The sequence below is a fragment of the Manis pentadactyla genome, chromosome 14, assembly GCF_030020395.1.
Source record: "Manis pentadactyla isolate mManPen7 chromosome 14, mManPen7.hap1, whole genome shotgun sequence".
Lineage (NCBI taxonomy): Eukaryota > Metazoa > Chordata > Mammalia > Pholidota > Manidae > Manis > Manis pentadactyla.
In genome coordinates, this window is record NC_080032.1 from 60,980,703 (window position 1) to 61,397,775 (window position 417,073).

The 417,073-nt window shown below is 49.6% G+C and overlaps 2 protein-coding genes across 12 annotated transcripts; one reads left to right on the forward strand and one right to left on the reverse strand.

Moving 5' to 3' along the window:
- Nucleotides 1–26,629: 26,629 nt before the first annotated feature.
- On the forward strand, nucleotides 26,630–222,616 carry TSPAN9 (tetraspanin 9). 6 transcript variants are annotated; one of them, XM_057492416.1, is made up of 9 exons: nucleotides 26,630–26,724; nucleotides 31,308–31,382; nucleotides 139,910–139,981; nucleotides 214,587–214,778; nucleotides 215,157–215,231; nucleotides 216,425–216,526; nucleotides 217,218–217,349; nucleotides 217,725–217,808; nucleotides 219,363–222,616. In XM_057492416.1, the coding sequence occupies exons 3-9, from the start codon at nucleotides 139,919–139,921 to the stop codon at nucleotides 219,432–219,434; spliced, it is 720 nt and encodes a 239-aa protein (XP_057348399.1). In that variant the 5' UTR covers nucleotides 26,630–26,724; nucleotides 31,308–31,382; nucleotides 139,910–139,918; the 3' UTR covers nucleotides 219,435–222,616. The 6 variants fall into 6 exon arrangements, with proteins under 6 accessions (XP_057348399.1, XP_036764222.1, XP_036764241.1 ...); XM_036908327.2 differs by having other exon boundaries at nucleotides 26,636–26,724; nucleotides 31,308–31,371; nucleotides 139,902–139,981; XM_036908346.2 differs by lacking the exon at nucleotides 31,308–31,382 and having other exon boundaries at nucleotides 26,684–26,724; nucleotides 139,902–139,981.
- A 4,484-nt stretch (nucleotides 222,617–227,100) lies between these two features.
- On the reverse strand, nucleotides 227,101–294,488 carry TSPAN11 (tetraspanin 11). 6 transcript variants are annotated; one of them, XM_036908274.2, is made up of 9 exons: nucleotides 294,347–294,488; nucleotides 267,444–267,538; nucleotides 255,054–255,245; nucleotides 243,338–243,412; nucleotides 242,338–242,442; nucleotides 239,561–239,719; nucleotides 239,110–239,196; nucleotides 238,844–238,958; nucleotides 227,307–229,447 (listed from the first exon to the last, which is right to left on the reverse strand). In XM_036908274.2, exons 2-9 carry the CDS (start codon nucleotides 267,525–267,527, stop codon nucleotides 229,227–229,229), a joined length of 1,038 nt encoding a protein of 345 aa, XP_036764169.2. In that variant the 5' UTR covers nucleotides 267,528–267,538; nucleotides 294,347–294,488; the 3' UTR covers nucleotides 227,307–229,226. The 6 variants fall into 6 exon arrangements, 5 of the variants coding, with proteins under 5 accessions (XP_057347246.1, XP_036764169.2, XP_036764185.1 ...); XM_036908279.2 differs by lacking the exon at nucleotides 227,307–229,447 and adding an exon at nucleotides 232,032–232,431; XR_005029411.2 differs by lacking the exon at nucleotides 227,307–229,447 and adding an exon at nucleotides 232,377–232,431 and having other exon boundaries at nucleotides 238,844–238,923.
- Between the last annotated feature and the right edge of the window lie 122,585 nt (nucleotides 294,489–417,073).

Consider the following 417,073-nt stretch of genomic DNA (forward strand, 5'->3'; position numbering starts at 1 on the left):
TGTTGATAGCTGCTTGCCTGCTGCGGCGTGGTGCTGAGTGGTGGCTGGGCTCTGACCACGGGCCGGTGTGAAGGGCCTGGCTGCTCTGCCCACCTGTGGGGCTCCTGTTAGGAAGTAGATTTCTTTAAGGTGTTTCTTCCTAGCCAGGTCAGGTTCCGTGGGAAGGGCTCCTCCAGTTCCTTGTGAGGGAGAACTGGCCCCAGCATCCTGCCAACCACATGGGAGAAAAGTGCCGGGGGTGTCTCAGCATTCAGAATGGACGCCTTCATCACCCCCCATTCTCTGCACAGTACTCTGTTTCCAGCTGGGCCTCATGCCCCTAGCCCAGTGACACCCCCTGTTGCCCTCTCCCAGGGGAAGAACCCCCAGCTTCTGCCTGAATGGAGGAAGCATCCCCAGCTGCATGGGGTTGAGAAGAGGACTTGGGGGATCATGTGGAACAGAATTTGGGCAATCTGGCACCTCCATTTCCAGAAACACGTGGTGCCATCAATTCTTGGCTTCTGGGAGTTTTGTGGCATCACTGATTGTGTTCTGTTTTGGCTTTCTCTGGGTTAGGATTCCACTTTCTTGGGCTGACTGAATCAATTGGCACCCACCTTCCTGTTTTCCAGCTTCCGAATTTCTGTCACTGTTATTTCCTCTACAGTGCTGTCTGTCTGTTAGGGTTCATACCGTTAATGGAATCCCTTCATGGTCATCTGGGAAGGGTTTGCATCCCACCGCTTTTGTCCTGATTGACTTCTTCAAAATACCACTCTGACTTGTGTGAAGATGGGCAGTAGGAAGCAGGAGTGAAAGCAGGGACCTCCCTTCCCCCCACAACCCGACCCAATTAAGTTACTGCGAAGGTCCAGGCAAGAGATGATGGTAGTGGGGGAATGAAGGAAAGTGAGTGACCTAGAGATAGGTTTCAGAGATAGTCAGCATGACTTCCTGATGGCTTGGGTGTAGGGAGTGTGCGGAAGTGAGGAGTCAAGATTAACTCTTAATTTCCCTGGTTTAAGTCACTGGTGCCATTTACTATGATGGGAAAACTCGGGGAGGAGCAAGATTGTGGGTGGGGGTCAAGGATTAAGGTTGAGATGCCTGTTAGACTTTCCAGTGGTGGTGTCAAGTGGCAGCTGCTTACATGCTTCTGGAATTAAGGGGAGAGGTCAGGGCTGGCCTTAGCATTCACTGGCACCCAGATTGGCATTCAGATCCTTGAGACTAGATGAGATTACTTAGGAGGAGAGTATGGACAGAGAAGAAAGAGGTGTCCCCAGGACTGTCCTGAGTCATTCCAACATTGAAGGAAGAGAGGAGGAGAAAGCTGGGAGGATGCGGTTTTCTTCTCAGTAGTAAAGAGAAGAATTTCCTTGGCAAGTGGGGAAATGCTCCTCAGGTAGATGAAGATGAGGATAGAGAAATGATCCTTTGTAGCAGAGACAACCTAGCAGCCCTTTCTCCCTAGGTAATAGGACCCCTCCATTTTTAGCTAGGCACACAACTGCTCAGAATGAAACTCTTATTTTCTAGTCACCCTTGCGCCTAGATGTGACCGTGACTCAGGTTGGCCAGTGGAGGTAAGCAGAACTGCAGTGTCCGAAAGTGTCCTAAGAGGGAGAATGCATGCTTTTCTGCAGTCTTTTCAGTTGACTGGATTGTGATGTAATGGCTTGATTACTACAGCCATTTTGGACCATGAGATGACCTTAGGAATGGAGGTTACCCACTATAAACAGTAAGATTAAAGATCCTGGGTCTTTTATACTCTGGGGCACCGTAACAGCTCAGAAAGATGTGAGAGAGAAATAACTTATCTTCTCTAAGTCACTTTTAATATTTTTTTGTAGTTAGCAGCCAAACTTAATTCTAACTGATATATCACTGGATCTGGCAACAAACATAGGCATGGGGGTTGAACCATGAACAGCTATGACAACAGTAATAACAGTTCCACTCCTGATTCCATAAATCACTTTCAGTTTACAGAACACTTTCAAATCCACTGCCTTTCTTTTTTTTTTTATTTAATTTTTTATTAAGGTATGATTGATATACACTCTTATGAAGGTTTCACATGAAAAAACAATGTGGTTACTACATCTACCCATATTATCAAGTCCCCACCCGTACCCCAATGCAGTCACTGTCCATCAGTGCAGCAAGATGCCAGAGATCCTCTACATCCCTTCTCTGTGCTACACTGTTCTCCCCATGATCCCCCACACCATGTGTACTAAACATAATACCCCTCAATCCCCTTCTCCCTCCCGCCCCACCCACCCTCCCACACCCCTCCCCTTTGGTAACCACTAGTCCCTTCTTGGAGTCTGTGAGTCTGCTGCTATTTTGTTCCTTCAGTTTTGCTTCATTGTTACACTCCACAAATGAGGGAAATCATTTGGTATTTGTCTTTCTCTGCCTGGCTTATATCATTGAGCATAATGTCCTCCAGCTCCATCCATGTTGTTGCAAATGATCAGATTTGTTTCTTCTTATGGCTGACTAGTATTCCATTGTGTATTCTTTATCCATTCATCTACTGATGGACTCTTAGGTTGCTTCAATATCTTGGCTATTATAAAAAGTGCTGTGATAAACATAGGGGTGCATATGTCTTTTGAATCTGAGAACTTGTATTCTTTGGGTAAATTCCAAGGAGTGGGATTCCGGGGTCAAATGGTATTTCTATTTTTAGTTTCTTGAGGAACCTCCATATTGCTTTCCACAATGGTTGAACTAGCTTACATTCCCACCAGCAGTGTAGGGGGGTTCCCCTTTCTCGGCATCCTTGCCAGCATTTGTTGTTCTTAGTCTTTTCGATGCTGGCCATCCTTACTGGTGTGAGGTGATATCTCATTGTGGTTTTAATTTGTATTTCCCTGATGATTAGTGATGTGGAGGATCTTTTCAATGTGTCTGTTGGCCATCTGAATTTCTTCTTTGGAGAACTGTCTCTTCATATGCTCTGCGCATTTCTTAATTGGGTTACTTGCTTTTTGGGTGTTGAAGTGTGTAAGTTCTTTATATATTTTGGATGTTAACCCCTTGTCGGATATGTCATTTACAAATATATTGTCCCATACTGTAGGATGCCTTTTTGTTCTGTTGATGGTGTCCTTTGCCGTACAGAAACTTTTTAGTTTGATGTAGTCCCATGAGTTCATTTTTGCTTTTGTTTCCCTTGCTTGAGGAGATGCATTCAGGAAGAAGTTGCTCATGCTTATATTCAGGAGATGTTTGCCTATGTTGTCTTCTAAGAGTTTTATGGTTTCATGGCTTACATTCAAGTCTTTAATCCATTTTGAGTTTACTTTTGTGTATGGGGTTAAACAATAATCCAGTTTCATTCTCTTGCATGTAGCTGTCCAGTTTTGCCAACACCAGCTGTTGAAGAGGCTGTCATTTCCCCATTGTATATCCATGGCTCCTTTATCGTATATTAATTGACCATGTATACTTGAGTTTATATCTGGGCTCTCTAGTCTTTTCCATTGTTCTATGGGTCTGTTCTTGTGCCAGTACCAATTTCTCTTGATATCTGTGGATTTGTAGTAGAGCTTGAAGTTGGGGGGCATACTCCCTCCTGCTTTATTCTTCCTTCTCAGGATTGCTTTGGCTATTTGAGGTCTTTTGTAGTTCCATATGAATTTTAGAATTATTTTCTCCAGTTCATTGAAGAATGCTGTTGCTATTTTGATAGCAATTGTATTGAATATGTAGATTGCTTTAGGCAGGATGGCCATTTTGACAATATTAATTCTTCCTATCCATGAGCACAGGATGTGTTTCCATTTATTGGTATCTTCTTTTAATTTCTCTCATGAGTGTCTTGTAGTTTTCAGGGTATAGGTCTTTTACTTCCTTGGTTAGGTTTATTCCTAGGTATTTTATTCTTTTTGATGCAATTGGGAATGGAATTGTTTTCCTGATTTCTCTCTCTGCTAGTTCATTGTTAGTGTATAGGAATGCCACAGATTTCTGTGTATTAATTTTGTATCCTGCAACTTTACTGAAGTCAGATCTTAGATCTAGTAGTTTTGGAGTGGATTCTTTAGGTTTTTTTAATGTACAATATCATGTCATCTGCAAATAGGGACAATTTAACTTCTTCCTTGCCAATCTGGATGCCTTTTATTTCTTTGTGTTGTCTGATTGCCATGGCTAGGATCTCCAGTACTATGTTGAATAGAAGTGGAGAAAGTGGGGATCCTTGTCTTGTTTCCAATCTTAAAGGAAAAGCTTTCAGCTTCTTGCTGTTAAGTATAATGTTGGCTGTGGGTTTGTCATATATGGTCTTTGTTATGTTGAAGTACTTGCCCTCTATACCCATTTTGTTGAGAGTTTTTATCATGAATGGATGTTGAATTTTGTCAAATGCTTTTTCAGCATCTATGGAGATGATCATGTGGTTTTTGTCCTTCTTTTTGTTGATGTGGTGGATGATGTGGATGGATTTTCAAATATTATACCATCCTTGCATCCCTGAAATGAATCCCACTTGATCATGATGGATGATCTTTCTGATGTATATGTGAATTTGGTTTGCTAATTTGCATCTATGTTCATCAGGGATATTGGTCTGTAATTTTTTTTGTGGTGTCTTTGCCTGGTTTTGGTATTAGAGTGATGCTGGCCTAATAGAATGAGTTGGGAAGTATTCCCTCCTCTTCTATTTTTTGGAAAACTTTAAGGAGAATGGGTATTAGGTCTTCACTAAATGTTTGATAAAATTCAACTTATTGCCACTGCAGACTTTAGATTCGTGGTTACCAAAGGTTCAAGGTTAACTTCCTTCCTTACTCGGCAGTGAAGCCATCTGGTCCAGAGATTTTGTTCTTAGGTAGTTTTTTTATTACCAGCTCAATTTTGTTGCTGGTAATTGGTCTGTTCAGATTTTCTGTTTCTTCCTGGGTCAGCCTTGGAAGGTTGTGTTTTTCTAGAAAGTTGTCCATTTCTTCTAGGTTATCTAGTTTGTTAGCATATAATTTGTCATAGTATTCTCTAATAATTATTTGTATTTCTGTGGTGTCCATAGTGATTTTTCCTTTCTCATTTCTGATTCTATTTATGTGTATAGACTCTCTTTTCTTCTTGATAAGTTTGGCTAGGGGTTTATCTATTTTGTTTATTTTCTCAAAGAACCAGCTCTTGCTTTCATTGATTCTTTCTATTGTTTTATTCTTCTTGATTTTATTTATTTATGCTCTAATCTTTATTATGTCCCTCTTTCTACTGACTTTGGGCCTCATTCATTGTTCTTTTTCTAGTTTCATTAATTGTGAGTTTAGACTGCTTATATGGGATTGTTTTTCTTTCTTGAGGTAGGCCTGTATTGCAATATACTTTCCTCTTAGCATGGCCTTTGCTGCGTCCCACAGATTTTGCGGTGTTGAATTATTGTTGTCATTTGTCTCCATATATTGCTTGATCTCTGTTTTTATTTGGTCATTGATCCATTGGTTATTTAGGAGCATGTTGTGAAGCTTCCATGTTTTTTTGGGATTTTTCATTTTCTTTGCATAATTTATTTCTAGTTTCATACCTTTGTGGTCTGAGAAACTGGTTGGTACAATTTCAATCTTTTTGAATTTACTGAGGCTCTTTTTGTGGCCTAGTATATGATCTATTCTTGAAAATGTCCCATGTGCACTTGAGAAGAATGTGTATTCTGCTGCTTTTGGGTGTAGAGTTCTGTAGATATCTCTTAGGTCCATCTATTCTAATGTGTTGTTCAGTGCCTCTGTGTCGTTACTTATTTTCTGTCTGGTTGATCTGTCCTTCAGAGTGAGTGGAGAGTTGAAATCTCCTAGAATGAATGCATTGCATGAATCCCCTTTTAATTCAGTTAGTATTTGTTTCACATATGCTGGTGCTCCTGTGTTGGGTGCATATATATTTATAATAGTTATATCCTCTTGTTGGATTGACCCTTTTATCATTATGTAATGTCCTTCTTTGTCTCTTGTGACTTTCTTTGTTTTGAAGTCTATTTTGTCTGATACAGGTACTGCAACTTCTTTTTTTTTCTCTCCATTAGTTGCATGAAATATCTTTTTCCATCCCTTAACTTTTAATCTGTGTATGTCTTTGGATTTAAAGTGAGTCTCTTGTAGGCAGCATACAGGTGGGTCTTGTTTTTTTATCCATTCAGTGACTCTATGTCTTTTGATTGGTTCATTCAGTCCATTTACATTTAGGGTGATTATCGATAGGTATGTACTTATTGCCATTGCAGGCTTTAGATTCGTGGTTACCAAAGGTTCAAGGTTAACTTCCTTACTATCTAAGAGTCTAACTTTACTCACTTAATATGCTATTATAAGCACAATCTAAAGGTTCTTTTCTTTTTCTCCTCCTTTTTCTTCCTCCTCCATTCTTTACATATTATGTATCATATTCTGTACTATTTGTCTATCCCTTGATTGACTTTGGGGTAGTTAATTTAATTTTGCATTTGCTTAGTAATTAGCTGTTTTACTTTCTTTACTGTGGTTTTATTACCTCTGGTGACAGCTATTAAACCTTAGAAACACTTCCATCTATAGCAGTCCCTCCAAAATAGCCTGTAGAGATGGTTTGTGGGAGGTAAATTCTCTCAGCTTTTGCTTATCTGGAAATTGTTTAATCCCTCCTTCAAATTTAAATGATAATTTTTCTGGATAAAGTAATCTTGGTTCCAGGCCCTTCTGCTTCATGGCATTAAATACATCATGCCACTCCCTTCTGGCCTGTAAGGTTTCTGCTGAGAAGTCTGATGTTAGCCTGATGGGCTTTCCTTTGTATGTGATCTTATTTCTCTCTCTGGCTACTTTTAATAGTCTGTCCTTATCCTTGATCTTTGCCAATTTTATTACTATATGTCTTGGTGTTGTCTTCCTTGGGTCCCTTGTGTTGGGAGATCTGTGGATCTCCATGGCCTGAGAGACTATCTCCTTCCCCAGATTGGGGAAGTTTTCAGCAGTTACCTCCTCAAAGACACTTTCTATCCCTTTCTCTCTCTCTTCTTCTGGTACCCCTATAATGCGAATATTGTTCTGTTTGGATTGGTCACACAGTTCTCTCAATATTCTTTCATTCTTAGAGATTCTTTTTTCTCTCTGTGCCTCAGCTTCTTTGTATTCCTCTTCTCTAGTTTCTATTTCATTTATCGTCTCCTCCACCATATCCAACCTGCTTTTAATACCCTCCATTGTTCTCTTCAACAATTGGATCTCCAACTGGAATCCATTCCTGAGTTCTTGAATATCTTTCTGTACCTCCATGAGCATGTTAATGATTTTTATTTTGAACTCCCTTTCAGGAAGAGTTATGAGGTCCATGTCATCTTTCTCAGGAGTTGTATTAATAATTTTACTTTGACCCAGGTTCCCTTGGTGTTTCATATTTGTATGTGGCGCCCTCTAGTGTCCAGAAGCTCTACTCTCTGTAGCTGCTCAGCCCCTGAAGCAATGTCGGGTGTCGCAGGGGAGTGGTATTGGTGCCTGGGGGGAGGAAAGAGCTGTTTCCTGCTTCCCAGCTGCTATGCTTGTCTCCACTGCCTGAACCAGTGGGCTGAGCACATGGGTATAAGCTTTTGTCCCAGAGCTTTCCACAAGCAGCTGGAATCTCAGTCTCTCCAGGAGTTCTGCCTGTCTTAGCTTTCCAACCCCGTAATCACGAGAGCATCATGAAAGTACCATGAAATGTAGGTTTGTGTTTCCAGAGCAGATCTCTGGAGTTAGGTATTGAGCAGTTCCAGGCCTCCACTCCCTCCCTGTTCCGCTTCTCTTCCTCCCGCTGGTGAGCTGGGGTGGGGGAGGGGCTTGGGTCCTGTGGGGCCACAGCTTTGGTATGTTACCCCGTTCGGTGAGGTCTGCTCTCTTCTCCAGGTGTGTGCAGTCTGGCACAGCCCTCTTTCCTGTTGCTTTCTCAGGATTAGTTGTATTAATTATATTTTCATATTATATGCAGTTTTAGGAGGAAGCCTCTGTCTCACCTCTCACGCTGCTGCCTTTAATCCTCCTCCACTGCCTTTCTTGATGTTTGCAGCTACACTGTGATAGATGAAGAAACTGAGCCTCAGAGAAATCACTAACTCATGTCACCTGGTTGCTAAGCCACAGATCTTATCCTTTAACCTGATCTTCCGGCTCCTTACCTAGTGCTTATGGATGTAGGTGGCGAAAGGTTATGAATATACAGGAAGTCTTCCCCTAGCATTTGCCCGATGCTGGGGGAAGTATTTGGAAGCTGGCCCCAAGGTCCCCAGAGGTCTTCCAGGTCCTGGAGAGAACTGGCATTAAGGAGAAAGCACTTTTTCATGCAGCAACAAAGCTGTCTCACCTTTTCAGTAAAATGCTTATATTTCCAGAGGGGCGATGTGGCATACAAGAGATTACAGAGAATAAAGAGTAAAAGTTAGACGATAACCAACATTGGAGGGAAAATGTGTTTGCCAACTGGCATGCTAGCAATCCTATTTTGGAAGTGATCAGGGAGCAATGAGATGTTCAGACCAAGAGTCTGCTGAGCGTCCTGTGACCATACAGATGTTTTCTTGGTATCAGAAGGATCTGCTTCTCTTTGCAGTCTCCCTTCTGCAGAGGCCTAACTGAGAGCTTCTGAAGTTTGGCATGATTCCCTCCTTGTGCTTTTCTTCCTCGGTAACTACTTTGCTGACTTCTGTCCAACTTCTCTCTCTAAATCCCCACCAATCTCAATGTAGACACTTTGTGGTGGGTGTATGCCAAATAGCATTTTGAGATGTTTGTGGAGATACAGATTTTAAGCTGATTAAGGGTTTGTGCCTTCCTAACAGCAAGCGAAGGTGAGATCACTTTTAAGTGACCTGCCCGAGGTTGCACGGTCAGGCATTGGAAGCTGGGGTTTGAATCCATCCTCCAAGTTCACATGCTGTCTCCCCAGCTTTAGCCCTAGAATGCTAAGAGTCCCTGGGAAATACCATTCTGCCCAGCCCACCCAGGCCCCCTTTAATCTTGTCTGGCCCAGCCTAGCCCTTCTCCTGGAGGCACATTAAAGCAAGCCTCACATGCCGTCCCCAGGGAAAGGCCTCACCCCTGCCCAGTTCCAATCAGCCCACTTGCTCGTTCTCTTCATCTCTGGACCTTGGATTCCTGGCTGCAGTCCCTGGCTTTGATATTGACTTCTGCTCTCTTGGGCTTGGCAACTCATCACATTCCCCTCACAGCTTGTAGGACCTCAGCTTTCCCTTGTTATCCCTCCACTTCATCTGCCTCTGACTTTGTGTCCTCCCACGGCCTTGGACAAGGAGTGCTCTTCTGGTCTGGGCTCTGCAGAACCCTGCTGCTGGGCCAGAGATGGACATGGCATTGAGATGACTTTAAGGCAAGGGGTAGAAAACTCAGATCCTGCCTTTGGCCACAGTCTCCCAAGGGAGATAGGTGCACCAAAGAGGCTAAGCAGGCACTTCCCCCTGTCTTCATCAAGTGAGACTTGGACCCAAATGTCAAACTGTAGAAGGGTTTGTTTGCATACCTAGAAGCAAAACAGGCCTCATTCATCCCATAAATACTTACGAGCACTCAGGATGTGTCTAGCACTGTTCTAGCTCCTGGGGATGACCCGGTGAATACAAAGTGCTGGCCCTCAAAGAGCTTGCATGCTAGTGGGGGGAAATCACATAAAAAAGAAACAGAATTATGTCAGAATTCCACTGGGCAATACCTGGGTCTTGGGGCTGATCTCTGTGGTGGGGGGCAAGGCCATGCATCAGAGATGAGCAGGGATTAGCATGAGATTCAAGAGCCAAGGAGGGTGGTTGCCTCAATGTCTTCTTAGGGCAGCAGCCTCCAGGCCCTCCTACTGTATGAGAGAGACAGAGACATTGAGAGACTGAGAGAGAGACCGATAAAGAGAGGGAGAGAGCGAGCACCCAGGCTCTGTGGCCAAGGGAGCAAGTCCAGCCCTTGGGGCCTGGAGCCTTTGGGAAGAGCCACACCCACATGCACTCACACAGACCCAGAGTGTGCTTCAGGGCCTCGGATGGGGATCCTGGACCAGTGGCAGGCGGTGTACAATCAGGAGCTCAGGAGAAATGCAAATTCTCACCCCACCCACCCCAGTCAAAATCGTAAGTGATTCCCATGCACATGAAGTTCCAGAAGCCGCAGGCTAGACTTTGACCAGGTGCAGAGTAAAACTCAACCTCTAGACTGTGACCAATCTAGAATAATTCCTTCTTCTTGTAGCCGGAGTAGGAGATGGAGTATGGGGTGGATTATAGAGGCTTCATTCCTGGGAAAGGTAGGTATTTAACATGTTCATCATTGTTTGTAAAAATCTGTTACTATAAGGAAAATAATATCAATAAAAATAGAACAAAAGAAAATTAAATTTAAAAAAGGGTGCTTCCTTTTAATTTAATAATATTTAACATGTACTATTTTCAACTGTCAAAATTTCAACAAATAAATATCACCGTATATTTTGTATTAGTTTATAAACTAAATCACTGTCAATTGAGTTTTTAATGTCTAAGGGAAATTTAGTATATGGAAAAGAATACTGAAGTTATTGGTATATTTAAATTTTTTTCAATTTATTAAAGTTGTAAGTTACAAAGCCTTATTTATTAAGTTCAACTTAAAAAGCTTGCTATTTACAAAGCTAGTATTTTTAGTAAAATGTCTTTTATTTGTTCTTTGATTAATATTCAGTTACCTCACAAATTCTCTAAACATTTAATATCACTTATAAACTTGATTAATTTAATTATCTTAGACCATTTAAACTATAAGCATCTCAGAAATCTAAGGCAGACTTGCAACTCTTCAAAGTCTAACAAAATCTTAGATGCTAAGCACTTAACACTAAGAATTTACTTAGTGTTAAATACCGTTCATGAAATAGTAAGTCTCAACTTTTGGATCTATTTAGATTTATTTAAGCACTTAATCATAAATTTAATACACCTAAGTATTAAATCAACATCACAAGTCTAATGTCACATGCTTTTAAATTTTCCAACACCTTAAAAAGCAGATAAAAATTACACATTAAAATAATTGATTAACTTTATGTTCTGCAAATTTTTTCATGCAATAAAAGTTTTTTTAAATCACAAAAAATACAGATAAAACACAAATTGCCCCAATGATTATAGCAGTTACTACCACATACACACACATACAACATGCCCATAAACCTGTCACAAAAGTACAAATATATGTTCCAATTATCATTATCTTTATATTTATTTTCAAGCCACTATTCAAAGAAACAAAGCAGAATCAGCCTCGCAGATGGACTGAGAATGACTAATGCGAAGATTTAGGACTCGTTTGCACTACAGATTAGGGTTATTAGCTCCCTATGCTGGAGCTGCCATACTGTAACAGACATGGAGAGCTGCCTGGAGGTTGGCTGAGTCTGGGGTGGGTTCTGGTTCCAAAATAATTTCACCCAGCTTGGCAATTATCTGTGGAAGTGGCTTCCTGTGGTAAAATTTTGCCTGCCACAATAAAAAATTTGTTTAAAAAAAATACGACCCAGAGCATCTTTCATCCCTGGTGTCCCTTAAATTGCACTGCCTGATATAAGGGCAAGAAATTCACAGCTTAATTATTATCCAAACCTTGGATACGGTGTGCGTCTTGAATAGCTGACATTTTCAGGACCTCATGTGTTACCTTTCTTTAGTATAACCCATATTCATTATCATTATAGACTCAGGCTTTTCACATGATTTTTGTTACCTTTCTAATACTCAGATTATCACAGTGTTGCCTTTTTTTTACTGCATCTCTTGTCCTTTTAAACACCACCTCACACATCTTTTGAAACTAGCATGCTTCTAGCATCATAGAGCAACTTAGACCTGCTTTGATTTTTCTTGTACCAAGGTAGGGAGTCAGCTACTTTCCAGGGAGCCCTGGTTTCCTTAAGTGGCAAATGTTATTAGGGGCTGACATACGGGCACTCCTGGTGTGGGCCAGATTATCCACATGAGAGCCTAAGTGAGAGGGAGTTTCCACTTCCAGGCCACTTTAGCAAGAGAGCCTGTAAATGAGTTCACATTGATATGTCCTCTTTAATGCCAACCCTACTAAGTCCTTTAGAAATATATATTCTACTATAATGCCTTTCATTTTATTCCTCCACCTTTAACTACCAGTTTTTCAGCTACCAGATGCTTTTTTGAAAACAACTTAAAAATGTCATGCTATATATATATTTTAATATCATATTAATGAACTTTGCTATGTCATAAATGGAAGTATAGTGGCCCTGGGCAGGGCTGCAAACATGTCCCTTGTTACTTTTATGATCCTTGTGTATCTTATCGACCATCATCCTCTGGTCATTTTATCCACAATCTCACAATTTCATTTCATCCAACTCTACTGAATTGCCTGGGCTTGATTCCAGTTTCCAGGTGTCCACTTTAGTTCCCCTTTCTCCTGGAGCAGTCTTTGCCTTCTGGCTCTCCTCTGCCTTTCATACTGGAAATGGGGTTGTCACTCTGTTTCCCCTGCTATCTTCAGACACCTCTCAGACTGTCTGGGTGGATGTGTTTCAGCTATCTGCTCTTTAAAGAGGTCAGGCTTTTGGAGGAAATTGAATCAACATATATATATATATAGCAAAGTTAGCCTATTTGACACAACATATTTCTGAAAGTAGATCTCTTTTCCATAGAACATGTGATAAAGAAAGCAAGAGAATGCAATTTCCATCAGCTTGCACCTGAAATCTAAGCCCCTCTCTCTGCCACCCCATCCATCCTCGGCCAAACTCTCACTCTTAGCTGCTCAGCATTTCCTTGTCCTGACGGCTCTCACCCCCTCGCCTCCACCTCCATCCACCAGGCTGTCCCATTGTGTCTTGCAAGCGCCCCGTGTCCCCTCCCTTTCTGTGGAGGACAGACCCTACGGACAGACATGACCCCTGACTCTGGTGTTCACACAGCCGGCGATGCCCTCCACTTGAGTGAGCATGCAGCTGTGCTTCTAGTGGCCAGGGTGTGGCAGAGGGGACAGATGTCACACTGTGATTAAGTTATGCCATGTGAGACTTGGTCTTGCTGATTGACTCTTTCTAGGAGACTCTCTTTGCTGGCCATGCTGGAAAAACCCAAATGTGTAAGCACTGAGGGCAGCCTCCAGCAGACATCTAGCAAGAAGCCAGGGCCTTCAGCCTTCAGCCATACACTGCAAGGAGACGGATTCTGACAACTGAGTGGGTGCGGATGCGGGTTCTTCCCCAGTTAAGCCTCCAGTGGCAATCTGGCCAACACCCAATGGCAGCCTTGTGAGATACTGAACAGGGGACCCAGCCAAGCCATGCAGGGACTGGTTCACAGAAACTGAGACAGTAAATGGGTGTTTTTTTTTTTTTTTTAATAATTATTTTTTATTGAAGGGTAGTTGACGCACAGTATTACATTACATTAGTTTCAAGTGTACAACACAGTGGTAGAACATTTATATACATAATTCTAGGTTCCAGCTATCACCCTACCAAGCTGTTACAATATCTTGACTATATCCTTATGCTATACATTACATCCCGGTTACTTATTTATTTTACCATTGGAAGTCTGTTCTTTTTTTTTTTTTTTTTTTTTTTTTTTGTGAGGGCATCTCTCATATTTATTGATCAAATGGTTGTTAACGACAATAAAATTCTGTATAGGGGAGTCAATGCTCAATGCACAATCATTAATCCACCCCAAGCCTATTTTTCATCAGTCTCCAATCTTCTGAGGCATAACAAACAAGTTCTTACATGTAGAACAAATTCTTACATAATGAATAAGTTACATAGTGAACAGTACAAGGGCAGTCATCACAGAAATTTTCGGTTTTGCTCATGCATTATGAACTATAAACAGTCAGTTCAAATATGAATACTCATTTGGTTTTTATACTTGATTTATATGTGGATACCACATTTCTCTCTTTATTATTATTATTTTTAATAAAATGCTGAAGTGGTAGGTAGATACAAGATAAAGGTAGAAAACATAGTTTAGCGTTGTAAGAGAGCAAATGTAGATGATCAGGTGTGTGCCTGTAGACTGTGTGTTAATCCAAGCTAGACCAGGGCAATAAAACATCCACGTATGCAGAAGATTTCTCTCAGAACAGGGGGGGTGAGGTTCTAAGCCTCACCTCTGTTGATCCCCAATTTCTCACCTGATGGCCCCCCTGCGACTGTGCCTGTCTTAGGTTGTTCCTCCCTTGAGGAATCTTACCCGTCTCTGGCTAACCAGTCATCTTCCGGGGCCATACAGGGAAATGTGAAGTTGGTAAGTGAGAGGGAAGCCTTATTGTTTGAAAAGGTTAGCTTTTTACTTCTTTGCATATTTATGCCCTGTGGCTTCTATGCCCAGCATTTGTCTTGAGGTATCTTTACCACTTGGAAGAATTATGATACTCGGTAAATTTGATATGAGGCACGAATTCTATTTAAGGGTTGTAATTAGGAAGGAAGAAGAAAAGCTATAGAAGTAGCAGGCAGAAGAAAACATGGGAAGATTGATTATTTCTTTGACATATCTTCTTGTAGAGTAACTTCAGCATATATAGGTTTTAAGCTACTACTTAAATTGTGCACACACATTAACATAATAGGAGTATAGTTACATAACCAAAGCATATCTGTAATTACCAGCCATCTCCAGTGAAACCAAGAAAACCAGTTAGGCACCTTAGGCATTTGTGAAAACTTATCTATGATATGGTGGATATTGTCCAACTGAACTTGAACAGTCTGAGAGAAATCAGACAAATTAAAACAACCCATTCCTGGGGACTGTTCACATGCCATATGTTCTTTTAACAGTAAATAGTCTGTAGTTGTAAGACTTTGGAGCGCTACAATTTGCACTTCTCCAAATTCTTGGTTGACTTCCAACAGTATAGATCCAGTCAAATTTGTTGTTTTACTGTATGCACAGGCCAGCTTAGATATCTCCTTCCTCATTCCCATGGCAAGTCCAGGAACTGGTGGGATGAGTGCATCTACAGCTGTAGCAGTGCGTGGATCTTTGTTGGGGTTTTTTGATGATCATCTTCTGGCATGAGTCTTCCAGAGAGCGCAAATGTTGGAAGTTCTCTTTCATATCGTATCTTAGTTCATTTTCGGGGTAGCCCAATTAGGCTTTGATCCTCTGTATAAACACAAACAGACCCTTTGCCTACACTTTTATATGCGCTTTATACCCTTGTGTAGAACTCGTTGGAGGTTACCACACAGGAACTGCCCTTTTTTTTTTTTTTTTGCTTTGTTTTTGGTATCACTAATCTACACTTACATGACGAATATTATGTTTACTAGGCTCTCCCCTATACCAGGTCTCCCCCTATAAACCCCTTTACAGTCACTGTCCATCAGCATAGCAAAATGTTGTAGAATCACTACTTGCCTTCTCTGTGTTGTACAGCCCTCCCTTTTCTCCTACCCCCCCATGCCTGTTAATCTTAATACCCCCCTACTTCTCCCCCCCTTATCCCTCCCTACCCTCCCATCCTCCCCAGTCCCTTTCCCTTTGGTACCTGTTAGTCCATTCTTGAGTTCTGTGATTCTGCTGCTGTTTTGTTCCTTCAGTTTTTCCTTTGTTCTTATATTCCACAGATAAGTGAAATCATTTGGTATTTCTCTTTCTCCGCTTGGCTTGTTTCACTGAGCATAATACCCTCCAGCTCCATCCATGTTGCTGCAAATGATTGGATTTGCCCTTTTCTTATGGCTGAGTAGTATTCCATTGTGTATATGTACCACATCTTCTTTATCCATTCATCTATTGATGGACATTTAGGTTGCTTCCAATTCTTGGCTATTGTAAATAGTGCTGCAATAAACATAGGGGTGCATCTGTCTTTCTCAAACTTGATTGCTGCGTTCTTAGGGTAAATTCCTAGGAGTGGAATTCCTGGGTCAAATGGTAAGTCTGTTTTGAGCATTTTGATGTACCTCCATACTGCTTTCCACAATGGTTGAACTAACTTACATTCCCACCAGCAGTGTAGGAGGGTTCCCCTTTCTCCACAGCCTCACCAACATTTGTTGTTGTTTGTCTTTTGGATGGCAGCCATCCTTACTGGTGTGAGGTGATACCTCATTGTAGTTTTAATTTGCATTTCTCTGATAATTAGCGATGTGGAGCATCTTTTCATGTGTCTGTTGGCCATCTGTATTTCTTTTTTGGAGAACTGTCTGTTCAGTTCCTCTGCCCATTTTTTAATTGGGTTATTTGTTTTTTGTTTGTTGAGGCGTGTGAGCTCCTTATATATTCTGGACGTCAAGCCTTTATCGGATGTGTCATTTTCAAATATATTCTCCCATACTGTAGGGATCCTTCTTGTTCTATTGATGGTGTCTTTTGCTGTACAGAAGCTTTTCAGCTTAATATAGTCCCACTTGTTCATTTTTGCTGTTGTTTTCCTTGCCCGGGGAGATATGTTCAAGAAGAGGTCACTCATGTTTATGTGTAAGAGGTTTTTGCCTATGTTTTCTTCCAAGAGTTTAATGGTTTCATGACTTACATTCAGGTCTTTGATCTATTTTGAGTTTACTTTTGTATATGGGGTTAGACAATGGTCCAGTTTCATTCTCCTACATGTAGCTGTCCAGTTTTGCCAGCACCACCTGTTGAAGAGACTGTCATTTTGCCATTGTATGTCCATGAGGGTGTTGTTTTAAGCTGCCAAATCTGTGGTAGTCTGTTGTGCAGTAATGAGGAAGTAACAGACCTGCAGAAATTGCTCCTTTAGCCCCTACGACGCAGCACCTGGCTATGTTCTTCCACACTCAGCATAAAAGCTGGGAGACAGGGGCGGTCTTCCTTACTCCTACTCCCTTAGAGCACTCTTCTGAGTCTCAGCTGTCCAGCTATGCCATCCTCTCTCCTCCTGAGAGCCTCTGCCATTTACTGACCCCTGGTCCCTCATTCTTCAAAGATCTCCGCATCTGTCTCATCCTCCCCTCATGCTAGGTAAATTCAGTGTTGGTTTGGGTGAAATTTAAGAGATCACCTGGACCCTCAGTTAGTTGACTCCCTTCTCTCTGAAGACCATCTCTATTCTCTCCAAGCCACCCGCTTCATGGTTGCGACTGGGGCTTTGGCATCACCGGGAACTTCAAAATCAAGCCTGCTGCTCCTCTCTGACTTCCGCATCCTCCCTCTCAGCTGGCTGATCAGCTTCTCCCAGGGCAGCTAGCCCGCAGCAGCCCTGCTCTGTTGATCTAACTATCCCCACGTTGCCAGCCCCCTCACTCCTTTTCTTCTCTCCTTACCAAGCTTAGAGTCCTTGTCTATGTCCCAAACATGATCCTTGTCGTTTGTAGCACCCATCCGGTAAAATCCCAGCTGTGGGTGGTCCCAGCTATTCAGTCACTGTGCTTGCACTCAAGAAGCCTCTGGGGAAGGCACACACCAAGGCAGATTGGTTTTACATGATTCGTGGCTACTACATCCACTTGAGCCCTCAGCACATTGAGGCTGCTGTTCTGTATCTGTGGTGGACTGGCTGTCCCATGGTGAGTATCCCGAGCCTGGGGCCCTTCCCGGTACCCGCACGTGATGCAGATGACCTTCTGTCTTCTGGTGTTTTCTGTCTTTCAGTTGCTCTCTCTTTTCTTAAATTTATTTTTTTGACATTTTAATTAAAAAGTTTTTTATATTGCGGTGCATACAATAAAACGCACAAATCTTAGTGTATAGCTTGATGGATTTTGACATGTGTATATACTCACATCACCATCGCCCAGATAGAGGTATCAAACATTCTCACTAACTGCTACCCTGTCACCTGCTTCACCCCTGTCCACTCCCCTGTAGCAACACCTGTCTGTTCTAGGTGTTTATGAGTCTATTTCAGTTTTGTTTGTCTATTTGTTTTGTTTCTTAGATTACACATGTAAGTGAAATCATCCTGTATTTCTCTTTCTCTGTCTGACTTATTTCTCTCAGTTCCTCTCTTTAAGAGGGAAAGCAGAAGCCATCAGATGAAAACCCCCCTCTGGGACGCCAGGCCCCCTGTGTGCTCCCATCCCGGCCTCTTTCCCCCTGTCACAGTGCATGTGCGGCTGTCTTTTCTGCCTCGGCCAAATCTCTACGTTTACACTTTGGATTCCATCCCTTCCTTCCTTCTATAGAAACTTATAGTATTTGTGATCTCTTTCCTGTATATTCAGTCTCTGCCTCCTGAATGGATCCTCCTATAAGGCTTTAAATATTTATTTTTCTGTCCCACTCTCCTTCTTCTCCTTCTGGGGTGCCAATCACCCCTATGTCAGATGTGTTCCACAGGTCTCTGTGTTACTTTTTTATTTCCAATCTTTCTTCTCTCTTTCTTTCAGACTGGTTACTTTCTATTGATTTATCTTCAAGTTCATTTTCTCTTTCCAATGAGATCTTCATTAAGTCCATCCAGTGATTTTTTTTTAATTCCTGATATTTAGTTCTAAAATTTCCATTTGCTTCTTTTTTCATTTGATTCTATTTTCTAGGTTTCTGCTGTTGTTTCCTATCTGTTCATTTCTTATAAATGTGATTTTTTATCCGTGAACATAGTTACAATAGCTACTTAAAAACCCTTGTCTGATTAATTCCAATATGGAAGTTTTCTTGGGATTGGCCTCTGTTGCTTGTTTTTTCCTTTTAGAATTGGTCACATTTTCCTGGTTCTTTGTGTGTTGAATAATTTTGGATCATATCCTGAATATTTTGAAGATTTTGTTGAGGAGACTCTGGATTCCATTTTTCCCCCCAGAAAAGTGTTGATATTTTTCTTTCAACAGGCCATATTTCTGGTTATACTCAAACTACAAACCCTGTCTTACCTGAAGCAGGCAATGTTCAAGTCTGTCTGATTCCTTTATCTGTAGCAGGGGTTCCCTGCTCATGAGTAGAGACTTGGGCATGGTTTATATAGAGAATTATGGGTTCCTCTTCTGTGATTCTCGCCTTTCTTTTTTCCAGGACTTATCCCTTTCAGCAACTCAGTTGCTCTGAGCTCTATTCCCTTGCTCCTCTGCCAGAAAGACAGGGTTTTCTATTGCAGTGTCAGCCACCCTATGCTGTGCTGTGACTGTGGCCCTTGGAGGTAAAATCTAGAAAAAGTGGGAAGTCATCACACACTAATTGCTTCTTTCATATGTTGAATCCTCTCCAAAATCTACCTACTCGGGTTCACTTTCCAGAGCCCTCAGGTAGTTGGGTTTTTGTTTGTTTGCGTGTATGTTTTCCAGTGTATAGATATTGTCTGTGGGAGGATTGACCAGTTGGGAACTGATTCCTTCATATCAGAAGTAGGACTCTTCCCACTAGGTTTTAAACAGGTTCAATTTTCCCCTTTAAATTCCTCAAAATCTCCCTTGATCCACAATTTCCTGTGAGTATCTGCCCTGTATCTTTCCATCTACAGCCTATTTTCTTTAAAGAATTGTCTTACTATTTCCATTTATCAGCTCTATCCTCTCTCAACCTCTCCAGCACAGCTACTGCCTCACTGTTGCAAAGAAATGGGTCTTGCCACAATCCCCAGTGACCTTTGACTCACTGAATCTGATGGTTACTTATTAGCCTTCACCTTCCTTGAACTCACCATCTTTCCCTTAAATCCTCTTCCCTTGTTGCCTATCTCAGCGAATGGCCCCACCAACCATCCTCTTAGGCTGGTCGGAGACCTGATGAGTCATTCTTGACACCGTTCCTCTTAATCCCTCATATCACTGCCAATCTGTGCATTTCACCCTCTAAATCTTTCTCAAATCTTTTCATATCCTTCTTTCCAGACTACCACCAACCTAGACCAAGCTAACTTCATCTTGTACCCAGACCACTGCTAAGTCTCCCATGTCCATTTTGGCTCCTACCCAGCTCCAATTTGTTCTCTATGCTACAGCCAGAGTGAGTCTCAAAATGTGGATCTGATCCTGTCTCTCTCTTATCTAAAACCCTTTAAGGATGACTACTAATCTTAGAATATATTTACATGTCAAAATTCTTAGCATGGTCCAGCAGTGTGCTGCCTATGAGATTCTTTGCCCTTATCTTGCACTGTGCCCCCACAACTCCCTTGTTCCAGACACATCAACATTTCCTGTGCTGTGGCAATTTGATGTTTGGGTTTAATGCTTTTATTGGTCAGTACTTTTACATAGGGTTTTGGTCTGCAGGGCAGAGTTTAAAGTGTGGTTTAAAACTATAGATTTGCATGTAGGGATAATTTAAGATCACACAGGCACACTTCATTTTCTTGCACTTGGCTTTATTGTGCTTTGCAAATATTGTGGTTTTTATAAACTGGTGGTTTGTGGCAATCCTGTGTTGAGCAAGTCTATTGGTGCCATTTTCCCATCAGCATTTGTTTACTTCATGTGTGTCATTTTTTAGTAATTCTTGCAATATTTCAAGTCTTTTCATTATTATTATATTTGTTATGGTGACTTGTGAACAATGGTCTTTGATGTTACTATTGTAATTGTTCTGGGGTGCCATGAACCCTGCCCATATAATATGGTGGACTTAGTCAATAAATGTTGTGTGTGTTCTGAGTGTTCCACCAACTGGTGGTTCCCTTGTCTCTCTCCCTCTTCTTGGGCTTCCCTATTCCCTGACAATAACAATATTGAAAGTGGGCCAAGTAATACCCCTATGATGGCCTCAAAGTGCTCAGATGAAATGAAGAACCACACATCTCTTACTTTAAATCAAAAGCTAGAAATTATTAAGCTTAGTGAGGAAAGCATGTCAAAAACAAGAAAGGCCAAAAGCTTGGCCTCATGCACCAAACAGTTAGCCAAGTTGTGAATGCAAAGGGAAAATTCTTGGAGGAAATTAAAAGTACTATTCGAGAGGTCACATGAATAATAAGAAAGCCAAACAGCCTTATTGTTGATATGAAACTTCTTGCAGTTTGGGTAGATCAAACCAGTCACAATTTCCCCTTAAACCAGACCCTAATTCAGAGCAAGGCCCTAACTCTCTTCAATTCTCTAAAGACTGAGATTGGTGAGGAGGCTACAGAAGAAAGTTTGAAGCCAGAAGAGGTTGGTTCATGAGGTTTAGGAAAGAAGTCATCTTCATAGCATCAAAGTGCAGGTGAAGCAACAAGTGCTGACATAGAAGCTGTAGCAAATCATCTAGAAGATCAGCTGAGATCATTAATGAAGGTGGTTACCCTAAAGAACAGATTGTCAGTATAGGCAAAACATCCCTTTATTGGACGAAGGTGCCATCTAGGATTTTCATAGCTAGGGAGGAGAAGTCAATGCCTAGTTTCAAAGCTTCAAAGGAGAGGCAGGTTCCCTTGTTGGGGGCTCATGCAGCTGGAGACTTTAAGTTGAAGCCAATGCACATTGACCATTCTGAAAATTCTAGGGTTCTTAAGAATTACACTAAATCTACTCTGCCTGGGCTCTATAAGTGAAGAAACAAAGCCTGGATGACAGTTTATTTGTTTACAACATAGTTTACTGAATATTTGAAGCCTGTTGCTGAAAACTACAGCTCAGAAAAAAAAATTCCTTTCAAAATATTACTGCTCATTGACAAGGCAGCTGGTCACGATGGAGACGCACAACAAGATTAATGTTTTCATGCCTGCTAACACAATATCTATTCTGCAGTCAATTAATCAAGGAGTACTTTTGACTTTCAAGTCTTATTATTTAAGAAATACATTTCATAAGGCTATAGCTGTCAAAGATAGTGATTCCTCTGATGGATCTGGGCAAAATCAGTTGAAAATCTTCTAGAAAGAATTCACCATTCTAGATGCCATGATTCATGGGAAGAGGTCAGGATGCCAACAGTAACGGGTTTAGAAGAAGTTGATTCCAGCCCTCATGGATGACTTTGAGGGGTTCAAGACCTCAGTAGAGGAAGTCAATGCAGATGTGGTGGAAATAGCAAGAGAGCCAGAATTTGAAGTGGAGCCTAGAGATGGGGCTGAGTTGCTGCATCTCGTGATAAAACTTTAATGAATGATGAGTTGCTTCTTATGGATGAACAAAGAAAGTCGTTTTCTGAGACAGAATCTACTCCTGGTGAAGATACTGTGAAGACTGTTGAAGTGACCACAAAGGATTTAGAATATTCCATATACTTAGTTGATAAAGCAGTGGCAGGGTTTGAGAGGACCCACTCCAATTTTGAAAGAAGTTCTTCTGTGAGTAGCATGCTATCAAACAGCTTTGCAAGCTACATTAAAATGGTTCATGGAAGGAAGAGTCAATCAGTGCTGTCTTATTTTAAGAAATTGCCACGACCACACCAGCCTTCAGCAACCCCCACCCTAATCAGTCCACAGCCATTAACATCAAGGCAAGACCTTCCATCAGCAAAAAGATTACAACTTGCTGGAAGCTCAGATGATGGTTAGCATTTTTTAGTAAAGAAAACATTTTAAAATTAATGTATATATATTGTTTTTTAGACATAACATTATTGCATACTTAATCGACTACAGCATAGTGTAAACATAACTTTTATGTGCATTGGGAAATAAAAAATTCATTTGATTTACTGTATTGTGATCCTCGCTTTATTGCGGTGGTCTGGTACTGAATCTGCAATATCTCAGAGGTGTGCAGGTACAAAAGTAGCTGATATGGGTGTTACTGTTACATTTATTGATTCTAACCAACGGTGCAAATTCCTTAGTTGCTACCCACATGTTCAGATGAATGGTGTACACCTGGCTCATGCACATACACACAGACACACACTTAACAGGTGCTTCTGAATACTCTACATCAGGTGGACAAATGCTACCTGATTTCATGGTTTCGTGGGAAGATTTGCTTTACCTTCTCCTGAAAGCCTGCAGAAGCATTTTGATTTTCTTAGCCTCTGTACTTACTGTCTGATTTCACAATGTTGCCTGGGCTTTTCTGTCTTTTCAGAGTACATGCTGACCACCAGGAATCCCAGTCATAAAATCTGCACTTCTTCAGGCAGGGTCTGATTGAGACTTGGTAAAACCTAGGTGCTCCAAAGCAGTCCCTACTCAGAAGTGTATGCTGTCTGCAGACACTGATCCATCTTGGGTCACAAGCATGCACACGTGAACACCCAGTCTCTGTTTTTAATGCTTGAGAACTTGGATCCAGGCCACTCTTATCCTTACAATACTTCTGAAGACAGGAGTCCAAAAGACCCTGTCATGAAAACTGTGACCTGATGCCTGTTTTTGTAAATAAATGTTTTATTGGAACATAGTCATGTTCATTCCTTTATGTATCATCAATGGCTGCTTTAGTGCTACAGTGGCAGAGTCGAGTGGTTGTGATAGAGCCTACAAAGCCTAAAATATTTTGTATCTGGCCCTTTACAGAAAAAGTTTGTAGACGTCTGAATTAGCCCAGGTTTTCCAACTGTTTTAGTAACAACCAGTAACAAAGCAGAGTTGCCAGATTTAGCAATTAAAAATATAGGATGCTCAGATAAACAACAAACATTTTAAGTATAAGTATGCCCCATATCATACAGCAACCCTATAACAGACTTGCACAAGACCCCTATCTTTCCCTCGGTCCTGCTATGCCCTCACTTTGAGCTTTGGAAGAGAAAGAAGTTGAAGGCAGGAGGGGCCCTTGGGATGATCTGCATTCCCTAGAAGAGGGGATGTTTGCAGGAAGAAGGGGACGTCTTTGGTTACTGCAGCCTTGCTTGCCATGAGAACGGTGGGCGGCTGGGTTTGGACCCTTCTGGTGCAGCTGGTAGGCTCCGTGACCATAATAAGCACTCTTCAAATAGCATGAGTATATGTGAAGGGGGTGAGGTTGGGAAGGAACTCTTTCATTCTTCACGTTGGAAAGTGCGCAATAATTCCTTGGGGAGTTATTATGAGGATCACATGAATGAAAGTGCTTCTTTAAACTAGCAGCTCCACTGTGCTTTTAACCGATAGTTGTAAGTATTTTCACCACCTGGGTTAATGGGTCCTTTTTTAAATCCCTGGCAGATGTGGAAACCACCAGTTTTTACTGGCGGACATGCAGGTAGATGATCTCGTACACTCTGCTTCTCACTCTGCCTTCTTACTGTCTCCATGTCAGAGGGTTGGCTCAAGTCACTTTAGATGGAAGACACCTCTGATGTCACTTAGTGCATGTGGCTGATAGAGGGTGGGGAGAGTAGCAGGTAAGTGTCCAGGCCCTGTAGCCAGGCAACCCTGGTATTACCCTGGTTCAGTCATTTAATGGCTAAATGACCAGGGAGAAATTACTTAACCCTTCCGAGCTTCAATTTCTTCATCTGTAAAATGGAGGGATGCTGATAGAACCTACTTCAGGGAGTCATTTTGAGGATCACATGAATGAAAACATGTAAAGTACTTAGAACTGTGCCTGATATGCAAGCACTTGGTAAATGTTAGCTTGTCTCTGCTTTACAAGCTCACTTGAAGAAACCTGTGGTCACCTGTATAGTCCTGCACACTGTCTCTGGCAGTGTCAAGTCTCCCCACTAGGTGTCACAATTCAACAGGCGCTGTTCCTTGGCTTGCCCGGGTGGCTAGCCGGAAACTTTAAATTTTGCTTATTATCATTTTTGATTTGATTTGGTGATTTCAAGGGGGATAAACGGACATACTATCTTTTGGTTCTCTGGGGTTCCAGAAATTCCAGCAGAACTGTGGACACCCGGGGCTGGAAGGAACTGTTTGGTGTGCACTGCCTCTGTTCATAGCTAAAGTAACCTATGATTTGTTGTTCAAACCAAGATATTTTGAGAGTAAAAGGGCGACTTTTATTGGAACATGTTATGGTCCAACAGAAAGAGATGGATTATTAATAACTAAGCCAGGAAAAAAAGAGTAAATGGGATGTGCCCTGAGGGCCTGGATAGAGTCACCCTATCTCTAGGATGTCCATTCCTCAGCAGCTTGGTACATAACTGTGACCTTGTGCTTTTAGGAGCTCCTGCACAAAGAGCACATCGCCTCCTTGTCAGGTCATTTGAGTTTTGTCCTCAGTGGACATGATGGATGTGTGCCACCTCACAGACCACAAGTCACCTTGGCCTCCCTTATGTTGAATAGTTCCTGATTCTCTACTGCTTGTTTCTTCCAGCTCTAAACCCTTTGGAGGCCCTGGGCCCTCTGCATCTGGACGTGTAGGAGGGCGAGCAGTGTGGCCACTTCTGTATGATTGTTGAGGGACTTCTCCCAAGGTTTCTTCCATCTGTAAGGCTCTGTAATTCTCTTAATTCAGATTTGCTTATCTTCCTTTAAAGGCCAGGAGAAAATGAACATTTTTTGAGCATCCAGCACGCAGCAAATATTGTGCTTTTGCCTCCATCATCCTGGTTATCCCATCAATCTTGTGGCATTAGTATTTTTTAAGTCCCATTTCACAGGTAAGGAAACCAAGACCTAGAGAGGTCACAACCCATAAGAGGTAGAAACAAAATTCAATCTCAGATCTGTCTGGCTCCAAAGCCCTGTGAATGCTACCACAGCAGGCTGCTCCCGTTTGTTTTATGGTAATATATTCACTGGCAGACATCACTAGCAACTCCCTTTCCTTCTCTGCATCTTAGTTCCCTCTTCTGGATGCTGGACAGAGTTTGCAGTATGTGCTAAAGGCTAAAGGTCTGGGGAGACTGGGTTGGTGGAGGTTAGTCTAGGAAGACTTGAGGGGAGGGGCATGAACAAGTTTTGAAGGAAGGGAGAGAAGGAACAGATAGAGATGGATTATTGGGTTAAAGTCTAATAGACAAAAACAGGGTTGTGTGGGTACGAGGGAAGGGGGTTTAGATGTCAGCAGAAACTACCAGTCAATAATCAGGAGAGACAAAAGGGACCCTGGTGATCACAGCCAGGTTTAAAAATTTTGTCTCGGATCATACTTAGTGCATGATTGTGCACCTGATGGTTGAGCACGTGGGAGGTGCATACATCTCCCTGACAGTAACGGTGAGGGTGAGCAATGGCTGTTAGTCATCGCTTCGGAGTCCAGGCCTCTGGCGTCAAGGATTCAGGTCTGTGGGGAGCGCTGGGTCAGAGACGTCTAGCTTGAGTTTTTCCTGCTTCAACTCAGTCCTCCTGGCACATGGTGCCTGTCACCAGCGGCTGGAGGCCTTTAAGCTCCTGGGGAGACAGCGGCTCCAGCAACAGTACCTCTGGGTAGTACTCAGTACACCCCTGTGCGGTCGACATCTCGAAGACCAGGGAAGCATCTACTAGGCGGGGGACGGGGGTGGTGCAGCCAGGCAGCCCGGCCCGAGGGGAAAGCTGGGGCCCAGGCCGGCTGCCCTCGGGTCGCGTTAAGGGCATGCTGCCCAGCAGTGCGCGCTCCAGGCCTGACGTCCTCCTTCCCACCTCTGCTCCGGGCGGCGGCCCCGGCCGGAGACAGGGCCGGCGTCGCCTAACGCCAGGAGAAGCGCCTGTCCGCGAAACCAGGAGAGGACAGGGGAGGGAGGAAGTCTTCCGGAAGGCGGGAGGGCGGCCACGCCCGGCCCGGACGCCCTCCTCGGCTTCGTCCAGCTCCGCGGCGGGGGCTGCGCCTCGTGCTGAAGCCCCGCCCCCACCGGCCCCGCCCCGGCCCCGGCCCCGGCCCCGGCCCCGGCCCCGCCCAGCCCGGCGTTGACCCGGAGCGCTCCTGCGGCCCTTTGGCCCCGCCCCGCGCGCTCTGCCGGGCCCCGGCCCCGCCCCGCGGCCTCGCCATTCGCGGACAGGCTCCGCCCCCCGTTTCCGCTGGCGGCCGCGGTGCGGGAGCGGGAGCGGGAGCGCGCCGGGTCCCCACATTCCTCCGAGCGCGGTGAGTGCGGCGGGGCGGCGGGCCGCAGGCCACGGGCCGCGCGTGGAGCGCCGGGGCACGGAGCGTGCGAGGTCGTGGGGCGCGGACCGGCGGTGGGCTGGCTCGGCAAGCCCCCTATCCGGCCCCTTTTTTGGGGGGAGCGCTCGGGACAGCCCGGGGAGGGTGTCGCGAGGCTGCCAGTAGGGCGAGACGAAGGAGGGATGCTGTGGGCGCCCTGAGGGGGCGGGAAGCGGCCCAAGAAGGGGAAGGTGTGTGCCGGCCCTGTAACGGAGCGAGGAGCGGTCCGCCAGGGGTCTGAAGGGGAGAGGCCCGGAGGAAGCTCCTTGGGTGTGGGGCCGCGGGACAGTGGACCGCAGACTCCCAGGCGGAGGCATGGGAGGTCTGTTGGACGAAGCCGAAAGGGAGAGCCCCAGAGCTGTCAAGGGCTTCTGCGGCCCAGTGGATCCGTGTGGGGTAGCCCTTATAGCGCCCCCAGGGAGGACCAGGGTCTTGGCCAGGCTGGGGTACAGCCTGCAGCCCCTCGGACAACCCCTGGACACCGCTGGCTGGTCGGCAATGAGAGTGACAGGGCTTTGGCACACCCCGAGGTCTGAGATGTAGTCCATCTGTGCATCCAAGTGTGGGACTTTAGAAAACTTTCTTGTGGTTAAAAAAAAAAAAGGCCAACACGGAACTACTTGGTAGGAGGGCAGGATTTGTACTTGTGTATCTTGGGCCTGGAGTCTTGGATCTCCTCTCTTTAAAAAAGATACTGGTCTCTTTGCTTCTTCCCCAGATTCCTGTAGTATCCGGGGAAGTTTAAACTGTGTTGACCTTTCTCCCCATCCCAAAGATGGGGATAAGAATGCAGCAGTTCACCTCCCTTTGGTTCAGAGAACCAAACTCATTATGTGAGGGTGCCCTTCTGACTTTAGCTGCCTTCTTCTCTGGGGTGACTTAGGTATTTCCTCCTCCGGGAAGCTTTCCTGGACTAGGGGAGAAAACTGAGGACTCCTGTTCTGATCCCTGTATACGAGCCAGCTTCCCTCTCTCTACTAAAAATAGCATAGAGAATGTTCTGTATGTATATTCTGCTATAAAGATGTGCAGTCAGCTTTCATCGTTAAGTAGTGGGGAGGAGAGGTGAAGTATTATGGATAATTTCAAACAATGGGCTGGACAAATCATTTATATTTAGCTAAGGAATGCAGGCAAGGAGGCAGACATTCACACCGGCTGCCTATCCTCTGCCTGGTCCTGGCATGGCTCATGCCTCTGGGCTGTGGGTTGGGGTGGAAACCTTGAAGTGCAGTTCAGTTCTACACTCGCTCATTGAAGACCTGCTATGTGCAAGGCCCCGAACAGCTGAGAGTGGATCAGAATGGCATGGGATTTTTTTTTTGTCTGACTTAATCAGATTTTAACCTTTAAATCTATAAACAGATATTTAATATTAATAGCAATTGCTAGTGTTTGTAATTGGCCAAGTGCTTTCCCTGCACATAGCTGTGTATCATTTTATTTGATTCACACGTACTCTTGTAGAGTAGATGTTACTTTTAATTGCCTTCTTATAAGTTACAAAAATGAGGTTTGGAGATAATAAATGACGGAGGTCACAGAACTCCTTAAGTGGAAGAAGCAGAACTTGAACCTCCGGCTGCTGACCCATCATGCCATGTGTTTTCTATCATGCTGTGTCTTGCTGTCTCTGCCATTCTTCTCTATTGAGCCTTAGCCCTAACACCGTCTATTTGTGCAGCCCTGGGCACATTACCTCCCCTTTCCAGCTCTCTTTTGGAGCATTAAAATGTTTCTAGAGTCTCTTCCAGCATCAGATCAGTATAAGATGCCGTCAGCAGCCAGGCAGTTAATTAATGTGTGTTTTATTTAAAAAATTTTTTAACTGTGTAAAAGGCACATAAGTGAAATTTACCATCTTAACCATTTTTAAATGCCCAATTCAGCTGCATTAAGAATATTCACATTATTGTGCAGTAGATCTCCAGGACTTTTTCATCATGCAAAGCTGAAACTGTACACCCCATTCAAAAGCTCTTCATTTCTCTCTCCCTCAAGACCCTGGCAATCTCCAATCTACTTTCTGTGCTTTATTAAGGTCCTACTATGTTCTTAATAAATGTTGCTTTTGAAGAATTAATAAGGAGAGTTGTGAGAAGCAGCCCACCTTGAGTGGGAAGCCACTGGGCCTGAGGTAGCTGGAGGTGTGCGGGTCCTCATGCCTGTGGAAGTCCAGCACTGTGGTATTACTAAGGGAATGTGAGAGTGGGTGAGACCTTGGGCAAGTGCCTCTACCTCTTTTACCTTTAGCTTCCTGCTTGCAAAATGAGCATAACAATAGCAAGCTCTCAGGGCTGTTGGAAGGACCAATGAGATAAAAATGTATGTGAAGCATGTAGCTTAGGGCCTTATACACAGCAGGTGTGCAGTAAAGGGAGGCTGTTATTTATAACCTAGCTGAGGAAACTAGACTAATATGCTTGAACAAGAGAGGACAAGACTTCCTTTCTTCTACCATGTAACACCCAGGCCTGCTGTGGTTGTCTTTCCCACTAAGAGGGAATGGATTGAATCCAGGTGTGTTAATCTGGCTCTCAGCATCCTTCCTATCCATCCTCAGCCTGCCTGTCTAAGCCTTATTTCTCACTCTACTCTTCCGGGAACCCTCAGTTCTAGCCAAACTAATTTCTCAAGCATGCTTTGCTCATTCCTTCTTTGTCCCTTAGTCCATACTGTTCCACTTACCTGGAGTGCTCTTCCCTACTATCCTCTCCTCTTTCAAAACCCTGCTCTTGTCTGAACTCCTTCATGGAGCCTTCCCTGGCCAACCATACCAGAAGACCTCATTTTCCTTGGCACTCCAATGGTATCTTCTCTCCTGGCTTTTATATGCTGTCTGGATGATTCTTCAGTGAATTAATTGCATGAACACTCAGCATGTGTGTCATAGTGGGAGAGTTTGTGCTAAATTCTGGTGATGCAAAAATGAAAAAGGTAAAGGTTCTTGTCTTTGAGAACCCTAGTTCAGAAAAGGGTTAAGAAAGGGGTTCAGAAAATGACAATTCAAGGTATAGGGTGAGTGGCCAATGAGAGTAGCATGTTAGGTGTGTTCAAACAGGGAGATAAAACACCCTGATTCTGGTGAAACTCCTCCTGTAGCACATGGTGTTTGACATGAACTTGGAAGGGTAGGGTAGCTTGTGTTCAACACAGTGGGGGAAGGATCACCCTAAGGATGAGCACCAGGAGAATGTTGGGGTGTGTGACCAGCTCAGTTGGGCCAGTGAGTGGATTGTCTAGAGGAAGCTAAGAGAGAAGAGCCTGGACAGGTAGACAATGGCCATAGTGTGTGTGGCTTCAAATATCCAGCCAAGAATTTCATCCATCCATCCATCCATCCACATTCATTCATTCACTCATTCATTCATTCAACAGAAGTTGAGTGCCCTCTGTGTGCAGGCACTGAGCTGGTGCTGGGGAGAGAGCAGCCACTGAGGGGGACCTAGGAACTGCAAGGGTTGAAGCAGCAGGGCCTGAGGAGGGTGAGTCGGGTCTGCGAAGAGGGAAACTCCTGGTGGGGAGAGTGGCTGGACAACTGTGAGGAATGGAGAGGAGGGGCTGGACCTGGGGCATTTTGGAGTGGGATTAAGAGAATTTGTGAATTGATTGTATGGAGGTGGTGAGGAAAGGACGAAGGGGATTGAAGTGGATTCTGAGCTGGGTGCTTGTAAAGGGGTGGTGGGTGTCATTGTGTCTCCAGCTATGTGGTGAGCCCTTCAGGGCATGGATTCTAACTGCCTCTTTGTTCTCCCCAGCCCAGTACTCACTGCTGAGAGTTATAGAGTAGGTGCTTGTGCACCCCTGACAGTATCAAGAAATGAATCTTTAACCTTCCAGCATCCCAAATATGCATCCACAGCAGTATTTGCACACAGGCCTGGCTTTTTCTGGAGTCATGTTTCTGCAGAGTCAAATGTTTCCTGTACATATCTTCACACCCCAAGTTAACTACCCTTTCAACTTCTGTAACGGTTTTCTCTCTCACCTGATGGTCATTTTCTGCCATGTCTTTATTGCTCCACAAGAGAAGCTTTGGATGTGGTAGAGATGAAAGCAACAATGTGGTCTGTTCCTTTACCTCAGCCTCATAGGGACGTGAATCAAACTCATGTCTCAGTAAAGTTACACACTTTTATATACCTTGAAACTTCAGGTTACTTACAAGTGGTCAAAATGACAAATGGTAAAGCCTCGGATGCCAAGAGTCTACCCCCGGGGATGGCAAGTATGTGGCACAGAAAGTGTCCCCTGCAGGCATCACTAATCCATCGCAGCTGTCCTTCCTGCTGGCCAGGGCCTGGGCTCTGCTTGCTCATGGTGCTTTAGGTTCCCACCACCAGCTGCGTGAAATCAGCTCAGCAGGTGGAACTTGCCATTTCTGGCCTTTTCCATCTGCTGGATGAATGGGTTCTAGATGGGAGACTGCTGCCCCAAAGCGTGGCTGTTGCTGGACAGAATTCACCCTAGTTCACCCTAGAGTGGCCACCCGTGAAGTGATTATCCAATTTTTTATTTTCCTGCAGGAATATCCTGGGATCTTCTCTTATCTGTCTGCAGCCAAGGTGTTTGCAGGAATTTCAAAAACAGGTTAGTGTCAGGTCCATTGCGTGGTGGGGCCTTTGAAAGTCTGTGTGTTATAAAGTGTCTACAGTGAGTTTCTCTTGCTCTTTGACTGTGGGTTGGGGAGGGAGAATACAATGGGATGCTGATATTTTCTAGATGTCTCTCTGACTAGCTCTTGACTTTGAATTGGTGTTGGGAAAATGGAAGTTCCTATGGCCAGGATCCTCACCTGAACCTAAACTACTTAATGATGTAACTGGCCTCCTGCTAGGCTATTGTTTCCACACCCATAGGCAATAAGCTATTATTGACTGAGTCACTATATAAAGAGCTCTGCCCAGTGCTCTGGGTGAGGCAGAGAAGGAGGATTAGGGACCTGCAGACTGTTGGATGTAGCAGTACTTGACCTACCCCTGGGAGAATAAAGCCGGGAATAAACCCTTTTACCCCCAAGAATGTTCCATTGTCATTCCTCAGTCTCACTGAATCCATAGTGAATTTGCCTAGGACTCAAACCCATTTGCAAGACAATTAGTAAGGTCCTTAAATTGGGCTTTAGGGGCCAGGAGAGAGTTACCCTCTTCCCACTGTTTCTGGTTGGCTGCTGACAGTATTGTTAATTTCTTTCTGGTCTATCCTGATTGTGTGGAGAAAGCCTAGGGAAGCAGGAGAGGCCAGTGACTTCCTGCTTCCCAGCTCCTCCAACAGACTTGGGAGCCAGGGTGGGAGACCTCCTACTAGCCAGCCAGAAAAGAATCTGCGGGAATCTGGCCATTCCTACCTGTCTGTTCCTCTATAGTGGCTGCTGCAGGAATGCCCCTGGTCCTCCAGGTGGCACCCTCTGCCAGGACCCTCACAAGGATCCTCGTGTCTGCTCCTGTAGACTCCTCGAGTCTTGCTAATAGTTCCTTTGTTCCCAGCACTTGTGCATTGAGGACACTGTGGAGCTGGAGCTAGGCAGGAGCTACTTAGACGTGTGTGGGCAGCCATGTGGATGCTGCTGATTCAGGTTCCCTGGGGTGCTACTTATGGACTTAGGCCTTTTTGTGTTTTGATTTATGTTTTACCCTGTGTCTTCCTCTTGCCAGGAGATTTGTAAATCTCTTACCTTCCAAGAACCCAGCAGTGTGTGTGGGGGTGGGTAGGATGGTGCTGGCTGATAACTCAGCTTGCCCAAAGATTCCCTTCTCTCTGAGTTCTAGCAGAGATTTTTCGGTATCCTAGGAGTGGTCTGAACCTCTTACTGTCCGGCCATGCTTCCCACATTGTGCTTAGGATGCCACTGTTCATATTTGGCATCATCATAGGCCACAGTTTCAGACTTTATGTCCAGAATTAATTTAAATCATATTAATCTTAATTTAAACCTCATTTAATTTTCGCAAGAGTCCTGTGAAGCAGCTGTCATTTCCCCTTATTTTACAGTGGCAGCCGCTAAGGCTGAGAGCAGGTCAGAGTCTGCGGAAGACCTCGCTGGGCTAAGTGGAGCAGAGCTTCAGCCCCTAGTGGCCTGTGCTCTGTAGACGTGTGGCTGTTCTCGCAGGTTCTGGGAACTCTCGTCAGGTCCCCCCCTGGAGCTGCAGCAGGAATATGGGTGCTCCCACTTGAAGTGTTCCTCCCTTCTCCCTGGGCCTGGGAGGGGGTCTGCTTTTATTCTCGCTGCTCTGAGACTTGGGGCACTGCCTATGGGTGGACTGTGTCGGGTGGCCAGGCACACCTGAGCTGAGGGAAACGAGGCTGGTGAAAATCAGGTGGCAGCAGGGGAAGGACTTGAGGTCAAGTGGATGACAGTCCTTGCTGCTCAGCACATCCTGGCTCCTCCAGGCACAGCCTGCCCCATCACAGAGATTCTGTGGGGCCTGTTTCTAGGGGCTCCTGCCAGGGGGAATCTGGTGGGGAGCTTCCCAGCAGACTTGTGTGGCCCTGGGGAGACAGCCCCTGACATTACCAGTCATTTCTAGCCAGATGACCATCCTGCTCCTGCACATCAGTTGTGTGGAAGCCAAAGTGAGGGAGACCTGGGTAGAGGACTTCTGGACAGCAGGTTTATCCTCTGCTACGGCTTTGGCCTCAGAGGGCTTTGTTTTTGCCATTTCTTGTCACGCTGTTGAGCCTCTGGAATGACGGCCAGCCCCGGGTTGGGGGCTCTCACTTGGCTCTTGTGTCTGCCTCTAACTGGTTATGTAACCTTGAGCAAGTTGTCAGACTAGATTCCTCACCTGCAAAGTGGGAGTCTGGGTGGCCAATTGCCAAGGTTCCTTCTAGTTCTGGTAGTGGTGGTTTCTGAGTGAGACGAGGGGGCATGCCTGGGTTTTGGCTTCCAGTCCTCGGGCTTCCCAGCTCCCTCTTCCTGTGCTTCTGGCCTGGAGGCAGATGGAGGAAGAAAGAATGAAGTTAATGATTAAACTGGAGGCCCTGATTTCTGATGGAAGTCGGACTGGGGGTGGAGGTTGTTTACAGAGATGGTCGCCTGTCTGGTTCCTGGGCAGGGTCTTGCTGCCTGATTTCCATCCTGTGCTGACGGCTTGGCTGCTACTTTTATTGCAGCTGCCTCCTTCCCCTGCCTGATGCATTTAGGGGTGCTGGATGCCAGTCTGGTGAGCTAATAATTTCAGCCTCAGCTTCCAAACCATTTCCTCCTCTTGAACCAAAACATAATCAAGAACTCTGCCGGCACTGGGCTGGGTCTTTTGAGAACTGGGAGGAGCCAGAAGGAGCACCTCTGCTGGCCTTGGGTGTCACAGGGTGCATGCTTTGGTCGGCATTCGACAGCCAAATGGAGATTATTTTTGACTATCTATTGTTTAACGCTGTCTGTGCTTTTGAGTTTACCACACCTCTTCCGCCCTGTCTTCCTTCCCACTCCCTGCACAGTGGCTGGAAATTGATTGTAGTTTAAATACTCCCTCATTTTCTGAGAGTCTTATGACCATTTCTACACTGAATGGCCAGCATTTGTTAAAGTATCTGATCTTGTGATGGGAATAGGAAAGAATGGGGTTGGAGAACCGTACAGGGTGTCTGAAGAGGCTGGCACCTTGGTAGATCCCTGGGATCCCCCCTTATTTTGGAGGCTTGGCCATCCCTGCGGGAAGGCTAAGGGACCTGCACCAGAGGTGAGCTCTCAGTGTACACCTGACAGCACCTGTGTGCAAATTTGAAAAATTGCCCTTCCTCAGGTTAAAAAGGAAAATTGAAGTGGATATGTCATTGTAAATCCTGAAAACATCCGTCTGCCTGGGACAGTCTTCTACAGTCTGGTGGGCAGCAGCCCTGGCCATATGTGTACCTGTGCTCACAACTTCCTGCTATCATGGGGCACCTGTTGCTGCAGCACACACATCTCTGCTTCTCCTGCTCCCAGTGAGGGAGTGTGTCGTCCTCTGAGTCGGGGAGAGCACCTCTGAGAACAGCGGACAGGGGAGGGAAGTGATCTCTGGGAGATGCTCAGGTCAAGGGCGTTACAGGGCTGGACCACACACGTTTGTCAATGTGTGTCAGTTACTATGTGAGTTTGCCCTGGCGTGTGTGGCTGGGTGTGCCTGCCTGCATTTGTGGGGAAGGAATTCTCTGGCATTGTTCTGGCCCACCTGAGCCCTTTCAGTAGGTCACTATACACCTGAGATGTGAATACTTGCCTCAGAGGGGAGTGCAAACCTTCAACACAGTGCCTGGCAGCCCTGCCTAACCTCCCTCACCTGGCCACCTGCTGCAGTGTGGAAACTGAGGCTTAGGAGCCCGACACGCTCCAGCAGGCCCTGGGAGTGGTAGTGCCTGGGACAGAGGGAGCAGATCCCGCCTGAGCATGGCCCCGGGCCCTCTTGGGCCCAGCCCTGTAGAGGGAAGGGCTCAGAGAGGCAGGGTGACTGGCTGGGTTTGCATGGGGGTATGATTCTGGGTGTGGGAACATGCAGGGTGACTTGTTTCAGAGAAAGTGAGGTAGAGGTCTGGGCTTGCAGCTTTCCACTTGTCTTAATCCTGGGAGATTCTAAACAGCTTTGTTTAAAAACTGGATGTGCCAGTGGCAGAGACCTGAGTGAGGAAGAGTCACTGGGCCCCCAGGAAGGCAGTTAGGTTTTAAGCTGGTGCTGGGCTCTGTGTGCAGCATGTGGGGCTGGGAGGGTGGGGAGAGGGGTCCTTAGAGTGTCCCTGAAGGCATGAGTCACTCTACATTAGCAGCCGTGGCAAATTGGCTCCCACCTGTGTGTGGAAGATGGGCGGGGCTGGGGGGAGCTCCAGGCTGGAGCAGCCAGTGGGGAAGTGGCTTGGAAGTACCTATCTGGGCCCTGTCCCTCTCCCACTGTTAGAGAAGTTGGAGTTGGCCTGTGTCTGAGAAGGTCCCCTTTGAGGGGCAGTCAGTCCCCACAGTGCAAGGAGAATAATGCAAGACACTGTGCAGCTATGGGCCAGGCTGGGTGGAACTTTCTCTGAGGATCTGAAGAGCAACCCCAGGGAGATGGGGCTAGGCCTTGAGGGAAGGGTGGGATTTAAAGAGGTGAAGGTGTTTGCAGTGGTTGATGGGAAGCTTGGCTGTGGTGTGGAGATGGATGGGTGTGGTCCAGGCAGGTAGACTGGAGCTGAGCATGGGGGAGGAGGAGCATAGCTGTCATCACATGGCCTCCTTCTTCTGAAAGCTGCATAGACTCGCTGGGAGAGTTTGGTACAATTTATTGCTGTATAACAAACCACCCCAAAATTTAGTAGATTAATGCCACAGCCATATTACTTGGTCACAATTGTGTGGGTTTGTGGGCCAGGCTCAGCTGGTCTCATTTCTGAGCTTAGTAACGCAGTGGCAGGCACCCGGTGGCTCTGCAGGGCCTGGAGGTGCAAGGGCACCTCTCATGTGTCTGTTGGTCGGTGCTGGTGTGCAGCGGTGCCTCTCTTCTCCCGTGCAATTCTCATTCCCAGGGAAACTAGCCTGTTAGCTGAAAACGGAATGTCCAAGACCTCTTGAGATCTAAACTCTGACATCTCACAATGTAACACTTACTTGTTGCTTGTTCAAAGCCAGTCACAGGACTAGTTGGAACTGCAGCAAAGTCACATCAAAGGCATGTGTGTTGAGGGAAGGCAGACATGGATGTACGGTCCCTTTGTGGGCCCTGAAGGAGGAGAATTAGACTATTTGGGAATAGATCTTGCAGAGTTTGGAAGACAGCACAGGCTTCTTCCTCATCCAGTCCACTCTGCCCCAGATAGGTCAACAAGGGAAATTGGCAGGGGCAGGACCCTTAATATCCCTGGCGGGCTAGAGGTATTTTTGGAGGGGGATTCTGTGTGTGTACAGCATTGATGCTGGCAGCTGCTTGTGGGTAATCTAGAATCTGGGCTTTGAAGTAGACAGCTTCTCCTGCTAGAGCCCTAGAGCCATGGAAGTAGAGCAGAGCCCTCCTGCCTTCTGGAAGCTTCCAAGAGTCTGGCTGCTCAGTACCCCTGCTAATTTTCATGGCATCTCCCAAGAATGTGAGTCAGTGAGTGACAGGTCTTTAAGAAAGCCAGCTGGTCACTCCAGATCCAGGTCTCTGCTGGGAATTCATTTAGTTATTCGCCCAGCAATACTGCACCTACTGTGGTCCAGGCTTTCTGGCCATTCCCTCATAGCTTTAGGTGTGAAATAAGAAGAGAAATAAGAAGAATCAGGTTTGTATGATTCACAGACTTCACATCTCCTTCTTGAGCAACTCACAGTGGTCTTCATATTTGGACCTCCCACCATGTATTTGTTTTTATAGTTTTCTCTTCTTATCATGTACCTTGGAAGCTCTTCTTACCTGTGAAATGTCACAACTGGGAGGCAGGCAGAAGGAGACGGAGGAGGAAGCAGAAGGAAATGGGCAGAGCCAGCCCTGGGTCACTGATGGCTCCCCAAACCTGGTTTAGAGGTTGCTGCAGTGGGGCTGCTGGTCAAGACGGCCTCCCCAGTGCAAATCATTCATCAGACTCAGCTTTCTCTGGAGCTCTCAGGCTGCACTTGATAAATACCCCTTCCTCACGCAACAGTGTTCTTTTGCCTGTCATCTGCATGGTTTGTGCATTTATCAAATAAGAACAAAGGCTGAATGAGCTTTTGCATTTGAATACCCCTTGGTATTTGGTTTTCTTCCTGCTCCCTCAGCAAAAAAAAAAGAAATATTTTGTGGCAGAAAGGTTCCCTGTGAAACTATGCAGTCAGTACTGCACAGCTCAGCCTCTTGGCCATTTTCCTTCTCAGCTGTGCTGTGGGAGAACTGACTCAGCTCAGCGAGGACTCAGTGATGTCTGTGGGGTGGGAGGGAGCCAGCAGCCACACCACACTTGGGGGCCACCCTGATGCATCCAGTGATGTGGGTGCCAGTGTTGTGCTGTCATTGCTTTCTGATCAGCTTACGGGGCTTGATGTGTGTGAGTGCTTAGTGTTGAGGAAAACATGCAAAGAAGATTTCTTTGAGAAACTTGGCATTGCAAAGAAGAGAAGAAACCTCAGCAACTCCTCATGGCCAAGGAATTGGAAAAACTGGGTGGAGGTCCTCAGCCTGATCCAACTGAGTTTGCTACTTAAGGCAGATAGTAAATTCCCCATAAGCAGGGACCCATGAGGCCCCTCTCTGATTGCTGGCTTCTCTGCCCATACCCCCACCTCCATTTCTGGTTCTCTGTGGCTGTGAGGATGGACTCACACTGCAGCATGCTTAGGAGTCATAATACCAACTCCTCAACAAATACTTATTAACACTTTGATTCTTTAAGAGTCTGACGCATCTTTTGGCCCAGGTGCTCTGTGTGACAAGAGAGCTTCCAGTCAAGATGGAGGTGTAGGAAGATCCTGAATCACCTCCTCCCATGGACACACCAAATCTATAGCTGCATATGGAACAGATCCCTCTGAAAAAGACCTGAAAACTGTAACAAGCTCCTCCACAACTAAGGATAAAAAGGCCACATTGAGATGGGTAGGAGAGGGAGAGACACAGTCTTGCCAGAACCGTACCCCCAGCACCGTGATCGGTAACTGGGAGGGATTGCACAAATATGGGACTCTTCCCTGAGAAGCAAAGGTTTTGTGTCCCGTGTCAGGCACATGTACTGGAGAGATGAGCCCCCAAAATGTCTGGCTTTGAAGACCAACATAGCATATGTCCAGGAAAGCCACAGGGCTATAGGGGACAGAGACTCTACTCTTAAAGTGCTCATGGTGCAGACTCACTTGCCCAGGACTCAGCACAGAAGCAGCAGTTTGAGAAGTGCCTAGGCCATAAGTGAAGGAGATTCATTTGTTATTCTTTTTTTTGAGAGGGCATATCTCATATTTATTGATCAAATGGTTGTTAACAACAATAAAATTATGTATAGGGGAGTCAATGCCCAATGCACAATCATTAATCCACCCCAAGCCTAATTCTAGTCAGTCTCCAATCTTCTGAAGCATAACGAACAAGTTCTTATGTGGTGAACAAATTCTTACATAGTGAATAAGTTCTTACATGGTGAACAGTACAAGGGCAGTCATCACAGAAACTTTCGGTTTTGATCACGCATTATGAGCTATAAACAATCAGGTCAAATATGAATATTCGTTTGATTTTTATACTTGATTTATATGTGGATCCCACATTTCTCCCTTTATTATTATTATTATTATTATTAATAAAATGTGGAAGTGGTAGGTAGATGCAAGATAAAGGTAGAAAACATAGTTTAGTGTTGTAAGAGAGCAAATGTAGATGATTAGGTGTGTGCCTGTAGACTATGTGTTAATCCGAGCTAGACAAGGGCAATAAAACATCCACGGATGCAGAAGATTTCTCTCAAAACAGGGGGGGTGAGGTTCTAAGACTCACCTCTGTTGATCCCCAATTTCTATCCTGATGGCCCCCCTGCGACTGTGCCTGTCTTAGGTTGTTCCTCCCTTGAGGAATCTTACCCGTCTCTGGCTAACCAGTCATCTTCCGGGGCCATACAGGGAAATGTAAAGTTGGTAAGTGAGAGAGAAGCCTTATTGTTTGAAAAGGTTAGCTTTTTACTTCTTTGCAGATTTATGCCCTGTGGCTTCTATGCCCAGAATTTGTCTTGAGGTATCTTTACTACTTAGAGGAATTATGATACTCGGTAAATTCGATATGAGGCACGAATTCTATTTAAGGGTTGTAATTAGGAAGGAAGAAGAAAAGCTATAGAAGTAGCAGACGGAAGAAAACATGGGAAGATTGATTATTTCTTTGACATATCTTCTTGTAGAGTAACTTAAGCATGTATAGGTTTTAAACTACTAATTAAATTGCGCACGCACATTAACATAATAGGAATACAGATACATAACCAAAGCAGATCTGTAATTACCAGCCATCTCCAGTGAAACCAAGAAAACCAGTTAGGCACCCTAGGCATTTGTGAAAATTTATCTATGATATGATGGATATTGTCCAACTGTACTTGAACAGTCTGAGAGAAATCAGACAAATTAAAACAACCCATTCCTGGGAACTGTTCACATCCCATATGTTCTTTTAACAGTAGATAGTCTGTAGTTGTAAGATTTTGGAGCGCTACAACTTGCACTTCTCCTAATTCTTGAGTTCCAACAGTATAGATCCAGTCAAATTTGTTGTTTTACTGTATGCACAGGCCAGCTTAGATATCTCCTTCTTCATTCCCATGGCAAGTCCAGGAATCGGTGGGATGAATGCGGCTACAGCTGTAGCAGCGCCTGGATCTTTGTTGAGGTTTTTTGATGATCATTCATTTCTTATTCTTAAAGCATTTACTGAAGGGTAGGGTCCTGTTGGGACTTTCTCTAGGAATGGAGACTCTTGTGAGCACCATTTTTGGCATCCCCTCTCCACCCTGCTAGTACCAGTGCTGGTGGATGCCATTTTTATCACTCTCCCTCTAACCTGCTAGTGCCAGTGAACATGCCCTTCCCCAGTGTGCTGTTCCAGCCAGCTCCAAAACTGGCTGGTGCACCATAGCCCACAAAGTGGATGTCCCTGAACTCCTGGTTCCAGTGCTAAGGCGGGATTGTGTTTCTGGGCTCCAAAGGTCTAAAACAATTGGAGAGACAGTTCTTGGCAAGCCACCCCTGCCAGGGTACTGCATTCACAGCACACTGAAGTAGCCTCCACCCAATCTGTTTATGAAAAAGGCATATCTAATTGGCCTAGAAGTTCAGCCTGAGGAGCAGGCTTCAGGTTTACCATGCAGCTGGAGGCCATGGAAGTGCCCTCAGGGCATTTAGGCCAGGGGATACCATCTTTGAGCTCTCACTTGGCTTCACTACAGCTAACCAGGTCCTCCAAAAGAAGAGCTCATACTATCATCTGGAGGTCCAAATTTTGCAATTCTTACTAAGGGGACACATCAAGGTGGCTTTGTTTAGAGGCAGCAGGATCTATGATTGTCATTTCTTAGGACTGTATATATTTGTGAACTTTCACAAAGTGCTGCCTGAGGGTCTGGTTTCCAGTCAGCCTGAAATTAGAGGCTAATTGAGATCCTTCCCTCTGGAACACTGACAGGTTTTGTCACACCCTCAATAACTGGAAACTACCAAGAAAAAAATCAAGCTTCTTAGACAATCACAGAGTCTCAAGAGATGAATGAACTAGGGCATGGTGTACAATAAGGTTCAACTCCTACGCAGGACAATCCTGCAAGACTGGGCGAGGTAGCCATTTCACCTAATACATAGAAACAAACACAAAGACCCAGGGAAAATGAAGAGACAGAGGAATATGTTCGAATGAAAGAAAAGTTCTAGGAAAACAATTTGATGAGATAGAGATAAATAACTTACCTGATAAAGAGTTCAAAGTAATGGTCATAGAGATGCACATGAACTCAGGAGAAAGATGTATGAACACTGTGATAACTTCAACATAGAGATAGAAAATATAAGAAATTACCAAATGGAAGTCACAGAACAGATGAATACAATAACCAAATTCAAAGATATACAGGTGGTGTTTTTTGTTTTTTTGAATTTTTTATTAAGGTATTGATATACACTCTTATGAAGGTTTCACATGAAAAAGCAATGTGGTTACTATATTTACCCATGTTATCAAGTGCCCACCCATACCCCACTGCAGTCATTGTCCATCAGTGCAGCAAGATGCCACAGATATGGGCAGTGTTTAATAGCAGACTAGGTAAAGCAGAATGCAGAGTCAGTGAGCTGGAAGAGAGGGCAGTGGAACTCACTCAACAAGGGCAGCAAAAAGGAAAAAGAATTTGAAAAAGTGAAAATATCTTAAGGGACCTATGAAACAGAATAACATCCACATTATAGGGGTCTCAGAAGGAGAGAGAGAGAGAGAGAAAGGGAGAGAAAACTTATGAAGAAATGACTACTGAAAACCTCCCTGACCTGACAAAGAAAACGGACCTCCAGATCCAGGAGTCCTAGAGAGTACCAAACAAGATGAACCAAAAGAGACTCACACCAAAATACATTATAATTAAAATGTCAAATGTTAAGGAAAGAGATAATCTTAAAAGCAGCAAGAGAAAAACAACTTGTTACATACAAGGGAACCCCCATAAGATTATCAGCAGATGTCTCAGCAGAAACTTTGTGGGCCAGAAGGGAGAATCATGATATGTTCAAATTGCTGAAGGGGAAAAAAAAAACAAACCTCCAACCAAGAATACTCTACTCTGGAAGGTTATTATTTATTATTGAAGGGAAGGTAAAGAGCCTTTCAGACAAACAAAAGCTAAAGAAGTTCACCACCACTAAACTGGCCATACAAGAAATGCTGAAAGAACTTCTTTAAGCTGAAAAGAAAAGGCACTAATTAGTAACAAGAAAGAATATGAAAGTAAAAACCTTACCTGTCAAGGCAAATAAATAGTAAAGGTAGTGGATTAATAATTTATAAAGCTGGTATGAAGGTTAAAGTCAAAAGTAGTAAAAATAGCTACAATAATCAGTTAAGGATATAGACACAAAAATAAAAATAAAATGTAGGGAGAAGTAAAAATGTAGAGTTGTAGAACACATTCAGATTTAACCTGCTGTCAACTCATGGTAACCACAAAGCAAAAACCTGTAACTGATAAACAAAAGATAATGATAACACTAAAGAAAGTCCTCAAACCACAAGGGAGGGAACAAAGAGGAACTACAAAAACAGACAGAAAATAATGACCAAAACGACAATAGGTATATATCTATCAGTAATTTAAACAGACTGAAAGTGAAGGATGGAAAAGGATGTTTCATGCAAATGCAAACCAAAAGAAAGCTGGGGTAGCTATACTGATAGACAAAGTAGACTTTAAAAAAAAAGACTATAATAACAGATAAAGATGGGCATTGCATAATAATAAGGGGGTCAATCCAGCAAGAAGTTATAACAGTTATAAATATATATGCACTCAATATAAATGCACAAAGCAAATACTAACAGTCCTAAAGGGAGAAATTGACAATACAATAAAAGTAGTACCATACTTAAATCAGTAGATAGGCCATTCAGGCAGAAAATTAAGTAAACATTGACCTTAAGTGACATTAGACCAGATGGACTAAATATATATATATATATATATAACATCCTATCCAAAAGCAACAGAATACACATTCTCAAGTATAACTGGAAAATTTTCCAGAATAGATCATATGTTAGGCCATAAAATAAGTCTCAATAAATTTAAGAAAATACAAATCATGTTAACCACAATATTATGAAATCACAAAAATATTTAAACAATGTGCTACTAAACAACCAATGGGTCAATAAAAAAACTTTAAAAAGGTAAAAAAGAATATCGTGAGACAAATAAAAATGGAAATACAACATATCAACATCTATGTGATGCAGCAAAATCAATTCTAAAAGGCCAGTTTATAGATACACAGGCCTACCTCAAAAAACAAGAACAATCGCAAACTGTCTTAACTTTACACCTAAAGGAATTTGTAAAAGAAGAACAAAAGAAGCCTAAAGTTGGTAGAAGGAAAATAATAAAGATAAAAATGGAAATAAGTGAAATAGAGACTAAAAAGACTAGAAAAGATCAATGAAACTATGTTGGTTCTTTGAAAAGATTAACAAAATTGGCAACCTTTAGCTAGACTCATCAAGAAAAAAGCTTAAATAAAATCAGAAATGAAAGAGAAGTACAATTGATACCAAAGAAATACAAAGGATCATTAAGAGACTTCTGCAAACAAGTATATGCCAACTGGACAGCCTAGAAGAAATTGATAAATTCCTAGGAATATACAATCTTCCAAGACTGAATCATGAAGAAATAGAAAATCTGAATAGACTGATTCCTTGTAAGGAGAGTGAATCAGTAATCATAAATCTCCCAACAAACAAAATCCAGGACCAGATGGTTTCACTGGTGAATTCTACCAAACAGCAAAGAAGATTTAATACTTATCCTTCTAAAATTCTTCCAAAATATTGAAGAGGAGAGAACCCTTCCAAACTCATTTTACAAGATCAGCATTACCTTTATAGCAAAACCAGACAAAGACACCACAAAAAAAGAAAAAAAAAGAAAAGGAAAGAGAAGTACTGGCCAATATCCCCAATGGACATAAATACAAAAATCCTCAAAGAAATATTAGCAAAATGAATTCGACAGTACATTACTGGCATCATACACCATGATCAGGTGGGTTTTATTCCAGGGATGCAAGGATGGTTCAAAATCTGCAAATTAACATGCTACACAGCATTAACAAAATGAAGGATAAAAATCATATCATCTCAGTAGACACAGAAAAAGCATTTAACAAGATTCAACATCCTTTCATGATAAAACCTGAACAAATTGGGTATAGAAGGAATATACCTCAACATAATAAAAGGCCATATATGACAAGCCCATAGTTAGCGTCATACTCAGTAGTAAAAATTTGGTAGCTTTTCTTTTAAGATCAGGAACAAGACAAGGATGCCCACTCTTATCACTTTTACTCAACATAGTATTTGAGGTCCTACCCAGAGCAGTTAGGCAGGAAAAAGAAATAAAAGGCATCCAAATTGAAATGGAAGAAGTAAAACTATCACTATTTGGAGAAGACATGGTTTTATAGAAAAATCTAAGGACCACCAAAAAAGTGTTAGAACTAGAAAATGAATTCAGTAAAGTTGCAGAGTACAAAATCAATATACAAAGATCTGTTACATTTTTATATGCTAACAATGAACTCATAGGAAGAGAAATTAAGAAAACAATCCCTTTACAGTTGCATCAGAAAAAAAAAGATACCTACAAATCTCATTTAACTGAGGATGTGAAAGACCTGTACACTGGAAACTGTAAGACATGGATGAAATAATTTGAAGACAAAATAAATAGAAGGATATTCTGTGCTCATGGGTTGGAAGAATTAATATTGTTAAAATGACCATATAATCCAAAGCAACCACAGATTCAGTGCAATCTCTATCAACATTTCAATGGCTTTTTCACAGAAATAGAACAAACAATCCTAAAATTAATATGGAACCACAAAAGATCCTGAACTGCCAAAGCAATCCTGAGGAAGAACAATGAAGCGGGAGGCATCATGCTTCCTGATTTCAAACTATACTGCAAAGCTGTAGCAATCAAAATAGTATGGTATTGGTGTAAATATAGACAAATAGGTCAATGGAACTGACTAGAGAGCCCAGAAATAAATCCATGCATATGTAATCAATTAATTTATGACAAAGGAGCCAAAAATATACACTAGGGAGAGGACAGTCTCTCCAGCAAATAATGTTTGCAAAACTGCATAGCCACATGGAAGAGAACAAAACTAGCTCACTGTCTTACACCATACACAAAAATTAACTCAAAATGGATCAAAGTCTTCAATATAAAACCAGAAACCATAAAACTTCGAGATGAAAACATAGGTGGTAAGCACCTTGACACTGGTGTTAGTGGTATCTTTCTGGATTTGACTCTAGAAATAACAGCAACAAAAGCAAAAATAAACAAGTGATACTACATTAAACTAAAAAGCTTCTGCACAGTGAGGGAAACCACCATCAAAATAAAAAGACAACTTACTGTATGGGAGAAGATATGTGCAAATCACATATCTGGTAAGGGGTTAACATCCAAAATATATAAAACTCTCATACAACTCAATAGCAAAACAACAATCTGATTAAAAAATGGGCAGAGGATTTCAGTAGACATTTATTTAAAGAATACATACAGATGGCCAATAGACATGAAAAGATGCTCAACATCACTAATCATCAGGAAATACAAATCAAAAACCACAATGTGATACTACTTCATACCTGTCAGAATGGCTCTTATCAAAAAGACAATAAATAACAAGTGCTGGTGAGGACCTGGAGAAAATGCAACATTTGTGCAGCATTGGCGGGGATGTAAACTGGTACAGCCACTATGGAAAACAGTATGAAGGTTCCCCCCAAAATTAAAAATGGAAATATTATATTATTGACAGTTACATTTCTGGCTATCAAAAAACAAACCAAAAACACTAATTTGAAAAGAAATATGTGCCACTGTGTTCACTGCAGCATTATTTGCAATAACCAAGATATGGAAATGACCTAAATGCCCATCAGTGGGTAGATGGATAGAGAAGATGTGGTATGTATACATGATGGAATATTACTTTGTTATAAAAAAGAATGAAATCTTTATGACAGCATGGATGTACCTAGAGGGGTTCATGTTAAGTGAAACAAATCAGATAAAGACAAATACCATTTGATTTCACCTATATGTGAATCTAAGAAATAAATGAATAAACAAAACTCATAGATATAGAGAACAGATTAGAGGGGAAGGGGGTTGGCGGTTGGTAAAATGGGTGAAGGGAATCAAGAGGTACAAACTTCCATTTATAAAATACAGATGTCATGGGGATGTATTGTATAGCACTGAGACTATAGTCAATAGTGTCGTATTGTAAATTTGAAAGTTAAGAAAGTAAATCTTAAAAGTTCTCATCACAAGAAAAAAATGTAAATTTGTATGGTTAACACATGGTAAACAATGTGATCATTTTGCAATGTATACAAATGTGGAATCATTATGTTGTACACCTGAAAGTAATATAATGTTGTTTCTCAATTATACGTCAATTAAAAAAGAGAAAATTGAATAGGGTGTAAATAGTGTGCAGTGCATTATTTAAAAAAAAAGAAAATGAGAGCTTCAGCTGATGTCAGATTAGGTGAGTCCCCAGTCCTTTCAGTTCTTGGCTACCAACCGTCTTCTCTGTTTTGTCCAGTTTTCCCATTTCCTCCAGGGCTCAGGCCTTCATCATCCCTGGCTCCCAGGACTGGGCTCTGAAGGCCAAGTAGGAAGGGATGAAATTGCATCAATGCAGCCAGAGACCTCTAGCTGAGACCCAGATGAGATGCTTGTCTTGCGCAGCTGAAGTCCCACTGCCATATTTGGAATAAAAATAATGTTCCCTGTTTCATCACCCACCTTCCTTCCTGCTTGTCCCACTGATTTGGTTTTTAACAAGTTTAGGTGTCCCAGTGGGATAAGGACGGGCCTCCCTGGAGGATGCTCAGGGGACCATGCCTCAGGCTGTGGGGACTGTTGTTCAAGACAGCGGCAGCAGCCGCATCTCTGGTATGTGCGTGTCCATGGAGGGGCCACACTCTGCTGGCTGGTGGGGAAGTTAGATGGGTGGCCACGCCTCACCACCACCGTGCCTAGGGCTGGGTGAACGGGTATGTGTTTTGAGTCTGCTCTTGGCCTGGTCGCTGCAGTCTGGACAGGATCAGGCAATGTGGTTCCCTCCCTCTTAGTCTGACGTTTCTCTTGAGTGGAGTCCTGGATTGGGGGACCTGAGTCAGATACATTTTCTCTTCTTGGAGTACTTTTGGGGCTGCTGGTCTTTGGGGTGCTAATACTGAGAATAGGAACCGTGCATGCCAAGAGGGGAAGCCGCAGAAGAGTCCTCAGCTTGTGGGGCAGGCTGGCAGCCCGGTTTCCTGGCCATCACTGCAGCCGGCTCTGGTGGCAGGACTTGGCGGTCTTTGGGGGCTGGGGTGAGGGAGCGCGAGCCCCACCCTGACTGTGGCAAAGGGAGGGTGGAAGGCGCTGCAGACAGCAGGGTACCGCCGCCCGCACTCGCCTGTTACTGCCAGAAGGTCCTCACAGGCCTTCCTGGGAAGGATGGTGCAGCTTTACAGGAACACCCAGGAAGGCAATACCCATTTTGTGGTGGTTACTCTTTTAAGTCAAGTGTCTTTAACACATTCTTTGTCATATCAGGAACTAAAGCATTGGGCGCTGCACATCCCAAACCCAGGGGGGTGGGGGGCTGGCCTCCAGAGACCCTGGTGCTCCTGAGACCTTGCAGGAACCCCACTCTCCCTCACTCTGGGATTCCAAGGGGCCTTGCTGCTGCCAGAGAACTCCCTTAGAGATGCAGGACTTCTGCAGCCTCTGTGGGCGCTGTCTGATGGGCAAGGACCCTGCTAAGGGCTTGCCTCGGTCTCTGTCTTGGTTCTTCGTGGAGTGCACTCAATTTCCCCTCCACTGGTGCTCTGTCTGTTTTCTCATTGTCTAGCACCTGGTGGCACTCAAATATTTTTTGAATGAATGAATACTGCATTTGTGATATAAAAGGAATGTGTCCCTAGTCTAGCCCATTTTTCTGAACACTTAGAGCACTTGTTTGATTTAAAACCATCCATTTTCATAATCACAGGGGTTTGGAATGTCTCTGGGGAGGAGGCCGGATGCTTGTCTTTTTAAAGGGTCTACAGCTCCGGGAGGGAGGCTTTCTCTGCCTTTCTCAGGGAGGTGAAGGAAGGTGAGGGGAAGAGGAGGCCACTGCGGGAGGTTTCCCAGCTGAGGAAACTGAGGCGGGTTTCCCCAGGGTCTGCAGCTCATGAGGCTGGAGCCAGGCTCTCTAGGTCCCAGCCCTGGATTCTGTCTCTCCTGCCTCCTCCCCATGCCTGCTCCCACCTTCCTCAGCTCACCCAGGGGTGCCTCAGAGTTCCTAGTGCCCTGTGTGTGGGGTGACCTTGTAGGACCTGGGGGCAGCTTTGTAGGAAAACATGCATCCCAAATGGCCTTATCCATGAGGACTTGAGAGGGGCATGTGTTGGGTTATTTTGGGTTTGGTGGGCCGGGCTCAGATCTCTCTGGCATTCCCGGCCACTTGCCTCTCAGAATTGACCAGAATGGAAGGATGGTAAAAATCAAGGCTCCAGGAATAGCACAAGAATTTGCTCATTCTTAACCCCTGGAAAGAGGTGTTGCCCAACCCAGAGTGCACAATGACGAGCAGCTGGGGGAGGGTGCTGGTTTGGGGAGGGGAGGGCCCAGAGCTCAAGACAACTTCCTCTTCCTCCCTGGGCAGGAGCGGGGCAAGCATGGTACATGGCTCAGAGCCAATCTGATAAGGGAGCAGGAGCTAGAGGCCAGAGGAATGTCCCTCCCCCCAGCCAGCCTTGCCTCTTGGGGGTCTCCTGTTAACTCCCACTGACTGGTGTTTCTCTGGATCTCTCCGACTCCCACTTTCTGTTTCTGTCTCAGACCTAGGTAGGCTCAGGACAGCTCTGGCCTTGGACCCTAAGGAGGCTTTTATCTTCTTCCCTTCCCCAACATCAGGCCCAGAATCATTTTCCCTCAGTGCACATGAAGGTGACACATACTGTGCACCTACACTATGGGAAATCAGGAGCTCAGTGACATCAACAATCTGTCGTTGCCCAGGAGGAGCTAGAGTGGACATGTAGAGATGAGTGTGTGTGGACGGTCACATACCCACTAATATCCCGAACAGTCCCAAACTCCTGAGGAGCAGATGGGGCCCTAACAGGCAGACTGGGTCGGTGGGCAGAGCAGTCTGCTGGGACTCCGGACACCTAATGGCCCTGGAACGGTCAAGTCACTGCTCTGGGCCTTAGTGTTTTTCATCTGTGAAGTGAGGTCCCTCTTGGCTTAAGGGTTAATCTCATTCCAGGGGTTGAAGGGAGGAATAACCTTCAGATGGGTAAGGTGTTTTTGTTACCTCTGCTCTTTGTTCCAAAGAGGGTCTGAAGGTGGACACCTCAGCTCGATTATCCCATGGTGGGACACGCTGAGGGCTCAGATGTTACAACGCACCTTTTTTGTGTTCTGTAGATCCTCCTGCTCAAGAAACCTGCAAAGTCTGACTTCATGGTAAAAAAAATCAGTTACCCTAGTCCAGGACAAGATGAGGTTCATGCGGCTGAGCGAGGCACACCTGTGCCTCTCAGCTCATAGCTCCTGCTTAGAGCCACCTTGTCCCTTTTGTTTGTGTAATGTCAAGTTATCTGGAACCCCCCTCCCTGTCCACCGAGGAGGTTCTCACTTCTCTTTGTCCTTGGGGTGGTCTACCTTCTTTGAAATAACCCTCCCATCCCACAGTGTTTTTTCTCTTATCTGCATGGATGTAGCAACTTTGAAAGTTTGTTCAGCTAGTATTTCTTCAAGTATTTTTCTGATTCCCCTTCTCTGGCTGCTCTTTCTAGAACTCCAGTCACATGTACATTAGACTGTTTGATATTGTCCTATGGGTTGCTGATGCTCTGTTAAGTTTTCATTTCTTTTTTCTTTCTGTGCTACATTTTAGATAGTTCCTTTTATGTCTACAAGTACAATGACCTTTTCTTCTGCAGTATCTTAATCTGATACTAACTAGTTCCATCTAATGTACTTTTCATTTCAGATATTGTATTTTTCATCTCTAGGAGTTCCATTTGTCTTTTTTAGATCTTTCATTTGTCTTATATGCATGTTTTCCTCTATGTTCTTGAGCATATGAAACATACTTACGATAGCTGTTCTTTCATCCTTGTCTACAACTTTCAGCATCTCTGTCATTTTGGGGGCTGTTTTATTGACTTTTCACCTGGTTATGGGTCATATTTTTCTGCTTCTTTGAATGCCTGCTTATTTTTTATCAGATGCCAGGCATTGTAAATTTAATGTTGCTGGATTTTGTTATATTTCTTAAGAAAAGTATTGGACTTTATTCTGGCCTGCATTTAACTTGCTTGGGATCAGTTTAATATTTTTGAGGCTTGCTTTTAAACTTTGTTAGGCTGGGTCTGGAGCAGCCTTTAGTCTAGGGCTAATTTAGCTTCACTACTAAGGTGCCACCTTCTGAGGACTCTACCCACTGCCCTGTGTATTAGGAGGTCTCTGCTCTTGCAGGTGGAAATGTGACCTCTTTCTGGCCCTGTGTGCATTCCACAAAGGGCCAGAAATTGTTTGGCCCATTGGTTTGTATTCGTCCTTTCCCCACACGTGTGGGTCAGCCTGGGACCCAAGGGGACTCCTCTGCGGATCTCCAGAGCACTCTGTGCAGCCTCCTCCTCTCCAGAGTGCTCTGTCTGTGCAGCCCCCTCCTCTCCAGAGCGCTGTGTCTGTGCAGCCCCCTCCTCTCCAGAGCGCTGTGTCTGTGCAGCCCCCTCCTCTCCAGAGCGCTCTGTCTGTGCAGACCCCTCCTCTCCAGAGTGCTGTGTCTGTGCAGCCCCCTCCTCTCCAGAGCACTCTGTGCAGCCCCTTCCCCTCCAGGACTCTGCCTTAAAAATTCTAGCTCCATGAACTCCGCTTTCTGTCTCCTCAATCTGGCGAGACACTGGCCTCCACCCAGACCCCTTCCCCTGTGCTGCCGTGCGGAAGCCACCTGCAGGTGGTGTGCTGGGCCACCCCGGACTTGTTCTTTTGTCTCCCTTTTCTCAGGGATCGCATCTGCTACCTGCTGCCCTACACCTGAAGTGGTCGTGCCATGTCTTCTGCCCAGCGTTTGAGTTGTTGAAGTTGGGAGGTAAAGCCAGCCCCTGTTCTGTGCCATGGCTGTACATCTGAGTCCAGCATCACTGGGAGGCTCGCGTCCAGCATCAGTTCCTTCCCCCCCAGGGCAGGCGTCTCCAGGCAGCACTCCTGTGAGACCCCATATATGCATACCCTTTTCCCCATAGTTTCATCTGGCTTTGTGTTTCTCTCTCTAAGTAGGCTGTCTCCCTGAGCACAAAGATGATCTGGTATTTTTCTTAGTATCCCTTGTACCTAGCCTGCCGCCTGACACATAGTAGGCAGCTCAGGTTTGTTGACTGAATGACTAAATGAGAAGAAATGCAGGAAACCATGAGCTAACCATGCTCTGTGGTTGCTAAGAAGAGCAGTCCCTCCCTCGCTATGGAGCCAGACTCTGTGCCCTGCCGAGCGTACCCTACATGTGCAGTGCTGGGTGTTAATTCTGGTTGGGACCCTGACAGATCCGAACTCATCCAGAGGCAGGTGTGGAAGCCACACCACATGGGAGCTGGATGAAGGGCTTGGAATGTTCATTTTGTCTGGGAATTATTTTGTGGAGTGTTTGGGAAGCGAGGGCACAATAATGGCTTTCCACCATGTGCAGGCTCAATGTGGAAGATGAGGGCTGAGCTGTACCCTGTGGCTTCAAGTGCCACACCTAGGAACCATGGGTGAGGGGATTCCCGGAGATCAGTCATGGGTCAGCCCGAGCCATCCGGCGGAGGTAAGGGCCACCTGGAGGCAGGGAGCTCCCCACCACTGCTGGGGTTTAGGCAAAACTTATTTTTATTGATGAGGGATTTTGTGTTTGGGATTGTAAGATTAGATATAATGTGTGAGATAATCTCTTAAGATACTTTTCTACTCAGTGATTCTAAAGCTTACCCCTCTCTGAGCAACATGATTCATCCCCTCTTGCAGCTCCCCATGCCGGAACCCCCCACCCCCCCACACACACATACACACACACACACACTCAGAAACTCCCCTGAAATACACCCCTTACTACTGCGTGGTGAAGCTGCTCGCACCCCTCACCTTGCCTGGAGTCGGTTTCTTCTCATGCCATGTAGACTAGCTGCCCAGGCCTGTGATTGTCTCCTTGTTCCCGCTTCAGCCCGACTGGCACCTCTGTTGTGCCATTGTCTCTGTGTCTGGGCACACAGTGCCTTTGTGGTGGGGTGGCTCCAGCCACGCACTGTCCTCCCGCCCGCACACACAAAGCAGCTGGCAGCCTTGCTGCAACTGCTCTCCACACTCGTGAACTCACTCTGAAGGGGCACTGCCCCTCGACCTGTTTGTTGACTTGTTTTTCTGCATCTTGTGTCTTCCCGGAGCTAGAGCTCCTGCGGAGGTGTCACTCCATGTGTCTAGGACAGTATGTTACACACTGTGGAGGCCCATTTAGTAGTGGCCCTGACAATTTCTCAAGAGACACTTCAAGCACCTGCCCTTGCCCATATTTGAGGTGGTCTCCAGGGAGCTCCAAATAAGACCCCTCCCCCCAGAAGTATGGGTGGGTCTGCAGCTCGGTGGCTGAGGAGAGTGGAGGGGCTGACTCCAAAGGGGTCACATGCCAAGGGCCCTGTCCTGCTTCCCTGAGGCTGTTGTCCAACTTCTCTCTGCAGAAGGAGCCTTTGTCAGGTAACCGATACATCCTGATCATGTGCTGGGGAAATCTGTGGGGCCTGCCTGGCCCCTCACTGTTTGTGCAGCAGTCAGCTGAGCCCAGGAGGCAAGTTGCAACTGGGCAGACTCTGGGGCAATGGCTTTGCAGAAAGCAGGACTGAGGTGAGAGATCTTCCCGGCCCCCAAGCGCCCTGGCTTTACCCCAAGTGGCTTAGAGCTTCCGAGAACCTCTCTCCTGCTCCTCCTTCCTCACCAAACCAGGTATGGTTGTAGATGTGAAGATTGCTGTCCAACTGGACACTCGGATTCTCTGGTCCCCTTAGCCTTGTCCACAAGACAAGTTGGACGTGCAGAAGCCTCAGTTTCTCCCTTGGCAAGATGGGAAGGACAGTGGCCCTACTGGAGAACTAGAGCATCAGCTCATTTGTAGGACTTTCTTTGGTGTTCAGGGCTGCTGACTTCCCAGAGCAGCTTTCACTGTCCGGGACAGTGTGGATGTAGCCTCTTCCTCAGCAAGGCTCAGTACCCTCTGCAGATGAGAGTCTCTCCCCCCATAGAGGAGAGGGAATGCTGTTTGGAAGGCAGTGCACCCAGAGAGCTGGGCCTGACTCCACCTGGGCTCACAAAGTCAGCACCCCCTGGAAAGGGAGCACCAGGAGAGGGGGTGCTCAGCTCTGTGTACTCACTCTGTGTGTTGTGTCGAGATAGTGTCGGGCACAATGCAGGCACTCAGTAGACATTTGACGACTGACGGAAGTGTCCCAGAGAAGGGAGTCCCAGCATCCACCTGGCCAGGATGGTGCACCCCTCAGCCTGCCCTCTGCTCTTTTTCAGCTGAGCAAGATGAGTTTCAGAAGGGAAGCAGTGTGCCCAGGCCACTCACTGTTGGATGGGGGACCTAAGTGTTTTGCCTTAGTTTCCTGCTTGTTCTATTAGAGGGGTGCCAAGACAATAATAAAAACAATAATATAATTATAGCTAATATCAATGGAGTGCATCTGTCATGATCCGCATGTCATGGCCTAATACTCGAAATGCACTCATTGAAAAGGTTTCCTGAACTTGTTCTTCATTCCTGTGGCTTTCTTCACCCATCCATTAGCATCTACTTTAGAACACACTTACCCTTGATATGAAAATTCACTATTTTCATGAGTCTTATCCATCGTAGCTATTGTCTGTGTGCTGTTTTAGGTCAACTAATATTTTATTCAGGATTTTTATTTTGGTGATCTTTGTGTGTCTGTTTGGCTATCAATATAGGATTTGATTGCTTATGCTTTTGCAAGACCTTGATTGAGCCCCTGCATTGTGCAAGCATGTCGTAGGCACCAGGGATTCAGTGGAGGACAGTATCAGGCATGCCCACCCATCTGAGGACCTCAAACCTGACTCAGCGGTTCCTCGAGGCAGGAATTGTGTGTGCAGATAGCCCTCTGTGGTATCCTCTTAGCAGGTCCCCACCCTGGGACTGAAAGTTGGCCTGGGGAATGCTGCCAGAGAAATAGCTTGCTTTGGGGTCTCCCCTTTCTGGCACCCTGCTGTGAAAGCACTGAAGCACATTCCCTGACATCATCTTACTGTTGTTCCCTCCTGACAGTGACCTTGAGAAGCAGCTGACTTCTCAAGGAGCCAGAACAGAGCGAGGACTATTTTTTTTTTCAGAGGAAGCCACTGAGCCTCACAGGACTGACAGTGGTGAATGGGGCTGAGGACCACATTGCTGGTCCTGGCTCAGTGTGGTTCACCCAGAGTGTTCTGAGACTCATTCATTCCACAACTGTTTGAGGAGCTTCTCTGGGTCAGGCACTGTCTAGGCTCTGGGAAGGCAGGAAAACTCTCTGTCCCTAAGAGCTTATATTTTGGTGGGGGAGACAGACAATAAACACATAAAAATCTGTAGTGTAATGGGTGGTGAGAAGGTCCATGGGGAAGAGTGGGGGAGAATGGGGCAGCGGTCTGGGATTATGGTAAACAGGGCACTTTGGGAATATCTGAGGAGGTGACATTTCAGCAGATGGAGGAAGTTGATGGAGTGAGCCCTGTAGACACCTGGGGGAGGTGCGTCCCAGGGCAGAGGGAACAGGAGGTGCAAAGGCCCTGAGGTAGGCATGTGGGAGGCTTTTTCAAGCCCAGTTCACCGGGGTGAGGCGAGCAAGGGAGAGGTCATGGGACTTGGATCACACAGGGCCTCTAAGGCCACGTGGAGGGCTTTAGCTTGTACAGTGGGCAAGGTGGGAGCCACTGGAGGAATAAGAGACAGGCCTTCCTCATGTTTAGAAGGGTCTCCCTGGCTGCCACGCAGAGAACAGGCTGAGCAGACAGGACTGCTGTACAGTACAGCAGTGGCCCTGACTGCTGTCTGGCAGCGCTCACCATGTGCCGGGCACAGCGCAGGTTCTCCGTGGCATGCCCGGTGTGATCCACCACACTTCCTCACCTCTTGCCTGTGAGGAGACCCATTTAGTGGGCGGAGCCGGCCGCAGCGAGGGTAGCTTCCTCTCCTAGTCTGCGCCCGTGCCTGTTGTCCCGTTCCCAGGCCAATGGGGTGACAGTGAGCACGTGCCTGGGAGCTGCGCTTAGGCCCACCCTATGCTGACTTTGGGTTTCTCTCAGGGCTCGTCGGGCCGCCCAGGAGAGGGGTGAGGGGCAGGCGCCCTCCTAGGCTGGAGGGGTGCAAATGCTGGAAGGCAGCCCAGGCCACCTCTAGACAGCAGCCTCTCGGCATGCGGCCCGTGTCCTCGGTTTGGCGCATCAGGCAAGCACTGCTGCTGAGAGACCCGCACTGCATGCTGCCGGCTGGCTGGGTGCCGGGGCCACAGGTGGAGCCTCTGCAGATGGCCGTGCCCTCCCTGGAGATGGCCTCTTTCTCTGTCTGAGGGAAGCTGGGGCCCCATATTTCATCTACCCCTTTTCTTCCAAGTAGCCCAGGTCACTTTCAGAATGTCACTTCTGTAATCCTCATATTTATTGCTCCCTGGGGAAGTAAGGAGGATTTTTCCTTGTCTTTAGAAAAAATGCTGTAGGATTGACAAGTGGGGTCAGAGAGTGAGGCTGGGCTGGGCGAGGGAGGAGCCCCGAGGCCCAGGCCTGGGTGCAGCTCGCCTTGAGTGGCACTGGGAGGGAAGAGGTGGGCTGAGGCGGAAGCTGGGGCTTTAGGGTTGGGGTGTCCTTTGCGCTTGACCACGTGCTTCGTGGTCTGTTTGTGGGAGGCTCCCTGCCCTTACCTAGTAGCTGTCTCACAGAGCTAATGTGGCGCTGGTGGCTGGGGCCTGCTTTGTGTCCGCTTCCACACATGCACGCACACCTTTGTGTCCACATACCTGCTCCGTTCTCACACGTGCTCACACATACACACTCACTTGTCTCCACCCCCACAACGTCCACAGCGTGGTGTCTGGGGTGCGCACATCAGAGATGGGCACTGCCAACTGGCAGTTGAGTTGGCAGGAGAGTTTGTGACAACAGCAGAGTCCCCACAGCGCAGCCTTGAGCTTACCCCACCCTGTGCCTCAGTTTACCCCCTTGTGTAATAAAGAAGAGTAAGAACTTGCAGACATTGAGAATGCAAGAGAGCCGTGGGTGGTTCAAGTCCTGAGAGCCTCAGATGGGGAGGTGGCGTACCAGTGAGGTGTAAAATGTATTGTAAAGAAGCAAGGAAGGGAACTGCTGGGGGGAGGCGGGGAGGTTCTTAGAGAGAAGGCTGCGCCTCTGGCTGGCTGCCTCATGCCAGCCTGGGCCTGGTTCTCAGAGCTGGAGCTCAGTACTTCTCTGACCTTGATCATACACCATCTGCAGAGCCAGACCTTGGTGGGGCCTTAGGGAGGAGGGCGCCTTGTTCAGCAGGGTGGGAAAGGACCATTTTGTGAAGGAAGGGCTCCTTCTTGGCTGCTCTGATCCTAGTGGGCTGCCAGCCACAGAAGCAAAGCAAACAGCCTCCTGGCTTTGTTTCTGTTTCACAAACCTCACTGCCTCTGCAGAGCTCGAGATCATCACGGGGCTGCGGGAATCCAGTTAAGCTTGAGCTGCCAGCTGCCTCCTTCCATGGGTGGGAGGCACCGAGGGGCAGCGAGGCTCTAGAAAGTGGCCTTCATGAATCTGAGTCAGAGTGGTGCTGGGGGGAGAGACCTTTCCAGCTCTGGCTGTGTCTTCTGACCTGGAAATCCAACAAGTGAAAATCTGCATGAACTCCTGAGGTTGGGGGCAGGACTGTGAGGTGCGGGAGGTGGCCTGGAGACCTGGATTGTATTCCCAGCTGGTTTGGCCCACAGACCAGGTGACGGGGCCTTCATTCCAGTCTCTGGGCCAGGCATCTTTATGGGCCTTGATGCTCTGGCTTTCACAGGTGGCGGTGAGGAGAGTCCCCCCGTGCCCCAGCCCAGCCCCAGATCCCAGGGGCCCTTTGTCCTAGGACTCTGCGTGATGGTTGGTGGGTCTGGCTTCCCCTCTCTGTTTAGGCCACTGGCTTCATGGTAGCCTTTGCCCCTTGGGGCTGCCAGACTGCTCCAGGGATCCGAGGTCACACCCAGAGCCAGCCTCCTGCCACAGTCACGGTCAGGTTCATTGTATTTTATTGATTGTATGTAACCTTGTTCCAAAAAACATGACTAAAACAAACCCAAATACCTGGTAAAATCAGTGGTTCCCCCTGGGCATGTGTTCCTTTGTTCCTGCCTTGAATTTCACCTGTTGGTGAGGACTCGGCTCTGGTCAGCAAATCGGTGGATTGTGATGGTTCCCTGAGCCTGTTCATGTGTTTCTGCTGCCTGGAACCACACTGTGCTGATTATCCTTTACTGTCCTCGAGGATGGCTCTCAGATGTCACTGTCCTCTGCTGGGACCTTTCTCAGGCAGCCCCACAGCACCTGGTGTGGCAGCTGTGGGGAGCGAGATACAGTCTCTACCCTGGAGTCTGTGGGACAGACAGTGCCTAAGCCAGCACTTACAGCTCTGGGATGAGTGCCACACCTGTGTGTGCCAGGGGCCGTAGCAGGCACTCTCTAAATGCTCGTTGGCTGTACAAATCTGGAAAAGTATTCCTTCTATGTTCGTACTTTATTGATATTTTGGCTTGGTGTAGATTCTAGGTTAGGGATCGTTTTTTGTGTAAAGCATTGCTTACTTTTATTTTAAGTTGCAGGGTTACTGTTGAGAAGTCTATTGCCATTCCGGTTTTAATCCTTTGTAGGTATGATTTTTCTCTCTGGAGTCTTTAGTGTCCTATGAGAAAGTCTCCATTGCCTAGAGATCTGAAATTTCACAAATGCCATGCCTTAGTGTAGATACACTTTCATTCAGTGCACTCTGGGGCCTTTCAGTCTGGAAAGGCACAATACACACAGGCACACCTCCGAGGTACTGCAGGTTTGGGCCCAGACCACCACGATAAAGCACATACTGGAATGAAGTGAATCATAGGAGGCTTTTGTGCGTGTCAAAGTTATGTTTACAGTTTTCCAGTCTTTTAGGTGTGTAACAGCATTATCTCTAAAAAAATGCATATGCCTTAATTAAAAAATACTTTATTGCTAAAAAATGTTACCCAGCACCTTAGCTTTCAGCAAGTTGGCATCACAAATCACCATAACAAATATGATAATAATGACAAAATTTGAAGTATTGTGAGAATTACCTAAGTGTGACACAGAGACAGGAAGTGAGCAAATGCTGTTGGAAAAATGGTGCCTATAGACTTGCTCAAGGCAGAGTTGCCACAGACCTTCAATTTGTATAAAGCACAGTATCTGTGAAGTGCAATAAAGCGAAGTTTAATCAAGTGAGGTAAGCATAGCAAAAAGAAAATTTCTTGAATTACTTCATTGATGATTCGTTCTTGCTACTTTCTCTCTTCTTTTCTCTGGAACTCCTGGAATTTAGGTATTGAATCTCCTGGATTGGTCCTATAGTTTTATTATCTCCCCACTACCCCCTTTCTGAGAGATTTCTTAGTTTTATCTTCTAGTTTTCTGTTGAAGTCCTCATGTTAATTAGCATAATTTTCATTTCTAAGAGTTATGTTTTCTAAATAGCCCTTAAAAAAAATAGCATCCTGTTTGCTTTCATGGAGGCAGTATCACCTATTATTTCTCTGAGGCTATTAATGATAGCTTTATTTTGGGGGAAAGTTCTTCCTCACCATTTCCTGTAAAACATGTGTGCGCATGCACTTTCCCTCTGCCTTTCCTGTGACAGGCTTTGTCCAGAAGTCTAGTGATCTTTGGGAGGCTGCTTATATTTATGTGTGTTTGTGCGTGCATGTGTGTGTGTGTGTGTGTGCAGCTCTTGTGGACTCTGGGCCTCAGAGAGACCTGGTTGGCCTGTGACATTTAGGAACCTAGTAAGTTAGGGATAGGTATTTTCTCTTGAACTGTTAAGTTTCCCTAGAGAAGAAACTTCCAATCTATCTGGAAGGTCTCAAGCTGACCCCTGTACCCAGGAGCCCAGTGAGGAATAGGGCAGGGATCTCAGCCTCCCAGACTTCAGCTTAACTGTTTCCAGCACAGTGCCCCTGAGTTTCCCTGGGCTCAGTCTCCCCGGTCCACCAACCTGCTTCATCCTCTCCAAATAAAGCCCTGGGTTGGGAGGGACATTCACCTGCCTGAGGGAAGGGGAACAGTTGGGGGTGGGGCTCTTTCTAAAGCAGCAGGTGCCCCCTCACTCCCCCACACAGCCCCTTGTACTGCCACCCATCACCAAGCCTTCTGGGGTCCTGGTGTGCTAATGCTTCAGGGTCCAGCTTTTTAGTTTCTTAAGTCAGTTAGGACTTGTTCTACCCTCCAGTCTCTAAAACTATGTTGCTATTATCTTCCTTTCGGCTCTCTTTAAAATTGTGGGTTTATGCCTTAAAAAGTGTTTTTACTCTTGTTTTAGAGAGAGGCTGGGGCAGCAGAGGTCGTAAACAGGTTCCCTCCGAGAGCTTTCACCAGAACACCGTGGGTATGATAGGTTGCCCTCATTTGTTGTTTTTAACAGACCAGTGGGTATGTTCCTTCAGTCTTTGTGGGAAAGGAATGAAAGATCACTTTATTATGTGTGTTTATTGCAGAATCCCCAGGACCTAGACTGTACCCCAGTTACCGTTGTTTGTTGCATATGAGAACCTTGGTGTTTGCAGGCTGATCGATGAATGAACAAATGAATGAATTACACAGAGACTTGGAAATAGACATGGAGACAGCCACAGTTCACCCCCGTTTAAACTCTGTTTTGTTACGCAAACCACTTAAAATAACTCTGAACCTGTTAAATATAAAGCTGTTTAACACAGTTTGTGGCTTTGTGGGGACACAGCTAACTTTTTTCTCACCTTGGCTCACTTTCTCTGGCTGTAGTGAGCATGTGTTACTGTTGTACTTTCTGAAGAGGAATTTCCCCAATAAGAATAAGAAACCTCTAGTTTAGAACAGATGCATCAGCATAGGCACAAGCTACTGCCTTTGCGGCCATTCAGAGGTCACTCCACTGCCTGGGACCTTGGTTTCTTGCTCTGTAAAACAGGCAGCTTGACTGGCTGTGTCTAAGTTCATGTCCCAGTGCCAGTTCTGGGACTCCACTCCCGTCCTCTCTGGTTAGGATGGTGTAGGTCTCTTGTGGAAAAGAACTGTCTGTCCTCTTTTTTTTAGACCTGAATGATGTTTGTCCACTCTTCTGCTCATGTGAATCCTTTTAGTCCTTCAGAACAGAATCTGATTGCCCTTACTCTGCGAACACTCCTCAGCTGCTCCAGGACGCCAGCGCCTTCATCCAGCCTCCTCTGGCAGTTTTATTTGCAGCTCCATAGAGAGGAATGAACATAGACCTTGAAGCCTGAAGGTGCTCATTTGAATTAATTCTGTTGCTTACTCGCTGTTTGGCCTTAGACAGCTTACCTACTATCTCTAAGCTTCAGCTCATTTTTCCAAAGGGGATTTGTAGTAAATGTTATCTCATGGGGTCTGCATGAAAATTAAATGAGATATGTATTTAAAACTCCTCCTTAACATGTAACACAAAATAGACCATAATGCAAGATGTTGAATGATGGATGCTTTTATTTATATTTTACAAATGAGGAGACTGAGCCATAAAGAAATAACCTGCCCAAGGTCACATATCAGGGACATTTACCCTTAAATTTTTTAGAAGTGTTCTGTGTGTTTCCACTTACTCTGCAAGTATTTACTTGCAAGCTGACTCTAGGCCAGGTCGTGGTGCTGGGAATTCTGCAGTGAAACAAAACACAAGTTCCTGTCCTCATAAGGCCTATATTCGAGTGTGAGAGCTGGTCAGTGAACAATCAAATACCTGTATAACAGGCAGAGTCAGTGTGGTGAAGAAAACCAACCATGGTAAGGATGTAGGGGATGCCTGGGACATGGGAGAGAGGCAAGCTTACTTGGTACAAGGTGGGCAGGGAGAGCTTCTCTAACATGGAGATACAGAGACCTCAAGGAATCGCGGAGCAGTCCTCCTGAATGGCTGGGGAAGCACACCCCAGGCACTGGGCACGGCGGGTGCAGCTGTCTGGGGAGCAGAGCTGAAGGTGCAGGCTTGTTCCCTCGACTTCTGGCTTCCTCTTTGAAGTCAGATTGCATCTTTTTCTTATTTTATGTCCTGTATGATATTGAATAAAGAAAGTTATTTCCTACTGATTAATTTGCCCACCTCCTGTCTTCTCATCTGGCAGCGGCTGGTACAGTCAGCACTCTCAGCCCCCTTCCCGCAGTCTCCAAGGAATCGGACCCGGGGGGTGAGGCCCCACCAACAGGCAGGGGAGCACTGCTGTTCGGCAAGCCCTGCCCGCTACTCTGCACGGCAGCCTTGGTGGCCTGCTTTTGGTACTTCAGCAGGACATGTGTCTCCCATCCCCAGGGCCTTTGCAGATGTGTCTCCCTCCTGCTCCTTGAAGTGTTCAGAGTCAAGTTCATCTAAGGGAAGCCTTCCCTGAGCCCTGGCCTAGTTGGGCCCCTCTCCCAAGGCTATCGGTTCCTTCCTTCACAGCTGTACACTGCTGTGTGGTCCTCAGACCCACTGTCTTCCTCACGGGCCTGGAGACCCTGGGGGACAGAGGCCTGTCTGAATGCTCATCCCTTCCCCTGCCCTACCTCCAGCAGTTAGCGTGGGAGTGGCAGATTTTGTCTGTGAAGCACCTGATTGTAAATATTTTAGGCTTTGCAGAGCATCTGGTCTCTGTTGCAGCTACTCTAAACTTTGTCCTTGTAGCACAGAAGTGGCTGTAGAAAATATGTCCATGAATGAGTGTGGCTGTGTTCCAGTAACATTTATTTATGGACACTAAAATATGAATTTTATATAATTTCTGCATGTGAAATATTATTGCTTTTTATTTTTTCCAACCTTATAAAAATGTAAAAACCATTCTTAGTTTGCAGGCTGTACAAAAGCAGGTGGTGAGCTGGATTTAGCCTGTGGGCTATAGTTTATTGCCCTCTGATGTAGTACAATGCATGGCTCATAGTAGGTTCTCAATAAACGTTGAATGAGTAAATTACATCTTTGACATGGGAAAGAGGCAATGAGTTTGTGAGCTTATGCCTTCTCTTAATTAACTCCATAATCTCTATCTCTTATCAGATTCCCTGTAATCTGTTAAAATCAAAGAAGGTAGCAGCCAAATGGTTCTTTTTTAAAAAACAGCTTTCCTGAGATATAACTCATATACCATAAAACTCATTCATTTAAAGCATACAGTTCAGTGGTTTTTAACATACTGTCAGTCATGTGATCATTGTTACTATTAATTTTAGAACATTTCATCATCCTTAAAAAAAATCCCATATCCATTAGCAGTCAGCCCCATCCCCTATTTCTCCCTTTATCTCTGTAATTTACCTGTCATGGCATTTCATATAAATGGAATCATACCATATGTGGTCTTTTCTGATTAGCTGCTTTCACTTAGCATATTTTCAAGGTTCGTCCATGCTGTAGCATGTGTCAGAATTGCCTTCCTTTTAGGGCTGAATAACACTCCATTGCATGGACATGCCACATTTTGTTTGTCCTTATCAGTTCATCAGCTGACAGATGTGTGGGCTGTTTCCACATTTTGACTGTTAGGAATAATGTTGCTGTGAACATTCATGTACAGTTTTTTATACGAACATGTGTTCTCATTTCTCTTGGGCAAACACCTAGGAGTAGAATTGCTGGTCCTCTGGTGACTACGTTGAACTGCTTCAGGAATTGCTGGATGGTTTTCCAAAGCAGCTGCACCATTGTACATGCCCACTAGTAGTGTACGAGGGTTCCCTTTTCTCTCTATCCTCATAGATAACTCTTTATTTTTATTTTTTGAACAACTCTTTTACTGCCTGTCTTTTCAATTGGCTGATTTGTTCTTAAATGGATATAACTTTGGCTGTGAGATGTGGGCTGAACTTGAACATCTTGATAAGTTTTGTCACGTTTTCTTGCAAGAGCAATGCATGCTTATAGAGCATATTTAGAAAGCAGAGCCTGATACCTGTTAACAGTGATCCTGTAGCATTTGGTCACAGCCAGCTAACTCTTTAACTGGTCTCTGAAGGCCAAGGCGGTTGCTGTGGTGAGCAGCAGATGAGGATGTGTCCCTGGGGCTCAGAATGGGGATCACAGACCCACATTGCAGCTGGCCCACGTGCCTGACCGCGGTGAGATGCTTATCCTCTCTAGGCCTCAGTTTCCTCCTTGGTAAAGGGGATTCATTCATTCATTCCTCATTCATTCCTCATTCATCCCACAGATATTTTGGTGCCATCTGCTGTGTAGCAGGCATAGCTCCTATCTTAGAGGGGTATGGGGAAGACTAAGCGAGGTAATGCCTATGAAGTGCTGAGCAAAATGCTGGGCACTTAATAAATGATAAAAATGAACAACCAATAAACAGAACCTGTCCTTCCTGAGGCCACCCTGCTTCTCAGGGCTTGTAATTGTTATGAGGGAAGACACAGACTCTGGGAGGAGGAGGAGCCCCTCCTCGCTCAGGCTGCACCCTGGATTCCAGTCCGGGAGCCAGCCTCTGCTTGGATGTGTCGGCTGGGGAACACTCCCTCTGCACTGCTGGACAGCTCTGGTTTTGAGATCTGCCTTTCTGGACCATCCTTTGGTCATGGCTCTGCTGGCCAAGCCCGTGAGAGTGAGCCCGCTCCCTCGTCCACATGACAACCAGGGCTATTTGACAACAGCCACCCCTCATCTCTTCTCCGGTTCCACCAGCTGTCTCGGATAACTTCATTGCTAGACCCCCGCCACCGGGTGGCTGCCTTTGGACGGTCTCCAGCTTGTGTGCTGTCTCCTGGACTCAGCCTGAGCCTTTGCCGTTGGAGATATACACAGACCCAGTGCCAGAACGAGGCAGCGAATCTTCACCTTTACTGGCAGGACGGTTTTATGGAGAAAAGTGCTCAGGCAGGAAAGATAACCTCATTCTCAACTGTGGACAAAAGAAAATCCCAGCTCAAGTCTGCCCAGTTTCCCCACCCTGCTTTCCAGCCTGCCCTCATCACCTGCCTTCCTGCTGGGCAACCTGCTCTGCAAAAGGGCTTGTGAGGGGGAGTTTGAGTTTTCCCCACTGCCCCCTCCTGTCCTGCTGCGGCAGAGCTGTTGATACATTTCTTGGACTCAGTTTTATAAGCTGCTGAAGGGAGATGGTGACAAGTGGCCCATTAATAAAAGCACTTCAGCAAAAACAGAACTTGGGGCAGGGAGAGGAACCCACCACATCGATTGTCTGATTTTGTGCCCTAGGGCCTCTCCTTTTGGTGGGAGGCTCCCCATTGTGTCCAGCAGCCCCTCTGTTGCTGCCCATGGGGTAAAAACCTGGTAGTTTTGTAATAAGTACTTGTCTAGAAACCCATACAGGCCCAGACCAGCCCTGCCCTGAGGCAGGAACACACATTTTGGGCCTTTCCCACTTCCTAGCTTGAGGTTTGGAAAGCCCATCCCTGATTTCTTTCTAACTGTGTTCCAGGCTGATTTACATAATTTTATTCTTCTATGGTTAGTTACTCATTCAGAAATCCCCCTGTCCGTCTGTTCTTCTGGGATTCTGAGTCAGTGGGAACAGAATCTCACAGTAGAATTCCGGCTGCTGCCTCCTCCTGTATGTCAGCCCTGCCTGGAGGCGGAGGCAGAAGGCCAAGGCACGGAAGTTCATGGAGCCCAGGGAGTAGATCCGAATCCTAGGCTCCTCCAGTTGGAGGAAGCCCCTTGGGAGGCAGTTGCTACAGACACTGGACCTTCGGGGCCTGAGAGTACCTGCCAGCCAGTCCTGTCGTGGCTCAGGAGCTGAAGGGGTGGACCTGGAGGTGAGAGGTAGGTAGGAGATGACTAAGGCCACTTGACCTGGTTCTGGCACCCACCCGTCATGTGACCTTGGGTGAGTTCTTTAAGACCTTGTCTCATCTGTAAGATGGGGATAATAAAGGATCTGTTTTATAAGGTTATCATGAATAGTAAGTGGTTAATATATGTAAAGCATCTAGAGCCCACCTGGCATATGGAAAGCACTTAGTGGTGGTTAGGAAGATGATTTCCTATCTTTCCTATTGGATTACTTGATCCCCACCTCCTTTTTTTTTAATGGAACTTAGTCTATATTTATTGACAAATGTGGGAAAATTCAAATCTGGGGGCTTCCAAAGTCTCTTCCCAGGTGGGTTAGCCTGATTCTGAGCCCCACGAGGCCTGTTGGAGTTTCTAAACCTCTCTCTGACTTCCTGCAGCACTGGGAAGACCCCTCCCTCGGCTGCATGACGCCTGCACCCTCTTTCTGCTGGACGCCTCAGTCGTCTTATCCGTCAGTCTCCTCACTGGCCCTACAAGGGCTGCGTGTCTAGCCTGAAGGCCTCCCCTGTGTTCAGTCCACTGCCTCTCTGCAGGCTACAACTCCACGGCTTCCCTCCTTACCCCTTTCAGTTTCCCTATGTGATCTGGGGAGAAAGTGAGCCATCAGCAGCTGAGAGACCCCTGCGCTAAAAGGCGCAGATGGCCTTGGGCTTTTGTTAGAGGTGCAGATTTTCTGAGAGCCTGTGGGGAGGTGAGATACTGTGACAGTGTCCCTGCAGCTCTGGAGGTGTTCCTAGGTGGAAAGCTGGGATGCTGTGGCTGAGGGATGGGGGACCTGCAGTGCCCTGTCATCAAAGTGACCACGGCCTGGCATCTGGTGGCTCTGGGCTGGTGTCAGCCTGCGTTGATGGGCCTGGGGCACATCGCTGCCTGCGACGTGTGGGGTTTGTACCAGACGGTCCCCCAAGCCCTTAAGCCATCAATGTCCTATGAATCAAGATGCCTCCATTAGGAAATAGGAGCACGAGCTCCTCTCCTTCTCTCCCTGTTGCCTCTTTAAGGCTAAGGATTACTTTCAGCTAGTGTTAATCAGAAAGCTTTAAGGTCTGCTGTAGAGGGAGCCAGGAGAAATTCCGGGGCTGTAACTCCCTGAGACACCAAGAGTGGAAAGTTTTTGGGTAAGGACAAGTTCAAAGAGGAAGCCCCTAGGGTCTGCGGACAGCACTCAGCCTCAGGCCCACTCACCTCAGGCACCACAGCTCTGCACTTTGCAGCCTGGCTGGGTGACCCCGGCAGAACCTGCCCCGTGCTGCTAATTAGTGCCCAGAGCCCCTCAGCCTGGAGACCCATGTCGCACAGCAGCCACAGCCTTCTCTCCTGGCCCCCTGGCCCACCTCCCCTGCCCCCACCCCTGGCTCCTCCACCCAGGGTACACTTCCCTGCCTTCTAACTGTCTTCTGTTGTTCATTCCTCCCTGTCCCCTCCTCATCCTGTCTGTCTGTCGCCCCCACCCTTTCATGCCTGTCTTGCCAATGGGTTTCAGCCCCCGGCAAGTTCTCTATGGATTCAGTGTGACCAAAGAAATGACAGTGGAACGTTTCTTTGGGGTGAAAGGGTTTATTACCCGGCTTGTTCTCCCGGCGGTAGGTCGAGCACTAGCGTCTCTGCCTCCGCCCAGAGCACTGGGCCGACCTCTCTATACAGTTCAATAATAGCTTATTGCCTATGGGTATGGAAGCAGTAGCCTAGCAACAGGCCAGTTACATCATCAGGTGGTTTAAGTTCAGTGAGGATCCTGGCCATAGGAACCCCGACTTCCCCACATGCCCCATCTTCCTTTCCCATCCAGGCCAGGTGGGGGTAGTCCAGGGGGCCGAGTTCAGCACAGGGCCTTCCCATGGAAAGCCGGGACATGGGGCATTGCGGCCAACCAGCCAGCCAGTTCACACCGAGGGAGCCTCCATCACCTGCCTGGCGTGAGGCCGAGTTCTGTGTGTGAAACAGGTGCATACACCACACTGCCCTTGGGGGAGCTGCCCGTCACAGTTGGGGGGGACAGCTGCAGAGTGGTCTGTGGTAAACCAGGTCTCACAGGGAGAGGCTGCCCCTTAGGTGAGGCACCAGGGTCTGGGTCTAGCCTGCCTCTTGTAGACCTAGGGTCAGTCCCAGAACCATCCTGAGGTCCCCTCTTCAGTAGGATGAGAAGGTGGAGGGCTCTTCCCCAGGCCCTCCCAGCTCTGCCTGGGTAGCAGTCGCCATTTGGCAAGTGCTTCCTGTGTGTCCGCAGTGTGACATGCCGATAGGCCCCGCCCCATCGAGTCCTCCCCTCGCTGGCTCTTTCATTCGCCCTCATTTCGCAGAGAGGGACCTGACGCTGAGAGCTGAGGGTGCAGTCTGGTATCCCCGAGGTCAGATCTGGGCCACAGATGTGTTTTGTTTGGGCCCAGCTGATGTGACTGTTTATTATAGCCAACACTTAAACACTGAAGAGATTTTACAAACAGAGATTTCTGGCTTTTTAGAGTTGAAAGGTCTACTTACATTGAACCTGCCCACCCAGCGGCAAGAACTGGCTGGATCTGAGTCTCAGCCACCACCTTCAGGTGGGGCCTGTGCTTCCCTGACCCCTCAGCCTTGACACAGTGTGCGAATGAACCTGTACACCCAGCTGGCCTCACTAAGTTACATTTTCTACCTGCTTCCCCATGGCGCTTAAATTTGCTAACCTTGACTTAAGGATGTGATGTAACTCACACTGTAGGTCAGTGTGGGAGTCAGGCTTGCCTCTCTGACCTTAAACCGTGAACCACCCGGCTGCTTTTCTGAGGGATTCCTGGGTCCTGTGTTGGAGCATAGTAGACCTGGTCTGGACTCTCAATAAGGAAGTTGGTGAGAATTCTCCTTTCTAGAGAGGTTTAGGACTCCAGCCCTGTCTGAATGCTCTGTTGTGATGAGCTAGTCTCTGTGTTTTGGGCCAGAGAAGAGCCATCTCCTTGCCACACGGTGTGTCCTCATCACATGACCCCAGGAAAGTGGTTTTTGTCTGCCCCGTTTGCTTGCATCTTGGTTTCTATTAATTGGCAGGTGGAATGCAGGAGATCCCACTCCCTGCCCCTAGGAGAGTTGCCAGAATGCCACCAAGAGCTTGTATTTTGCCCAGGGAAATGGAGGCAGGAAATTGGGTGTCTGCTCAGACTGTGGATGCCTTGGGATTGGTCCAGGGTCCCCAGGAGACAAGCAGGCAGGATGCTGGGCCTCCCAAACAGGGTGGGGGCCCTGCGGGGAGCCCTGGTGGAGGTGGAGGTTTCCTGCATGTGGTGTTGGTCTGTCCAGCTGCTTCCTCCTGATAGATGGGCCGGACAATGCTGTGGACTGGACTCGGAGCTGATGAACAATAGCAGACTTGTCCAGGGCCAGCTAGGGAGCGGCTGCTGCACAGGTCACCTGCTTCCAGGCTCCTGGTTGGGAGGGGCCAGTGGCACCTAGGATTGTTTTGCTGCCTGCTCTTGGTGCCCCAAAGCCCTGTGCTGGTCAGGCTGATTCAGGCTGTCCTTTTTGGTGTCCCTGTAGCTTGTCCTCACCCCTTCTTTTTGCTCAGTTGATGCAGAGCTTCCGTGGCTCCATGCTGACCAGCTGCTTGCCTGCCTTCCAAGTTGAGCTTTGCCAGACCTCCCACACCCTTGGGTTGAGGTTCCCTGGGTTGGGTGTACTCTCTGAAGGTTCTGAGTCTCCCCGGGCATCAGGACCTGGATGAGCTTCAGATGAGAAAGACAGCTGTGTGGTTCTTTAATCTCCTCCAGTGGGTAGAGGATTAAGCAATTTTTTGGTGGGTTTGTTATTATGTATTTATATATATTTAAAACAAAAGCTGTCATTTATTGAGTGTTTTCTGGGTTCCTGTCGCTATTACTAAGCACTTCCCATGAGTTATCTTACTTAATCCTTCCGGTAGCTCCCTGAGGGGGCTGTCATTACCCTCAGTTTATAATGTGGCATCTGTGGTGCCCAAGATCTCAGATCCTTCTCACTTCAAAGTGCTGTGTGACCTATGCCTTCCTAGGGAGGGGCAAGGGTGTGTGGAGGGATTTGAAAAACAGTTTGAGAACCATTGGTGGAAGGTGAGTGGTTTGAAAGAAGCTGTGCAGGGAGGATGTGAAGGCGATGGCGCTGAGTATGTGCTCCGGAGTTTGGGCAGAGCGGGGGAATGGACGTGCTGTCACCCAGCTGATGCATGACCATGGGTCTGGCGCTAACAGAGGGGCTGCCAGACTGATTTGGAACCACATTTTCATCTGGTATATGAGCAGCTAGCTGAAGACACATTTGAGAACAGAAGTGGGCAATTCCTGGCCCACAGGACTGATACAACTGTCAGCATGGTGGAAAATCGTACATGGCGAAAATACTAAGATACAGCGCCATTATGCCTAGAGTTGCAAAAATGCAATATTGTTTAGGATTGTTTTTAGTAGTTACTTGGAAATTCATATCAGGAACCCAGGGAATATTCATTGTCTCTGACTCAGTGATTTTATTCCTTAGAATTTATACTAAAGATGTAATCATACATATGTATATATATATGCACACATATATACATATATATCTTCATTGTGTTATTATTTATGATAGTTAGAAGTTGAAAGCATACCAAATGTCCAACAATAGAAGATTAGTCATATAAATTTTGATACATTCATCTGATGGCCTACTATACAGACTTAAAAAAAAAATTCCTGTCTTCAAAAATTGTATATAATAACTCAAGATAATGCTGTGGAAAAAGTGTCAGCAATTACTCTAAAATATAAAAGTGTGTATATTATATGCCCTACTTTTTAAAAAATGTGAAGCAAAAGGACTGAAAGAAATATATCAAAAATGCTAATAATGAGAGTGATTATTAGTGATTAGTGATTTTGGTTTTCTTTTTTATGTTCTTCTATAGTTCCTAAAATTTCTTTAATGAATAATAACAACAGTAACAACAAAATGTCCTGGGTGCCTCCCAGGACTGAAGGTGTTTACTGTGTAAACAGAACACCACCTTACCTGGAAAATGAGGTCTAGAGTACTTTTAGAACCTGGGCTACATGTGATCAGGCTACATGTAACCTTCACTGTTACACTCTACTCCCCAGTTTTCTTCCTTAATTGGCTGTAAATGTATAACTGAAGAATAAATTTTAAAAATATACATTGTTTTTATTGGTTGAGAAACAATAAAAGAGAGACATTTTCTATTTCTTACTCTAAACAAAAATCCTAATTTAAGATCCTTTTCACTCATGCGATCCCAATTGATTTTTTTCTCTTGCAGTTCAGATGGTCTTTGCCGGAAGGATTTTCTGCTCCTGCCTTAAATGGCCTCTGAAAGCCCAGTTTAAAGTGATACCCTGTTGCCTGGCCTATTAGTAATACCAGTCCTGGCAGCTTTACTGCAGGGGAATGGGAGGGAGGGGTCTTGCTGTTCTAACAAAGTTTTGTGGTTGACCATGTTTGACATTGACCTCCAGGTGAGCCCAGAGAACGCTTGTGATCCTAACTCAAGAATGGCCTTTCTATTTCTATTTTGTGGATATGAATCAGGACTTAGCACCATCACTTGGCATTTAAGGTGCCTACACACGTTGTTTGGATAAATATTGGCCTTTGTGGCAATATTTAATCCCAACAATGAGACCTCTTTTGAGTTTATTTATTCAAGTGTATGAAGAAAATGGTATCCTAGGCGGTGGAGAAAAGAGGTTTTAGATCAGAGAGGTTTGGATCCTGACTCACTAGCATAGTTGATGTGACCACTTCTTTTAATTTCTGGGAACCTCAGTTTCCTCTTCTGTGAAATGGGTATAATGCCAAAACCTCATAGGGATGGTATAAGGATTAAGTGAGCTGATGCTTTTAAAATTCTTAATGAAGGATCCATAAACAAAGATTAATATTAAAACAGTAATATTGTTATTTTTGGAGGAGAGGTTCCCCCATTGGATTTTAGTTCTCAACTTGTGTGGGGTGGTACACTGGCCAGGAAGGTGGGACCAGAGGTCCATTATCCAATGGGTCCAGAGCCCCAACCACCATCCCCTACCTAGGCCCACCTTCAGGACCCCCTTTTGGACCTGAAAACACCAAAGCTGATCCCACCCGCTTTCTTGGCTGTTTGCACTCAGGATAAACTTTCAAAAGCCAGATGGCCTATTTGCAGATCATCTTCAAGGTGGCCTTAAACACAAGCTGGATTTCCCCATCTCCCCACCAAGGCATACCTTCCTGGCCTTACGGTGAGTCAGCACCCTGCACACCCCGGCAGGCTGCTGGGATGCCATTCTCTGTTCCACACTGGTTGGAGCAAAGACAAATCTGTAAGTTCAGGAGGTCATCACCATTGGCATATTGTTTTCTTTAAAAAAATTATTTTATTGTGGCAAAATATATATGATGTTTACCATTTTAACCATTTTTAAGTGTACAGTCAGGGTTCCCCAGGGAAACAGAACCAATAGGAGATGCACACACACACACACACACACACACACACACAGTGTGTGTGTGTTTGTGTGTATATATATATGATGATTTATCATGAGGAATTGGCTCAGTTTATGGAGGCTGAGAAGTCCCACTGGAGATCCAGGTGGTATAATTGAGTCTGAGTCCAAAGGTCTGAGGACCAGGGGAGCTGATGCTGTAAACCTCTGTCTGAGGACAGGAGGTGAGATGCAGTGTCCCAGCTCAAGCAGTGAGGCAGGAGGAAAGGGGCCGATTCCTCCTTTTCCTACCTTTGGTCTCATTCAGGCCCTAAGCAGATGGCTCAGTGCTCACCTGCATGGGGAGAGTGAGCTACCGAACCCATTGATCCTGACGCTCATCATCTGAATCACTCTCCCTAAGGCACCAGACCTAGTTTGATCTGGGCACCCCCTTGGCCAGTCAAGTTGACACATAAAATCTACCTTCAATAAGAGGCGTTAAGTGTGTCCACATTGTTGTGCAGCCACCATTACCATCCAGCTCCTGAATGTTTTCATCCTCCCAACCAGAGATTTGGCACCCTTCAACACCAACTCCTTATCCTTCCCTCCCCCTGCCCCTGGTAACCACCATTCCACCTGCTGCCTCTGTGACTTGGACTCCTCCAGGGCCTCATGGATGTGGAATCATACAGCATTGGTCCTTCAGTGCTGGGCTTACTTCACTGCGTGTGTGTCTTCAGGGTTTGTCCCCATTGTGGCCTGTGTCTGAACTCCATTCCTTTTTCAGGCTGAATAACACTCCATTGTGTGGATGGATCATAGTTTGTGTACCCATTCACCTGGGATGGATATGTGGGTTGTTTCCACTCTTAGGCTGTTGTGCATCATCATTTTTCTAAGAAAAATTTTTATTAAGGTAGTATTGATATACACTCTTATGAAGGTTTCACATGAAAAAACAATGTGGTTACTACATTTACCCATATTACCAAGTCCCCACCCATATCCCAGTGCAGTCACTGCCCATCAGTGTAGTAAGAGTGCATCATCATATTTTAAATTAAATTTTTACCACCCTCCTTCTGAGTCATCCCAGTGGTTCTCTAACCCACGCACATGTGTGTGTACACACACTCTCACATGACTGTATAGTTCAAATGATAGTCGTGTGCTTTTGTAATAATAGTGTATATTCATAGGTAGTTTTCCTGTGCATTGGGTCTACCTGTCCATTTCCCTCATTAGGCTGTAAATGCTCTGAGGCAGGAACTATACTTAATTCCTTTGACTAGCTCCTGAGAGTCTGTTTTTAGGAAGTGGTTAAGGATCTTGGTTACCAGCGTGGGTTCTGAGGTCAGACCACATGGGTTTGTGTCCTAATTCTACCACATGTGAATTTGTCATTACACAAGTCACTTAACTCTTCAACGCCCGCTCTATCCACTTTTGAAAAGGTGGTGATGGTGACAGCCCCTCACAGGTGCATGAGAATTAGGTGAGGTCACCCCTGTGTGGGTCTAGCATAGTGTCTGATACAGTGTAAGGCCTTACGTGTTAGCTTTAAGAAAGAATGAAGCTCTCAATGTACCTTTCAGACTTTGCCCCTTTAGTCCTCATAGTTTCCTCTCAGGTGGCTGAAGAGTAAGGTGAGTGGCTGCCACTGTGAATTGGAGCCCCAGGATCAGAGGGGAAGCCGTGCAGAACCAGGCAGAGTTAGGGCCTGCTTCTTGCTGGTCCCTAACATTCCCCCCACCCTCCATCCTCCAGGTGGTGGGTGGACCCTGAGCGTGCCCCAAGCCCCTGGCTCCTTGGCGCCTCCCCTGCAGCCTCTTTCCTGTCTGCCACTCATCAGTGGGCACCATACTGACTCGGGCGCCTTCAGGGTGGTGCGTTGGGATGGCCAGCAGGTCACTTCCCAGCTGCCCCGCCTGCCCGGCCGCAGCAGAGCACAGCAGTGTGCCAGCTCAGGAAACTTGAACCCCCCTCACCCTGCAGAGCCAGCACACCAGCAGGGCTGGCAGAGAGCTTGGCAGCCACTTGAAGTGGCCTAAGGTTTCTTCCTAAAGCTGATTGAGCTGGTGAAAACAGAAGTTTCTCCGTTTTTCCCCTCTATTTAATGAGATTTTCCCAAATGTTTACTGGATCCTTTCTCAATTTCGTCTTAGCATCAGTGCCTAGCTTCAGCTTCCTGGCTGTGGAGAGGTGGGGAGAAGGTTCTGGTGCGTGGGGCTAATTTCCTGCTCTGGAGAGGCTTTTGTTTAGAAGCCAAAGGCAGGAGTCCAAAGGCAGGAGTCCAAAGGCAGTCACCCCTCATGTCAGGTGACAGGGCTGCTCGAGGCTGGCACTTAGCATTGGCCTGGGACACAGTGGCCGAGTGGGCACCCCCCACCTTGTGACCTTGAGCTGCTTCACCCTTTCAGCTCCAGCCCCTCATCAGTGAGATGAGGATAATCACAGTTTCTGCTCTGCAGAGGTGTGAGCCCTCAGTGAGGTGACCTGTGGAGAATGCTTAGCAGAGTGTCTGGCACACATGGCGATGCTCTAAAAATGTATGTTACTTGTATTTTTATTGGCAGACTTTATTTTTGCTGTTCCCAGCCATTCTCTACACCTCTTTTTTGGTGGCACCCCTGATTCCTCTCAGATGGTGGTGTTCTTGAATTGCTCCTGCCTCTTCTAGTGAAGCCCCCTCTTGGGAAGAGGCCTGTTGCAGCCTGCGCCGTCTGAGTCTGTCCCATCTGAGTCAGGTCCGTGCTGCAGGCGCCTCTGCTCACCTTGTTGGCAGGGCTCTCTACCTGCTGAGATTGTTTACCGTGCTTTGTAATTTCCTTCAGTTTTGGAGAAAGAAAATGAGCTGAATGTTTATGGAGCCCCTTTATGTGCTGGGAGGTGCGGGGCACCGTCATCACTCATTCCCTCGTCCCCGCAGGCCTTGGAGCTGGTGGATGGTGGTGGTCCAGTTTTTATAGGGGAGGCAAGTGAGGCACTGCAGCAAGGTCGAGTAAATAGCCAAAGGTCACACGTAGAAAGCGAGAGTGGGACCTGGTCAGGCTGGACTTTGTGAAACTACAGGAGTGTTGTCCGCACAGACGGCGGCATACGGTGCTGAGGCCAATAGAGTGATGCTCACCCCTCCGCTCACTGTGATGGGAGCCAGTTACCTACCTTCTCTAAGCCTCAGTTTGCTCACCTGAAAATGAGGATAATAGTAGCATCTGAGGCTACTAAGGCCATTGGCACAGTACCCAGATAGGGGTGAACGTGCAGGACGTGTTGGCAGAGGCACCTCACCCTGGGAACTCACAGGACACGTCCCATCCCGTGGCCACTTCTGGACAGGCCCTCGAGTGTTTGGCATCAGGTATTACAGCCTCCCTAAAGTCCTCTCCTTTTTCTAAAACACTTTCTTGATTGTGGTAAAATGCACATAATAAAAACTTACCATTTTAGCCATTTAGAGTGTTAGTTCAGTGGCATTCAGCACACTGGCTGAGCTGGGAAGCCATCGCCGCTGCTTAGTTCCACAACTTTTTCATCACCCAAAACGGAAACGCCACAAGCCTTAGACATCACTGCCTGGGGCCCCCTTGTTGCAGCCCTGGCAACTGCTAATCTGATTTCTGTCTTTGTGTTTGCTGATTTTTGACATTTTGTGTAAGTGAAACCGGTACTTCATGTGGCCTTCTGTGACTGGTTTCTTTCAGTACTTAGCATGCTTTCAAGGGTTGTCCAGCTGGCAGTCTGTGTCAGCATTTCATTCCTTTTTATAGCTTAAGTAATATTCCATGGTGTGTATGCACCACATTTTGTTTACCCATTCATCTATCAATGGATGCTTGGGTTGTTTCTACCTTTTGGCTATTGGGAATAGATGTGCTGTGATTATGCACAAGTTTTTGTTTGGACACCTGCTTTCAATTCTCTTGGGTATGTACCTAGGACTAGAATTGCTGGATCATATGGTAATTCTGTGTTAAACATTCTGAGGATCTGCCAAACTGTATTCCACAGCGGCTACATCATTTTATATTCCCACCAGCAATGCATGAGGGTTCTGATTTCCCTACATCCTTGTCAACACTTGTTATTTTCCATTAAAAATCCCCAAAGCCTATGGCCACCCTAGTGGGTGTGAGGTGCTGTCGCATGGTGGTTTTCATTTGCTTTTCCCTCATGACGTGTGCATGCTCCTTGCTCCTTCCGTCTAACATTCCCACTTCCTCTTGAGCCAGTTCCCAGGACTTCCACCATTCTCCTCCTGCCTTTCAAAGGTGGCCCCAGGTGTCTGGGTCCTGTTTAAAATGCTAAGATCCCAGGCCTCCTGCTGGCTGGGGGCCAGCTGTAAGGGGAGACTCCTCACCACGAGTTGCAGGTAGACTGCCTCCTCTCTTCCAGCATCCTCTTGATGGTGGCACCCCTTCCTCCAGCCTGTGGAGCTCCACAGATGCTGATTCCTTTATCCCCAGAGGTCACAGTGGTTTCAGCCTGGCCCTTCCCAGTCCTGGTCAGCTGGTTCTTTCCTCCCAGGTCAGGGGAAGATGGATGCCTCCCTGCAGCCTCACCCTCGGACAGTTATCCCAGGTCATTCTGTCCTCCAACCGCAGTGTCCCCATCCTGTCCGCAGGACTATTCTGAGAGCCTTATATGAGCCTTGCTCCCCAAGGCCAGCGACCTCGTTCGCTCTGAGTGTGACTTGAAGGCACCGTTTTGCATCTCTTGGGTGGGTTTACAGTTTCAAGCCTATTTCTGACCAAGGAATCAAAGACAGCCCCTCAGTGAAGGAATTTCAGGCATGAATGAGCAGATGGATGAAGTATTTTGGGGGGCAGAGAGTTTGTCTCAGTGCTCCAGAAACCGCTCCACCATCTGCCTCTGTGCAAGAGACCCCACCCATCCTGGAAAAAGGCGTGGGCTCATTTCCTACCCTGGGGCCCCGTCCTGTGTGACCTGGCCTGGCTCCCCAAACATTTCCCTTACAAATACAGGGCTTAGGCATCTGCCATGGATCTATCTTCATGAAGTGTTAACTTTAGAATAGTGACTCGATTATTACATGAAAATTTGGTTGCTGCAAAAAATAAAATAATTCCCATGCCCCTCCCCTTACCCCACGGCCCTTCCCAAGGGAAATTGCAGGTGAAACTTGGTTTGGATTCTGGAAACTTCCAGGCCTTCCATTCCTGTGATTCACTTTTTTTTTTTTTCGCTCTCCTCTAAGGGCAGCTCCAAAAGAAATAACACTATCAGGCTGAGTATATCAAATAAGATGAGTTCAGAAGTGTCCTAGAGTGGTGCTTCTTAAAAGCTGGACAGGCGGTTGGATTTCTCCCTCAGGTTGGTTCTACTAACTGGTGTGCAGACTTGAATGAACAGTAACCTGGAAGGAAAACCCTCGTGTGAGGAGGTGGAGGGCCCCAAGAATCAGGGAAAATGGACTGATGAAGGTGGGACCACCTGCCGGCATGCAGGAGTCGGAGCTGGACTGCTGCCCTGCTTCTGTTCCTAGCTCGACATTGGCCATATTGCTGAGGGTGCAGGCAGGTTACTGACCCCTCCCAAGTCCCAGTTTCTTTCATTGTAAACAGAGTCAACTCCTAGGGTGGCATGGGGGTTAGTCCCTCCAACAGTGCCTGTAGAATGTGAAGCATACGGGTGTTTCGCCTGTCCTGGCTGTGCAGTGAGCACAGGGCTAGTGCTTTCTGCCCTGCTCTGCCTGCACCAGCCCAGCATCGGCCTGTGGCCTCCCTCATCGGCCTGTCTTCCTGTAGCTAGAGTAGAGCTGAGCAAGTCCACTGCTAAAAATAGCCATGGCACCACCTGCACATGGGTGTTCAGTGTGTTTTTACTGCATGAACGAATGGGCAATGGATTGAGGCTTTCCCCCGCAAGATGACAGTATTGTGGGAATAGTTACACAATTAGCTCTAATTTTTTACTCACACATTAGTATGAATTAAATATTTATATTAGGTCATAGATATTTTGACCTGAAAGGGACCCAAGAAATGATCCTTCATTCTCCAAATGGGGAGAGTTTAAAGCTCTAGGAAGGAAGACACTTGCCATGAGTGTCAGGTAGCCAGTTAGGGGCCAGGCGGGGCTGGAGCTCAGGTCTCCTGATTCTGCATGGTGCTCTGCCAGTCTGACAGAGGAGCCTAGCCTGAAAACTGGGACCTGCTTATCTCTGCTCAGAGTTGCTGCTTCCAGGTGGAAGGTCACCTGTGGCAGGAGGCTCACAGATAGGCCCCTAGACAGATGGGCCCTTTGGGAGGATGAAGGGAGGCCTGGAGACAGTAGACTTGCCATGGCAGGTTTAGTGCCCTGCATCTTCCAAGGTAGGAGGCAAGAGGCATTTGGGGCTTGAGATCCAGTTTCTGCTGTTGGGGCTGGCTGCACAGCTTTGTGGATGTGGTGTCTAGCTGGGATCCAGTGAGGGAGGCGGACATTTGACCTAGAGAGCACAGTCCAGAGAGGGAGGGTGAGGGGAGGGGACAGCGTGTGATGCTAAGGGGCAGTGATGTTTGCACAGCAATGTCCAACGTAGAAGCAAAAGAGAGAACAGCATGGGGAAAGGCATGGCTGAGCCAGGGGCTGGATGGATGGATGTGTGTGACAGTGAAGGTTGCATGGAATGCAGCATATGGGGGAGAGGCTGCACAGGCAGGTTCCCGTGGTCAGGGCTGGCATCTTGCTTACCTGCTTTTTCTCAGCACCTCTGCAGTGCTCTGCTCTGGACCGGAAGCATCATTTTTATTTCTTACATAGTTGAGTGAACCATACTCCTTCCTCAATCCCTGGAGGATACCTAGCAGGCTCTTTTTGTGCACTTTTTATTTTTTCTTGCACCCTCTGCTGTCTGCTAGGTTCTGCCTCACATAGCTTGTCACTCACCGCCAGTTCAGGCGAGCAGGGCTGACTGTGGTCAGAGACCTGCTGGTGTCCTCTGGCTTGTTGATCGCTCTTACTTGTATTGGCCACTAGATGGCAGCAGGAATCCTATCAGTTCCTCTTCCATGTTGACTTTATTCAGGTCAGACCCTTGGCTGTGGGTGGATCAGTTATCACTTCCTGACTGGCACAGGGACTCTCACATTCACGTCTCACTGGTTCCATGACAGGTATGAAGAGAGGCTTGGGATGTCCCGCAGCATCCCTGAGAAGTGGCTGTCCAGTGCACACAGTCCCAGTGTCAGGAGGGGGCTTTTCAGGAGCGCTCAGGCACACACTCTTAGCAGAGCTCCCAGGGTCCCGGGCGAGGTGTTCATGCCTCACGGGAGCAGAGGCTGAGACCCAGTGTCCTCAGGGAGGCCCAGCGCTCTGTGGGCAGTGCCCCGGCAGCCTGCCCGCACATGCCGGCTGCACTAACAGTGACCCACAGTGATGTTAGTGTACACAGAGACTTGCAGGAGCCAGGGAGTGCCCTGCCTCGCTCCTACACGAACTGTGTCACTCCTCACAGAGCTGTAAGTGTGCGGGGTCGAGTCTGGGCAGGCGGGCTCCATGATAAGTCACCACTGAATGTGGGGCTTCTTAAGCAGCTTGCATAACCCTCCCGTTCACAGGGTTCTCCTCACCTCCTTGGTCTCACTTGGCTTCCCAGTGGGCCTGTGTTGAGTTACTGGGGTACCCCCTTTTTACAGATGAAGAGGTTGAGGATGTGAGGACATGCCCGGCACTTCAAAGACAGGGTGCCACCCTGTTGTCATTAGATTCCCTCTGGGGGCATTTGTCTTCTGTCCACATCACCACGTGGCCTCTCCTTGTAGTGGCATATGTCACGGGGTTCCCGTGAGTGAGAAAAGTGCGCCCTGGTGCTCAGGGTCCGGATGGCCGTCACTTTATAGTCACAGCCAACGCATCTGTAAGGGGAAAGGTGTGCAGGTGCCCCGTGGGAAGCCGAGGAGCCCAGCGCGAGGGGACTGGGATGGAAGGAGGAGAGAGCAGCTGAGGCTGGGAGCAGGGCGCTGCCCCCCCCCACCTGCTCCGGGCATCCCACTGTGGGGCACCCAGGGCGGAGGCGGGGCTGGGGCAAGTCAGCCTGGGGCTCAGTCCTGACTCCCACTGTGCACTGTGGGGCTGCCAGGTGGTCCCAGCCGCCAGAACTTTCCTCCGGCCAGTGAGCCAGGAGGCATGGGCCGAGTGCAGGGTGTTCTTGGGTGGGGGACTGAGTCTCCCGCTGTCCTTTCCAGCTGCCAGTGCTGCTCTGGGCTCATCTGAAACAAGGGGGCTTTGGCTGGGATTCCCTTTTCAGTCGGACCCTCCTTCCCTGGGGCGGCTCCGTCCGGACCCAGGGCAGCTGTGGTGATGGCTCTGTGCTCCTTCTTGTCTGTCCCCCTCTCCAGGACGGGTCTTCTTGAGGTTCATGCCCACCCTCTCTGGGCGCCATGCAGGGCCCTCATGGGCTTGTCCACTCTGTCAGAGCTGCAGCATCTGGTGGCAAGTTGATGGGAAGGTGGACGCAGTCCTTCATACCGTTCTTTGGCCCACACCCCCTGCTCACTGGGGGCCCAGGCGTCTGCTCTGGAGCCTGGGCTGATGTCCTGACTCTCTGTTCTCCCAGAGCTCTGCCTCCTGTTCTCACCTCCTCCCTGCCTTTCCAACCAGCAGGTTCTGCAGTAGACGCAGGCCCCTTGATGTCTCTGGGCACCCCATGTCCATAACCCCGAATTTGGGCCCCAAAAGATCATCAGCTCCCTGGGTTGCCAGTTCAGAGGCTTTTGCTTCCTGGCCAGATGCCTGCCGAGGACTTTGTCTCAGGCTCCGACATCCCGCCTGGCGTGTCTTCCCCCACCCTCTCCCTGGCTCCAGCTGCAACCTCCCTGTTGTGCTCCTGGCCGTAGGCTTGCAAGGGATGGGGGGCTCCTTTCCCCTTGGCTTCTCTCTGTATTACGTCAGCTTCCAGCCAAATACCCCTGGGGTCTGGTAAGGGAGAGCTTTATATTAATTTTTTTTCCAGGGGAAATAATTCCATCTCGTGTCACATGGATTTCTGCATTCATCTCTTAAGGGGCCTTGACTTCCTCCCCGTATCCTGTCCCAGCCCTCTTGATGCTCTAGAGGGGTAGCTTGTTTCCTTAACTGGGGCTGCTTTGGGCTCTGGGGCTCAGTGGGAGGCAGTGTGGGGAGTGGGGGGAGCATGGAGCTCAGTCAGGTGTCTGGGGCATGGCTTCTCCTTACTGCTGTGTGACCTTGGGCTAGGCACTTCCCTTCTCTGGGCCTAGGCTCCCCACCATGAGCCTAGGACTACATCTGTTGTCAGCAGTGGCTACGGGCAGTGCTCAGTGGTTCCCACTCTGGAATGGGGGCTCTGATGCAGACTTGATGGTGTGATTTTTCCATCCTGCCCTGGCCCTGGGCTGGCCCCTCTGCCTGTGGTGGGTGTGGCAGGAGGTGGGGAGGCTCATGCACCTGTTAGGGACAGGAAGCCTGCTGGTGCCAGGAAGACCAGATACCTGCCTGGGGGCTGGGAAGTGCAGTGTGGAACCAAGAAGGACGTTAGTGCTGTTTCCTTGCTGGTTCTCACTCAGCACCTCCTGGAGTCACGGGATGTCGGAGGAAGATGCTAGTCCAGGGCCAAATCTGTCAGCAGACAGAGGTTCGCATCCAGCCTGTGCTACACTCCTGCAGACCTCTCTCTGTGCTGGTCCCTGCCTGTTGGTTTCTTCTCTGGCTTCCTCCGTCTGCCTCCTTTCATTTGCTTCTCTTCCCTCCATATGGAGGGAATTCCCCAGTCCCGCAGGCCCCTCAAACCCCCGCCCTGGGACCCCACTCCCAGGTGCACCCAACTCCTAGCCCGGAGCCCAGGCTGCTCACTGGGGTACCCTGGGGCTGGAGCCTCCGGGCCTCTGTGCCCGCCCTCCCCCTGCCCAGTGCACACAGGCCGTTAGGCCCCAGCCCCCACCCGGGGGCCCACATCTGGTCCAAGCGCTCAGTTTTCCTGACTGTAAATTGCCTCCCCCCTTGCCGCTTGGCATCTTCTCAGGTTTCAGCTTCAGGAGCCTTGTCTCTTGTGGGGTTCAGGGATGGATGGCGGTGCCGCTTGCTCCCTCCTCCATCTGTCTGAGGCCACGGGAGGGGTTTTGTCTGTGTCATCGGGGATGCTTCCATCTGGGGCAGGTGGGCTGTGGTTTTCTGCAGTGGCTGAGCTGGAGCCTGTCTCAGTGGGATTCCCCTTTCTGTTCACACTTCTTCCTCCATCCCCCGCCAGGATAGTCTGCTCCGTGTGCCCCCTTACCATGCCGTGGGGGGCTCTCTCCCTAAGGCCTGGCTTATGTCGTGGGACAGTTTGGGGACAGTGGCTTCTCTTCCCCCAGCCTGACCCCCCACCCCAGGCAGCGTTTGTAGCCTCAGGGCCCAGGCACAGCCTTCCTCAGGGCTTCCCTCAAGTCCCTCCAGCCTTGGTGGGTTTTCTCTCCTTCTGCAGGTGGTGAGTCTCCAGCTCCCTGAGGGGCTTGGACACTTGCCCCCACATGGCCCCACCCAGAAGCTTGGGGACATGATTCCAGCCAGTCCCTGGGGCAGGTCCACCCTTCACTGTGTGGAATTTGCTCACAACCACCTTAGCTCTTGGTCATGCACACACCTGGGAAAGCCCTTTTGGGCCTGAAAGGGTGCCTCAGGCAACCTCCACGATAGTCTCAGAGGGAGTAACCTAGGCAAATGCTGCTGCTGATGTGGTCTGTGGCGACGGTGGAGGGATGGGAATGGAAAGTAATCATTAGAAATGTTCCTGGCAGTCACGACTTTGGTATTGTCTAGGGGACGCTCCTGGGAAGCCTTGGAATTTGGTGGTTGGGACCAAGGACATTCTTAGGGTCAGTCAGAATTGAAGGACTTGCCTCATCAGATGGGGTGTAGGCAGGTTTGGACTCTGTAAAAATCTCCAGGAGACCGACCCATTCTGGGAGGTGTGTCCAGGATGGACAGGACATAAAAAGCCTGGCGTTTGCCACTGAGGGGGATTGGGACGCACTGCCTCAGCGTCCCCACATTGCTTGAGTCCCTAAAAGGAAACTTTGAGGATTCTTTCGGAGAAGCTCAAGATTGAGATTTGGTGTGGGAAGTTGGGGGGACTTGGGAGTTTGATGATGAAGGTGCTGGGTAAGTACAGGCTGTCCTAGGGGAGTCGGAACATGGAAGGGCTGTAGTTTGGATGGGAAGTTGAGGCTATGTGGAGTTTGCAGTGAGAAAACGTGGGGTGTTTGGGATTAGGTGTGGGAGGACAGGTGACCCGACTGCTCTGAGGTTCTGTGGGTGAGGACAAAGGACGTGTGGGTTCCTGGAAAGGACAGAGGGAAGGATGGGCTCAGTGGTGTGGACCCAGGGCAGTTTGGAGGTGTGTGGTGGGAGAGCAGCCATGCCCTTGCTGTGGAACACATGGGTGTCTTAACTCAGAGCCCAAAGCCCTGGCCCTCATCCATCTGGCTCCAAACGGCTCTTGCAGCCCAGTCCCCTGGTTCCCCGCCACGGCTGTCATGATGTTCTGCCTGCCTCCAGGGTACACTGTGATGGTCCTGGGGTCGGAGCCAGCTCTTCTGTCCTCTGCCCCGTCTCTGCTCCTTGGAGCCCAGTGGGGCTTTCCAGGTTTAGGGGGAGCTCTGCTTCTTTGAGGAGGCCTTGTGTGGCCCCGTTGCCCAGCCTGCGGCCTGTGGTGGGTTCTCTGAGCCACTCCCTTGCTCTTGGCTTGCATTAGGGGTAGTGACAGCTCTCATGTTTGGCCTGACTTCCCGGCGTGCACTTGTCTTTCCAACTAGACTCTAAGCACCCCAGAAACAGAGCCTGGGTGGCTCTGTGTGGTGTCTTGGTTGTCCCCTAAAGGTTCTCCTCTGAGTTGGGGTGGCCTGACTAACCCTGCTCCCCACAGGGGAGCTCTTGCCTTTGCCCCTTGCAGGGACAGCCCCCTGTCAGAACAGGCCACATCTTCTGAGTGGGCCGCTACCTATGGCTTGGACACAAGGTTCCTATTCCACGCTGCTCAGCAATAGACTCTTCACAATTGGCCACGTGGGAGAACCTGTGGCTTCCCTCCTCAGGACCAGTAGATGTCCCTGCACTTCCTACAGCCCATGCCCAACACCCATGTGCTCTGTCAGGCCCTTATTCTGGCTCTTTCCCACGTGGCCAGCAGGTGACCAGCAAGATGTGATGTCAGTGTTATGGTAGGCACCAAACATGGATGGATGCTTGTAGGACTCCTATGTGATAGGCACACTCCACGATGGGGAACTTGCCCAGCAATTGCACACGTTAGTGGCTGAGAGCGGATGACCATTCCCCCTGCCTGCTTCTGCGCTGACACTATGTGGCCTCTGCCCTGGGGAGCCGCTGCCTGCCACTCGGCCCCTTGCCTGGCCTTTCTTTCATTGTGGAGCACACACCCACCCACCTGTGCCAGTACCCCCTCTCAGCAGCTGAGTTTCCTCTTCTTCTCTGATTTGGGGTCCCAGCCCTCCCCTTCTCAGAAACTGAGTGAGGTTTAGGTCAGTCTCCTGGGTGTTAGCGGGCCCTCCCCTGCCGGCAAAGGGCTGAGACCATTCCCAGGCAGTCCTAGCTGTAGGCAAGGGCTGTGGGGTGAAAGGTGATATATAAATGTAAGGTGGTGATTATTTATTTGACAGGGACAGCTGCCTGTGGTAAAGAATGTAATCTAGTAATCCTTTTGTGAAAATCAGATCCGAGGCTCAGCATGCTGCCTGAAACAGCAAAAGGCCGCCCTCCCCTACCCCACGCTCTCTTACCCATTTCCTGGCATTCCTACAGGCCTGCACTGGGTACCCCGTTGCGGGTATGTGTGTGGCATACACGTGCACATACCCTCACGCTTAGCTTTTTTGGGTTGTTAACAGTTCACACAACCACTACAGGAGCTCAGCAGTGGTGTGATGTCACTGCCTAGCTTCCTTCGGGTCCCCACCCACGTCCTCTGTCTGCCCTAAGAGCCGATGTTGCATTTAGTTGTCGTGTGTCCTCAGGCTCCTCCATCCTGTGACAGTTCCTTGGCTTTTCTTGGACCCTTGTGGCCTTGATGGTGTGGAGGGTCCTTCATCAGCTGCTGAGTGGCGTGTCCCTCACACTGGGTCTGTCCACGCTCTTCTGGCAACGAGGTCAAGGTTACGCATTTTTGGCAAGGTTACCCCAGACATGATCCATGCCCTTCTCAGCGCACTGTCTGAAGGGGCACGTGATGCCAGCCTCTTGTGCTCATGGTTGTTAACCTTGGTCACCTGGAGAAGGTGATATTAGCTGGCTATCTCCTCTGTTTTTCTCTTGATAATCAATAAATGTCTTGTGGGGAGACACTTGGAGACTATACAAATACCCTGTTTTCTCCTCGGACTTTCACCACTGATTTTAGCTTCCGTCCCAATGCGAGCACAGTGCATGGGCAGCAGCCTGTGGCATCCTCGAGGGACAGTGTTGTCCTCTGCTCGGGCATGAGGCCCTCCAGTGGGGACAATGCTTGCCCTATACTCAGCACCCATGGCCTCACATTCGCCCCTAGGTTCCTGAGATCACACCCACCTTCCAGAGTGGCCCGGGGTCCTCTCCTTCGTGTCTGCCCTAACTGCGCTGGCCCATTCCCCTTGCCCTGTGTCCTCCACTAGGTAGTGCTTTCAGTTGGGAAACTACCTTTTCTGTGAACTTGTTTGGACTTGCTAGCTTGGTTGAGAGCAGACCCACACCGGGACCCTTCTCCACCTGGAAGTGCCCAGCTCGGCTTGTTATAGGTGTTCTCCTTTGTACCTGGGGATAGAGGAACCCACATCTCAGCCCATCTTGCTGAGTTTGGGGCTGAAGACTCCCAACTACTTATGGGGAAACTGAGTCCCAGGAAAAGATTAGCATGCCCATCACTGCTGCGTCCCAATAGCACATATACAGTGCGGTCAGGAAGGGTAGGGACCAGGTGTCCTTAGCTTCCCATCCATCCTCTCTGCCAGAATCATCCTGTCCTGCTCTTCCCTCATTTTTCTGTCCAGATGGCTGGGGGAGGGCATGACTGGCATCAGCCAAGGTGATGTATGACCACATGGGGCTCTGAGCAGAGAGGGCTCGGACTATTAGGGGTATCAGGCTGGGAAATCGGAAATTAAAGGCCTGGTACCACAGCCAGCAAACCTCCCCCTGGTGCAGTGTTGTGAAATCACCTGCGGTGGGGTCTATCAACACAGGCACGCGGGGGAAGGAAGGCCTCTTGGCAGGCGGGAGAGACAGATGGGCTGCGGGCACTGGGGCCTGGCGCTGAGCTTCTGTTGTCAGCTCCTGCTGGCACTGTCACCAGAACCTCTCCACTTTGAAGCTGTGCCCTGGGCAAGTCAGCTGCCTCGAAGGCCTCAGTCTCCTCATCTGTAAAATGAGAAGATTGAACTAGACCTCTGTGGCTTCTCTTGGCCTGGACATAGCCTAGATGGCTTATCTGTAATGGCCAGGAGTGTGGTGATGGGGCAGATAGGCCCAGGATGCGGCCCAACAGAGGAGGATGGCTTCCCTGTACGTCCCAGAGCTGCTGCCTTGCTGAGCTGCGTAGGGTCAGGAAGGCTTCTTGGAGACAGTGGTTTCTGGAAAGGCAGGAAAGAGGGCTTTACTTCTTCCATAGTCCATTGGCACTCCGTCACTCCAACCACCCTCCGTCTTTCCTACAGGTACTTACTGTGCACCTGCTGTGTGCCAGGCACTGTGCACAGGCTGGGAACACAGCTGCTAACAAGACTAGGGCCTCTCCTTCATGGAGCCTGAGATCTAACGGAGGAAGACAGGTGTAGGCAAACATCGCACAAACAACTAAGTGTGTTTGGCAGTTTCCAAAGCCTCTGTGCACTCTGCTCCTCTTCCTTGATTTTACTTACTTTGCTGTTCCTCCTTCCCGCCTTGTCCTGTTCCACCTGCTGTTTCATGGCCTTTCTTCACCTCTCCAATGCTAAGACCTTTCTGAGATTTTGGCTAGAAACTCAAAGGCCCTTGGTCTTGGCCTTCATGCTTCTGTGTCTGGAGACCCCCCCGCAGGGCAGGGGAGTGGCATCTAACGCTTTCCTTTCCTCTGTTGGCCGTGGACCTTCGGCCTCCAACAGGGTAATGGATTGTAAGTCTTGGAGTCAGACATTTGTGGGTTTGCATTCAGGCTGTGATCCTTAATAGCTCATCAAACTCACCTTCTCTGAGCCTTAGTTTCCTCACCTGGAAAATGTATTTAACTATACCTACCTGGCTGTGTTTTTGGGGATCAAATGGGAAAATGGACATTGAGGTATGGTGGTGTGGTACCTTGACTGTAATGGGTGCTTGATTAGAACCAGTGTTCACACCTTCCTTGCCCTCCATGTGGGTTTGCAGTTAGAGTTCTGATTCTGGGGTGGGAGCAGAGGAGCCGCTGGCCCCTGTAGGTCATCCTTCAGTGGAAGCTGGGCATTGGAAGGGTGGCAGTGCCGGCTCTGGGACAAGGTGCAGACCTTGAGTGAGGAAAGGCCAGGAGACGCCAGGGACAGGAGAGAATGACAAACATCCCATGCATCACAAAAATGCAGTGTGGTGTGACAGCTGCCTGGCATCCTGCCAGACAGTGGGGCCTGGGAGACCCTCACTGAGGGGTGTACTGGAGTTGGTGGGCTTGCTGGAACCACCACCCTGGAAAATGGCCCTTCCTCTTCCAGGAGTGCCTTCCACCCACTCCCTGTCTCTTCCAGATTCAGCCGAAGCCATGCGGCTCGGGTGTCTTCAGTTCTGCCCCTGAAGGGCATCTTCTAAGCTGGTGCGGGGACAGTGGGGTTTCTCAGTTCTGCACCGCCCAGCACAGAAGCCACTGGTGACACCAGGCTATCAAGCATTTGAAATGTGGCTAGAATGCCTGAGGAACTGGAGTTTTAATTTTATTTAGTTTTAGTTAATTAAAATGTAAACTTAAGTGGCCACGTTGCCGTGGCTGCCGTGTTCTATGCCAGAGGTTTTTGCCTGCAGTGTTGCCACATGCTGGTGGGTCAGCTTTGGTGTCTGGTGTGTTATGGGTGACTTGCTCTTGGTAAGAAATTCCTGAACCATGTGGCTGGTTTACATATGTGGTGGGTACAGCTTGGCAGACCGAGGGCTGGCCCTCTGGAGTCTGAGCTGGGCACGTTGGGACCTTGAGTTGTAGGGTGTGGGCAGGGGAGCAGGAGGGGAGAACCTCAAAGGCCTCATTTATCTGGAAGATACTGCAGAACCAGGAGACATGTTTTGAGCAGTGATCCTCTTCAGAGGAAAGGGTTGAAGGGGACTCATCCCAAGGTTATTGGTCAAAAGACTGAGTTGGTTTCATAGATGCTGGAGGAGATGTGATCACCCATTCTACAGAGGAAGAAACTGAGGCGCATCATACATTGGGCACTTATCACGACCCAGGATATGGTTCCTCTACTTACAAGAACTACCCTGTAGGTATTACCTCCTCATTTTGCAGACAAGGCTTTCAGAAATCAAAGTCATGAAGTTTTTTAGTGAACCAAGATTGATCCCAGGCGTGTCAAGAGTCACAAGGTTAATTTGTGACAGAGCCCACGTCCGCTCGTCCGCTGTGCGTCAGGTCAACACTCCGCACGGCAGGTCATTGCATGGCCTCCAGCCACGCAGGGAGGGGCTCAGAACACCCAGCTTCTTCCTTTGGCTCCCATGGCCTGTGGGACAGCTAGTGGTGGGAGGGCCTTGCGTCCTCCATGGGTGGAGGGGGCACCAAGTTTACATGGCCGATGGAAGTGTGGGGCTGCCTGTGCCAGGGCCTGGAACATGTGGCTGCTGCTGAGTGGCCTTGCTATTTGTGGAATCCAGAGACACCTGCCTGCCTGAATGACCAGGAGGGGCAGGAGCAAGGTCAGGGGGAGCTGAAGGCTTACATTCTGTTCCTGGAAGAGCGGCATGCAGAGGGGACCTGTCTCTCCTTCCTCTCCAGCTCCGGCTGGGACTCTGCCCAGGCGGGGGAAGGGAGGGCCTCTCTCCCCCTCCCTCTGTCCAGCTGTTGTTCCCCCTCCCGCCCACTGCAGCTGTCCCAGCTCCATCAATCTCATCCAAGACTGGGTGGGAAAAGGGGGCTGAGGGAAGAGGGGCCTCCTGGGCATGTCTGGCTCAGGTGACTGGCTTCTGCCTCTCAGAGGTGTCTCCCATTTCCTAGGGAGAGGGCTCAGAGTGGTGTGTGCCCCCTGGCTCCTGGGTAAACTGTGGGGTGTGGGTAATTGGCTTTCAGCCCCTTAGTGTTTGTCCCTCCAGGAGGGCCACTCATTTGTTGAAAAGAATAGGAATAAAATTATTCCTTCATCTCCACTTGGGACTCAGACCCCTGCTAATGCTCCTCCTTGGTTAGCAGTTCTTAGCTCTATGCAGTTTTCATGAATTAATAGGTGAATGGCCCCTCACCCGCCACCAGGATGGGGAGATGGCTGCAGACCTGAGATGTAGGGATGGGCTCTGTTCCTTCTGGCCAGATGGTGTGGCACTGGTAAGATGCTAGGTTTGAGGGTCAGACCTAGGGTGCGGGAGCCGTCCAAGGACACATGTGCTCTGTCCTCCTGGTCTGCGCAGGCTGTGTGGGGACGGTGTGCTGGCATCAGCACTGCTGCAGCCAGACTGCTTGGCCTCGTTCTCTCCCCTGACCTTTTTTTTTTTTAATCTAGCTAGATCCTTGAAAGCTCTAATACCCCTTGTTCTTCTGGAGCTAAAGGGAAAAGTGGAAAGAGGAAATAATACTCTTACTGGCAGACCTCAGTTTGTTGTCCTACAGAATGGGGAGAGGCATTGTCCCATTCACTCCAACAGGCAGCAGCATCACAGCATGAAAAGCTGATTTGAGCTCTTTGGAAAAAAGGCTCTAGGAGAGAGTCACTAATTTTGTTTTCATTTTGTAGCTTCATCCGGTCCCAGCACAGGACTGAATGGGTGTTAGCCAAGTAATATGCAGCAGTGGTTCCAGACCTGGCGTTGAGTTAGAGACATCTGGAGAGCTTTTTAATAATTCAGACTCCTGGGCCCTTAGCCCAGATCTTCTGAGTGATAACTGTGGGTGTGGGGCAGGAATCTGTATTTTGACAAGCTTTCCAGATGATTTCAATGCAAACTTTGGTTTGGGAAGGTCCAACTTCTCTGCATTTGAGGAGAAATCTGGCAAACGGATATTCATACGTGCTTTTCTGCAGCTGCCTTGACATTTGCTCATGCATTCATTCACTGACTCATTCATTCAGCCAGCTGACGCTGAGTGAGTCCGCTGTGCCAGATGCAGCGCTTAGGCAGAGGGACGCAAGCAGAATTAGGCAGCGTGTTCTTCCCTGAGGGACTGCGCAGGCAGTTGGGGACCCAGACAGGCACACCAGCAGTTGTAAGACAGGGTGGGGGGTGTTGGAGATGCTCATGGGGTCACTTTTTGACCAGCGTTCGGAGAACCATGTGAAAGGCCCTTTGGTCTGTCTCAGCTCCTCTGCCAGAGTTATAGTCTCACCTCCCCTTTCTGCATGTATTTGAGGAGGAAGGGACCTTGGCAAGCACCTCAGCCACCCCCTTATTCTTATAGAGGCACAGCTGATGCCCAGAGAAGTTAAGGGATTGACAAGACCCCAGTGAGCTGGGTTTTGTTGTTATTCAGGGAGGGGTCTGGGGTAAGGGAGCTTACTTTTGGAAAGACTGCCCCATGCTACCTTGAGTGGAGTATGGCATATCTGGGCTCTGGGGTGCAAAGAGAGGAGAGGGTGTCAGTCTGGGTTCCAGCCTGGTGGCCCAGGGTGAATCTCCTGACCCCCAGATTGCTTGTTTGCAGTGCTGGAATATCATACCTCCTTTGCCTCAAGGTCTTAGGGTTAGTGATAGCAGACGCTTGGACTGTGCTAGGTGCTCAGTAAATGCTAGTGTTTCTCCTCTGAAGTGAGCACGGCATGATTTTGGCCTCGGTTTTCTGAGGCTTCCTTCTAGCTGGGGGTTGCTGATTCCCACATAAGGGCTGGTTTCAGGGTGCCACTGCAGGAAAATGCTGTTCCCCCTCGCCCTGTGCCTGGCCTGGAGGAGCTCAGCCTCCCTGCACAGCCCCACGCAGATTGCCAGAGTGCTCAGAATGCCTTATTTCTTGGTTAGGCACCTTCATCCAAGCCTTTGTCCTTCCGCTTGACATTCAACTCTTAACATTTTTTCCCGGTGAAGTTCTTCCTCCCCTGCACAGTCCCCAGTCTCCAGTCTGCCTCTCTAGCCAGGGACACAATCAGATTGCAATTGCTAGCACTTCCTGGAGATCAGGTCCCTGGAGAGCTATAAAAGTCCAGGAGTGTTTCTGGCCACCTCTCCCTGCTGTTGCACACTCTCACACACCCGCAGAGCTTGGGGTGCGCATGCGTGCGTGAGCTCAAAGGAGGCCCTCATATTGCAATACCCATGGCACTAGTTTCTGGCTGCCAGTTTGAATTTCTTAAATGGATTTGCTGATTACAGGCTCTGGAGGGCTCCCCCCCACTGGACGTAATTGGGCACGGAGCCGTGGTGGGGTGGATTTGGGTAATGGCTGGGCTGCATGCCTCCCATTCTTTTCTCACAGGAAAAGTGCCTGGAAATAACCCCATGGTGGGGGTTGCTCACAGGAGGAAGGGCCGGCTGCCTGCCACAGGCCTTCGCCTTTGGTCCTTCTGCCCTCTCCAGCCCTCCCCTACCGGCTCCCCTCCAGGCAGGTGCCACCAGCTGGCAGGCACTGGGGTTACAAATGCCCCTCAGTGGGTGTAATGACCTGACCAGCTGGGCTGCTCTCCTCCCATCCTTGCTGGTGGGACTGTGGCCCCCTGGGTACTTCCTCTGTAAACCCAGACCCTGAACAGAATAGGGCAGCAATGGATGGTATTCCTCTCGTTCCTCCTTCCTCCCCCTCTTTCAGAAATGAAGCCTGTCTTTAGCTTTGAAAAGTAAAAACCCAACAATCGAGTATAAGTGAATTTCCCTGCAAGTGGGATGCCTGCTGGATTTGGGGTGTGATTTGGCTGCATGGTTCAGACAATTCTCAGAGGAGGATTTTTCCTTCTCCAGCTCTCAGTCCTGTGGGGAATTCATGGCTGGAAATCTCTCCTTGGGGAGTCTGATCAGACTGGAAAGTGTATGTAAGAGAGTTTCTCTTTCTGTTTTCCAAGGCGCCTTTGCTCTCTGTCATACTTTACAGTAAGACAGCTGTCACCTCTAGCCCTCAGACCCTGGCCACCTGGAGGCCACTGTGGAGTCAGGTCTTCCGGTTTGCATGTGGCCACATACTTAGCTCCCCACCCCTGGACTTTCCCTGCTCTGCCGTGGACTGTGGCCTGGTTCCACGGGGCCCCACTTTTCAGAAGGTGCTTTGGTGGCCCTCCTGGCCTTGTGACACTCCTGCGTCCCTCAGCAAGCAGCCTCTTCCCTAGACCTGGCTTCTGAATCTCCAATGATGGACATGAAATGTGTATTGAAAAGAAAAGAATGAGTGAGAGAGAGGAGAGCTGGTATGGCTGCTTCCAACTGGAGGCCCTCCGAGCCTTCTCCTCTCCTCACCTGGCCCAGAAGACAGGGACCCGGAAACCACTGTGTAAACGTCACAGCAGCAGAGGGTTATGCACGTGTGCCTCATGGGGTCCATCTAGAGGGGAGTGTGGCTTCTTGAATAGTTGTGTGGGGTGGTGGGGTGGGGGACCTTCTTTGAAGCACTCCAGGTCTGCAGACTGATTATGACAAAACCTCTATGTCATGCCTGGCCCCTGTGGGACCCCCAAAGGCCCTGAACAAAGGGGACATTTCCCACCTAACCCTCATCCTCATCTGCTTTTGGATTGCACTAGCTTATTTTAGGGGGAGGAGTGGGCTGAGTGTTAAAAAAAATTGTGTAAATAATGCTGTGCAATAAGAGTACAAATCAAAGGAATGGGGGAAAAATGCCTTACAAACCTGCCACCGTGACAAATCAACTTTCCATTTTCTGTGATGTCTTCGGTCTGTATTTACTTGCAAACATAATTTTCACATGGTTATGGTCATGCTGTAGATGGAATTTTTCATTTTGTCTGCTTTCTGTAATATTCTATCACAAGCTACATAATCATCACAATTATACTTTTACATATATATATATAGTAATCATTGAGTATCACTTTTCCCATTGCTGAGCATGTAGTTTGTTCACATTTTGTAAACTTATGTAATAATAATAGCACAGGAAATTGCATTAATGTATATCAAGATATAGTGTTATTATTATATATGTGTGTGTGTGTCTCCTTTCTCTCTCTCTCTTTCTCCCCATTTTTAATTTTCTTAGGACAGGTCAAGGAGCCAGGCATTCTTTCCTAGAGCAATGGGAGGTCCCATTCTGGGTTGTAAAATATCAGCTGAACTCAGGTGCCTGAGGGCAGCCACAGGATTTAGCTCAGATCTTGGTCTAAGGCTATCCCTGCAAACTATCCTTGGGTAGGGGTCTGGGTAATACAGCCCCCGTTTTCGAGGCTAGCAGTAACACATAGCAGTAATAATTGAAGCTCTGGCTCTGAAGCCTGCTGGTCTGGGTACATAGATTCCGACTTGGTATGTTTAGCTCAGTGATTCTCTGAGTGTACTCCACCATCTGCCCCTGTCCACATCTTGCCCTCACCCTGTGGGGTCTTGTGGTCTGAAATGACCACAGGCCCACCCTTCAGTTATATCCAACCAAATGATGCAAAACTGCGAGCTCAGGGGCATGCACTGGGCCAGGGTCTGCGACAAATGCAAGACGGTGCACTCTGGACCTGCCGATCAGGTCTACCACATGTAAGCCTGGGAGTGCCAGATCTCCCATTTTCCAAGGGAAACTTGAACTCCCCATTTTGGGTTAAAATCTGATTTTTTAGCTATTGGCAACAAATTTCAAAAGTTTAAAATCAGTCTTAATTTGATCTGCACTGTATCTTTGGTTCAGGGTGTCCATTTGTGATCCCCTCTGGGAATGCTGGGCACTGCAGTGGGGGCCACAAGGAACACGAAGCTAAAACATGAATAAAAATAAGGGGAGGGGAGTGACTTGCACACAGAATTACAAAGGAAGCATTCAGGATTGGTGACACAAGTGTGATGGAAGACAAGCCACTCGGGAAATGCACGGGCAGGGACAGTTGAGTGTGTGGTGAGGGTTTAGGAAAATGTCACAAGGAGGTCTCTCTTGTAGTCAGAATGAAGTACTCATTCTCTGTTCACTGTTGCAGTCAGCAATGAGAGTGGATGTCTGTCTGTCTGTCTGTCTGAATCAAGCGGCCAAATCTTCATTTTCTAGCCCTCTGGCAAGGCCTTTGAAAGGAGCTAGACATCCAGTGTGAGCAGGCTTGAAGCACAGAGTTGGAACTGGGAAAACTGGATTGGTGGGTGCTGAGTAAATTGCCTTTCCTCCATTTTCCCATCTGTGCAGTGAGGAGAATTGTCCCCCTTGGGCAGTTAGCAAGTATTTATTGTAGGCACACTGGTGGCAGAGTTGCCAGGGGCCCCTCTCTCCTTCCTCCTCAGAGAGCTGTGGAGAAGATAAAGGGGGTCCGTCTGAGGTGCTTTGAACTCCTCAGGAAGGAGAAGGGACTTGAAGGCGCCGGCATCGCTCCACGGCTCCCCCAGATGACAGCCCTGACATATGGGTCTAGTGATACATAAGAAATATGACTTGCTAGGGGAATAAACACCCTGTATTATTTATTATTTACTAAAAAAACAAAGCTTTCCTCAGCTGGGAGATTTCAGATCACTGACAATGTCAGGTTCAGTTTTCCTCTATTAATAACACGTTGGTATCCTTCCCAGCCCATGTCAGGGCCTCAGGATGTTTGTCCGGGTGTACCTTTGGCCCGTGACGACTACCGAGTGGAAGGGATGTGGGCCTGCAGAGCGGAAAGGCTGTGCTGTGCCTGTGCCCAGATCTCGTCGGGAGCAGCAGTTCAGAAGAGCGGCCTCGGTGCTGGACCCCGGCCCGGGCTTGATCCGCAGCATGCTGTGGAGCCCCTCCAGGTTGGGGGTGGTGCAGGGGGCCCCAGCAGTCAGGGTGAGGGTGCTAATGGAAACACTGTCTCCTGAGAGAAACAGGCTCTTGGAGTTGGGAACCAAGGTGAGACTTGGGCTTTGCGTCTAAGAGTTGAGTAGCATCCAGGGACCAAAACATCACGAGGAGGTGACACTGGGTTATCAGAGCCACAGGGCGGGGGTTGGGCTGGGCTTGCTGGGGGGCATCTGGAGGAGGAGGGCCTGGGCCGATCCCAGTGGGGATGAGTTCTAGCTCACTTGAGGCCACCACATTTCGACCTTGAGCACCTGCAGTGCCGATGAAGACAGTGTCCTTGCAGCAGTGAGGGCACAGAGCCTCAGGGCAGGCAGGTGGCGGAGGGGAGAGCAGGTTTCCCTTTTCCCACTTAATCACATAAGCGTGGTATAGTTCAGGAATGTGCATTTTAAAGCGAGACACATCTGGGTTTAGGCATAGCTTCCTGACCTTGACTAACCAGATTAACTTCTGGCCCCAGTTTCTCCATCTGTAAGATGGGAAGACTAGTACTTACCTCGCAGGGTGTTGTTCTGTAAGGGATAAAAACTGCAAATAGTGCCAGCACACAGTGGACACTGGCTACTGAATCACAGCTGAGACCTAAGAGGGGAAGTGCCTTGCTCACTCACGGCCACACAGCCAGTAAGGGGAGCATCCGGGACTTGAACCTGTCAGGCTGTGCTCTCCCGTTCTCCATTCTCCTTATGGACCTGGGCTTGCGCTCCCACCCCCATCAGATGCACATCCAGCAGACATTGCAGGTGGGCACTGCTGCCGTTCAGGACGCATTGATGCCTGAATCCTCAGTTACAGGCTGTGTCCCTGCGTTAGACGTGATTATAGGGCGCTGACAGAGCAGCACGCCCTGAAAAGACGAGCAGAACTGTACCAGGGCTTTTGTTCACCAAGCAACTCCATTGTATTTTGCTCCCCTTCCCCCGCTCCATTTATCTCCTAAAAAAAAAAAAAAATGGAAAAGATGAAGGGCTGTCAGCACCGGATCACAACAACATGGGCTCCAGGAGTTGGCGGCTTTTCAGTGCCTGCAGAAAGTTCCCTCCTCTTCTTGCTTTCCTCAACTTCTTGCTTTTCTAAGTCTAATCAAGATAAACCTGAGAGAGCATCCTAGAAGCAGGGCGCTTCCCACCTCCCTGCCTACCATTGGCTCTTTCCCTTCACCTCTCTGTTATCACCTCCCCTTCCTCTTAAGGCCTCATACACTGAATATTGAAATGGCTCTGGTCCCTCTGCTGGCTAGGTTAGAGCCACCTTTCCCTAGCGCTCTTCGGGGTGTCCCACGTCTGCCCCAGAACCTTCAGTGGCCCTGGTAGCTCAAGTCCACACTTCTAAGTGTAGCATGCCAGGCTCTCCAGAATGTGAGCTCAGCCTACCTTCCTCTGTGCTTCCCCACACTGCTCCTTGTATAGAGCATATGCTTCCGCTGCACTGGCCAACTTGCTGTTTCCTGAACACAGGTTTGGAAATTACCTGCCTTTGGTCACGTGGTTCCCTTTGCTTGGAAAGCCCTCAACCAGTGGAATCCGGCCCATTCTTCAAGGATTAGCTGAAGAGCCAGCTCTTCTATAAACTGCAACCTGCCCAGGAACATGCTGCTATTTCGCCTGGCACACAACAGTTACGGACTTAATGTGGGCTGCACTCCCGGCCCCTCTGCTTGTCATTGAGCAGGTCTCTTCCAGGGCCTCCTCTGAGCGTTGATGTCTGCCCCCCTTTTCCCACACGCCATGGAGCGTATTTACCCTTAATTGTATATGAGCTAAGTTCTTAGGCATTTTTCTTTTTAGGTTTAAAGTTCTCTTATTTTTCCCATCATTGTTCAGTTTATGTGCCCTAGAGGCTAAGGTGGCTGGAGGAGGGTATAGTAGAAAGAGCACCAGACCTTGAGTTCTCCCAGCTCTGCCTCTGACCAACTCTGACTGGGGGCAAGTAGCACCCCTTCTCTGGGCCTCGGTTCTGCATTTGTAGAACAAGGGCTTGGACTAGCTGATCTCTAGGATTTGTGGATGGGATTTTAAAAAACAGTTGCATTGAGGTATAATTCACATGCCATTAAAGTTCTCCTGCTGTTATGGGCTGAGTTGTGCCTCCCCAGTTCATATGCTGAAGTCCTAATCCTTTGTACCTCAAAATTGGCTGTATTTGGAAATAGGATCTCTAAAAAGGTAATTAAGTTTAAAGAGGTCTTTGGGGGTCCCTAATCCAGTCTGACTACTGTTCTTTAAGAAGAGGAGATTGGGACACAGACACACACAGAGGAAGGGCCATGTGAGGACAAGGGGAAGGTGGCCGTCTTCATGCCAGTGAGAGAGGTTCAGAATGAAACCAGTTCTGCCGACGCCTTGATCTTGGGTTTCTAGCCTCCAGAATCTTAAGAAAGTAAATTTCTGTATAAGCCACCCAAATTTCTGCGGTACTTTGTTGTGGCAGCCCTAGCAGACTAATCTACCCATTTTGTGTAATCAGTGGTTTAGGATGTTCCCAGCATTGTATAACCATCACCACAATCTAGTTCTTGAACATTTTATCACCCCCCAAAGAAACTCCATACCCATCAGTGGTCATTTTTCATTTCCCACCAACCCTCACTCGGCATCCAACCCTGGGCAACAGCGAATCCCCATTCTGTTTCTATGGACTTGCCTATTCTGGATATTTCTTATAAGTGGAGTCCTGAATAAAAGCTTCAAGGTTCATCCATGTTATGGCATATACTAGTACTTCATTTATTTCTATTGCTGAATAATAATTCACTGTATGGCTCTGCCATCTTTTGTTTATCCATTCATTACTTGATGGACATTTGAGTTTCAGGTTTTTTTGGTTATTATTTAGTTATTATGAATAGTGCTGCAGTGAACATTTGTGTACGAGTTTCTGTGTGGACATGTCATCCTTTCTTTTGGTTGTCTACCTAGGAGAGGAATTGCTGGATCAAATGGTAACTCTATGTTTAACTTTCTGAGTAACCACCAAACTGCTTTCCTGAGCGGCTGTACCATTTTACATTCCCATTAGCAATGCCTAGAGGATTCCAATTTCTCCACAATCTTGCCAACATTTGTTATTGTCTGTCTTTTGTAGACAGCCTACTGGGTGTGAAATGGTATCTCATTGTGGTTTTGATTTGCATTTTTCTGATGATGATTAATATCAAGCATCTGTTCATGTACTTATTTGCTATTTGTATCTATCCTCTTGGGAAAAATATCTATTAATATACTTTGCCTATCTTAAAGTTGAGTTATTTGTTTTAATTATTGAGTTATAAAAGTTCTTCATATATTCTGGATATAAACTCCATATTTGATAATATGATTTGCAAATATTTCCTCATATGCTATGGGTTGTCTTTTCATTTTCTTGGTAGTATTATTTGTAGCATAAAAGTTTTGAATTTTGATGAAGTTGAAGTTAACTGATTTTTCTTGTATTACTTTTGCTTTTAGCATTGTATCTCAGAAACTACTACCTAACCCAAGGTCACAGAGATTTTCTCCTATGTTTTCTTATAAGAGTTTTATAGTTTTAGCTCTTACATGTATCATGATCCCTTTTGAGTTAATTTTTGTGTATGGCATGAGGTAGGGATCCAATTTCATTTTTTATATGTGGATGTTCAGCACCATTCATTGAAATGTACACTGGAAGCAGCCCATCACCTGAGGAGGAAGTGTGGGGATGGCCAGCATGGAGCCTGCCTGGGGCAAATGCTCTTGGTTGCCCTTCCCATTCTTCCTACAACAGGACCAACACACAGCCCCCAGCCCCTGCTTGACTGTCTTTTGTGTTGAGATTTTCTGACTCTATGTTTGTTTAGCTTGCTCATCACAACTTTCAGTGTTGTGTGCATCAGAATGCTAAATGATTGGTTCTGGTGATGGTGAAGGTCAGAGCAAGAGGATGTGGGCCTCCATCATCCCAGGGGTGTCCCTGGCTCGTGAGACCTGCTGGAACCAACAGCAGAGAAGTTAGCATCAGGGTCTGACTGGGCTGGGGAGGGGATGGTAGTGACTGACAACTGATGGGTTTTTGGGGAAGGAAGGAAAGAGCCCTGTCCAGCCTTGTGGCTCCTGTACTCCCACTCTGCCTTCAGGCCAGAGGAGGGCCGTGTTCTCTCCCCCTCAGTGCTTTCGCAGTATTGCTAATAGGTCCCCTGGGCCAATTTAAGAGAAGTTAGCGAGACGGGTTGTGGTTATATCAGGCTCTGGGTGGCATGTCCCCCTTCTGTCACCAGGCCTCATGCTCGCTCCCAGCTGTGAGAGCTGAGGCAAAGGTTGAGGCACTGGGTAGCTGCTAGGTAGCCTGGCTGTGAGGACCTTGGGGGCACAGGCCTTCTCCTTCCACCCTCTGTCCATAATACAGAAATGGGAGGGTTGTACTAGACATTGGTGAACCTTTCCTGTGGGGCTCCAACTCTGTTCTGCAGGCTTATTCCCATCCTCTGCCTTGGTACCTGACTCTGGTCAGCACAGACCACCCTATGCTTGCTTGGACTGCTCATTTCTACTTCCCTAGCATATGGAAGCTGCCTGGCAATGTAAGTAGTTGTTGAATGAATGAATGAATGAATGAATGAATGGCTTTCCATCTTGAGCTCAACCTGTTCCTTTTACCTCATTCCTCATTGCCCTTTGGCTGTCTTCCAAGGCCTATCAGCCATTCAAGGTTCAGCTTAAATATCTTGTCCATAAAGCCCTGCCACCCTTCTTGCCCCTGTAAGTGAATGTGGGGATCGCTTCTCTTTTTAATCTTCTCTTCATTATGTTTCTACCTCTGTTTTGCCACTTGCCACACTCCGCCCTATGGTAAAATATTTGTGTGCATGTCTTAACCCCATAATTGAAACACAGGGCTGAGATAGGGACCTTGCTTTCTCCTTTTTGTGTTTTATTATATTTCTGGGTCTGGATGCTGGGTCTCTGCCCCTTGAGGTTAGTGTTCTGCCTACAGCTTGTGCTGCTTGGAGGATTTTCCTGGGTTTCACATCCTGGAGTAGGAAGTATCTGCAGGGACAGATGTCAGCATGTGGTGCACCCTGTCCATTGCGTATAGTTTGCATATCTCCATGTAGGGAGCATCAGTGGGGCCGCATTGCTAAGGTATTATGCTTGTCTCCTGGCAGGAAGAATTGGAGTAGATAATGCATCAGTGTTAATCCCTTGCTCTGCCCTGGAGGATACAGAAAATCTCCGGTGTAAGTTGCTGCCTGTGGATATCAGAGACTCACCTGCTGTTGTTAATGGGGTGCCTGGATTTCCCCCTCTGATTGATTAGGTACCTCTCCTCTGTTTTCACTGCACCTCCCCTGCCTCGCACCCCCAGTTCCTGACCTGGAAGAATGCTGGGCTACAGAGGGCCTCTGGGCATGGGGGATGTGAGTCCCTAATGAGAGAAAAGGGAAGGAGGGGATGGTGGTGACCTTGTGCTTATGTGGGGCTTTCTGTTTCCTGACGCATTTTCATGTAGATGTTCAGGCCCTCACAGCAGTCCTGGGAGAGTTTTCCACTGCTGTCTGAGGACACAGGGTCTGCGGAGCAGCAAGGAAGGTGACTTGTTCCTGAAGTGAGTAGCCTGGACAGGTGGGAAGTGCGCACTCCCTGGGATGTCGTATGGGTTAGGAGGCCACACACGCTTTGCACACAGTGGTCATGTTGTCCAATAAATGAATAGCAGGCCCTCACTAAATAACAGTTAATTGAGACAAGGTCAGAGTTTTTGGATTTTACTCCCAACTCACTCTGGTCTCTTCACTGTCTGTCTCAGTTTCTTCTCTTCCCCATAGGGAGATCCACTCTGCCTGGCCCGTGCACATGTCCCAGCCTCCAGAATGAGCCCCAGAGATTTTGGGGCAAGGAGATGCAGAGAGTTTGTCCTGGGAGTCCATGTGGCTTAGTGATGGGTTGGCAAATACTAAACTACAGATGCTCCCCTGTGGCTTTAGGCTGGTGTTGCTAATTGAACACAGCACTCTTTCTTCGGGGACCCCCTGCACTCAGTCCTTTTCAGTGTAGCAGTTCAGATCATCACAACCCAAGCCAAGGTGGCATTTAAGATGCCAAATAGGATTTATCTCGGGACAGTAGAAAGAGCATTAGGCTGAGGGTCTGGGGACCTGGCTTGGAACGCCTACCTCACCATCCTGCCTTGTGATGTTGGGATAGTCCCTGGATATTTGGAGCCCTGAGCTGAATGGTCTCTCAGGTCCCTTATAGCCCCAAAATGCCAGGCTTCTGTGGTTCCCTTGGGGCGGGAGGGGCCCATCCTCGTGTATATAGCCTGGCCACAGAGGGGTGGAATTAACCCCCGGGGTCAGCGAGCTTGCAGAGCTCAGGAAATGCCTCTCTGTGATCCGTATTTGGTCCAGGGACAGGTGGTGGGGCCTGGAGGAGGGGAAATTGACTCACAGCCTCAGGACTCAGGAAGGGAGGCCTAACTCTGCTGCCTTTTTTCCTGATGGAATACAGGTCTTTAGGTGGAGTCCTCTGTGCATTTAGATCTTAGCAAAGAAGCTGGACCCTGTGAGTTAACTCTCCCAAGTCAAGTACAGGGCACTAATCCCATAACCTGCTCTGTCTGTTGCCAGGGAGTTTGCTGGGAATCAGGGTTCACTCGCCCACTCTTCAGTGGACCATTAGGAGATGCTAGTCCATGGGCAGGCAGGTGCTCTCTGGACTTGTATCACGGCCTATGGGAAATTACTTCTTTGAGCATTATTCCTCCGTGGTTTCTCGCTTGGTGAGGGAGTCCAGAAATATTTAAAGTGTCTGTGAATCAGTTGCTCTGTCAGCACAGTGAAGCAGGTGAGGATCATGGAGTGTTTCTCCCCACTGTACAGAAGGAGATACCGAGGCTCAGAGGGGGTCGCTGGCAAAGCTGTGACCAGAGGGAGCCAGAGGGAGAGGCCTCCAGCCACAAGCTCACAAGGCTGCAAGTGAGCTTAGTCTATCTGTGTGTCTGCTTGTGAGGCGCCCGTGAGATTAGCCACTGAGCAGAGGTTTTATTTATGATGGCGCCTAGAATTCCCATCCTGCTGCTTGCTGGGAGCTGCGGCCGTCACTGGTGCTGCCAAGCTCCCGAGGGCGTCTTAAGTCTCCTAAGTAATCTGCGTGTCGACCCTATTAGAAGGCAGCCTCGCGCAGAGGACCATCCTTAGGGAGTGGGATCAGCACAGGGCTCAGACCCGGCCCAGCGTTTCCCAGGTGTGGGGCAGAAGCTTCCTCTAGCAGGGCTGGGGAGTTAGACGTCTGAGTCTCTGTTACCATCAAAACACTCTAATTTGGTCATTTGTTGAAATAGAGCAGATGTAGTATTTTGGGTTTCATGACTCCTCTTGATTAAAATGGTTGAAATAAGGATCTAACATGGGCAAGACACAGTATTTTAATAATATTCAAGCAGTATTAAGTAGTATAAGCCTAATGTAGGTTGTAATTTTTTTCATTAACTTCAATTTAGTGGACATTTATATTTTAATTTGTAATGTGCTTAGTTCATAAAAGTTGTCACATTGCCTTCATTAAACAAATGTTCCATATTTTTTTATTTTTCACTAGTTCGGGAAGGATTTCTTATTATGGATTAATGAGGTTTTACTAAGAATAGGATCAAAGCATCATACAGTCTTGAGCTGCACGTTTCCCTAGAGATTATCTCATATTCTTCATTTTAGAGATGAAAAAACTGTAGTTCATTACACACACTCACAGATGATCTTTTCCATGAACAGCTCCCTTAATATGCAAAGGGCTATGGGGTACACAAAAGGGACAGAAATGGAACATTATTATAGCTTTTTATTGAGGTATAACATACATACATACAAACACAGCATTCAAGGAACTTTTAAGAAGAGGACACATTGGTGGGAGGGACCAGTACCCAGATTAAGAAAGAGAAGGTTATCAACATCCTGTGAAGTACCCCTTGTGCCCCCTTCCAGCCATTACCCCTGGTCAGGGGTAACCACCATCCTCACTTCCAATCACATGGACGTGTTACTGAGCTTCACATCAGCGGAATCATACAGCATGGCTCTTCAGCCTCTCTCCCGCAATGTTTTTGTCTGGAGATTCATCTGCGATACTGGGAGTGTTGTATGTCACTCACTTTCATTGTCCAGCCGCAGAGTGCTGCCATGATTGATGGGGCCTTTCCACTGTTGATGGATGTGTTGGTAGTTCCCAGATTTTGGCTATTTTCAGTAGTACTTCTATGAATATTCTGGTAGACCTTTTCATCAAAGTCCATTTCTGTTAGTTTATAGCAGAGTGGAATTGCTGAGACATAGAATATGGGTATATTCCTTCTTCATACATATTACCAGTTTTCTAAAGGGCTTGTACTGATCTATCCCTCCCAGTGGCAGTGTACGAGAGTTCTGGAAATTTATCCAAGCATTTGGTATTTTCTGTTGTTTTTGTGTTAGCCGTTCTGGTAGATGTGTAGTTATTTTATTTGATTTCACTAATGACCAGGGAAGTTGAGCACTAGGAATGGGATTTTTGAGCACAGACTTGGATTTTTACTCTTCTATCCAGGAAGTTACTCTAGGCCAGCCAGTGAGGACAAGGAGAGACTAAGGCATATTTCAGGATGATAAGTACCCATATAACCACATTGTAGTATGGTCAGCTTAGAACAGAAAGAGCCATAAGCCCCTGAGGCTGGGGTTATATCCTGTGTGCTTCTGTGCCTGCCTCTCACTTTGGGATGAGGATGGAGAGAGCACTGGGACAGACCCTGGATTCAGCTCTGGAGGGTGACAGAGATGGGCTGGTTGGGTTTGGGCTGCGGAGCCCACTGTGGGCCGAGTTTGGGGCACACACAGGCCCCTGAAATGTGGTTCTGAATCCAGGCAGCTGCTGAGTGCTGTACGCATGGCCTCCCTTGGTCTCTCCTGAAGCTTGGGAGGGCAGGGGATGGGAGCAGTTGGGGGCTGGATGTAGCTGACCTGGAGTGCGGGGGCCAAGGCTGACTGAGTCACCTCCGGGGCCTTGGCTGGCGTCTCCTGGGCAGGGGCTGGGGGTGCCTTACCCCAGACCTGTGGAGCCCCCATCAGGGGCAGTGTGCTTGCTTGCACGGGCTGCTCCCTGGGCCCATCCCACTGCCTCCTTCGGGTGCTCTGGGCCTGATTCTGCAGGGTCAGGTCATGAGCATCTATCCTTGTGGGGCGTGAGGTCAGCAGGGGTGTGGGCCTTTGTGGACGAAGGCATGGCCTGGGGTGATTCCCCCATATGACTCCAGGGAGCCCCAGGGAGCAGGGGAGGAGCAGCCCCAGGAGGCAGCCGTCCTGTCACACATAATGTACCAGAAAGCCCTATGGAAACCCTGGCTTGGGAGAGCCCAAACCCCATCCCGCTTGGCCCCCCACACGGCAGGCATAGCGTCAACTGTCCTTGGCTGAGAACCACTCATCACTCCTTATCACCAGAAAAATCTCATCCTTCTACGCTGCACCAATTCCTTCCAGATGCTTCAAACCTATTTAGTTGATAAGGACTTAATAAAATTTCCCCTCTGGCCCTCTTCTTTATGCCTCCTTCAATTAAAACAAGAGCCAGCGTGTGTGTGCTCCCTGTATGTGCCTTCCAGCTGCCACAGGGGCCCTGGCTTCTACCCGGGGCCTTTCAGCCCAGCACACAGAGCAGAGTGCATGTGCACCAGCCGGGTGCAGGAGGACATGAGGCTGGGGTGGGCAGCCAGAGCAGGGCAAGTTTCTTGAGGCCTGTCTCTCCCACCGCCCCCCCCCAGTCCCCTGCTCTTTCTTACCTTCTTCTGTCTGGGAAATCATTACCTACTTAGGCAGTGCTGTGTCCAGTCTCTTCCCCAGTGGACACCTTAGAAGAGGTTACAGGGGTTGGGGAAGAATTGGGGTCTGGGTGGGGAGCGTTTGGTAAATCTCAACTGTCTTCCCAGGTGAGGCCTTGCCCCTCCAGGAAGTCAAGGCGACTCCCCGCCCCTCCTTCCCTGTGTGTCTCAAGCTGTAAAGCACTTGTTGAGCAAATGAGTGAATCAGGTACTGTCCGTTACCGGGCCCGCCTCCTCTCCTGGCCAGCAAGGCGTGCAGATGGATGAGCTCAGGTTTGGACGTGACTCAGGAGGAAGGTGGTGGAGGAATAGAGGGTGGTGATCTCATGTGGTATTAAACAAAGCTGGGAACAGGAAGTACACACACTTATCTTGTCATTTCTTTCCTCGTGTCAGACCGCCTGGCAGCAGTCTGCCTGGATGGGACTCTGTGGAGTCAAAGGAGAGAAAACGCTCCATTGTCACCTGCTTATGAGTCTTCACTGACTATTCCAGCCACCAGGAGGGGGGACTGGGGAGGGTAATCGCCACGTGGCTGCCTCCCTCCCTGTGAAGTGCTGTGCCTTCCCTTGTGGTGAGCGGAAGGTGCTCACTCTGTTTCAGATGGTCAGGGACTGCTCAGCCTTGGGCCGGGGGAAGGTCTGGATGACGTCGGCACTCTGCGAGGAGATGTGGGCAAAGACCCTGACCTAGGAGGTCAGGCAGAGAAGAGGGCATTCCTGCGATCTAATGGAAAGACCTTTGACCTGCAAGTGAGAAATTCTGGCTTCTGTTTAATTAATTCGTTTGGTGTCCTTGGATAATTCCCTATCCTCCATGTCTCAGTTTCCTCATATGTCAAGTGGCAATAGAGGTGCCTGCTGTCCCCAGCACCCAGAGTACGGGAAGGACCGTGTGAGCTGACACTGGCAGCCGAGGCATAGTGAGAGTGCTGTCCACAGTAATGCATCAGTGTTGATGGTAAGTACCGTAAACACTGAGAGCTGTGGAGGTGAGTGATTTCAGCCGGAAAGGTCTGTACATCCAGGGCCATACATGCAGAGCCTGGTGTTTGGGAGCTACTTCCAAGTCAACTAGCTTATTGAAGGAGTAGAGGCACGGCATCTGGAGGCACTTTTGAACAACATTTGCAGGAGGAAAGAAGACTGTCAGACATCACAGTGGGCAGGTGACTTCCTGTTGACAGGAAGTAATTGTCTGGGAAGGTGGTGGTCCTGGAGGAAGGTGGTGGGGAAGGAGGCAGGAACACTGAGATGTGCCCAGTTCCCTGAGTCAGACTGAGCCTCCCCTTGAGTCTGCTTGCAGGGCCATGGAGGCAGCACGGCGATCTAAGAGCTCTGCTTTAAGAGTCAGAAGGCCGTGGGGAGGAGGGTGCGCTGTCCTGGACCCATCTCTGTCATTTTCTAGCTGCTGTGACCTTGAGCAAAGCCTTTGCTCTCCACATCCACATCCTTCCTCTGGGAACCATGCTGCCCATTTCACAGGGTTGCTGTGAAGATTCAGTTAAGCCAAACAGCCTGGAAATCAGAAGGCACTCAATAAATGCCACTTACATCTGACTCTTTCCATTGTATGATGTTTGCAGGGAATGTTCCAGAGCCATTTGACACACCCATATTGGTCCATGCCAGGCTCAGTATTTTCCTTCCTTTCTGTAGAGACAGACTGTGTCCTCTTTGTATCCCTGTATCATGCAGCATGGATTTTGCATGTAATGTATATTCTTGGGGGAAGAAACCCCTCAAATTCAAAAGCAGCTTTTATGGAGAAACCTCTAGAAGCAGAGATCTTTCCTTCCTTGTCATCAAAATTTCATTCCTGGAAACAAAATGTGATTTGTTTATGGATTTGTGGATCTGTGTGGCATAGAGAAGGGATTATTGCCAGGGAGGAGTGGCCTTGGGCAAGTCACTTGGCCCTACCTATAAAGTACCTCACTTATGACAAAAGACAGACACGTGGATCAGGCCTCCCCATCTGAGCCAAGTGGGAGTGTTAGGATGATGTTCTGGGCCCCAAGTGGAGGGAGGGACCAGCACGGCAGTGGCGCCTGCTGGGAGAGTGGTCAGGTAGGGCTTCCCTGTAGGGCGGCGCACCATCACCCAGTGGGCCAGGACTCCCGGATCGTTCGCTCTAAAGTCTCTTCTGTTTCAGAAGTTCTTTTGACTTGCAAAATCCTGGGATCAGATTGCTGCTTAGATGACTGATAGATCTTAACAGCACTGAACAGTGCACTTGCAGTCACCCCAACCCCATCTCCTTTGTAGAACAACCAGCATCCATCTCCTTCTCACTACTTCTGCTGCTACAGCCTTGGTCCAAGGCACCATCTGTCACTTCTTGCTTGGGCTGTTGCTGTAGCTGCCCAGCTTGTCTCCCTGCCTCCACCCTTACCCAGATGTGCTGCTGAGACCTCCCCTAATGCTGATGCTTGGCTGCCCTCCTCACCCCATGTATCCCTTGGTGTCCCTTGTCCATCTCTATTTCTTTTTTAAGCATAGTACTTTTAAAAAATTTGTTTTGGTATCATTAATATACAATTACATGAGCAACATTATGGTTACTAGATTCCCCCATTATCAAGTCCCTACCACATACTCCATTACAGTCACTGTCCATCAGCGTAGTAAGATGCTATAGAGTCAGTACTTGTCTTCTCTGTGCTATACTGCCTTCCCCGTGCCCCCACACCCCACTACATTATGTGGGCTAATCACATGCCCCTTTTTCCCCTTATCCCTCCCTTCCCACCCATCCTCCCCAGTCCCTTTCCCTTTGGTAACTGTTAGTCCATTCTTGGGTTCTGTGAGTCTACTGCTGTTTTGTTCCTTCAGTTTTTGCTTTGTTCTTATGCTTAACAGATGAGTGGAATCATTTGATACTTGTCTTTCTCCACCTGGCTTATTTCACTGAGCATAATACCATCTAGCTCCATCCATGTTGTTGCAAATGGTAGGATTTGTTTTCTTCTTATGGCTGAATAATACTTCATTGTGTATGTGTACCACATCCTCTTTATCCATTCATCTATTGATGGATACTTCGGTTGCTTCCATTTCTTGGCTATTGTAAATAGAGTAATTGATTACTCTATTATAAATGATTACTGTGGCTTTGTAGTAGAGCTTGAAGTTGGGAAGCGAGTGCTGTGATAAACATAGGGGTGCATATGTCTTTTTGAAACTGTGTTCCTGCATTCTTAGGGTAAATTCCTAGGAGTGGAATTCTTGAGTCAAATGGTATTTCTATTTTGAGTTTTTTGAGGAACCTCCATACTGCTTTCCACAATGGTTGAACTAATTTACATTCCCACCAGCAGTGTAGGAGCATTCCTCTTTCTCCACAACCTCTCCGACATTTGTTGTTGTTTGTCTTTTGGATGGTGGCCATCCTAACTGGTGTGAGGTGATATCTCATTGTGGTTTTAATTTGCATTTCTCTGATGATTAGTGATGTGGAGCATCTTTTCATGTGCCTGTTGGCCATCTGAATTTCTTCTTTGGAGAAGTGTCTGTTCAGATCCTCTGCCCATTTTTTAATTGGGTTATTTGCTTTTTTTTGTTGAGGTGCATGAGCTCTTTGTATATTTTGGATGTCAACCCCTTATTGGATATGTCATTTATGAATATATTCTCCCATACACTACTATGCCTTTTTGTTCTACTGATGGTGTCCTTTGCTGTACAGAAGCTTTTTAGTTTGATATAGTCCCACTTGTTCATTTTTGCTTTTGTTTCCCTTACCCATGGAGATATGTTCATGAAGAAGTTGTTCATGTTTATATTCAAGAGAGTTTTACCTATGTTTTCTTCTAAGAGTTTTATGGTTTCATGACTTACATTCAGGTCTTTGATCCATTTCGAGTTTACTTTTGTGTATGGGGTTAGACAGTAATCCAGTTTCATTCTCTTACATGTAGCTGTCCAGTTTTGCCAACACCATCTGTTGAAGAGACTGTCATTTCCCCATTATATATACATGGCTCCTTTGTCATATATTAATTGACCATATATGCTTGGGTTAATATCTGGACTCTCTATTCTCTTCCCCTGGTCTATGGGTCTGTTCTTGTGCCAGTACCAAATTGTCTTGATTACTGTGGCTTTGTAGTAGAGCTTGAAGTTGGGAAGCAAGATCTCCCCTGCTTTATTCTTCCTTCCCAGGATTGCTTTGGCTATTCAGAGTCTTTCATGGTTCCATATGAATTTTAGAACTATTTGTTCCAGTTCATTGGAAGAATGCTGTCGGTACTTTGATAGGGATTGCATTGAATCTGTAGATTGCTTTAGGCAGGATGGCCATTTTGACAATATTAATTCTTCCTACCCAAGAGCATGGGATGAATTTCTATTTATTAGTATCCTCTTTAATTTCTCTTAGGAGTGTCTTGTAGTTTTCAGGGTATAGATCTTTTACTTCCTTGGTTAGGTTTATTCCTAATTTTTGATGCAATTGTGAATGGAATTGTTTTCTTGATTTCTGTTTCTGCTAGTTCATGTTTGTGTATAGGAATGCAACAGATTTCTGTGCATTAATTTTGTATCCTGCAACTTTGCTGAATTCAGATATTCTAGTAGTTTTGGAGTGGATTCTTTAGGGTTTTTTATGTACAATATCATGTCATCTGCACACATTGACAATTTGACTTCTTCCTTACCAATCTGGATGCCTTTTATTTCTTTGTGTTTTCTGATTGCCGTGGCTAGGACCTCAAGAACTATGTTGAATAAAAGCAGGGAGAGTGGGCATCTGTGTCTTGTTCCCGATCTTAGAGGAAAAGCTTTCAGCTTCTCACTGTTAAGTATGATGTTGGCTGTGGGTTTGTCATATATGGCCTTTATTATGTTGAAGTACTTGCCCTCTATAACCATTTTGTTGAGAGTTCTTATCATGAATGGATGTTGAATTTTGTCGAATGCTTTTTCAGCATCTATGGAAATGATCATGTGGTTTTTGTCCTTCTTTTTGTTGATGTGGTAGATGATGTTGATGGATTTTTGAATGTTGTACCATCCTTGCATCCCTGGAACAAATCTCACTTTATCATGATGTATGATCTTCTTGATGTATTTTTGAATTTGGTTTGCTAATATTTTGTTGAGTATTTTTCATCTATGTTCATCAGGGATATTGGTCTGTAGTTTTCTTTTTTTCTGTCTTTGCATGGTTTTGGTATTAGAGTGATGCTGGCTTCGTAAAATGAGTTTGGAAGTATTCCCTCCTCTTCTATTTTTTGGAAAAGTTTAAGAAGTATGGTATTATGTCTTCTCTAAATGTCTGATAAAATTTAGCAGTGAATCCATCTGGTATGGTGGTTTTGCCTTTGGGTAGTTCTTTGATTACCGATTCAATTTCTTTGCTTGTAATTGGTCTGTTTAGATTTTCTGTTTCTTCCTGGGTCAGTCTTGGAAGGTTGTATTTTTCTAGAAAGTTGTCCATTTCTTCTAGGTTATCCAGTTTGTTTGCATATAGATTTTCATAGTATTCTCCAATAATTATTTGTATTTCTGTGGGGTCCATTGTGATTTTTCCTTTCTCATTTCTGATTCTTTTTATGTGTGTAGATTCTCTTTTTTCTTCATAAGTCTGGCTGGGGTTTATCTATTTTGTTTATTTTCTCAAAGAACCAGCTCTTGGTTTCATTAAGTTTTTCTATTGTTTTATTTTTCTCAATTTTACTTATGTCTTCTCTGATCTTTATTTTGTCCCTCCTTCTGCTGACTTTAGGCCTCTTTTATTCTTCTTTTTCCAGTTTCAGTAATTGTGACTTTAGACTATTCACTTGGGATTGTTCTTCCTTCTTTAAATAGGCCTGGATTGCTATATACTTTCCTCTTAGAACTGCCTTCGCTGCGTCCCATAGAAGTTGGGGTGTTTTGCTGTTCTTATCCTTTGTCTCCATATATTGCTTGATCTCTGTTTTAATTTGGTTATTGAACCATTGATTATTTAGGAGCATGTTGTTAAGCCTCCATGTGTTTGTGAGCCTTTTTGTTTTCTTTGTACAATTTATTTCTAGTTTTATACCTTTGTGATCTGAGAAGTTGATTAGTAGAATTTCAATATTTTTGAATATACTGAGGCTCTTTTTGTGGCCTAGTATGTGGTCTATTCTGGAAAATGTTCCATGTGCACTTGAGAAGAATGTGTATCCTGCTGCTTTTGGGTGTAGAGCTCTGTAGATGTCTGTTAGGTCCATCTGTTTGAATGCATTGCATTCTATTTCCTCCTTGAATTCTTTTAGTATTTGTGTCACATATGTAGGTGATCCTGTGTTTGGTGCATAGATATTTATAATGGTTATATCCTCTTCTTGAACTGACCCCTTTATTATTATGTAATGTCCTTCTTTGTCTCTTGTTATTTTCTTTGTTTGGAATTCTATTTTGTCTGATACAAGTATTGCAACACCTGCTTTTTTCTTCCGATTGTTTGCATGAAATATATTTTTCCATCCCTTCCCTTTTAGTCTGTGTATGTCTTTGGGTTTGAAGTGAGTCTCTTGTAGGCAGCATGTAGATGGGTCTTGCTTTTTTATTCATTCTGTAACTCTGTGTCTTTTCATTGGTGCATTCAGTCCATTTACATTTAGGGTGATTAACGGTAGATATGTACTTACTGCCATTGCAGGCTTTGGATTCGTGCTTACCAAAGGTTGAAGGGCAGCTTCTTTACTATCTAACTTTCTAATTCACTCATATGCTATTATAAACAGTCTGATGATTCTTTATTTCTCTCCCTTCTTTTTTTTCTCCTCCGCTCTTTATATGTTAGGTGTTTTATTCTGTACTCTGTGTTTCCCTTGACTGATTTTGTGGATAGCTGATTTTATTTTGCTTTTAGTTAGTATTTGGTTGGTCTGCTTTCTTTGTGGTGGTTTTATTTTCTCTGATGATAGCTATTTAGCCTAAGGCATACTTCCATCTAGAGAAGTTCCTTTAAAATACATTGTAGAGATGGTTTGTGGGAAGTAAATTCCCTCAACTTTTGCTCATCTGGGAATTGTTTAATCCCTTCTTCAAATTTAAATGATAATCTTGCTGGAAGCAGTATTCTTGGTTTGAGGCCCTTGTGTTTCATTGCATTAAATATATCATGCCTTTCCCTTCTCGCCTTGTAAGGTTTCTGTTGAGAAGTCTGATGATAGCCTGATAGATTTTCCTTTGTAGGTGATATTTTTTCTCTCTCTGGCTGCTTTTAATACTCTGTCCTTGTCTTTGATCTTTGCCATTTTAATTATTATATGTCTTGGTGTTGTCCTCCTTGGGTCCCTTGTGTTGGGAGATCTGTGGACTTCCATGTTCTGAGAAACTATTTCCTTTCCCAGATTGGGGAAGTTTTCAGCAATTATTTCTTCAAAGACACTTTCTATCCCTTTTTCTCTCTCTTCTTCTTCTGGTACCCCTATAATGTGAATATTGTTCAATTTGGATTGGTCACACAGTTCTCTTAATATTCTTTCATTCGTGGAGATCCTTTTAGCTCTCTCTGCCTCAGCTTCTGTGTATTCCTATTCTCTGATTTCTATTCCATTAATGGCCTCTTCCACTTCATCGAGTCTGCTCTTAAATCATTCCATTGTTTGTTTCATTTCTGTTCTCTCTCTCCTGAATTCATCCCTTAGCTCCTGCATATTTTTCTGTAGCTCTATCACCATGCTTATGACTTTTATTTTGAATTCTTTTTCAGGAAGATTGGTGATTTCATTCTCACCAAGCCCTCTCTCTGGTTTTTGAGGGATTTGGGACTGAACAAGGTTCTTCCTTTTCATGGTGGTGGGAGTGGTCGCCAGCGAGTAGTGTATGTGTCAACTAGGAGAACAAAGCCCCTTCCTGCTTCTTGGTCACCTTGCCTTTCTCTGCAGTCTGTGCCAGTTAACCATACACAGGGAGCAGCCTCTGGGTTAATCCCCTGAGCTGCCGTGGGCAGGATGGCCTTCGAGATTGCCTGGGGCAATGGCAGAGGTCGCAGGCCCGCAGCATGTGTTCTGCCATAGAACAAAGCCTCTTTATGTCTCCTGGTCTCCGTGCCCATCTCCACTGTCTGAGCTGGTCAACCACGTGCAGGGAGCTGCCATGGGCTGGGCGGCCCTCGGGATGGCCTAGGGCACTGGCAGGGGTTGCAGGCAAGCAGCGCGTGTTCTGCCACAAGAACAAAGCCCCTTTGTACCTCCCGGACTCTGCGCCAGTCTCCACTGTCTGTGCTGGTCACCTGTGCACAGGGAGCACCCTTTGTGCCTGGGCTGGTTAGCCCCACACAGGGAGAAGCCTCTGTGCTAAGCTGTGTGGTTGCTGTAGGTGGGGCTGCTCCCCAGCTGTTCTGCAGCAGTGGTGGGTCAGCCAGTTTGCTTGCAGTCCCGGCAGGGGGAAATGAATGGTAGGCTGCTTATTGCTGCAAGGGGCTTCAGAGCTGTGTTGCCATGTAGGGGGTTAGGGCACCTGAAGTTCCTTAAAGTTCCCAGCCTGCTGGTCTGCGTGTGCCAGGACAATTTTGTCCACCTGTTAAACCCTTGTCCCTTTAAGACTTTTAAAGTGCCTGCTTTTCTATTGTCCCAGGGCAGCTGGCTGTGGGAACCTGTTCGCAGTCTCAATCTTGGACCTTGCTTTTCCGCTCCCCCAATATCCAGTGCACTATGCAATGTGTATCTGTTCTCCCCGGGCAGACCACCAGAGCTGGTTACTTAGCAGTCCTGTGTTCCCACTCCCTCCCCACTCTGATTCCCTTCCTCCAGCCTGTGAGCTGGGGTCTGGGGGAGTGCTTGTGTCCCGCCGGGTCACAGCTTTGTATTCTACCCTTTTCCGTGAGATGCTGGGCTCTCACAGATGTAGATGTAGCCTGACTCATGTACTGTATCTTCTTGTCACTCTTTTAGGAATAGTTGTATTCCCTGTATTTTCAAAATATATATGGTTTTGGGAGATTTCCGCCATCCTACTCACACCGCCATCTTGAGAATCCATCTCTCTTTTCTACATGACTGATCAGACATGAATTTTTTTTGTTTCTTTTTAAATTATCTTCATTGTTACCCCCTTGTCCTCACATCAAAATGTGAGACATATGAAGGCAGGGTTTTTTAAAATCTTTTTTTTTCCCCCACTGGTTTTATACACTGCCATAAACCACATAACTAATCTGTGATCTTCAGACACTGTTAGCAGTCTGGGAGTTACTGTCCACCCTCTTCTCACATTTTCCTTGATGCCAGCCCTGACCTCGAGGACCCCTTGGCCTGGATGTCCTGGCCACTGCCGCGCCTCCCCTCGCCTGCCGGGCTTCTCCCTTTCCTTATTCCTGGTTATCCAGCCCTGTGTATCTGGTGACTAGATCTGGTAGGTAAGATAGTTGAGAACTTGGTCTTATACTGCTAAGCCCATTTGCCCAGCACAGATACAATATGTAATTCATTAATTTACTGGCAAATGTTTAGTGAATTGCTACTGACAGATGATTACAATTCAAATGATCTTTGGAAGCTGTGCCATACAGGCCTGACCAGACAGTGGTCTGCCACTGGTAGGTAGGCTGTAGCTGGCACAAGCTCCAGGATGCATCTCTGGGAGTGTGGCCACTGAGTGATGGGCTCTCGTTGGGTCTGCTTCAAGAATGGCCACAGTCCCCAGAGGGTGCGGAGTGCACCTATTTCTTTAAATTTCTGTGGAGGGTCGAAGCTGCTCCTTGAGATTTTAAAATACGCTGCACAGTCCCAATGGTGTCAGCTAGGTAGTTTATGGGTCCTGTCCTGGCTGTGATAACTCAGGCTAAGCTGGATAATAAACGAAAGTGGGACAGAGCCGCAGGATAAATATTGCTATGGGGCATCTCAGTCGGCACAAATCACAGGGAAAATATCTCCTTGGCTTTTCATTTCTCCTCTTCCTCCCTGGCCCTCTGGCAGCAGCTGGCAAAGCAGGGTTCATCCATCACAGTGCTCCGCCCCCAGCCCCAGCCTCTCCTCCCAGTGCTCTGCTGTGGAAGAGGGATGTGGACTGGTCCTCGGATGCAGATGCCACTCTGTCTCCCTGCCCAGCTTGCAGGTGGCCTTGGGCCGATGGGAACATGGGGGACCAGCATGAACTGTGTCAAGTCTCCTCTGTGTAGCCATCCTCCATTCAAAGGCATGGACCACTGCTTAGCTTTGCTGGCTTGTTTATCTTTCGAGTGTAAGGGTTTAGTAATTGGTGGTTTGTAGTCTCATGAGCATTTGAGTCACCCAGGGGATGTGAAAGCAGCTTGCTGAGTCCACCCTTGTGCCCAGAATCAGCATGGTGGGGGTCTAGTCTTAAGCGTTTCCACTTGCCGTCCCTGGGCCCCTGCCCCCAGTGTCCCCACTGCCCACTCCTGGTTTAGGGGCCGCTGACTGCACACATGAAGGGGGTGAGAGGGGCCTGCTAGTGAGCCCCAACGGGCATCAGGCCCTGCAGCACTGTCACTTAGGGAGGCTCTCTTCAGCTGTGTAATCTACATCAACCTGCGGGTATTGATTGAGTCCCTGGGGAATACAGGACTGTCTTAAGGCATGTAGGCATGATAAGTAAGTAACTGCACAAAGTAGGTGAGGCCATTAAGCAAAGAGGATGGTCTCGGTGAAAAGATGCCACCACCCAGCCCAGCCCAGCCCTCCCCTTCTAGAGATGTCAGAGTCATTCCCAGCTTTTCCTTCCCACTCCCACGTCCAGGTTCTCTGGTCTCTGCTTCCACTCTGTCTCTTGGTCCCACTTTCCCAGTGCAGATGCTCCAAGTGTCTCACCTGAGCACTGTAACAGCTTCTTAACCACGCCGCCCTGTGCCACACTGCAGAGTGGCCTTGCCTGCTGACCTGCAGACCTGTGCAGGTGTGCTGAGGAGGCACATGGGCATCGTGGATTACCATCAGTGGGTCCCCATTGTCCTGGGGGAAACCCAGACTTGGTGCGGCCCTCCTGGCCCTTCTCCTGGGGCTGGGTCCTGCACCCACAGTCCCCACAGGCCATACCAGCGCACTGCTCCTCTCGCCCTTTTCGGATTCTGCGAGTACTCTGGTCTCTGCGTCTGCTCTCTCTGCAATGGGACAGGACGGGTTCCCCTTTTTCCTCTCCATGCTAGGCAGGCAGACTCTCCCTCACCCAGAAGGCCCCACACAGGTGCCCCCCACAGAAGTAGTCACCTCCCTGTCTGTAGTCTGACTTGTGTTACACCACGTGTCCCATTCTTGTGTTGTTTAAAGAGTTTATTTTGTTTTAAAGTTTCTGTTTAACAACCCTCTCCTTCCCTCTCCCTCTCCCTCCCTCTCCTTCTCTCTCTTTCTTCTTAAATTTTAAGCTTCTTGAAAGCAGGGACCAATGATGTTTTAAATTGACCCCATATGCCAAATATAGTGGCTGGCAGATCTCTGTCTAGTAAATGTTCGTTGAATGAGTAGAGTGTAGTGGAAAAGATGCTAATCACAGAGCCAAGAAACTTCTTTCATATTGGTTGTTACTACCTTGCTAGCTGACCCTGGATAAGTTTATTTTTCCCTCTGGAGGCTCAGTTTTTCTTCAATGTAAAGAGGGTTTACACATTAATGATTTTTTGGTTGCCTTCCAATTCTAACATTCTGTGATTCTGTGTGTTGGAAAACAGACAGGGGTGTGTGTCCATTTCCACAAGCATGTGCATCCTGCTGGCCTGGGACAGGACCTTCCTCAGGGTGTCTAGTTACATGCCCGGTGCACAGCAGTTGTTCAGCTGTGGTGTGAACCAACATGAGCAGGACCTTAGGAGCCTCCTGATTGGTGATGTAAGACAGCTGCCCGGTCTTGAGCCTCCCCTCACCCCACCTTTCATCCTCCCTCCCTCACCTTCAGAGGAGCTGGCCAGGGGCACTCGGAAGGCCCTCACCACAGCTCTGTGCCCTGTGTAATGGGCAGTGTTGGGCCCGAGCCTCTGACTTCTTGTGTGCTCTGTGGATACGGGCCTCGTCAAGCAAAGGGTGTTGTATGCAGTGTGCTGGAGCTGGGGTGAGGCTGGGGAGTAGGGCAGCCCCCCAGAACCCAGACCCAGATGGGGAGGGGAAGCCAAGGAGGGCTACGTGGGAGGCCTTGACCGTGCAGGCATCAGACGTCCAGGCTCCTGCAGGTTCGTGGGGAGGCAGAGGGACAGAGAAGGCACTGGGAGGGGGCGCCCTGCCCTGCGTGCTGAGCTGCATCCGCCCCACGGGCAGAGTGTGACTGCCGTGGAGGAGGTGAGGCAGGGGGCCGCCCGCCGGCAAGGCCAGAGGCCCGCATCAGAGGCCAGGCCCTTGCGCTTCCCTCCCGCAGGCTCATGTCCCCTCGTAGACAGACCCTGGGAGGCCCAGCCTGCCTGGTGGTGGTCATGGGAGCCCTGAGAAAGAGCAGCGCCCGTTAGCTGGTCAGGAAGCCCTCTGGTGAGGGACCCCAGGGTAGGGGGATAATCTCTCTGGTGAAGAAACCTGCCTGGCATTTCTGGCACCTTGTTTCTAGGCCTCAGTTTCTCCTTCAGCCCTACTCACCCCACCTCCATGGCTGGATGTGGGGCCGGCATTGCACCATTGCAGTGAGAGTTGCTTTATAAATAGAAAGATACTTCACACCAACCCTGGAACCAAGCAGGGAGGGTGGCTCCAGGCAGCAGTGTTTTAAAAATGAGCATTGATTTCTGGGAATCTGCATCTGCATGTTAAGCAGACCTGTGCTGGCTCCCAGGGCTCTGCTCAACCCTGTGCCCTGCTCCTTTCCCAACCTGGAACATTCGCTGCCCAGCCGAGCCCTTGGAGGGCCTGGAGAGCCACGGGTCCGGGATTTGTCTCCCTCTGCGGGCATTGTCTGCCTGGCAGGCATCTGCTCGTTGGCTCATCCATTCATTTTTCATTTCTCACCTAATATGAAGCAGGCAACATGCTGGGTTCTGAGATTCAGAGATGAACTAGCATCTCCCCTGCTTCCCCTCCCCTCTCTGTTCTGAGCATCAAGACTCCTAGAGCCCTGTGCAGAGTGAGAGTTTTGATACACGGTCAGGCTGGGGCTCAGAGCATGGAGAAGAGAATGTCCAGTCTGCTGCGGGTGGGAAAGGAAGAGCCTTCACAGAGAAAACTGAGTGGCCAAGAGGGGACTGCAATTCACACAGGAAACAGAGTGTGCACAGGCACAAGAGAGCTTGTCCTTCCTGCCATGTGCAAGCAGTGGGCATGTAACAGGCATCTCACCACTGTTACCTGAGTTACGTGTACACCAGTGGGTTGTCTAAATGTCCACAAAATAGGTCTGCTCCCTCCTCTTAGCCTCCCATGGTATTGGAGGATGTGCCATCAGCATCTGTAGATTGATTAAAATATCTTGTCTCGGTCTAATCACTATGAAAAAGTTAGTTAAGAGAAGACTAAACAGTTGAACATTTCCAGCCCCTTTTCTTTTGGTGCCTTGGACTCCATTCTGGCACCCCACCCTAGTGGGGAGAAGGTGTGAGGCCAGCGTCAGAGAGAATCCCAAGGAAAATGTACATGGGTCTCCCATCTTTACATCGTTCCCTAGTCCCAGCGACCCCACCCCAACCTTGGCTGAGAATTGGCATCTTTTAGGCCCTACCAAGTCCTGTACAGTCTTTTCTGAATTACCCACTTTTCTTCAGACACTTAAAAACTGGAGCCATTGAAGTATTTCCGCAGGGCTAAGATGAGCAGGGCTGAGTGCTAGGAAGAGGCCCTGAAGAAGCGCTGGAGGGGAGGGAGAGATGGCCGGGAGGCCAGGGAGGCCGTGACAGAGAGGTGGGGCGGTGGCCGGGCTTCTGGGAGTGGGAGACTCCACGGAGATGCGCCGCACTGCGCTGGCACCGGTGGCCTTGCGGATCTCTATATACGCAGTGTTTACTAAGCTGATAGACCAACAGTGGTAGTTCGGCTGTTTTCATGTGGATTTCCATGACTTCCAGTGTTCCCACCTAAGAAGCAAAGGAGTGAATTCCTCTTCTCAGAAGTGATTGGCACAGAGCCTACGATGCTGGTGGAGATGTGGTCGGTCAGGAGGGTGGGTTGGGTGCTGCCTGGCATTGTGGGGTCCTTTGAGCTCTGCTGCGAGGTCCCCAGGCAGATCTTAAGCTCCTCATGAGCCGAAAGCCAGCTTGTGTTTTTCTTGCCTTCCTCCCCCAGGGCCAGGTGCTGGGGACGTGCGGCCCTGTGTTGACTGGGTGCTACAGGTCAGGTGTGCGGCCAGCTGCTCCCCCTGTAGACTTCTTTCCCCTCTCTTCTGACCTCTTCCTCCTCCTTCCCTTTCCCTTTCTTATCCCTCTCTGACTTATTTAGCACACAATTTGTTGTGTTTTTTCAATATTTGCATTTCTGTCTTCAGCGTGGCTGGTGATCTGTAGAGGTGAAGAGGTCCTGACCCCCGGTGTGTAGCCCAGTACCCGACACTTGGGCCCTCAGTAGACACGGGCAGTCTTCCTCTGCCTGAGGGTTTTGTGGCAGTTTTCACAAGAAGTCAGGGAGGTAGCTGGTGTAGAAACATTGACACCGAAAAGGCAGCACGTCCGACTGCAGGCATGGGCAGGCTCTGGCCGCAGTGGTGCGCAGGGAGTTGAGCTCATGCGGAGGGCGGGCAGGCGGGCTCTGGGAGGCTGTGTGTCTGCTGCAGGGTGTCTGACAGACAGCAGTGGAGACACCCTCTGCTCCCACCCGCCCCTAGTCCCCTTCACACGGGAACTGGCTGCTTGTCCTCTGATGTGGGTTTGTCCTGGGAGGGCTGAGGAATGGGAGTTATTCAGTAGCTTTTTATGAAGAGGAATATGTGATTTGAACAATGCTGGGCCCAGGATGCCCTGGATTCCTCACTCGATGTTGGCATTAGACAGGAACTATCAGGAGCTGGAAATAGGCTTTGGGGCCCAGGGGAGGGCTGATTGTTTGTGGCAACCCCACAGTCGCCATCCCGCTTCATCCTGGAACCATGGATGCCACAGACAGGAAGGCACCTCCCAAAGTCATCTAGGAAGGAAGGGAGTGTGCTGGGTGCGTTACACACCCTGACACTCGGCCAGCTCGGACTCCAGGTGGGGTGCAGTTGGACGGGCCTAGGGTGGTAGCTAGCACCTGCTTCTGTCACCTGTCCCTGTCCTTAACAGCCCTCTTTTGGAGTCTTCCTCTTGTATTTTAAAGCCCATTCCTCTCATTCTGGCTGAAATGAAACAAGACACAAGGCCATCGTCCTCTGCACAGAGCCTTTAAATGCGTGAGGGCGTGATGTTTTCCTTTTGTTTTGGAGAACCAGTGGGAAGTGGTGTCTGCTCTAGACGCATGAGGCAGACAGCTAAGTAGGATTTGTGATGGATAAAATATTGGCTCAATTTAGAATTGGTTTCCTCTAGTTTAATGGTTTAGGAAGGTATAGTTCTATGCTGAGCTAACTTCATGCATTTTTTAAACCAACTTTGATTTGTTTCAGCAATCAAGAGATGAATACATGAATAAAGAGTACATATTTATACATTGTCCATTTGAAGTTTTGCTTCATTACTGTGAGGTGGGCACTATTCTCCCAGTTTTGAACGTAAGCACCCTAAGTCCACATTCCCAGCCAGAGTTGTGCCCAGCAGATAACACTGCGGAATCAAGTGTCTTGGGGACCAGTTGTCACAGTGACAGGATTTGCCCTGTTTTCCTATCTTCCAGCCATACCTTTTTGGCATCCTTAAGCACATTTTCATCTTGGAGGGTGAATCCAAGTGTGTTTCCTGCAGCTGGGTAAACCTTCTTGATCAGGTGTGGCCCCCTGCAGAAAGTGATTGGCTCTGAATTTCATGCCTAGAAAGTGCATATTCTCATGGACAGTCAACCCCTATTCTGGGACTCTTGTGGGCCACACATGCCACTATTAAAGATCCAGAGCCATGTTTCTTAAACTTGATGGAGTACATGTACATGTGTATGCATGCTATACCTGAAAAAATGTTTCATGAAATTATCATGTGATGTACAGTCTCATATTTTGTTTTGTTTTAATTTTAAAAAATCCTCTTCCTGACCCACTGAACTGGTTTCATAACCCACTAATGAGTAAATGACCTGGCAGTTTGAAAGGCATCAATCTAGGAGTTGCTATAGATTAAAGCAAATGGAAACAATTAACAGATTAATTCATTTGGGTCTAGTTACACATCTATTATAGCTCAGATCTTTATTTCTTCAAATTGGATTTTTATCTTCTTTATTGTCATGGATGCCTTCGAAGTAAGTGCCTGTCAACCAGGAAGCTTGGATTTCATGCATCTTTTAACAATGACCCCTGTCAGTCAGCATTTTAACATAATCTTTCCAAAAGAAATTTGATCTTAACCCAAGACACAGGTTTTTACTTAAGTGAACAGAAGATTGTTTTTTATAATAAAGTTGTAAACACAGCCCTGAATTATGGATTTGCTAATTCACTCAACAATTTTCCTTGAGGGTTTTCAAGGTTGAGTAAATTAGCAAATAAATGAATTGAAGTTGGGGCTTCAGAGGCACTGCCTTCTTGCCCTGGAGGAGCTCACACATAACGGCGAAAGGCATGGAGAGGAAGTGCAGCGGGAGAGCCCTGTGGCAGAGACACTTTCCGGGCTCCCCGAGAAGGCCTGGCAGGGAAGTCAGGTGGGCAGAACCCCGACGAGGCAGAGAGGAGATTGGAGTTGAGTTTTACAGGATACATAGGAGTCCAAGTGGAAGGCCTGCTAGGTTGTTGTGAAAGAATTGGTAATTTGAAACAGAAAAATTGGAATAGAACCCATGCCTGCAGTTTTTAAATTGGAGAGATACAAGATCAGTTTATTTTAGAAAGATGATTGGGAGGGCAAATGTAAAAGATGTTCAGGAAATAGATATGGGCTGGGGAGGGAGGACACCAGACAGGATTGGCTCACACTCTTTTGTCAGTTTTGTGAGGAGGAGACAGGTTGAGGGGCCTGGCCAAGGGCCTGGCATGAGGGAGAGGAAGGGCTTGGCCCCCAGGGCCCGGGGGCTTGCTTGAATCTGCAGAGTTAAGAGGTAAAGTAACAGAGTCTGAGGAACATCTCCAGGTTTCTAGTTTAATTGACTAAGTTGGTGGTGGTGCTATTAACAGGGTAGAGGCTGCCAAAGGAGGAACAGGGAGGGGTGGGCACGGGAAGATAAGATTTAGATTCAAGCCTGTTGTTTGGGTTCCTGGGGACATCTAGCTGGTGAAGTCCTGATGCTCGGAGGCATGGGGCAGGGCGTCTGGAGTGAGACAGAGCAGGGTCTTTTCCCGGCTTCGGTGTGTACTCCTGGCCTGCGCGGTCCAGGACAGGTTTCCTAAGCTTTCTCATCTGTCAAGTGGGAAAGCAGTGTTTATCATGCAACGTCATTTTGAGTAATGGAGAAAAGAAGTATTAAAATTCTGGCACAAAGTACATATTCAGAAGTTTTACGGCAATACTGTTAGTCAGCTGGGCTGAGAGGAAGGATCCAGGGCTCAAATCTCAGTTTTGCTGCAAAATTATAGGTCTCCTTGGGCAAGTTACTTCACTGCTCTGTGCCTCAGTGTCCTCATTTGGATATGGAAGGCATTTCATTTGAAAATTCGTAATAGCCTTTCTTGGGTAGAAATTCTGTGATCTTCCAAAAGTTGAGAGAACTAATTTACCAATACATTGGGTGATAGAATTGAGACTTCAACTCACAAGTGTGCTGTGACAATGGAGCAAATGAACAGGACAGAAGGGAATGGCGGCATTCACAGGTGTCCCTCTTACCGGTATCCTGTATGGAGCTTGAGAATACTGCAGGAGCATTGAAGGGGGAGCTCTGCTTCAAAATACTTGATGTGATGCCCTGAGGCAGCCCTGGCACTGCTGAGGGCTGATGTCTGTGAGGGTCTCACGCACCGTGTGGAGGGCATTCAGTGCCAGGCTGCACTGGCGGAAACAGAGCATCTGGATCAGGAGCCATCGCAGCCTGCTGCCGTTTGCAGTGTTCAGATTCCATGGAGCAGAGTGTTCGCTCATTCATTGAATACTCTGCCACCAAGAGTTTCTGTGCACCTACTACGTGCACGGTGCTGGTGGGGGGTGCCGGATGGGCTGTGCTGCTCTGCTGTAGCTGCTCAGGGTGCTGCATTTCAGGGAGGGCAGAGGCAGACCGGGGGAGGCAAAGAGGAGGGTGCACTGCTGGCAGAGGCTTTGTTGGTTGCTGTGGGACTAACAGTGGAGGGAGTGGGGATGCTCTGCTTGGGGCAGAGAAGGCTCTGGGGCATGTGATACTATCTTCTTCCATGTGGAAGGCTGGCACCTGGGAGACGAATTAGGCCTCTGCTTTACTGCTCCACAGGGAAGAACTAACTCTGTTAGCCAGAATAATGATGATGATGATAATTAAAATATCATCTACTATTTATTAAGTGTTGCATGAGCCAGGTGCTGAATCAGGCACTGGGTGTCGACCATGGACTCTAAGTGTCATTAGTCATTTATTGTACTCATAATTCAGGTGAGGAAACTGAGGTGCAGAGCAGTTAAGTAACTTGACAAGCAGCAGAGCTGGGGTTTGATACTAATGTGACTGATTTTATATAGCCCACGGCTCCCCACACCCTAAGGCAGAAGGCAGAGGCAGGCAGGTGGGACTCAGATTTAGGAACAGCTGTGTGGTTGTTGGGGCTGTGAAACGACAAGGCTGCCTTGCAATGTCTTGGGCCTGGGCAAGTGCAAGCAGGGTGTAGACGGTGCCTGTGGAGGGCCCTCCTTGGGAGACCTCTGCAGAGGAGATTGGGACATGAGTGAGTAACTCTTACTGGGCTCATTGGATTCTCGGACAGCCCTGGAGGGAGGGAGGCCTTATGCCCATTTTTCAGATGAAGAAACTGCAGCTCACAGGAGTTATTGGTACAGAACTGGTCCTCTGGCCCCACCCTGAGTTCTCAAACCCACTCTGCCCCTCAGCCCTTCCCAGCATCCTGCCTTGTGCAATTCGAGTTAGTCTTTCACTCAGATTCATTCCATCACTCCTTCCGCTCCTTTGCTTTTTGGGACGGGCTGCCGTGATGTCCTGTGGGCACCTGTGCTAGGAGCTGGAGCCATAGCCAGGACCCCAGCTGATGGAGAGGCGGCCCACAGTCAGTGCCTGTGCACAGTGCGTGCCTGTGTCCGAAGTCCCTGTCCCAGAGGGCCCTGGGGGGCGTTTGGAGTCTTTGGGGAGCTGTGTGTGATGTGGGATAGGCAGATATTTTGGCCGCTTGGGGCTGGTGGAGAATGCTGCAGGATCCCAAGGGACAAGCCAGCTCCCCCCCTGCCTCTTCAGCCCTCCCTAGGGTGCTGATCTCCCTTTCTGAAAGGTGGGCTAGGAGGGAGCAGATTAGGGGAGTTTATACTCTACTAATTAATCCAGATCAGACAGCTTTCTGCTTGGGAGATGCTTTGCTGAGGGAATGAGGAAACTGCTGATTTGCCAGTTCTGGTTACTGACAGGGTGTGGGAGGCCGGGAGGCTGCTGGCACACCCCACTGGGTCCCTTGGGCCTGTGGCCCTCTGAGATGATGGCCTTGTCCTTGGCTCTGGGGCATGAACTCTTCCTTCTTGTTCTCTGTTCTCTCTCCCCGTGATTTCCTTGCCTCTCTTTTCCCTCCTTTTGTTCACAGCAGGTACCATGGAGAGTTGGCTGCTGGCTTTTCGGGCTTGGTTCATTCATTCAGCACATGCTCATTGAGTCACCGCCACATGACTAGGATGCCGGAGCTGCTCAGGGCACGCGGCAGGAATCCCACTGGTGCTCTGCTGTCTTGGAGCTGACAGTCCATTTGCAAAGACAAGACTTGCGCCCTCAGCGGCTGTCCAGGCTGAGCCAGTGAGACCATGTGATTGGGCAGTGCGGGAGGGCGTGTGTTGGGGCCATGAGGAGGGGCAGTCTATAACTGGGCCAGCAGCCCAAGGAGCCTCTGTGCCATGCCACAGGAGGGGATGCTAATGGAAGCCTAGAATTGGAGCAGGCCGGTGGAGAGCAGAGCCAGGCTGCACAGCCTTCCCCGAGGCTGGAACAGCCTCCTGGGAGCTGAGTCTAAGACAGGCTGGTGGATAAAGGTCAAGGCAGATGATGGAGCACAGGTTGAAAGCCACCTCGAGGCCTTATGTAGGAACACCAGGTATCTACTTTGTCAGCGTTGCTGCAGTGAGGTGTCTGAAAGTGAGCAGTCACACTGATGCTTACAAGAGGGAGAGAAACTCAACCCTGGGGTGCCCTGATCCTAACCTTCTGTTCTTCCTTCGCTTTCTCTCTCCTGTCACGTTCTCTTCATTAGTCATGTCTGTGACTGTGGGCTTGGGCTGACAGAGAGATTTTGGCAGATAAGGCCTTCCTGGAGAGGAGCAGTTTTGGCCAGCATTGTCCCCTAGCTGGTGTGACCTCAGATTACTGACAGAGGTTTCACGGGGTCACTCTGGTGATTATGTACAGATGTATCTTCAGGAGGTGAACCGGAGAGAGCAGTGGGGGTCTGGTACCCAAAAGCCTCTAGTTCTGGAAGATGTGCTAGAGGTGGTGGATGTGGGAAAGGAAGAGCTAGCAGGGCCCTCACATTTTAGCATCTTAGAACCCCTTGGAGACTTTATTAACCAAGGAGGGTATCAATGGTCTTGCTTCCAGAAATTCTGACTTGGTAAGGCCAGAGTGAGCCCCAGAATTTGCAATTGGTACCAGATATCCTAGGATGTGAAAGTAGGTGTCTTTGGGACCACAGGGAGAGATGCTGTTTGGGAGGGAACTTGGCATTTGGAAGGAGATTCTGGCCCACCCAGTGGCTGGCTTGATGCCCATCACTTTACCTGGGATACAATGATGTCAGCTACAGTTGCTTCCTAGTCTCTTGTGAGGGTGAAGTCCTCACTTAAATGATTCCTTTGAATGAAGGATATTTTCCTGTAAGTGCAAGCTGTTGTCATTACTTTTATGTTTAGAACTGTTCAGAAAGTCTGCATTGATTGAAGCCAGAGAAGGGAAGGGGAAGAGAGAATGGATTCAATGATCCTGAATATCCATCACTTCTGGATCTTCTTCCAATAAGAAAATTCAAGGAATTTCCCCCTCCAACTCACCTCCTTTTTTAAGGTGTGGATGGTTGGCTCAGTCTGGAGATAGATGGGTAGCAATGAGAGAGGAGGTCCCAGAGCTCCCTAATTACATCACCTTCTGGATTCCCTTTCCTCTTTCCCTGGTGCTGATGTTGCTTAAACTGAGCAATTAGAGCTGCAGGATGCAGCTGGGAGCCCCAGGTGTGTGTGACCTGTCCTGCCCGGGGTGGTTTCGCTGTTGTCCTGCAACATGAGTGGAATAGCTCGCACCGAGAGTCTGTTCTGCACAATGCCTCTTAAGCCAACTCCTGACTGCTGGGTGTCATTTGGAGAAGGGTGGGTGGGAGCAGGGCCTCCCTGTTGCATAACTTCAGGGACATGCTTCCCAGAGAGCTCCCCTTTGGAGCTGGTGGGGCTGCATCCCCGGGTCATCACTCAGCTCTACTGGCTCCTTGGTCCTTGGGTCTTTCTTCTCAGTTTTGGTGCCTGATGAAGTCAGCAGAAATGTGCACAGTAATGATGATAATGATAATAGTAACCAAGGCTAGGTTGTCCCTTGACCACTTTCATCGTATTTGGTTTTAGAATACATTTAGAAACAATCACTTAATCAGCAAGTGTTTGTTGAGCAAGGTTGTGTGCCAAGCACAAGAGCAGAGGTGCTGAGGGGCCAGGTGTGTGGCAGGGACATGGTGGAAAGCCATTCCCAGGTAGCAGTGGGCTGGTGCCTGTCTTCAGTCTGCATCCTTGTTGCTGTCCTGCACTGTCAGGCCCAGGAAGGTGGGTGCTGTGCTGGCTGTAGCTTGGCTGGAATTCCTGGGGGTTGGCAGGGTGGGGCTCGGAGTCATTTTTATGTGGCAACTCCGGGGGTCACATTCCGAAATGGAATCTGGGTGTGCCCAGTGCAGCTCTTGACTTGCTTTCCCCATGGCTGGTGTATTTGAGGGTGTGGACTGGGAGCTTCTGGTTCCTCCAAAGAAGGTCTGGTGTTTTGCAGAATGACCAACCCCCCCCCACCCCTTTCTGGGTGCCCCAGGTCAACACTCTTGGTGAGTTAGCCTTCCCTACCTCCAACCCAGGCCGGCATCCTGCTGTGGCTACATGCTGCAGCTGGGCCCGCAGAGCTTAAAATAGCAGTGTGAGCTGGCCGCTTTGCATGTGGGGAGTCAGCCCGAGGCATGATGGGGCGGCTCTGCTGGCTCTATCCACTGGGGTGGGGAGCGTTCTTTGGGGGTTTCTCATAGGCTCAGGGCTGGTGAACAGGGCATGGTGTGGTCAGGGGCCCAGGTGTGCCTGGTGCAGAGGAGAAGCAAAGAGCTTGTCTTTCATAAGACCTTTTAAAGGAATGCCTTGGGCTTGATCTCAGAGCCTCCTACTGCAGAGCTCAGAGGTCTTCAGCTTGGTATCCTGTTTGGCACTAGCCCTGGCCCTTGGTACTGCCCAGAGTTAGCCACTGAGGGTCACTTCCATCTAAATAAAGAGAGAAAATGAGGCACAAAGGTGGGGTGCAGGTTGTGGCTGTGGCAGGGCACTGACCACTGGGGTCCCTTGCTCTCCAGCTGCCTCCCTCTTCTTCAGAAGCCAAGATGGTGCCTGGAGGATCTGGCAGCGACCTCCTCTGGGCATTCAGTCATTCATTCAGCAAATATTTATTGAGCACCTAGCATGTGTAAAGCTCCAATCTTGGCTATGATAATACAGCAATGAATGAAACTTACCCAAATCTCTGTCCTCAGGAAGCTCAGTCCTGGTAGGGGAGAGAGATCATGGGCAGTCAATGAAAAAGTAAACTCTATTGTATGTTGGAAAAAGCCGAGCAGGATAAGAGGGACCAAGTGTGCTGGGGGCAGTGCCGTTTTAAGTGTGGGGCTGGGAGGGGCTCAGGGAAAAGGTCGCATTTGAGCAAAGGTGTAAAGGAGATGAGCGAATGGGCGAGGCAGAAATCTAGAGGGAAAGTGTTTCCATGGAGGGCATGGCCGGTGTAAAGGCTCTACTGTGAGAAACAGCGAGAAGTATGGCCAGAGAGGAGAGAGTGAGTGGGGTGAGGGTGTGTGTGTGTGTGTGTGTGTGAACTGTGAAAATGTGCATAAGAACTTTGTCTTTTACTCTGAGGGAGACGGGAAGCCATTACGGCGTTCTGAGCACAGCAGTCGCCTGGTCTGACGCACATGATAGGGTCACTCCAGTCCAGGACCCTACTTGTCTCTCTGGTGTGAGGTCACCAGTGGGCGACCCCAGGAGACGGACAGAGGGCTGCCCCACCCTTCCAGCCTCCATTCCCACCCCCGCACCGTAACCCCAGACTTTCCCTCTGGGGCAGGAGGAGCTGCAGGGAGGGGAGCCGGGCTGCGGCAGTGGCTTGATGGCGCCTCCATGTACTGGTTCTCAAGAGCCTGTTAATAAATGATCAGAAAATTTGCCAACTGGATGTTAAGCCACTGGTAGCTTGAAATTGGCCATTGTGGGAGTATTTACACCATGGAAAACAGCAAGCACTACGAATCAGGGCTTTTCCCCTTGGAGAGCTGGTTGGTAAGCTTCTGTCAGCCCACCGCTGGCTTGTATTTCTTTCCACCTGAGCTGTGGTTTGGAGTATGGGCCTCTGTTCTCATTCAGCACAGCACTGACGTTCATGCTGTGTGAAGTCAAAAAGAGCAGCTATGCTGGCTGAGGGGTGATGCAGGTTGGTGTAGGAGGGCTGGAGTGGCAGGGCTTGTCCCCAGGCGCTGGGACACAGGGCTCCTCTGTTGTTCCTGGCTGGGTCATCCTGATGCACGAGTGTGCTCCCCACCCTCCGTTCCCTTCCCCGCCTCCCTCCGCATGTGTGAGTGGCTAAGGTATGCCTTAGCACGGTCAGCTTTAAAGGCATTAAAGCGGCGGAGCTCAGCCTGGGCCCAGGGAAAACTGCCTTGTGTAGGGGAAGATTGCTGGTTTGGAAGTCAGGAGATGTGGATTCCCCTCCAGCTCTGCCCCTAATCACCCCAGACGAGCCTGCTCCTCTCTTTGGCCCTTAGTTTCCTCATTTGTGAACTGGGAGGACTGCTCTGCTTACACATCATGGAAGAGTGTGGGGAGGGTCAGGTGGGTCCGTTAGCATGAGAGCCCTGAGCGAGCCCTCCTCTGCCTCCCTGTTAGAACGATAGTCCAGCACACGTCCCACCTTCTCCAAGCAGCCTTCCCAGATAGGCCACGCTCACTGGGCAAGTCCTCTGAGCGCTGTCTGTGCTGCCCCCTCCGGCTCCTGCGCTTCCTGTCACCCTTTGGTCTTGCTGCCCTTCCGCCGGATGGATCTTGGCTCCTAAGGGCTGTGAGCTTCGGTAGCAACTGCAGTGGCAAGCCAGGACGGGCACTTAGTGGGTGCTCAGGGGATGTTCAGTGGCTAGTATCAGTGTGCTCTGCCTTGATACCGAGCTCATGGGAAATGTGATGGATGGCTCCGGTGGGGGTGGGTGAAAGGTTCTGCAGTGTGGAACTGCCCATCTGATAGAGCCGTCCTCTGCACGATGCCTCACTTGCCCTCACAACCATGCCTACCGCCCTCTTACAGATGAGGACATGGAAGTGTGCTCACTCATTCATTCACTCCGAAAACGTGTACTGTGCTCAGAACGCTGTGAGCCTCTGGCTCAGGTCACGCAGACAGTAAGTGTCAGAGCGGGCCCAGCCCCAGCCCTTCGTTCTGCCGGCTCCCTGCAGTAGGACTGTTTCCCGGGCTATGCCTATAGGAGGCAGACAGGGCGGCAGGGCCGAGTGAGCCTTCTTGGAAGGGTGGGGAGATGCCGGGGTGCTGGTGGGCTCAGGCCTGGGGGTGGAGGAGGAGGGGCAGTGCCAGTCCTCAGTGCCTGGGCCCACATGTCTGTCCGGCTGGGGCTGCTGGCTGGCATTTCCTCTGGCAGGAGTGTGGGGGAGGGGAAGAGCAGGTGTGCCTGGCATCCAGCCCGACTGGATAAGGAAGTTCCTCTTGGGGCCTGAGCTTGGGGGATGGTGACACGCAGCCACCCAGAAGCATTGGGCCTTGCGGAGCCCAGCCACACTCTCTGAGCTCCAGGCTAGACATCTGAGCTCCTGGTGGTTTAGGAGATGGCCGAATCTGGTGGGTGACTGCAGAGAAGGCCTGCAGATGGGAGGACAAATGGTGTGATCTAACAACGTGAGCACCTACAGGATAGGCTGATGGCAGTGTTGGTGTCCAATGCATGGGTCTAGGTGAGCACATATGGTGAAGGCAGGGGTGGGCCTTGGGGACTGTGTGCATTGTGTGAGGGATCCAGTTAATGTCACTGCAGATTTCTGTGTGTCCACCTCTTATCAACCTAGGCTAGCTGCTTCAGGGGGAATAAAGGTGAGTTTATCACCTCAGGAGCTTCTTGTAGTCTTGGAGGAAGACATTTGTGCAAACCACCATCATATAAGGCAGAGTAAACTCAGTGCCCAAGGAGAGGTTAGGAACAAGAAGAGGGCCTCTTAGTTTTGGGAGATCCTTAGCATCAGGGGATCCTTCATGGAGCACGTGGCATTTGAGACAAGTCTTGAACTGCCTACTAAAGACAGATGGGTGGTGGAGCCCTGTGGGGGCAGGCAGTGCATGAGCCTGGGCGTGGAGGTGGAGAAGTGGGCGTGTCCAGAGAATGGTGAGAGCTCTGGCTCCTGGGAGCACAGGGCATAGGTCGGAGGGCACAGGCTGGGGACTCGTGGGAAATAAGGCAACAAAATACAGTGTAGAAGGTCTCAAAGAAGCCAAGCTTGAGTGTGTTAAATCCCTAGGGAGCCAGTGAAAGTTTTTGAGCTGGTGGTGGGGTGGGGGGCAGTGTGGAGCTCAGAGCTCTCTCAGGACAGTGGTGGTGGCAGCATGTGGCAGGTGCACTGGGACTGGAGGCTGGGGCAGATGGACGCAGAGTTGGGCTGGCTGTCGTGGGGAGGGTCTGGGACAGGGGACGTGCATGTGTCCTGAGTCAGGGTTGCGTGTGGGCTTGCTGGCTGCATTCTGGGCTTGTGTTGAGGAAGTGTGTGCCAGTAAAAGTTCCTTGGGTGCACATGACCTATGGCTGGGTTACAACAGGAATAGATTTCTGCTGGAGCGACCTAGGAGAGGCTTTGGAAAGACCTTTCTGGGACTTGAAGGGTTTTGGTAGCTGAACAGCAGACTAAAGGGTGTGGTGTGGGGCTGCCTTCCCCTCAGGTACTTTGAGATGAGAAGGATGCCCAGGTTTGCAAGGGCTGGATGGCTCTCTGAGGCCCCCTCAGCGGGAGGCACCTTGAATGACACTGCATGGACATGGGTCAGCCTTGGGTGGGCCAAGGGAAGAGGCGGAACGGATGATGCTGGAGCTGCTGCCTTGCTTCACAGAGGCCCCTGGAGGTTTGGAGACCACAGCGACTTCACACCCTGTGAGTCCTTAGCCAGCCATACTGTACCTGGCAGGGACACCCAGTGACACCTCCCACCCAGCCACCCACACATCCCAGCCCCTCAGCGGGCAGACCTGACCATGTGTGGGCTCCCGCCCCCTGCCGGCTTCAGAGCAGGTGGAAGCATCTGTGGAGCGTCCCCAGGGGCCACTCACATGCTGCTCTGCCTGTGGAGGCTCCAGGTTTGCAGAGAGAGGGAAGAGCAGGGCAGCACTTCCTCATCAGCATGAGGGGCCCGGTCCCAGGGCCGCCTCGCAGGCAGGCTGGCAGTGGGGTCGGAGAGCGCTGTCCCAGCGGCAAGGCGGTGCCCTCCGTGGAGTGGTTTAGGAATACTGGATTTGCTGGGTCAGTGAATTTCCACAGGCGCATGGCCATAAAGCTCAGGCTTCATCACACTGCCCTGTGCCCACAGTCTGGCCTTATCTCATCCTCCCCAACGCCACCTGCCCTCTGTGATAAGTACTAATAACAAATTCTTTCTCCTCTGTCTTCCAGGAGTGAGTGGCTCCATGCGTGTGTGTGTGTGCGCATGTGGTACATCTGTCTGCCCAGTACAATGCCCTGCATACCAGGCGCTTTTAAGGATCTGACAGAGTTGCTGATTGGACTGGGGATGAGAGGTGGGGCTGCTTTGGGACGTACCTGGAAAAAGGGCCCAAGACCACAGGGTGGGCAACTCACCATGGGCCACCAGCCTGTGCTTCCAGGGCTCAGCCTCTGCTGCTTCCTCTCCCTGTAGGCCTGCTCAGAGAGGAGACTGTTGTCCTTTGGGGGTGCAGTTCTGGATCTCTGCATAAAGCCTGTGCTGCTCTAAGCCAAGGCTCATTTTCCTCAAGAGCAGCTATCACCTCACCCAAGAGCCTCTCAAAGGCCTGCCCTGCTTCGTTCCCGTGTTCATGATTCAAGAGCTCCTGCGTGCTGGGCACAGTGCAAGGGCTGAAACACAAAGATGGTGGACACAGCTCTCACCCTGCCCTCAGGAGCTCACAGTCTAGGGGAGGGAAGGTCAGTGAACAGGAAGCCCCGGGGTGTGATGGACTCAGGGTGTATTGGTGCTCCGAGGCCCCGAAGTGCCTCCCCAGATGTCACAGAAGGGGCAGCGGTAGTGCCATCAGGACTGTGGCAGTGGGCTAGTCAGAGCACTGGGGAAAGTGGTTCTGGACAGAGGGGCAGTGACTGTGTGTGTGCCTTTGTTGGGAGTGTAGGGCAGGCTGCAGGGCACGGAGTTGGCGAGAGGAGCAGGGGGAGGGGAAGACGGCACAGACATGTAACTGGCAGCTGGGGCCATCCGTCCTCCACCCCACTCCCCTCTCAGGTCTTTCTGTGAAGCTTCATTTCGGCCGGACATGTGGACGTGTCCTCCCAGGTGTCCTGGGCACTCTCCTGCTTCTGGCTTTGCCAAGCCAATTCCCCTGCCAGGATGCACTTCTTCCTGCCTGCTGCCTGTCCAGTCTTGCCCCTCTTCCCAGAGCTGAGTCAGGTCCAGTTTCACAGTGGGAATTTCAGGGCTCGGGGAGCCTTGCAGAACCAACTAGGTCAGCTTCCTCGTCTTGGAGTTGAGGACCTAGAGACCACATGGGTGACTGTGTCCTGAAGCTCTGTTCCTCAGGTGGCCTGAGGTGGCCACATACCTGAAGGCCCATGCAGCCCTTCTTCTGATGCTGGCCTGCCCTGTGCACACTCCCTTTGTGCTCCTACTCATCTGTTCATCGGGGATTTATGGGGCTCCACTGCTGGCCAGGCATTTCCCTGGGTGTACAGCAGCGAGACAAACAGACCCAGTCCTCAACCCCCTGTGGTTCTGGGTCCACAGCAAATTGTCACTCATGTAAACATGCACTTTCAAGTTGGGATGGATGCTATGTGAGGAAGAGGCACATGGTGCTGAGACTGTATATTGATGGGAGCTTTGCTCTAGGTGGGAGGGGAGCAGCGGGAGAACCAGAGAGACTAGTTGGAGAATTCACAAGAGCTCAGGGATGAGCAGAACTGTCAGGCAGTGAGTTGAGAAGGAGCATTCCTGGCAGAGGGAACAGCATGGGCAAAGGCTCTGAGGAGCACGAGCTTGGGTAGTTCCTTGACTGGAGCATGAGTGACAGGAGAGTGGTTGGAGATGGGCTGAGAGGTGGGCAGGGGCACGTCGTTCCTGGCCTTTAGGACTCTGGATACATGTTTATTGCATGAAGATAGGAGAGCAATGGGAGTAAGATGGGGTTGGCTGCTCTATGCAGAAGTGCGCTCTGGTGTAGGAGGGAATGTGTGCTCTGTCCCAGGCTGCTGCAGGCGCCCAGGTGAGAGGCACTGGAGGGCTGGACTCGGCAGTGCCTGTGGAGAGAGAAGGGGAAGGCGGCTCACTGGATTGGGCTTGCTTGATTGGCAGTGGGGGCAGGTGATGACAGGGAGTCCAGGATGACTGTGAGGCTTCCAGCATAAGGGGTGCGATGGGTGTTTAGGGCATTTGTTGAGAAGGGAGGTACTGCCAGGGGAGCAGACTGGGCAAGATCGTCCCTCTGGGGCATGTGAAGCTGGAGCCGCGCGTGCAGATGCCAAGTAGGACTCCTAGCAGGTAGGCGTGCTGGGGCTCAGAAGACAGAGCAGGCCCAGGCGAACATCTGCTGTCATGAGCAGGCGGTGGCCAGATGCAGGCAGAGGGGAGGGCCTCCTGGGGGCAGCTGCCTGCCCTCAGCTGAGCCCAGAACACTTTCACTGGCTGTGTGTTGCATCTTTCTCTGTCCAGCTATATCATCGTTAGATGGGAACTGGGACCATACGTATTATAATAGTTATTGTTAATAAAGATAGTAGTGCCTCAATGCATTGAACATTTTCATTGCTGACATTGTGCTATGTGCACTGCAGTCGTAATCCTTCATCTCTATTTTCTTACATACTCGAGGGGGGCTGTATATTATTGCGTCCATTTTGTTGCTGGGGGAACTGAGATACACAACAGGTAACTGGGCATTCTAGTTTACTTCACTCCCCCAGAGGGGATTCGGGCACAGATCTACTGAGTCCCAGAGTCAGGGTTTGTTTCCGTGACCTTACTTTGCCAGAGCTTGGTTCCCTGTGGTGAGTTGGGTGATGGGTATGGGCAGGGGTCCCTGAGTCATCCGAGGCACACCACCCTTTCCCCCAGAGCGGTGCCCTGCGGATCCACACTCACTAGGGTGTGCGGTTTGAGCTGAGTGGTGCCAGCTTTGGGGCCACCAGCCACACCTCTTGTGATCTAGAAGCTTCGTTTTCCAGACTCCTGGCTGTGTCAGGAGGAGTGTGGCTGGTCTACAGCTGTGACCCTGTTTCCTTGGAACTAAGCTGATTGTGTGCAGTATCACCAGGGCCTGCTCTGACCAGTATGCCCATCTGTGCTCACGGAGTGTGGACACTCAGCCGAGGGTCTCTTCCCAGTCCTGTTTCCTCCGTAGTCGAGAGTGGCCTCCAATGGGGGGTAAGCACAGCCCGCTCTTGGACTACGAGACGTGCCCGCAGCACCAGGGAGACTGTATGAACTCCCGGGGACTCAGCTGGTGGTGAGCTCCTCCAAACGCAGGGCCCACCCAGTATGGGGGCGGGCATGTCCCAGAGCAGCTGCTCCCCTGTCTTAGCTCTGTCTCAATCTTCTCTTGTTCAACCTCCTACCTTTCCTGAGTCTTCCTCCAAAATGGCCTTGTGACCCATAAATTTCTTTTTCCTTACATCCCAGTTGTGCTGTGTGCTGAGGATACGGCTGTGAACAAACAGCTGACCTTTAAACTCTGTATGTATAGCCGAACATTTAAATTTCCTGAGTTCCCTAATCAGGTTCTGTTGCCTTCAGATAGCCTGCTTTCTAGGAATAATTCTGTAGATTTCTGGTTTGTATCCCATCCTCTGATTAATGAACTTGGGGCTTCCAGGCTGTCCGTGGAGGGAGTTCAGGGCTCAGGCATGGCAGACTTGCTTCCCCCTCTACCTCCCGCCACTTCCTGAGCACCTGCCCTGTGGTGGTGACTGTGACAGGCGCACCTGGGGGCCTCAAGACAGAGCCCCTGCCTCCTTTGGGAAGCCTGGTGGCCAGAGCAGAGGCAGGTGGGCAAACTAATTGCAGTTGGAACAGAGCTCTGGGGGCTGAGGGAGGGAGGAGCAAGTGTCTCCCCAGAGGAGAAGGTGCCTGGGCACAGGAGGCAGGCTGGACGAGCAGCTCCCTTGCTGTATGCCCTCCCACCGCCGCAGCCCCTATCGGTTTGTTTTCCTTATTGGTCTCTGAAACTGAACAAATAAGACGCAAACAGAACTGCCTTTAGTTCTTTCCTCCCCCGACCTTCTCTCTGTTGTTATCATCGTCCCTCCTGAATCCTGGTCAAGTGTGGTAACACATGACAGTGTAGCCCCGCCTGGGGGCCTCTCCAGCCTTTCTCTCTTTTGGCATTATCCATAAATGGGTTGTTAGCAATTAAAGCATTTTCTATATTGCCAAAGAAGTTCCCAATTTTGGAGTTTAAAAATTGGGGTATGTCTCCTTTCTCTTAGGATGGCAGCCCATCTCACACATTCCTTAGGATAGCTAGTGCCACTGTGTATCTAACGTAAATTCTGGGTGGAGCTGCCTTGTTTGAAGCTTAGCTGTCCAGGATACCTCATGAGCTGCACACATTGTCAAATACAGAAATATTCATGGCAGGTCAGAAGGGGCTGTGTTGGTCCATCACCTGTGATTATGTGTGGCTGAGTGAGAGACTGAAGACTGAGCTCTGTCTTACACTGCAAGCCTGAGAAATTCTGGAAGAGGCAAAGCAAGCTTGGCATTTACTCTGAAGCCCACATCTCCCCAGTTGCCAGTCAGTGGAGATGTTGCATGTTGATTTCACATATTCACTTCTTTTCCTCCCCTCTGGGAATTCTGTACTTGCTTCACTTTTTCTGTTGTTTAAAAAAAATAAAAAAGGAAAGAAAAGGCAGGCTGCCTTGTTCACATGCTCAGAGATCCTCAAGGACGGTCTGTACCTCCAGCCCTCCTGAGCTTGGTGAGTTGTTGGGAGTCAGGAGTGGGGCAGGAGACCTGGTGTCCCAGACCATCTTTTCCCTGTCGTGGTTCCTTCTGCACCCAAATTTAAGGAATTGAGGCAACCACAGTGGCTGATCGTGCCTTTCCACCCTGCGACTAGGCCCAGCTTTCTAGGGCGCCGGTTTTGTCACTTGCCTCCATGGCTCGGGAAGCTCCAGGATGAAGCCCAGCTTTTCCCTGTGTCCTGCGTGGCCTTGCCCAGGACCTCACTTTGACTCCATGCATGTTCTCCTGCTTCAGGCAGGCGTCTCCTCACTGCCCCCTGAATGTGCCATGCCCAGGCCATCCTGGAATGCTCTCCGTCCTCCTCTCCCCCTGGCCATGCCGCTCCAGGGAGCCCTCCTCCGAGGGGAGAGCCTGGGAGGCAGCTCTTGGCCGGTGCTGTCATGGTGCAGGCTCGCTACGCCACTCTGCTGTGGGCCTCTCTAGGTGTGGTCTTGGAGTTGAGATAGAGGGTTGGTCTCTTCAGCTGGCTGTGAGGCCCACAGCCGTGTCTCACTCAGCACTGAATCCTGCGGGGTCCTTGCTCGGTGTACTGCCCATGCTAAATAGTCTGTTAAGAATGCATCGTTTGTCTTTGGTGGGCGGTTCAGGAGGTCAGATGCCTGCTGGCTGAGAGTGCCTTTCTTCAGCTGCTTGCCCAGGTTTGTCCAGGTGTCTCCTTTCAGGGACTGGCCCCTGTCTTGCAGACTACATGCTCCCTGCACCACTACCTTCTTCCGGCCCTCTGTAAGATAAGTCAAGGCCATCTCTTCAGGACTCACCTTTACTGGCTATCAGTCCAGGGCACCACCCTGGCCATGGTCCTTTTGCCCTTTACTCAGGGTCCTTCTAGCTAATGACCTCTCATCAGGACATGAGATTTGAGGTTCTCTGTTGTGCCTTTAGATGGTATGTTGGACTGGAAGATTCCCAAGGGCAGGAATTAGGTAGCCCAAGAGAGTATAGAATACGGGCTTTGAGATCAGTTTCCTTATCTGTAAAATGGGGATAATAACCCTATATCTAGGGTTGTCATGAGGATTCAGGGAATTACTGCATGTGAAGCTTGTTGCCTGGGACATAAGGAGGACTTACGAATCCTGACAGACCCTCACTGAAGCTTTGTTAATGGACTGACGGGTGGGACTCAGGGCCCTTTTGGCAGGGTGGAGCAGAACTTTTGTGCTGGGCAACCGTCTCTTCTCATAGCTGCCTGTTGTCCCTCACTTCCGGCTCCCTGGGGCCTCAGTGGCTGAGGAAATAGGTACTGGCACAAATCTGTTTATAGTTAGAGATGAAGGTGGACCTATCCAGGGACAATGGGATGGCTCTTGTCACTGAACCAGGTATGAGTTGGGGAGAAGAGCGAGACAAAAAAAGGTAGGAGGGCCAGCGGGGAGCCCTTGCTGACACCAAGTCCCAGAGACTAGTAATAACAGCCATGCATATTTGCTCAGCATTGCTCAGATATACCCCTTCACTTTATTCTCATGAACCCTCTAGGGGGTAGGCTCTATCAACCCCTGTTTTAAAGAAGAGGAAATGGGAGCGCAGAAGGGCAACGTACCTGGCCCCTGATCACACAACTGAAGAGTGAAAAACAGGCCACCCAACTTGGCCCAGCTGGTAACTGATTTCTCTTGCATCAGAGGAGTAATGGTGTGAGAATGACATAGCAGCTGTGAGCCCCTGGGAGCCAGTGGAGGCCAGAGAGGACCAGTCAGGTGGCTGTGGGCTCCGTGAGCAGCCAGCCACACATCTCCCCTCATCTGCAGATGGCACCCACAGGGCCACTGGGCCCAGCGAGGAGCAGTAAGGCCACGCTGTGACGCACACTAGGCTTCATCACTGGGCTGCCATCTGAGTGGGGAAGGGGCTCAGGAGAGCGCAGCCACTGCAGGTCCCTTTAATAAGGAAGCGGAGTGGCCCTGGAACCCGAGCATTCGCACACCTAGGATGCAGGCCTGCCTTGCAGGCGGTGAGAATGCGGACCCACCAGCACTGGGCCACAGCAGCAGACCTGTGATGAGGGCCTTGACGTCCCCCTGGTCGGAATTAATGTCCCTCTCGCTCTTGGCCACGGACAGTTGTGGTAGCTCTGTTCCTGCCAGTTGCCTTGGTGATTAATGTCCTTCTGTCTTATTGACTAGACTGCGTGTGTCTGAAGGGCAGGGAGCAGCACATCTTGTATCTGTTCCCTCAAGGCCCTGGCCCCATGCTCAGCACATAGCAGGTGTGGGCAAATGCCTGATGAGATCCAGGGAGGCCATTTCACACACGCACGTGTCGTGGAGGGCAGGAATTCTAACCAGCCAGCCCTGTCCAGCGCCTCCCAGAGGCCAATCCCGGGGTCAGGTTCCGGGGACGCAGAGCCTGGTGAGGCTTGACCCTGCCCTGGGGCTCTCAGCACTCTTTTGCCAGTGGCAGAAAAGACCGCCCCAGCCTTCAAGTCTGTTTGCCAGCTGTTGCAGCCTCAGGTCGGCACTGCATGCACACTTGCGCACGAGCCCAGGGGACGAAGTGCTGTATTTTACTGTATGACCAAGGGCCTCTCCGGGATGTTCGAAGAAGAGCATTCTTCGTGCAGTTCTTTGACCAGCCAGCCCCTTTTGTGCTCCCCTCATGGGAGAGGACACAGCCTGTGTCCAAGAGCACCACTCCATCACCCTTGGCACAGGCAGGATTACAAGAGGCAAGGCTGGACCCTACCTCGGCCACCTACTCTCGGCCCGGATCCCAGCTAGCGCGGCATCCCGCGTGGGCACGTGGAGGGGGGGCTCGCGCAGCTGCAGGAGCCTCGCGGAGCCGCGTGTGTGCGCGCGCGTGCGCGCGGAGGGGGCGGGGAGGTGGCGCGCGCCCCGCGGAGGCCCCGGGCTCCTTTCCTACACCTCGCGCCTGCCCTGCGGTGCCGTGTCCCTGCGCGCCGTAGAAGCGTGTGGTGTGTGTGTGTAGCCCGGAGACCGTGTGCACAGGGGGCGGCGGCCAGGTCGGGCCGCGCTGCTTTTCCCCTCCAGTTCTCCCCAGCGCTTTCCTCTGGTTTCCTTGGGTCGTTGGTACCTCCAGCCATTCGCCTTCTCTCGCCAGCCCTTTTCTGTCGTAGAAGAGACAGGCGCCTTCTGATGTAGGTTCTGGTTCATCCCCAGCTCCCGAGCCCTTGACATTTAGCGAGGGCTCGGGGCGCACTGGTACAGGCACACAGCAGAACGCTAATCCTATTAAAGATAATGTGTCATTGGGGAGGGGGAAGGCTGCTCACCCCCCAACCCGCCCCCGGCAGGCCTCGCGCTCATTGGTTAAATCCATGGCAGGGGGCGGGGCCGAGGGCCCGGGGAGGAGGCTCCTGGCGATTTCGGAGTCGGGAGTCTGGGCTGGAATTTCGCAGGGAAAGCCCAGCGGTTGCAGCTGCGGCGGATCTCGGCACTGCCTGCCGCGCGCCGGGGCAGCCTGGGGCCGGAGAGCAGCTCCGCAAAGTAGCGGAGCGAGAGGAGGCGGAGCGCCCGTAAAGTGGTCGGGCTTGGCGCGGGGGCTGCTCTGGGAGAGGTGTGCCCAGGGAGCCCGGCGCCCTTGTGCCTCGCGCGGAGCGGCCCGTGCACCCGGGAGGCTAGCTGTAGAAAGAGAAATCAAATTGCAGCCTCCCCACAGACGCCGGGTTGCGCAGGCGAGCCAGCCCCGGAGAGCGTTAGCGAGCGCGCGTGGCGCCGCACCGCGCCGCAGCAGAGCCCCCCCGGGCCCGCCGGCTGGGAGCGGGAGCTGTCCGAGAGCCCGGGGTCCGGCCGGAGTGCACCCGGGTGCAGAGGGGCGCGTGCGAGGTCCCTCCGGCAGGCCTGCAGTCCGCGCCCTACTTGGGCGCCCCCTCCGTCCCACTCCGAGAGCGATGCCCCCCACCTCTCGCGACCCCCGAGAACGTCGCGAGCATGGAGAAGTCGAGTAGCGAGGATTCTTCGATCCACCGGAGTCCATCTTTGGACAGCAAGGACTCGGACTTTGCCAAGCCGTCCACCTCGGGCCGCCCGTTCGGCCGCGGCTTCACGGCTGGCGCCTTCTATGGCACCGCGGGCTCCCGGGGCCAGAGCCGCGCCGAGGCCGGCGTGAAGACTAAGTACAGCGCACCCAAAGGCAGCAAGTACGTGGTGTTTTACCTGGATCTGTCCTTTGTTTTCCTCCTAGAATTTAAGAAGTGCAACATGGCCAGGGGCTGCCTCTGCTGCTTGAAGTACATGATGTTCCTCTTCAATCTGATATTTTGGGTGAGTCGTCTCGTTTCTTTGCCTCCTCTCCTCTTTTCCTACCCCACCGTGATACCCTCTTCCTTTTCCGAGCTGCACCGCTCTGCTCTCTGCACAGTGGTGAGTGGGGTTTTTAAAAAATCCTTTTTCTCTCCTTGTTGGCTGAATGGAGGCTCCAACTTGCCTGTTTTCCAGGAGAGACTTACTTTGCTCCTGGGAGGCTGGCAAAGTTTACTGCCACATTGTTTCCCTATAAGAAACCCATGCTAGAAGAGTCTCTGACTGGGTAACCTGCCAAAATAGGTGTGGGATCAGAATTTTTAACAGCTGTGACCTTGAATTGACGATAGGCACAAGTGTGGATGGTTTTCTGAGTTTCCTCTTGTATTCCTACTGAATATGCAAGAATACAGTCTGCAGCATTTTATGGGCATGAGGTGGATGAGTGGTAGAGGTCACACCCTCCCACTCTTCTCATTGAAGCCCAGGAGGAGGAGAAGGGGCCCCTGCCCGAGGCCAAGGGACTCACTTGCTGGCCCGCAGACCTGTCCCTGGGTTGGGGCCTGTGTGGAAGGGGGAGTTTGGGAGGACTGCTGCCATCGGGCGGCGGGCAGCTGCTTTTGAGGGATTGCTGTGGACTGGGCAGGGAGCTGGCTGGCCATGTGCTCCTGCCGTGGAACGCCAGCCCTCCCAGGCTCTGGGAGCCCTTAAGGGGAGTGCCGTCATCCTTGGTGAGAGATTGTTTTCAAGAGAAGGTATCAGTGGGTGGGCAGCTTGGACTTGTTCTCTGTCCTCTGGGATTCTGGAGGCTATGTGAGCACACACGCAGGGACGCATAAGAAATATAGTCAGGAGAATTTGAAAACTTCTTAAATTCACATCTAATTGTTCTTCATCTCAACTGCTGCCGCCTCCTCTCTTCACCCGAGCCCAGACTCAGCCCAGATGTTTGGCTGTGGCCCAGGCTGACCTGCTGCCTGCTGGAGGTGGCCCGTGGTCTGGGAGGGGTGCGGGGGCAGGAGGAAGTTGGTTCCCGTGAAGTTGGGTAGAGGTGGTTGTGCTTTGGTGTTTAACACTTGTGTGAAGTAACCTGCTTTAACTGAAAAAACTTTCTGGGTGTGTGTGTGCAGGGAGGAACTTTCCCACAGAGGGGAAAACTCAGGGCTGGTAGGGAGAAGACTGGTTCTGCATGGGCGTCTTGTGTGACCTCAGGCAGATCATTCACCCTTCTGGTCCGGGTCTCCTTTCCAGTCCAGTGGGGGCTGTCACGATGGTCTCCCTTGTGTCTCTAGCCCGTTAGTTAGGGGATGTCCTGCAGCCTTGCCTTCTTGTTGGGAAGAGGCTGCCTTCCCTGCCTAGGTTCTCAGGAGCCTGACCTCATCATTTGAGTTGCATTTCCCCAGATGTCTCCATGGTCTGGGGCCTTCCAGCTGCTGCTGTGAAGATGTTAGTTATCCTGTGCTGAGAGTTTTGTGGAAACTGGGGCAGAACCATTGGAATGTCGAGAATGATTTTGTGGCTGCCTTTGGGCAAGTGTTCCGGTTCCTCATTTGCTGGCTTCGGTGTCAGCCAAGCACCAGGCATGTGTTTCTCTGTGCCTATGGATTTACAAGCCTTTTCATTGAGCACAGCTTCCCTCTCAGCCCTTGTTTCCGGTCTCCACCTACCTTTTCTTACCTTTCTGCCTTCCCCTAGTCTGCATATCTTAACACTAGAAAGACCCTCTAGGGACACTGGGAGTCTGGGCCGGTACCTCCCACTCAGTCGCCCTCCTCCCTACTCCCACCCGGCCACCTGCTGGTCAGAGTCGGTATAACGGCTGTGGCTCTTCTGAGATGGTCCCAACTGGTTTAGGGACTCCTCCCATGCTAGCACAGTGCTCTGTGCCCTGCATGTAGTAGGCACTCATGTGTTTGTGAGTGAATGAATGGCGGGCCAGAGCAGTGGATCCACATGTTATTGTATGTATTGTATTGTGTGGTAAGGATTCCTAGGTCCTACCTGATAGGGAAGAGAAGGTAGTTCTCAAGCGTGCCTGTGATGAAGGCTCTCCTAGCACCTGAACTGTGTGACGACAGGCAGCTCTTTCCATCTTCCCTTGGAAGGTGGGCGGAGTGTAAAAAGATGGTTGCTGTGTCTCTTCCTCATTAGAAGGTACCTACGGCCACCTTTACCAGACAAGGAGTCGCTCTCTCCTTGTCTCTGATTTTTCTGATTAATTAATGTTTTTGGAATGCTTGTGGCATAGTACAAACTGGGAAAAATTGACTCTCAAAGACCCAGTTGTTTTATGCTAGTAGCATATGAGATGCTGAAATAAGACATAGACCTTAGGAAAGATAGAAAATCTAGCAAAAAGGAAACAGATGGGTGCGTGTAAGAGTCTTTGCTCTATGTGTATATTGGGTGGTGGAAGAGCAGGTAACAGGGGCTGGCCAGGATTTGTGCAAGGTGGGTCACTGTCTCACTCCAACGAAGACTTCCTGCAGGCAGGTGCTCAGGCAGAGGCAGGTGGGATAGCTTGTGAGGCAGGACCCCTGGGAGACCTCTGCTTTATTCTAGTGCACACAGGGAGGGAGAGACAGGAGGTGAGCAGGACAGTGGGGGTGAGGACATATGCAGGGCTGCCCAGAGCCCAAGTCCTCTGGGACCCAGAGCAATTGTTAAGAATTATGTAGCCATCAGTTTTTCTGGTCTCATGGCTCAGATCCCTAAAGAAGGCTTTTCTGAGGCATTAGAGTTGAAACCGAGGACTGCAATCAATAGATAGAGATCTTCCCACAGATCTGGGGCCTGTCTGGTAGTTCTCCAAACCCACCACAGCCACCACACCCCCTGCCCCCTTGGACCCTGCTGGGAGCATTCCCAGTGTGGAGGAGAGGAGCAGCTGTCTTACAGTGCAACCCCCTCACATGCCTGAGGATCCCTGGTTCCTTGCCACTGGGTGGAGCTTCTAGGGTATTAGTATCGGTAAGGGCCTGGGTGACATCACTAGGGGCAGGCCAGGAGGTGGAGCTGTGCACCCTGCACTCCTCCTTTCCAAGAAAAGGCAGGTGCCTTATAGGCTGCTGGGTGCTGGCCTGCTGGGGGAGGGGGTGGTGTCCAGGTCTGCTTCTGGCACTGCCAACTTCTACCAGATGGTGCTGGCCATGTTGGCACCTAGGGCCGTACTTCTGAGTACCCAAGGTAGGTGGAGGGGTAGAGGAGGGGGAGTAAGGGGTCATGCCTGACTGAGCCTCACCTCCTCTTCCCCTTGCATATCTCACCCCGATCTTCAAGGCCAGAGAGACTGCTGGCTGCTTGGTGGACAGCAAATATTGGAGGCCTGGAGTGGGGCAGAAGTTTCTGCATCCTGGGGGGCCTGTCCACACTAATCAGCCCTACACCCAAGGTATTTCTCCCTGTAGCAGAAACCATTTCCCTCATCAGCCCGTCTCTGAGTCCTTCTGGGAACATCTGGTGTAATATTCCAGGTAGAGGTTAAATGAATCTAAGCCCCTCCAGGAGGGCAAAGGAGGCTCAGAGCTTTTAACTCTGAGTAGGGGAAAGAGAGTACCAGGGTAGGCTCTAAGTACTGGGGCCTCTGTCCCCTTCTCCACACAGCAAATTGTTTCCAGCCCAGCTCCTCCGAACCCAAATCCAGTTCCTATCCGTTATGGAGGGGCAGGGGTGAGACTGGTGCTGGCAGAACTGCCACTCAGGATAATGGTCACTTGTCATGCTTACCAGGAGAGCTGTCCCATCACTTTAAATCGTGGCTGACAGAGCAGTGACATTCTGGCCTCATTGGAAAGTCTGTTCCTTGTGAATCGCTCCCTTAATGAAGGCCAATTAGCCAAGGAAGTGGTGTTCAGTGTGCCTGCTGAACCAGGGGAGAGGTTGGAGCGGGGCTGCCATGTGCAGGGTGCCAGGTGGCAGCGCTGATTAACCTCCCCCAAGTGGGCTCAGGCCTTGGTGGCTCGGCCCCCCTCAGACTGTTCACTTGTGCTCTGGGTGCAGGCAGCTTGGTTAAGGCCCTCCAGCCACACTGGAGGCTCGTGTTCGCTGTGGGCTTAGCCTCATGATTGCTGCTGGGGTTCCCCTGTGTCTGTGGTGCCCGTGACAGGGGTCTGTGCACGCTCAGGCTGAGGTGCCACAAGGAGTCCTCCCTGTGATGGCTTCTGTCTGAGAACAGCAGTGGTGAGCAGGCTGAGGGGTCTGAGCAAGGCCCAGACGGGTTCAGACCTGGCCGCTCCAAACCAGGTACAGGCTAAGCTGCGCAGCAAGAGGCATTAGAAGCTTCCCTCCATGCTCAGATGTGAGACTGGTATCAGGCTTTCTCCCCAGACTGCGGCTGCACGACAGTCTTTGGGGTGGGTCAGGCGTGGCTCTGCTTGGGACACAGGGCGGATGAAGGGCCTGGCTGATACTCGGAGAGCCCGGAACGTGGCCATGATGGAATGCCGGCTCTGTGTTCACTTCCTTTCCAAAGCATTAAAAATTAAACTTACTTGTCTTAATATCTATTTTTAAATCGAGTCGGAGCCATCATTGGTGTCAATCAAGAGGGGATGGGGAGGAGGTGTGGAGAGAAGAGAAAGTCCCAGCTGAAATGGGGTGAGCACTGACGCTACCTTGAGGAAAGGCCGAGGAGTCTGTCCTCCATCCTGCAGGCCGAAGGAGAGTAGGGAAGGTGTCCGGCTTCCTCTGGGTGGGGGGTGTGCCTGTGCCACCCCCAGCCCCTGCTGCACCTCCACGGACCTGGCTGCCCTTGGCTGAACTTGGCAGCAGGCTCTGGGGCTTACTGGGCTGTTGGGGTCCCAATTGAGTTCATTCACTCATGCCACAACTATTTACTGAATGCCCGCTGAGCACACAGGAGCCTGCAGTTGGTGAGACCAGGCTGACTGGGCTCGGGTAGGGTGGATCGGCTTTCACAGGCCAGGAAGTCGTGGAATCGAGAGGTCATCTGGCTTGTCCTCCACCCTGAGCATGGGGCTGCTGAGGCTGGGGTCAGAGCGGGGCCACCTCCCCCTTCCCCAGCATTCTAGGGAGGGGCAACAGCAGGCCTGGACTAGCATCTGGGTGGCCTGACCTGTCCTTCCCTTTCTCCACCCCCGCATGGTGGCCTTCTGCCTCCCCATCTCTGAAATGTTTGTGCTCATCAGAAATAAAGGGGAGGAAAAAACTGCCTAAGTTTCTTTTAGGAGTTCCCTAGTTTGGAAAAAAGAATTAGTGCACTGTGTGTCTTTTCTGTTTCTCCTATTGAAAGGGCTGATCAGATGCTGTGTAGCTAGTCTGTACTCTATGCATTTATTGAGTACCTGCTGTAAGCCACAGACCCTTGAGCAGCTCACAGTCCCATGGAGAAGTCAGACACATAAACAGATAATTACAGTTCTGAGCAGTAGGTGCCGGGTAGAGCTATTTAATAGCGTAAGTAATACTGCTTAATAGAGACGAGATACAGAGATGACAGAGTAGAGCAAGTGACCCCTAGGTTTGAAGGGTGAACAGGGGCTGGCTGGGTAGGTGAGGGTGGGAGTCCAGGCAGAGGAGGGAGGGTGGAGAGAAGAGTTGATGTAGAGCCTCTGTCAGGGGAGAGCTTGTAGCCCAATGGGAGAAACAGCCTCTGCACACAGGAAATAGCTGAGCCCAGAGAAAGAAAGGGCGCCATCAGTCTGGGTGGTGCCAGTTGAGAGTGCCTTTGAGGGGTAGTGAGTCTGGCATGGGCTCCGAGGACCAGGTGGCCCTGCCCCACGGCGCGTGAGCACTGGTGTCTGAGGATACTCCTCTCTGTCTCCAGGGCTCTGAGGAAAGGGATATTTTGTTTTTCTGGTGGTGACCACGTGGCAGGTCTCGCTGTGTCACTCAGGCTGTAAGCTGTTGCTGTAGGTGATCCGGCTTACAGAGATGCCCCTGTTCTGTCCCCCTTTCCAGCCTCTCGCTTCCCACTGCGATGTGCCCTCTTATTTGGTTTCAGTTAGGAAGCTTTGAAGCTCAGCTAAACCCGTCGTCGGGCAGAGTTAAGTCTTCTGAGCCAGCTTTGTCTCTGCTCACGTGTGAAAGCTCCTCTGCCAGCAGAAGTGGTGGGGGGCTGGGGAGGGTCATTCAGAATAGCATGCGGTCGGGAGGGTGAACAGATCAACAGCTCACAGAGCCCCTGGGGGTGGAGCCGTGGCTCCCCCACCGCTCCCCTCACCCGCCATGGTGATACTACAGTCTGTTAACGTAGGGAGCCCTTGCTTCTATTCAGATGGGCTCTACCTTCTCTTTCTTTGGCCCCAGCAGCTTTGAAGGTTTTAGGAGGCCTGGAGAAGCCGTCAGAGGGAAGGCTGCGGGGTTTCAGATCTTTGCCCTAGAGTTGGGTGGCTTGCTACAGCAGTACCACGCAGGGAGGTCCTGTCGAGTGTCTGGTGGGGTGACTGGCCAAGGAGAACAGACACATGGCTTCTACCTTCAGAGAGCCTTCCATCTGCTCTGGTCTTCACTAGGGGTTAGATTTAGATCAACCCGGAAGCTTTGTGCTTGAACACAGGCCATGACCCTCCCCGCTCCCCCCACCCTGTCCATCCCCCACCAACTGGACTTACTGAGTCAGAGTCTCCAGGAATAAGGCCTGAGGTTTGAAGGTTTCCTTAACCTCCTGGTGCCTGGGTTTGTTCATGCTTGACAGTGTAAATGGTCTTACAGTGCTGTGAGAGGCCCAGAGAAGGCAGCATGTGTTACATAGGTACACAGCCCAGCAGGTGCCCAGCTTGCTGGCCTCAGTGACAGTAGCCATAGTTGTCACACACTGGCTGTGGTGAGAGCCTGTGAACAGGTAGCCCCCTCTGACAGTAAGTTAGATGCCCAGGGGCTGGAGACAGTGCTGAATGGGGCTTTGGAGCCCTGGGAGAGCCCCAGATGTCCACTAGGCTGTGGCTTGTTCTGAATGCCTTCTGGTCTTAGGGATATGTGGGGGAAATGGGGGAGCAGGAAGTGCAGGCAGGTCTGTTGGAGTGGAGGATGGAGGGGGAAGGCAGTGGGGGAGGGGAGTGATGAGACCCCAGGGCCTGCAGCTGTCCTGCCACGCAGAGGGCACTCACTTCTGGCCTTCCTGTTGGTGGCGGCCTTCCCCTGCTGCCTTCCATTCTTGATGCTGTGAATCAGGACAGGGACAGGCCACCGGGGTTGGTGGTCATATTGCAGGGTCCCCATGGACTCTGCCCGGGAGCAAAAAGGGCAGGTCCCTCCCTCTGACCGTCAGTGTTGGACCCTGATGGACAGCTGAGTCTGTAACCTGAGCTAAAAAAAGAGAACATGCAGGGTGCCAGGTCACTTTACTAACCATAAAAACAGTCACTTAAAAAATTTTCAAATTGTGTAATATATCATATACAAATTCATATGGTTCGAAAAATGATGTAATGAATGTGACCGCACTTTGTAGTTTCAGAAGTAAATATTAGCTATACCCATGAAGCCCCTCTTCTCCTCCCTGAGCAGGCCCTCAATATCTTCCCGACACAGAAACATTATCTTTCAAGTTTGTGTTAAGTATATTTCTTTATAGTTTTCCCACATATGGAGGCATCCTTAAACACACCATCATTTGGTTTGGCTTGTTTTTGAACTTATGGTAGATGGAATCATTCTGAATTTTTTTTAGCTCAATGTGATATTTATTGATTCACTATGTTGATATGTAGCCATGGTGCGTTTATTTACCCTGCTCCATAGTATCCCATGTAGGAATGGCTGCAACGTGTTCTGCTGGTGACGAGCACTGGGGTCACTTCGTTCTTATTAAGCATGCTTCTGTGAACATTCTTGTACAAGTCCCCTGGTGTACACATGCAAGAATTCCTCTAAGGACATTCCTTCTGAAAGTATTGGGTGAAGGGCCACCTCCTCTGTTGTAGCTCTCTCACCTGTGGCTGTGCTGTGCTTGACTAGTACACAGTTGGTACGACAGGTCACTCACCTGCATCCAATGAGTTCAGTGATCACGTTCTTGCAAGTTCTGGCAATCTCAAACTGTTGTAATGTTCCTGAGCATTAAGTGTGTCCCTGGACCACACTTTGAGAACTGCTCTTGGGTACAGAGCAAAGGAAGGTATTGCTGAATTTTAGGATATATGTATTTCAGCTTTACTAGGTAATGCCATATTGTTTTCCTAAGTGGATATATTAGTTGACATTTCTACCAGTGAAATGTCGGTTGAAAATGGAAAGTTCTGAGCATTCTTCAATATAGCTGGTGTATTTGTATTTCTTTGCTTACTGTGAACATCTTTTCATAGGTTTATTTGCCCTTCTTTTCTGTGAATCCCTGTTTATGTTTTTGTCCATTTTTCTATTGAGTTGTTTGCTTTTCTCTACTACTTTTTCGGAGTTTATGTTTTGAATACTAATTTGTCCATGAAGTGTACCACAGTCTATAGCTTACAGTTAGCTTGTCTTTTCACTTTCTTAGGGTTTTTGATGAACAGAAATTCTTTTCATAGAGTCAAATTTATCAGTCTCTTTTCTTTGTTAGATTATACTTTTTATATGTTAGTTAAGAAATACATAATATCTTCTGGACATCTTTACATCCCTGGTAATAGGACAGTGGCTTGTCACAATAGGCACGCATGAATTTTTTTGATGAGTCAGTAAATAATGAAAGGTGAGTTCCTATATTTTTTTTGGAAAATTTTAATATTTAAGCCCTTTGGATATCTGAAATTTATATTTGTGTGTGATGTAAAGTAGGACTCCGATTTCATTTTCCCCATGTGTATCTCAGTTGTCCAGCTCTACTGATTGGCTAGCTCCCCTTTCCCGCTGACGTGTAATGCCGCCTGTGTCTTTCCTGTTTTTGTATTTGTCTAACCCTGTGTCATGTTGTCTTCATTACCACACCTTTATATTAGGTCTCAGTGTCTGGGAGGGTACATCCTCTCATCCTACATTTTTTCAAGACTGTTTTGGCTATTCTTGGCCCTCTGTACTTTTGTATAAATTTGGAATCAGTTTGTCTTGTCCCCTCCCCGAAGCTTGCCAGCCCTGTTGGTATTTTGATTGGCCTTGCATTGAATGTGTTGGTCAAGTTGGGGAGAGTCGATGTCTTTGTATTTCTATTCATGGATATAAATTGTCTTCTAGTTGTGTGTTTCTATCGATGGACATAGTATACCACATATACTGGGCCTTCTTCTTTTTTTTTTTGTAGGTAATTATTTTTTATTGAAGGGTAGTTGACACACAGTATTACATTACATTAGTTTCAGGTGTACAACACAGTGATTCAACATTTATATACATGATAATTCTAGGTACCAGCTATCACCATACCAAGTTGTTACAATATTTTGACTATATTCCTTATGCTATACATTACATCCCGGTTACTTATTTATTTTACAATTGGAAGTGTATACTTTTTTTTTTTTGTGAGGGCATCTCTCATATTTATTGATCAAATGGTTGTTAACAACAATAAAATTCTGTATAGGGGAGTCAATGCTCAATGCACAATCATTAATCCACCCCAAGCCTAATTTTCGTCAGTCTCCAATCTTCTGAAGCATAACAAACAAGTTCTTACATGGAGAACAAATTCTTACATAGTGAATAAGTTACATGGTGAACAGTACAAGGGCAGTCATCACAGAAACTTTCGGTTTTGCTCATGCATTATGAACTATAAACAGTTCAAATATGAATACTCATTTGATTTTTATACTTGATTTATATGTGGATAACACATTTCTCCCTTTATTATTATTATTTTTAATAAAATGCTGAAGTGGTAGGTAGATACAAGATAAAGGTAGAAAACGTAGTTTAGTGTTGTAAGAGAGCAAATGTAGATGATCAGGTGTGTGCCTGTAGACTATGTGTTAATCCAAGCTAGACAAGGGCAATAAAACATCCACATATGCAGAAGATTTCTCTCAGAACAGGGGGGGTGAGGTTCTAAGCCTCACCTCTGTTGATCCCCAGTTTCTCACCTGATGGCCCCCCTGCGACTGTGCCTGTCTTAGGTTGTTCCTCCCTTGAGGAATCTTACCCGTCTCTGGCTAACCAGTCGTCTTCCAGGGCCATACAGGGAAATATAAAGTTGGTAAGTGAGAGAGAAGCCTTATTGTTTGAAATGGTTAGCTTTTTACTTCTTTACAGATTTATGCCCTGTGGCTTCTATGCCCAGCATTTGTCTTGAGGTATCTTTACCACTTGGAAGAATTATGATACTTGGTAATTTCCATATGAGGCACGGATTCTACTTAAGGGTTGTAATTAGGAAGGAGAAGAAAAGCTATAGAAGTAGCAGACGGAAGAAAACATGGGAAGATTGATTATTTCTTTGACATATCTTCTTGTAGAGTAACTTCAGCATGTATAGGTTTTAAACTACTAATTAAATTGCGCACACACATTAACATAATAGGAGTATAGTTACATAACCAAAGCATACCTGTAATTACCAGCCATCTCCACTGAAACCAAGAAAACCAGTTAGGCACCTTAGGCATTTGTGAAAACTTATCTATGATATGATGGATATTGTCCAACTGAACTTGAACAGTCTGAGAGAAATCAGACAAATTAAAACAACCCATTCCTGGGGACTGTTCACATCCCATATGTTCTTTTAACAGTAAATAGTCTGTAGTTGTAAGATTTTGGAGCGCTACAATTTGCACTTCTCCTAATTCTTGGTTGAGTTCCAACAGTATAGATCCAGTCAAATTTGTTGTTTTACTGCATGCACAGGCCAGCTTAGATATCTCCTTCATTATACTGGGTCTTCTTTAATGTCTTTCTGTGAAGTTCTGTAATGTCCTCCATCAAGCTTTACACACCTTTGTTATTTATAGAATTTTACTCTTCTGTCCTTTGCTACCACTCAGTTTCTCCTCAGGGTTCAGCAGAGCTGTGCACATAAGGACAGAGAAAACTGGAGGCCCCAAGGATACCAGCAGCCCTTTCAGCTGCTGCTCCTCATGCTGTGATGCTGAGGACCTTGTGAGCAGTCAGTCAGGTGCTGTGCTGGGCAATTCCCACTTCTGTTACCTGGTTATCCTGTTTGCTGTCCATGGCACCTGAGGAGGAGAGGTGGCATTATTCCCATTTGCCTTCAAGAAGGTGGAAGCTCCGAGAGGTTAGGGATTTTGCGACAGGTCATTGATCTGGAGAGTGACAGAGGTGGGATTTGAACTCAGATCAGTCAAACCCCAAAGTACATACTCTTTCCATGACCATCTCTGGAAGTCATCGTGATCCAGGTCCTTCCCTTGCCAACTTTAGATCACGCTTCTCTTAGATGTGTACCAACAGTTTAGTGGAGGGGAGCCCTGTGGCAACAGGACTGGAGTCAGGCATATTTGGATATGACTTCACGATTTGTGCCTTCTTTCCCTCCATCTCAACCCCAACAGAAATGGGTTAGGAGGTAACCCCCTAGTGATCATCAGAGACTTCCTCAGATCAGAGGATGGTCAGTTGTGTACAGTGTAAGCTTCATGGTCTATTTTTGTACTTTTTATGAGAGCACCCCAGACTGAAAGCTTTTTTTTACAGCCTCCCAACAGCATGACTCTGCATATTGTGCTGGTGAATGTTTCAGACTGCTTATCTTTAGTGGCAGGGTTTACTGTTCTAACCATATGGTCCTGCTTTTGTATTTTGTATCTTGCTTCCCCTCTGCTAACATCTTCTAGGCACTTTACATGCTTGTGGCCACCGTGAGTGTGCAGTGGTATCTGCGTGTAGGTGAGGACACCAAGGCTAGAGGCCTCATCACCCAAAGCCACAGGTGGGGGGAGGGGCCTTCATCTCCCTGTCCCTGCTGTGCCTGCTCACACTCGGTGCTCAGTTCAGGCGTGTTGACTGATGCACTGACTGAGCTGCAGAGGAGTGCTAGGTGAGGGGGCAGGGCTTTGGGCAGCTAACGATGGGGTGCCCCTGGTAGGTGGTACCCTACATAACAATTGGGGTTTATCTACCAGAAAGGTTCCAGGTGGTAGGGGAGCCATACTGGCCTCCACCTGGAATATCCAGCTTGCTGGAGAAGAACCCTGGCAGCACCTGTAACTCACAGCCGAGGGAGGTGGCTTTGCGACCGTCTGTCCTTGTGACATGAAGCCCCTGGGGCTGCCCCCACCCTTGTGGTTCCTCAGCGTGCTCCTTCAGGCCATGCACAGCGCTCTCTTAAGGACTCTGGAAGATACCATTTCCTCCTCTGCATGCATTTCCAGAGTTGCTGAAGACCCACAGGGCTGGTGTGCTGGCACTTGGCTGGCCACTGTGCCCTGTGGTGGGGGCCCCGGCATAGGTAGTTACTGCTCATGATGATGGATGAGAACTTGGAAAATTCTGTCTGTCATTCTTTGCCTCGATTTCCCTTTCTGGGGAGAGTTAAACATCAAGTGGTATGGCCAGAAAAGTAATTTTGGTGGGAGGGAGATTTGAAGAGAGCCTGGGAAAGGACATTTGGAAGGGGACATGTGATCAGTTTGCCCTGTGGCAGAGGAGATGGGGAGGGAGGCTAACTGTATCTCTGACTGTGTGCAGGGGGACCAGCAGCCAGACCAATACAGAGCCCCTGGTAACCCTGCCTGGTCATGTGCAGGCTTGGGTCTCTTGTGCCTTACCATGTGGGCTGTGCTTCAGTGGACCCTGCTTGCCATTTCTCCTTCAGGGGTCTCAGGGCATAGGACCCTGTGGTCACAGAACAGAACATGTTTGCCAATCAAAACCAGAAGAGGTGGGGTCGGGAGTGGGGACAGGGTATGTCAGTCTGTGTGACGTTTCTGCGGGTAGCACAGAGGGCAGGCACGTTCCTGAGGAATTTTTATCTCCGTATCTGTCACTGGCCTAGTTCTGTACTTGCATCTTCCCCTTAGGTACCCAAACTGTAAGGCTCAGCTCCCCCCCTTACACACACACACACAGATGTATATATGTATGCATATGTGTGCACCTATGTATACAAACATACATATGGTATTTATATATAAATATGTGTGTATATGCATTTGAATAATGCACATTTAATAACACACTTGTAGCATACATATGTGTGTATATGTTTATAAATAGGTGAATATCTATATTTATCTAGTTCCCTCTGTGTGCGTGACCCTTGGGTATAAGCTGGCATCCTCGTTGTCAGCCATTTCCTAGAGGGATTCTGGATAAGCTAGGGCTCAAAGATGGCAAGCAGCACACACCAATGAGGGCTAACTTAGGAGCACAGATATAGATCTGTTTATCTGTCTCTGAATAAACCCCAAGAGTGTTGTTCAGCATTTGGGGGGCAAATTGCTTTAGCAGACAACTATTGTTTTTGCTGGCCCACACCCCTGTTTTTCTGTCTGTGGATTGTCCAGTATCTTTGAAGGATATAAGTTTGGCTCACAGGCTAGAACAGAGAGCTAAGCAAGAGGGCACGCACAGGGATGGGACCCAGGGCCGCTCTGGGCGAGGGTGGTGGTGGTGGGTGTCCAGGTCTCAGGAGCTAATAATGATGAGCTTGGTCCCATTGACTCAGCTAGGATGTATCAGCTCCTGCTGCTTTTGCCCATAGATCTCACTGCTCAAGAGCTGGCTTCCCAGGAGAGAGGGTCTGGCTGGTCATGATCCCACCCTTGGCCAGGGGTGAGAGGAGCACCCTGAAAGGTGGGAGAAGGCTGCATGCACTGGGGCAGAGGAGGATTCCCCAAGGGAAAGCAAGGTGCAGACACTAAAAGGAGGGGTAAGGGCAGAAGTGGCAGATGTCTGCTGAAGTGTTTTTCCCCAAATGCCAAAGGTTGCTGCTGGGATTTTCTCATCCCGAGCTGTATCCTCCCCACCTTCTTGAGAGAGAGGCTAGGAATGTGTGGGGAGACTGAGACCCAGGGCAACAGAGCAGCTGTCCCCCACCCCGACCTCTGCGAGCTGCCCCTGACTGCCTCTGGGGGGCAGTTTCCTGATCTGCTTGGTCCCTGGCTGTGCCATCCAGGGATGTCTGAGTTGCTTGGGGTGGGTTTTCCAGGTTCCCCGTGACACCCTTCAGGGCGTCTCCTAGCAAGCCATGCTCATGGATTCTAGTATCTCAGCCCCTTTTCATGTCCCTCCCCAGCGGCTGCCATTGGGTCCGCTGGCAGGACCAGCTGGTGCTTGAGGGTGTACATGCCGGGCAGTGCTTCATGTCCTGGAGTTTTTAACATTCTCAGTCTTGAGTTTCAGAATTCCTAAAAGTGTGTTCTCAATGGTCAGCCAGTGAGTCCTGAGGTTTGCCTGTGGTCCACTAGCCCCGTGCTGCATGTCGCAGGGAGACAAGAACGCACTGTGTCCCTGCTCTCAAGGAGCTTGCAGTCTAGTTGGGAAGAACCAACTGCTGTCCATGGAAGTATGCACAAAGGCAGTGTAGCCTCCAGAGAAAGCCCGCGTATGCAGTCTGCCAGACCAGGGTTAGCATTATACAGACATCCTCGGGTTCTCATCCTGCATCATAAGGCGGTGGGGGCTTAGATGAGCGACTGACGTCAGAGTTCCCGGGCAGCACCCCTCACACAGACTATGCCCTCATAAACAGCACACATCATTATATCATCCAGTGTGCTTCCCCTCTGCCTTGGCTTCTGGGAAGTGTGGGCTCAGGTAGGCGGGGAAGGCTCCGTGCCGGAGGCAGGACTTGAGCTGCTCTTGGACGGGAATGAGATGTAACCATGCAGTGAGGTGGGGGACAGCCTTCCCGGCCCAGCCAAACAGTTTGGGGTGGCGTGGTGACAAGGGGAGCTGAGGTCAGCAGCCTGAGGAGCCAGAGCAGGACCTCGTGTGTCCTCAGGCTCACTGCTGCTCTGTGTGCAGAGCTGGGGAGTGAGATGAACATGGAGGAGGAGGTCCTCTGATGGGGAGCACGCCTGGTGGGCGCCTCTCTGGGATGAAAGGAGACAGGTACCGAGTACCTGCTGTGCCCGGGCATGAGGCTAAGTGCTCCCCTGACCAGGTTGTCCATGTCCAGCACATGCTGTCTTCTGAGCAGAGCAGGCTTTATGGAGAAGGCAGTCTCCTTGGGAGCACTTGGGGGGTAGAAAGGAGAGGGCTCAAGGCCCTGGAGGATGGGATATGTATAACTGGGGAGAATACTGGGGCGGGGAGGAGGGCGGTCTGGCCACGGGGTCCTACAAGGTGGGATAGGGAAGATGGAGAAGGAGGAGGCAGGAAAAATGAGGTGACAGTGGAAGCCAGAGGAAGGGGCTGATGTGAAGGGTCTCGAACCAGGTTGTGGTGGGCAAGGAATTGCTTCAGCAGAGCGGCCTGGTTGGCGAGGACTCTTCAGTGATGGCACTTCGGGTCTTAGCTGGCAGGGCGTGCGAGACTGCTGGGTGGGAAGTCTGGGCAAGTGCCCTGAGGCCGCAGAACCTGGGGCCCCTGGCCTGGGCTGGTGCTGTCTGGAAGGAGCAGAGCTGCGTGCAGGCAGCCCCCAGTGTGCTCTGTCTGGGAGGTCAGGTGTTTCCAAGGCTGACTGTGCCCCTGCTGCGCTAGGGAAGCTTCCCTTGCCTGTGGGCAAGAGCTCATCGGACCCAAATCAGAGCGACAGCTTGTCAGGCCGATGGACCTGGGCTCTGGGTGAGGGCTCTGTGGTGTCTGAGCCATTTAGGACACCCATTGTGACCGTCCTTGGGTGCCAGGGTGGGATGGGGCGTGGGGGACCCTCCAGAGGGTGGGGGGAAGGAATATCAATGTGGTTGGAGGAGCAGAACACACAAGGTGCTTGATTTGTTACCATTTATGGCAGCCAGAGAGAAGGCGCAAGGTCCCCATTCCCTCCTCCCCTGTCTGGAGCCCCCCTCCATCTGCTCCTTTCTTAGCCTGGCTGATGGGAGGAGGGGTGTCTGTGTGAAAAGTGCATGTTTCACAGAAGCTGCTGGGGGTGTGGGTCTGAATCAGGAGCTTAGGTGGAGCGGGGGGAAGGCTGATAGGAGTCTCAGCATTGCTGATTTCTCTCTCTTCCCTCTGGTGGAGGCACCCCACAGCTTGCTGTGGTTGGGTGGGGCAGGCGGTGGGCAGCCCCTCTGCAGCCTGTGAAGACTTGGGGTGCCGAGCTGCACGTTCTGCCTGCCTTCCCCATTCCCAGAAATCCTGGAGTCCCGCTTTTCCTTAGGATGGACACCTGAGGGCTCTCAGCAGGGCGGGAAAGAGCAGGGCACAGGCCACAGAACCTCAGTCCCAGCTGCGTTGCTGATTGGTTGTGTGGCCCTGGCCAAGTTAATTTCCCCCTCTGGGCCTAAGTCACCACACCTGGACAGTGACAGACTTGCAGCAGCTCACTTCTAAGTCCTCCCGAGCTCTGACATCCTGGGATCTTAGTTTTCTTTTGCTCCCTTTGTGTTTCCAAAGTGCTGGTGACTCTCAAGGTACTTTGTCTTCCTCTTCCCATTAACATGGTAGAGTGAAGAGCTGACTCCTTTACACTCCAAAGTGGGGAAACAGAGGCCAGAGGGAGGGAGCACCCACCGAGCAGCCCTGGGTCTGTCCTCAGTGGGCGGAACTTGCTGCCTGGACCTCACCGAAGGGCCCGCATCCTGGAGGCTCACGGGCCAGGAGCCAGCGGCTGCTCTGCTGTGTTGGGGGGCCCGGGCATGGGGCTCCTGCTGCAGGCTGGGTGTTTCCCGAGGGCTGTGGCCCCTTGGGCCTTGGTTTCCTTGCCCCGTGGCAGGGAGAGAATCTTCCCAGCTCCCCCGTTCCCACCTCCGGGTAGTGAAGTTGGGCCGGGTCTGCGCAGGAGATGGGGCCTCACCAGGGCCGAGGGTTGGCTCACCACCCTGCCCCCGCCAGAGAGGGCTGTCACCCGCCAGGCAGGTAATGAGGGGTGGGCTGCTTCATTAAGCAGCCGCACTACAGAGAGGAGCTCAGCACCGTGTTTGACACACACAACAGTTGAGGCTCCTGTCCTATTGTTAGAAGCCTTAATTAGGATTGTTCCAATTCCGCCCTCTAGCATTCATCATTAGGAGGAGCTTTCTTTTCCTTCCTGCTTCCCCCAAGCCCCTGGAACCACGTCTTCGCTGTTCCCTTGCCACACTTCACCTCCCGCTTCTGTCTCTCCCCTCTTCACCGCCCTCTTCTGCCCGGGCAGCCCCAGCAGCCTCCCCTGCCCTGGCTGTGGCCTGTCTGTGCTCCCAGCTGTCGCCCTTGAGAAAACAAACAGCCCCAGGCCCACAGAACTCGGGCTCCAAGCTGGAAGCCTTCCCCTTCAGGAGGCCTCTCGGTTGTGGATTCAGCAGCATGTCCTGCCCTTCCCTCTTGTGTGGCCATGAGGGACGACCTCAGGGGCAGCGCGGCTCACACATGTTCACAGGGCGGTGGTTTTCTCTTCAGGGCTTCTGCGGTCCTGACTGTGCCTGCCTCTCCTTCCTGCCCCCTGCCCCCGTCCCTGTACTGACCCGGCCAGCAGGGCCATGGGGGAGCGTTGGGTAGAGCCTTGACCAGAGGATGGGCCCCCTACAGCTCTGCCATGGCCCCCCTGTGAGGGCCTTTGACTAAAGTTTCTCATCTGTAAAGTAAGAATAAACCCTAATACTTGGCTGGTCAGCCTGGGAGAATCAGGATACACTGGGATGGTGTTCACAAAACCCCCCAAGGCTATAAAGGGTGATGCTAGTGTAAATGGGGATTACTGCCTGGTATTTCTTTGTGACTTCCTGTTGTTCTTTCTGTCTGTTTCTGGCGCCACCTTCCTGCCTTCCGTTTCTGAGTGGGGCGTAGAGCCACGTGGTGCTTTGTCCCCCCATGTATTTCTGCGTGCAGGCAGCCACCGTCAGAGTGGCTGAGAGGTGGGTATGGCTCCCGCAGGCAGCCCGCTGAGGCGCTGCATGGTGCTTGAGCCCGCGGCACGCTCCACTCAAGGCTGTTCCAGGGGTGTGGTGGGTGGTGGCCCCTCCTCTGACCTTAGTGGCCCCTTCCGACACTCCCCACATTTTTGTGGCGGTCATGGGGAGAAAATGGGCTGGAAGGGTCTGAATTGCTAACTCCCCTCAGGTTCGTGTGGACCTGCTGGGCCTGGCTTCACAGGCCCTGCCTTCCGTCACGAGTCTACCAAGATGTCCGCAGGAGACCTAGTGTGTGTCAGGGTCTCTGCCTTTTCCCAGTGGCCAATCCGTCTGCCCCACTGTCTGTGATCTGGTGCCCTGCCCTTCCTCAGCACCTCTGGCCTCCCCCTTCCCAGGAAGAATCCTGTTGTGGGGTTACCTCCCGGGCGGGGAAAGGCCTGGTCTCCAAGCCTGAAACCCTGGCCTCTGACTGACAGAAGTCTGAGCCAGTTTGTGGCTTGGGTTTACCTGCCCTACGGGGGTCTTCTGACCAGGCTCACCCTCTGACGGTCCTGTTCTAACAGTGGAGATGCAGAGGAGGTTTTGGGGGCAGGGTGCTGAGCAGAGCCCTCACACCTGCCCACATAACTGTGGATCCACATTGAGGGGACAAGGAGTCCCTTTCCGTCCCCCCAGAGAAGTCCAGGTCCACCTGGGGCACCCAGGCTGGCTTAGGTGGGTCTGTCTGGAGGCAGGGGGCTGGATGGGATGAGCCGGAGAGCCTTTTCAGCTCCAGTTCTCCCCGTGGCCAGATTTTATACTGTCTCTGAGGTGTGAGAACATCTCAGGGCCCCAGATCACACGTTTACCAGTGTCAACAGCCTTATTTTGTTTTTAGGGGGACTGAATGGTAAAGAGGGAAGGTGTTATGTTGGGAGTCCAGCCCACAAGGAATAAATAAAGCCTGCCTGGCAATAGTAGAGCCCACTGGGACCCAGATTGCCTGAGGGCGGTGGGTCAGGAGGTGGTCTGGCTTCCAGACTCTGGACCCCTAAGGCTTGAGCTGACGCCCCCTCCTTGCTTCCTAAGAAGGTCCCCTGTGAGTTGTGTTCCCCACAAAGCTGCAGGCACCAGGGGAGGTGTGAATGTGCTTTTCCAAGGCCCTGACCTCCAGCCTTTAGGCACAGACACCCATGATCCTTGCTGCATTGAGCTCTGAGGATCCCTCGGGGCCTTAGCAGGCTCCCTGGGCCCTTCTGAAAATGCCTCCCAGGCCAGGCTGCTACCCCAAAAGCCCACTGTCCTGGCAGAGGCTCGGCTATCAGAATGGGCCTTTGAATTGTGGTTGGACAGCGGGCTGGGGAGGGGTGGGATTGGGGCAGAAAGCTGAGCCCTGCCTCTCAGGGCCACCTTGCTGTTTAATTTGCAGGAGTTATCTGTCCTGTCTCTCTCTTTCTCCCTGGCATCCCCAAACCTCTCTCTTCATGCCTCTCTCCCTTCTGGGTTCCTTCATCTCACTGTATTTAAGAGGCAGCTGTGGGGATGAGCCTTCCCCACTGCCTCTGGCCTGATGCCCCACCCCTGCTGGCCCGGGACAGCCTGAGTCCCCTGATGGAGATGCCCACTGATGCAGCTGGGGGTCGGACTGAGGTTTTGCACTCTAGGCAATGGAGAGGGAGGGTGGGGGCAGAAGCACCCTTACCGCATCCGGCACCTGAGTTCTCTGATGTCTGCCTCACTGGGTCATAGCAGCAGTGAGGATCCCCTGTTTGGGTGGGTGGCGTGTGTTGTGAGAGCAGTGAGGGGTGGATGTCGCTCAGGACCTCATCCTGCTGTGTGGACACACTGTTTCCCGTTCGCCTGTCCCAGGACAATGGAAGAGACGTTTTCCTTTGGGAGGGGGAGAAGAGAGTCAGAACATAGAGACACCAAATTCCTCTGGCTTCCTCTGCCTGCGTCCCTGCACCTGGCCCCCACCCCATCCCATGATACTCCCCTCCTCTTTTATTTATTTATTTATTTATTTTGATATCGTTAATTTACAATTACTTGAACAACATTATAGCTACTATACCACCCCATCATCAGGTCCCACCCCCACCCCACCACAGTCACCGTCCATCAGTGCAGTAGGATGCTATAGAATCATTACTTGTCTTCTCTATATATACTGCTTTCCCCATGTCCCCACCCCCCGTTTTCCCCCTTATTCCTCCCTTCCTCTTCTTTAGGGCTTCTCTGGCTGCCTGCTGTGGGTTGTGAAAGGGAATATGGTGGAAAGAGCACTGGCTTTTGAGGCTGGTGGGTGTGACTCTCGGCACCACCACTTATTGTTTGTATGAACCTCACAAGGTGCTTAACTCTCCAGGCATTGACCTCCTCATCTCTAAAATGGATAATTGTACAATCTTTTCAGTGGGCTCAAAGAGATACTGAAACACTGGATTAAGAGGGTGCAGCCCACGCCGGGTGCTCAGTAGCTGTGGGGCCAGCTGAGGTTTGAACAGGCAGTGATGCCTGCTGGGGCAGCCTTGCTCCCTGGCAGAGCAGTATGGGGAATGCATTCAGAATTAGGGTGTGGGTGCCTGGTTTCTGTCCCCCGTCCCCACTTGCACAGCTGGGCCCTCCTTCTCTGGGCTTTGATTGGCTTTCTCTTTGAGCAGGAGGCCGTGGCTCTGTGCCTGTCCCTCTACCAGCTTCCTGTAGGGCGGGGAGAATGACAGATGAGGAAGGAGCCCCTTGCCCTGAGTGCTCTGAGGTCTGGCCAGAGGCAGGGGAGGAAATCGAAGGCGGGATGCTTCCCTGCTTTTAGGAAGCTGTTTGAGGACTCAGTGTTTAACCTGGAGTTGAAACCTCTTACTGAGGTTTCGGAAGGGGCATGGGGAGGACGCCTCTGGGGCTGCCTTGGCCACACTGACCAGGACCTCCGTAGCAATGACACGACCTACCTGGCCTTGCTGGGGGTGCTGAGGCATGTCTGTGGGGAGCCCCGGGTGCCTGCCTGCTTAGGGCCTTGGCAGGAATGGGGTGAAAGACAAAGCCGGACTGGAGGGGAACAAGGGGAGAGAAGGAAGGATGGGGACAGCTGGCGGGGAGGGGAGGGGAGCGCCTCAGGTACCCCATGGGCGGAGCCCCTGCCCCTCCCACTCGCAGGGGTGAAGACCCTGCCAGCTGCCTGAGTCCTCAGCCCCACTGCTCTTTGCTGCCGGTAACAAGTGCATCTGGCTGGAATCTGGGTCATTAAAAAAACAACCCGATATTTCTCTTCTTCCTTTACCCGCTGGCAATCCATGCCCTGGAATATAGCTGGCTCCCCAAAGGAGGGGTCTGGGGTGTTGGCCTGTCAGGGTCACTCAGCCAGCCAGACAGCCGCTCCTGCTGGCTGAGTTCTGTTGTTGTGAATCGAGGGCCCTAAATGGAGGGTGATGGGCTGGACATGGCTTGGGGGCAGGTGGGATGGCGGCTAGCGTGAGCCTAGACAGCCTTGGGCGTGACTTTGCCATCTAGCGAGATTTCTTAGTGATGGGCCTGTGGAGTGGGGCCCTTGAGGGAGGGTGGCTGCTGCTCAGTGTGCCATGATGATCTTGGTGTCTCTGGAGTAGCACTTCCCGGGAGCCGCCTTTCCTCCCTGGGGTGGGCACCTGGCCAGACTAGCCTTCGGGAGAATGGTAGGAGCGATGTCCATGCCTCTCGGTCCAGGAGCAAAGGACCGGCCAGCCCGGCAGCTTGCTTAAACTGAGACTCGAGACTAAAGGTTTGTCCCCTTCGCTCTGGAATTTAGGAACACAGACAAGTAGGGATAAATAGAGGGAAGGTGGGGAGGGTGATTCAAAAAGGGGTGGGGGGCAGATAAATCTAGGACATTTGTCGGGAGATCCTGAATTTTAGTTGCCCACAGCAGCTTCCATTTCTGGGAGCTTATGCTGCGCGGGGCCCTGGACTGAGCACCTACCCCATGTTGTCCCCCAGCTGGCTGATTCCAGGAGCCTTCCAGACTCCTAACTACCATACGGGTTTCCCTTGCTGTGAGAAAGTAGAGGGCTCTCATGAAAGCTTTCGTAAGCTAACGTGAGTCAAGCAATGAAGCAGTTACCATTAATTTATATGGAAAAGTATTTGTTTCTGGACCCAAAAAATAACCTCTCTGGCTTTTCTGAACTCTTGAGACACGTCTTGCTAACAGAGGCACCAACTAAACCGGGATAGAGCGCACATGCCCACAGACCCAGTTCAAATCTGTGGCTGCCTGATGCTGAGGCGCTGAGTGTGGGTCCCGGGAAAGGAGGTTGTGGGGCCTCTCCCTGCCCGTGGTGCCCGCTGCCTCCATGATGGCTGCTGACAACAAACACCGAACACTATTTTCATTTTCCACCATTTTTGGTAAAAGTGAAAATCCTTTTCTGCTTTCATTTGTTTAGTGAAAACACGTACTATCGTAGGTCTTCTGTAAAAGTGAAGTGACATAACACAAACTTTCTAAAAGCAGGAGACTCCTGTATTGCCCTTTACTGCTCCAGGCTGGTAACAGACTGAGGCGTGTGACTTGGAATAAAGCTCTCAGGGTTGGCGAGGCCCTGGGCTCATCCCAGATGCCCTCCAGAGGGTCTGGGGGGATGGGGGACATTGGACAGGTAGGCTGCCAGTCTCACCCATGGGCAGCCCCATGGCGGATGCCCCTGCCCCAGCAGCCGTACCCTTCTTGTCTTTCTGGTGGCATATGCACAGTCTGTGGCACAGAGCAGGTCAGCAAATGTTGGCTAAGGTGTTTCTTTGGAGCAGGTAGAAGTGATACTTTCGTTAACCAGGATGAATCCAGGGCATTTGCTGGGGAGTGGGGAGCATGGTGGTGTCTGTGGGCAAATCTGATATTGCTGTGTTTTTCTGGGACTCACAGCAGGGCCCGGCCTAGAAACTTAGCCCTGCTATCCTGGCCTGAGGGGGACAGGATGTCCCTGGTCTTCTGGGGGGGCTGCTCAGTATGACATGACACCTGCTCCCTTCTCCCTGGGGATGAGCACCCCAGGCTGCCAGCAGAAGGGCTTCAGGTGGGAAGGGCAGGGCCATTTCTGGCTTCTGCCCTCCAAAGGACAGGGCCCTGATAGTTATAGATCTTGGATGAGAGACACGCTGGCCTTTTCCTGTGAGACTCTTCCTGACTCTGGAGCCATCCTTCACCCATTGCTCTTTTACAAAGACACAGAGAGATATTTCAAGTCACCTTTTATGGCTCTGGAACAGGAGGGCCCTGGAGACTAGGCATCAGGCTGACCTTTTGCAAGCTTGCTAGCTCCTGGGGGAGGGGAGAGAGAAGCCCTGAGGACTTGGGGACCAGATGACCACCAGAGCACACAGTCAGGGCTTCCCAGGGCCCCCGACTGCAGGTGGGCGGAGGCCGTCCTCTTGTTAGGACCGCTCTCTAGGTTTCTCGTCTCATGCTGTACTGGGTCCTTCCCTTGTTTGCTTGTTTACTCGTTCATTCATTCATTCTTTCATTCATTCAAGTACCTACTTCTGGAAAAGACAAAACCAGGGATGAAACTCAGTCTTTACTTTGCTGAAGCTAGGCTGCCCTGACTGTTATTTTGTATTAAAGGGAAATACAGTTAATCCTTGAACAACTTTGAATTGCATGGGTCCACTTATACACATATTTCTTGTAGTAAATATTTTGGAAAACTTTTTGAGATTTGTGACAATTTGAAAAACATTTTCTCTTCTCTTTCTTTGTTGTAAGAATATAGTATATAATACATACAACATTCAAAAAATGTGTATGTTTTACAAAAAGTACAATACAAAAAAATTGACTGTTTATGTTATCAGTAAGACGGTTCTGTTCAGCAGTAGGCTATTAGTAGTTAGGTTGTGGGAGTTAAAAGTTGTATGGGGCCAGTGCTCCTACCCCATGCTGTTTGAGGCCAGCATATTAAAGGTATCTGAGTTGAAGCTTTCCTTTTGACATTGTAAACTGTGTTGTTTAAGGCATACCGAATGAGCACATATTGGAAAGGAAGTGAGCAGTGGTCTTAGGTGCTTTGTTAGTAACGCGTTTCCCTGGAATTGTGCCGGGTTCTCCGACATCTTCTCCTGGTAGGTCTCCCAGTAAACGCTCGTTGGACTTCTCTGATGCTCACAGCACAACACTGGGCATTGCCCTGCTGGGATGCAGAAGGTGGGGCATGGCTGTAACTGCCATGGGAAGAGGAGGGCGAGGGCATGGCAATCCCACTTCCTGCACATGGGGCCCTGGCTCCATCCCAGGTGAGGCCTAACCTGTATTCCCAGATGCAGGAGCAGCAGGTGGCAGGCTCGGAAGCTGTGTCCAGTTCAGGCTGTGGTGATGGCAGAGGGATGGGGGCCAGGCTAATAGGCCGCGGCACTCCACGGGGTCTGTCTGAGTAGAGTTCCAGGGTTCTTGGCTTTTGGCTGCATCTCTGTTCCTTAAACCTGGCTGCCTCTCCCAAGCCTGATGCTGCCCCGAGGTGATCCTGGTCTGCTGTGGATGCCTAGGTGATGGTTGGCTCATTTTGTGTCTTGGCTCTGTAGGGCCCACATTCCTGCCAAGAGCATGCCAAATCCAGGGCCCTTTCTCTGGTGGGTCCTCAAAGTATTAATTGGCAGTGAGGACCAGAGACTCAAGTTCACCAGCACTGGCTTCCAGGTCCTGTTCCCCCATGATATTTAGCTCTCTCCCAGGGAGAGATCATACCCTGGGCCCCATGCTGGGACACAGGACGGGCCAACCTCTCCTCTTCCCTGTGGGGTTTGTCTTGCAGCCAAGAGCAGAGGGGGGCTGTAGTCACAGCGGTGGGCATCCAGACCTCGGGTAGCGTGTTTACTGGCAGCACACATGGAGGCTAAGGCTTGCAGCCAGTGGAGCGTGAGCAAGAGAGCACTGGCCCACCTGGCACGGATGGATCTGCAGGGCCTGTGCCCCAGTCACCGCCCCCTGTCTATTAACTCGCCATTAGCATGCGGCTGTGGCATTGCTGCAAACAGTTTGATTTATGCCACTGAGGTTTTGCTTACAAATTAGAAGCTGCTATTGTGCTAAGTTGGCTTTAAAATCGATGCGGAGTAATTGCAGTACATGGGTAGTTGGACGACATTAACATGAGAAATGTGCTGTAGTCGTCATCCTTGGAACAAACATGACCAATTACAGTGAAATTTTGCGCCCTTCACCTGGCTATTTTGAACACAGCTCACTGCCAAACCCTCCCCCAGCACAGGCAGCCCTGGATGGGCCCCATGCTGGGACACAGGAAGAGCCAACCTCTCCTCTTGGGATTTGTCATGGATGGATTTGTCAGGAGTTGAGCTGGGAGTGGTCTTGTTGGCATCCTGGGGAGGTGGGGAGCAGGGACCTCGTTTGTTCCATTGTCTGTTCCAAATCCCTGGCTTTTATGGTGTCTTCTCTGTGCAGTGTGCTGCCATGACGCCCTGGGCCCGGAGTGACAGCTCTGAGAACCTTCCTGTACTGTGTGGTATCTATGTGTGCTTCAGCCTGTGTGTGTGTGTGTGTGTGCCTGTGCATGTGTGTGTGTGTGCGTGCCTGGATGTGCGTCTTTTGTGTGCCTGTATGGCCGTATGAGTGTGTGCATGTGTGTACCTGTGTGTGTCTTTGCACCTGTGTGTGCCTGTGTGTATCTGTGTATGTGTGCACCTGTGAGTACCTGTGTGTGTGTGTATGTGCAAGTGTGTGTGCATGCCTGTGTTGCCTTAGAATAAAATGAAAAACAAAGTATGTTGAGGCCCGGTGATCAGTGCATCTGCCTCCCAGGCAGCTCTGTCATCATCATACCTTTCTCCACCTGCAAAGTGGGGACTGGACACTGCTCACACACTGCCATAAGTATTGGGTGAGAGAGCGGGCCGTCAAGTGTTTGAATGCTGAGTGTGAATTTGGCTCAAGCAACAGCAATCACTTGTCTGGAACTCAGCCCCAGGTCTGATGGGGCAGCCAGGCGTCAGAGTAGTGTCCAGTCTTCTCTGCACGCTGGAGTCGCACAGTAGATACAAAATAAAACACTGATTCTGGGCTTCATCTTCAGAAATTCTGCTTTAATTGGTCTGGGTTATGTCCTGGGCATCTGGATTTGAAAGTCCCCCAGGGGATTTGCATGTGCAGCCAAGGCTGAACACTGCTGTCTGGTTCATGTCCCCATCCTGCGTGGATCTGCGCTGCTTTAGGTAAGACCCATACTAGTCAATGTTAAAGCTCTCTTCTGACAAAGGAAGGCTTCCTAACTGATAGGCAGGAAGTTCTCCTCCCACGGAACAAATCCCTGCTTCTGCTTCCTCCTCCCTTAGCTGAGTGTGTACCTGGCCCTCCTCCCTTAGCTGAGTGTGTACCTGGCCTTCTTCCCTTAGCTGAGTGTGTACCTGGCCTTCTTCCCTTAGCTGAGTGTGTACCTGAGCCTCCTCCCTTAGCTGAGTGTGTACCTGGCCTTCTTCCCTTAGCTGAGTGTGTACCTGGCCCTCCTCCCTTAGCTGAGTGTGTACCTGAGCCTCCTCCCTTAGCTGAGTGTGTACCTGGTCCTCCTCCCTTATCTGAGTGTGTACCTGACTCTCCTGCCTTAGCTTAGTGTGTACCTGAGCCTCCTCCCTTAGCTGAGTGTGTACCTGACTCTCCTCCCTTAGGTGAGTGTGTACCTGGCCCTCCTGCCTTAGCTGAGTGTGTACCTGGCCCCTGTCTTGCTCTGTGGTTAGTGTCAGGTGGCCCTGCCTTTGTGGGGAGTGTCTGGTTTCTCCGGGCCCCTCACTGACTGATGAGTGGGACAGGAGGCTCCCTGGGAGCAGCAGACTCACTGAGAATGGTTCTGTGCTGGATAGCGTGCCAGGACCTTTGCCAGGCGGCGTGGTGGTGGTGGAATGCTGAGCCCTTGGAGACCTGCAGGGGGCCAGCGGGACAGAGTGCGAGTCCAGCCCTCTCTTGTGGCGAAGAAGCTGCGGCCCCCAGGAGGAAAGGGACTTACTTGGCTAGCAAATCATAGCAAACGGATTGCAGAGGTGGATCTGGGATCCCAGGCCCCAGCCCCAGCTTGGGAAGCGGCTCCTGGACCCTGTCTTTGGGGAGGCTGTGCCTCGAGGAGAAGGGCCTTTGCAGGTGACTGAGCAGCCGGCTCTCCCAGCGAGGCTGAATGCCTGCTCATCCCCAGACGCACGCACTGGGCTAGGATGGCCGCCTAATGGGCGGGTGGAATGACAGCCGTCGGGTCTGCCTTGATGTCAGCGTAGGCCCCCTGACAGCTTCCCCAGTAGTGTGTCAGCTTCATTGCAGCAGTGTGCCTCCTGTTTGGTGAAGGAGGTCTGCCTCAGATATAGCCACTCACTCCAGGGGCGGGGTGGCTGCTGGCCAAGTAGAGTGATGGTCAGGGTTACCAGGTAGCCACATGGTATGGTGCTCACTCTCAGGTGGTGGCCAGGACTCAGTCACTACAATGTGTCACCTTTACCTGGTTCTGTGCAGGGCTCAGAGGGCATGGAGCCCTTGTTCTTGGAGTCTCCTGTTCAGTGGGAGAGGCCCACCAGGAGCCCACTGTCAGTGTGGTGTTGTGAGAGTGTAGGAACACCTGGGAGGGGCACCCAAGTTGAAGTTGAGGACTTTGGGAATACTTTCACTGGAGGTGAGTGGAGGTATGTGATTTCTGTGTCCCTGACCCCTCCCCAGCCTGCAGGCTGCTCAAGGAGCCCCTCCAGGGAGGGCAGTCTCAGGCTGGGGATGTCAGCACCGCTTCCTGCACCTTCCATAGACGGCGGGGACAAGATGGTGGGAAGGATGGCACACACAAGAGGAGTGTGGTGGCTATGAGCAGAGCAGGAGTCACATGTGTGCCGAGTGTGGACTGGGGCTGTGTGCAGGCAGCTGCAAGTGACACAGCTCCCTGTGTGCTGTTGGCCCCTGGCTGCATCCTCATGGGAAGACAAGCAATATACCCCTGCACGTGGCCTGGAGCTTTAAAAGGTGGGAAAACAGCCACCTTCCCTCCACAGTAACAGAAAGATGGGGCAGAGTAATTGGCTTAGGTCTGGGGAAGCAGACGAGATTGTTTTCAGAGTTGTGATCAGGGCCACTCCTTAGCCCCCGGCCACCAGGCTGAATTCCCAGGACAAGTGGGCAGGTTCTTTCTCAGCTGAAAGGACGGCCTTTTGACCTTTCATCAGAAAGACCCAGAAGGACAGTCTTTTGTGCTCATTCTGCCTTCTGGGCAAGGGGGGCCAGCTGGGGACCACTCTTCCCCTCTGACCACTGTGCAGCACCCAGGACCCATCATTATCCCAGCAGAAGAGGAATGAGAGTCGCTGTTCCACTCTTTCCTGCTGAAGTCAGGTTTGGAGCGGGGATGCCAGACTAGGGTGGAGGCTGGCTCAAGGAGGGCACCTGTGGCCGCTCTAGCTGAGCATCAGGGCGGAAACATGCCATGATGGGGAGAGGCTGACAGTGGGATGGGGGCAGCATGACCAGAAAGGAAGGTTATTTTTTATTCTTAGAATTGCACACAGTGGGGGAAACTTCTTCAAAGGCCAGAGAGGATAACTGTTTATGATTGGTCTTTGGGCTTTGAAAAGGAGGAACATTCCCATTTGTCCACAAATTCAAGGAGACTGGCCAGGATGTTTCTTTGGGAATGATCCGCTTTTGAAAGGTCAGATTCACATTTCTGTAGCCTGTGGAGGGCCCACCCCTGAATCCTCTGGCCACGACAGCCCATAAGGGGTCACCCAATCTCTTTCCTCCTTCTGGGCAAAACACTCACTGCTTTTGTCCTAGAGAGGGGGGTGAACCCCAAACCTCTAGGAGAGCTCCTCACGTGTGACCTGAATCCTTTCCAAGGGTTCAGAGGGTTTCCGTGTAGGAGGAGAGGCGCCCGTTGAGAGAGGGAGGCCCAGGCACTGACCTGCAGTCTGGGTGGGTGGCAGAGGCTGGAACTGAATCCTAGTCCTCAGGTCTCCGCCTGTGGATACGCTGCACCCTGTACTGCTGTGGATCCAGCCCTCTGTGCACCAGTGAGAAAGACCCCAGCAGGCAAATCCAAATGATTGTTTAGTGGTGAAAAATTAAATGCAAGAGCCAAAGCCAACAGTAATTTCAACCAATACAGGGAGACTAAGAGCCCCAGAGCAGCATTAGAAGTTGTCTGCCATGCATGTGTCCTGGGTTTTTTTCTGGGCTTGAATATGTCTCCCAAGGATACACAGTCTGGGCTTTTTGCATAGCTGGGGGAGGCTGTGGGCTTTGGAAGCTGCCTCAGCCTGACAGATGCTGGCCTCAGAGGTCCTGTGGTGGCCCGTTTTGTGCACGTTCCTGTGGCCTGTACACTCCTGGGCGCCTTGAGTCACCAGGTCAGATGCCTGAAGGGACAGAGCTGTTTTTATGTTTAGCAGGCGGGGAGAAAGGTGTGGACAAGCGTTGTGCAGCAGCCTCCGCCCCTCCTGTGGTTCGCTCTCTGCTCCTCCGTGTGTTCTCCACAGGCTTCTCCGCTCACCCCTTTGCTCCCCCTAGGGCTGTGACTTCCCTGTGCCAGACCTGTGTGAGGCGGGTGGCACTCATAGCTGGGGCCTGGTGCCCTTGGGGCCTTGAGGGCAAGAGGAGGCGGCTGCTTCATGAACAGGGATGAGCGGCCCCACTCATGAGGGCTGAGGTGGCAGAAGGCTTGACTTGGCTGGGTCATAACTGTCTAACCGCAACTAGCCCTCACGCGGTGCTTCCCTGCCTAACAGACACCTTCATGCACGTTTCTCGTTTGCTCATCACGGCCCCTTTCAAGGACATGACAACAGCACTTCTTATTTACTGAGCAACTACTATATGCTAGGCACTGTGCCAAATGCTTTACATGCGTTTAAAAAATACATTCCCTCCTCACAACTGCCTTGGGACACAGTAATCACTATAATCTCACTATCGACAAGGAAGCTGAAGCTCTTAGATGTCGGGTGACAGGGTCACCTAGGTAATACCCAAGCAGCTGGCCTCTGGAGGCCCTCAGAAGGTGGCCCCTGTGGGCAGGCAGCCCAGGTTGCAGGGAGGGATCTGGGGCAGCCACTTGAACCAGGAGGGTGACTCCATGCATTGGATCTCATCACACATCATCATGGCTTGGCCCTCGGGCACGTCTCCGACCTTAAACCTGCACTGGGCATGCGGCCCTTCTCGGCCTTCTTTCCTTCCATCTGCAAACCCCAGAGCCTTGGCACGGGAGGGAGTGCCCACAGGTTGTCTGACTCTTCCTTTGGCTTCCTGACTAGCCTTCTTGCTCAAATCCCATTTATCCTCTCTGCTTTTCCTCTCTAGTGGTTAGACATTTCCTTCTGACCTCTGACCTGGCTGTTCTCTGCAGCCTTCCTGTCTGGCACTTGCTGGCAAGGGATTCACTAGGGCCTGTGTGTGGGGTGAAGGCCATGGCCACACTTAAAGCTCTGTGCACAGGGCCAGGTGGGGGTGGGGGTGCCTTGTGGGGTCACCTCGAGGTGGACCCGTGTGCTGTTTCTCTGCTGGGCTGAACTCAGAGAGAGGGGCAGCAGGGCTGGGGTGGCATCTCCCTCCTGCCAGGTCCAGCCTGGGCTGAATGCAGATGAAGGCCCTTGCCAGCCTCACAGGCCCAACCTAGCAGCCTCCTCTCTGGCAGGTAGGCACTGTTACACCAGCTTCTATTGCAAAGACCTCTCAAGAACCCACTGCTGTGTGGGAAGTCAGAGCCAGTCCTGGCTCCCTTGGGCAGGATCATTTGCCTCTCTTGGCCCCTGAACTGGAGGTAGGGACCTGACTGGTTCCTTCTCTCAGCTTGCTCCCCATCCTTCCCACTCCTCCCCCGCCTCCCCAAACCTGCCCCATGGGGCCCTGCCTTGCCTTACGGGAGACACCTGTCCCCTGCCAGGATTGCCCCAGAGCCCACTTGGGCTTTGGTTAGAGATGCTTGGGACCTGGCAAGATGTGGTAGGCATCACAGATTGTCTGGGAGGATGGGTAGTTTTGAAGGTCAAGAGGCAGGGTCAGTTCCCAGCTCTTCCTGGGTTCAGCCAGGGAAGCGGCTGTGTCTTCCCTAATGCTTCTTCCTGTGACCCAGCTTTCTCTCCCTGTGGGCCTGACTGCCCTGTCCATACCTCACCATCTCTTCCCTCCTGGGCACTTCCCCCTCCAACCAGGCAGTTCTTCCTGTTGCAGTGTATTGCCCACTGTGGATATTCCCTTCATGTCCTGGAACTGAATGTTCCAGGCATCTGCAAACAGTAGGTGCCAACCCCATGCTCTTCAACACTGTAGGGCATGGTCTACTAAAATGGGGAGGGAACAGTGGTTTTTCAGCCCTTGGAGACTCTGCCTCACCACCCAGCGTTTTAACTGGGCTTTTCTGGAAACAAGGGGCAAGAGTCCCTCCCAGCCTGTCCTACCACCTGCTTCCCAGCTCTGTCCTCCATCTCCTGCACAGCCCTGTTCTCTTCTTCCCTGCCAGCCCCTGCTCCTGGCATTCAGTGTGCCAAGGAAGGACTGGTTTGTTGGAAGCTTTGCCTCTTCCCTGGTCACCCTGGAGACCCTTATGGACTCTGTGGAGCTTCCCTGATCCCCATCTGGGGGCTCCAAGCCAGTAGGATCTCTGTACCCTCCCTGCCAGGAGGAGTAGAGCTGGGGTGGGGCTGGCGGTTGTGTGCTGTCAGGGCTCAGTGTGACCTGTGTGAGCCTGCTGCCTGGGTGGTGAGGGCACCTCGAACTGGGGGCAATGCTTAGTCAAGAGAGTGTATGCCTCAGTGTGTAAGGATTGTGGGTTTTCAGTTTTAACTTTTTGCCAGGGAATGCCATACATTCTTTCTCCCTCTGCCCTTAGCCTTGCAGAAGGCTGCAGGACAGCAGGTGCAGAATGAGAGAGGCAGACAGGAGAGAAGGGAAGCAGGGACAGTCCCCGCTTCCCTGCTCTGTGACCTAGGGCCACTCTGCTGTCTGGGTCTCAGGGTTCCCATCCATGCACTGACCCGTTGGGCTCCTTCAGGCAAAAGATTGTGGTTCTGCCATCAGCACTGTGGCACCAGATGTGCTCTGAGATGGGCAGTCAGAGAGTCCAGCACTCCCAGGCTGGGCCTGGCTCTGGCCTTGGCCAGGACAAAGTCCCTGGCATCAGCCCCACTTCGCCAGGGAGAGATGCTGTGGGCAGGGGCATGGAGGGAGCTCACTGAATCCAGGCATTGCACCCTGTCCTGCCTGTGCTCCATGCCAGACCCACCCTGATGAAGTCAACCTCAAGGGGTGAAGACTGGAGCTGGTGGGGGTGGGGTGGGTGGAAATTCACGTGGAATTGGCCAGCCCTGGTGCCAGGGCAACAGATGTTCACTTTGGAGCCTGGATGGGGTTCGCTCCAGGCCGCGGGGCGGGCGGCACCTTCAGATGATCTCCTGGATCAGATTTCTCTTTGGCTCTGGGCAGGGCCTTTCACTATGGGGGCCGTCTGGCCTCCAAGATTCCTCCTACCACTGCCTTTTCACCCCCTGTCCCCTGCATTCCGGGCCAGCAGAGTCGGCTTCTCTGCCCCCAGCACTGAGAGCTCTCTGAGCCGGGCTGGCTCTCCGCTGGGCTGTTCAGGCCAGTAGCTAATTCCCTCTCCTAGGGAGCGTCCTGCTCATCTTGAAAGCAACAGAACAATTACGTGTGCCCTTGGAGGGAACCTGGAGTCTGCACTCCTGGTTCTTTCATTTTGGTGTGATTCTTACAGGCCTGAGGATGGTACACTTTGGAGGTGAAACGTGCATGGGCTTTCCAGCCGCAGGGCACTTCTGTGACCAAGTACCTGCTCCTCCAGGTGATAAATCCTGGGGAATGTGTGTGGTCTCTTCTCAAACATTCTCTCGCCTGTCTCCAGCTTCTATTATAAACTTGTTTCATTGTTTAACATGACACTTACCTTTAAAATACTCCCAGTAACCAGAGGATTAAATTAAATCAAATCTAGTTTAATTTTTTTTCATCAAGAGACAAGAAAGAGGGAGTGGAGGGCTTGGGATTGGATCGTCAGGGGTATTGGGAACCAGAAGCATGCCCCTGCATGATGCTTCCTTCTCCCAGCCCCACTCCCCACTCCCCACCATTGGTCCACAGAATCTTGAACTAAATGAATACTTAAAGGATGTTAAATCTGGTGGTTTTGAGCACAGCTAAGCATCAGAATCACCCAGAAGCTTGCAAAACTATACACTTGTAGCTCCCAGTCTTGGCGGTGCCTTTCATTGGTCAGGAATGGGAATTGGGGGTTGATCAGGTTGGTTAACAAGGGCTGCAGGTAATGCTGACACACTCAGCTCCCTGGCCTGTGGTGTACACTGGGCTCTCCAGGTGTTCCTATCTGGGGAAGGAGTTGATTCCCCCTGGTCTGTCCCCAGAACTACACAGAAAGATTGTCCTTTGTCTTCCTTTTGTAGCCTTCTGGCATGATGACAGCTGCCGCACCTCATCCAGTTTCGTGTCCTCTGCACACCCCTGCTCCTTCTCCTGCTTTTACAGTGCCTTCACCTAGCCACGGGAGCAGGAGGAGGAAACCAAGGGGAAGAGCCCTGAATGGGGGCTTGGAACCCACGTACTTAAGATCCCCAGACTCACAGCCTCTCCCCACGCCACCCACACCTCCTGCCTTTCAGTCTGTCTAAGTGATGAGCAGGTTGTCTTCACTGAATTCTTAAGCTTCCACCACTACGTTCACTTGTTAATTTAATAAATCAGCAAGCTGATTTTAATTATTTTAAATGATATTAACTTATTTTATTATATTTTTTTAAATAGTGTGTGGTAAATACAAAAGATAGATGTAAGTTATAAAAGATGTTAGAAGAAGTGCCACTGAGCCCATCACCCAACCCTCAGCAATGTGCCACCTCCTGTCACTGCTCATCCCCACGTGCCCCTGGCCTCTTCCCCGGAGGGGCCCCTCTTCTGATTGTTTTTATCTCCTTTTGCATGATTTTGTGTTGTTGCCCCTCATATGTGCCCTGAACGACCTGTCCTATAGTTTTGCTGGCTTTTGAGCTGTATGAGAAGGTGCTGTGCCAAATAGTTTTCCGTAGCTTGCATTTCTTTTACTCACTTATTGTTATGTTTCTAAGATTCATCAATGTTATGTTTGTAGCTGCAGTGAACTCTTTGTCCTTTTGTTGTAGCATTTCATTGTGTGAATATATACACTGTATATGTGTGTGTGTGTGTATATATATATATAAGGGTCCTCTGTGACCCGTTTCTGGCTATTGGTGGACTAAGCTGCTGGGAGCATCTTGACCATGTGCATTTCTTCAGTGCATGTGTGTAAGAGCTGCTCCAGGGCGTAGCCCTAGGAATGAAACTGCTTGATTGTGGGTCAAGGACAGTTTTGCCCTTTGAGGAATATGCCAATCTCAAAGAGAAGAGCTATCCTGCTGGCTAGACCTGGTCAGGTGTGGTTTCTCTGAGGTTGTGTAGGGGAGAGGCTGTGCCTGCCCCAACCTGGTGAGCAGCCTGGTCTCTCAGGGGATAATTTTGATGCTCAGAGGCATGAGCCAGGTTCCTTCCAGCACCCCCAGGTCTACGCCCGCAGCAGGGAGTGTGTGATTGTGTGTGTGTCTAGGGCTGAGATGTTCTCACAGATCTAATTTACTGCTCTGCTTTCCCATCGTGGAGCTTCTGCCTATAAAAAAGATGAAATATTTAGCTACGATCGGGAAGGAAGGAAGGATCAAGGCAGTCTGTTGCATTAGCCACGGTGTTGAGAAAGTAGTGTGAGTTATTTCCTTCTGTATCATTCCAGATTTAAATCCTGGCCATCTTTTGATGCTACGTTATATTCCATGGTCTGAATGAAATCTTTTTGTCCCCTTTTGCAGGCACCTTGCCTTCCCTGGCATTTTTCAGCAGCACTTATTGTCTGTGTTGTGGTTGAGACTGTGAGGCTCCTGCCTGATCAGGGTGGTTCTCTTCCCAGGTGTGTGTGTCTCCTTCCTTCAACCAGACCATCAGCCCCTTGAGTGCAGGGCATTTGTCTCCTACTCCACCGCGCCCCTGCAGCACCAGGCATGGTGGTATAAATACCGTCATTAATTGACTAATTAATCGGCTGGCTCCACTCCACCACACATGCCTGCCTGTGAGCGAGGTGACAGGCACCTTTGTCTTTCCCATTCCTTCCTCCAAGCCTCTCCAAAAACAACATTCCCAGGGCCATGGGGCTGGGAGGTTCAGATATCTCTTTCTCAAGACTGTTAGCTTCATCGGGTGGTAGAGGGGCCCATTCTAGGCCAGGGCTGCAGTCAGAGCAGAACCCTGGACTAGTCTTGTATCTACCAACACTCACTCCAGGATGGGCTGCTGACCGCGCTGTATGGCTCTGCTGGGAGGGCTTGCAGAAGGGCGTGTTCCCGTCAGGCCTGCAGGAAAGAAAAGCGTCATCCCGCTGTCCCAGATTTTCTCAGGCAGTGGAGGACAGCAGTTCAGGAAAAATACATAGGTGCATGCATGAATGAATGAGGGGGCAGACGGACAGCATGCCATAACGGAGCAGATCCTGGCCTAGAACCTGAAGACAGGGTTTGGTTCCCAACACTTTCCTTACTATGTGTGACACTGGAAAAGTTGCCTAATGTTTTCTTAGTTTCCTCATCTGTGAAATGGGGTAAAAGTATGTACTTGCTAGGATGGTCCAGAAAACCGAAGGAGGTCATGTTTGTGAAAGTGCCCAAACTCTCCCTTCAGATCACGTCTGACCAGGTCTCAGTGGGTTGGCAGGACTGGCTGTGATGGGCTCATGTGTGGATTTTCTCCATCCAGTGGACTGTAATTTGATAAGTGCCCCCTGCATTTGCCATTGTAGTGGAGAAGGCAGTGCTCCTACGAGCTGGGTTTGCTCTGCATCCAGAGTGTTGAAAACTGATGCTTTCCTATCAGGCTAGAACGTGGCTCCAGCCAGTGGCACCTTCCCATTTACCTCTATGGGGAGAGCAGCTGCCAGTCTGATTAACTTTGAGGAGTTTGGCCTGGCTGCTACAACAGCATTTAATTTGGGGGAGACCAGTCCTCTCAAACATAGACTTGCTAAGGCCATGGCCCATCGTCCCGATTCCAGCTGCTGATGTCAGGGAAGAGTGCCAGGGTCCCCATGACTTGGTCTTTGCACTCCCTCAGGGTTGAGACCACTTCTTGCTGCCTCTCTGCCCCTTTTGTGAACCATGCATGCCCATGGTGTTGCAAGAACACTGCATTCAAGGTCAGAAGACCTGGGTTCGAATCCCATCTCCGTCTCTTTAGCAGCAGGTCTGTGACTTTGAACCAGTTGCCTGATGTTTCTGAGCTTCACCCTCCTCATTGATAGAAGAAGGTAATACTTGACTTGAGAGATTGATGCAATTATATAATATTAATTGCCATTTATTGATTACTTTCTAAGAGTTCCAGCCACTTTGTAAACACTTTACAAACACTATTTCAGCAGCAGGCCGGGGAGAGAGGTGGTGTGGGTGTCCATTTTACAGACAGGCAGCTGCAGCTCAGAGTGGCGAGGTGACCTGCTCCATCACACGGTTGGTGTTTGCAGGGTCAGCTCACACCCAGCTGGCGCCTGGGCTGTTCACCACCACCACGTTGCTTCTCTCAGTAAATATGTGAAGAGGTGGCATGCTGTTGGCTGGATCCGAATCTGACATAGCCTGAGGTATTTACTGAGAGATCAGTTGGGGCTTTCTGGGGACCGGAAAAAATGGGGATGGGGGTAGAGAAGAGACTAGTAAGCTTGGATCTGTGCTCTGCAACCTTTGTAGAGGAATCGTCTGAGTCCAGGCCTAGGCATATTTTTGGTAGCAGACTGATGATTCTTATCCAAGCTCAGCAGGAGTCAGAGGGCAGGCAGTGATGCATAGGGCACAGTTCCTTCTGCAGGCTCAGGTCTGGTCAGGGAAGTTGTCCTGGGGTGCTCTCTGTGTTCCCTATACTTCAGGGGACATTAGAGAAATGTCACAGAGCCAGGGCACTGCCCGTGGGGAGCACCTGGGGCAGACCTGGGGCACATACGTGATATGTGCGGGGAGCAGTGTGTGAGTATTTGTGGGAGGGGCCATCTATGCGTGACTCACCAGGGAGGGCTTCCTGGAGTAGGTGGGGCTGCTGCTCAGCCTGTGTGGAGTGTGGCCAGGAGAGGGAGGGGGCAGAGGCAGGGAGATGGTGTAAAAGCATGGGCACATCTGTGTTGGCTTCTCTCGCAGGAAGCTAATGACACATAGTCCTGGACCCTGCCTCCTGGTGGCCCACTGTCAGAGTCAGGCGGGTGCCCACTTAGGTGTAATGTGAGTGGCGAAGCACTCTGTGAAGCCATGAGCAGGAGAGAAGTTTCTAGTTCCTGCACTTCCCACCTGTGAGAAACACACTCACTGGTCCATAGTCAATAAGTGGACACGGAGACAAAGAGAACAGCGGAGCAAGGCTTTAATGATGGTCTTGCAAGATCTGGTGTCTGGTGGGCAGGCACACCTGGGGACTTGGGTGCTAGTAATTTATCTCCTAGTGTGTGAGTCCCTCCCCTGGTTCCTCACTGGCTGAGTACTACAGGGCTCACATTCTTCCCCGGACGTCGCCTAAGCCAGTTATATCTTTCCTTTACCATTTGTCTTAATCTTATTGGTAGGTTTAAAAAACTCAAACAAGTATCACCAGGCCCTTATCAATCCCCCCACCCCCACTCTTAGCCCGAGCAGCTTCTACCACGTGGCCCTTTGTTAATTCCTTACTGTTAAAATGTTTAAACATCCTAGTGGAAATAAATCACATTTAGGTTTTATACTCTTTCCTAACACCACCCCTCCTCCTGGTACCAGGGAAACCCACTGCCTGCAGAGCAGAGAGACCTGGGATCTGCAAAAACCCCCTTTCCTGCATGCCCACCACAGGCGCTCCCAGGACTGTGCCACATGAGCCGCCTGCTGCGCCCTGCCTGAGGCAGGCTCCTGTCGACAGAGCAGCCATCTCTGCCTGCTCTCTCTCCCTGGGCTTGGCCTGCCCTCCTGGTTAGGCTGGAATCGAAAACCTGATTGATCTCTTTGGAATGTGGGGTGGTTTTATGGCATAGGTTTCCACTTTCTGAAAGTCTCCCACGTCCACAGTCACAGAGAGGGCAGGTCAGCGTGGCCCCTTTGCGTCCAAAGCAGAGGGCGGGCCTGAGCACTGCCCCTGCGTGAGCTCGAGTCCACCTGCCAGCTGTTGGCTGCTGCAGATGGGCACTGCCATCAGCAGCTCATTCCACTGTGTGAGCTCCGCAAACAGCCTTCCGGTCTTGTTGGCAAGCTCAGGGTGCCTTTGCCACAGGTTAGGTTTCCTGTTCTGATGAAAGGGCCTGGCTGGGAAGCCAGCAGGCTGGGTTTCAACACCTCAGCCTCACTGCGGATCCTTCCCATGACTTCCTCTCCTCTTCCCTCTCCCTCCCCACTCATCCTCAAGGGGAGGACTAGATATTCCCTTATTTTGCATGTTACTTACAGTTTACTAAGTACTTTAGTTCTCCTGCAGAGAAGATGCATTATTCTACAGGTAAGAAAAGGGAGGGTCGGAAAGACTGAGTGATCTGCCCAAGGCTCTGGTTAGAACTGAGCTGAACCTTGAACTCTGGTCCTGGCCAGCAGGACAGACTCCTTCTCTGGGCATCAGCCAGAGTCCCCTCCTGCCCCACCTCCAGGATGTGTTGGGCCAAGCACAGTCTGCAGCTGCCAGGGGACAGCCCACTTTGTGCTGAATTGTGGCTTGCGACTTGTTTGTTCCCACGGTGCCCTTTGTGAATATCATTGAATTACCAGTGCTGGCTCTTTTGTGAGCAGGAACACTGAATCCCGAATGGTGGTGTTCCCCAGAAAACTATGTTAACATTTCCGTTTTCACAGGGAGAGCCCTGGCTGGGAGTTGGGACCCCTGTGTTTAGAACCTAAAGCCAACTATCCATTATGCCTTTTCTGGGGCAAAACACCTGCCCTCATTTCCCTACTCAAAAGAGGGGCTGAAGGTCATCACCCTTCAAACACCAGGCCTAGTGGGGCAGGGTGGACACATTGGGAGAAGTTGGCCAAGGCCATTTTGACCACAGCCACAGACGGACTGATTGGCACTTAGCTCCTGGAGAACTTGGGCCACAGTAGCCCCCAGTCCTGGGTGTGCCACCTGCACATGGTAAATGGTGGGGAGGCCACAGAATGATCCCCCAGCTGCTTCCTGTAGTGTTTTCTCTCCTGTTTCCCCAGAGTCATGGAACTCCCCATGGAGGATCAGGTAGCCATCTGTCAGCCCAGAGACGAGTCGGAGAGTTTCCCCACAGGCCTGCGTGGTAGGACATGGCTGGATTAGACCCGACGGCTCCCATTCCTTCGCTTGATCCTAAAGATGCCTGTTTTCCAGGCCTGACTCCCATGATCCTGGGCGGAAAAGGGGGAGAAAGCCTTCCCAGAGGGCAGCTGGATGGAGAGTGAGTGGCAGGGGGACATCCTTTCTGGACTGCCCCAGGTTTACCACCCGTGCAAGGTGCACATGCTCACACGCCTGTGCAGAGGACAGTACCACTCACCCCTCTTGGTTTTCAGTTTTATCGCTGTTAATGTGATGCTGCTGCATGTGTGCCCATCTCCTGGGCCCTGTGCGGGGGAAGAGTGTCTGCTGTGGGAGCTCCCAATGCTAGCTCAGCTGCTGGACTCTGATGCCTGAGAACAGGCTCGGGGAGAGAGGGGCTCGTTTCTTGGGGCCTTTTAGAAGACTGTCTGCTGTCCCTGCTGAGCTTCCACGTGGTCTGCACTGGAGGGAGGTTAGTCTCACAGGCCAGTGCAGATGGCGGCATGGCTGGGACTTAGACCCAGGTGGCCTGGCCCCTCGTCTGCTGCCCTGGACTCAGCCTTCTTTGGATGGTCACCAGCAGCTTCTGATTGCATCCGATAGGGACGAGGCAGGGGAGGGACGGTAGGAAGGGGGTGAGGGAAACAGCTGGGGGTTTGGAAACTTTGAAGTATTGTAGGGTAAGAAGAGGGAGGCCACCCCGAAGTCATGGGTGCAGAGGTCTGACAAAGTGGGGCCAGGCATTCTGAAATGCCTCCTTTTTTCCTCCTGACTTTTCACTGTGCAAGTTCTCCGACATGTATGGAAGTAGAGCAGTGCAGCAGGCCTCATGCAGCCCTCGCACAGCGGCAGCGTCCTGCTCCCCTTTATTCCCTTTTCTCCCGCCCGCTCTCTGTCCTCTGAGGGTCTCAAAGCAGATGCCAGACATCCTGTCATCTCACCTGTAGCTCCTTTTCGAGCCCCTGGAGAGGTGCGGGTGGATTCCAAAGGCCCCATGGCAGGCTAAGGTGCGAGTGAGTTGCGTGGACGAGGTGGAGAGTGTGAGGAGCAGCAGCCCGGAAGGTTCCGGAGCTCCAGAAGATGGACAGCCTGGGAAGTCAGGGCCCAGCCCTGGATGGCGATTACCAGAACTGCACTGCCCCATCTCCGCTGGCCAACACCAGCAACGGTGCATATTAATCAAGTGCTTGCTTGTGTCAAGCCTTGTTCTGGGCACTTCACATGGTCCTGGGAGGATGATTCTGTTGGCATTCCCATTTTCTGGCTGCGGATGGAGGCTCCCTCAGAGAGGTAAGGCAATATGCCCAAGCTCACACAGCTGAGCAGTGAGAACATGAGGATTTGAATCCAGGCCGCAGACCTACAGCACTCCTGTTCTTGCCTGTGGTTACACTGTCTCTTAGGGGTGTTAAGACAGGCAACTGCATCAGAACTGCTTCTGCCTGGCCCCTCATGGCCTTTGGGGTAGCCCCGCATTCTGACTGGCAGGTGGGTCTCCCTTGCCCACTAAGAGGCTTGTGTTCTTGCTTAAAGGGGATATTTGACTCTGATCTTTTCTTGGCCAGGTGGGCTGGCGGCTCCTTCCCCAACCTGCCTGTCTGGGCTCCAGGGTGACACTTTCCTGGTGGGAAGTGGGGCACCAGGGGAGGCTCTAGGCTTCCTGTCATTAGCTCTCAAGTTTGCTGCACTATGTCCTCCCTCCCCCGCCCCACCAGCCCTAGGGAAGGGAGGGCAGAGGGTTCTGAGCCCAGAGGCTGTTTCTGGGGTTTCTCTGATGACTCTCCTCTTTCAGAAGCTGTATCTGTAGCCAGTCCCAGCCTCCAGCAAGAGCACCTACCTTTCTCCTGGTGGGGCAGCCTCGTCCCCCACCCCAGGCACTGCTCCCTCCTGCTGCTTGGTTCCACTAGGACGGAGCCCTCTGCAAGGGTCTGGCACCTCTAAGCAGGAGAGGGACTACCTACCTGTTCAGCTTCCTGCTGCTTTTTGTAGCTTACGGAGACTCTTGAGCTTTTTCCTTATCTTCTAGAGGAAAAACTACAGTCATTGGGTCCATTCCCCTGCTTCCTGCTGATAACATGCCAAGGATAAAGGTCCTGTTTGTCAGTGTACCTAGAGGGAAGACCTTCTTTTGATGCCCCACTGTCATTTAGCACCGTGGACATATGCCTGGGAATGCTGGTGACTCCCTCCTGTCATCACTCAGGGTGGGAGCTTTGCAGATGCAGCCATTCCGTAGCATCCCCTGGGACTTTTGTCACTTCTGGTTGGCTACCCACAGGTCATGGTTCTCATGGGGACCCTGAGAGGTAGTTACTTTTGTTTCGTCTTATAATTCCGTAGCAGACCGAGGCTGAGAGAGGTTAAGTAACTTTCCCAGGGTCACACAGCTGGCAGTGAGCATGTAGGCATTTAAACTCAGGGCTGTCTGGCTTCCAATCTGGTGCTCCTTATGCTACCCCACCACGCCTGTCTCTAGTGTACTGTGGTATTAAATATGAGCATAATATTATCTCTGTGGTTAAATGTGTATTTGATATATTATAACAATAACACTAAAATGGCATGGATGTTTGAGAGTTGTGGCATGCCGGCTATTGCTGTAATTATGTTTGTGTAAGAAGAAATGTTAGTGATCAACAAACATGAGAATGAATGTATAACATCACTAGGAATCAGAATCCAAATCATGGCAGAAATAGTATGCCATTTTTTGCCTTTCAATTGTACACAGATTTTTAAGCTGATAATTGCTAATACAATGGAGCCCTATAATCCAGCTGGTGGGAGTATCAAGTGTCTCAAACTTCACACTGAGCAACTTTGCAGAGGTTTATTCAGAGCCTTAACACAGCCCTGTCCTCTGACCAGTGACAGCACTTCTGAGACTCTGTCTTAAGAAAATAATCAGAAATGCTGTCAAATACGGTATACATCTGGGTGCTTACTGACGATGAATTTGTAATAACGGAGAATTAAGAACAACTTAAAGTGTCCTACATCAGGAGCATTTACATAAAGTATGATAGGTCTGTGGGTGAGTTTGAGAAATCATTAAATGTCGTAGTGGAAAATGTCCACAATGTAGTATGTTTTACATGCTGTGAAACTTACTCTATTTGGTGTACACTTCTGAGCTTTGGCAAACACATGCAGTCGTGTAACTGCCACCACATGATATAATTTTAAGTGAGGAAAAATAGTTTACTACAGTGTGAATACAGTAAGCTCCTAAGTCTTAAAGATATGTATGTGCATGTATATGATTGCATGTGACTGGAAGGTGATCAAATGAAATGGCCTGGAAAAACAGGCTTTGTAACTTTTGAACAAGCATTGTGCTTCCAGGCCTCAGTTTCTCTCCCATAGAGCAGTGAGGCAGACGCTGGGGCCCTGACCTTGCATGGTCAGCATGGTGGGTGTGCACTCTGGGCCTGTCATGGGCCCTGACCTTGGGTGGATGCCCTGGCCTTGCCTGTGTGCCCGGTGGGGCTGGGGAGGCGGTCGCACGCTGCCAGCCTGGGCTCTGCTGTGTCACCCGGCTCAGTATAGAACGGAATGCTGCCAGCCGGCTGTGTCCTGACCGAGGAGCAGTGGAGAGCAGGCCTCCTCACAGGCCATGCCGGGCAGCTGCTCTGGGTGGGGGCTCCCACCTGCGGGGGAGCTCCCCAGTTCACCTGAGGACCAGCAGTCCCTTCCTCCTCTTCAGGCAGGGAGCAAACTAATCAGGAGAGTGGACATTGTGTCACCGCCCTCTTGCTGCCCTCGGCCCCTTCTGGTGCTCTCCAGCCTCAGGGCTCCCCTTCGTCAGGCCTGGGCTGACAGTGCCGTTAGTAAGGTGCCCAGCAAGACTGCTGCTCAGTAGGCAGGGAGAAGCCAGCTTGAGGTTGGCCCCATGGTTGGGAGCTGCTGATTAACAGCCCTGAGCCAGGATGGGGAGGAGACAGGCTGCTTTGGGGCAGCCTGGGAGGGGATCTGCCACCTGCCCTTCCCCAGATTTGGGTGCCTTCTACCTGGTGGCTGGATGCTCTACACCTGCCTGCCCTTGGCACCCAGCTTCCTCTCCCACCTCCCTGTAGCAGTAGTCATGTATTCTCAGCCACCAGCTAGGATGGCTCTGTTCCGTAGGTGAAGAGGTACTTCCAGTAGGGGGGCAAGCCTGCACACATTCACTGGTACAGAGGAGTGAAGTGTTTCGTGCCCCCCTTGCCTGCCAGCTCCCAAGGACAGGGACTGTCCTTGTTCTCTGCCTGCTTAGCTGACTGCATAGCACTGCACAGAGAACATAGTGGACAAGCAAGGGACTCCTGTGTGCAGTCCCCATCCAGGCTGCTGTATGTGGAGGCCCAGTTGTACCCAGCATGTGCCCTGAGGTCTTGGTCAAGTCCCTCTCCCAGGCCTGGGCACCCCACTGACTCTGCATGGTCTCTGAGGACCTCTGCACTGGTTCTCTCCTGTCAGGACTTCCACAACACTGACTTGGGCATCACGTGTCCTCTGGGGTGGCTGCTGCCCACAGCCTGCACACATTCACTGTTGCAGACGAGTGAAGTATGTGCCTGTTGCAGAGGCAGGGCATCCAAATGGGAGCTCTGGAGGAGGCCAGAGGGTCCCCACGCCTCCTAGCACAGCCTTTGAAGCAGCCTGAGAAAGTTGGGATAGGTGAACTGGTATTTTGGGGTACTGAGGGCTCCGGATGGGCCTTCAAACCCGAAATAGAGAGGGTCACCCAGTAGAGAGGTGTCCCTCAAGCCTACCTAGGGCTGCTTTAGTTGCCCCTGAGCTTGCCCACCTTGTTCTCGTCTGATCACTGCACAGTGATGGGGGTGCACATCTCACTTGCTGCTGGTCTAATCTGTCATGTTACCACCACCTTTTGTGGATGTGTCTGTGGGCTGGGCCTGGTGCTGGGCTGTCACCCTTGCTGCCTCCTCTGCAGCCCAAGAGGCGGGCTGCTCACCAGGGGCTCAGAGGGCTCAGTAGCTTGCTGGCCTCTGAGTGGCACGTGGTGGCACCAGCTCTGCCTGGCCCAAAGCCCATGCTTCCCACAGGCCTCCCTGCTCCGCTAAGCCCCAGACGGCTGAGTCTGCAGCGGAGGAGATAGGGCTGTTAGCTAAGCTGCTTAATGCAGGACCAAACCACGGACAAGACAGTTTCAGTCACGGGCATCAGTGAGGAGGGAGCAGCCGGGTGTCAGGCCCTGCCTCTGCCACCCCGCTCAGGCCCCCTTTCCTGGCCTGCTTTGCCTGGTTTGACTGAGGAGGGGCATGAAGGCCCTGTTGAGTTCCTACCTCATCTGACACAGGGTCTCAGGCCAGCAGAAAGCCTGGCCCCAGGGCCTGTAATGCCAGCAGCAGCAGGAGGTGGCTGAGCTCAGGGCCACTACCTCTGAGATGCATCCTCTGATTGAGCTACTACCTCTGCCAGCAGCCTGGTGTTCCTGTCTCCGCATACCCTCTGGGTCTGCATTCCTGGTAACCAGAGGCTTGCTGGACAGGCTCTGGCTGTCAGTTGTAAGTGTCCTGGCCTCCATTTGCCATGCCTGGGCCCTGGGGCAAGGCTGTGCCCTTTCAGCTTGCCTACTGTGCACTGCTGGGCATAAACATTAGCAACAGGGCCCTTGGGGATGTTTTGCCCCAGACAGTGTACTCCAAGGTGATAGTCGCTTAAGTGATGCAGTTTCTGACGTGTCACTCTTCTTGGAGGCAGGCAGATGTCTTTGTGACTCAACTTTCTTGACCCAAACTCTTGCTCCTTTTCCATGAGACTGTTGCCATGGGGCCCCTGGGCCCAAGATGGGAAAGTCCAGCAGGTCTCATCCTCACCCCCTGCCTTCCTTTCTCTTCTGGAAGCTCCAGAACCCCTCAGCCATTCCCACAAAACTTGTGGCTGTCGGGAAGTGAGGCGTGTGGGAATCCCCCATTACCTCTGCCCCAGCTGGTGAGGTGGCCAGGTCCTGCCAGCCACAGCCCTGGAGCTGGGTCCCTGTCCTCCCAGCCCTCCCCGATGGCACAGGGCACAGAGGCAGGCAGGAAATGCACCGGCAGTACGTGTGAGGGCTTTGAGGAGTGGCTGCGACAGCCACCTGGGGGGAGTGTGCTCTGGGCGTCATCTCACGCCCTACTGGTTCCTGTGCCCCAGGCAGACAGTGAGCACACCAGTGGCAGCAGGTCCTGCCAGGTGGCAGACCCCCAGCCGCTGCACTGAAGGGGACCATCTGGTTGATGGTCTCTTTAGTCATGGGTGTGACAGCTTGGGTGATGGAGGAGAAAGGGTTAGTGGGAGCCAGATCTTGCTGGAGTTCAACAGCAGAGAAGGGGTTGTATGGTCCACTAGGTTTGTTCCGCCTCTACCAGGCTCTGGAACCTTCTGCCCTTGAGTGACTGGGCTCTTCCTTCCCCTCCTCTTTCCGAGGACAGTTGACCCAGCTCTGCCTCTCAGTATCCAGCATGCTGTTGATGCTTTGTGGACCCGTTTCTGCCAAGCTTCCCATCGTCTCTGCGCTTAGCTTCTCAACCCCATTGGCATGCAGTCTTCTGGAGGTGCTGCGACCCAGCCCACCTAGGTGCTGGCTTCCTGGGATGGAGAAGAACAGACACCTCCACTCCAAAAGTTCTAGGTACGATCCACGTCCCCCTGCAGCCCCTGTGGGCACTGCTCCTCGTCTCGCCAGCAGCACCTGGTTTTGGAACTTGGCCCCTCTGATCAGACCGTGGGGCAGCCAGGAGAGTAAGCAGATACCTGGGCCAAGGCGTGTGTTTTGCCTGCCAGCTGGTAGAACAGCTGGAAGGTGCCAGGCTCATTTCTGGTCCTCGGGCCATTGCCAGAGGGCAGTGTAGGAAGGACAGACTGATGTCCTCAAAACTGCTTCTGGGTGTCCACACGGAAAACAGAAAGGGGAAGTTGGCTCTTGCCAAGATAGAGTAATGTTTTTCCGTCTTTTTTCTCTTAAACGTCTTTTGAATGTTCCAGAGGAGGGAAGCAAGTTGGGTGGAAGCCTAGCCATTGGAGGGAGAGGGAGTAAGCTGGGCAGGGCTTGCCCTTGATTTGCTGACCATGGACCAGTGCCATATGATCCGGACCCAGCCAGCTGTCACTGAGTGAAGGGCTGCCTGCTCCCCATTCCTCTACGCTTTGCTTCCTGGCAGTATATTGGTGAAGAATGGTCAAAAGAAGGGTGGTGGAGGCCTAGGCTGCATCTCCCAACCCCAGAATGTCTTTTGCTTACAGTGCCTCAGTGCAGCAGGTGGGGCCACGAAGCATAGCAAGCATCAGGATCAGTTCTGCGTCTTCTCTGTGCACTTTTGTGATTGGCGGCAGTGAGCTGCAGTCTCTGCTGGGCAGGCTTGGGCATTCTCCTCGAAGTCTGGGGAGGACTGGGGCTGCCCATGTCGCCGTGCCCCCCACCTCCAGCTCCAGCGCCTGCTTTCTCGGACTCTACCGCGCTCATTGCAGCCGCCCTGGGGGCAGGAGGACTGTGGCTGCATGTGCAGAGGGCTTGAATTCTATTTACCCACTGAGGATGCTCCCTGCACTGGAGAGGGAAGGAGGCAGATGGGCATCTGGCATAATTTCCCACTTGAAAGGTTTAGGATTCTGAGCCCATTCCCTTCTCAGCCCCACGGAACAGTAGCCCATTGTTCCAAAGCCATGTTAGCTGGGCATGTGGACCCACATCTTCCCTGACCATGACCCTCCAATTTTTGGGCCTAGTAATAGCCTCATTTGGGGCAGGGCAGAGCAAAACTGGAGTGGGTGACTACTCAGAACAACCCTGGCATCTTCCCCAGCTCCTTTGTCTGAGTGCTGCTGGCCCTCCTGCCAGCCCACCCCTTAGGGCGGCTCACAGAGACGGCCTGGGGCTTGGAGGGGAGTGAATCTCTGCTCCCAAGGGTACAGGCGGAGAGGCTATGGGTGCTGGAGACCTGGGCGAAGAGGGCAGCTTCCAGGGTAGATTGGCTGCTGTATGTTTATTGCTCCTGGGGTAACGGAAACGAGTGCGGTCCTAGAGGAGTGGGTGGGAGGAAAGGCGTGGGTTTGTTCAGGGCAGGGAAGGGGAGTGTCTAACGTGCCAGGCTTATAGAAGATGGTCAGTAAGTGCGTACTGTGTTGAATGCTCTTGGGTTTATTGGGAAGGCATCCTTGAGAATGACTATAGGCCTTTTGCAGGCCTGACCCTGAGCAATCAGTTAAGCAGGCATTTTGACAAATGCCTGAGAAGTTTACTAAAGGCGGAGTGAGAGGAGGTTCAGTTACTCTAGTTCTGGCTAATGGGATTTGCAGGCCCAGCTGCCCCCCAAAGGAGTGATGGCTGTCGGCATATAGGGCAGGAGATGGGGCCAGAACCCTCCAGGCTTCTGGACAGGAGGAGGTCCTTCCTGCTTTGATTCTGAGTCTTGGAGCAGGAGAAAGTGCAGGAAGGCTGGAGAGAGTGTTGGGCGAAAATGTCTGGCCAGGTCTCCAGCTCTTCCGAGAGACAGACACGGTGGGGGAAGGAGACATTCAGAGAAACAGGGTGTCCAGTCCACAGAGAAGCACACCAGGGGCACCCACTGAGCAGACGTGGTTCACTTCATTCCCCACTGTCATCTTTCTTCTGTGTTGGCCATCTGGTTTTGAGGACAGGCTGTCCTGGCAGGTTCAGATACTGGGGAGCTGCCTGGCTTCATGGACCCTACAGGGTGCAGCTGCTGTTTTCCTGGGGATCTCCCCCTGTGCTCAGTGTGTCCCACTGCTGGCTCCCAGACTCACAGCGTGAGAAGGGAAGCTCGGGCCTGCCTGGAGGTTCTGTGGCCAGAACCAGGTGGTGTGTGCTTCAGTGCACGTGTGCCCGAGGGCAGTGCAGTGGGTGAGGAGCAGGACGCTGCCTCTTACTCAGGTGGCAGGTGGACTGTCTTCCTCAACCTCTGCACTTTAGAGCAACAGCCACTTCATTGTAATCAGGGAGCCAGTGACTCCTGAGCGCCTCTTCCCGCCCGGCCACTGGGATTTTGGTGAGCGATTGCTCGCCTGGACGTGCACCTCCCTAGTTAGGTTGTCAGCAGTTACTTCTTTGAGGTGCACAGCTCTCCTTGGCACATGCTCTGCCTACCTTTGAAATGGTCCTCCTTTTCAGGACAGACTGAGGGGAGTGGTTCCCAGGGCCGTGGGGCTACGGGAGGTCAGGCTGCAGGGAGACCTGGGGGCGGCCCTATTTGGAGACAGCACGGCCTCACTCTCTCTCTGACTTGGAGATACTGTGCTCTCCTGGTCTGTCTTCTGCTTCTCTGCTTCCTCCAGGGCTGTTTCTTGGATGTAATGGGCCCCCAAGCCCCGCTGACCCTTTCCTTGCCTCCTTCCTGCTCTTCCTCCACAGCCGTGTCCAGCCCCTGGGTCTCACCTGTGAGCTCCGGCAGCGTCTCCAACGTAGCGTGCTCTGTTGCTCGCAGCGCATCATTACAAGACCGCCAAGTGGAATATTTCACTTGTTTTTTTGCATGGCAGAACTTAGGCACAGCATAACTGGCCACGGCCTGGTGGGTTACACCCCATTCCCAAAGGGACTTGACTTGGAGGCTGCAGAGTGCGCGGCCCAGCTGGGTCTTCTGATGCTAAACTGCAGCTGCCAAGCTTCCAGCCACACCCCAGGGCTCCATGTGACCCCCCACAGGTTCTTCAAACCAGTGTCATCTTCTTGCATCAACAGCCATCCTTTGTCCTCTCTTAGTTGGTTCTGTGACAGGTTCCCCTGTCTGCCTGGCTCCCGGGCTCAAAGCCTCTGTCTGGCCCTCCTGTACCCTGCCTGCCCATTTGTACTGCCTTTGTCCAGCTGGGACCCACTTGCCCCTTGCCCTTCCTTAGGCTCTTCACTGATCCCCTTGTCCCCAGTTTCTCGTAGCTGATGTGATTCACGACAGCTGGACTCTCTTCCCAGGGCCCTAGCCATGCTAACAGCCTCTCTGCTTGCATAGAAGTCCACTGCCATGGTCACCCAGAAACCAGCAGAGGCCATGCTCCTCCATCTCCATCACCTGGACCTTCCCACCTCGAGTCACTGTCTGGATGACTTCTGGCCCCTGTGGGCCACACCCCCGTCTGGTCCCGCCTCCACCTGTCCCACACAGCGCCCTGGGTACCCACAGGCAGTGCTCCGATGCCCTCCCTGTTCCTTGAAGATTGCATCTCAAGTGCCACTTCTTCCCTGGACTGTCCCCAGCTCCTCAGGGCAAACCCCTGAACTCTTCCACGGTCTCTGTCCTCTGCAGCCCTCACTGCTTTTGCCCATGCCTGGCTACTTGTGTATGTGTCTGATGTCCCTGTGGACAGAACCACGTCTGATGCACTTGTGAAATGGATATGGATTGTTAGCATCTATTTGCGTGCACCTCCCACGTAACAGGCACTGTCCTTGGGGTTCAGGCGTTATTTGGTTTAATCCTCAGATCACCCTTACCTGGAGGCATCCTTTATGTCACAAATGAGGGAACGGCCTGGCCCCAGAGAGGTTGTGTAATTTACTCAAAGCTTCTGTTGAGTGAGGGAGGTGGGTTTGAACTCTGTGGCTGACTCGGGATCCTGTCTACTTTCCCGGCCCTGCACCTGCTGCATGATGGTAACTGCGCCTCCACTCCCATGGCCCATGGGGCCCCCAGGCTGGGTCAGCAGCCCATCTGTCGGTGTGAAGCTAGCATGCGCCCCCAGCACCCCTGCTGTAATGGTCACAGCTGTGGGCCTGTTGCTCATGAGTTTCTCTGGGCCGCCTTCATCTTGGCCATGTTTGTAGCCTGTGCCACCCTGCATGGTAATGAGCCCCTTGACTTTGCCTATTGCACAAAGCTAACTGCCTTTTATTTGTCCTCGGATCATTTCTTTCTGGCTTCAAGGGATGCCTGAGGTTCTTTTTCAGAATCTGTTGGACAAGTCTGTGTCGGCTCTGCCATTTTCCCTCATGATTTCACAAACTTTGATCTAACCCTCTGCAGATTTGTTTGTCCAGAATGACGTGCTCACAGCTTTCCGGGACAGCCCCCTTATGTCTCACATTGTCCCTTGCCTCTTGTGCATCTGCTATGTTTGATGTACGAGAGTGAGTCTCCCCATTAGGTTGGGGCACCCCGAGGGTGAGGCCGCCACCCCTCCCCTAGATCTGTGTAGCCAGTACACGCTGAGAACCCCCACTTCACAGAGCACGCAGAACCCTGCTCTGCCCCACTCCCAGCCCAGCCTGCCTGTGCTGAGGTCGGCCTCTCAGCAGCCGCAGATGTGGCCCATTCCAGGTTAGCTGGCTCACAGCATTGCGTCTGTGACGTGACAACCTGCTTCTGGAGCTGTGATGGAGTACCAGAGGTATGCAGAGCTCGGCTCCTAGACTTCTGTGCCAGTCATAGGCTGCCAGGCCTGGGATGGCCAGGTTTGTGGCCCCACTGGGCACAGTGGCCTGCCCCAAAGAAGGGGCTAGGAGTCCGGAGGGCTTGAAGGTGGACTACACAGCACGTGGGGCTCAGGGGGCATGTGGGGATGACATCGTGCTCTAGTCCATGCCACTCATCTCCTCCCGCCTCCCCTTCTTCCTCCCCTTCCTCTCCCCCCACTGCACGTTGGGATTATCACGATGATGGACATGCAGTAGCACCATCCCACCCCAAGATGAGCATTCTGAAGGGTGTCTGGCTTGTTGGTTTCATGCCATGAGGGTTCCTTAGGAAGACTGCAGGTGCGTTGAAGGGCAAGGCTGTCTTGGAGGTGATTGGGGCCCGCCTCCAGGACTGTGGGAAGGAAGGTAACACTTGGCGTGCACCTACTCCGTGCACACGCTGTCCCATGGCGTCTGGCACATGGAAACAGGAGTCAGGTGCTGGCGCTTCCCCGGTGGTGAGCTGCTCTAGAGGTGGACGCCCTCCCCATGTGATGCCCTCCCTGGGTGTGGGAGTGTGCTGGGGGCACGGGAGGGGCAGGTGGGGGTGCGCAGGTGGGGGTGCCCTCTGCCAGTGACAGGGTGTCTGAGCCAGAGAAGGAAGTTGGTTCTTTTAACAGTTTATTTCTGATCTTACAATTAGTATGTGGTCACTGGAAAGTACTGGACGGAATAGAGATAAAAAAATTGCATAAATTAAATCCTTTATAACACCGTCACCGAGAGATGACCACTGTGAGCCTTTTGACGAATTTTTCAGTGTGTATGTGGGACGAGAGTCCTTTATTACCAAGGACACCTTTGTTATAAAGAATAGAAAGACACAGAGGACAGTGGGTTCTTAGCAGCCACTGGGCTGCCCTGGCCCTCCTGCATTGGCCACTGGCACCTGCTGGCTGCCCCTGGGAACTAGGCCGCCAGCCTCTTGGAGTTGGGGAGCCAACCTGGAAGGAAGACCCTGTTCCTGGCAATTCCTGGGCAGTGTGGGGACACAGAGGGGAGGTGAGCAGGACCGCTCACAGGACAGCCCCTCCCAAAAGCAGAGGGTCTTGGCACGTGGCCGTGGGGCCTCCCCCACACTTTTGGAGGCCACCACCATGCTGGTCAGCTCTGAGTCTCTGGGTGAGTGAGGCTGAGGCCTCGTTTTTCACCTTGCGATTCTAGTTCCCGGATCCTGTTCTGTCTTGCAGAGCCTCACACAGTAAGTCCAGACACTGTGAGCCACAGCAGTCCTTATGCCTCAAACCTGCCCCCATGCCCCTTGCCACCTCCAAGCCCTTTCAGGCCAGCACCCCCAGTTCCCACACCATTGCTTGTGGGCAATGTGATTTCCACACTCTGCGATGCTAGTGTGGCTGTGTCGTGGGGCCTCTGGCAAGGCTTCCTGGGGTGGAGATGAGAGCAGCGACTGGAGGGTACGGTGATGGCAGCGAGAGGGGGAAGCCCATTCCAGGCCAGGGAACGGCAGGCGGGAATGTTATCCGCGGCAGGTGTGTGCATGCCTGTGTGAGCGGAGCTCTTGCTGAGGCCAGGGAGAAATCCCAGCCCCCCGGGCTCCCCCTAGCCCCATGCCCTTATATAGCTGTTGCTCTGTGCCCAGAGCTCAGGGTAGGGACGGCCCCCACCTACTGTACACATGAGCGGAGCCTGCTGCTGGCTGGGCCTGCGCCACCCTCTCAGGATCGTCTTGTCATCATAGCCGGAGTCAGCTGTTGGTTTGGGAAGCCCTCCCTGGTCCAGCATTTCACGGTGCACAGCCAGAAATATAACCCTCCTGATTGCCAGGAGCACTGGGTCTTGGCAGGCATCCTCATGGCCTATTTTAAATTGAAGGGAGCCGGGAGAGGTGCCTCGCAGGCTGGGCTGGGGACCCTTCCCTCGTGGGGCTGCTGGGTGTGTGCCACTCTCCCTGTCTTGGGTGCAGGGCATGGGACTGGAGGTGGGCTGTTCTGGGGCATTCTGGGAGAGGGCTTCACAGTTGCCTGGTGAGCCCTGGACTGGCCCTGAGACGCCCCCTCCGCATTGCTGTGACTGTGTGTGAGCAAGCGGCCTGACCTCCTCGTTGTGCTCACCTCTGGCAAGCGGGCTCACCTGGACGAGGCCCGCCTCTCAGAGTGCTCCTGCAACCTGGGGGAAGGGTTGTCGGCACCTTGGGGATGGCTCCTTTCCCCAGCTGTTCCTCATTTTCCAGCGTCCCTCTCCCCCCGAGGCAGAGCCCACTCTAAGCAGACATGGCTTCCTGAGAACACCCAGTAAACAGGCAATAGAATGGGCTGTAAATTGATGCCTTGTGAGGCTGCCTGGCGGCCCTGAACTGTATGGTAGTCACTCGTGAAGGATGCAGTGGGGCCTAGTGCGTAAGAGCCTGGACTCTGGACTTGACTGGCCCAGCCTCTCACCAGGCAAGTTCCTTCATCCCTCTGAGCCGCAGTTTCTCAGATGTACGTGGGGATGATGACGACATCTACCTCACAGGCTGCAGTGGGGATGCAGCGAGATGCTGGGTGTAGAGGGCAGGGGCCTGCCGCGAGGAAGCGCTCTGTGGGCCTGTCACTGCAGTGGCTCCCTCGACCACGAAGACTCGCAGAGTCGCAGAATGCCCTCATAGATGGGTGGCACCGTGATGATGCTGAAGCCACCGATTGGCCCAGGATCAGCTTAGCCAGAAAACAGTCATTCCCCATTAAAGGTTCCCGGAAGGCCACTTATTGGAATCTGGTTGCTGCCCCAGGAGCCCCGTCGTGGAGGTGGGATGCCTGTGGTGGTGGCAGCGGCAGGACATTCTGTCTAGAGGGTATGTGGGGAGGGGCCCCAGCACAGCAGGTCTCCAGGGGCAGAGGGCCCTGGGGGTGGCTCAGCCCAAGGGAGGCCCCCTCCCAGCTGGCCAGATGGGTGGTTACAGCTCTGGAGATTCTGACGCACAGCTCCTGGGCATCTGCAGTGTCACAGACCTTCTCGGGTTCGGACGCCCGCCGGGGAGGGATAAGGACTGTGAAGTCAGACAGAGCTGGGGGCGGATCCTGGCCCTACTGCCGAGCTTGGGTAGTAGTGCCCACCTCCCCTGACTGGCTTGAGAGGGGGAACTAGAATAATGCAGCTGAAACATGCAGCCCAGAGCCTCGGACATGCGCCTTGTTCCCTAAAAGGTGGCAGTGGTGTGACTTTGCAGCACAGCTGGGGGCCACTCCTGAGCCAGGTGCTGCTGCCTTCGGAGCTCCAGTTGCTGGGCGAGACCTTGTCAATGTCGAGGTGCCCTTGCCTCTTCCCCACACCTCCCCCCCACATCCCCACACTGGGGGCCTAAATGTAGGGGGGTGCTTCTCATTTTAGATGTGAGGAGAAGCAGGAGAACCAAGGGCAGGTCCACACCGAACTGGACACTGATGCTCGGCTTTGCCCTACCCCTGGGTCAGGTCCACGGTGGCTTCTAAACCAGCCTGGTCCCGAGGTCCAGGCCCTGACCACATTCTCAGCACACTTCCCACCCCCGCTATCTTGTCCATCCAGATGATGATGATGACAGTGGCAGTGATGATGACAGTACCCAATGCCTGTAGACCATTTATTAGGTGCCAGGCACTGTTTTAGGTGCTTTTTGTACATTAACTCATTTTAACATTGTGACAGCCCCAAAGGAGGTACTGCTAGTAAACCCACTTAACAGACATGGGAAGTGAGTTGCCGATGAACTTGCTCAGGGCTGGGTTTTCAAACATGCCTTTTCCAATTTTATTCTTTTAATGTTGATCCCCAGTCAGTTTCCCTTAGTGGCCCATTAATGGTGGCAAGCATGTACCACATATTTCCACATGGACCTGTCTCTCTGCAGTCTGTAAGCACTGCATGGGGTGCTCCTCGCACACGTGTCTTGACTGTTGAACAAATTGTATTTGTTGGTTTCCAGGGGACAGGGAGAGGCTGGAGAGAGGGCAGCAGCTGCCCTGTCGCCAGGAGAGCTGCTCTGACGCCAGCCTGCTCACTATGTGGGCTTGCTGCACTCATCAGCTCCCCTTTGTCCCCCAGAGCCCAAAATAGCAGCCTACAGTCCAGAGACACAGTGAGGAGCCGGATGCGAGGCTGGGCCGGAGGGCTGCTAGGTGCGGGACAGTCAGCCTTGGGGCTTCTGGCCTGGCTCTGTCTTCCCCGCCAGCCCCAGGCTTTTTATAGAGAGGCTGCGTTAGGTGAGCCCAGGGAGTCTGTGCACAGGCCTCATCTGACTGCAGTGTGTGGACCCTTCGCAGAGGTGGCCTGAGGAGACGTGGCCCCTGGGCTGACCTGGGTTTGAATCTCCCCAGCAGCTGACTGGCCCTGCGCACAGCCGCATCGCGTAATGGGAGCAGCCAGTCAGGGTGACTGAAAAAGGAAACAGCCGCACCCAACCCAGCTCTATTATTAAACTTTTCTCCAGCACTTTCTCCCCACTCAGCCTTTGCCACCATATTCGTAAGACTGTCCCTGTGCCACCCCACAGGATATGGCCATTGTAGCTGGTATAGGGAGCACGGCCCAGGTACCCGTTTTCATTCTGTTACTGATGGGATTTCCTTTTGGTGGCAGAAGAACGACTAGCTTTCAGAAGGAGCCTTTCCCTTTAGGTTACCCTTCGGATGAGGTGAGCATCTTTTAGACAGACGTGTTTTAGGTGAAGCCTGTATGTGGGCAAACAAATGAACCCTTGAGGGTGTGGCAGTGTTTGGAAGCCATGGCATTCCCAGGGGTCCAGAGGTGACAGGGCAGTTCACTAGAGGTATGGGCCGTGTAGGGACAAAGCTGGATGCCCCTTTGTATCTCTGAGTTATGTGCATCGCCTTTGTTAGTTTCCTGGAGGCCGAGAGCAATCTTCCTCCTGCCAGTCACATCCTTGCAGGAAAGGTTGTCGGCTGGTCACTTGCCTCTTTTTTGTTAAGACTTTATTTTAAGGGTTTTAGGTCTACAACAGAATTGAGAGGGAGGTACAGAGATTTCCCACAGACCTCCAACCCCACAACGTGCACAGCCTCCCCAGTATCAACATCCCCCACCAGAGGGGCACCTTGTCACCGAGGTGGACCTCTCATCACCCGAAGTCCATAGTTTACTGGGCGGCTGCCTCTTGGTGTCGTGCATTCTCTGGGTTTGCACACATGTACAGTGATATGCATCCATCATTAGAATGTGATACAGGGTATTTTCACTGCCCTAAAAATCCTCTGTGCCCCTCCCCTTCAACCACTGATCTTCTTACTGTCTCCATAGCTTTGCTTTTTCCAGAACATTGTATAGTTGGAGTCACATGGCATTTGGCCTATTCAGACTGGCCTCTTTCACTTAGTAACATGCATTAAGGTCCTCCATGTCCCTTCATGCTCGAGAGCTCATTTCTGCTCAGTTGTGAATACTCCTCCCTTGTTGGGGTGGACTGCAGGTTAGCATCCATTCACCCATCTCTCACATAAGGTGCGAGGCCCACACCAGGCCCTGACCCATACCCACTTCCATCCTTTTTCCTGTTTTGCCCTTTCTTTTGATTCATCGGGTTGTCGGGAGCCAGGGAGGTGACGAAGAAACAAGAAGGAGGGAGGAGAGCAAGTGGGAGAGCCAGCGGCTGGAGGGGCAGGTCACCAGGTCGCTGGGTGGTGGGCTGGTGGGAGAGGCTAGGGGACTGAGCCACATCCACGGAGTGTCCCATGGAGCTGCCCTGGAAACCAGGGACCCTGCTGAGTGCAGCCCCCAGTGGCTGAGGGGCGATGGGGCAGGGCCCCATGGGACCTGAGGAAGGGCCTCCAGCAGGGTCCGGCCCAGGACCCTGAGGCCAAGGCCACGGGCCTGGCGCTGGGCACCTTGCTGTGATGGGAGGTATCTGATTCCCCATAGAAGGCGAGGGGTTATAAATAGCCGATGACGGACTGCAGGGAGAGCTGCCTCTAGCGTAATCGTCGATTTTGAGAGTGCCCTGGCTGGGGCTGGGAGGGATGGACGAGGTTAAATTCGGCCTTGTTGGCTGATTGGCATTTCTTGAGCTGGGTGCTAATCCCTTCAGGAGGTCAGATAAGCTCCATAGCGGCGCCCCTGATCTTGACTTTGAGGCCAGATTAACTCTTTCAGGGGGACTTCAGAAGAACCCCGAAGTCATGACTGTTGCACATCGCCTACCAGAGCAGGAATGTGGAGCTGGACTTCAGGAGGGTCCCTCCAAGGGAGGGCGTGTTCCTGCAATGCCAGATGGGCTCTGCTCCATGACCATCTGTCCAATGGGACCACCCCGCGGGGAGGACGGTACTGGGCCAAGCCCTGCTCTGTAGGTAATGAGGAAGGAGACTGCTGCTCCCTGGGAAGTAGCTTAGGCCCCAGGAACCTGGCTTTGCTGAATGTCAGGGTGAGTTGGGTGGAAGGTGCCACCCTGGCCCCATTGAAGGTCAGGATTTCCTTCCACCAGCCCTATCTCAACTCCGTCCATAGTTTGATGAGTTAGGAAACTGCTCCCCATCAAGTTTCCAATGACTCCTGTAAGTAAGAGCAGAAAGCTTCTTCAGCAGTTCACTGGGCTTTTGGGGTTTCCCACTGCCACCCCGTCTGCTGGAGCCGTAACACTGTAGGGTTTTTGCAGAGCAAGGGTAGGTTTCTAGCCCTGCTTGCTGCCAGCCTCATAGGAGGCACTCACTCCTTTCCCTTCGAGTGCCTTGATTTCTTCTCCAAAGCTGATGTCCTTCCTTCCCTGAGCAGGGCCCTGCCCCATTACCCGCCGAGATGGGCAGGCCATGCTCACGGCTTCCTCAGAACCCCCTCTTTCCAGGACTGTGAAATCTGGCCCCTGTAGGGTGTCACGGCCCCCCGTCATTGGCTGTCCTCTGATTTACAGCGCTGTCTCTGCAGCGCTCACCCCCCATCACAGGGCTGCCACATCCAGGAACAAGAGCAACCACTTGTTCCATTATAAACTCAACCAGCTGAAACCTGCTGAAACACTGGGGGAATAAATTATCCCCAGCAAGCTCTCCTGCTCAGAGCCAGGCCCCTCCGCGGCCACCTCCCATGTCTCCTCTTGCATCTCAGCAGGGTTTCTGGAACCAGCCTGTGATCTGTCCCCATCCTGTCCCTATCCGCATGCCCTTCTTACGTGCTGCGATGGCCTCTTTCTCACCACCAAGTGTGGCAAGTCGGGAGACTCTGGGCAGAGGACTAGTGCTGCAGGTGCCCAGAAGTGGAAAGGACTGGATTTTATTCCTTTGGTGTCTCTATGCTCTTCACCAGGGAAAGACACCTTCAAAGGAGCAGGTTGTGCAGGGTGAGTCAGGAGAAGGAGGAGCTTCCTTCCAGACAGAGGCTCTGCACAAACAAGGGGGTGTTTGCACAGGGATGAACTCGCCTCTCTGTTTTGCCGGAATGAAGTGGCTCACTATGGGGGACACAGGGAGATAAGCCTGTGGGCGGCTGGGGGAGGACCTTGACTGTCAGGCCAGCAGGCTTGGGCCCCTCGTGTAGGCGGGCGGACCAGCGAAGATCCTGAGCATGAAAATGGCACTGTAAAGGCAGTTTTAGGAAGAACACTTAAGGGGGGTGGGAGAAGAGGGGTCTGCATGTGCTGGCAAGGACTGGACATCTCCAGGGCTAGTTGAGGGCTGAGCCGCCTGCAGGTGCAGCTTGACTGGCTTGGGCTGAATCTGCACCCTGGTGTCCTAGCTGCAGGCTTTGGGGCTGCAAGACGGAGCACTGTGACAAGATTCGTTTTTGTTTGGGTGCTGTGAGCCCAGGTCATGTCCTCCTCACCCAAGGATATATTCTGGAACTCAAAATCTCTCTGGTGTCCCCTCCATTGTGATAGAGGAGGAGAAGGCAGGTCCTAGAATCCCGGAGGGAGGAACACTTCAGTGAGCATTTCTGGGTGGGCGGTAGCCTGTCTTCTCCTTCAGGGAGTGACTGAGGGCAGAGGGAGCCTTGACCCCTTCCTTGGGTTGTGAGCTGCTGTTTTATGTCTGAGACCAAGATGTCAGGCAAGTTGGTTCTTATGCTCCTTCTTCCCCCTCTCACCAGGGCTCAGGGTAACCCTAGGACCCGAGGAGTGCTGGACACCAGGACCGCCGTGCCAGGACCCATATGCCCCACCCCCCAGTGCCTGCTCCCAGGCTCGTCTGCCAAGCCCTGGTTGAGAATGATGGGCTGGTCTGGGAGCAGACTTCCCCTGGTGACCTCCAGCAGGGGTATCCTGGTGTCTGAGGGCACATGCTAGTATGTTCATGATGTCAGTGGATAGCACAACCTGCTCCTACAGCCCCACGGTGGCGTCACCACAGTGCCCCAGCCCCCGCCTCACTGTCTCATGTCCTTTAGGTGGGATCCTGAGATGAGACGGCTGACATGTAAGTGATGGGGACGCTAGGGGAGCAGGAGGGTGAACTGAATGAAAGAGTGTGTGGGTCTGAGCTCCCAGCATCCTGGGAAACGAGAGCTTTATGTGCGCATCTGCCTGTACCAGGTGCTGGGCTTACTCAACCTTGTCAGTTTGGGGCGGTGTCTCCATTTTGTAAATGAGCAATTAAGGCCTAGAGAGAGTTGCTTTCCTAAGGTTGCGTGGCCAGGGTAGGGATTTTAACTCATGTGAGTCCACTGACTTCATAGCCCATGTTCCTCTTGTTCTCATTTGCCAGAGCTTCTCTCATCCTACAGCCTTTTCTCTGAGCTGCAGCTCAATACCCGCTGCCACTCCCAGAGGCTTGGTGATGCCTGAGAAGTTTAATCCACACAGACTAGATGCCACTATAAAGTTCTCAAGGACAGAGGATGTCCAAAGCCTGGTCTCCACCCTCCTCGCCCCTCCCACAGATTTATGCAGCCTTTACCTGGTGCCTGGCACAGAGTAACATCCGGAGGATGCATGGGGAACATGCAGGGATCTCTGACCTCGTGGAGCTCACCCTCTACTGGGGAAGGCACATAGAAATAAACACTGAAAATAATAGCAGATTGTCACACAAGATGGGAAGGAGAACCCGAGAGTAGGTGTGGACCAACCACATGACTGCCTAAGGAGAACATTCTGGACAAAGGCAACCCCAAGTACAGATCAGCATGGTGTGCCTCGGGAGCTCACAGAGGCCAGGGTGGGAGCAGCACAGAAGGGCGGGCTCTTGAAGGCCATGGGAGGGACCTGGAATTCGTTCGGCACGCAAGAGGGAACTGCTGGAGATGTGAACGAGATCCAGGCTGGCTGCTCCATGGAGCACGAGCCACGGGGCAGGGTGGCCACCAGAAGCAGGAAGGGATTGCAGAGGCTCAAAGAGGAGGCTGTGGTAGCAGTGGGGAGGGAGGGAGGGAGGGCAACGGGTGGGCCGGACACCAACCCTGGAGGCAGGATCCACACGGCTTGCTGGTGGGTGATGGGGGGCGAGAGGGAGGTCATGGTCACTGGCAGGTTCCCTGTGGCCTGAGCTCCACCCCTTTCCTGGCCTTGGTGACCCACTTTCTGCCAAGGGGCAGAATCCATAGGCCTACATCAGGGCCTCACTTTTGCAAAAGAGGTCAGAGTTTTCCTGAAATGGAGCTGGACTCGAGCTCCCTTGAGCAGCTAGAGCCTCAAATGCTAAAGATTCCAACTCTTAAGTCAAAAATTTTTTCTTTTTTAGTAACTTCCACTTCCAAAGGTACCAAGCTGCCCAGTGGATGGGAGTGACAGCTCTCTGGGTTAATTGGAGGGTGTCTATTCTGTGGGTGCCCTGGAGGCAGCACCCTAAATCTATCCACTTACAACATTATTTCTTCTGACTCCAATGTCAGCCAGTATCTCCAAAAACACTTTTGAGAGCTAAAGGGAAATGGGGAGCCTCGAAGTGCAAGCGTCTGCATTCTGCGGTGTCCTCATCCCTTCCCGACTACTGCCCACTCTCTCTCTTTCCGCTTTCTGTTGAATAAGCAGAAGCAAGAGCAGATTTATTCCTCCGTATCTCATATGAAAATGCGGAGTAATTGTCTCTTTTTGCTATTGTCAATATGTTTCTATTTTGTTCATTTAACTTTGTTCTCAGCAACTCCTGCCAACTCACAATTTAACATATAGGTTATTTCCCCCTGCTTGCTCTCTATGAAATGGCATCATTTCCTCCTCCAGGTCTCCGTGGAGGGCGTGCTTACCCGTGTGTGTGTGTGTGTGTGTGTGTGTGTGCGCGCCAGTAGGAGGGTTACCTGTGTGTGTGTGTGTGTGTGTGTGTGCGCGCCAGTAGGAGGGTTACCTGTGTGTGTGTGTGTGTGTGCGCCAGTAGGAGGGTTACCTGTGTGTGTGTGTGTGTGTGTGTGTGTGTGTGTGTGGTGCAGGGGGCCAGTAGGAGAGGCGGGGCCTGTAGGGATCTACCTTCGAGTGGGCCTCCCCCATCCTGGACCCGATCAAGGGCCTCACATTACTCTGCTCCTTCCAGGTAGGGGAATTAATCGATTCTGATCTATATCCAGGTTGGCGTCTAATTAGCAGTCTTGATTAATGTCATTGTGGCCTGAAACTGTGCCATCTCCTCCCTCTGTCTGGGTGTTTTGGAATGGCTGGGTGTTTTGGAATGGCTGGCTCCTGAGGCAGGCTGCCTGGCATCTGCCTGGACCCTGGGCTGGGGGACCCTGAGCAAGTCTCCTCTTCCAGCACGTGTCTCCTTCACTGGGGGGATCGGATCATAGAGTGGGAGCAAATCACAGAGTGTCCCCCAGGCCCAGATCAGGCCTGGCACTTCCCCTCCTGCTCCCCACCCTGGGAGAAGGGGGGATTCCAGCCTCCAGCTCAAGGGCACCTCACTCAGCTCGAAGGCCGCAGCCTTTTCCCCCAAGAAGTGACTGACCAAGCCCGTCCCATCTTTCTCACAGCCTTGGGGTGAGAGTTAAGCAGAAGTGAAATCCTAGGATACTAGGGCCAGAGGGGTCACCCTTTTGTCTTATGGGCAGCAGAGGGGTGTAAATCCACTTAGCAGAGCTTGCTGGCCAGGGTGCTGTGCACGTTTGGGTCCATCACACCGCGTCGTCTGCAGACGCACCTGTCCATTAGCTCATAAGCAGATGCAGAGCCACACACCTCGCCGTGGGCGGTGCTGAATGGACAGATGGCCCTTCTCCTGCCATATGCTCTGGCCTGGTTAAGAGCGTTAGGGATGGAACAGGGTCAGGCACTATCGTGCCAGGGTTGGGGAGGCACTCCTGTTGCTGAGCTGAAAACTAGCCATTCTTCATGTTCCCATACCCCTCGTCCACTTGGACTCACTCACTCAGTGCCTGGCTGCTCAGAAACAAGGACATCTCTGCCCAGCACTCAGCCGGACGCCAGGGAAATGCACTGTAGGGTCGGGGTGGGAGGTGCCTCTCCCTGAAGCCATTTGTAGGTCAGACACACACCCAGCAAAGGTCAGTCCTGGCAACACAGGAGAAGGTTCTAAGGCTGGTGAGTGGTCAGACAGTCAGAACCACTGCGGAATGTCAGACTGGGGTCAGGGCATGGCTGGGCAGACTGGAGGAGGTCCTTGAAGGCCTGGGCTGTGTTGAGAAAGCTGAAGAAGGAAGAGGATGACTTTTTGGGTAGGGAGAGAGGCTGTGAGCAAGGTGTGGAGGCAGAGGTGCTTGAAGTGCATTCAGGGGACCCGAAAGGCCACGCTGAGGAGCAGGGAAGCTCCGTGAGGGTGTTCTGTCCCCAGAGGGGTGTCTCTCTGGTTAGTGATTGGGCAGGCAAGGGTCTGATTAGACTTCACTGCTGTTACCCAGTGATTGGGATCATTACTAGGGCTCAGAGCATTGCTGAGAAGCTGGCTTCACCTGGGACACTCGCTCACTTGCCCTGAGGGTGGAAGGGACCTGCGGGAGGCGGGGGATGGGCCTGGTTGTCACCCCCACCTGCCTGAGAAACCCAGGCTAGACAGGGCCCTGGGGGTCCAGGGGGAGGAGGCAGAGAGCCCAGCGCTGCTTCCAGCTCACTTTGGCTCCCTCTGGGTCACAGAGCGACTTCTCCCCGCCCACTTGCCCGCCTCAGCCCGCCTCCTCTTGAGCTGGCTTTCCGCTTATCTTAATTTATTGATGAAAACTTGTTTTACGGTCCAGAGTGCAGACGGCAGCAGCTCCCTGCCAAAAGAAAGCAGGCTCACAAATCGGAAAGCGAGCCGCCTCCCGGGGATGGGTGGCTGGGGACTGAGAGAGGACTGCCGAGTGAGTCAGGCGTGTCTGGGCAGAGATGTGCTGCCTGGACGAGGAGGCCTGCGGAGCACCCCCGGGGCAGAGGGGCCGGCTGGCAACAGCTGGGCTCCTGCCTAAGCAGGAGGACCCTGCTCCCCACCACTGGGCCTGCGTTGTAGCTGCCCTGCTGGGTTTCCGTAACCTGCATGAATGAAGACTGCAGGCCATAAATACTCATAATCACTCCCGTTTATAGCTTTGTGCATGGCGCCATGCTAGAAAGTTTATTTTCATGGATCTCATCTAATCCCAGCTACAATTCTATGTGGTAGGTACCATTAATCCCTCGTTTAAAACATAAGCACTGGAAAGTGGTTTTCTGTGATCCACCCCACCCGCAAGAGAAATGAGGGCACCAGGGACTTGAACCTGGTCTGCCCAGCTCCAAGGCTGGGGTGTCCACAGCCTCTCCTGATCCAGACCCTCGACACTGGCCTGGGACCCCTGCACTGTGGCTGCCCTTTTCTCCTGGCCTTGCTGGGCCAGCAGGCATGGCGCTTCCTGGGGTGGGAGCTCCCCATCTCCTGCTCCTGGGTGCGACCCTGGCAGGCATGGTGCTCGTTCAGGGCAGGGACCTCCAGGCACCGGGTGGGAGACTGACGGCTGGGGCTCCAAAGAGCAGGTATCAGTCAGGCTGCCTTGTTTTCCCTTCTCAAAGAACGGGAGGCCTTTGAGTCGCTTCTTGAGTTCCTGTGAAACTCCATTTCTGGTGGGCCAGATGAGGCCCTTGCTGACCACGTGGGTAGGTTGCAGGCCCTGAGTGAGGTGAGGGCTTGGCTCCTGTGAGCTGTAGCACCTGCTCCAGAGTTGGTGGCAGCCCCTCACGAGACCGTGAAAGAACGCGCTCGAAAACAACCAGCAGAGGACTGTGATTATTTCCACAAGCTCCTGCTTTGTGGAAAAGTAGGCACAAAGAGAAGGTTCATCGAGCTCCAAATTAGTTTATTTTGTTCCTTCTTGCTTCTGCTGGCAGAGAAAGAGATAACAGTTTTCACAGCGAAGTCGGGAGCCTGCCTTGGCTGGACTTCCGCTCCCAGCATGCACCCAGCACAGCACCCCTCCCCGTGGAGGGGCTGCCCCCACGGGTGTGCCTACCCTCCTCCTCTCCACTCGCTCCCTTGCCCACCTCCTCTGCTCCCATCGGCTGTTTCTGCTCCACCCCACCCTGCCCGGTGCCCCTGGTGCTGGGATGAGACCCTGCCCGCCACCCCTTCTGGCCTCGTTGTGTGCTAACCTCCCTCCCGCTGGGCTGTGCTCTTGCGTCCCTGTGCTCCCCCACCGCACCTCCCTCCACTCAGATTGGGCTAGAAAGTTGCTGGAAATGTTCAATAAAATGAGACTGGGATTTGTCGTAGGTCAGTGGGAGGCACGGAGAGGTTTCAGTTGCAGGGTTTGGAGCCACATCAAGTTGGGTTAAACTCTTGGGTCTGCCAGTTCCATGTGTGAGCTTAGACAGCACGCTTAACCTCTGATAGCTTCATTTTCCTGTTTGCAAAGTGACGGGAAATAATGGTGACTACATTGTGTGGCTTTTGTGGGAAGGGGATGACGTAGTTTCTGACACGTGTCCTGGGGTCAGTAACCTGGCTTCATCACCAGCATCATCACTGTCATTATCGTTGCCGCTGCTTTCTTCCCGGCCCTTCTCATTTACAAATAGGCTTCCAGGCCAGAGAGGCTTGCTTCTGCACATTGCACCATAGCTAGCCTTCCTTTCTCCAAGGAGGGACCTTGTCTAGGTGACATCCTTTCTGGCTTATTTGGGTGAACTGGGTCTAAACAATGGGGCCCTTGGGTCAGAACATGGTTTCCAGAGTCAGAGTTCCTGGGTTACTTCACCACTTAACCTCTCTGTGCCTTTGTTCTCTCATCTGTAAAATGGGGAGGACAAAAATAGTGCCCCCCGCCCCCACTGGGTTGGGAGGATTAAGTCAGAGGAGGCAGAGCACTGGGAGGTGTGCTGGTGCACCGTCGGCACTTGGGAGCATGAGTGCTCTGCCGTCGCAGGGCCCCGGCATCAGGCCGGAGGCAGGGAAGCCAGGCCGCAGGGGGTTAGAGCAAGGCACAGCTCCACCACCATGAGCCCCGTGACCCTGGACACATGTGTCTGGCGAGCCCAGAGACAGGCAGCTTTCAGCAGAGTAACCTGAATTGTGGTACACGCATCAGATGTTGGGGTGGACTGTGGTCCCCTGTTCTTCCAGAAGGACGAAGAGATGGGCAGAGCTTGGCGTGGGGTGAGAAGGCAGCTCAGGTTGCCATTTGCTTGGTGCTGAGACCATCTCTGGCAGAGGGACCTGAACTTGACTAATTTGTGCCCCCACAAAGCATGTCAGGAATGCCAAATCCTGGCATGGGTAGACACGGCTCCTGCTGGCAGTATAAATAATCAGGCTCTGGGATCCCTAGAGAAAGCCATGTGTTGGCCATGTTCAGGGGTTACAGCTAAAGTGTGTGGGTGGCTGTCTTGGGCCCAAGATGGATCTGGTTGTCAGCTAAGATCTTTCCTGATATCTTTACGTGTAATTATAGATGTTATTTGCTGAACTCCAGTCATGGAATACTGTCCTCATTACATTATTAAAAGGGCCTCCGTCCCGTGATAGGCAGAATGGAGGTCAGTCTCACTGAAGGAGAGGCGACCAGTAATGGACATATTTCTACTGTGTGATTTTCCTTCCCCTCTGGGACTGGGGGTGGGTGGGGGGTGGGCTCCTATCCTCAAACAGAGAGAAAATGGTCCCCTGCATTCCATAGAATGAGTTATAGTCTCCCAGATCATTTGAGCTCTTTGCCAGAAAGATATGATGTGAATTCAAGGGATCCTGTCTTGTTCCCTGCATTTCCAAAGAGTTTGAATAATAGCACAATACCTCGTGAGATATTTATATTCCAAGGAACACAGAGCTCTCGGCAGGTGTGATCTTATTCATCCTCTTGGTGTCCCCTTGTGCTATGGAGGGTGGTGGGAGTGCTTTTTCCCCCTTGGTCTCTCAGAAGTGTCCCAGGAAGGCTAAGTGGCTTGCCAGAGTCGCACAGCACATCACTGTCCCTGAGGCTTTGAGTTCTGAGGCACAGGTTGGCGATGGTTCTGCTTTCTCAGGGGAGCCCAGGTGGCTGCCAGTTTCAGTGTGAGCTTTCAGAGTTGGTTTCTTAAGCCCATCCCTACCTCCCACAGCGGCCCTGGTTTCACGTATTGCTCTGGGCTTTGATGCTGTCAGAAATGCCTTTCTCCCCAGATGCACAATATAAAACAAATGCAGGAAGGAAAAAGTACACTGGTGATTGGAAAATCCTCTCTCCAGACTCCTCTGACAAGCTCTTCTGAGCCCTTGGCCCCTCCCATCCTGACTTACAGTGACCCTGGGAGTTTGTGCCTCTAGCCATGGCCCCAGCTGGGCCATCTTCGCAGGGCTTGCCCAGCTGAGGAGCCATACCCCAGGGGTGCAGGGCTGGCCCTCCTGCTCCAGCAGAGAGACCCCTTCCGTGCTAGCATCCTGCCCCAGAGCCTTATGGACCTGGGTGGCCTGAGGCTCCAAGCTACTTCCTGCTAAGTGTTGACAAGTCCCAGAGTTTGGGGAAAAGACACTTCCAATGGTCATCTTCCCCTACTCTCCCTGCAAAGGGTGCAGAACCCCCTGGAGCGGCCGAGACTCCTGTGCCTGTGCCCCCGCCCATCAGCATCTTGCCTGTTTCTTCTTGAGTCTTCCCGTTCAGGGCTGGAAAACAGCTGCGTGCTCTCCCGTGCAGAATCTGTGCAGGTCCTTGAGCAGACTGCCTCTGTCAGGGCCTCCATCCTCCCAGTGCCCGCAGTGAACAGAGCGGGATGCAGGACGGAGCTGGGGGCAGTGCAGGCACTCCAGGGTGTCCTCATTCCCGCCTCCCGCCCCCCCACCTGGCCACAGCCTGCTCGCCTGGGAGCCTGCCTGGAAGGGCCGGGAGGCGGTGGTGACACAAATCCATGTTTATGGACTGGTGAGTGATCATGCCTTCTTTACAAGGCTTGCAGTTGCTTTGCATCAATCCACCGCTCTTGGGCAGCCCAGCCCACACATCATGCTGAGGTCCCGCGGGCGCTGCCCCTCGGGCTGTGTCCTTCCTGCAGCCGCAGTCCCATCTCAGCCCCCTTCAGAGCTTCTGGTTTTGGCCCCACCTCCTCTTCCCTTTCCCCACAGAGTGAGTTGGCCCCCCTGAATATGTAGAAAAAGATGCTGGCACCTGAGTGAGTTGATCTGGGACCTGCTGCCAGATTTGAGGAGTCCATATAGCTTAGGAACTGGCATGCAGGTGAAGGTGGGGTAGATGAGCCACTTGCCTTCTGCCCACGGGGTGCTGTGGGAGACCAGCACTGCCAAGGGGCCAAGTCGGGGTGGCACAAGGCGAACACCCCTCCTTCCCAGCTCTAGTCCTTCTCCTGGCTCTATGGACATTGCTGTCTTGGGGACCGGGCCTGCCCTTGGCACCCCTACCTGGCCTTTGAATTCCAGGGACAGACTCAGGTTCTCCCTCCTGCAGAGCTTGTCACCTGGAGTCCCAACAGATGCCTTGGCTGGAGTGAGTCCCTGGGCAGGGCAGATGCCCTCCGTGCTAAGGCCAGGCCAGGAGGCCCAAACAGATGGGCAGTGCTTCAGCTTCCTCCTCACTGACCCTACAGGGGCCAGAGAACACCAGGCCCCTAGTGCAGCCAGCTGGGGGCTGGGGCTGGATGTTTGCCCCCTCCCAGGGCCCTTAACCCCCTGGAGAGTAGCCAGGGGCTGTCCTCAAAGTCTCGGATGGGAGCCCTGTCACCCGGATGCCTTCATCCCACGTGCTTTAGAGTCTTACAGTGCAAGAGGCACTGAAGCAGGATCTGTTCTCAGCGGACAAGGTGTTCTGGCAAACGGGGCAGGGGCTACCACCGTCTCGGTGTCACAGAGTTCTCTGGAGGGAAGTGGGCTTTGAAACATGTCATTTAAGAGCTTTTTGACCTCAGAGGCTTGTAGCACCCCAACGCAAAATCCTTGCAGGTTGGCCTTGTTTTAATTCTCTCCCCTAGAACCATCTTAGGTAAAAAATAACCTCATTCGGCAATAATCAAAATGTAACTGGGTTTTAGATATGCAAATGCTTTATGTAATGTTTATTTGGGGGAAAATTCAGCTCAGAAATAATGAGTGTGATCTCTCTGTCACCTGTGTAAGCTGGTGATACTGGGGGCTGTGAAGTTGTGAAGAAATTGAAGACTTGGCGAGAAAGTGTGAGGTCAAAAAAAGAATGACCGAGGAATCATGCTATTTGGCTTTAAATTATGCACAAGCTACATGTGAATTGAAATTGTGGTGGCTGCCAGCCAAGCCAATGGGGGCTTAGGCCAGATTACTGGAAAAAGAGAGTTCAGAGTGTTGGAGGTATCTCTGTACTCTGCGCTGGTCCCTCCATAGCTGGAATCTAACTATAATTTGGGGTAGAGATGAACAGTGGGGTAACTCCGAGGGGAAAGCTCTGAAGGCCTGTCAGTAGGCCTGGAGAAGGCTTGGGGAAGGATGCTGGAAACAGGCCTTCAAGTATTTAAAGGCCTGTCACACTGGTTCTTGGTGGGCTTCTTGGGCAAAACTAGGACTGATGTATGTTAGCCACAGGGAAGTGGATTCTTGAGTTAATAAGACAGAATTCTTGAATAATCAGAATTGTGCAGAAATGGAATGCAGGTTATTTTCGCATGGTGAACACCAGGACCCTTGGTGCTCCATCGGGTCAGGGGCAATGACCTCACTGAGTGACCCTGCCCCTCGGTGCTCTGTGCCTCCTGCCTGCCACTGACTTCAGCAAAGACACTTCTGTGACTCTGTCCCTTCCTTTCTCTCCATGCAGAACTGGCAGCCCTGTCTGCCGCCCGCCCCCCCACCCGCCCCTTTATGGCTGTGACAGTGAATGAGCTGCAGGGGCCCCTTCGTCTGAAACTTCTGAAACACAAAGCCGCGGCCCTACTCTTGCACTGCGCTGTCCCTTCTGCCTGTGATGAAGTTTGTGGCAGGCTGGCTTCTCTCAGAGCCAGGATCATTACCAGCTGCATATTGGGCTGTGAAATTTTGAAGTCATTTTGGTTTTCTTTTTTATCCTCTGCATCTACTAATTTATTAAATGCCATCATGTGTTGCGCTGGGCCCTGGCTTACAGAGGGCGTCAGGGAGTGCTGAGACCTAGCGTTTGAAAGGCTCTTGCAAAGCAAGGGTGAGGAGGCTGGTGGAGGGCAGGCCTGGGATGGGGGGCTGTGCAGAGACACCCGAGGCAGCAGCTGGGGTGGACACAGAGGGAATGCCGAGCTCTAGGGGCTGCGACAGGTAGAGCAGGGCGGCTTAAGTAGGCAAGTGAGGGGCTGTGTGGCTGAGCCGGGAGTGCCTTGGCACCCCAGGGATAGGAGCAGGGAGGGGGTGTGTACAGGGGGCTGCTTCTTCAGGTGGGCTTGTATGTCAGGGTTCGGTCCTGTTCCCAGGCTGTGGCCTACCCAGGCCCTCCCACCTCCTCATCCATCCATCCATCTGTCCGCCGTTGAGCAAGTACTTAGGTAGCAGGCCAGGTATATTCTGGGCCTACAGCAGAAGAGAAATGAATGAGCTTGGTTTTAGTGAAGGTGGGCAGCAATTCTACAGCCCAGGCTGGGCAGGCCCCTGGTGTGCTGCTCTGAGCGCCCCCCATCGGGTGGCCCCTCTGCACAGGGAGACCGGTGGCAGCTATGAAGGGACAGCAGGGAGTGGCTGTCCCTGTGCTCCAGTTGGGGTACAAGCTGAGAAGGGAACTGGTTTGAAGGGGAAATTATGAGCCTCATCCCAGAGAAATGGGATGCCTGCATGAAGCATACACAGGACATGTGGCAGAAATGTATATTAAAACTGCAAATTCATGTGGTTCAAATTGAAGATGAGGAAAAATGCCATGGGGTCATTAGGCTGATTACAGCAGGTTTAATAATGAGCTGAGTCTGAAGTGCTTGCTCGCTGTTTGGCCAAGCCTGGCTGGGCTTCAGTTGACCTGCTGGGCATCTGGTGGATGGGCTTCAGGGTGAGGAGGATCCCGAGGTGGCCATCCAAGGGGCCCCCCGCTTCTCTCTTCTGCATGGTTGGTGCAGGGCCCAGCCAGGGGAGCCCTGAGGGAGGGAGGCCCAGAGGCACTGCCGAGGGTGAGGCACTGCCCTAGGTGCTGGGCATTTAGCAATGAACAAAACAGACCAAATCCTGGCAGCCCGCACAGAGGTCCAGGCCACGGACGCTTGCAAGGGCAGGAACTCATTCTCTCCCATTTGCTTCTGGATTTATTTGGACCCCTGAAATGAAAATATCTAGAAATGCCCTCACCTGGGGACGAAGCAAGGCAGGAGAGGCTTGTAGGTGGGCCCTGCTTGCAGAGGGGCGCCACCCCAGCCTGGCTGGGTCCTGGTCCCCTGAGTCACCCTGCCTCACCTGCTCCCCTTCTTGCCTTGGGCTTGACTAGAGTCGGGTCATCTCAGCTGAGACAACTCTGGTTCTGGAAGGGAGTTTTCCCGAATGCCATCAGCTGAGTTCTGTGGCACTCATCTTTGGCTGTGCCACTTCCTCTGCTTGGCACCCTCAGCACGGGCAGCTCCCCTGCTCCTCCTCCCCCTCCCATTCCTGCCTCACCTCCCTGCTGGCCTGGTCCGGCTTCAGGGGTCAGCTTCCCGCCTTCTCGCCCTCCCCTGGCACACCTTTGCTGCTGCGGACTCCTCTCTCCTGCCCGTCGTCATGCACCATGCATCTGCCTCCCTTAAACTGCTCCGCCAGGTCCTCGCTGGGTCCTCGCCAGCTCCCCACGGAGCCTTCCTGTCACTTCTCTCCTCTTACATTGTATGGCTCTTCCCACCCCTGGAGGGAGCACACCAGGCTCTTTCCCTGACGGCCGTCTGCTCGGGGAGCTATGGGTTCTCGCCCTCTCCTGACAGCTGGGTGGGATGGCTCCTCACGGTGGGGCTGTCCAGTGTGGTGTAGGACGTTTAACAACACTGGCCTCTACTTACGTAGATTCTGGTAGCAGCCTTTCTCCCCAAGCTGTGACAACCAGGAAGGTCCCCAGGGAAGCAAAATTACTCCTGGTTGAGAACCGCTGGGCTAGGGGATGGGAGCTGTGTATCTCAACCTGGTTAAGCCCATGCTGGAAGGGACCTGAGAAGTTCTCCAGTCCAAATCCCACAGTTTAGGGGAAATTGGGCCTCAGAGAGCTAAAGAATCTTAAGGTCACACAGGGGAGCAGCATAGCAAGAGAGGCATTTTCAGAAGAAGGATTCAGGCAGGTCTGTGCAGACTGGGATGGAGAGCGGAGGCCAGAGGCAGTGGGGAGTGTGGCCGTGATCTGGACGCGGGCGAGACTGACGCTGTGGCCTTGGTGCCCTCTCCCGTTGGGGGTGCAGCTCACAGTCTTCCAGGGGCGGTGGTGCGGGAGGGGCTCTCCACCGAAAGCCCAGAAGCCGGGTTCTGGGCGCAACCTGGCCGTGTGACCACCCCCTGTCCCCTCTGTGTCCCTGTCTGCAAATTAAGGGCCTGATGTCTTGGCTGTTTTCTTGCTGCCTGGAGGCTCTGCTGGTTCTGGGTCGTTGAGACGGGAACAGAGGGTCCCCCAGCCGAAGACCCCGTCGGACAGGAAGAGGGGCAGTGGGGTGTGCGGCAGCCCCTCCTGGCAGTGCAGAAGCCTCTTTCAAGAACTCAGCGGACGTAGTGTGTGACCACCCCGTCCCCAACCCCTGGGGTTTGTTACAGGCTGCTGTGGGGACTGCCCCACCTGTAGGCGGCAGATCTTCCTGGGACCTAGCCTGGGGCCTGGTGGGGCCTTGGACAGGACGTGAGAAGGGGAGCAGATGTGGGGACAGGGCAACAGCGCCCATCTCTGTGGTGGGAGAGGCTCCCCTGTGGGGCCTTGGGAAGCATGCAGACCCAGTCAAAGGAGGCAGTGTGGGAAGTCAGAGAAACAGTCTGAAGAGACGTGGCCCGCCCCTGGGGCCCCTCTGAACTGTGGAGGTTTTCCCAGATCGAGGCTCCTGGCCTCACAGCAGCCTACCCCTCCTCTGGGGAGCGGGACCCCACCAGGCCCCCTCCCAGTGGGAACTGGCTCCCGGTGGAAGCTGTACTGGGAGAACTTGTCCAGGCCCAGAGTGCCCAGGGGCCCTGGGGTGCCCGGCTGCAGGGTGGTGGGGGCATCCTGCATATCCAGGGTTCCAAGGCCCGTCTTTAGCTCTTCTATCCACAGGAGTGACTGGCGGCAGCAGGCTTTCCCCTTATTCATTCCAGGGTCTGGCTTTTAGAGCCATACATCTTCAGCATGAAGATCATGGATTTCCATGGTATGATTAATGAAAGAAAAATTGAGACGGCAGCATAGAAAATGACCGGATTGAAGACAGTCAGCATGACAAGTTGTATCAAAGTTTTTGCGCCTCGGTGACAAGCCCAGAGCTTCTGACCCAGCCTGGAGCGCCACCTAGTGGTTGCAGGGGGTGGTGGCACCCATTCCGCCTGCAAAGCTTGGTAGGTGATCCATGGGGTGGACGCCCGGGGCCTGAGTGTGCACACGCCGTGGGAGCTTTCACCTAGTTCCTGTGGAAGTGCTCCAGGGCACAGGAGGCGCAGGGCTGCTCTCCACAGTGTGGGGAACCCAGGCAGCTGCTCTGTTTGTCCTGTCCCCCTCCAGCTCCTTGACCCATGTCTTGTTTAGTAATACATGGGAGCACCCCCACTTTGTCATGCCATCTGAACCACGTTTCTGGTTCCCCATCTGTCAAAATCCTACTTATTGTTTAGAGCCCAGTAAGCCCTGTCAACACCACCTTCCAAATATATCTCTGATTGGACCATTTCTCGCCACCCCCCAGTACCCCTGGTGTAGGTTGCCCCCGGCTCTCACCGGATCCCTGCCATGCCTCCCGGTTGCTCTCCAATGGTCTGTTCTCTGAATAGCAGGGAGGATGATCTGTTAAAAACATAAATCATGTCAGTCTCCTGCTCCAGGGGCCTCCCAGCGTACTGAGAACAACACCGATGTGTTCTTTACTGACGTCTGCAAGATCATGTCTCGCCTGACCCCCACCCCTTGCCTGATGGTCCCCTACCACTTGTCACCCCCTTCACTCTATTGAAGCCACATGGGTAGGCAGCTGGCTCTTCCTTCCGGTGGCCTGCTCATTCCTGCCTCAAGGGCTTTGCACTTGCTGTTCCCTCTATCTAGAACATTCTTGCCCCAGATATTCATGTGGCTCACTTCCTCTCTTTATTTGGGTCTCTATTCAAAGGCCACCTTCCCTGACCCCTCTGTCCCTAGTTACTTTCAAGCTCCCTGCCATCCTTATTTTTCTTCACAGTACATACCAATGCCTGAAATTCTGTTGTATGTTTGCTTATGTAACATCTGTGTCCCTGTAAGACTCCCGCCTTCACCAGGGCAGGTCTTTGCCGGCACTGTTTACCATCACCATCAGCCCATTGCTCAGAAAGGCCTGGCACTTACTAAAGGGTGCTGGGTTTGGGTTTGTGGACTGAGCAAGGGAAGGAAGGGCCATCTCCTCGGGGGCCTCTGCATCTGCCCCGACCTTCCCCTGCTTGCACGTGGCAACCGCTCTCTGCCTCCTTCCGGGCTGCCTTATCTTTTGTACATCTGTGTCTCCTGTCTGGAGTGAGAGCAGCCCGAGAACAGGGCTGTGCTTGATTAGTGAAGTCAGAGCACAGCTCCTGGCATGTAGGAACTGCTCAATAATAAATGCCTCCAGCGACCATGCCTGGTACTGGCCACTCACTTTGCATGCTTCCATTTAAATTCCTCCAACACTCCCAAAGGTAGGTGATGATATTTTCACTTGACATAAAGGAGTTTGCAAGGTTGCACCACCAGGACATGCTGGAGCCGGGTATTTGCTCCCATCTGGGCCTCCCACACCCTTACCTCTCTGCTGGTGCGCTGGATGCAATGCTCTGGTCCACCTACCCCAAGTCTACCCGTCCTTTGGGGACTGCCTCCTGCAACTAGCATCTTGGACCAGGACAGCGCCTCCTCCGAACTCTTGTACCATTTATTTGGCCCCAGTGTATACTGCCTGGGGCAGATGCTCTTTTATTATTTCTGTGCAGCCAGAGCCGAAGCCCCAGTGAGGCAGGTCTCTACCGTGGTTGTAGCTCATCTGGCACAGAATGCTGCATGCTGTGGGTGCTCAGTAAATACTGGTTGGCTGATTGATTGGCTCCTCAGACTCAGCAAACTTCCTTTGAGCTGCTGGAGGGCGGGGGGAGTGTCAGCTATATGGGGCATAAAATAAGGCAGTGTGGAGATCTGCAGCCCGTGAGATGGAAGCCTCCCTGGTGAAGCTCGCCACTCCAGCAGCCCCAGGGATGCAGTTTTGGGTCTGTTGGGCAGACTGCTAGCTTCCTTGGAAGGACAGCGAAGGCGGTGATGGACTTCCATGCCCTGCACACCACTAGGCCCTAGGACAGCCCACTGAGTTCTTGTCTGTTTCCATCTGTGGGAACTTTGTTCTTCAGGCTCCTGAGAACGGGGGTGGGTGGGGTGGGGGTGTGCAAACAGCCCTTCTGGATGAGGCAACAGGACACAGTCACCAGAAGGTCTGACCCTGAGGAACTGGACTCTGAGATTCTCCTTCCAGCCCCTGAGACAGGCTCTCACTTGCTCTCCCGGACCACCATGCGCCCACCCAGAGTGCTCTGGCCTCTCCTCTGCCAGGGGCAGTGACCCAAACTGCTCATATGTGTCAAGGACTATCAATGTTTGTTACATGATCTCACCTGTGTCTTCTTAAACTTGCTCCTCAGGAAACACAGTCCCATTTGCCAGGTGGGGAGACAGAGACACCAGAGGCTGAGTTTGGTTGCGCAGCCAACCCGATTTGGTCTGTGACCGTATCTAGCTGGGAGCCCAGCTCCCGCCCCTCTGGGTCTCAGAGCTGAGCGTGGGGACACGCGCCCTTTGGAGCGCCATGGAGACATGTGCGGAGCGATGCTGGTCTAATGGGCTTTCCTTTCTCCCCAGCTCTGTGGCTGTGGGCTGCTTGGAGTGGGCATCTGGCTGTCTGTGTCCCAGGGCAACTTCGCCACCTTCTCCCCCAGCTTCCCCTCACTGTCCGCAGCCAACCTGGTCATTGCCGTCGGGACTGTCATCATGGTGACAGGCTTCCTTGGCTGCCTGGGGGCCATCAAGGAAAACAAGTGCCTCCTCCTCAGTGTAAGTCAGTCCCTGTATCCCTAACCCTCTGAACTCCTGGTCTCCCTGTGTTTGGGCCAGGGAGTCAGGCAAGGCCCGGAAACATCCGCCAGCTGGGTGCCCAGCCTGAGCCCAGGGAAACTGCTTCCAGCATATTCTTTGACCACATCCCTCTTCCTCGTGATTGGCCACCCTGCCCTAGTTGTCCCCCCAGTCCTTGATTGGCTACTTTATCTCCCTCTCCTACCTACCTGGATTCCTCAGGAGTGGGTGGCCTCTCCCCTACCTGGGAAGCCCTGTCTGGGTGCTGCCCGGCCCCTGTCTCCCTGCCATCCTTGTTTGCACCCCGCCTCTGGTCGTGATCACTGTCACGAGCCCATGCCTGGCCCTCTCTTGCAGTTTTTCATTGTCCTGCTGACCATCCTCTTAGCAGAACTGATCCTGCTTATCCTCTTCTTTGTCTACATGGACAAGGTAAGCCTGACAAGGAGGGAGTTTCCCTGACTTAGGGTTGGGCGAGGGCAAGCCAGAGGGAAAGTGCTGACAGGTCACACCTGTGAGGAAGGGAGAGAGGGGAACGGGCCTGGGCGCTAGGAAGGGCGGCTGGGGCAGGCAGCTGGGCAGGCCCAGACGGAAGGTTGGTGGGGGTGGCACAGGGTAGGTGAGCTTGGGGCAGCGGGGCCCATCGCCTTGTGTAGTCTTAGGTAATGGAATTCCCTGAGTACTGAGGGACACACTGCACTGCCTCTGGCATTAGTGAGCTCCCTGTCACCTGGAGTATTCAAGCACAGTAGCGTGACCACTGGGAGAAGGGATTCAGACCTCCCTGGGTGGTACAGCTGGATGATTTGAGAGCGATCCACTGGAAACAGGGAGGAACGTCCCGGTGACACCAGCAGTTGGGCTAACAGTGGAGGGTGGCCACGCTTCCTTCCCTGAGACCTCAGAGGTCAGGGCAGCTGCTCCCAGCGGGACAGTGGGAGCCCTGGGAGGTGGCTGGCCTGGCACACAGCCTCTTACAGCTTGGCAGACTGGTGGTGCACTGCACCTCGGAAGCCTGCTGCCTGTGCTGCTTGGGTCCAGGAGCAGCTGCCCAGGCCACGCTGCAGGTGGTCATTACTGGAGCAAGAAAGAGTAATTCCTCTGCATGTGTGAAAGGGAAGCAGTGATGCTGAGAGAGCCCTCTGGAGCCACCGGTTCTGGGCTCTTTACAACAGCTCTACGTGGCCATTCCCTTGAACCTTCACAACAACCCGAGGTGGACATTATTGCACTGTTACAGTCAGCGCAGAGGCAAGAGGCAGCCTCACCTCAGATTGCCTGGTCTGCCACCCTCTCGTTCCCATGGCGCGTTCTGATAGGCAGGCTGTAGGGAAGGTGTGCGGCGGGGGCAGAGGGCTGGACCTGGGGTCCGGGAGGCTGAGGCCCCCTCTGCCTCTGAGTGTCACAGCCCTGGTCCAAGCAGCTCCACTGTCCTGGGCATTGGGGGTGCGTCAGGGCAGACCGCAGAGCAAAGCTGGGCGCGTGGGAACCAACGCTGCGACCAGGGGCCTCCCCTCTGCTCCCCAACCTGGAAGAGCTGTGGCCAGCGGGCCTCTGTGACTCAGGCAGGTTGGGAAGAAGAGCCGCCTCCCAACCAACCTGTCTGCCCGCCTTCAACCGGACAGGTGAATGAGAATGCCAGGCAGGACTTGAAAGACGGCCTGCTGCTGTACAACACAGAGAACAACGTGGGCCTTAAGAATGCCTGGAACATCATCCAGGCTGAGGTGAGGGGTCGGGCAGCCCTGCTGACCACACATGGCAGGGGCAGGGCTGGTGGCCTGCACCCTGGACTCTACCCAGGTGACCAGGTTGGATCTTAACCAAGAGCAGCCGGGCTGGACACCACACAGAGGGCTGTAACTGGAGAGGGACAAGAAGGACCTGGACCTCAGTGTGGCAGGCCTGGGCAGCCATGGCTTATGGCTGACGGGGAACAGGGAAGGACGGGTCATTGAGAAGGGCAGAGTACCCAAGGCCTTTTTCACGAAAGCCTGGCATGAAAGACATAATGTATTTTAGCCACAGAGTTGCCTCCCTGATCAGGGCTCAGGCAAGCAGGCTCTGATTCTAAGGGGACAACAAGTCAGTCGTCATGGAGGCCCCACGTCAGGTGCTGGGGAGGGGCTGGCAGCCAGTTCTGGACTGGTGGGTGAGCAGAGAGCTGAGTTCAGCGGGGGTCCAGCACCCAGCTCAAACAGGTGGCATTGCCTTCTCCCCATGCCAGCCTCCAGGAGAGGAGCTGTCCCCTACCTTCCCTGTAGGCCCCGCTGAGGCCCATGAACGGACAGGAAGAAGGCCTTTGTCTCTTGTGCTGAGCTCCAGGGTGGCAGCTTTTGTGAGTCTGGGGCTGGCTAGGTTTGGGCGGGCTGCCGCAGGCTTGACCCTGTGTCCCCCGCCCCAACCCCCACCACGCAGATGCGCTGCTGCGGCGTCACGGACTACACAGACTGGTTCCCGGTGCTGGGGGAGAACACGGTGCCCGACCGCTGCTGTGTGGAGAACTCTCAGGGCTGCGGGCGCAACGCCACCACCCCGCTGTGGAGGACGGTGAGGCCCCTGCTCAGGAGCCTGTGGGGTGGACAGACGGGCAAGAGGACACCTTGGGAGGGCCACTGAGGGACTGGCTGGGTGTGCGGTCGGAGGGCAGACTGGATGACGCCAAAGCAGGTGTCCCCTGGGGGCTGGACCCACAGCTGAGGGCGTCGGAGGGCAGGAGTCAGGTGTGGACTGGGGGCCTTGTAGGCGGAGCCTGGGTGAGGGGAAGGGCAGGGCCTGCAGGCAGGCCGGAAGATGGGGGCTGAAGGTCAGGGAGGGCCAGGAGGAAAGAGCGAGGATGGGGCAGAGGGGACTGTGAGGTGGGCTGGGCAGGAGCGGTGCCCGTGGTCACGCCAGAGCCTTACCCATGTGGTCCTCCCTCCCCAGGGCTGCTATGAAAAGGTGAAGATGTGGTTTGACGACAATAAGCATGTGCTTGGCACGGTGGGCATGTGCATCCTTATCATGCAGGTAAGAGGGCTGCCTTGCTGGTCTCCAGCTGGACCCGGGCCAGAGGGGAAAAGCAAACCCATGCAACTGTGTGACTGACCCGGGTGCCCGAAGCCCGGCACTGTCCTGCCCTGTCCTGGCCCAGCAGCCTCTCCTTTCAGCCTGGCCTGACCTGCAGGCTCCTGTCTGAGCTCTGGGCCTGGTGCTGGTGTTGCATGAAGCCCCAGTGTGGGTTTGCTTGTGACCACAACTATCCCCACTCCACGGGGACATTTACCCTGTGGCTGAACTGAGTGAAAGCTGAGTCCTCAGCTAACAGTTGTGAGCATGGGCTCATGGGCCAGGCCCCACGGGTGTCTGTCCTGGCCTCACATCTATATTAGAAATAAGGGACCTGAGCCATTGCTTAGCCTCTGTACCTTAATTTCCACATCAGTGTAATGGGCATAATATGATTGTGCCACTTCTTAGCATTAACACAGAAGGTAAATGTAACATGGGGCCTGGAGCAACCGGGCCCACAGGAAGTGCTCAGTAAGTATTAACTGTTACTAGCAAGCACTTAGTGGGCAGCTCTACCTTGTGAGCCCTTGCACAGGTGATGGAGAGGGATGACAAGGGATGACTCCCTTCCTGAGGATGAGGCTGACATGGCTGGAAGAGAGCAAGAGCCCCTGACCTTTCTGGGGATGAGCATTCCTGGACTCCCTCCTTTGCCCACCTAGATGTGGTTTTCTACCCTGGGTGAGCAGTCTTCAGTATCTGATTCCTCTTGGAGCACATGAACTGGACTAGTTGGTCCCTAGGAAGATGGCCGACATCCTGCCTGAAGTTAACTTTCTTACCCTAAACTTGGGGCTGGGGGTCCGACCATGTCTCGTCTATTTAAGAGCTTTCAATCCTGGCGGGTGGAGCCGCTCTCTCCTGTTCAGTACTGGGAATGGGGCTCATCTCAGGGCTGCCTGTGGTCAGGGCTGGACCAGAATGCTGGGGCCACCTCCCCAGCCAAGCTGTCCCCCACTTATGCTCGGACTCCAAGTGCAACAGTGCTGAGAGGCACGCGGCAGGTCCCGGTCGCCTGCTTGATGGCATGTTCGTGGCGCACTCTGCGGTGACCGTGAGGCCACAGGCAGGCCGCCTCCTGCCTCCTGCACTGCTCTGGGTCACACCCCCTTTCAGGACATTGCACAAGTGTAATGTTATTGTCACATGTCATCTGTAAGACACATCTGCTGTGGCTAGCGACATCATGTCGTGCACTCCAGAACCAAACAGAAATGCCTCGTGTTGTGATGTGCCTGCCACCTTCTCCCCACTCCTCAGTTCCTTGCTCGCTGCCATTTAGGGTCAGGTCCTTTGTGCATTCAGTCCTCACAGCTATGCTCGGAAATAGGCTGGTGGGTCCTGAGCCGCAGAGGTCCAATGACAGACATTCCTGTGGGGGCTGAGGTCCTGTGTGTGACCTGCCCTGTTCACCAGCCTTCATCCCAGCAGCATTCCTCCAGCATGCAGTGGTTACATCCTACCTGCTGCTCTTGGGGCCCCTGGCAGTGCCCTCTCCCCCTTGTCTTTCAGATTCTGGGCATGGCCTTCTCCATGACCCTCTTCCAGCACATCCACCGGACTGGCAAAAAGTACGATGCCTGAGCTGCGGCCGGGGGCACCCAAGCCCCATGTGGACACTGTGCCGGGAAAGATCTGATTGGAGCTCTGTGTTGCCTGCCCGCACTCTCCAGACTGCTGACCCCTCACCTGCCTCCCCAGCCCGCCCTCCTGGCTCTGCACCAGCCTTCTTGGTGAGTGGAGGGCCAGTGCAGAGGAGGTGCAGAGACCTCGCGGTGCTGGAGGGCCTGGATTCCTGCATCTGTGTATTTGCCAAAGAAGACAGTGTGGGCCAGGGTGCACTCAAGGAGCCCCCCAGCACTGATACGTCTCTGCCCTGCCTGTTCTCATCCTGATACTCTGTCCCCTGTGGGCTGGGGAGCAAAGTGCCCCCTCCTGGTGGAGAGACTGCCTGGTGGAGGCCACCCTGTGGGCGGGCTGCAGGGCTGGCGGGGCAGGGGTCTGACTGCCTTGGGCAAGGCCACTGGAGTGTCTCGCCTGGCTTTTTATACCTTACAGTGTAACTTTTTTATTTTATTTTACTCTGATTATAATTATTCAGGAATATTATCTCTCAGATAAGTTTAGGGTTAGCTTTCTGATTTATAACTTTGTACTGCGTTGATTTCTGTAACGGTTTGATTTTTTTCCTGTTGGGTGGGGAGCGAGGATGTCCGTCCAGTCTCAGTCAGGACAAACCACTGTGCACCGCTCAGGGGCTCCCGGGTGAGACGTGCCAGCGTCTCAGGACACCCTGCGAGGGAGGGGGCGCAGGCCAGGGCCGGGTGTCTGCAGCACCCCAGCCTAGAAGAGGCAGGTGATGTGGAGGAGTACGAAGCAGCGTGGAGGGGCACCCGCACAGGAGCAGCACCCAAGGCCCGAGCAGGGGTCCCCCGGGGCCAGCGGAGTGCCCTGCCAGGCATGGGGCCAGGGCTGTCGTGGGTTCTGACACGTCACCGAGGAGCAGTTCTTCCTTTTTCTCCCTCTTCCTTCCTCCTGCTCTCCACTGGCATCAGAGGCTCCCCCTTCCGCCCCCTGTGGGCACTTCCGCAACAGGTTCACTTTCACAGACATTCCTGCTAGAAACTTGGACAGATACCTCTCTAGTTCACATGCTGCTCACTTTCTCACATTGCTTCTGGAAGGGAAAGCAGTCCTTACGTTTACTGCTCAGACGGTGGCAGAGAACTCATGACCGTGGGGTGGGGAAGGTGGGACTAGTGCCCAAGACCCTTCCAGCCAGATTCACCAGGCTGCTGACTGCCTGCTGGGAGGAGGGACGGGTGTCCATCCGGGTCTCAGGACCTCCATTTCCTTCCTCGGGGTTCACTGATGGTGGGGTGGGCGGGGCAGTCATGTCCTCTGTGACCACAAGTGGATGGGCAGAGAGGCCAGACTGGGTCTGGTTACAGTGGCCCCAGGAAGGAGGCAGCCAGCATCCGGCATGGTTGGTGGACAGGCGGGATGGGGCATTGGACGGCATCAGGGTGCCCTCGCCAGCACTCATGCTGGCCTAAGGGCGTGTTTTGCAGTTTAAAAACCGAAAGTCCAGAATCCATGGGACTGAGCTTGGAAAGGTTGCCCACTTGGTAGGATGCCGTGCACTTCCCTGGATGGGCCCTCTCGGGGGGCCACCTTTCCTACTCCATTTGACTTACTACCTTGATTTCCCACTGGGCCCACATCTGTCCAGCTGCTACCCGGCCACCCGGCCAGCAACCCGTCCTCTCCCCTAAGGGAAACACAGGTGGGACTTCTGGTGTGTTCAGGATGCACGATTTTGGCAGGTAGGAGTGGAAAGTAGGATGGTCTCAGCAAGTTGTGCAGAGTAAAGACCACAGCCCTGAGACACCAGCCCTGATGCCCAAGGGGAAGGCGGGAAGGTGGGTCCTTGGGTGGGGGGATGGGGCAAGTGCACGTTTGAGTAAAGCTGCCTTCCTGGGTGCCCTGGCCTCTGCTTCCAGGTGAAAAACCACCATGCCCCTCCAGAGAGGCCCTCAGCAAACAAGCATTCAGTGGTGCAGTGGGGCCTGGCACAAAATGAGTGTGTGCTGGGGGGCTTGTTTACGCCTATCAATGCAATTTTTAATTTTTGTTAAAGCCAACAGCAAAAGCCTAGCACTTTGGGAAATGGGTGTCCCCCTACCACCCCAGCCATCTTACGTCTCTGTAACTCTAAGCGTGTCCTCTGGCCTGGAGCCTTTGCCACAGCCCCTCCGCCCCCCGCCAGCCCCACCTCATGTTTGTCTGTCTGCAGAGCCTTGTCCACAGTTCCCCAGACTGCCTGTTGCCTCATGTGCTTGGCTGTTTATTCATCTGGCCTAGGCGGCACCAGGTGGGAGGCTCCGTGCGTGAGGGTGGGGGTGCCCTTCCAAGCCCCTTGCCCTCTACTGCTCTGTGATGGTGGCCTGGTGTCTTCTTACTTCTCCTGACTCCAGTCCCATCGGGATGGAATTAGCGCAACGAATCCCTCACTTGCAGCCTCCCTTGCCACAGTCAGAGTCAGTCTCCTCAGGTTTGACGCAGGCAGCTGGCAGACTTGACTCAGAAGGCCAAGGTTCTGCAGACGACGTCAAGGGATGTTGCAGACCCAGCCTTTCTCCACAGCCATTGCTTAGAGGAGAGGGGCGAGCAGGGGCTGAGAACTGCCTGGAGGGGGCTGCAGTGGGCGCACCCCTCTGGAGCACTGTCCCCCTTCTCCCGCCAGCACGGGCCTGCATCCTGGGCTCTCTCTGGAAAGACTGCTCACTGCACTGCAGACCCTCACACACAAGTTCTGGTTTGACTCGGAACCAGGTGGCTGTTCCCCTCACTTTGGTGGAAGAGCAGTTCAGGTGGATGGAAAGGGCTGTCCCCTCCTCTCCGGCCCCCTGCCCACCCGGTGGTGGAGGTGCTAACAAGCAGGGACCTGGCATAGGATGGGAGCTGGATGCTGGGGACCTGGGAAGCGCTCTGTCCCTCGGCCCTTCAGGTCTGGCCTCTTGGGGTCTGTCCTCCCACATCCCTGCCTCCCCAGATGGACGGGTTCCTGCAGAGCAAAGCCTCGTGCCTGCGCCTGCCCTGCTCCGGGCCAGGAGAGCAGGGAGAGCACGCTTGTTGGTTTCAGATGCACTTTTCTGCTTGCAGTGCCATATCTGTGCGTTCCCTTCACCCTGGTCCTGGCTTTATTGAACGCCAAGTTTTTAGCATGTTTTTAAATAAAATCTGATCAAGTGTCAAAAAAGCACAAGCAGGCTGTCTCCATGGAGTTTGTGTTCCCTTGGCCGTGACTGCCTCGCGGCATGTGGATGGTGTGTGGGCCCAGAGGGGGACCAGGCTCCAGGAGTACCCCTTTTCCAGGACCCCCCGTCCGCCAAGCAGCAAGGCACTCTCCCTTTCTGGATCCAGATTACAGATCTGCTCGGTGGGGGCGGGCCCAGTCCTCTCTAGGTACCCGAGGGGTCCCAGCTCCCCGTTTGCCAGGTGACCAGAGGCAGGCTTGTCTGGGAGCCAGCCTGAGGCCCTGGCCCTGTGCACCAGCAAACCCCCAACTCTTCGCCTGCCACTGACGGCCAGGCCTGCAGGCTGGGCCCACGAGGGTGCTGGGGGAGGGGGCAAGGTCAGGGCTCCTGTGGGGCAGGACTGTCAGTTTTAGGTACACTCTCTCCCCAGCCCCTCTGATGTTCCTGTGGTTTACTGGGGACTGGTGTTTCCCCCAGGACTGAGGGACCCCACCTTGTGGCCTGGCCCAGGCTGAGTGGCCTCAAAGAGGGAACAGCAACACCGAGTCAATGTGAGATGGTCAGCAAGGAAGGAGAGAGGCATTTAGAGCCACGAGCCTACTGATTTTGCCACCTCACCACACAGTGTCTCCCAGCCTCCTTGGTTGGGGCTCTGGCGTGTGGATTTTCCTTGGCTGTCACAGCCAAAGGGACAAGTCACAGGTGGGAGAAATTGGACACCCTTGCCCTGGCCATCATGGCACCACACAGACTGGGCTGGGGGTTGGCACGAAGGATGTGCAGTGCGTGCCTGGCACTGGCAAGGGGTCTCTAAACCTGTGTGTGGGCAGGGCAGTCCCCCCTCCTCAACAGAGTGGGGCTGGCACAGACTCATCCCAACTCCGCCCCGTCCTGCAGCGCTGTGTCCTGAAGCCTCCAGAGATTGAGGAGTATGAGGCAACCCTCTGCTAGATCCAGCCAGAATGGGGCCTCCGAGAACCTGCGCAGAGAGATGTATGTGGCCAGGAGACCACGCAGCTGGGGGGCTGGGGTTGGCTGTGGCCAAGGGACGGGCGGTCATCATCCACTGAGGGCCTGTGGCATCAGAAGAATGTGGGTCGAAACCACTTCCTCTGTGCCTGTTGCTCTCATTCCTGCCCCCCAGCCTGAGGCCACACCCTCTAGGATGCCCGCCGGGTCCCTTGCTGTCTGCACCACAGCCAGGGGACACACTGGCCACCTGATCAGCACTGGGCTCCAGTCAAAGAGCTAAGCCATGAAAGGCAGGAGGGATGTTCCCGTCAAGGCAGGCTGGACATCTTTCCTCCTGGGGACTTGTAATGACTAGGCCAGAGCCTTCTGGGATGGGGGCTGGGCTCTTCAGCCCATGGGAGGGGATGGCCAAGATGGGTCTGGGGGCCCCTCGTTAGCTCCTGCATCCTGGTGCGATGTGGGACTGCCTCCCACTCAGTAAAGGGCACGTGGGAAAGGAAGGTCTGTGAGCAGAAGCTGAACAGGTTTGGTGCCTGAAGGAGAACTGCCTCCAAATGGCAAAAGCCAGGGCTTGCCAAGACAAGACGTTTGTTCACACAGACTCACTGAATACTAACCCGTGCCAGCACCCAGGACACTGGTCGCCTCTGTGCTCACAGCCACCAGTCCGATGGGGACCACAGCAGAGCACACAGGATTGCAGCGCAGTGCTGTGACTGACACTTACCGACCCCACTGTGGGCTGGGGGTGCTTGCTGGCGAAACTGAGAACTGAAGACAGAGGGAAGGATGTCGGGAGGGGTGGCAGCTGCCCGATCCCAACCTGGTAGGCCAGGGCGAGGAGTCTGAACTTTAAGCTAAGAGCAACGGGAGGCCACTGAGAGGCCTGGAGCTGAGTGTGACCAGCTCAGCTCTGCCGGAGAATGCTCACCCTGGCTGCGGCAAGGAGAATATGTACAGGATGGGGGGCTGGGGGGACCCCAGGGAGAGGCTTTTTGGTGGTTAAGTGAGAGGGTATGGAGCTCGCAGGGATGTGGGGTGGAGAAAAAGCGTTCTTGCCGTTCATCCAGCATGATGTCCGTCACCCTAGACAGGCAATTATTTGCACCAAGTGGAAGGTGAGTGAGTGTTTTCTGGGCTCGGTGCTCAGGTGTAGGAGATGGCCAGGGGCCAGCACGGTGTAATTAATTCCCTCATTTTGTACTGAGCTTCACAGCTTGCAGGATGCTTTCGTATTCATTACCCGGGGTCCTCCTGACCACAACAGCTGTCACCATGCCTGAAATTCCACGGTTAGAGAGGGACCATGTCTGGGTAGGAGGAGCACTGGTTTGGGAGATGGAGGCCCCAGTTAAGTTCCTGCTCTGCATTCGGTGTCCATGTGAGCCTTGGGTAGTCCCTGAACTTGTTGTCTTCATCATCTGCAAAATGAGGATAATACTGATTTTACAGATGTGCTTCGAGGACCAAATAAAGGCACGTGTGCAAAGATGCCCAGCTTATTTCTGGACCAAGGCAAGTGCTTGGCAAGACGCTGGTCAAATCTGGGTCCTCAGGAGTCCTCAATGATGGAACCCTAAGGAAGAGCACCCACCTAGCTGGAAGCTGGGGATGCAGGAGCGTGGTCTGGAAGCAGGAGCTGGCATATGGGGCACAGGAAGCCATCGAGAGGAGATGTGTGGGCTGGTGGGTAGGCAAGCCTTGCCCATGCATCAGCTTTGCTCTGGGCTGGCCCAGCAGCATTCAGTAATCCACAGAAGTGAGAATGGAGTCAGATTAAATGAGTGTCATTTTGGACACAAAAATATCGGCATTGCAACGGTCCCTTTTTAAAGCATTCAGCGCAGACTGGCAGGCTAGTGATTCAGCCTTCTCATTTTTGCTGAATTTAATGGCAGTTGTAGAGATGGCCTTTTTTGTCTTCCTAGCTGACAAAAAGAAGAGTGACACCCTGTGGGGCCATGCCTGGGCCAGGCACTCGGATCGCAGCTGCCCCCTTGACTCTCCCCTCTGTGGCCCACAGACTTCCTGATAGTGGAGTGCCCGCTGGGGTAAACCTGGGGTGCCGCCATTTTCTTTGGTGTCCCTTCATGCAGAGGAGAGCAGGGAGCTGGTACAGGGGGGCCACAGGGGGGGCTGTGGCTGGGCTTGGTAGGCAGAGTGTTTGCCCAGACATTTTTCTTGGGGTTTAGCCCTACACGTAAAGCAGGGCCAGTCCAACCTGAGGATGAGGTGAGCCCGTGTTCCCTTATTTAATGGCAGCAGGAAGCTCCTTGCCCTTGGGCTCCTTCCCCCCGTTGCAGCTCTCCCCTGAATTCCTGGAATCTCACTATATTTCTTTTCTCTCAAAAGAGACCCCAGTTCCTGAATGGACTCAGCTTTCTCATTTACTGGTCGGCCACTAGGGAGAGCATGCTGAATTTGATCTCTGGTCCCCAACTTGTTCTCTAGGCCCCAGTGCATCAGCTACCTTCAGTATTTCAGCGGCATGCTGGGGACTGTTCTGGCCGGCCTGGCCGTGCCCTCAGTGTAGTGACATTGTTTGCACCCTGCTGATGGAAAGGGCCGGGTTCAAGCTTTACCCACTGCCCCCTTCACCCCTGGCCTGATCCAAATGACCCCCGTGAGTCCCTCCTAAGTCACCGTGAGGCCAGGTTTCCGCAGGTCTGAAGCAGAAGGAACGGGAAGTAGGGACTTCTCGTGTATTTGTTTTTAAGAAGAAAGTAAGTGGAATGTCCTTGGCTTTTGGCCCCTGTGTCTCCCTCCACCCCTGCCGACAACCTCTCTGTTCTCAGCAGGGGAGAAGGTGTGGGAACCAGGGCCCAGCTCAGAGCAGCCCACCTTCTACCGGCATGGCAGCAGGGGTGGGGGCCAAGAAGCGGCATCAGCACATGCTGGGATGTAGTGGCAGCTGGCAGGCCAGCTAGTGGCCACCAGGGGGCAGCTTCACAAAGGCTTCTTGCTACCCACCCACCTGACCAGGCCATCGGCTACCGGTGGGACCAGCAGTGACAACCACCCACCACACTGCCTGAGTGCAGCAGGGAGCGGCTGGAGGGGCTTGTATCTACTGGGGCATGTGTGTGTACAAGTGTTACACTCAGGCTCAGTGATGTGGAGGTGAGCAGATGTCTGGGTCCAACAAGACAGATGACCTCGGATGTGCCCCGGACTGGGTTCATTCCCCTAATAGCCAAGCCACTGGAGGGCTCCTGCTGTGAGTGTTCAGTGAAGGACCTTGACCGAGGGGGTCAGGGGGACATAGGAGAGCTGGCCAAGGAATGTAGACCCCCTGCGAGTGGGGGTCCCCACCCGAGTACTTCCCCGGGGAGGTCATTCTGCTTATGCCGCAAATGAGCCAGCCGCTTCAGGCCCTCACCAGGTGGGAGCTCGCCCCCAGCCCAGTCCCTCCATCCTGGGACCCCAGGAGCCCAGCTCTCCCAGGTACTCTGCAGGTTCCCCCACTGACCCCAGCCCCACTGCTCTAAACAGAACGATGAATGAAACAGAATGAGCAGTTCATGTCATCAAAGACAAAGATTTACTTCCTTTCAGCTCAGACTGGGCAAGCTGGTGTCCTCGGCTCCTCCGAGTCATAAGATTGAAGTCCTCCTGCATTGGGATGAAGTGTCCCACTCAGTCAGGGATGGGGACACACCAACCGGTCCAGGCGGAGAAATGCTATCACCCTGGGGTGAGATGGTCTGGGGCCTGGGTAGTGGAAGTGTGTGTCTCAGCTTGAAATGTGCAGCTGGAAGCCTGACGGCTAGCCGGGAGGCCCCCTGCTCCCCACCTCTCCCCACCCTGCACCCGCCGCAGCCCGCACAGGCCCATGTCCGTGGCAGGACAAGCAAGGGCAGGCTCCTTAGCAGAGGCTGGCTGTGCATCACCACGAGGGGTGTGGGGAAATTGCGGACCGAAGGCAGAGAGCTTTAGGAGGGGCACAGCTCAGGCCTACTGGCTTGAGCCCCGCCCTCGCCCGCAGCCAGGGGCCGAGAGCACTCGTAGGCAGCAGGTCAGTTCAAACAAGAGAGGCGTAAGCGGCCCGAGTCAGTGTGGCTGTGGGCCTCCCGGTCTGTCCTGCTGCCCGTGACTAGCGTCTGCTTCTGATGCAGAGTGGGCGAAACACATGTGATGAACCGCGGCCTGAGAGTCCCCTGAGGAGGAGAAACACCAGCGGCAGGTGGTCCGAGGCACAATTCCTTTATTATCCTGCCAGCTGGCACACAGGCTGGGCTTGCCCTGCAGCCGGCTGAGGGGCAGGTACAGGCACCCGTTTCTCCCTCTGCGGTAGGTAAGGGCAGGCTGTCACTCTAGAATGGCCATGGCCGGCTGGTTCCAGGAGTCTGTCTGCCCTCACTAATCCCGGGCCACCTGGGGTCGTTAGGGCACCTGCGTGGGCGCCTCAGGTGCATTGAGCAGGGGGGTGGGGGCATGGGGGCTGGGGTGGAGTGCAGGGCTGGGGACGTGCTGGCCTAGAAAATGGGGATGAAGAGGGAGTGCGGTCCCCCAAGGCACACAGCTGGTGAGGCAACGGGGCTGTGAGTGTGACGTGTCCCCTGCCAGGTAGAGGACCCGTGTCCCTGGCCTCCCAGCCAAGAGCAGAGGTCTCTCAGCAGGCAGGGCAGGCACTGCCAGGGGGCCCCACAGGAGGGGCACACTCTGGGCTGGCTGGGGGCTGCCCGCTGCGGTGACACCCACCCCACCCTGTCACAGAGAACAGAGTGGGGCTCCAGCTAGACATCATGAGGGCCTCTGGGGCCTGGGGTTGTGACGTACAAAGGAAGGTGGCCAAGGTCCTCCTTTGAGCCGTGGCCCAGGTAGTGGTTCTCGAAGTGTGGCTCCAGGGCCGGCAGCAGTCGCACCAGGAACTTGCTAGAAACCCAAGTTGCTGGCCCTGCCCTTTGGAAATGAAGCTCTGGGGCGGCTCCAGCGTCTGTGTTGGGAAGCCTCCAGATGACCCGATGCAGTTCAAGACTGAGAGGCTCTGTTAGGTATCATCATCAGCATCCTCTACAAAATTGGGCACCACCCAGTGGTGACACAGAGGCCGGGTTTTCTCCTTAGCCAGTCACACTGCCTTCCCCACCTCCTCCCTGTCTCTCCCCAGGCCCAACATGGCCCATAAGTACAGCACCTTTTCAAGGCTGATGGTGGGCTGGTGATGAAAGGGACTCAGTTCACTTCCTCCGCTGCAAACCCCTGAAGCCACCTTCAGAATGTGACCTGGAAGGGCAGATTCTAGACCCTAAACTGGCTGCAGGGCATGAGGGTCCTGTGGGGGGGATCACATTCCCCCCACCTCGCTGGGGCTGTGTCAGGCCCTTCCAGGTCCAAATGCCTATGGCTGTGCACAGGGTAAGTGGCCTGATGACATTCTCACTGTGAGACCCAAGACAGCTCACACGGTGCCCACCCAGAGCCTTAGCCCTACAGTACAGGGAGGGAAAGAGAGCAGGTCAGCCTCGCCACCCCAGGACGCCTCCCTGCTGCCCAGGGCGGCTCTGTGGGCACATGTAACCCAAGGTTCGCTGGGACCCCACATGGGGCAGGGACAGGAGATGCTGGACACTTGCCAGCCCCTATGCCCACAGATGGCCATCTCCACATAGGCACGAGAGTCCATGCCACTTGTGGATTCTGATCACAGGTCTGGTTTGCCCTCTCTTGGTGGTGGCATTGGCCTCTGAGATGATGGGCCCCTCTGCCAGGAGGGCCCGGTTGTCAGCCTGGAGGAAGCAGACTTCTCTGTTGACAGCCAGTGGGCAGGGTGCCAGGCCAGGTGGACAGTTCTGTCCAGGCTAGGAAGGGGTGCTGGGCTGCTGCTGTCCACGATGGCCCCGAGGGACGTGTTGTTCCTGACAGCTTGTTACAGAGATGGAGAACCATGGGACACTGAGGAGAGGGAGTTCTGGCCCAGCTTCCCTGGTTCCATTGGGCTGGAGTGGCCTGGCAGCAGCCATTGCTACCGACTGGCAAACCTGAGCTGCTCTTAATCTCCTCGTCAATACCATGGGGGAATAATACCCACCATTGCCATCACTATGAGATAATGCACTTATGTGACACACCGTGAGCACACAGTAGGCCTCCAGTAAACACAGGGCCCGGGACACTCCCACACGGCTGTCCCTGAGGCGCCCCTGGAGTTGGGGCCAGGCTGTTGGGAGAGGGAGAGAAGAATGATCACAAACATCTTAAAAAGGCCTTCCCCCTCACCAAGGGCCAAGGTTCATTCCTCTCCCCAAACACACGTCACCTGGGGGCAGGGTGTGTGTGGCCCTCTCAGTGGCTGCCCCTGTGAGCTGAGGGGACGAAGGGCAGTTTGGTGAGGGAGGGAAAGGCCAGGCTGGGGTGACCTGGCTGCATGGTTTTCCAGCACCTCCTGGCTCCTCTACAAAATGCCACCTTCTTTTCTGGACTTCTGTGTGCAGGGCCTTTTGCTCACACAGGACAAATCACATCTTCCAACAGGTGTGCCCTGCTCTCCCTACAAGGAACTCGGATGGTGGCAGCCTTCAGGCAGGGGCCTGGGCACAGATAGGCATCCTTGAAGGCAAGAGGCCCTACCCCACTGGGATCAGCAACCGCAGCTCTGGACCCCAGCCCTTTGTGTGCCCTGGGTGGAGCCTGCCATATCCTGGGCCTGATTCCTGTAACCCCGTCTCACCTCCCAGGCTGTTGCCTTGAACAAGGAGGTCACAGTCCCCCCGAGCTCCGTCTGTTCTCTCATTCCATGTGGCTTGGACCAGCCATCCTCCAGTAACTGGGCGGGATGACGCTGGGGCAGCATCTCAGCTAATCCTGTGCTCTGCCAGCCGATGCATCTATACTCTGCATTTTCTAAGATTTTCTGGGGTGGTGGTTGGAGCAGGAGGGCCAGGGCAGCCGAGTCAGACTCTCCTGTGCCTCCACCAGGACATGGCTGTGCAAGTGACACCCACCCACCACACTGTCCCCATCTCCACCAGACCCTCACCAGGGCCACAGCACCTCCCTGCCCATCGCCGCCTCCCTTGCACCCCGAGGCAGGACGAACACAGCTCTCTTTCAGCCCTCATTTGGTAAGACTTGCTGGTCTGATGTTCAGCCCTGAAGAGAGCTTGGGAGTCACAGTCATTTTCTGATTATCTGCACGGATCCCAGAGAGTTGGAGGGCAGCAAAGATAATCACACCATCATTTCTTTTGACCTTGGTGCAGTTTGGAATTGCAGAATCCACCTTGGCAGCCACAGGGCCCTCTAGGGAGAGCTGATAAGCCAGCCAGGGCTCTGAGAGTCCCTGGAGAATCCCCTGGGTAGGGGAAGCAATCTGCCCAGCAAGCTGGTCTTCCCTCTGTGCATGTGGTAATCCCTGTTCTGAGGGTCACAGCTGACTACAGCTGAGGGGATGACAGAGAGAACACTTTACCCAGGACTGACCCAGGTCAACGAGAGCTGTGTTTATCATACCGGGGCCTGGAATGAGTTGGGGGGCATGGTGTGACCTTTCTTGGTCTTAGCTTTGCAAGGGGCCACTCTCTCATGAGTGGGACACAAGAGGGTCCCCAGGATGGGAAGCACAGGACCTGGGAGGTGGAGAAGCCGGGTAAACGGTTCTCAGGTTCTGAGCTGCCCACCTGTCACAGCCATTTGGAGGAGGGAACCTCTGGCTTCTCAGCTGATACATGTTTCTTTGGAAAACTGCCAGCATTTTTACTCTGCATTTTCCAGCCTTTTCTTTCTGTTCTCCCTTGTATTTGGGAAGTTCTCCTGAAAATTCACTACCTAATTCAGAGATGCAATAAAGAACCAAAGGAAGGGACTGTCTCCACTCTGGGAAGCATGTAATCCTGCCCTAGAGGCAGCATGGTGGTGGCCACGGGTGGGAGTGTGGGCCCAGGAAAAGTGAGGTTCAGGGCAGAGCGCCCCCTAGCAGCTTCGCCTTCCTAGTGGCTTCAGCTTTGCAGGGTCTGCAATTTATCTAATTAGGGAAGATTTTTACTTTTACCAATGTTAAGAGCTGAAGATTGGTAAAAACCTGGCACTCCTGAGAGTCAGGCCACAGACAGGAGATTGCCGAGGGGCATCTTACAGCAGACTGGGGCTTGGGGCCACGGTCTCCCAGGGGCACCTCTCCTGGGGAAGGCCTCCAGATGGGGTGCAAGGTCCTGGGGCTGCACGCGCTGGTGTACCGGCACCACCGCCTTGCACCCACCCTGGCCACTGCATGGGCCTACCACTGCCAGGCCCTGCAGGAAGGAACCAGGCCATCAGGACACCGCTTTCCAGGTGAGAAGGTGTGGGGGACAGGCAGATCAAAAGGCTGGGTTTTCTGGGGACATTGCCACCCCAAACTGCCCCACTCCAAGGCATTTCCCAGAGAGGAGGGGAAAGCACACCAAGCAGAGGCAGGAGGGGGTGCTCAGCCCAGTGGGGATCACATGCCGGGTGTAGGGTCCCGGAAGGGTCAATGTTTTTAGCCCTTCATTCTGGTTCAGAAGCTAGGAGGGGCAGAAGACCAGTCCTCACCCTCCTATGGTTCCCGCGAGCTCCGTGCCTGCGAGGGGCTTGGCTGCCACAGGACACAGCAGCGAGCACTCAGAGGTGGGTGGAGCACCCAGGGTCCCTGGCCTGGCTGAGACCAGGAGCTGTGGCTCAGGCGCTTGTTGGGTGCGGAGGGCTGGGCACAGAGTAGAAGGCGTCTCTCAGGGTTTCTGGGCAAGCTGATGCTGAGTATGCAGGCCTGGTGGGTGGGATTTGAGCATCCGTCCTTATAGGGGGTGCTTGGAGGGGCACAAGGTTGGCCACTAGTAAAAGTGCAGCTGGAGCCTCTGGTGCAAGCAGCAGGTGAGAACCATCCCACAGATCTGCCAGGGGGAGAGAGCAGAGGGCAAATTCCCACTTAGGAGGTCTGGGGTGGGACCCAGGTTTCTGTATTCCTAACAAGCTCCCAGGTGATGCTGGGTGGAGGCAGGGACATGCTTTGAGTCACCTGCGGCCCTGCATACAGCAGGTTATTCTGCAGGCCTGGGAGTGGGCCTGAGCTTCTGCATTTCTCATGAGCTCCCAGTCCCTGCTGCTGGTCTGTGGTGCTAGATCTACTCCAGAGGTGTTCGGATTTACTTAGACCCCGAGTGGTAATATCTCCACCCCTCACTGCTGTGTGAAGCAGTCTTTCTTTAGCAGAGTCTGTCTGCATCCTGCTGCTCTCAGACTCCGGAGCACAGTCAAGGTCCCTAGTTGAGTCTATGGCTGATGTACAGAAGCCACTGGGGAAACTGAGGCCCTGAGGGCAGCACCCAGCGCTGTCACCAGCTCATCCTGTGAACCAGCCTAGAACGCGGCGCCAGACCCAGGCCCTAGGAGCCTGCCTGCCAGACCCGCTGTCACACCCACTCACTGAGCAGGGAGGGCTGGAGCCTCCTGCCCCCTCTCCAAACACAGGAGCCTGTTATTTCCCTGCCCTGCCCTTCACCTGCCTCCTCCTTCCTCCCCCCTCCCAACCCCGTCCTCTCCTCCCTCCCACCCAAGGAGACACCGAGACAAGCCGACGAGGATGCGTCCAGACGAGGAGGCCCAGGACCGTGATCATGCTCCTGATAATGATGCCACCGGGTCCTGACTCCCGCCCACAGGATAGGGGCACTGTTAGGGCAGCCTCACAACTGTCCTTTGCAACAGGCAAAAGCGGGGTCCCCACATATGGCAAACATGCCCCATCTTTCCCGAATGTTCCCAGGAGCTGTCGCTGACCTGATGGTGCCAGGGCACCTCTGATGCGCACAGAGCTGGGCCAAGGACAGGCCGGAGAAGACGCCTACAGGCCGGGAGCACGCGGTTTCTCTTTGCAAGAGCAGCGGTAGCAGGGGCGGGGGGCCCTTCGCCCTTCCTCCCTCCTGTCCACCCCCGTGTGGGAGGACAGGGGAGCACGGGGGCACAGCTTTCAGCTTTTAGATGTGTTGCTAAAAGCAGTGCTAATCCATCTTGGGGACTCAGAACCACAAGCTGAAAGGCAGCTTAAGAGGCGATCTTGTCTCCGACGGGCTTTCAGCAGACAGCCCTTCCAGCCGTTCCGCCCAGGCATCATGCAGCTTGCCCTCTTCCCTGACCTGCCTCGTGGTCTGATAAATTGTCCTATAGATCTTTCTGATTCTTGGTAAAGGGGAGGCCAGATGGGAACACCTGGACCAACTCAGACCTGCAGCCACGTCTCCTACAGTGTAACATGGCAGGCTGAGGGCCCAGGGAGAGCTGAGCCCCCAGCAGGTGCACTTTGGTATAAGATGAGAGGTCCCAGGGTGCCTCCTGGGAACCCCAGTGAGGGTAGAGGTGAGTGGGACAGAACCTCATCAGTGCATGTACACACATACACACCTGATACATGCAGAGGGGTCAAGGATGTGCTCATCAACGTGTGTGCACATGTATGCACACAAGCGCACAGACTGATGAGGGCAGGCAGCACGGTGACCTGCAGGGCTCTGCCGCCACCAGCCCCGCTTCTCTTTCCATGCAACTCTGTGTTGGGGGAGGGGGTTTGGGGAAGCAAAGGACCAGGAACCAAGAGACCTGGGTACCAGTTCAGGATGTGAGACCCTCGGTAAGTCACCTCTCTGGGTCTCAACTTTCTGATCTGTAAAATGGGGCGAGCATGCATGCCACCCGGCTTCATGCAGAGGGGTAACGGGCTCTAACATCAGATCCCTGAGTGGGCAGTGGCCAGCAGGGGCTGAGCAGAGAAAACACACAAGTTGACAGCAGGAGCAGGAGATGGCAGGGGGTCAGGACGCGCTGCTGGGGCCCACCCTGCATGGGGCCTGGGGTGCAGTGCCCTCTGCGAGCAGGCTGCCTGGATGCAGCAGTAATCACAGATGGGGCATTTTGAGCAGGGAGGCTGGCATGCTTTCAGCTTCTTCTGAGGGTTTCAGGCCAGCACCTGGCTGTCATCAAGAGCAGCAAGGAGGGGCCAGGGAGGTCCCAGGAAGCCATTCCAATATGATCTTTCAGTTTCCCTTTTAATGACCTGCTGATGCTAATCTCAGCTGTCCTTTGAGTTTTCTGGGCTCTGCAAAGTTTCCAAGCTACAGTGTGGGAATGTCAGGATGGGACTGGGAATGGGTTAATTTCTATTTGGTGCCGTGTGACCTTGGGTACAATTTATCTTTCTCTGAGGCTCAAATTCCCTCTACCAATAGGAAAACCTCTAGTCTGTTCACTGGCCCACAGCATTCCCTGGTGAGATTCTTTAAAAAAGCTAGGATGACAGGACCAACACCACAGCACCCAGCTGGGCCTGCACCCCGAGCCTTTGAGGGGATGGGAAGTGGCTCCCCAAGGCCCTCAGAATAAGACCCTTCCTCCCCATCGGCCAGCCAGGGCGTTGCACATGTAGCTCCCTCATCCTGGCATTCTTCCCCTTCCTGCTTCTCCCTGTCAAACGCTTTAAGAGTTAAGTATATGTCACCTCCTCCAGGAAGCCTTTCCTGACTGCCCATGACTGGTCAGGGTCCCCACATGCTCCCCCAAAGCCCAGGCTCACACTAACACAGAGTCTATGACTGCACATGGCTCCCTGTGTTCTGTGTGCCTCCTCCCCTCAGGTGAAAGCCCCTGGAGGGAAGGCCCCACCTCCTGCTCACTGGTACGGCCCCAGCACTGGGCATGGCGCCTGGCACATGGCAGCTCTCCTGACAAGAGCGCTTGCCCTTTGGCCCCTCTGCACGGCCTCTGGGTGGCAGCCTCCTAGATTCTGTGTGTGAGCAGGGCAGCAGGAGAAAGGAGCTGAGCCACAACATCCTTTTTAGATAGAGGTTTCCCAGACAGAATATGCTAGAAGTTGCTTGCAAAATTACCTCAAAGTGGAGTGCGTCTAGGGTCCACCACAAAAGGGGAGCTGACGTAGAGCCAGGAGACCTGCGGTTGGGGTCCCCGCCAGCTCCACTATGGTGGCCGTGTGACTATATCCCTAGGCTTGCTGTCCTCAGGCGTGTGTGAGTAGGGTGGGCCCGAGTGCACACTCAGTCACCTGGAGGCCTTTACAAAATGCGCGCACAGGCCTCATCCAGACAATCTCAGCCGAAATCTGTGCAGATGGGGCCTGAGCAATGGTGTTTTAAACCCGATTCTAAGGTGCAGCCAGGGCTGAGAGCACTGCCTTAGGTGATCGGTAAGGTCCTCCCAGGACTAAGAGTCTATGGTCTGGGGGTACCTCAAGACCCCAGTTATTAATTTCAAATCTGGAAATCCAGTGTTGTGAGTTTTACAACCTAGGTGGATGGAGGGGCCCTGCAGGCTCTTGCTACAGGTGCACCCCCAGGATGTACAACCAGGGTGGGAGGGGCCTGCAGCCTATCAGTGCAGGACTGCCCCTCAGTCCCTGCCGGACCCCAACCTCTGCTCCAGCATGCAGCACGGAGGGTTTAAGCCCCACAGGAACCGCCCTGGACAATCCTACAGAGTCCAGCAGCTCCCCGACCTGCCTCCTTGTAAATCCCACCCCTGCCCCTACCTGGCCTCTCCCAGGAGCCTCCCTGCCCCAGTCCCCCGGGTGTTGAGAGACTGTGATGGCACAGTCTCCTCCCCGGCTCCTGAGCTCCCCCCCAGATGACTCCCAGGCCCCCCACAGCTGGGCTGCTCATGTGGGCCAGTGTTTCTGTGGCTGCACATGGGGTCAAAGCTTTACAAGCACACTGTGCCTGGGTGCCAGCCCCGGATAACGTCATCTCACTGTGCTGGGCACAGCCTGGCCTCGGGCAGTTTTAAAGCTCAGCAGGTGACCCCAATGGGCCGCTGAGGTTGAGGCCCCCCGCCCTGGAGAGATCCTGCCTCCCTCCCCCAGCATGGTCACCCAGCCTGCCACGACCTCCCCTGACCATATCAGTGGTCGGACCACACACCCACAAGGCAACAAGTGACACTCTGCCGAACACATCTGCCTTAATGTTGTAGGATGCGGAGTCACTGAGGCGAGATCGCTACCAAAACATCACGGGACATTAAAGCTAGAAGCTTCCTGAAGGGGGTCACACTAGGCTTATCTCCAGGCCCACTCCCTGCTTCTATCAGATCAGCCCGCCTTCACGTTTAGTACACTGGGCTCCTATGCGAGATTTCCATCCATAAGAGAGTGATGCTGCTTAGGAAAAGGGCTTAAAAAAATCCAACGCCTCCATTTTACAGGTAAGGAAACAGAGGCTCAGAGAGGAAATGTGACTTTCCCAAGATCACACAGGGAGAGGGGAGCTGTGTCTGGGATTCGGGTCCTGTGACTTTTGAGATGTCCTCCAGTCCTGGGGATGAGGGAACTATGATATCAACGTGGCCTTGGGGATCTCTGAAGTGCCAGGCGGGGTGTGTGTGGGAGGATGACTGTGAGCGTGGGGACGGACAGGTCTGAGCCCTTTCTGAAGGCTGGCAGCCCCTGGACTCGGCCGCTTAGTTCCAGCAGAGGCCAGCAGAGGGAGCCGTAACGCGAGGCCCGGGGCTGCTGGGCCAGCCTCAGCGCGATGGGGGCGGGAAACTGGGCGGAGGGCAGGGGTCCGTGGCGGTGGCCACCTGAGGCTGTCTGGGGGACACTAGGAGCAACTGCACAGTGGGCTGTGGGGGACTGAGACTTCATGGCTGGGGCTGTGTGGGGACCATGTGGGCCTGCAGGTACCCTGCCCAAGACCCCGGCCTACTCAGAATTACTTCTACAGCCGCAGGGCTCCACCTTGGCCTTAGGCCCGTGGTATTGACAGGCCCCTCCCGGCCCTTGGCCTCCCGGCTCCTGTCTTTGGCTTCTACAGGCTCCCAAGGCCAGAGAGAATCACGAAGTGGATGAGGAATGCGGCCCAGGCCTGGCCAGGGTCCTTGCAGAGCAGCCCGACCTGCAGCGGAGAGGTTTCTGGAAACCTCAGCCGAGCCAGGAGCTGGAGCACAGAAGCAGCCCGTTCCCCAGTTGTCACTGGGGTTCAGCCCGTGGGGTAGGAGGAGGGGCTCTGTTCAGGGCCCCTGGGGCTCCTGGCCCACCTGCGAATGGAGATGAAGGGTGCAGGCTGGTCTGGACAGAACTAGGGCTTTTTTGGGACAATATGGGCATGTGGAAATGAAAAAATAATGCTGGTACTACTTATTGAACACCGGCCATCTGCTCAGCAATGAGCCCAGGGGTTTACATGTGCATTGCTAGTCCTCACAAGTCACCGAACTAGGTATAACCAGCCCCATTTCACAAATGAGGAACTGAGGCTCAGAGTGAAAGAACCAGGCCTAGGTTGCCTGTCCCCCTCCCGAGGGTCGGGCCCAGCAGGCGAGGCTGCAGCTGAGTCCTCGACTGCACAGACTGACGTGGGCAGGCAGCATGGTGACCCGCGGGGCTCTGCTGCCACCAGCCTGGCGTCTCTTTCCATGCAATTCTGTGTTGGGGAGGGAGTTTGGGGAAGCAAAGGACCAGGAACCAAGAGACCTGGGTGCCAGTTCAGGATGCGAGACCCTCGGTGACTCACCTCTCTGGGCCTCAACTTCCTGATCTATGAAATGGGGAGAGCACCACTCCTTGCCTGGCCTGGTGGGCATCCGAGGAGAGCAAGCACCTGAAGCCACTCTGACGTCGACAGATGGCTGGCCAAGGGTAGCCTGAGTGTGCCGCACACCACCGTGTTCTTACTTAGCCCTCTGCATTTGGGGAAATGATCCACATTTTGCAGATGAAGTTGAGGGGCAGGAAAATAAGTGCTCTCAGTGACACAGGAACGGAGGCAGGATCGGACCCAGGTCCTCTGCTGCCTGGGCCATGGCTCCTGTCCCTTCCCTGGATGGGGCTCACCTTACCAGGGGTAGGAAGGGTGGGCAGGACTGAGCTCACTCCAGAACCCACTGGGCTGAAGCAGGAATGCTGGGTGAGGTGGGCACACAGGGTGTTTCTGCCCCAGCCCCCGAAGGTACCCCTCCCGACTTCTCTGCTCTCAACCCTTGGGGAGAGCAGCCCATGAGCGTAACACTGACTCCCTGGATGGCGGTCTGGGAAGGGGCAGAGGGTGAAACAGAGCAAAGGCATTGCCCATCCTCAGAGCAGAGGTCTGGATGTGAGCAGGCATGCACACACACACATACCTACATACAAAGGAATGGGTGCATGTACATGCCCACACATACATGCATGCACAAGCACACTTAAACACATATACGTGCATACAATCCCTAGTATGATGCCTCATGTGCGCAGACACACCCACAGACACAGCACAGCAGGCTGTGCACACACACCTCCGTGCACACACACAGGGTGCATGCACATACCTGAGCCCACACATACTCCTGTCAGGTCTCTTACAAGTTCAAGTTGTCCCCCAGGCCCTTGGGCATTTCCTTCATAGTGTCTGGGGAAGAGAGTGACCACATGATTCACCCTTGGCTGCAAAAGGAAGGGGACAGAAGAGGAGGGAGGGAGGGAGGGAGGGCAGGGCATGGGTGTGCAAAGGGGCGGTCACTTGAGACTCAGCCAACGGGAGGTAGGTTCGGAGCTCTCCTCGACAACTCCCTCCTAGTTCCCTGCTCCAGCTCACCTGCAGACAGGCCACCCCGAGGCCCACTGCCCCCATGAGCAGCAGGTGGTCGGCCAGGAACCGCTCCAGCTTGGTGATGCAGCCGCCCTGCAAGGGAACGCAGGTCACACCCACACCTTGGTGGGGAAGTGGGCAGGGGGGGAGGGGAGGGCTGGTGTGGCATGTGTCCGCCTCACTGAGGGACGATCGGGGCCTTGAAGGGTCTCACCCAGCCTTCCAATTTCCCACAGGCCCCCTTGGGTGACCTGGGGGCTGCTGGGGGGCACACCACGATGTCCCGTGGCAGCTGTTTGGCCCAGGGCTCTGTGGAGCCCTTGGACGGCCCCACAGTTGTCCCACTGCCAATGCTGACCACACTCTGCTTCCCCAGCCCATCCACCTGGGCCCACCCCTCTGGGGACCCCAGATGGCGGGGCCCTCAGTGTGCCTCAGCTGGAGCTTGGGCGCTCACCTCCACCTTGTAGATGTTGGAGGGGTGGGTCCGCTGGCCGCAGTGAGTCACCACAGTCTTGCAGCAGCTGTCGGGCACCTGGCGGCCCTCGGCCTCCCTCGACAGGATGTAGGCACTGTGCTGCCAGTCGGCCGAGCTGTTGCTTCCACAGCACTTGAACTGGGGGGAGAGGCAGAGGCCGGAGGTAAGGAGCATGTGCCGGGCAATATTAACCCACCCCTACGTGTCTTCCCATGATTCTTTCCTTCCCCTGTTCTGAGCAGCGAGCTGGTGTATCTGGGGCTCTTCTCTCCAGGCGGCTGCAGAAGTTGGCTGCAGGACACCTGTGCACCCCCTGGGGTTCTATCCACCAAGGAGAGGAGGTTTGCTGGGTGTCCTGGGGGCACAGGGAGGGCCTGTGAGAAGATGGCAGGGAGACAAATGTAGGTGGGTCCCCGAGAGAATGGCCCATGCACCCCAGGGTGGGCCAAAACAGGGAGGCAGGACCCCAGGGACGGGAACCCCGCCTTGCCAGAGGGCCCCATTCAGGGCTTGAAGCCTCAGAGCCCCCAGATCTGCAGGAACACGGAGGGTGCCCCCATGGCCGCACTACAGGCAGGTCAGTGTTGGCCAGAGGGGCCGATGGGAGTGCTGAGTAAGACGCAGGGTCTCGTGCACCACTCCAGGGCAGGGATGCGCCTGCCCAGGTCACAGCTACCCAGTGGCAACAGAGAACTAGTTACCCCTTGCCCTTCTAGGTCGGAGGATTGAGACTCAAAGTACCTACACTACACGGACCACAGAATATGGTTGTTCTGAGGCTGTCTCTGGGGTGCGGGTGCGCAGGTGGTGTGGGAGGTGCATTCAGTCCAGCTAACAAGGCTTTGTTAGGCCCCCGCTATATGCTGGGAGTGAAGCTTTACTAGGCCCTACAATACGGTGGTGTGTTCCTGGCTTTCTGCAGCTCACTGAGTAGCCTTAGTAGGAGAGACAGCCACAGCTGTGTGACACACAGGAGGAGGGCACTAATGGCTCTGCTGGTGGGTCAGGAAAGGTTCCAAAGGAAGAGGAGGAGCCCCAAGGCAGGACGGAACAGCATGGTGTGGCTAGGAGTCAGTGGGATTGTGTGTCTGAGTGTCACCTGGACAGGTTATAAACCTCTCTGGGCTTTTTCTCTTGTGCAATGGATCTAACAAAGTACCTAAAGGCCGGTCTGTTGTGACGGCTAAAGGAGGCAGTGACTTGAGTAAAGCACTTAGGAGAGAGCCCTGCAGAGCAGGCAGTGAGAGACACCCTCTACTGCTGTCATGGTGCTGTGAACACAGGAACAGGCGCCACTGACATGTGGGGTGTGGCCTGGAGTCCGGCTGGAAGCCACCGCCTTCTCGGGGCCCAGTTTCCTCACGTCTCTAACTGCTCTTGGCAGGTGTGAGGGCCTGTGTCCTTGTGCTCTGACACGGCCTTGGGAGAGGCACAGGGCTCCCAGCTATGCCCTTCCTCATGCCGTTCCCCATTCCCCCTGGCCCCTCTTCTCCTCTCCCCCTGAGCAAGCCCGGCACTCCTTCCTGAGCTCACCTGGCCCCCCAGCTGGCCTCCCAGCCCAGCTCTCCGAGCTGAGGCCCCCCACCCCAGCCCTGGCAGCAGTCACCTGGGGTGTGTTGGGGTCCTGAGTAGGGCCCCGAGGGCAGGCATTCTGGCAGTTCCGCATGTGGGAGGCCCAAGTGCACACAGAGCTTTGGACAGGGCTGACCAGCAGGGTATGTGTGGGCTGAGCACCAGGGTGTGGGTGTGTGTACACATGGGTGCCTTGGCCCCTGGACCAGAGGACAGGGGGGCCCTCCATCCAGAGCCACCCGGGTGCTGAGCTGGTCTTGGGGGAACAGGGCAGGTGCCTCCCAGCTGTGCTAGGATGTCTCTGGAGCTCAGGGCCCCCCTTTACCTCTACTTCCCTGGTCTTCTGGCACAGAGACTAAGGCCGTGGGCCCAGAGTGGGGTCTGTGGATACAGGGTGGAGGAGAGACCACGGGCTGAGGGCGGGGTAGGGTGGCAGGGGAAGGGGCACTAGAGCAGGCAGGCAGGGCTGCCTCGGACTTTCAGAGGCAGAACCACAGGGTCCCAGAGCCTCACTGTCCAACACCTGTCTGTGACTGTGGAAATGCCCTAGATGTGTGTTGTCCAGTTTGGTGGCCACTAGCCCCGTGTGGCTGCCAGGCACTGAAATGTGGCTATGTGACTGAGGAAATGCATTTTATATTTAACGTAAATGTAAATAGCTACCATATAGGACAGCACAGGTCTGAGGTCTGTTTCCCCCTCCCAGACCACCTTTCTGTCCCACAGCGTTCTGCCCAGTGGCCCACAGCTGGAAAGTTCTGGCAGCAGCTTAACTGAAGTCGTGCTGCCTCTTACAGTTTGCTCGAGAGGCCTCAGCTGTCAGCTCCTGCCGGAAGGAGCCCAGGCCAGGAGATGGAGTTCTTTCCCTGGTGCGGCCAGCTTCCCGCCCCAGCTGGCGCAGGGTGGGGTGTGGAGGTGGAAGTCGGGGCAGCCATGGTGGGGGCAAGGGCAGGGGAGGAGAAGGAGAGGACCACGGCTCAGGAGCCACCTGCCCTGGCAGCGGGCCTGCTCCATGTGCAGTCATGCTGAGTGCTCACACGTGCCAAGGCTGCTGCATGTCAGGCGGGCCAGTGAAGCCCAGAGAAGGCAAGCAACTTGCCCAGGGTCACACAGACAGCGAGGGATAGGGTCAAGGATTTGAACCGACGTCTGCACGGCCTTCAGCCCCCAGGGCAGGTGCTTACATCCTGCTGCAGACGGTCCACAGAGCTTGTGATCTCCGCGGCTCCTGGCTGCCCGTAGTTCTCAGCCAGCGTCCAGGCCAAGTGCTGCTTCAGCTCGTCACTCAGCTGAAGAGGGTGGAGAGGGAAGGGGGCATCAGCTGGCCCAGCCACCCTGATCCTGGTCCCCAGGCCCCCTCCAAAGCCACATCAGCTAACTCTAGAGCACCATGGGCTGTGAACAGTGCCACGGCAGAGGTTTCCCCAGCGGTGTAGTAGGACTGCCACGGGGACACTGCACAGAGGCTGGAGCTCATGGGGATGATGCTGCAGAAGCCAGGCTGTGACCTCAGGCAGAGGAGGGAGGGGCCGTCTTGAGAAGCAGGCTGCGGGGGGTGGGGGGGGTGGTGTTCAGAGCTGGAGGCAGAGGCTGTGGAGGGGAGGGTTCAGAGCTGGAGGCAAGGAGGCTGGGGAAGGGAAAACTCAAAGCTGGAGGGAAGGTAGTGGTGAGGCTGGACACAGGGTTGCTTTTCAGTATCTTTGATTTTCATTTTGAGTAAGAGGCAACATTCAACATAAGCACAATCACAATCCTGTCGGCTCAGTCCCGAAACCCCCAGCAGAGTCGTCTGTCCCTACCAGCCGAGTATTGTCATGACCTCAAATCCCCGGTTCAGAGGGCACCCCGTGGGAGGGGACCCGACTGGCACTTCGTCTTTGTCCTGTGCATGCAGGTCTGGCACACGTCGCTGAGCCTCTCTCCGTGGAGGTCTGACATCAGATTCATCCTCTACCTAAGTGACCCCTCACCTCCCGTGGGAAGCCCCCACTCCCTGGCTCCCAGCACCAACAGATGGAGCAGAGTTGCTGGATGTGGGACCCAGAAGGGCCGAGTATGTCGGGGCTGGAGACGGGACGGCCCGTGCGTGGCTGCCTCGCCTCCCGCCCTGGGCACTCTCCTCCCACGCTGCTGTCTCCTGCGGGCACTGATGGAGAATGCCCAAGTGAGGACACGTCCACTCACCCTCTGGTAGTACATGTGGGCCAGGACCCCTGCCACCAGCTCAACGAGGAAGATCACCAGCAACAGGCAGAAATACTAGAACAAGGAGAGAAGGTGGTCACCATCGGGATGGGGCCTGGGTGGGCCTCTGTGACAAAGGTCTCCCCAGAGCAGTAGGGTGGAGCAAGCCCAGCACCGCGCCATCCTCTCCTCTTCCCAGCAGCTCTGGGCGTGCCCGCCTCTCCTGGCTGCAGGCACGGAGCCCCCACTCACCCCTTCACCCACTGGTCTGCTTTCAGTTTGTTAATCCACCCACCCACCCAATATTCATTAAATACCTGCTATATGCCAGGCATCACAAGTCAGTCAGGTATTGCCCTCAAAGCTGTTGTTGGTGGGGGAACAGGTAAGTGAGTGGTTACAATGCTGTATTGTAAATGCTACTACGGGGTAAGCCCTAGAAACAATGGGAAGCCCCCAGGTGGTGGAGGACAGTCAGAGAAGGCTTCCAGAGGGAAATGACACCTGAGTGGCATCTCTAAGGATGAGATGGCAGGTGAAGGAGGGAGGCACATGCCAGGCGGAGGGGAGAGCACGTGGGAAGATGGAGTGTGCAGCGAGCACAGAGCATCTGAGCTGGGGTTGTGGGGGCAGCAGATGTGGCTGAGGGTAGGGGCCCCATGGGGAGGGGTTTGGAGGCAGGAGGGTGGCACGGGGCCCTGGGTCTATAAACAGTATCACATGGGATCCAGGTAAGCCGAGGCAGGAGGCTGACAGAGGTCTGAGGGCGGGCCCTCTCTGCCTGAGGATCCTCTGAGGTACAGGGCCTGAGAACCCGAAGAATGAAAGGGGACCATCCGGGGCTTGGGCTTGAGTCCAGGTTCTGCCACTTGCTGGCTCTGGTGGGCGGCCACTAGAGCCTTGATGTGGATTAGAAAAATGTGCTCCAAAGAGAAAATGTGGCTCAGCGAGTTGGGTGCATTGGATTTCAGGCTCCCCTGGTCCCCTGTACAGGACACAACCTCTGGGGCCATATGTGGTGGCCATGCCAGTGGGACTGAGCCATGGGATGGGGCTGGTAGCAGCGTCTGCCCAGCCTGAGAGGGTGAGAGGGCACAAAGGGAGGGAGTGCTTCCTAGGCCTGACCTGCTCCCGGAGCTCACGGCCACAGCCTAAGGGGAGCCGGGCTTGTCAGCCAGGATGGCCAGTTGCCCAGGCCTGGATGTTAACTCTCCCACCAGACAGACAGCAAGTCCCTCTCTGGGCATGCATCGGGCCCTCAGCTGCTCTGGCAGGGCTGCCTTCCTGATGGAGTCTCACCTCCCCCAGCTCCCCACCACCCCAGACCAGCCCGCTGCAGTGCCTGAGGCTGGCTCCCTGCCCACAGGACCCTCCAGGCAGTGGTTGCCAGGCACTCCCTAGACTTCCTGGGTGCAGCCCCTGATGCGTGGAGCACCCCCTGGTGGCTAGGAGGGTGATGCCTTGGCATCGTGCCACCTTCCTTCTGTGGGGTGGGAGGGACTCCTCGCTGCTATGTCACCACTGTCAGCGGAAGTCACACATGGACGGTAGTGCGGAGGCCATGGCAGTGTCATGCTGCTCCCCGGGGAGCCACGGCCACAGCTGCTAGTGAAGCTGGGCTGGGGGAGGGTTCACAGGGAGAGAGCCTGGCCCACACGACTGATGGCAGGCCCAGCAGCACCTGCCAGCCCCACGACGCTTCGGGGGCCTCAAACAGGCCTGCAACAGGCTATCCAACCTGACGAAGCAGCTGTCGGGAGCAGGGAAGAGCTTCTGAGAGGCAGGGCGCTGCCCACCACCGAGGGACTCCAGCTGTAAAGATGCTGTTCGTAGGGAAGTGAGGGCCAGGCTGGGACTCGGGGGATGAGCGTGGGGTGCCGGGGAGCCAAGCGGCTGGGTGCTCAGTGGGCATGGGCACCGGCTCCAGGCTGCAGCCTTGGCGGCAGGAGGGCCGCAGGTGTGTGACCACTTGGGTGGAGAAGGCCCTGAACCACAGCTCAGGTGCGGTGACCCTTGGGAGGCAGCGAAGGGTCCCACTCACTGGGATCCTCCTGCACAGAGGCCCGGGCAGCCCCGCTCTGCAGTGGGCGGCCAGAGTTGGCAAGAGGGCAGGCTGGCGGGGTGTTGCCCCATGAGACTGTGAGCTCGAATGGGCGCCTTGGAGCCTTTCATCTCTCCAAGCCTTCCTGGACCCCTCAGTGCAGCCTCATCACCCATTCCTCCTCCAGCACAGCATTGCGCACGTCTGTCCCTTCCTCCGTACAGCTCTCCAGACACAGGCCAAGCCTCCCGCTGTTCACCTGCCTGGAATTTCAGTGCCTGCCTGCCCAACACCCAGCTCAGCCGCGGCCCCCACTAGCCCTCCTGGGCCCCCGGCCCTAGTGCTTCCAGTACTTCCTTAGACCCCATCTCCAGGCCCCAGACACTCTGCTTAGTTCTGTGTCCCCTGGCTGGACTCTGGTCTGCCCCCTTCACCCTGCCGGCCACACTGTTCCTCACACAGATCCTTTCACTGGGTGAGGGGCATATCTGCCCACTGCCCCATAGGGGGTGCTGGGGCTTCAGGTGTGGCCAGGCTGTCCCCCTAGAATGGCCATGAGCTTCTGGGGGACAGGGACCGCAGCTGAAGTTCTGTGGGCTCTTCCTGAGTGCTTGGTACAGTGTGCCTGGTAAACATCCCTGACTGCGTGCGTGAATGCACTTGCTACAACACGTGCCTGTGAGACAGTGGAGACTGCCCGGAGCACACTGACCCCACGCTCGGGGCAGGAGCTGGCCTTGTTCTGATCCGTGGGGGCCACAGAAGTGTACCTTAATTTATACAGTGGTTCTTAGCCTGGCACACAATTTGCCCCCAGGGCACATTTGGCAAAGCCTAGAAATGTTCTTGTTGTCATCACAACTGGAAAAGGGGGTTTGAGCCTGGCACCTAGTGGGCAAGGCCAGGGATGTGGCTGAAAGGCCACCAGTGCACGGGAGCTACCTGACTGGAGGGCCCTTTGCACAGGAAGGTGCTCGCTCTGACCAGGAAGGACGGGTGCTCCTGCACGGTTTCAGCTCAGTACCTCAGGACCCAGGGCCCGCAGAGCGCTGCTGGTCCGAGGATCTCTGGGCAGGTCCCTGGGGACAGTCTGTTGTCTGGAGCCTCCAGCTGCCCTAGTGAGCCGGGGAGGGGTGTGTTTGTATAACAGGTTGACTCCAGGGAGCATAAAGAAGGTTCTGGAGGTGAATTTGCCTCCCTTAAATTTGGTTAGGTGTTGGTTTTGAATTATTAAAAGTCAACAAGAGACCCTCAGATACCCTGCGTGTAATCCGGAGGAGTCCCCTCTCACTGAGTCGGGACTTCCTGGGCCTGTGCTGCACTGCTCCTAGCTAACTGTGCAGCAAAGCCCACCATTCCCTTGAGGGGTCCCCGGAATTCCTGAGCTTAGGAGGCAATGACCCAATGGGAGTGCGCCAGCCTTGCTCCTCAGGAGCAGAGGAGATGCAGTTTTTCTATAGTGGGAGCGGTGGAAAGGTACCCCTTACATCAAAAAATAAAACAATCCTTCTTTGGCGGAGCAAGAGCCTCATTCACTGCAGTGGCCCCAAGCGCACAGTGGGAGCTCCAAGTGGTGGTGGCCAACATTTGCTGGCTCCTCTGGGGTGCCAGCGCCTGGGACACACTTCCCGGGGCTGCTCCCAGCCACCCACGGAGGTGAGCCCAGCATTGCTCATCACGTTGCTATGTGAGCGTCAGCCTTGGCCTCCGTGCGTGGCAAGGCTAAGTAACTTGTCTAAGGCCACGCAGCACCAGCATGGCTGAGTGTGGGACTGGATGCAGGGATCTGCGCAGCCGAAGCTGGACTGCTTGCCCACTGTGCGCTGTCGTCCCTGCTGGGTGGCTCATGGGAGGACGGAGGGGCTCACTGAGCTCATGGAGGGTGGACTCGGCTGGTCGGGAAGGTACAGGTTGGCAGGGGAGGGACGAGAGTGTTCTGATGAGGAGACAAAGGGGACCCAGGGAACCCTCTCTGGGCGCAGGAGGCTCTCTCCCCAGCCCCACTCAGCCCCTAGCCCTCAGTGCCGGCAGGGCAGGCCAGGCATACTCCTGGGGCATCTCCTGCAGGCTGCCCTCCTCCACGAGGGGCCCTGCTGGCCAGGGAGCAGCGCTGGCTTCTGCCTGCCTGGCCCTGCTCCTTCATGCCTGCGTGGGGCTCACAGCTGCAGGATCTAATGCCCACGTCTGCCCTGGCCCCCTGTGCTTTACTCAGCCCACCTTAATCCTGTCTCTGAGTCTAGTAACTGTCTGCACAAGCTTTGTGGCACTCCTGTGCACGTGCACAGTAGAGCCTGGGGCCTCTGGGCCTTTGCACACTCCATGCCCGTGCCTGGGATTCGCTGCCCCAGCCATGCCTGTGCTGCTCAGCTGTTAGCTGTCAAGTCTCAGCACGGGCAAGGCCTCCCCAAGTCCCCCTGAGCCAGTAGATCCTGGCCACGACCTCATTGCTGACAGCCTTCTTTCTGAACCTCTGTGGGCCTCATGGGCCTGGTGCTTTCCACTTCAGGCCTGATATTCTTTGACCCTCATCTGCCCTCCCACTCTGACCTGCCTCTTGTTCCTGGGCACCTGTGTGAACTGAACCAACCCCACTCCACCTGCTCCCTGACCTCTAGGCCACTCTTATCTTTTTGACTGGCCTGTCCCTGCCCCCAGTCCTTCCAGAAGCCAGCACCCGAGTCTTGGTCTGATAGAAACCAGTAATGAGAATTCCAAAGAAAGCTCTTACAGCCTCTGCCCTCCAGAAGAATGATGCCACTTCAGATTACACAAAACCAGCCCCCAAACACAGAAGGAACCCTTTGGTAAGCACAGAATGGGACCCAAACATTCATCTCCCCACCGGACCATCTACTAAAGTGTTTTTTTTTCTTTAATTCTCTAATGGAACAGTTCGAACCAGGAGCAAAGCTGGCTGTTTCCTAAAACTGCAGATCCAAAACGAAGCTGGAACAGCACAGCACTCTCTGAACCAAAACAACACTTTCTTTAATGAGAGGCTCTGTGGGAACTATGCGGAGATATTTCTCATTGTGGCATTAAGGTGATTAATTAGACGTAGAGTCTTCAGAAGGACTTGCACTGCAGAGGGGCAAGCTGAGCCCCAGACAGTTTCTGAGGCAGGTTCACTGGTGCGTAGAGTGACACCAGCTGATGACGCCCTTGATGTAAGTTTAAAGAATTGAATACACTTGGACTTTCAGAATTTTTCCACCGGACCGACTGCCACAAAGAAGGGGCTTCACCAAATTCCCCATCTTCTGTCCCCTCTGCCAGTCTGCACAATCAAAGATGGAAACCGAGCCAGTCTGAGGCTTGGGGTCAAGGCAGGTGGGGACCTGTGTAGAGGTCCCAGCCTATTCTCAGAGCAGCGTGGCAACAGTAAGAGAATCATCGAGGTGCTGCCGAGGTTAAGTTGGAGGGAGGAGAGCCCAGCCTGTGGCTCCTGCCTGATGGTGTGTGACCACGGAGGCAGGCCACAGTGGGTCAGGGAACTCAGCACCACCAGGCCACACAGGAGAAGATGGAGCCAGCTGTTTAAGCAGCAATGACCTCAGGGCACATTACTTTCTGGCAATTAACCACCAGCTGGAGGTTGTCCACGCTCAGAGGTGCAGCTGCCTGCCTGTTTGTGCAGAAGAGAGAGGATGTGGATTTTGACGCCTCAAGCCATTCCTGTAACAAGATGTCAGTGCTGGAAGGATGAAGGTGACCCCAGCCAGGGCTCACAGTCCGCCCCATCCAGCCACAGCCACGCTGATGTTGAGATGCAGCCACTCCCGTTGGGGGCTGCTCTACGGGCCTGCGCTCAGCCGGCTGTGCTCTGGCTGATGTCTGAGCTAATACCCGTTGTGGCCTGAGGGGCTGGGAGCAGAGCCAGGGTGAGGAAGGCGGGTCCACCAGGGGCAGAGGGAAGACAGGGAGGACTGGGCTGTGGGGAGGCAGGAGGCATTCTGGGACACACCAAGTAAACGCAGTGGAGACCATCCAGAGTGCAAGCCAAAATGTTGGGGGTCCAAAGAGCACACTGCGGGCAGTCACAGAGAGAACACATGCCAGGACTAGAGGCCAAAGACAGGCGTCACAGGGTTGCATGCTGGGACTGAGGAGAGTTCAGTGTGGACGGGCTGAGAGCAGGATTCAGGCTGGGTGGCAGGGCGCCACCAGGGGACCAGATGCCCTGGGGAGACATGGCCCCGGGAACTCGGGATGCCTCGGCCAGATGCGTCTGGGCCTGGGGGAAGCGACTGGCTGCTGCCTCCTCCCAGGCCCCTGCAAGGGCCTGGCTGTTCTTGGCTGTCTTCTCATAGGCTGCCAGAAAAAGATGGTGTAGCCTATGAGCGCGGTGCACACACCTGGACAGGTGGGACTGTGTGTGGGGCCAGGGTAGGATGAAGGAGGAAGGAAGGCTGAGCAGGGGAAATTCCTACAAGCCTGGAGGCTAGGAAACGTCCTGGGGCTCAGACAGGTCCAAGGCTCTGACCAGGTCCAGAAAGGAATTGAAACCTACACGGGCCCGTCAGGGCAGGTGCCCCGTATTCTTCGTTGACTCCACGTCCTGGACTGGGTCTCAGTCCCTGCGGTGTCTTCTCCCTTCTCACCCAGCTCTGTGCCCAGCAGAGCAGGAGATTCTGGGGATGTGCTGGAAACGCCTGCTGAGGCCAGTGAACTAGGCGGCCCCATCAACATAACACAGAGCACAAGTTGCCGAACATTGGAGGGGAGGAGGTGGTGGAAATGTGCTGGCGGTAAAAACTGCTCTGTTTGCTGCTACAGGTGGGTACAGGGGTTCCACCCGCTGCAGCCTGAGCAAGGTGGATGCTGAGCCCAGAATGGTGCTGCTCAGAGAAAAGAGTGGTGCTGCAGAAGGTGCCTGGCCAGCTTGCCCTGGGCGAGTCCCTCACCCTCTCTGAGCCTTCTGCGTAACGCGGGGTTTAGAAGGGAGGAAAGTCCTGGCGCTGCGGTTCCATCCGGGTGTGCAGCGTCAGCACCGTGCCTCCTCTGTCCTGGGCTGCCGCTTCCCTGCAGGGGCCTTCAGAGGAGCACCTCCAGCTCCTCCCCCTTTCCTTACTCGCTGCTCCTTCTATCTGTTTGGCAAGGGGCTTTCCTGTCCTCAGGAGGCCACGTTCTCTGCTCTCCACTATGCACTGAGATTACTGAGGCATTCATTCTTAGACAGGTAAGCTTGTCCCAACCAGAGCTGAAGAGTTGCTAAGGCTTCTGGCTGCAGATATAAAGCCACACACACCAGTCAGCTTCATTAGTAATAAAAATGACCTTTGGACCTCTGTCTCTGTCTCCTGGGTCTTATTATTCAATTGACTCTAAGTTCCCCTAAAACCTCAGGGTGCTGTGTGGTGAGACGGAGTGGAGCACTGAGTGCCGGGACAGAGCCAGTGGCAGGCCTTGGCCTGCGAGGAGCATGTCCAGACGCCTGTCTGGCCACCGCTCCTGTCCCGGTCCCAGGGTGCAGGGCCTGCTGCTCCGAGCCGTGCGCCACACCTCACTGATGGGAAGCAAGGGGGCTCTTGGCAGAGAAGGTAGCAGCCTGTCTCCTGGAGAGGAGCTAAGACCAGCTCGCCAGCCCAACGCAAAGGAGGCAAATGCAATGATCCTTTAAATGGCTGACTTTGCCCCACAGGCCATCTGTCCCATTAGCCCCATCACAGCAGAATGGTGGGACTAATCGCGCCATCAACCTCAGCAGCTGCCTGCATGGGGCCTTGGGATGGGATTTTCCTCAACCGCCAGGCCACTTCCAGGTTATCCTTAGGCAGGTGTTACGCTTACAGAGTAAGATTCATTTTAACATCAACAGGAGTGAAATGTCCCTGGGAAGGAAAAGACACCTGCATGTGCATGAGCTCCCAGACACCTCGCTGAAGGACCAGATGCCATTCAGATTGCCTGCTCTGCGGTGCCCCTCCCTCAAGGGCCCAGGTATTGGGGCGCTGACTGTGCCCATTCCATCAGAGGGACTGTAGTATCTCTTTCCAGTTACACGGTTAAGTCTAGCAACTGCTAGGGAGAGGACACAGGAGCCGAGTGATGCACAGGCAGGGTGTAACCCCCAAATAAACTGGGGAAGCAAACGCTGCTTACCAACCCCCCACCCCCACCCACCGCTGCCCTCCTGCAACACCCACATGTTCTGACCCACCTCTGTGGGCCCTGCTCTGAGACTGGGGGTTCAGGGGGTCAGAGAGCCCCAGTAAGGGGCGATCATCTTAACACATAACTGAGTTAAACTTTTCTCCAACACTTTGTTGGTGGGCTAACAGAGCTGGTTGCCCACATTGCTGGCACCTGCACGTGACTTCACTTGTGCGTGGATCACGTGGCAGGCAGCCAGGTAACCAGCCCCCAGTTCTCACTCAGGTGATTCACTTTTCACCCGGAATGCAAAATGTAGGTCATGAGTCAGGAGAAAAGGAAGTTCCCCTTCCCTGTGTTGGAGGCACCCAGGAGGAGGAATCAAAAGCAGCCCGGATAGTCTACAGGCACACACCAGATCATCTACATTTGCTCTCTTACAACACTAAACTGTTTTCTACCTTTATCTTGTATCTACCTACCACTTCAGCATTTTATTAAAAATAATAATAATAGAGAAATGTGGTATCCACATATAAATCAAGTATAAAAATCAAATGAATATTCATATTTGAACTGACTGTTTATAGTTCATAATGCATGAGCAAAACCGAAAGCTTCTGTGATGACTGCCCTTGCACTGTTCACCATGTAACTTATTCACTATGTAAGAATTTGTTCTACATGTAAGAACTTGTTTGTTATGCATCAGAAGATTGGAGACTGACGAAAATTAGGCTTGGGGTGGATTAATGATTGTGCAGTGAGTATTGACCCCCCTATACAGAACTTTATTGTTGTTAACAACCATTTGATCAATAAATATGAGAGATGCCCTCACCAAAAAATAAATATATATATATATATATATATATATATATATATAAATAAACACACTTCCAATTGTAAAATAAATAAGTAACCGGGATGTAATGTATAGCATAAGGAATATAGTCAAAATATTGTAACAACTTGGTATGGTGATAGCTGGTACCTAGAATTATCATGTATATAAATGTTGAATCACTGTGTTGTACACCTGAAACTAATGTAATACTGTGTGTCAACTACCCTTCAATAAAAAATAATTATCGAGGAAAAAAAAAAAAAGCAGCCCGGGACAGCAGAAAAGGCCCTGGACCAAGTCTTGGGGGCTGACCTGGCTCTGCTGGCTCTTGGCTGTGGGACTTCAGGCACGTCTCTTTCTATGGCTGAGAAGGCAGGCGGAGAGGTCTGTCTCTGGGCCACCTGGCATTCATTCCTTCTGCACAGCCCCTGAATTAAGTGAGGCCAATGAGGAGGAAGGGACAGATCTGCCGGGGTCTCGGGAAGAGGAGGGGCGGCATTCCATCAGGGACGGAGCTGATTTCAGCCCAAGGCCTTTCCTGACTGCCCAGCTGGAGAGGCGGAGCACAGCTCAGCCGTGGGCTTTTGTGCAGCATTTCAAGGCTGGCTCTTGAGTGTATTTGTATCTTGCTTCCCGAGGAGCCTGGCAAGAGCCTTCTTGCCCACGTCCCTACCTCCACGGCCCCTTGTGCTGCCTGAGGAAAGGCTCTCTCATTCTGGGGCAGAGGAGTCGGGCTGTAAAAGCCATGGCTGCACGATCTGTTCCTTTGAAGCGTGTGGGTAGCTGACTCACAGGTCAAAGTGCCACCAAGCAGATGAGGCCACGACCCCCCTGGCTAGGTGGCTGCTGGCGCACCGACAGAGTGAAGTGTGGCTGAGATGTGAGCTGTGGGGAAGGCACTGTCAACCCCCTGGGCTCTGCATCCTTCTTCCTCCCCAGCCCACGCTGTGGGGAACCCGGGGGTAATGGCCCGAAGAATAACTCCATTTATTTTTTGCTGGTGCTGAAATGATCAGTTTCGGCACCAAGGAGCTTGGTCATGGTATTGGTGATGTAAATGATAATTATAGCCATTTTATGATCTTTATATAATCTGGTGACTTGTTTCCTAAGACCTAAAATACTTCATTCTCCTCACATCTCATTCCCGAATGAAGACGGGGATACCAGGATGGCCGCGAGTGGCCGAGTGACTTCCCTGGGGGCAAGCTGGGCAAGCTGTGCTGCGACCTGCTTTTTGATCTGCAGTCTTGATTCTAGACCTTATTGCTGGCCAACCAAGTCTGGATATGTTTGATGGACATGCTGCAATCTGGAGTCCCCTCATGATCAGAAACTGGTTCTAGAATTTACTTTTTAATCCATCTCCTAAATATAAAAGTACCCCTGACATAGACCCAGTTTAGCCAGAACCATCCATCATAATCTTCATTTGGCTGAAGATAGAAAAGTTTTCAGAGCCAATATTCAAAACTCTAAAAATATCCCTTTCTTTTGACCAGGGTGGCATTTGTCCTGGTCATCGGCCTTAGGCTCAGATGGCCTGAATAATCTGCCCCTCTCATGCAGCCTTTGCTAAAAAAGATTTGGTGTGAATAATTTAAACCCCATTCCCTTTCCCCCCTTTGCAGATTTCTGGCGCTCAAGTGATCTTTTCAGCACCAGCAAAAATGTGCTATTTCTGTCGCCGATGACCATTTCCTTCCTGGGAAAGGGGCCTGGCGGGGCTGCCGGGGAGCTAGGGGGAGAGGCCGGCCCCCCGGAGGGGATGCTGCTCCCGTGGGCCTGGGGGAAGGTCTGAGGTCAGGCCTCTCGCTCCTCCGGTTCCAGGCTGGATGCCTGGCTTTTCATCGTCCTCTTCCCTCTTTGGGGACCACTTTGTCTAGACATAGACTTACTGCTTCTCTCCTTTGGCGTTACCTTCAGCCTTTAGCTGATGAAGATTTCAAAAGGGTTAGACATGGGGGAGGGGGAGAAGGAAATGAGACCCAGGGCCTCCAGGAACCACAGAGCACTTCAAAGCGGTCTTAACCACACCTCTAACCTCTAACTGGGGGCCTGGGTTTTAAAATTCCTACCGTGTTAGTCCCAGAAAGGTCCTCCAGCCACCTTAGCTTAAAAAAAATCAAGTGCTCAATAATTTCAGAGGCTGATGGCCCGGATGTGATTACTCAGGAGCCACCGTGCCAACCTGTGCTCTGTGCTGGCTATTGCATGATACTAAGGAATGACTGTTAATTGTTTTTAGGTGTGATAGTGGTATCATCATGTTTGCTTAAAAAGGATCCTCAGGTTTGAGAGGAGTACGTTGGAGCCTTTAAAGAGGGCATCACGTCTGGGGTGTTGGGAGCGGGAGGGCGCCAGACCAGGGCTGGCTAGGGATAGCTGTTGAGCCTGGCTGGTGGGAGAGAGCTTGCCATCTCATTCATTTGTGCAGGTCTCTGAAAATCACCATGATAAGGCCTGGAAGGAGGAGGAGGGAAATGGCAGGCTAGGGTGCAGGGGGAGGAGGGGCAGCGGCTGCCTCTGGCTCAGACGCCCTGGAGCTCAGTCCTGAGGAAGGAGACTGTGCAGCTGCACCCTCCGGCTTCCCCAGGCCTCCCACTCGGGGGGAGGTCACTCTGCTTGGTGGGTGCCCAGCACAGGAGCCCTGTCGAAGGACTGGGTGGGTGGTGAGGGGGCTCTGGCAGGTGGCCCAGCCTCCACCCAGGGTGCCGCGGGCAGGTGGCACTCACCGTGGAGAGGCAGCTCCTGTCCTCCCGGACGACAGCGCCGAAGCCCAGGAAGCCCGTCACCATGACCAGAGCGCCTGCAGAGATGAGGATGTAGGCGGAAGCGGCGAAGGTGCTGGAGGCCAGGATGCTGAGGTAGCCGCTCTTCTCCGCCAGGGTCCAGACGCCCACAGCCAGCACGGCGGTGCCGCCCACCTGTGGGAAGTGCGTCAGAGCGGGGCACCAGAGTGGGCACCCAGTTCTACAGGAGAGGCTTGGGGGGCTAGACTTGCCCGCGGTCACACACCTGAGCGACTTGCAGGACCAGATTTTGAATCCAGGTCTGATTTCCAATTCCACACATACCAGATGCCTGTTGTGTCTCTGTCTTGAGGCCAGAGGTGTGACTGCAAACTTAGCGTCAACCTTCACTTCCCCATCTGGCCACCCTGGGCCTTCCTCCTCAAGGGCTCCCCTCAGGCCTCCTCTCTCCCAGAGTTCTCCTTGGCTGTTGCCCACCTTTCCCTGGCTGGGCACTTTCACAGGCTGCTCAGTTTCATGTTTACATTGGCCCATGGGAGAATCAAGGCTGGGCTTCTCAACTCAGGTCTACAGATGAAGAAACCGAGGTGCACAGAGGAAAGGAAAACTGCCTGAGGCCCTGCCTCTGCTCAGGGGCATTTAGGGGCAGGGCGAGAGCACAGTCTGCCTGCTCAGCCACACTGCCCCCACAATGAAATGACACTGTGCTCCCCAAGCTGGAGGCACTAGGAGGCAGAGGGGACTGAGGAGGAGAGATTACTTCTTTGCTGACAGCCCCAAGAAGCGGCAGGGACAGGACGCTGCTGGTTGGCAGTTGCGGGGTGGGGGTGGGGGATGCCTCCTTAGGAAGGGCACCTGGGACACAGAGCTGAGGGCTCGCTTGCTGGGTTCCTTCTGCAGTGACTCTGAAACCTCCCTGTGACTATTGTGCTCAGTACAACTGAGTGTGCGCTGTGTCCTCAAGTTGCCACATGGGGAGAATTAGGACTGTCTGCCCGGCATCCTTGGGGGAGGCAGGACCCCGGGACCTGGGATTGTCTCGGCCATCTGCTTCTGGGAAGGCAGACTTCTGTCCAGCCCCCAGTCTCCCTGTGTCATTTGAGGACAGTTCTCTCCCTCAGATGGGTGGTGAGCATTCCCTGAGGACTCCCACAGGCCTCAGTCCATGTACATGCCAGCCTGCAGGCCTGCCCATCTGCCCCAGAATGATGGTGTAGCCCACCCTTTCATTTCACGGTTCTCTTGGTGGTCACAGGCATCAGCTAGGCACATGGAAGGTGGTCCTCAGCAGTTAATATGCACTAGGAATCTTCATGACTCGACTTACCACCTTCTCTGCTGAGCTCTGCAATAGCTCTTTGAGGACAGGGCAGGGTGGGCGGGCGGGCATATATCACCTGTTTTGTGGATGAAGAAACAGGCTTGGAGAGAGTAAGAATGTGCTCAAGACAACACCACTGAGAAGTTTCAGAACTGAGATTCAAACTCCTGAGAGCCAATCCAGGACTTGGTCCTCGGATTCCACATGTTGGGCCAGGCCTGCCCCCTACTTCCTTTCTCTTTTTAGACGTTTCTGTTTTTTCCCAAGTGCCACTTTATCTCTTCCAGCACCTCCAGCAGGTGAAGACAACCAGGTGGAAACAAATCACACAGCTGTGCTGCTCCAAATGGAAGGTGAGAGGCTAGTGGCCCACATTTCTTCAATTCCAGGACACACCTGTTTCTCCACATTTTAACATCTTTAAAATTGAGATTTACCTTATGATTAATGGCATCTTACAGTTATTCTTGACAGCACATTTTCTTAATGGTACAGAAAACAATGGTGTGTCTTACAACCGATGGTATCTTAGATGCAATGACACAGTGGACTACAATGGGTTTCTAAATTCTCTGGGAGTGTGCATTATCTCTGGCTCACAGAACCTCCACAACCAGTGAGGACTTTCCTGAGTCTTGGTCAGTGGAGTTGTGTGAGGTGAGGGTTTCCAGAACATCCTGCACACATTCTTTCTGCCCCCTGCATCTCTGGGAAGCCTGGGTGAAGGTGATAACTTCCTTTGCATAAACTAGCTGTGTGATTTAAACGTAGTCCCTTAACCTCTCTGGGCCTCCATTTCCCCATCTCTCAAAAAAGGAGGTTATATTAGACCAGTTGTTCCAAACCTATAATAACCAAGGGCCTCTTTGATTAGTTTTTCCAATAGTTCTTATGTTTTGAGGGCTTTTGCCTACCAGAGTGCATTAATTAATCCTTCCCATTTTTTATTAAAGGCACAGGGTAGTGCCAGGAAGAGATTCTGAGCAGCTTGCAGCAATGTGACCACACTGAGCTGATCTAACTTTTAATGGGTGTTTCCTCTTTAAAGCTTATTAATAAGAAATAAGAAATAAGCACATCCATTATCCGTTAGGCTCATCAACCCCACAGGCCAAGCTTGGATCTGGGACCACTGAAAGGGGCACATTAAGAGTGGACTGGGTCCAATCTGTTGGGGGACATGGAAACCACTGAGAATCTGATAAAAAGCTTTGGACCGGCTACCTAGAGAAATGGTCATCCACATAAAATAATACATTCCAGTTCAGGGCTAGAGTCTCATCTTGCACCATGCAGTGGGCCCTGGTGCCCACAATCTCCAAGGCTTCTGCCTCCTGACACTCCTTGAAGGCAGCATTTCTCAGCCTGTCTGACAGCACAATCACGTGGGGAGCTGTGAAAAACTGAAGCCACATTCCAGGCCAATTGGGAAGTCTGTGAGTGGGACCCAGGCATGAGTATTTTATTAAGTTCCCAGGTGGAACCACTGCCCCGGTTTCGTATTTAAGGTCAAAGTGTGCTGTCCCTTTTGCCCAGTAGGTGGTGCTGTACTGAATCTCAGAACCCACTGCTTCCTGGAAGCTTTGTGCCCCTGGGTCAGGGTCTCAGCTGCCTGGAGAACTTGGGACCTTTGTCCAGGAATTCCATCCTTTTCCCTGTCTGTGTTACGGCATTTGATTTGGTAGGAGCATTGCGGTAGAAGGTAGGCTAATGAGCGGAATGTTCAGTCCAAATGGATGAAAATCAGATTATGCAAGAAAAGCGAAAAATATGTGGCTCCCAGGGGAGGGAATGGGGGGCTATGAGAAATGCAGCCCTGCGGGAGGAGCAGTACTGACCCGTTAATGGAGCGCTGCTCTCTTCCAGAGCCCTTGCCAGTCATAGAAAGGGCTAGAGTCTTGCAAAGCAGTAGAGCCTGCAAATCAGCCAGGGTGACAGCGGGTGGTCCTTGGCCACAGGGCAGGGCCTGGGAGGGATACACCACCCTGATTAAGGTCTAGAAAACAAACCCATACTCATTCTGACGTCCAGAAGAACTCAGAAGGTGAGTCAGTGGGGACCCCAATCCTCCCTGGGGATGTCACAGCTGGTGGAGAAGTTAGCATCTGCAGTGGACTCCGAGTGGGATCTGCCATCAGGAGCAGAAGGGTTGCAAGTCCTTTGGGAACTCTCCTGCTTAGAACCTGGTCAGCTCTTTAGGAAACAATCTTTCCTCTGGAAAGAAAAAGTAAAAGGAGCTAAAGGTCTGAATGGCTCATCAGAGGTTGCGCCGGGAGGGTGGAAGTCAGTAGGCTTGGGTTCCAGCCCCAGCTGTGCGCAGCATTAACAATGTGACTGTGTGTCTGACTCTTGGTCTTTCTAAGCCTCAGTTTTCACATCTGTAAAATGGTGGCTTTGGATGAGCATATCTCTGAGGTTCCTTCCACACGGACACAACACACCTCTTATTACCAGGAGAAAAGCCTTTCGCCAATATACCACCAGTAAGATGCTTCTAGACCAGGGACCCGTGGCTCTCAGCCAAGCGGTCTGGAGACTGCCAAGGTCAGCAAAAAGAGCGGTGGGAGAGGGACTGAGAGGTGCTCATTGAGGTGGGGAAAGATCTGAGCCCAGTGAACTATTTCAACAGCTATTTGCAGAGTTGATTTGACAATATTTGGCTTCTTACAGAAACTGGGTTAGTTTTCTGTGGAATATTAATTCCATTTTTTAAAACTATAGCCTGTAGCCAATTAACCAGAAAAGCCTGCAGAGGGTGAAGCTGGCCTTACCAACGAGGACACTGGCAGGCCGGGAGTGTGGGAGTGGGCAGGGCAGGTCACCCATGCGGTGTAATTTTGGAACTTTCCATTTATAGAGAAGTAACATTGCCAAAAAGTTACTCATATCTTCTCGGGGAGAAAAATTAGCCTGAGCAGCCGCACATGCCTGGGTCTTGACTGACATCAGGCAGCAGACCTGAAGGAAAGCAGAGAGTGTTAAAGGGCAGGAGTTTTCTTTGTCAGGCTACCCAGGGGGAAGAGGAGTGGGGTGGAGAAGGGGCCAGGCCTGTGGGACTACCAACAAGGAAGGCTCCCCGCTAGGGAAGGAGCCCTGGGCAGGGGAGCTCTCTGCCTTGAGGGGAGCCTGTGGCATGGGGAGGCAGTGCAGTGCACCCAGGTGAGGCTTGCTGGGCCCTCCCAGGTGCTGAGCACCATGCAGGCCTGGAAAGGTATTGGGCTGGAAGTGTGTCCACCCATTTAGAGCCACACTGGCCACCTGGGGCCTCCTCCCCAGTCTCATCAATGGCACTGGTACCCACTGGGTCCTGAAACCCCCCCAAGTCACTCTGCACTCCTTACTCATCTTTACTGGAGGCCAACTGCCACCTGCTCGCACACCCCACACACTGCCTGGCTTTGGCCCCCACCCCTAGCCCCTGGGTCAGCTCTTGCCCCCTGCTCTAGCCAGAGGCCAGTGTGCATGCTTCACGTGCCAATCCACCTGGGCTCGCCGAAGAGGTGCCACCAGCTGCCCATCAACCAGAGCACCAGGCGCAAACTCCAGCCCTTCAGCATCTGGACTGATTTTTGGCTTCGTCTTCTGTGACTTCCCTTCCTCCACACCTGGGCTTTAAGGGTTACTATGAACTAAGTTGTTGTTTTCTTGAAAACATGACAGGCACCCAATAACCATGGCAATAGAAGGGCGAAGAAGGCAAGTGGCGGGTGTCGGAATCCCAGCCCCCCTCTGCTGTGTGGATCAGGACAAGAGGCACAGCTGCTCTGGCCTCGGGTTCCTCATCTCCCGCTGCCCCCCATTCCCCAGGGTGCTCTCCACACCTCCGCTTCTGCCTCTGCCTCTCGGGGGCCGGTTCCTCCCCCTGCTCTCCAGCGAGTGCTCGGCATGGACCGGGAGCTGCCCCCTGCTCCCGAGTCCTGGCCCAGCAGCACCCGGTGGGACGGGCCAGTGCAGGGGGCCAGGGAAAAGGCCATCTGCTGCCCTCACTGCCTCTGCAGGATGGGTCCCTGGGTCACACTCAGGACTTCTCCCTGCTTTCTGGCAATTTTTAATTTCAGGGGGAGTTTGAGTTTCAGAGGCGACAGAATCTTCTCCAGGTCATCAGGAAGCCTGAGGAATGGCCTGGCGTAGCACCCGAGGGGTCATTAATGCCAGACCAATGCTTCATCATTCTTTTCAATGGGCATCCATTAGGCACCTACTAAGACCAGGCACGTTGCCAGTAGTGGGGCCCAAGGAGCGTGGTGCTGTCCCTGTCCCGTGCTGCTGGCAGGTGTCTGGGTGGGAAGACCCTGACTAATCACGAGGGTGACTGTGATAAAGGAGAGGTGGGAGCTCAGGGAGAGGCCCAGGAGACAGGGTCTAAGCAAGATGACATTTCCCATAAGTAGCCAGGACACAGTGGGGACTAGAGTTAGGAACTCTATTTTCCAGCTTGGAGCCCATTTTACCAGCTTGGCTGCTGACCCACAAAAGCTGCTTTGTCCATGAAGCAAGCCACCTGGTGTCTGGGCCAGAGCCAGGCCTAGCGTCCCTGAGTACAGCAAGGGCAGCTCAGGGCTGTCACCACCGGCTTAACCTCTGACTGGTCTCACCAGCAGTGGCCCTAAAGATCAAATGTGCATCCCCCTCAAGCATGAGCCGGCCCCCAGCAGACCCTGACAGCACAGGGGCAGAGAAGCCTGGCCACCACGGGCCCTGTGGCTTCAGCACCTCCGTGGTGGGGGAGGCAGGGGTGGGGCAGCAGAAAACCAAACACAGGGCCCCTCACCCACTGCTTCTCAGGTGACACGCCCTGGAGGCAGGGTGAGGCCATGTCCATGTTCAAGGGGATGGTGATACACAAGTGAAGGGCTTGCTACCTCTGGGGAAGAGGCTGCTCCCTACCAGGCCCCCGGGGGTCCCACAAGGATGGCAGCGTTCTCCAGCCACCTCACTCCCCTGGCCGGGCTCCGAGTCCCCCCATCCTCTGCGTACTGTCGTGGCCCATGTCCCCCCTATGGAACCCCAGGGATTCCCTGGAGGCTGGGCCCCACCGGCCCCCAAGGGAAGCACCAGTGCTTCAGCCGGTGTCCTGGCCAGGACAGAGCTTCGGCTCAGAGGCAGCCCTCTTGTCAAGGGAGCTGCTTCCCCAGGTAGCCTGTAGGCCGACATAGCTCCTGGGAGGCTGGAGAAGTTAACACAGCCAAGCAGCTAATTAAAATAATAAATTGGAGAACAATATTGGAGGGAAGATGGGCGCTGCAGGAAATGGGAGGGGAAGAGAAGCATTTCCTAGGCGGCTGTGTGGGAAAGGCTGGGTCACATCTTTTAGGGTCACGACCAGGGCAGCAATGTGTTGGCAGGTTTGGTCCCCAACCCAGAACTAGATCCAAGGGGGGCTCCCCTGCTCAGTGAGATGGTGTGACCAGTGCTGGGTTAATCAATATGCAAGGTAGGGGTGGGGTGGGTCTCCAAGATGGCGTGATGGTGAAGGACAGGGTTCAGGCATCGATTGAGTGTCGGGGGTTGGGGTCTGCAGGGGTGGAGTTTAGGTACAGGATGTGGTGTCTACTGGGACACTGCTGTGTTTTGCTGATGTTCTTCATGCTCTGCGGGTCTGACGGCCCATACTCTCAAAACCTCCAAATCCAGGCTCGTCCGAATCCTTGGGGACATTCTGGATTCCCAGAAAGCATCAGAGCAGGGGGTCTAGCGCTGTGAATATGAATGAGTCAGTGGTCTATGGCAAAAGGGAGGAGCACCACACTGTGAGTCCAAAAACCCAGAATTGACATAGAACTCTGCCAATCATCTGAGCCTCAGTTTTATCATCTAGAAAATGGGAATGAAGATGAAGAGTGGTTGTGAGGATCAGGTTGGAGTTTTTCAAACATTGGAAGTAACCCATTAGAGCTGTGAAATACATTTGGTGAGCTACAAATTATACTAAAAAACAAAAAGCAAAACAAAGCATTAAGAAAACGTAAGAGAAAATACTGGAGTGCATCGCACAGTGAGGCTAAGCGTGGTTTCAGGAGTGAACAGTGCTGTGTGTCTGCGCTGTGCACGTGCACCAAGCATGTGTCAGAAACCATGCTAAATGCTTCCTAAATGTCCATCTAGTTCTCACAGGCACTGACATCCCCCTGTAACATAGGAAGAAGGGAAGATTTGTGCAGTGACATGATTCGCCGAATGCTCCAGTTGGCCCAGGTCACCATGACTAGATGCCACAGCTGGGTGGCTTAGACAACATGCATTTATTTATTTTTCTCAAAGTCCTGGAGGCTGAAGTCCCCAGGTAAGGCGCTGACTGATCCGGGGCAGTGAGGACCCCCTTGCTTACAGAGGCTGCCTTCCCACTGCGCCCCATAGGGCCACTGCTCTCTGCGTGCTTACGGGGGGAGCTCTCTCTCCTCTACTTGTATGGCCACCAGACCTCTTAAGTACCACCTAAAAGCCTGATCTCTAACCCTAACCCCAACCCTGGGGCTTGCGACTTCTGAGGGGTCACAATTCAGCCACAGCACCTAATGTCCATGGCAAATACATAGTGGTGTGTGAATTTGAACCCAAGTTTGAGCCTGGGTCTCCCCAGCATGCTCTGCTCCCACACTAACCCACACACGCTCCAGAGACATGGGGGACAGAGCAGGACCTGGAGCTGGAGGAAACAAAGTCTGGGCCAAGCCTGTAGGCTTGGTGGTTAGAGAGCCAGCAGGCTCCGGCTGGGGGTCTTTGGGCAAACTCTTCCCACTCTAAAATGGGGCTCAATAGAGCTGCTCACAGCCACCAGGGCACTGGGAGGATAACCAGTGGAAAGACATGCCAGAGAAAGCCTACAGCAGCAAGAAGAAGCCTCCATGAAAGCTGGGGCTCTGTCACCCAGGGATTCTGAGTGCCTAGAACAATGCTCATCACCACTACCAGGCCGTGGGCAAGATTCTGAGCTGGGCGAGCATGTCCCCCGTCTGTAAAATGAGGGCAACAGCGATCCCACCATGAGGGGAGATTTGAGGATCACACGAGATCATCTGCAGGAGGCCTTTAAGCAGCGAGCCTCACGAGCACCAGGCGGCGTGACCAGCGCCAGGAAGTCCTGGGCTTCCCTGTCCTCTCTGTGGAGTTTCAGCCGAGTGGGCAAGGTGACACACAGGGACAGCACACCCCTTCTGAGCAGGTGCCAGGAGGCGGCATGCGTGCTCAGCAGGCAGGTGGCTGCCTGAGAACCCTCCCTGTGGCTCTGTGCAATATTCCAGTGCTACATCTTGTAAGAGGGGCTCAGGCAGGAGCCTCGGCCCCTGGACCCCAAGGTGCTGGTGGAAGGTTCTCTGGGGAGAGAGAGCCTCACTGACAAGGCCCCTCCCTGGGAAATTCTGGTAAATTCCAGAGGACTTGGTGCGCTACAGCGGACATGCCACTGTGCTCTGCCACGGGAGGAGGCGGGCTCACCTCCTTCTGAGGAGATGGCAGCAGGTCCAGGGGCAGATGCCTGGACACGGCGGACTGGAGACGGAGGCTTGGACCTCTGAGAACTGATCATTGCCACGAGGGGATGAGGCGTGTCCAAACGGGCTGTGGGAAGCTGTCCATGCACAGCCAGGCCCCCAGGCAGGGCTATTTTACCCAAAGCAGGGAGATCTATATGGGGAAGCCCAGCCCCAGGAGCTGCTCTGGTAACACACGTGCTGCCCACCTGCCTGCGCTGCCACCCACATGCCCTTCTCCTGTCCACTCTTGCAGGGACAGACCCTGAGGCCGCTCTGGCTGGAAGGGACTCGAGGTGGGTCACCCCATGCACTGCCCACTCCCTCCTAGGGCACAAGCAGGAGGCACAGGGTCAGGGCTCTTGCAAGGGTATTTCAGGCTGGGCTCTCACATCTGCCCTTTGACCCCGCTGTTGCTGCCTCCCCTTTCCCAGTGCCCGGTGGGTGCTATCATGCTAATGCCTACTCCCCAACCCCCATTCACTATTCTCCGGAGGGTGCTCTCGCCACAGCCACCAATGAGCGCTGTGTGGCCAAACCCAGGGGCTGCCCTCCAGGCCTTGGACACCTGATGTGGCCTTCCCCTTGAACACTGCCCGCCTGCACTGATCTCCAGCCAGTTCTCTCACTTTTCCTCCCACCGGCTGACTGCCCTCCCCCAGCTCTCCTGGGGGGACCCCTCATTCCAGCTCACCGGGGAGTCTCCTGGTGTTAGCGCAGCAGGACCTCCCATCTCAGGAACTCCCTCGGTTCAGGGCAAATGGGGACTGCCACTGGGCCTGCACTCACCCCTGACCGCTGGGATGTGCCACACCTCATTCCTGTCTCTCTTCCCAGTCTCCACCTCTGCCTGAGGGTTCTCACCTATTTCCATGGCTGCAACCACCATCCGGGATGACCCAGACCCACGAGCTAACTTCCCCTGACATCCCTGCTATGGTGTCTCCCGGTGACTTAAACGCACTGTGCCTACATCTGACCCAAACTGCTGCCCTTCTCCACCTCCTGCTGCAGGGAAGAGCTCCACCTTCTACCCAGGAGTTCCATATTCTGAACACCTCTTCCCTCTCACCCAGTTAATGCCTGAATCTTGTCAATTTTACCTCCTAAATCCCTAACACTCTAAACAGTTCAATCCCCGTGGTCACTCCCAAAGTGCAGGTCACCACCATCTCTTGTCCTGATCAGGGCAATGTCTAGAGGAAGTGTCAGTAGTTGTCATTCCTGGGATGGTCAGTATTATGGGTTGAACTATGTCCCCAGAAAGATTTGTTTAAGTCCTAACCCTGTTAGCTGTGAATGTGATCTTATTTAGAAGTAAGATCTTTGCAAATGTAATCAAGTTATGATGAGGTGATTAGGGTGGCTTATAATCCAATATGAATGGGGCCCTTAGAAGAAGAAGAAAATGCCGTGCAAAGACAGCGACACTCTGGGAGAATGCCATGTGCTGACAGAGACAGAGTCTGGAATAATGCAGCTGCCCCCCGAGAACGCCAAGGATTGCCAGCCACCATCAGGAGCCAGAAAGAGGCAAGAGAAGATTCTACCCCAGCGACTCAGAGGGAGCTTGGCCCTCCTCACATGGTGACTTTGGACTTCTAGCCTCCAGAGCTACAAGAGAATACATTTCTGTTGTTTAGAACCACCTGGTTTCTGATACTTTGTTACAGGACCTCTAGGAATCTGATACAGTGAGACATGGGCAACTTTTATGTGTTTATTTATACTCTTCAGTATTTTATTACAGATAAATTTTCTGTAGTGGACACATAAGACTTTTATGATCAGGAAAAACATACTTATTCTTAAAAAAAAATCCTCAGCAAGAATTCCAAACACCCTATTGGATTTATCTCTGGGGATGGAAACTGTCTACATCCGCACAGCTTACTGATCACATCAACACAGCTTTATATTATTTCACTGTCTTCATCAACATGACTTCACTATTCCAGGAAACTCTTGCCCAGGAAGATAAAAGTTGCAAATAAGTTTATTGTTCATTTCAGGAACTTTGCAAAAGACATTTGAACAAACATCAACTTGTCCAACTTTTTCATAGATATCATCAAGTCGCTGTCTACTATCCAAGAACCTTCAAAACCTGGGCTTGCTGTGTCCACCAGCCCTCAATGGCCAGACCACGACCCTTCTCAGTCTTAAGGAATTTCATTAATCTCAGAGAAAGACCCTGAAAACGAAGACATATCCCATTTCTGCCTTTGCCTTTCTGAGCTGTTTCTACGACTCTGCAAGGGGGTGTAACCCTCGCCGTGGCCAGCAGGAAACCCAGGCTGCCTTATCAGCAGGCTGGCTGGGTGGTATTTCCAGGCCTTCTACCTCTCAGATATCTGAAATACTGCATTTAGTGAGTAGCTTCTGTGTGTACAGACTAAGCTAAGCTTGACATATACCATTTTAGGGCATCTACTAAATGAACTGTTAAAAGATAAACTGAGGCATATTAAACATTTTAAGAGTTTGAGCACAAATCTATTCATATTGGGCAGCATCCCATCAAGCAGGCAGAAAGGAGCCCCAAGGAGCAGAGCAAAATGAAGGACTTTCATAGGCAGAGAGAAGTGGAACAAGAGAGTCCTACTAAGCAGAAAGGCAGGTTGGTCATGGCTGGGTTACTCTCCTGTAGGGGATGGCTGTTCATGTGACTCCTGATCAACTGGTGTAAGATTCTATTTCCTGGAGAGCCACAACTGTAATTAAGTCAAGTCCAAGTCTGTTTGGTGACCTGGGGCTTAGCATCACTGACTCTATTTGGGGCCTGTTGTCTTGTTTTTAATAGAGCCCAAGAGGTTAGAAATGATCCTTGTTTTGTAGCTGGGGAAACAGATTCAGCCTGTATAAGTGGCTTGTCCAAGGCCACCCCATTAGTAAGTAGCAGAGCGTCAGTCTGGCTGACTGCAAAGCCTATCCTCTTAGTACTCTTCTGCTTCTCCAAACTTAGTGAGATTGTAATACAAAATACACACCTTCCAGGGTCGGGCCTTTGGGGAACTGATCATATTCTGCTCCCAATTACCCCAACAATTGCCTCAAGTGGACAGACTCCACTCCTCTGGGGAGACCTCACCTGGGCAGGGTTCCTGAGGGTCAGTTGCTGGAGGGGCCATCCCCATCGCATGCAGAGGCAGCCCCTGGCCCCCAGGACTTTTGGTCTCTGCCCTGGGCCCAGAGAATGTTAACCATGAAAGCAAATTGGCTTCAGTGTAAAACAATTATTTCAGGCAGTCACATTTCCCACAAGGCACTGGTACAACATGTTAGCAGGGAAGAGAGACCTGGACCTTTTGTACAGCGGATGGAACATAAAGCTCTTTGTTATGATTTTGCATCCTCTATTCAGATGCCATGTGGTACCGACTCCACGCCAACCTGCAGACCAGATTCTTTTCTTCCCCCTCAGTAGCAAATGTACATATTTGCTCTAAAGTAGGCAGAATTTGCCCATGGGTGGTCTTTCACTGGGAAGAAATCAACCCTGTGTGGTGAGTCACAAAAAAACAAAGGTGGCTTGACTCACATGGTGCCGGGGAAGGGGACATGTGTGCAGAATTCACTCACCCAGAAGAAGAAGTTAAAGACAAAGAGTAAATACTTCAGGTAGACCATCAGCCAGTCGTCCTGTTCAGCCTTGTAATGGGCCATGGTTGCTGGGCCTGCAAAGAAGACACACATGCTGGGCTAGGGCATCCAATGGAGAACCACCCACCCTCCCCAGAGCCAGAGCTCCCTGCAAGCTTCCCTACAAAGGGCTTACAAGCCTGTCTGGCCAGGTGGGCCTGAGGATGTGGGTCTGTAAGCTGGAGCAAAGATCAGTAAAATGCAAAGGCTACCTGATGCACAATGGAGGTGAACTGGGCAGAACTTTCTAGACTTTTGGATCTTGGTGTTTTCTTTTCCACACAGCTCTAACCTACAAGTCTTTCTGCAGACTTTTCACTGGCCTGCTTGTGTTCTTATATTCTTCCCATCTCATCGGGGTTGCAGGACACAGGTTTCCCCTTCTCCACACACTCATACACACAGTCAGCAAACCAGCTGGGCATTGGAATCCTGCCCAGCATCATCTGAACAGGACTTCTGCATGCATAGGTGAAGCATAAGCCCCAAATCAGAGTGTCCATGCTGGGAAGGACCTAGCTGATCACCCAGTGGACCCCACCTGTCCCTGCACTTCGGCCTTCTAATAAGGAAGCAGGTCGGCAGGCCTGGTGTCCAATTACGAGGCCTCTGGAGCCTGACTCCCTGGGCTCAAGCCATGGTCTGTCACAAGATGCAAGAGACTCTGGGTAAGTCATGTGCCCTCCCACCCCTGAGCATCCTCATTTAAGGTAATGATACCTACACTGCATGGTTGTTCTGAGGCTTCAACAGGATAATCCTTGGGAAGTGTTAGCATAGCCCTTGGCAAAAAGTAAGTGCTCAATAAACGTTGGTTATTATTACATGTAGCAGGGATTAGAGCCCAGGACTCCAGCCCTAAAACTCCCAGTCTTTGCCCCAGAACCACGCTCCCTCTGATGGCCTCTCTGGGAACGTGACGCAATGGGGTGGTAAAGGGAGGGAAGGCACCTGTCCTCAGTGATCCCGTTCACTTCTCAGGAAGTCTGAACAATGGCCTTGGTGGTTTCCTCTTCTCCTCAGGCTGCGTGTGCCACGGGCACCTGCTCACACTCACAGAGCAGCTGCCCTTAGGAAACGGTCCCCCTACAGGGACGTCTCATTGCAGAAGCAGAAGCAGTGAGGCACTGGCTCTGCCCATTTCCATCTCTTTCTGCCTCATTCCCCACCTCCAACTACGGCCTCCTTGTCTCTGCTCTGCTTTTTATTTCAAGCTCACGGGCTCAGGGAGAGAGGAAGAGAGAAAAGGAAAAGTGGCTGCCTTATTTGGGATTTCTATTTGCAGACCTTGAAGAAGGTAATTTAAGACTTTCAGTCTTCTTGTTAAAAAAAAGACAAAACCCATTTTCCTCCAGTTTAGTCTGAAAGGCAGGGTAGTGGAAAAAAATACAGGAGGGAAAAAAGGAATTCTATAAAAAAGTGTAAAAAATGGTGATATATGGGGTCAGCCAGGCAACAGGAATGGGAGCTGTTACATGTTCATTCTCCAGGTGGCCCTGACAAGGGACGCTCTGGGCCACTGGGGGCCATCAGTACAATGACCAAGTCTGTCCGGGGCCCACCCTCTCCTGTCTGCACCCTCTCCCCACCTGCCTGCCCACTGGGCTCACGCACAGAACCTTCTCCCAGGCTGCAAGCCAAGGGGCCAGGACCCTCTAAGGGAAAGGGACATTTTTAAAAAAGGGGTCCCGGCAGAAGACAGGGTTTAACAAAAAGAAACTCATTTCTAGTGGTAATATTTTAGCCATTAGTGATACATAAGACAGAACCACAGAATATCAGGGTCAGGGAAACCTTTGGGCTCCCTTAATTTACCCTTTTCCAGAAGCAATGAGGAAATCAGCACTCTCTAAAGTCATAAGGCTAATTGGTGGGAGCAGTTTCCTATCTCCCCTGTTCAGTTCTCCTTCCCTCACTGCGCCCCCATCATATGTGGGGCTCTGTGCTAGTGGCAGAGGCCCCAAAGAAGTGTCAATAGCAGCTTGGAGCCAGATGCCTGGATCTGAAAATTAACCTTGTCATTTACCAGCTGTGTGACCTTGGGCAAGTTATGTAACCTCTCTGTGCAGCTAATATTTATTGAGCACTTGGTATGTGCCAGGCACAAGACTAAGTGCTTTACATGTGTCACCTTGTTCAGTCTCTCCAATAGCCCTATGAAGCAGGGTTATTTCCATTTTTCAAGAAAAGGAAACTGATACTTAAATAACCTGTCTAAAATTACATAGCTAGTAAGTGGCAAAGCCAGAACAGAATGTAGAGCTTCTGATTTGGCCTAAGCTCTTACCCACTGTGCAATGTTCTCAGGACCAGAGCTGCAAGGGGAAGGGAGGAAGGGAGGGGCAGAGACTTCTGGTTTCCCTGATACTTGTTTTTTCTTGCCTTAGGACTAGAATCCCAGGTCCTTGGCCACCTGGAGCAGACATTTCCCAGCATACCTTTCTGCTAGGTGTAGCCAGGATTAACTCCTGGCCAAGTATGCAACTTCTTAGATGTATCTTTTTTTTGGTATATGTTTCATATGCATTTGAAAAGACTGTGAATTCTGTCATTGTAGGGTACAGAACTCTTTATGTGTCAATGAGGTCAAATTTGTTAACTGTACTTTTCATACTTATATCCTGATTTTGTGTTTACTTATTCTATTATCTATTGAAAAAGGTATATTAGACTCCCACTATGATCATGTATTTGCTTGTTTATCCTTTAATTCTGTTTATTTTTGTTTCAAGTATTTTGCAACTATTTTATGGAATGCATACAGATTTGGAGTTGTGACATCATCCCAGTAGAGCAATCTCTTGATCATTAATAAATGTCATTCTTACCTCTAATATCCTTCAAGTGATATTAGGAAATATCCTTCAAGTGAGGAGGGGGTATACCTCTCTTCACCTTTCCTTTCTTCCCATTGGTCGGAATGCTGATATAATGGCTGGAGCTCAAGCAGCCATTTTGAGCCATGAGCTGGAAACCATGGGTTGAAAAGGGCAGAGCAATCAGTTCAAAGAGCCTGGATCTCAGAGGATTTTGGAGCTGCCAGAGCATCATGGGGCTGCTCACCTCCAGACTTAGTTTATATGAGAAAACAACAAACACAGCTTCCTTAAGGTACATGTTTGGAAATTCTATTACCCAAACTTCATCCTGATGGTAGAGGGAGAAGTGGGTACAAAAGTATGAGAAGGGCATGGTGTATGGGGCACTGTAGATGGGGCAATAATACCAGGGAATGGTTCTGGGCAGTGGCCACCAAGCTCTTTTATCCACATGCTCTTATTACTAAAGTGTGTGTGTGTATTTATAAATTTTATTCATGTATTATTGTCAACCTACATAGTAAATATCATCAGAGCTTAATTTTTTTTAAAAGATAAAATAATTAGGAATAGGAATTTTAAGTAGATTGTTTCCACTTTGGGGTCCATGGGTGCAGAGTGTGAATGAAGGGTGAGAGCTGAAGGGCTGCAGTTAAGTGGGGATCAGATCAAGGGAGGCTGAGCTCAAAAGGAGAGGAGGAAATAGAGACTCAGAGGCAGGGCTTTTCCAATGAGAAGGCCTAGGGTAAAGGCGAGTTGCACATTTCACTGATTTCACAGTCCATGCACTTCCCTCTACTGCTAGGGACACTGGATGGGTGGAGAAGGCTGAAGGACGGTGACCCTGAAGTGTCCCTTAAAGCAACCACTCCGAGCCCAATGCCCCGAGTAGTTCCAGATGGGATCCCTGGCAGACGGGCAGCTGTCCTAATGTCCTCCCCTGTGGTTGAACGTAATGCGTGGCGGGACGAGTTGGGGGCTGGGGTGGGGAGTGTTGATGGTCATGTTAGCCCCAGAGAGGAGAAAAGAAAACACAGGCTACTTGACCGGTCCCTCTGATGGAGGGACGGGCTGCAATTATCCCTCAAGACCATTTTCACCGAGCTCCGAGGCGTGTCTTAGGACTTCTGGGAAACAGAGTGCCTGTTTTGCTTCCAACAGGCTGCCTGACTGGACCTCGGTGAGTCTGGCCCAGGTCTGCTGAGCCAGGCAGCTGTGTGGCACAGGGGTGGGGTCAATTTTCCTGGCTTTGCCCCCTGACGGCTACCTGGGCTCCCCAGGGCTTATGACGGAGAGTCAGAAAACAAACAAAACAGTACTAAAACGGGCTAGAAGAGCTGGGGGTGAACCTCAGACCTTCCCTGGATATCTGCTTGCCCATCTGCAGGGTGGGGCAGTGATTTTGTTGAGGGCTTATTAAAACACATTGCTCAGGCCCACCCCAGGGTTTCTGACTTAATGGGCTTGGGGTAGGATCTCGGGGAATTTGCTCCCCAGGGTGGCAATGGCCCGGTCTGTCTGAGACTGAGGCATTTCTTAGAATACTAGGGTTTCAGTGCTAACTCTGGATAATCCCTGGCACCCAGGATGGTTGGTCACCCTCCTCCCAGAAGCCGCTGCTGGGGGTCTGGGAACCACTGAGAATCAGTGTTCTTTAAAGCCCCTCCCAGTCTGGTAAGGCCACGACCCAGCCCTGTAATTATCCTTTGCATCTAACAGACATAACTGAATGGGTGGGGTAGGGAGCCCGGGTGGGCATGGCCCCTCACACAAAACCCACATTTAGGACGCAGCTCCTGGGGAGATGTCAAAGATTTCCCAGACAGCCTGGGAATGCAGCTTCAGGGTGCCTGCCCTCCAGGCCAAGGCTTTGACTGCAGAACAAAGCTGGGATTCAGGGGCAGCCCACAGGCCTGGGGGCTGCTAATGGCATGGTCAGGACCCGTGTTGGGTGCCATCTCAGAGAAGCAACCGCAAATGCCGTCATGGTGCAGGGATGGACTGGGCTACCTTTTATCATGCTGGATGGGTAAAGTCATGGGCCGTGAGACTTGGTGACTATTGTCTTTTCTCCTGCCCTTTAAGAGGATGAGTCGCAAAGTGCAGAGAAAATGAGGGATTTGTAGAAAGAGCACGGCTGGCTGGCCGGCCAGATGTGCAAGAACTCCCAGGAAGCAGGGCAAGGCCCAGCTGGGGCAATGCCCAGAGCAGAGTGGGGCAGAGCCGAGCCTTGTAGTGGGGATGGGCAACAGGGGCAGGGAGTGCTTGGAGCTGACTATATAAATGGCACATACCTATGAGACACTGTCAGCCCTGGGCCAGCCACATCCTTCACTCACTCAGCAAGCGGGCACTGAGGCCCCACTACATGCTAGGAGCTGTACTTCCAACCACTAGAGTTAGTCCTTAAGCAGCTCACTGCAGGCATATAGATAACCTCTAAGCCCTGAAGGCAACAGAGGAAGTAGCATTAAATTTTGCCAGACTGAGATGGTGTGGGGCAAGGGGCATCTCATTTGCTCCTTCAGGACAGGTAGGAAAGAAGGCAGAAAAGAAGGGAAGGCTGCTCAGGTAGAGGGCCAGTGGAGCGAAGGCCCAGAGGTATGCCTGGGCATGTGGCTGCAGAAAAGGCTGGACAATCAGGCAAGGAGCCTGTGGACAATCTCGTTGGCTGCATTTAGCTGTGACTTTCCCCCTTTCCCCACATCCCTACTCCTGGGATCTCACCAATGTGTCTGCTCCCATTTACAAGGGCTCAGGTTGGGGTGCCCTGACTCTGTTCCCTAAGGGGAAGGCACCCATATCTATGGTGGTGGGGAGGGGGCTCCTGGGGAGCTTTGTGATTCTAAAATAAAAACAAAACTAGTGTGTATCTGCTATGGAAAACCAGACCCCACCCCTTCAGTTGAGTAAGTGCCAGGTTCCACCTCTGGGTTCTTGGCCAACAAGAGGTCATGATGGTCAAAAACAGCTAGAAAGCAAATGGCAGTCAAAGTCACTTAATTTATACCACGATTTGGGCTCCTGATGAAACCTGCCTGCAGGCCCCTCCTGGTGTGGCCCCTTCCTCCAACCACACAGCCTCGGCGTCCTGTTCCTGGGTTCCCTCTCACCTAATTTCCCCTTGCTTAACCTTTCCTGACAGGTGGGCAGTCCCTCGGAAGCAGTCGGAAAAGCAGGGCTTCCTCAGACCCCCTGAATGGGTCAGCTGGAAGGAGCCCCTGTGAGAAGACCCCAGGGATGGGGGGTGAGGGGAGGGGTTCGCACTGCGGCCAAAGTCACACTGCAGACCAGCAGCAGGGACCTGGCCTGTTGTCCCCACAGCCACCACCAAGGTTCTGAATGGCTGATACTAATGACAAACATTTACTACATGCTAACTACGTGCTAGGCACTGAGCTAAGTGCTGTATGTGCATTGCTTACTTTAGTACTTAAAATAATCCTGTGATGGGATTACTACCCCTTTTGCAGAGGAGGACACTGACACAGAGAACTAGGAAGTGGAGAGAGATGTGCAGGGTGGGGGCAGATGTTCTGTTTTTCTCTGGGCAATTCTAGTTTGGGCCTCTGGCTGAACCGAGAATGAAGGACTCTCCCTGGGGCAGACCCCAGTCGGGGCTGCGGGAGGTGGCAGGGCCAGTGTTGGCTGATCCCGGCAGGACCCTGGGTCTGGAGTGCCATGGAGGCCATCATCACCAGTTACCAAACTGCCCAGGGAGCCCCCTGCAGGGGCCGCGCTCCTCTGCCTGGCCCTCTACCTCCCTGACTTTGGGGCCGGGGATCTGGCGGCCAGTACCCCTACGGTGAGGCACGGGCTGGCCTGGGTCCTCCAGGCGAACACCGCCTTTTGCTTTTATGGCACCTGTTTGTTGTGTGCTGGTGAATGAATGCAGGCAACGCTTCTGGACCAAGCTTAGGGTTCAACAGCTGACTAAAGTGTCATGTGGAGGGCACTGTAGGCGGAACCTGAATTAAAATCCCAGCACTAAGAATTCTTAGTCTTTATGCCCGAGAGATATGTTTTCCAAAGTACATGACTATTTTTTACTTCATTTGCAGGCACCAACATGCATCATCTGGGTTAGCCAGGGCTCCTCTCATACTCCGAGGCAGGCCGTTTGGCTTTCTCCGGATTCTCTGCATTTACACATACACACTCTTTGAAGGTTCTGCCTGTGGATGGCTATCAGCCTTTGCTATAGTTTTCCTGGGTCCCTTTTTAAAAACTGCAATCTGACCTGTGAAATGGACCTCCCCAGGGCTTATGACAAGAGTCAGTAAACAAACAAAACAGTACTAAAACAGGCTAGAAGATCTGGAGGTGAACCTCAGTTGTCACCTAAGCTGTGTGACCCCGAGAAAGTCACATGACCTCTAGGGCATCAGTGTCCCCCTGAGCTGAAGCTGGTCTGGCTTTGTCTCCCTGGCAGGGTGCTCGTGAGGATCACATGGGATGGAGAATTTGCAAGAACTGTGGGCACCATAATTTTATGGCCTGAGTGCCATACAAGGCTAAATGAATTATTACAACCAACACTGTAAGAGCTCCTTTAATGAGAGACAATGTGTGGGTAACCCTGCAGGACACACCAGCCAGAGGCAGAGCAGCTGAGAGCTGAGAACATAGCTTCCATGGCCTCTGAATCCCAGCCCGCCCGCCTGCTAGCAGACTCCCCTAGACGCCATGACGGGAGAGCCTGTCCCCAGATGCCATGATGATACACTCGCAGAAAATCAAGACCTGACTGAAGTAGGCTGGTCCAGACAGAAAAGTTACTTTAGAAATAGGGGGAAACAAATATGAAAAATATTTAACTGAGATTAATATTAAAATGAGCCTTAAAATCAAAGAACCTATCATATAACCAGCAGTGGATGCAGGATAATTATATTCTCTACAGAATTACAGAGAAATCAATTAAGATTATATATCAGAAGGCAAATGAGAATTGAAAGGGATCTTTGCCAAGAGTTATCCTAAAATAGTGTACTTGACCCCAGTAAAGAGCTCCCTCAGCTTCACTTAACATGTTTAATTCTGAACCTAGGAAAATATATTCAGGTATTTTTTTTCCTAGTCTTCTTTTTTTATTATTCATCAACATTTTACTTTCCAAGCTCTGTTTCACTCAACCCTGTCCCTAAAATGCAATTTTTATATAACCTCCTGCTGGATGGTTAGCCTAAAGCCCATTTGAAAGGTTTCTAAACTCTCCTACATTGACCACCTGAAATTTTCCAGTTTGTAATGGCATTTTTCTTGAGAGTATGACAACTATCATTTTAGTTAGATATATCTTTTTTAGAAGGTATATATAGTTCAATGTTATCAGTCATTTGTATTTTAGTGTGAATTTGTTAAATGAGATGGTTCCTGTTTTCCTAAACTTTTAAAATTGGACTTTACTAAACATAAAGTGCAGAGACCTTAAGCATACAGCTCGATCTTTCTCAAAGTGAATATATGCATTTCCCTCTAAGTACTGCTTTGGCTGCTTTCCACACATTTTGATTTGTTGTATTTTCACTGTTCATTTCAAAGTATTTTCTAATTTCCACTGTGATTTTTTTTTTGATCCAAAATTATATATGTGTGTTACTTGATTTTCAAACATTTTTGGGAATGTTTTAGTTGTCTTTTTCTTGTTGATTTTTTACTTGATTCTACTGTAGCTGGAAAATATGCTCAGTATGATTTCAGTCCTTGAAAATTTGTTGAGACTTGCTTTATGGTTCAGAAAATCCTTTCAGTTAATGTTCCAAGTACATTGAAAAGAATGTGTATTCTCCAGTTTTGTTAATCATGTTATTAAAACATATATTCCTACAGATAAAATAAATGGAAGAAGGGGGAAAAAGCAAGGGTTGTGGTGAACATTAAGCACCTGGAGGAGGGCCTCAAAGGCAGGGCTGCAGCTGAGGTGGACCCCACGGGGCAGCACCTGAGGGCCTCTGCCATCAAATCAGGGCTAGTGATGGTTCAGCCCAGAAGGTGATGGATGCCCTCTTGCCCATTCCCCCCCTTCCCACAAGGCTCCCGGCCCCCACTCCTGTGACTTAAGGAGAACTTGCACCCAGAGACCTGGGTTCTGCTCCCACTTCTGCTTCTAGATTGCTCTATGACTTCGGGCCTCAGTTTTCCTTATCTATAAAACTTGAAGGACTCTATCTCTCCCACTGGGTTAAGGAAAGATGTCACTCCATTCCAAGACTCACTGCTGGCATGGTAATTTCTATCTACTTCTGTGTCATCTAAGGCTCTGTGCATATGATCGTGTGCCTAGTGATAACAATGGCTGCTATTTATTGACCATGTGCCGTGAGTCAGGTATGGTTCTATGTACTTTGTATAACCTCTTTCAATCCTCACAATAACCTCTAAGTAGGCGTGAGCACAGCCCCACGGTACAGATGAGGAAAGGGAGATAGAGGTTATAGAGGGGCCTTGCTGGTGGTGGGGGTATCCCAAGTCAGGCAGTCTAGCTTCAAAGTGGACTCTTCACAGAGTCCTGTGCTCCAGGCCACCCATACAATGCCGTTTCTCCGGGAGAGTCCTGGCTATACGCACTGGCCTGGCTGTCCATAGTACCCCCTGTTCACTCACACAATGTCCTGGTTTGGCGACATCTTCACCACTATGTTATATGCTTGTTAACAATATTCACTATTCCTCAGGCCTCGTAATCTTCCTGCCCCCTGCCCATCACACACTACAGTGTCCCCAGCCCATTTCCTGCTCTTCACACCCAGAGGCCCCACCCCCATAATTGAGCCAAAGGCATTTCTTTTAACTACATTATTTGCTAAAATCTGAGCTCATTTCTGTACCTTGAACATCCCCCACATACCTGAGGTCTAGGTGTCACTAAACCTGAATGAATGACCGAGGGGAGGAGCATGCGCAGTAAAGAGCCACGTGCACACTCGGAGGCCCCCAGGACACCTAAGTCAGAGATGATGGACAGGCGAGAAGCAAAGCATACACCACCCCTTCTATGACCTGAAGCTACCTGAGTGTGGGGGACACTTCTGTGAGGGGGGAGAGCATAGGGCCTCCCAGACCCACCCAGGAAGTGTCCCTCATCTCTTACTCCCCAGAGTTGTCTCTGTCCTCCCTGCATGGTCATCCCATCCTTCAATTCCAGCCTCAGGTACGAAGCAGAGACTATGTTCATGGACATCAAAGCAGAAAATCCCTTTGAAAATAACCCGAACACAGAACCCATGGGAACAGGACAGTCCCACAGGAGGGAGGCCCCCGGGGCACGGTTGGGGGCTCCCTAGAGGAGTCAGACCTCGCAAGAAGCCACAGCAGCGGGCACAGCCTTGACGGGCATGGGAAAGGAACATGCACAGAGCCCCTTCGGCAAGCCCTGTGCCCTCTCTCCCTTGCCTTTGCTCCAGCCCTGAAAGATGGCTCTCCAGCAGAGGCTGGGAAAGCCCAGAGCCCTTCGGGCCCACCCAGTGGGAGCTCAGCACCCCTCCTCCTGCAGCAGGCTCAGCATCATGAGCCAGGCTGTTAGAGATGAGTGTGCGCGTGAGCCGGATCTGAAAGCAGCTCGTTAAATAAACAAATGCCAGATCCAAGGGAGCAGGTCGTTCTGCCTCTGTTCCAGAAACATGATTTCTAGTCATGGGGACAAGGTGTTTGGGGGCCACGAGAAGCCCCCTCCAGCCCTAGCACCTCTCCGACACTCCTGGCTGGTGGTCAAGAGACTCCGGCTCCTGCAGCGTTGGCCAGTGAGGAGTGGAAGGGCCTCACGTGGGCCAGCTCTCTCACTCGGTGGCCCCAGGGCTCAGTGATCACCTCTACTGTATCAACGGGGAGGCCGAGGCTCCCCCAGACCAGCTAAGAAGCAAGTCCTGGTGCCGTCCCAGAGGCCGCTCATGTCTGGGCTTTCGGAAGGCTCTGAGGAAAGAAAGCTTGCCTCCATGCAGAGCTGATTTCTCTGTCCAGGTGCAGTCCTTGGAGCTCTGAGGCGCCTCCTAAGAAGCCTCTCACAGCAAGTATGGGGGTTTCAGAAGCAGCCAATTCAGGGTGAGCTCAGGATCAGAGGCAGCAGCAGGAATACCCTAGAGCCAGGCTGCTGAGGTCCAGCAGAAGGGTGGGGTGTGGGGATGAGACACAGACAGGGGGGCCACACCACCCAACTCCAAGGGGAGCTGGAGCCATTGGCATCCATGTGAGTGGCTGCCCTGGCGTTGTGCAGGGCACAGTCCCTGCAGGTGTGCACAGCTGCTCATTCATCAAGCTGTCATCTCCCTTCTCCTCTCCTTCCCAGTAAACCGGAACCTTTACCACCCATCCTTCCCTGCTGAGCCGGGTGCCCTCCCTCTGCTGGGGCTGCTGCATGAGATCCTGACTCTTCCTGGAAGTCTACAAGCAGGCACTGGGCAGCACCGTGTCTTGTGAGTGAGCAGGTAAGGTAGGTGTCTAAAGGTTCGGCTGCCTGAACCCAAAGAGGGTGGGTAGACATTTGGGGACTGGAACACCTGGCCAAATAACCCCATGGGCCATTTTAAATATCCTCAACTGCAATGTGTAGGTAGAAATCCACCCCCCACTTTATTCTGGAAGATGAGAGGTGCATTAAAATGTACTAAGGTTGACTCATAAGGTAGCCAAGGCTACTGGTGGTCTACCAGAGCTGTTCCCCATCCTTCCGTTATAATGGAGTTTTAGCTGGGCATGTGGCCACCTCATGCTATGATTCCCAGCCCTCTAAGTTGCTAGGTCTGGCTGTGTACCAGTTCTTGACAATGGAATGTGTGTGACTGTGCTTGGACTTTAAAATGATGCCTCTACGTATCTCCACAATCCCCACTGACAGCTGGATCATAGATGTACCTGAAATCTAGCTTCAACCATGCAGACAATGAGGGCATCTGAGAGCAATGGTTCTCTAACTTTAGGGTCCAGCAGAATCACCTAGGGGGCTTTTACAGACACAGGTGGCTGGGCCCCACCCCAGGGATTCTGACTCACCAGGTCTAGGGTGGGGCCTGAGAATACGCATTTCCAACAAATTTCCAGGGGATGCTGATGCTGCTGGTCTGAGGACTACACTACAAGGTCACACACTGTCCTCGGGGATGGCAGAGAAATGACATGGCAGGAACCTGGGGCCCTGTGTGACTGTGTGGAGCACACCAGCCTGCCTGTCCTGGACTGTTACATGAGAGGAAAAGAAACTGTTCTTTAAGCTACTGCCCTTTTGGGTCTCTGGTAGAGCAGCTCGGCCTCCCGCCTAACGGACTCCTATCTCTAGGGGTCAGAGCCCTCTCTATGATGTCCCACGCAACAAGAAGGAAAGGCATCCTACTCCATCCCCACCTCTAGGGGCAACAAATTAGTCCACAATCAGACCAACCCAGAGCCAGGATACCAGGTGTGAAATGCTCACACTTTAACTCATGGGGAGGCATCTCCCAAGTCCCCCCCCATCTCTCTGGGTCCTGCCTCCCTCCCAAGTTATTGCCAGGTCCTCCTTCTCCTCCCCACCTGAAGCTGGCGGTCTGAGGCTTCACTTCCTTGTCCAGCCAATCTGCAGCCCACCCCAGTCTCCTCCACCTCCACTCATCCCAAAGGCACTTCTGCGAGCGCCTGAGGCAGCCTTTCAAACCTCATCCTGCTTCCCCTCTGCTGAATTTGAAACCATTGTGAGCCGCACCTTCCTTCTGAAGCTCTCCCCATGGCTGGTTTCCTGGCACACTCGCTCCTGATCCTTCTCTGGGGCTCCAGTTTGCCTGGATCTGAAGATGCCTTCACATCCTCGACTTTATCCTCTTTCTCAGTCTAGTCAACTGGGTCCCCTTCTTTCCTCACCCCTTTAAGGCTGGCATCCCTACACGTAAGGAGGGCACCATCCCTGGTGCCTTGCCTCCTGTCTCCCTGTCAACCTCACTCAGGCCCAGCCCCACCTATGCCTAACCAGCTGATGACTCTCAGAAGTCAGCCGGCCTCCAGGCACACGTGGCTCCAGGTCCCTGACATTCAGCACATCCAAAACTAGGACAGTACCTCCCTGACCAATTCAGCCCCCCTGTGATCCTAATCTTAGTATATGACATGCCCAGCCACCCACTCACCCAGGGCATAAGCTTCAGGACTGTTCAGTCCTTTCCTCTAAGTGCCACCACCTCCCACCACATGTAATGCTTCAGATGTCTTCTGCAGCTGTTCAATCCACTTCAGGTGAATCCACTCCTCTCTTCTCCCTGCTACTGCCCTGCCATAAGTCTACCCCTCAGTGCTCTGGTTCGTTGTTCATAGAATGCTTTTCCCCTCTGAGAGTAACTAATTAATTCATCTGTGAACCCACCAACTATTCAGGCCTCGCTATGTGGCATATGATGTGCTAGGTGCCGATGACAAGGAGAAAGAATGAAACATCCCTGACCTCATAGAGCTCACAGCTGGGGACAGAGCATATCAATGTGACTCAGAACACTGCATGGAGTTCAGAGAGAAGCGTGTACAAGAGCGTCGAGGTGGGAACTGCTGGGGAGAGCGTTCAGGGATGGGTGGGAATTCAGCAAGGAAAGTGGCAAAGCAGATACACGCTAGGCTCAAGGTTGGGCCAGGCCAGGGGAGCGCAGGAGGCTGATGGTGAGAAGTGAAACCCTAAACCCACCCAGGAAAACTGCTGTCTCTCTGAACCAACAGGGTTTTAATTTTGACACACTGGGTTTCAAAACACCTTTACAAAAGAATGACGCATTGCCTAATATTCTTCATGCTCCCACTAAAACCAGCTTAATTATAGTGAGGAATACAGTCTATAATTTTTCCCACTCTCAGAGACAGATCTATATTATAGTTTCCTCAATCTTCTTGAATGAAGGAGCTATGATTTCCGTGGAGAAAGAGCCACTCCTTTCATCACCCATACGGAGACAGATGCGTGAGGCCCCATCACAGTGGCAGGGGTGGGGGTGCAGGTGGGGGGCTTGGTCACCAACGCGAGGGAAGGCTGGTGCTGGGCATGGGAGAGTGTGTGCCCTGGAACCCAAAGAAAGGGGAACTGTCAAGGCGATGCTAGGAACGTCCCGTGAAGGATGCAGTGTGCCTTTTATAGAGGTGTCAGCAGACAAGGAACAAGCACAGGCCCAGGTGTCAGGGCATCAGAGTCAGGATTTCCCTTTCCACTTGCCAGCACCTCGGGCAACTCACTGCCCCTGCCTGTGCCTCAGTTTCTTTATTTGTACAGTGAGAAAGTTGGTGTTACGGAAGTACATTCTTTCAAATATATTTTTATGCAGAATCTTGATATACAAAATGGATGAAGCATAGCTTCCCTGGCTGAAGGGGTGTGTTAAGCCCCCTCCCCCTTCCAAGCTCATTGACTGCTACCTCCCCATCCTGTACTCACCCAAAGCTGGAACTGCAAGAAGCCAGCTCACTCCCTGAGACCTGCACACAGGCATCAACTTTTTTACCCTTCAGTTGCATGCTGTCACCTGCCCTTGAATCTCTATCACAGACCCACGAGGTGTTTTAGAGCTGGAGTGATCTCCAAGACCATCTGAAAAGCCCTTCCTTTTGTAGATGCCTCGACTTCTACTGACCCCCACCTGGCCACAACCCCACCCCACTTTCTTCCTTTTCTTTATTGTGGTAAAATACACATGACACAAAATTTACCACTGTAACCATTTTAAAGTGCACAATTCAGGGGCATTAAGTACATTCACAATGCTGTACAACCATCACCACAATCTAGTTCCAGAACTTTTCTAGCACCGAAACCTTGTACCCACTTAGCAATCAGTTGGTCCCCGCCCCCAGCTCAGGTAACTGCTAATCTACTGCCTGTTTCTATGGATTTGCCTATTCTGAGTATTTAATATCAGTGGAATAATACACCATGTGGTTTCTGTGTCTGGCTTCTCTCACTCAGCATAATGTCTTCAAGGATCATTCATACTCAACCACGTGATTCTTGTTATGGCTGAATGATTCCTTTGTGTGGAAGCACCACCTTTTGCTTATCCATTTATCTGTCAATGGACATGTGGGTTTCACCTTTTGGCTATAGTGAACAGAGCTGCTATGAACATCCATGCACACGTTTTTGTTCCAACCCGTTTCCAATTCCAGTGGGTAATGCCTAGGGGCGGAATTGCTGGGTCATATAGTAACTCTAATTTAACTCACTGAGGAATCACCAAACTGCCCTCCACAGTCCCCCTCTTTTTTTGGGAATGGCGTCTGCCCTGGGCAAGTGAACCCAGCCCCACTGACATACGGTTGGCGAGCTTGGCTCATGGATTACTTGCACAAATGATGGGAATAATAATGACATAATTATTATAATAGTTCTTATAATACCTCCTAAGAGAGGTAGGCACTCTTAGGACCTGATATTCAGCCTCATCTGAATTACAGATCCATCCCTGGGCTGTGGGGAAAGAGCCTTCTGGCCCGTCCCTAGCCCAGTGCCAGGCTGGCAGAGTTCCTGCCCAGGCTCCTGGGGCCTGCCTCCCGGGAATATCCTGGTTTGGTTTCTGCCAGGCCATTTCAAGAGGCTGGGCTGCTTTCCAGCCTCTCTATCACTGCATTGGGCCTCTCTGATTAGTGCCCAGCTCCCCATTAATGATGAGAACTGCCTCTCCCCAGGAGGCTTCTGGTGCAGCTGAGCCCTTGCCTTGTGCCCTCAGCCAGGGCCCCCAGGATGCTGGGGCATGAGGACTGGTCCCAGCTCTCTGCCTCCCCCTCAGGGCAGCTCCCAGCTCATTTTGGATTCACACCGCTGGCAGCAGCTTTCCAGATCCTGTACCCAACAAAGGAAACCAAGGCCGGGTTGGGTCTTTGGGAGCTGCCCCAGGGCCTTGGGGTCTGAGGCCAGGTAACTGTGGCAAGACAGAAAGCTGCCATCTCCAGACAGGCCCAGAGGAGGGGGCCAGCCAGCGATGCCCACTCCAGCTGGATCTGCTCTGCTTCTCCCAGATGCAGAGTTAGGATGCAAGCCCCTGGCACAGGCCTTCCCTCCCACCCTGCCACGCACCATGAGTGGTCCAGCCAACAGCCAAGTGCTAGTGCCTTACAGAGATTTGGGATGGAAGGGCTGGGTGACCATGACCTGGAGGGGTGTGCTTTCACTGCTGCCTACATGTGAGAAGGGCAGAGACACGGCTGCTTGGAGCAGGCTAGAGAGTGGGGAGGCACCCCAGGCCCCAGATCAACAAAGCTCTCAGCTCCCATATTCAACAAGGACGTGCCACCAGGTTTGACTCAGGGGCCCAGGTCCTCAGATATACGGGCCCCAACATCACTGCTGTGCACCCCCTACCCCCAGGGTAGGGTCCCCAGCTGAGGGCAAACCCCCACCCCGGACTCACAGCCGCAGCTACTGTTTGCCTGACCTGACAGTTTCTGACAGTTTGCTGGGAAATGACTGGCTGGAGCCCACAGAGGACACCATGGGCTTCAGATGAGGTCCTCGTGGGGTGGCTTATACAAGACCCCGAGTGCAGGTGGCGGGGGCTTTTTCCCCTCCACCATCCCTGGTGCTGGGAGGAGGGCCTGGAGGTGACTGTGAAGGGAAGCCTGGGCCTCTGAAGTTTGCCTGTCCCACATGGAGGGACAATTAATGTCACCCTTACCAGCTGTGTGACCTTGGGTAGGTCACCAATATACTTGAGCCAGCTTCCTCCTCTGCCCTATGGGGATAAGAGGCTGTCTTGTCAATGGGTTTCAGCCCCGGACAAGTTCACTGTGAATTCAATGTGACCAAAGGAACGACAGTAGAACATTCTTGGGGGTGAAAGGGTTATACCCAACTTTATTTCCGCAGTGGCAGGTCGGTCACTAAAATCTTGTTCACTCAGAGCGAGTCTGCATGCAGCAAGCTGGTCTCTGCCTCTGGGCCTCTTTGCCGGCAGGGCTGTCCCAGTCTCTGTCCTCGGTGCTGCCACCACTTCAGCCTCTGCTCTGCTTTCCTGCAGCCTTGCAGCCCTGCCACCGTTGTTGCACTGGGTGGAGCTCTTCATATAGAGTCAGTAGCAACGTATTGCCCACACATGTGTAGTGGGCTAGCCAACCAGGGCCAGGTGAGAATTCCGGCCACAGGAACCTTCATTTTATCCACAGAGGGTCAAGATCTCTGAGAGTGCGACTGTGAAGCCAGTAAACACTGCAGGATCTCACACCTACCCCTTCTCCATGATGCCTGCAGTGGCCGCAGCCTGCAGCGAGGACAAGAGGAGAATGTAGGTGCTCTGTGCTCTGGCCGGGGTCAGCCAGGCTGGAGGAGGGCCTCCCCACGGCCTGCATTCTGTTGCACATTATGTTATGCTGGAGCACATGCACGACTGCTCACTGGGAAGCAGAAAGGTGCAGACACTCCCTTCCAGGCAGCAGCAAATGGCAAAAAAGAAAAAAGCTTGAATGACACAAAAGCTCATCTCCTTTCCCAGAGGATCTGCACAAAATAGTACCTGTCTTGTCTCTGAGCAGGATATCATGGCAGAGCAGTAGGCCTAAAAGACCCTTCCCTCCCAGGACTGACAATTTGAAGGCCCCTGAAATTGTATGAAAAATGTTACCATTTATGTGCTGGGGTTCCACGGGTTTTAGCAGATCCCCAAACAGGTTTCTGATTTCCCCCCACAGAACGGTTAAACTCCTTTTTTGGGTAGGTATAGACAGGGCCTGGCCTCTCAACTCCCAAGGGAAGGTTTGTGTCTTAGGGCCAGTAGGCCCCAGGGAGGCCAGCAGAGGCAGAGATGGGGCTAGGAGCCAGCTGTCCCAGGTACCTAGACCCCTGGCCCAGCTGGCTTTCTGCCACACCGCATGGACTGACAGACATGCACGCATGTGTGTCTGTGTGTACGATGAGGCAGAGAACACTCCTGCATCCAAATTTAAATTCCGATTTTCACTTTGGGACTTGGATGTAAATCTGTTAGGTCTTCAGTCCAGAAGGTGATGTAATTTATTGAAGAGTGTTTTGAAGCTGCTAAGTTCCCTGATAAATAAACCATGTTTCCTTATCTCAAGTCTGTGAAAACATATTTTCTACAGATTTAGAAACCCTCTTGAAAAGCATTAGAATCTCCTCCCTGCAGGAGAGCCAGGCACACAGGTATTTGTCTTTTTAAAGCTACATGACCTTTCTGGGCAAAGAAATAATGCACTCACATGGCGGCTAACCAACAATCCCTGTGGTTATGCTTTCTTTCCAAAAAAAGAAGGGAGAACTTCAGTTCCATGAGTTACAGAGAGAGGATGTTGTAGAAACAGACTTGGCATCAGCGAACCACAGAGATTGCCCACACTGACTCCCTAGGCACGTGCTAACCACGTCATCACCACGATCAGCACTACTCACCGCTCCCAAGGTTCGGGAAGCCCCCGTGGCCCAGGACTGGAAGAAGAGGAAGGAACCTTGGAGAGCAGTCCACCCCCATAGGTCGGCCGGGAGACTCAGAGGGTAGATTAGATGTCAGTGTTCCATTCTCACCCAGCAAGTCTGAGGAGAGCCCAACTCAAACCCGTAGCTCTGGTTCTCAGCCCAGCCCTGCGTTTGGGGGGCTGTGCCCTCACAGTGCTGCCGACACGTCATGGCCTCTGAGTTCCCCTGCCTCGGGGTGTTACCGTGCCCAGCAGTGCTGGGATGGCAGGAGCTAACGTGCCCACAGTGCTTTGGACATGTGAAGAGCTCTAAAGGGATGCCTTGTTGTTACTGACGGTGATGATAATATGAAATACGTAATATTTATGCACCACTTTGGCTGCTAATTTCCAAAATCAGGAAGGAAGAATTTAAAGACCCAGCCAGCTCTGTGGGTAGCAGCTGCATTCTTGGCAACTGGCATAGAACTTGCTGTCTGGTTGCCTCTGGTTGCTATTCATGTGTCTTCTGTCCCTGAATTCTTTCTGAAATGGTGTATTAGCAATCCAACCTTTGGATGGTGTGGGCTTACACCCTGCTGAGGCACACAGGACACTGGGCAAGAATTGGACGAGCTGAGGATAACTGCTCTATGTGTTCACAAGCTCAACCAGCTTAGATTTACTGAAACGCCATGCCATGCCTGATCCTAGGCCAGCTTTCCCACCTCTACCCCCACCAATTTTGTGGCCAGAACCCTTTGGGTTTGAATTGCAGTTTGGCCATTTGCTTAGCTGTGGGATTTGGGGAAGATCTTTAACTGCTCTGTGCCTCACCATTCACATCTGTAAAATGCGGATAACAGCATTGACTTTACAAGGCAGTGATCATTACAGGAGAGTGTATGCTAAAACCTCACACAGCACCTGGCACATAGTAGACTCTCAATCGTAGGCTATTCAATCCCGTTATATTCGTATAAATGCTCCCCCTGCTCCATTGTTGGGAGGACAGGCGACTGATCGAGGAACCCTGAGGGAACCTGTCCTCCCTAGAGTGAACAGCTGGGGTAACAGAATTCGCCCATCGTTACAGGTGCAGGTCAGCAACACGGCTTTCCTACCTCCCCAGGCACATGTGATATTTATCTAGATTAAGTCAAGATAGTTCAGAAGCGCTTAAGTCTCTGCATTTACCAAATAGGTACTGTGGATAAAGTGAAGGTTCCTGTGGCCGGGATTCTCACCTGGCCCTGGTCAGCTTGCTCACTACACACGTGTGTGCAATACGTTGCCACTGACTCTATATAAACTGCTCCACCCAGTGCTCTGGGTGACACGGTGGGATGGCTGCATGAGAACACAGGCTGGTGTGTGGGCAGCTGAGGACAGAGACTGAGACGGCTGTGGGGACAGAGAGGCCCAGAGGCAGAGACCAGCTTGCTGCACGCAGACTCGCTCTGAATGGATGGATGGGATTCTAGTGATTGACCTCACAGTGGGAACATAGTTAGGTATAAACCCTTTCACCCAGGAACGTTCCATTGTCATTTTTCGGTCTCATTGAATCCATAGTGAACTTGCCCGGGGCTGAAACCCATTGGCAAGGCAGGTACCTTCTGTAAGTTCATATACAAAAATTCAAGCACATGTAGAGCAGTAGAAAATAGAAACCAAGGCTAAAATTATTAGGAATAACTTACATTAGGGAGGAATTCATACTGGTGGTGGTGGTATTCTGGTCCCAAGTTCTGATTCCTGCAGCTCACCTCACCTTCCAGGGCCTCGGTTGTGTGTAAAATCACTATTATGGGTATTTTCAGCCTTAAGACTAGAAAGCAAGACTCCCAGTCCTTGCTATCCCCCCTCTCCTCCTGCTCTCTCCACCCAAGCCCTCCCTGATGATTGCCTGCAATGAGCAGGTGTGGGGAAAAAGGACGTTCCTTTGGACTGGATCCTCCTCTGACCCTAATCTACTTGGTAATCAATTGGCCTCCTGCTATGCTAACGCTTCCACACCTGCTGGCCATGAGCTATTACTGACTGAGTCACCTACTTAAAGAGCTCTGCCCGGTGAGGCAGACAGGGAGGCAGACAGACCTGCAGACTGCTGGACAAGTGTGATTCTGGTGCTGGACCTGCCATAGTGAGGGTCTCACTGAATCCGTGGTGAACCTGCCTGGGCCTGAAACCCTCAGGCAAGACAGTACGTTTAGGTTTGAAAGGCCAAGCCCTAGTGTTCTCAAGCTTGAGGTGCATCACCACCCCTGAAGGGTTATTAACACACAGACTTGGGGGCAGGGTTGAGTAAGCTGGTCAGGTGGTGCCTGAGACTTTGCATTTCTAAGAAGCTGGGTTCCTTGAAACTCTGCAGGAGGACTACTGCCTAGGGCAGCACTTCTAGTTGCACTAGAGCCACCTGAGGAATTTTCCCAGGCTGCACCTGAGGCAAATTAGGTTGGGATCTCGGAGAGCAGCACCTAGAGAGATCCTGGTTCTGAGGCTCAGCTTCCCTGTAGGTCATGGAGCTGCTGATAATCACAGGCTGACACTGGATGGATTAGGGCACAGCAAGGCTTTCTGTAAAGGACCAGCTAGTAAATATTTCAGGTATTGTGGGCCACTCCGTCTCTGCTGTATATTCTCATTTTCTGTTTGTTTCAAACTTTTAAATATGTAATCTTAGCTTGCAGGTTATTACACTAAAATAGTTTGCAGAACACTGGAGAATAGCCAGTCATGCAGCTATCAAATTCAATGATGAAAGCAGCTATTCTCAATTAGTATTATTTATTCAGTAAGTTAAAACCAAGGTAGAATGTAGACCAATTTAAGGGAATTAAAGGTACAGGCTTCTCTGTTATTCCCAATTGCTTCTTCTAAGTTCTCTCCTCATTGAAGTAAGAGGGGCAGCTGCCTTCCCCCCTTCTCTTCCAGTTGGCTGTTTTTCTCCTTGCTTCCTGGCACCTGCTTGGAACTTCAGGTTTCCAGGGTTCAGCGCCCTTCACTCTCTGCTCAGCGCTGACAGAAGGTAACTGCCTCCTGAGTATTTCATTCTATCCCTGTGTTTCTAGTCTTCCTGTCTCACCCGCTCTCCGCACAAAGAGAGGAGCTTATTCTGGAAGGCCTGGCTTCCCTACGGGTCTGTGTGTGCAGAAAGTACCCCAAATGCGGAGTCACATGGCACTTTCACACACCCCTTCCCCCCATCAGTGCTTTCCGACCCAAAGAGCACACAGTCTCCCTTGATGCCTGTCTTGCTGATGGCTTTCAGCCCCGGGTAAGTTGTGACCAAAGAAATTGACAGCAAAACGTTCTTTGGGGTGAAAGGGTTTATTACCCAGCTGGTTATCCTGGTGGTAGGTTGAGCACTAGCATCTCTGCCTCCGCCCAGAGCACTGGGCCGAGCTCTCTATATAGCGCAGTAATAGCTTATTGCCTAAAGGTGTGGAAGCGGCAGCCCAGCAACAGGCCAGTTACATCATCAGGTGGTCTAAGTTCTGTGAGGATCCTGGCCATAGGAACCCCGACTTCCCCACAATGTACTGTTGGTGATTCTCCACAAGTTAAATGCTCACATATTTGCATTTAAGACTGGCATTGCAAAACATAAAGATGAATGATAAAATTTGTGCTAATAATTAAAACTTTTAATTGTTCTTTACTGAGAATGCATTAAAATGCAAATAAAAATCACCATGACAAGAAAGAGACCATGAAAGAAAGGAAAAAGCTTTAGTGTTAGTACCTTTAATGGCACTTTTTCCTGCTTTTTGAAACAGGGGCCCACGATTTCACTTTGCACTGGGTTCCACAAAATTATGTAGCCAGCCCTGTTGGGGGACTTCTCCTTGAGACACAGTCTCAGTGATGACTGATAAGCTTCTTCCTGAAGTATCTGTTGATGGACATCGATTGAATGCCTACTGTTTGTCCTGCTTTGTGCTAGTTGCCAGGGACAAATAGTCAGTAAATATAACTTCTGTCCTCAAGTAGTTGTGAGCAATATGATTGTGAAGCTAGGAATGGGACATTGTTCTCCAAATGTAAAACACTAGTACTGACCTATAAAATGGGTTTCTGAGGGAGGAATTTCTTTACAATTGTTCAAGAACACACACCAGAATCTTGGACCTTTTCCTGTCAAAGAGGCTTCAGAGTCTAGCTACCACACCTGCATGGTTAAAGAGGATAATGCTTTTTGTTCCTTGATTTTGCAATCTGTCCCAGACCTCAGACACACTGGACAGCGCCAGTCCACTCCTGTGCATTGTTCTTTTCTCTTCTGAGCCTTTTAAACACACTAGGATTTGTCAGAAAAAGACCTAAGCTTATCTTTTAAAAATGTAAATGCAGCCAGGTGGACACTGCATAGTGAAATCACTATCATTTACATGGTCTGTGATTCTTTTTTTCAGAAGAAGAAACAAATTTTCATTTGCAATGAAGTTTGGCTGAGAAGAACCTTTCTAAATATGAGATCCTTTAAAAAAGAAAAAGAAGAAGAATCTGTAAACTGGGACAAAGGTGAGAGCCACTGCAGGTCATCACCCACTACCATCAAAGAGCAAAGTTCACTGACTACATCAAGACAGATCAGGGAGCCGACGCAGCAATTTCCCGTTACATTTCCTGAACTTCTAACATCCTCAGTACTTGAATTCTTGGTACTTTGCTGTAAAGCTCCTTAAGCCTTAGGACGGGCCCTGTGTGTGCATGAAGGGGCAGTGGGCGGGGAGAGAGAAGCTGCTGAAACCCAGCTGCTGCCTCCTTCCTCCCCGTGGTTGCGTGTGGGGAGTGGACTGGGCCAGGTGGAAAGGCACCCAGAGGAGCAAAGGGGTGCTTGGCTGGACTGGGGACGTATCCAGCAGGTGGTCACGCACCTCCTGATGACTGACGGGACTCAGGGACACAGCTGCACAGCAGTCACCACTGGGGGAGCCCCTTCTCACCAGGCACCCTCTCCCAAGTGTGTACTGCTGTCAGCGGCCGCTTGGGCGCTCCGAGCTGCTCTGTACATTGACCTTCTCAAGCTTAATTCAGGCATCTTTACCCAGGCTGGGAGTAAGAGATCATTTCCTCGGTTTACTACTGAGGAAACTGAAGCTTGGGGAGGTCATGCAATGCAAGGGAGGTCACCCAGAGAGGAAGGGGCAGAGCTGGGACTCCTGGCCGCCGTGTCTGCCCCAGAGCTGGGCTCTCTGCTCTCTGGTTTTTCCTGTTCTCTGAATTCCAGCTCCAGCTGTAGCTTGGGCGAGTGCCACACAGTCTGAACTCAGCTGTTAATTTTTTGGGAGTGAGTTTAATCTCCTCGACAACTAGACTCTTGGGTTTTAGGGGCCAGGTCTTTATGAATTTCTCAGGTCTTAAGAGGCGAGGCTCAGAGCAGGCATCAGTTCCATCCGCCGTGCAGGGCACTGACTTGTCAGTACAGACCTGACAACCCTGGGAACGCGCAAGCGTCAGCCAGAGCATGTCTCGTGTCTCCTCACAGTCCCTGTCCTCAACCGCCTGCCTATAACAACACAAAGAACAACACAAAGAAACAACTCAACGTCCTCCTTGCTTCCTGGATATACTTATGAATCAGTAACATTAATATTATATATCAATATCAGATGTATGTGATAGTATATATATTATATAACCATATCCTAGTATGTGGTGGCAAGCACATATTCTGGGCCAAAAACCGTCTGGATACAGGAGTCACAGTGCACCCTGCTGATGGTTCACAGGAAGACACGACATGAGCGTGTTTCCCGTGGGGCCGACATGGGCGCTCTAAGTGTAGGTCAGGATGTGCCACCACGTCGATGTCCTCTAGGCTCGGGAATCACCCAGAGAGAAGGGTTCCTCTACAATGCCAGCCACTTATGAGAAACAATGCTGTGCAGACTCCTAGGGAGGAGGAGCCCGTCTACGCAGTTTGCCTGGGAACACACCCAAGTGACAGGCCCACTGACCCTAAACAGGCAGCTCTCAGACCTCAGTGTGTGGCTCCTCCATGTGGGCTAGTGCCCATCTCACATGTGGTCCGGAGTTCCCACATACCCCTCACTGCTGTACTGGGGGCAAAATTATTTTCCTATTAACCTTGATCCAAAATTCAGGAAATTAAACCAGCTGCAAAAAACCAGCCAGATGATGAAGTCGGTGGCCAGGCAGAACTAGGTGCCCCCCCCCAACCCCCCAGGCCTACCACCCCGGGTGTGTGCATCCCTGCCTTTGGTCCTCCTCCAGGACCCAGAGTGCATTACTTCCAGATGCAGTAGTACAATCATTTCCACTCGGAACTGGCCCTTAAGACTCTTCTGATAAAATAGTTTTCTGGTTTTATTTTAGTGGGAGGGCCCTTTCTACAAAGGAAATCCTCCCTGGAAGCCAATCTGTAACTCAGATAACCCCGAGCTGCTTGCATGAGGGACTGTGGCCCTGTCTATGGGGCTTGCTTCTCCCTCAAGAGCTCCAAAGAGGGCAAACTGAAGACCATTCAGCCATTTCCTTATTCAGTTATTCTCTCACTCACTAACAACCTTTCTTGAGTACCTACTATGTTCCAGGTGCTGGCAAGCCAGCAGGTCACAGGACAAGGGAGGTCCTGCCTTGCCGAAGTGCACAGCATCAGATGCAGCAGAAAGGAGGTCGGACAAAGTAAGTGCTATGTGGGAATTAGGTCAGGGAGATGTGATTGTGGCCAGGAGAAGGCTACTTTAGATGGGGGATCCAGAAAGGCCTCTCCAAGGAAGGGAACATAGTTGCTGAGAGCAGACTGCTGATCTGGAAAGATGCCCTGATGTGACCATGAGGAAGCAGACCCACAGAGGTGAACTGACTTTCCCCAGGTCACCCAGTGGGTAGGAGGCTGAGCCGGGGATTGACCCCTGGGACCTCCAGGCTCCCCAGCCAGGGCTCTTCCCTGTCACAGTGTTTACTAAACAGCTGCACATGCAAAGAAGGCTCGGTGACCAGGGCATCCAAGAGCCCACAAACCACCAACTGGTGTTCAGGGCTGTCTGCCATGAATCTCGCCACCTGCCCTCCCCAGCTGGTTACAGCCTGGGGGGCTCTGTGACCCACAAGACTGCACCCTGCAGTTGACAGGTTGACATTGCAGACCCGTGGCCTGGGCTAGAAAAGCTCCCTCTTCTCCTGTCCCTCTGGCTGCAAATTGGAAAGGGCTCTTCACGGAATCCACCGGGGCCATGAAGATGAAAGTAAGACGTGGCTGGCCTGGGGAAAGTCTCTCTGGAAAGTCATGCTGCTCTAGCCACTACAATTTAAAGGGCAGCCAAGCCAGTTTGCCCCGGGTGCGGCAGAAGGCATTCACACAGAACTAGGGCCCACCCAGACCTACCGATCTTACACACCAGGGGTCTGAAGCAGGCCTCTTATGCTGAGCATTATAGAAGCAGCATGCAAATGGCTCCCTCTACTACCTGCAAACCCAGCAGCATGGCCTCAAAGCTTTCTCCAGACCTCAGACTCCGCACATGAGGTGTCACATTCAGAGACCTGTGCAGGGAACATCACTACTGACAGAGTAACAACCACTAAGTTCTCATTCACACCCAGGTCTCCAGACTCCCAGCTGTAGCTTCTTCCCACTAGAACCCATCAGCCCACAAATTGAACACAGACTATCCACCCTGGCCTAATACCACCCTCCTTCTCTCCTCCACCCTGCCACCTACATCCTATGCCCTGGGGTGTACTTGGGGAGTTTTTCCAGAAGCTGCCTCTTTTCTCTACACCACCCCTGCCTCATAATGTGTGCTGGTGTGCAGGAGATGTGTAGCAACTTAGACCCACGTGGAGATGCTCTCCTGCCCAACCCAGCTGAGCCCTTCTCCCTTTTCATATTTTCCAGCCAATTCACCCACACATCTCCAGTGAAAATGATACAGCCTAGAACTTTCCACACCTTCCTTCTTCCATACCAAACCAACCAACTGCACATGCAGGAATGGACAGACACAGGCGACAGGGCCTGCACAACTATGTCCCCACAATCCACAGGTGTGCCCTTGGGACTGGATGAGAACTCTGCAGAGACCAGACCCACTGAAGTACACCAGCTGCATTTAGCAAACTCTGTTGTGCATGGGGTACCAAGCCAAGGACTGTGCAATTCTAGCTAGCATCACTCTGGACCTGTCACCTCAGGCTAATGCATAAGAGCCATCCACAGACAGAATGGCATTCTGAAGAGGGACATATGTGCACTGAGCACCCTGGGCGGCACAAGGCACTGAGTCCAGAGCTCTCTCGCAAAGGCAGACCAAGGAGGAGAGTTACAGACACATATGCTGCAGACCGGGGACGGGCACCGGCGTCTACACGTCCGTCCAGCGTGTCCGGAGGATTCCTGCCCCACTCCTCATCCAAAGTCTGCTGCCCTGCCCGCCTGGGCCCGCCACCGGCCTGCTCCGGGAGCGCGGGGCGGGCAGGGAGGTGTGGGGGCGCCCCCTCCTCCCCGGCCTGGCCGGGTCCCGCCACTCCGGCGCCCCCACCCGGACCCCTGGCTCCCGCCTCCCCGCGCCGCCGGGGCCCCACTTCCCCGGGCCTGGCCGGGCCCCCTCCTCCCCGGCGCGCCCCCCGGACCCCTGCCTCCCACTGGCCTGGCCGTGCCCCCGCCCCACCGCAGGCGGCCCGAGCCCGCGCTCCGCCGCCGCGCCCCGCACTTACCGGCCGTGGCAGCGGGGCTCCGGGCGCAGAGGGAGGCGGCGGGGGTCTGCTCGCGGCTCCGGGGGCTGAACCGGGACAGGGGCGGCCGCCTCGCAGCCCCGCACCGGGCACTTCCTGCCGCCGCGCGGCCGCCCGGCCCCGCCCTGCGGCGCGCGTCCCCGCGCCCACCCCCGCGCCCCTGGCTCCCAGCTCCGGCACTCCCGCCCCGCCTGGAGCCCGGCCGGCGCCTTTGTTTGGGAGCGGGCCTCCCTGCAGTTCGAAGCACACGGAGCGAATTGAGTGGAGATGGGGACAGCGGTGTGGTGGCCTGGGGGACCCTGCGAGGACGCGGGGAAGGACGGGGTCGCGGCGGCTTACAGATCCCCCACCCCCAGGGCCTCTCTCGGGCCTGCTGTCCCGTAGGTTGGCGCCTGGTGGAGAGGGACATCCTCAGGGTCCTGGGAGACGCGGGCCCCTGGGGGTGCCCAGGGACTCTAGGGACAAGCCCCTCTGCTCACAGACTCTGCTCTCCCCCACACCGCCCCCACCGTGCATAAGGAAGACCCCAATCACTGCCCTGTCCCTCTGAGAGACTGTGGACCCTCGACTCTGCGTTTCCTGGGCTCAGGGAGAGTCGAGATCTCTTCCTAGACTGGAGAGAAAAGGGAAGGTAGTCATGGGGCCCACCTCTGCCGGGGCTGAGAACAGGTGCACAGCCGCCTAGGGGGCCTGCATTTCATGTTATTTCCCCAAGCCTGTGCTTATCCAACCACGTTCTTTTGAAGCTTGACTGCAGTGAGCATGGTTACCCATTGACCAGGATGCTGGTCAGGGAAGCCTTGGAAGCAGGGCGAGCCGAGGAGGCCCAGCCCCGGGGCACCAAGTCTGAACAGCCCACGCTGCTGAGGAAGGATTAGCAGAGGGAGGCGGGCGGGGCTTTCAGATGACTGCAGTCCGGAGGAGCACCCAGAGCGGCCCGGGGAGATCAGATGGAGAGTGTGGATAAGGTGAGGGGCCGGCCTGGGGCAGAGCAGGTGTACAGAGAAGAGGGGCTAGAGGGCCAGGGCCCTGCAGGCACCAGGACCCAGGGTAAGGGATGCCCACATGCCCCCCTCTGGGGGAGGCACCCCAGAAAACAGAGTAAGGGTGAGGCTTGGGGCCTCTTGAATTATTCCAGGGTGAGGAGTACAGCACCAATTGCCCCTGCCTGGGGGCATCCAGATCCAATTGGTGGTGCAGGGACACAAATCAGGTCCCCTTGCTTCCATTTGAGGGGACCCTAAGGGTTGTCCCAGCTCCAGAGCCTCCTGGGGATTGGCTGAGGCCTCTGTGGAAACCATCTCTCAGTTCACATTCACTTCCTGCCCCAGTCCTATGTCCTCACTTCCTTACAGGTATTGCTCCTAAGAGAACCACCCTTATACCTCCTACATGCAGACCTCCATACCATGCAGGGCCTGGTTCCTGGAATTCAACCTGGGACATGGGGTCACTGAGAAAGGGTGAGTGCAGCAAGAGCAGGTAGGACAGTGGTAAGGGCAGGGCCTGAACACCCAGCGGGAGCTTTAGGGAGTAAGGTCGGCAGCAAGGGTGGGACACAGACTTGTACAAGCCCGGGTGGTGGCCTCCCTCTGACCTGCTTCCAAGGCTTCTAATGTAGAAGACCTTGACCTCTAATGAAGCAGTTTCAAGAGACAAATTTTTCAGAAGTCAGAGGAGCTGGTGTTAAAGGAAAAGACTGAGCAATGGGAAGAGGGAGGAGAGTTATTCATAAAGAAGTGGGTTTTCAAAAGAAGCAGAGGGGAGAAGAGCAGAGCAGGCCTGAGAGGGAGAAGAGGGCTGTCGGTGGGTGGGGGGCAGGGAGAGCATGTTCACTACCAACGCTAACATTCAAGCCAGCATGAGGGAAGGGAGTGTGGGAAAACGTTTTGGAGGATTGTTTTAGCATAATGAGAAGGCACATGATAAATGAACCACTGGACCAGACAGCCTTCTCAGCACTATCCCTAATAACATCCAACATCTAGATGAGAGAACCAACAGAAATATATGAAATTGAAAATTTCCCAGTAGCTACATTTTAAAATATAGAAAAAAAGAGAGGCAAAATTCACTTTAATGATACATTTTATTTAACACAATATATCTAAAATATGACCATTTCAACATGCATCAGTATAAAAAATATTAATGAGATATTTTACATTTTCTTCCTGCTGCCAACTCTGGTGTGTATTTTGCACTCACAGCACAGCAGAGTTCAGATACTCAGTTTTCACTGGAAATATCTGAGCTGTACCTCGATTTCATAACATTTATGGTTGTTGAAGTAGATTTACACATTTAACATGCTTATGTTTTCCAATAACTGAATCCAGTGATCAGTTTTTAAATTTAAATATAAGCTAATTAAATTTAATTGAAATAAAAATCACACTTGGCACATCTCTAGCGCTCACCAGCTCCATGTGGCTAGTGGCACCTATGAGACCACACAGGCCTAGAGTAGGAATTCCTGGATTTCTGGATTCTGGCCTTTGTTTTATCCTCACCTTTTAGGAAGGATGGATCCCTGCTCTCACCCAGCACTGATCCAGTAACAAGATACTAATCTCTTCCACTGTACCTTGCAGAGCACACTCAAAGAAGATCAGGGAGAAAGCTGAGAATCCAGCATCTGTGGAAGGGACATGCAGGTTTGGCTTAGAGGACTGAGGACAATGACCTCTGAGCTGGAAGCCCTCCATTCTGATTGTTATCTGCATTCACATGAGGAATGCTAGGCTTTCTTTGTCAAGCTGGGCGCCCTGAGATTGAACTGACAGTGCACGGAGCAGCTCTTGCTGCCATGATCCCCCCTTTTAGTAGTTTTGCTTGAGCTCTTAGCACTGGCTGAGTCAAAGACACTTGGGTGTGGCTGCTGGGTCTTGGCCTCATTTCCTGCATCTGCAAGATGGGGAGAGGAGTCTTTTATTTGGGAAAAAATGGGATCCTGAATATGAAGCTACTGTGAAGGGTAGGTTTTGCGTCCTGGGTTTGGAGACCTGTCTCCTCACCCAGGCCGGGAGCACATCTGGCCTGCTGCTGCTTTCAGGGTGCACGCCGGCACTGTTTGCCTGCCTTACATCTGAGGGAGATTTCATCAGGGGATGCTAGAGTGATGGAAGTCTCAGAGACTCCTTCAGAGATGTAAAAATAATATTAATAACATTTAAATTTCCTTCTTGGCTCTAAAATGACCTGCATCTGTTACTTGGAGGTCCAGGACAAGTCTTATGGGATCACCTCCACGACAGCACAGGGCCTGAGAGCTTTGCTTCCCAGCAACAGTATCAATAGCCATTCAGAAAATCTCTCTCTTTTTTTTTTTTGGTGGATGGGTACACACATTACACATACACACCCCACACACTGAAGAGTATGATCTGGTATGGTTGGCATCCTCAGGAGGTATGCATATTAGCTTAGCTTAGCATTCAGGTTGCCCTGTAAATTCTTATAGGCCAGGAAATGTCAAATTTGGATTTCTCCATCCCCTGAGCACAAGCCTGTCTTTCAAAACAATTTCCAGTCGCTACCTAGGAGGGCTGCAAGGAAGCCAAGATTCCCTTGACAGCCTCTATTGCCACCTCCCTGACATTCCTGCTTGGTTAAGCTGCCACCCTGATGGCGTCCTGATAAGAGCTCTTGGGATGGGCTCTGAGCCATTCCCAGGAAAAATAGCTGTGTTCTTGGACATAGAAAGACCCAGGTGGAAGGCATTTCCTTCTGCCTCCACATCACATAGCTTGTCTGACCCGGCTTGTTCCCCATCTTTACAAGGGGGAGAAACTCCTCCCAAGATTCTTCCTACTCTCTTGGAGAGTGGAAAGTGGCCTTAGTTTCTTCATCCATGTGAAAAATTGTGCTAAATAGCATCTGGTCAGCATTTTTTCCTCTTTCAAAAGGAGTGGGGGATGACCAGATGGTAAATTTTGATAATTTAGAATAGTTTGAATTCAACCTGCATTTAACTATGGACTTAATCACTGAGCGTCCTCATTTTTGCAATACTCCCTAGAGGTAAAGATTGTGGAATTGAACCACAATCTCAAGTATAATTCCCATGAGAGAGATGTTACTCCAAAAGTAGGAGTTGTTAAACTGTTTTAATGCTTGCTTCCAATAACACCAAGAATATTAGTTGCACCAATTAGTGGTTAAAGTAATTATTGATCTTCATTAACAGTTTTAAAGAATCACTCAGATGTCCAACTGCTTGTCATGCTCCCGGTATTCTACGTGAAGGACTTTACAGCCCGGTTCTTTCCCAGTAGAATATTATTTAAGGCAAAACATAGAAAAACACAACTGGGGTGCAGAAAACATAAATACAGACAGCTGAGAAAATATATAATAAGATGCAAAATGATACTTAAATACACTTAAATTCAAGGTCACATGTTGGGAAAGATAGGAAGCCTTTGGATAAACAGGGTGAATGTTCCTGGAGCATCTACGCTGGGATTTATTTTTTTGGGAATAAGGTAATAAGGTTTTTAATTACAAAAGTATAAGATTTTGTGAATAAAGTGAAGGTTCCTATGGCCAGGATTCTTACCTGTGGGCAATACATTACTATTGACTCTATATAAAGAGCTCCGCCCAGTGCTCTGGGCGACAGGGTGGTTTGGCTGCAGGAGATCTGAGACAAGACTGGAGTGGTGGCAGCACAGAGGACAGAGACTGAGACGGCTGCATGTGGGTAGAGAGGCCCAGATGAGAGACTCACTCTGAGTGGACAGGATTCTAGTGATTGACCTGCCACCGTGGGAATAAAGTTGGGTATAAACCTTTTCACCCCAAGAACGTTCCATTATTCCATTATCATTTTTTGGTCTCATTGAATCCTTAGTGAATTTGTCTGGGGCTGAAACCCATTGGCAAGACAGATTTATATATGCTCATTGTAGAAAATTTGATCAATATGAAATATTAAAGAAGACTGTAAAATTACCTGAAATCTTAGTAATCGGAAATAATGTCTGTATTATTTTGATGAATACACTTTCAGTTGTGTATGTTTGTAACCTGATTTATTTCATTTTAGAATATTTCTAGTCATCATTTTATGTCAATGGATTTGAGAATACATTACATCATTTTTGGTATAATATGCGGATGTACCAAAGTTTATTTAACCAATCCCCTATTGGTGGATATTTAAGATGCTTTCAATTAAAAAAATATTTCCGATATGGTTTTGAAACATTTTTTCCACATGTATCTCTCCTTTCTTATTTAACTATTTCTTCATGATAAGTTGCTAAAAATGGAAGCAGAAAATACCATGTTTTGTGTGTGTGGATAGACACACATGTACAAATATATACACATATAATTCATAGAAAAAGTTGGAAGAGTATGCTTCAAACTTGAATATATTGGGGAGACAGTCTGTGAGGAAAATGAAAGTTCCTATGGCCAGGATCCTCACCTGAACCTAACCTACTTGATGATGTAACTGGCCTGCTGCTAGGCTACTGCTTCCACATCCTAGGCAATGAGCTATTACTGACCGAGTCACTATATAAAGAGCTCTGTCCAGTGCTCTAGGTGGAGGCAGAGATGGAAGTGGATTATGGACCTGTGAACTGTTGGAAGCAGATGTGATTCTAGTGCTAGACCTACTGATAGGAGAATAAAGCCGGGTATAAACCTTTTTACCCCAAGAACGTTCCATTTTCATTATTTCGTCTCACTGAATCCATAGTGAACTTGCCCAGGGCTTAAACCCATTGGCAAGACACAGTCAAACAGGAATTTTTTGTGGGGAGTGGGGGACTTTTCATTTTATTCATTGATTTTTGAAACATTTTTATTAAGTTATCATTGATATACAATCTTATGCTCAGGTTTCACATGAGCAACATTGTGGTTACTACATTTCCCCCTATTATCAAGTCCCCACCACATAACCCATAACAATCACTGTCCATCAGCATAGTAAGAGGCTATAGAGTCACTACTTGTCTCTCTTTGTGCTAAACTGCCTTCCCCAGGCCCCCCCTGTATTATGTGTGCTAATCAAAATACCCCTTAATACCCTTATCCCTCCCTTCCAACCCACCTTCCCCACCCCCTTCCCTTTGGTAACCTCTAGTCCCTTCTTGGGTTCTATGAGTCTGCTGCTGTTTTGTTCCTTCAGTTTTTGCTTTGTTCTTATACTCCACAGATGAGTGAGATCATTTGATACTTGTCTTTCGCCGCGTGGCTTATTTCACTGAACATAATACCCTCTAGCTCCATCCATGTTGTTGCAAATGGTAGGATTGTTTTTCCTCTTATGGCTGAATAATATTCCATTGTGTATATGTACCACCTCTTCTTTATCCATTCATCTACAGATGGACACTTAGGTTGCTTTCATGTCTTGGCTATTGTAAACAGTGCTGCGATAAACATAGGGGTGCATGTGTCTTTTTGAATCTGTGATCCTTTTCCTTAGGGTAAATTCCTAGGAGTGGAATTCCTGGGTCAAATGGTATGTCTATTTTTAGTTTTTTGAGGAACCTCCATACTGTTTTCCACAATGGTTGAACTAATTTATATTACCACTAGCAGTGTAGGAGGATTCTCCTTTCTCTGCATCTTCGCCAGCATTTGTTGTTGCTTGTCTTGTGGATGTTGGCCATCCTAACTGGTGTGAGGTGATATCTCATTGTGGTTTTAATTTGCATTTCTCTGATGATTAGCAATGTGGAGCATCTTTTCATGTGCCTGTTGGCCATCTGAATTTCTTCTTTGGAGAAGTGTCTGTTCAATCCTCTGCCCATTTTTTAATTGGGTTATTTGCTTTTTGGGTGTTGAGGCATGTGAGCTCTTTATATATTTTGGATGTTAACCCCTTTTTGGATGTGTCATTTATGAATATATTCTCCCATACTGTAGGATGTCATTTTGTTCTATTGATGGTGTCCTTTGCTGTACAGAAGCTTTTTAGTTTGATGTAGTCTCACTTGTTCATTTTTGCTTTTGTTTCCCTTGTCTGTTGAGAAATGTTCATGAAAAAGTTGCTCATGTTTATATTCAAGAGAGTTTTATCTATGTTTTCTCCTAAGAGTTTTATGATTTCATGACTTAAATTCAGGTCTTTGATCCATTTCAAGTTTACTTTTGTGTATGGAGTTAGACAGTAATCCAGTTTCATTCTCTTATACATAGCTGTCCAGTTTTGCCAACACCAGTTGTTGAAGAGGCTGTCATTGTATGTCCATGTCTCCTTTATCATATATTAATTGACCATATATGTGTGGGTTTTTGTCTGGGCTCTCTCTATTCTATTCTGTTGATCTATGGCTCTGTTCTTGTGCCAGTACCAAAACTGTCTTGATTACTGTGGCTTTGCAGTAGAGCTTGAAGTTGGGGGAACATAATCCCCACAGCTTTATTCTTCCTTCTAAGAATTGTTTTGGCTATTCGGGGTCTTTTGTAGTTCCATATGAATTTTAGAACTATTTGTTCTAGTTTGTTGAAGAATGCTGTTAGTATTTTGAAAGGGATTGCATTGAATCTGTAGATTGCTTTAGGCATGATGGCCATTTTGACAATACTAATTCTTTCTACCCATGAACATGGGATGTATTTCCACTTATTAGTGTCTTCTTTAATTTCTCTCAAGAGTTTTCAGAGTATAGGTCTTTCACTTCCTTGGTTAAGTTTATTCCTAGGTATTTAATTCTTTTTGATGCAATTGTGAATGAATTGTTTCCCTGATTTCTCTTTCTGCTAGTTCATCATTAGTGTATAGGAATGCAACAGATTTCTGTGTATTAATTTTGCATCCTGAGACTTTGATGAATTTAGATATTAGTTCTAGTAGTTTTGGAGTGGATTATTTAGGTTTTTTATGCACAGTATCATGTTATCTGCAAACAGTCACAGTTTAACTTGTTCCTTGCCAATCTGGATGCCTTTTATTTCTTTGTGTTGTCTGATTGCCATGGCTAGGACCTCCAGTACTATGTTAAATAAAAGTGGGGAGCTTGGGTATCCTTGTCTTGTTCCCGATCTTACGGGAAAACCTTTCAGCTTTTCACTGTTAAGTATGATGTTGGTGGTGGGTTCATCATATATGACCTTTATTATGTTGAGGTACTTGCCCTCTATACCCATTTTGTTGAGAGTTTTTATCATGAATGGATGTTGAATTTTGTCAAATGCTTTTTCAGCATCTATGGAGATGATCATGTGATTTTTGTCCCTCTTTTTATTGATGTAGTAGATGATGTTGATGGATTTTCAAATACTGTTCCATCCTTGCATCCCTGGAATAAATCCCACTTGATGATGATGTATAATCTTTTTGATGCATTTTTGAACTGAGTTTGATAATATTTTGTTGAGTATTTTTGTATCTAAGTTCATCAGGAATATTCGTCTGTAGTTTCCTTTTCTAGTGGTGTCTTTGTCTAGTTTTGGTATTAGAGAGGTGCTGGCCTCATAGAATGAGTTCGAAGTATTCTCTCCTCTTCTACTTTTTGGAAAACTTTAAGGAGGATGGGTATTGTCTTCTTTAAATGTCAAATAAAATTCAGCAGTGAAGCCATCTGCTCTGGAAATTTTGTTCTTGGATAGTTTTTGATTACTGATTCAATTTCGTTGCTGGTAATTGGTCTGTTCAGATTTTCTGTTTCTTCCTGGGTCACTCTTGGAAGGTTTTATTTTTCTAGAAAGTTGTCCATTCTCCTAGATTATCCAATTTGTTAGCATATAAATTTTCATAGTATTCTCTTATAATTCTTTGTATTTCTGTGGGGTCCATTGTGATTTTTCCTTTCTCATTTCTGATTCTGTTTATGTGTGTAGACTTTTTTTCTTGATAAGTCTGGCTAGGGGTTTATCTATTTTGTTAATTTTCTCAAAGAACCAGCTCTTGGTTTCCTTAATTCTTCCTATTGTTTTATTCTTGTCAATTTTATTTATTTCTTCTCTGATCTTTATTATGTCCCTCCTTCTACTGGCATTGGGCCTCATTTGTTCTTCCTTTTCCAGTTCCCTTAATTGTGAATTTAGACTGTTCATTAGGGATTGTTCTTTCTTCTTTAAATAGACCTGAATTGCTATATAATTCCTCTTAGAACTGCCTTTGTTGTGTCCCACAGAGGTTGGAGCATTCAGCTATTTTCATTTGTCTCCATATATTGCTTGATGTCTGTTTTAATTTGGTCATTGATTCACTGATTATTTTGGAGCATGTTGTTAAGCTTCCATGTGTTTGTGGGCTTTTTGTGTTTTTTTTGCATAATTTATTTCTAGTTTCATACCTTGGTGTTCTGAGAAGCTGGTTGGCACAGTTTCAATCCTTCTGAATTAACTGTGGCTCTTTTTGTGGCCTAGTATGTGATCCATTCTGGAAAATGTTCCTTGTGCTCTTGAGAAGAATGTGTATCCTGCAGCTTTTGGGTGGAGTGTTCTGTTAGGTCCATCTGTTCTAATGTGTTGTTCAGTACCTCTGTGTCCTTACTTATTTCTGTCTGGTTGATCTGTCCTTTGGAGTGAGTGGTGTGTTTAAGTCTCCTACAATGAATGCATTGCATTCTATTTCCCCCTTTAATTCTGTTAGCATTTGTTTCACATATTTGGGTGCTCCTGTGTTGGGTGCATAGATATTTATAATGGTTATATCCTCTTGTTGGACTGACCCCTTTATCAGTATATAATGTCCTTCTTTGTCTCTTGTTACTTTCTTTGTTTTGAAGTCTATTTTATCTGATACAAGTATTGCAACTCTTGCTTTTTTCTCCCTATCATTTGCATGAAATATCTTTTTCCATCCCTTCACTTTTAGTCTGTGTTTGTCTTTGAGTTTGAAGTGAGTCTCTTGTAGGCAGCATATAGATGGGTCTTGCTTTTTTATCCATTCTGTAGCTCTATGTCTTTTGATTGGTGCATTCAGTCCATTTACATTTAGGGTGATTGTTGATAGATATGTACTTATTGCACTGCAGGCTCTGGATTCATGGTTAGCAAAATTTCAAGGGCAGCTTCTTTACTATCTAACAGTCTAACATAACTCGCTTATTACACTATTATAAACACAATCTGAAGATTCTTTTTTTATCCCTTCTTTTTCTTCCTCCTCCACTCTTTATATGTTAGGTGTCATATTCTATACTTTTTGTGTATCCATTGACTGACTTTGTGGGTAGCTTATTTAATTTTGCATTTGGTTAGTAATTAATTGGTCTATTTCCTTTGCTGTGGTTTTATTTTCTCTGGTGACAGCTATTTAGCTTTAGGAGCACTTCCATCTAGAGCAGTTCCTTTAAAATACACAGTTGAGATGGTTTGTGGGAGGCAAATTCTCTCAACTTTTGCTTATCTGGAAATTGTTTAATCCTTCCTTCAAATTTAAGTGACATTATTGCTGGGTAGATTATTCTTGGTTCATGGCCCTTCTGTTTCATTGCATTAAATATATCATGACACTCCCTTCTGGCCTGTAAAGTTTCTACTGAGAAGTCTGATGATAGCCTAATAGGTTTTCCTTTGTAGGTGATTTTTTTTCTCTCTCTGGCTGCTTTTGATACGGTGTCCCTGTCTTTGATCTTTGTCATTTAAATTATTATATGTCTTGGTGTTGTCTTCCTTGGGTCCCTTGTGTTGGCAGATATGAGCACTTCCATGGCCTGAGAGACTATTTCCTTTCCCAGATTGGGGAAGTTTTCAGCAATTATTTCTTCAAACACACTTTCTATCCCTTTTTCTCTCTCTTCTCCTTTTGTTACCCCTATAATGAGAATATTGTTCCATTTGGATTGGTCACTCAGTTCTCTTAATATTCTTTCATTCCTAGAGATCGTTTTTACTCTTTTGCCTCAGCTTCTTTATATTCCTGTTCTCTAATTTCTATTCCATTTATCATTTCCTCTACCTTATCTAATCTGCTTTTCAATCCTTCCATTGTATGTTTCATTTTAGCTACTGTATTTTTCAAGGTGTCTATCTCCCTCCTGAAGTCATCCCTTAGCTCTTGAATATTTTTCTGTAGCTCCTTTAGCATGCTTATGACTTTTATTTTGAATTCTTTTTCAGAAAGATTGGTGATTTCAGTTTCACTGAGCCCTCTTTCTGGTATTTGAGTGATTTTGGATTGAACAAGGTTCTTCTGCCTTTTCATAATCTTATTGGATACTGAGAAATATTAGGTTTGTGTAGGCAGCATCCTCTAGTGCCCAGAATCTCTGCTTTTCAGAGCTGCCCAGCAACTTGAGTGATGGCAGTGGTCACAGGTGAGCAGTGCCGGTGCCTACCCTAAGGAGAGAGCTCTTTTGTGCTTCCTGGCCACAATGTCCACCTTTGCTGTCTGAGCAAGTGGGCTGCATGCAGGGAGCAGCCTCTGCATTAAGTCCCCAAGCTGCCATAGGTGGGGCTGCCCTCCTGTTGCCCTGTAGCAATGGCGGGGGTCACAGACAAGCCTCACCAGAGCCTGCTGGGAGGACAGAGCTCTTTCCTGCTTCCTGGCTGCAGTGTCTGCTTCTGCTGTCAGGGCCAGTGAACTGCATGCAAGAAGAAGACTCTGTGTGAAGCTGCTGTAGTTGCTGTAGTTGGGGCTGCCCTCCAGCTGGCCTGGCATGATGGTGGGAGCAGCAGGTTTGCATGCAGGTGCTGGCTGGGAGGAAGGAGTGGCAGGATGCTTATCGTGGTGGTGGGGCCCTTGGGGCTGCTTTGCCAGCCAGGGGGATGAGCTCCTGTAGCTCCTGTAAGTTCCCAACCTCCTGGGCTGAGTGTGCCAGGATGACTTTGTCCACCTGTTCCTTCTCTGGAGCAGCAAGCTCTGTGTAATCCTTGCCCCTTTAGCAGCCCTCTCACTGTCGGGAAGTCTTTCAAAGCACCTGCCTTTCTTGTCCCAGAGCAGCCAGTTGTGGAAACCTGTTTTCCACAAGTGGCTGGAATCTCAGTCTCTGACTTTGTTTTTCAGCCCCTCTAGTCTCCAGAGCACCATGCAATGTGGGTTTGTGCTCCCGGGGTAGATTTCTAGGGCTGGGAATTTAGAAGTTCTGGGCTTCTACTCCCTCACCTCTCTGTCTCTCTTCTTCCCACCAGTGAGTTGGGGTGGCGGGGAGTGCTTGGGTCCTGCCGGGTTGCAGCTTTATTACTTTAATCATTTCTGTGAGATGTTCTCTTTTCTCAGATGTAGACTGGCTGGTGCAATCTTATTTCTGGTCACTGTTATAGGAATAGTTGTATTTGCTATATTTTCATACTATACGTGGTTTGGGGAGGAGAGTTCTGCCTCACTTCTCACGCCACCATCTTTTTTCAAATCTCATCAAGAGGAATTTTACCAAATCTGTAATGTTTGTTTTCATAAGGAGAAAATATCTGTGTAACTTAAAATTAGTTGAAAACTAAAGGTAACAATAGCAAAAAGGACAAGATAAAGTAGTTATCAGCTGATAATCACTCATCATTGGAAATAAAACTGCTCTCATCTGCTGAAAAAAATTAAAGGTAAATATTGGAAGAAAAGAAATAGTATTTTGAAACAAAGAAAAACTGACCACCATACTGGAGACCACCAGAAAGATTTCTAAGGCCTAAATATTGAGGGTTTCATTCACTCTGGGAGTCTCAAAATGGCCACCCATGAAAAACTAAAGACCATCTGTTAAGGCTAAACAATTTGCATCTGCATTCCTATTAAGGGATAAGCAAAATGCTCACCTTTCCTTGTAATTTTCTCCCAGATTCAGTTGCCCAACAGGATGTGTATTGGCCCCACCTTTTCTTTGCAGAATGTATCTTATTTAAATGAAGTGTACCCCTGTGAAGTCCTCTCTTGCTTGTCTTTTCCAAGATATAAAACCTTTGCATGACTTTTATCTTCCTGGGTCTAGGTCCAAATTCTTGCTCAAACAAAATTCTCTTTATTTTTAAGGTGATGTTAATGAATTTTTCATCAACAGGATATATACACTGTAAACTGCTAAAAGAAAAAAAGAAAGGCAACACCTAAAAGTTTGATCAATACAACAAAAGTAAGGAATTGAAAAAAGAAAAGAAACAGCAAGAAAGCTTAGTAAGTGGATAATACAGGTATATGGACAAAATAAGTCCAAATATGCCAATGTTCACAATTTAATGTGATTTGGTTAAAATCTCCATTAAAAGGTAGTGTCTTATCAATAGGTTTTAGCCTCAGGTAAGTTCATTATGCATTCAGTGAGACCAAGGAATGACAATGGAATGTTCTTGGGGTGAAAGGGTTCATTACCTGGCTTGTTCTCCCAGCGATAGGTTGAGCCCTAGAATTACATCTGCATCCAGCAGTCTGCAGGTCTGTAATCCTCCTTTGTCTCTGCCTCTGCCCAGAGTACTGGGCAGAGCTCTTTACTTAGTGACTTAGTCAGTAATAGCTTATTGCCTGCAGGTGTGGAAACATTAGCCTAGCAGTAGGCCAGTTATATCATCAAGTAGTTTAAGTTCAGGTGAGGATCCTGGCCATAGGAACCTTTGCTTTATCGACAGGTAGCAACTCTCATATTGGGTAACAAAATTAAGTTATTTAAGACCCAGAAAGTTGCAAAATAAAAGGATGGAAAAGATGTATTAGCCAAGGAAATGCTAACACCAAGAAACAGGTATGCCAATATTAAAAAAAAAAAAAAGATTCAAAGCCCAAAAAAATTAATGGTCCATGAAGAGGTTTTTTTGTTTTATTCTTGTCAACTTTTGAATCTTTGAGCAATTTAAAAAAATGTATAAAGCAAAAATGACAGCTCAAGTAGACAAAAAATAACCAAGGATTTAGATATGTACTATCCAGTTCAGTCACCAATTCATGCCCCCTAGTATAGTTGGTAAGCCAGCAGGCTACTGAAGACCTAAAATACAGCAGGTCCCCAACTGAGACATGCTGCAACACACATCGGATATCAAAGACTTGGCATGAAAAATAATGTAAAATATCTCATAACATTTAAAAATATTGATTACATGTTGAAAAGATAATATTTTAGATATATATTGAGTTAAATAAAATCTAGTAGAATTAATCTCACCAGTTTATTTTTGCTTATTTTAATGTGACTGCTAGAACATTTAAAAAAACAGATGTGGCTCACATAATATTTTTATCAGACAGCACGGAAGAGGATTTGAGTACTACAACTAATAAGTATGGACTAATACTTCAAGGGAGCATTTTGACTTATCAGAGTTTACATTCTTTTCAAACATTCATGCTGTATTCATAAATTGATCAGTTACATAGCCTCATGATCTCAAAAATGTCTAAAAACTAGCTCTTACATAGGCTGATACCTAACCACAGTACATTCTCACAGCTCCCAAGGAAATCCTTGTTGCCTGTTCCAAATGTGTTGTCCTCTCAGTGACTGTGGGGAGGTGTCTGTGCAGGTGGGTTCTCTGCATAGCAAGTCCCTTTGGGGGCCTTGTATCTCCATCTGGGGAGACATAGGAACCCACATTACTGGAGGTCTAACCCTGCTGACTGGCCCAGCCCACAGGATTGGTGAGTCAGAATTCCCTGTTAGAGAGCAGTGATGACAGCTTCCCAGGGAAATACCCTATGTGCAAACTGCTCCCTGTTTACTGATGATGGGATGGGTGGGCCTCCTGGCCCAGCTGTTCTGAATCATCCAAGTGATAATGCTGACGAGGGCGGCAGGCTCTGCTCCACGTGGATTTGACCACTCCGAGCTTGAGGAACCATTTTTCCCCTGAGGAGTTTATTCTGCTCACATTTGGCGTGAGGGTTTTGTCATATTATTTCTTCATCAATCCAATTCTTCCTTTAAAAAAAAAAAACCTCAGTATTTTTAGTCTTCAGGTAGCACCCTTCCTTGATTTCCAGCAACTTTATAGATGTATTTCTTTTTCAAAATATTATTCCTGTTACTTCATGGAACTTTGAGTAGATGGGGATGTAGAAGTGGGTATTGCTGGGGAGGAAGAACTTTCCTCTCTCTTTTGAGGTTCTTCTAGCTGGTTTAAGAATCAAATTGACATCAGATAGATTAACAGAAAAAAGAGAAAAACAAAGTTTAGTTATGTATGTGCAGGGAATCCACAGACACAGATTCCAAAGGCAGTCAGGGAAACTGAAGTGTGTGTGTCCGCCTGAACCAAGAAGTGGACAGAGGTTTGAGACTTCAAAGGAAGAGGGAAGCAACTCACAGGAATATGAAAGAGTAAGTGTTTGGTAAATAAATGTTTGGTACACCACACAGAAACAATGGGACAGAGAGGAATATCAATAGACTTTGGCACATCCCTCCCTGTCTACCGCCACGAGGTTGTATTATGATGTAGTCAGCTATGGTGACAGCTCTCTTCCTGGCAGGTCTGCAGGTCCTCTGTCTAAATTCTTTTGATGCTGTTGTGGGGGTGTCAAAGCTTCTTTCTGAGTCTTTTGGGTCTTGATAGTCTTCAACTCTGAAATAACCTGCATGTCACAATGGCACATCCTGGGGTGGCCTGCTCTAGGCCCCTACAGTATCTAATTTGTCTTGATGTCTTGATTCCATCAGCAGATGTCAATTTTTGCATATTTGTTTCATAACCAGTCCTTTTATTAATAACATCTTGCCTATTAAAATAAACATGAATATGTCATTAAGAAGAATGCAGGATGTGGAGAAAACGGAACCCTCATGCCCTGTTGGTGGGAATGTACCCTGTGGAAAACAGTGTAGAGGTTCCTCAAAAAATAAATATAGAAATACTATATTACCCAGCAATTCTACTTCTGGGTATTCATCTGAGGAAAACAAAAACACAGACTCAAAAAGATGCCTCTCCGCCCATGTTCATTGCAGCATTATTTATATTTATAATAGCCAAGATACGGAGGCTACCTAAGTGTCCCATCAATAGACGAAAATGTGACATACACACACACACACACACACACACACGCACACACACGATGGAATATTTTTCAGCCATGGAAAAGAATGAAATCTTGCCATTTGCAACAACATGGGTGGCACTTGAGGGCATTATGCTAAATGAAAGAAGTCAGGCAGACAAAGGCAAATACTATATGATTTCATGTATGTGTGGAATCCAAAAAACCAAAACCAAAAACCAAGCTTCTAGATACAGAGAACAGATTGGTAGTGACCAGAGGCAGGGGTTGGGAGTGGGAGAAATGTGTGAAGGGGGTCAAACTGTAGAAAGTTCCAGGTCTTGGGCATGTAATGGACAGCATGGTGACTATAGTTAATAATACTATATTGCATGTTTGAAAGTTGCTAAGAGAGATCTTGCAAGTTGTCATCACAAGAAAAAAATTTTTTTTGTAATTATGTAAGGTGATGGGTATTAAGACATATTGTGGTGATCATTTAGCAATATATGCAATATTGAATCACTAGGTCATTTACCTGAAAGTAACATAATGTTAGGTGTCAATTATACCTCAGTTAAAAAGAGAATGTAAAATATGCATGCATTTTTCAATAAATGGGAACTCTCAAACAAATCATATGGTTGTGGAGAGTTACTAATATCCAAGATTCTTGTTGTTGTTAGTGAAATTTTGAAAGTTCTGCTAGAAAAGGTTTTTGATGTCTTTAATTAGCCTCTCAGTCTTCTGCCCACCCCATCTTTCTCTCATACACAAAGAAATAGTCCATTTCCAATAAAGGTAAAATGCTCTAATAAGGTCTCCCTCAACTAGAGCACTGGCTTCATGGCTATGCAACCTGTGTGCTTAAAAGTGGCCCGCACTTCACTGAACACTCGGCTGGTGTCCTCTCGAAATTCTTAGTAATTTTTTAACAAAAGGTCCCACATTTGCATTGGGTTGCACAAAACAGGGAACTGATCTTGACTACAGGCTTCTATTCTGCAGAGCCTAGTCCTTGATATTTCTGCAAAATGCTTAGCTAGTGTTTTGTGTTTTCCACCTAAGTTAAAAGATCAAGGTTTGCAGCATTTTACTTACCCCAGAGAAAGTTCCATTATGTTTCTTTGGAATAATCTTACTTTTCTACAGGGTTTGGGTGGGGATTTGAGTCTGGGGGGAAGCGTATGACCAGGGTCATGTCTTCAGCACTCTCTTGTCAGCTGGCTTCCCCGTCACTCTTGACACTCTTTTCCCTCTCTAGCCATTTCTCAGCTTGCAGTTAGTACATAAAACTTGTTGTTTCTTCCATACATTTGTACAAGTGGTCCCCATTTCTTGGAACCCTTTCTCACCCTGTCTGCTTGGATGACAACTCCTGCTTGATCTTCAAAACTTATTTATCACCTCCTTTAGGAAGCCCTCCTTGGCCTCTCTAGGTAGAACTAAGTGCCTTGCTTCTATTAATTTCATGCCTCCAGTAAGAACTTAATCATGGAGCTGGAATTCTTTCCTTCTACACCTCTTTCCCACCAGACTAGTGGCTTCCAACTTTTTTATTTGAGTGTATGTTACTAATTTTCTTGTGTGTGTGTGGCATTAAATTACTAAAAACAGATAAAATGAGTCAAGAATAATTATAATGCAATTACTGCTGCAGTATAACTGGGTCTCTCAGTGACTATAAGAGCATCCACTGTTACCACATTATCACTTGGTCTCCTTTTAACATTAGTTTGCTGTTCTGAGTACATCCCCTTGTGTATCTCACATCTTACATTTTCTTATGTTTCAATAAACACCAATTTGGCTAGATTTTGCATCTCTCGCTTCCTCTCATAGCCAGCTGACTCCCCTCTCCACTGTCACGTTGCTTCTCAGGGCATGTTTTATTTCATAAACATTGTTAATATGCATATTCCATTAGAGCAAAAATACATGTCGACATTATTGAAATTTGGCCTCCCATTATGACCACCAGGAGGAGTTGCACAGGTTGTTCACTGTGCAAGGGTTGAGGTCAGAAAGAAGATCAATGGCCAGCTGTGGTCTGTTCATTAGACTGTGTGCCTACCAGACTACATCTGTCCAGAAGGGGTTCCTCATCCTAATTATATAAAAGGTACCATTTGCACTAGTGGGTTCTGTGGCTCAGGACACCCCAGGCTGCTGCAGAGGTCGGTGGGGGAACTGCTGGAGAGCAAGGACTGGATTTTATTCATCTTTACTTCTCCAGCACTTAGCATAGTACTGGGCAATAACAGATCTCAATAAATGTAGAATATATTATAAAACAATCAAGAGCCTCTGCTGATGTCATGCAACATGATTTGAGCCTAGTCTAAAACAGTGTTAACATAAATTTCCCAAATCTATGTGCTGGGTGGCAGCTCTTAAATGTTATGGATACCCTGGGTGATGTGGTGGCGGTGGCTGTCCCCTGCATCGTGCATAGCCTGGATCCTTCACATCTGTGCTGAGGTCCACAAAGTCCCTGGAAGTGCTTCAGGCTCATAGCCATCATTAGTCAAATGTACTGCTCATGAAATAAAGGCCAGGAGGCGTTGCACGGAGTCACTTCCTTCTTGTCAAGTAGGAATCCCTGTAGTCTTTCTCCCTGCTCCATGTTCTACATATCACATTCGTGATGAGCACAGTTTTAGAAGTTAGAACACATTGAGAATTTCTTTAAAATTTTTATTTATTTACTTTTTAAAAATTTTATTTTGGTATTGTTAATGTACAATTACTTGAACAACATTATGGTCACTGGAATCCCCCTAATATCAAGTCCCCCCCACATACCCCATTATGGTCACTGTCCATCAGCACAGCAAGACGCTATAGAATCATTACCTGTCTTCTCTGCATATGTTGCCTTTCCCGTGTCCCACCCCTCGCTACATTATGTGTGCTAATCATAATGTTCCTTTTTCCCCCTTGTCCCTCCCTTCCCACCCATCCTCCCCAGTCCCTTTCCCTTTGGTAACTGTTAGTCCATTCTTGGGTTCTGTGGGTCTGCTGCTGTTTTTTTCCTTCAGTTTTTGCTTTGTTCTTAGACTCCACAGATGAATGAAATCATTTGGTACCTGTCTTTCTCCACCTGGCTTATTTCACTGAGCATTATATCCTCCAGCTCCATCCATGTTGCTGCAAATGGTAGGATTTGTTTTCTTCTTATGGCTGAATAATATTCCATTGTGTATATGTATCACCTCTTCTTTATCCGTTCATCTACTGATGGACACTTAGGTTGCTTCCATTTCTTGGCTATTGTAAATAGTGCTGCAATAAACATAGGGGTGCATCTGTCTTTTTCAAACTGGGCTGCTGTATTCTTAGGGTAAATTCTTAGGAGTGGAATTCCTGGGTCAAATGGTATGTCTATTTTTAGTTTTTTGAGGAACCCCATATTGCTTTCCACAATCGTTGAATTAATTTACATTCCCACCAGCAGTATAGGAGGGTTCCCCTTTCTTTACATCCTGGCCAACATGTGTTGTTGTTTGTCTTTTGGATGTTAGCCATCCTAACAGGTGTGACTTGATATCTCATTGTGGTTTTAATCTGCATTTCTCTGATGATTAGCGATGTTGAGCATCTTTTCATGTACCTGTTGGCCATCTGAATTTCTTCTTTGGAGAAGTGTCTGCTCAGATCCTCTGCCCATTTTTTAATAGGCTTATTTGCTTTTTGTTTGTTGAGGTGTGTGAGCTCTTTATATAACTTGGATGTCAACCCCTAATTGGATATGTCATTTATGAATATATTCTCCCATACTGTAGGATGCCTTTTGTTGTATTGATGGTGTCCTTTGCTGTACAGAAGCTTTTTAGTTTGATATAGTTTCACTTGTTCATTTTTGCTTTTGTTTCCATTGCCCGAGGAGATATGTTCATGAAGAAGTTGCTCATGTCCAAGAGATTTTTGCCCATACATTTTTCTAAGAGTTTTATGGTTTCATGACTTATATTCAGGTCTTTGATCCATTTTGAGTTTACTTTTATGTATGGGGTTAGACAGCAATCCAGTTTCATTCTCTTGCATGTAGCTGTCTAGGTTTGCCAACACCAGCTGTTGAAGAGGTTGTCATTTCCCCATTGTATGTCCATGGCTCCTTGGTCATATATAAATTGACCATATATGCTTGGGTTTATATCTGGGCTCTCTAGTCTGGTCCACTGGTCTGTGGGTCTGTTCTTGTGCCAGTACCAAATTGTCTTGATTACTGTGGCTTTGTAGTAGAGCTTGGAATCAGGGAGCATAATTCCCCCTGCTTTATTCTTCCTTCTCAGGATTGCTTTGGCTATTTGGGGTCTTTTGTCATTCCATATGAATTTTAGAACACATCAAAAATTTTTAAATCCTGAAGCTGGAAGATGACTTTGAGGTCCTCCAGCTCTATTTCATTTATGATTAGGAGCCTGAGGCCTAGAGAGGGAAGTGGTATCACTTGGTATGTTTTTTGAAATGGCAACTAGAACCCAGTTTAAGACTAATTCCCTCCTGCAAGTCATGTGCTCCTTCTATTCCTTCCTTATTCAGTCCTATAGCAGTTGCCTGCTCCCACCCCTCCCACAAATCGCCCTCCTTGGCCATTCCCTAATCCTGCTCTAAATAATGGCAGAGCCAAGCTCCAGGAGAGATAGGAATTGGAAATGGCAAAAAGGTTTATCTGTTGACTCGGCTGGGCTCTGTGCTACCCAAGAATGCCTTTGGGCAGACTCTTACAGGATAAGGGCAGGGAAGGTCGGCTGAGTGAGGGACTGCAGGTGGGTGCCTTATGGGTGTGACTTACCATTTGACTTTATGTCAAGTACAACATCCAGAAACAAAATTCACATACTTTTTCAAATGCATAATTCCTACCACATTCCTCCTGTCGTCTCAAGTGTTTGTTTCTGAAACCTTGAGGGGAGCAATGTGGGAGGTTAGCCGGCAGGCTTTCAAAGATGTCTCTCTGGGAGCCTGTGCATGGGGTCCGTGGAGGATCTTGCGGGGGTTGGGGCTTTCCCACCATGCTCCCACCCACTTGGCTCTGTCTGGCAGGGGGGCTGCCAGCCGGCTGGGAGCCCTCTGGGCATATCTTGGCAGCAGAGTCGATCTCTGGGACCTCACCTAGGGCCTCAAGGGACTGTGTGCTTCCTTCCATCTGACAGATGGGGGATCCTGAGGCTCCTGCGGAGAGGGAGCGGTTCCCAAGGGTCATGAAGGGAGGGAGACCCTGGTGAGCAGCAGACAGGGGCTCCATGCTGCCCTCTGTCTGGTGCCCTGGCTCCTGCCTCCTCCTCCAGTTGGGATGACTTCTCTGAGGGCTATCTGCCTGCATGTGGGGTCACGGAGCTTGGAGGACATGGGGTTGGGAGGGAGGGAAAACAGGGTAAGAAGCGAGTCCCTGGGCAAGTGTTTGAAGAGAGATAGAAGAGGGGAATGAGGTGGGGATGGCGGAAGCATGCCTGTAACCATGGTAGTCCTCACCCCCCAGCAAGCTTCATCAGAGAAGCCTCTTTGTCCCACATGATCTAAGGGAGGTCTTACTGTCCCCCTATTATTTTCTCTGTTCTTTTCTATTATAGCCCTTATTGTGAATTGTAACTGCCTGTTTGCTTTGTGTGGTTTTTCTTGTTCAGTATCTGTCCAGGCCATTAGATGGTAAGGTCCAAAGGCAGGGAACATATTGGATTTTTTTGCTGCAGGACCCAGCAGGGCCTGGCATATAGTAGGCAGGCAACAAATATTTGGTGAGAGAATGAATGGAGATTTGTTTTTGTTTTAAACATTCATGGCTCACTTTGGACAATGATATGAGCAGAAATCTCACTGACCATTGAATAGCTGCCTCTGATCTTTGTGAGTACTCATCATTAGGTGTGCGTTGGAGCCAATAGAAATGGTTTTTTGGATCATCCATGAGTCATTTTCTAAGTGATGAGGCAGATAACCAAGGGATTAATGTATTTTCCTATGGACATGAGCTAATTCAAGGTACAAGATTGTTTTTGACTTTATTATTCCTCATATTTACTCCACTGAATAATTAATGGTCCTAGACACAGTGATTTGTAGTTGTTTATCTTACTTTTGTCTTGAAAAATGGCATTAAAGGGTTTTGGTTTTTCTCCCTTGACGTGATTATGTAAGGGTTGCAAGGGACCTTAAGAACCCTAAGGGACTAAAACCACCAGGCCCACTGTGCATAGTGTCAAGGGTGCTGCTCATAGGTGAGAGGCACCACCGAGCGGCCATTCCCAGCCCTGCTGCTTGCAGGAGCAGCCTTGGGAAATCCCCGGGTTTACGGTTTAATGGGGACACGACCCCGAGGGCTGTAGGCATTGCTGGACGACTCATCTCCCTCTTTTGATTCTTGCCTTTTCCTGTTCTTTCCACTGCATCCAGAATCATCTTTTCAAAGCTTAAGTGACAGCATGGAGCACATGGGCTTAAAAGCCTCCAGTGACCTCTCATTATGCTGCGAACCGAACCAAAGTCCCTCTCCCTGGACTATGGGGCCCTATGGGACTCGCCCTCGACCTGCCTCTCCCACCTTGTTGCTTTGTTCTCTCCCTTGCTCACTGAATGCAGGCACAGCGACCTCCTTTCTCGTCCTCATTTAGCCAAGCTCCTTCCCCAGTCAGGTGTGCCCTCTGCCCGACCATCCTTCCCCCAGATCTTCACCTCCTGCTTCCTTCTCATCACTCAAGCCTCAGCATAAATGTCATCCCCGGAGAGCTCTTCCTGGACCCCAGTTCTCAAGCACACCTTAGCTCCCTCTGTGCTGTCTCTCTGCGTAATCTTTTGCAGAACTCAGCACTATCTGGCATCTGTTATTTCTTGTTTCTCTCCATTTATATACTGATTCTCTGCCTGCCCCACTAGAATATAGCCTATGAAAACTGGGTCATTACCTTTGTTGTTCTTTGCTGCCTCTCCAATGTTTAGAGGAGTGTCTGGCCCATGGTAAGTGCTTTGGAAACAGTCTTTAAGTGAATGAATGAAAATCCACAAGGTAGGCTTGTTAGTGGTGGCTCCCAGCCAGCCTGCCGATGGACTGGGAGGGTCCATCTGAGAGCTTGCAAACTGTTAAGGGGCCTGAGTTCTAGTCCTTTCCTTATTGCTGCCATTAGCTTCTCTGACAGGGTCTCGGTTTCTCATCTGTCCTGTGAGGGAATTGGTCTGGGCATCCCTGAGGTCACATTCTGGTAGTCTTTGTGACTGCAGTGCACCCCCCTTGAGTAACACAGTCAGAGGCTGGCTTCCCTGAGGGGCAGAGGTCTTGGGGCAGCTGCAGCCACTACACCTTCACTTTCCATTGTCACTAGGGCTCTGATGTTGGGGCCTGACTGTTTTTGGCCTAAAACTGAGAGTTAAACAGAGAGCAATACTTCCGAAAGCAGTCAGCTATACTGGGAAGGGTGCTGGCACCAGGTAGACCTGGGTGTGCGTCTCAGCTCCTTGTTCACCAGCTGGATTATCTTAAACATTTCTGTAGCTTCTCTGAGCTGTAGTTTTGGCAGTTAGGAATGCTCACACCCTGCTTTCAGATCCACACTGAGGATTACATGGGCTACTGTATGTGAAATGGTATAGGAGTCAACTCCCTTCGCATTGCCTTAGAAAGCTGAGCACGTCCCTGGGAGTGGCCCAGTGCCTGGGTTCTAGGTGCTAGCCTTTCATTTGTTGTCACTAAAGCCAGCAGGACCTGAAGGGCTGTGACTGCTCCAGAGCAAAAGTGGGAGAGGGCTTAGCCTGGTCAAGGAAAACCAAAACAACTCACTTGTGAGTAAAGCAAAACAGCTCATTTATTTATTTTGCACCAGAACCTATGGAGATGGCTCTGCAGCACTGGAAAGGAGAGAAGTGTGTGGATCACTCCTTCGTGGGCAAACCTCCTTTACATTGTAGAGGGTGTTGATTGCAGTGTTCGAAAAAATGAAGTTGTTTGGTGGGCTAGCTTACCTCCCACCCAGCTCAAACCACTCGCATTTTTGTTTTGTGTGTGGAGGTAAAGAGCTGCTCTTTGGTGAGCCTCTGCTACGTGCTGGAGGCCAGGTTAGGTGGTAGACAGGTTAGGTTGGCTCACGCAGTGCCCAACCATCTTCTTTCTCCACTGCTCTTCTCTTCTATAGAGTCTGGGAAACTCAGCCTCAGCTTCCCAGAACTCTACAGGTGGCCATGTGACAGAGCTCTGGCCAAAAACATGTCTGTGGAAATTTCTTGGAGAGGGCATGTCTTCCTAACTAAAAAGACAAAGTTCCAAGAAGAGGGAAACCCTGTGTTTCCTTCCCTTTTCTCTTTCCCTCCTGCCTGTAATATGGATGTGATGCATGATCACATCATGATCACATCAGGTGCAGCAGCCATCTTGCAACCATGAGGCAGAGCATGTAGGAGAAAGACACAGGCTGAGGGCCCAGCTCCTGATGACACCACTGTCTTTCTCAGGAAACACAATCAGTATTGTAAGATTCCCCACTATTTAGGTACCCTTAGGAAAGATAGAATGATGCTGATCAAATTACAGCTTGTTTGAAAAACACATCCAGATCCCAAGATGTTAAAATGTGAGGGGAAAAAAAGTGGGTTTTAGAATCCCTGAAATTGGACGGATGTCTGAGCCGTGGAACATCTACCATTAGACTTCTGTGAGAACACTGCGCTCCTGGTTCTTCCAGGCACTGTTGTCGGATTTCTGTTACATTTATGGCTCAGCCCGCAAGCGGTGTCCTAACAGTCCTCCAATCACCTCTGAGATGTATATTAATAGCTCTGTTTTGAGGCGTAGAGGGGCAGTGGGCCGCAGAGCATGTGATTGCACCCACCGGAAGTGAGAGCTGAGCCCACCCAGAGGTGGTCTACTGTGCTTGACCCATACTTGCCCTGCTCCGTTGCTTCTCGCCTGTGCATGGCCCTCACTGTGAGGGGTGACTGGCAGCTCTGCAGTACACCCTCTCCCCCGTTCCCCAGCTCCGAGGACGCTGCTGTGTAACTCACCAGGACATGAACATCCATCCTGTGAGCTGGGCGCCAGGACCTCAGGTGCAGCCCCCTTCTGATGCTAGGTCCTCAGATGACTGGGTAATTTGCTTCCTTGTCTGGATTCACCATTTTTCTCTCTGTGCCCTTCTTCATCCCCTACTGGATGGATGCATGGGGCATGAGAATACTCAATGTATATGTGGAAGAATTGGATATTCATCCTCTTCCTGGCTCGCTGCCGATTTCCCAGAAGCCCATGGGATTCCTGTTATGTGGTGCCTGTGACGCCCTACCTATGATGGAAGTTTGCAGAGGAATCCCTGGCCAAGAGCTCTGGCAGCTTAGCTCGTCAACTCCCATCTGCCTCGTGAACCTGGCCTTTGAGGACATCCTCAGGGGACAAGGGATGGGGACTGGGGAGGGCTCAGGACTCTTGCCCAAAGCTCACAGAAGCAGTGTTTGTGCTTGTAGCTTAAGGAAGTGTCCTCTCCAAACACTGATTTTTGTTTCCTGAAGCCAAAGGAGGAGAAATTGTTGGAAGGAAGTCAGAGTCAAGTAAGAAACAATGGCTTTTCCAGATGTCTGTTATTCTATCAATAAAATAAGTTGAGAACAGTAGGGGTTGATTAAGTGGGAAATCGGTCAAACTAATACATTAGAACATTATTTTTTAGTGCGTGGTTTATGAAATCACTTGAAATGCTTAGGAAGCACATTAGGAAGAGAACTGTTCCTTTGGGAGTGTCTCATGTGAAACTGGTCCCTTGCAAAAGCCAGAGCGAGCGGGTGCAGCAGCCTCCGAGGGGGGTGGGCGGCAGCCCTTTGCCCAGTGAGTGGCCATCGTGCTCGCTTTCCTCTCAGGAGAACTGGGGCAAGGGTGGGAGGGGGCAGTGTGCCCTCTGCTCTGGCTCACAGCAGAGGCAGGAGTGGACAGTTCCTATGGGTCTTTTCTTCTCTGATGTGAGGCAAACCCCCCCCCCACATGATCTTTTCCTGAGAGGACTCACCAAGCGCAACGCCCCCACCTCACCCCAAGGTCCACATAGTCCAGCTTGCTGGCTGCAGAACTGACTTTTAAAACCTTTGTTTATGCACAACCACAGCCTCAATCCAGCTCCAGCCTGGCCTGGCATCCCAGACCACAGAGTTCCCATAAGAAATGTTATTAAGGGCCTTGCATACCTCACAGGAAGCCTTAGATTGCAAACATATGTCCAAACTGCTGACTTGGTGTAAATGGGTCAAATCAGTCTGTGTTGGCGAGGCCCATTTTTGCATATGGGGGTGAGGGGTGGGGACTTGACATCTGAATGGACGCCAGGCTGAAGGGAGACTGGCTTCAGATGGTTTCAGGCTGAAAGAAGTCCCTCTCAGAAATCAGCCCGTACGATATTCTTTTCCTTTCTTCTTTCCACCAGTGAAAGACAGCGCACATTCATCTTGACCCCATGTGGGGCTCTTGGCTTTTTTCTGCTTATTCGTCTCTGGGGCCCGTTCTTGTCTCTGTTTCCAACATCCACCACACTGCTATGGGCTTCCTGGTTGAACAGATTTGTTGACTGCAAGCTGGTACAGTTTTTAAAAATTACTTTTAATTTTGAATAAACAATACAGAGAGATTGCACGTACCCTTTACCCCCATGGTAACATCTTGCAAAACTATGGTACAATATCACAAGCATTGTATTACCTGTGTATTGACACTGACATGGTCAATATATAGAATATTTCCATCACAAGAATCTCTGATGTTGCTTTTTTATAGCCAGACTCACAGGCTTCCGTCCTATTCCCTGCCTCCTTTACTGTGGCAACCACTTATCTATTCTTCATTTCTATAACCTTGTCATTTCAAGAAAGCTCTGTAAATGGAATCCAACAGGAGGAACCTACTGGGGGCTGGATTTTTTGGTTTCATTCAGCATAATTCTCTGGAGATTCATCCAAGCTGTTGCATGCCTCAACAGTGCTTTTTCATTGCTGAGTAATATTCCATGGTTTGAATGGACCACCGTTTGTTTAACCATTCACTCCTTGAAGGACACTGGGTTGCTTCCCGTTTTTGGCTATTGTGAATAAAAGTTGCTATGAAGAGTTGTGTACACGTTTTTTTGTGAACGTAAGTTTTCATTTCTCTGGGATAAAGGCCAAAGGGTGCAACTGTCTATCATGTGGTAGTTGCATATTTCATTTTTTAAAAACTGCCGTACTCTTTTCCAGAGTGGTTGTACCATTTTATCTGCCCACCAGTAGTGTATAAGGGATCATTCCTGTACATGCTCACCTGCATTTGATATTGCTGCTACTTTTTACTGTAGTCATTCTGATAAGTGTGAACAGTATTTTAATGTGATTTAACTTTGCATTTCCCTAATGCCTAGTATGGTGAATGTCTTCTCATGTGCTTATTTGTGATTTTATGTCTTCTTTGTTGAAATGTTTGCTCCTATCTTTGGCCTATTTTCTCATAGGGCTGTTTTTGACTGTTGAGTTTTAATGTATACATTCTATACCTTAGTAATTTGTCAGATATGCGGTTTGCAAATATTTTCTACCTGTTTGTGGGTGGTTTATTCATTCTTAACAAGGACTTTCACAGAGCAAAAGTTAAAATTTTTGATGAAATCCAATTTACCAAGTTTTCCTTTCATGGATAACACTTTTGAGATAAAGTCTAAGAATTCTAAATTCCAAAGATTTTCTCCTGTGTTTTCTGAAAGGTTATAGCTTTCTATGTAAGTCTGTAATGTACTTCAAATTAATTTTTGTTTACTGTGTAGGACTTAGGCAAGGTAATCTTTCTTTTTTTTGGCCAGTAAATTTGTCCAGTTGCTCCAGCACCATTTGTTTAAAAGCCTATCGTTCTTCCATTGAATCACTTGGGCACATTGGTGCAGGTCTATTTCTCAGTTCTGTATTCTGTTCTGGTGATCTGTGTGTCTGTCCCTCTACCAATACCATTCAGTCTTGATTACTTTAGTGATATATTTGATAGAATGTCTTGAAATTGAGTAGACTGATTCCTCCCACTCTGTTTTTCCATTTCAAATATTAGTTTAACTATTCTAGATCCTTTTGCTTTTCCATAAAAGTTTTAAAATAATCTTGTGTACATGTATAAAAATCTTTCTAGAATATTCGTTGGAGTTGTGTTAAGTCTGTGTGTAATAAATCTGAGGGATAATTGACATCTTTGCTGTGTTGCATTTTCCAAACCATGAACACAGTAGGTCTCTCCCTTTATTTAGGTCCGCGATTTCGTTCAACAGTATTTTAAACTTTTAGCATACAGGTCCTTTTGTAGTTTGTTAGATTTAAACCCAAATATTTTCCTTTTCTGAGTGATTATTTTAAATTTTGGTGTCTGTGTGTTCATTGCTAGCATACAGAAATGTAATTGAATTTTGTGTGTTTATGGTGTGTTTTGTAACATTGCCCAACACATGTACAAGTTCTAGGAATTTTAAATTTTTTTGGAATTTTCTACATAGATAATCATGTCATATGCAATAGGGAGAGGTTTTTCTTTCCTTCTTTCCGATCTTTCATCTTTCCAATTTTTCCTTTAAAAAGTTGTGTTAAAATACAACGTAAAATTTACCACTTCAACCATTTTTAAGTATATAATCAGTGGGATTAAGTACATTCACTCTGCAACCATCACCACCATCCATCCCCATAACTCTTTCCATTTTGTGAAACTGAAACTCTACATCTATTAAACACTAAGTTCCCATTCTGCCCTCCCTCCAGCCCCTGGCAACCACATTATAGTTTCTGTCTCTATGATTTGGATTTACTCAAAGACCTTATGTAAGTGGAATCATATAGTATTTGTTTTTGTGTGTGTGTGATTGGCTTATTTCACTTAGCATAATATCCTCAAGGTTTATCATGTTGTAGCAAACTGCAGAGTTTCCTTCCTTTTTAAGGCCAAATTATATTCCATTGTATGTATATACACAACGTTATAAGTCAAATTTATTCAGAAAAAAAGAAAAGGAAATGAATAGACTGTTAAATCTTGTGGGCAAAAGAGGCCCTTGTTTAACCCTGAACCAATCGGGTAAAAGGGATGGAAGAGGGAATGGCCTTCCCATGAATAGTTTAATCCAGGATTTCTCAGTGGGGGTGATTTTGATGACATTTTGGATGACAATTTGCTGTGCAGGATTGTCCTGCTGTCTGCAGGATACTTAGCACACCTGGTGTTCAGTTACTGAATGCCAATGGAGACCTCCAATCACTGTGACGACTTCTTTCAAACCTCCCCTGGGGTGCTGAACCAACTCCACTGAGAGCCATTGGTTTAGACCAATCATGACTCACTCCCAGGGGCTAGGTCCATTCTTGTCTTGTCTCAAGGAAGAAGGAGAAAATGGCTGTTGCATAGTCAACAGTGTCAGCCACTGGTGGAGAAGAAGCATCTTCAAGTGGAACCAGAAACATAACTGGATTCTGATGGGTCCCAACATCTCTCCCAGAGCCTGTATGCCTAGTGGGACTTACTTTTTCTGCCATCAAGTACCTCCTAGGTAGCAACACAGGCCCAGCCTGCCTGCCAACTCTGGCCATATGGAGAGACTGCCGTGAGAGAAGGAGCTTGTTCCTAACTATACTTACTTCTTTTTCTCTCCAGACTCTTCTTTGAAGAGTAAAAAAAGCCTAGACTGGAAGGGACTTTGGAGATCATGAAAATTATTTTATAGATGAAGACACTGAAGTCCAGAATGGTGAAGTGATTTGCTCAAGGTCAGGCAGTGGGTGGCTAAGCTAGGACCAGCTCAGCTGTGCAGTATAAGGAGTTCCCGATTTTTGGCTTTTCTTTTACTCATTACCTCTCAGTAATATCTAATTACTTACTTGGATGCTTACTATGAGATGCAGTGTCCTGACATATCACTTTTCATTTTAATCTTGTTGACAACTTCATGAGATAGATACTCTTATTGTCCCCATTTTACAGATTAGGAAATTGAGCCTCACAAAGATTAAGGAAGTTGCCCACGGTCTGATTCCAGAATCAGCATGATTAGCTGCTATGCCCTGCCGCTTCCCCAGTAAGATAAGTCTTTGTTATCTTTTGCTGTCATTTATTCTGGCTGGATTAGCAAGACATTCTCCAAAGGGCAGACAATTCCTCTTAGGGTATGTCCACACTTTCATTGTCTCCTTACCAGCTGGAAGAAATGTAGAGGGAAGATGAAAAAATTTACTCTGGTTCTGTATGAGTGAGAAGGAGTAAGAGATGAGGAGCATGATTCAGCCATATTATTTTGCTTTTTCTAAAAAGAAAAGTCCTTATTAAAACAACAGTTTAACTATTAGGCTATGTCTTAATTATAACCTAGGTTTTATAGTTCTTAAGAAAAGATATGATTAGGACAAAATTAAAATATGGCAGTGAGTATAAGTTGTCTCTCTCAAGTACTGTTTCCAATTACTCCTTATCTAAGCTTTGGCTTTCTTTACCCTTCTGTATTTTCTCAGTTATTCCAGTTACTGTAAAGCTATTTTTCCCATACAAGGCTTCCAGAAATCCAGACTAGCCCCTGGCAGCTTTGGAGTAGACATTCTTAAGAAGGCGATTCCCTGGGCATTTCTACTTTGCCTGTGTTAAGAGAAATTCATGACTAACCTCTCCATTCTTTTATTTGTCCGTCCATCCGTCCATTCATCCATCTATCCATCCATCCATCCACCCGTCCATCCATTTAGCTATTCTTGCATTCAACAATGATTTATTAACTGCCTACTTAACAATGACCCTACTTACTATGTTTTCCATGTCACATAATGTTCAACAAAGAGTTCATATGGACTGTCTAGTTTCTTGATTATGTGCTTTTTCCTCTGATAGGTTATGAGCCCGTCAAGCAGGGACAAGAAAGGGTCTTATTGCTCTTTTTGTGCCAAGTGCCAAAGTCAATCGATGTTGTAGATTTGTATTATCCATCCAACAGTGCCTGCCTTCTCTTCTAGTCTTCTTGAACAGGCATGGTTTTCCTCTTTTAAGTTCCATAGGGCATTTAAAAAGTGAAGACAGCCAATAATTTCATCAGAATCTGGAAGAAGATGCAAAACGAGAAAAATCAGCCTGGACAGACTTCACACAAATAATCAGAGAGTGTCACCATTAGGATTGCAGTAACGTGGACTGACTTATCCCAGCCTCTGGGAGAAATTTGATTGCTGCATTATATATATCATCTTTGTCACCCTTTCAGCATCCCCTTTCTCTCCGGTATTCCCCATATGGATCTGATGTCATTCCTGCTTTACAGACGGGGAAACTGAACCCCAGAGTGGCCTGGTGGCTTGAACCATCTCACATGGCAAATCAGGACCTGAGATGTGGGGGCAAAACAAGCATTTTTAGATTTTAATAGTTTCATTAAACTCAAGGTATTATCATCACCAGCAGATCACACTTACTGCTTATTGAGCTCTTATTAAGTGCCAAGAACTTTATGTGCTTTATCCTTTTCCCAAAATCTTTATTTTTGAAAAAACTCAAACCTACAAAATGTAGTAAGAATATACAATGAAACATCAGGGTTCACTAATTGCTTTATTTCTTACACCTAGTTTCTCATACCAAAAATGGATGAATATTCATCCAGCTTCAAAGTGTCAGCCTATATTTTTGTTTCACATTTTTGTTTTCTATTTTTGAACCAGTTGAGAGTTACATGCATACATTGTGACACTCCATTCCTAAATATTCCAGCATGTATTGCCTCAGAACAAGAACATCCTACATAACTAAAGTGCAATTACCACACTGAGGAAATTGAATTTTAAAACAATCCCATTAACTATTATATAGTCATGATTCCAATTTCCCCACTTATTCTAATGATATCCCTTCTGTTCTTCTTTCTTTCATTCCAGGATCTGATAGAAGATTGTATGTTGCATTAACTGTTCCGACTTCTTTAGTCTCCTTTGATTTAGAACAGTCTCGGCCTTTGTCCTCCCTTCATGCCATTGACAATTCTGAAGGGTCTAAGCTAGTTATTTTGCAAAATGTACCTCAGTCTGGATTTGCTTGATGTTTCCTCATGGAAAGGTCTGGGGTGAATAGTGCTGGCAAGAAGAATTATGTACAGGATGCTATGTGCTTCTCAGTTCAGCACATCAGGGGGCGTAAAATGTCAGTCTGTCCTGTTGTTGGTGATAGATGAGCACTTGGCTGAAGGGGTGTTTGCCTGGTGTCGACATGCCGAAAAGCCATTTTCCTTTGTACTTAGCAAGTACTCTGTAGGCTGACACTTTGGCCTGTGTGAATATCCCCGGTGGTTTCAGCATCCACTGTTGATAATTATATGTTATCTTTTAAAACTCACATAATAACCCTTGGGGTAGAAACTATTACACACATTTTTACAATGAGGAAACTGATTCTAAGAGAGAGAAAGAAACTTGGTCGGGTCCCCGCAGCTCGGAAGGGATGGGGCTGGGCTTTCAACCAGGTCTGGCTGTCCCTAATACCTCTGCTCTTACTACTGGCACTCCAGGCAAGATAAGGAAATGTGGTATTTAAGGTCACATAAGACACAACTTATTTAAACTCTTGAGTCTCCTCCTTCTTATTCTCTGAGCCCTCCCCTCCCCCCCTTTTTTTGCTGAAACTCGATACATCTCAGTTCAGCTTTCTCTGTTACCTGAAATGTGGTGAATCAATTTGGCTTTTGTCTGATGGTTGCCAGACTATAGAGCTCTGCTTTGGTTTGATCCCAGTGTGCCTAAGACCCTGGCTGCTCCCCAGCACCATGCTGTGGCTGACGGAATTGCATGTCTTAAAGGTCCTCTGGAGTGTGGGAAAGACCACTCAGACATCCATACGGATATGGTGGCGGACTTCTTTCTCGGTTCGTCCATAAAGGAGGACTTGAGAAGAGGGGTTCAGGGGATAGTAATGGAGAATATATTTTTCTATTAGCATCAAGTTTGCCAGTCAAGAATTGGATTACAAAATCATAACATATTAAAGCCAGGAAAGATCACCTAGCCCAGTTCCCTTCCTCTGCAGATGAAGGAATCTAGCATGGCAAGTGACTGCCCAGAGTCATAGCTGGTGGCCACAGATGTAGGGCTGTGACTGGGGATACCCTGCCTGTTACGCTGCATAATCACTAAGGCTTATGCCCGGAGCCAACCAGGCCACCCAGCCTGCCCAGCCCTTGGTCTTTCCGCTGCAGTTTCCCATCCTCCCCTTTCCTAGATTTGTCCTTTGAAGGTATTTTTTTCTTTCCTTCCTTCCGTCTTTGGTTTGTGTCCCAGCTTCATGCACACAGGGGGTACAAAGCAAAAAGAAACAGTGTCAGCCTTGGGGGAGATCACAGTTCCACAGTTTGGGCTGGGGGAAACACAGTGCAACAGCTGGGACACTCTGTGCTCAGTACTAGAGTACACTGCCCAGCCAGTGCTCTCAGGGCACAGAAGAGGGAAGCCTGCCTTGACCCCCCTTGGGAGTTTGCTGGGGAAGGTGGATCCTCCAAAGGGAAGGGAACAAGCATGGGAAGAAGGGCAGGGCAGGGCAGAGCTCCACAGACGCTCAGTGAGAGAACCCTGGAAGGGACCCAGGAGCACCCCCTCTCACAGGGCAGGGGTAATCGGTGTGGCTGGGGTGGCTGCACCTGCCTCAGCCCTTGGCAGCCTGGGATTGCTTACTGGCTCGGCTCAGTTCAGAGGTGTAGACAGAGGTGCAGTGTCCTCCACGGCTGCCCAGAGTCCAGAGCCATGTGTGCTGTAGGCATGGAGGAGGGCGCCTGGGGGAGGAAGTGGGGAGGATGCGAGAAGCAGGGACACAATTGCCCTGAGGTCACTAATTGCAGCTCCAGCTGTGGGAGGCCCTGTCATCTTCCTGCTGGCTGCTCAGTACACTGCATAATGGACACTTAGTTACGGGATCTAAACTAAGCCTGAATCTTATTGTGCACATGGGAATAACCACATCACAAGCTGGAAGGAAGGAGTTTGCTGTGCTGATTAGACCAAGGCACACATAGGCTGTGAACAGTATTGGCTGCTTTTTTCTGCTCCTGCCGCTGACCAATTGCATAACTCAGGCCAATTAGGACACAACTGCTTTCCTATCAGTGAGCTGGTGTAGAGACTTCACACAGCATGGCCTTGGGCTATGCTGGACCTCTAATCAGCCCTTCTTCCCTTCACAACAGTCAGCAACAACAGTGACAATTAAAAACATTTTACCATGCTAGACTGTTTTAAGTCACTTACATGGATTACCTGTTTAATCCTCAGTCACCCAAATAATTAGGTAACACTAAAATGCCTGTTTTGCACAGGAACAAACTGAAGCTCAGAGAGGGTAAGTAGCTTGCCAAGGTCACACAGCTAATCAAGAGTGCAACCGGGACTGAATCAGGCAGTGGGATTTTGAGCCCACACTCGTATCCGCTGGGCCACATTGCCTTGCACTCATTCTGTAATTTAGTCATTCAACAGTTATTTAATGAACCCCTATTATGTTCCAGAGACTGTTCTGGTTATAGCAGTGAACAAGACAGATGAAAATTCCTTTCCACGTAGAGCTTGTGCTTCACTGGAGTAAACAATAAACAACAAATAAGTGAAAGACCAAGTTATTCCATATGTGCCTATGGGCATATCTATGCTCCCCTCCAGGAGCTTCTCAAGCCAGGACCATATATATATTCCCACTGCTGAGCACAGTGTCTGGCACATAGCAGATATTTCTGTACATTTCTAATACATTCTTAATTTAGAAGAGAGCTGCTTTTTAATGTAGGCCTAGAAGAAGGAGAGGCTTTCCACAGAGAAAGAGAGGAAAAGGTGTATTAGGCTGAACAAGGAACAGGAGCAAAGGCTTGGAGGCCTGGAGATGCAGGGCAAACTGAGAAAACTCCGTGTTGCTGGAGCACGGGCTGGGAGGAGGCTCCCAGGACGACGGAGGCCAGAGGATGTAGTTGCTCATCATGCCAGCTGGGTTTTGTACTGCAGGCAATGGGGAGCCACTGCAGGATCTTACAGGTATGGATCTTACAGGTATTTGAGAGGGCTGGATTCAGCCCATTAGGTTTTGGCTGTTAACCCAGTCATGGCTTGTAGCCAAAGAGGGCAGCCGGCAGTGCCAAGAATGGCATATGGGCAGGCGGCGCCCCGTGCTGCAGCCACGGTGTGGCACTGTAGATGGTGCAAACTCTATGTGTAGAAATACTGTCATGCACTGAAGGATGGAGTCTGTCTGTGGAGCCCTCTGACATTGCACAATGAGAAATTCAGCAGTGTACTCGGGGGTGTGCCAGCTGGGGACCAGCCATGATTTCCTTAAGCTGCTCACCCAACCCACCCACCCCTGCATAAAGTCAACGGCCCTGAGGGCTCCTAGTGTTGTTTAGCTACTTCTCCCTGGCTAGAGGAGGGTGGCAGAGAGCCAACGGGACCCGCTCTGCCCTGCGTGGTGTCGCCCCACCACTCTCTAGGGATCTATCACAAAGACGGAGATGTTCCTTCTCAGAGCTGCTGACGCTTCTACTTCTTATGCAAAGGTGGGAAAGGTGACACCATCTGGCTGGCCAGGCGTGAGCCATTCTGGTTTCTGGCTGTGTGGCAGAGGTTCTCTGGTGGTAGGGAAATGGTCTTCTGGGAGGCCCTCTTAACATGGAGATGTAAGTTCATCACCAGTTGAGGGCTGTCTGCCATTCCTCCGAGGGACCCAAGGCTCACAACTTCCTGCGCTGACACTGCACTACATTCTGGCTGCCCCACCTAGCCCCCTGTTCACCCCAGCTTCATTTCTCCCCATTAACTGGCCAGGCCCTTGCCCTCCCCCACCCTAACTCTGCTGCTTTATTATGGAGCAGCCTGAGCACAGCTCCCCAGTGTTTTCAACCTAGGGTTTCAGTCTGTAACTGTCTCTAGATAGTATCTTTAGATTTCTCCGACCCACAGAACACGTGTGCAGGTGAGTACAAGCTTTCAAGTTTGGGGGATGTTGGAGAGCAGGGACAGGAATGGAGTGGCTGAGAGATACCCCAGTATCAAGCTTCCAGGGAGTTTAAATAAGAAGCTAGTAATTTGGGGGAGTGGACGAAGAAACTGCTAGCACTAATTCCCAATTTCCTTCCAACTGCATTTGGGGAAGGTGTGGGATTAATGGCATTAATACATAAATCAAGTAATATAGAAGTCAAATGTACAAATTCACATGACTTGATTGTTTTTCCCACAATTCTTGATGTGTAATCAAAAACAGAAGGATGAGAACCAAGCAGTTCTCATGGCTCGGGGCCGCCCTCACATGGTTTTGGTGTCCTTGAGAAGCATTGCATCCTTGGGCTAGACTCAAGGCCAGATAATGATGTTTGAGTTCATTTTAAGTTCATTTGCACAATAAATATGAGAAGTGCCTTTTCAGCATTACTCTTGCGCAGTGCAGCCTCGAGTCCCCTGGCTGGTCCTTTCAGATCTTTGATATTTCATCGTGTCTCCCCCCTTGCCTGCGGGTCAGAAGCAGGGAGGGACCGACAGGAAGGGAAACCAGTCATGTTCTGCTAATGTACAGCAGGTTTGCCTGTGATTTCTAAAACGCAGTGGTGGAAGGGAGCTAGGGCCCATGGACTTCATGGAATTCCTGTGTGCAGAAGACCACAGGGGGAGCAGAACTCTACCTGGAATGACACAGTGGATGGGTCTGGTCAAAGTCCCAGTGCAACTTGGGGTGACCACTAGGCCGGCTCCTCCTTCACCCACTGGGATGTACTCCAATGACCTGGGCTCATGGTCTCTGTGCAATGTGTCCAATTTGGGGATTAGCTAAGCTGGCCCTTCCTTATTTGCCCTTTCCAGGTCCACCAGAGAATCCTCATCATGGATTCAGACTGAAAATCCAAGAAAAGTATTTGGAATGGGCGAAGTCCAAGGTGGGCATGTGAGTTGGATTGAGAATGTGTCCCTGACTGCACTCCAGAACCAGAGAGAAAGGAGTTTTTGGTTTCCACTCTTCTGTAAGGGCTAATGTAAGACCGTTTCACTAGAACTGTCAATATCTATTAAAGGCTTTAAAATTGCTCATAACCTTTGACCCAAGAATCTAAGATCTAGCAATGTCTCCAAAGAAATTAGAGATGCCACAAGTATTTAAGATAAGGATGTTTATCATAACATTGTTTATAATAGTAAAAACATACAGACATTAAAATTTGCTTTCAGAATATTTGGTGACATAAGAACATGTTTACAATTTTAAAATCTTTAAAGAATTATGGAATGTTTCATATAGAAAATTACAGCAAATATAACAAATATCCATATGCCCTCCAGCCACATTTAAGAAATGTTAACATTTTGCCATATTTACTTAAGGGCTTTTTAAGAAATAAAATGTTACAGATACAGTTGAGGCCTCTCATACTCCTTGCTCAAACTCCCGAGAAGTAACTATTTTTATGAAAATGGTATATACTTTTCCCATTCAGAAATTATACATTTACTATATATACTTATGTATACATAAACATATAGAGCATTTTTTAAAAATCACAAAAATTGTAATATCCTTAATATGCTTTCACTCAACACAATTTTCAAGATATATCCATTTTTGTTCAATGTAGATGAGATTGCTTATTATTGCTCTATATAGTATTCCAACTACACAAACATATTTCATGTTTTTCATTGACTTATAACAATTTGATGAGTAATTGTTAAGTGAACACACCCATCTAACTACTACAGAGGTCAAGAAATAGCATTCCAGTACCCCAGGAACTCCCCTCATGCTCATTTCCAGCAACCATGTGCTTTTTTCCTTCCCAAAAGTAGCCACTGCCATGATTTCTAATATCATTATGTAAAAGAAAACATGGTGTTCTACACTTGCCAACTAGTTTGTTAATTGTGTAGCTCAGATCTTTTATTGTTTTGTTTGTCCGCTATTAGATGTTGAAAGAGATGTATTAAATTCACTCTAATATGGATTTGTTGTTTTTCCTTTTAATTCTGTCAGGTTTTGCTTTAAGTATTTTAAAGCTATGTTATTGCATGCTTTTGGATTTTGTGGTAGCTTCCCAGTGAATTGATCTTATAATTAAATAAATCTTTATGAAGTAATGTGTTTGTTTTAAAGACTACTTTCTCTACTATTAGAATGGCTACTGTTTGTGTAAAAAAATTTCCCACTCTTATTTTCATCTTCTCTGTGTACTTATATTTAATGTGTACCTTTTGTGAGCAACACTGGATTTTAAAAATCCATTTTTATAACCTTAGTACACCTATATTTACATTTAATTTATTTACATTTTATATTCTGCCCATTTACATGTAATGCAATTATTGAGATATTTGGGTTCCTAGCTACCATTTACTATACTTGTTTTCTATTTGACCTACCTGTTTTATATTAATTTTTCTCTTCTTTCATGCCATCTTTTGGAGTAAGTAAATATTCTAGTTATTTCGTTTTTTCCTCTTATATTAGTTTGATGGTTATATGTTCTTTTATTGTTCTTTTAGTGATTACTCTAAAAATGTGCATCCTTGACTTAGTTAACAGTCTAACAAACTCTTAATTTCACCACCTACCTAATAACACTGGATTTGAGAATGCTTTACCTTGACTTACTCTTTCTTATCTTTTGTGTTGTCTTCATGCATTTTGGTTACAGGTATACTTTAAACCCCATATTAATATTATTTTGTTTTGAACAGTCAGTATTCTTTTATATTTTCCCACATTTCTATTTGTTATTCTTCTTACATTTCTGTGTTTCTATCTGGAATCCTCTTTCTTTTGCTTGAATTTCTTCATATTTCTTTGAAGGCAGGTCTGATGGTAACAAAGCCTCTGTTTCTGTTTGTGTTTATATTGCCTTCATTTTTGAGGACGAGTTTTGGTGTGTACAGATTATTAGGTTGACAGTTAATTTCATTCAGTATTTCAAAGCTAGTGTTCCATTGCCTTGTGGCTTCCATCATCTCTGTGGAAAGTCAGATAAGAGTCTTATTTTGCTCCTGTGAAGGTAATGTGTCTGCTCTTATCTGAATGCTTTCAAGATTTTTTTCTCTTTTGTTTTCAGTGATTGTCCTGCAGTGCACCTAGGTATGATGTTATTAGTACTTATACTGCTTGGGATTCATATATCTTCTTGAATCTGTGAGTTGATGATGTCCTTTTTCAGTTCTTGGCCATTATCTTTTCAAAAAGTGTTTTTCTTTTATTCTTCATGGGACCCCATTTTCATGTATGTTAAATTTCCAGATTATAACTCTCAGTGATTTATGTTCTTTTGCATACTTTCCATTTAAAGAATTATCTCATTTGGATATTTTCTATTGATGTGTGTTTAAGTCCATTACTTCAATCTTCTAAAAATGTTGAGTTCCTCGTGTCAAATTCATAGTTTCAGATAGTACATTTTTCAGTTCTAGAATTTCTATTTGATTCTTTTAAAAAATAGGTTCTGGTTCTCAGTTGAAATCCTTTATCCTTTCATCTGTTTTCATCATCTACCCCTCTGTTTTTGTGAAGATACTAATCATACTTATTTGATGGTCCTTGTCTGTTAACTTCAGTATCTGGATAATTGTAGGTCTGTTTCTTTCATTTGTTTTTATTCATGGTTTTTGGACTTATGGTCTTTAAGACTGTGACTTACAGTTTTTGCATACATTCTGGACTATTCTGTAGAGACCCCAAAAGTTATCGATCTTGGAGAAGATTCACCTTTTCCTCTCTTAGGTGGATTGAGTGGGAGCTGAATACCTTGGTCCACTCAGGGACAAGGCTGAGTCAGGCTGTGTTGCTGTCAAGTTGGGCTCTACCTCTGGCTTGTTCTTGAACTTGGGGCATAGACCACCGAGGTTTTGGATCGAGTCCTTGAAATGTTCACTGGGGCCCTTTTCCCTGTTTGGCAAGTTCCAAACTCTAATCTTTATTCTCTGAGCACTGTAAAACTGCCAGAAATTTGCTTGGAGTTTCAGCCTTCTTCCCTGTGCAATTAAAGAATTTGGCAAATTCATTGAGACAAAAACTAAGCATATTTTTGAAGCTGCTCATGTCTCTAATCTTTATCACTTAGATCCCATTGAGGCCTCTGAAGCTCTGATGATTTCTCAGTGACCCACTGTCTTGGCAAAGCATTCTTAGCTTTTTTCCTGTCCACAGCATTGACAAAGGCCCCCAGAGAAGTATCAGCTGCAGGTTATCAGCTTCCTCTCTGCAATTCCCCCCTCCCTGAAATCATACCCTGTACAGCCCTGACTGGCTTTCAGGCTCTCTGATGCCTTTAAATAAGATATTTGCATTTTATTTGCTTTCCTAATTATACTCTGTGGGCCATTGGCCATTCTACCCTACCTGGTAGAGAAAGTCCTCTAGGCCTTGTTATCACACATATATTTTTGAATGCCCATCATTTTGTTTTGAAAAATCATAAAGACAATTTGAGGTTCTGGGTGATGTTATCTTCCTCCAGGGAGCATATAGGCTTGTGTTGGCTGTTAGCTAGGCTGGGGATAGGCCATCTAGGTTCCATCAGGAGTTGATATGATTTGAAGCTGGGTTTTTTGAGGGCTGGTTTACTCTCGTCACTAGAGCATAGCCCTTGGGTTCCGCTGTGAATTCCTGGGGTGTTTACCAGGCCCTCTCCTCCCTAGTGGACACCGACTGCATTCTGGTTATACTGGCCCCATGAGGCTGCCAAAAGCTCACTAATTTCCAAGCCTCTCCATCACTGCTTTTGCTTATGGAATCTAGCTATTGCTTTGAGGGGTATAGGGGCCCCAAATTCTGGGTTCATTTCTCTTGCTTTCCTTTCTCTTTCAGATCATAGCAGTATATGACTTCACTGCCTTAATAATCTTTCACATGCCTTCAAATAGAGTTTGTTGTATGTTGTCCAGCTTTTCTAGTTCCCAGTGGGACAGCTGGTCTAAACCCAACCTAGCCGATTCATGAAGGAAGTGGAATTCTCAACAATACATATTTTTTAAGTGGAAAAGAAAAGCAAGTTTCAAAACAATATATGCTGTGTGGTGCTAACTTGACTAAAAAAAAAAAAAGCATGTGAATATGTGTGGATATGCATAGAAAGACCAGAGAGATATAGGTCAAACTGTTAATTATTCTCTCTGGATGAGTGGATTATAGATGATTTTCATACTGTCTCTATGCATGTCTGTGTTTCCCAAATTTTCTATAACAAATGAGTTCTTTCATATTAAAAGAAATGCTATTTTTTGGAAAGACAACTGCCAGAAAATAGTAGGCAGAAGGAGGAGGAAAGCTAAAGGGAAAGATGACACCCCAGAAACTGGAATACGAAACCCATAGAAGGTGGAGGAAGCCAGGGGGGGCTCTGGAGAGACTGCAGAACCGCACTTCAAAGCCAGGAAGGACCTGGTCCCTCTTCCTCAAAGCCCTCCTTGTACGGACGGGGAAGCCGAGGCCAATGCAGACACGTGGCTCCGTCTGGTGGTGCCGACGCTGGTCAGGAGCTCGGTCTCCTGGAAAGGCGTGTGCTGTTTCCAGAGGAGGGTGTCCAGGCTCCGTGGGCCGTGGGAGCCACGGGCGGTTCTCTCTGCAGACGAGGCCCACAGCTTGGGGCTAGGGCAGGCAGTGCGGAAGTCCCCCTGGCTCCCCGACCCTTCTCAGGAGGAGGAATCACTAAGGCCACGGCTTGTCGGGGGGGAGACCCTGTCACCTTTCCTCTGGTTTTATTTTTATTTTGTTGGCGAGTGGTCAGCTTCAACAAGGGATGGCACTGTCTGCAAGACACATTTCTTAGCTTTGTATTCAAAAACCTCTTCGGTCCGCCCAGGTCTCCCCACCCCACATCCTTCTTGGCTCTAGTGCAGCCCCTCTGAACACCCTCGATCCTGTTCTGGCCGCTCCTTGCTGAGAAGTGGACTTCTGGTTCCAATGTGTGTGTTTTTACTCACATGATCATCTATAAAGAGCCTCTTTCCCATCCTTCTACCCGAATCCTACCTGCTCCTCCAGATTTAGCTCCGGCCCTCCGCTTCTCCAGCTGGTACAGTCTGTGCCTCTTCTTCGGGAAGGCTTCTCCAGGCTTCATGTTTTCTTTTGCTAATTGTCAAGTCTCCTTATGGAGATGACAAGGTGTGGAAGGCAGGGATCAATCCTCCCATGTCCTGGCACCCACCCCAGCATGAAAGACAGTGCCTTGCTGGAGGTGGGCACTCAGCACCTACTCGTGGGGCAAGCAGTGAGCTATTTGGAAGAAACATGCTTGCGAGAGGCTGGGGCAAGTCTGGAGGGACTGGCAAGGAATCTCCATGAGCAGCGGGAGAGGCGCGGGCAGCACACGGCTCATTTCCGGAGCCTGTCAAGGGCTCTCCTTGGCCGGCTCTTCTTTTCTCCCTTGATTCTGGTGTCAGTTTCAGAAAGACATAAGGGGACCCTGAGTCGGGAGGGAACAGACACTGAAAGGAGAAAAACAAGTTGTGCTGTTTGAGGCAAAGATACTTTAAAGAGCAGGCAATGTAATGGGACTTCAGGTCTGGAGAGACGGGAAACCGCCTGGAGAGAGCCCGGGCCCCTGAAGTTTGGACGTGTTTTCTTAGGTATGGGGTGGGCTGGCCTCATGAACAAAAAACTAGAATGTGACTTTGGGCAGGGAACAAACAGCATGTGAGAGTTTTGGTGGCAAATAATAATGGTCAGCCAGTGTGTTTGGGTTTTGGGCGGAAGGGGTACTTCCAGTCTTCTGCACTGGGAGACTTACTCGTCAAGAGAACTAGCCTACTGATCTGAAGCCAGGGTGTTCCAGGTCTGTGATGGCTTCCATTACGTTCCTGAGCAGAGCTGTGTAATTGCCTGGGGGGGTCTAGGAGATTTATCAACCGAGGACATTTGAACGAGAGATTTGGAGTTCCTAAACTGTGGGCTCTCTTCTTTGCAGCACCGAGGTTTATTTGGGGGAAAGGATGCCTAGTCTATCGGGCAGGAGTTAGTGAATGCTGCAGCCAAATGTCAGACAGTAGTTAGGGATGGGGTGAGGGAGGGACTCTTGCCTCCACCTTGGCTGGGGGAATTTTGACAGATTCTCAGAGGCGAGGCTCAAAGGAGTTAACTTTCAGAAAAGTAGTCATGTAACATAAGCTAATTCAAGGCATTGTTGGAAATGCAGAAGCACATCAAGTTTCCATGTTATTTACAGACTAGTGAGGTCCCTGTGGGTTTTGTAAGTAGTATTTGAAGGGCACCCAAAGTATCTCATTTGGTGATATGTCTGGGGAGAGGACAGGGAGAGGCAGTACGGCCTGATGCACTTTATGTGTCATTGAAGTAGCATGATACAATTGGAAGGGGGCTGATGATTTGACCCCAGCTTAGAATAATGATATGCTCAGAAGCCACAGTGCTTGAAAGGGGCATTCATTCCATTTTGGTCACCCCCACATTACACCAATGAGTCTTTCAGAATTCCCCTTCCCATCATTGAAGGTACTTTGAACAGCATCTGGAAAAAGGAGAGGTAGAAATAGGGGAAGAAGTTTCCACCTATTTGATTTTTTTTGCCGTAAAAGCAGCCTTGGTTGCCATGCGTTTTTGGAGACTCTGTTTGTAGCCACCTGCCTGGTGCAAATCCCAGCTCTGGTGCTTCCTAGCTGGGGAACTTGGGGCCAGTAATTTAACCTCCCTGTGCTTTGATTTCCATTTCTGTAAAATGAAGATAATCATAGTGTCTACTCCATAGGGTTTTGGGGGGGCTAAATGAGTTAATGCATGTAAAGTACTTGGGACAGTGCTGGTACCCAGTATGCTCAGAAAGCATCTCTGTTATTATTTTTATTAGCCTTAGGCCTGGTGGCACTTGCTGTTCCAAGGCAATGTCCCATCAAACCCCAGCCCGCAGCTGGGGGCCCATAGCATAGCTGAGAGGGGAGACAGATGCTTTGGAGTCCTCCATTTCTCAACCACAAACCCTGAAATGCTTATTGGCCCTTGTGATGGAAGAACTAACATGGGGATATGGGTAAGAAGTCAGAAGAAGGAAGGGAAACCAAATAAACTAGCAGGTCACAGGATATGGGACCCTGGACCAAGCGTTTTTGAGAGGCATTTCCTTGGAACGCAGGTTTGCACATCAGATTTGGCCCTCAGCTTATGAGGGGCTGTTGAACCATGTTGAGCTCTCCTAGCTCCCTTCAAGGCTCAGTCTACAACCCTGTGCTTAAGATCTGGGCATTGTGCATTGTCTTAGGGGTAATATTTGCTTAAAAATAAAAAAAGAAGATGGCACAAAGTGAGCACGGTGAAGGCGAATGCTTGCTGACAGAGGAGTGCAAACCTTGGTTCTGGTTATTCTCTGATGAACTTCTGGTCAAATGAGCAAGAGGATGGGCTGGAGCTCCAGGCCTGTCCAGCCCCACTGCCGATGATGCAGGCCCTCCAGCCAGTGACCGTGATGGCTCAAAATGTACGCTAGAATTGGCATCCTGCACAGACCTTCCCCTGCTCCGGCAGCTTCAAGCCCACAGCATGTGCGTGTGTGTGTGTGTGTGTGTGTACTGGCCAGATGCCTCCAACTTTCCAGTCTGAATCCACTTCCTTGCCTCTCCCTGAAGGGGGTGCTGACTCCCCCACCCCTCCTCTGCCTGTGCTCTCTGCTACGTTGCCCTGCTGACTTCTCTTTCAGGAGGCGGCTGGAGCAGACCTGGTGAGACCGTGTCTCTGGTGGCTTCTGTCTTCTCTGAGGGATGGTGGGGGGGGCTGGGCTCCTTGCTTGAAGGGGAGAAGGATGAGGATGTGTAGGGAAGCAGGTGATGCAGAAATGGTGGAGTGGTGTGGAAGACGGAGGATTTAAATGTTAACCGGTGGGTAGAAAATGTACCAGGATATTTTGAGGGCTAAATTTGTTCTGGAAGTTAAATGCATAGAATGTGATGAATCAGAACAAGAGCCACTTTAAGATTTTTAAAGCCGTTGGGTTGCCCAGGCAATATGCAGACGTTTTGAGGATGGTTTGTTATTAGCAGTAAACATTTACATAGCACTTCACCTCCTCAAATACTCATCCATAAACCCTGGAGTGTTAGTGATGGCCGGAAAACCAAGACCCAGGAGGACAAGTGATTTGCTCAAGGTCACAAAGCTAGCTTGCTGCAGAGCTGACAGGAGACCCGAGGTCTCTTTGTGTGGCAGATGGCAGGGACTGCACTTTGTTTGGTCGGCTTGCCTCTTGATGCCCAGCAAGGAGCGGCCACACCTGCAGGTGCAGGCCCAGGGAGGCGGGGAGGGGCGCGATCCTGTTGACCAGCCAAGAGGGAGTATTTCACCTTCCAGCTGCAAAATTTCTGCCTGGGTTCTCAGCCCTTCAGCCTCGTGGCTTGCGTTTACCTGCCCATCCACCAGGGTTCTCTCTCTCTCTCCCTCAGAGAATGCTGCCACCCACCACCCCACTGCCCGACCAAGCTGGCTTTTCCCTTTCGCCCATTATCACCAAGACCCTTTAATCCCATTTCTAGAATATTTCTTGACTCCCTCTGCTTCGCTCCATCCTTACTCCAACCACTCCCATATTAGCCTACTAATTAGCCTCTTCACACGCACTCTTTAGTCTTTCCCATCCATTCCCCAGCTTCCTGACCCTTCATCAGTCCCCTCTCCCGCTGAAAACCCTTCCGCAGCTCCCAGCAGCCTCGGGATGAAGCCTGAACCTTCTCACAAGACCCCTGCCTGCCTCTCCAGTCTCACCCACGCTCTGCCTCATGTTTACTGTCCAGCCGGGATGACCTGGCTTCCCTGGCTTTCTTGTGCTGTCGGTACTTCAGTGATGGGGTGAGAAGGAGACAGAAAGACCATAGGAGTGGATAGGGAGAGGGAGGGGAAGGCTTAGCGCCCGGTGGGGCTGTCCTGAGCCGTTTGCCAGCATGGAAATACCGCCTTCATATGGGATGTTCTCAACCTATGGAGCACTGTCAGCAGGTTCAGAGGTGGGTAGGATCTACCAAGGTGTGACTGCAAACCCAAAGTCCTCTCTCTCCAGACAGCATGTACTGATTGGGCGAGCAAGGCACAGCGGCCCTAAAGAGCTCAACAGTGCTTACCGGCTGTGTGACACTAAGCTAGTCACTTAGTATAATGAGGCTGTGAGCCTCAGTTTCCTCATCTGTGAAGTGGGGATGACAGCGGGCCTACTGGGCAGATGTAGGCTGCATGGCATATGAGCAACTTTCCTATTCGGGGGACCCCTCTGCTGTGAGCCCCCAAGGGAGGGTAGGGCTGCCTCCCACCGGGAAGCTGAAAAAGTCATATATGTGCCCGACCGCCCGTGGCCAGGGAGTGAGAGGCAAAGAGTTGAGAATGAAGCAAAGATTGCTCCGGGAAAGGCAGTGAGAGCGTGGCTCCCTTCTTCTGGGCCTGCTGGTCAGTTTTGGGAGCTGCTCCAATTTCCTCCCGCTGAGTTCCACCCCTGCTCTTCGGTCGGCCAGTCAGTCTCTGTGGACCGAACCAGGTCTCAGCTCAAACCCCACCTACTTCCCAGAGCGGCTGGCCCCAAGCAGGACATTCCGACGGGGCTGCTTCGGTGACTCTGAAGTGCGTCTCATCTGGTGGGGAGGTGGGGAGGGCCTGGGCCTGGGATAATAGTGCCCACCACATGCATGCTTCAAAGAAAAGCTGAACTTCTAAAATCCTAACAAAGATCAGGCCTTCTGTGGGGCTGAGGCCCTAGGAATACACTTTGTGAAGGACAAGGAAATGTAGGACCTTCTCCTCTCTTGCCAGCAGAGAGCTCTCCCACTCCCCCTCTTCCTCTCTGTCTTAAATTTAACTTGAAAACATAATTGTTCAAAAGAAAGTGGAGGACGGCACAGGCCATTCCAATAGACTGTCGACTCTGGGAGCGGACGCTCATTTTCTGTACTGTGTCTCCCAGGATGGAGAGTCCGGTTTGGCAGCCTCTTGCGCCACTTTCATCTGGAGGTGCAGAAGGCTCAAGGATGCCCCTGCAGGTATGGTTCCAGGCCTCTTCTCGGGGAGGAACCTCACGTCCCTTAGCCTCTACTGCTCGGGCTTCCCTTGAGGTCCCCCCACCCCCGCCACTCCCACTGACTCAGTCTCCAGCTCAGCTCCCCTGCCCAGGGAGGATCCCGGAGCTCACATCAGCCTCAGGAAGCAGGTGGCAGGGCAGCGTGGGACTAGGCTGAAGCAGTTTGCCCCAGTAGCCAGTCCGGGCTGGCTAGGAAACGTGGGGGTTTCACCGCGTGCTGCCCAAGTGCCATTCTTGGAAAACATTTAGGCACAAGAGCTGAAAGTGTGTCCCTGGTGTTAGGACACGACATGCTACTGAGCCCTCACCCCATCTCTGGGAAGGGGACACATTGAAGGCACAGTACTAAATTACTATGTTTACATTTTTTTTTTTTTACATTTTGAAAGAGAAAGCTGTCAGGCAGACTTATGGAAAAGCAGAGCCATCAACCTCACAAAGAACCAAGGGCCCAGGGCCAAGCTGCTGCGGAGGGAGTTGCACCACCTCTCTCTGCCTCTGCAGGGAAATACCGTGAGCTGCTGCCTGCTGCAGGGCTGGCGCTTGCTCAGGGTGGCCTGGCTCCCCCCCTCCCCTCCCTAGTGCTTTCCCAACGCCTCAGGGAGCCTCCCAGTTCTGTGGGGGCAGGAGGTCGGGGTGCGGTGGGGAGACAGGGTCTGAGCTGGGGCGCTGGAGTTAGGGAGCAACTCAACACCAGTGCCCCCGTTAGCTCTTTGGGCCCCAGTGTCCTCACCTGTACAGTGAGGGAGGAAGACTGACTGCCAAGCTCATGTCTAACTCCAGCTTCTCTTGGCAGGTCTGTATTTCTCACAGGCCTCTGGGCTGTCAGGCTGCTGGGCTGTGGTTCTGGGGCTTGAGCCACAGCTGTTCCTTATCAGCCACTACAATGGGCACAAGCTGCTGTCCCCCACAGGTCACTGGACAAATGTCCGGGCTCAGGGGGACTGCCTCCCTGGAATTGCATGGATTTATTTTGGTAATAAACAAGAAAAGCTGGAGAAGCAGGTCCTTGGTTGTCTTACTTGGGAATTAACTGGCCACCTGCTATTTGAGAGCAGACTGATGAGAGGGGCTGGGCAGGGTTATACTGTCTGGTTCCTGGACATGGGTCCGTCAGAGCGCAAGATAATGAAGGAGGGCAATCCGATTGCTCATAAAAACAAGTAAGAACATAAGGAGCACAGACTTTTGACAAGGTGGTCCAGGTTCCCCTGAGGTTGTCCATAAAAATCTTGGATGTCCACGAATACTTTAGGGGAATGGATCCACAGTTGCAAGATGATTCTGAATGGGGGACACCCCACAAATGATACACCAATGCCTGGTTGGCATGAGTGATGTCCAAAACAGGTGTGTAAGATGACCCAGCAGGAGGGCAGAAGAAAACACTAGAATCTGGCCTGACTGGTGATTGTTATCTAGTCTTTTTTAATTTCTGAATTTTTCAGGTGATGTAAATTTCTAATGTACATGAAGTATCAGTAGAGGAAAAACTACGTATGTAATTTGTAAATAAACATACCCAGTGGTGCTTGAAAAACAAAACAAAACAAGTAAGAACAGAAATCAAAACCCCAGAGCTGTTCCCAAAGTATTCCATGTGAGCCCAGTAAGTTTATTTGATTACATACAGAGGACCATTGCATTTAAAGGAAGTTAATATGTAAGTTCATGTTTACTTGCAAACAAAAAGCCAGACAATATAAAATATGTTGTTAGTGCCAGGCAGATGGTGGCTGTGATGGGGAAGGAAGTCATGGCTTTATTTCCCTGAGATCTGGTGGCTCAACTTTTAAATCCACCCTCTCAAACTGCATTAGAAACCTCCTATCCTTGTTACACTTGTGTTGGTTGAGGACAAGCTAAAGAAAAAGCATTATTTTTGTTACCCACTCAACACCCATTCTGGGGGAGCCAGAACCACAGACTTGTGGGGAGGGTGTGTCTGTTGAGGTCTCTTTCAGTTTGGTGGCCCACCTTATTCATGCCTGTACCCCACTGTCTGCCATCCTTGCTAAGGGACTCAGAGCTGGTGTCTGTTGCCCTCCACGTCTGCAAGCATTCCCTTTCATCCTGGCCAGAAAGTCCTTCCAAAGAGCAGCAATCTGACTCCCTGTCACATCCCTCTGAAAGTCACAGAAAACAAATCTCTCTTTGCAATGGCACCTTCGTCCGTTCAGTCGCCCTAGAAATCAAGCTTACTCTTCCCTCTCTCATCTGGACACCAAATGATATAATGCTTTCCCGTACGAGCTGACAAAATCAATGTCTGTCAGATTTGGGCATCTCTCACCAGGACCATCACAGAAATCTTGTCACTAGTGTCTTTGCCTCTTCCCCCTGCGTTCTGACCTTCGCCGTGGCCTGGGCAGCCCTTGGCACAATGCAACAGAGAGACTGTTTTGGAATCACAGACCTGTGTTTAAATTTGGGCTTTGCCCACTTAGTTGAGTAGCCTCAGCTGAGTTAACTTTGCTGCCTTCATTCCGGATCTATAAAATGAAGATAATATTGATTTCAGAGTATTTTTATGGTGATTAAATGAGATAACATTTTTGAAAATGCCCAGTAAAAACTGTAGGTAGCTACCCACTGAACACGAGGTCCCCTTCCTTCCCCTGCTTCTCACCTCTTCTGTCGAGTGGCATTGTTTCAAGTCACTTTACTGCACTGTTTGACATTATCTAAATCTTCCTGGTTTAGCATCAAGAGCTAACCATAATATAATCTATTTGAGCCAAGGTTTGACCCATCTGAGAGTAGGTCATCCATCCAACATTTCTGGAGCAACCTCCAGGGCCCAGGCACAATGACAGGCACTGGAAAACACAGAAGCAGAAGAAAAGAGCTTATGGCCTAGTGGGGGAAACACTCCATCACAGAATCACAAGTGCTGGAAAGCAGTGAGCCCAGGCAGCGTCCTGGAGCAGGAGGGCAGGGCTCCCAGCCAGCTCAGGGGCGGCGCAGGGAAGGCGTCCTGGGGGTGGGCCTGCCTCACTCTTGAGGGATGAAATGAGCTAGAGAGACTCGGGGCCTTGGAGACAAGAAGTGCCCAGATCCTGCAGGGCCCCCTGCGTCATGACAAGGAATTTACATTTGATCTTAAAGTCAATAGGTAGCCTTACCCAGAGGATTGACATAGATTTTTGTTCTAGAAATATCCCTTTGCCTGAATTTCAGAGAACAGGTTGGGAGAAGGTTAAGACTAGAGGCAACAAGACCAGCTGGGAAGCACAGCAGTGGTTCAGCTTGTCAAGGATGGAACCTGATCAAAGCAGTGACACTGGGCATGGAGAGAGGGGCCAGCCTCAGAAAGGGCATGAAGGTGGGCTCACTGGCTTTTGGGGACCATTTGAATCTGGGCCTTAAGGCAAAGTAGAGACTCAGAAAGACCACCAGAAGGCAGAGGCGTCTGAGTCTGTGTGTCCCGTGATGTCATTCATCATGGTGGAGAGTGGGAGGTCAGGGTCAGGAAATCAGAGGGGGGCGTGGCTGGGTCTGGACTTGGGGGACACTCATCTTTAAAGGTTGGCAGAGGGGAGTGGACCAGAGAGGTTATAAGCCATTAGGGAATGGTGTCTCAGAGGTCAAGGAAAGATCAATCTTCAAGGAGAGGTACATAATATCAAAGGCTGCTGTCAAGCAAGATTAGGACTGAAAAATGTTAATTAAGTGATCAAAGTCAAGGTCCCTAGTGCTACCGTCAAGAACCATTTTGCTGGAGAGTCTGAGCCGAGGGTCATGGCATAAATGGGAGGTGAGGAAGTGGGGACATTTGCAGTCTGCTCCTTTGGGAAGCATGTCGCTCAAGGGAAAGTGAGGTGCGGGGCCGCACTCAGAGGAGCCGGCTGGGTGAGGCAGAAGAGGGAGGAGGTGGGACATCTTGATAAAGTTGGGGCAGTCAGGAGGGCTGAGAGCAAGCAGGGAGCTGCTGGTCGGCAGCAGGGAGGAGGGGCAGAGAAGGCTCTCGGCAGGTGGGGTGGGCCTGGGCTTGCAATGGGCTGCAGAGTTTAAAGAATGTGGAAGTGTCCTTCACAACCTGTGGGATGAGTGCCCCTAGCACGGGTCACCAGGGTTTCAGAGAGGGCCACCAGGGAAAGTGTATGGCCTGGGTTGAAGGGGACTTTGGGCAGAAGCCTGACATGACTGAGATGATGGTGGTGGCCGCCTGTTGAGATTTTGTCGGACTGTTATTCTGTCTTCTGACCACAGAGTAAGACCTGTTCTCAAGGACCTTGCCGTCTTGTTGATTCAGAATGGAAGGATTTTGAAATAATCACTTAAACCAATTTATGGTGCAAACCAGGGGAAAGAGAGAAATAGGGTCAAATTCAGAGGAGGTGACATGTGCCTGTATCTAATCCCAAGGCAACAGAGAGCACCTGACTCCTGAGAGGGACACCGGCAGCCCTAGGGCTGGTGAGGGGAGCTGCTTAAGAGGCTGATGGGGCTGGAGAGAGAGAGCAGAAGGGACAAGAGAGGCTCTTCTGATAAAGAGTCTGCAAAATTGGCTGACCCAGCTCTCCATTCCTTGCTCTCATCTTAATAGCTTGCTTTTATGATCCTAAGTGGTCTTTAACTCCAGGATAGGATTCCTGTTTGTTTTTGTTTTTGTTTTTTTAAAGCAGTGCAGCCCTAAAGTAAGGCAGTGATGAAAGCATGGAGATAGATAAAAAGTAGAGCAGGAACACTTGAATCAACAGGTAGAAGGAATCATTCCACTCCCAGCAGAAATGGTCAACCCGTAGAAATGCTCTCCCTGGCTGCAAAACCAACCTGGAGATGCTGCAATAGCCAGTGGGGAGGTTGGTGGGCCGAAGAAATATTGGAAACAGAAAGAAATTGGATCTCAGTTGGAAAAGAAGTGGGAAATGGTGGTTGGGAAGGAGGTAGGCCAGATGCCACTGACAAGGCATAGGCGGAGGGAAGAAGAGCCCTTTCAGATGAGTCATGTGCCCTCCCCATTGTTGCCCACTGCTTTGCCACAAGGTAAGAGACAGCACACCGTATCTGGTGCCAGCCAGAGCAGGGAGGTTATCATTAGAACAGAGATAAGCCAAACTGGGCTGAGCAAAGGGAAAAAAGGTACAGGTGACAGTCAAATCCTCCCTGGAGGGGAATGGGCTGGGCAACCAGAGCAAGGGAAGAGGCAACTCTTACAAAAGAGAAATGCCTAGGGGACTCCTCCAGGGCAGGGTCCCCTAGCTCCATAGCAGAGGGGTCTTGCCAGAGGCTCTGTGCCCTAAGGTGAGGCTTTCCTCCTTCAAATTCACCAGCAGGGACAACAAGCTACATCCCAGAATCCTCTCCTTCCTTGAGATTAATATAACTTGCCTAAATAGTTAGTTGATAGTCTAAGGGAAACATTAACTCACAGGAAAAATTATCAAGATGTCCAAAGAGAATAATCATTAGAAGAAAATAATTAATGTATCAAGTGAATGAGAATTTAAAATAAACATTATAGCTTCATAGAAATATGAGAAGTTGTATGCTAGAAACAAAAAGAAGCAGTTATGAAGAAGTGAACAATTTAGAATGCTGGATAATACAGGTAAAAATATAAAAATTAATAAATCACCACTAGACACATCTATGGTGAAATTTAAGGACATCAAAACTTTCAGAGAGAAAAAAAAAACCACAAAAGAATAAGAATCAAATTTACACCCATCTTCTCAATAAGGACACTGGTTTCAAGAAGAAAACAGAATATTTTCAAAGTGTTAAAAGAAACTTAGAATAATTGTAGATTAATGATACCAAAATAAAAATTAAAAAAAAAAAAGAAACTTAGAATATAGAGCTCTCCCATAGTAATAAATACTACAACTTTAGAAGATGCTAATATGTTAGGCGGATGTTGAAAGACTGTCTCTGACCATAATGTCATGAAATTGAAAATTACTAATAAAGATGTAGCTTAAAAAAATTCCCACTATCTGAAAATAATCCCTATTTAAAGAGAAATGCATATGAAAAAACACAAAACAGTGATGAACAACAATGAAAGCACTCTGAGTTGAAATTTGAAATAGCTAAAGCAGAATTTAGAGGAAAATTTATAGCTTTAAATAATGCATTTATCTCCTAACCAAAAAGATTCAAAACAATGAGTCAATAATTCAAGTCAGGTATTTAGAAAAAAAGGCAACAGAGTTGAATAAAATAATAAAGATGAGGATGTAAATAAATGAAACTAAAGCTCATTATCTGTAAAGCAAATCTCTAGCAAAAGTGTTAAGAACAGATGATGTGTGAACAAAACGAAGCCTTAGAGAGGGGAAATAACTGCCTAAGTTACTGATTAAAATATCAAAAGAATATTACGAGCTAGAAAGCCAACATTTAGAAAACATAAATGAATTGTGTTGGAAATTATACGTATATACACATACATTTATGCATACATTTGCACAAGAAAATTTGAGCTGTTGCCACTAAAGGAATTGAAAAGTAATCAAAACCAGGCCATTTCACCCCTTAAAAAAGAATGTATAGTTCTGTAGACTAGCTTTACCAAACTATAAATGAGCCAAGAATCTCTGTTGTATACAGGTTGCTTCAGAAAACTGAACCTAATTATTTTATGATGCCAGTATGTATCCTCGACTCCAAGATCAGATAAGGCCAATAAAATAAGAGAAAGTTGTAGACTTATTTCGATTATATTTTCTAATTAAATATTAACTCAATCCAAGAATGCATTTAAAAATGCATAATGGGAAAGTAAATTTACTCCAGAAATGCAAGGATCACTAAAAATCATAGATTCTATCAAAGTAAATGGCCATTAAATTAAGAAGAGAACTTCTTTAATTTGATAAGGGCTATATAGCAACAATTTACTACAAATATATATATTAATAGAGAAACTAATACTTGAAAATGTGGAACAAGGTACCTACAAAACATTGTTACTGTTCAATTTACTGGCAGCTGCAATAATACATGAAAAATGAATAAAAAGAATAAGGATAGATGCTTTGAGAGAAATCTTCTGCATCCGTGGATGTTTTGTTGCCCTTGTCTAGCTTGGATTAATACTTAGTCTATAGGCACACACCTGATCATCTACATTTGCCCTCTTACAGCACTAAAACTATGTTTTCTACCTTTATCTTGCATCTACCTACCACTTCAGCATTTTATTAAAAAAATAATAAGAATAATAAGAATAATAAGGGAGAAATGTGGGATTCACATATAAATCAAGTATAAAAATCAAACGAATATTCATATTTGACCTGATAGTTTATAGTTCATAATGCATGATCAAAACCAAAAGTTTCTGTGATGACTGCCCTTGTACTGTTCACCATGTAAGAACTTATTCACTATGTAAGAACTTGTTCACCATGTACAAACTTGTTTGTTATGCTTCAGAAGATTGGAGACTGTTGAGAATTAGGCTTGGGGTTGATTAATGATTGTGCATTGAGTCCCCTATACAGAATTTTATTGTTGTTAACAACCATATGATCAATAAATATGAGAGATGCCCTCTCAAAAAAAAAAAAGAATAAGGATAGAGAGGGATGGACAAAAAGGCATTTGTAGATGATCTGATCAATCATTTACCTGGGAAACCCAACAGAATCATGAGACAAACTATCAGAACACAGTTATCAGACACAGGTCAACTCATAAAAATCAATAGTATCCTTCTATAACCAACTAGAATATAGAATAGTAATACTATATACTCAGAGGCAACAAAAATTATGAAGTGTCTAGGCAAGTATCTAACAAAGAATGCATAAGACCTTTAAGAACAAAAACTTTCAATTCTATTAAAGATCATTATAAGACTTAGACACATGGAGACATATCCCATGTTCATGACTTAAATATAAAGTACCAAAATATAAATTCTCAATAAATCCATAAATTCAGTGAAATTCCAGGAATTAAGATAAAATCTGGGACTACCTTAACAAACTGATTCTAAAATGTGCATGAAATAATAAAGGTCCATTATTCCTAAGACAATTTTGACAAAGAGAAAACGGGGTGCTCCCCCTGCTATGCACTATAGAATGCTCTAAATTCCACAATTAATAGTACAATGAGTGACTGCTGGCGCAGGAACAGAGAAGTGGGCCCATGTAACAGAACAGAGAGTACAAAAATAAACTCGGGACTACACGCATCTATGTATTCTGTATATGAGAGAGGTGGCATCTCCTCAGTGGAAAAAGGATGGCTTATGCATAGGTGATAACTGGCTTAGGATATGGTGAAAAATAATTTGGATTTCTGCATCTTCTACCACATATGAAAATAAACTCTAGATGAATTGTAGACCTAATGAATCCAAGGGGAGCAAATGGATTGTAGACCTAAACGTGAAAGGCAAAATTATGATATTGAGAAGATGAGGGAGATGTGTGTGTGTGACTCGGGGGTGGGAAAAGATTTTTTTAAGCAATACTCATAAGGGAAAAAAACAGGTGGGCGTGACCACATTAAGAAATTGTTTCATAAAGAACATCATAGATGAAGGTGACAGATTGGTGATAGACTTGAAGATATTTGCGACTTTTAAAACTGAAAAGGAATTCATCAGGAACTAACACAGATCAAGAAGGAAAAGACAGGAAACTTTCTAGAAAATGAGACAAAGGATATGAATTTATTGGAGCCTAACACATATACAAAGAGATACCCACCATCACTGGTGATCAAAGACACACAGAACAAAACAAGAGGCCACTTTTCCTCCATCAGATTAGCAACATTGGAAAGTAAGATACTACTGTTATGGAAAATACTGTTATGGAAAATTCTGGAAAACCTGGACTGGGTCACTAATGGAAGAACCAAGCGGCACTTGGAGGCCTTGGAGTGCTGAGGTTTATTTGTACACCAGCAGGCTCAGAGGGGAGTCATCTCCCAAGGTCTGAGCTCTGAGCAGAAGCAAGGGAAGCAATTTGTATTATTTTAATATGTGGCATTTCAGCATGCGCAGGGCAAAAGGGGGGCCTGGAGGAGGGGAGGAGGGGGCTGGGAGGGCTTTGCCAACTGGAGGGAAAAGCAGTTTGCTGACCTTGACGGCTGTGTTGAATATTTTCCTTATCACTACCAAGTATTTGAGAAGATGTGGGGAATGAGAACTTTCAAGATGAATGGTGGGAGAGTAAAACTGGACACCGTGGAGAGCTGTCTGGCCTTCCTTGGTGAAATTATTTATGACTTCCGCAGTTCCGGAATCCCACTCTTGGGTATATGCCCCCGAAAAATTCACGGGCAATCCTGGGAAGAAACATGAATGGGGATGCCCACTGAAGCATTATTTATGGTAGCAGAGCTGTCTAATCAAAACACCTTTCACCCGGGGAATGGGGAAGTAATAAATAATATTGGCTAGTGCTTTTTCTTGAGCACTTACTATGTGCCAAGTATGTTTCTAAGCTCTTCTGATATACTGAAAACTCCTTTAAATCTTAGTGTCTCATTTTATACATCAAGAACCTGAGGCACAGAGCAGTAATTTGCCCAAGATCGCACAGGTAGTAAGTGGAAGAGCCGGGACATGGCAGAGAAATACAGTGCAATGCTCACGGGCAGCCATGAACTAGATTTGGTGATGAGACTGTAAAAGTGTGGAGGTGCTGAGAGAGGAGGCGCTGTGCGCAGCACAGTGCCGCTCCCGTAGAATAAGGACACAGCAAGTCACCAAAACCACTGGGTCTCCTTCAGTGAGAGGACACATGTCCGAGGACATTTGAGTGGGTCCGTCTGGGGGTGAATGAATGCACAGGGGATCTTGCGCACAGTGACGATCATGGCTCTTGGCCCTTGGCCGCGGGGGGACAGAGTGTGATGAGCTCTGTGACGGAGGCCCAGATGTCAAGGAGGAGACCCCTTGAGCCAGTTGAGGGCAAGGACAATAGTTCAGAAAGGTGAAGGCTGACAGTGAGGTGCCCCAGAGAGGCCCCTACACTACCCCATGTGCTCAGGGCTACTAGGCACTTAGCAGGAGGAAGTAACCAGGACAGTCAGATTCCACCAGGCGCCATTCACTTTGTAGTTAGTGCATCCATATGCACAAACTAAAAACAGGCCAGCATTCTCCTTGCTCTATAAAAAGGTTTCTGGGCCACCATTTCTCAGGGCTATTTCGTGGATATACTAATTTTAACATAACCCTAAGCAACATGAAGTTAGGGAGGAAAAGCTATTTAAAATCTCCTTCTCCCTCCCTCCCCTTTTCTTTCTCTTTCTCCCCTTCCCTCCCCCGTCCCCCTCCTTCCCTCCCTCCCTCTCTCTCTCACACACACCATCATAAAATGGCACTGCTTCCAGATTCTCCACAGTTTCGAGGTGGGTATTTTTACCGTCTCCCAGTGGGACGTGGCCAGTACGTCCAGCTTGGCTGATGGCAGGGGCAGACACTGATGCACAGAGGCGGGGTCCGGGTGTGAAGTGGTGTGCGGTGTTCAGTGTGGGTGGTTGGGGGATGGGCTGGGGAGGGTGGTGAACATGGATGAAGCTCAATCTTTTTCTTTTTAGTGACCTCTCAGTCCAGCTGAGATCTCCACAGGGTTGGAGGGGACACATGGAGCTCTGAAGAGAAGGCAGGCCCGGCTGGCGTCTTGGGGAAGGCGCCCCACCTCAGTGCTGGTGGCTGGGAGAAGTCCTCCCTCTTAGGCAGGGTAAAGGTGTCACAGGTAGGGGGCATCTTAGAGGTTTTCTTTGCTCTTTAAGCACTGCGGAAGGAACACCAAGTGGGGCAAGAGGAGTTGCTAGTCGTGGCGCTGCCTGTTCAGCCTTGCTGGGTGGGGGGTGGGGTGTCTTGACTCAGATTAAACAGGGACACTGAGGCCAGTCCCGCCTACCCCTCAGGGGAGGGGCGTGGCTTCAGAGATTCTCCAGGTCCAACCTGTGCAAAGCTTTCAAAACCAGCAGATGATAATGGCTATAGGGGATGATTTTTTTCTTCCTATGATAACGTAAAGTGTTTCCATCTGCACCTCCTTGTGGGGCCTTTCCAAGTCCTAGCAGGAGGGATTAAGCTGGTAACATTTCACCTACAGGAAACCTAGGATTGGTGCAGATGCCACCTTGTGTCAGCAAGGCAACTAAGGCCCCGTATCTGATTGATTCCTTCTCAGGAGGAGAGATGTTCCTTGGGGAAGGTATGGGGCCAGGACCGAGGCCACCTCTGCAGTGCGGTTGGCCTGTGGCCTGACCTTGGCTGCCCTGTGATGCTGAGGGAAGGTTGCTGCACTCCTGGGTCCCCTTTACCCACCTGTAAAAAAAGTCACGACTTGGTGAGGTTGGGGAGGATCCAGTTATGCTGCGTTCATCTCTAGTTCCCGGAGAAATACTGGCTTTCCTCTTCACACATCTCCATCACCTTTGTCTTTGACACTCACTTGCTTTTAAAACACCCTGATACAGTTACCACAGAAACACTGTGTAACTTTCAAGTTCACACCTTTGAAAGGCAAAAAAGCTCTCAGCTTCAAAGTGCTGGGGCCCAGGAAAGCTGAGGGCTGAGCTACTGGGACAGAATTCCAGTTTGATCCACCAGAACTCAGGTAGCCGCTTTCTCTTTTTATGAGCAGCTATTGTTAGAGTGCAGGAGATCTCTATTAATAGACTACAGAGCTCAGGCTGCCAGGGATTTTTCTGAGGAGGCTGCAATGCAGCCAGCCAGGCCCAGCTGCCCCCTTTGTGCATTGGGAAATTTTGGCTGGGTGTGTGGCCGCAGTCAGGTTATGGGGCTGCTAATATAATTGTGTTGCCTGGAAATGCAAAAGTATGCATCAGTTACACATCAAGGTGAAGTTATTTCCAGCTGGTCAATTTCAGCAGCTCCCAACACCCTTAGGGAGATGAGAGGGTTGGGTGAGGGGAGAGATGGATTTAGCAGATAGCTGCTCCAGCGCCCTTGCCTTTATCCCTGTTGGCACAGCCTCCACATTCCTGCTCTGGGGAGCACGTGGGGCTGGTGGGGTCCAGAAGATGGGGAGGGTTCAATGGGCTCCATTCCATCTAATTCTGCAAACATTTCCTCCACTCTTACTGTGTGCCAGTCAGGTGGTCTCAGAGTTTTTCACTATGTCAGGAAGCTCCAGGGCCACCACACCGCCAACCTCCTTTGATATCCCAGAACCCCCTGGGTGTTTATGCAGATTAGGCCCCTCTGTCAATTTGCACAGGCTTATCTATGCCATGTCAGAATTTTCCAGGTCAGTTGTTCTCAGAGTGATCCACACACTAGTTTCAGTCATTGGTTCATGAAAAAATGACAAAAATAACAGTGGTGAGTTTTCATAAAGGTAACATACTCAGTTTAAAGACCTCTTCTTTACCCTTTGAGATTGAGAGATGACTTTTTTTTGGCATTAAAATGTCCTTTTGAAAATGGCGGTCATTTCTTTTTTTGACAAATAGAAACAATTTTCAGTGATATTTCAATTTCTGTGATTTTTCTGTTCAAGAACTTTGCCTCTATTTCCACTGTGTGGTGATATTTTTTATATTGGTCTGTAAGATATTTTAAAAACATTTGTAAGATAGTCTATATTTTTAAAACATTTAAAAAACATTGACCCCTAAGGAAAATATTTGCAAAAATATTGTTTGTCAAGTTAGTTAATTTTATATATCATGCTTTTCAAAGTGTAGTTTCCATTTTTATGTATTCAGATTCAATTCTTTCTGCAATTTAGATAAATAGAAGCAGTGAAGAGCAAACCCAACTTGATTCTACATTTTATCTCAGATTTGTATGATTTTTTTTTCACCTAAATGCCAGTAAGTCTTAAACTTCCTGGTTTCTCCCCTATTTGTTTTTTTGTCCTTATTTGGACAGATGAAAAACAGGCAATCCAACACAGTATCCCAAACTTCTGGACTTTTCATTACCTATAGGATCGCACTGTCTTGCGGACAGTGTGCTGGGTCCTCAGCCTTCCTGCCTCTCCTGGGTCTCAGTGGTTTTGCTCACCCGTCGGTTCCTTTGGCTGCATTGTCTTTAATTCCGTGATTGATTAAAAAAAAAAACTATTTTCTAATAACTTCCTTATTTCTCTAAACCCTTAGATTCATCCTTTCTCAGTTGATAACCCAGTGTCTTCCCTGATGGACTTGTTAGCATAAAACTGAGAAAAGGGGGAAGTTCATCATGCAAAGGTACTGGCAGTGACCTCCTCACTGGTCTGTGAGCTTTCAGCATACTGTGCCATTGTGCAATTTACCCGTGCCCCATTACAATGTATAATCTAGTTTGAACCAGACTAACCCTCATAAAAGGGATGAGTGATTTAAAGATTCCTGTAAAGAAATGCATCCGGTAAAGATAACAGTAATTTTGCAAGGACAAGCAAACAGGGAGAAAAACAATGCAATCAACACTTCTTCGTGGAACAATCTTCCTCAGTATCATTATGAGCTAAAAACAGGGACCTAATTGGATCAGATAAGAAGTTGACTTAAAACCCGCAAATACCCTGGGCTTCAAAAATATGGGCTTTCTTCCTCTTATTAACAATGCACTTTCTGTTGTGTGTCCATGGTGCTCCTGTGAGTTACCTTCCTTAGCTGCGACAGTCATTAAAAGCAAGCACGAAATGATGTATCCCAAAGCACAGTGCCAATGTTTTTACAAACTATAAATTCTACCACATTGGTTTCACTAAAAATGTGATTGTGGGTAGCATTTTATGAGAGCACAATTTTTGCCTAATTAATAACAATTTAAATATGTTGGGAACATTTAACAATGTTCATCGCATCCTTTCAAAGAATATTTTGTGTGTGCTCACCCAGCAGGATTCTGCCGAGAACCAAACCTGCACCAGGCAAGCAGATGGAATGTGCCTGGAGAGAGCTGGAGAGGGAGTGCAGAGGACAGATACACTGAAGGACTCACACACCATCAACCCCGCCAGGGACTCAGCTGTCCTCTACTTGTACTTCTTTGGTTGCCCTTGAGGAATCAACCTCTACATCCTCTGTGCTCACTATTTGCTCTGCATGGGGTGTGCTTGCTTTCACTGTCCATGTGGCACAGTCCATACATACAATTAGTGCACAGTCCATACATACAATTTTTTATTAAAAATATATATTTGGGGAGTGCTCCAGTATCTTTGTTGACAGAGATATCCAATCAAAGAAAGGTAAAGCTGGGGATATGACAATTGTGGAGCAATCTTCTGGCTGCAGTGTTTTCTGTGGCATCTCCTTCAGAAGCCAGGTCACAATTACAGAAGAAATGCTTAGGGAATGTGTCAGAATCTAATGTCTAAGGTTCATTTTTAAAAGGTCATACTTTATCCAAAACACAACTTCCACCTTTTTAAAACTCTGGAATATGGGAACATTAACAGAGGGATATGGTTTTGCTATTTCAAATGTCCCTCATTGCTGAGCTGCTCTTAGATGCTATATATGTATTTTAGGGAGTAATAGAATAAATCATTAAATGAAAATTTACTGCTTATATTTCCTAGAAAGTATAATATAGTGGGAACAATTTAATAATCTCCATTTTCTTTTTTTAAATTGAAGTATAATTGATACCCAATCTTACATTAGTTTCAAGTATACAATACAGTGGTTCAGTGGTTACCCACCATAATCTCTGCTTTCTAAAACTATCCTGAAATTGTAAATGCTATCAAGATGCAAGTTGAGCAAAAGGGCAATTGTTATTTAAGAAATCTTCTTAACTAGAAACAAATGTAGATAATTTTGAGAAACAAAGTGTCCTAAGGGCTTCTCAGTAGGTTGTGATTTTGACTGGGATGGATGGTCCTGTGGAGGCTCAGCGACCCCGCCCCGAGAGGTAACACTTTATTTTTAGATGAGTGAGTCCAGTCGCCCCGAGGCATGGGCTGGGAATGCAAAGCCAGGGGAGGGGGCGGTCCATCCAGCCTCCCGTGGGGGCGGGCCGGCCTCCTGCCCTGAGCTTCCTGTTTGTATTCCCTGGATTCACTGGATTTGGGGATGAATGGAGGGCGAGGAAGAGCAGGAGGAGGGCAAAAGGGGGAAATCAAGGCAGCCCAGGGGAGATTCTGAAGGGAGGGGAGCGGCAGGAAGCGCCCCCATGGCCCTGGTCAGGGAGCAACTGTTCTCCATCGGGGCTCCACCTGGATAATCAAGTGTGCGAGCACCCGCTTCTAGAAGCCGTGACTTTAATCTTCAGTTACTCCCTTTCTTAGATCTGATCTGCAGGCCTCCTGTCTGGGGATGATGAGGTTTCTGTTTGCCTCCTGAATCCCAGCTGATGATCAAGAGCTTTCAGCTCCAGGGACAGAATCTGGCTCTGAGAAGAAGAAATACTTCTTTCCTGCTTTTCTTCAAGGTCTTTGACTGGCTGTCTGCAGGCCCCTGGCCCGTCATGCTCACTGGTCAGCTTGTCGCTGGCTCCTACCTGTGCTTCCATTAGTTCCAGGTCATGATCAGCCTTGACGGATAATATTCCAAGAAGCTCCATTTCTTTTTCTTGACAAAGTTTGGTCACTTCATTTCCTCTGTCCTGAAATTTCTAACCAGCAGTTTTAATAGAGGCTTTCTTCTCAGGTTCTCCTGGATTTGCCACATCTGTTTTGTGACCGCTCCAAGAGGAGGAGGCTGGTGGTTCCCGTGGTCTCTACCTTCTGATCCCAAGGCAACTCCCGGGTCTCTTCTCTGCCAGGTCTTTCATCTTTAGTGAACATTCCTGCAGGGACTCTGCCTACATTTCCACGCAGGTCCTAGAGATCAAGATGGAGATTCTGGGTATTTCTTCAGTTGCCGTAATAATTTTAAGAGTGCTTTAGATTCTTTTACTTGTGTTCTGATAGGTTTGGCTCACTTGAGAGCATGGATCTTTTCTTAAGTATCAGACATCAGCTCTTCTTGATCTGAGCATTGCGGTGTTTCTTTTGCCCACTTGTTTAAACACTACAGAGCACGTGATAGACCAAAGGGTGGGTATGTTCAGGGCTTGGGACACCCCAGGCTTTTGTCTTTTTCCACCACAGCATGAAACAATTTACTAGAACTAGTGCCCAATTGCTAATGGTGTGTTCATCTCTCTGCACAGAAAATCTTTCTCCCTGAGATAAACACACCAAGGATCATGGCACTCCACCCTCTGTCACTGATGCGGAGAGTGAAACCTCATCCTTGTCCGGGGCTTCTTCCACCAGACTCTGCAGGGGCTCCCGAGTTCACCTGCAGATTTGTAACAGGACAACTTTCCTCCACCGGGCCCCAGGCAGCCACTATGGCCAGCTGCTACCACAGCTGTGGAGCCCACCCAGCAGGATTCTGCCGAGAACCAAACCTGCACCAGGCAAGCATGTGGAATGTGCCTGGAGAGAGCTGGAGAGGGAGTGCAGAGGACAGATACACTGAAGGACTCACACACCATCAACCCCGCCAGGGACTCAGCTGTCCTCTCTACTTGTACTTCTTTGGTTGCCCTTGAGGAATCAAACCTCTACATCCTCTGTGCTCACTATCTGCTCTGCATGGGGTGTGCTTGCTTTCACTGTCCATGTGGCAACGATAAGTCCATCCATAACTTGGGCCTTGTGAGAATATAGTTGTAAGATAAATTCTAGCCGAAATAAGCAGGCGACGAGAGGCAACAAAGGGCCAGGTAGTTTATTTGAGTGCAATTCCCGGGTGATATTCTCCAGTCTGGTTATCACAGGCCGGGGAAGTCACGCCCAGCAGGGCAGGCAGTGAGCTTTTAAAGAAGGTAGGGGGAGGGAGAGCATAGGTTTACAGCTTGGCAAGGATGGCTAGCCTAAGGCACCTTTTTCAGGTTGGGAGGAGGCAGCAGCCGGGGACTTTGGCACATCATCAGTGTCCGACGTGCTTCCCCCCTCCCCCAGTGCCTCCAACCTTACATTCCAGCCTTTTGGTCATAATGGGCGATGACTTGATCTGGCTACTTCTGGATGACAAGGGGCGCCGTGGGGGGGTGGTTTCTTAGCATGTAGTTACATTGCTCGGACTGCAAATATCTTGCCTTGCCTTCTCCAGAGGGTCTTACTTTATTCTGTCTTAGCTTATGGTCTCTGTTTCATTTTCTCCTCTACAGATAGAGACTCTAGCTGCTGCTAGGGAAAAGGGGCAACGACTGCTCTGGCTGCTTCATGCTGAGAGGGGGCGCATAAAGGGTGCAGTTAGGTCTCCATCAGTGGTCAGTTGAGAGGGCCTCGGAAGGTTGGCGCTTCTATTCTGGAAGGACAAACTTGATGAGATTAAGAATGCATGGCTGAATATGAGAACGAGAAATATGAAGAAACTAGAATTCTGAATCAAGTTTACATCTCAATGACTAGTATTAGGATTTAGTATAGATAAGACTGCATTATTGAAACAATACTTTTCTCTAAAATCACCCTTATTTTAATTAGAAGTAGCCAGATTAAGAAAATAATTAACAGTTGGCTTGATTATTTGCATAAGTGCAGCAAGAAGAGCAATTGATTACATAGGCTCTTTTAAATATGTTTTGCTGGAACTTTTTATAAGGAATTTCAGATTGGACTTTTAAAGGCTTCTTGAGGCCAGAAAGCCAAGCCAGACTTGCCATCAGGTTGTGCCTGCAGTACCTGTACATTTGGGTGAACTCCTCTCTTCTTGAGTTTCTCAAGACATTCTTGGGGTTCCTGCACCTGCCAGGAAGTGACCTTCCTTACTCACCTGGTAAGGCTGCTGGGAACTCTGTAAGCAAGATACCAGGCCAGTTCTTCTAAGGGGCTTTGTTGGCTTTATAAAGTCAACCTTAGTTCCTTAAAGCTGTCTGTTCATATCTGAGTTTACACATGTGTCTCTCAGGTATGACGTTCTAGTCAAAGCCTTGGTAATATAACCAGTGTTTTTAATTGGTCCCCTTACAAGGAAAGCAGATTCTTATTGAACTTGTGCAAATAAACATACTGCCATGGAATATAAAAATAGTCACTGAGAGTTTTTAAATTCTGGAGGGATCAGGTGGAGAGAAAGATAAAGTTTCAATTCTACTTATAAAGGCAGTCATTGACTAAATTGTTGTCAGCTTAAGAGAAAAAGCTTAAAACACTTTATCAACAACATTTGAAACAAAAAGCTACAGTTTACTTAGTTTACTTAATCCTATGTAACTAATACCTGTTCTGCTGAAATCTAGTTTCTTACTAGTTTAGGAATAATAAACAGTGAGTATAGATGACAAAAGACTTACAAATGATAATGGTTAAAGATCTGATGAGAGCTTACTGTACGACAGTTGTCATAAGGAAATTTGGATATAGTGATTTATCCTCCATTTACCCTATGGTCCCAAGCACATAAGCCAGTGAAAATCATGCCTGGACTTGCCTGGGCCTTCCCTGGACTTGCCTCACATTATTTCTAACCATTCCGACCCACCCCCAAGGCAACAGGCCAAGTGGTACTTTTCCACTCCGCCCCTATAAAAGGCACAACTCTCTGCACCACGATGCTGTTTTCTCTCTCTCTCTCTCTCTCTAGGGGCAGCCACTTTCTCTTTCAGATAATAAAATCTCTTGCATGGGCCCATGTCTCCTGAGTTGTTCTGGGTAAGGAGGGTCATGGTGAGATACCCTTTCAGGCCGCATAGCTGGTATGTCTCCAGGTGAAGGGCCTGGCCCAGAGGGGGTGCTTTGTGGAATGAATGCATGAAGGAGGGAAGACGCTGTCATTGGCTGCCTCTGAAGATTCACTCATAAAGGTCCACTGGCTCTGCAGATGGCTCCATTCAGAGAACTTAAAACTCTCGTGGGTGTAGAATATCTGTGTAATGTAATTGAAAATATTTAACCAATACTCAACATTGGGTGACCATGAACCATTCCTTGAAATTTACCCTTTGAACTACAAAGAAATCCTCAAAATTGTTTGGCAAATAAAATTCTCTGATGGGGGCCATGTTCTGTTACCCCATTTAAGGTAATTTAGAAACAACTAAACAAAAATCAAATAACTATGGAAACCTCTCCTAAATAAACTTTGAATTGGAAAAAAATCACAAAAATCCAAATCACAACTATTGAGAAAATATTAAGAGTGAAAACACTATATGTCAAAATCTGTGGGGTAGAGCCAGCATTATGCAAAGAGGAAAATTCATAGCATTTGACACTTAACTGAACACAAGAGTGTAGAAATGAATCAGACAATTGAATGTCTAATCTAAAAAGTTAGAAATGGAAAAAAAAACACAAAGAAAGCAGAGCAATGGAAATAATACTGAAAAAAATATTTTGGAACTTGGAAAATCTGAAGACTTGATAAAATAATTGAAGAGTTAATTATAGGATGGCTGTTATTTTTTCTTTGAAATAAAGAAAGCAGAAATACAAAATTGAAAATGAGATAGAATAAAAAATACAGAGACATGAGGAAAGCAATTTTTCAGAGGCTACCTTACAGAACACTGCAGGGAGGGGGAGAGACAGATGCTGGTGGCAGCTCTGGCCTAGGCTCCTGACCTGTTGTCTCTCATGCAACCTGCCCAGTCCCTCCAGGCATGGCTGCCTGGTTTCCTGGGGATAGGAAACAGGAAATTCCCATTTGGCTACAAGGTGGCTGGGATCCCAGGGTTGGGCCTAGAGCTGGTATGAGTCCACCTAGCCCAGGCTGGGGCTGCCCCTGGGATGCATCCTCTGCTGGAGGATTGGAGTCTGGGCTTTGACCTCATTTGTACTTTCTGTGCCTGTATCTATTAAGAAAGATCAGTTTTCAAAAGCAAAATGACAGATTTTAGATTGAAAGACCCTTATAGGTTGGATTGTCATGAAGGTTGAGGGAAGTGCAGACCTTCTTTCTGAGATATATATGCTTGTGTTTGTGGAATGAATGAATGAATGAATGAGTGGACCGAGAACAAAGACAATTGTTTGATGACCTTGAGGATGACATGTAACCCTGAAGACTGTGGCTGGTCCTCCTCGTAGGACCTAAAACCCCAGGGAAAAAGCCAAGGAAGCATTATGGATCATATGATAGCATTCATTTTTATATTTATAAGCCAAAACCAGAGTTCTTAATGACAACTCCCATACCCGCCTCACCAATTTTCCCCATCCAACTAAACGGCCTCCCCATCAACCTAGAGATGCTCAAGTCAAAACCCGTGGGGTCATCCTTGATTCTTCTCTCCCTTCTTACTCCATCCAGTCTACCCTAAAGTCTGGGACCCTAAAGTCCCAGGCTGCCTGGGAACATTTCCCCAGTCGATGTGAATCTCTCTCCTCCAATACTTCCACACTGGTCAAAGCCGCTAGCATTTCCTCCTGGATTGCTGCAGTACATTCACATTTCTGCTCGTTCCCTCTCCATCGGCCACGTGTAGTTACCTTCCTAAGTGTAAACTGACCACATCAGCTGTCCGAGGGCTGTCCATCAGATTTATAATGAAATCCAGACTCCTTTCCCTGACTGTTAAGACTCCACAGAGCCTGCCAACCTATTCAGTGTCAGCCCCTGACACAGGTCCTCCAGGTGTCCCCCTCCGCCAACAACATATGGCACATGCTGGTCACAGTGGCCTTTTATTTTCTGTTCTCAAGTTTGTTCTTACCTTAGGAACATGGATTAGGCCCCTTTCCTGAGATGTATGCCCCCCAAATCTTCTTATAGCAGAATTTTAATTGCCTAATTTCAGCTTAAACATCATCTCTTTGAATCTGATTCAAAGTGCCCTCTGCCCATTCCCTTGATCACATCTCCCTGTTGTATTTTCAATATATCATGGACAGGATGATCTACAAGTCTTCATGCATTTCCATATATTTATGGAAGTGACCAATAGCGAGAAGATTCAGAGTCCTACTCCTTCTTAGAATCCAGACAAGGATTTGGGTTAATTTCCTTTCTTATCTGATGCGTTATGAAGCTTTCTTTTCTGCCTTTCAGATCGAGGAAAGTTCTGTTCCCAGATGCAGGTAAGCAATCCTATCCTGCTTGAATACCTTCTTGCAGCTCATGCCTCTAAGCCAGGTGGTCAGCCTCCCATGGTCTGTTCATCTTGCTTTTCATACTCTTTTGGCCTGAGACCTCTAAGGGGATGGGGACAAGGGGAAGGATACCTGGTCCAGGTAACACTTGTGGGACCACTGTCTCTGGCAGTCCTGGATCTAGCCTAACTGGGGCAAAATCATAGGAAGCCAAGTAGCCTTACTTCAAGGTCACCTCCCTTTAGTCTTTTTGAAAAATCTGATTTTTGAGTCATAGTATTAGTTCCCTCTAGACATTTGCTTTTGCGATCAGTAAATGTGGAGGGAAAGTCTTGGTTAGAGGGGAATAAATCTACATGAGTGGGAAGGGGAAAGGCAAGATTATGCCAGCACAATTTCTATGAAAGGAGCGAGGCTGGTCATTTAAGGGAAACTGTGCAGGCTGGTAGAACTCATGAGACAAGAGAGCAAAACAAGGAGAAAATCCAAGAAGTGGTGGGTTTGCTTCTCCCACTGGCAAGAGTGAAGGAGACCAAGATGGTGGCCAGAAGGTACATTGCAGCTGCCTACCTGTGGTCCCTCGTGACCGTCTGGGCAATGCACCCTTGCCTCCTGCTGTGGGATTGGAAGGCAAAGACCATGGGCAAATCAAACACATGCTCCTCAAAATCATAGCCACCTGTGTGGTTCTCCTAGTTCCCTCTGGGCGGGCTGGGGGACATGGTGGCTGGAAGGCTTTGTACCATAGAAATGAGTGCTTGTGCTGAAGGAGTTCTGAGTGAAGGGTAGCCTAGTTGTTTGGTCTGTAGGGTTGAGGGGGCCTTCAGGCTGCTGCCCTCCCATTCCTGCTTTTATCCAGTTTGGGGGGAGACAGGAGAAATCCAGAGTTACAGCCACGTTCTCATGTGCTCTCATTGTCATCACAGCTGAAAGAGGGTACCCCAGGCGAGGGGCAGCCTCCGGCCTGGTCAGGGTGGGGCCTGCTCAGAGCAGTACTGGATCAATGCCATCATCTTTCATTATTAGTCCCCAGACTCAGGTAAATTCACTTTGTTGATTTAAGGTGCTAATAAAATGCCCTATCAGCTACTGCCAGCTAAATGAGTTAAGCGTTTGTGAAGAGTTTAGAACAGTTCCTGACACTGTAGCTGTGGTGTTTCAGCTACTGAATTCTGCTGCCTGTATAAACAAATGCTTCTCCGGGTTACTCAAGGGTGACCAGGCAAGGTTGATCAGTTAGGTTTGCTTCACTGGCGGGGTTAGCAGGCATGGGGGTTGGGGGTGGGGGGAGTAAAGGCGACAACAGCTGGGCACACACAGACCTGACATCTGACACTGGCAGTCTCTCTACAGGAAACACTCTCCCCCTGTTATCAATACCCCTTCAGCAATGGCTCAATGCACACACGTGCTCTGTAGGATGTGTGCAGGCTCTGCGTCTGCTGGAGAACCTACTGGTTGGCAATGGTGGAGTAAATCCAGGGCAATGCTTACAGGGGTCAGGTGTGAGGCCTGTCTGTCCCCATTAAGGAGAGCCATCTCTGAGACATCTACCTCTCGGCCTTACTGATGGGGGTGCACATATGATTCCACTTGGATTCAGAGACTGGATAGACAGCCTTCAATTCAGGCCTGCATCCTGGACTGGGTGGCAGGGGAGGGCCGGGCCCTCCTGTGGACAATGCGCGCCTTCTCAGGTACACTGCCCTCCTGGGCTTTGGCCTGTAGATGCTCATAAATCCCAGGAGTGATTTTCCACCAGTGCATTACTGGCAAAAGGGGTGTAAGCCAGGCTCTGTAAGAGGGAGATCCTTCTAGGTAGGATGCCTGCCCTGAACTGCGCAGCCTTTAAGGACCAGCTGCTTGCTTCTCACTGCTAGCTTACTCATGCCTTTGCTGTCTGCCCCCAACTCTAGTCAGGAGCCCCTTCTCAACGTGCTCCATGCCTCCAGCCTCTCCTTGTAGTTTCCTTCTCCTGTCTGTAGAATTCTCTCTACCCACAGTTGAATGCAAGCCTGCTCTCTTCCTGTTGCCTTAGCTCCATGCTGACTGCCACAGTCAGTCTCCCCAGGGCCCACTGCCTCAGCTGCCTGCTGCTCTGGGAAAATGCCCATCCTGGTTTGGCCTTCATGGGCCACCTGGATGCCAGCCTGCACTGGTGCCCCAAGTGCCCTAGGCTGGGGATGTGGAGGGCTCTCTTTAATGAGAGGGGATCAGTCAGACTTCGACAGGAAGCAGAGTCCCAGATGTGTGTCAGACAAGCGTCATCTTCCAGTGTCTGTTGGAAAGGGCATGCTCTCCCCTGGGACCCTGGGCAAATGCCAGAGTGTCCTTCAGAGCAGTTTAACCTCTGATGAAGGCTAGCGGTGGGAGCAGGTGGGCAGAGATTACCATTAGAGAACGTCCCTCTTCCCTCCCCCTACTCTTTATTTTATGTAACTAGCAGCCGCTTCCCCGTGCACTGTAGTTCGGCCTCTGTCATCCAGAATGCTGTTGATAAACTGCTTTTGAAATTAACATTCAACTACCTTGACCAACTTCTTTGGTAGGAAAAATAATACCACGTGATGAACTAACCACATGAACCTTTTCTGAACACTGAAGAGTGAGGTCTGGGGGTTCATGCCATGCCAATGAGCCAGGAGGGTATGGGCTTTCCTTGCGGTTTCCCAGCAGAATCCGTGGACCCACAGTGAGCATTCTGGGAAGCCCTCAGGAGCCAAAGACAGAAAGAGTGTTAAGAGAGAATAAGTGTGAAAGGAGGAAGCGTGTGGGGAGCATGTTACGTTGGGTCAGGCTAAAGAGAGTAAGGTCCCATTTGTTTCTCAAAGTAGTTACTTTATATTTATATGCCTAAAGTAGGAACCAGCCCATTTTCTTCTAAAAATAGAGATATTTGATACTCTCCGAGCTGTTATTTCTTGATTTTTAGTATTTTAAATTTGCTGGGGTCATTATATTTATACATTTATACAGTATACAGTTATACTAGCACACTTTTCATTTTCTCTACATCCTTTCATATCTTCTCAAAATCTGTTCTATTTCGTACTTCTGTGCCTTAGCTTATGCTGTTCTCACTGCCTGGAACACCGCCTTCTCCTGCAGCGCCCCTCCCTCCCCGCTCAGTAACCAAATTCCACCCATCCTTTGTACGTCACTTCCTCCAGGGAGCCTTCCCTGTCTCCATGACCACACCCCACCCCTAACTGTATGGCTCCTCCCTGCTGATCTCACATACACGGTGCAGATGTTTCCTTCTTCCACCCATATTTTAATTAGAATGTCACTTAATGTGTCTCTCTTTCCTTCTAGACAGTAAGCTTCCTGGGATCAGAGGATGCATGTCATGGTGGCATTTCACAAACCCTGACACATAACAGATGTTTAAATTGGTGTTGCCTGCCTCGCACTGACCTCTTCCTTTTGCTGCTCTCTGGATACCTTCCTTTTTTGAGAAGGAACACCATCTCCACGGGCACATTGCCATGCAGTGTTCTTGTTTTTGGAGTGGCTAATGTGTGGCGCTGCTCAACAGATTTTGTTTTGTAATCTATGTTCTCTAGTGTCTGAATCAGGAGTTATTACACTTTTTGGTCTTGGAACTCCTTTATAATCTTAAAAAAGCACTGAGGGGGCAAGGGAAACAAAAGCAAAAATGAACAAGTGGGACTATATCAAACTGAAAAGCTTCTGTACAGCAAAGGACACCATCAATAGAACAAAAAGGTATCCTACAGTATGGGAGAATATATTCATAAATGACAGATCCAATAAAGGGTTGACATCCAAAATATATAAAGAGCTCACGCACCTCAACAAACAAAAAGCAAATAATCCAATTAAAAAATGGGCAGAGGAGCTGAACAGACAGTTCTCCAAAGAAGAAATTCAGATGGCCAACAGACACATGAAAAGATGCTCCACAACACTAGTCATCAGAAAAATGCAAATTAAAACCACAATGAGGTATCACCTCACACCAGTAAGGATCATCACCACCCAAAAGACAAACAACAACAAATGTTGGCGAGGTTGTGGAGAAAGGGGGACCCTCCTACACTGCTGGTGGGAATGTAAGTTAGTTCAACCATTGTGGAAAGCAGTATGGAGGTTCCTCAAAAATAGAAATACCATTTGACCCAGGAATTCCACTTCTAAGAATTTACCCTAAGAATGCAGCAGCCCAGTTTGAAAAAGACAGATGCACCCTATGTTTATTGTAGCACTATTTACAATAGCCAAGAAATGGAAGCAGCCTAAGTGTCCATCAGTAGATGAAAGGATAAAGAAGATGTGGTACATATACACAATGGAATATTATTCAGCCAGAAGAAGAAAACAAATCCTACCATTTACAACAACATGGATGGAGCTAGAGGGTATTATGCTCAGTGAAATAAACCAGGCGGAGAAAGACAAGTACCAAATGATTTCACTCATATGTGGAGTATAAGAACAAAGAAAAACTGAAGGAACAAAACAGCAGCAGAATCACAGAACCCACGAATGGACTAACAGTTACCAAAGGGAAAGGGACTTGGGAGGATGGGTGGGAAGGGAGAGATAAGGGTGGGGAAAAGAAAGGGGGCATTACAATTAGCATGTATAATGTGTGTGTGGGGCATGGGGAGGGCTGTGCAACACAGAGAAGACAAGTAGTGATTATACAGCATCTTACTATGCTGATGGACAGTGACCGTAATGGGGTTTGTGGGGGGGACTTAGTGAAGGGGGGAGCCTAGTAAATATAATGTTCTTTATGTAACTGTAGATTAATGATAAAAAAAAGCACTGAGGACACCAAAGAGCTTTTGTTTATGTGGGTTATATATATTGATCAGTGCTGTATTATACATTAAAACTGTGAAATTAAAACTGCTAAGTCACTTAAAAATAACAATAAGCCCATTACGTGCTAACATAAATAATCTTGAAACAAACAACCTAAAAAGAACAGTGGTATGTTATGTTGGGGTTTCTCAACCTTGGCACTATTGAAATCTTGGACCAGATAATTCTTTGTTGGTAGGGGCTGTCCTGTGCATTGTAGGGTATTTAGTAGTGTCTCTGGTCCCTGCCCACTAGATGTTAGTAGCATCCCCTCTTCCCTGTTCTGATAACCCAGTGCTTCCTCATGTCCCCTTGGGGGTGAGGAAGACCAACATCACCCTGACTGAAATCCTTTATTTTCTGCTTCTGGAATCTTTTCAATATCTTGATTTATAGAAGACAGCTGGATTCTTACATCTCCTTCTGCATTCAGTCCTTTGCACTATGTTATTTTGCTTGAAGTATATGGTGAAATTATAGCCTTACACAGCTACATATTTGGAAAAGTGGAGAAATATTTTAGTAGCTTTTAAAATTGTGCATAGTCTTTTTTGATACTGCTCCAAAACTCAACAACTGGTGGTTTCTTATAGCTGTAATATAGAATCTGAAACCATATTAAAGGAAACTCTTCTTCTCTGTTATATGAAACTGTATTAGATTATCTTAAACTTTGAATGGATCTTTTACCCATGTGCGGTTTTTGAAAATATCATGCATCAGTTGTTTGGAAAATATTTATGCAGTTCTTTTAAATGTAGACACATCTTATTGTACAATATAAAAGAAATTAATTACATTTGTTCATATTCATTTTATTAGGAAAGTTTTTTAAGTGCTGAGAAGCCATTAGGGTCACAATGACAGATGCCAAGTTTTCCAAAATTCTAATTACCTCTTAAAAGCTCAAATTTTGTCACTGGCAAAAATATTATTATTGTCCTTGAAGTAACTGGCTCACTTATTTCTGAAAAAAAAAAAAAAAGGGTTGCCAAATACCAAAGTGTACATAATTGTTCCTTCAACTGAAAGTCATGCTCTGTGTAAAAAGTGGCTCATTCACCCTGCAACTTGAAAAATCACACAATGGCTTTGCCTCTCGACAGCCACCTTACTTTGATATGCCACTGAAATGTTTCATGTGTACTTCCCTTACGTCACAGAAAGTATTTTAAAACATGTACTCTGGAGTTGAGATTCAATAAAATTAATGTTGACTGCTTCACCAAGGACCTTCCTAAGGGAAACTGGCTTTTGTTCCCTTTTGCAAGTCCCCGGCTGTAAAGAACACATGAGCAGCTCCCCCTTTCATGGGGCTCAGGCACAGGGCTTGCCCACCATTGCTTGGACACCCTCAGTGTGTGAGTGTCAACCCAGTGACACAGGCAAATAACATCCTAGTTTTGTGATGAAAATAGTTTTGATCTTGCTGATTCTGAAGGTTTTGGGGACCCCAGGGATGAACAGGCCCCATTGCTGGTCTACATCAATGTTGTTTTACTTTGATCATGAAGCAAAATTACTGCAAGAGTTAGTCTTGAGAGAGCAAGGCATCTGCTTATGGGATTAGCTCATACTTTGCCAAGGGTATAGTCATGGATTCAAAGTTTCGAGCTGGAAGGGCACTTGGAAATTGTCTAATTTAGCCCCTTCTGTTTCTAGAGGAGCCTCCTTAGGTACAGAGAGGGGAAGTAACCCACCCAAAGTCTCCCAGTGAGCTGTGGCAGAAGCAAACCTAGATCCCAGGCCTTCTCATTCCCAGGGCAGAGCTCTTCCTACCACGCCCTGCTATTCTCACGTACTCTGTATGCTGTCTAACACATGTCACCTGAAAGAATGTCCTGGTTATACTCAGAGTGGGCAATGCTTTATATGTTTTATTACTGTTGGCTTATAAGCTTGTTTTTGCCCAGCCAGCATTCAGAAGTCTATTTTCTCTAGCTGCTTGGCCTGAAGTTGCTGTAGTTGGCCAACAGGTATACAGGGTCCTTTGTTATGCCTCTGTGCTCTAACAGTTAGACCTCCTATAGGGTTAGTTAATCGAGTGAACTCTGTGGATTTTCTCACATTCAGTTAGGTCACATCACAATATGATTACTTAAAGACTCCATGTTTCTATCTGCACCATAGCTCATTAAAAGAAGCCTCTGGAACATTTTCCATGGGAACTGCCTTAACTGGGTTGCCTTGACATTGCTAATTTCCTTGATCCCAGGCATTACTTCAATGTATTGTGCCTTGTGGTGAGGCAGGTAGTAAAGGCAGGCAGGCAGAGTTCAGAGCCCTTGTAAGTTTCAAAACCTCCAATCCAACTCGGCCATTCAAAAGAACACTTATTTAGATAGACCTCAGCTCTGATTGGTTATGCCCTGTGCAAATGAAGCATTGTACTTTCAGCCAATCAAGAGTGGGTTGGGATGTCATCAGTTCTCTGGTCTGGGGAGGGTGGGAATTCTTCCTCTCAGGAGGCAATATAAACCCCAGACACCACAGCCCTGATGGGCATCCTGCCTTGGAGCCCCTCCTGAGGAGTAGCAGCCTCCTCTTTGCACTCTTTAAAAGAGTCTTGCTGGCTGCTCTGTACTTAAAAAAAATTTTTTTTATTAAGGTTTGATTGATATACACTCTTATGAAGGTTTCATATGAAAAAACAATGTGGTTACCACATTTACCCATATTGTCAAGTCCCCACCCATACTCCAATGCAGTCACTGTTTATCAGTGCAGCAAGTTGTCAGAGATCCACTATGTGCCTTCTCTGTGCTACACTGTTCTCCCCGTGATCCCCCACACTATGTGTACTAAACATAGTACCCCTCAATCCCCTTCTCCCTCCTTCCCCACCCACCCTCCCCCACCCCTCCCCTTTGGTAACCACTAGTTCATTCTTGGAGTCTGTGAGTCTGCTGCCATTTTGTTCCTTCAGTTTTGCTTCATTGTTGTACTCCACAAATGAGGGAAATCATTTGGCATTTGTCTTTCTCTGCCTGACTTATTTCACTGAGCATAATGTCCTCCAGCTCCATCCATGTTGTTGCAAATGGTAGGATTTGTTTCTTTCTTATGGCCAAATAGTATTCCATTGTGTATATGTACCGCATCTTCTTTAGCCATTCATCTACTGATGGACACTTAGGTTGCTTCCATATCTTGGCTGTTGTAAAAAGGCTGCGATAAACATAGGGGTGCATATGTCTTTTTGAATCTGAGAAGTTGTATTCTTTGGGTAAATTCCAAGCCGTGGGATTCCAGGGTCAAATGGTATTTCTACTTTTAGATTTTTGAGGAACCTCCATATTGCTTTCCACAATGGTTGACCTAGCTTACATTCCCACCAGCAGTGCAGGAGGGTTCCCCTCTCTCTGCATCCTCGCCAGCATTTGTTGTTCTTAGTCTTTTCGATGCTGGTCATCCTTATTGGTGTGAGGTGAGATCTCATTGTGGTTTTAATTTGCATTTCCCTGATGACTAGTGATGTGGAGCATCTTGGCTGCTCTGTACTCTTATCTGCTGACTTCATTCTTTATTGCCTCTGAGAAACGATCCTGGGAAAAACAGAGTCTCAGCTAGTAACATTGGCATTCAGAAGAAGACTGTGGCCATTTTTATCTGACAGCACATGGGGAATAAAGAAGATAGATGTGGCTTTGGCACATCAATCAGCAGCAGAACCAAGTCAACGTTATTAATGATAGTTAAGATGAAAACCTCTTCCCAGGGACCTGCCAATTTTCTTTTGGAAGAAAGTACTAGGCCTGCCTGGCTTTCAGACAGTTGAGCTGAGAAAACCTCTTGGTTTCATTCAAACACCACAAAGTGAGACATTACTGGCAAAATGTTAAGAGCACAGGAAATTTTAGAAGTATCTGAAATGGAACTTGAAAATCATTCCTAGCCATGTTTTTCTTGCACTTTCCCAACCAGATTTATTCAAGAGCTCATTTCCTGAGTGGCCTCCTTGAAAGCTGTCCTGGGTTGGGGTATCCCTGTCCAGAGCCAGAGGCTGGACAAGGTGGCCTCTTGTGGTGACTTCAGTACTTAGATCCTTCTAGTAGCTAAGGACCCACATCCAAGGATTGTAACATGAAGGACAGCTGAGTGGCCCGGAATCACCTTGTTTCACAAATAATCTTGCTGCTGTCTCCCCTCTTGTGGCCCCCAAATCCCCAGGTTTAGGAACAACATTTGCTGTCTTCTGGGCTCTTCCCAGGATTCTGTCTCACAGGGTGGGCTTCCTGGGTCAGGCTTCTCAAGAAGGGGAAGCCCTGGGTTGCAAAACTGTTTATCTTGGGGCTCATGAAGACAGAGGAGAGTTAGAGTCATAACCCTGGGCACTTAGGCTGAGTGGACGAGGCTGCTGTGGAAATACCTAAAGACTGGAGAAGAGGTGGGGAGGTGGACGTAAGGTCATCTGAGGACTGCTGGGTAAGCCCTGTGCACCAACAGGCAGAGTGGCAGTTTAGTTGGCATTTCAAGAAATAAAACAACAAAGCCAAAATATCAACAACAAAAACCACACCTGACTGTTGCAAGCTTACACCCTGACAGGGCAGAGAAGTAAAAATTGGATGGGATCCTATTTTAATAAGATGGAAGATAATTTTTAGGGCTCCTGAGGCCTCACACTCAGGGGTCATTTATTGAGCTCCCTCTGTGTGGAAGGCCTGATACCAGGTCCCAAAGGTGACAGTTTTCTTGTTTGCTGTATATTAGAATCAGTAGAGGAGCTTGGTGGAAATGCAGCCTCCTAGGCCGGCCTGGCAAAGTCTGAGCTGTTCGGAGGCCACTGTTGCAGGGGCGATGAGGAGCTGTAGGGCATAGCTTCTTAACTTGGAGAACTTACTTTCCATCAGTAGACTGCAGAGGCTGCACTCCACATGCCAAGTGCCCTTGAAGTAGGGTCAGGACGGCATGCCTGGGACAAGCCCTGGGGAACACAGACTGCAGGGACACATTTAGAAGGCCAGCTCCCTTTCGCTGAGCTCACCATCCCACAGCGAGGGAGGGTGGGCCTGGCCCAGCTCACCCGTAGGGTGCCGTGTGTGCTCTGACTGGTCCAGGAGTTGAGCCCTGAGCTTTGGCTGGGCTCTGGGGCTTGCTTAGGTTCCCTGGCTCCATTTCCCTCTCTGTTCCACCCACGCTTCTCCCATCAGGCCCCTGTGATTTGGATCCAGATACGGCCCAGCCACTGATACCACTGTACTCTGGCTCATGTATTCTATTGCTCAGGCCCAACACCCTCACCTGGGCTTCCAGCACCTGTCCCGGTCCAGCTGGAGAGGGCAATTCTAGCCTCTCAGGGGCCTTGTAAGGGCTTGACATTTGGCATCTCATGGTTCTCACAGTAAACTTATAATAGGCTCTTTCAGGGATCAAGAAGCAGGGAATATACTCAGGTCACCTCAGCTGACAGAGACTCTCTGCAGGAGTCCATAAGGGAGTAAGCCGAGCTGGCAGCCATCTGGCTCTTAGCCTCACCAGGAAGTGGGGCCATCAGGGGGCCCCACAATTCTCTCTGCTTCAGTGATTGCTTCTCTTCAATCCCCTCTGGTCTGGCGCCTGCCCCCCGGGTGCCTTTGGCTTCTGCTTTGCTCTCCTGATGGAGTTTCTGAATTTCTTCTAAGTCCTTAGGAAGCAGGACCCATGAGCTCCCAGGGCCGGGTCTGCAGCCGGGCCTTCTCACAGCTGCTGCTCCGCCTCCCGGTCACTGCTCTTGGCTCTGGCACAAACCCATGTCCAAACAGGTATAGCCAGGGCAGCGGTGTCCCAGGGTACAAAGCAGGGTGACTGTGTGGAAGGAGTGGCCTTAGGCCGCCCTTTTCAGATCTGGGTATGTACTTGAAAAGCCTGCCTGGGGGACACCGTGAGCGAGCCTAGACCTGGGGCCGAGCTACTGCAGGGCTGGGCCATGCCGGGTCTGAAGCTCCTTCTGGGGCAGTGTTCACCAAGCCCTGAGACATGCCCACACAGAGCTCTCTGCTTTCCCCACATGCTATCAGAGGTCCTCATGTGTGCCTGCCAGAAGCTTCTAATAGATTCCTGAGAGCTGGAGTTGGAAAGGATAGTCTGGGTCACCAAGTCCAGTGCCCACCCCATGCCTGCCTCCAGCCTGGGATACTCAGTTTGCTGGACCCAAGCGCCTGGGGCCCCTCCCCCAGCTCTGGCTCTTGAGTCAGCTGTGGTCTCACTTCCACACCTGTAATGCTGTTCATGGGGAAAGGCAGGAGGCGGCAAGAACCAGATCGAGGTGGGGCTGCCACCCCAGGGCTCCCTTCTGAGGCAGAATTACGCCTTTTGGGGGTGGGAGCGGATATGTGAAGTTTGATGGGAAATGAAAATGAACTGCCAATCTTAATCAAAGACCACATCATATGAAGAGCTGTAGAGGATGGAGTACAAGGGGCTGGGAAGGAAGGGAAACCTAACATAAATTGACAGACAGGTGGGAGCCACGGAACCTGTCCTCTGGGCTTGCTAGACGATGGCCTGAACTCTAACTCTTCTGGTCGTGGAGAGCTGTGGGCAGGGATGGTGGAGTTAAGCCTGATAAACCGAGTATGTCCAGGGCCTCCTGTCTCCCTCAAGTGCTCTTTGGCAAACAGCCAGCTAGGTGGAGGGAAGAAAGGAAGACTGAATTTCCATTTTGCAGGTATGAGAACCTGACCGCAAGTTAGGTGAAGGTGCCCTACCCCTCACCCTGTCAGGGACGCGAGAGATGGGATAGGGCTGTGGCATGGAGTGAAAGAGCACGGGCCTTTGAACACGCAGTCTTAGCTTGAATCCAGTTCTCTCTCATTAGCTTTGTGACACAGGGGAAGTTTCTTAACTTCTCTGGGCCTGTTTCCTCATCTGTTAAATGAGGATAATACATCCCACCTCACAGAGAAGTGTGAGGACGGAGCAAGAAAATGTACATAAACTGTTTATTCCAGTTCCCTGCCATGAACGAGGTGCTCAATAAATTGCATTTGGACCACGTTTCCCAGTGAGCATGTCCCAGCATGCTAGGGCTGCCACACTGCATGCCAGCCCCTCAGAGGAGAGGGCAACCTCCCTTCCCTCTGGCCTCACCGTCATTTGTGGCCCAAGCTACAGTTTCTGCTGGCATAACGCAGTTCTAACCTAGAGGATGGAGCCATGTGTTCTTCACATTTTTCTGGATCATGGACATCTTTGAGAATCCAGTAAGAGCTATGGGTCCACTTCCCAAGAGAAAAATACCCACATATCCATCCACACCATTTTCTATAGAATTTCAGGAGACTCCCAAAATCTCTGAAGCCACACATAAAACTCCTTGAATTCAGTATCATGTGTGATTTTTTTACAGCTCAGTCGTTTGCCAATTCACAGTCTCTCCCTTGTGAAATGGCCAGGATGATCCTTCTGAATCTACCCAACGGTTAGGGAGGTGACCCTGGAGGGAGGGTTGCAGGGCTGAGGTGGCTGGGCTTGGAGGAGAGACGGCAGGGAGCTCGGCTGGCAAGGGGTCCAGGCACTGGCGTCTTCCCCTTTGACTGAAGATTGAACGAGAGAGAGAGAGAGAGAGAGAGAAAAAGGAATGTTATTAGACAGAAAGAACTGAAACTCTAGCAGGGAAAGTAGGTAAACAAAACAGAAGGTATGGGCTTTCTTAACTCAAAAGCCTTAAAAAAAAAAGACAGATGTATTTGCTGGGTGTGGCTCGGGTCCTAGCAGCATGCACAGGGGAGTGGCCTTGCTGACCGTGCCTGACATGAAAATACCAAAGCCAGAGAAATAGAGTCTCTGTGAAATTGTGGCATCACCAATTTTAGAGAACAAGGGAGTCTTCTCCCTATTTGTGCCCAGGAGGGGTCTCAGAGATGAGGTGCTACGTGGCATCTTTGCTCCACCAGCATCTGTGTGCGCTCTGCAAGGGCAGGCTGGGACCCCGGCGCCCAGGCCAGCACTGCCAGCCTCTTGGAGCTTCGGGAGAGCAGAGACAGGCCTGTGTCACTCTGATGGGGCCCTGGGGCTCTGGCCAGACTCAGCGGCAGCTCTGAATTCTCTACCCCTGTTTGGGGAGAACACCCTGACTTTTTACTAAGCACACACACCTTTGACTCTGCAGCCACCTTGACCTTGAGCTCATCCTTGCTGCATCAAAATTATATTTTCAAAAATAGGATTTCAAAACCACACATACTAATAGAACATTTGGAGACCACAAAACACCAAATACAGGATAGAATAATCTAGAAAACCAATACAGGAAAGAAGAAAATAAAAATCACCTGCAATCCCACCACTCAGATTTTAAGCAACATTAGCATTTAGTTAAATCTGGCCACCTCACCTCCCATCCCCTCTTTGGCAGCATTTTAATCATATATTCATCAGCTTCCTGGGGCTTGGGGCTCTGTGCCACAGTTTTCCTATTTAGAAAACATAGCTGCCTGCTAACAAAATTATCCAGCTGCTTCAAGGGGCATATCATCTCTTTAGCCAGGAGACAGGCATGCCCATCCACGCTAGGGAGTGAGGAATAATGGCCACAAAGCCACAGGGCAGCCAATGGAACCTCAGGGCTCCTGACTCTTAACTAAAGTAGGTGTTGAAGAAAAATTTCACTGAGGTGAGAGCGGGCACACCTGCTTGCCTGCTAGGGCCGCGTGCAACAGGTCCACCCAGGACCTGTCACGACCTGTGCCCGTGCCTCTGTGACACAAAACCAGAACAGCAACCCATCCTGAGAGGGAGTTTACAGTCTGCTTTTGGAGCCAATCAGAAATCCAGGCAAAACTTCTCTCGTATTCACCTTTTTTTGGCAGCCTTCCTGGCCTTTCTTCATGAAATGGGACAGTCCCCTTGTTTGGCAAATAGTAAACCCAAATGTCTGCTTTAGACTGCTTCAGTGGTCCTTGCGGACTTTTTGCATGCTGTGGGGCTCACTCCACACATCCCTGAGGTGAGTGGGTAGTCACTCCCATTCAGGGTTGTAATCTGCACCCCACCTCATGGGTGGTCATCGAGGAGGTTCTCCTAAGCCTCCTGGGAGAAGGTCACAGCCTGGTGCTCAGAGGGCTTCCACTTGGAAATGATTGGCCCCTCGGTTGGTGCTCATACACGTACTCTTCTACTTGGGTATTTTTCTTAAACTATGTGTGTGCACAGTATGAATGGGCATAGTAGTTTATTTTTATTAAGGGGGCCTGAAAGCTGATGGCAGGGGCAACCAGCCAGTTGCCCTTACATCTTTCAGATACCTTCACTCTCTGAACTGTCTGAAACAGTAATTTTTGAAAACTGGTTTGACTCTCTAGAAATACCAGAAAAATTATAGCCTGGTTAGACTGACTAGAAATACAAGAACTTACGGGCAGAGTTATGAAACACTCGCTATTTGGGCTGAACAGCTCTAGACTCAGGCTCCCAGCCGTCTCCCACTGCTCCCTTTTTGATGGAACAGATGGGCTCCTGCTGCTCTCCCACTTCCCCATTCTTCCCCCATGGTTGGGCAAAGCTTTTTTCTACCTATTAGGTATGGCTTCAAGCCAGCTTTGGAAAAGCTCCGATTCCTGGACCTCAGGGCTGTGGGGAGGGTGGGCGTGTGGGCGCGTGGGCTACTCTATGGGCAGCCCAGCCGAACAGTTAGCCTACCATTCCCAGCACAGCAGAACAAGTCAAGGGTGCTCTCCTGAGAGCCTTCTCTGACTATAAGCACACCATGGTATTCTTCTCTTGTGTAACTGGAGTCAGAGTCTCTTGAGCCTTACCTGCAAAGTTATGCAGACAGCACAAAATAACTTTAGACAAAAATTGGCAAAGGAAGAAAAAAAAACTGGCAAAGGAAGACCTTTGGCAGGTAAGGTGCAGGTGACACCTAAAACCTAGGGGGAGACTGTTTGAACACAGAGGAGAGTCAGAGCAGAGGAGAGGACGGAAGGGCTTGACTGGCGTCTGCAGCAGTGATGAGCTTCTGGGTCACCCTTCTCCCCCTGCCTTCCAACCTGGGCATGGTCAATGAAGGGCAGAGAGTTGGAGGCTCCATTTTGCTTTCTCACATCTTCAGAGCTAGGGTGGGGATGCAACCTAGTTGCCTCCCCTTGGACTGGTTCTGATGCTGCTTGTGGTGCTAAGAAAGAGTTTGAGAGCACCCAGGCCTTCTGGCCTCCCCATGCCATTACATTTACATTAAACTGCATCACTTAGTAGGTGGCTTCAAATTAAAACATTTGTTTTGTCCCTCTGGGAGATTAAGTTGTGTGCATTTTTCTCTTCGATGATCCCTCTATCATAGAACCACTGAAACCTTAAGTCTTAAAACTTGAAGGCACTGTAGTAAGTATCTGGTCCAATCCCGTTTTATACATGAGGGACCGAGATGAACAAGTGGCTTCCCCCAGTTCACACCCAGGCTCTTCATCTGTCTCGTACCCCTCTGGGTGCCATTACTGACTGAAGAGCAGGCTTGTGGCAATCCAGGAGAGACTGAGATACCCTGGAGGCAAGAACTACTTTTCTCTTAAAGGGTCAGGAGTTACTTTGGGAATGAGTCATTCTTAGGAAGCCATGTGACCTTACAGACATCAGCTTTTAACTATGCTTTTCAAAAGACCAGGCGGTTGGTCAGGCTGCAGTAGCTGCTCTTAGACTTGTAAATAACTTCAGGGCCGTCCAAAACTACCTAATTTTTCTGATCACTCTGCTTTCTGGCAGCAAGGTAATGAGAAGCTATAAAGAGGAAGAGAAAAAAGGGAATGGCAGAATGGGTGCAGGAGAAATAAAAATCAACATTTATTGGGTACTAACTGTATTCCTGACATTAGGCTCAGTGCTTTATCCAATATTATCCCCATTTTACAGGTTGAGGAACCTGAGGTTTAGAAAGGTTAAGTAATTTGCCCCAAAGTTTGCATCTAGTAAGGAAGAGGACCCAGGACTCAAACGTGCAGCTCCCCTCATCAAGGAGGTGTCACCTCTATGACCACAGGGCAGTGGTTTCATAGGGAGAAAGCCAGGTTTCCAGAAGGCATCTAAAAAGCCTCAGCAAAAAATGATTCTTTTACATCTTGCTGTTGTTTCGATGACTGGCCATGATGGGCTGTTTTAGCACCACAGTGGACATGAGGGCTGGAAATGGAGGAGGGAAATTCCCTGGATTAGCTTTGTTTAGGAATTGTTCGTTTTTGCTCACTTTTCCTTGGAGCTGACGAATTGGAATTTTTTCAGCAGGTGTGACCTGAGGCTGCTGGGGCTTCTGTGCTGGGGAAGGCAGTTTTCAGAACTCAGATAAAAATTCACTTAGCTGTTTATCCAGCTAACATATTAAACACCTGCTTTGTCAGTTCTCGAGCCAATAAGTTATCAAGGTCACTGACCCAACAAACCTAGCTTAGCTCAGCTTCAGAGATCCATAACTCAATTCCAGCAAAGCTTTTTGTAGATTATCTAGGGCAATTTTTATAATCCTTTATCTTTCCCACAGCTCAGCTATTGCTCCACCATGAAGGAATGGGTAAGAGGTGGAAAAGTTGGGCTGTTTATCAGCACTTGGGCTAAAGTTTCTGGGAAGGACATGGAAGCCAAAGACTAGCAGGAGGTTTTTGGCCTTATTTGTGAATATCCCTTCTCCTTGCTGCTCCAATTCCTTGGGCATTTAAGCTAGGCTCATGGTGTAAGGGCCAACTGTTCACTTAGAAATCCATCCCAGCATCCTCAGCTCGACCTCAGAACTACCTGCCAACTGCCACTTGCCTACTCCAACAGAATTAACGGAAGCTGCCAACAGCCCAACAGCCCTGCCCTGACCTCATTGGACAGAACCACGTTCCTAGTGAACATAAGTTCCTCTTTCTTCTGAGATAGCCTCCCTCTGACCTTGGAGCAGGAAGTTTCCTCATGTGCAGTCTGTTTTAGGCAGAGAAGGGAACAGACCCATTACTTAATTTTCACCAGGAACTCATGTGTTTGCATAGGAGCATCAGGATTGGCCCTGTGACATGCTGCTGGCAGGGGCAGGGGGAACCAGGGAGAGGCATGTGCCCAGGAATCAAAGTGCATGGGAGGCTCAGCAGTCTCCTGACTGCAACTAGTGTCAAAAAGCACTGCAACTCAGGGCTGAACTGGTAGAAGCCAGTTAAGTTACCGAAATGTGTTTGTTAGACAGACCTGGCTAGTCCTCTCCCCTGAGATCTTGTAACATAGCTGCAGGCAGATGGAGAAGACATGGAAAGGCTTCATCCTAGCACAGTTTAGGGATCAGTGCCAAACGGAGGGTGGTGAGTGGTAGAAATTCCTGGAGAGTATGTAGAAAAATGTGAAATCAGCAAAAGGCCTTAGGATTCCAGGCTTGATCAGAGCTATCTGGGGAGGATGGAGATGTAAACCCAAATCATAACTGGACTTGAAAGTGGGACTGCATGACTGAAACAATGTTACCTGGAGAGTTTCTTTTTCTGGCTTCAGATTTAAGGTTATGGCTGATGTATATACATACAGGTGTGCCCATGCCTTAATTGACTTTGGACTTTGAGAAGATTTTCTCTGGGCTGTGCCCATGCATCAATCAGTCTTTGACTTTCAGAAGATTTCTCTGGGCTGAAGGCTGTTAGCCAGGTTAGAATATCAAGGAAGGTTGTAGTTGCTTTTTCTCCACATTAGACTTTCATAAAACTCTAGGGGAGGTATGCTGCAGCAGAGGAGAAAGCATTGGATTTAAATTTTAATCTAACAAGCCGTGTGCTCTAGGACAAGCCATTGAACATGTTCAGCTGTGCTCTGGAAAGCAACACCTATCTCTCAGAATGCTTTTAATGATTAAGAGGGAAAATAACCAGGAGAAAGATTCATAAACTGTGAAGGGCTGTCATCACCCTACAGCAGTGGGGGTGATGATCTTTGTTCTGCCGGGATGTGGGTGTACGCTCTTGCCTAGAGCAACTGTGTGTACAAGATAATCCTGCTGGCTTTAGATTCTCATAGTGAGGTTAAAGGATACTGGTATTACCTGGTGTTGAATGCACCTAGACACACCACCTGTTGCTTTATCACAGAAGATACAGGGCTGGGGGAGCCTGTAACAACCTTTGAGAGCAATGTGATGGCTGAATTATTTTTGTTCAGGAACACAAAACAGCAACATTAGGGAGGAAAGGAATGCAAACCACATCTTGCCTATTTAAAGCAATAAAGGAAGGGAACAAAATTACACAGGCGAAGACGTTCTTTTGTTTTCCCGGCCGTGAATCCTGGTTAAAAAGTGCATATAAACCACAAAGATAGTCGACATTATCTTCTCCACTCCTGATCTGTTGCATTTCTTTTTCTGTAGTGGCATGTCTTTAAGAAAAAAAAAAAATCCTAAAAATAAAGCAGCGTTGTGCTTTATCTTCAATTTGCATCTCATTTGAGCTTTATGTTTATAGTTTGTTGAGAAAATCTCAAGACATTATCTGTTTTCTCCTCAGTAGTAGTTGATTTCTTCCCAGGCATGGAGGGGGAGGATGAATGTGAATTTTTTCCAAGCAAAACATTCATTTACTCCATTAAGATTTTTCATATGCAGGCTCTCTGCCAATTGGGGATAACAAAAATAAAACTAAAGAGACCCCGCCCTCTGGGGAGAGACGATGTATACCTAGTATCTAAGGTTATGGCTGATGTATATACATACAGGTGTGCTCATGCATCTATCTGTCTTTGACTTTCAGAAGATTTTCTCTGGGTTGAAGGCTGTTAGCCAGATTAGAATATCAAGGAAGGTTGTAGTTGCTTTTTCTCCATGTTAGACTTTCATAAAACTCTAGGGGAGGTATGCTGCAGCAGAGGAAAAAGCATTGGATTTAAATTTTAATCTAACAAGCCATGCACTCTAGGACAAGCCATCAAATATGTTCAGCTGTGCTCTGCAAAGTAACACCCATCTCTCAGAATGCTTTAAGGGCTGTCATCACCCTACAGCAGTGGGGTGATGATCTTTGTCATCACCTTTTGCTGATTTCACATTTTTCTACACACTCTCCAGGGATTCCTACCTCTCACCACTTGGTTTGTCGAGAGAACAGATCTGGGGTTCAGAAAGAGGGGCAGTTATATCTCATTTATCTGTTGGAGGCCGGCTGCATTCCTGGGGAGGAAATAGTGGGTGTTGGCACTAGAGGTGGATTTCAACCAGACCACAGGCAGTCTTGAATAAATGATTAAGGATTTGTGACTTTATTCTGAAGGAAGAGGGAGTAATTGAAGCTCTTTTTGAGCAGGGGAGTGACATGACTGGCTCTAAACAGACCCTGAGATTTGGAATCTCAGTTTTGAGAATGAATTTAGTTTGCATGGGTGGATTTAAGGACGATTCAAGAATGTTTAATGGGAATAGCAGGTTCGGGTTGCCCTGCTCCTGAGGTCATTCTCACTGGGTCTCACTCTCTGGTTAGCATGGATAACTATGCATGTGTACACGGAAATCGAATTCTTTCTTAATTTATCTCTGTGGTCAAGATAGCCTCAGACACTTAAGAAATCTGGATGGTGCTTCTGACTAAAATACCAAGAGAAATTCCACTTGGCCATCAGGGAGGAAATGGCCACCCCAGTGTGGAGATGCTTTTTCCTAAGGGCCAGGCCACCAAAACTGCAAACAATGAGATGTTCCAGGGCCAGGAGGGGTGAAGGCACCTGCTGTGGATGCGGGGCAGCACGTCATGGTGCCCAGCTCTGGTGATCTTGGGTCAAGCCTGGATGTTGCCACTAATTTACTGTGTGACCTTAAACATGTCAGTTTTCCTCTCTGAGTCTGAGTCCCCTCTTCTATACACTAAGGGGTTAGACCAGACGGTCTCTAAAGTTTCTTTGAGCTCTGACATTCTGAGGGCTTATGGGACTGAGGGAGGCTGCTGGTAGCTCTGGCATGGCTGGTGTGATGATCCCCAAGTTTCTCTTCCCTCTCATTGGTGCAGAGGAAAGCAACTCAACAGGATGCCCTTTTGCTCAGATTGCTGGCCAGGTCTTACCACCTGAGTTCGAGTTCTGGCTTTGCTATAGGTTAGCAGCTGGACAAGTCACTTAACTTATGGGAGCCTCTGTTTTCTTTTCTAAAAACAGATAATGTGTCAATATCCTCCAGCTGAAGACTTTTGGCAATGGAGATAGAGTCAGGCTGTAGGACATTAATCTTTGGCATCCAGATGGTGCTCATTAATGAATATTTGCTGATCGAGCTCAGGAGGGTATCCAGAGAATACAGTGTGCAGTAGGACTAGGGATCAATCTTCTTCTGACTCCTCAGTTGCAGGGTGAATCATTGGTTCCTGTGACTTGATAATGGCTGCCTAGAAGCACCTAAGACCCTGGGCAGAATATTTCAACCAACTGCAACACAGTCAATCATTAGGAGCAAAAGGGTGAGAGGCCTAGATCATAAAACTTGGACAATGCAAACATGTCCCCAAATCCATCTGGGTCTGCTTTGGATGGCCAGGTGGCTTTCTCTTTTGCATACCTGTTCTGTGGCACTGACAGAGAGCTAGCAAGATGTGTTTTCTGTAATGAACATTTCTCTCTGACTACCTAACAAGAAATTCAGGGCTGTGGGTTTATTCAGGATTAGCCAGCTCTGGCTAATGAAATTTAAACTGATCTGCTGAATTTCTAGTGCACAAGTTGCTGTCATTTATGGTGTCTGTTAGGGTCAGAGACAGATTCGGCCTGCCTTCTCTAGTTGATTGATTGTATTAACCCTTCCTGTGGAAACTGAGTACTCTGTGCTTGGCCTTTCTTGGAGGTTTCAAAGTCTACCTCTCAGGGAAAATTCATCCAGTAGAGGGTGGTGATTGGAAACATCAGAGAGTCTCTAAGAGCTATCCTGAATGAAAGGGCAGATTCGTGTATTGGCAGGTGCATGTGACCCTGATGTCCACCCAAGAAGTAATCCCCTCACAGGACATAGACTGTATATTGGAACAGTAAGCATCATTTTGTAAAGCAGGACTGAGCCAATATTTTATTCTTCAAGGTGGGCAGATTCTTTGAGTCAAATAGCTCTTACAAAACTGATATTTCTGCTGAATATTTGCTACCTCTTCAAAGCAAGAACAGACTAATCTTACAGCTGGAAGACCCCCACTAATAGTTCCCATTCCTGAGGGGCTCAGCTTTGCTGATAGAGGTGTTATAACCTCAGAAGAAGCATCTTGCTGAAGTGGGGTCAAGTTTCAATTTTTAAAGATTCGAGTTTGGAATTAATTATGTGAGGGAAGCTTAGGACCAGAAGGGACCTGCAGAAGGATATCTACCTTCTTAAGTGTGGGTTATTAAATTTTGTCAAAAATCAGTTAAATTCAGAGCAGTAGCCGATGCTGGAGAAAAACATGAGAGTTTTTGTTTTTTTTCTCAAGTGGCAGAAGATCATAAGGAGTCAAAAATAATAGGAAGAAGGTAAGAAGTTCATATTGAGAAAAGAGGGGGATCAAAGTGTGGTAATACTCAGTGGGTGACCTACATGAACTGGAATCTCAAGGCCCTTTGCACACTCCCCAAACAAGCCATTCTTGTGATTCTGTTTAGTTGAATATAACTTTATGTGTATGCACATGTAATTTTTATTTTTGAGCAAGTTATAGAAATAGCCTAACTTAAGTCATAAACCCAGTGTAGAAAACTTGGGAAGTTCGAATAATGGGAACTTGAACCATGGCTCCTCCATTCAAAGCAAAATTATTGTGCTGACATTATATGGTAAATTAATTTTTTTAAAGACTCTGAACCAAGTCCAAGACTCTTTATCTTGGAGCTAAAACCTTTTCTTTCCTATTATCCCACTAATAAAAATAGACTATCTCAGAAGAAAAAATAAAGACTATTATGTAAATATACTTTCCACAAAAAGAAACAACTGAATAACTTTCCTTTTAGACATTTGTGACAGTTTATCTGGATGCTATAGATATTCCTAGAATGCACACAACAACAGCTGAGTGATGTTTTTGACCAGTTATCTTTAGTTTCCCAAATAGGGATAATAGAGATACAGAAACAAAAAGTTAGGCAGACCTGGCTTCCAATAATTGTGAGATTATTGCTGTAGGGCTAAGGAGATTCCTTTTGTAAAGAGAGGTCAAAAAAACAAGACTGGATATAGAAAACAGCATTTGACAAATACGCTTGAAAGCGAGTGCCATTGTTCTGTTTTAGACAATAGCTTGGGCCCTTGCCAATTTTATCGAGTTGTGTGATCAAAAAGCCAGCACTTAATAACCCCCGAAGTATGGAAACAAAGGAGAGGTTGTCTCTCTTACAGTAAACAAAATGATTTCTCTTTGAGACCAGACGAGTCTTCATGGGTTGCTTCACTTTCTGTATGGAACCTCTCAAATGAGCAATGTTGCTCATGTCAGAAGAACCCCATGTGGCCATGGCAATTTCAAATTGTCTCTTAAATTGTGTTAGAGAAATAAGGAGATGAGTTAGCACGCTAGGAAAAATGAAAGCACCAGATGTTTGGCCCAGGGAGTTTCACTTTAGATTAAGAAGACCTGGACCGAGCCAGAACCGTGTGTAAGGAGACTATGGGCGCCCCTGGAGCTTGGTCAAAGGTCAACGGTGGATGGCCACCGATTAGGGGCCAGCCCCAAATCCTCCAGATTCAGGACAGACAAAACTTTAAAGAAAGCAGCAGTTACCCAGAACAATACAAAGGCAAGATTGGGGAAGAGGCCTTAATAAGGTTTTGGAATGGTGACCTGGGGTGAAGTTTGTCCCAAATGAAGCCAATCTGAGGAGATTTCTTGAATTCCTTGCCCCACCAACTCCAGCCCCAGGATATAGACTTCTTGGGCCTGTGTGTATGCTTTTCCTATCAAACTTCCCACCCTACAGACAAATAACACTTAGGACATTAGACAGACAGACACAGGACCAGTTGTTAGAAGGCTAGACAAGTTTCACTTGGGAGCATCCGAATCTGACCAGATAAACGGAATGTCTCATGGCACCTCATTTCTAGAAGCATAACTTCAAAGCTGAAGGGCCTTAAGGAAATACTGAACTCAGTTCGTCCTGAGCTTACCTCCTAGCTATGGACCACACAGAGCCCCACATGGGTAGAGATGCAAAGAGGTTTCAGATGTGTACGCTGTGGAAGGGTTTCTTGGTCCAAGGACGTGAGGGTTTATGCTGAATTCTCAGTAGAAGTTTTCACTTCTGACCACATTCTCCAGTTAAAAGCCTCCAGGAACATATCTGTGGTTGAACAAAGTTGGGTTTATTGTCTGTTGCAAGAAGGAAATGCCCACCAGTAAAGAGGGTGTTAGAAAGAATTTATAGAATTTGGGGAGGGTTCAGGAAGGCAGGGCCTTTCTCTGGGTTGAATATTTGCAGTTAGCAGGTATCATGCTAGGACTGTATCTTACCTAGAAGGTGAGAAGAGTAGAGAGAGGCTCAAGGTGTGATAGGTACAGAAGCAGCAGTCACACCATCTATACTAAAAACCACGCAGAAAGGGTAAATCTTAGGATATGTGGACTATATTTCAATAAAAGGTGTTTAAAAAAAAGAGAGCATGTCAAACTGATGATAATCAGTAAAACAGGACTCAGGCACAAAGGGAGGCTTTCCTCCCAGAGCACAGACCTGGAGCCACCCCGCCTGCCACAGCCACACAGCCTCTGTGGCTCTCGTCAGCGCCTTTCCACTGAGGCAGATGGCTGCAGGCTGACCTCGGTGCCGAGGGATGTCAAGGTGACTTAAGACATGGTCCCTGCACGCTGGAGGAACTCCACCTCCACGTGTGACAGTGGGTATTTGTACTAATGACCCCAAGCAGGTTGTCATGAAAAGGTGACGTTATTTTCAGGATGTCCAGTTTAAGAAAGAAATAAACTTATTTCAAAATTGCCAAACTTTTAAAGAAACTTTGAAAGCTCTGGTGCTGTATTTCAGTTAGGTAGAAAGATACTGCGTGTGGATGGGTCAGTCACCAGGGAAGCCAGAGAACTGCAGAAAAGCAAACATCCCCTACACCTTGGCTGCAGAGGCAGCTCAGAGGGTCCCCAGGGCACCTGAGATCGCATGGCAGATGCACCGGTTGCACTTTCTTTGGTTATTTTTCCAGAAGTCTCAGTGTGGTTCTTGGAAGGCTGAGAACAGCACTCTCAGCTACTGTGGGGGGAGGGGGCACACCAGAGAGGGAGGCCCCTTTAAGCCTGCCCCTCCTGTCATTTGGTCTTTATTTCCTCAGGGAGCCGGAGATCTGCCTGTGCCTTACACTGTGATGAGGTTGGGAAGCACTGCGGGCCCTGACTATTCACTGGTGTTTTCTGGATGGAGGAAATGGGGCGGGTGTGCTGTGAGCATCCGTCTGAGAACAGTATCCCCCAGAATGAGAGAATGTGCCCTTATGAACCACCTGGTGGCCGCGGTGTCCCGGGGCAGCTTCGGAGGGAGCCTTGGGCATGGAGAGAGAGAACTAAAGCCCTCCCTCGGCCAAACACTAACCTGGTGAATTTGAATCCGCTCCTTAGCTCTAAATTGCTAGTCCCACTCTCAGGCTACTTCAAGGGAGCCTAGGCTCTGACTTGCCACAGGCTTTGGGACACAGGGCCTGTTCTTTAAAGTAAACATGTAGGAGTTTTTAAAGTCCTGAGTTCAAACCTGCCACTGGAAAAGATACGCTTAAAGGGAAGACGCCCTGCTTTCCTGCAGTTGCTTTCCATGGCGGCCACACTTGGTGGAGTCCCAGTGCTGAAAATGAGGTGGTGACCCGGGTCCTGAGTTCCAGGAGACTAGAACCAAGTTGAGTGTGGGCTGGGGCACAGAAGGAAGGGGGTTTCTTCATGGGAAAACAAGTGGTCACAATGGAGGTGCTGGGGAATTTCCACGGTTATGGTGATAGACGATGGATAGGGAGCCAAATCTGTGATTCAGGGCCTCCACCTAGACCCAGGCCACTCACAAGTGAGAAGGGCGGGATGCTGGGAAAGAAACACAGAGAGCCTTTGTCTGGTGGCTTCCCAAATGCTCTCCCTTACAGGATTAAAGAGCCATGTGTCCGGCAGACTCTCTTAGGGCCCCAGAGACCCTCTTGGGTTACTTTGGGTAATGGGGACTTATTGTAAGGATACTTCTGGAAGCTGGGAGGCCAGCAAGCCTCAAGGGTCCATAAACACTGAAGGCAGATTGGCTTGTGGGAGCGAGGAACAGGATTCTTCTCCTCAGGCAGCTGTAGGGAGCTGGTGATCCCTCTGCTCTGCCGCAGGACAGGACTCTGAAATCCCACTGCTGGGCTCTCCGCTCCTCTGTCTCTGCCTGCACTGGCCTGGCTGCGCCCCCAATGATGGGTTTCTGCCTATTTGTGGCTTCTGCTTGCTTGTGGTGTTTCTGCTTCTCTCTTTGTGTCTTTTAGCTTCTAAATATGCTACCAGCTACCTTTCCTCCCACATTCAAGCTTCTGGAGAGAATGAAGTTGAACCGTTTCCATTATGGCCCATGCCAGTAGCTGTTTTTGTGCCGGGCCACTTCCTGAGACACTGACTGGCCAGGGAAGGGGCTGTTCTCTAGGCCGATGCCCACCCTGGTCCATTCAGCTGTGGCTAGGGTAACAGCCTCTTGTCCTATGTGGAAGGAGACTGTTCGTGGTAGGGCATGTGTGTATGTGGATGTGTGTTGGGCGAAGATGCTGAGTGAGGAAATAGCAGTTCTGTTAAGACTGGGCTTCTCTGAACTTTCGTCCTGGCAGTAAAAGTTATGAAGCACTGGGGGCTCTTTGAAAAGGTTCCAAAAGTCCCTGTGTGGGCATGGGAGAGACATTGATGTCGCTGGTTCTGTTTCTGGAGTCAGAGCTCCTCGTCGGTCTCAGAGAGTGGTAGGCTCGGAAGGTACTACCTCAGTCCTACCCACTCTCTCTCTGCCTTTTTTTGGTCTGTAGGTGAGAACAAGAAAAGGTGACTGGAAAGGCTGGCAGCCCTCTTTCTGGCTACAAGAGATGATCTGTGGATGGTCCTAAGAAATGGGGCCCACAGCGTCCTACTTTCTGACACCCCAGCTCATCTGAACCTTTCCCTTTTTACACTAAACTTAATACATTATAAAGATTTACTTATAAATCCTGAAGTAGCATTTGAGCCTACTAAGTGCTTAATGCTTAAACTTTTGATGAATGAATGGAGATGTAAATGAAAACATGAATTTTGGCTTTTGGCTTTTGCCCCAGTGCAACCCATAGACTTGGTCTTTGAGTCTGAGCCTTGCTTAGAGAGAAGGTTGAGGCGCCTAGCTTGGTAGAAGAAAGGCCTAGCTTTGAATCCATGCTCTGCCATTTGCAAGGTAGTGACGTCGGGATAAGTTACTTTACTTCTCTGAGCCTTCATTTCCTCAACTGTAAGGTTAGCAAGATGCCCGCCTCAAGTTCTTTGGGAAGTCCAAGTGACCCTGTATTTCCAGCATGGGATCTGACACAGAGTGCTTGAGCTTTGAGAGCTGTAATTATCAGGCTAGCTCCTGGGGGCTGGAGGTGGGGAGCAGCTCATGACAGGTGGCCATGGGTGCAGGCCCCCTGGGTAATCAACTGCTTGGCTGTGATGATGGGGAGGGGACTGGAGTGGCATGCCCACCCTGAGGTGCCTGTCTCATCCTCATCTCGTGGGGGGTCAGCGAGGCTGGTGTGCCAGGGAAGACCCTGTTCCATCCAGGGCTAGGCCTGAAGTCTGGCAGATGGGGCTGTGTCCTAGAAGCTGGTCCTTGAGAAAGGGCTGGGGAAGAATGCACCCCATTCAAGGCACCAGCAGCGGTGCCAGAATCGACATGGGGTAAATGAAGGCTTGGAGTCAGAAACTAAGTCTGTGGGTTGTTTTGGGGGCAAAAGCCAAAAGCTAAGTGCTGGCAGGATATGAAAAGAGGAAACCATGGGGCAGGAGGGGGAGGATCCCAGGCCAGGGAGGGTGGCCTCTGACTGGAGGCCTCCACTTCCTGTCTGCCCCCCACCCACCTTAGAGACATGGCCCTGGAGGCCGACATGTGCCATTTGTTGCCAGGCAGGCTTATGGAGTCCGAGTCTGGGATGCTGTCTCCCGGCCAAGCTGGGGTGGTACCCCGCTGGATGTGCCTCTTGGGGGCCTAGGCGCTGCTGGGTCACAAATCTCTGTCAAGTCGCCCTGGTCAAACTCACCCTTGCCCTTCTCACTACACAGAGCTGTTCTGTCCTAAAGCCCATCCGCCGTGGTCTCTTCCACCCTGATGACTTGCCTTGCAGTCCTCTGCCTTGTACCCTCAAGGCCTCATCTGGCATCAAGGACTTAGCCTTTCCATTTCCTTTTGGGACTCCTAGTAAGTCCCCTGAGTTGTCACCTGCTTCCCCAGGGTCCATCCTGTCAGCCACTCCTGCAGTACTTTGCCTCCTTTACCTCCTTGTCGGCCCATCACAGCCCTCACTGAGGAGCCGACCCTGACACATGCTATCAGGGCAGCTTCTTGGCCCCGACTTGGGGTGACCCAGGGCTGCTGGCAGTCACCCAGGCTCCTGGATTTAGAGTAGCACAGGGTTTCCAACCTCTGCTTAGCCCCTGCGGCTGCGGCTCAGGCCTTCCCTGGCCCCTGCCCGGCTTTATGTCCTGCCCCCCCCCCACCTCCCGCAGCAGCTGTTCAAACCCTCACCTGTCTCCTTAAGCTTCCTTCCCTGCTAGGGCCCTCCCCACCCCGACCCCTGGCTACTGCCCCTTCTACTTCAAGATAAAAGTAAAGTTCTCATGGGAGGCTCTGTCTCACTCTCTGACCCCACCTGCCCGCTCCTCCGGTGACAGCTGCAGAGGGCTCTTACTTAGGAATCAAGCTGACACGGGGAAGTTGGCCCCTCCCTGTTCCTTAGGGAGCTTATTCCATTTATGGTCCTCCACTCTTAGCCTGAGTCCTGTCCTTGCAGCCAGCTCTTTTCCATTAGCATTTAAACATTCTCCTGGCTCTTTCAATAAAAATGAAAACAAAATTGCCTTTCAACCCTGGGTCTTATTTTGGATCCCAGTGGCCCCTGCCTCTCCTGGCAGTCCACGCTCCTGACAGTACTGTCTGCATTTCTTGCCTCTATAGCAGAGCCTGAACTCATGGCTTTCACAGACCCCCTTCCTGAAACATTTGGTGCAACTCTTTTGGTGGAAATCACTGCTGACCGCTGTATTGTGAAGCCCAAAGGACAATGCTCCTCAGGTTTCCCACCCTGGGAAGGCTCCAGAACCCCCTGTCTCTTCTTCTCTGTAGGCATGGCTGGACTCCAGAACCCCCTGTCTCTTGCTCGGACTCAGGCACAGTCTTCTCACTTGCTCTCCCGGCCGTGGTCTGGGGGCTTCCCCCATCCATGCTCCACATGGCTGCCAGAAGGAACTCCTAAAGGCGCACATCTGCTCCTGCTGACAAATGTTTGGGGCTTCCCCAGTGCCTTCAGGATAAAGTCCAAAGTCCTTAGCAGGGTGTCCAAGGCCCTTCACACCAGAGGCAATTATGAGCATGATGAATGGGACTCAGACTTGTGTTCAAATTCTGCCAGTATTTTTGCTGTGTGACTTGGAGTCAGTTACTTAACCTCAATGAGCCTCTGTATTCTTAGGTCTATAATGAGAGAAATATGCCTACTTCATGGGTACTGTGAGGATAAAATGAAGTAACATGTATGTGTCTTTGTTTTCATATTTTATCTTTTTCCCTCTACCAAAGTGTCCTGGTCCCTATAGTCACATAGAAAATGAGACTAGCTGTTTCCTCTCCAGCTCCCCACAACTCTGTCTCTTGCCAGTTGGTCAGCTTTTCACCAGTGCCCTCTGCTTCAACACTCTTGGGCTGCTGTCCTTCCCAGAAGACGCCATGCTTCCCTTCCTCATCTCCACCCAGTTTACACTGTCTGCAGCCCCCATGCTGACCCCAGCACCTTCCTCCTCCTTGTGTGACTGACCCCTCATAATCGTTTAGGGTTCTTCTCAGGCCTCACCTGCTGGAAGTTTCTCCTGAACACACAAGGCTACTTATTGCACCTATGTGTTTCCCTAGCAGGCCTTTCACGCTGCTGTCAAGGCCCTCACTTCACTGTCCTGTAGTTACCTCCTCAAGTTCCCATGCCAGGTGTCCCCTCCAGTGTTGGGATCATGTCTTACTTATCTTTATATCCTACTACCTTCCATAACACCACAGGCATCCCAGGCTGTCAATAAACATTTGCAGAATGAACAAATTTACACATGGAATCCTATCCAGGTAGTATTTGAGTTCTTACTCTCACTACTTATTTGGCTATAATACTTGCATTCTTGTTTATTTTTCTGTTTCTCCTGGAAGCGGGGGCTGTCAGCCCATCAGACTGTAAGCCCCTTGAGGGCAGGGTCCTGGCAGAGTCGCAACCTCCCCATCACAAAGGTTTCTCGATGTCTGAGAAGGTCAGTCTCTTGTGAGGAGATGGTCCTCATCTGACTTTGTGCAAATCAAACCTAGTGGCTGTGGAGGGTCTGGGGCTGTCTTTTAGGTACCAGGGTGGTGGTGGCCATGAGGGGTGGCATTGGGGGGGAGAGCAGAGGAAATTTGAGAGGGGAGGTGCAGAGCAAAGTCCTGGAGGAAATGCATGGTTTCTTATTTTGGTTGGCTGGGAGCATTGTGGACATTTACCCCAGGGACTGTCAGGCAAGGACTGACCTGTGCCAGTAAACCGGTTTTAGCTTTTGTTTTAAAATGAGTTTTCAGAAATGTCAGAGTCTGTGAGTATCACTTCCCATTAGTGCATGAGTGAACCTGCTTTAGTTCAAGGGATTCCCTGGGAGTTTCCTCTGCCTGAAGACCTGGGTTGAATTTTCTTGCCAGCCCTGGGCCCTGTAGAGTCCTTATGTCTATAGAAAGTTCCCGTCTCCTAGGTTGTTCAGCATTACTGGCGTATTCATTGCTTTTAATCTCTAACAGAAGTGGACACAGATTGCAAGCATTCTGAAGACTTGCCCCTTGCCCCCACCCCCATTTGTTGTTCTGCAAGACCCCCAGAATAAACTATTTCTTCCAGCCACATTGATAAGACAAATTTTCCTCACTCCCAGGTCCCAGCAGCTGGTGGGCTCACTCTGGCTGCTGATTCTTGGGGAGAGGAAGGGGCAGGCAGCTCCTGGACGGCCCCCACAGTAGAGCCCCCAGAACTGTCTTGTTCCTTATGCTCAATCTCTTCCATATCCTGTGGGTGTAGGATGTACATGGAGGGCCAGACACTGGAGGGGGATGAATTTTGTGCCTCAAGTTCTCTTTTTGGACACCATTTTTCATGTCAGAGGTTTTGAGGTTGGCTTTCCGACAACTTGCTAAGAAATGGGGTTGGGCCAGGGGCTCGGCAGAGCCTTAGGAGACATGCTTTATCTACAGAGAAGCTAAGCATCATGATGGAGGGAAGAACTCATGTGGGGAACTGGTTCTAAGACTGACCTTAATGAAAATGCCCTTTTCCTCCCTCCTAACACTGTGTATTTCCAGAGCAGAGGCCAAACATTTTCTGGCCTTACTGGGAGCCAAGAAACTTGAAGGGACCTTCTGCCATAAGTGGGAGAGGTTTAGGTTAGACCCATGTCAGCGTTTCTTGCTAGGAGACGGGGTTTGGAAATGAGGAAGATTGTAGCTGTTTCGCTAGAAGTCTTCAAGAAAGGGTGAGGTCTCCTGGAGTGACAAGAAATGTGGTTCTGTTGGGTGATGGGGCTAAGCCAGCTGGGCTTGAATAGACCATTTCTTTCAAGTCTGATTCTCTGCTTGAATCAGGTTTTGCTGTTGGTGGGGATATAAACAGTGAGCCAAGGAAGTGCCTGTGAGCTGGTCTGTCTGCATTTATATGGAAGGTCCACAGGAGCTTGGGGCTTCCAAAGAGCATCACTCCTGTCTAGGTGGTTCATATACATTCTCTGTCCCTTCACATCTCCCTTGTATGACAACTTTTGCTCAATGTTGTGTAAGGAGGGCATGAGATGAGGCAGATGGGCTGAGTCTCTGCAAGAAAAAGCCGCCTGTGGCAGAGTCCTCCATGGCTGGCTTAATCAGAACAGCTGAGGGTGCCTCTCCCTGCAGCACTGATGGTGACCTCTTACACTCTTTCTCCTTTCTACCTGACAAAGGGCCTGCGGCTGCCTGTGGCTCTGGACGTGAGCATCCTAGCATGTGGCAGGACTACAAGCTACAGAGAGGCTGAATTCTGAGTACGTCCACTCGGTGGGTGGTGGAGGAATGAGGGCCCCTCAGGAGCTGGGCCCACAAGGCCTGGGTCCTGGAGAAATCAGGGAGCATTTTGAAGAGAATCAGCATTCTGTGTTGTTTTTTCTTTTCCCCCAGCAACTTCTATTTGTAGGGTTACCCTGGGATGTGACTGACTGTACGTGAAAACTGATTTTCCTTCTCCTAGTGCTGGATCTGGAGAGGAAGCTAAAGGGTGGGTGGTCAGGAGGACTGTGGGGCCGTGGTAGTTTATTTACAAGGCTTCCTAGTTCAAAAATTGTCTTTAAAAATCTGCTTTCGAATCTTTCTCCAGAATAATGAAAGGCAGTGAGTCTAAAAATGAAAGTTAGAGGAAGGGATCAGAACTAAGATTCATTCATTCATTCATTCATTCATTTAATATGTATAAGCACCTATGTGCTCAGCACTGGGCTAGGCATCGAGAGGGAAACAAAACAGAAAGCATGGCCCTGCCCTCCTGGAACTTACAGCCGAGAAACTAGAGTCACGGTCAGGAAATGGCTAAGCACCTGCGCAGCCCGGAACGGGGAGGCGGCTTGGGGTTTCTTCATCCTGGCTGGAATGTGGGATGCCCCAAGTATCTGGATTTTACTGCAGTGGATATTCTTAAATGGTTTCTAAGTTCTGAAACATTTGAACCCTTTTGATGGAGATCTTTAAAAGAATACCCTCTTTTGCCTTAGAAAACAAAAGTCACAGAACACAATTTCATCTGTTTTTCATGGTTTGGTCCTAACTTGACCTCTTCTTGAATATCCACCAACATTTTCTAGTTCCTGGCGTTTCTTGAAAACTACTGGCAATCATTTCTCGCAATGTCAAGTTCTGGCTGTTTCCACCGCTATGACCACTAAGTAGTGGTGATTGACTGGTGGAGTGAAAGCTGTCCTGTCCAATGAGCAAACAAGTTTATGTTCATCTTCAGGGTAACAGGCTAGGGCTTGGTGGCTGGGTGCTGCATGGACATAGTGAGTAAACCAGTCTCCTTTTCTGAGAGTGTTTTCCTTCCCTTACACTGTGTTCTGCATAATCATAGTTGCTGGATGTAACTTTTGGCAAAAGTAGGACAAAACTCTATAAGCTGAGTTGTCAAAGTGAGTGGCACCATCTATAATGCTGTGAGAGTTTAAAGAAAAAAAATATTCCCCATGGGCTACGAAGCCTCAGGAAAGGTTTCATGGAAATGAAACATAGCTAGACCTTGAGGATAGGATGGGGACTGAGGGGAAGTGGCTGCATTATTGAGAAGGGGTGGACTGGACTCTCCCGTGGAATTAATCTCCAGTGAGGTTCTCTGTGATACCACATCAGCCACCTCCCCAGCCCAGGCAGGGATTTATTCTATTGAACCTTGGCGTGGGCACCTGCACGTTTTGTAGGAGACATTGTACGTTTGCAGGCTCTGAGTGCATCCTGGATTGTGAGCATGAAGTGCAGGAAAGAAGTGTGTACCTCAGCTTTCACTCAGATGCCATAAAATGAGACAGTATCACTGAGCCTCTATGTGTACTTCAAAGGCAGAGGAGGAAGAAGACTGGTTTCATCTTCTTTTTATGTTGTAAAAGGCTCATCTTCTTCTCTAGAATCCAAATCTTCCCAATACTTTGCAAGGGTTACAATGTTGCACTTGAAATTAAGAGCCACCAATGGGTATTGGCTCATATGGGCATCTATTATTAATGAAAAATACTAGGGTCTTTTTTCAATTTACCAATCCTTAGAAAATCTAGAAGAATAGGGAAAGGCAGGGAAAGCCAAGCAGCTGGGGCCTGAGATCCTACCATCTGATGCTAAGTTCTGCATTCTCTTAAAACAGGGGGAGAGGTATATTGAAATAAGTCACCAAGTTATCAAATCAATTGTTTTTCAAGTGTAAACACTTAAAATAAAACACTATGACTAGATGTCATAAAAGACATTGGAATCTAATCCATCCAACAACTCTTCACTGAGAATGTAATATGCCTTTTGGTTCAAAATGAGGGATTAAGTAGAACTAACCATTTCATCCTTTCATCCAAACTTCGCAGGAATGACAGGGTATATACTTTAAAAAATAAAAGCAGAGCCAGGAAACAGGAAAAGATGTCCTTGGCACATCAGAAACTATGGAATCCCTGAAGGATGGACAGTACTCAAGATCAGATTGATGAAGGAAGCCCACATCCTAATGTCCCTATAGAAAGATTGCTAAAAAAATGGGTTCCAGTTCTGGAAGTGGCAGAGATGGGGCAGAAGGAAGCCCAGAGTACTTGACAGGGCAAGTAGGTGGGGTCACCAGGAGATCACGCAGGGAGGGGAATCAATTCCTCCACACTTCTACACCTGACCCCCTCAGGGTAGGCAGTGGGCAGTAGAGATTCCTCGGCTGCCTCTGTCAGAGAGGCGGAGCAGTGCTCCAGGTGGCCAGCACAACCTGGGAGGGAGATTTTCACTTCTGTATTCCCTGCTGGCTCGCTCTACCCACACAGAAAGCAGGCACTCTCCCTCACTTATGTTGGACAGGCTGAAGTAAAACCTGCCCCATAGTATATTCCACTCTTTCCCTCCATTGAGCATCTTAACATGGACTTTCTAAAGTGAAAAGGAGCCATGTATACAGGATTCACCAAAAATGTACAGAAAACAAACAACTATGGAAAAGAAGTACTGACTGCAATAAACAGAAGTTCATACCTAAGGAAATGTTAATAGAGTTAACAGACTAGGACTTTTCTAGAGCCTTTGGAATAAGTACAGCTATGGCATTTGTAAAAAAATCAGCCAGAAACCTTGGAAACTGCTTACAAAAGTAAAAAAACCAACAAATGGGTTAGACCAGCAAAGTGGGCATAGCTAAAGAGTAGATTAGTGAACTGGAAGATTAAACTGAGGAATTCTTATGTGGTCTAAAAGGATCATGAGATGGAAAAACAGAAAGAAGTGGAGATATAGAGAACATATTCAGGTATTTCACATTTGTCTACAAGAACTTTCAGAAAGATAGAATGGATGAAATGAAGAGAAGAAAATAGAAAAGAAACAGCATAAGACAAAATCCCAAGATTAAACAGGATGACCAAATAAGATGAATGAGAAAAGACCTATAACTAGATATGCCACAATAATAAAGTTAAAGGAAAACTACTAAGAAGAGGAAAAAAAGGAACTCAGGAATAGACGAACAGTTACCAAAGGGAAAGGGACTGGGGAGAATGGATGGGAAGGGAGGGATAAGGGGCAGGGGAAAAAAAGAAAGGGGGCATTATGATTAGCATGTATAATGGCAGGAGGCATGGAGAGGGCTGTGCAGCACAGAGAAGACAAGTAGTGAATCTACTGCATCTCACTGCACTGATGGGCAGTGACTGTAATGGGGTGTGTTGGAGGGACTTGGTGAAGGGGGAAGTCTAGTAAACATAATGTTCCTCATGTAATGGTAGATTAATGATACCAAAATTAAAAGAAAAAAGAAAAGGAAAGAAAGGAAAAAAGAAAAGAAAAAAACTTCCAGAGGGAAAGTTCAGACAGAAAGGTCTACAAAGGAATAAGAATAAAAATGGCAACAGACCTCTCACTGGCAATACTAGATGCAAAAGGGCAGTTGAACTGTATGCGCACAACAGGGGTGGAGAAGATACTGAACCTGGAATTCTATACTCAATAAAACTCTCATTCAAGAGTGTAGGTGGGGAAGAGTCATTTTTGGACATTATGGATTAAAGAGTTTACCACCCACTGGCTTGCTCTAAAAAAATGACTAGATGTCATAAAAAGCAAAATAGAAGAAATGGGAGTTAAGAGACAATTGATTAAATAGAAGTAACTGCCCATACAGAAGTTCTCTTACTTGAACTGCCCTGTGGGTTCGCTGTATTAAAATGTGCGGAATGGGCATGGCAAGTAGGCAATCTCCATTCAACCCTGATCCAACTCCTTGCTTTTGTCTCTGGAGCCTAAAAAAGGTATGGCTAGGGGTTACCACTATCTCATTAAATGTTTGTTGTCTCGTTATTCTCAAAGCCATCCCACGAAAGTTCAGAGGGGATGAGGCTCTCTCCACAGGCAGATGCTGGATTGCAGTAAACACACCTCTGTGTCTTTTTCTGATTGGAAGTGATACAATGACAGACTTAGATTGTGCAGAATATCAGGTGTATGCCCAGCTAAGTGGAGGGAAGCATGGTCTGGGCCTCTGGGAACTCTGCCCAGTGGCCTGGCAATTTGGGACATCTGCCAGCTCTGCTGGATGGAGGGGGGAAGACTGGACAGGAAGAGGCCTTGATAGCCCCGGGAAAGGAAGGAAATAAAATGTATAGGAGGCTATAGGTACCATAAGGCCAGGTGAACCCACAAATGCCACTTTAGGAAACCTCCTGGCAGGTGTGAAAGGAGGTATAAGGGGATGCCCCATAGGTCATCAGAGTTCAAGTCAGGGCACAAGAGGTTCTGGCTGGGAAGTGGTCTGGATTCTCTCCACATAGGAGGATTTGGAAGCTCTTAAAAAATTCACATGTTATTAAATACCTTTTCCTTCTTGAATTTCTATCCTCTGCATAATTGTGCTTGAGGAAAACCAAGTGGGGCTAATATTCCCAGCATGAGTTTATGTTCCCTGGTGTCTGCTGTTTAAGGTTGGGCCCAGCCCAGAGCCCTCCTTGATTCCTGCTTCACGTGGGCCTTTGTCTGGTGGTCGCCCTGGCTCTCCAGGTTGGAAGAAAGAAGAGTTCGTTGGGGATCAACCATGTTTAACTGGCCACCTTCAGAAGAGCTCCAGGAACTTGGCTAATATTTTTTAGTCTTTTATTATTGTTATGGATTGTGCATCTAGTATAGAAGCCTTGAAGCCATATGTTCTGCCCTCTGGCTCTAAGTGGGACTGAATTTAAACCATTTTCCTCAGCTAACTGTCTGGCTTTTTAAAAAAAAATACCACTGAAAAAGCAGCTACTATAGCACCTCTTGAGAAGGCTTTCCTGCATTTCACTTTCTATTGGCCAGGAAAGGTTGTCACTGGACTTAGGGAACATACCAGCCTGAGAACTCTCCCCACCCTGCAGAGGGCACAGAGGGCATTGAATATACACAGCCTCATGCCATCTTTGCCCAGGGATATGAAGGCCTCTTGGTTCTTGAACCTGCTGTAGAGGTTTTTTATATGTTACATTTTAGTGTCAGTCTCCACCCTCAGATATTTTTATTCATGCTTCAGGCACTAAATAGCCATTTAAAAGCATCTGAGCAGAACTAGAGGAAACTATGATAGTGGAGGCAGAGGGTAAAAGTGTGAAGGGGGAGGTGGTAGAACAGGCATTTGTTTATGGCTTCCTTGCAAATAGATACCCAGAGACACCAATCCATGGTGCATTTCACCAGCACGCCCCTTCCATGTGTATGGGGAACCATAGCCAACATATTTCTCCTTAAGTTCCCAGCTACAGAGACCTTCTCTGCAATCCTAAACTTAATGCAATGTTTTAAAACAGATGAGTCCTACCAGGAGACTATGAGCATTTGAGCTTCTCAAGGGGAAGAGGTGGTATTTAAATTTTAGCTTTTTTTTTAAAGAGAAATGACTTCAAAGATAGGTGGGGTTATTCCATTCACAACTGCATTAAAAAGAATAAAATACCTAGGAATAAACCTAACCAAGGAAGTAAAAGACCTATATCCTGAAAACTACAAGACATTCCTAAGAGAAATTAAAGAGGACACTAACAAATGGAAATTCATCCCTTGCTCTTGGCTAGGAAGAATTAATATCGTCAAAATGGCCATCCTGCCTAAAGCAAACTACAGATCCAATGCAATTCCTATCAAAATACCAACAGCATTCTTCAACAAACTGGAACAAATAGATCTAAAATTCATATGGAACCACCAAAGACCCTGAATAGCCAAAGCAATACTGAGAAGGAAGAATAAAGCAGGGGGGATCTCGCTTCCCAACTTCAAGCTGTACTACAAAGCCACAGTAATCAAGACAATTTGGTACTGGCACAAGAACAGACCCACAGGCCAGTGAAACAGAATAGAGTCCAGATATTAACCCAAACATATATGGTCAATTAATATACAACAAAGGAGCCATGGACATACAGTGGGGAAATGACAGCCTCTTCAACAGCTGGTGTTGGCAAAACTGGACAGCTACATGTAGGAGAATGAAACTGGATCACTGTTCAACCCCATACACAAAAGTAAATTCAAAATGGATCAAAGATCTGAATGTAAGTCATTAAACCATAAAACTCTTAGAAGAAAATATAAGCAAAACTGTCTTGAATATAAGCATGAGCAACTTCTTTATGAACAAATCTGCATGGGCAAGGGAACAAAAGCAAAATTGAGCAAGTGGGACTATATCAAAGTAAAAAGCTTCTGTACAGCAAATAACACCATCAATAGAACAAAAAGGCATCCTACAGTATGGGAGAATATATTCGTACATGACAGATCTGATAAAGGGTTGACATCCAAAATTTATAAAGAGTTCACGCACCTCAACAAACAAAAAACAAATAATCCAATTAAAAAATGGGCAGAGGATCTGAACAGACAGTTCTCCAAAGAAGAAATTCAGATGGCCAACAGGTACATGAAAAGATGCTCCACATCGCTAATCATAAGAGAAATGCAGATTAAAACCACAATGAGATATCACCTCACACCAGTTAGGATGGCCACCATCCAAAAGACAAACAACAACAAATGTTGGCAAGTACGTGGAGAAAGTACCTCCTTCACTACTGGTAGTAATGTAAATTAGTTCAACCATTGTGGAGAGCAGTATATAGGTTCTATAAGAAAAGTAAAAATAGAAATACCATTTGACCCAGGAATTCCACTCCTAGGAATTTACCCTAAGAATGCAGCAGCCCAGTTTGAAAAAGACATATGCACCCCTATGTTTATTGCAGCACTATTTACAATAGCCAAGAAATGGAAGCAACCTAAGTGTCCATCAGTAGATGAATGGATAAAGAAGATGTGGTACATATACACAATTGAATATTATTCAGCCATAAGAAGAAAACAAATCCTGCCATTTGCAACAACATGGATGGAGCTAGAGGGTATTATGCTCAGTGAAATAAGCCAGGTGGAGAAAGACAAGTACCAAATGATCTCACTTATCTGTGGAGCATAAGAACAAAGACAAAACCGAAGGAACAAAACAGTAGCAGATTCACAGAACCCAAGAATGGACTAACAGTTACCAAAGGGAAAGGGACTGGGGAGGATGGGTGGGAAGGGAGGGATAAGGGGGAAAAGGGGGCATTACGATTAGCATGCATAATGTAGGGGGGGCATGGGGAAGGCAGTAGAGCACAGAGAAGACAAGTAGTGACTCTATAGCATCTTACTATGCTGATGGACAGTGACTGTAATGGGGTATGTGGTGGGGACTTGATAATGGGGGGAGTCTAGTAACCATAATGTTGCTCATGTAATTGTAGATGAATGAAACCAAAAAAAAAAAAAAAGATAGGTGGGGTTGGGTCTTCCTGGGGCCTGAGTGCCTGGTTCCCTGGGGCACCAGCATTCCGGCTGCCTCTTCTTTCTCTCTGTTTGTTCAGAGAGCGCTGGGCAGTATCTGTGGTCTGAATACCAGCCATAGTGTTAAGGAAAATATTCAACACAGCCATCTAGGTCAGTAAACCACTTTTTTCCTCCAGGTGGCAAGGTCAGCAGAGCACCACCAGCCCCCTCCTCCCTTCCTTCTCTGGGCTCCTCTTCTGCCCTGAACAAGCTAAAATGCCACATATCAAAATAATATAAATTAATCCCCTTGCTTGTGCTCAGGGCTCAGACCTTGGGAGATTACTCCCCTCTGAGCCCGCCAGTGAACAATAAAACCTCAACACTCCAAGACCTCCGAGTGCCTCTTGGTTCTTCCGTCAGTGACCCAGTCCAGGTTTTCTAGTATTTTCCGTAACAGTATTTTCTGTAACAGTAGGAGCCACAGGAGTAGAAGGGAAGAGTTGGAAGTGAGCCATGAGTTCAGCTTGTGCAGGCCCCTCACATGCAGAGAAAAAGGTGAACCCCAGAGCTGTGGTGGCTTCTATGGCAGGGACAGACTTCAGTCACCCCTCTGCACTCCTCGGGGACTCTGTCTTGACACCTTCCTCCTTATCTCACGGTCTCTTGGAACACATGACACAACTGGGACGACAATTTGAGTCTCCTGATTTCAATTTGGTGCTTTCTTTTTTTAACTCTCCAAGAGCTCCCATTTTGTCTATAGCCTGCAGGCCAGGGCACAAGTTGCTGTCAGGCAGAAGAATGAAATACCAGTGCAATGATCTTAAAGAGGGGAGGGTGAACTTCCACCCTCACATCATGCTCCCCAGTCTGTCATCGATGCTTGAGCTTCCACCATTAGAGATTCATTCTTTGGCAGCTTGGTGAGGAGGCAGTTAGACAAGCTTCTTGAGTCTCCTCTTGAAATGCAAATACCTCTGGGAAGGCCACTGACAGCTGATGCTAATAAACCCATGCAGCTGTTTCACCAGGACAGTTAATGACCAACGGGGGTGGAGGTGGTATAGTGGGGAATCCAGGGCAGAGAGATCTTGGAACTCACCGAAACAGGAGGACAAAGTAGGGTCTGGTATGAGAATGGGTCTACACTATTACAGACATTCCATAGATGCCACTACCTACTTACCCAACTAAATGTACGTACACAAGGCATGAGCAAATGTCTGGTAGCCCAGAGGGAAAGACAGGGTTACCCGCACTCATCTGCCATCAGAAGAGGCCCGGTCCGTGTTTCATGTTATGGGCCAGGAGGCTTGGTTGGAGCCAGGCCTCCTCCCCTCATCAAGGCTTTGTCCACAGGAATGGACCTGAATAGGCCCTTTTGCTTATGGCTAAAGAGGGGAGGAGTTTGTTCTACTGTCCCATGGGTGAAAGATGGGAAGAAGAGACTCCAGCAATAAATAGGATGGTGCGCCCTCTGCTTCTATTCCAACCCTGGGCTTTGTGCCCTCACAGAAGAATGGAAGGCATAGGGCAGAAATGGACGGGGCTGTTTCTCCAAGAGGCCTGAAGAGACCCCGAGCACAGGGAGTGGGCCTGGAGGCTCAGCAGACCTGTCCTTGCTTTCAGATGATGCCGGGAAGTTGCTGGTTGTGCTGGGGCACAGGAGCCCTGCCACAGCCATCAACATCCTCAGGAAGGACGTTGTCCTTGTGGGTTACTGCAAGGCTCCTGAAAGCAGCTGCCCTCAATTCGGGGTTTGGGGGTTGCCTTTGAGGTTTTGGGGCAATGTGAAGAGCAAAGAAGGCAGCAGGAGTCGTCATGGAGGGTGCTCAGAGAGGCCACTTTATTCTGCACACAGCTGTACTGTACTTCTTATACTGCTATACTGCTAATTCATGGTTACATAAGTGTTTTAAGGTGCGCATGTGTGTGGCCCTCATGGCCAGGCATCTGGCCTTCAAGGCCCTTATCTAGCTCCTTTCCCACAGGTACAACAGGTTTCTCAAGACCAGACATATCAGGGGTGAAGCAGCGGGTAGCTGTCCTCATAGAACAGTAGGGGAAGGCGGGGGATGCCTTCCCTACACCTCACTGGACATGGACAAAGGGGAGCCAAAGTGAGGAAGACTCACTGGGGGCGCATCTGGTGGGGCCCTTCAGGGCCTGCTGGACACCCCTGGGAGAGCCGTTAGAGCAGGAGGGGCTGACAAAGGATTCTCTGTCCCAAGACAAGTTGAGAGGAGGAACTTCGGGCAGTTGTTTAGTGTGACCCAGGCTGGAGTGGCCTGGTTTTACTGGAGGCCCTTGTATATCATTTGAACCCATCTGACATGTAGCAGACAGCAATGCACCCTGTCCCCAGGGCCAGGAAAAAACATCCCTAGGGAGAAAAATACAGGATCTCGCTGGTCTTCTAATCTCCCTCTTTCTTACCCACACAAATTTGGGCCATGATTCTACAGGACTAGAAAGCTTGTTCCAAACTTAGTCTGGGAAGGGCACTTTCAGGGACTCCATCTCCAATCAGGAGAAGGAAGGCAGAAGCCCAGTCTTAACTGACTTAAAGTGAGGCCCAAAGAAGAGGACAAGCTTTGCCCAGAGCCTCCCAGCTAGAAACTATGACTTGAACCTTCCAGGGCCTGGTTTATGGGCCAGGAGGAAAAGATACAGATGCAGATTTATTTTAAAAAGAAAAGGCCATCTTTGCAGGTTGGAGAAGAGTTGGGGCATATATGCAAAGTTGTTCGATATCATTCTCCCCTCCCCCTTCCTCCTCTACTGTACTCTTGCCAAAGTGCTGGATCTTTCCTTCTTTTCTGTGATTAGTCCCTCCTTCGCTCAGGGTGCCTAAACAGTCCTGATGTACCTGTATGGGAGACTTAGTCACTGCATAAGCTGAGTTTTCAAGAAGTTAAAAAAAAACAATGTCTTCCATTCTGGCAAAATGGTGTGTAACCCAGGATGACACCACTTAGAGCAGTTACTAAGCAGATGTGACAAAAAGAGCTGCAGCAAGGATCCATGTTGATGGGTGCCATGTAGATGGAGTCACCTGTGTGCAGCCATTGCCAGGTTGACAGATACTCTGGCCTCTGGGCATGGAGAGTACTTTTTACACTTGTGCCCAAGAGTCTAACAACAGATACAGTTTGCTGAAGTGGGTCACATCCAGCCATATGCTGAATGCCATCATGCCCATTTATGGGGGTCTCCAATGAGCTTGCTTCTGAGTCAGGCACTTTACAAAAAGCCTGCATAGTAAATTTACCAGGACCATCTCTTTTGGCAGATGGGAAGCTTGGGGCTCAGAGAAATGAGGCAATGGGCCCAAAGTCACAGTTAAAATATCAGAATTTAGATTTACACCAGGCCTGTGCAGTGAAGTGGTCTGTGTCCTTCAGGTGGTGGAGACAGGAAGACACAAGCTCTAAGCAGCATTTGATCCCTCACTAGATATGCGACTTGAGCAAGACCTTTAACTTCCCTGAGTCTTCCTTGCCTCATCTATAAAATGGGGATAACAATGCAACTGACCCCTGGAGTTGGGGTGTACTATACTGAGTGCAGTGCCTGGTCTGGAATGGGCATGTGGCCTGCAGCCAACTAATCTGAGGTCGCAGGCTCCTTCTCCTTCTGTGGGGCCCCAGGAGAGAAGGACCACATCCCCAGGAGACAGCTCTTAGCCTTGCCAGTAGCATTTCCATCCCAGGAGAGGAAGCCCTTCCCTCTGGAAGCCACAGCTGCATTTGAGCTAAATGAGTACCTGAAAGGTTCAAGACATTAAAGTTGCTCTTCTCTTGCTGTGTGATTTAAAAATGTCATCTAACCTTTATGAAGTTTTTCCCTTGGAATAACTTGAAAAATCCATGGCCCAGAAAGGAGTGTGAAGATGATTGGTTTTTGTTTTCCCACAGCTGAAGGACCCACGGAGCAGGCTGCTCCTGGCAGGATGAGGACTCTGGCCTGCTTCTCCAGCACCCCAGCGGGCTGCCTTCCAGATCACTGTCCATGGCCCTCACTGTGTGTGCCATGGGACCACACATTAATTTGAGTATGTTTTGAAGTCAAGAAGCATTAGACAGGTAGAAATATTACTTGCATGTGTCTGGGTACATAAAATGAGTCAGAGAGAAGCAATTTTTGGATAACCTGCTGATTTACAATATTCCTGCATTGATAGGGATCACTGAGGCCTGATGGCGTTACATTGACCACAGCCCAGTAGCTTATGCTGTTAAGAAATTTACTGGTTCCGCCCCTGAGCTCTGCTGCCTGAGGCCTGTTGGAGAAATAGAGTGATGACTATTTATAACGGCTAATTGGTTGCTGTCTTTGAGGCTGCTAGAGTCAAACAGGACTGTTTAAAAAAAAAGGAACTTCTTTGACCTCTAGAGAGCCCTAATTACAGCCCTGGGCTGGAGCAAACGCTTTAAGGGACACAGCCTACAGGTCTCCTTTGTAACTCTCTGACCTGCAGGAATGTATATTTCCACTCAGTCATTCTTACAAGTGGCAAGGAGAGAGCTCCTACTCTCCAGACTTTGTTCGGGCCATCAGAGCTGAATTTTGGGTTGAGGTGAAGCTGTCTCCCCACGTCACTCTGTCTCTCTCTCTCTCTCTCTCATGTGGGCAGGTGTGGTCTCCTATAATAGAACAGCTGCTGGAAGGGAAGCACACTTCTATTAGAGCGCTGTTTCCTAGGAACTGTGCTAGATGCTTCATCATCTACACAGGCTCATTTTATTCTCATAAGTCCTCTGCCAGAAAGTGGTGACCATTAAGCCAATTGTACACAGATAAAGAGGTTGAGCTCCTGGCCTGCAAAACCATGAAGCCCAGGCTCTCTCTCCCAGGCTCTGCCCACATGTCTCCTTCCCCTTGCCTCTTCCTTCCTTGGCCTCTCTCACACCTGGAAGCATCTTCTAACAGGCTCAGATGGGAGTTTTAAATGGTAAGTTTCCTTGTAAGGGGTAATGGGTGGGCCACATCTTGTGGGAAAATCTGAATACGACAAATAATTATTTTAACAGGGAGCCATATAAGACACTTTCGGGAAGTGGAGAGTGTGGTTTTCCAAGTGGTGGGGTTTCTGTTAGGCACTAAGTCCAGGCAGCAGTGGTATACTGCTACCAATCCAGGCTATCCTTCAGGGACAGCCTTCTAGAAGGAAAGGGAATGGAGGGTGGCCCTGCAAGCCTGTAGGTCTTTGGTGGCCATTCCACCTGAGTGACAGGTAATTGATGCCAAGGCTTTTAGTCTTTATTGTTTTTCAGACCATAGAACCTCTTTCATGAAGCCTTTCCCGGGCGCTATATAGCGCTTGATGTAGCAATGCCTTTTTTTTTTTTTTGTAGATAATTATTTTTTATTGAAGGGTAGTTGACACAGAGTATTACATTACATTAGTTTCAGGTGTACAACACAGTGATTCAACATTTATATACATGATAATTCTAGGTACCAGCTATCACCATACCAAGTTGTTACAATATTTTGACTATATTCCTTATGCTATACATTACATCCTGGTTACTTATTTATTTTACAATTGGAAGTGTGTAGTTTTGTTTTTTTTTGTTTTTTTTTTGTGAGGGCATCTCTCATATTTATTGATCAAATGGTTGTTAACAACAATAAAATTCTGTATAGGGGAGTCAATGCTCAATGCACAATCATTAATCCACCCCAAGCCTAATTTTTGTCAGTCTCCAATCTTCTGAAGCATAACGAACAAGTTCTTACATGGAGAACAAATTCTTACATAGTGAATAAGTTACATGGTGAACAGTACAAGGGCAGTCATCACAGAAACTTTTGGTTTTGCTCATGCATTATGAACTCTAAACAGTCAGTTCAAATATGAATACTCATTTGATTTTTATACTTGATTTATATGTGGATACCACATTTCTCTATTATTATTATTTTTAATAAAATGCTGAAGTGCTAGGTAGATACAAGATAAAGGTAGAAAACATAGTTTAGTGTTGTAAAAGAGCAAATGTAGATGATCAGGTGTGTGCCTGTAGACTATGTGTTAATCCAAGGTAGACAAGGGCAATAAAACATCCACGTATGCAGAAGATTTCTCTCAGAACAGGGGGGGTGAGGTTCTAAGCCTCACCTCTGTTGATCCCCAATTTCTCACCTGATGGCCCCCCTGCGACTGTGCCTGTCTTAGGTTGTTCCTCCCTTGAGGAATCTTACCCGTCTCTGGCTAACCAGTCATCTTCCGGGGCCATACAGGGAAATGTGAAGTTGGTAAGTGAGAGAGAAGCCTTATTGTTTGAAAAGGTTAGCTTTTTACTTCTTTGCATATTTATGCCCTGTGGCTTCTATGCCCAGCACTTGTCTTGGGGTATCTTTACCACTTGGAAGAATTATGATACTCTGTAAATTTGATATGAGGCACGAATTCTATTTAAGGGTTGTAATTAGGAAGGAAGAAGAAAAGCTATAGAAGAAGCAGGCGGAAGAAAACATGGGAAGATTGATTATTTCTTTGACATATCTTCTTGTAGAGTAACTTAAGCATGTATAGGTTTTAAACTACTAATTAAATTGCGCACACACATTAACATAATAGGAGTATAGTTACATAACCAAAGCATACCTGTAATAACCAGCCATCTCCAGTGAAACCAAGAAAACCAGTTAGGCACCTTAGGCATTTGTGAAAACTTATCTATGATATGGTGGATATTGTCCAACTGAACTTGAACAGTCTGAGAGAAATCAGACAAATTAAAACAACTCATTCCTGGGGACTGTTCACATCCCATATGTTCTTTTAACAGTAAATAGTCCGTAGTTGTAAGATTTTGGAGCGCTACAATTTTCACTTATCCTAATTCTTGGTTGAGTTCCAACAGTATAGATCCAGTCAAATTTGTTGTTTTACTGTATGCACAGGCCAGCTTAGATATCTCCTTCTTCATTCCCATGGCAGGTCCAGGAACTGGTGGGATGAGTGCAGCTACAGCTGTAGCAGTGCCTGGATCTTTGTTGGGGTTTTTTGATGATCATCTTCTGGCACGAGTCTTCCAGAGAGTACTGATGTTGGAAGTTCTTTTTCATATCATATCTTAGTTCATTTTCGGGGTAGCCCAATTAGGCTTTGATCCTCTGTATAAACACAAACAGACCCTTTGCCTACACTTTTATATGCCCTTTATACCCTTGTGTAGAACTCATTGGAGGTCTCCACACAGGAACTGACTTTATTTTTTTTCTTTTCTTTTTTTTTGGTATCATTAATCTACACTTACATGACGAATATTATGTTTACTAGGCTCTCCCCTATACCAGGTCCCCCCTATAAACCCCTTTACAGTCACTGTCCATCAGCATAGCAAAATGTTGTTGAATCACTACTTGCCTTCTCTGTGTTGTACAGCCCTCCCCATGCATGCTAATCTTAATATCCCCCTTCTTCTTCTCCCCCTTATCCCTCCCTACCCACCCATCCTCCCCAGTCCCTTTCCCTTTGGTACCTGTTAGTCCATTCTTGAATTCTGTGATTCTGCTGATGTTTTGTTCCTTCAGTTTTTCTTTGTTCTTATATTCCACAGATGAGTGAAATCATTTGGTATTTCTCTTTCTCCACTTGGCTTGTTTCACTGAGCATAATACCCTCCAGCTCCATCCATGTTGCTGCAAATGGTAGGATTTGCCCTTTTCTTATGGCTGAGTAGTATTCCATTGTGTATATGTACCACCTCTTCTTTATCCATTCATCTATCAATGGACATTTAGGTTGCTTCCAATTCTTGGCTATTGTAAATAGTGCTGCGATAAACAGGGGTACATTGGTCTTTCTCATACTTGATTGCTGCATTCTTAGGGTAAATTCCAAGGAGTGCAATTCCTGGGTCAAATGGTAAGTCTGTTTTGAGCATTTTGATGAACCTCCATACTGCTTTCCACAATGGTTGAACAAGTTTACATTCCCACCAGCAGTGTAGGAGGGTTCCCCTTTCTCCACAGCCTCGCCAACATTTGTTGTTGTTTGTCTTTTGGATGGCAGCCATCCTTACTGGTGTGAGGTGATACCTCATTGTAGTTTTAATTTGCATTTCTCTGATAATTAGCGATGTGGAGCATCTTTTCATGTGTCTGTTGGCCATCTGTATTTCTTTTTTGGAGAACTGTCTGTTCAGTTCCTCTGCCCATTTTTTAATTGGGTTATTTGTTTTTTGTTTGTTGAGGCGTGTGTGCTCTTTATATATTTTGGACGTCAAGCCTTTTTCGGATGTGTCATTTTCAAATATATTCTCCCATACTGTAGGGATCCTTTTTGTTCTATTGACGGTGTCCTTGGCTGTACAGAAGCTTTTCAGCTTAATATAGTCCCACTTGTTCATTTTTGCTGTTGTTTTCCTTGCCCGAGGAGATATGTTCAAGAAGAGGTCACTCATGTTTATGTCTAAGAGGTTTTTGCCTATGTTTTCTTCCAAGAGTTTAATGGTTTCATGACTTACATTCAGGTCTTTGATCCATTTTTGAGTTTACTTTTGTATATGGGGTTAGACAATGGTCCAGTTTCATTCTCCTACATGTAGCTGTCCAGTTTTGCCAGCACCATCTGTTGAAGAGACTGTCATTTCACCATTGTATGTCCATGGCTCCTTTATCAAATATTAATTGACCATATATGTCTGGGTTAATGTCTGGATTCTCTAGTCTGTTCCATTGGTCTGTGGCTCTGCTGTTGTGCCAGTACCAAATTGTCTTGATTACTATGGCTTTATAGTAGAGCTTGAAGTTGGGGAGTGAGATCCCCCCTACTTTATTCTTCTTTCTCAGGATTGCTTTGGCTATTCGGGGTCTTTGGTGGTTCCATATGAATTTTTGAATTATTTGTTCCAGTTCATTGAAGAATGTTGCTGGTAGTTTCATAGGGATTACATCAAATCTGTATATTGCTTTGGGCAGGATGGCCATTTTGACTATATTAATTCTTCCTAGCCACGAGCATGGGATGAGTTTCCATCTGTTAGTGTCCCCTTTAATTTCTCTTAAGAGTGACTTGTAGTTTTCAGAGTATAAGTCTTTCACTTCCTTGGTTAGGTTTATTCCTAGGCATTTTATTTTTTTTGATGCAATTGTGAATGGAGTTGTTTTCCTGATTTCTCTTTCTGTTGGGTCATTGTTAGTGTATAGGAAAGCCACAGATTTCTGTGTGTTGATTTTGCATCCTGCAACTTTGCTGTATTCTGATATCAGTTCTAGTAGTTTTGGGGTGGAGTCTTTAGGGTTTTTTATGTACAATATCATGTCATTTGCAAATAGTGACAGTTTAACTTCTTCTTTACCAATCTGGATTCCTTGTATTTTTTTGTTTTGTCTGATTGCCGTGGCTAGGACCTCCAGTACTATGTTAAATAACAGTGGGGAGAGTGGGCATCCCTGTCTAGTTCCCGATCTCAGAGGAAATGCTTTCAGCTTCTCGCTGTTCAATATAATGTTGGCTGGTGGTTTATCATAGATGGCCTTTATTATGTTGAGGTACTTGCCCTCTATTCCCATTCTGTTGAGAGTTTTTATCATGAATGGATGTTGAACTTTGTCAAATGCTTTTTCAGCATCTATGGAGATGATCATGTGGTTTTTGTCTTTCTTTTTGTTGATGTGGTGGATGATGTTGATGGACTTTCGAATGTTGTGCCATCCTTGCATCCCTGGGATGAATCCCACTTGGTCATGGTGTATGATCCTTTTGATGTATTTTTGAATTCGGTTTGCTAATATTTTGTTGAGTATTTTTGCATCTACATTTATCAGGGATATTGGTCTGTAGTTTTCTTTTTTGTTGGAGTCTTTGCCTGGTTTTGGTATTAGGGTGATGTTAGCTTCATAGAATGAGTGTGGGAGTATCCCCTCCTCCTCATTTTTTGGAAAACTTTAAGAAGAATGGGTATTATGTCTTCCCTGTATGTCTGATAAAATTCCGAGGTAAATCCATCTGGCCTGGGGGTTTTGTTCTTTGGTAGTTTTTTGATTACCGCTTCAATTTCATTGCTGGTAATTGGTCTGTTTAGATTTTCTGTTTCTTTCTGGGTCAGTCTTGGAAGGTTGTATTTTTCTAGGAAGTTGTCCATTTCTCCTAGGTTTCCCAGCTTGTTAGCATATAGGTTTTCACAGTAGTCTTTAATAATTCTTTGTATTTCTGTGGGGTCTGTCGTAATTTTTCCTTTCTCGTTTCTGATACTGTTGATTTGTGTTGACTCTGTTTTCCTCTTAATAGGTCTGGCTAGAGGTTTATCTATTTTGTTTATTTTCTCGAAGAACCAGCTCTTGGTTTCATTGATTTTTGCTATTGTTTTATTCTTCTCAATTTTATTTATTTCTTCTCTGATCTTTATTATGTCCCTCCTTCTGCTGACCTTAGGCCTCATCTGTTCTTCTTTTTCCAATTTCGATAATTGTGACATTAGACCATTCATTTGGGATTGTTCTTCCTTTTTTAAATATGCTTGGATTGCTATATACTTTCCTCTTAAGACTGCTTTTGCTGTGTCCCACAGAAGTTGGGGCTTAGTGTTGTTGTTGTCATTTGTTTCCATATATTGCTGGATCTCCATTTTGATTTGGTCATTGATCCATTGATTATTTAGGAGCGTGTTGTTAAGCTTCCATGTGTTTGTGAGCCTATTTGCTTTCTTTGTACAGTTTATTTCTAGTTTTATGCCTTTGTGGTCTGAAAAGTTGGTTGGTAGGATTTCAATCTTTTGGAATTTACTGAGGCTCTTTTTGTGGCCAAGTATGTGGTCTATTCTGGAGAATGTTCCATGTGCACTTGAGAAGAATGTGTATCCTGTTGCTTTTGGATGTAGAGTTCTGTAGATGTCTATTAGGTCCATCTGCTCTACTGTGTTGTTCAGTGCTTCCGTGTCCTTACTTATTTTCTGCCCGGTAGATCTATCCTTTGGGGTGAGTGGTTGTTGAAGCCTCCTAGAATGAACGCATTGCAGTCTATTTCCCCCTTTAGTTCTGTTAGTATTTGTTTCACATATGCTGGGGCTCCTGTGTTGGGTGCATATATATTTAGAATGGTTATATCCTCTTGTTGGACTGAGCCCTTTATCATTATGTAGTGTCCTTATTTACCTCTTGTTACTTTCTTTGTTTTGAAGTCTATTTTGTCTGATATTAGTACTGCAACCCCTGCTTTCTTCTCGCTGTTGTTTGCCTGAAATATGTTTTTCCATCCCTTGACTTTTAGTCTGTATATGTCTTTGGGCCTGAGGTGAGTCTCTTGTAAGCAGCATATAGATGGGTCTTGCTTTTTTATCCATCCTATTACTCTGTGTCTTTTGATTGGTGCATTCAGTCCATTAACATTTAGGGTGACTATTGAAAGATATGTACTTATTGCCATTGCAGGCTTTAAATTCGTAGTTACCAAAGGTTCAAGGTTAGCCTCTTTAGTATCTTACCGCCTAACTTAGCTCGCTTATTGAGCTGTTATATACACTGTCTGGAGATTCTTTTCTTCTCTCCCGTCTTATTCCTCCTCCTCCATTCTTCATATGTTGAGTGTTTTGTTCTGTGCTCTTTCTAGGAGTGCTCCCATCTAGAGCAGTCCCTGTAAGATGTCCTGTAGAGGTGGTTTGTGGGAAGCAAATTCCCGCAGCTTTTGTTTGTCTGGGAATTGTTTAATTGCACCATCATATTTGAATGATAGTCATGCTGGATACAATATCCTTGGTTCAAGGCCCTTCTGTTTCATTGCATTAAATATATCATGCCATTCTCTTCTGGCCTATAGGGTTTCTGTCAAGAAGTCTGATGTTAGCCTGATGGGTTTTCCATTATAGGTGACCTTTTTCTCTCTAGCTGCCTTTAAAACTCTTTCCTTGTCCTTGATCTTTGCCATTTTAATTATTATGTGTCTTGGTGTTATCCTCCTTGGATCCTTTCTGTTGGGGTTTCTGTGTATTTCCTTGGTCTGTTCGATTATTTCCTCCCCCAGTTTGGGGAAGTTTTCAGCAATTATTTCTTCCAAGATACTTTCCATCCCTTTTCCTCTCTCTTCTTTTTCTGGTACCCCTATAATACAGATATTGTTCCTTTTGGATTGGTCACACAGTTCTCTTAACATTGTTTCATTCCTGGAGATCCTTTTATCTCTCTCTATGTTAGTTTCTATGCGTTTCTGTTCTCTGGTTTCAATTCCATCAATGGCTTCTTGCATCCTATCCATTCTGCTCATAAACCCTTCCAGAGTTTGTTTCATTTCTGTAATCTCCTTTCTGGCATCTGTGATCTCCCTCCGGACTTCATCCCATATCTCTTGCGTATTTCTCTGCATCTCTGTCATCATGTTTATGATTTTTATTTTGAATTCTTTGTCAGGAAGACTGGTTAGTTCTGTCTCCTTCTCTGGTGTTGTCTCTGTGATCTTTGTCTGCCTGTAGTTTTGCCTTTTCATGGTGATAGGAATAGTTTGCAGAGCTGGGACGAGTGACGGCTGGAAGAACTTCCCTTCTTGTTGGTTTGTGGCCCTTCTCTCCTGGGAGAACAGCGACCTCTAGTGGCTTATGCTGGGTAGCTGCGCACAGACAGGGCTTCTGCTTCCTGCCCGGTTGCTATGGAGTTAATCTCCGCTGTTGCTGTGGGCGTGGCCTGGCTCTGGCTGCTGCTCCAAAGTGGTGGAGTCGCGTTGGAGGGGGAGCAGCCGGGAGGCTATTTATCTCCGTAAGGGGCCTCTGTGCTCCCTGCAGCCCAGGGGATTAGGGTGCCCAGAGATCCCCGGATTCCCAACCTCTGGATTAATTGTCCCTCCCTGCCCCTTTAAGACTTCCAAAAAGCACCCGCCAAAACAAAACGACCACAAAAAAAAAAAAAATTTTTTTTTTATTAAAAATAAATAAATGGCCACTCGTTCGTCTTTATTCTCTGGCGCCAGCCTCAGGCATCTGCTCACCAGTCTTGCTGCCCTGTTTCCCTAGTATTGGGGTCCCTATCCCTTTAAGACATACAAAAAGCGCTTGCCAAAACAAAACAGCAAAAAAAAAAAAAAAAAAATGGCCGCTCTCTTTTCTTATGTCCTCTGTCGCCCGGCCTCCAGTGCCCGCTCACTGTTCTTGCTGCCCTGTTTTCCTAGTATCGAGGGCCCTGCACTCTGGCCCGGATGGCGGGGGCTGGGTGTTCGGCAGTCCTGGGCTCCGTCTCCCTCCCGCTCTGCCTGCTCTTCTCCCGCCGGGAGCTGGGGGGAGGGGCGCTCGGCTCCCGCGGGGCCGGGGCTTGTATCTTACCCCCTTCGCGAGGCGCTGGGTTCTCTCAGGTGTGGATGTGGTCTGGATGTTGTCCTGTGTCCTCTGGTCTTTATTCTAGGAAGAGTTGTCTTTGTTATATTTTCATAGATATATGTGGTTTTGGGAGTAGATTTCCGCTGCTCTACTCACGCCGCCATCTTGGTTCCCTTCCCCCAGCAGTGCCTTTAAAGCAAGATTGCGGCTTGTATTTCATGGGCCCTCCCCCTGGGGGGCCGGATGAAATCTTTTGAGTGTAGCAGGGGTTTTGTACTTGACCTTGGAATAGTGAAAGGGAGAAGGAAGGCTGGGTTTGTGCCTCCCCATGGTGAAGGCCACAGTCTGATAAACCAATCTTGTTAAGGATCTGGCAACACGTACTAAAATGATACCACTTTTGGGGGACTATCATATGGAAAAAAAAGCTCCTATTCATAAGGACATATGTAAAAGAACATTTATTGCAATATTGGGAATGAGAAACAACTGGAAAGTCCATCAGTGGGGTTTATCCAATTCTTCTCTTCCAAGGGGGTTTTGAAAAGTATGTTTTATCCATATAGTAAGATGTTACATTGCTCTTAAAAGTCATAACCTGGATTTACATGTAATAATCTGGAAAGTAATGCATGTAATATGATTCTACTTCTATACAATGCATACCAACTGCACATACTTAGGGGTTATATATGCATTTATATAAACAAATATTATATAAATGATTATATATGCATTTGCATGAGCAAAAAATGGAGGATACACAGCAAAATATTACTATTACCCTAGAGGGGTGAAGTTTTAAATTTAAAAAATCTAGCAAAGTCTAAATTTACAAAAGAAATAAAACCCTCTTGGAAGAGAAGAATTGAGACCAGGGTGGTTAAATGGTCCAGAAAGGAAACAGATGGCACTTTCAGGAGGGGCTACCTCTGAAACAGCAGAGATCGCAATGGGACATCCATACATAATGAATTTGAAGGGCCAAGGTTGCAAAACTTCTCACCCAAAAAAGCTTCCAAGGTACAGGAGAACTTTGGTATTTTGATTAAGAATGTGTCCCCAGTCTTACTTGAATGCAGGCTACTATGCTTCTGGTCCAGGCCCTAGAGCCTCCAGGGTCTTCCTATCTATCTATATCGGTAGATACTTCTTATGTGGCCTACATGACTCTAAACCATTGATTATAGCTATATTCAATCTCGAAGAAACAATGCATATGACGCCTGATAGTACCTGAATTTATAGCCAGCTCTTCCTGGAAGACGTGTCATTAGGGCAGGGATATGTCTTCTCCTTTTCTAGTCCAGAATACCTAGTGCAGCACGGGGCTTACAGTAGTTGCTATACAAGAGCTAATGGAAGAAAATGTGTGTTAAGTTCTTGCACCGGATAGACTGAATTGATTTCCAGCTGGCCTTGGGAGATTTAGGAGAGATTTTTCCAGGAAAAGATGAGCCTTTATGAAAGATTTGAAAAGGAGGAAAGGAGTGGAGTGTACAATCTCAACCAAGAAGAAAAAGTTAATTTCTCTTGTGATAGCATTTTAGAAAGAATATCTTAGTACCTTTATGGGTCTACTACTATATCCATCTGCCCCCTTCTCCACAGAAGTTTGGTTTTCATTATAGGCCACTGAGAAAAAAAAAATGTCTAGATGTCTTTTCAGTACTTCCCTGCCTGAGAGACAAGCAGGTAAAAATAACACTCAGCTTCTTAGGGGCATAAAACACCGAGGGTTTAGCTATTAATACAGAACTATTAAGCAAATGTCTCCTAAATATTGTTAACATAGCCAAAACAAACCGAATCATTTCTAGCACAAAACCACAATGAATTGATTTAATCAGATATTACCAGAGCAGGGAAGAAATAACATTGTTTTTATGCAAAAAAAAAAAAAGAGAGAGAGAGAGAGAGAAACCCACATTACTACACAGGTGCTAGTAGCCCTCTTACAAGTGTCCTTTGGAACACAGTTTAAGAAGTAATTGGGCTGTGTGTTAGGAAGAAATAGGACTGCACAGGTTTTTGTGTAGGAGAACAGTCCAGGTGTGGGGCTGCTTGGAAGCTCAGCCCGAACATTGCTGGGAGAGCTGCCATGAGGTGGTGATGGATGACGGCTGTGGCCTGACTCTTGAGGAATCCTGGATTCACTGAAGTATGACTTGGTCACATGTGAGCTCTGACCACATGTGAGGTGCCCCTAGGAGGAGGAGGGGGAAGCCATATAACATGTCTTATACATCTCTTTTTATTGTAGCAACCGCATTTCAACAAGCCATAGCCTGGGTTTTCTCAGTACCAACTGCAGGTTAGAGAAACTGCATCCTGGTTTCAGGGATACTGGAGTTTGGGAAGCAGCAAAGGAAGTGTTGGCTGATTCCTGAAATCGAGCTACTATATGTTGTCTTCTCCTTCTGGAGTGCTCGAGGTGAAGGGAGACAATTATGGAGTTGGGGCATGGGGTGGATGGATCCTTAGAGGCCTTGCTCAAACTTCTAGGGTTTGCAGTTCCGCTGCAGCAGCTGTGTCAAATAATGAGCCTAACTGAACACTTCCATGGGCAGGAAACACACTTTCTCTGTGGCATCTCATAAAGCTGGGTAACATTTCCAATTATAGCCTTCCCCAAGAGTCTCATTCCAACTTTCGCATGCTGGCTTAACCATCAGCACAACTTTACTCTCGCAAGAATCTCGTGGCTCCCAAGAACCTCTGTGTTAGAAATGCATGTTTCTATAAAGTGGGGGTTCTTCAAGTGCTGGGGGGTCATTTCTGTAACTTAGGGATCGTCTTTGTGGGTCTTTTTATCTCCTCCAAATATTCTCATCCAATTGTCCTCACCCATGGCTGCATTAGAATCACTTAGAGAATTAGAAAAAAACATTTTGATGCTCAGGCTTCACTGAATCATACCCTCTGGAGATAGGACAGAAGCACTGGAATTTTTAAAGCTCCTCAGATGATTCCACTATGCAGCTAATATTGAGAACCACTGCCTTGTTCCCAGAACCTGGTTAACCTTTGAAGGTCATGCTATGGAATGAGGCATCCTAGATTTGAATCTTGACTACCACTTCAGCAAGTCTCTGTGTTTTTGTGGGGCTAATAACAGTGCTTGCCTGAAAGAATTGTTGAAAGAACTGAATGAGAAGACATTAAGTCTAGAAAAGTCTCTGGCACATAATAAGTGCTCTGTAAAATTTATCTCAGAGCTCATGATGGGGCCTAGCAAACATTAACAC

Excerpts from the sequence above, each read along its gene's own strand:
- TSPAN9 (XM_036908317.2), top strand. The coding sequence starts at position 139,649 with ATGGAGAAGTCGAGTAGCGAGGATTCTTCGATCCACCGGAGTCCATCT. Across the intron at positions 139,982-214,586 it reads TCTTCAATCTGATATTTTGG|CTCTGTGGCTGTGGGCTGCT; the intron begins GTGAGTCGTCTC and ends CTTTCTCCCCAG. Across the intron at positions 216,527-217,217 it reads GGAACATCATCCAGGCTGAG|ATGCGCTGCTGCGGCGTCAC; the intron begins GTGAGGGGTCGG and ends CCCACCACGCAG.
- TSPAN11 (XM_036908274.2), bottom strand. The coding sequence starts at position 267,527 with ATGGCCCATTACAAGGCTGAACAGGACGACTGGCTGATGGTCTACCTG. Across the intron at positions 255,246-267,443 it reads TCTTTAACTTCTTCTTCTGG|GTGGGCGGCACCGCCGTGCT; the intron begins GTGAGTGAATTC and ends CACTTCCCACAG. Across the intron at positions 242,443-243,337 it reads CCCACATGTACTACCAGAGG|CTGAGTGACGAGCTGAAGCA; the intron begins GTGAGTGGACGT and ends CACCCTCTTCAG.